Source organism: Meriones unguiculatus, assembly GCF_030254825.1.
Source record: "Meriones unguiculatus strain TT.TT164.6M chromosome 13 unlocalized genomic scaffold, Bangor_MerUng_6.1 Chr13_unordered_Scaffold_41, whole genome shotgun sequence".
NCBI classification, from domain to species: domain Eukaryota; kingdom Metazoa; phylum Chordata; class Mammalia; order Rodentia; family Muridae; genus Meriones; species Meriones unguiculatus.
Genome location: NW_026843650.1, coordinates 1,908,735 through 2,485,450, shown reverse-complemented (window position 1 = coordinate 2,485,450; position 576,716 = coordinate 1,908,735). Strand labels below are relative to the sequence as shown.

At 38.8% G+C, this 576,716-nt stretch overlaps 3 protein-coding genes, 1 non-coding gene and 1 pseudogene across 7 annotated transcripts in view; 3 read left to right on the top strand and 2 right to left on the bottom strand.

The window, feature by feature from the left end:
- Nucleotides 1–11,684, bottom strand: part of LOC132651227 (vomeronasal type-2 receptor 116-like) — a gene marked incomplete at its 5' end in the record, with an annotated part of 19,450 nt that extends 7,766 nt beyond the window's left edge. Inside the window, 5 exon segments of the mRNA XM_060376475.1 lie at nt 994–1,117; nt 3,447–3,518; nt 3,521–3,676; nt 9,336–10,167; nt 11,422–11,684. Coding sequence (XP_060232458.1) covers nt 994–1,117; nt 3,447–3,518; nt 3,521–3,676; nt 9,336–10,167; nt 11,422–11,684 — 1,447 coding nt within the window.
- A 99,230-nt stretch (nt 11,685–110,914) lies between these two features.
- On the top strand, nt 110,915–521,545 carry LOC132651226 (zinc finger protein 431-like; annotated as a pseudogene).
- On the bottom strand, nt 129,716–143,241 carry LOC132651228 (vomeronasal type-2 receptor 26-like). Of its 4 annotated transcripts, XM_060376477.1 has the most exons (5): nt 139,215–139,367; nt 139,015–139,131; nt 135,953–136,147; nt 130,388–130,679; nt 129,717–129,826 (listed from the first exon to the last, which is right to left on the bottom strand). In XM_060376477.1, exons 2-5 carry the CDS (start codon nt 139,047–139,049, stop codon nt 129,743–129,745), a joined length of 606 nt encoding a protein of 201 aa, XP_060232460.1. In that variant the 5' UTR covers nt 139,050–139,131; nt 139,215–139,367; the 3' UTR covers nt 129,717–129,742. The 4 variants fall into 4 exon arrangements, with proteins under 4 accessions (XP_060232459.1, XP_060232460.1, XP_060232462.1 ...); XM_060376476.1 differs by lacking the exons at nt 139,015–139,131; nt 139,215–139,367 and adding an exon at nt 140,618–140,863 and having other exon boundaries at nt 129,716–129,826; XM_060376479.1 differs by lacking the exons at nt 139,015–139,131; nt 139,215–139,367 and adding an exon at nt 142,983–143,241 and having other exon boundaries at nt 129,721–129,826.
- Nucleotides 360,304–391,542, top strand: LOC132651244 (vomeronasal type-2 receptor 26-like). The gene is made up of 6 exons (XM_060376488.1): nt 360,304–360,521; nt 365,808–366,099; nt 367,368–368,183; nt 372,798–373,025; nt 382,239–382,362; nt 390,644–391,542. Exons 1-6 carry the CDS (start codon nt 360,304–360,306, stop codon nt 391,540–391,542), a joined length of 2,577 nt encoding a protein of 858 aa, XP_060232471.1.
- On the top strand, nt 373,990–374,096 carry LOC132651251 (U6 spliceosomal RNA). The gene has a single exon (XR_009589040.1). It is a non-coding gene; the product is annotated as a U6 spliceosomal RNA (small nuclear RNA).
- Nucleotides 521,546–576,716: the final 55,171 nt, after the last annotated feature.

The window sequence follows — 576,716 nt, the reverse complement described above, 5'->3', positions numbered from 1 at the left end:
TGAAATCAGGCACGAGGCACGACTGCCTGCTCTCTTGATATCTCTTCAACATAGTATGTGAAGTCATATATCACACTGCAAGGAATTTAACCTATGGTAGCACTAGATCTCAGAATATAACGAATATTTAATCTTTCAACATTTTAGTGTTTTCAATAAATCATAAAATGTTTTGTTTGTTATCCAGTTGTCTAACGGTTGGCCTTTTTGAATATGATAAAAAAATAGTAGATTCTCATCGTTATATTAATGTATTTTCATTTTGACTTTTTACTTTCTTATGAAAATTTTCATTTTAAAAAGAACATAATTATCTCACTATACCTCTTCTTGTTCTTTGCCAAGAACATCTTCTTGAGCCACTTTATATCTATTCTCTCTCAAATTCATGGCCTCTTGTTTATTATATGTTTAGTTGTGTGTGTGTTTGTTTGTATTAAAAATAAAACATGCACATGCCATATGAAGTTACTTGTCTATGTTAACACACATTTGACCATAACCCTAAACAGGCAACCATATTTTTATTTACATCAACTTTCTTTTTCTACTATTGTTGATACTGAAGATGACAAATGTAAGTGTTATAAATGCAGTTCAATTTCTCATGCATTCAAGAAACAATCACACATGTACTTTTCCTGGAGTTATCTTCAGGCAAAAATCATTAGGTTTGTTTATTGCAGAAATAAAAATCAATTCTGGACCAGTGGAGATCTCGCAATTAATGGGGAACCTATACCATGGAGATAGCCATGTCATGCACCAAAAGGCAGGGTTTTTTTTTTTTTTAGTAGTTTTCATATGACACAATAGCAAGAGAATTGCCACTCAAATCTTCACACATTTTGTGGCATCAGCAGTGATTACTAATGGATTCAGGGATGAGGGAAAGAGACATGGAGAACAGCATTGCATTATGACACCATAGTCAGTTTGTAACTTTCCCCTTCTACATTCCCAAGCAGTTGAGGATAGGTGTTATTTTTCTACCTGTCTGGTTGGAAATGTGCCACTCCGGACAAAATACACAAGAAAAACAGCAAATGGGTCTTTCTTCTTGTAGAACTTTCCAGAATCCTGGACCACAGCTCTGTGTACATACAGATTGAGGAGTCTGAAGGCAACACAGAAAAACTGGTCATAATATTGAACATTAATTTAAAATACTTTAGGCTAAACAACTTAAATGTACATACTCTATGTAAAGTGTATGTATTTTTTGTGTGTGTTTAAGTTTTTTATAATTTTTTATTTTTTTATATTAATCACAAGCTCAGTATCCAAGTGGGTTACCCTAGCAAAGGGAACAGTGACTATCTCTGACATGAACTCAATGACTGGCTTTTTGACCTCCCCCTTCCCTCTGAGGGAGGAGCAGCCTTGGTAGGTGACAGACGAGGACATTGCAGCCAGTCCTGAAGATACCTGAAAAGCTAAGGTCAGATGGAAGTGGAAGAGGACTTCTCCTATCAGTGGACTTGGAAAGGGGCAAAGAGGAGATGAGGGAGGGACAGTGGGATTGAGAGGGAATGAGGGAGGGTTTATGACTGTGATACAAATTAAATTATATGTATTTAAGGGGAACTCCGAGGTTATCATATGTGAGTGTAGAATGGAGATTTGAAGTTAGCTCACTTCCTATTATTAAGTGTTCAACAACCATTTATGGGGATCAAACTGTGACTCACTTCTGCCTCACCTATGTGAAATGTATAAGGCATCCACATATTCTCTCCTCTGAGGCAGCAACTCAGAACTCATTTATTGTATGAATTATGGAAGGGTTGGATTGTCAGACAGAAAACCCAACACTCTCGCCTCATCTGTTTCTACCTTTACATTTCCAGTCATATATTAAAACCCACACACTCTGATTCAGCTGAAAAAGGAAGCTCAATTTTCTCATGAAAGATTGTTTGGCCATTGGTGAATTATAATATATTTCTGTGATGTTTACGCATGACTCCCAGTGGTAGGAATTATACTGTACCTTTCCTTTCAAACGTTAGAGACATCATCACATAGGATTTTTACCAATTGCATTCTTAGTTAATCACAATAACTACTAAACTAATACAGTTTTAGTTCATTATATTTTAGAAATTGTGTAGGACAGGAAATATTTCTATCTTTCCTTAGACATCTCATCTGCCTTGATTTGGATTCAGTTTCTGTCTCATAAATATGTCTATATTAACAGTATTATGCTTGTAGATAACTGGCTCAGCAGTTAAGAGTGCATATCGCTCTTGCATAGAAATATGAGTTCAGTTCCAAACATACGTATTGGGCAGCTCATATACATTGGTTCCAGAAATGTCTTTTATCAAAATCCATAATTATTTCTTGTTTATGCTACCTCAAAATCTTGTAAAACTATTGATATGCTTGTGTTGGAGTTGTGTGAATGGAAGGATGCATTGAGCTTCAGCTTGCCTGTATAATTAACATATGTGACTATATAGATAAGTTTGTATCCATGTGTGTGTTATCATGTGTGTGTGTTTACATGTGGTAACACCCACAAACATGCCTATATATAACCATGAACACTCATTCATTCATTCATTGCATCATCAATGAACACAAGCATTCAGGTTCAATTCATCTAATTCTAGCTAAGGAATTAGATGACATTATGTGTGCGTCTGTAGGTGTACTTATTTGTGTATGTAGACATTATATATATTTGAAATACTGGTTTATTTCAGATTTAAAGTCATCATACAGAAATAAAGGGATTACTAAGTATGTAATGCTCTTGCCACATAAGCATGAAAGTCTGAATTTAATCATGATGAAGGGATGAAAAGAAAGTTTGGGTGCAAAAAATATGCCTGTAATCCAAGCTTTATGATCATGAAGACAGAGAGAGTACATAGGTAATACTGTCCACTGAGCAGAGCAAAATCAGAAAGTAAGGGTTTCAGAAAGATATCCTATTTAAAAAGAAAGTGGACAGCAACTTAGGAAGATAATCACAGTTAACTGTGGCCTTAACCAGCACATGTGTTCATATGCATGAATACCCACAAACAAACTCACAGTCACAACAGAGATAAGACCTTGAAATTTCACAACAGGAACTCAATGACTGGCTCTTTGGTCTCCCCACCCCCGAAGGGAGGAGCAGTCCTGTTAGGCCACAGAGGAGGGCTTTGCAGCCAGTCCTGAAGATACCTGATAAAACAGGATCAGATGAATGGGGAGGAGGTCACCCTATCAGTGGACTTGGAAAGGGGCACGGTGGAGATGAGGGAGGGAGGGAGGGACTGGGAGGGAATGAGGGATTGGGACACGGCTGGGATACAGAGTTAATAAAATGTAACTGATAAAAAATAATAATAAAAAAAAAAGAAATTTCACAATATATATTACACAATCAAGTTTATAATTCTTTACAAATAATTCCCTTTATATTAAATGCTGAAAATTTTTCCAACCTGATTAAAATTGTTTGGCCATTGAATCAGAACTTCATTGATGAAAAAGCCTTGGTCTTGTGGACTCTTGTGGGGACAAATTCTCCCACTTTAAGTATTAATGAATTTTGCTTACTATATGCAATAAAGTTTTGTATATCATATGTTTCCATGACATTCTTGTTCTCATCAAAGCTTATTTCATCTCCAGCAGCATTTGTCACTTTAATTTTCCTCAAAAATGGATGCAGCTGAAGAGAGACAAAATTTTATATGAGTGGCCCACACAGATTACTGGTTGACCTTTAAGAGAAATTCATTTTCCCTCTCTCTGATATGGGTTTCTTTTTAAAGGTGCTTAGTTTGTTTAGGAGTCTCCCCAGTTGTATAGCAAGATTAAAATTATTCCCCTTTGAAGTAATGCTAGAGTTACTAAACACAAGTAGAAATATCATTTATGAGAGAGAAGATAGTATAGTGTGTAACGTGTCCTTAGTTGGAAAAAGGTCCTGTGTCTTTCTCCAGCACCAGAAAAAAAATATTTCCATTTAAAAGATGGATATTTGAAGAGGATTCAAAATGGTGGTGCCCAGTCCACATGGTTTCTGAGTGCTAGGACTCTAGTGACTCCACAGCAAGTAAGAGGCTGTGCTGTGGACCCCAAAACACCAATGTCTATGCTTCTCAGCTTTAATGTACACTAGAAGGAAAACTCCAAGCAAATAAAGTTAACCACACCCAAGAAAACAAATAAGATATAAAAAAACACCATTGCTGCAAAACCAAAAGGAGAGAAACACAGAAACTCACTACAACCATAAAAATCAAAATTACCAGCACTAGCAAACATTAGTTATTAATATCACTCAACATTAATGGATTCAATTCCTCAAAAAAAAAAAAACCACAGACTAACAGAATAGATGCATAAGTAGGACTGCTGCAAACAAGAAACACATCTTAACAAAAAAAGAGGACATTACCTCAGAGTGAAGGGCTGGAAATAGCTTTTTCAAGGAAATGGACCCAAGAAGCAAATTGAAAGAAGCCATCCTGATATCTAATAAAAATAAACTTTTAACTGAATTTACTCAAAAGATATGGGAAAGGATGCATATCATAGTAAAATGATACATATCATATCAAAAATCCACCAAGATGATGTTTCAATTCTGAATATTTTGCTTCAAACACAAGGGCACCTACATTTGTAGAAGAAGCATTACTAAAGCTTAAATAATACACTTATATGTCCACAGTAATAGTGGGAGACTCCAAAACACCGCACTAACCAAAGGACAAATCATGAAAACAGAAACTAGATAGAGAAACAATCAAACTAACTAATGATCAAATCAAATGGATTCAACAGATATCTACAGAATTTTCACCCAGACAAAAAAGGATATACCATCTTCTCAGCACATCACAGAAACATCTTCAAGATTGCCCATTAACTTGGTCAGAAAGCAAGCCTCAACAAGTATAAGAAATTTGTAATAACACCTTGTATCTTATCAGACCACCATGGATTAAAGCTAGAGTTCAATAACAATGGAAACAATAGAAAACCTATAAAACTAATGGAAACTGAATGACTCAGTAATCATTGGGTCAGGGAAGAAATAAAGAAAGAAAATATAGATCTTCTAGAATTCAGTGAAAATGAAGAGACAACATACCTAAACTTCTGGGACACAATGAAAGCAGTGCTAAGGAGAAGGAAGGTTCATAGCATTAAGTGCCTTTCTAAAAAGAATTACGGAATTCTCATAGCAGCAATTTAAAAGTACATGTAAAAGCTCTAGAACAGACTGAAGTAAACATCTAAGAGGAGTAGACAGGAGGAAATAATCAAACTCATAGCTGAAGTTAGTGTCAAAGAAAAAAAAATGGGAACAATACAAAGAATCAGTGAAACCAAGAGCTGTTTTTTGAACATCAACAAGATAGACAAAGCTCTAGAGAAGCTAACAAAAAGGGAGAGAGATAGTATCCCAATAAACAAAATCAGTTATGAAAAGGGAGTGTAACTCCAAAGAATCATTAGGTCTTATTTCAAAAGACTGTATTCTACAAGTTTGGAAAATCAAAAGGAAATGGAAGATTTTCCTGATATATGTCACTTGCCAACATTAAATTAAGATAAGGTAAGCAGTTTAAACAGTCCTATAACCTCTAAGAAAATAGAAGCTGTCATCAGAGGTCTCCCAACCAAAAAATCCCAGAGCCAGATGGTTGTAGCATGGAATTCTACCAGACTTCCAAAGAGGACCTCATTCCAACACTCCTGAAACTATTCCACAAAATATAACAGAAGGAATATTGCCAAATTCATTCTATGAGGCTACAGTTACTCTAATACCTTAAACCACACAAAGACCCAACAAAAAAGAAAATTTCAGAGCCATTTCCCTTACAGACTTATATGGAAAAGTACTCAATAAAATACTAGAAAACCAAACCAGGATCACATCAAATACATCATCCACCATGATCAAGTAAACATCATCGCAGGAATGTGGGGATGATTCAACACATTTAAATCCATTTCTGTAATTCACTGGAAGAAAAAAATAAACATGTTTATCTCATTAGATGCAAAAAAAAAATGCCTTTGATAAAATCAAGCACCACTTCATGAAAAAAGTTCTGTAAAGATCAGGGTTACAAGGCCCATACATAGACATAATAAAGGTAATATACAGCAAGCAGATAGCCAAAATCAAATTAAATGGGGAAAAATTCAAAGCAATTATACTAAAATCAGGGACAAGACAAGGCTGCCCACTCTCTCTATGTATCTTCAATGTAGTACTTGAAGTTATAGCTAGAACAGTAATATAACTAAAAGAGATCAGGGGGTCCAAATTGGAAAGGAAGAAGTAAAAACATCCCTATTTACAGATGATGTACTATTATATATAAGTGACCCCAAAAGTTCTACCAGAAAACTTATACAGCTGATAAACCACTTCAGAAAAGTGGTTGCTTTAAAATTAACTCAAAAGATCAGTAGTGGCCTGAATACAAATGAGAAATTGGCTGATAAGAAAATTGGGGAAATAGCATCCTTCAGAACAGCCAGAAATAATATCTTGGTGGAACTCTCCCCAAGCAAGAGAAAGACTTCTGTTACAGGAACTTCAAGTCTCTGAAAAAAGAAACTGAAAAGATATCAAAAGATGGAAAGAGCTCCCATGCTCATGGCTCGGTAAAATTAACATAGCAAAAATGACCATATTAGCAAAAGCAATCTATATATTTAATATAATTCCTATCCAAAAAACAACACAATTCATCACAGACCTTGAAAGAACAATTCACAATATTATATTGAAAATAAACAAATAATAATAATAACCCAGCATTTCTGTGCAATAAAAGAACTTCAGGCCACAGAGGAAGACAATGCAGTCAGTCTCGATGAGACCTGATATGCTAGGGACAAAGGGAAGGGAAAAATGACCCCCCATCAGTGGGCTTGAGGAGGGACATAAGAGGAGATGAAGGAGGGAGTGTGGTGCTGTGACAACACATGCTGACAAGGACGTGGAGAAAAATAACCCTCCTCTATTTTTCATGGGAGTACAAATTTGGACCACTATTTTGCAAATCAATCTGGTGCTTTCTCAGAAAATTGGGAACAGTTCTACCTCAAGAACCATCTATAATCTTCCTGGACATATAACAAAGATACTTCACCATAAATGGACATTTGCTCAACTGTATACATTAAGCTTTATTTGTAATAGAAAGAATCTGAGAACAAATAGGTGTTCCTCTACCAAAGAATGGGTAAAGAAAATATGGTACATTTACACTACTCAGCTATTAAAATCAAACAAATCATGAAATTTGTAGGCAATTGGGTGGAAATAGGAATGATCATCCTGAGTGAGGTAACCCATGGACAGAAAGACACATATGCTATGTATTCCCTTATAAGTGGATATTAGCCGTATAATAACCACACTACTAATCATGGACCTAAAGAAACTAAGTAACAAGAAGGGCTCAAGGTAGGACCTTCTTAAATCTCACTCAGATGGGGAAATTAAATGGACAGTGAAAAAGGAAATATAGAGGGAATTGGACAGGAGAGGTTGTGTGGAGTGAGATGAGGGAAAGCAGATATGAGGAGAATTGGGAGGCAAGGTTTAAGGGCCTGGAGACAAAGGGTGAAAGAAGGTTGGGGAAATCATTGAGACAAACTGTTGAGATGGGTCAGGCTACAGGCTACAGGCTACAGGGAGGATATGGGGATGTCTCTAGCTGAGCCTGCCATCAGTGTGGGAGTTGAGAGTGTAGAAAGCCCCCTTCTAGCCAGGAAGGACCTATAGTGGTGGGAAGGAAATACCAATTTACCTAAAAACCTCCCAAACAAAATTTATCTTAACTCCATGATGGACAAAGACAAAGATACAGTAGGTCTGATGGAATGAAAAATTAATACCTGCCCCAATGTGACACCCACCCCATGGGAGATAGCCAATCCTTGACAACATTAATGATATGTGCTATGTTTAGGGACAGGAGCCTAACTTAACATTTCTCTAAGAGCCTCCTCACCCTTAGCAGTTAATCGAATCACATGCTGAGACTCACAGTCCAGCATCTCACAGAGCTTGAAGAGTCTCATGTAAGAGTGGTTGGGAAGGATAGAAGGAACCCAAGTGGACTAGAATGCTGCAAGAATACAGAGTAAAGTGACCTACATCCACCGGGGCTTTATACTTGGAATGGAACTAGGTGCAATACATATATGTAAATGATGGGATGTTGGATCTTCATGTGGGTCCCTTAGTAAGTTGAGCAGTTGTACCTTAGTAAGTTGTGAGTAGCCATGTATGTGCTAACAACGACACTTGGGTCCTCTGCATGTGCAGCAAGTACATGTAACACTGAGTCATCCTCCAGTATGATTCAATTACATATCTAACTTAATACAATGGGTAAACAGTTCAGCTACTGAGACATGATATTGTGTTACCTAATTAACAATGTGTGTTATAAAGGTTGCTTAGGTGCTAAGTTATTTGTACACAGGACATACTAACTTAGATAATATCACATCTCTAGAAAGCTATATTCACAAACTGTGTCAGTGTTTATGCCAAATATTATTGTTTTACATGATACTCTAAATTACACAGTGCACTCTATGTTCAGAATTCATTTTATTTATTTTTGAATGGATTTAAAGTCCAATTGACTTGTCCAACAAACTTCTTCATGGCACCCTATTTGAATGTGACCATCAAGGCTCATATATATAAATGAATCCCATGTTTATATCTTGTCGGTTTAAAACCCAAATACATCCATCTACCACTAATACACAGAGATAGTGCCTAAGCTTATGAGCACTGTGTTCTAACATTTAATAATAGAAACACAGTCTTGGTTTTTCCTTCATTTTAAGTAATTAAGAATGAAGAAACTATAAAAGCCATTACTTTTCAGTTACTTATGTCACTTGCACAGGCTATTAATTTTATGGTCTTCTGTCATTAAATATAGATTGAATTTTACGTGAAATAGCAGCTTTGGATATGGTCATTATATCTAAAGCTTATTTCAATGGGTATATTCCAAGAAAATACAAATTTTGATTATTGAACTTGCTATATTTTGACATTAATCACATATTTATATTCAGAATTTCATGTTAGGTTAGGAAACATTTGTTTAAACACATTCTAATTTAATGTCTTCAAATCTGTGCTTTCAGTTCCAAAATCATGTCAGATAATTGTAGACATATATAGATATACTATGACAAACCCTTTTGCATTTTAAAATATTCTTTTAATTATAAGAAGAAAATGCTTTCTTGGTTAACCACAATAAATTGCTTACCAATAATATGTGATCCTGGTGATTCCCTTGCTTATGAATGAGGCTTACCTGCCATGGTAGAATCTCACCCTTGTTTCTGTCATCCATAGGTCCCATTTCAGTTTTGGTCAACAGCATTTTATGGAGGGCATGGGCCACTGCATATACTGCATTCCATATAGAATAGCTGGGCTCAGAAGTAGTCATCACATCATTTATTTCATCCCCAGTCTTTAGGGAAATATTTGCTGGACAGGGTTTAAATTTTTCACATAGAAAACCAAGAGGTGAACAATCAAAATTGTCAACCCAGAATTTAGAGAAGTAAGAATCTCCTGGGTACTGGGAGGGTGTAAGTGCCTCAAGAAAGTGCTTGAAGCCAGGGATACTTCTCCTCTTTGAAAACGAGAAGCTTCCTCTGAAAGCATATATCCAAAAATTCCTGTCATTGAATGTAGATTCTAAATATGTCAGGTGTTGCTTTGCCATGATCCACACCTTTCTTCTTAAAAATTTTTTAATGTATGGGAGAGAGATCACCAAGTCATCTATATTACCATAGAATAAAATCACATTTACTTGTATATGTTGGTACAAGTTCAGCAATCCATAATCATATATTATTCTATATTTTGAGTTATCAGACAGTTTTTCTGTAAAAGCCACACAGATATCTTCTGATCCAATCTTTACTGTCAGGTCTGAGAGAAACTCCCTTCCTCTCCCATCATCAGACACAATGACCCCCACCCACTTCCAGCCAAAGTGGAGCAATAAAGAGATCAACCCTTGGGTTAGAGCTCTGTCTTTAGGAGACATCTGATAAAGGGTTGGGAATGTATCTTTGTCACTTAGCATGGAATCAAAGGGACCATATGTGACCTGAAGAAGAAAAGGGAAAAAAAAGGTGATTATAAGTTTTATGTATTTGGAATCATCATCACCTGGAGGGAGGAAGTGAGTTCGTACTTTGCATATGAGAATCAAAGAACTGCTTATTGGTGAAGAGGATGTCTTCTCTGAGATTAGCTTGTCTCTCTGATCACATGATGGAATATGTCTTTTTTTCCTAATACTATGATCTCCAACATTACTCAGATATCTGAAGTAAACAATATTCTGTTCACTGTCTTTGAAAGACCTGATAGATCTCCCTTGTTGCAATACAATGAAACTGAGTATCTGATGTAGTGAAAGACTGCAGAAAACATTACCATGTACTTTCTGGTCACATAACACCATATTTCTCAGAACCATCAGCTTTAGGAAAGCAAATACAGAAAGAGACTAACAAAGTTTTTAGAGATTCATTTACCTAAGTTAAAATGGTGCAGGTTGTGAAGATCTAAATCACATTGCCAGGGGTTATTGCATCATCCCTGTCTAATGATAGATTTGACTGAGACAAAACTCTGAAACAGATGTAAACTATTGTGTGTTTCATTTTTTTTTAACATTAGGATAAAATACATTTACAAATTATTTAACTGAGTGATAACAATCAGAGTTACACTATGGGTTTTATAATCTTGATTATTCCTGACCCTTGTGCTCACAGAGTATTTTCTTTGCATGTAGTAATGCCTGCTGATGGATGCCTTTATTCAGTGTATCCTGGAAAGAGTCAATTGTGGCAATCTATTTAAGTGTTTGGTCTCTGTGGGTGCTATTCTGAGATCTACTTTCCTGCATGAGATCGTTAATTCCTTGATTTAACATCAGATTTTCATCAGTGATGACCTTGAAGATTGTTCTAAATTTAGTTACATGTCCCAGACTTTCTTTTTTTCATACATCAGTATTGACAACTGCAGGAATTCTGAGATGGTTATATGCTTTCTTTGGTACTTAGGTATCTTTGTTGTACAATTTGACTTATGACAAAATGCAGCCTGAGTATCCACAGTATATCTTCCAGTGTTTGACAATAGAGTCATGGTTTCCACTAAGTGATCTGCTTAGAAATTTTCAGAATGTACTGAGCATGATTTTTACCACACTCTTTCTACTGTTAACCATTGCCATATGAAAGTAATATATTCACTTCTCTTTTAAATCTGCCTATCCTAAACATAAAACACTTCTCTGTTTTCTTTTGTTTGTGTTGTTTTGTCAGGTTTGACCTGTGATTGTGCACAAAAAAATACTTCCCTAACTTACTTGTGGGACTTTGTAGAGCTCTGAAAGTGTTCCAATTGCAGCAGAAAATTCTGACTTGGTTCCTGAAATGATTTCTAGAGCTTTGTGTTGTGTTTTGCATTTGTAGTTAGGAACATACTCTCTTATTCCAGACATCAACATCAAAAGGCCCTCTAAGGTTCTTTTGTTAGAATTAAAGGCATTGTAGACATGAAAACCCAAGGTCACATTGGGAAGCAGTTGTGTGTCCTTATTGATCTGACCAATGGCAAAGTATAAGGTCAGCAAATATAGATAGTTTCTCCATTTTGGTCTAAACAGAAGAACAGAATGATGAGTGTAGTCAGTCCATTTTTTTTCAGAAACTCTTTATCAAATTCAGGAACCTAGAAGTGTTAAACCTTGACTTTTACTGTGACATGTACAGCTTTTGTGAATAAGCCCCTGATGAATCAGGAACACCATGGAATGGCTCCTAAACTCTCAGAAATTGAACTATAACTAATAATGGTTTCCTTGCTGTAGATTTTGTGGATAAAGTGTCAATTTTTATGTCCTGTGACTGCTGACTATATAGGTGCTTATGATGTTTTCCTTTATGGAAGCATTGGGATACGGAAGAGTCACTAAGGTGTTCACTAGGAATGTGAATAAGAGCTTCATATTCTTTTGTTTTGCAATTATTCATTTTTGTACTCACTTACAAAAATTGTAACAACTTTGTATGCACTCTTAGTGTTAAAGTGTTGCACTGAAGGATGGATAGACGTCCAGGCATCTAGGCACACTGACCCCTTTTGTACAAAGAAGAGCATCAGTCTCAGTGCCCACAGGATGTCCTGGAACCATCTGTAGCTCTAGGACATGAGATCCCTTTTGGAATTTAAGATCACCAGGCACACATGTTGTATTCACACAAGAAGGCAAACACTCAAGTACATGAAATAAAAATAAATACACCTGTGTAAAATAGTGTTTGGGGAATGACTTCAGAAATGACTGAGATGTTATGAGTACTTGATACACTTATGGAGGACTCTGATTCAGTCATAGTAGCCACTTTTTGGATTACCATACCATTTAACACCAATTCTAGGGGTCCTCCTCTCCCCTCTGCACACACCAAGCATACCTGTGGTACACAAAAAAACAAGTAGGCAAAACACTCATAAACACAAAATAAAAATACAAAAATTTTTTATAAAAATGTAAAAAGTAATAACTTATAGAAAAGTGCTTCTATAAGTTTTCAGACTAAATAGTTAATTTGAGTTTCCTGGGTAAGGTAAGGCAGTGAAGGAAAAGAAGTTAAACTAGCATAAAAAAAGGAGGAAAACACAAGTCCTATCAGGCAGTAAAAAATTACTCATTATAGGAGGAAATGTAATTTTGGTGCAGGTAGTTGGGCTGAACTGTCTCACTCATAGACTTCCATGTTTGGGGAAGGGTCTTCAGATCCTTCTTTCCAAACTCCAGGTAGGTGAGAGGCTGCCTGGCACTAATAGAGGCAGAGTAACAGAAATCATTAGCATGAAGTCCACTGGTTTCTACTGAAGGAAAGATTCTGCCTTCATTCCAGCCATCACCAAGTAGAAATTCCATGTGGTTGCAATATATTAAATTGAGGTCTATGGCTAGATGCTGTAAAGAGAATCTATTGTTCTAAACCATGAAATTAGCAACCATTGACAGAGGGAGGACTACTCTTCCCCAGGAATTACTCAAAACCAAATATTCAACTGTGTGAATGTGTACATGTATGAATGATAACTCCTGGAAAGAGCTATGTCTGCAAAGACTGGCTATAAAAACTTCATTGATGATTTTAACCTTTGGCTACCTGAGGTCTGACTTTGGATCCTAGTCCTTTAGCCAGGCTGCATTGTCTGGCCTCAGTGGGAGAGGATGATCCTGGTCTTGTAGAGACTTAATGTCCCAGGGCTGGCTGATGCCTATGTGGAACCTTCTGCTGCTGTGTAGAGGAGAAGGGAAAATGGGGGAAAGTGTGTGTGAGAGGAGGGACTGGAGGATAATGGGAGGGCTTCTATCAGAATGTAAAATTAATAAATATATAAATTAATGGAGAAAAACTTGTAGCTTATATATAAGCTATATATAAGATTTATATAAATTTTAAGATTTCTAAGAATATTTTTTATACATTCTATAACTCAGGATTTGTAAATTCTTGGGTGTGGTTTAAAACTCTGTAAAGTCATCAACAAAATGTCAGGTTAAAAATTGTAAGAAAAAAGATTAATAGCTAAAAAATACAACATGCTTGTGTATGATGTGCATTCAATTAATATTTATAAAAATAAACGTGTGAGAACATAGTGTATATGTTACAGGAATACAATTTCTATTTCTGGAAAATAGAACTTACTAACATCAAATGTTTGACAATGGTTTATAAATTTCTAAGGTCATAAATATCTATTCAGGTTAACAGAGACTGACTTAGAGATGTATGTCTAAGTTTTTAAGTGTCTAAAAACACACATATATCTATACTAACTGTGTTCAAAATGAGGCTTGTAAAAACCTAGGTAAGGAAAAACAGATGTTAAATAACTAAGTTATGTTTTATAAATAAGGTCTATTGGAGGTTGTTCTGATGTGTGTTACTGGCACTCAAGGTCTGTTACAACTATCTTAGTTTTGAAAACCTGCCTAAGACATACCTGATTGTTTGATTAAATGTCCTATATCTGGGCAGGGCAGAATGGGTTAGGCATGGCAAAGATTCTGGGGCTTTTGGGAAAGGAGAATCATAAGACAGATGGTCTTGAAGTGAGGAGGAAGAAGGATGCCATGATGGGTTGTTGTGAAGAAAAGAACATGTGGGCTGAGGAAGGACTCTAATAATGGCACGAAAAGGCTCATATGTAGAATGCTACTATGTACCATGGAATTATAGATTGAAGGTGGACCAGATGAGGAGGATTAAGGTGGAAGGCTTTGGATGAGGGCTGGGAGATGAATGGTGAGGTTATTGAGGCAGCATATGTGAAATATCTGTCTGGCCCAATAGAAATAAGGCAAATATAAAATCTAACCAGTATCTGAGTCTTATTTGTGATACTGGGTTAAATAATACCACAGTGATAGTGTTATTGCAAATAATAATAAATAGTATAGAGCCCAACAATCATTTTTTTAATTTTCTGCAACAAAGGTCTATAAATTCCTAAGTTCTATCTAGGATACCAGAATTTTACATGAAGATGTAAATATAACCTCTCTGTCTTTTCTTAGTATGTTAGCGTTTAACTATCTGGACAAACTGAGTCATATAAGAAACTAATATTCTGTACGATACACTACAAATGGATCTGGAAAGTGACATTCCTAGTCTTTCTGTGAACTCTATGTTTTAAGGTTCTTTTTTGTTGTAAAAAATCTTTACCTAAATCTTCATATCAAAATGTTAAGGCTCAAACTTACCATGGGCAAAAGTGCAAAAGTCTAATCTTAAAAGCTGTGAGCTTGTTGAAAACTGTAAAAGATAATTAATATTAGGGATAATACAGATGACCAAATACTTTAATATGTTCAAAGGTAGGCCTGTCATTATGCACAGTATAAACATAATGCCTACACAGAGATAAAAGTGTCTGTGTGTCCAATCAAGGACAAACCTTACACAAGTAACTAAATATCCATGAAGTTTATTTAATATAAAATATGGTTAATAAATTAGATGTTGTTCCCCAAACCCTTCAGAGAGTTCTTCTAAATACGGATTTAAGAAACCTAAAGAAAAAGTCTCCCTCTAGTAGACAAAAATATACACTTCCAGTCATAAGCTAAGGCAATTCACAAATACTATGGACAGAAATGGCCTTTGTCTTGATCATATTTGAACTGTAGTAATGCTGACAATTGAACCAATAATTGACATATGCTTCATTATATCTCTGACCAACCTCTGAACACTGTTGAGATGAATACCCTAATCTCCCTGGCCAAGACAGGTTAGTTTTCTCAAGTTCCTCTTCCATAAGACATCTCTCAGACTTTACGAGTCTGGTGCTTGAAAGCTGTTGATTCCCTATGTTGCAGCTGAAGTCTTAATGTTGTTTGGGTGACATCCAAAGAACCTCTGCTCACCACAAAGTATTTGAACACCATGGAGGAACCTAGACTGGGTTCTTTTTGACTGATACAGAGGCCATTTGGTTTTATACTACTTACTCAATTTAACCCTCTCAGATCTCTGGTGGTGTTGACAGCAAGTTGTCACTATAGAAGTTGAACAGCAACCAGGAAACCCTAGGCAGATCTTCAAAATGAGGCTGCAAATGCATGGTCAGTCCATACTATATGTGACAATCAATCCTTGTTCTTTCTACAGCTAGTAGGTCACCTGCTGAAGGAAGCATTATGCCAGAAAGGTTTGCCTTACTGACAGGCATCACAGTGAACAACATAATCACACAAAAATAGATACATATGAAAGTCAAACTAAAGCTATTATGTAATTAATATCCATCAATTTAATTGTTAGAATTTTATTTAAAACAACGTGCTTTTCAAGCACTGCTTAATTAACAGAGTCTCCTGGTAAAGGTTTGGGGGGGAACAAAGTCTTTAAACCTGACATGAAATTAATGGTGGGCTCTTTGACCTCCCCATCTCCAAAGGGAGGAGCAGCCCTGCTAGGCCACAGAGGAGGACTTTGGAGCCAGTCCTGAAGATACCTGATAAAAAAGGGTCAGATGAAAGAGGAGGTCCTTCCTTATCAGTGGACTTGGAAAGGGACAGAGAGGAGATAAGGGAGGGAGAGTGGAATTGGAAGGGAAAGAGAGAGCGGGGTACAGCTGGGACACAAAGTTAATAAAATTAAACTAATAATAAAAAATAAATAAATATAATAATCAAAAACTTGATACAAATTTTTACTGTCTAAGACAGTGAATGGTGGTACCTAAATGCAAGTTGTAAATATCTGAGACAGTGGTTTAAGGTATGAGAAAATGAGACTTTATGATTTCAAAATGTCAAAGTTTTAAAATATTAATCAGTGGAGTTCTGATATCCTATGGAAACCACCTGATGAAAGATGTGGTTCCTGTTTTCATAGTTACAGAATCTCATTTTAATGTCCTATCATTGTTTTAAAGACACAGTACTTCCCATTATGCAGAAATCTTATCTGTCATTACATATATATAGACAGAGGTAAGTCTGTTCATTTTTCATGACTTTAATCCAGAACCATCCTTTTTTGATCTCCAAGCTTTAGGTATATCTGTAAATCATGAATCTATCCCAGCTGTTTACAGACACTTGCTTTTCCTACAGTGAGGATTACAGTGTGTGTTCTGGATGGTGTTCATATTAATATATTTGAAATGTTCATCTCCTTAAGTAAAGTTTTAAAACATATTTTAAACTTCAAGGGAATTGAGACTTAATCCCCCTAACACAGGTCAAACAGATTCTAGATTAAGACTTCTGACAATTAATAATTCATTCTTTCTGTCTCTTTCCTATCTCTGAGGAGGGATTCTTTTCTTTCTCTGGTCTTGGGACTATTTCTACCTCCTGCTGTAGGGGGCTAATGAACTATAGTTTCTCCCTCTTTTGAAAGCATTCGTAAGAGTACTTAACTTGCAAAATAAATCAGGCAACCTAGGATTTTTCTTTTCACATACTCCATAACAATACAACTACAAGATCAACAGGCTTATAGGTTTGTTTCCTCCTCACAGAGAGTTGCATAGAATGAGCCTTCCAGAAGATACTTCTCGGTAAAGTATCATCCTAAGCCAGAATCATTACTCAAGTGAACAAATATGCCAAGTATACCATGAATGGAAAAACAGGAAATATGGAAAACCCAAATGACTCTTCCATAATATCATACATAACCAACAAATGAACACAAATGTACTCAGAGAGATAAAGTGGCCAATGAATACTTCAGAAAGTAAAGAGGTGAATAACCCAAAGGAAGATGAAATCAAACAGTGAATTTGACTGGGCATTGAGACAAGAATCAACAGTGCACAGGAGAATTTGGATGAGGGATCAAAAAGAATAATACAAATAAAACATTCAGTACCAAAAAAAGAGAAATCCTAAGGCAAAATTCAATTTCTAGAGCAGGAGAAGGACAAATGTTAATATTGAAATGAAAACTAGTAAGCCCCCAATCACACCACAAGGCACCGTTTCTAGCAGAACTAAGTAGACAACAGAATATCATGCATGAAGGACATGACTTTCAGAGCATTTCATTAAAGTATCAGTGAGAAATAAATAAGCCATAACTATGACTGCAGTGTCCAAACTCTGAGACACTTTAAAGAAACTAATGCCAGAAAATGTGAAACAGTAGATGCTGAGATTTGTATTAAGGAGGTGGAGATACTCAACTTCATTTTAGCTGAAATCTCCAAATCTGGGGAAAAAACATTCAAGCAAAAGATACTTAAATGCCCAAATAAAGGTGCACAGAGTGGAAAATTACCTTGACATATTAGAGTCAATGCGTCAAAAATATATAAGCCTGATCATGGAATTCTACAATGAAGCAAACATAAAAGGTGGTGGATTCTCTCATTGATTTCTTCCTCTCTTGACATAGAAGGAAGAGAAATATAAATATTTGTAGATGTTTAATGAAGGAGGACAGTTTGAAACTTTCTTTTACATTTTTCTGGAAGTAGTTCAATATTGTCAAAGAAATTATATGTTCACAGAAGAGCAGGCACTGTCTTCAGGCCACAACACCCAATGCACATTCACACAAATACTCACAGAAAGACTTTCCATAGCAGACTTGGTTCGCTGTCAAAATTATTCATGAAGTTGATGTGTGCTTCTACTGTGGTGTAAATTGGGATAAATGCATCTAGGATTATGTCTGCCTTCATGTATGTGTTGGGCTGCTGCCAGTAATCAAAACAACTGTGGTGAGTCCCCTTCATTGACGTAAATGGAGATTGCAGGAGTAGTAAGAGACATAGCAAAGGAAAGGACATGTCAGGGTCTTCACAACACAGAGACAATGCACTGCATCTATGTTGATCCAAGGAGATTATTTGCATGTCAGGGTCATGCAGCAGGCTCAGACCTCAACCTTGTCCAAGAAGTCTTTGTATGCTACAGCTGCTTCCTACTGTTACTTCAGGTTCTTAGTCTGTGCACAACCAATGGTTCTCATGACAAACCCACTCACAAACTGAAGCAAAGTCCAGACATTAGAATGTGGGTCACAGTGCTGAGATATTTCTTTAACTGTAACCAGAGTCACTCTGAATTTCCTGGCTTTTCATTATTCTATTTTCCTCTCATACCTGTGTTCTGGGGATCCCATAGCCCTGGGGCTCTGCAGCTGCATCCTCACTGTGGGTGAAAAACATGTTTGGTTTTTTCTTTCTTCCCCAACCTGCATGATTTCATCATGGTCCACAGTGACTTTGTAGAGTCCCATAGTCTGAAACAGAATTGTAGCTCATCTAAAACTAGCTTGTTTGTTTTGGATTGCTGTTGTTAAAGGTAGTTTGAACAGGGATTTTAAAATATAGCTGTATTCCACAAAACTGCAATTAAAATATTTCAAGATTGGCAACTGGTGGTGTCAGTCTCTTGTGTCTGCCATTCAAAAACAAAATAGCCTTGTATCTATCTTGACTCCCTTATCTGTTGTCTTCTCTTTTCACCAATAATTATAAAGTTTTTTTTTTAATTAAAGATATTACATTAAGTAAAGATATTACATGATCATTTCCTATACCACCCATTCATAATATTAAGATACTCAAGCATTAATCTCACAATCTGTGCTCTGCTAATAGCACACTCATGTACTCCACAATTACATTTTTGAAATAAATCCAGTATTGAATTTTGAAGCACCAAAACAGTCCAAAAAGTCACAAAATCCAGGAAAGCATGATCTTTATTTGAATTATGCATCAAAAACTGACCAGTCTGGGACAAAAGCACAAATTTGGGTACTGACTGATTTTCTGAACATTCCTCATAGTAAATATGTAAGCAGATGACAAAAATCTTACTTCATTCAGGCCACTGATCAATTAGGGCCTCAGAACAGACTTTGTAGCTGAACTGCAATGCTAAAGTGAAATTGTACAGAATTTTTATAGGATGGAACTACAAATCAAGGGTGAGCAGGGAAGGCTGTAGCATTTTCCAATCATATTTTAACAGAGAGCTTTGATCAAAGAAGTAAACATTGGAGACTGAGCCCTATCCAGGACACATGATTTCTGGGTTCTTGACTCAGCTTTTGCAGTCACATTCCCTCCTGGCCTTACAGGAAGTAAGAGGGGAAAAGCTGTTCATAATCAATTTAAGCCATGACAGGCACACATTTACAACTTGTGTGCCTCAGTTTAGATGATCAGCAACTTCCCTCTTTACTTTCTTTACCTATTAACAGGTAACACCTGAAGAAGAAGGTTAAGAGTTGGGTCTGGGGCCTGGGAACATGAACTCAATTTTCACCCTGCCAGTAAGAAGCAGGTTGTTCCTGAGATGGCTTGACTCTGGCAACCATCTACTAACAACTAAAAAGAATAATACTTTACTTCTATACTTTTTCTGCTATTCTTTAATACTGTTTATCATAAATATGCTGGATCTAATTTCATGGTTATATATTACTGTTACTATAATATAAACAAAATTTTGAAATGTTACTTATATAAAAACAGTTTATGAAAAAGTGGCCATGAATTTTTAAAAGACCAAAATGTGTGTTCAGGAGGCTTTGAAAGGAGGAAAGTGAAAGAAAAATGATTTATTTATAATTTAATATATAAATAGTATATGAATAAATGAAAGAGCCATGCCCAAAGGATCCTCAAATGACAGGAAAGTCACTGACATGGGCAGGCAGTGGTTTCTCTCAGGGTTTGGATACTCTTGACTTGGGCCAGGGTTAGGGTTAGGGTTGATGCAATCCCGCTGATCACCGGGGAGGAAGACAATCAACATTTCAGCTTGTGTTCTTATTTACTAATTGAACATTTAATTCATCAGTGTGATTTTCTATGATATGTATAGCCTTACATATTCTGATTCATGATAGTGCCAATATCATGAAAATTTTTATGAGTCTGAAATAGCAATATTTTGACTTCTTCCTCGCTGATTTGTATGCCCTTGATCACCTTTAGTTGACCTACTTTAGTTTCATGAGGTCCTATTTAATAGTTGTTGATCTTAGAGACTGAGCAGTGGATATTCTGTTTAGGAATTTGTCTCTTGTGCTAATGAATTCAGGCTCCTCCCCACTTTCTAATCTAACATATTTAGTGTATCTGCCATTATAGTGAGGTCATTGATCTACTTGGGCTTCAGATTTTTTGCAGGGAAATAAAGATGATCTATTTCATTTTTCTACATGCAGAAAAACAGTTAGACCAGCACCATTTGTTGAAGATGCTGTCTTTTTTTTTTAATTGTGTGGTTTTGGCTTCTGTCAAAAATCAATTGACCAAAGGTATGTGTGTTTATTCCTGCATCTTTGATTCAATTCCAATGATCAATCATTCTATCTCTATTGCAGTACCACACAGTTTTTATTACTATTGCTTTGTACTATAGCTTGAAGTCAGGGATGGAGATAACTCTAGGGGTTCTATTATTGTATAGGATTGTTTAAGCTATTCTGTTGGCATTTTGATGGTGATTGCATTGAATCTGTAGAATGACTTTGGTGACATGGCCATTTTTACTGTGTTAATCCTCTGGATCCAGGAGCATGGGAGATTTTTCTATTTTCTGATATCTTATTTAGTTTCTTCAGACACTTGAAGTTCTGTTCAAACAGATCTTTCACTTGTTTGGTTGCAGTCATACCAAGATAATTTATAGTATTTGTGACTATTGTGAATGGTGTAGGTTCCCTAATTTCTTCATCAGCTCATTTCTCGCTTGTGTACAGGAGGGCTACTGAAGTTTTTTAATCAATCCTATATCAGCTACTTTGCTGAAGCTGTTTATCAGATGCAGGATTTCTCTGGTGGAGTGTTTGAGGTCACTTACATGCATTACCATCTCACCTGCAAATAGCAATATTTTGACTTCTGCCTTGCTGATTTGTATGCCCTTGACCTCTCTTAGTTGTCTTGTTGCTCTAGCTAGAACTTCAACTACTATTTTGAAGAGGTATCTAGAAAGTGGATATCCTCTTGTCCTTGATCTTACTGAAATCACTTTTGAGTTTTTCTGCATTTAGTTTGATGCTTGCAATCAGCTTGCTGTATATGGCCTTTGTTAAGTTTAAATACGGACCTTGTGTCCCTGATCTCTCTAAAACTTTCATCATGAAGGGATGTTGGATTTTTGTTAAAGGCATTTTATGCATCTAGTGAGATGTTCATGTGATTTTTTTTTCTTTGAGTTTGTTTACATGGTGGATGACACTGATGAAGTTTTGTATAATGAACCATCCCTGCATACGTCGGATGATGCCTACTTGGTCATGTTGATGATGTATAGGATGTGTTCTTGGGTTCAGCTTGTGAGTATTTTAATGAGTATTTTCCTTTGCTGTTCATGCATGAAATTGGTCTGAAAATTTCATTCTTTGTTGAGTCTGTGTGGTTTAGGTAACAGGGTGACTGTGGCTTCTTAGAAGGAATTTGTCAATTTTGCTTCTGTTTCTATTTTGCAGAATACTTTGAAGAGTGTTGGTATTAGCTCTTTTTTGAATGTCTGGTAGAATTCTGCTCTAAAACTGTCTGGACCTGGGCTTTTTTGGGGGGAGGGGGAGATTTTGATGACTCCTTCTATTTCCACAGCTGTTATAAGACCTTTTATACTGTTTCCTGATCTTGATATAGTTTTGGTATGTGAAATCTATCAAAAATCATCTGTTTCTTTATCCCAATTTGTGGAATACAGGCTTTTGAAGTAGAACCTAATTATTTTTTGTATTGCCTCATCGTCTGTTATGTCACCCTTTTTGTTTCTGATTTTGTTAATTAGGATACTCTCCCTCTGCCTTTCAGTTAGTTTGGCTAAGAATTTGTCTATCTTGCTGATTTTCTCCAAGAACCAGTTATTGGTTTTATTGATTCTTTGTATCAGTCTCTTTGTTTCCATTTTATTGATTGCAATCCTGAGTTTGAATATTTTCTGTCCACTACTCCTTCTTTGTGTGTTCACTTCCATGTTTTTGAGAGCTTTCAACAGTGCTGCTACATTACTCATATGGGATCTCTCCAATTTTTTTATGAAGGCACTAAATCCTTAAGCTTTTCTCTTACTACTGCACTCATTGTGTCTCATAAGTTTTGGTATGTTGTGTCTTCGTTTTCATTGAACACTAGAATGTCTCTATTTTCTTTCTTTGTTTCTTCCCTGAACCAGTAGGGTTGTTCAGTTTCCATGATTTTGTAGGCTTTCTATTGTTTCCCTTGTTGTTGAAGTCCAGCTTTAATCCACGGAGGTCTGATAAGATTCAGAGTTTATTTCAATCTTCTTATATCTGCTGAGGCTTGCTTTGTGAATGAATATATGTTCAATTTTGGAGAAGGATCCATGAGCTGCTGAGAAATGTTCTGTAGCTATCTCTTAGGTCCATTTGATTCATGATATTTCTTAGTTTCTTTATTTCCACATTTAGTTTCTGTCTTGACGATCCGTCCATTTAACATAAGGATATGTTCATTATCCTTAGATATCAAGAAAATTGAAATCAAAAGTAGTTTGAGATATAGTCTAGAAAGAGTCACAATGACCAAGAATAGTCATACACTGCTAATAGGAGTACAAATATGTCTAGCCACTAAGGATATGCTTGGGTCAGTTCTTCACCAGGATGGGATTTGTTCTGCATCAAGAACTAGCTATACAACTCTTGGGAATATATACAAATGATGCTTCATCCTACCACAGAGACATTTGTTCAAACATCTTTATATCTGCTCTAATCCACATAACCAGAAATTGGATATAATCCAGACACCCATCAACAGAAGACTAGATAAAGAAAATGTGGTACTTTTACACAATAAAATATTACTTAGTCATTTTAAAAAGTAAATCATGTAATTTCAAAGCAAATGTGTATTTACAGGTAAACTAGAAAAAAAATCAGTCTGAGTTCAAAAATACAAATATGGCTTGTATCTACTTACATGTTAACATTACTTGTAAAGTGAATGATAAGCATGCTACAGTACATAAAACCATGTAGTATTCCAACCAACTGGGATCCAAGAAAAAGAAGCAAATGGCTTTCCCTAGGATAAGACAATAAAAAATATATATTTATAGATGGATGCTGGGCTCAAAAAGAAGAATCAGTTGGAAGTGGGGAGGGAAGAGGGCAATGTTGAATGTAATACAAGGAAACACAGGTAAAATTAAATGTCATTTGAATGTTACTGTAGTAACAATACAGTAGAAGCTTCCTAAAATATTTACATTTCTGAAAGTCATTTGATGAAATAATATGAGAGTCCCAACAGGATTTTACTTTTAATCAAATGAAGATTTCAATACTGGGAATGAGTTATATCTACTTGAGGTTTTGGCTAAAGGAGTATTATTACAATGCCCAAACAATGCAGGTTTTGTCAAGATTTTAGGTCGCTCTCCATTGCAAGGCCTTATTGCTGAATACAACACTTATGCATCACACTGAACATAGAGAAATCGAGCATACATAGAAATTTCAGTGTGTGCATATATATATTTTTATATAATATAATTTATAAAAATATAATAATAATCTATAAATAATAGTACTTTATAAAATAATGATTTATATAAAACAATAATTTATAAAATAATAATATATGTTACATAATATTTATAATATGAATTATATATACATATTTATGTTTGAAATTATATATATACATATATATGTATAGAGATATATAGATAAATAGAGAGATAGATATGTTTTTGTGTGTAATCTGTATATATTTTAAAAACTCCATTAACCAAAATTTTGCAAGATAATACATAGAACATGTCAATTTTTTCATTTCATTTGTTTGTTTATGTAGTACACAATCATGACATCATTTTTTCTCATGTTCCTCCCTTCAAAGCCTCTTGAACTTTTTGCTGTTTTGGAAATTCATGGCCATGTTTTCATGAATTGCTTTTTCAAAAGCAAGTTATCAAAATTTAATTTGCATTATACTGTATATCTTGTATTATAATAACAATAATTTATAATACCATAATTATATAAATTATATTATATATATCAATTGTATTAATAAGAAATAATATTACAGGAGAGGAGAAAAAGCATATAGATGAAGTATTATTCTGTTGTTGTTGTTAGGAGACATCTGCCTGAGTCCCGCCATCTCAGGACTTCTGCTGCCATGTTCAAAACTAATTTCATACTCACAGTCCCCGGAACCTTCTCCTATCCTGATTTTTCATGTGTTTCATATTTGCTGTTAATCAGGAAAAAATGTAAAGAATGAAGTTGCTGATCATCTAAACTAAAGCACAGAAGTTGTGAATGTGTTTCCTATCATTTCTTAAATTCACTCTGATCACCTTTCCCCCCTTTTGTTCCTGTGTAATTCTAAATTTGGTGCCAGATGTCCAGGAGGAGATTTTATGCAAAAGCTGAGTTAAAACCTTAAGCCCAGGTGTCCTGGATAAGGCTGAGTCACCAGTGTTTACTTTCTCAGTCAAAACCTCGTGTCAAAGTATTATTGGAAAATGCTACCACCGGCTCTGCTTCCCCTTGACTTGTGGTTCCATCCTATAAAAAAATTGTAGAATTTCACTTTAAGGTCGTATTTCAGCTCTCAAATCTGTTCTGAGGACCTGTCCAATCCCTAGCAGCCTGAGTACAATAAGATTTTGTCTTTGCATAAACATTTACTAAGATAAATATTCAGAGAATTAGTCAGTGCCCAAATCTGTGTTACTGCCCATGACTGGTCAGTTTTTGCCCCCTAGTTCAAATAAAGTTCTTGCTTTGATGGGCTTTTGCAACTTCTTAAATTGTTTTGGTGTTTCAGACCCCAACATTGTGTATTATTGTGTATTATTGAGAATGTGGAATGGCTGGTGCAAGAGTATACTAATAGCAGAACACAAATTGTGAGACGAAGGCTTAAGACTCATAATACTGTAAAAGGGTGAGGAAGAAAATCATCATCTGTACTTGGCTATAATATATTTACTTTTTTTTACAACTTTATTTTTATAGCTGCAAGGGAGTGCTTCTGAATGGCAGACACTAGAAACTGATATTACCAGTCTGCTTCTTAAAAAGCACAGAATTGAATATTTTTTGAATTTTGTGACCTTTATTATCTCTGCATTTTAAACATTCAGTCTGTGATTTGACAGAATTAACCCAGAAATGGTAGATGAAATAAAAATTGATGTTCTAAATGAAGCATTTTGAATTGCAGAATTTTTTTCTTTTTCTTTTTGATTTTATTATTATTTTTTTATCAGTTACATTTTATTAACTCTGTATCCCAGCCGTGTCCCGATCCCTCATTCCCTCCCAGTCCCTCCCTCCCTCCCTCATCTCCACCGTGCCCCGTTCCAAGTCCACTGATGGGGGGCCCTCCTCCCCATTCATCTAATCCTGTTTTATCAGGTATCTTCAGGACTGGCTGCAAAGCCCTCCTCTGTGGCCTAACAGGACTGCTCCTCCCTTCGGGGGGTGGGGAGACCAGAGAGCCAGTCATTGAGTTCCTGTTAGAAATAGTCCTTGTTCCCCTCACTTTGGGAAACCAATTGGTTACTGAGCTACCACAGGCTACATCTGAGTGGAGGTTCTAGGTTATATCCATACAAGGTCCTTGGTTGAATGTCAGTCTCAGAAAAGACCCTGTGCCCAGATATATTTGGTCCTTGTAGAGCTCCTATCCTTTCCCCATCAGACTAACTCCCCTTCTTTCTTATGATTCCCTGTACTCTGCCAAAGGTTTGGTCATGAGTCTTTGCTTTGAAAACACTGCTAGTTAGAGTCTTTCAGATGCGCTCAGTAGACTCCTGTCATACGTTCAATGCACATCCCATCTGTCTTTCTAAACGAGGATTGATCATCTTACCCCATGTCCGCTCAATTGATTATCTTTTTTAGGTGTATAGATTTCATTATATTTATCATATCTTATAGGTCTATATAAGTGAGTATATCCCATGTTTGTCTTTCTCCTTCTGGGATATTTCACTCAGACTGATCTTTTCTAGATCCCACCACTTGACTGCAAATTTCATGATTTCCTCCTTTTTGATTGTTGAGTAGTATTCCATTGTATAAAAATACCATAATTTCTGTACCCATTCCTCTATTGATGGACATCTGTGTTGGTTCCAGGTTCTGGCTATTACAAATAAAGCTGCTATAAACATGGTTAAGCAAGTATCCCTTCTGTTTACTTGAGTGAACTTTGGGTATATACCTAGGAGTGGTATAGCTGGGTCTTGAGGAAGCACTATTCCTAATTGTCTTAGAAAGCACCAGATAGCTTTCCAGAGTGGTTGTACCAGTTTACATTCCCACCAGCAGTGGAGGAGGGTTCTCCTTTCTCCACAACCTCTCCAGCATGTGTTGTCACTTGAGCTTTTCATCTTGGCCATTCTGATGGGTGTAAGGTGATATCTCAGGGTCGTTTTGATTTGCATTTCCCTGATGGCTAATGAGGATGAGCATTTCTTTAAGTGTTTCTCTGCCATTCGATATTCCTCTGTCAAGAATTCTCTGTTTAGCTCTGTTCCCCATTTTTTACTTGGATTACTTGGTTTGCTGCTTTTCAGCTTCTTTAGTTCTTTGTATATACTAGATATTAGTCCTCTGTCAGATAAAGGGTTAGTGAAGATTATTTCCCAATCTGTAGGCAGTTGTTTTGTTTTGATGACAGTGTCCTTTGCTTTACAGAAATTTTTCAGTTTCATGAGGTCCCATTTATTGATTGTTGCTCTTAGAGCCTGTGCTGTTGGTGTTCTGTTCAGGAAGTTGTCTCCTGTGCCAATGATTTCTAGGCTGTTCCCCACTTTTTTTTCCAATTGATTTAGAGTATCTGGTTTTGTGTTGAGGTCCTTGATCCACTTTGACTTTAGTTTTGTGCAGGGTGATAAATATGGATCTATTTTCATTTTTCTGCATGTAGACATCCAGTTGGTCCAGCACCATTTGTTGAAGATGCTGTCTTTTTTCCATTGAATGGATTTGGCTTCTTTGTCAAATATCGAGTATTCATAGATGTGTGGGTTCATTTCTAGGTCTTCTATGTGGTTCCATTGATCCTCCTTTCTGTTTCTATGCCAATACCATGCAGTTTTTATTACTGTTGCCCTGTAGTACAGCTTGAGATCAGGGATGGAGATACCTCCAGATGATCTGTTGTTGTACAGGATCGTTTTGGAGATTCTGGGTTTTTTGTTTCTCCATATGAAGTTGAGAATCTTTTTTTCAAGGTCTGTAAAGAATTGAGTTGGTATTTTGATGGGAATTGCATTGAATCTGTAGATTGCTTTTGGCAGGATGGCCATTTTCACAATGTTAATCCTACCAATCCATGAGCACTGGAGATCTTTCCATCTTCTGATATCTTCTTCGATTTCTTTCTTCAGAGACTTGAAGTTTTTCTCAAACAGGTCTTTCACTTGCTTGATTAGAGTCACACCAAGGTACTTTATGTTATTAGTGGCTATTGTGAAGGGTGTTGTTTCCCTAATTTCTTTCTCAGCCTTTTTTTCTTTGGTATACAGGAGGGCTTCTAATTTTTTTTGAGTTGATTTTGTATCCTGCCACTTTGCTGAAGGTGTTTATCAGCTGAAGAGTTCTCTGGTTGAATTTTTGGGGTCGCTCATGTATACTATCATATCATCTGTGAATAGTGACACTTTGACCTCTTCCTTTCTGATTTGTATCTCCTTGATCTCCTTTAGTTGTCTTATTACTCTGGCTAGGACTTCAAGTACTATGTTGAAGAGATATGGAGACAATGGGCAACCTTGTCTTGTCCCTGATTTCAGTGGGATTGATTTAAGTTTCTCTCCATTGAGTTTGACGTTAGCTATAGGCTTGCTGTATATTGCCTTTACTATCTTTAGGTATGTGCCTTGTATCCCTGATCTCTCCAAGACTTTAAACATGAATGGGTGTTGGACTTTGTCTAATGCGTTTTCGGCATCTAAGGAGATGATCATGTGGTTTTTCTCCTTCAGTTTGTTTATGTAGTGCATTACATTGATGGATTTCCGTATGTTGAACCACCCTTGCATGCCTGGGATGAAGCCTATTTGGTCATGGTGGATGATATCTTTGATACGTTCTTGGATTCAGTTTGCAAATATTTTATTGAGTATTTTTGCATCAATGTTCATAACAGAGATAGGCCTGAAGTTCTCTTTTTTTTTGGGTCTTTGTGTGGTTTAGGTATCAAAGTGACTGTGGCTTCATAGAATGAGTTTGGTAGTGTTCCTTCTGTTTCTATTTTGTGGAATAGCTTGAGGAGAATTGGAGTTAGCACTTCTTTGAAGGTCTTGTAGAATTCTGCGCTGAAGTCATCTGGTGCAGGGCTTTTTTTGGAGGGGAGACTGTTAATGACTGCTTCAATTTCCTTGGGAGATATAGGGCTATTCAGTCTTTCTACCTGATCTTGACTTAGTTTTGGTAGATGGAATCTTTCAAGAAAATTATCCATTTCATTTAGATTTTCAAATTTTGTTGCATATAGGCTTTTGTAGTATGACCTAATAATTGTTTGGATTTCCTCAGTGTCTGTGGTTATGTCCCCATTTTCATTTCTGATTTTGCTGATTTGGATAGTTTCTCTCTGCTTTTTAGTTAGTTTTGCTAAGGGTTTGCCTATCTTGTTGATTTTCTCAAAGAACCAGCTTTTTGTTTCATTGATTCTTGGGATAGTTTTATTTGTTTCTAGTTGATTGATTTCAGCTCTTAGTTTGATTATTTCCAGCCGTCTGCTCCTCTTGGGTGTATCTGCTTCTTTTTTTTCTAGGTTTTTCAGTTGGGCCATTAAGTTGTTTGTATGTGATGTTACAAATTTCTTCTTGCAAGCACTTAGTGCTATAAATTTTCCTCTGAGCACTGCTTTCAATGTGTCCCATAAATTTGGGTATGTTGTGCCTTCCTTTTCATTGAATTCTAGGAAGTATTTAATTTCTTTATTTCTTCCTTAACCCAGCTGTCATTGAGTAGTAAGTTGTTCAGTTTCCATGTACGTGTTGGCTTTTTGTTGTTTCTGTTGTTGTTGATGTCTAGCTTTAGTCCATGGTGGTCAGATATTATACAAGGGATTATTTCAATCCTTTTGTATCTGTTGAGGCTTGCTTTGTGACCCACTATATGGTCTATTTTGGAGAAGGTTCCATGCAGTGCTGAAAAGAAGGTGTACTCTTTTGAGTTTGGGTAAAACGATCTGTAGATGTCTAGTAGGTCCATTTGATTTAGGGATTCTGTGAGTGCTTTTATTTCCCTATTTGGTGTCTGTCTAGTTGATCTCTCCCTTGGTGAGAGTGGAGTGTTGAAATCTCCCACTATTAAGGTATTAGGATCAATGTATGATTTAAGCTTTAATAATGTTTCATTTACAAATGTCGGTGCTCTTGTATTTGGGGCATAGATATTCAAGATTGTGATGTCCTCTTGGTGGATTTTTCCTTTGATGAGAATATAGTGGCTCTCCTTATCTCTTTTGATTAACTTGGGTTGAAAGTCTATTTTATTAGATATTAGGATGGCTACTCCAGCCTGTTTACTGGAACCATTTGCTTGAAAAACAGTTTTCCAGCCTTTTACTCTGAGGTAGTGTTTATCTTTGTTGCATAGGTGTGTTTCTTGGATGCAACAGAATGTTGGATCCTGTTTCCGAAACCATTCTGTTAGCCTGTGTCTTTTTATTGGTGAGTTGAGTCCATTGATATTGATAGATAATAGTGACCAATGCATGTTAGTTCCTTTTGTAATGGAGTCGGTGATCTAACCCTGTTTCATTGCTTGTTGTCTTTTCATTTTTGTTGGGATATTATCTGTATGCCCTGTTTTCTTGGGTGAATTTGTTTTCGTTGGATTGGAGTTTTCCTTCTAGTATCTTCTGTAGGGTTGGTTTGCTGTATAGATATTGCATAAATTTAGTTTTGTCATGGAATATTTTGTTTTCTCCATCTATGTTGATTGAAAGCTTTGCAGGATATAGTAGTCTGGGTTGACATTTGTGATCTCTTAGAGGCTCCATGATACTTGCCCAGGCTCTTCTGGCTTTCATAGTTTCTGATGAGAAGTCCGGTGTGATTCTGATAGGTCTACCTTCATATGTTACTTGGCCTTTTTCCCTTGCTGCTTTTAATATCTTTTCTTTGTTCTGTAGATTTAGTGTTTTGACTCTGATGTGACGTGATGTGTTTCTTTTCTGGTCTAGTCTATTTGGAGTTCTGTAGGCCTCTTGTATATTTATGGATATCTCTTTCTTTAAGTTGGGAAAATTTTCTTCTATGATTTTCTTGAAAATATTTTCTGGACCTTGGTGCCTGGAGTCTTCTTTTTCATGAAATCCTATTATTCTTAGATTTTGTCTTTTCATAGCATCCTTGATTTCTTGGATATTTTGTGATTGGAACTTTTCTGATTTTACTTTATCTTTGAGAGAAGTATCCATTTCTGCAAGTGTGTCTTCAGCTCCAGAGATTCTCTCTTCCATCTCTTGTATTCTGTTGGTGATGCTTACTTTTGTGGTTCCTAATCTTTTCTCCAAGTTCTCCAACTCAAGGGTTTTCTCATTTTGTGTTTTCTTTATTGATTCTAATTCTGTTTTCATGCCTTGCACCATTTCTTTCATGTGTTTGAATTTAGATTCCTGTCTTTCTACGATGGCCTCTATTTCTTTGTTCATTTCCTTTTCATATGCCAATAATTTTTCCTCTACTTGTGTATCTATTTGTTTGGCTATGTTTGCCTGTCTTTCTTTAAGGATTTTGTCTATTTCTTCTTTCTTTACCTCCAATTGACTGGCCAACTCTTTGAAAGATTTGTTCATTTCCTCCTTATAAGCCTCAAATAATTGGGCAAGCATGGCTTTAAGATCATTTTCTTGTGCTTCTGATGAATTGGAGTATCCGTCGATTTTGGGGTTTGCTGGTGAAGTCATGATGTCCTGATTTATGTTGGAAGTGTTCTTTCGCCTACCCCTGGCCATTGGCTTATCTGAAACCTTCCCTGTTTGTTTTTGTATTCTGCAGATCAGACTGGTGCTGCCTCTCTCTGGCATTTGGAGAGTTCTTCAGGAAGCTGAGAACTCTCAGCGTGTGCTGAGGACTAGCTGTACCTGTGGGAGGAAAGTACGCAGTCACAAACGGGGCAAATGCAAGCGTGCGTGTGTGTGTGTGTGTGTGTGTGTGTGTAAGTGTGCGTGGACGTGTGTCTCGAGGGAATGAGTGATGGCTAATGTTGCACCCTTGAGTGTGTGGGAGGGGCTCTGCACTGTATATGTCACAGGTGCTAGTGATGATTGCAGCGCAATTGCTGTCATTAACTGCCTTAACTCCTCAATTAGACCCACAGAGCAGGAACTTCAATGTCCCTAGTGCCCCTGTATTTCCCAAAGTGGGTATGTGGGTGGGAGGGGGTTCGATGCCTGGCTTCTGTTTTAGAAGGACCCAGGATCTGAAGATCTGCAGATTCTCAAGGGTGCACTTACTTACAGGCAGGTCACTTGGCAGAGATCGGGGTGTCTGGGCTCTCTGCTCTCTGGTTTGTCCCTGCTTCTTTGATGTGCTCCGCCAGTTCTGTGCTGCTGTCACTGCCAGGTTCTGAGATCTTGCTGCAGCTGGAGATTTCAGGGTGGTCACGTCAGTAGGGATTGGGGTAAGCAGGTTCTCTGTTCTCTGGTTTGGCCCTGGTTAGTCTTAAACTGGAGGGCTGTTGTGCCCCACCAGCTCAGTGCTGCTCCGTCGCCAGGTTAGAAAGTCCTGCTGTAACTGGAGACTGGGTCGCTAGTCCCAATGCTTTCTGGGAAGTCCTGGGGTCTTTTCACTGTGCTCTCCAAGCTTGGGAGGCATAGCGCCTGGTGTGTCTAGCTTGTATGACGTTTCTGCATGGTTTAGGTGAGTATATAGCGTATTCTCTGTCACTGTGGGATTTGGTGGGCCGTACCATCAATGATGGAGATCCTGCGGAGCTAGTATGGCATCTAGCAGACTCGGGCCCTGGGAGGATGGTGCAGCTGCCGCGCAAATCTGGGACTCCGGGACAAGTACTGCTGGCCTTTGGCGCTAAAATGCTTGGAGCTCAGCCTCAGAGGCTGTAGAGCCCAGGCAGTTCTGTGCTGAGAAAGACCAGCCCCCTGTGCCGAGGAGGAGGGAGGTCAGGGGGAGGGGAGTGCCGTGAGATCAAAGGATCATTTCTCTCCTTCCCCAAACAATTCCTCAGGTGACCCAAAACCAAAGTTTTCACCTCCTGTGATGTTTCCTGTTGTTTAGAAAACCTCACCGTTGTTTTCCTGGGTTAGAAGTCCTTCCATTCACCAACTCAGAAGTTTAGGTATTCCACCGCTCAGAAACTGTGTGCTAGTCACCGTCTTGACTCCGCCCCTTCGAGTTAGCTCTTTTTGAAGGTCTGTAAAATTTTGTGCTGAAACCCTCTAGCCCTGTTTTGTTGTTGTTGTTGTTGTTGTTTTTGTAAGGGAGACTTTTGAGACTGCTACTATTTCCTTGAGACATATAGGACAATTTAATCTATTTACCCAATCTTGACTTAATTTTGTTAAATGGAATCTATCAAGAAAATTGTCCATTTTGTTTAGATTTTCATATTTTGTGGCATGTAGTCTTTTTTTTGAAAGTGAATATTGTTTTTATTGGCACAGAATTTGTGACACTCAAGAACAATGAAGGTTAATTGCACTGTGTTAGAAGAAAATAAAACAAGACAAAAGAAACTACCTGTTGTTCTTGTTCCTAGCAAACTTATGAGCAGGACCCTCAGATTTCTTAAGCAAAAAATGTAGAACTCTGAATTCCTAACACTTGGCCTGAGAATTTTCTCTTTTTTTATTTTATTAATTACACTTTATTCATTTTGTATTCCCCCATAATCTCCTCCCTCCTCCCCTCCCGATCCCACCCTCCCTCCCCTTTCTGCATGCATGCCACTCCCCAAGTCCACTGATAGGGGAGGTTCTCCTCTCCTTTCTGATCTTAGTCTATCAGTTCACATCAAAAGTGGCTACATTGTCCTCTACTGTGGCCTGGTATGGATGCTCCCCGCTCAGGGGGAAGTGATCAAAGAGCAGGCCAATCAGATTATGTCAGAGGCAGTCCCTCTTCCCATTACTATGTAACCCACTTGGACACTGAACTGCCATGGGCTACATCTGTGCAGGGGTTCTAGGTTATCTCCATGAATAGTCCTTGGTTGGAATATGAGTCTCTGGGAAGTTCCCTGTGTTCAAATTTTCTTGTTATGTTGCTCTCCTTGTGGAGACCCTGTCCTCTCCAGCTCTTACTATTTCCCACTTCTTACATAAAATTCCATTCCACTCCTGGGCATATATCCAAAAGAGGCTCAAGTACTCAAGTACACGAAAAGGACATTTGCTCAACCACCTTTGTAGCAGCTTTATTTATAATAGCCAGAAGCTGGAAACAACCCAGATGCCCCTCAACTGAAGAATGGATGCAGAAACTGTGGTGCATCTATACAATGGAGTATTACTCAGCAATGAAAAATAAGGAAATCATGAAATTCACAGGTAAATGGTGGGACCTGGAAAGGATCATCCTGAGTGAGTTGTCCCAGAAGCAAAAAGACACACACGGTATATACTCACTCATATAGACATACAAAATAGGACAAACCCACTAAAATCTGTGCATCTAAAGAAACTAAGCAAGAGAGAGGACCCTAACTAAAATGGTCAATCCCCATCCTGAAAGGCATATAGTCTTTTGTAGTAAGACCTAATGATTGTTTGGATTTCCTCAGTATCTGTCATTATGTCCTCTTTATTTTTCTGATTTTGCTGATTTGGATAGTTTCTCTCTGCCTTTTAGTTAGTTTGCCTAAGGGTTTGTCTATCTTGTTGATTTTCTCAAAGAACCAGCTCTGGGGCTCATTGATTCTTTGAATTGTTTCCTTTGTTTCTAATTCATTGATTACAGCTCTGAGTTTGATTATTTCCAATTGTCTATTCCTACTGGGTGTGACTGCTTATTTTTTTCCTAGGGATTTTAGGTGTGTCATTAAGTTGCTTGTATGAGATGTCTCAAACTTCTTTCTGGCGGCACTTTGTGCTAGGAACTTCCTCTTAGCACTGCTTTCATTTTGTCTCTTAAGATTTTATTACTATTGCTCTGTAGTACAACTTGAAGTCATGGATGGAGATACCTCCAGAAGTTCTATTATTATACAAAAACGTTTTAGCTATTCTGTTTTTTTGGTTTTGTTTTTGCTTTGGTGTTCCATATGAAATTGAGAATTGTTCTTTCAAGGTCTGTGAAGAATTGTGTTGGTATTTTGATAGTAATTGCATTGAATCTGTAGATTGTTCTTAGTAGGATGGCCATTTTTACTATGTTAATTCTACTGATCATGAGCATGGGAGATCTTTCCATCTTATGGTATCTTTTTCAGTTTCTTTTTTCAGAGATGTCAAGGTCTTGTTGTAGAGGTCTTTCTCTTACTTGGATAGTTATGTCAAGATATAGTATATTATTTCTGGTTTTTGTGAAGAATGTTGTTTCCCTAATTTTGTTATCAGGCCATTAATCATTTATAGTGATGCAGATTACTTATGAGTTATTTTTATAGCAACCAGTTTACTAAAGGGGGTTTATCAACTGTAGAAGATCTCTGGTAAAATTTTGTGGGTCACATATATATATACTAGTATATCATCTGTGAATAGGGATTTTCTTTTTACTTCTTCCTTTCCAATTTTGACCCCTTGATTGTTTGTAGTTGTCTTATTGATCTAGCTAGAACTTAAAGTACTACACTGAAAAGATATGAAAAGAGTGGGCAGCCTTGTATTGTCCCTGACTTTACTGTAATTGCTTCGAGTTTCTCCGCATTTAATTTGATTTTGGCTTATGGCTTGTTGTATATTACCTTTATTATGTTTAGGTAGGACCTTGTATCCCTGATCTTTACAGGGTTTTTATCAAGAAATGGTGCTCAATTTTATCAAAGGCATTTTTTTTGCATCTAACGAAATGAACATCTTTATTTTTTTCTTTCAGTGAATTACAGTGATGGATTTAAATATGTTGGGCCATCCCTGCATCTCTGGAATGACGCCTACTTGATCATGGTGGATGATGTATTTGATGTGGTCTTGGTCTCGGTTTACCAGTATCTTGTTGAGTATTTCTGCATCAAAGTCCATAAGGGAAATGGATTTGAACTTTTCTTTCTTTGTTGGGGCCTTGTGTGGTTTAGGTACCTGTGTGACTGTGGATTCATAAGATGAGTTTGGCAATGTCCCTTCTGTTTGATTTTGTAAATAGTTTCAGAAGTACTTGTATGAGCTCCTCTTTGAAAGTCTGGTAGAATTCCATGCTAAAGCTATCTGGTTCTAGGATTATTATTATTATTATTATTATTATTATTATTATTTTGGTTGAGAGTCTCCTGATGACTGCTTCTATTTTCTTAGGGGTTATAGGACTGTTTAACCTGCTTACCTGATCTTGACTTAACTTTGGTAAGTGAAATCGATCAGGAAAATTTTCCATTTCATTTATATTTTCCAAACTTGTGGGATACAGTCTTTTGAAATAATATCTAATGATTCTTTGGAGTTATTCCCTCTTTTCATTTCTGATTTTGTTTATTTGGATACTGTCTCTCTGACTTTTTGTTAGTTTGTCTAGAAGTATGTCTATCTTGTTGATGTTCTCAAAAAAACAGCTCTTGGTTTCTCTGATTCTTTGTATTGTTTCCATTTTTTCTATGATACTGATTTCATCCATGAGTTTGATTATTTCCTGCTCTAAACTCCTCTTGGGTATGTTTACTTCTGTCTGTTCTAGAGCTTTAACATGTGTTTTTAAATAGCTACTAGAACTTCTCCTTAGCACTGCTTTCATTGTGTCCCAGAGGTTTAGGTATGTTGTCCATTCATTTTCATTGAATTCTAGAAAAACTATTTCTTCCATGTCTCAGTGGTTACTGAGTTGTTCAGTCTCCATTAGTTTTTTAAGTTTTCTCTTCTTTCTATTCTTATGGAAACCTAGCTTTAATCCCTTATTTTCTGTGTTTCTTTGGGTGCTGTTTATTTCCTTTGGTTGGGGTTTTCCTTCTAGTATCTTCTGTACAGTTGTGTACAGTTGTAGCATAGACACTGGCATTTTCAAGTCTACAGCATGGCTTCTCACTTGCTGTGGTGTCACTGCCGTCCAAGCCTTAGTAACCAAGTACACTGGGTGTCAACATTTTCGATCCTCTTAAAATCTACATCTTCTAAATGGAAATATTACTTTCTAGTGCTGGAGAAAGACACAGGACATTTTTCCAACTAAGGACGTGCTACACACTATATTATCTTCCATTTCATATATAATACTTCTACTTGTGTTCAGTAGATCTTGCATTATTTCTATGGGGAATAATTTTAATTTCATTAAACAACTGGGAAGACAAATAAACAAATGAAGCACCTTCAAAAAGAAAGCCATGTTAGAGAGAGGGAAAATGAACTTCTCTTTGAAGTCAGCCAGTAATCTGTGTGGGCCACTCATATTGTATGATGTCTCTCTTCAGCTGCATCCATTTCTGAGGAAAATTAAATTTATAAATGCTGCTGGAGATGAAATAAGCTTTGATGAGAACAAGAATATTAGGGAAACGTATGATATACAAAACTATATTTCATATAGTCTTCAAAATGCATTACTACTTAAAGTGGGAGAGTTTGTCTTCAAGAGTGCCCAAGATCAAGGCTTTTTCATCAATGAATTTTTGATTCAATGGCCAAGCAACTTCAAACAGGTCTGGAAATTTTTCAGCATTTAATATGAAGGGAAATATTTGTAAAGAATTGTAAAAATTGATGGTGTAATAATTTTTTGAACTTTTAAAATAATTGTGAAATTTTACTTTCTTAGCTCTATGTGACAGTGAGCTTTTGTGTGGGGGTTCATGCACACAAGCACATGTACTTCTTAAGTCCACAGTCAACTGTGGTTATCTTCTTCAATTGCTGTCCACCTTATTTTTATCTCTGAAACCCTTACTTTCTGATTTTGCTGAACTCAGTGGATAGCTTTACCTAAGTTTTCTCTCTGTCTTCATGATCATACAGTTTGGATTGCAGGCCTATTTTTCTGCACCCAACTTTTCTTCCATACTTTCATCATGATCAAATTTATGTTTACCTGCTAATGTGGCAAGCATGTTAAATACTAAAACATCTCTTTAGTTCTGTTTGATGACTTTAAATCAGAAATGAACCAATATTTCAAATTACATATATGTATATATACATACACATATAAATATACATACAAATGCACACATAATTCAGCTAATTGCTTAGCTAGAATTAGGTGAATTTAATTTGAATGTGTTCATTTATAATGCAGTGAATGAATAATTGAGAGCTCATGGTTATATAGAGGCAAATATGAGTGTTTCTATATGTAAACACAGATATGCACACAAACTTATGTAAATTTTCACATATGTTAATTATACGGGCTACCTGATATTCAAGCATTCTTCCATTCACACAACTCACACTCAAGCATATCAATAATTTTACAACGTTGTGAGCTAGCATAAATCATAAGTTATGGATTTGGACATAAGATATCTCTGTTAACAATGTATATGAGCTGCCCAATATGTGTGTCAGGAACTGAACTTATATTCCATGCAAGAGCTCTATGCACTCTTAACAGTTGATCCAGCTATCCAGAAATATACTCCTGTTAATATGTACATATTCGTTAGACAGAAACTGAATCCAAACCAAGGCAGAAAAGAGGTCTAAGATAGAAATATTTACTGTCCTACAAAATTTCTAATATATAACAAACTAAAATTGCATTAGAATTTTATTAGTTATGTGATTATCTAAGAAAGCAACTGCTGAAAATCCCATTTGATGACTACACTAAGGTTTGAAAAGAAAGGCATAGAATAATCCCTAGCATTGGGAGTCAAGGGTAAAAGTCACAGTAACAGATTATAATTCACCAATGGCCAAACCATTTCACCAGAAAATTGAACTTCCTTTTGGAGCTGAATCAGAGTGCATGGGTGTTACTACAAGACTGGAAATATAAAGGTAGAAAGAAGTGTGCTTGGAGGCAAATGTGATTGGATTCTTGTCTTAAAACCCAAATGTCCCAAAATTCATACAATAAAATCATTTCTGGCTTGCTGCCTCACAGAAGAGAATATGTTGAAGTTCTACACATTTCACACAGGATAGGCAGTAGTGAGTCATTGTTTGGTCACCATAAAGGCATGCTGAACATTTAGTATTGGAAAGTTTGTTAAGTTTAAATCTCCATTCTACAGTCCCACATTAAAACATCAGAGTTTGTCATAAAGAAATACAATCTCCATAGGTTACATGTATTTAGCCTAAAATATTTTAATCTAATGTTTGATATCATGACCAGTTTTTCTGTGTTGCCTTTAGACTCCTCAATGTGTATGTACACAGAGCTGTGTTCCAGGATTCTGGAAAGTTCTACAAAAAGAAAGACCTGTTTGCTGTTTTTCTTGTGCATTTTGTCCAGAGCAGCACATTTCCAACCAGACAGATAGAAAAATAATACTTTTATTCAAACTGCTTGGAAATGGAGATGGGAAAAGTTAAGAAGTGACCTTGGTGTCATAATGTAATGCTGTTCCATATGTCTCTAACACTCATCCCTAAATCCATTATTAGTCATTGCTGAAGCCACAAAATGTGTGAAGTTTAGAGTGGCAATTCTCATGGCGTTGTGTCATGTGCACCCTACTTTTAAAAACTTGCCTTTTGGTGCATGGAATGGCCATCTCAGATCTTGCAGTGTTCCATGCTATAAGCTCTGCATTAAATGTGAGATCTCCAGTTGTCCAGGATTGATTTGTATTTCTGTGATTAACAAACCTAATGATTCTTGCCTCAAAATAACTCCAGGAAAAGTACATGTCTGATTGTATTTGCATGCACAAGAAACTGAACTGCATTTACAACACAGTTGTCATTTTCAGTATCAACAATAGAAAAAGCAAGTCTTTGTAAATGAAAACATGGCTGCCTGTTTAGGGTTGTGGTCAACTATGTGATAACATATATAAGTAACATCATATGGAATGTGCAGGTTGCATTTTTATATACAAACACACACACAAATACACAGATACATTTAATGAGAAAAGAGTCCATGTATTTGAGAGAGAGTAAATATAAGGTGGGTCCTGGAAAAGGTTTAGAGCAAATGAAAAAGAAGAGGCATAGTGAGGTAATTATTTATAAAATGAAATTTTTTATGAAAAAAATAAAAAGTCAGAAGGAAAATACATTAATATAATGATGAGAATTGACTGTTTATTATATTAAAAGGCCAAACCTTTTTAATATAATCAGAACATTTTGTTTTATTTCAAACAATCAAGTGTTAAAAAATTAAATATTCTTTATATTCTAAGATTTAATACTATCATAGGTTAAATTCCTTCCAGAGTGATACATGCCTTCAAGTCCTATGTTAAAAAGATATGGAGAGGCAGCCAGCTTTGCATTGTCCCTGATTTTAGTGGGAATGATTTGAGTTTCTCTCTGTTTAGTTTAATGTTGGCTATAGGCTTTCTGTATATTCTGTAATTCTAGGAAATCTTTAATTATTTTCTTTATTTCTTCCATGACACCTGTCATTGAGTAGAGTTGTTTAGGTTCCATGTGTATGTGTAGGCATTTTGCTCTTTCTGTCATTGTTAAGGTCCAGATTTAGAACGTGGTGGTGTAATTGGATCCAAGGGATTATTTCAGTATTATTGTATCTGTTAAGACTTGCTTTGTGCCTGAATATATGGTCAAATTTGGAGAAAGTTCCTTGATTTGCACAGAAGAAGGCATATTTGTGTCTGGGTGAAAATTTCTGAGGACTTCTATTAGGTATTTGATTCATGACCTATGTAAGCTTCATTATTTCACTGTTTAGGTTCTGTGACAATAATCTCTCACTTGGTGAGAGCGAGGTATTTAAGTTTACCATTATTACTGTGTTGGGACTGATGTGTGATTGAGTCTTTAATAATGTTTATTTTACAAATGCAGGTGCCCTTCTATTTGGGGCATAGTTGTTCAAGATATTGTTGTCCTCATGCTGGATTTTTCTATGATGAAGACAAAGCATCCTTCACTTCTCTTTTGATTAATTTTGGTTGGAAGACTATTTTATTAGATATTAAGATGGTACTGCCACTTGCTCCTTGGATCCATTTGATTGGAAAACCTTTTTCTAGCACTTCACTCCAAGGTAGTGTCTATCTTTGGGGCTGAAGTGTGTTTACTGTATGCAGCAGAATGTTGAATCTTGTTTCCATAACTATTCTGTTAACATGTCTTTTTATTGGATTGCTGATTCCATTGATGGTGATAGATATTAGTCTCCATTGAATTTCAGTTCCTTTTATTGTGGTGATATCGTGGATAGTGTGTTTGTGTGCTTGTTTTCTTTTGATTTTTGTTCTGATATTATCTATATTGTGTGTTTTGTGGGTGTAGCTGATCTCATTGGGTTGGAGTTTTCCTTCTAGTAGCTTCTCAAGGTCAGTGATAGTGCGTAGACATTGTTTTAATTTAGGTTTGTCATGGAATATCTTGTTTCCTCCATCTGTGTTGATTGTAAGTTTTGCTTAGTACAGTAGTCTGCTTTGACATCTGTGGTCTCTTTGCATCTGCATGACATCCTCCCAGGCCCTTCTGGGTTTCATAGCCTCTGTTGCAAAGTCTGGTGTTATTCTGATAGGTCTGCCTTTCTATGACACTTGATCTTTTTCCTTTGATGCTTTTGATATTTTTTCTTCATTGTGTAGATTTATTGTTTTGATTATTATATGTCAAGAGGATTTTCTTTTCTGGTCTAGTCTATTTGGGTTACTGGAAGCCTCTTGTATATTTAATGTTATCTCTTTCCTAAGGTTGGAGAAATTTTCTTCTATGATTTTATTAAATATATATTCTGCACTTTGGAGCCTGGAATCATCTATTTAGTCTATTCCTACTATTCTTAGGTTTCATCTTTTCATGGAGTCCTTGCACTTTTCTAATTTTATGTTTTCTTTGGAGGTATATCAGTTTCTTCAATTGTAACTTCAATGCCTGAGATTTTCTCCTCCATTTCTTACATTTTGTGGGTGATGCTTATCTCTTTGGTACTTGATCTCTTCTCTAAATATTCCATCTCCAGGGTTTTCTCTGTGTTTCTTTATTGATTCAAATTCCATTTCCAAGAATTGAATAATTTTAATAATTTACTTCACCTGTTTAATTGTGGTTTCTTGTCTATGATGGCCTCTCTTTGTTTGCCTTGTATCTCTCTGTATTTCTTTGAGACATTTATTCTTTTCCTCTTTATATGCCTCTAATAAGTGCATAAACATAGATGTAATGTCCTTTTCCTGTGTTTCAGTTGCATTAGAATATCCATTGCTCTTTGGAGTGGGTTCTGGTGTAGCCAGGATGTCCTGGTTTGTCTTGACTGTGTTTCTAGGCTGGTCTTTAGCCATCTTGTTGTCTGTAGCCTTACCTATTTCTTCCTGGAACCTGCACCAAGGCCTGGATCCTCCTGTCTTTGGAGTTTAGAGTAGTGTTCAGGAAGATGTCAAATATGGAGTGACTCAAGAATGGGTGCTGGCAGTTCAGATGCCAGCATCTTGAAGGATAAGGCACAGGGAAGTGTATGGACACATAAATATGTAGGGACAAGTGAATTGAAAGACAGGGGTGTGCATGTACTGGAACTCTGAATTTTGGGGTGCAGGTACTGGTACTCATCATTATCATGGTACAGGTGCAGGTGCCCCAAGTGGCATCTGTTGGATTCCTCAGAATAAAGCTGGGTTGCAGCTTACAGGCCTGCTCCAAACTGTGATCCCTGTACTCAGATTCCCCTGAGTACTTTGGATCTGTGATCCCTGTAATTCTATTGTTCACCTGGTGTCCACAGGGTGACCAGAAGAACAGTGGCTTAGTGGCTGGGATGCTCTCCTAGTAATCCTGAAGCTGACCCACACAGAACAAGAGGTTTCTGAATTCTGGCTGCTAGAGCAGAGAGTCCCTGGATATGAGGATCCAAATTCACTAGAGAATGTGTAGGGGCAGGTGGCCCAATATTTGCTACTCCTGGATCAGTGAGATGGCCACAGAGGGCTTGGATCATATCGATTCCATTTCCTAGATGGCCTGTCCATAAGAGGAAGCCGCAAAGTTGATGCTCTGGATCTAGCCACTTGTCCATACACTGGTCTCAGAGTCTCTGGATCTCTGTCCCTCGGATACAGTGCACACTGGTCTCCACCATCTTAGAGTCTTCTTTCTTTCTTTCTTTCTTTCTTTCTTTCTTTCTTTCTTTGATCTTTCATTCTTCCTTTCTGTTGTGGTGGGAACATTTTGTGACCTTTTGAATTTCTTTATGGGTCTGTTTTGGTCCATTTAGGTTGTGGAATTATTTTTGAATTCATCTTTGAATAATGGTTGCTTGGGCAAAGCTAAAACTTATCCACCTCATGTACATTTTTTAAGCTTACTGGAATATAGTATGTTTTAAAAATATTTCCTTAGAATATTCTGAATTTTGTTGCTTTCTGTAGGAATGTTTTTCTGTAATTCCTTATTCTGTTAATTTGAGTACTCTATTTTTTCCTTAATTTATTTGAGATGTGGGTATGTCAATTTTCTTTATCTTCAGAAAGAGCCAGCTCTTCCTTTGGTTAATTCTATGTATTGTTTTCTTTATTTCTGTTTCATTCATTTCTATTATAATGTTATTTCTTTTTATTATATTATTAATTAATTTGTGTGTACTATCGTAGCATCTGCTCACACCTCTCCTCCCAGACCCTCTCTCTCATCTCACCTCCCAACCCAATGTGCCTCTACTCCCTTTCTTTTCAAAAAAAGAAGTCTCCCATGGATATCAACCAACCTTGGCATATAAAGTTACAATAAGATTATGCACAACTTCTGTCATTGAGGCTACACAAGGCAGTCCAATTAGGAGACAAAAGAATCAGAGACAGCTTTGGTCTTGCTGTTAGGTGTTCCCATAAAGACCAAGCTGCACAACTGTTGTATATGTGTAGAGAGCCCAGATCTGCCCTATGCATGCTCTATTGTTGGGAGTTCATTCTCTGTGAGCTTGTGCTAGGAGCCTATCTGTGGGGCAATCCTGAGCATGGAAAGGAGAGGTCTTTGTCTGCAGGGTGCTACAGAGAGCAGATGAGGGGTCAGCAATGAGATAGAGAGAATTAGTCAGCTGAAGTGGTCAGAGGAATCGAGCAGCTGACTTCTAAAATTCAGACCTTTCTTTGGCTCTGACTTATTGTTGACAAGGCTCTTCTTGTTTATACAATTTTCACAGTACAAACACAGATTAATGATTATACAAGTGGTAGAGAATGGGGTGTTTGATTTTTTTTCATTATCCAGGTATAAAAGCTCAGTTACAATTTAAGCAGTACACCCAGAATATATTTGATTATCATTATTAGCCCTATAACTCTACTTTAAAGAATCTAAAGAATGTCTCCTTCAAAGAAAACACATTTAATATGTGAAATCCTGCTTTCAGGCTCCCATTGTTTGCAGTATGAGTGCAGTCCAGAGAAACAGAAAACACTTTAACTGGTCTCTTTATGCATAGCAAATACAAATAAATAGCTCCCTTTACTCTATGTATCACCATCTATGCTACAAAGTAGAAAAAGTTTATTTAAGTCAATTTATCTTATTTACTGAGTTTTATTCGGTTAGGAGTGTACTCTCTGTGACCTTCTATCTTTAAACTACATTTTCAGGGAGCTCTAAGCCTATAATAAAAGATCTTAAATCTAGACCTGAATCTCCAGGCCTCTCAGGTTTCAAATATTGCCTTTGTTTACCCTGCACCAATATACTGTTTAGGGGCCCATACCCCAAGAAAACTCCTAAAATAATGACCTCATCTCTCTATCTGCTTAAATCTGCCTAATAATCTCCAGGGCATAAAGAATATTTTCAAACAGTGGACAGATAAAGTAAAGTTTAGTATTTTCATAAGGCTCAGGTCTCATCAGGGCTGGCTGCATCAATGTTCAGAGTGAGAAGCCTTAGACCTAGGCATTCCATCCTAAATGAGATGTCTCCAGGTAACTGGTACCCCTAAGGGATCAAGGAACACTGTGTGCTCAGTGTAAGCGCCGGAGGGGTTGAAGGACAGGAAGGTAACAAGACCTTGTAAGCACAGGAGCAACCCTAACTCACAAGCTAGCTTTTCTACCACTTTCCCCTTTCAGGGCTACCTCGCCAGTCCACAGGGGAAGAGGATGACTTCAATCCTGATACAACTTTATATGCTGTTGTGGGTGGGTGGGTACGGGAGAAGGAGGATCCCCTGCTCTGAGGATCCAGGTGAGGGGTAATATTGGAAAAAGGGAAGGTAGGCCTGGGAGGAGAGGAGGGAAGGGTCTAAGACAGGGATGAAAAATGAATAAATAAAAGTTTAAAAATAAAAATAAGAAATAAGGGGGCTGGAGAGACTTCACAGAGCTTAAGAGCCCCGGCTTCCCTTCCAACAATCCTGAGTTCAATTCCCAGCACCCACATGGTGGCTTGCAACCATGAATAGTGAGGTCTGGTGCCCTCGTCTGTGTGCAGGTGTACATACAGGCAAAATACTGTAAATATAATAAACAAGCCACTCTGAGTCTCTGTTCATGATTCATTTGGGTTGTGTGTGGGTGGGAGAGACAGAGAGATAAAGACAGAGAGACAGAGACAGAATATTACTATGTGCATGTGTGAATATTACTCTAATTTTGGAACACTGGTGTGGTTGCTGGTATCAGTCCCCTGTCTGTCCTCTTCATCTGCTCTTGGATTCCACTTGTCTGTGGAGTTTGGTGTGAGTGTCTCCCCTGTGTTGACAGTTGCACAACCTGAAGCTGACTGCCCAACTCATCATGGGAATGAGAATTCCCACAAAGAAAATGTGTTGACAGAGTCTGACTGACCAATCAGAACTGGAGTGATGTGGAGATGTTAGTGTGTCCAGAGCCTAATAACAATTTGTCTTGGGCCATCTTTAGCCCCCATTAACCATTCCTTGCCAGCCTCTATGTTGGACTTAGTGTCCTAGGGCTGGTGAATAGCTGTAGTAGCATGCTACAAGTGTCTGGCAGGCCCAATGTTAAGAATTTCACCTGATGGCATTGGAGTCCCATAGCTGAGTTTTCTATGCTTTGCCATAACCCGCTTTTCTAAGATCTAACTGAAGAGCATTTATGGCTGTTCTGATAGTATAAATATTTCATGGGACTGCCTCCACATTGGAACGTGGAATTTGGAGTGACCCAAATCTATGTCCCTGGGCCATGGCAATTGTCATGTTCAACAAGGACACAACTCCTGTTTCCTACTGTGTCCTGGGACACCCAGTTGTCTTGTCACTGCAGAGTGTCCACTGTGACTTTTCTGGCTAGAGCTTTCCTGACTGATCTACAGAAGCCAGGCTCCTGACATCAAGTGTATTGGTATTCTGCAGTGTCTTAGCCAATTCTCTGACTGACCCCCATAGCATCAAGGGCAAGGTCACAGTAGCTGCAGAGATTTATGGGAACCCAGAAATGTCGGTGACTGCCTTCTAGACTTACAGTAAATATTGTGAGAGGATTTCTAACAATATGCCTCAACACTGAGGATGAGATCGTGGATGCCTTTCATAGTTCCAGGGCTGGCTCAGGGCTTAAAAGCACTTGTTCTTGCAAAAGACCTGGTGTGTTTCCCACCTGGTAGCTCAACCCATCTTTAACTCCAGTTCCAGGGGACTCAGCTCCCTCTTCTGGCCTCTTCAGGCACCAGGCATCCACACATCCACATGGTACACAGGTAGACCTATTCACATAAGCAAAACACTCATACACATAAAAACAACAAAAAACAAAAAAAAAGATGGGTTTTACAGTACTTAGGAGAGGGAAAAAATACAACCCTCCATTAGTAAGTAAATCTAGTTCATCGCACCCACAGCCCCAGCCATAAATTTACATAATCCCAGTTTAAATATGTCCAGTTTAAATTATCCTGTTCAGCCTGGGCCCAGTCAGTCCCTGCTCACTGAAAGAGGAATCCTGAGGTCCCTGGCCCCTTTTCTTTTAGAGAGTGCACTCTCCCAGTCAAAACATGGTTGGTCTCAGGAAGGTAGACAGAGATTATAAATCATTTTTAAAGATAATAACAAAAAGCCAGGTGTGGTGTAACACACCTGTGACCGTCAGTGGAGCAAGCGAAGCAGGAAGATCTGTGTGAGTTCCAGGTCATCTGAGTTTGCAAAGCCATTCCAGGACAGGCAAGACCACACATAGAAATCCTGTCTTCAAAAACAGGGGCTTTTACCCCCTGTCAGCTCTTCACACTCATATGTCTTGACAGGTCCTAAGTCACATAGTATGATTTCACCTGGGCTACAAGAAAGTCCTGCCAATCAGGGTGGCACACACCTTTAATCCCAGCACTCAGGAGGCAGAGGCAGGTGGATCTCTGTGAGTTCAAGGCCAGTCTGATCTTAAAAAAAAAGAGGCCTGGACAACCAGGATTACACAGAGAAACCCTGTCTCAGAAAAACAAAGTAATAATAGTAATATAAAATTAAAACAAAAAATCAGAGCAAGGCCTGCTGGCACAGTGCAGGGTTCTGTTCACAAGGAAGGCACCAGAAGAGTTTATATGAAAAATAATGGATGGAAGAAAGACTTGAAACTTCATTTTATTTCAATTTTTAAATGTCCATTACAGGAAATTCTTAACGTGTTGAAAACAAAAGAACTCAAAGAAGGCAGGAGAAAGTACAAATGTCCCACAGGGCAGAGGTTGTAGAGAGTCACAGGGTTCTATTTTTATTTTGTAAAGAGAACATGTGAACACCTTCTACTGAAGAAGAATCTTGTGAAACACTTGAGGAAATATTCTGCACATCAAGGCCACATTGATGTGGCTGCATCTTTTAAAAATGTGTTTTTCTGGTTGTGATGCTGATTGAATATTTACTTTTTAAAAAACACATATGTTCGTGTGTGTGTGTGTGTGTGTGTGTGTGTGTCCCTGGAGAATAGAAGAGGACAGTGGATCTCTGGAGTTGGAATTACAGTTGGTTAAGGGTTGCCTGACATGGCAGAGGGATACATTTTAATATCTTATTAAATGTGTAAGATACATGAAACATATCAAGTTTGGAAATCTTAAAATGTGATAATCCCCACAAACAGATAAATGTACCATCTCTTTCAGTGTTCTCACTTTAGTGGCCCAGGCCTAGAACCCCAGTTTTCAGAAGCCTGAGACAAAAGGATCACAAGTCCAAGGCTGGTCTCCCAACCTCCCCATGAAAAGGTGCAATTTACTTATCCATCCAGTTAAATCGCTAAGACAGCATACAACCTCCTATTGGTCATGAGTAAGAAACATCATTCTGAAAACACAATGATAATTTTAATTCACCACATGGTGACATTTGAGATGAACTTGACAGTATTCATTCAACCTTATGTGTGACCATAGTAAAGAATCATTAAGGTATTTCTTAAGCATCTTTTCATTTCTTCCTTGATAAACAATGTCTCCTTCTACATATGTTCATAACACATTCATTTATGTTTTAGAAAATTTAAGCAACATGAAGTAAAGAAAAGTAGGACCAGTGCTACAGAGGTAGCTCAGATGTTAAAGAGCATTGGCTGCTCTTGTAAAGGTCATGAGTTCAATTCCCAGCAACCACATAGTGGCTCACAACCACCTATAGTGAGATCCCATGCCTTCATATGGCTTGCAGTGGTACCTGCAGGCAGAATACTGTATAATAAATAAATAGATAGATAGATAGATAGATAGATAGATAAACAAATCAGAAGGAAGGAAAGAAGGAAGGGAGTGAGGGAGAAAGAAAGAGAGAAAGAAAGAAAGAAAGAAAGAAAGAAAGAAAGAAAGGAAGGAAGGAAGAAGGAAAGAAAGAAAAAGAAAGAAAGAAAGAAAAAGAAAGAAAGAAAGAAAGAAAGAAAGAAAGAAAGAAAGAAAGAAAGAAAGAAAGAAAGAAAGAAAGAAAGAAAGAAAGAAAAGAAAAAAAGAAAGGGCCATGAACAAATTAATACCATAAATTTCTTCTTAAAAATGTTCTTGGATGAGGCTGGAGAGGTGGCTCAGAGCTTAAGAACACTACTCGCTATTCTTCCAAAGGCCATGAGTTCAATTCCCAGCAACAACAGGGTGGCTCACAACCATCTATACTGAGATCTAGTGTGCAGGAAGAATGTTGTATAAATAGTAAATAAATCTTTAAAAAGTTTTGGAAATGTGATCTTCCTGCCTCTGCCTCCTGAGTGCTTACCCTGCAGGTGTGCTCCCCACACCTAGCCTTATCAGGCCACAGAGGAATACAATGCAGCCACTCTTGATGAGTCCTTATAGACTAGAATCAGAGGAAAGGGGAGGAGAACCTCCCTTATCAGTGGACTGGGGGAGGGGTACTAGTAGAGGAGAGAGAGTGAGGGTGGGATTAGGAGGTGAGGTGGGAGAAAGCTACAGGTGGCATACAAAGTGAATAAACTTTAATTAATAAAAATAAAAATAAATTTAAAAATTCAAAAAAATATGTAGCCTTGTAAGAGAAATGATAACTAACAGACATAAAGAGGGGGAGACAAGTAAACAGATCAACTGTGATTAGCCCACCTCAGAGAAAATGAACAGTTCCTAAGTATAAAAAAAATGGGCAAGCTGGGTGTATTTTGTCAGGCTTTTAATTCCAAAAACCCTCAGGAAGCAGAGGCAGGTACATCTCATACAGCTGGACGGTAGCCTGGTCTGTGCAATGAGTTCCCAAATAGTCAGGGGCACTTAATACTCTGCAAAAATTAATCAAACAAACAATAGATAGAACTGACAGATCTTTGCTCAGGTTTCTACAAAAAGCTATTCATTCCCTCTAGTTATGTACACATCTTCTAGAAACCTGAAGTGCCTCACTTTAAATTGTAACATTGATATGATCTTCCTAAAATGAAATCTATGTTTAAACAGTTACAAAAACAGATGAAAGCATCAACAATGTAAATGTTGGTCAAAAATAGGCAACATTGGGCATGAGAGTTGGTTCAGCAGAGGGGATTCGCTGGTCTTGCAAATAATTAGTACTGATTGCCAGTACCTACATAAATATGGGAATCAGGAACTGCGGGCAACTGGCAACAGAGTGGCAACAGAGCCCTCGAAGAATCCTGAGAATCAAACTCCAGAGATAAGACTAGAAGGGGCAGATCTAACTTCATTATCCATTGTAACAGCCTGTAAATGACTGAAAGCCCCAATCTGAACATCCCATGCCAGCCTCAAGTACCAGCAACAATAAATTTGTTTGGTACAACTCTAAGGAAATGAGGTAGTTGAGTGGGGAGGCAAGGTCACCTTAGGAGAGTCATAAAGAAGGGGGGAGCAGTCATCGCTCTTGGCTATCATCCATTTTGATACTTCACTAGTATGCTAGCAGTCCTTAGTAGAACAACATTGTGTGCAGTGGATCAGGACCTTTCAAGGAGCCGTAGGAGTCACTGAAGCTTCACTTGCCATTCCCTATTGGCCTCTGAAAAGCTTACCTTGACATACATAGGAGCACACACCTATCCATTACTCTAAGTTCAGAAATTCTGAGGCCATATTCTGAATGCTAGAGGACCAGACACACATTACTTATAGAAAAAATAATATTATTCATTGAAAAAAATGTTTAAGACAAGCACTAAAAAGGAAAAAAAATCACACAGTTGAAACAATGTGACTCAGAAGGTTCAAGTAGTATTAATATCATGATGAAGATCAATACAAGAGTATATGCTTGACACGTACAAAACCTACATTCCAGGCCTAACAGATAATAATATAAAAACAAAACAAAAATACCTGGCATGTGAGCCAGAACCTCCCTAAGATTAACTCTAAATGGATCTTACACCTGAATGTTAAATGCTAAGGGCAGAACTTGTTGAAGATTTTAGAGAAATTAATGCTCTCTGGATTTGGCATCTTAACAAAGATGCTTCTACACAAAAGCCCCTGCTCCAAAAGTTTTGCCCAAATGTAGCCTCATAGTGAAGTTATTCAGAGGCCACTCTGGCTCAAAGAAATTACTAGGACCACAAGAGACCTAGGAGGTGGCTGCACATTGTTGCTGCTTACCACCCAATTTCAGTGAGAATCCACCCCACCAGCTCCTGGAGCTCAGCTTCTTTCTCTTCCCCGTTGTGGGCAGTGAACCTGAGCTCACCCTGTTGCAACTTCAGATCTTGCCAGATCTCCCCTCACAGCACCCTGACGTGCTAAGAGATGCTGCAGCAAGTTCAGAAATGGCAGAACCTGCAGCTTGGGGCCTGGTAGAACAGGCCTCCTCTTAGGCCTGCAGGCCCTGATTGGCTAGTGTGTCTTGAGTGACATGAGTCCCTCACTTAGGGTTAGAGTGTGCTGAAGGGAAAAAGCATAACTACCAGTAGTAGGCTTCCAGTTCAGGGCCATACCTTTTCCAGGTCTGCACACATTGGCATTTCAGTAGCCCTTGTGCCTGTCCTCCCATAGCTTACTCATCTGTCTTCTCATCCAGCCTCAGGCAGGAACCACCACTCCAGCTAGCTGTGTTCAGCAGCCTACTCCTCCCATATGTGGGCAATGACTGTCCACTCACCATTTTGGGACTTCAGAACTTGCTCTAGCTTCCCTCACAACATCCAGCAGCAGCTCTTACATCTCATCACACATGGACATTCTGCTCATAAATAGAGCATTACCTAGAGCAGGGCACCTAGAAGGACCTACCTTCTCTCCTGCCTAGACACCCTGATTGGCCAGTGAGTCATGAGTGACATGAGCCCCTCTCTTAGAGATAGAGTGTGCTGAGGGACACAACATAATACTACTGGGCCAAGATTCCAGATGAGTGTTGGGTCTTTTCCATGCTGCAGAGATTTGGATTTCAGTAGCACTTGTGCCTGTCCTCCATCTGTCTTCCCAACTATTCCCAGGCAGGAACCACCACTCCATCTAGGTCTGATCAGCAGCCTGCTCATCCCAATCATGGGCAGTGACCCTCCACTCACCATGTCTGGACTTTGGAACTTGCTGGAGGTTATACCCTCAGAACACTTAGCAGCAGTGCTCAGAACACCTCACATGGAATCTTTTGAGCCTGATCAGCTACAAGGCAGACTCTCTAGCGTGACTCCCTGAAGAACCTGGCTCCTAGCATGACAGGCAACTCTCATCAATGAATTGGTCCTCCAGATAAAACTCATACTTTTGGCCTGCCTGCTCACATGGAAAGCTGTCCTGGGACTTGGGAGCCTAGGAACAAGACAGATCTGAAGAGAGACAGTATCCCAATGAAAATGCATCCTGAGATATGGGAGCTCAGAAACCACACAGCTCAGAGATGGGACAATGTCCCTATGGAATGGAATCTTGAGACAGGAGAGTCAAAGAAGCACATAATTCTGAGAGGAGGCCTCTTCAGCAGAGGTGTCACAACTCCCATGGGAGGGTATCCCCAGTTGAACTTAGGAAGGGCATCAGGAGCCTTGGCCTTACTCCTACTTCACCTCTCCTTTGCCGTGCTTCTTGGCTCCTTCCAAGCAGAGTCAAACCTGGCAGTAAATCTCATAAAAGTTGTTTATGTTGGAGGATCTAGCCAGTGGAGGAAGAAATCCAGGAGTGGCTGCCTCTGCTCCCTGGAGAAGGCAGCAGAGAAGTGAGCAGACACAGCCTTTTAATGTGATTTGTTATGGAGTGGAGCTTTCTAGGGCAGAGATTTTCAGAGTGAGGATTGTGAGGTTTTCAAATTCTGCACTTAGGGGAGTTCAGGATTTCCTTGTTTTCCTGTTCAGAGATAGGTCTGAACTCCAACTAATGGATAATGCCTGGGGGGGGGGTAGCTCAGGAATTGGTGGGTTTTTCTGCTCAGATATTAGTAAACTGTTGTTTAGGGTTTTCACCTAAACTTAGCATAATATAGGGTGTGAATCTGATCCAAGTTACATTCATTCTATGTGTAAAAGAAAGTTATGCAGAATTCATACCACCTACAAAACAATTCAAAGTGACCCCTAAATTGTATTTCTAACCTTCACCTCCTACTGATCTCTCTTTCAAACCAGATGTCTTGCACATGTGACAAAACTATGCTTTTCTCAAGAAGGAATCTGCAACTTTATGGCACCCCAGGAATTACTGTTGGCTATGATTCTGTATTGGTCCATTAAGCAGCTTGTTACATGCCTCTTCTTTGACATGGAGATGGGAAAATGGTTGGTATGAATCAGGGAGGTTTCCTTGATTATTGGTTGGAGACAAATTTGTTGACTCTCCTCTTAAAGAAACATGTTTCCTAGCATCCTAATCTCTAACAGCCCTGGTTGTCATGATACATATACATGGGGTGTTTTAAAACAGCCCTTAGCTAAATTCTACTTGGTGTGACTTCCTGTCTCCTAACCACTGGTAAATCCATTACATCAACAATTTTACTCGTTTACATCTCATCTTTATAATGAAGTGCTAATTAACATATGTGTTATTTACAACCTCCAAAAAATTAACTCCAAATGAATCTTATAATTAAATGTCAAATTCCAAGATCATAACTTAGAGAAAATACTAGAAACAAGGCCTCTCTGAGTCTGCATCCTACTAATGACATTTCCACTTTCAAACCCCTGCTGCAAACGCTTTGTGAACCTGCAGCCCCATAGTGTGTAAGGAGGCAGCCTTTCAGAGCCCAGCCTTCTCCAAGCAACTCTTAAGTTTTGCTCTTCCATTTTACTAGAAAGGTTAAATTAACTTCACATTCCCAAGCTTGCAAGGCCATCTCCCACCCTACCCCCTGTACATTTCCCTAATTATCTGTGAACTGGTTAAACTTACTGTTACCTTAACAGAGGTGCCTAAACTGTAAAAATGCATCACCTACAAAGCCCTCACTATAGACAGAGGATTCACTTCTTTGTTCCCTCATCATTTAGATCTCCAAATGTCTAGCGATGAATTAAGGACCTTGGATTCCAGACCAAATGTCTTGGAAAATAGTTAAAGGCCTTGAGCCCAGGTGTCCTGAACAGAAACTCCCTTGCTTAACCCACAATTTTAAAATTTGATTGGATGACCCAGACACTCAGCAAGGTTGCCTAGCTTTGTGGATTTATCCCTTTAATCATACAGCAAACCTTACCCCCTTGGGGGCTTTTCAGATCCAGAACAGGCCGCCTCCCTGTGCTTAGAAAATAAAGCTTTCCTTTTAACCTTCTGTTCCCAAAGTGAGATTTCTCAGCTTACACTGCTAACCCAATACATTCTGATGCCCCCAAAGCATTCAAGGCTAGCACAAGGGATCTCTCCCGTGGCTGCCTCTGGCTGCAGGTTCCCACCCATTCCCAGGAAGGACCCGACATGCAGGCCTTGCTGTTCAGCCTCCTGCCCCACCACGTTAGGGGCAGCAGCCACACACTCACCATGTTGCGACTTTGGAACTCGCCTAAAACCCCTCAGAGTACTCACCAGCCGCGCTCAGACCACAGCACACCGACCATCGCGCCTGCTCAGCTACAGAGCGAACAGGGAGCAATGCACCAGGAAGAACCCGCCTCTTCCTCTGACTGGAGGGATGGCCTGAGGGTCCTGATTGGCCAGTGAGTCTTGAGTGACATGAACACATCTTTAGCGTTACAGCGTATGGGAGCAAAAAGGTACAGTGAGTGATTCCTGGCACAGATTCCATTTCAGGAGCTGACTTTTTCCAGACCTTCAGATATTTGTATTTCATCATCATTTGTGCCTTTCCTCCCCTGGCCTACCTTGTCTTACACTCAGTGGGCAATTTCCCTCTTCCTCTTGGAATCAAGGTGGCTATATGCCACACAGTCCATTTTTCAACCCGCAGAGTGAGCCATATGACCTACAGCTGGCAGGTTGCCAAGAATATTAAGAATTAAAGAGAAATTTTAGAAAATGTAATGAGATTTTTGTTCTGTGATTTCATGCTGGGGTCACATAAACCGCAGCTACTTTCCTCTGGGAAGGTATAAGACAACCCAGGGGTAAAAAGCAGGAAACACATGACACTTTGGAGTATTAGTATCAGCTAGCACTTCTTCCTCGATGGAAAGGTGTGGAAAAACAAAGCTGTGTTAGTAAAGGCTCTCTATACGAAGAAAACTGTTAGAAGGAAGTTCTCTGTGTATGTGGAAAGTTGTTTTATAAGAATGGCTCACAGGCAGTGGAGCGTTGAATCTAGTAGCTGTTCAGAACGTTTGGCTGGATAACTAAGCTTCTTGCTTATCAGAATATTACAGAATTTCAAAGAAGTAGTCGCTAATGTCAGTGAAAAAATAATAATAAACTTACTAGCCAGAGCTTAGGCATGCAGAACAAGAGGCAGATTGACCATCTTCAATGTCCATTATATATGTAGGCTGCCACCAGATATGTGGGTTAGCTTATTCAGGGAGTTTATCACCTCAAATAGTCCAGATTAAAGAAGGGTTTTCTTATGTCAAAAGATATAAATAAAATAAATCACTCACAGAACCCAACTATTTGGGTTTTTACTTACTTGAACTATACTAATTTGGTTTCATGGTAAGTTCAGGGTATTTGTTTCTTTTCTTTTTTTTTTATTCCTTTGATTTTTTTTGTTTTTGTTTTTTGTTTTTCTACACAGGGTTTCTCTGTGTAGCTTTAGCAGTCGGGGACTTGCTTTTGTAGACCAGGCTAGCCTCGAACTCACAGAGATCCACCTGCCTCTGCCTCCCTGAGTGCTGGATTACCTGTGTGAGCCATCTTAGCACTGCAGAATATGGTATAACCACATTCTCCTATTCTAAACTCTAAAGGAAGAACCACTTGGCTGAAGCTGCTGAGTTCTGCTGCTTGCTGGGGCTGGAACATGGAATCATTGTTCAATTAATTCTATACAAGCTTCCTTTTTTTCAAACTTTTTCTTCACTGATTAAGGTTGGCTCTGCTGGAACTTGCTCCATAGAATGACGTTGAACTCAGAAATCAACATGTTTCTATCCCCTGAGTGCTAGAGTTGAAGGTACATACCACCATGCATGGCCCTAAGCATGCATGGAATGGAAGCTTGGCTGCATAGGGTCTTATCTTGAGGTCGCTACTCCCTTATTTCCATTTCTCTAGCTCTTTTCCTAATCTACAGTTCTCAAATCCACATTCCTCCATAGAAAAGCATGATAAGGTATATTGCATCAATACCACAGCTCCTAGTAACAACTTTAGCTTTAGTTACAGTTTCCATTGCTGTGAAGAGACACCATGACCATGACATCTCAACAAAAGAAAACATTTGATTTGGGATGACCTATACTAGACTTTCAGAGGTTTATGCCATGGTGGGGAACATGACAGGCATAGTTCTGGAGAAGAAGCTATGAGCATTACATCTATTTACAATTAATTAATTTTTTTTACTAATTACAGTACATTCACTTTGTATCCCAGCTGTAGCATGTCATGATCAGCTTACACTTTCAGACCACAACAGGAGGATTAGTTTGTTGTGTACATTAGCAGGATGAACGGAAACAATAAAGGACAAAGAGGAGCAAAATAATAAAGATAGGAAAAGCTTGATTTTGACAGACACAATTCCCTTTCTTTTTGTGTAGTGGCTGAACATCACATGGGAATTCATGACAAGCTCTTTCTCAGGCCATGTCTAAATCTGTGAAATGAAAAGCATTGTTCTCAGCAAAGTGAAACAAAGAAAACAAACTCAGGGGCTGGAGTGATGGCTCAGAGGTTAAGAACACTTGCTGTTCTTCCAAAGGTCCTGAGTTCAATTCCCAGCACCACATGGTGGCTCATAACCATCTATAGTAAGATCTGGTGTACACATAGAATGTTGTATAAATAATATATAACTCCTTAAAAAAAGAAAAGAAAACAAACTCAGGTCATTTTCTGGTGTTATTTTTCACTAGTTTTTATTGATGAATTACAGAAGTTCCTGCATTTCATTCCAAAAGAATACTCTTATTTCTTTGTAAGGAAACCAAGTGTTTGAATAACTATTCAAATAGAAATAAATATGAAATACTATCCAGTACACATATATTTATTATATAATATGTGAAACATAAAGAAACTGATGTATAAAAATGTTACATGTTTAAACACATTATCCAAAGCAAAAGTGAAGTTCTTATCATCTACAGTGATTATTTAATCAGAAAAAGAGACGAGTCACTTTTCTAAGAAATCATATTTTGTTCAACTGTAATTTATTGTCATTGTTTAAATCCACCCATGTCAATGTGTGTTTTAAACTCATTTGTAGTTTTGCCTGCAGTGTGACTTATTGGAAGAAATCTCTCATACCATCCAAGTAAATCAACTTTCTGGATTTTTTTTTATAATCTATTGTAACAGCACATTTGCTTGTCCTTTTTATAACAACTCTTGCTACAAAATCTTGATATTTAATTTTTCTTATCCACATACCACCTAAAAGAACATTAGAAAAACATTTTGAAGGAGACTGAGTGAGCTAGATTCTGTGCTTTCAGCCCGTCATTTACTATTACCACCTGAAGTGTAGACAAGATGGACGAATCTCTCCTATCCATCTGGAAAAAAAAACTTTGCACTAATAATTAAAATCAGAAGGGAGAAAAGGTGGGTTGACACTGACTTTCCTGCTTTTACATGATGTCTCATGATTAATACAGCACTGACTGTAAGAGTCAGTTATAAGTGTATAATCATTTAGTGATTGTTATTGTCTTCACTCTTTTATCATGATGTCCTCTTGAGGCACCAGATTATCCTGGGCAAACAAGCATGGGAGATATTTTAATATGTAGGCAATGATGACTATAACTGCAATGAAAATGAGAACTGTGATACTTCTAAATACCAACTACATGTGACTAGACAATCTAATGAGAAGATTGCTTTAACCCATAGCAATTCTGTCCTTTTATAAGAATTCTGCTCAATGTGGTTGTTATGTGACCATATGAATGTATTAGCTGTCACTAAACTCTATCCCTCTTTATATAGCTTTGAACATCATTTGACAAAAGTTTAAATGTCACACTTACTGTTTTACACCAAATAATGACCATATAATATCTTCTCCCATTTCAAACACTTAAGCTATGTTTTCAAAAGAAAAAGATAAAAGACTTTGAACTTTCAATTTGCAGCATGAATTTAAAACAATTCAAAGAGAATTCCTAACAATTTGTTAAGGAAAAGCTGATTCAAAAGCCATGTGCCATGTAAAAACCTCAGAATTCCCATTATGACTACAAAGACATTTTACACACACTGGTACAACATGACTTCTGTACTTCCCTAAAACAAAAATATTCAAAAGGTATACATTATTAGTGAAAGAAGTGGATGAAGACCAAAATACAGAAAACATAAGCCCCAAATTATATTCAAGTTTTCATTAAATGACCTAAGGAAACAGGAAGAATGTGAACCTGACCAATGTTACAATTGTGTGTGCACAGAAATTAAACAAACACAAATTTCATAACTCAAACAAAATAACTAATTTCTGACTCTCCTGCTACTACTTATTTCTCTTCCAGAGAGGTCCCATGTTCTATACATCTCTCTGTATAGGGAAGTGATCAGAAAGGTCTGTTATGGATCTGCAGCTCCTCAAGCCTATTTGTAATTTCAGCAAACCCAGCCACAGTGATGCCCACACACAAAATAATGTTGAACTATATTTTCATGTCAGCTTCCTGGACATATGGATAATGGCACAAGATGTGAAATCTGCCCTATCTACCTGAATAACACATGCACACTTGAGAAACCTCTGCAGCTCAGCAATTTCTTTTGTACTGGGAATTGAATTTTCCTGAATCACACCACTGTGGCTGCTGGTAGTGGAATGGTAAAGAGATTTCAATTAAATGTTGCCTAACTGACACTGAAAAAGATCAGGCCTTTCCTTTGCAAAGGGAAAGACATTATTAAGATTTTGTGTGAACTTAATCCTGAGAGCAATGTTATTTGTTTAGATCTGTTGTTACCTGACACACACACCTATAATGAATGGCCTGTGTCTCAAACGTCAGAGCTGACTTAAATGTGCCTGTTGCCTGGACATATCTGCAAAGGACAGTTCCCTGGTTGGATATTCACTATTCAATAGATCATGCTATGAGGGGAGTGGCCACATGATCCTTTTGGAGGCCCAAAAAGGAATGGTGAGTGATGTCAGTGGCTCCTATGGATCCTCAAAAGATCCTGATCTACTGCATGCAGTGTTCATCTCCTAGGGACGCCTAGCTCACTATTAAACTCTCAAAATGGATCTGAAACTAGGGCTGGGACTGCTTCCCCATTCTTTACAGAAGTCTCCCAATGTGACACATTTCCTTATAGTTGCACCAAACTTTGTTGTTGGTGTTTGAGGTGGTCTCATTGGCTTTTCAGTCATTTAAAGACTTGTACACTGGACAATAGTTAGACCTGTACATTCAGTCTGATTTCCTAGGATTCTGTGTGGATTCTGTCACCACTCCCAAAACTCCTCCACCTGGCTCCTTACTCCCACAATGCTGTCCTCCCAAATTGTACACCCACCAATCTGGTCTGTCTTTATTCATCTGACATTAATTATTAATTCTTGGGATATTAAAAATCACTTGCCTTGCCACAATCAGTTCATTTTCACAATGGCGAAATCAGCAGTTCTTTGAGTACCCTCTTTCTCTCTGGGATGTACAAAATAAACTAGTCCTTCTATTGTGGTCTGAAAGCAGATGCTGAGCATGACGTGCAAATTTTTTCTTGTTACTACAATGGAGAGTTGACTATATGATTCAAATGGATAATATTTAGAGTGATGGTGCCAACCTTTCATTGAAGAAGTTATTTATCTTAATAAAAAAGACAACAAGCTCATTTCCTTGGGGAGCAATAGAATAATATCATGGTGATATACTTCAACATAGGAGACCTTGGCTTTGAAATATTTTTATAAAAGGCTTGGTAGGCAGCTGCTCTAGAATTATTAACCTTTATATGGAGAAATTGCTCTATACACTTGAGAGATTATTAAATAAAAATATCTTAAATGGTAGCATAGCTTCATCTCTGGATACTACTGAAATGGGAGCAGTCTAAAATAGAGTTTTTTTCACTCCACATATCCTGTCATCCTTAATTCTCTTCTAGGTTCAGGACCCAGGTTTTACTTTGAACAATTTTAATTCTTAGCAATGATAGACTGCAAATCTCACCCTTAAAGTACTGGGATAATTACAGAGCAAATCTATCTTTTGGATCAAAATGTATACCCTAAAAGATAGACCTAAAGAATTTATCAATGCCACAATTCTCACACAATCAAAGAACAGAGAACACAAATACAGAAAACATCAAGGAAAAGTTACCTGTAAGCACTGTGATTGCAGTTCATAGATGAACAGATATGCTGAGCTACTCTTAAATTCAGAGTAATGTGAGAGACCAAAATATTAAAAATCAGCAGTTATTATTAAAGTTTAAGGCCTGAACTAGGTGGGTGGAGAAGTCCAGTAATGACCTGAGGGGAAGAACCTGCCTTACAGCATTCTTTCCCCACCCACTAGAGATACAGTTGCTAGGAAATTGGCCCATTCCCCTAGGGAGGGACACCAGATCATTAATGGTTTGGGGACCTTCCTATAGCCAATCAATTCAAAATGCAGCATTTTCACCAATAGATGATTGCCAGACAGGAATCGCCCCTGCCTTGGGCTTGCTGGGATGGACCAGAATCTTTAAATCACCCAACTAACCTGGGCACGGCGTGCTCGGCTCCCACTGCCTCGGTGGTGGGTGTGTGTGGGCCAAAGCTGCAGTTTGTAATTTACAATAAAAAGAACCTCATGTATTTCAGTGGAGGCTAGTTATTCTGGTCTTTTGGGGTTCATGAATTGGACAGAACAAAAGCAGCTTCTGACTCTGAGAAGGCAGGCTCAGAGGAGAGTCACAGCTGCTTCTATGCAGAACCAGAAAGGGTTCATTTCAACTACCCATGGTTGCAGTCTATCTCAGGGCTATGACATCATCACAGGGAATTTTCTTTCATAAGGTTTATTTATATTTTATGTATGTATATATGGAAGTATTTTTTCCATGTATCAGTGTAGAGTACAGACAGAGGCCAGAAGCGGGCATCAGATTCATTGCGAATGAAGTTAAGAAGCTGTTTAGCTAGGAGCTTTTTTGTAAATTGGAACCTGTGTCTTTTGTAATACCACCCAGTGCTCTTCACTGCTATGGTATCTTTCTAGGCACTTTTCATTTAAAATTTATTTTTGTACATGTTAAATAAAATACACTACATCATTTCCTCCTTTACATTTCCATTCTCCATCCCTTCCCATATACTTTATTTCATTTTTTTTTCCTATTAAGTATGTAAGTTTGTATAAATACATAAACAATACCTGCTGAATCCATTTTTTGTTGGGTTTATTTATTGTTGTATGCTAATTAAAATGTATTACAACAATTTCCCCTTTTCATGTCCTTTTTTCATCCCTTCCCAAATTTGTCCATTCCAATTTTTCCTTGTAAGTATGTGAGCAGTTATGTGCAAATTTATGAATTAAACCTGAATCTCTTTCTGTTGGTTCTGTTTATATGGTTTCAGCGCTGAAGACTTTCCATTGGATATGTAATGAGGGAGCTCATCCCTGCCTGAGGCTGATTTCCCCACTTGCAGGAGAGTTCCATCCATTAATGACTAACAGGAGTCTGACCCTGAAGTGACCTAAGCTGCCTTGAAAAAGAAACATTAGAAAAGAGAAAGCAGTAAATATGTCAGCAAACAATTGCTAGAGCCATGGCTCTGAATTTTGCACCTGCAAGGAGGACTACAGACTTTGGCCTGGGCTACTAACTGCCTCTCTTTGTTCTGAAGGTCTCCCACTATACCACTGATCATTCACTCCTTGGGTGACCTTGAAACCTTGAAATTCTCCCTCCTCTTTCTAAGCACCTTGATTACAGACTTGTATCACCGTACCTGGCTGAGGTGGCTTCAACTTCATTTAGTAGTGTGATAGAATGATGTGACAAGTAAGATGAGCAGTTACACTTACCTATATTACAAAAACACTTATCTCTGTGAGTCTCAGTTTCACTCTCTGTAGAATAAAGATGGAACTCTGCCCTAGTCTTAGATGAGTTATACACTTGATGATACAGTAAAGCAATGTTGCTCATAAATGGTAGACTGTGGACTTTAACCAGGAGGGCTACATTAGATGGGAGCCTTCTTCTGTTACTGGAGTTAAGACCACAGTCCTTGTACTAACAACCATAACCAGTCAGGCTCAGCCATTCATCCTCAATAAGCCAATTTAAAAAACTGAATTACCAAGCCGTGACATGTTGCCTATAATGCCAGCACTCTGGAGGGAAGGTGGGTATATACTGAGTGCTAAGACAACCAGAGATACATACTGGAATTATTTTTAAAATAAAAAAGAGAGAAAACAATGACAAAAGGAAATTATTAATGAAAACTGAAAACATTAACATATTTATTCAGTTGTTTTGATCAGTGATGAAGTTATAAGGTAACTAATACATCCTTGAGGTCTTAATGAGAGACCAAAAGATTAAAAACCAGGGGTTATTATTAAAGTTTAAGGCCTAATCTAAGGCTATCTGGGTGGAGACTAGTCCAGTAATGCCCTGAAGGTAAGAACTTATCTTCCTGCATTCTTTTCCTGCCCTCCAACTATACAGTTGCTAAGAAACCAGCCATTATGACCAGGCCATAATTGTTTGTAGTCTTGGCACCTAAAGTGGACCAAACATTTCAAAAGTCAGTTTCCTTTAGCCAATCATGTAATGTCAAAGGATGTATGTCACTGCTTGCATTTTTCCCTTAAAAACTCAGTACCCCTAGACCTTGAGGCTGCATGTCTGTTTTGTTTCCACAGGAGGTTTTGAGTCCTGTGTATTTGCAGTGGAGTCTATTTATCCCTTGTCTTTGGGGGCTAGCAAACCAGGCATAACACTAACAGTTTTAGATGAAAGGCAAGATACACAACACTAAGTAATCTAACCAAGTCATATAATAAATTTTTCCCATCCTTAAATCCCTCTTTCATTCTGAGCTCCATTATCTCCTACAAGGCAATCATGAAAGAATCAGACTAACTTTGTAACCTATGTTTCTTTTAATTGCCTTATAACTTACATTTTCAAGTTTTAGGCCCATGTTAATTAAAGCCTCTTAGTGCTTCTCCAGAGAGCCGAGGAATGTAAAAGTTCCTGACATTAGCCATCTGTGAGGGCAGAGATAAGGAGGAGAACAAGCAGAGATCACTACTAAATGGAGATAAAACCACCGGCTGGCACCTGGGAGATGAGCTTTGGAAACTGTGCCAAATGGCCCCAATCCTTCTCCTGAATAGCTCCTGACCTTTGATACAAAGCCTGTAACCCCCACTCCTAAGAACAGACACAGGATGAGTTAATCATTCTCCAACCTTTAATTGTGGCTATATCTCATATGGCAGAAAATTCCAAACTGACTTGAAGATCAGATATTTACGACAGGGCTGACTGGACCTAGGGGTGCCCAGAACCAACCAATTATTTTAAAAGTTAACTACCTCATCCAATCCTGAATCACCAAGATTGCAACTCTAGGAGATTCCTGCACTTTGTCTTTTAAAAACCCAAGTTCTTTGTCTCCTGGTGCCACTCCTTGCTGACAAGCAGTGGTGATCCCATTGTACAATGGTCAAAATAAACCTCTTGCGATTTTGCAGAGATGGGTGATTAGTTTCCTGGGTTCTCTTCATACCTTCTTAAAATTAGGCTAATTCTGGCCCTAACAATCAGACATTGAGTTAATCTTTATTTAGCAAGGAAGTTCTCATCTGGAGAAATCAGCCTTTTCACAGAAAGAGATTTGAAGGGAAATTAGAATTTCATGGATTCCACAGTTTCACTAGATGTTTGCCTAAGGGAGAGATATAAATGTCTTTAGAATATTCTTATTCCTACCAGGCAATCAGGTCAAAGGGGTGAAAGAGTGGAAACTGAGGAGCTTTAAAATCCAATAGGATGTTTTCTTTCATACAAGTCTTTCACTTGCTTGGTTAAAGTCACGCTAAGTTACTTTTTGTTATTTGTGGCTATTGTAAAGGGTGCTGTTAATTTATCAATAATTTTGTCTTTTGTATACAAGAGGACTACTGATGTTTTTGAGTAACTTTTTTATCCAGCCACTTTGCTGATGGTGTTCATCAGCTGAAGGAGATTTCTGGCAGGCAAATTGTGGAAACAAGAAAAGATCATCTTGAGTGAGGTAACTCAGAAGCACAAAGACACACATGGTATATTTTCACTCATAAGTGCTTATTAGACATAGAGGATAAACATACTGAGATCTATACTCCTGCAAAAGCTGGACAACAGGGAAGACCCTAGGGAAGATGCTCAATCCTAGTTCAGAATGGCAAATGCTATAGATATCCAAAGCGAGAGAAGACAGGGAATAGGACTGGAGCCTACCACAAATGGACTCTGAAAGAATCCACTGATGGAGGTATCGAAGTAGAGGCTAAGACTCATAGCCAAACTATGGAAAGAATACATGGAATTTTATGAGAGAAGGGGGGAGGTGAAAAGAGATCCAAAAGGAGACCAACAGTCCCCAAAAATACTGGTCCCTGGGGACCCTGCAGAGACTGATACCCCTTCCAAAGAACATGCATGGAGAAGTACTAAAACCCCTGCTCAGATGTAGCCCGTAGACTCATACTTACACACACACACACACACACACACACACACACACACAGACACACACAGACACACACACACACACCACTTATTCTTGACGATGAAGTAAGACAGACTCCAGCAAGTAGGTTCCCAAGGCTTCTCTTTATTTAAACTTCTCTTCATATAGCTTCTCTTACAGGCTTCTTATACTGTACACAGTCACATACATACAAACATACCTGCATACATACATACACATTCACATACTGGGTAGATGGAGCAAACTCCAGAGAGGGAGTTTCAGTCCATCCTACACGCATATATAGATAGATAGATAGATAGATAGATAGATAGATATATCTATCTATCTATCTATATCTATCTATCTATCTATCTATATATATATATATATATATATATATAATGTGATGGATGGAAGAAACTCTGAAAAATAAGTTCCAAACCACCTTACATATATACATATTTGTGGATGGAACAAACTCTAAAAAGCAAGCACCAAACCACCTTACATACATATACATCACGGTGGATGGAGCAAACACAAAAGAGCAAGTTCTATCCCAACCTTACATACATATATATATATATATATATATATATATATATATATATATATATACATCTTTGTGGATGAAACAAACTCCAAAGAGTGAGGTCTAAACCACCCTATGTACATATACCTTGGTGGACAGAACAAGACCCAGAGTGCCTGTTCAGATGACACTTTTACTCTTTTTCCATAGCTTATCTATCTCAGCAAGATCTCTCAAGGAGTACTAAACACAAAATGTGGTAACACTGTTTTTAAGTGAATGAGTACAATAAATATATGCAAAATAAAACACATATTCTCCAATACCTTCACATGATCAAATGTTTTATCTATTATGGGTGAAAAACAAATATGAAGTCAAGTTATCCCCAAGACCCGAAACGCACTTGTAATTAACCAACTTGTAATCGATAAAGAAGATAAGCAAGCAACATAACTTCTCAGACAGCTTTTCTTTACTGGCAAGCTTAAATTTGGGGTAATCAAGAAGCAATTATATTAAAAAGTAATCTTATAAACATCTTAAAAGGATCACAAATCTAAACATTTATATGTATAAAATGATCAGCCACCTCTACATTAAATCTTGAAGGGGTGCGGACTTGCTCATTAATAACTTTTATTAAATCATATCAACACATAACACACAGGAGACTTTTTAAAGAGGCTCCAGACTCTCAGCCACAGCAGCAGCCATAGCAGCATCAAGGAGCAAGCCTGACTTTTTATTGCAGAGAGCTTTTAAGCCAGAGTAAAAACAGCTCAGAACAATGGGTTAAATTCACAAGGAGTTGAAGCAAGAGTTGTGTGATCTTCACAAGCTATCCCACCTGCTGTCACAAACAAAAGAGATGGACTTGCAAATTCTTCCCTGATTTCAGTAAAGTCCTGGTAAAAGCTGTCTTTCTGCTGAGATTTAAATATCAAAGCAGCTGTCAGAGCCACGTGGCTCCCAACAGTGGCTGCTGCTGACCAGACAGGAGAGGCCTGATGCCCAGTGCCTTAAGTAAAAGGGTCATTTAATCTCCTCCCACCATGACAAAGAAAAAGACCCGGGCTCAGCGAGCTTAAATAAGGTGACCCAGGCCTCGTAACCTTGGAAAAAGTGTTTTTGCTCCTAGTGTTTGTCTATAAATGTAAACTCTTCCAAATCCTCTCAGTGAAGCTATGCTATACATAATGGATAAAAATACAGCAGTAGTTGCTAATATAGTTTATATATACATATACATATAAACACACATGCAATTATCGGTAATTAAATAAATATGTATGTATACATGTATGTATAATTAAATATATTAAATGTATAAATATATTAAATATATTGAATATATAATTAAATATGTGTATAAACATATATAATTAAATATATAAATATATATATTAAATGTATAATTAAATATGTATATACACCTATAGGTATATAGGCATACACACATATATTTATTAATACCTCACCAGATAGAATAATGAATGAAATAATCATACCTCATAAGGAATGGTTTATCAAAGGCTGCTAAAAATAGAACTTGCTGACCAATAAATGAGGGGAACAGGTGGAATAGCCAAGCAACAATCTCCAGTGCTCTCGGTGGCTTTCTGGAAAGTTCTACAGGAGAACTCTGGGTTTCCTTGTGGAGCAAAACCCCTAGAAGCTTTAATGGATGGAGGTAAAGGCTGAGGAGTGGTAGGGGGACATTTGGATACCATCAGAGCAGGCTGTGCTGCTGGCTGCCCAGGCAAAGCCCCCAGACACTCTGAGGTTGACTTTACCAACATCGCTTTGGAGACAGCCATCAGAGAAATGCATGCACACAGCTAGCCATAGGTTGGTAAACAGTGAAAAAGACAGGTCAGTCCGCTCACCTATAATTACATTAATTACAAGCATAGCTACCTGCCAGCTATATCCTGCATAATTCCATGGTGATTAACAAGACAGCCATGGTGGGGGACTTCAAATGGCACTGATAACAGGGCATAATTGGATTATGCACCCCTAACCCTGCCCCTGTAGCCTAAGCAAATATGTTCTCTTAAAGCCAATGTTTCTGTGCTGTTTTGCTATTAGTTCAGGGTCACCCCAGAGACCCCAAGGATTGCTAGAGCTGGTTTTCATGCATCCTGTGCAAAGAGAAAGAGAAGGATCCTTGCTGAGTGAGAGCTCACAGACATGGTCCTGAGGCCTCCTCTTGCCTTCATGAAGCAGAAGAGCCAGAGCAATGGACAGTGGGACAGAGCCCATATGCAAATTGTTAAAAACTAAAAATAGATGAAGCAGGGGGACAACTGGTATTCTCTGTGAGAGGTTTATTAGGGGAGTATGGAGGAAGTGGGTAGCAGGGCATGGTGGGAAAAGAGAGGGGGATAGAGAAGGGGAAAGGAGGGGCACCCCAAGAGAGAGAAGAGAGGGTGTAAGGGTAGGAGTAAGAGCAAGAGTAAGAGAGCGACCACATGTCGGATCAGACCTTTTATGAGGGCACGGTAACCATGCCTTCCAGGTGTGACCACTGGCAGGTGACATATGATGACGTCATAGGTTGCTGAGCAACCCAGAAGCATGTTGTGTTCCAAAATACTAACACATATGATGCCTGGGAATACGATGTACTTATTTCATGTGTAGAAACAGGTTATTTCCTTAAGGGCTTGTGGAAATTCTGTAAGTAGACCCAGATTTGAATACAGAGAAAAGCTACAGTCTTGCAGGAACTTCCAGGGAAAACTTAAGGGGGGAAGAAAAAAACCAAAAAACCAACTTCATCTTTCCCCATGTTTTTTCACTTCTTGTGTAAGAACTTTTGTGAGACCAGAGTGAACGGTTTCAGTTGTTTCCCTCTGTTCTTCCTGTCTTGCTGGAGAGTGGGATTTACCCGGATGGAGCTGTCTTTAAGGAGAATAAATTTGGGCACCATATTTCAGAACACAGTGTGTGTGTGTGTGTGTGTGTGTGTGTGTGTGTGTGTGTGTGTGTGTCACATCCTTGGAAGGAGTGAGCTACTACTTGACACAGTGAAGGCAACACCTCTTCAGACATCCCAAGCCTTACAGAGGATCAATGGAGTCCTAATTTTGTTAGGCCCAGCAAGAGCCTAAATATAAGAAGGTATGAAGAGAACTCAGGAAACTAATCATCCATCGATGCAAAAACGCAAGAGACTCACTCTTCTTAACCATTGCAATGGGGTCACCCCTGCTGATCAGCTAGGAGTGGCACCGGGAGACCAAGAGCTTAGGTTTTTAAGACACAAGGCAGGAATCTCCTGGGGTTGACTTCTTGGCAAGTTAGGATTGGATGAAGTGTCTAACTTTTAAAATAATTGGTTAGTTCTGGTCACTCTTAGGTCTAGTCAGCCCTGTCGTAAATATCTGATCTTCAAGTCAGTTTGGAATTTCCTGCTATGCACAGTTAAATGTAGGGGGGGTGATTAACTCATCCCATGTCTGTTCTGAGGAGTGGGGGTTACAGGCTTTGGATCAAAGGTCAGGAGAAGGATTAGGGCCATTTGGCCCAGTTTTCAAACAAAGCCCATCTCACCGGTGCCAGCCGGTGATTTTTTCTCCATTTAGTAGAGATCTCTGCTTGTTCTCTTCCTTATCTCTGCCCTCACAGATGGCTAATGTCAGGAACTTTTACATTCCTCGGTTCTCTGGAGAAGCACTAAGAGGCTTTAATTAACATGGGCCTAAAACTTGCAAATATAAGTTATAAGGCAATTAAAAGAAACATAGGTTACAAAGTTAATCTGATTCTTTCATTTCCTTCTTCTACTTGTAACTGCTTCAATCATGAAGCAGCTGTAGAGTGAGGATTCTATTTTAAGAAAATTTTGTCTTTTGACTCAACATTTCAGCATGTAGAATGGGACAGTGGGTCGAAGATCCGTCTTCTGAAATTTCTTTATGCTGATGACTGGGCCGTTGATATCTCAGTTTGAAAGAGGCTGAAATGCTGGTCAAAAGTTGGGGCGAGTACGTGGGTAGTTACCTTAGTCTGTAATTATCTGGGTTTTAGTTTTCATTCTATGTCCAGTCATATTTACTCTTCAGTAATATTATCTTAGTGTAAGCACTTGCACTGCACTAATCTTTTTCCTAATAAACATAACCAGATGATTTACAATGCAGGGTTCAAACACTGAAAAAAACAAGCAGAGTAGCTAAGGGTCCTATTTCTTGAGTGCCCAAGGGAGTTGCTTTTAACTGAATTTCTCCTGGATCTTTAGAGCTTTCACCCAAGATACTAGAATCTCTTATTTTGATGCCAAAATCATGGCCTTTTGTCCAATTATAAGTTTTTCCTAATTTAGTAAAGATTACTAGGAGGCAGTCAAAGTCTGGTCAATGAGGCAAGGCAGTCCTTAACAGTCTCTGGTTAGTTGATTCAATGGAAGAGATGGGGACCAGTCATGTCAGCTTCCAAAAAGTCCGGATTTCAGCTTGTAGTCCATAGCTGGTCCCAGAAATAGAGTCAACCAGGTGAAAATCTGCTGAGACAAATTCAGACTAGAGACAGAAGTTAAGATTTGTCTATTACATGGAAAAAATGAGGAATCCTAAGACCAGGGAAAAACTCATCTGGGATCCGTTTGAGCTATGCCAGATCTAGGTCTCATGACCTTTTGATTTCTATAAACTCATATGAATTTTTGGTACGCAAAAGAAAATACATATTAAAAGACTCAGAAAAGTAACATATCAGCAAATCTAATAAAACAACATTTTGAGAGTAACAGGTAAAACTATATCCAACAGAATGGGCAACAGTCAGGTGTTTGTTTTGTACCTTTTATAAACAACTTAAGTTTGTCCACAGTCTGAAACTCTAACATTTTAACTGTGAGCCCTGTTGGTAATTAGCCATTAAAGGAGCTCAGCTACCTTTTGTACATTTAGACAGGAATACATTAATGGCTTTACTGCTAAACCCTGGATGCTCATATTTTTCTTAACAAAGAAACTAGAAGGAGTAGGTTTAAGATGTTTCTGTGTCAAAGTCTACCCCAGAAATGGCAGACATTAAGAATACCATAATAAGAGCTATGACTTTTCGGTCAGATATATACATTAAACAGATGTTTTTAGCATGATGATAAATACCTTTAAATCTATTTTCAGAAAACAACCAAAGGAAATTAAAATTTCAAGCTTGTGACTAAATAGTAAGCAGTCAGTGTCCCATCAACTTATCAGAAGTCTATTGATCAATGCCAAAATTCTGAACTTTTGAAATCTTATACCAGTATAAGCACAAGGGTAGCAAAGAGAAGAAATCTAAAATATCTCCCCTTTTTAATATGTCTTAAATCATTTTTCTATCATTATAACTCATTTTTACATATTTTAAAGCATTTAGACTCCCTAAATTTTTTGCAATAATCAACCCTGAAACATTTTTTTTTTTAGACCAAACAACATTTTTTATTTTTATAACCTAAACTTCTGAGCACTGAGAATGTAGCTCGGTGGTAGAACTTACCTAGTAAGTCTGAGGTGCTAGGTTCAATTCCCAGCTCTGCAATAAATAATTAAATCATCATAACCTAAACTCCTATATCCTCAGACCCTACATAATCTCTATATCTTTTTATCCAACTACTTATCATAAGACACAGGCAATTGATATAAAGCCTGTGAGCAGGGCAAACCTGTTTTTCTTTTTACACAAAAGATATAGTACCTAGTAGTTCTAACTAACTAATGAACTGTCCAATGAGCTGATAGTGGACCTATTTGTCTGCTCTTTAGCTGCCAAGCTACAGTTAACTTAGCCTAGCCTTCCAGCCTAGCCATCAATGTGATCAGAGACCTGAGAAGGATAAATTATGAGCTAAGTAAATGTAACAATCCATGTACCAATCAAAATGACAGAGATGACTAGTTAGTCCATCACCTAGGCAGTGTCCCTGGCTCATGTGGTCTCCTGGCTTCCTGAGCAGAGGCAATCCAGCCATCAGGCATAGAGGATGAGAAACTGCTGCTGTGGAGAGAGGAACAGGAGAGATTGACCTCACCTCACCTCAGACAATGTGAAACAATGACTCTGCAGGTGTCCACAGCTGCATCCACAGTTAGGCTGGGCTCTAGCAGTGGGCCAGTTGAGGCAGTATTGCCCAGTGGTTAGCATACCACAATACAGAGTTATGGTCATCTGTCATTGTCCAAATCTTCTCGGAGACCTTGGGGAGCTACTGCCAAGATTTTGGGACTTTCTGTCACAATGAACTTACACATGTTAAAATGCCATATTCATCAGATCTCTGACAAGCTTGAGGGCCAGCATATCTGAGTTACTCTTTGTCTATTTTTATCATCTGCTCTAAATTGTGTCCTATAAAACAGAATGCTATAATCTCTAATTTGGCATATTCCTTAGATGCATGTTTTAGAATCAAATTTCAAGTAGATCCATATAGGCAAACTTCATAGTTACCCATCCTAAATTTAACCTTAGAAAAACAACCTAAACAAAAGGACTGGATAAAACTTAGTCTATAGTGTAACTTTAAATCTGCTCTTTCTGACTAAAATCAAAACAAGACCTTTAATCAGGCACAATTTATAAAGGGGCTAGCAAATCTTATGAATCTCCCCATGTTTTTAAAACTTAAGAGCAAAAAGCTTTACACACTGGGATCAAACAAGTTTGAGAACCAATTGCCTAACAGAACAGTTCAGAACAAACAATAGCATAGAACAATTTTAAACTGTATGAATTATTCTGTCCACATCAAACCTGTCAGCCAGATTTTTTTAAGAGAACATAAGAAAACATTTTGCAATGAAGAATCACCAGCCTTTTAAATGAAGTACAAGATATTTTACAGTTTTTTCTCAAATAATATTTGCAGGTATAAAGAACCAAAGCAAACATCATTCATATGCTCCCTGGCTTTTATATACATACACAGACCTTTTAGAACATTCTGTATACCTTTAGGTTCATAGCTTCATTTTTCTGTCTTAACCAGACACTCTTGCTTTAGACAAGCTATTTCTTTCTTTAATATCTCTTGCTCACTCTCTCTTTTTTAGACAACAGAAAAACTCCCATGAAAATTTTTTTCTAATTTTTCAAAGGGTTGGGAAACTGTTCTAAGTTCATTGTTAGACTGCCCAAGAGTTATTGCTTAAAAAAATCTGATAAACTGTAAACGTTTTATCATCTTAAACATTTTTAAAACTCGTCTTTGCAATATCAAAACAAAGTATCTTTTTCTGGAGTAAATTTATAAAGCATAACCATAATTTTAAAAGCCAAAACCAAATTTTTAAGACCAAAATTTATCAGTGCAAACAACCCAATCTTTGGAAGCAATACCAACTCAGAACAAGACTTCCTTCTTATCCTAAAAGGAAATAAAATCATTTTGACTCAGAGATTTTGCAAACTTTGTTCTTTTCCTGAGCCACACCATGTGGCAATTTACATTGTTGTTATTTAAACATATGCATTTATATACCTTATAAACACATAGGCACATATACATGTTTTAAACAAGAATTTGAATTTTAACCTTAAAACATACCCAATTATTTTTTATCATACCAACCATTTAAGACCAGTTGAAAATAATTATAAAATGGCCATATATTTAAATAGACAGACAAAACTTTTTTTTTAATTTAGACTCAGCTGTAACTCTAAACATTACAGCAACTGCAGTTTTCTTCCTACATCTTTGTTTGATCTGTAAATTGCAATTGACTCACGCCCCCTAGGTGGGAGGAGGGAAGAGAGGAGCAAGAGGCCTTGGCGAGCTCCTGCTGCTCACTTCCCTGCTGAGCTGACTTGAAGGGAAGGGGGAGGAGTTTTTCCTCACTTTCAGTGGCCTGAGCAGCTCCTGTCGGGTGCTGCTCCCTGCCTAGCCATGTACAAGGACTTCCACCAAGGGAGCCCACGAGCCTTGCCTGCTCCCTTGGCTCTCTTGTGAGCTTCACTCTACCTTACCTCCCCCAAAGGTCCTGAACCCGCTTCCCAGCCAGGCCTCTCCCTCTTTGGCTGCCCATCATAAGGGGCCACATCAAACCCGTGCCCTGCTGGGTGTGCATTGTTATTCCATGGAGGCTCAAGTTCCCAAGCTCAGCCCTGGCAGCCAGCTCCACCGCGTCTCCCCAGCCACCTGAAAGCACTCCCTTCTCCTCGGGAGGGAGAGCACACTGCTTGGTATCACCTGCCATGCAGCCGTGTGCCCTCCCCAGCCGAGAACAAGTCCTAATTTTAACTGTCCTCTGTCCAAATTTTCGTCAGTCCAAGTCTACAAAGAAACAGACACAGAAAAACACATACATACATGAGAGACACAGGAATTGCCACCTTGCCTTATTTGGCCAAGGCGCACAGACTCAGATTGTTGGGGGAGCAACCCCCAATCCAGCTTGGAGGATCAGAATCTCTCTGCCTCCTCCCTTTTCACAGAAAGGGGCAAGCTTAGCATCCTACAGGATGCCCCACGGCCTCGGCATTAATGACACGTCTGTCTGCCTTAATGAGACCGTTCCAGGCGAGTGGCCTCGAACCACTCAGGGGACTCGAACCCCTTCTACAGATGCTCGCGAGCCAGACCATAAACCCAACACTGCCATTGTTGGTATAACAGAACAAACATGTAACAGACAAGAGACACAGGACAAGGACAACTGCGGTACCTACTTCTGAGCTCAGATGAGTCCTCCGATAGCCAGTGTCCAGAGTTCTCCTCAGTACCCCTAAATCCCAGACGAGCCCCCATAATGTTAGGCCCAGCAAGAGCCTAAATATAAGAAGGTATGAAGAGAACTCAGGAAACTAATCATCCATCGATGCAAAAACGCAAGAGACTCACTCTTCTTAACCATTGCAATGGGGTCACCCCTGCTGATCAGCTAGGAGTAGCACCGGGAGACCAAGAGCTTAGGTTTTTAAGACACAAGGCAGGAATCTCCTGGGGTTGACTTCTTGGCAAGTTAGGATTGGATGAAGTGTCTAACTTTTAAAATAATTGGTTAGTTCTGGTCACCCTTAGGTCTAGTCAGCCCTGTCGTAAATATCTGATCTTCAAGTCAGTTTGGAATTTCCTGCCATCCACAGTTAAATGTGGGGGGGGTGATTAACTCATCCCATGTCTGTTCTGAGGAGTGGGGGTTACAGGCTTTGGATCAAAGGTCAGGAGAAGGATTAGGGCCATTTGGCCCAGTTTCCAAACAAAGCCCATCTCACCGGCTGTTTTTTCTCCATTTAGTAGAGATCTCTGCTTGTTCTCTTCCTTATCTCTGCCCTCACAGATGGCTAATGTCAGGAACTTTTACATTCCTCAGTTCTCTGGAGAAGCACTAAGAGGCTTTAATTAACATGGGCCTAAAACTTGCAAATATAAGTTATAAGGCAATTAAAAGAAACATAGGTTACAAAGTTAGTCTGATTCTTTCAATTTTTATTTCATGTACCAATATCAGTGTTCTGAGCGCAGGCGCATCTGCATGAAGGTGTCAGATCCTCACACGGAATAGAAGCCACAGACAGTTGTGTGGGTGCTGAGACTTGAACCTGGGTCCTCTGGAAGAGCAGCCAGTGGGTGCTCTTAGCCACCAAGCCATCTCTCTTGCCAATATTCATCTGTTAGGTGGACATCTTCTCACCACATAAACAGAAAACAGAGGAGTGATCTCATGTCCTCTGAAGGGCAAAGGGCACATGACCACCCAGGAGCATCCTGAATCATCTTTAAAGATGCCTCATAATGGCCAGAATGCAAAGCTGTACCATCTGCCAGCCCATCTCCCTGGCATGGCTGCTGATAGCACTGAAAGTGGGGTACACCCTAAGGGTCACTTGGGACCTGGCACTGCCCCTCTCATCCTGATTCAACATGAAGAGACACTCATGGGAATGGGATTCACCTCTACTAGCCACTTTTTTTTGGAAGAGCCACAAAGTGCAAGATCAGAAAAAGCTCCCATGATCTGCATAGCTTTTCCTTGTCCCCCTGGCAAGCACGTCCAGATTTTCTCATCTTCAGCATCACTTGAAGGAGACTTGGAGGTGGTTAGACAGGCTGCCCATCTCCTGGCTGGAGACACAGCTGTGAAGAGCGCACACTACTGTTGTGGAGTTCACTTCCTGTCTGCCATATGGCATACGGATATGACATACAGATGTGTGCACAAGGACGCACACACATACATGAGTACTGAAATGAAAGCAAGTGTAAAAGTAGGACTGAGGTTAGATCAGTAGGTCAACTGCTTGAAGATCTAGCAGGACTTTCAGTCTTTTTTAATAATTTATTTAATTTTATTTTACGCACATTAGTTTGAAGGTATCAGATCCCTTGGGATTGGTATTATAGACAGTTGTGAGCTACCATGTAGGTACTGGGAATTGAACCCGGGTCCTTTAGGAAGAGCAGACAGTGCCACTGAGCCATCTCTCCAGTCCAGGACTTTCAGTCTTAAAGTGTCTGTATGTCATTGTAACAGTCAAGAAGTTGGACTAGCAGGCTTTCAGTCTTAAAAGGGTCTGCACATCATTATAACTGTCAAGAAGTTCCAGGCATACCTGGGTGGCCCCCCAAAATGTGTGCAGTGCCATGACAAAATACCATGAAGAGCTGGTGGAGGCTACTTTCCCTTCATCTGTTTAGCAAATGCAACCTGACAGTCCCCACTGTGGTTAGGAGAAGAGAGAGCAAGTGCCAGGCAATCAAGGTCATGGGAAAATTGTTCAGCTTTTAATATTTGAATTCTTCCCCTAACTCTGAGACAGGGTCCTTCTGTGTGGCCCAGGCTATCCTGGAGGGCTCGCTCTGTGGACCAGGCTGGCCTGGAACCTCACAGAGATCCTCCTGCCTCCATCTCACATTGAGGCAGGTCCTGGGACTTGAACTCAGGTTCCTGTGCTTGCAAGGCCAGTGCTTTACCAACTGAGCTAAGTTGCTGGCCTTGAGAGGTGAACTTTTGGTGCCTTGGTTTCTCTTCAGTCTCTCGTGATGGAATCTTAGAAGCACTGTGCCATTTGTCTGGGAAGCCCGTGATGGATGGAAGGATGGGCAGAAACACACATCTAGTGAATAGGGGATGGAGAATTCAGAGTTTGGTGAGATAAGGCCTTCCGGCTCCAAGCTTTTGGAGTATGGAGTATTGTGAGGGGCCTTAGCTTGAAATTGGAATACACCAGTTACTTCCAGGCAGATCTGATCCAGCTTTCTCTTCCTCCTCCTCCCCCTCCTGCATCTCCACCTCCTCCTCCTTCTACTCCTCCTTCTCCCCCTCCCCCTTCCTCTAGGAGGAGAAAGTCATCCAGCTGACAAGCCGGCTGAATCAGGAGCCAGGGTGTTTGTAAACATCCCTTGAATGAAAACACATGGGCCTTTTGGGTCAATGTTCCTAAATGGCTGTTGCAAAAGCCCTCATTTGTAGCCACGCAAGAGGTGAGTTTCTGAGTGAAGGGTTCCCTCCTTCACCCAGGGTTGTGTTCTCGGAACCTGGGCTAAGAGGGGGGAGCTGACTGCTTACCTAACCTGTATGGCTCCACACTGCCGAAGCTACTGTCTGTCTGTGTTCTTGTCTAAGCTCCCCATCAGGACTTCAAAGTCATAAGGACAGATGCAATATCGGGAAGCAGGGCTGTTCAGGTTTTAGAGTATTTGTATGTGTTTCTTTTTGTTTGTTTTAAGATTTATTTATTTATTATATATACAGTGTATACAGTGCTCTGTCTGCATATACACCTGCTTGCCAGCAGAGGGCTCCAGATATCACTATAGATGGTCGTGAGCTGCCATGTGGAAGTCGGGAATCGAACTCAGGACCTCTGGGAGAGCAGCCCGCTCTCTTCACTTATGAGCCGTCACTCCAGCCCCCTTGTATGTGTTTCTGATGAGATGTCCTGGGGATGGGAGCCAAGTTTAAATAGAAAGTTTACATATCTCATGTATGCATCATATACTTTTTCCTGTATATTTTTATGTAACACTTTGGGAAAATCTGTGCAGCAAGGTTTCATGTTATAATACTTTCTACTTTCTTTCTGCCTCCCCCTCTTTTTCCTCCCCCTCCTCCTCTACCTTCTCCATCTCCTTTTCCCCCTCCTCCCTCACCTCTCCCTCCTCATCCTCCCCCTCCTCTGCCTCCTCCTCTTGCTTCTTCCCCTCCCCCTCCTCCTCCTCTTTCTCTTCCTAATTTTCCTCCTCCCCCTCCTCCTTCTTCTTCCCCTCCTTTCTTGAGACAGGTTCTCTCTGTGTAACCTTGGCTGTACTGGACTCTGTAGATCAGGCTGACCTTAAACTGACAGTGTGCAAAGAAGGCGAGTGGGAGGAGGAGAAACAGGGATGCTGCTGGGGAGCAGGGTAATCCAGAGAGAATTTGCACACTCAGTCATTCCTGACTGAGAGGGACAAACTATGAGAAGGGACTGAGGCGGTGACACAGGAGGCAATGCCAGCCCTTTGAAATGGATTGGGAGGACCTGGGATCTCTCTTTGCTGGGTGGCCCTGCTAGGGCTGGCCCACAGGGCATGTGGGTATCTGTGGCTGAGACATCTGAAAGGACAGTGAACAGCTGGAGCATTTCAAGTCTGCTCACAGTTCACGGTAACCAACCGACGTGGTATGCATCTGTTTATGAATTACTGGTTTCAGGCCAGCAAGGGCGACAAAGGGAGTTCTCAGGGCAGCCTGGGCTACAAAAAGAGGTCTAGGTTAGCCTAGGCTATAGAGTGAGACCCTGTGTCAAAAAAGGAGCAGGGTCTTTGTGTCTGGAGGGATTTGGTCCTGTTGGGTACCCATATTGAAGCCCACAGGACATGGAAGAAAGCTGGAAGCTCCAGTTTGCTCAACCAGAGAATGCAAGGAGAGATGTCAAGACTGAACCCAGTTGGATTTTTTTAGATGCTAAGTAATTAGTGAATTAAGAATAAAACAAAGGTTAGAAATACGTTGTACATTGCTGTTATATTCTATGGGTGTAATAAAATGTAAAGATATAATCCTCATAAGATTGATATGTCCCTTTTAAATAAATTGTTGATATTATTGTTTTCTTTTGTTTTTGAGACGGGGTTTCTCTGTGTTCTCTTGCTGTCCTGAACTCATTCTGTAGGCCAGGCTAGCCTCGAACTCACAGAGATCCTCCTGCCTCCGCCTCCCCGGGTGCTGGGATCATAAGTGTGCACCACTGGGCATATTTTTTTTTTACTTCAAAGAACAATGCGCACATTTAAAAAAAAAAAAAACTTCAAAATAACATTCGAAAATATTTCCTTAGCTTTAAAATCAAAATAGTACCTAAAATATTCAATACATTAAAATAATGCTCATTGTAAAGTCCCAACACTGCAGGATACAGACCAAAAAAAGTCTGACAGCACGTTTTTAATATTCACAGCTACTAATTTCATTTTCCTCTATTTTCTCTCTCTCTCTCTCTCTATCTATCTATCTATCTATCTATCTATCTATCTATCTATCTCCCCACAAGAGAATATTTTTTCCCAACCAAATAGGATCTAGGATCTGTTCCTTAGTACCACTTTCGGCCTTATTCTGTTTCTTTAACAGCAAATCTGAGTGCTCTCTCTGCAGGTTCGCCTGCACGCCAGCAGAGGGTGCCACATCTCACTACAGAATGTCTTGAGCCGCTGTGTGGGTGGCGGGACTTGAACTCAGGACCTCTGGGAGAGCAGCTGGTTCTCTTATCCTCTGAGCCATCTCTCCAGCCCCTCTAAGAGTGGAAGTTTGGTAAGACGGAAAGAAAATAAAGAAGGATGCCCTTCATCAACCTGGTGCAAACACACACAAGCACAAGCATACAAGAGTTCGAACACAAGCAAGCTCACTTCTTCCAGGCTTGGCTCCCCTGTCTGGCCTCCCACATGTACAATAGAAAGTTTCAAGAAACCATTCCGGTTCCACCTGAAAGCCATCTGCTTGCCTTCCCCACTGGGCTCTGATTTTGATGTGACTCCGCCCACAGTGGGCGGGCCCCCATCCATCACTAATTAAGAAGATGTCTATGGAGGTCGCTGCTCACTGGCATGCTCAGCCTGCTTTCTTACAGACCCTGGACCACAAGCCTCCCCAACAGCCCTCATGGCGCTGCCCACAGTGGACGGGACCTCCCCATCAATCATTAATCAAGAAGATGCGGGGGGGCCCTTATAACACCCAGGACCACCAGCCCAGGCATGGCACCACCCACAGTGGGCAGGAACTACCCATCAATCACCATAACTCCACCCACAGTGGGCGGAACCTCCTTACCATCACTAACTAAGAAGTTTCCCCTTCGGGCCCTGCTCAAGGGCTTGCTCAGCCTGCTTTCTTATAGACCCTGGACCACCAGCCCGGAGTTGGCTACGCCCTCAGTTGGTAGGGTCTCCCCACCAGCCCAGGGACTCTGGTCCTCTTCTCCCCTACTGTCTAGTGACCCAGGACTTGACAGGGATCAGATTTTTTTATTCCTCCAAGATTTTTAGCTGTGGTATCTTTTTATCTTGGGTGGAGAGATCTGAGGGAGCAACCGGGCCGGCTTTAATTAACACTCCAATAGACTCCAACAAAAGAGCTTCAGTTAAAGAGGAAACAAGGCCTGTGGTCACTGTGACCCAGAACCTCCCCCACCTCCATCCTCATCCCCCCCCACGTGCAAGCTGGATCGGGTCCACTGCTGGGAATACTGATGGACTTAACCACCTACCCCAGTTTCCTAAAGAGCCTTTGGCTCTTCTGGCAGAGGGTTGGCCTTAGATAGAGCCCCGGATTGTGTCAAAGAGGTTTCTGGATCTTTTTAGAACTCGCTTTTAAAACTGGAGGGGCTTGTGGACCCCACAGAAGGTTCTGAAACGCAAGCAAACAGCGTCCCGTTTTATTTTATTTATTTTTTTGTTTTGTTTAAATATTTTTCTTCAGAATCTCACAAACAAACAAACAAAAGCCCATTCCTCATTTGGGAGCCAGAGACCTGCTCCGAAAAGCAGGAACCTCCAGCCTGGCAGAGCCTTGTTTGCAAGGAAACAAGTCCACTGTCCATCCTTTTGGAAGCCTTGGGGAACCCCCTGCTCCCCACTTTGGTTTTTTGAGACAGGGTCTTTCTGTGTAGCCCTGGCCATCCTGGTCTCGCTCTGTAGAGCAGGCTGGTCTCAAACTCACATACACATGCCTGCCTCTGCCTCCCCAAAGGGCTCTATTGAAAGAATAAAGTCCTAGCATAATACGTGACCCTGCTCACAATCTGCCTTCCCGCCTTCCCGGTTCCGAATACGTGACCCTGCTCACAATCTGCCTTCCCGCCTTCCCGGTTCCGAATACGTGACCCTGCTCACAATCTGCCTTCCCGCCTTCCCTGTTCTGGGTACGTGACTTAACTACGGCTTTGTTCAAACCACCCAATCAGACCCTTGTAACTATGCTTCTCGCTTCTGTAACCGCGCTTCCTGCTCCCGAGCCCTATAAAAACCTGTCACCCCAACCGAGAGGCGCGCAAGTCTTCCGAGAGACTTTGTCGCCCCGGGTACCCGTGTACTCAATAAAACCTCTTGCTGGTTGCATCCAAACAACTGGACTCGTTGATCTTTGGGTACGGGGTCTCCCTGACGGAAGACAACCTTCGGGGGGTCTTGCACTATCACTGGCATATATGTCACCACTCCTGGCCAGCTGGGCAATTTCTTAAGCAAGAAAACTTTGTTCCCTCTTCCCTGACATAGATCCTTGCACCCTTGTGGTAACTAACTCATGTCACACTGTTTCCAGGGGTGTCAGATACCCTCTCCTGGCTTTCCACACACCAATAAAATAAGAATGTGTCTTTAAAAGAACATAATGGAGAGGAGTTTCACTTACCCATAATTTTCCATAGCTAATAATACTAATACTAATACTAATACTACTAATAGTAATAATAAAACATTGAAGTGGTTTTGAGGTGGAAACCACAGACCTTCCTGAGTTCTGCACCTATTAACAAATGGTGGAACATTTCCAGCCCATCTTCTGCTGCCCTCTCCTGGCCCCCACTTCTATATTTCATTTTTATAGTGTCCTTGTCTTCCCGAGTCTTCATAGATCTGTGTCACAGTTAAATCCCCATCTGGCCTGTCTCCGTATATATAAATAGTAAGGCCCTAAAAAACACTCAGCCAGTTGACATTCTTGGCAACCAACAAAATGATGGACTCTCCTCCTTGGTGACCGAGAACATGCCTTTTGTACTCCAAAGATACCTTAGTCTGTCTGCCTTATTTGTTCCTCATCCCTGGGCTGTGACCCTTTCTAAGATGGAATTAATTTCATGGCCACTGCTGGCCTATGAAACATGGGTAAATTAAATGATTGGCAAATACAGTAACATTCATGCGAGACCATTTTCCTACTTGAGATTACTAGAGAATTTCATTTCTGAAAACAGGTTGTAGATTAATTAAGTTCAGATCTGATAGCTTAAAAAAATGAAGAAGAAGCTTGGTAGAGGTTATCCGGCTTGTCCTGGGTCACCCAGCACCCGCTGGCAGAGCTGAGAGTCTGGTGAGAATATTACGTTATCTGAGGACAATAGTTCAGGCAGCTCCCAGTCACACTGAGCTCTCTGCCTCTGCCTCCTCCTCTGGGAGGCTTCAGGTTGCTGCCAGAAAACAAAGGTGAGAACCACGTTCAGAAGCTCATCTTTCAAAATCCTGTCTAGAGAAGTCAGGATTCACCATCTCGCTACCTACGCATATGTCTGGGCTGTGTTCCCTGAGTAATCCTGAGTAACTTCTTTCAGGTAAGTAGGAATGAATGAGTTCACATGTCTAAGCAGTTAGAAGAAGGCCTGGGGAATATAAGATGGTCACTAAATGTGTATGACTATTTTCCTTACTGTTAAGAATTTTATAGCTTTCAAATTTGCTCAGCGATGTCCAAAGAGACAACTGAGAGTCGGAAACATCCTACAGAGTTTGGACCCATCACATTTTCCACCCTGAGGAATTACGATTGTGTGATCCAGAGAACATCTGAGTTCACAGTAGGGAGAAAAGTTAAACGGTGATTTTGATAACCTGTAAAGTGCTGAAGGCGAGGAAGCTGGTTGACCAGTTGTCTGACTGTAACTCACACGCTGTGGCCGGAAACGAAGATGGAAAATGTTCATTCACAGAATGCTTCCATCTCTATATGTTTCTATTTCAGTTTTGAGAGACTTTATATCGTTATCTCTGACTTAGATCTTGAACACAGCTCTTACTTTTTTTATATTCTCCTCTGTTACGATGGGCCAGGTTGTGGTTCCCTAACAAATAAGCCACAAATCTTGGCAGCTAGCACAGTGAGGGCACAGTTCACCAAAGACAGTAGAGAATGGTCCATCTGGGTCCTTCATAATGTCACAATGTTATCAAACTTGGGGTGGGGGTTGCAACCTGTGCCCTAAGTCAGGTTCAGCTACCTGTCCCCAACAAGCCAATTCAAGGAACTCAGTAGAAAGAAGGAAGGAAAAGGGTGATTTGCTCAATGTGGCCACACTGAGAAGAGTGACAAAGAAACCAAAGGCTCCCCCAAGTCTGTTCTGAAGGGAGACTACAGTCTAAATGGAGGCCAGGGTTAATGACATCTAAACAGTCTCAGTCAAGGTGTGGTCCCTGACACCCTCTTCTGGGTTCCTCAGGCCCTAGGCACACATATGGCACACAGGTAAACATACAAACACATACAATAGAAGTTAAACTTAAAAAGAAAGAGGACAGCTTTTGATACATCTGGGATGCCAGCAGTCTGTCGTGCCAAGAACCTTATGGCCAGCATAGTTGCCTGGGATCTTTAGTTCTGCCCGGTGCTCTGGAGAGCCACTTCATTTTAAATTCCAGATAAGTCACAGCTACCATGAAATGGTTAAACCCATCTTAAGTTTGAGATGGCTGTGGAGGAAGGAGGCAAACAGAGGAAGTGTGGATGCTATATGCAGAAATCCACCATAAAGACAATTGGGCTGGAGAGACAGCTCGGAGTTCAGGAGCACTGCCTGCTTTTCCAGAACACTCGGCCATTCTTACCCGATGTTCTAAAGGACCTGAGTTCAGTTTCCAGTGCCCACATTGGGCAAACCAGCTCCAGGATACCCCACACTCTCTTCTGGCTTCCGAGGGCACAAACACACACACATACACACACACACACAATTTTAAAAAGATGAGAGGTGACACTTTCACCCACTATTTACCAAGGAAACACACTCCATGAAATGGCAATCAACTTCAAAACAAAACAAAATCCCTTAACTTAATGCCAGCATACAAGCGACACAGCAAACTTAACCATTTGGCAAAAAATATACCATGATAGGTGATGTGAAGCCCTCGGCCCATTGGCAGATGGAAACAGGCCCTTGAGAAACTACAATAAATATACAATCATGAAACAGAATTCAAATTCACTCTGTGTGTGTCTGTGTATCTGTCTGTGTGTGTGATAGAATTGCCAGAAAAAAAGAAAACCAAAACAAAACAATTTTAAAAAAAGACAACAACAGAAACTAAAGAACATTTGATTTGCATGTGTAAGGACATGGATTATTTGGCCAAGAGGGTAGCTGCTGGTAGGATGAAATTGCTCAGGCAAAAGGAGAAGGAATTCAAGGCACAGAAATGTGAAAAGGACAGGAAACCCTCATGGAAAATTACTGTGTGCTGGTGTGTGTGTGTGTGTGTGTGTGTGTGTGTGTGTGTGTGTGTATGTCAGGCTTTGGAGCAGGGCAGAGCTATCTCTGCCTATTGTTTCCTCACGTATCTTTCGTATCTCTCGACAGGAGCCAATTGACATTCAGATTACCTGAGGAGGAGCAATCTGTCCAACCATTGATCTTCTTAAAATAGCAGGCATTTCAAACACTTCCTGAATGCCATAGTTTGATTTGAAATGATTGAGCGAGGTGAAAAAAAAATCAAGTTGCTTGTACAAAATATGACTCTCTACTGGTTATACAGATTCTTCAGTGAGAGGACTCATTTCAGTTAATAATTGCATGGGACCATGAAGAAGGCTTGGAGGTGGATGGGGGTGGGGAACTTTTGTGGCCAGAGCCTTGTTTGTGACAAATAGAGACTGAAAAACTGAGCTCTGTTCCTGGAAGCTCTTCAGGTCCCAAACCCTGGACAAACAGCATCCCTCAGTCTTGACCCTGTCCAGCCCTCCATCCAGGGCTCTCCTGGCTGTCATATCCCCCCCCACCACTTTTTTTACCCTGAATTCCCCAGCCCAGGGGCTGGGTCTGCCTTTCCTTGTATAATCCAACCATTTTGGTTAGCTCCTCTTGTTTTTATTGTACCTTTGGGCCTCCTGGCTGTTTTGCCTTGCTCCCCCTCTGTCCCATCCTTTCATCCCTCCCCGAAACACACATGGTTCAGGGTTATGGCCACTCCGTAGACTCTCCCGGATGGTCCAAGGCTATGCCCTCTCTCTGGATCTATGACAAACCCCTGCCATTCTTTGGCACAGCCATGTTCCTTTTCTTCTTTTCTTTCTTTATCTTCAGAATCCATGTGATATAAGGAGGGAAATGACTCCCCTAAGCTACCCTCTGACCTTTAAGTGCCATGCTACACCCTGTGACACACAGGCTCCAAAACTGGTGCACACACACACACACACACACACACAGAAATAAAAAATCCAAAATAAATAAAAGATCAGGCATAAGCTGACATAGGGCAGGGCAGACATGAGCTTGCTCCCTTCCTTGGTCTCTAAACGTCACTGCCTATTTAAATTTAAAGACAGGCATTAGCCTGGCTCTCTGGGCCACACTGAGGTCCCACTTGCCATCTCGACAATTCTGCTGCATGTCCTTTAGAGGCCTGTGAAGAGTCTCCGAACCAAAAGGGCCTCAACAAAGACAAAGAATAACTTATGTATTCAGTGCTGATAAGTCAGATCAAATTTACACTTGTGGTCAGGGCCATGCTCAGGGAATAGAGCAAACAGAATTCGAGTCTGTGATATTGAGTTGTAAAAACTACAAAACAGGGAGGAGGAAAAAAAAACAAAAACAGAAAAACAAACCCACAGTGTTGAAAGTTTTGAAAGGTGCAGTCACCATTGCAGAAGGGTCCTGGGGCCCTGGCAAACCTTGACTAGGCAGACGAGTGTACCAAGTGGCAAAGCAGCTGGATAAACATAGCTTACGGCCTCCAAGAGTTCCCAGGCCCTCCAGCACATTTTGGATACGAGCAACCCTGAGTTGGGAAAGCCAGCGGCACAGTCAGTTAAGACAGATGGGCCTGGATGGGTCTTCTGCAGCAAGCAGAAGCTGGTGAAATTATGCCAAGAAGGGAGACAGGGACTGACCAGGACCCTACGGTGAAGGCTGGGGCCACTGCAGGAGGTGACAAAGCGTCCCTGTGTCTGGCATTCTTGCACCGATACTGGACTGGACATACAGGGTGGGGAAAGTTACTGGAAGAAATGAGGTACCCCTGGACAGCCTCGCCACCTGCTCCCCAGAGAGGGCCCTGCTGGTGCCTCCTCCTCGGACAAACTGAATCCAATACACCCACTGGAAAACTCCCCAGAGCTGGTGTGTGACAGCCAAGCTTTGGGTCCTTTTGCAAAAAAGTGGCCTGCTTTCTGGGATAAGTAGGGGCTATGTGGAAAGAAATAGCCCTTTGTTGGAAGAACCTGTGAAAATATCCCTCACACCCCCGGGAAGCCTGTAACTTTCCCCTGCGGATCACCCTGGACCCGAGGACAAGCCTGAAGGGCCAGAAGGTGCTGTCATCCACACACACACAAATTCAGAAGGCGGCCTGTTCACTTTGCTGTCCCCAGGGAGTGAATTTGTCTGAATGTGCCATAATGGCTCTACAGTCTGCAGGCTCTCTTTTGGAGACTGGCTGGGGGGTTGGAGGCAGGGATGGGGGTGTGGGGTGGGTGTGGCCTGCTACTAGCCAGAATGGCAGCAGAGTCAAACCCCAGCGAACCCCATGTGGCATCTGAGAGTCAGCATGCAGGGCGGCCTGGTGCCTTCACTCTTAAGTGATGACTGGGATGCGAACTCATAGTCACTTGTCCCCGTGTGTTGCCAGTTGCTGTCAAAGGGCCAAACACGGTGCTGTGGTGGCACATGCCTGTAAATCCCAGTGCCCAAGGAGGTGGAGGCAGGAGAATCTTTGTGAGTTCAAGGCTAGCCTGCTCAACAGAGCAAGTCCAGGACAGCCATGGCTACATGAAGAGACCCTGTCTCAAAGAACAAAATGAAACTAAAAGACAAAGTTAAACCCCTCCATCTCAAATATCGCAGTGTGGGCCAGAAAAGAGCCCCATGCTCTTTTCATCTTACCATTCATCTTACCTGGACTGAAAGGACACTTACCTGCTGCCTTTCCAGAGCAAATGTTGGTTGGACTCACTGTAAGAACTGTGGGAACTGCCACCTGCCTGAGGACCTGTCTTCTCTTGAAGATTTCAGGGGAAAAAAATCTTCATTCTAAAGCAAGATGCCCCCTGAAAGTTTATGCTTTTGGAGAGAAGAGAGTTCATAATCTTTTCTTTTTAAAGCTAATAGCCCCTCCATCCTACCCCAACCCCCACCCCCACTTTAATGTCCTTCCAGTTAAAGGCTGATCTTTTATTTGTACAGAATTCACTCCCTGTCAGTGATCAGAATCTTGGCCTGTTTCTTTGTGGCATGCATATGAGAACTGCAGGGGCAGTTGGTTTTAGCCCCATTGGGACGCCCAAGGTCAGTCTCTGCCTGTCTGTAATCCAAAAGGTTAATTTCTTCACCTTGAATGCAGGAAGTCCTCTTAGGTACAGCCTAAGAGTATATGAGTCTGGAGTATATGGGTCTGACTTGTATCACAGCTGTGGGATGAAGGTGTCTGTCAGGGAACATCCTGTGAAACAGTTCCTGAACCACAGAGGCCTAAGACTGACAAGCTCTCAGTTCTGTGGGCGTTTAAGGAAGAGGAAAGACAAACATGAAAACAAACAAAAACCCCAAACCCATGTATTTCCAATAGGAGAGGCAGTGACACTGATTTGGGAAGATAAGAATGGGCATGAAGGACAGCTTTGAGGCAGAAAGATGTTTCATCCCAAGGATGCCTATGAGTGATCATCCTAAGGCCCTAACCAGAAAATACTATTGGAGTTGATCTCCAGTGAAGGACATGCTCACAGTAGTGAAGCCAGGGACAACAATGGGAACATGCTACTCCAGAACAGGAGGGATAGGGCTCAGGTGTGCCCCTGGCTGTTGTGAGAAAGAGACCCATAACCGGGCAGCCCCGGGGAGAGGGCCTTCTGGATCCTGAGCATCTTGGTCTAAAGGTCTCGGTGTAAACAACCCCCAACATTCACTCATTCACTCATTCATTCTCTCTCTGTCATCCCACTTAACATTTGGTCGCACAAGATGCTACTACCTCTGCCTCCCAGAAGAGGCTGGTGGGCTCTTATAAGTGGATGCCAGTGTGAAATTTCCAGATGCTTCTCTCGTTATTATAAACAGTCTATCTATGTGACAGTCCTGTCTCTATAATAAAGGGCAGATAGCAGATGCTGGGGTCATCCCTTCATTTGGTGGTGAGCTATGACCAAGTGTGTCTTCATGTCTTCATGATAACCTGAAAGCTCAGGCCAGGGCCTCGGATTAGTCAGTCATGCTCAGACTCAACACTGAGCACAACCTCAAAAGCAAACCTCCAAGAGCAAAGTCAAATCGGTGAAACTCCCTTCCTTCCAAAACAGATGAGCTTTAAAATAAAACAAAACAAAACAAAATAACAAAAAACCAATATGCTATGTCTACCAACTTCTGATACAGTTTTAAAAAATCAAAAAAATAACTATAAATAATAAAATTTTAATGAACTAAATTTTTAATAAATAAATTTACTTTATCACCTAAATGATTTAAAAGGTCAAAACAAGGATCTCTTTTTTGGAGATGCATTAAACATGCTATTCATGGATTTCAATGTCTTCCGGGTCATAACCCCCATCCCCCTCCCTATCCTAGGAAAAGGAATCCCCAACACCCTCTAATCCAGTTTCTCAAATAATCATAATTTACCCAAGGTGGTGAGGAGCTTTGGATGTCTCCAGAAGCTGCCCTTTCTGCCCACACCCCCTCTTTTTTAAAATTTAATTCTCTGCCTTTAATCCTACACATCTGGGGCAACACCCTTGGGTGTCAAAAAGACCTTGGTAATGAGGCTGAGGTGACGGGACTGGCCCCAGAGGAGGCTCTGGGTGGTGGAAGCCAAGAGAGCAGAATGCTAGACATTCCATCTGGAACTCATGGAGTGTTCTGAGAAGGCCTGAATTTAGATCCCTGCCTTCCGAAGAATTCTGAGTGACTTTGTAAAATTCTCCACTGCCAAAAGCTCTAGCCTCTCCATCAGGACCAGAGGTTTTCTTCTAGCAGGTGACTCGAATGACAGAAAGTAAATAATAATAATGATAATAATAATAATAATAATAATAATAATAATAATAATAATAATAATAGACAGTTTGTGGTCAACCAAGAGTCAAATTAGCAGAAAGAAGTTCAGATGGTTTCCTTCCTTTCCCAGTCTTGTAGCAGCATTTCTGGACATTTGCATCTGAAAGCGCTTTTCTTTCACCCTCCCCCAATCAAAGCAGACTTCACCCCTCCCCCCAAAAAAAGGTCACTTCTGAAAATTTGTGCTAGTGAATCTCTCCCTTGGAAAATATTAAGCCAGGCTGTAAGGAGCCGAAAAGAACCTGTCTGGGAGCACTCAGCAGGGAGCTTTGGTGGCTAGACTTCACAGACTCTGAAAAGGTCACCAGAAGTAAGGCAGCCTCAAGCAGAGTAACTTTGAAGCTGCAGGAACAGGGGCAGGGGGGAGGAAAATGTAGACTCCAATGAGATGACTTCTATTCCTGCAGTTAATATTTGACTGGCCTGTCAGGTGAGTTGATATGAGTGTGCCACAGAACCCACATAATCCTATTGGAAGTGTGCTTTTCCAGGCCAAGGGGATCCCATTTGCAAAACACTAACTTAGGGGGGAAAGGAGACAAGGAACCTTTAAATTTAAACTTGGAATGAGCCCCCTTCTAGAGGCTGAAGAGAAAAGAAGGCCAGTGCAAGGAAAAATAGTTGATTCTTTTTTGGAGGGTTGATCAGTGGTGTTCCTCCGTTCCCCCCCCCCAAATATTACAGGGTATGGCCAGGGCTATAGGTTGCTCTCCAGAACCCGATGGCATGACCCTATTGGCTGAGATACTACACATTGGAGTTCTAGAACATGGAGAAAACAAGGATAGTACCTACCTGGGAGGCACCCCCACCCCACCCTAGAAACATAAGACAGGAAAAACTTCTCTGTGATTTGTCTTGGCTCAGAAGAACAGACGGCAGGGAGCAGGCAAGTCTTCCAAATCAGAGACGCTGAAACACAGGTGTGCGTTCAGACACGTATGTATTTGCACATGTATGCATTCAACAAGACAGTGCCAACTGTCAAACCACCAAGATGCTACCAAGAGGACATGTGATCTCTGGAATTTAACTTAGGGCAACACTACCCTGTTGGTGTGGGGGTGTGTGAGGGGTCATCCCTCACCAGGGCTGGGCTGAGCAACACACACCAATTAGGTTGAGCAAATTCCCAAGACGCCATTTGATGGAGCAATGAGGGAGACTATGTCACTGAAATGGCTGGGGGCTCCAAAGAAAACCTCACTTGGCTGACTGCACCTCAGCTGCTGTGTCTGTTTAGAGATCATCTAAGATGGAAAGCAGAAAAGCCAAACTTCCACTCTTTTCCCCAGCAGTGAGATTTTCTGAATTCTCTATTTCTTATCAAGCAAAGAAATCTTGTGTAGAGCATGCACAGACACACCCTATCCACTCAACCCCCCTCAATATCGGCTGCACATGACAACAACTTCACATCCGGTTCAGGACCCCTGAGAAAAAGAAGTTTCTGCAGGATTATAGTAATCAGAACAGAAGAGGACAGGATAGTGTCATAGTGATTATGACATTTAAGGAGACCACAGACAAATGCACACCCTCACGGTCTTATAAATAGCAAAAGTGCCCGGGGCAAGCCTGCACAGGTAGATGATGGGAGACAGTGAGGGCAAGCGGAGGAAGACCCTCTCCCCATCTCCAGGGATGCTCTCCAAGCCCAGACACACCCAGGGACCTTCACAGAGAAGTTCATCCAAGCTCTTTCTGGATGAGAGGAGTCCCGGAGGACTTTTGAGTTCCCTGCAGTCACTCAAGTTGTATTTAAGCCCCTTGGTTTCCTATTCTTGTATCTGAGGAATGACTTACATAAACCAACACAGAGAACACTAGAATATGACAATGGAAATCATATTTCTTTCCCATAAGCCAAGTTTGGGAAACTGCCATGATAGAGAAAGACTGTTGAAACAGAACCTCTTTTTGCTTTCTTTGGGAGATCTGACTGAAGCCTGGACCTCTGTGAGTTCAAGGCCAACGTGGTTTACAGAGCGAATCCAGGTTAGCCTTCCTCAGAAAACAAAAACAAACAAACAAATACCAACCAATCAAAACAAATCAAGACAAACAGAAATGGCTGCTATGGGAAGCTGAAATTGTATAAATTTTACTATATAAAATTTAGAAAACAAATCCAGCTTCTATCTATTTTGTTGTGGCCTTAACTCAACCCTCACACACACATACCTTCTTTTCTCCCTGTTCTGCAGTGACTCCTACTGAGGGGAATACCTGCTGAGATCCTATTGAGTACTATATCCCCTCTATTTCTTCTGCAACAATTTCACAGTTGATTCACACAAGAACAGGCTGGAAAGGGCAGGGATTGAACCTGTTTCTTTTTGGGTAGGATTCACTATGGAGCAGTTCTGTTGGAGGCCAGAGAAACGATTCAGCCATGAGACAAGCAGCCTTGGATTCATCCCTGGCTTTGGTTTCAATTCTGATCTGACAGGCCATCAAAGGGTTCCATTATTTTCCTTCCCTTGTCCTCCCCTACTGAATCATGTCCCTGCCCTTCGATGGTGAGCTCACTAGAATGAGGTCATGACCTCTCTGTAGTCTTCGCACCAGCAATGAGAAACCATTACCACAGTACTGGGAATTGCATTATCCAGTGTTTCTTTGGAACATGTAAAGGGAGCACTGTGATTTTGTCCCTGTTTCAAGATGTTCATACATGAGCATAAGCCTTGTGTCAACTTTATATGCGCTCTCATCGGATGATTAAAGGTTTGTTTTTTAGTAACTTAAGTATGGTGTCCTGCATTATTGGCATACTCTGAGAACAAGCCAATCCATAAATATATAAAATATATCTATATTAATATAAAAAAGCAATCCATAAATATAATAAAAACAATCCATAAATATATAAAATTATATATAAATACATTTATATAAATATATAAACATATTTATATAAAAACAATCATAAGTATATTAAAAAACAATCCATAAATATATAAAATATATAATATATAAATCTATATGTTATATAATATAATATATAATGCATATCTATATAAATATATTTATATACTTATGTAAAATATATTAAAAATAAATATTATAAACTCATTTTTTTAAATCACTTTGCTTCTGCTCACTGAACGCTGTTATATTAATCCATCATGACTCCTGAATCATTGGAGGGTGATTCTTTCCTGTTTCCTTGTAGTGCTTATGTTTTTTTTTTTTTTTTACAACTCTGCTTTATTTGGGGGTGTTTAGGCTTCAGCCTCCTTATAGGGGGGAAGAGGGAGAGAATACCACTTTACTTCTCTGGGCTGTTGGAGGTTAAGGATCTCTTGTGAGTCTCCACATCAATCCTCATCAACTTCAGACTGAGCCACCTTCTACCCCAGGATAGGCTCAGAAGCCTACGCCATGCCTCTCTCGGTGCTGCATGAGGCAGGCCTGTTATCAGCTGGCAAAAAGCCATGTCCTGAGAGACCATTAACAGGTGTGGATGAGCTATGTGGAAAGTGAAATCTCACACTCAGGATTAAGATAGAAACATATTTACACAATATCTCTAGAACTTCCCTTCTGTCTCCTCACTGTGGTCTCCAACTGTCGGGGACCCATTTGAATCCAATCAGTCCTGTTACACAGAATAAAAGGAGGAGGGTCTCTCCCAGGTTCTACTGATGAAATAGCCAAAATAGACAGAGACACTGGGCACATATAGAAGAAGGACCCGCTTCCAGTGGCAACTCACCCCAAACCACCACTATCCCAAAAGGACTTAAATCAGTGTGTCTTTTAAGGGTTGGGGAGACATCTCAGTTAGGTCTTTGTGCTATAGAGCTGGCTCTTGTTTATTTTTACTGGCTGAATGAACTGTTAAATCAGGCCACTGGGAAAAACTTTTGTTTCCATTCAAGCGAGTCCTTGCATAACCAGAAGTTCAGTGAGTGACTTCGTATCCATCTTGCAAAAATCAGACTGGTATGCAGGGCTCATATCCTTCCCACATAGTCAATTCCTGCACCTTCCCCAAACAAATGTCCATTTCTAAGGGAAATGGTCTCATTAAGGTCCTCTGCCGCTGCCAGAATATGCATTGTTCCCTTTTGGGGACATGGCAGTGAGAGGTGAAATCTTTTTTTTTTTTTTTCAGATTACAGGCCTCGACTTCCCCTCCAAAGTTCAATATAATCTCATTCTGTCTAAGCAGGGACTGTGTTAGCAGAGCAGTCCTTGGGAAGGACTTCTGGAAGATTTGTACTTTGGGAGCCAAGGTGACCCTGGCCTGGCTGTGGATAGGCCTGTCTTTTAAGTAGTTTGCCAGCACACTGACTCCCTTCAAGTCTTTGTATCTGCTCCAAAAAGAGTGTGTTTTAAGTTTTAAGCCTTAAAGAGAAACCCATGAGTTGTTTTTTAAAATATTTATTTATTTATACGTATGAACACTCTGTCTGAATATATGCCTGTATGACACAAGAGAGCAGCAGATCCCATTCTATATAGTTGTAGGTCACCATGTGGTGTGCTGGGAATTGAACTCAGGACCATCTGGAAGGGCTGCCAGTGCTCTTCACCACTGATCCATCTCTCCAGCTCCCACCCATAAGTTTAAATCAGAGAAGGCCATTTGTGTTTTTGGCCCTTAAGCTCTGGATTCTCATGTCTCCCCAACAAAGCACCCTCGCTTTGATGAAAAAGAAAAGTGTCCGACTTTTTCTGTGCATGATTTTTACCTGCAGGGAAAGCCTCCCGCACACACAAGTATACTACCTCTCTCATTGGTCCTTGCGGGTGCACGGTTTTTCACAGATACAAGTTAAAACTTAGGTTATCTGAGCCCAGCATGAAGCCATAAAACAAAAATCTTATTTCTTGAAATTTCTCTGATAGGAGACTTCCTCCTCCCCTTTCATCTGACCCTAGCCTATCAGGTCTCATCAGGACTGGCTCCATTGTCTTCCTCTGTGGCTTGGTCAGGCTGCTCACCCCTCAGGAGGAGGTGATCAAAGAGCCAGCCACTGAGTTCATGTCAGAGACTGTCCTTGTTCCCCTTACTAGGGTTCCAACATGAATACTGAGCTGCCATGGGCTACATCTGAGCAGGAGGTCTAAGTTATCTCCATGCATGGTCCTTGGTTGGAGAATCCGTCTCAGAAAAGATGAAGTGGGGCATGGATGGAAATGAGGGAGAGAGGGTGAGATTGGGAGAGACTGAGGAAGGGGGCTATAGCTGAGATACAGAGTGAATAAACTTTGATTATTATAAAAAATAAAAATTTAAAAATTCATAATATTCAGAAATGAAATGTATAAGGAATTCACAGTCACAACCAAAATTCTGTTAGCAGCTTTTATACTTTTTGCCAAGACTGCATTTTGCATTTATTACAAAACACAATCCATATTGTTCTCTAAGAGGATTGTGTAACTCCTGTGAGAGTCATTTATAAAATCTAATAACCTCCTCTGTAGTACTTCTAAATCACTATAAACCTGACAATCCACCAAAGATAAATATAATTTAACATAACTTAAGAATCTTGCAATCATTTTGTCAGCATTGTTTGATTGTACTGAATATGTTTTCTAGACATGCTAATCATCTAGGAATGGGCTTCTTGGAGTATGTGATTCAAACATTTTATATTTACATTATATATGTGTATATTACTGCTAAAGCATTTAAACACCATGGTAATTTCATACAGAAGTCACCTAAAGTTGTATTTTGTTCTTTAATTATAAAATATATAAATAATTAAAAAATTCTCTTGTTAATATTCTAGGATCCCTTCCATTTGTGGGACAGATGGGTAACTCCACTGCATTTGACTAATGGGCTATGGAAGCCTGATCCACCAGGAGGAAGAAGCAGAACTGCCTCCTGAGTGCTGTGGGGGAGCTTAGGCATGCCCTGAGATCTTGAGTTGGGGAGCCTAGGGTCCCCTCCCACAGAGGAGAGCAGCAAGTGGCTGAGCAGCCAAGGTGGGAAGGCTGGGCAGTCCCAAGGCTGGGTGTGCAGACAGGCATAGGTTATCAGAAGACAGGCATTAGTGCTGCTGAAATGCGAATCTCCACAGATCTGGAGAAGGCGTGGTCCTGGACAGGAAACAAGGGTCAGGGACTAAGGGGCTGTGTCCCTTCCGCACAGTCTAACCCTAAGGGAGACACCCTAACCCTAAGGGAGGGACTCCTGTCATTCAAGACTCTCCAGCCAATCAGGGCCCCGACAGGGCCCGCCTGTCAAGAGAACGGGCCTGTCCTTCCGGGTGCCTAGCTGCACGTTCAGCTCCTGCTGTTTAGCATGCTCGCGTGGTTCCGGGTGAAGAGCTCTGAGTGCTGCCACCGCTGCTTGGGTGCTGCGAGGGAAACTGAGGCAAGCTCCGAAGTCGCAACATGGTGAGTGCGGGGAGGAAAAGGCGGCTGAGCGGTGGGAGCTGGTGTGCCGGGTCTCTTCCGGGACTGGCTAGTCAGCGGCGGCCACTGGGGAGGAACCTTGTGATCCTGGGCTCTCGCTGGAACCAGTGGTGGCATCTGAGTCACTTCACTGAGGGGATCGCATCCGCACAGAGCGTTTGCAGCAGGGGTTCTTGTGCAGAATCATCCTCGTGGCTGGACACCAAACTCGGAATGCGCCAGTTTGTCTTCAGTGTTCCAGCGTCTCTCCTGTCTTCTACATGTTCTGCTCTTAGCATTTAAGCTTTAGGTGTGAGATCCATTCTGGGGTAGTTTTGTGGGAGTTGTAAACGGCATCTCCTGTGTTGGGTAGCACTCCAATATTAAGCTGTTATGAGGAAGGGTAGAAGAATTGATGATGTAAAGGATTTCCAATGCTTGGGAAATAGTGACACTAAGTAGAATTTAGCTGGGGGAGGATTGCCTCTAAAGCACCCCACAGGTAAACAGTATGCTAACCAGGCCTGTTAGAGATTAGCATGCTAGCATACACACGTTGAATGGCTTGTCCAGAAATTTGGCTCCAAACCTAGCAAAGGAGAGAGACAACTGTGATTTACAACCAGCTACCAGGCCGATCCTCTTATCAAAGCACAGGCCTCTACAAAGCTTTTCATGGGGGTCTTACAGAGTCACAACCCACATTACAGCCTGTGGTGACATAAAGGTATTAAAGTAAGTTTTATTCCTCTGATGTAATTGTCCTCCAGGAGCCTAGTGCCTTCATCTGCTAACCTAGGCCTAGTGCTGTAAGCTTCTAGCCTCCATACAATCAAATCTAGGTCTAGAATGTTTTCATCCTCTGAGACTTGGTGCTGAATGAGCTCACCCTTTCTAGTTCTTTCTGAACTTTTGCTGGCCTGTTCAACTCAGCTGTTCTGGCTCAGACTCCCCTCCAAGGTGACAGAATCAATCTGGCTTTTCATAGTTTATGACTGAATTCCTCCGCTTGACCTCATACTAACTTTGGCAATATGTTATAATCTTTTGGATGCTTCTAATTCTGTGGCTCTGTCTGTCTTCACCTGTGTCTAATTTCTCTCTTCAGCTTGTGTCTGTAAAAGGCTCCTAGTAAAACTTTTTCTGAATTCTGCAAACTCAAGTTGACTGCATTGCCTCTCAACTCACTGACTTAGCTGAACAGCCTGAGCAGAAATGGCTAGAACTCAATCATCTGCATGCCTGTTTCCTGAGGGCTAGGATTAAAGTTTTGTACCACCACACCCAGACCTAAGCTTTTCTTTTCCTGAAGCTTGCTCTGTACCTGGCTGATTTTGACCACAAAGATCTGTTTATCTTTTTCTCCTGGGATTAAAGGTGTGTCTGTATTCCAACCAGATCATATAGACGTAGAAAGTCTTAGGATATGATCTCTTGGCAGAACAGCCATGTTCTGAATTAAAATTCATTTACCTAAATGTCCAGTTTTCTTTTTGAGAAAAGAATAGTTTTTCCACAAGGGCAAGTCTATACTGGTTGACAACTCTTTGAAAAGAAAAAATAAAACAAAACTTGTGTTCATGGCTGACCTGTGTAATGAAGGCATTCCATGAAGCCTTCATATATGGGGAATGGCATAGTTCTTTCTCAAACCCATTAACATTCTTGGTGTAGCCAATAACAGACTGGGGCCTAGGCCTTGAGAGCTTTCACTGAGTTCTCCATGTATTGAGAATAAAATGGAGTTTCTTCTCAAAAGTGAGGATCATATTTGGGAGTGTAATACTGTCCATTGTAGTTACAGTGAAGGGATTTGCATTTGGAGCATGGTATCTGCCATCTGTTCATAACAGGAAGAACAATTTATTATGTACAATTGCTGGGTGAAACAGGGTAGGCAATAGCTAGATCAGAGAAAAAAGTTTAAAGCAATCAGCTTCAGGGGTCACCCTATGAAAAAGGACATTATTCCCACATGGTTGGTGATTTTTAAATTTCTATCACGTATTAACTATTGCATGTGAGTAAAACCAGGTTGGCGAGTGTTCAATTTGGGTAGGTTAGAGGAAGCCAGTGAGTATTGAATTCCCAAGTAGGTCTATCCTATGAATTTATTCATAGTCTTCCTAGACAGGGTTATGGCTGCCCAGAAATTTAAGACTCAGCTCTTGGTGGTAGCTTTGTATGTCAGGTTACCAATCTCAGCAGCTAACACTGCAGGTAGAATCAAGGTCAAACAGTATCTGATTAATGCCATTAGCTCTACCAGAGAAGGATGTGCTTTTGTTCAAAGTCAGGATACATACATATTTTTTCAATTATATTTATCTTTCTAAAAAAGTCAATTGTTTGTATTACTTACTAAGTTATATTTTCTTTATGCATCACTGTTCTAATCTCTTACTTGTTTCTCTTCTCCAACATTTCCCAGTCATTAAGAATTTCATTCCTAGGACTGGAGAGATGGCTCAGTGGTTAAGAGCACTGTCTCCTCTTCTAAAGGACCCAGATTCAATTCCCAGCACCCACGTGGCAGCTCACAACTGTCTGTAATGCCAATTTCAAGGAATATGACACCTTCAGAGTAATGCACAGAAAATAAAATTAAATAGATTTTTTTTTTCAAAAAAGAATTTCATTCCTATTTCAAAAGGGATTTTTCACTAGTTTCTGTTTAGAGCAGTGTCTCCCAAAACTCAGCCTTTCTTCATGTTATATAGTTAAGACTTGCTTTGAACACCTAATCCTGCTTCTGGGGCCCAGTGTCTTGCAACTCATTTCAGGCTGGACTTTAACCTGGTCAGTGAAATGGAAAAGAGACCAGTGAATGAGGTTTCTCAATCATCCCTGGCTCTCGTAGGGTGGGCAATTACAAATAAAGAGGAACCTGTGTATGAATTGAGTTCACTGGCCAACTATGAAGCTGGTGTCATCATAGCACAGAAAGGGATGGAGAGAAAGGATGGTGAGAGCTTTCCTGCTTGGACAGAAGTGTCAGTTATTTAATTTTAGATGGTTAGGAAAAGTCCAAACTGGCAATACTTGAAGTTCACAGACTTAAGGCAATCAAGATTTTGGAAGAGGAACTAAACTTAGTTCTAGAAACCAAATTTCTATAGTTACACTGGTTCAACAAACACAGAAGACATGACAAACTAGTGTGGCCGATCCTAACAGGAATGTTATTTTTCTAAGAATGGCGTGACCCAAGAGAAAAGGATTGCATAATACTTGGTGTGCTCTTCTACATATGTCTAGTCCCGGAAAACTATTGGAGCATGAAGCCTGTTTCAACTTTTTACAACAGTTTTTGAGAGTATAGTTAAATTATTTCAACCTCCTCATTCTTGCCTACTGTTAAGTCTCAAATGCTGGGACAAACGGCTGAGAAACCTATTTAACAAATCAAAGCAGGCCCAGCTGCTGGTTCTCCAAGCATCCCTCTGTTTCTACCTGTCATAGGGTAATGGTTGACATACCCAGCCTTCTAGCCCACTGGCTGAGTTCCCCTTCCCCTGGATGGTCTTCCTTATGTAATACAACCATTTTGGTTGCCTGGTCTTTTTCGTCTATTCTTTAATATTCTAGCCTCTTGGTCTGGCTTTCTCCTCTCCTCTCCTCTCTTTCCTCATAAGACTCACAGTCATGTCCCCTCTGGACTCTCCCATATGTCCCTGCATCCAGCTGTTCTGTCACTTCTATGTATAATAAACTTTCTACCGTACCATAACTAGAATCATCCATGTCCTTACCTTTTCTTTTTTTTTCATTCTTTTCCCATTTACCACTTCTTACTTTCAAATTCATGGTTACTTTTTGCTATAATTTTTGTTACTGTTTGACTTTGACTTGTTTGGCTTTGGGGTTTCTCAGCTATGAGGTAGAAAGCTGCACTGAACTTTGATTGTGTGTTGGAACGTGCACACAAAGGACCCTGTAACTTGGAAGAGGAACTGTCTCGTTGTGTTTTGGAGACTGGAAAGTTGTACTAAAATACAGATTTCTTATAGTAGGGCTCTGTGTGCCCCTAAGGTGGAAGGGCCCAGCTGGGAAGGTCTCAGCTGTCTGAGTCATTTGATCTGATCCACCAGTAGAGGAGCTGCTACTGTCCTGAAGCCCAGCTAGGTGGTCAAAGGAAAGGAGGGGGCCTGGGCAGACCTACTAATCAGCAGCAGACCTACTAATCAGTGGGAGGTAGCTCATAGTTTCTTTCCAGGATTCTTTTCTAATGCAGCTGAAGAGAATTGTGAGGGAGACCACAAACCATGCAATGGGCAGTGTGTGGGCCACTGTCCCAAAACCAGGAGGAATAGGTCTGCTAAGTTCTCAGAGTCTGATATGGTGTGCTGAGACTGGAGGTCAACAGTTGTTCTGTTGATGTATGTGGTGACTTGGGGAATGGTCCATGGTCTCTGACTCTGCCTTGAGTGTGTGGATTGCTTGGCGGTGGTGGGCAGGGGCATGGGAAAATTCCTCTGCAGCCCTGGCAGTTTAAAGCTGTGATGATTAAAATATCACTATCCAGTGTGCACACACACACATTGCTTTTGGTGTGTGGCAGGAAGACAGAGTGGAAAACTGATGACCTTGCTTTTCACATTCAGTTTTGTGGCCAAATTTTATAAATAGTTTTGAAGCTAGTAGAAAGGGGGTGATGTGCATTCTTCAGCAATTTTGTTTGGAATCTTTTTATCTTTTCGCTGCTTTCAACCACAGTGGTATGATTCCAGAAAATTTAATTTCAGGACACAGAAGGAATTTCTGAGATGCAGAGGTTTTTAAGGTGTGCATGGTGTTGGGGAGGTGGATAAGGCAGATTCCATATCTTATGGCACAATCCATGTGGGAGTAAGCAAACATGAAAACACTCACCACATTGGTTTGTGTGTGGCTTTCAGTGGGGCTGGATTTGCTTGAAACCACAAGAAGTCATGAGCAGCTGGAGAATTGTAGCCCACATTTTTGATCACTTTTTTTTCCACATAGAGCTCCAGAGCATAGAGCATGTGGTCTCTCCTTTTAGAAGATCCATCTACAGTAGCCAGTGGGTCAGAAATGTACATTAGCGGTCAGTTTGAGTTGCTTTTGTAAGAGTTTTGAAGTCTGTGTGTATTTAATTTCTGTACACATATAACCAAAAGTACATATGGTAAAGTACACATTTTTCCTGGCAGAGCTTCCTTGGGTCTTTTGAGGATAATTTGAATACATTTTTAGGCTTATCATTTTGGCTTTTTCTCTTCATCTCCTAATTTTGTCACAACTTTTGTACACATTCTTGATAGTTGTAGCTCTGAGATACGTTCTGAGGTCACAGTTGCCCATGTGTGCAATCTTACTTCATTATCGTATTTGGAATTCTGTGTTGTTTTTCATGGGATATAGCTTTGGAATCAGCTTTCCTCTTAGAAATTCATAGAAATTTTCTTTATATTCTGTTGAATTCATATTGAAATAGACTATAACCAACTTCTTTGTTTTTTAAATACATCATTCCATTGGTGTTGTTTATTACAGTATAAAAGTGTAGATATTTGTTGCGCCTGTCTCGTCCAGCAAGGAAGACGCAACCACCAGCTCTTCCTCAAGCAGTTTATTCAGGCCTTTGTAAGCTTCTTCTCCCCCCATACCCTGGGTCCTTCCCAATTATATAGGCAGCCACATCAGCTAATCACAGCCAACCACGCTTACTCATCAGACCTGCAGCAGGCAGCCAATGGGCCAGTGCCACGCTCGCCTTGACCAAATATGGACTTGTTTATCAGCAGTCAGTACATCCAGCAGGTGCCATCTTTTAGGCGTGGCAACTTAATAGCCTAATAGCCATGGCTTGCCACAGATATTATCTTACATAATAATTTGTTTAGCAACCTACAGTTAGTGTATAAAATTGAAAGTGATATGAAATAATTTACACAGCTATAGAAAGAAGACTTCAGTATAGAGTTTACTGGCACAAAATACATTGTTATCAGAAAAGCTATCCCACCAAGTATAATTTAAGAAGACAAAAAGTGAAAATAAAACATGGTCTAGAATTGAACAATAAATTTGAATATGATATGGGATCTTCTATTAGCATACAAAATAAACTCTTGAATTTGGGACTTCCCATGTATACAAACTAAATTTAGGTAACATCAAGTTGTGTTGTTATAGTCAATGTAAAACTGCAAGTATTTAGTGTATGTAATCTGATGTATTTGCAGATATTACCTACACCCACACCCCCTCATTTCCAAAAACAGCACAGTATACCATGTTTTCACACATTCTCCTAGTATCCATGTTTATGTGTGCCAGCATTGCACAGAGCTCTCATAAAATGACAGAGTTGTGATTGATCCCAACAGTCTTCTCAGTAAATTTTCATGTATTTTGATTATTTTTAAAGAATTATCTGAATTCTCATGCTTATTGCATTTATATTTGTGATGGCATAACTTTTAAAATAATCTAATTCCTCATTTGTTGATGCCAGGAGGACAGTATGGTAAATGAATGAAGACAATAGCAATGGTTAAAGGATTACATACTTATAAAAGACTCTCACAGTCAGTGCTATATTGGTCATGAAACAGCATATAATTACAGCATAAGCAGTGTCAAATCAACGAACTTCTCTCTCTCTGATTTCAATCTTGCTACATTCCCATTTGTCCATTGGGTAGGAGAGCTTCAGTCATCTTGTCTACCTTATAGTTCGCAATAGAAAATGAAGGGCAGAAACAGCACAACCTGGGTGAAGCAATCACTTTCAAAGAATTTTTGTAACATAGTTTTATTTAATATGTGGAGAAGGAAAAATATAATATCAGGCTTTTTAGCGCAAGAGTTGTTATAGAAATAAAAAGCAAATATGCTTTTATAGTATACTATAAAAATGGAAAAAGTTGGTTTATTTTGACAGTAGGAGAGCTTTCTGCCAATGAGTCATGCTGCATGACGTGAAAACGAGTTAAGAAACATACTGACTTGTTTTGATTGAATTAAAATGATGACAATAAATTACAGTTGAATAAAAATGTCTTAGACATTTTTATAAAAATGTCTTAGACAAGTGACACTTTTCTTAGTTTTGTTCTGATCAGCTAACCTGCCTTAGATGGTAACACTTTTATTTTTATTGGGAAAACATGGTTAAACACTTAACATTTTAAAATATCCGTTTTTATATACTTAATGTATTATATAGTTAATGTATAAATAGTGCATAACATTATGTATTTATTTCTATTGTGAATATTATTCAAACTATTTTGTTGTTTCTTTAAAGATTTTATTCATTTTATTAATGTTCTGTCTGCATGTGTGCCTGCATGCCAGAAGAGGGCAACAGATCTCAATATAGATGGTTTTGAGCCACCATGTGGTTGCCAGGAATTGAACTCAGGACCTCTGAAGGAAAAGAGATTGTTCGTGTCTGCTGAGCCACCTCTCCAGCCTCAAACTTTAGTTTTATTGTAGAGAAGAAAAAGTACTCTTTTGGAATTAAGTGAGCAGAGACACCTATAATTCCACATAACAACAGAAAATTACCTGATTTTTTTTTTTTACCTTTTGGAGCAGGAGGCTGAACATAAGGAGCTGCCTTGTAGGGTCCTTCCTGGAGCTGGGTAGGAGCTGTCCTTCTGGCAGCCAGAATCATCCAACTTAATGATATCTGTCTGACCTGTGACCACAGCTTGTTTATCTGAATATCTTTACTATAATGGGTTCCAGTTGGAAGCCAAGACACAGAAGGTTAAAATGAAAGCTGTATTTTCTGAGCTCAGGGAGGTGGCCAGTTCAGGATCTGAATGGTGCCCCATAGTAAGCTTTATTGTATATTTAAAGGGTTAACTCCACAAGGCGGGGGCCCCATGGCGAGTGTTGGGGTCATCCAATCAAATTTTAGCATTGTGGATTAAGCAAGGGAGTTTTTGTTAGTGCTCTGCTGTTTTAGGATACTGGGCTCAAGGTCTTTAACTCTTTTCCAAGAACTTTAGTCTGGAATACAAGGCCCTTAATTTATATCTCTTGACATTTGGTCCAGAGCTCAAAGTGAAAAGTGAGCACAGAAGTGTGTCCTCTGTCCATAGTAAGGTAGGGCTTGGTAAGTGATATATTTTTATGATTTAGGCACCTTGGTTAAGATAACAGCAATTTTAACCAGATAATCAGAAAAATGTTTCAAGGGGTTGAGTGGGAAATTGCGCTGCATGCTTGGGGATGTGAAGTTAGTTTAATCTTGCTAGTAAAATGGAAGAGCAAAATAGAAGAGCTGCTTGGAGAAAGCTGGGCTCTTGAGTCCGCCTCCTTACACACAGTGGAACTCCGTGTTCACAAGTATTTGCAGCGGGGGCTTGAACATAGAAATGTCCTTGGTAGGATGCAAACTCAGAGAGGCCTAGTTTCTAGGATCTTTTCCAAGTTCTGACCTTGGCATTTAACATTCAGGTATAAGATTCCTTTGGAGTAAATTTTGTGGAGGTTGAAAATAATGTACGTGTTGAGTAGCACTTCATTGGAAAGCTGTGATGTAAACGGGTAGAATTGTTCATGTAAGGGATTTACCAATACTTGGTGAAAGGAAGTCACATCAAATAGAATTTAGCTAAGGGCTAAGCAGATAAGTAGCATTCCAAGCAGGCCTGTTCGAGATTAGGATGCTAGGAAATACATGTTTGCTCAAGAGGATAGTCAACAAATTTGTCTCCAGTCATAACCAGGGAGACAGCCCTGATTCATAGCAACCATTTGCCCATCTCCATATCAAAGAAGACACATCTACCAAGCTGCTTAATTGCCATTACAGACTCACAGCCAACATTAAAGACTGGTGTGCCAGAAAGTTGCAGTTTTCTTCTTGAGAAAAGCCTAGCTCTGTCACATGGAGAAGATATATGGTTAAAACCAATTGAACAGGGAAAATACTGTTGTGTTGAAGGGCTGCTATAATCAAACAAAGCTTTCCACAAGAGCTTCATGTATGTAGAGTCATCTAACTTCTTCTGACAGTCCCCAAATATGTTTGGCAGAGCTAGTAGAACCTGTGGCCTGCACTTTGGGAGATTTCCCAAAAATTCTGAGGTATTTAAAATAAAGCAGTGTTCCTTTTCTAAAACCAGAAATAGGGTGAGCTGCAGGGTTGGGGCATTTGAGGAGGGTTTCCTTCAGATTCTCAAAACCCACCTCTTTCCAACACATGGAGATACCCTCATCAGTTCCAAAGTCAATGTGGTCTTCGTAAATAATGTTCTTGAGATCCTATGTTCCCCTTGCGCAGTATTTTTTTTATTAAACTCATGATTTTATCCCATTTTATGAGAGTGTCTGATCAATTCATAGATGTCTCCTGTTTCCTTCTATTCCTCCCCAGGAAGTAATGTACAAGGTGCTATTCTTCTTAAGAAGCTTACTTATTATAAGATATTGCTTGTGCAAAACCTTTCCACCCCAGCTTTTACATTTTCTACCTTCTACTTTTCCTAACATTTGAAACCTCTGAGACCTCTCACTTATACCATGCCACTGAATAATGACCTGCTGTTTTAGGGCAGTAGAGTACAGAAATCATTCTAAGAATGTCTTTGCTGTGTAAATCTCCCAATTGACTCAGTGGCTAAACTTGAACTCTCTAATCCATATTGAAACTGTTTAATATATAACCTGGAGCCTAAAAGAGACTTAAGGAAGACTACATGTATGGAGTACAAAATCAGCTTTAGGCTGTCTTCTCTTATAGCATTAACTAGAACTGGACACATGCTACTATTAAAGAGAACTCTTTTATTTAACCATTTGATTGTGTGTCGCATTCTTTCTTCTGGGTGGTGGATATTCATTCTATAATAGCTTCATCTTCAGCCTTTTGGAAAAATATTTCTGAGACAAGCTTTGTTGGCTCAGGTCACATTAATCCCAGTCTATTGCTCCCCAGATGCATAACTTTGCCTTCCTCTTGGTTAAAATTCCTAAACCCTTAAGTTAAAGGCTGTACACAACAGAGTTTTAGACATTACTCATTTAAGACATATAATGAGCTGTCTATTGTGTGCAGTAGAAGACAGTTTGGAAAAAATGAAGGTTGGATTTCTGGAAGTTTTAAACATTGTTTCCTAATTCAATTTTTTTTGTGAAAAATATTTCAATTTTACACATAGGTTACAAAATGGTGTCAAGGAAGAAATGTGGGTGAAACTTCTGAAGTATTTTATTAGCATCCTTTTACCTTTCTAATGACAGCAGCCATGATGATGTGGCTTAAGGAACTCAAATCCAGGGTTAAAAGGAGTTTCTGAGCTGCAGAGGTGTCTCAAGTGTACATGGTGTTACTCAGGTACATAGGACCGATTTCACGTTTTGTGCTGGAATAGATGTGGCAAGAAGGAGACATAAAATTAATATTTAACATTGTTTTGTTTATGGGAATCAGTAAGACTGGGTTTGCCTTCAATCACTAGGGGGACCTACAGCTCCATAGCCCACCTTTCTGGTAACCTCCATTTACAGAGAGAGGTCTAGAGCAGGGGGACTTAAAAAAAGATTAGTTGTTTCTAGAAGGTAATATGAACAGTGTAAGGATCATTTTGAGTTATTTTTGTGGGTGTTGTGATGTTTCTGTTTATTTAATTTCTATATGTATATAATCATAGGTAGCATTGGTCTACTTCACATTTTTCTTGGTTGAGTTTCCTCAGGTATCTTAATGAAAACTTGACTATATTTTTCGGTTTATGTTTTCGGTATTTTTGCTTTATTCTTTCACAAAAATTGTACTCAGTTTTCATTGTTGTGGTCATAAAGTAAGTACAGAAGTCATATTTTGTCTCTGTGTGTAATACATCTTCATAATCCTGCTGAGAATTCTGAGTTATATTTTTCGCATGGTAAATTCAGTTAGTAGCATGCCATCATAGAATGCTGGTTGCCAGCACCCAAAGAGCATGCAGGTGCTAGACCTAGGCACCCTACACATATCTAACTGATGGACACTTTTGTCTTCATGTCGGTCACCTAGCATTTGAAATGGGGGCTGTCTGTCACATTGACACAGTTGCCTTTTTATGATTCACTTTGCCATAGCTGAGCTGCCTTGTCTGGCCTCAGTGGATGAAGATGCACTTAATTCATATGTAACTTGGTGTGTTGAGGATAGTTGATATGGGGAGACTCCCCTTCACTGAGAAGAAGAGAAGAGGAGTACGGGTAGAAGGGGGGAGGATGATACCAGGAAAAGAGGAGGTACAGAGCTGCAAGCAGATTCTAAAGTGAAAAAATAAATGAAGTAATGAGAAAATGGCTGGTTTTTATGTAAGTGAAAGATTGTGTTGACATGATTTTATAGACACTCTTCAATTGTGGGTGACAGTATCTCTGAGCAAGTGGCTCTAGGCTGGATAAGAAAGCTAGCTGAGCATGAGACTATGAAGAAACGAGATCAAGGCAGGAAACAATATTTGCTATGTTTTTTTTTTTTGCCTAAGTTTACTTGAAACTTGAGATTCTATCCTAGGATTCCAAATTGATGGAATCTGATCAGAGAGGACCAAACAAGGATGGAAGATGTACTCCCAATTCGTTCTGTCAACATATTTTACCAATGTTAATATTAAAATGCTTAATAGTATGTATGTATGTATGTATGTATGTATGTATGTATTGTTGGAAGTTACATGCTTCTTTATGGTCTCATTTGTTACTATATGGTACATCATGCTGAAGTTCTGCCTTGTAAGACAACTTTCTACAGGTTCTATATAATGCCACAACAATGAGATTTATATCAAAAAAAGCATGTTATATATGTATAATATGGCTGTGTTCTTAGACTATGACAGATATATGAAGATTTGATGATGGTTTTGGGGGTTTGTTTTGACCATTCTAATTTGATGGTCAATGTCATGTTGCCAGTTTTCCCTCTGGATATTTCAAAGAATGTATTACTATTATTCTCTTTTTTCACTTTTATTTATTATGTTTATTTCATGTCCCACATACACCCCCTCCCTATCCCCTCTCAATCCCACTGTTTCTCTCTCTGAGCGTATTAAATTTTTTAAAGAAATTAGTTTGTTTTTTGACTTACATCCAAAGGGTGATCCCTCCTTCCTTTGCCCTCAGCTCACCCTCACCCTTCTCCCTCCCCTCCCAGAAAAAATGAAGCCCTAGTCTCCCTGTATCACCCCATTGCAGCACATCAAGTCACATCAGGACTGAGCATATCCTCATCCACTAAGGCCAGTCTAGGCATGCCTGATGGGGAGAGGATCTAAAAGCAGGCAGTAGAGTTCATATTACAAACAAGCCTCTCCACTTACCACCCAACCCACATGTACCAAGCCACCCATAGTACAGATAAGTTCAAGAGTCCCAGATCCAGAAAATGCATGCTCCTTAGTTGATGCCTCATTTTCTGTACCCCCCCCCCACGGGTCTGGTTTACTTGTCTCTGTTAGTCTTCTTGTGGCTTACTATCCCTTCCAGGTTCTTCCATTTTTCCCCCAGTACTTCCATAAGACCCCCAGAGATCCACCCCATGCTTAGGTACAAGTTCCAGCATCTGTTTCCATTGGCTGCTGGGTGGAGCCTCTGAGATAACAGACATGTTTAGGCTCTTTTCTAGATGTTCAGCAAAGCAACATTTACAGTTTTGCTCGCTTTGTAGTATAAGGTGGAACTCAGGTTGGCCCAATTATTGGTTGGACTTTCCCTCAGTCTTTGTTCTGTCATTATCCATAAGCTTCTTATAGGCAAGGTAATTTTTGGATTGTGTGTTTTGTGGTTGAGTCGTTGTTCCCTCTCTCCACTAGTCCTGTCTGGCTAAGAGGTGGTAACGTCATTTTCCATGTCTCTTTTCCCCTATAACTCCGTTTGGAGTCTCAGCTAGAGTCACACCCAGGTCACACCCAGTTACACCCAGGTCCTCTCAGGAACCTTCCCTGTCAAATGACGCCAAAGAGAAACCACCTCAGTTTCCCTTCTTGTTCTCAGCCTTCTCACCTCCTCCTCCAATTCTCCCCACATCTGATACTCACATTTGTTTCCCTCCCCATTCCAACTTCTACCCTGTTCCTTCTCTTCATCCACTTCTGCTGTCTGTTTTGTTTTCTATTCTGAGTGACATCTGGCAACCTCCCATGCACCCTTCTTGTTACTTAGCTTCTTTGGGTGTGTGGATTGTAGTATGCTAATCCTGTACTATAGGTCTAATAGTCACTTATTAGCAATGTGTTTCTTCTGTGTCTGGGTTACCTCTCTCACATGATGATCTTTTCTAGTGCAATCCATTTGCCTGCAATTTCCATGATTTCTTATTTTTAATAACTGAGGAGTAGTCCAACTATAAATGTACTAGAAGTTCTTTATCCATTCTTCACTTTCTGGCTGTTATGAATAAAACAGCTATGAACATAGTAAAACAAATGTCCTTGTTCTATAATGGAACATCTTTTGGATGTATTCCCTGGAGTGGTATAGATGGGTATTGAGGTAGAACTATTCCCAATTTTCTTGAATGCAGCAGTTTGATTACCAGGGAAGTTGTACAAGTTTTCACTCCCATCAGCCCTGGAGGAAAGTTCCCTTTTCTCCACATCCTCAACAGAATGTGTTGTCACTTGGGTTTTTTATCTTAGCCATTTGCATGGTATAAGATGGAATCTTAGAATTGTTTTGATTTACATTTGTCTGATGGCTAAGGACTTTGATCATTTCTTTAAGTGTTTCTCAGCCATTTGAGATTCCTTTGTTTGAATTTGCAGTTTATCTCTGAACCACATTTTTAAATTGGATTATTTGATTTGTTGATGTTTAATTTCTTATGTTCTTTGCATATTTGGGATATTACCTTTCTGTCTGATGTAGGGTTGTTGTGGATATTTTCTCAATCTGTTGACTGGTGTTTTGTTCTATTGATAGTGTCCTTTGACTTATAGAAGCTTTTCAGTTTCTTGAGATCCCGTTTATTAATTGTTGATCTCCGACCCTGTGCTGTTGTTCTCCTGTGTTAATGAGTTTACACTTTTCTACACCTTGTCTTATAAATGATTTAGAGTTTCTGGTTTTATGTTAAGCTCTTTGATCCCTTGGACTTGAGTTTCTGCGGGGTGATACAAAGGGTCTATTTTTATTTTTCTACATGCAGACATCTAGTTAAAGCACTGCCATTTGTTGAAGATACTGTCTTTTTTCCATTGTATGATTTTAGCTTCTTTGTTGAAAGTAAAGTTCCAATAGGAGTGTGGTTTTATTTCTGTGTTCTTATTCCAATTGGACAGGGTTTTCTGCTATCAAGAGTATTTTATTTTTCCATTGGAAGTTAATGTTTGCTCTTTCAAGGTTTGAAAAGAATTATGTTGGAATGTTGTTGGGAAATGGATTGAACCTGGAGACTCCATATTTTAAGAATGCTGTTTTAGAGAAAGGGAATAAAGGGAGAGTTTGGGAGGGGAGAAGGATGTGCGCTACAGGGGGGATACAAAGGGAATAAATTGTAATTAATTAAATATTTAAAAAAGAATGCTGTTTTTCTATGTTAATCCTATATATCCATGAGTTTGGGAGATCTTTCCATCTTTTGATATTTTCTTCAGTTTCTTTCTTTAAAGATTTCAAATTCTAGTCATAGAGGTCTTTCACTTCATGTTGTTTGTAGCTACTGTTCAGGGTGTTTTGTTTTTTTTTTTTCTACAAATTTCATTCTCCAGCCATTTTTCATTTGTATACAAAAGGACTAATGAAATTTTTAGTTAGTTGTGTTCCCAGCCATTTTGTGTAAAGTGTATATCAACTGTAGGAATTCTTTTGTAGAATGTCTTTAGTCACCTAGTTTACATATACTAGTAAATCATCTGTGAATAATGATACTTTGAATTTTTCCTTTCCAATTTGTATCTCCTTGATAACCTTCAGTGGTCTTATTGCTTTACTAGGACTTAAGGAGTATATTGAAGAGATATGGAGAGGGGAGGTATCCTTGTCCTGTACCTCATATGAGTGAAATTTCTTTAAGTTTCTCTCCATATAATTTGATGTTAGCCCTCACCTTGCTTTTTATTGCCTTTATTATGGTAAGTATGTACCCGATTCCTTATATGCCTGATTTCTCAAAGTCTTTTAACATGAAGGAGTGTTAGATTTTGTCAAAGGCTTTTTCTCATTTAATGAGTTGATCATGTGATCTTGATCTTTCAGTTTTTTATATGGTTGATTACAGTGATGTATTTTCATATGTTGAACCATCCCTGTATCCATGAGATTAAGCCAATTTGTTCATCATGTATATCTTTGATATGTGCTTAGATTTGTTTTGCAAGTATTTTATTGAACATATTTGTGTTTCAGACAGCTATGAGCTGTCATGTGGGTGTTGGGAATTTAACCCAGGTCTTCTGGAAGAAGAGATAGTGTTCTTAACCACTGAGGCATACCTCTGTCCCTCATGTTGCCTATTTCTGATCAACATTTAAATTGCTAACGTTTTCACTTTCCTTTTGTAATTGTTCAAACAAACATTTCATTTTAAAAAGATCACATTAATATTACAGTTTAAAATGAGGTACTTCAGGTTTCTAGATATTTATTCAGAACTCAAATGAATATATAACTCTGTAGAAACTTAAGAAAGAACTTTAAGTTTTTTTTATCTTGTTGGATTAATTTTTGTATATTATTCAGGATCTTATTATGTACTCCCGAGTGTCCTGAAACTTATTGCAAAGAGCAGTCTACCATCCAGCTCTATAAAATACACCAGCCTCTGTTTCCTGAGTGATTTTGGAATTAAAGTCATCAGAAAATACACCCAGCCTGCCCATTCTTATGAGAGTCAGGAATCGTGTATACTATTTCTATCATGTGGGCTCAGTACTGTTGACTGTTTACTCTCTCTCTCTCTCTATATATATATATCTGTTATTTGACATTTCTCCTGCAAGGCTATAACCTATAAAAAGGATGCAGAAATTAGAGAGGTGAACCTCACTACTGAGTTTACTCCTAAAAAGAGTTGGTGATTACATTACAACTTGTGTGTCAGAAACTAAGTAGAAGAACCATCAGAATACATTGAAAATATTGTAAATGAAGGATACATTTCCAGTATTCTAAGTATCATGCTTTCTGTTGTACATGTGTGTGGATATTTTAGAGTATATTGACCTACAATGATGTGCATGTGAATTTCACTCGAGAAGAGTGGGCTTTGCTGGATCCTTCCCAGAGGAATCTCTACAAAGATGTGATGCTGGAGACCTACAGGAACCTCACTGCAATAGGTAGGGCAATGAATTTTCTTTACTTCTTAAAATATGGGGAAACACTATTCATTATTGATGTGCTTCTGTAATTTCTCTTGAGGATGAGGAAGAATGAGATGAATGGATCTTTGATTGACCATAGATCAAGACTTAAACTTTGTATTATTTCCAATAATAAAGCATACATTTTCTGTTACTATATTTTAGGCTACAATTGGGAAAGTCATAATATAGAAGAGCATTGTCCAAATTCTAGAAGACATGCAAGGTAATTTTCATTGTAAGCTGATATAAATATGGTTCTGAGAAAATTTTAGTATGTTCTGGAAGTTTGAAAGAGAAGGGACAGTGTAAATGAATGGTTTTAAGTGTATTTACTGATGATGACTAACTTGTTACTAAACCATGTACCTCCATGTTAGGTATTTGATGTGTGTTTGCAAGGCACTCCTCTAAGAAAGAATGCAAGGAAATCATACTTACGCAATATCAATGTTTAAATTGTTTACTCATTAGCGCTGAGGTAAAACTGCAATTTGTTTAGTCTCCTACAACTCAGATATTTCCAAATGTATTCACAGTAAATAGGTGATGAAAATATATCCAAAACGTTATACTAATCAACTCATCCCATAGTAAAATGGGGTTACTCATATACTTGTAGTAATGTTGCTAAGTTTTGTGAGAAGGGCAGTTTTTTTAGAGTCACAAATGTTGTTGTGGAAAAACCATAATCCCTATAGCACATGTCTGTGATGAACAAAAATCAAATGTGTGAATGCCTCATGGAACCATGTCATTTACTATTATTCTTTTAATAGTTATATCATATATCCCAATGAGTACAAGTCATTTTAAAATATGTATAGTGAAAGAAACAATGTACCACCCAGAACAACTAAAAGGTATAGTAGTCCCCATTTTGAGTAGATGTTTAAAAATTGATACCTATTATGCTTTATATGGGCTATTTAGAGCTTCCAGCAGTACAAATAATGATGCTAAGGCTTTTTAAAGCTTAGGCAATTTACTGGGAAGATTCTGAACCCTTTTTTTCCCTAAAACAAACCTAGCACAGTGTCCAGATGCATGGCCAGCTCTACTTCTTTGTTCATGGTCATGTCCATCTGTTAACCTCACTGTCATGCTGGTGAATGGTGTGTCATTTGCTTTCTCCTTTGCAGCAACCCTCTCTCACTCAGGAGTTCTGTCCTGCATTTTGCGCCGTGCTATCACTTGTTAGCTCATTATTATTTCCAATAGATAAGTAAGGAAGGACAAATGTTTACAAAATATACAACAGGTGATCAGCCATAGAACTAACAATACTATGATTTCATCACTATTTAGCTGATTGCTGGCTCAGCAAAAGAACTAGTAGAGGAGAACACCGTGAATATAAAAATAATGATGAAAACTCAAATGTAATTCTTCTTTACCTTTAATTCAAACTGCAAGATTAAGTCATGTGGCAAAAACATCCATTAGTGTAATGAATGTAGAAAAGATGTCATATGTGCCAATTATATTTGCAGGTATGAAAACAATCATTGTGCAGACAAACTCCCTGAAGATACTCAAGATGAAGGCTTTGCACATCACAGTAGTCCCCACACATGTAAAAGTATGCATACTGGTGTGGATCACTATGAATGTAGCCAATATGGTAATGCCTTTGCACATAAAAGTCATATCCTAAGGCATAAAAGTATACATATAGGAGAGAAACCTAATGAATATAACCGATGTGGTAAAGCCTATGCATCTAACAGTGGTCTCAAAAGACATAAAGGAGCAACTCACACTGAAGAAAAACCTTATGAATGTAACCAATGTGGTAAAGCCTTTGTACGTAACAGCCATCTCCTAATACATGAAAGAATTCACACTGGAGAGAAACATTATGAATGTAACCAATGTCGTAAAGCCTTTGCATTTAACAGTAAGCTCCTGCGACATAAAAGAACTCACACTGGAGAAAAACCTTATGAATGTAACCAATGTGGTAAAGCCTTTGCAGATAACAGTAGTCTCCGAGTACATAAAAGAACTCATACTGGAGAAAAACCTTATGAATGTATCCATTGTGGTAAAGCCTTTGCATGTAACAGTAGTCTCCTAATACATAAAAGAACTCACACTGGAGAGAAACCTTATGAATGTAACCAATGTGGTAAAGCCTTCCCACAGAGCAGTCATCTCCTAATACATAAAAGAACTCACACTGGAGAGAAACCTTATGAATGTAACCAATGTAGTAAAGCCTTCGCACAGAGCAGTCATCTCCTAATACATAAAAGAACTCACACTGGAGAGAATCCTTATGAATGTAACCAATGTGGTAAAGCCTTTTCCATTAACAGTAGTCTCCAAAAACATAAAAGAACTCACACTGGAGAGAAACCTTATGAATGTAACCAATGTGGGAAAGCCTTTGCAAAGAACAGTAATCTCATTGTTCATAAAAGAACTCACACTGGAGAGAAACCTTATGAATGTAACCAATGTCATAAAGCCTTTTCACAGAACAGTAAACTCCTAGTACATAAAAGAACTCACACTGGAGAGAAACCTTTTGAATGTAACCAGTGCGGTAAAGCCTTTGCAGATAACAGTGTTCTCCGAAGACATAAAAATCTATGTTTCAGAAAATCCTTATGAATATAGCTAATGTCATGAAGTCTTTTCATGTAAGACTTATCTTGAAGAACACTTATTGGAGTGAAACACTATGAATAGAACCAACGTGTGAAAAAGTTTGCATGCCTTAATAATCTCTATGTAAATAGAAGAAGAATACCGGATAGAAACTTTATGAATGTAACCAATGTGATAAAGCATTTTGCCATAATAGTAATCTCCTATGACATAAAGAACACATTCTAGAGAGAAACCTTATGAATGTAACTAAGTTTGTGAAGCCATTGCATGTAACAGTAGTCTCCTAATACAAAAAAGGACTAACACTGGAGAGAACTCTTAGGGATGTAATCAATGTGTGAAAGCCTTTGTATGTAAGTCATCTCCTAATACATAAAAGAGCTCACACTTGAGAGAAACCTTATTAATGTTACCTATGTGGTAAAGCCTTTTCACATAACTGTCATCTCCTAATAAAAACGTGCTGCTCACAATCATCTTCAACATCATGAAAGAATTCATACTGGAAAGAAAGACTATGAATGTATTTACATGGTGAGGCTACTCCACATTTGTATAATCATCATCATGAAAGAATACATACAGGGAGAAAAATTATGAATGTGTTAAAATGGGAGATCTTTGCACATATCTATATTCTACATCATCATAAAAGTTTCATCATTAAAGTGTCACAATGGAGAGAAAATCTGAATATAATCAATATGGTAAGGCTTTAGTGTTCTTCTGTCCACTGAATCTGATACAACTCAAACAGGTCAATACAGATGAAAAAAATTTTATTGTCATTCTGTTTGATTAGGGACCACATAATGTGGAACTGTGATGCCTACCCATCCAATGAGCCAGAAAGTTTCAGAGGTTCTGAGCTTGAAAATCATAAACATCTTTACCATTTTACAAATGAATTATTTCCATCAGTCGTGGTTTAGGCATATGGTAATTGTTTATGTCATTGGGGAAGTCACCTGATGCAAACTGTAGGTGTTACTGTCAAAACTATCATATCCGTTTGTTCTTTTGTGGTTAGGAAAAGGTATTATGTCTTAGGAAAGAATCTGTGTTTGGGTCAGTCGTTATGTTAGGTGCACAGAAACTTGTTGGTATGGAACAGTCATGTACTGGGGAACAAAAGTTGAGTATTGAAATCTGGTCAGCTATTGTGAAGTCTATTCCTTTCCTAGGGACTATGAACTTATATTCACCCTATAAATCAATGGAGGCTGGTCTCTAAAAGGAAATACTTACGGCAAATTGCTTTTGCATTATTCCCACATGCAAATTGCTTTTACATGTTTTGCATGTCAGTCATCTTCAAGTATATGAATGAACAGATAATAGAGAGAAATCTTACATATATTTTCAATGTGAACAAGCCTTCTCTTAATACAGTTATTTCCAAATACATAAAAGAACACATACTGCAGTGAAACCCTATGAATAAGCAATGTGGTAAATCCTTTTCATGGAGTTGTCTTTGAAATCATGAGAAAAAGTCATGCTGCAGAGAATCCCCATGAATGTAGTCAGTAAGGTAAAGTTTTGTACTTCACGGTACCATTATAGAAGAGTAAAATCTTTAATCTGTGCGCTGCATCTCAAAGCCTTTGCATATCACAGTAGTCCTTGAAAACCTGAAAGAACTCATTCTGAAGAAAATTTATTAGGATAAAAGATTTGTTAAGATCTTTGACCTGCCACCTTGAATTCAGTTACAGGAAATTATTTGGGAGAAAAATTCTAACAAGTGTCAACAATGTATTCATGCATTATGACATCCATCCTTATTTTGTTTCCAACTGAAAGCACATATGGACAAAAGGCCTATAAGTTTTCAATTTCAAAAGACCCTTCAATGGTGGCTGTAGTTCCAAGATCCCTTTTCTGTCTGAAGAGAGTCATAGCGTGAGGGGCATCAATGGGCACAGGTACCCAGTGAGGCATGCGAGTAACCAGGGCATACCTAAATTTACTAGCATTCCAGCATTGGGCAAAAAAGCAAGTATCATTACCACAATTACTTGGCTCTATCTGGGGGATATAGACAAACAGGTGTGGGCTTATAGGAAATATTATGAGAAGCCTTAACCCCTCGTTGGAACATCCTGCGTCAGTTCTAGAACTATCAGTGGTGGTGCCCGAGGTCTGAGTAGGTTCAGGAGACCATTGCCCCCAGGGGCGAGACATGCTCCATGCCAATTGACTAACTCCATGTTTTCCTCCAATTTTGAAAGTCATTTAAGGTTCTTAAATTATTTTTCCCTTTTTTCTTAAATTTTTCATCAATTACACTTTATTCATTCTGCATCCCCCCATAAGCCCCTCCCTCCTCTCCTCCCAATCCCACCCTCCCTCCTCCCTCTGCTTGCATGCCACTCCCCAAGTCCACTAATAGGGGAGGTTCTCCTCTCCTTTCTGATCTTAGTCTGTCAGTTCACATCAAAAGTGGCTGTATTGTCCTCTACTGTGGCCTACCATCTCATTGACGGCTGTTGGAGCTACCACCAGGGCATTAGCCATGAGTCATACTGTGCAGACTGCTCAGACCCTGAATAATCATTTAGCCAATGTAGCTCATGCCTTAGTTGTACATAAAGGAATTAATGCTCAACTAAAAGGAAGCTTGATGGTGTTCAATCAGAGGATTGACCTCGTGCAGGAGCAAATTGATACCCTCTGGCAAATCGCTCAACCTGGCTGTCAATGAACGTATGCTGGACTTTGTGTCACTAGCATACAACATGAGAATTTTTCCTGTGCTGCAAATCTGTCTAAACAATTGTCGAGCTATATTTTAGGTAATTGGACTGGAGAATTCGATACTACGATGGAGCAGCTGAGAGTGGCCATTGTCACAGTAAATTCTACCAGAGTGGACGCAGGACTAGCCACAGGATTATCATCATGGATTGCTGCAGCCATGAATCATCTGAAGGAATGGGCGGGCATGGGAGCGTTAGCAGGCCTTCTGGTGTTGGTCTCCTTGGTTTGCCTATGGTATATATGCAAGATTAGAGTCTCACAACAGTGTAATGCAGCCATGATCATTCAGGCCTTTACAGCCATTGAAGCAGGACATTCTCCCCAAGCATGGTTGGATACCATAAAAAGCTAAAATGATACGCTCAGGATGCGAGGCTAAGCACTGCACTCAGGGTCAGCCGCTTTGGACCCAGAGAAGAGCATGTCTGATTGCATGTGGGTTGATTCCCCAGGTCCCGCCTCTGAGAAAAAGGTATCGGTCGGGTCTGATGCTCTTTGGGTGGATGACACCTAAATGAACATCAGTACAAAGTCCCTATTTATTTCTAATATCAGAGATCAGACCTCTACTCTTGCCTGATGCGTCTAAAACAAAAAGGGGGAACTGTAGAGAGCTGTGGAATGCTATGCCTTAAAGATGGAGCTGGTTTCTGCCTTCCACCTTCCCGATGGTGAGTGCTCTCTGTCACGAACAATTCCACATTTGGCTAAGGCTGAGGATCTGTCTTGCTTCCATGTATGTGGACCTATCTGCATTGTACACGTGGCACGCCTGGGTTGGCTACCCAGAGGCTATTTAAGCTGGGGATTGGCTTTCCCCAGGGTCCGAGGATTGTTCAAGGTTCCTGAATAAACTGCATTGAAAAAAAAAAAACTTCAACCACATATTAGTCCCAACACAGTAATAATGAATAATGGTAAACTTCATCACCTCACTCTCACCAAGTGACAGATCATTGTCACAGAAGCTAAACAGTGAAATAATGAAGCTTATATAGGTCATGAATCAAATACCTAATAGAAGTCCTCAAAAATGGTCACCCAGACACAAATATGTCTTCTTCTCTGCAAATCAAGGAACTTTCTCCAAAATTGAACATATATTCAGGCAAAAAACAAGTCTTAACACATACAATAAGACTGAAATAATCCCTTGGATCCAATTACAGAACCATGTAAATCTGGACCATTCTAAATCTGGACCTCAACAATGACAGAAAGAGCAAAATGCCTACACATACACATGGAACCTGAACAATTCTACTCAATAACAGGTGTCATAGAAGAAATAAAAAAGTAATTAAAGATGTCCTAGAATTCAATGAAAATTAAGGCATAACACGCCCAAATATATGGGATACAATGAAAGCAGTGATAAGAGGAAAATTCATAGCACTAAGTGCCTTCATATAGGAATTTGAGACATCTCATACAAGCAATCTAATAACATGACTGAAAGACCATGAATAATACAACAAGATGTAGACAGGGCCAAGAGGAATAGAGGGCTGGAAATAATCAAATTCAGTGCTGAAATCAATATACTAGAAATGAAATGATTCAAAGAATCATTGAAACCAAGAGCTGATTCTTTGAGAATATCAACCAGAGAGACAAACTCTTAGCCAAAGTAACTAAAAGGGAGAAAGACACTATCCAAATGAACAAAATAAAAAAGGAAAAGGGTGATAGAAGGACAGAAATCGTGGAAATCGAAGGAATCATTAGGTCTTACTTCAAAAGTCTATACATCACAAAAACTTAATATCTATATAAAATGGACAGTTTCCATGGTAGATTCCACTTAGCAAAGTTAGATCAAGATCAGGTAAATAAAACATCCTATCTTCCCCAAGGAAATAGCGGAAGTCATCAAAAGTCCCTATCCAAAAAAGCCCAGGGCCAGATGGTTTCAGCTCAGAATTCGACTAGACTTCAAAGAAGAGTAAATACAAATAGTCTTCAAACAATCCCACAAAATAGAAATAGAAGGAACATTAACAAATTAATTCGATGAAGATGCAGTCATGTCACAGTCAAGAACCAAGAAAGACATGAATTTCAGACCAATTTCCGTCATGAACAATGACACAAAAAACTCAGTAAAATACTCTCAAAACAAATACTAGAACACATAAAAGATCTCATCCACTACTGTCAAATAAGCTTTATCCCAGGCATGCAGGATTGGTTCAGTCTATAGAAATCCATCAATTTAATCCACCACATAAACACACAGAAGGAAAAGAATTCCATGATCATTTCCATAGATTCCAAAAATCCAATGCTTGTTCATGTATAAAATTTTGGAGAGATCAGGGTCACAAAGCACAACCTAAACATAGTAAAGTCAATATACAGCAACCCTATAGCCAACATTAACCTAAACAGATAGAAACTCAATCCCAACTGAGGACTTCTATTAGGTATTTGATTCATGACCTTTGTAAACTTCATTATGTCACTGAAATCAGGGATAAGGCAAGGCTCTCTGCTCTCTCCATATCTTTTTAACATAGGAATTGAAGTCATGTGTCACTCTGCAAGGAATTTAACCTATGATAGCATTAGATCTTAGAATATAAAGAATATTTAATTTTCAACATTTGATCATTTCTAATAATACATAAAAATTCTGTTTGTATTATGGTTGTCTAAGGATTGGCCTTTATAATAGAATAAATAGTAGATTCTCACCATTATATTAATGTATTTTCCTTCTGACTTTTTATTTTCTTGTAAAAATTTTCATTTTAAAAATAATATAATTACCTCACTATGATTCTTCTTTTTCATTTCTCTAAACGTTCTCCTGGACCCACCTTATATTTATTCACTCTCAAATACATAGCCCCTTTTCTCATTAAATATGTTTGTGTCTTTGTGTGTGTGTTTGTATATAACAATGCAACCTGCTCATTCCATATGATGTTACTTATATATGTTATCACACAGTTGACCACAACCCTAAATAGGCAGCCATGTTTTCATTTACAAAGACTTGCTTTTTTCCTATTGTTGATACTGAAAATGACAACTGTGTTGTAAATGCAGTTCAGTTTCTTGTACATTCAGAAACAATCAGACATGTAGTTTTCCTGGAGTTACTTTGAGGCAAGAATCATTAGGCTTGTTAAACACAGAAATACAAATAGATCCTGGACAGCTGGAGATCTCATATTTAATGGGGAACACTGCAAGAGCTGGTACACTTCAAGAGCTAAGATGGCCCTTCCATGCACCAAAAGGCAGGTTTTTAAAAGTAGGGAGCATATGACACAATAGCATGAGAATTGCTACTCTAAACTTCACACATTATGTGGCTTCGGCAATGATTAATAATGGATTAAGGGATGAATGTTAGAGACATAGGGAACAGCACTACATTATGACACCAAAGTCACTTCTTAACTTTCCCCCTCTGCATTCCCAAACATTTTGAGTAAAAGTATTATTTTTCTACCTGTCTGGTTGGAAATGTGCTGCTCTGGACAAAATGCACAAGAAAAACAGCAGACCGGTCTGTCTTTTTGTAGAACTTTCCAGAATCCTGGAGCACAGCTCTGTGTACATACAGATTGAGGAGTCTGAAAGCAACACAGAAAAACTGGTCATGATATTGAGCATCAGTTTAAAATAGTTTAGGCTAAATACACATAACCTATGAAAATTGTATTTGTTTATGAGGAACTCTGAGGTTTTAATGTGGGAATGTAGAATGGAGATTTAAACTTACCATGCTTTTCAATACTAAATGTTCAACATCCCTTTATGTGACCAAACCATGACTCATTACTACCTAGCCTGTGTGAAATGTATGGGGCATCAACATATTCTCTTCTGTGATGCAGCCAGCCAGAACTCATTTTATTGTATGAATATTGGAACAGTTTGTTTTTAAGACAAGAATCCAATCATACTTGCCTCCAGGCACACTTGTTTCTACCTTTATATTTCCAGTCTTGTAGTAACACCCATGCACTCTGATTCAGCTGCAAAAAGAAGTTTAATTTTCTCATGAAAATGGTTTGGCCATTGGTGAATTATAATCTGTTACTGTGACTTTTACCCTTGACTCCCAAAGCTAGTGATTGTTCTTTGCCTTTCTTTTCAAACGTTATTGTAGTCATTAAATGGGATTTCAGCAGTTGCATTCTTAGATAATCACATAACTAATAAAATTCTAATGCAATTTTAATTTGTTATATATTAGAAATTTTGTAGGAGAGAGAATATTTCTATCTTAGACCTCTTTTCTGCCTTGGTTTGGATTCAGTTTCTGTCTAATATGTACATATTAACAGTAATGTGTTTCTGGATAACTGGATCAGCTGTTAAGAGTGCATACAGCTCTTGCACTGAAATATGAATTCAGTAACTGACACACATTTTGGACAGCTCATATGCATTGTTTACAGAAATGTCTTGTGTCCAAATCCATAATTTATTGTTTATGCTAGCTCACAACATTGTGGAATTATTGATATGCTTGACCATAAGTTGTGTGAATGGAAGAATGCTTGAGCATCAGCTAACCTGTATAATTAACATATGTGAAAATTTCATAAGTTTGTGTGCATGTGTATGTTTACATATAGAAACACTCATACATACCACTATATCACCATGAGCTCTCAATTATCCATTCACTGCATTATGAACAAACACAAACATTCAAATTCAATTCATCTAATTCTAGATAAGGAATTAACTGACCTTATGTGTGCATTTGTATGTGTATTTATGTATATATAAATATATGTAATTCTAAAATATTGGTTCATTTCTGATTTAAAGTAATCAAACAGAACTAAAGAGATGTTTAGTATTTAACATGCTTGCCATATAAGCAGGAAAATGTGAATTTGATCATGATGAAAGGATGGAAGACAAGCTGGGTGCAGAAAAAAATAGGCCTGTAATCAAAACTTTATGATCATGAAGACAGAGAGAGAACCTAGGTAATGCTGGCCACTGAGTTCAACAAAATCAGAAAGTAAGGGTTTCACACAGATAAAAATAAAGTTGACAGTAACTGAAGAAGATAACCACAGTTTACTGTGGACTTAAGAAGCACATGTGGTCGTGTGCATGAACAGCCACACACAAGCTCACAGTCACAATAGAGCTAAGAATTAAAATTTCACAATTATTTTAAAAATTCAAAGAATCATTACACAATCATTTTTTATAATTCTTTACAAATAATTCCCTTCATATTAAATACTGAAAATTTTCCAGACCTGTTTGTAGTTGCTTGGCCATTGAATCAGAACTTCATTGATGAAAAAGCCTTGATCTTGTGCACTCTTGAAGACAAACTCTCCCACTTTAAGTAATAATGCATTTCGAAAACTATATGCAATAAAGTTTTGTATGTCATACGTTTCCCTAATATTCTTGTTCTCATCAAAGCTTATTTCATCTCCAGCAGCATTTATAAATTTAATTTTCCTCAGAAATGGATGCAGCTGAAGAGAGACATCATATGATATGAGTGGCCCACACAGATTACTGGCTGACTTTAAAGAGAATTTCATTTTCCCTCTCTGTAACATGGCTTTCTTTTTGAAAGTGCTTAGTTTGTTTATTTGTCTTCCCAGTTGTTTAGTGAGATTAAAATGATTCCCCATAGAAATAATGCAAAAGCTACTGAACACAAGTAGAAATATTGTCTATGAGATATAAGATAGTATAGTGTGTAGCATGTCCTTAGTTGAAAAAAGGTCCTGTGTCTTTCTCCAGCACTAGAAAAAAATATTTCCATTTAGAAGATGTAGATTTGAAGAGGATCCAAAATGGCGACACCCAGTGTACATTTTTACTAAGGATTTGACTGTAGTGACTTCACAGCAAGTGAGAGGTCATGCTGTGGACTCGAAAATGCCAGTGTTTATGCTTTACAACTGTACAGAATATACTAGAAGGAAAAGCCAAACCAAAGAAAGTAAACAACACCCAGAGAAACACAGAAAATAAATAACACAGCTGCTGCAAAACCAAAAGAACAGAAACACAAAAACTTGCTGCAATCTTAAAAATCAAAATAACAGGCACTAGCAATCATTAATCATTAGTATCACTCAACGTCTATGGACACAGTTCCTCAATAAAAAACACAGACTAACAAAGTGGATGCATAAGCAGGACTTATCAATCTGCTGCATACAAAAATCTTAAAAACAAAGGAGGACCTCACCTCAGAGTGAAGGGATAGAAATAGGTTTTTCAAGGAAACTGACCCAAGATTCAAGTTGAAAGAAGCCATCCTAATATCTAATAAAATAATCTTTCAACTGAATTTATTCAAAACAGATATGGGAGGACACATATACCAAAAGGATGCATATGATAGAAAAAAAATCCACCAAGATGATGTCTCAATTTTGAATATTTTGCTCCAAATACAAGGGCACCTACATTTGTAAAAGTAACATTGCTGAAGCTTAAATTATACACTAATACAGCCAGAGTAATAGAGGGAGACTTCAAAACCCCACACTCACCAAAGTACAGGTCATGAAGACAGAAAATACAGAAACAATTAAACTAACATATGCATGGATCAAATAGATTTAACAGACATCTATAGAATTTTCACCCAGACAAAAAGAATATACCTTCTTTCAGCACCTTACAGAAGCTTCTCAAAATTGCCCATTGACTTTGACAGAGAGTGAGCCTCAAAAAGTACAATAAAGTTGAAATAACCTTTTATGTCTTATCAGACCACCATGGCTTAAAGCTAGATATCAATAACAATGGAAACAAGAGAAAACCTAAAAAAATCTCATGGAAACTGAACAACTCAGTGACCACTGAGTAAGGGAAGAAATAAATTAAAGATTATCAAGAATTCAATGAAAATGAAGGGGCAACATTCTGGGACACAATGAAAGCAGTGCTAAGAAGAACTTTCATAACATTAAGTGTCTTCCTAAAAAGAATTAAGGAATTCTCATTGTAGCAACTTAAAAACACCTATAAAAGCTCTAGAGCAGACAGAAGTAAACACACCAAAGATGAGTTGACAGCAGGAAATAATCAAACTCATGGATGAAATCAGTATCGTAGTAAAAACCAAGAGCTGTTTCTTTTGAGAACATCAACAAGATAGACATACCTCTACACAAACTAACAAAAAATCAGAGAGACTGTATCCAAATAAACAAAATCAGAAATGAAAAGGGGGAATAACTCCAAAGAATCATTAGATAGTATTTCAAAAGACTGAATTCCACAAGTTTCAAAAATCTAAAGGAAATCGAAAATTTTCCTGATAGGTTTCACTTACTAAAGTTAAATCAAGATCAGGTAAGCAGGTTAAAGTGTCCTATAACCCCTAAGAAAATAGAAGCAGTCATCAAAAGTCTCCAACCAAAATAATAATAATAATCCAAGAACCAGATGTCTTTAGCATGGAATTCTACCACTTTCAAAGAGGAGCTCATACCAATACCTCAGAAAGTATTGAAAAACTCAAACAGAAGAAACATTGCCAAACTCATGCTATGAATCCACAGTCACACTGGTACCTAAACCACACAAGAATCCAACAAAGAAAGAAAAGTTCAAACCCATTTCCCTTATGGACTTTGATGCAAAATTACTTAGTAAGATACAGGTAAAACCAGTCCAAGTCCACATCAAATACATCATCTACTATGATCAAATAGGTATCATCCCAGAGATGCAGGATGCAAGGATCCATCACTGTAATTCACTGAAAGAAAAAAAAATAAACATGTTCATCTCATTAGATACAAAAAAAAGCTTTTGATAAAACCGTGCACCACTTCACGATAAAAGTCCTGTAAAGATCAGGGATACAAGGCCCATACATAAACATAATAAAGGTAATATACAACAAGCTGATAGCCAAAATCAAATTCAATAGGGAGAAACTCAAAGTAATTACAATAAAGTTAGGGACAATACAAGTCTGTCCACTCTCTTCAAATCTTTTTAGTGTAGTACTTTATGTTCTTGCTAGAGCAATAAGACAACTAAAAAAGATCAAGGGGTCCTAATTGGAAAGGAAGAAGTCAAAATATGCCTATTCACAGACGATACACTAGTATATATAAGTGACCCACAAAATTTTACCAGAGATCTTCTAAAGGTGATAAGCTCCTTCAATAAACTGTCTGCTATAAAATTAACACATAAACTCAGTATTCCTCTTGACTATAAATGATAAATTGGCTGATAACAAAATTAGGAAACAGCATCTTTCACAACAGCCGGAAATAATATAATATATCTTGGTAGAACTGCCCAAGCAACAGAAAGACCTCTATGTTAAGAACTTCACATCTCTGAAAAAAGAAACTGAAAAAGATATCAGAATATGAAAAGATTGTCCATGCTCATGGACGGGTCGCATTAACGTAGTAAAAATGGCCATCCTACTAAAAGCAATCTACAGATTCAATGCAATTACTATCAAAATACTAACCCAATGCTTCAAAGACCTTAAAAGAACAATTCTCAATTTAATATCGAACACCAAAACAAAAACAAAGAAACAACAACATGAAAAACAGAATAGCTAAAACTTTTTTTGTATAATAACTTTTGGAGGTTATACATCCCTAACTTCAAGTTGTACTACGGATAAATAGTAATAAAATCTTATGGGACAAAATGAAAGCAGTGCTAGAGGAAGTTCATAGCATAAAGTGCTGACAGAAAGAAGGTTGAGACATCTCATACAAAGAACTTAATGACACACATAAAATCCCTGGGGGTGGGGGGAAAAAGCAGACACACCCAAGAGGAATAGATGGTTAGAAATAATCAAACTCAGAGCTGTAATCAATGAATTAGAAACAAAGAAAACAATTCAAAGAATCAATGAAATCTAGAGCTGGTTCTTTGAGAAAATCAGCAAGATAGACAAACCCTTAATCAAACTAACTAAAAGGCAGAGATAAACTATCCAAATCAGCAAAATCAGAAATGATAAAGGAGACATAATGACAGGTACTGATGAAATCTAAACAATCATTAGGTCTACTACAAAACTCTATATGCCAAAATATTTGAAAATCTAAATTAAATGGACAATTTTCTTGATAGATTCCATTTATCAAAATTAAATCAAGATTGTGTAAATAGATTAAATAGTCCTATATGCCCCAAATATAAGCAGTCTCAAAAGTATCCCTTACAAAAAAGCCCAGGGCCAGAGGGTTTCAGTGCAGAATTTTAACAGACCTTAAAAAGAGCTAACTCTAGTTTGTGTGCAAGGTGATAAGTATGCATCTATTTTCATTTTTCTACATGTAGACATCCAGTTAGAACAGCACCATTTGTTGAAGATGCTTTCTTTTTTCCATTGTATGGTTTTGACATCTTTGTCAAAGATCAGGTGTCCATAAGTGTGTAGGTTTATTTCTGGGTCTTCTATTTTGTTCCATTGATCCACCATTCTGTTTCTATGCCAATACCATGCATTTATTTTTACTGTTGCTCTATATTACAGCTTGAGGTCAGAGATCTCCAGAAGATCTTTCGTTGTAGAGGATTGTTTTAGCAATTCTGGTTTTCTTGTTATTCCATATGAAGTTGAGAATTTTTCTTTCACAAAACTAAAGTCCAAGTGGATCAAAGACCTCAATATAAAACCAGACACACTAAACCTGTTAGAATAAGAAGTGGGGAAGAGCCTTGAACTCATTGGCACAGGAGACAACTTCCTGAACAGAACACCAATAGCACAGGCTCTAAGAGCAACAATCAATAAATGGGACCTCATGAAACTGAAAAGCTTCTGTAAAGCAAAGGACACTCTCCTCAGAACAAAATGACTACCTACAGATTGGGAAAGGATCTTCACCAACCCTATATCTGACAGGGGGCTAATATCCACTATATATAAAGAACTAAAGAAGTTAAAATAAAACAAATTAAGTAATCCAATTAAAAAATGAGAAACAGAACTAAACAGAGAATTCTCGATAGAGGAATACTGAATGGCAGAGAAATACTTAAAGAAATGATCAACGTCATTAACCCTCAGGAAAATGCAAATCAAAACAATCCTGAGATTTCACCTTACATATGTCAGAATGACTACTACCTAAAACTCAAGTGACAGCACATTCTGGAGAGTTCAGGGAGAAAGGGGAACTCTCCTCCACTGCTGCTGGGAATGTAAACTTGAATACCCACTCTGGAAATCAATCTGGAGCTTTCTCAGACAATTAGGAATAGCGCTTCCTCAAGATCCAGCCATACCACTTCTAGGCATATATCCAAAAGAGGCTCAAGTACACAATGAGGATATTTGCTCAACCATATTTGTAGCAGCTTTATTTGTAATATCCAGAAGCTGGAAACAACCCAGATGCCCCTCAACTGAAGAATGGACACAGAATATATATATTGGTATATCTACACAATGGAATACTCAGCAGTAAAAAAACAAGGAAATCATGAAATTTGCAGGTAAATGGGGGGAACTGGAAAAGATCATCTTAAAAGCAGAAAGACACACACGGTATATACTCACTCATATAGATATATAATATAGGATAAACCTACTAAAATCTGTACACTAAAGAAAGTAATCAAGAGGGAGAACTCTGGCTAAAATGTTCAATTCCCATCCAGAACAGCAAAGAGGATGGACATCAGTAGAAGGAGAAAATGGAACAAGTTAGGAGCCTGCCACAGAGGGCCTCTGAAAAGCTCTGCCCTACAAACTATCAAAGCAGATGCTGAGACAAATGGCTGACCTTTGAGGAGATTGCAGGGAATCTTATGAAAGAAGTGGCAATTAGTAAGACCTGGAAGGGAAAGGAGCTCCACAAGAAGAGCAACAGATCCAAAAAATCTGGGCACATGGGTTTTCCCTAAGACTGATAGTTAGACCAAGTAGCATGCAGAGAGATAACCCAGAACCCCTGCACAGATGTAGCCCATGACAGTTCAGTCTCCTTGTGGTTTCCATAGTATTGGGTACAGGGCCTGTCCCTGACACAAACTGATTAGCCTGCTCTTTGATCACCTCCCCCTGAGGGGAGAGCAGCTTTACCAGGCCACAGAATAAGACAATGCAGCCACTCCTGATGAGACCTAACAGACTAGGATCAGAAGGAAGAAAAAGAAGTCCTCCCCTATCGGTGGACTTGGGGAGGGGCATGCATGGTAAAGGAGAAGGAATGGAACAATTGGGAGGAGAGGAGGGAGGAAACTACAGGGGGGGATACAAAGTAAATAAAGTGTAATTAATTAAAAAAAGTAAAAAAAAGAGCTAACTCCAATTCTATTCAAACTATTCCACAAAATAGTAGCAGAATGAACATTACCAAACTCATTCTATGAAGACAGAGTCACCTTGATACCAAAACCTCACAAAGACCCAAAAAAAGAGAACTTAAAACCTATCTCTCTTAAGAACATTGATGCAAAAATACTCAATAAGATACTTGCAAACCAAAACCCAGAACACATAAGAGATATCATCCACCATGACCAAGTAGGCTTCATCCCAGGCATGCAGGTTCAATAGACAGAAATTCATCACTGTAATCAATCATAAACAAACTGAAGGAGAAAAACCAAATGATCATCTTCTTAGATGCCAAAAAGGCATTTGACAAAATCCAATACCCATTCATGTTTAACTAAGTCTTGGAGAGATCAGGGATACAAGGCACATCCCTAAACATAGTAAAGACAAAATACAGCAAGCCTCTAGTCAACATCAAACTAAATGGAGAGAAACTTAAACCCTTTTCTATTTTAACTTGTACTTTAAATTATAAGATGAAAATGTTTTATTGGCTTGACCACAGCAAATTACTTACTAATAATGTAAGATTCTAAGCTTCGCCTGCTTATGAGTGAGGCTTACCTGCCATGGTAGAAGCCAGTCTGTGTTTCTGTCTTCTTTAGATCCCATTTCAATTTTGCTCAATAGCATTTTATGTAGGGCATGGGCCACTGCATGTACTGCACTCCATAAGGAATAGCTTGGCTCAGAAATAGACATCATATCATTTATTTTATCCTTAGTCTTTAGGGAACTATTCAAAGGACAGGGCTTAAAATTTCCACATTGCGAAGCAGGAGGTGAACAATTAAATTTGTCAATCCAGAGTTTAGAGAAGTAAACATCTCCTGGGTAATGGGAGGGTGTAAGGGCCTCAAGAAAGTGCTTGAAGCCAGGGATAGTTCTCTTCTTTAAAAATGATAAGCTTCCACTGAATAGGTTTATCATAATATGCTTTTCATTTATTATAGACTCTAAGTATGTCGAGTGTGGCTTTGCCAAAATCCACACCTTCTTTCTGGTTACAAAGATACTAATGTCTACACAGAACAGCAAGTCATCTATATCACCATAGAATAAATTCACATTTACTTGAGTATGTTGTTTCAAGTTTTGCAAACAATAATCATAGTTTACATTTACATTCAAATTATCTGGGAGTTTTTCTATAAAAGCCACACAGATATCTTCTGTTACCATCTTTACTTTCAGGTCAGAGAGAAACTCCCTTCCTCTCTGATCATCAGACACAATGATCCCCACCCACTTCCAGCCAAAGTGGAGCAATAAAGAGATCAGCCCTTGGGCTAGACCTCTGTCTTCAGTAGACATCTGATAAAGGAATGCAAATGTATCTTTGTCACTAAGCATGGAATCAAATGGTCCATATGTGACCTGGGAAGCAAAGAAAGAAAAAAAGTGATTCTGAGTTCCAGGCATTTGGAATCATCACCCTTAAGAGGAAGTGATTTTATAATTCAAATATGAGGGTTAAAGGACTGACTATTGTTAAGGAGGATGTCTTCTGTGAGATTAGCTTGTCCCGAAATTATGTGGTGCTATACAGTCTTTTACAAATACCATAAGCTCCAAAGTTACTGAGGTGTCTGAAGCAGCCAAGAGGTAAACAATAAGCTGTTCATTGGCTTGAAAGGAATGATAGATCTCTCTTGCTACAATAACAATGCAAAAGAATATCTGATGTAGAGAAAACTGCAGAAGGCATTAACAGGTATTTTCTATTCTCATAACACCTCTGAGAACCTTCACTTTTAGGAAAGCAAATATGGAAAGAGACTAACAGTTTTCAGAGATTCAGTTTCCCAAGTTAAAATTATTCAAGTTGTGATTACCTGGGGCCTCATTGCCAGGGGTTATTGTATCATCCCTCTCAATAGAGACAAAACTCAGACAGATGTAAATTATTGTCTTTATTTTTTATTACATTAGCTTAAACTACAATTATGAATTGTTTAACTGAGTGATAACAATGAGAGTTACCGTGTAGGTTTTTTAATCTTGATTATTGCTGACTCTTGTGCTCACCAGGCATTTTCTGTTTGTAGTAATGTGTGCTGATAGATGCTATGCATTTCTTCAGTGTAGCCTGGCAAGAGTCAATTATGATGATACAGCTATGTGGTTAGTCTCGTGGGTGCTATTCTGAGATCAACTTTCCTGAATGAGATCATTAATTCCTTCAAAGATTTTCATCGTTGATGGCATTAAACATTGTTCCAAACTTAGTCACATGTCCTGAACTTTCTTTTTCCATATGTCAGGTATTGACAACCATAGGAATTTTGAGATGTATATATGCTAGATTGGGTAGTTACGTATCTTTGCTGTAGAATTTGACTTATGATCAAATGCAGACTGAGTATCCACAGTACATCATCCATTGTTTGGAGATAGAATCATGGATACTACTAAGTGATCTGCTCAGAAACTCCCAGAACTAACTGTTCATGCATTTTGCCACACTCTGCCATCTGTTAACTATTAACATATCAAAGTAATTCGTTCACTGCTATTTGAAATCTGCCTACAGTAAACATAATCCACTTCTCTGTTTTCTTTTGTTTGTTCTGTTATTGTTCTTTTGTTGGTTTGTTTGTTTTCATCAAGTCTAAGATGTAATTGTGCTTAAAATATGTTTCTAACTTACTTGTGGGACATTGTAGAGCTCTGAAAGTGTTGCAATTGCAGCAGAAAATTCCGGCTTGTTTCCTGAAATGATTCCTAGAGGTTTGTATTGAGTGTTGCACTTGTAATTAGGGATATACTCACTCCTTCCAGACAGCCATATCAGAGGGTCCTCCAAGGTTATTTTGTTAGAATTAAAAGCATTGTAGATGTGGGAACCCAAGGTCATATTGGGAAGCAGGTTTGAGTCCTTATTTATCTCTTCAATGGCAAAGTATAAGGTCAGCAAATATTGATAGTTTCTCCAAGTCACTCTAAACCAGAGGAACAAAAGGTTGGGTATTGTCAGTACATTTTTCTAAAAAAGTCTTTATCAAATACAGGAACCTAGAGATCCTAGCCTTTGACTTTTCCTGTGACATGTAAGTCTTGTGTGAATAAGCTCATGACAGCCCAGGAACATCATCAAACGGCTCCTAAACTCTCAGAGGTTTAAATGTTTCAAATATTTTTGGTGTACATTGTGTGCATTAAATATCACTTGTTTGTATCTTATGACTACTGAATACATATGTGCTTATGACATTTCAGCTCATGGAATCACTGGGTTACAGAGGAGTCACTAAGGTTTCACTAGGAATATAAAAAAGAGCTTCTTACCCTTTTCTTTTGTAATGATTCAATTTCATACTTATGAAAATTCTAACAAGTTTATGTGCATTACTAGTGGTAAAGTGTCTCTTTGTGGTATAGACAGATGCCCGGGCATCTATCTACAGATAGATCACTTTGAATAAAAGCTAGCATCTCAGTGCCCACAGGGTGGCCTTGGAAACCTGTTTAGCTCCAGTTCATAAGATCCTTTCTGGCATCTTTGGGCACCAGGGACACCTGTGGTATTCACATATATATAAGAAGGTGAGCTCTTGAGTAAATGAAATAAGAATAAATAAGCATGTGCAAAATAGTGTTCTTGGGTTTGAAAAATGATATGTTATGACTAGTTGCTGCTCTTATGGAGGACCCTGATTCAAGTCACAGTAGCCAGTTTTAGGTTTGAATAGTGTGTATCAACAGTTCTATGGGATCCATGTCCTCCACTGGCCTCTGAAGGGACCCTTTACATAAGTGGCACACAAACAAACATGTAGGCAAAACACTCATAAACATAATGTAAAAATTAATAAATCTTTACAAAAACTAAAAAAGTAGTAAAAAAGTAGTAAAGGAAAGATGTTTCTCTAAGCTTGCAGATTAAATGAATGAGTAGAGTTTCCTAGGGAAGGCAGGGGGAAAAAGTAGGTTAAAGTAGCATATGAAAAAGAAAACACCAAGTACATTAAGACAGTACAAAAGTGCTCACAATGGGACAAAGTGGAACTTTGTTGCAGGTGGGTTAGTTGAACTGTGTCACACAGAGCCTTCAGCACTTGGGGATGGGTCCTCAGAAGCTTTTTTTCAAAACCTGTGGTAGATAAGAGTCTGGGTGACCCTAATAGAGGGAGCTTAACAGAAATCATTAGCCTAAAGTCAACTGTGTTCTACTGAAGGAAGGATTCTGCCTTCTGACCTGCCATCATCAAGAAGAAATTCCATTTGGTTTTACTACATTAATCTGGGATCTGTGGCTAGATGTTCTGTTAAGAGAGAATCTACCAGGCAAAAGCAGGCAATTACCAAAAACCGAGAGAAAGACAATTAGTCTTCCTCAAGGATTATACCATACTAAATATTGAATTGTAGGAATATATACATATATACATGAAAATTCCTGGACAGAGCAGTGTCTGCAAAGACTGGCTATAAAAAGTTCATTGATGTGGTAAGATTGCAATGTTGTAGTTTGAAAGGCTCATTACCATAGCGTGGGCTACCTGAGTAGCCATTTCTTGGACACCTCTGTGGTTAAGATGATAGTTATATATATATATCTGCATCTGTATCTCTATATCTATCTATCTATCTATCCTATAGCTGATGAATAAAATCATTTTAGAATATAGTAACCCAGAACTCTACTGGCTTTTGCCAATCTAAAAGATGAGAATGACATCACATAGCCATCTTGGGCCTGTATGATAACTTGCCCCATTTTGCTGTTTAATGTCCTCTCTGAGGTTTCCAGTGATGTATTGGATTTATAGTTTTCTTTATTTATTGTTACTATGAAAATTCATGAAGCTGCTTCCACATTGTATGGTGGAATTTGGGATAACATAAACTGTATTCACAGACTCTCAAATTTATTCAAATTTATAGAAGAAATTCTATCCTTTTCCATTTGAGCCGAGGGCTTATGTTTTTTTCAATCACATAAAAGTGATACTAAAGACTAAAGAATCAATTTAGTTGGTTACACCTGTATACTTATTCATTTATATTTGTGTGACAGGGATACCACAAGAATATCACCAGGGCCAATCAAATAGGGCCCAGAGTTTCCTAAGGAGTCTGATGCATCTACCAAGGACAATGCATGATCTCAAACTAGGTCCTCTACATAGAAGTAGCTGATGTGCTGATTAGGGTTCATGCTGGCCTACTAGTTAGTGGAGTGGACATGACTATATTTTATGTTTGTTGGTCACTTTACCCTGATGGAACTGACCTAACAGACCATAAGGGAGTAACACAAACTCAGTGATCATAAGACTACAGGGGCTGGGGTGTGTAAGTAGGGGGCAGAATAGTAGAGGAGGAAATGGGAGAGAGAGTAAGATTGGGAGCAGAAGAGGGTGGGGCCTATGACCAAGATGTAAATTGAATTAATTAATAAAATATTCAAGTGAAAAATATGGCAATAATTTAGATGCTTTCCTTCAAGGCCCTCATAGAGTTCTGCTGAGTATGGATTTAAGGAATGTAATGAAAATGATTTCTCTGCCAGACATCTTTAGTTGGTAGCTAAGATAGGCAGAAATGGCCTTTCCTTTGATGATATTTCAACTGTGATAATGATGACAACTGAACCATGAATTGTCACATGCTTCATCCAACAATAAATCCCTGCCCAACATTTGGACATTGTTAAGTTAAATGTTCTACTGTGCCTGGCCAAGGTAGGTTACTTTTCCATAAAAATTAACTCAGGCCTCACAAGTCTGATGTTTGGTGGGTCACGATGCCTTGTGTGGCAGCTGAAGACCATGTTGTTCTGTGTGGCATCCAAAGACTGTCAACCTCTGCTAACTACAAAATCTTTGAGAAAGCAATGGAGGACCCCAGCTTGGGTCCCACATATTCAGTAAGTCTCTGTCATTTTGACTGATATAGAGGCCATTTGGATTATACGTCCTGCTCAAATTTATCCCTCTCAGAGCTCTTGTTATGTTCACAGCAGGTTGTCACTATAGAAATTTAGCAGAATTTATGAAATTTTAGGCAGCTCCTCTGAACAATGCTGCAGCTGCATGGTCAGTTCATATCATACACAAAAGTCAGGCCTTGTTCTTTTCTACAGATATGTAGAGTCCCTGCTGAAGAAGGCATTACCTTGCTGGCTTCACACTGAAAAATCTAATCTCACAAAATTCGATTTAAATGAGATTCAAATTGAGTCTACTAATACCTAACAGTTTATATTTTATGGTTATTTCACTTAAAAGAACTTACTTTTCAATCATTTTTCCCAGTTATCAAATGACTCTTTCTCCTGGTAAATGCATCAATGGGGGAAACAAACACTTTAAAGTTGATGGAAAGTTTGAATGTCTAAAAATGGGATTTAAGATATGTAAATGCAAGTTGTAAATGTCTGAGAAAGTGGTTTAAAGTATGTGAAAATGAGACTTAAAGAGTTTAAAATTTCAGATTTTTAAAATATTAATCAATGGAGTTCTTATATACTATGGAAACCACCAGGTGAAAGCACTGGCTAGACTTCTCACAGTTACAGGATCAAAATTTTAATGTCCTTTTATTCCTGCTGAAGACAAACTTCAATGTTTCTCATTGTGCTGAAATCTTATCTGTCATTACATATGCAGATAGAAGAAAGGCTGTTTGTTTTTTTATCCCAGAACCATTGTTTTTTGGTGCCCAAGCTTAACATAAAACATCAGTCTACTCCAACTGTTTACAGACACTTGTTCCCTGCTTTTCCTACAGTGAGAATTTCAGTGTAGATTATAGATTGTGGTCATGTTAAGATATTAAGAACTTGTATATCTGTGTGTAAACTTTAAAAACTATGATTTAAACTTCAAGGAGGTGAGACTTGATCCACCTATCACAGCTCAAACAGAATCGAGATTAAGACCGGTCAATTAATGATTCAGTCTTTTCTCCATCTCCGAGGATGGGCTCTTTTCTTCCTCCTATGTTGGGATTCCTTCTCTTTCCGGCTGAAGTGGGCTACTAAACTATGGTTTCTCTATCTTGTAAAAGCATTCCAAAGAGTTCTTTACTTCCAGAATAAATTGGACTTCCTGGGCGTTTTTTTTTTTCTTTTTTTTTTTTCTATTCAAATACTCCATAATAATAAAACTACCAGGACCTTAGGCTAGTATGTTTGTTTCCTACTCAGAAAGGAAATATATATTGAAGTTTCAAGAAGGTACTTTTCAGCAAAGGACCAACTTAATCTCCAAATTGATGTTTAATGAACATATGTACCAATTATAGCATTAACTGAAAAACAGTAATATGAAAAAGCCTAATGAGTCCTCCACAGTATCATAAATAACCAACAACCTATCTCAGAGTTTCTTAGATAAAATGGCAGATGAATACTTCAGAAAGTAAAGAGATGAACAACAGAAAAGCAGACAGAACCAAGCAATGAATTCAACTGGTCATTGAGAAAAGAATCAGCATTCTCCACCAGAACTTGGATGAGAGATAGAATAAACAGCTGTACACAAGAAAGACTGAGTACCAGAAAAAACAAATCACAAGACAAAATTGAGATTGTGAGGGAGGAGACAGATAGAACGGTTGGAAATGAAAATCATAAAACCTCCAATCAAATCAGAGAACACTGTTTGTCAGTAGAGCTAACTAAGCAGAGGACAGAATATAGGCATGAATGACATGAATTTCAGAACACTCCATTACAATATCAATTATAAATAAATAAGTTATAAATATGACCACCACAGTGTCTAAACACTGAGATACTTTAAAGATACTAAAGCCAGAACACATGAAACCAGAGATTCTAATATTTGTGCTGAGCACATAGGGATATTCAATTTCACTTTATCAGAAACTCTCCAAGTCTTTAGAAAGAAACAGATATTCAAACATAAGATATTTAGATGGCCAAATAGACCTGAGAAGAATGGAAACTTATCTTGACATATTACAGTCAGTGTGTCAAAAATATGTAAGTCTCACCATGCAAACACACCATGAGGCAGACATAAAAGTTGTTCTTTTTTCTATCCCTGATTTCTTTCTCACTGGATACATAACAATGAGAAGTGGAAATGTTTGCAGAGGCACAATGAAGGAGAAAAAAACGTGAAACTGTTTTTCACATTGTTCTGTATCTAGTTCATTATTCTCAATGGAATTACATGTGTTTAGCAGGTCATGTAGTATCTTTTAACCAGAACAACCATAGCACATTCAAGCAAGTACTCACAGGTCGAACTTCCATAGTAGAGTTGGTTTTCTGTCAAAAAGGATATGGAGGTATTGTGATAGATCAAGTGGGATGGAAATGGGAATAAATGTAGCGAGGTTAACATCTGCCTCCATGTAGGTGTTGGTCTCTCCTTTATAACCACAAGTGAACAGAGGAAACTCCATCGATGCATACACAGGTTGTAGGAGGAGGCTGAGGCAAAGCAAAGGAAGGGACATGTCAGGTTCTTCACTACACAGAGACAGACCCCTGCGTCAAGGCAGATCCAAGGAGATTATTGGCTTAGGCCTTGGAACAGGCTCAGACCTCAACAATATCAGAGAAGACTTTGAATGCTACAGCTGCTTCCTACTGTTGCTTCAGGCTCTCAGTCTGTGCATACACAATGGTTCTCATGACAGGCCAGCACACACACTGCAGCAAAGTCCAGACATCTGAGGGTCACAGTACTGAGATATTTCTGTTGCTGTAGCCAGACTTGCTCTGAATTTGCTGTCTTTTTATTGTTCTGTTTTCCTCTCATCCATGTACTCTTGGAATCCCATAGCCCTGGGGCTCTACACCTGGTTCCTCCATGTGGGTGAAAAACATGTTTGGTTCTTTCTTCAACAATCTGTATGATTTCATCATGGTCCACAGTGACTTTGGAGAGGACCAGAGTCTGAGACAAAATTGTAGTTCATCCAAAAACAGCTTGTTTGTTTTGGATTGCTGTTGTGAGAGTAGTTTGAACATTTGATTTCTCCTAGGAAAGGGAGCAGGGGCAGTCAGACTTTGACCAGTTTGATAGCTCTTTGATCACTTCCACTAGTCAAAGTGGCTAAACTAAGCAACAGGGAAAGTAGATCCAGACAGTTTTGATGAGACCTGATAAGCTACAGTAAGATAGAGGAGGAAGACATCCCTTATCAGTGGATTAGAGGAGGGACATGGGGTTTTGACCAAGAAAGTAAACACTAGTGACTCAGCCTTATGCAGGACACCTGGGTTCAGGGTTCTCAACTCAGCTTTTGCATTCAGACCTCCTCCTGGACGTCTGGCACCAAATTCAGAATTATACAGGATCAAAAGAGGGGGAAAGCTGCTCATAGTCAATATAAGTCATGACAGGCAACAAATTTATGAATTGTGTGCTTAGTTTAGATTATCAGCCACTTTCATCTTTACACTATTTCCTGATTAAAAGTCATACATGAATCACCTGAAGAATCAGAATTGGAGTGGGTTTTGGAGCCTGTAAATATGAATTTAGTTTCGAACTTGGCAGCACATGTCTTGAGATGGCTGGACTCAGCCATCTGTCTCATAACAACAAACAAAAAGAAGTACACTTCATCTCCATACTTTTTCTAATTTACTGAAATATTATTTATCATACTTACTAGTGATATAATTTTGTATTATATATTATTGTTATAATACAATATAAACAATATAATGCAAATCAAAATTGATATCTAACTTATGTAAAATCCATTCATGAAAACAGGACCATAAAATTTCAAAAGAGCTAAAACTGCAAGAAGCTTTGAAGGTAGGAATGTGAAAAAAATGATGTAATGTTAATTCTTATATATAAACAAACAAAATAATGTCTCCTATGTGTAATCTTATACAATTTTGGTTACTGGAATTTAAAAAATGTAAAGAAATTGCACACACACACACGTGTGTATCTCCCTAGATATAGATAAATATACCTACACCAGCTTAGTTTCTCTATGTTCAGTGAGTTGTTTATGTGCTGTATTCAGCAATAAAGACTTGCAATCCATTTGTGGAGAGCAAACTATAATCTTGACAAAAGTCTGCATTGTTTAGGCATTCCCATAAGATTCCTTTGGCCAACACCTCAAGTAGATATAAGCCATTCCAAGTATTGGAATCCTCATTTGATGACAAGTGGCATCCTGTTGGGAATCTCTTTTATTTTTTCGTTTGGATCACCTTCAGTTATGTATATATTTTAGGAAGCTTCTGCTTCTGCTTAGGAATTAGATTAGATTACTACAGTAACATTCAAATAACATTTAAATTTAGCTGTCTTTCTTCATATTACTTTCCTTAATGTCCCCTTGCCTCCCAACTTCCAACTGATTCTCTCTTATGAGCCCGTTTTCCATCTATAAATATTTTATTGCCCTATCCTAGGGAGATCTATTTACTTCTTCTCGGACACTAGTCCTTTTTCCTGTGTGTATCCTACATGGTTTTATGTACTATAGATTGCTTATCATTGACTTTACAAGTAATATTAAGATGTAAGTAGATACATGCGATATTTGTATTTTTCAACTTGTGTTATTACACTCAGACTGATTTTTTTCTAGTTTACCTGTAGATATGCATTTACTTTGAAATTTCATAATTTACTTTGTAAAATGACTGAGTAACATTTTGTTGTGCAAATGTCCACATTTTCTTTATCTAGTCTTCTGTTGATGGACATATGGGTTATATCCAATTTCTGGAAGTGCTGATTAGAGCAACATAAATATGTTTGCACAAATGTCTCCATGGAAGGATGAAACATTCTTTGGATATATGCCAAAGAGTGGTATTGCTGATTCTTGAGGTAGAACAATCCCCATCTTGCTGTGGAAAAGCCACAAAGATGTCCTTAGTGGCAGAATATGTTTGTACTCCTACTAGCAATGTCTGAATATTCTTAGTCATGTGACTCTCTTTAGACCATATCTCAAACTACTTTTGGTTTCTATTTCCCTGATGATTATGGACTTTTCAGATATCTTTAAATATTCCTCAGCCATTTGAATTATTTCTTTAAGAATTCTCTTCTGATATCTTCTTCCATTTCTTTCTTCAGAGACTGAAGTTTTTTTTTTTTTTTGGTTTTTTTTTTTTTTTCAATGCAGTTTATTCAGGAACCTTGAACAATCATCTGACCCTGGGGAAAGCCAGCCCACAGCTTAAATAGCCTCTGGGTAGCCAACCCCAGCGTGCCACGTGGGCAATGCAGATAGGTCCACATACATGGAAGCAAGCCAGATCCTCAGCCTTAGCCAAATGTGGAATTGTTCGTGACAGAGAGCACTCACCATCGGGAAGGTGGAAGGCGGGAAACCAGCTCCATCTTTAAGGCATAGCATTCCACAGCTCTCTACAGTTCCCCCTTTTTGTTTTAGATGCATCAGGCAAGAGTAGAGGTCTGATCTCTGATATTAGAAATAAATTGGGACTTTGTACTGATGTTCATTTAGGTGTCATCCACCCAAAGAGCATCAGACCCGACCGATACCTTTTTCTCAGAGGCGGGACCTGGGGCATCAACCCGCATGCATCAGACATGCTCTTCTCTGGGTCCAAAGCAGCTGACCCTGAGTGCAGTGCTTAGCCTCGCATCCTGAGCATAACATTTTAGCTTTTTATGGTAGCCAACCATGCTCAGGGAAACTGTCCTGCTTCAATGGCTGTAAAGGCCTAAATGATCATGGCTGCATTACTCTGTTGTGAGACTCTAATCTTGCATATATACCACAGGCAAACCAAGGAGACCAACACCAGAAGGCCTGCCAACGCTCCAATGCCCGCCCATTCCTTCAGATGATTCATGGCTGCAGCAATCTATAATGATAATCCTGTGGCTAGTCCTGCGTCCACTCTGGTAGAATTTACTGTGACAATGGCCACTCTCAGCTGCTCCATCATAGTATCGAATTCTCCAGTCCAATTACCTAAAATATAGCTAGACAATTGTTTAGACAGATTTGCAGCACGGGAAAAATTCTCATGTTGTATGCTAGTGACACAAAGTCCAGCATACTTTCATTGACAACTGAAAAAAAAAAGAATTTTCAGTTCATTGTTGTGGTCAATCTGGAAGTATGCATGTAAAATAATTAAAATAGATCCCTATTTTTCACTCTGCACAAAACTCACCAAAAAATAGATTGAAGAGCTCAGTAAAATCAATAAACAGAGAATCTGATGGATGAGAAATTAAGAAAGAGTAATTTCTCTAGTTATGAGAATGTCTTTTTCATGTTTTGGACTGTGTTGATGAGGCTTATCACTTGAGTTTTTGTTAGACTTCTTCAGTTTTTATTTCTAGGCACATCTCAGTTTTTAATTTTATTGATTCCTTTTGTAATAAAATATCTTCAGCTATCTTCAGTGTTTTATTTCACTTTTTTGTTTGTTTTCACAGACATCATTGAGGTTTTACCCATATCCTCTGTTATAACCTTGATTTCCTCTAGGATGGTTGTGGTGATTTGGTGTCATGGTGTTAATGATTTTGGTTTCACTCTGGTGTTTAATTATCTGGATTTGGCATGATTGTGATTCTAGCTGTTGCTATCTGGACTTGTCTATTTTTTTGGTTTATGGTGTTTAATTTCTTCACTTTTATTTTCATCTCTGGATCTTAGGAAAGGGTGTTGGCTGTGTATTGTCTTATAGAGAATTCTTCTGAGTGTGTGCCTTGATAGGTCATTAGGGATACTAGACAGAGACTGTTTTTAGGTGTTTTAAAAAATAATGATGAATAAAGATAAACCTTACCTCAGAGTATAGGGCTGGAAAAGGTTTTGAAAGCAAATTGACCCAAAAAACAAGATGAAGTAGCCATTTTCATGTCTCAAAAATAAGTTTTTAATCAAAATTAATCAAAAGAGATGGGGAAGAACACTTTATACTTACCGAAAGAAAAATCCACCACTACAACCTCTCAATAATGAACATCTGTGATGGAAATGTAAGGATATCATCATTCATAAAAGAAATATTACTAAAGTTTAAATCACACACTGAATCTCATACATTAATAGTCAGAGACTTCAGCACCGACTTTCTCCAAAGGACAGATCATCAAAACAGAAAGTAAATGGCGAAAAAAGAAACTAACAAACATCTTGAATCAAATGGGCCTACCAGTTGTCTATAGAACATTTCTCAGCGGCTCATGAAACCTTCTCCAAATTTGACCATATAATCAGTCACAAAAGAAGACTCAGAAAATTGAAATAACTCCATGAATTTTATCAGACATTCATGGATTAAAGCTAGACTTCAACAACAAGAGAAACACTTGATCATAGAAGAAACAAAGGAAGAAAAAAAAAGACATTCTAGTTTTCAATGAAAATGAAGGCAAAACATACCCACACTTATGAGACACAATGAAAGCAGTGCTAATAGAAAAGCTTACATCATTTTGATAAATGAAGTGCCTTCCTAAAGCAATTGGAGAGATCCAATACTAATAATTTAGCAGCACACTTAAAAGCTCTCTAACAGAAGGAAGCAAACACACCAACATGGAGCAGTTGACAGGAAATATTCAAACTTGGGGTTGAAATCAATACATTGGAAAGAAAGAGACTGATACAAAGAATCCATAAAACAAAAACTGGTTCTTTGACAATATCAACAAAATACACAAACACTTAGCCAAAGTAACTGAAAGGCAGGAGAAAAGTATCCAGATAAACAACATCAGAAACAAAAAGGGGGACATAACTACAGACAATGAGGAAATAAAAAAAATCATTAGGACTTAGTTCAAAGGCCTGTATTACAAAAAAAAAAAAATCAAAAATCTAAAGCAAAATAAAATTGATTTTCTGAATAGATTTCACCTACTGAAGATAAATTAAGATCAGGAAAAAGTTTAAACAGTCTAATAACCACTGAGAAAATAGAAAGAATCATCAAAAATCTCCCAACCAAAAAATGCACAGATCCAGATGGTTTTAGTGCAGAATTCTGTCAGGCATTCAAAAAAGAATTAATACAGATACTCTTCAAACTGTTCCACAAAAAAGGAACAGAAAGAACACTGCCAAATTCATTTTATGAGGCCACAGTCACCTTGACACCTAAACCACACAAAGATCCAACAAAGAAAGATAATTCCAGACCAATTTCATGCATGAACTTCCATGCGAAAAACTCAATAAAATACAAACTGAATCCAAGAACACATCATATACATCATCCCGGGGATGCAGGGATGGTTCAACATAAAAAATGTCATCACTATAATCCACCATATTAAAAAATTAAAGAAAAAGATCACATGGTCATCTCATTAGATGGAGAAAATATGTTTGACCAAATCCAACATCCCATTATGATGAAAGTCTTAGAGAGATAAAAAGATACAAGGTCTATATTTAAACATAATAACGGCTATATACAGCAAGCTGTTTGCAAGCATCAAAATAAATAATTGTAGACATATTGTAGAAAATAAATAAATGTAGAAAAATTCAAAGCAATTCCACTAAATTCAGGGATAGGAGAAGAATACCCACTCTCTCTGTTCCTCTTCAATATAGTACTTTAAGTTCTAGCTAGAGCAATAAGACAACTGAGGGAGATCAAGGGCATACAAATCAGCATGGAAGAAGTAAAAATATTGCTATTTGCAGAGGAGGTGGTAGTGTATGTAAGCAACCTTAAACATTCCACCAGAGAAATCCTACAGCTGATAAACAGCTTCAGCAAAGTATCTGGATACAAGATTAATTTAAAAAAAATCTATAACTCTCCTGTACATAAGGGACATATGTGTTGAGAAAGAAATTAAGGAAACTACACCATTCATAATATCCACAAATGCAATAATGTATCTTGGTGTGACTCTAACCAAATACGTGAAAGACCTGCATGAAAAGAACTTCAATGGTCTGAAGAAAGAAAATGAAGATGTCAGAAAATGGAAAGATCTCCCAATTTCCTGGATCCATAAGATTAACATAGTGAAAATGGTCATCTAACCAAAGGCAATCTACACATTCAATATAATCACATCAAAATACCAACACTGTTCTTTTCAGACCTTGAAAGAAGAATTCTAAACTTCATATGGAATAATAATAAAAAAAACAGAGCAGCTTAAACAATCCTATACAATAAAAGAACTTCTGGAGTTATCGCCATCCCTGACTTCAAGCTACAACACACAGCAGTAGTAATAAAAACTGCATGGTACTGGCATAGAGATAGTCTGGTTGGTTGATCAATAGAATTGAATCAAAGACCCAGAAATAAACCCACATACCTTTGGTCAATTGATTTTTGACAAGGAAGCCGGAACCGTACAATGGAAAAAGACAGCCTCTTCAATAAACCATGCTGGTCTAACTGTATCTCTGCATGTAGAAAAATGCAAATAGATACATATTTTTCTCCCTGAAATAAATAGCAAATCCAAGTGGAGCAGAGACCTCAATATAACTGCAGACACACTAAATCTGTTGAAGAGAAAGCTAGAAAGAGCCTTGAACTCATTGGTACAGGAGACAACTTCCTGAACAAAACACCAACAGATCAGGCTCTAGGATCAAAAGTTAATAAATGAGACCTCATGAAACTGAAAACTTCTATAAGGAGGAAACAATATCAATGAAACTAAATGTCAGTCTATACATTAGGAAAAGAACACATCAATCCTATTTTCAACAAAGTGCTAATATCCAAACTATACAATGGACCGAGGAAATCAAACTCCAATGAAAATGACCCAATTAAATAATTGGCACAGAAGTATACAAAGAATTTTTAACATCGAAATCTTGAATGGCTTAGAAACACTTAAAGAAATGCTCATCTTCCTTCATCATCAGAGAAATGCAAATCAAAAGGACTCTGAGATTCCATCTCATACCAGTCTGAACGGCTAAGATAAAATCTCAAGTTATAGTACATCCTGGTGAGGATAAGGACAAAGGGGAGCATGCTTTCCTTGCTGGTGTGAGTGTAAACTTTTACAAGCACTTTGGAAAACAATCTGGGGCTCTCTCAGAAAATTAGGAAGGCCTAGGTACACCACTACTGGATATATACCCAAAAGAGCCACTACAAGAAGGACACCTAATCAGCTGCATTCATAGCAGTTTTATTTGTAGTAGCCAGAGTCTGAAAACCACCTAGATGTCCCACAACTGAAGAATCGATAAAGAAACCATGGCACATTTACACAAAAGATAATACTCAGCCATTGAAAACAAAGCAATCAACTTCCACTGCTTTCCCCAGCCAGCGGTGAGGTTTTCTGAATTCTGTTTCTTATCAGGCAAAGAAATCTTGCATTGAGCACACATAGACACACCCTACCCACTCCACCCAATCCCCTTCCCCCATATTGGCTGCATATGACAACAACTTCACGTTTGGGTTGGGACTTCTGAAAAAAACAAGTTTCTCTAGGATTATAGTAATCGGATTAGAATAGGATAGAATAGTGTCATAGTGATTATGGCATTTAAGGAGACCACAGGCCACAAATGCACATCCTCATGGGTTTTATAAATGGCAAATGCGCCCAGGTCAGGCCTGCACAGTTAGATGATGAGATACACTAAGGATGAGGAAAGGAAGACCCCCCTCCTCCTCTCCAGAGATGCTCTCCAAGCTCAGACAAACCCAGGAACCTTTGCGGAGGAATTCATCCAAACCCTTCCTGGATGAGACGAGTTCTGGAGGAGTTTCAAATTCCCTGCAGTCACCAGAGTGGTTAGTGCCACCTGAATTCACTGTGCCAATTGCTTGAGAAAAATTTGAAGGCACTGCTGAACTGATGACCCTTTGGACTCTATGAGTTCACAGCTCTAGTCACTAGCTTTCTGCTAGTGCAGAGGGTTTAGGTGTCGTGCTAAGCACATTGGCATCTACTATATACAATATATTAAGGATAAAACCCCCCAGCAAATGATGTCCTCACTAAAATAATTTCTAAACCAAAGGTCCCGAAAACTTCAGTCTTAATTTGCATACATATTCTACTACTAAAACTTCATAATCATTAAGAAGTGAGAAAGTAAACTCATCCAAGCGTTATGCCAGCCAAATCTGAAAACATTAGTAGTGGATATTTTGGGAAAAGTGACTGTTTCTTATATGAACTGATTGGCCTGCTCTTTGATGACCTTCCCTTGAGGGGGGAGCAGCATTACCAGGCCACAGAGGAAGAGAATGCAGCCAGTCCTTATGAGACCTGATAGACTAGGATCAGAATGAAGGGGAGGAAAACCATCCCTATCAGTGGACTGTCGGAGGGGCATGGGTGGAGAAGGGAGAGGGTGGGTGGGATTGGGAGAGGAGGAGGGAGGGAGCTACAGGGGGGATACAAAGTGAATAAATTGTAACTAATGAAAATTAAAAAAATTAAAAAAGAAATAAAAAATAAACTCAATCGACTAGGATAATCTCTAGACTGGACAAAGAGCCCCACGAATTTATCTGACTGCCCTTTTGCAATAGAGCAACTTGGAAGTTAATACCTGCTTCAGCTACCAGAACTTTGAGACAAAAAAAAAAAAAAAAACAAAAAAAAAAAAAAAAAAAAACAAAAACAAAAAAACCAGTGAAATTCAGGTGGGCAGGTCTCCCTGGGGAGAGACAGGACCATTTCAGGAGGATCCTTGGGATGCCCTGATGCCTTGTTCCTAGGAAGAACCCAACTCTCTTGGGCACTCAGAGGAAAGCCCAAGCTAACCGCCCCCAGCCCAGGTATCCCAGAAACCATAGGTGCCTCTGAAGATTGCACAAGTCTTTTCCTCCCCCGCCAGCTCGGTGGCTTGTTTCTAAAATTCCCATCTGCACAACATAAACAAAAAACGTGCAGCCAGAAAGTCTGGGCGATGCAAATTCCAAGCTTCCAGCCGAGGGCGAGAGAATCTCCTCCCTGCTGCCAGTGGCAAGCAGGCAGCAGAAAAGAGCAAACTTTCCAGTGACCCCGCACCCCTCCATGCCCTTCTCCCCGCACTGCAAAAGGGAGAGAGAAGGCGGAAGGAAAGACCCCTGATACAAGAAAATAAAGAATAGGGGAGGGGGGCGTTGAAGCAGAGGCCCGGCTTCTAAGAGCTCGGCCTTGGTGGCAAGAATGCGCCCGGCCGCCCACTTCCCAAGCCTCGGGTCCCAGTGGCCACGGAGGAACCTGAAGGCCGAGCCCTCTCGGGTGGGGCGGGGGAGGGGCGGGCGCGAGGCGCAGGGCAGGCGCAGGGCAGGCGCAGTGCGCGCTTCCATTGTCAAGCGTGACAGAAGCGCTGTTGCTATGGCTACAGACGCTAAAGGAAAAACGCTGAGCTCCTCCCAGGCCTGGTGGGCGGCGGCGACGAGGGCGGCGACCGGAATCCTCTTCCCAGGCGCGGTGGCGGCGGTCCGGGCTTTGCTAGTGGACGACTTCAACGTGGTAGGCTGAGACCTGGAGAAGCCAGGTAAGGGTGTGGGGCGGGCGCCGCCTGGGCTCCGCCTCCACCTCAGGCTCCGCCTCCGCCCTGGGCTCCTCCCTCCATCCCAGGGCTCTACCCCCACCTCGCCCTGGGCTCCGCCTCTGTCTCCCGGGCTCCGCCCCCGCCCTACCAGGCTCCGCCTCTGCCCTCCTCGGTTCCGTCCCCGACCCCGGGCTATGTCTCCCTCCTTCCCCGGGCTCCGCCTTTACCAGCAAGGGCTCCGCCTCCTGTTGTTCCCGGGCTCCTCCCCCGTCTCCGTCCAGGGCTCCGCCTCCGTTCTTCCCGTGATCCGCCTCTGCCATCCAGTAGCCTCTGCGGAGCGGGGCGTCGTGACTGGGAGGCGGGGAGGCAAGAGGGTTGGGTCCCGCGGTGGAGAAGCGGCGGGTCCATGGGTGTCCGCCATCGCCCAACGGTTGAGCTTGGCTGGCGGTGGCCGTCTGTGAGGGACCCGCGGGATGGCGGTCACGGGGCGAGGCTTCAGCTTTGCATCCAGGGGCTGGCGGGCTGGGCGGGTCGGGAGAGCCTGCGGGTGTTCTGCGAAGAGCTTCTGTGGAGGCTGCTGTTACCCGGGACCGCGCCCTAGGGCCGCTGGGGTTGGGAGGGAAGGAGCACACTGAAGAGTAACGCTGGGGCCAGTTCGCCAGGAAAGAACATGCAGAGAGTCCAGTGCTGCGTGGGGTGGGGTGGGGTGGGGGAGCTTGGACATCCCAGTCTAATGAATGTACTGGAAAAGGCGACAGGAGCCTTGCACATTTCTAGGAACATTGTTTCAGAATGTATGTGCCGGCATTCCAGAATGAAATGATGCTTCTTAAATAAAAGACAGCCAGCCAACCACTGCAGGTGCTCTCTCTCACTTAGCTTTCACGTGATTTGATTGTTCCCCTTATTCATCAGAGAATTCTTCATAAGGAACAGTTTGGCAGATACATTGCTGTTTATACTTTGATGGACTTGCACAACCAGGAGAATACAGGGTTCATGTGGGCTTATTTTTCTATTTGTATCTCTTTGTGTTGCTATGTATAGATAACCAGGACATAATAACAAGGTTACTGTAGAGCTGGGGAAACCTCTTTTATTTCAGGTTAATTCCACTTTTACCCTTGCAAGGAATTTTAGCTACCAGCCCTGTAGCCTCTTGTCTCAGGAGGTGCTTAGGTTGTGTTTTGCTGATTGTTAGTCGTTGGTAGCCCTAGAGTACCACTGTTCTACTCATCTCTTTATTATTTATCCATCCCTAAGAATTTGTTTAAGAGAAGGGATCCTTCACAATTTTTTTCTCACTACTACCTAATTAAGGTCATTTAAGAGAATTGCTTTCAGGTCAGTGAGATGGCTCAGGAAATAAAGGCTCTTGCTGGGCAAGCTTGGAGACCTGAATTCAATATCTGATTTCATGAAAAGGTGGAAGGCAAGAAGTGATCACAAGGAGTTGTCTTCTGAGCTTCCTATGTGTTCCCTAGTATGCATGCTTCACCTGCATCATGCACACACACACACACACACACACACACACACACACTAAAAAACGAAGACTTCGGGGTGTATTTAGAGAATCTTCTTGCTGCTTCAAAATGTCATGTCATTTCACTTTTCAGTCTCTTACAGACATAGCCTTACCGGGACTGCCAGTGTGGAGAATCAGTTTTGTTTTCAATCTTGTTTTTAGTTGCATTGTTCTTCCCCCTACAACAATTTTATTTAGTTTTGTTTTGTTTCCTTTTTTTTTTGAGACAAATTCTCTCTATAGAGCCCTGGCTGTCCTGGGTTCCCTATGTAGATGAGGCTGGCATTGAACCTACAGAGATCTGCCTTCCTCTGCCTCCCAAGTGCTGGGGTTAAAGACCACGCCCAGCTTCCCCTACAACAATTTTGAAACAATAACAAACTTGAAAAATGTTCCAAGTATGGTACACAGTTAATGGTTATTTTACTTTGGACATTTTGAAAGGAAGCTGCTGACCTTATGTCCTGTTACTCAGAATATTTTATTGTCAATTTTATACAAACAAGAATGTTGTCCTACATAATAACAGTGCAGTTATCAAAACAGGAAATTCACACTGACACAGTATTCCATGTTATTTGGGTTTTGTTGACTATGTTATTACTCACATAAATGTTGAAAGAAGTTGGTACATTTAAGTGTTGCATTATTTCTTTATTTCTTTAGTCTCTTTCAATATGGAACATTTCCCTAATCTTTTTCATGATCTTGTCACTTTTGATGACTACGGGTCAGTTATATTTTTTCTTCTTTAATTTATCTATTTGTTCATTTTATGTCCCACTTACAACCCCACTCCTTCCTCTCTTCCAAGTCCCACTTCCCCACCCATTTTCCCTATAACACGCCACCACCAACCTTGCACATAAAGTTACATCAGGATTAAGTATCTCCTCTTTCGCTGAGGCAAGACAGGGCAGCCCTGCTAGAGAAATGGGATCCAGAAGGAGGCAACAGAGTACAAATCAGAGACAGCCCCTGCTCTAGATGTTAGGGGACCCACTTGAGGACAAGCAGCCCATCATTTTCATATGTGTAGGGGGTCTGGGACTAGTCCAGGCATGTTCTTTTGTTGGTGGTTGTCTCTATGAGGCGCCATGACCCCAGGTTAGCTAGCTATATATATCTTCTTGTGGTGTCCTACCTCTCCAGCTCCCTCAATCCTTCCTCTAATTCTTCCACAAATCTCCCGAGTTCTGCCTAATATTTGTTTGGCTGTGGGTCTCTGCAACTGTTTCCATTATCTCTTGGTTGAAGCCTCTCAGATGATAGTTATGCTAGTCTCCTATCTATAAGCATAGCTGAGTATTAATAGTGTCAGAAGTTGGGTCTCTCGCATGGGTTGTGTCTCAAGTTATGCCAGTCATTGTTTGGCCATTTCCTCAACCTCTGTTCCATCGTTTATCCCTGCATATCTTGTAGGCAGAAATTTTTGGTTGAGGGTTTTCTGAGTTCGTTGGTGTCCCCCTCCCTCCACTAGCTACAGGATGTGTCCACTTCAGTCTCAATATCCCTGGTGCTAGGAGACTCAGCCAGGATCACCCCCATATCTTCCCAGGCACCTCCAATATTCCAGATATTCATCTTGTCTCAGATATGCCAATTTCCCTTCTCCCCAAGCCCTCTCACCACCATCCCCACTATACCCACACCTGATTTCCCCCTCCTGTTCCTCTTTTCACCCCCTCTCCCACTCACTTCCTCTCTCCCTCCACTTCCTATGTCTGTGATGTCTATTTTATTTCCCCTTCTTAGTGGGAATCAAATATCTTCTCTTGATCCCTCTGTCTGTGGGTTGTACTAGATTATCATGTACTATATGGGTATCCTGGGTTAGTTGTTATATATATATATATATATATATATATATATATATATATATATATATATATTTAAATTACAGGTGATTTACTTTGTATCTCCCCTATAGCCCCTCCCTCAATACCTCCCAATCCCACTCTTTCTCCCTCATCTCCTCCCTGATCCTCTCTAAGTCCACTGATAGGGAGGACCTCCTCCCCTTCCATCTGACCCCAGTTTATCAGGTCACATTAGGACTGTCTGCAGTGTCCTGCTCTGTGACCTAGCAAGGCTGTTCCTCCCTTGGGGTCAAAGAGCCTGCCACTGAGTTCATGTCAGAGACAGTCCCTGTTCCCCTTACTAGAAAAACCCAGTTGTATGCTGAGCTGCCACCTCTAAGCAATCTGTGCTTTCATGGATCAATGCATATGCTTGGGCAAGGGTATCACAACAGTGGCACACACTGTGTTTTCTCAGGTTGTACAAACTTTCATTTGATTACATATAATCAGTGTCTGCCAGGTTTTTCTACTATAGAGTTAATACCCTGAACAACAAGGAATACTCTAGGGAAAATGCTCAGAAGGGCATATGGGATATACATTGGAAGCAGAAGTGAGAGAAAGCAGGGATCAGGACATTAGCCTACCACAGAGGAACTCTTAAAGACTCTATGCATCAGGACATTGAAGAAGATGTGGATATTCATAGCAAATTTTGGGGCAGAGTTCACTGAATCCTATGGAAGAATGGGGAGATAGAAAGACCTAGAGGGGAAAGGATCTCCACAAAGACACCACAGCAGCCAAATACTTGGGTCCAGGGGGACCTGTAGAGACAGATACTCCAACCAAGGACTATACATGAAGAGGACCAAGACCCCTTGCTCTGACATAGGCCATAGGGAGCTTAGTGTCCAAGCTGGTACTTTCTTAAGGGGAGCAGGGCCTGTCTCCGACATAAACTCAGTGTTCAGCTCTTTGATCACCTCCCCCTGAGGGTTATAGCCTTGCCAGGCCACAGAGAAGATGCCTCCAGTCCTGATGAGACCTGATAGCCTAGGTCAGATAGAATCTGAGGAGGACCTCCCCTATCAGTGGAGCATGGGAGGAGCATTATGCAAATAGAGGGAGGGAAGTTGGGGGCATTTTGAAAGTAGAGGGAGGGAGGGTGAGACAGGAAAAGATGAGGGATGGGGATACAGCTGGGATTCAACCTAAATAAATTGTAATAAATAATAAATCAAAACATAAAAATGAAATATAAGCAACATTTAAAAGTAGTTAACTAATATATATAGAATAATCCAGTTTTTGTAAGCCTACAGGGTATCAACTATATATATATATATAAATTATATACATATATAATTTTTATATATGAACTTTGTATATCTTTGTTATACTAAGAATTTATTTATATGTGATGTATGTGTTGTATAAGCGAATATGGCACATATACATGAGAGTGTATATGCCCCTCAGGCATACCAATTTTTGTTCTATCACTCTTATTTTCTTCAAACTAGGTCTCTCAATTCTCATTGGAAGCTTGCCATTTCAGATAGTTTGGTCACCTAGCAAACAAGCTTCAATGATAGTTCTGTCTTTCTGGATACTGAGGTTATAGTTGCTCAGAGCTATGTCTGCCTTTTTGTGAATCTGGAGATAAAAACCAAGTTCTTATACTTGTTAAAAAAACAAACAAAATAAACAAACAAAAATAACATAGGCTCCAAGAAGGCTGCAACAGGGACTTAAAACACCAGCGATTTTGTTTCCCAGGAGAGAAGAAACCTCATGGTGTGGGAAGCAACCTGGTCCATTCTCAGATCACCCAGCTAAACCCTGGAAGAGTTCTAGGGTCCCTGCAGGCACATGGTTGCCATCCCAGAGCGACATGCCTGAGTGCTCTGATCACCATCCCAAACTGAATTGTGAGCACCACAACACCAGAGACAGGTATTTACAATGTAGTAAAAACCCCACAGTGAAAGAACCAACCTCAGGTTACCCAAACAATCACTGGAGAAGGTCCCAGGGTCCAGCAGGCACTCAGCCACCAGCCCAGAGACTTGCCTCCAGGCCTGACTCACCATCTTAAACAGAATTATGTTCCCCAGGGCACTAGAGACTGGGTTTTCTTGTCTGGAGGAAACCCTAAGTGAGGGAAACATCAGGTCCAACATCAGGGCACTCAGCTGACCCACACCTTAAAAAACAGTTCTCTGGAAAAGTTCTTGGGTTCCTGCAGGCACCTAGTCACCAGCACAGAGCAACTTGCCTGTGACTACCTGCTCTCCTCACCATCCTAGACAGAACTGTGAACCCCAAAACACCAGACTCTGTCTCCCCTTCGGGAAGAAACCCCACTGTGGGTAAGATATCAGGTATGACCTCAGGACACTCAGCTCCAGAAAAGTTTCTGGGTTTCCTAGAGCAGGAGGCTCCAGGCTCTAGCCTCCTGCTGCACACATGATTACATGCCATTGATTACCACTTGGGTACTGGGACACAGAGCTCCAGACTCAGACCTACCCTCACTTCCAGCCCTGTTGGATCTAAGAACCCACGTTAGGAGGCGACCACACAGGGTCTAACCAACTTGCTTGTACTCTGATGGTGCTTGTGTTTATGATGGTTTTTGTGGATGCACTTCTCATTCAGCTCATGCTCTGACTTCACATTTAGGCATCTTCACCCTCACTCCCTTTCCATCTTAATGCTCAAGGCCAGTTTGTTCCTTGAACTTTGACCCACAGTTTCTGATACAATGTGTTTGGCTTTGGCCATTCTCTGACCACATGAACAAAGGGAAGATTTCTTTCTTTCCTTTTGTTTTTTTAAATGAAACTCACACTGTTGCATACATTATAATCTGAAGTGTGAAATGTATACTTTTTACTGTTATATTTTTGTATGATTTATGTGGCTTATTCAAGCATAATCTTTGTGCAAAAAATAAGCAAACAGTTCAGTGGTTTTAAGCAATTATATACACTAGTATAATCACTATCACAACCAAGATATTGTACATTTTCTTCCCTATAAAAAGTAGTCTTATAAAGCAGGGCATGCCTGTAATCCCAGCACTGAGGGAGGCATCTGCAGCCAAATCTTTGTAAGTTTGAGGCCAGGCTGGTCTACAAAGAGATCCCAGGATAGCCAAGGCTAAACAGAGAAGTTCTGTCTTGAAAAACAAAACAAAAGTCCTCTTATGCTCTTTTTCAGCCTGTTTTGTCCTTGTTTTCTCCTGGTTACAGATCTGCTTTCTGTCTGTATGATTTTCTTCTTTGTAGAGTGGCATATATATAAAATCAGATATTAAAAAAAATGTTTGGCTTATTTTCCACTTTGATTCATACACTGAGATTAACCCATGTTGTATAAGTTTACCCTTGCACTGCTCCCTTTTCCCTTCAGTGTTGATTGAATTCAGTGCCTCACCCATGCTAAACATGTACACTACCACAAAGCTATAATCTTTGCTCTTCCTTTCCTTCCCATTCTGTTCCTCCCTTTCCTTTCTCTTAATTTCCTTTTCTTTCCCTTCCTACCACTCCCCTCCCTTCCCTTCCCCACCCCTTTCCTTTCCCTTCACTTTTCCATCCCATTCATTCTCCTCTCCCTTGCCTTACTTTCCCTTTTTTCTTTTTCTTTTCCCTTCCCTTCCCATTTCTCTTCCCTTTCTCTTTCCTTTGCTTCCCTTCCCTGCCCTTCCCTTCCCCTTTCTTTTCCTTTCCCTTCTATTCCCTTTCCCTTTTTTTTCCTTCTTTTCCCTTCCATTCCATTTCCCTTCTCTTCCCTTTCATTCCGTTTCCCTTTTCTCCTTCTTTTCCCTTCCTCTCCTCCTTTCCCTTCTCTTTCCCCTTTCTTACCTTTCCCTTCTTTTCCCTTCCCCTTTCTTTTTCCTTTCCTTCCCTTTCCCTTCCATTCCTTTCTCTTTCCCTTCCCTTTTCTTCTCTATCCCATTCCATCCCTTCCCTTTCCCTTCTTATTCCCATTTGTTAGGTATGGTGTATGATTTCCACATAGGAAAGCAGAAGGTGAGCAATCAAAATTGTCAATCCAGAATTTATGGAAGTAAGAATCTCCTAGGTACTGGGAGGGTGTTGGTGCCTCGAGAAAATGATTTAAGAGAGGGATGGTTCTTGTTTTTGAATATGAGAAACTTCCTCTGAAAAAGTTCATCAAATCATTTTTATTTGATACATTTTATTTGATACAATAAATATAATGTATTGCTTTGCCATGTTCCACAGCTTCCTTCCGGCTCAAAATATTTTATTCACCATGCAGAAAAACATCAATTACTTATACCACTACAGGATACCTGAACATTTACCTGTGTACGTTGGTTCAAGTTCAGCAAATAAACACCAAATAGTACCATGTTTCAATTAGCTGGGTGATTTTCTGTAACAAAACCAAACCAAACACAAACATATACATCTTTCTTTCCTTCCTTCCTCCACCTCTTACTTTTTCTCTTTGCCCATGTGTGTATGCGTCCAGGACAGCAGATGTGCCTAGATCCTTATGAACTAAGTCCCCAGCACCATAACCACTAAGTACAGAGCACCTTATTTACTCAGGCCCAGTACTCTAAGCACTATTTGTACATTGTTCAGCATGAGTATATGCCTTCAGGCCAGAAGAAGTGGCAGGATCCGTATTTAATAATTCCCCAACAACCTAACCATTAATGACAGAGCACCTTACCTACTCAGCATCCAGCACCCTAAGCACTATTTATAGTGTCCTGCCTGCTCGTGCATCCACAGTCCAGAAGAGGGCGCCAGAACACCCTATACAAGGTAGTGCACAACCCGATCCCCGAGGGTTAGGGGTGAGGGCGGAGTTCACCAGTCTCCCCCAGGGTGCATGCTGACATGGCAGAAGTTCCTCTCTCCCGCCATCCCCCTGCCTGTGGTTCTGCCCCAGGCAGGAGTTGCTCCAGGACTCCTGGCAGTCAGATGAATGGACACTGGGCAGTGGGTAGGAGGGAGTCGGGGAACCTCGGAGCCACCCCGCCTGTGATCGTGATGTGGAACTCTGTCAAATAGCTTGGGATAGGAAGGATGCTGATCTGGGAAAACGGTCCGGATATTGGCTCACCTGTCACGGAAGTCCCGCCACTTCCGGCTTCGATTCCTTATCCGCCCTTGGAGAGCAGAGACTTCTGGGCTTGGAGGCTCGGCGGTCACCCTCCTTCCCCACCTTCCCACTTCCTGCCATCTCCCTGACCCCGGGGATACAAAGCTTCTAGTCACAGAAGACCTTTGTTTCCCACTTCGGAGCGCTGGAGGCTCAGGGAAGTAACAACAATCCCAAAAGATGCATTGCAGCAGAGGGCCTCCTACCTGAGAACTACAAACATGGCTCGGAGCAGGGACTTCTGGGATTGTACTTGAGAACTATAAAAATGGCGTCCAGGCGGCGCGACGCGTGCTGGGATTGCTTGCAGTCACGCCTCCCTGCGTCAAGGGCCTGGGCCAGGGTGCCAACTACAAATCCCAGGATCCACCGCGTGCGGTTTCCAACCTCATGGGCCGGCGTTCCACAGCTTCCCTCGCCGCTGGCTGACGAGGAGGCCAATAGCTGCTCTTCACTCTGCTGCTGCTCTGACACATCGTCGTCCTCGGAGCACACAAGGCCTTTCCCCTATACTAGGCGTCTGTGCATCTCCCTGGCACGCCATAGTCTCCCTGGGATAAGATTGTCCAGGTGCATTGTGACGTCATCGCCCCGCCCCCGTCCCAGAATTCAGCACACTTTGCTGCTGCTACAGTAAAAAATGTCCAGTCCCTGGGAGCTAGAGAAGAGGTTGCTACTAATTTCAGTGCCAATAGCTTGTGAAGGGTCTTTGGGTCTCTGCAACTTTGATTACGTCAATCAGACACAGGTAATAAATCCCTTTTAAATATATTTTTTAAAGAGCTGGGTGTGGCGGCCCACCCCATCGTCCCAGTGCAGGCAGTGGCAGGCGGTCTCTGAGCTTTTTTCACCCCAACATCCCACTGTCAGATGAATTGTAGCGATTTTGTGTGACAGTGATTAATACTCCATTTTTAAAATTACATGACGCACTGCTGGAGTGATGGCTCAGTCATTACGGCGGTGCCTGCTGCTCCAGATGGGCCTAGGTTCAATCCCCAACATCTACTACTGTCTGTGAATCCAGTTCCAGTGCATCTGACTCCCTCTTACACACAGGAAGGCTAAGAGATACTTTTCTAAAAAAATAAAATAAAATTTAATAAGGAGAACAAAAGCTCTGATCAAAAAAGGATTGTGAGGACGTCAGGGATGTCTGATTTAATGTCTGTGCACACACACACACACACACACAGATAATATAATCAGAGGTCCTTTCATCCACCCACTCATAAATCTTATAAAAAATTTAATATATAAGAAACCCTCCTAAAAAATTCTTAACAGTCTAAGGTCTTGTCAGATGTGATTACATAAGCCTTTAATCCAGGTACACAAGAATCAGACACAGGCCAATCTGTGAGTTCAATGTCAGCCTGGTTGACAGAGAGTCTAGGACAGACAGGCCTACACAGAGAAACCCGCTATTCAAAACAAAGCAAAACAAAAAATAAGATTCAAACAAAAATCTGAGCCAGGTTTGGTGGCACAGGCCTTTAGGACCAGCATTCTGGCCGGCAGCAGCAGGCCAGTCTCTGTCAGTTCAAGGTCAGGTTATTCTACACATCTTGTCCAAGACAGCCATGGGTAAAAGGAGAAACACTGTCTGAAAAATACCAAATCATTAATGTATATAAATATATATTTACATGTATGTAAATATATATTATCCAATCTATAATTTAATATATTTATATAAAATATTTAATAAATACATAATGTAATTAATATATATTTAATAAATAGTGTTTTAATCATATATATAAAATCTGAGCCAGGCACGGTTGTACATGTCTATAATCCCAGATCTCCAGGAGGCACAGCTATGCTGTTTTGTGTGAGTTAAACATCACCCTGGTCTATAAAGCAAGTCCAGGGTATGCAAGACTACAGAGAGAAACCTTGCTGAATAAAACAAGGGCTTTCATACCCACATGTCTAGATATGTCTGAAATCACATACTGTGACTTCAACTAAGCTATTAGAAAGTCATGTCAGGCATGGTAGCACAGATCTTTAGTCTCAGCACTTGAGAGGCTGATGAAGGTGAATCTCTAGAAATTCAAGGTTAGCGTGATTTACAGTGATATTCCTGGATTGGCAATGATGCACAGAGACACCACGTCTCAAAAAACAAAACAAAACAAAACAACCTCCCACACACATTAACTTAACTTAACTTAAATTAAATTAAAACAAAAAAAATCAGAGCCTAGCAGGTTGACACATGCCTGTAATACGAGTACTCTGTCTAGAAGTAGGAGGTTGATCTATGTGAGGTCAAGGCCTGCCTTGTCTAGAAAGTATGTCAGGTAAGTCAAGTCCATTCCGAGAATCTGTCTCAAAAAATAGCACCCTGGTATGCAAACAAATAACTTCTAATAATGGAAGGCCACTGCTTTAATCATTTCTGGGGGCTGTGGTTGGAGCTGAGGACAGAGGTCTGCTGAGCTGGAAAACTACCCCAGTCATTCCTTTATTTTTTTATTTTTATTTTTTTCATTTTATTCACATAGCCCAGGGTCACGTTCACTTTGGATTCATCCAGGTGTCCCTGCTCTGCTCTGTCTACATTCTTCCCCGCATCTACAATAGCTTTCTTCTCCCCCATACCTGGTACCTATCTGGTTCCTTTCTTTTATATTTCTGTTTTTGTTCTCACAGCACTTCTGGTCACTCACTCAAGGGAGAAAAAAACTTTGCATTTTCCCTGTGGAGACACGTGACTCCCACTAAACTGACTCAAGCAGGAAACCCAGTCCCCAGGAAACAGCCTGAAAGCTCTCTTATGGACTTAACTGTGTTCTTTAAACAACATGACATAGGCCTGCGGATGTATTTTAGTTAGTATAGTATTTGTCTGCCATGTAGAAAGCCCTGGTTTTCATCTCTAGCACCACATACACTATGTATGTTGGTCCCTTCCTGTGATCTCATTATCTGAGAAGCAGAGGCCAGAAGATCAGAGATTCAAGGTTAGCCCCAATTTTATACTCTGACTTCAACCTGGCTACAAGAGACCCTCCTTTAACACAACCAAACACACAAATCTTTAAATGTCAACACCAACTGAAATACAACAGGTGAAAGAGCAAGGGCAGAACTGACACCATCTTGTTTTTCAGACACCATTTTGAATATCCCTGTCCTTTAGGTGACCCAAGTTCTCCCACGAAGATCTTGGCAAATAAAAATATATACTATACAGAAGGAAACTGGCAAGTGAAAAATGCCAGGGGAAACTTGGCAACAGCAAATAGGCCCACAGGATGAACTTGGCAAGAATAATTAGGCCCAGCACCTGGAGCCAACCAGTGAAATAAAAGTACATACATAGTTCAGGGCATTGCCCAAGTCAAAGTTCCTTTTTCAATAGCCTGTTTCCTCCTTATGGATTGGCCAACTGGTCCAAAACAATCAGCTTAAAGGTCAATCTACCTCAATCTACCTACTCACTTCTTACCCAACTGTGTAATGCCAAGGCTTGGAATTCCCCGCTTGTGGTTTTCCTTAAAAACTCTACCCTCTCTAGGCTCAGGGACTCTCTTTCTGAATTACTGTGTCAGGGATGATTGATGGCTTAAGCTCAAGCTTGAATAAAAACCCTTATGTGTTTGCATCATACTTGTATTCCTGCTGGTCTCTTGGAGGCGGGGGACGTCTCATGATCTAGGCATAACAACGGGACATTATCTTTTAAATATAAACCTTTTTTTCTCCCAGAATTACCATGATCAGATGAATTTTTTATGCTGTAACAGTTCAGGCAGAATGTTGGGTGAATGTTTTGAATTGCAAACGTTCTTATAAACAAAAATGAAAATCCCAAACATTCAATTTTACCAATAAAGAGTCAGGGGCCATATGCTGCAGTGAAAACCTTCTAACTCAGAGAAGAAGAGAAAACACAGCTGGCATTACTTTCCAGATCAGGTCCAGATGGGAAATAAATCCCAATAGGTTAACTAGGTAAACTAACACCCAGGAGGAAAAGGCCAAAAAAACTAGAGGCTGAAGGCTTACTAGGTCAAAGTCCCCAAAACCAGAGGGCTAAAAGATGAAGCATAAGCTAAAGCTAAAGCCAGAGTTTAAGATAACCCCTTTCTTCTTCTCCACACTGTCTTCAATACACCTCAACTCAAAGTCCCTCCTGCTCTTTAATCTCTGTCAGCTTGTTTTAGGTCCACCTCTTGACCTGTGGTTAATTTGTCAAATCCTGTTCACAGAAAGCTCAAAACATAACCTTAATTTTGTATCATTATACAAATGATATATAACAATGTAACCAATTATGAGCTTAATTTTGGTATCAATGTCCAAACATCTATAAGAATAGATTCAATAATCTACTATTTTCCTATTGTTTCTATATTCCTTCTGTTTTTAAATTTATTTTTTATTAACTTTAAATTATGGTTGTAGCCCCATCCCTCCTCTCCTCTCAGTATCACCTTCCCTACCTTTCTCCCTGATCCTTCTACCCTTTCTTGTTCCTCAGTAAAGGGAAATCCCCTTTCCCATACAACCCAGTTCATCAAGTTGCATTAGGAAATACCATGTCCTCTTCACTTTAGTCTGGCAAGGAAGTCCCACCAGAGGGAAGTGATCAAAAAGCTGGCAAGTTAGTCAGCCTTCAGTGCATACCTCACTTCCCTTACTAGAGTACTCACAAAATTCCTAAACTTCCCATCTGCTACATCTTAGTAGGGGCCTAGGTTCAGCTGATGCATGGATCTTGGCTGATGCATCTGTCTCAGCTAGCATCCCTGGGGCATGGTTGGTTTGCTCTCTTGGTCCTCCTGTGGAGTTCCTGTCACCTCCAGGTCCTTCTCTCTTTCCTCCCACTTTTCGACAAGACTTCCTACTGATCGTCATATGTTGGCCTATTAATTTCGAGCTATGTTTTGAGGCACTACTACATAGAGTTTCTCAGAGGACATCTCACAGGCTCCTGTAAGGAACCTTAGCAAAGTATCATTTATAGTAAGAGAAATGGCCACTCTCCCATAATATGGGTATTGAATTTGGACAGGCAGTGGTTGGGTATTCCTTCACTCTTGGCTCTAACTGCTCTATCATTTTTCCTACACATCTTGAAGGATGGGTAAATTTGGGATTGAATTTAGTGAGGGTATGTTAGTGTTCCCCTCCCTGTACTAGGAGACTACTCTAGTTAGTGGGTGCACTCTTCAGTCTCTATGGCCTCTGCTAATAGGAGTCTCTGCTTGAATTTCCCTCATATCCTCACAGGAGTCTGCTCTGAGTTAGATCTCCAGCTTGTCACAGAGATACCACACCCTCAGGCCATTTCCCTAAAAGTCTTCAGTCTTCTCTCCTCATTTCTGATCTTCACTCTCTTATCTCTCTACACCCCCCTTTCTTGCTTTGTTCCCTCTCTTCAACCACTACTTGTGTCCATGCTGACTCTACAACCAAGTGAGATTTATATATCCTCCCTTGGATCCTCTTATGTTGCTTATCTCCTATGGGTCTGTGCCTCATAGTATACTTATCCTGTATGATGTGGCTAAAATCCACATGTAAGTGACTACACACCATGTGTGTCATTCTGGGTTTGCGTTTCCTCACGCAGGATGATCTTTTCCAGTTCCATCCATTTCCCTGCAAATTTCATGACTGCTTTGTTTTTAATGGCTGAGTAGTATTCCATTGTGTAAATGTGCCACAGTTTCTTTATCCATTCTTCAGTTGTGAGACATCTAGGTTGTTTCCATATTCTGGCTACTACAAATAAAACTTCTATGAAAGTAGTTAATTAGGTTGTCCTTCTTGTTGAGTATCTTTTGGGGATATATCCAGTAGTGGTGTAGCTGGGTGTTGAGGTAAGGCTCCTCCCAATTTTCTGAGAAAGCACCAGTGCTTGTAAAAGTTTACACTTGCACCAGCAAGGAAGGACTGTTCCCCTTTGTCCTCATCCTAGCCAGGATGTGCTGTAACTTGAATTTTGATCTTAGCTGTTCAGACTGGTATGAGATAGAATCTCAGAGTCATTTTGATTTGCATTTCTCTGATGATGAGGGAAGGTGAGCATTTCTTTAAGTGCTTCTAATCCAGTCAAGATTTCCCTGTTGAAAATTCTTTTTAAATCTGTGCCAATTATTTAATTGAGTCATTTTTTATTGGTGTTTGATTTCTTGGGTCCATTGTATAGTTTGGATATTAGCACTTTGTTGAAAATAGGATTGATGAGTTCTTCTCCTAATGTGTAGACTGACATTTAGTTCCGTTGATAGTGTTTTTTTTTTTTATTACACAAGTTTTCAGTTTCATGAGGTCCCATTTTTTGATTGTTGATCTTAGAGCCTGATCTGTTGGTGTTCTGTTCAGGAAGTTTTCTCCTGTACCAATGAGTTCAAGGCTCTTCCCAACCTTCTCTTCTAACAGACTTAGTGTATCTGCTGCTATATTGAGCTTTCCGACCCACTTGAATGTGAGAGGTTTTTTTGGAGGGAGATAAATATGTATCTATTTGCATTTTTCTACATGCAGAGATACAGTTAGATCAGCACTATTTGTTGAAGATGCTGTCTTTTTTTTCCATTGTACAGTTCTGGCTTCCTTGTCAAAAATCATTGATGACGTTTTGTATGTTGAACCATCCCTGCATCCCCGGGATGATGTATATGATGTGTTCTTAGATTCAGTTTGCATTTTTTTGAGTTTTTTAATTGGAAGTTCATGCATGAAATTGGGTCTTTATGTAGTTTAGGTGTCAGCGTGACTGTGGCTTCATAGAATGAATGTGGCAATGTTCCTTCTGTTTCTATTTTGTGGAATAATTTAAAGAGTATCTGTATTAGTTCTTTTTTGAATGTCTGATAGAATTCTGCACTAAAATCACCTGGATGTGGGCCTGTTTTTTGGTTGGGAGATTTTTGATGATTCCTTCTATTTTCTTAGTGGTTATTGGACTGTTTAAACTTTTTCCTGATCTTTATTTATCTTTGGTAGGTGAAATCTATTCAGAAAATCATTTGTTTACTTTAGATTTTTGAATTTTGTGGAATACAGGCTTTTGAAGTAAGTCCGAATGATTTTTATGGATTTCCTCATTGTCTGTAGTTATATCCCCATTTTTGTTTCTGATGTTGTTTATCTGGATATTCTCCCTCTGCCTCTCATTTAGTTTGGCTAAGGGTTTATTTATCTTGTTGATATTTTCAAAGAACCAGCTTTTGGTTTTATTGATTCTTTGTATCAGTCTCTTTGTTTCCAATGTATAGATTCCAGCCCCAAGTTTGAATATTTCCTGTCAACTGCTCCATGTAGGTGTGTTTGCTTCCTTCTGTTAGGAGCTTTCAAGTGTGCTGATAAATTACTAGTATGGGATCTCTCCAATTTCTTTATGAAGGCACTTCATTTATCAAAGTGCTCTGAGCTTTTCTCTTAGCACTGCTTTCATTGTGTCATAAATTTGCATATGTTTTGCCTTCATTTTCATTGAAAACTAGAATGTTTTTTATTTCTTTTTTTGTTTCTTCCATGACCAAGTGGTGTTTCTCTTGTTGAAGTCTAGCTTTAATCCATGGATGTCTGATAAGATTCATGGAGTTATTTCAGTCTTCTTATATCTTCTGAGGCTTGCTTTGTGACTGATAATGTGGTCAAATTTGGGGAAGGTTTCATGAGCCTCTGAGAAATGTTCTATATATATCGCTTAGGCCCATTTGATTCAAGATGCCTGTTAGTTTCTTTCTTTCCCCATTTACATTCTGTATTGATCTGTCTTTTGGAGAAAGTCAGTGCTGAATTCTCCGACTATTAATGTGTGAGATTCAATGTGTGAATTTAGCTTTAGTAATATTTTTTTATGAATGAGGCTGCCCTTGCATTTGCATCAGAGATGTTCATTATTGAATGGTTGTTGTGGTGAGTTTTTCCTTCAGTGTGTATGAAGTGTTCTTACCTATCTATTTTGATTAATTTTGATTGAAAACTTATTTTTAAGACATGAAAATGGCTACTTCATCTTGGTTTTTTTTTGGGTTTCTTGCTTTCAAAACCTTTTCCAGCCCTGAGGTAAGGGCTATCTTTATTTATCATTATTTATTAGTGTAATCACCCACACCTAAGAACAGTCTCTCTCTAGTATCCCTAATGACCTATCAAGGCACACACTCAGAAGAATTCTCTACAAGACAATACACAGCCAACACCCTTTCCTAAGATCCAGAGAGAGAAACAGAAGTGAAGAAATTAAACACCATAAACCTAAAATAGACAAGTCCAGATAGCCACAGCTAGAATCACAATCATCCCAAACCCAGATAACTAGACACCAGAGCGAAATCAAAATCATTAACACCTAAGACACCAAATCACCACAAACCTATTAGAGGAGACCCTGAGAAATTCAATATAGCCACAGAACAAAACAATGATTTCAAAACATAGATAAATCACGGATATAGCACAGGATATATATAAAACCTCAATAATGTCTGTGAAAACAAAAAGTGAAATAAAACACTGAAGATAGTTGAAGACATTTTATTACAAAAGGAATTGATAAAATGAAAAACTGAGATATATCTAGAAATAAAAAACTGCTGAAGAAGTCTAACAAAAACTCAAGTGATAAGCCTCACCAACACAGTCCAAAACATGAAAAAGACATTCTCATGACTAGAGGAAATACTATTCCTTAATTTCTCATGCATCAGATTCTCTGATTCTTGATTTTACTACGGTATTTAATCTATTTGTTGAGTTTTGTTCAGAGTGATACATGAGGATCTTTTGAATTATTTTATGTGCACACTTCTAGTTTGACCACAACAATGTGGTGAAGATGCTGTCTTTTTTTTCCAGTGTTTATTTCAAGATTTCTTATTTTAAAAATATTAACTGTCCATAGGTATTTGGATTTCTGCATGGGTCTTTCATCTCATCATCGACCAAAGTGTTTGTTACTCTGCCAGTACCATCCTGTTACTACTATAGTTTTTAGTTCAATTTAGTCTTTGGATGGGTGATCCCTCTTGCAGTTCTTATTTAGGATTGTTGTAGGTTTCATGGTTTGTTTGTGCTTCTATTTGAAGCTGAAAATTGTCCTTTCAACATCTGGTAAGAATTGTCTGGAATTTTGATGAGGATTGCACGGAATGTTAATGTTGATTGCATTTTTTTTATGATGGAGAGTTTTACTGTATTAATCTTAGTTGTCAATGAGTAGGGGAGATCTTCCTAGCCCTTGCCCAGGCATAAAGATAAACAATCTTCAATATTACAGCAGATAACTTAAAATCTTCTTCATAACAAAGGACCGCCATCATTCTGAAAATGAAGAAGTGTAAAAGGAGCTAAAATACATTCACCAACTACACACCCAAATAAATTCTAATATTCAAATGAATAAATAAGTCAAAAGAAAAATTAGATATCAAGAAAATATACAATACGAATAATACACAATATAATTCTAAATAAAGAATTCTTTATTACTATTATTAATTACAGTTTATTCACTTTGTATCCCAGGTGTAGCACCCTCCCCATCCCCTCCCAATCCCACCCTCCTTCTTCTCCTATGCCCCTCCCTCAATACAATAATAGGGTACGACCTCCTCTCCTTCCATCTGACACGAGTCTATCAGGTCTCATCAGGACTGGATTCGTTGTTTTTCTCTGTGGACTGGTAAGGATGCTACCCCCTCATGTGGAGGTGATCAAAGAGCCAGCCCATGAGTTCATGTCATGTCACTATTTGCAGATGATATATGATAGTATACCTGAGTGACCCCAAAAATTCTTCTACAGCTGATAAATCCATTCAGCCAAGTGCCTGGATACAAAATCAACTGAAAAAAAATTAGTAGCACTCCTGTATACAGAAGAAAAAAGGGCTGAGAAAGAAATTGGGAAAACAACACCCTTCACAATAGCCACAAAGGACATAAAGTACCCTAGTGTAACTGTAACCAAGCAAGTGAAAGACTTGTATGAAAAAAAAAACCTTCAGTCTCTGAAGAAAGCAATATAAGAAGATATCAGAAGAGAATTCTTAAAGAAATAATTCAAATGGCTGAAAAACATTTGAAGATATGTGCAAGATCGATAGTCATCAGGGAAATGGAAACAAAAAGTAGTTTGAGGTATGATCTAAAGAGAGTCACAATGGCTAAGAATATTCAGACATTGCTAGTAGGAGTACCAAAATGTATAGCCACTAAGGACATATTTGTGGCTTTTCCTTAGCAATATGGAGAATGTTCTGCCTCAAGAACCAGCTATACCACTGTTGGGCATATATCCAAAGAATGTTTCATTCTTCCATGGAGACATTTATGCAAACATGTTTATGATTGCTTTAATCAACACTGCCAGAAATTGAATAAAACCCAGATGTCCATAACGGAAGAATAGATAAAGAAAATGTGGACATTTACACAACAAAATAGTACTCAGTCATTTTACAAAGTAAAACATGAAATTTGAAAGAAAATGCATATCTGCAGGCAAACTAGAAAAAAATCAGTCTGAGGATAGTAACACAAGTTCAAAAATAAAAATATGGCATGTATCTTCTCACATGTTAATATTACTTTTAAAGTGAATGATAAGCAATGTACAGTACATAAAACCATTTAGGATACACACAGAATAAGGGACTAGTGTTCGAGAACAAGTAACTAGATCTCCCTAGGGTAGGACAATAAAATAGTTATTTATAGATGGAAGATGGGCTCATAAAGAAGAATCGGTTGGAAGTGGGGAAGAGGACATTATGCAAAGTAATATGAAGAGAAACAGTGAAGATGAAATGTCAATTGAATGTTACTGTAGTAGCCTAATACAGCAAAAGCTGCCTAAAATATATACATATCTGAAGGTGATCCAAATGAAATAAGACGAGAGAGTCACAACAGGATGTAACTTGTCATCAAATTAAATATGGGTTATATCTACTTGAGGTGGTGGCCAAAGGAGTCTTATTAGAATGCCCAAACAATGCACACTTTTATCAAGATTATAATTTGCTTTCCATAAATTCACTGCAAGTTTCTATCACTGACTACAGCATTTACACAACTCACTGAACATAAATTAAGCTGGTGCCTACATAGAAATTTCACTATATAGGTATATTTATCTATATCTGGATTGATATATATAGAGATAGATAGATAGATAGACAAATAGATTTATTTTTGTGTGTAATCTGTATATATATTTTTAAATTCCAGTAACCAAATTTTGCAAGATTATCCATAGGAGGCATCAATTAATTATTTTGTTTGTTTATATGTAAGAATTAAAATTTTTCATCAATTACACTTTATTCATTCTGCATCCCCCCATAAGCCCCTCCCTCCTCCCCTCCCAATCCCACCCTCCCTCCTCCCTCTGCTTGCATGCCACTCCCCAAGTCCACTAATAGGGGAGGTTCTCCTCTCCTTTCTGATCTTAGTCTGTCAGTTCACATCAAAAGTGGCTGCACTGTCCTCTACTATGGCCTGGTAAGGCTGCTCCCCCCCAGAGGGAGGTGATCAAAGAGCAGGCCAATCAGATTATGTCAGAGGCAGTCCCTCTTCACATTACTATGTAACCCAATTGGACTCTGAACTGCCCTGCGCTACATCTGTGCAGGGGTTCTGGGTTATCTCCATGAATAGTTCTTGGTTGGAGTATGAGTCTCTGGGAAGTTCCCTTTGTTCAAATTTTCTTGTTCTGTTGCTCTCCTTGTGGAGACCCTGTCCTCTCCAGCTCTTACTATTTCCCAGTTCTTACCTAAAATTCCATTCACTCTGCCCAACAGTTGCCCATCAGGCTCAGCATCTGCTTTGATAGTCTGAAGGGCAGAGGCTTTCAGAGGCCCTCTGTGGTAGGTTCCTAGGTTGTTTCCTGTTTTCTTTTTCTTCTGATGTCCATCCTCTTTGCCTTTCCGGATGGGGATTGGACATTTTAGTTAGGGTCCTCTCTCTTGCTTAGTTTCTTTAGATGCACAGGTTTTAGTGGGTTTGTCCTATGTTGTATGTCTATATGAGTGAGTATTGCTGCAACCATGAATCATCTGAAGGAATGGGCGGGCATGGGAGCGTTATCAGGCCTTCTGGTGTTGGTCTCCTTGGTTTGCCTGTGGTATATATGCAAGATTAGAGTCTCACAACAGTGTGATGCAGCCATGATTATTCAGGCCTTTACAGCCATTGAAGCAGGACATTCTCCCCAAGCATGGTTGGATACCATAAAAAGCTAAAATGTTACGCTCAGGATGCGAGGCTAAGCACTGCACTCAGGGTCAGCCGCTTTGGACCCAGAGAAGAGCATGTCTGATTGCATGCGGGTTGATGCCCCAGGTCCCGCCTCTGAGAAAAAGGTATCGGACGGGTCTGATGCTCTTTGGGTGGATGACACCTAAATGAACATCGGTACAAAGTCCCAATTTATTTCTAATATCAGAGATCAGACCTCTACTCTTGCCTGATGCGTCTAAAACAAAAAGGGGGAACTGTAGAGAGCTGTAGAATGCTATGCCTTAAAGATGGAGCTGGTTTCTGCCTTCCACCTTCCCGATGGTGAGTGCTCTCTGTCACGATCAATTCCACATTTGGCTAAGGCTGAGGATCTGGCTTGCTTCCATGTATGTGGACCTATCTGCATTGCTCACGTGGCACGCCTGGGTTGGCTACCCAGAGGCTATTTAAGCTGTGGGCTGGGTTTCCCCAGGGTCCGAGGATTGTTCAAGGTTCCTGAATAAACTGCATTGAAAATAAAATAAAAAAAAGAATTAACAGTACATCATTTTTTCACTTTCCTACATTCAATGCCTCTTGCAGTTTTAGCTATTTTGAAATTTCATGGCTGTGTTTTCATGAATGGATTTTACACAAGTTAGATATCAAATTTTGATTTGCATTATATTGTATATATTTTATTATAATAATATATAATAAAAATATCATAAATTATATCAGTAGTAATTATGATAAACAGTACTACAGTAAGGTAGAGAAAGTATAGAGATGAAGTACTTTTCTTTTTGGTTGTTATTAAGAGATAATTGACTGAGTCCAGCCATCTCAAGACTTCTGCTGCCAGGTTCAAAACTGAGTTCATATTCACAGGCCCCAAAACTTCTCCTATCCTGATTCTTAAGGTGATTAAGTTTGTCTTTTAATCAGGAAAGAATGTAAAGAGGAAAGTGGCTGATAATCTAAGCTATGCATACAAGTTGTAAATGCATTCTTTGTCATGACTTAAATTGTATATAAGCAGGTTGCCCCGTCTTTTGGTCCTGTATAATTCTGAATTTGGTGCCAGACATCCAGGAGGAAATCTGAATGCAAAAGCTGAGTTGAGAACCCAGAACCCAGGTGTCCTGCATAAGGCTGAGTCACTAGTGTTTACTTTGGTCAAAACTCCATGTCAAAGTAAGATTGAAATCTCTCCCTCTGAAGCCCCTACCTCTATATCCCTCCTCTAGTCCACTGATAAGGGATGTTCTCCTCCTCTACAATCTTACTGTAGCCTATCAGGTCTCATCAAAAATGTCTGAATCTATTTTCCTTGTTGCTTAGTTTAGCCACTTTGACTGGTGGAAGTGATCAAAGAGGTAGCAAAGTGGTCAAAGAGTGACTGCCCCTGCTCCCCTTACTAGAGGAAATCAAATGTTCAAACTAATTTTCACATTCACAACAGCAATCCAAAACAAAGAAGCTGGGTTTTTTTTGTTTTTTTTTTTTTTTTGATGACCTACAATTTTGTCTCAGACTCAGGTGCTCTCCAAAGTCACTGTGGACCATGATGAAATCATACAGGTTTTTGAAGAAAGAACCAAACATGTTTTTCACCCACATAGAGGAACCAGGTGCAAAGCCCCAGGGCTATGGGATTCCAAGAGTACATGGATGAGAGGCAAATAGAACAATAAAAAGACAACAAATTCAGAGCAAGTCTGGCTACAGAGACAGAAATATCTCAGTACTGTGACCCACAGATGTCTGGACTTTGCTGCAGTGTTTGTGCTGGCCCATCATGAGAACCATTGGGTGTGCACAGACTGAGAGCCTGAAGCAACAGGAGGAAGCAGCTTAGCATTAAAAGTCTTCTCTGACATTATTGAGGTCTCAGCCTGTTGCAGGACCTAAGCCAATAATCTCCTTGGATCTGCCTTGATGCAGGGGACTGTCTCTGTGTATTAAAGAGCCTGACATGTCCCTTCTTTTGCTTTGCCTCACCCTCCTCCTACAACCTGTGTATACATCATTTGAGATATCTCTGTTTGGTTGTGACAATTACTGGGAGACAAACACCTACAAGGAGGCAGATGTTAACATCGCTACATTTATTCCCATTTCCATCCAACTTGATCTATCCCAAACTGACGAGATCTTTTTTGACAGAGAACCAAGTCTATTATGGAAGTTCGACCTGTGAGTACTTGCTTGAATGTACTATGGTTGTTCTGGTCAAAAGTTAGTACATGACCTTCTAAACACATGTGATTCCATTGAAAATAATGAACTAGATACAGAACAATGTGAAAAGCAGTTTCACATTTTTCTCTGCTTCATTGTGCCTCTGCAAACATTTCCACTTTTCTTTGTTATGCTTCCAGTCAGAAAGAAATCAGGGATAGAAAAAAAGAACAACTTTTGTGTCTCTCCATAGTGTGATTCCATGGTGAGACTTACATATTTTTAACACACTGACTCTAATATGTCAAGATAAGTTTCTATTCTTCTTAGATCTATTTGTCCATCTAAATGTCTTATGCTTGAATATCTATTTCTTTCCAGAGACTTGGAACGTTTCTGCTAAAGTGAACTTGAGTATCCCTATGTGCTCAGTACAAATCTTAGAATCTCCAGTTTCATGTGTTCTGTCTTTAGTATCTTTAAAGTATCTCAGAGTTTAGACACTGTGGTCACACTTATAACTTATTTATTTAATCACTGATGTTGTAATGTAGTGTTCTGAAATTCATGTCATTTATGCCCATATTCTGTTCTCTGCTTAGTTAGCTCTGCTGGAAACCCAACGTTCTCTGATTTAATTGGAGGTCTTATGATTTTAATTTGCAACATTTCTATCTGTCTTTCTCCTCCCTCACAATCTCAGTTTTGTCTTATGGTTGTCTTTTATGCTACTCAGTCTTTCCTGTGTACAGCTGTTTATTCTTTCCTTCTTCCCAGTTCTCATGGAGACTCCTGACCCTTGTCTCGATGCCCCATTGAATTCATTGCTTGGTTCTTTCTTCTTTTCTGTTGTTCATCTTTTTACTTTCTGAAATATTCATCTGCCACTTTATCTCTCTGAGAAACTGTATGGTAGGTTGTTAATTATTATGATAAGTGGAGGAATCATTAGGACTTTTCATATTCCTGTTTTTCAGTTGATGCTATAATTGGTACATATGTTCATTTGAACATCAGTGTTAGGAATAGGATGGTCCTTTGCTGAAAAGTACCTTCTTGAAAGTTCAATACATATTTCTCTCTGAGTAGGAAACAAACATACTAGCCTAAGGTCCTGTTACTTGTATTGTTATGGAGTATTTGCATAGAAAAAAAAGCCAAAGGTTGTCTAATTTATTGTGGAAATAAAGAACTCTTAGGAATGCTTTCACAAGATAGAGTTCAACTATGGTTTCATAGTTTAGTAGCTCAATGCAGCCAGAGAGAGAAGGAATCCCAACACAGGAGGAAGAAAAGAACCCATCCTCAGATATAGATAAAAGACAGAAAAGACCGAATTGTTAATTGACCGGTCTTAATCTAGATTCTGTTTGACATGTGATAGGTGGGTCAAGTCTCAACTCCTTGAAGTTTAAGTCAGAGTTGTTTAAAGTTTACACACAGATATACAAGTTCTAAATATATTAACATGACCACAATCTATAATCTACACTGAAATTTTCACTGTAGGAAAAGCAGGTAACAAGTGTCTGTAAACAGTTGGAGTAGACTGATGTTTTACAGATAAGCTTGGGTACCAAAAAAAAAAAGGATGGTTCTGGGCTGAAAAACAAACAGCCTTTCCTCTCTCTGAATAATTAATGACAGATAAGATTTCAGCACAATGAGAAGGATTGAAGTATATCTTCAGCAGGAATGAAAGGATATTGAAAAGTTTGATCCTGTAACTATGAGAAGACTAGCCAGTGCTTTCACCTGGTGTTTTTCATAGCATATCAGAACTCTACTGATTAATATGTTAAAACTCTGAAATTTTAAACTCATTAAGTCTCATTTTCACATACTTCAAACCACTTTCTCAGACATTTACAACTTGCATTTGCATACCTTAAATACTTTTCTTAGACATTCAAAATTTCCATCAACTTTAAAGTATGTTTCCCCTATCCATGCATTTATCAGGAGACATATTGACAAGCAAGTTCATTTAAATGAAAGAACCATAAAATGTAAACTGTTAGGCATTAGTACTTCAGTTTGAATCTCATTTAAATCTAATTTTATGAGATTAGATTTTTCAATGTGAAGCCAGCAAGGTAATGCCTTCTTCACCAGGAAATCTAGATATCTGTAGAAAAGGACAAGGCCTGACTTTCATTCATGATACAGACAGGCCATGCAGCTGCAGCCTTGTTCACAGGTGCTGCCTAATGTTGCATAACCTCTGCTAATCTTCTAGAGTGACAACCTGCTGTGAACAGGACAAGAGATCTGAGAGGAGTCAATTTGAGCAGGAAGTATAATCCAAATGGCCTCTATATCAGTCAAAATGACAGAGACTAAATGGATACCTGGTCATCTAATCTGGGGTCCCCTGTGGCATTCTCAAAGACTTTGTAGAGAGCAAGAGTTGACAGTCTTTGGATGCCACACAAAACAACACTGTCTTCAGCTGCCGTGCAAGGCATCATAACCCACTAAACATCAGACTCGTGAGGCCTGAGATTTTTTTTTATGGAGCAGAAACTTGGGAAAAGAAAGCTACCTTGGCCAGGTAGAGTACAGCCTTTAACTCAACAATGTCCATAGGTTGGGCAGGGATTTATTGTTGGGTGAAGCATGTGACAATTCATGTTTCAGTTGTCATCATCATCACAGTTGAAATATGATCAAAGGAAAGGCCATTTCTGCTTATCTTAGCTACCAAATCCAGATGTCTGGCAGAGACATGATTTTCATTACATCTTAAATCCATACTCAGCAGAACTCTCTGAGGACTTTGAGGGAGAGCATCTAACTTATTACCATATTTTTCACTTGAATACTTTTTATTAATTAATTCAATTTACATCTTGGTCATAAGCCCCACCCTCTTCTCCTCCCAATCCTGCTCTCTCTCCCACTCCGCCGCCAGTATTCTGTCCCCTACCTACATGCCCCAGCCCCTATAGTCTTATGATGACTGAGTTTGTTTTCCTCCCCTGTGGTCTGTTAGGGCATTTCCATTGGGGGAAAGTGATCAACAAACAGAAAATATAGTCCATGTCCACTCCACTAACTAGTGGACCCACGTGAAGCCTAATCAGCACATCAGCTACTTATATGTAGAGGACCTACGTTGAGACCATGCATTGTCCTTCATGGGTGTATCAGACCCCTTAGGACCCTCTGGGCCCTGGTTGATTGTCCCTGATGATATTCTGGTTGCATTCTTGTCACACAAATATAAATGAATAAGTATACATATGTAACCAACTGAATCAATTCTTTAGATTTTAGTATCGCTTTTATGTGACTGGAAAAGCATAAGCCCTCAGCTCTAATGAACAAAGGGAGAATTTCTTCTTGAATAAATTTGAGAGTCTGTGAACACAACTTAGGTTATCCCAAATTCCATAATATAATGTGGAAGCAGCTTCATGACTGTTCATAGTAACAGAATAAATAAAGAGAACTATGAATCCAATACAGGACTGGAAACCTCAGGGAGGACATTGACAGCAAAATGGGGCAAGTTATCATACAGGCCAAAGATGGCTATGTGATGTCATTCTTGTCTTTTAGATTGGCAAAAGCCAGGAGGGTGCTGGGTTACTACATTCTAAAATGATTTTATTCATCAGCTATAAGATAGATAGATAGATAGATAGATAGATAGATAGATAGATAGATAGAGATAGAGATAGAGATAGAGATACAGATATAGCTATCATCTTAACCACAGAGGTGTCCAAGAAATAGTTACTCACGGTGCTGCAGGTAGCCCAGGCTACAGTAATGAGCCTCTCCAACAACAACATTATAATCTCTCCACATCAATGAAGTTTTCGTAGCCAGTCTTTGCAGACACGGCTCTCCCCAGGAGTTCTCATTGATACATGCATTCATTCCTGCAGTTCAAGATTTACTATGGGATAATCCTTGGGGAAAACTAATTACCTTATTACCTTTCTCTTGGTTGTTTCTCATTGCCTGCTTTTGCCCAATAGATTCTCTCTTAAAAGAACATCTAGGCACAGATCCCAGATTCCTGTAGTACAACCAAGTGGAATATCTTCCTGCTGATGGTAGGTCAGAAGGCAGAATCCTTCCTTTAGTACAACCCAGTTGGACTTCAGGCTCATGATTTCTGTTAGGCTCCCTCTGTTAGGGTCACCCAGCGCTTATCTACCACAGGTTTTGAAACAAGCTTCTGAGGACCCATCCCAAGCACTGAAAGCTATGTGTGACACAGTTCAACTCACCTACCTGCAACAAAGTTCCACTTTCTACAATTGTGAACACTTTTGTACTGTCTTCATGTACTTGGGGTTTTCCTCTCTTTTATATACTACTTTAACTTACTTTCCCCCCCTGCCTTATCCAGGAAACCGTACTCATTCATTTAATCTGCAAGCTTAGAGAAACGCCTTTCCTTTACTACTTTTTACTCCTTTTTAATTTTTTGTAAAAATTTATTTATTTTTACATTATGTTTACGTGTGTTTTGCCTACATGTTTGTGTGCAGGGTCCCATCAGAGGCCAGTGGAAGACATGGCTCCCCTAGAACTGCTGATACATACTAATGGAACCTAAAACTGGCTACTGTGACTTGTATCAGGGTCCTCCACAAGAGCAGCAACTAGTCATAACATATCAATCATTTTTCAAACCCAGGAACACTATTTTGCACATGCTTATTTATTTCTATTTCATGAACTTGAGAGTTCGCCTTCTTATATATGTGTGAATACCACAGGTGTGCCTGGTGCCCAAAGATGCCAGAAGGGATCTTATGAACTGGAGCTAAACATGTTTTCAAGGCCACCCTGTGGGCACTGAGTACTGATGCTAGCTTTTATTCAAAGTGGTCTATCTATAGATAGATGCCTGGACATCTGTCTGTACCACAAAGAGACACTGTAACACTAGGAGTGCACATAAACTTGTTAAAATTTTCATAAGTGAGTATGAAATTGAATCAGTACAAAAGAAAAGGTTATGAAGCTCTTACTTATATTCCTAATAAACACCTTAGTGACTCTTCCATAACCCAATGCTTCCATGAGTCGAAACATCATAAGCACCTATGTATTCAGCACATAAGATAACAAAGAAGCGACATTTTATGCACACAATGTACACCAAAAAATATTAGAAACAGTTAAACATCTGAGAGTTTAGGAGCCGTTCGATGATGTTCCTGGGTTGTTATGGGCTTATTCAGACAAGATTAACATGTCATAGGAAAAGTCAAAGGCTAGGACCTCTAGGTTTCTGTATTTGATAAAGACTTTTTGAGAAAATTGTACTGACCATACCCATCATTCTGTTCCTCTGGTTTAGACTGAGATGGAGAAACTATCAATATTTGCTGATTTTATACTTTGCAATTGAAGAGATCAATAAGGACTCAAAACTGCTTCCCAATATGACCTTGGGTTCTAACATCTATAATGCCTTTAATTCTAACAAAATGACCTTGGAGGGCCCTCTGATGTGGCTGTCTGGAAGGAGTGATTATATCCCTAACTACAAGTGCAACACTCAACACAAAGCTCTAGGAATAATTTCAGGAAACATGCCAGAATTTTCTGCTTCAATTGCAACCCTTTCAGAGCTCTACAATGTCCCACAAGTAAGTTAGAAACATAATTTTAAGCACAATCACATCTTAGACCTGACTGAAACAAACAAACCAACAAAAGAACAATAACAGAACAAACAAAAGAAAACAGAGAAGTGGATTATATTTAGTGTAGGCAGATTTCAAATAGCAGTGAATGAATTATTTTGATATAGCAATAGTTAACAGATGACAGAGTGTGGTGAAAAGCATGGACAGCAAATTCTTGGAATTTCTAAGCAGATCATTTAGTAGTGTCCATGATCTCCAAAAAATGGATGATGTACTGTAGATACTCAGTCTGCATTTGATAATAAGTCAAATTCTACAGCAAAGATTCGTAACTACCCAATTTAGCATATAAACATCTCAAAATTCCTACAATTGTCAATATCTGACATATGGAAAAAGAAAGTCCAGGACATGTAACTAAATTTGGAACAATGTGTAATGCCATCACTGATGAAAATTTTTCAAGGAATTAACGATCTCATTCAGGAAAGTAGATCTCAGAATAGCACCCACAGAAACCAACCACTTAGCTGTATCATTGCAATTGACACTTGCCAGGCTACACTGAAGAAATGCATCACATCTATCAGCAGTCATTACTACAAACAGAAAATACTTGGTGAGCACAAGAGTCAGCAATAATCAAGATTAAAAAACCCACATAGTAACTCTCATTGTTATCACTCAGTTAAAGAATTTATAAATGTATTTTAAGCTAATGTAATGAAAAATAAAAGACAATAATTTACATCTGTCTGAGTATTGTCTCTATCAAATCTATCTAGAGGGATGATACAATAAACCCTGGCAATGAGGCCCCATGTCATCTCAAGTTACACCATTTTAACTTAGGAAACTGAATGTCTAAAAACTTTGTTGGTCTCTTTCTGTATTTGCTTTCCTAAAGGTGAAGTTCTCAGAAAAATGGTGTTTTGTGACTAGAAAGTAACTGTTAATGCTTTCTGCAGTTTTGTCTACATCAGATACTCTTTTGCATTGTTACTGCAACAAGAGAGATCTATTTTGCCTTTCAAAGCCAGTAAACAGCTTATTGTTCACTTCTTGGCTGCTTCAGACACCTTAGTAATTTTAGAGCCTACGGTACTTGTAAAAGACTGTATTCCACCATATAATTTAGGGACAAGCTAATCTCACAGAAGACATCCTCCTTAACAGTATTCAGTCCTTTAACACTCATATTTGAATAATGAAGTCACTTCCTCACTCAGGGTGATGATTCTAAATACCTGAAACTCAGAAACACTCTTTTTCTTTGCTTCTTCAGGTCACATATGGACCATTTGATTCCGTGCTTAGTGACAAAGATACATTCCCAGCCCTTTACCAGATGTCTACTAAAGACAGAGGTCTAGCCCAAGGGCTGATCTCTTTATTACTCCACTTTGGCTGGAAGTGGGTGGGGCTCATTGTGTCTGATGATCAGAGAGGAAGGGAGTTTCTCTCTGACCTGAAAGTAAAGATGGTATCAGAAGATATCTGTGTGGCTTTTACCGAAAAACTCCCCGATAATTTGAATCATAATGTAAAATATGATTATGGTTTGCTGAACTTGAAACAACATACACGAGTAAATGTGAATTTATTCTATGGTGATATAGATAACTTGCTGTTCTTCTGTGTAAACATTCGTATCTTTTTAATCAGAAAGAAGGTGTGGATCTTTGCAAAGCCACACTCAACATACTTAGAGTCTATACTAAATGAAAAGCATGTTTTGATAAACCTATTCAGTGGAAGCTTCTCATTTTTAAAGAAGAGAACTATCCCTGGCTTCAAGCAGTTTCTTGAGGCCCTTACACCCTCCCATTACCCAGGAGATGTTTACTTCTCTAAATTCTGGATTGACAGTTTTAGTTGTTCACCTCCTGCTTTGCAATGTGGAAATCATAAACTTTGTCCAGTGAATATTTCCCTAAAGACTAAGGATAAAATAAATGATATGATGACTATTTCTGAGCCAAGCTATTCCATATGGAGTGCAGTATATGCAGTGGCCCATGCCCTACATAAAATGCTATTGAGCAAAACTGAAATGGGATCTAAAGAAGAAAGAAACACAGACTGGCTTCTACCATGGCAGGTAAGCCTCACTCATAATCAGGAGAAGCTTAGAACCTCATATTATTAGTAAGTAATTTGCTGTGGTCAGGCCAATAAATTGTAAGATTTTCATCTTACAATTAAAAGTATAATGGAAAAGGGTTTAAATTTCTCTCCATTTAGTTTGATGTTGGCTATAGGCTTGCCGTATTTTGTCTTGTGCCTTGTATCCCTGATCTCTCTAAGACTTAGTTAAACATGAATAGGTATTGGATATTGTCAAAAGCTTTTTTGGCGTTTAAGGAAATGATCATGTGGTTTTTCTCCTTCAGTTTGTTTATATGATTGATTACAATGATGGATTTCTGTCTATTGAACCTACATGCCTGAGATGAAACCTACTTGGTCATGGTGGATGATATCTCTTAAGTGTTCTGGGTTTCGGTTTGCAAGTATTTTATTGAGTATTTTTGCATCAATGTTCATAAGAGAGATAGGTCTGAAGTTCTGTATTTGTTGGGTCTTCGTGAGGTTTAGGTATCAAGGTGACTGTGGCTTCATGAAATGAGTTTGGTAATGTTCATTCTGCTTCTATTTAGTGGAATAATTTGAAGAGAAATGGAGTTAGCTTTTTTTAAGGTCTGTAAATTTCTTCACTGAAACCCTCTGCCCCTAGGCTTTTTTGTAAGGGATACTTCTGAGGCTGCTTATATTTCCTTGGGACATATAGGACTATTTAATCTATTTACAAAATCTCAATTTAAGTTTGGTAATTGGAAACTATCAAGAAAATTGTCCCTTTCATTTAGTTTTTCAAATTTTGTGGCATATAAGCTTTTATAGTAGACCTAATGATGTTTGGATTTCCTCAGTATCTGTCATTATGTCCCCTTTATCATTTCTGATTTTGCTGATTTGGACAGTTTCTCTCTGCCTTTTAGTTAGTTTGCCTAAGGATTTGTCTATGTTGTTGATTTTCTCAAAGAGCCAGCTCTGGGTCTGATTGAGTTTTGAATTGTTTTCTTTGTTTCTAATTCATAGATTACAGCTCTGAGTTTGATTATTTCTAATCGTCTACTCCTCTTGTGTGTATCTGCTTGTTTTTTCCCCCAAGTGATTTTAGGTGTGTCATTAAGTTGCTTGTATGAGATGTCTCAAACTTCTTTCTGGCAGCACTTTGTGCTATGAACTTCCTCTTAGCACTGCCTTCCTTTTGTCCCATGAGATTTTATTACTATTGCTCTTGAAATCAGGGATGGAAATACCTCCAGAAGTTCTTTTATTATACAAAAATGTTTTAGCTATTCTTTAGCTATTTTTTTGTTTTCGTGTTCCATATGAAATTGAGAATTGTTCTTTCAAGGCCTGTGAAGAATTGGGTTGGTATTTTGATAGTAATTGCATTGAATCTGTAGATTGCTTTTAGTAGAATGGCTGTTTTTACTATGTTAATCCTACTGATCCGTGAGCATGGGTGATCTTTCCATCTTCTCTTATCTTTTTCAGTTTCTTTTTTCAGGGATGTGAAGTTCTTGTCACAGAGGTCTTTCTCTTGCTTGGGTAGTTACACCAAGATATATTATTTCTGGTTACTGTGAAGTATGCTGTTTTCCTAATTTTTTACAAGCCAATTTATCATTTACAGTCATGTGGACTATTGATTTTATAAGTTAATTTTATAGCAGCCAGTTTACTGAAGGAGTTTGTCTACTGTACAACATCTCTGGTAAAATTTTGTGGGTCACTTATATATATTAGTGTATCATCTGTGAATAGGGATATTTTGACTTCTTCCTTTCCGATTTGGACCCCTTGATCTTTTATATTTGTATTATTGCTCTACCTAGAACATACAGTACTACACAGAAAAGATATGAAGAAAGTGGATAGCCTTCTATTGTCCCTGACTTTAGTGTAATTGCTTTGATTTTGTCCCTATTTAATTTGATTTTGGCTATCGGCTCATTGTTATATTACCTTTATTATGTTTATGTTTGGGCCTTGTATCCCTGAGATCTACATGGTTTTTATCATGAAGTCATGCTCAATTTCCTCAAAGGCTTTTTTTTCCATCTAATGAGATGAACATGTTTATTTACTATTTCTTTCAGTGAATTACAGTGATGGATTTAATTATCTTGAACCATACCTGCATCCCTGGGATGATGCTTACTTGATCATAGTGGATGATGTATTTGATGTGGTCTTAGACTGGTTTTACCAGTATCTTACTGAGTATTTTTGCACCAAAGTCCATAAGGGAAATGGGTTTGATCTTTTCTTTCTTTGTTGGGTCCTTGAGTGGTTTAGGTACCAGTGTGACTGTGGATTTATAGGATGAGTTTGGCAATGTTCCTTCTGTTTGGTATTGTACAATAGTTTCTGAAGTATTGGTGTGAGCTCCTCTTTGAAATTCTGATAAAATTCTATGCTAAAGCCATCTGGTTCTGAGATTGTGTTTTGGTTGGGAGACTTCTGATGACGGTTTCTATTTTCTTAGGTGTTATAGCACTCTTTAACCTGCTTACCTGATCTTGATTTAACTTTGGTAAGTGAAATCTATCAGGGAAATCTTCCATTTAGATTTCTGAAACTTGTGGAATAGTCTTTTGAAATAATATATAATGATTCTTATGAGTTATTCCTTTTTATTTCTGATTTTTTTATTTGGATACACTCTCTCTGACTGTTTGTTAGTTTGTTTAGAGGTATGTGTATCTTGTTGATGTTCTCAAAAAAAAAACAGCTCTTGGTTTCACTGATTCTTTGTATTGTTTCCAATTTTTCTGATACTGATTTCATCCATTAGCTTGACTACTTCCTGATGCCAGTTCCTCTTGGTTGTTTTTACTTCTGTTTGTTCTAGAGCTTTTACATGTGTTTTTAAATTTCTACTATAAGAATTTGTTAATTCTTTTTAGGAAGGCACTTAATGCATTGAAACTTTTCCTTAGCACTGTTTCATCGTGTCCCAGAAGTTTCGGTATGTTGTCCCTTCCTTTTCATTGAATTCTAGAAAATCTTTAATTTATTTCTTCCCTGACCCAGTGGTCACTGGATTGTTCAGTTTCCATGATTTTTTAAAGGTTTTCTCTTGTTTCCACTGTTATTGAAATCTAATCCATGGTAGTTTGATAATCCATGGTAGTTTGATAAAATACAAGGAGTTATTTTAACTTCTTTGTACCTATTGAGGCTTGCTTTCTGACTAAGTCAATGCGCACTTTTGGAAAAGCTTCTGTGAGGTGCTGAAAAGAAGGTATATTCCTCTTTGTCTGGGGGAAAATTCTGTAGATGTCCATTAAATCCATTTGATTTTTGTTTCTGTTAGTATATTTGTTTCTCTGTTTACTTTCTGTCTTCATGATATGTCCTTTGGTGAGTGTGGGGTTTTGAAGTCTCCCTCTATGACTGTGGAGGTATTAGTGTATGATTTAAGCTTTAGTAATGTTACTTTTACAAATGTAGGTGCCCTTGCACTTGGACCAATATATTCAGAATTGAGACATCATCTTGGTGGATTTTTGCTATCATATGTATCATTTTGCTATGATATGTGTCCTCTCATATCTGTTTTGAATAAATTCAGTTAAAATATTACTTTATTAGATATTAGGATGGCTTCTTTCAACTTGCTTCTTGGGTCAGTTTCCTTGAAAAACATATTTCCAGCCCTTCACTCTGAAGTAATGTCCTCCTTTGTTTTTAAGTTGTGTTTTTTTTGTACGCAGCAGATTGATGAGTCCCGTTTCAGCATCCATTCTGTTAGTCTTTGTCTTTTTATTGAGGAATTGAGTCCATTGATGTTGACTGATATTAATGATTAATGATTGCTAGTGCCTGTTATTTTGATTTTTATGATTGCAGCAAGTTTTTGTGTTTTTGTTCATTTGTTATTGCAGCAGCAGTGGTATTTATTTTCTGTTATTCTCTGGGTGTTGTTTACTTACTTTGGTGGGGGTTTTCATTCTAGTATCTTCTGTACAGTTGTGAAGCATAGACACATACAACATAACATTTTCAATTCCACAGCACGGCCCCACTTGCTGTGAAGTCACTACAGTTGAAGCCATAGTCACCCTGTCCACCGGGTGCTGCCATTTTGGATCCTCTTCAACTCTACATCTTCTAAATGGAAATATTTCTTTTTCTGGTGCTGGAAAGGCACAGGACTTTTTTTCCAACTAAGGACATGCTACACACTATACTATCTTCCATCTCATAGACAATATTTCTACTTGTGTTCACTGGCTCTTGTATTATTTCTATGGGGAATAATTTTAATCTCACTAAACAACTGGGAAGACAAATAAACAAACTAAGCACTTTCAAAAAGAAAGCCATGGTAGAGAGAGGGAAAATGAGCTTCTCTTTAAAGTCAGCCAGTAATCTGTGTCGGCCACTCATATCATATGATGTCTCTCTTCAGCTGCATCCATTTCTGAGGAAAATTAAATTTATAAATGCTGCTGGAAATAAAATAAGCTTTGATGAGAACAAGAATATTAGGGAAACATATGATATACAAAATTTTATTGCATATAATTTTCAAAATGCATTACTACTTAAAGTGGGTGAGTTCATCTTCAAGAGTGCACAAGATCAAGGCTTTTTCATCAATGAAGTTCTGATTCAATGGCCAAGCAAATTAAAACAGGTCTGGAAATTTTTCAGTATTTAATATGAAGGGAATTATTTGTAAAGAATTATAAAAATTGATTGTATAATGATTCTTTGAACTTTTAAAATGATTGTGAAATTTTAATTTCTTAGCTCTACTCTGACTATTAGCTTGTGTGTGGGTGTTCATGCACCCGAACACGTGTGCTTCTTAAATCCCAGTCAACCACGGTTATCTTCTTCAATTGCTGTCAACTTTATTTTTATCTGTGAAACCCTTACTTTCTGATTTTGCTAAACTCAGTGGACAGAATTACCTAGGTTCTCTCTCTGTCTTCATGATCATAAAGTTTGGATTACAGGCCTATTTTTCTGTACCCAACTTTTTTCCATCCTTTCATCATGATCAAATTCATGTTTTCCTGCTTATGTGGCATGCATGTTAAATACTAAAACATCTCTTTAATTCTGTTTGATGACATTAAATCAGAAATGAACTAATATTTCAGAATTACATATATGTATATACGTACACATATAAATATACATACAAATGCACACATAATGTCAGCTAATTCCTTAGCTACAATTAGATGAATTGAATTTGAATGTTTATGTTCATTCATAATGCAGTGAATGAATGATTGAGTGATCATGGTTATATAAGGGCACGTATGTGTATTTCTATATGTAAACACACACATGCACACAAAGTTCTGTAAATTTGCACATCTTAATTATAAAGGCTAGCTGATGCTCAAGCATCCTTCCATTCACATAACTCATACTCAAGCATATCAATAATTTTACAAGGATGTGAGCTAGCATAAATAATTAATAAATTATGGATTTGGACACAAGACATTTCTCTAAGCAATGAGCTGCCCAATATGTGTGTCAGGAACTGAACTTATATTTCATTTCAAGAGCTATGTGCACTCTTAACAGCTGATCCAGTTATCCAGAAACACATTCCTGTTAATATGTACATATTCATTAGACAGAAACTGCAAAACCAGGGAAGAAAAGAGATCTAAGAGAAATATTTCCTGTCCTACAAAATTTCTAACATAACAAACTAAAATTGCACTAGGATTTTATTAGTTATGTTATTAAGAATGCAACTGGGAGTCATATGAAAGGGGAGGAGGTCCTCCCCTATTAGTGGACTTGGAAAGGGGCAGGGAGGAGATAAGGGAAGGAGGGTGGGATTGGGGAGGGAATGAGGGATACAGCTGTGATACAGAATTAACAAAAGGTAACTAATGAAAACAACAAAATTATGGAGAAAAAAAAGAATGCAAATGGTGAAAGTCCCATTTGATGACGTCACTAATGTTTGAAAAGAAAGGCATAAAACAACCCCTAGCATTGGGAGTCAAGGGTAAGAGTCACAGTAACAGATTATAATTCACCAATGGCCAAACCATTTTCATGAGAAAATTGAACTTTCTTTTGCAGCTGAATCAGAGTGCATGGGTGTTACTATAAGATTGGAAATATAAAGGTAGAAATAAGTGTGCTTGGAGGCAAGTTTTATGATTGGATACTTGTCTTAAAATCCAACTGTCCCAAAATTCATACAATAAAATAAGTTCTGGCTTTCTGCCTCACAGAAGAGGATATCTTGATGTCCAACACATTTCACACAGGATAGGCAGTAGTGAGTCATAGTTTGGTCACCAAAAAGGGATGTTGAACATTTAGTATTGGAAAGTGTGGTAAGTTGAAATCTCCATTCTACATTCCCACATTAAAACCTCAGAGTTCCTCATAAACAAATGCAATTTCCATAGGTTACGTGTATTTAGCCTAAACTATTTTAAAGTGATGTTTGATACCATGACCAGTTTTTCTGTGTTGCTTTCAGACTCCGCAATCTGTATGTACACAGAGCTGTGGTCCAGGATTCTGGAATGTTCTACATAAAGACAGACCTGTCTGCTGTTTTTCTTGTGCATTTTGTCCAGAGCAGCACATTTCTAACCATTCAGGTAGAAAAATAATACTTTTACTCAAACTGCTTGGGAATGGAGACGGGGAAAGTTAAGAAGTGACCTTGGTGTCATAATGTAGTGCTGTTCCCTATGTCTCTAACCCTCATCCCTGAATCCATTTTTAATCATTGCTGAAGCCACACAATGTGTGAAGCTTAGAGTGGCAATTCTCATGCTATTGTGTCATATGCACCCTACTTTCAAAAACCTGCCTTTGGGTGAACAGAATGGCCATCTCAGCTCTTGCAGTGTTCCATGTTATGAGCTCTCCATTAATTGTGAGTTCTCCAGTTGTCCAGGATAGATTCGTATTTCTGTGATTAACAAACCTAATGATTCTTTCTTCAAAGTAACTCCAGGAAAACTACATATCTGATTGTTTCTGAATGCACAAGAAACTGAACTGCATTTACAACACAGTTGTTATTTTCAGTATCAACAATAGAAAAAAGCAAGTCTTTGTAAATGAAAACATGGCTGCCTTTTTAGGGTTGTGGTCAACTGTGTGATAACATATATAAGTAAAATCATATGGAATGAGCAGGTTGCATTTTTATATACAAACACACACACCAAGACAGAAACACATTTAATGAGAAAATAAAGAGCCTGTGTATTTGAGAGTGAATAAATATAAGGTGGGTCTGGGAGACGACTTAGAGAAATGAAAAAGAAGAGGCATAGTGAGGTAATTATATTATTTTTTAAATGAAAAATTTTACAGAAAAATAAAAAGTCATAAAGAAAATACATTAATATAATTATGAGAATCTACTATTTATTCTATTATAAAGGCCAATCCTTAGACAACCATAATACAAACAGAATTTTTTTATGTATTATTGGAAATGATCAGATGTTGAAAATTAAATATTCTTTATATTCTAAGATCTAATGCTATCATAGGTTAAATTCCTTGCAGAGTGACAGATGACTTCAATTCCTATGTTAAAAAGATATGTAGAGAGCAGAGAGCCTTGCCTTGTCCCTGATTTCAGTGAAATAATGAAGCTTACAAAGGTCATGCATCAAATACCTAATAGAAGTCCTCAATTGGGATTGATTTGAGTTTCTCTCTGTTTAGGTTAATGTTGGCTATAGGGTTGCTGTATATTGACTTTACTATGTTTAGGTATGTGCTTTGTGACCCTGATCTCTCCAAAATTTTATACATGAAAAGGCATTGGATTTTTGGAATCTATGGAAATGATCATGGAATTCTTTTCCTTATGTGTGTTTATGTGGTGAATTAAATTGATGGATTTTTATAGACTGAACCACTCCTGCATGCCTGGGATGAAGCTTATTTGACAGTGGTGGATTATATCTTTTATGTGTTCTTGTATTCGTTTTGCGATTATTTTACTGAGTTTTTTTGTGTCATTGTTCATGACGGAAATTGGTCTGAAGTTTATGTCTGTCTTGGGTCTTGACTGTGACGTGACTGCATCTTCATCGAATTAATTTGTTAATGTTCCTTCTGTTTCTATTTTGTGGGATTGTTTGAAGAGTATTTGTATTTACTCTTCTTTGAAGTCTGGTCGAATTCTGAGCTGAAACCATCTGGCCCTGGGCTTTTTTGGATAGGGACTTTTGATGACTTCCGCTATTTCCTTGGGGAAGATAGGATGTTTTATTTATCTGATCTTGATTTAACTAAGTGGACTCTACCAGGAAAATTGTCCATTTTATATAGATATTAAGTTTTTGTGATGTATATACTTTTGAAGTAAGACCTAATGATTCCTTCGATTTCCATGATTTCTGTCCTTCTATCACCCTTTTCCTTTTTTATTTTGTTCATTTGGATACTGTCTTTCTCCCTTTTAGTTACTTTGGCTAAGAGTTTGTCTCTCTGGTTGATATTCTCAAAGAATCAGCTCTTGGTTTCGATGATTCTTTGAATCATTTCATTTCTAGTATATTGATTTCAGCACTGAATTTGATTATTTCCAGCCCTCTACTCCTCTTGGCCCTGTCTACATCTTGTTGTATTATTCATGGTCTTTCAGTTGTGTTATTAGATTGCTTGTAGGAGATGTCTCAAATTCCTATATGAAGGCACTTAGTCTATGAATTTTCCTCTTAGCACTGCTTTCATTGTGTCCCATAAGTTTGGGCATGTTGTGCCTTAATTTTCATTGAATTCTAGGACATCTTTAATTACTTTTTTATTTCTTCCACGACACCTGTTATTGAGTAGAATTGTTCAGGTTCCATGTGTATGTGTAGACATTTTGCTCTTTCTGTCATTGTTGAGGTCCAGATTTAGAACATGGTTGTGTAATTGGATCCAAAGGATTATTTCAGTCTTATTGTATGTGTTAAGACTTGCTTTTTGCCTGAATATATGTTCAATTTTTGAGAAAGTTCCTTGATTTGTAGAGAAGAAGACATATTTGTGTCTGGGTGACCATTTTTGAGGACTTCTATTAGGTATTTGATTCATGACCTATGTAAGCTTCATTATTTCACTGTTTAGCTTCTGCGACAATGATCTGTCACTTGGTGAGAGTGAGGTGATTTACCATTATTACTGTGTTGGGACTGATATGTGATTGAAGTTTTAATAATGTTTCTTTTACAAATGCAGGTGCCCTTCTATTTGTGGCATAGTTGTTCAAGATATTTTTGTCCTCATGGTGGATTTTTGAATGATGAGGACAACATATCCTTCACTTCTCTTTTGAATAATTTAATTTGGAAGACTATTTTATTAGATATTAAGATGGTAGTGCCACTTACTCCTGGGTTCCATTTGATTGGAAAACCTTTTTTTAGGACTTTCCTCCAAGGTAGTGTCTATCTTTGGGGCTGAAGTGTGTTTATTGTATGCAGCAGAATGTAGGATCTTGTTTCTATAACTATTCTGTTAGCATGTGTCTTTTTATTGGATTGCTGACTCCATTGATGTTGAGAGATACTGGTCATCAATGAATTTTGGTTCCTTTTATTGTGGTGCTATTGCGGATAGTGTATTTATGTGCTTGTTTTGATTTTTCTTTTTCTTTTTTTTTAAAGGATTTATTTATTATGTATACAGTGTTCTACCAGCATGTACACCTGCATGCCAGAAGAGGGCACCAGATCTCATTATAGATGGCTGTGAGCCACCATGTGGTTGCTGGGAATTGAACTCAGGAACCTTTAGGAAGAACAGCCAGTGCCATCTCTCCAGCCCAACTTCTGATGTTATCTATATCGTGTATTTCATGGGTGTAGGTGATCTCATTGGGTTGGAGTTTTCCTTCTAGTAGCTTCTCAAGGTCAGGGATAGTGCAAAGACATTGTTTTAACTTAGTTTTGTCATGGAATATCTTGTTTCCTCCATCTCTGTTGATTATAAGTTTTGCTGAGTACAGTAGTCTGCTCTAGAATCTGTGGTCACTTCATGTCTGCATGACATCTCCCCAGACCCTTCTGGGTTTCATAGGCTCTGTTGGAAAGTGTGGTGTGGTCCTAATAGGTCTGCCTTTATATTTCACTTGATCTTTTTCCTTTGTGCTTTTGATATATTTTTTCTTCATTGTGTAGATTTATTGTTTTGATTATCTTATGGCAAGATAATTTTCTTTTCTGTTCTAGTCTATTTAGTGTACTGTAAGCCTCTTGTATGTTTAAGGTTATCATTTCTTAAGGTTGGAGAAATTTTCTTCTATGATTTTTATTAAAAATATATTCTGCACCTTGGAGCCTGGAATCATCTGTTTAGTCTATTCTTATTGTTCTTAGGCTTTACATTTTCATGGAGTCCTTGAACTTTTCTGATTATATGTTTTCTTTGAGAGATAGATCAGTTTCTTCAATTGTATTTTCAATGCCTGAGATTCTCTCCTCCATTTCCTGTATTTTGTAGGTGATGCTTATCTCTGTGGTACTTGATCTCTTCTCTACGTATTCCATCTCCAGGATTTTCTGTGTGTTTTCTTATTGATTCAAATTCCATTTCAAGAATTGAATAATTTTAATAATTTCTTTCACCTGTTTAATTGTGGTTTCTTATATATGATGGCCTCTCTTTGTTTGCCCTCTATTTCCCTGAATTTCTTTGAGACATTTGTTCTTTTCTTCTTTATACGTCTCTGAAACCAGTGTATGGACAGGTCAGAGTCTCTGCATTTCTGCCCCTCAGTTAAGGTGCATACTGGTCTCCACCATCTTGGATTCTCCTTGTTTGAACTTTCATCCTTTTCTTTTTTGGTGGGAGCCTTTTGTAATTTTTTGAATTTACACTTGGGTCTATTTAGGTCTAATTAGGTTGCTGAATTGTTGTTGAATTCAACTTTGACTAATGGTTGCTTGAACAAATCTAAAACTTATCCATCTCATGACCACTTTTAAGCTGACTAGAATATAGTATGTTTTAAACGTATTTCCTTAGAATATTCTGAAATTCTTTGAATTCTGTAGTAAAGTTTTTCTGTAATTTCTGATTCTGTTAATTTGAGTACTCTATTTTTTCCTTAATTTACTTGAGATATAGGTCTGTCAATTTTCTTTATCTTCAGAAAGAGACAGCTCTTCCTTTGGTTAATTCTATGTATTGTGTTCTTTGTTTCTGTTTCACTCATTTCTATTACAAAGCTATTATTTCTTTTTATTATATTATTAATTAATTCGTGTACTATCACAGCATCTGCTCACACCTCTCCTCTCAGACCCTCTCAACCCAATGTGCCCCTCCTCCCTTTCTTTCCAAAAAAAGAAGTCCCCCATGGATATCAACCAGCCTTGGCATATAAAGTTTCAATAAGAATAAGCACAACTTCTGTTATTGAGGCTACACAAGGCAGTCAAATTAGGTGACAAAAGAGTCAGAGAAAGCTTTGGTCTTGCTCTTAGGTGTCCCCATAAAGACAAAGCTGCACAAGTGTTATATATGTGCAGAAATACCATATCTGTCCCTTGCATGCTTTACTGTTGGCAGTTCATTCTCTGTGAGCTTGTGCCAGGAGCCTTTCTGTGGGGCAATCCCGAGCATGGAAAGGAGAGGTTTTTGCCTACAGGGTGCTCCAGAGAGCTGATGAGGCGTCAACGATGAGAGGGAGTTAGTCAGCTGATGTGGTCAGTGGAATCTAGCAGCTGACTTATAACATAAAGACCTTTCTTTGGCTCTGACTTATTGTTGACAAGGCTCTTCTTGTTTGTACAAGTTTCACAGTACAAACACAGATTAATGATTATACAAGTGGTACAGAATGGATGTTTGATTTTTTTTCATTATCCAGGGATAAAAGTTCAGTTACAATTTAAAAAGTACACACAAAACATATTTGATTATCATTATTATCCCTATAACTCTACTTTAAAGAATCTAAAGAATGTCTCCTTCACAGAAAACACATTTAATATGTGAAAGCCTGCTTTTAGGCTGGTATTGTTTGCACTATGAGTGTAGTCCAGAGAAACAAAAAACACTTTAACTGGTCTTTTTATGCATAGCAAATACAAAGAAATATCTCCTTTTACTATATGTATCATTATCTATGCTACAAACTAGAAAAAGTTTATTTAAGTCAATCTTATTTACTAAGTTTTATTTCATCAGGAGTGTATCCTCTGTGAACTTCTATCTTTAAACTACATTTTCAGGGAGCTCTAAGCCTATAATAAAATATCTTAAACCTATACATGAATCTCCAGGCCTCACAGGGTATGCATATTACATTTGTTTACCCTGCACCAATATACTATTTAGGGGCACATACCCCAAGAAAACTCCTGAAATAATGGTCTCATCTCTCTATCTGCTTAACTCTGCTTAACAATTTCCAGGGCATAAAGAAGATTTTCAAAGAGTGGACAGATAAAGTTAAGTTTAGTATTTTCATAAGGCTCAGGTCTCATTAGGGCTGGCTGCATCGTCTTCCTCTATGACCTAGTAAAGTTGCTCCCTGTTAAGGGAAGGTGATCAAAGAGCCAGCTACTGAGTTAAATTCAGAGGCAGTCCCTGTTCTCCTTACAATGCAGCCAGCTCTGATGAGACCCGATAGGCTAGGGTTAGAGGGAAGGGAAGGAAGACCTCCCTATCAGCAGACTTGGAGAGGGGTATGGGAGGATATGAGTGTGGGAAGATGTGGAGGGCATGAGCAAGGGTGCTACAGTTAAGATACAAAGTGAATAAACTATAAATAATTAAAATACCTAATTAAAAAAAGACTCAGACATAATTTTTATGTAGAAAAAAAAGAACAGAAAGTGAATCAAAGTGCAGAAAGTCCCCAGTAATGCAACAAACAATTAAAAAAAAAACAGAAGTTAGAGATAGAACAATTGTAACAATCTCAGCTTTGCTGGAATAGCACCAAGCAATTATACTGGCTCATTACTCTCAACAATTTCAGTGAATATGGCTCTGTCATTCTCCCTTTGTGATAAAACATTTTGGTAGATTTATGGTATTTATGACATGCAGGTCATTTTTCAGTCTTCAGAATTTTACTGGAAGAACAAGAGTGGAAATTAGAACAATTCCCAGGATAATTCTGCAATTAATAATGAAAGACAAAGAGTCCTGTCCTGAGTCAAAGGATGTCAAAGACTATAGAAATTTATTTGAAACTTCCACAGCTGAGATAGGTAATTATTGGTCTGAGATTAGAGCTGGAGTTTGTTGATGCAAGGGCTGGATATTTACCACCAAATCAGAACTGTTTCATAGGTCATGGAGGTGAGACCTAACTTACTCCCATGTTACCTTAGAAAAATTATAGGAGTGGGATAACAAATATCCACTGAAACAGTGAGTAAGAAGAAAAATGAGAAGAATCCATGATGGTGGAAACAATGAAGTATATTTATACATTGATGTCACCAAAATACAATGTACACATACTTAGAAACTCAAAGTGTAAAAAAAAAAGATTTGAAGGCTCACTTGACAGTATTTCTTTATCTGAATACAAGTAAAATACATTTTACTGTCCTTGAGAAACAGTGATAAGCTGCTGAGAAGAAAGCTTATTTTGGATTAAACAAGATAAACAGTAAAAATGTGAATTATAAAGATTTCATGTACTTGGCAGTAACAGGAAGCAGAATATACCAGAATACACACATCACTGGAAAACACTTTAAATGTGCAACAAATAGATATTTATATAAGGTGAAATGTTGATCCAGTTTCTCCATACAGACCAGCAGGAGTGCATCACTTGCCCAAGTCATGAGTACCCAAACCCTGAGAGAAACAACTGTCTGCCCAAGGCAGTGACCTTCCTTTCATTTGAGGATCCTCTGGGCATGGCACTGGCATGCACAGCTATGTGCTTCTCTGTCAGCACCATTGCAGTTTTGGGAGTCTTTCTCAAACACCGAGAATCAGCCATTGTTAAGGCCAATAACAGGACTCTCAGCTACACCCTGCTCATCTCCATCCTCCTCTGCTTCCTCTGTTCCTTTCTCTTCATTGGACGCCCAAACAATGTCTCCTGTATACTGCAACAAATAACATTTGCACTTGTGTTCACCTTGGCTATTTCCACCATTTTGGCAAAAACTATAACTGTAATTCTGGCCTTTAGGGTCATGAAACCAGGAAGAACAATGAGAAGGTTGTTTGTCTCAGGCATCTATAATGCTGTCATCCCTATCTGTGTCCTGATCCAACTTATTCTCTCTGCAGTCTGGCTGGGAACCTCACCTCCTTATATTGACACAGATGAACACTCTGAACATGCTCATGTCATCATTTTATGCAACAAGGGCTCAGTCACTGCCTTCTACTGTGTTCTGGCTTACTTAGGGATCCTGGCCTTAGGCAGCTTCACTGTGGCTTTCCTGGTAAGGAACCTGCCTGACACATTCAATGAGGCCAAGTTCCTGACATTCAGCATGCTGATCTTCCTCAGTGTCTGGGTCATCTTCATCCCTGTCTACCAGAGCACCAAAGGCAAAGCCGTCGTGGCTGTGGAGGTCTTCTCCATATTGGCCTCTAGTGCAGGGGTGCTGGGGTGCATCTTCTTCCCTAAGTGCTACATTATTCTCTTAAGACCCGATAAAAACTCTTTGAGATGTATTAAAAACAAAAAATAGCAAATAAAAATTGATCAGTTTGATGTATTAGTTTTCTTTTTCCTAATAAAACCCATTAGTATACTGAAATTAAATTATTTACCCACTTTTAAGTAACTTTTTTCTTAAATGTATATTTAAACAGAAATAAGATCCCCTCACTTTGTCGAACAATCACAATCTATTTTAGAATAGAAGCTGCTGCTGAAAACACATTTTAGTAAGTTATGCATGTTATTTATTAATTTTTGGACAATATATATATTCAAAATGTAATTACATGAAAGTAATTGAGATAAATAGTACATGAACAAATACTTGTTTTCTTTGTTATTTTAGGGAGTTTTTAGCCCTGTTATATACAGGGCTTTAGGTGATATCTGAGATTCTTCTATAGACCAAGCATGAAAATCAATTTCTGGAAAGGGGTTGGTGGTGTGTCTTTTAAACAGTTGAGCCATTCCAGAAATCAGAGTAGAGAATTTTCTCAACAAAAATTATAAATTTGCTACCTGACTCTGCTCTCTTTTCCTTGACATACTTAAAAATGACTTGACATCCCACTCTACAATACTTGCTCAGTAACCTTCATTGCTATTCTGTTCACAATAGGTAGGAAACGGAAAGTCATAAATATGTTTAACATGATAAATATCATACATATAAATAGATGTAAGTAAAAAAAAATACATAATTTAGGTAACCCATATCCAGAAGGCAAATATCTTTTATTCTCTCCTTTGGGGCGTCGAGCTCCAAATGTTGGTTTGTGAGTATTCATCATGGAATAACTGTAGAAACAAGAAGGCATGGTGGGTAACCAATACAATGGCAGGTACAATTGATCTGATTGGGATAAACCAGGGGAGGTACTCTAATTATGAAGGAGGATAAATATAAAAGAAGGAAGTGAATGAAATAACAGTAAATTTTTGAAGAGTTTTAAGCAATCATACTGTGAATTATCTACATAAAATCCCTGTACTACATGTAAGTCCATTCTTGAATATAAACATGTTGGAATCTAGATATTTATAATAATGCACACAGATAAGTATAGTTCACCACTGACCAAATTTTATGCTACTGCTATATCTAACCTGAAAACTACAGTCCATTTCCAGCTTGAAAAGTTGCTTTTTGTTCGGTCTGAAATACCTGAAAATAACAGGGTACAGGAGGAACTAGGAAAATGAAGAGGAGCCATGCTAACTTCTGAAAGTTTAATTTCCACCAAGTTTCAGATTCTTGGAGCATAACTTTATAGTTATTCTCAAGTGCCTGCTTTTTCAACAATACATAAGACATTGAAGACATGGCATGCATGCTTGTGGGTACTCGTGTTCCCCTTAACATTAACCATAAAGAGGAAAGTACACACCAATCCAGCCATACACCTTTCACTCTCCAGTGGTAACCTGCCTACAAGAGTTGCTGGTGTGCTTGTGGCACAAATTTCATGGAGGTGACCAATTAATATCTGGTTGAGTTTCAGGAGGCCCACTTCACAAAAAGGAACCTTGATCCAACATGGCTTGGTTGGCCAGGAGCCTGAGTCTGCACAGGCCAGGGACATCAGAGAAACGTAAATGCTACAGTTGTGCTAAAGGAGCACAGCCGTATTCACAGATCGGTGCCTTGCTCGGCCATCATAGAAAACTTCCTGCAGCAGATGGGAACAAATACAGAGACCCACATCCAGTTGATTCGCAGACAGTGAGAGGCCTCGGACCTTACCACCCTAAATGAGATGTTTCCACAAATCCCTCCCCTCAAGTAACACTGTGTGCTGAGTGTAAGAGCCAGAGGGGATGAAGTGCATGAGGGTAACAAGGCCTTGTAAACAAAGCAGGTCCAACACACATATGAAATTCACCCTGACCCATAAACTAGCTTTTCTATCATTTAACCCTGTCGGGGCTGCCTCTCCAGGCCAGAGGAGAAGAGAATGAGCTCGGTCTTGATGCTAATTCATATACTGGCGTGGGTTGGTGGGCACAGGGGAGGGGGGTTATCCTGTTCTCTGAGGAGCCAAGTAAGGGGTAATAGGGGAAACAGGGAGGGTAGGACTGGGAGGAGAGTAGGGGCGGGTCTACAACAAGGATGTAAAATGAATAAATAACAATTAAAAATAAAAATAAGAAATAAGGGGGCTGGAGAGATGGCACAGAACTTAAGAGTACCGGCTGCTCTTCCAAACATCCTGAGTTCGATTCCCAGCACCCACATGGGAGCTCGTAAGTATCTGTAGTAAGATCTGGCGCCCTCATCTGGCATGCAGGCAGAATACTCCACAAATAATAAATCTTTCAAAAAAAAACAAGAACTACACCATGGATCATCAATAAAGTTTCTCTCCCTCCAGAAAGAACACTTAATATCTCTTTAAATAATAATAATAATAATAATAATAATAATAATAATAATAATAACAATACGTATAAAACTTAAGTTTCTCCAAGGGAGGCTTATTGGGGCAACAAACCAGACTAACAGGCTAACAGGTTGGCCCCTTGAGCAGCAACAGAAAAACTCAAGGACATGTTTGTGGGTTTTCAAGGCTTTTTATTATATATATACAGCTCCTTTATGTACATTATGGCTTCTGGTTTCATGCTTTTATGGTATTTCTGTGTGAGTGAACATCTTTGCACCGACGTGTATCCCTCATGTTTTTTTCTTCACTCTTTTATTAATAACAATAAACATGTCAATAATTTCATTGATTTCTGGAAAATTGGAGCCTGACAATTTCTTCTCTACAAAATATGAAAATGTGTGCCCGTGACATAAGCCCACTTCCCCAAACAAGTGATCTGCCCCACCTTTTAAGGTCCCTTGGTCATGGCTTTGGCTTACCTCTGTGCTTCTCTGTTATCACTGCTGTTCATTCAGGTCATTTCCTGAAGTACTAAGCATTGCCCCATTTTCGAGAACAATCCTAGAATCCTAAGCCATCTCTTGATCATCTTCTGCTGTTGCTTCCTCTGCTATTTATTCTTCACTGGCCACCACAGCACAGTCATCTGCATCACCCAGCAAGCGACTCTGATGCTCTTTTCATGGTTCATTTGGGGTGTGTGTGTGAGAAAGAGAGACAGAGACAGAGAGAGAATGTTGCTGTGTGTGTGTGAATATTACTCTAATTCAGGAACACTGAGGTGGTTGCAGGTATCAGTCACCTGCCTGTCCTCTTCATCTGCTCTGGGATTCGACTTGTCATCTGTGGAGTTTGGTGGGATGGGAATGTCTCCCTTATGTTGACAGAGTTGCACACCCTGAACCGGACTGCCCACCTCATCATTGTAATGAGAATTCCCACAGAGGAATCATGTTTACAGAGTCTGACTGACAGATCAGACCTGGAGTGATGTGGAGATGTTAGTGTGTCCAGAGCCTAATAGCAATTTGTCTTGGGCCATCTTTAGGCCCTGTTAGCCATTCCTTGTCAGCCTCTTTGTTGGACCTAGTGTTCTAGGACTGATGAATAACTATAACAGTGTGCTAAGTAGAACACAACCATCTGGCAGGCCTGGTGTTAAGAATTTCACCTGATGGCATTGGAGTCCCATAACTTAGTTTTCTATGCTTTGCCATAATCTACTTTTCTAAGGTCTAACTTAAGAGCATTTATGGCTGTTCTAATAGTATAAATATTTCATGGGACTGCCTGCACATTGGAACGTGGAATTTGGATTCACCCAAATCTATGTTTCTGGGCCATGGCAATTATCATATTCAACAAGGACAAAACTACTGCTTTCTACTGTGTTCTGGGACACCCAGCTGTCCTGTCCCTGAAGAGCATCCACCATGACATTCCTGGCTAGAAGTTTCCTGACTGATTTACAGAAGCCAGCCTACCAACACCCAGCATGTTGGTGTTCTGCAGTGTCTTGGCCAATTTCCTGACTGACCCCTATAACACTGGGGGCAAGGTCATGCTGGCTGCAGAGTGTCACAAGATCCCAGAAATTTCAGTGACCGCCTTCTAGATTTAGGGTCAATATAGTAAGATTTCTACCAATATGCCACAACACTGAGAACAAGATCATGGATGCCTTTTATAGATCAGGGGCTATAGAGATGTCTTGGGAGATAAAAGCACTTGTTCTTGCAAAGGACCAGGTCTGTTCCCCACCTAGTAGCTCATCCCATCTTTAACTCCAGTTCCAGGGCATTCAGCTCCCTCTTCTGGCCTCTTCAGGCACCAGGCATTCTCCTGATCCACAGGCACACCTACCCATTCAGGCAAAACAGTCAGACATATAAAAACAAACAAATAGATGGGATTTATACTTTTTAGGAGAGGGAAAAAAGCACAACCCTCCATTATTAAGTAAAGCTAGTTTATTGCACACTCAGCCTCAGCTTAATTTCAGTTTAAATGTGTCCAGTTTAAATTCTCCTGCTCAGCCAAAGCCCAGCCAGTCCCTGCTCACTGGAGAATGAATCCTGGGGTTCCTGCCCCCTTTCTTTTAGTGAGTGCTGACTCTCCCAGTCAAAATAAGGATGGTCTCAGGAAGGCAGACAGATAATCAGAGATTATAAATCATTTTTAAAGATTATAACAAAAAGCCAAGTATGGTGTCACACACCTCTGACTGTCAGTGGGGCAAACACAGGCAGGTGTCAGTTCCAGGTCATCCAGGTTTGCAAAGTGAGTCCAGGACACGCAAAGTCACACAGAGAAACCCTGGCTCCAAAAATAAGGGCTTGCATTCCCTCCCAGCTCTTCACTCACAACTCTGGACATGTCCTAAGTCACACAGTGTGACTTCACCCAGGCTATAGGAAAATCATGACAAGCATGGTGGCACACACTTTTAATCCCAACACTCAGGAAGTAGAGGCAGGTGGATCTCTGTGAGTTCCAGGCAGGCCTGATCTACAAGGAAAGTACTGTACAGCCAGGGTTACACAGAGAAACCCTGTCTCAAAAAGCCAAAAGATGAATAATAATGATGATGATGATGATGATGATGATGATGATAATAATAATAATAATAATAATAATAAAACAAAAAATAAGAACCACACCTGCTGGCACTTGCCTGTAACCCATTGCTGAGTTCCATTCAAAAGGAAGGCATGCAGTACTGTTTATTAAAAAAAAAATAGAGATGGGAGAAAGATGTGAAACTTCATTTTATTTCATTTTTTTAAATCTCCATCACAAGAAATTCTTAATGGGTTTGAAATAAAAGAAATCAAAGAAGGCAGGAATTAACTACAGAAGATCCACAGGGCAGGTGTTGTGGGGAGACACAGGGTTCTATTTTTATTTTGTGTAGAGAACATGTGAAAAACTTTTACTTAAGAAGAAAGGTGTAAAACACGTAAGGAAATATTCTGCATGTCAAGGCCACATTATCATGGTGCCTCTCAGCTGCACCTCTTAAAAATGTGCTTTTCTAGTTGTGAGGATGATTGCACATTTACTTTTTAAAAGACACATATGTCCCTGTGTGTGTGTTTGTGTGTGTGTGTGTCCATGGAGGGTAGAATAGGACCCTGGATCCCATGAAGTTGGAATTACAGTTGGTTAGAGGTTGCCTGACATGGCAAAGGCATACATTTTAATAACTTTTTAAATGTGTAAAATATGTTATACGTTCATTCCAGTTGGTAGCCCTGTTTGCAGTGACTATGGAACCTTTAGGAGGCATGGCTGTTGCTAAAGGAAATGCATTACTGGACATGGGGACTTTGAGAGATTATGGCCTTATCCCACTTTTTGCTCTTTCTGCTTTCTGTTTGTGGTTGAAATGTGATCTTTCAGCTTCCTGCATCTGCCAACCATGCCTTCCCTACCACTGTGGCCATCTAGTCTTCTGGAATCATAAGCCAAATATACTCTTCCCTAAGTTAAAAAAAAAGAAAAAAAAGAAAATCTCAAAATGTGATAATCCCCCCAAACAGATAAATGTACCATGTGCTTCAATGTTCTCACTTTAGTGGCCCAAGCCTAATTACCCAAGCATTCAGGAGGCTGAGACAAGAGGATCACAAGTTCAAGGCTGGCCTCCCCACCTCCCCCTAAAAAGCTGCTGTTTGCTCAGTCATCCAGTTAGATCAGCTAAGGCAGCATATAGCCTCCTACTGGCCTTGAATAAGAAACATCATCCTGAAAACACAATGATAAATTTAATTCACCACATGGTGACATGAGCCATTGAGATAAAGTCAGCAGTATTCATTCAAATTTATGTGTGATCATAGTAAAGAATCATCAAGGCATTTGTGAATCATCTTTTCATTTTCTTCCTTGAAAATCAATGCCTCCTTCTACAGATGTTTGTTACACATTCATTTATGTTTTAGAAAATTTAAGGAACATGAACTAAAGAACAATGGAATCAGGGCTGGAGAGGTGGCTCAGAGGTTAAGAGCATTGGCTGATCTTACAGAGATCCTGACTTCAATTCCCAGCAACCACATGGTGGCTCCCAACCATCTATAATAAGATCTGGTACCCTTTTCTGGTGTGCAGGCAGAACACTGCATTAAATAATAAATAATAAATAAATAAATAAATAAAATAGTTGGTATAATGTTCTTTTGGAATGTATACAATTTACCCTTGTTCATTCAAAAGCTGATTTCTTTCTCCCACTACCTGGTTTCAGTCTGGACATTGCTTATTCTAATCATTACCTGTCTCAAGTTTGTGTAAATATGCCACCATTCATTCTTTGTATATTCTATAAAACAACCAGCCACAATGCTGAGCAATAGAGAGGATAGGTTGGGACATCCTGGTCCAGAGTGGGAGGAAGAAGAAAGAGGCAGGAAAGGAGAGGAGGAGAACAGACAGGAGAGGTCTTAGAACCACGTGGAGCTGGAGCTAAGAACCAGACCTAAAATATGACTAAAAGCAAGTATAATGGGTGAAATCTGAATAGTAGGAAACTTTGTGGTCTTGGAGGTTTAGTATGGAGTAAATATTGCCCAGCATTGTGCTCTAGGTTAATTAAATAAATCTTGCTACACCTACTGCAGCGTCGTCAATGTAGCATATCAAAAGATTGTGTTACTAGATGGAAGATAAGTTTCCTTAGGAAATAGGCTCCCTGGAGGTCACTGGCAATGTGTCTCCCCTGGCCACTTAAGCCAAAAAGATGTACTCCAAGATTCCTACACTTCCTCGGTTGCAGGGTTGGATTAATGAGCCTTTTGTTCTTTCTCTGTGATTTTTGGAACAGCACAATTAACTATTCAAGGAAACATATCTTTGATAGATTATTAAAAGCTTTAGCAAGAATAGAGTGGAAGAAAAATAAATTTTTAAACGAAGTAATGAATCAGATTCAGTATCAGAAAGCATTATAAGAATAGTGAAAAAATAGTGGGCTCCTCTTTAGGAAAAGATAGCATAAAAAAGTACAGCTGGCTCGATCGTGTCCCCCTTGGTGTCTTCTTTCTAAGGAAGATCGTATATCTTTAGCAAGACATATGGGAGAATGGTTAACAAAGGTGTATTTAGACTTTAATGCAGAGAAAGACTTTGACAGGTATCTGACTTGGCTCAGAGGACTATTACAGCTCCTGACTTTCCTCTTCACTAGTTAGCAATAATAAAACTGCAGTTTGAGTTTTTTGTTTGTTTGTTTGTTTTGTTTTTTGTTTGCTTTGATAAAAAAGTTCCTAGGCCAAGATTTCTTGTGGGCACTGCTTTATGTTTGGCTACACTTTTGAGTTAAAATGTAAACTTTGTATTTTTGGTAAAAATCTAAGTGTTCCGGGAAGTATGCCAACTTTAAGGTGTTTCCTTGTGTAATTAATATAAAATTATTAGCTTGACTTCAGTAAAATTGCAGCAGAGTCAAAGCTATCTCGGTGTCGTCTCTGACTGTCATTCGCCGAAACCGTGCCTTCCTGATATCCAAATCTCTGAGTTCCCACGGGTGTGGGACCTCGGCTGGGTCAGTCCATGGCAGGTGGCGCTTCAAACAGGGCTGTTTGGACAGGTAATATTTTTCTTTTCTTTCTTTTCTTTCTTTCAAGGCAACGGGTAAGGCTTTCACCAGGAAACTGCAGTTCTGCTGATAAAGAAGAGCAGTTAAGTGCAAATAATCAGAAATAGAAACATGGGGCAATCTGAATCAAAGCAAGAGAAAATGTTCCTCTCGGTTTCAAAACATATGTTAGCAAATCGTGGCTTTAGAGTTTCAGAAAAGGTCTTGAAGGTCTTTCTTGATTTTATTAAGAAGGTCAGCTCTTGGTTCCCGGCTGAAGGCTCGTTGACTTTAGCTGATCGGAAATGAGTGGGTAAAGAGATAAGAAAATATTTACAAGAACACGGAGAAGAGGAATTCCCCAAACATGCTTATCCTTTCTGGCTACAAATGAGAGAATTATTAACGAATGAGTCAGATTTTGAAGGTATGGTTCATGAAACCTCTGTGTCTCTAGATCAGATGAATGAGGCGGAACCTATTAATCACCCCACCAAATCCTATGGAACTAAAAATAAGTCATCTTTAAAATTTAAGCATATTAAATATGAATCTTCCTCATCTAGTAAAAATTAGAATGATGATGATCCTTTTGATGATGATGATCTGGAGGATGAGGCAGCTAAATATGAGCCCTCTGAAGACAGGATCATTTTCATGATCAAGATCCTCCTTTGGTGGCTCTAGCGTCTAAAAAAAACAAGAAAAAGATAGAGTTGGTAGGAGGAGAAAGCCTCTGGTGCCTGTTGGTTTTCGAGGAGCTATGGAAGAAGCTAGAAGAAAAGGAGATTTAACATTTACCTTTCCAGTAGTGGAAGGAATGAATGATGAGGAACCTACTTGGGAACCTCTTCCATTAAAAATTTTAAAAGAGCTGCAAGCTGCTGTAAAGACTTCAGGGGCCTCCACTCCTTATACTTTGCAGGTGTTGGATATGGTTGCAAGTCATTGGTTAACTCCATATGACTGGCATCAAACTGCTAAGGCTACCTTGAGTCCTGGAGATTATGTTCTCTGGAGAACTGATTATGAGGATAGATCAAAAGTTACTGTTAACCAAATTTATAAAGAAAAGAGGGACAAAACCAGGGATAAATATGCTGCTGGGGATGGGAGACTATACTACTCCTCAATCTCAAGTAAAAATACCAAGAGAAGTCTTGGAAGCAATTACACATAATGCTGCCCAAGCATGGAGAAAATTGCCACCCCCTGGAACCAAGGGAACTACTTTATCAGGAATCAAGCAGACAAATGAGCAATCATATCAAGACTTTGTGTCTTGACTTGAGGAGGCAATCAATAAGATGTTGTCTCCATCTGAGGGAACAGAAATATTGTTAAAGCAATTAGCATGGGAAAATGCAAATTTCCTATGCCAGGACCTGATTAGGTCTCTGAGAAAGACAGGATCTATTCAAGATTACGTAAAGGCTTGTGTGCATGCCTCACCAGCAGTCATGCAAGCCATAGCATATGTAGCAGCCATGAAAGGTCAGACATTCAGCACCTATGTTAAGAATACTTATGGAGGAGGGAAAAGAGACTCCTCCAAACCCACATGTTTTAAGTGTGGAAGAACAGGGCACATACGAAGAATGTGTCCAGGGGAAGATACACAGGGGAGGTCAAAAAGGGGTCCTGCTCCTGGTATCTGTCCTCAATGTGAAAAGGGGAAACATTGGAAAAATGAATGCAAATCCAAGTTCCACACAATGGAACTTCTCTGACAGGAGAAAAAGAGGAAAATTCAGAGGATGAGACAAAAAAAAAACTAAATGAGGAGCAACCTCTCAGCCCTGAAGCAAAAAGAGAGGAAGAAATTGTAAACCAAAGAGTTTACTCAATCCTGAAGCTCCAGAATTTACTCTCCATGATTTGCCTAGGGCCACTCCAGGAAGTGCTGGTCTGGACCTCTTTGTGAATAAAGATATAATTCTTTCATCATGGGATGGAGTAACCTTAATCTCCACCTTCTTTCTAGGGACTTTACCTCAAGGCACGGTTGGTTTAATGATCGGCTGAAGCTCAAATTATAAGAGAAACTTTGAGGTTCTGTGGTAAAGCCATTAAAGGAAACTATACAGCTACATAAAGGACAAAGAATAGCTCAATTGTAGTTGTTGCCTTATGTAAATTTACCAAATCCAGTTTTAAAACAGGAAAGACGGCAAGGTCAGTTTGGCTCCTCAGATGTTGTGGCCTACGTACAAGACATAGGTTGTGAAAGACCATTTATGACAGTTAAAATAAATGGAAAAAATCTGCAAGGCCTTATGGATACAGGGGCAGACAAAACTTGTATAGCAGGAATAAATTGGCCTTCCTCTTGGCCCTGTGAAAGGACTTCTTCCTCTTTACTAGGGCTAGGGTTGGCATCTAATGTAGCTCAAAGTTCTCAGATGTTAAAATGAGAACTAGAGGGAAAATCAGGAATGATTCAGCCCTATGTTTTACTATCCTTGCCATTTTCATTATGGGGCAGAGATATGGTGAAAAAGATGAATGTAAAATTAGTTACCTAAGATAATCTAAGCAATCAGCATTTTTTATAAGATCCACTAGAAGCTCATTTTATGCAGATAAAATTAATTGGAAGTCAGAAGAGCCTGTATGGCTCAATCAGTGGCCCCTTACAGAAGAAAAAATACAGGCTATAGAACATCTAGTAAAAGAACAGTTAGATAAAGGACATATAGAAGAAAGCATTAGTTCTTGGAATACTCCAATATTTGTTATTAAAAAGAAATCGGGAAAATTGAGACTTTTGCAAAACCTTAGAGCTGTTAATGCTACAACGACTGATATGGGGGTGTTACAACCTTGCCTCCTCTCTCCTGTAGCAGATCCTAAGGGATGGGAAATAATAGTAATATATCTGCAGGACTGTTTCTTTACAATAAAGTTATATCCAAAAGATTGTAAAAGATTTGCTTTTAGTGTTCCATCAGTAAACCTAAAACATCCGTATAGGAGGTATCATTGGGAAGTTTTACCTCAAGGGATGAAAAATAGTCCAATTTTGTGTCAAAAGTTTGTGGATGAACCTTTAAAGGAAGTCAGAAAGAGATATAAGGATGCATATATTATTCATTATATGGATGATATATTGTTGGCCCATTTCTCCAGGGAAGTTATACAAGAGCTTCTCGCTTATACTATTAAGCAACTTACTAAATTTGGTTTAATTATAGCTCCAGATAAGGTTCAAAAGAATAGGCCATTAAGTTATTTGGGTCAATTAATTTATGATGACTATATAAGTTCTCAAAAGGTATCTATCAGGCTGGATAAATTACAAACATTGAATGACTTCCAAAAATTGCTAGGCAATATTAATTGGGTCAAGCCTTATTTAAAATTAACCACAGGAGAATAGAGTCCTTTGTTTCAGTTATTACAAGGGGATTCTAATCAAGTCTCCCAGGAATCTGACTCCTGAAGCCATTAAAGCATTGGTTTTGGTGGAAGAACAATTAAATAAAGCAAAGGTTAAGCAGATAGCTTACAATCAAGAATGGGACTTAATTATTTTCAAAACACCATATACTCCTACAGGATGTTTATGGCAAAATGTGATTTTAGAATGGGTGCATTTACCCCATACTCAAGCAAAAATGCTTGCTTCTTATCCATATATGTGTCCCTTAATTATAAGCAAAGGAAGAATGAGATCAAAAGAAGTATTTGGAAAAGAAATGCATAATATAATTGTTCCATATAATAAAAAACAAACAGATATATTATTAATGGAAGATGAAGATTGGGGAATAGCACTATAGGGCTATTCAGGAAAAATTAAATATCACTACCCTTGACATCCTTTAACAGAATTCTTTAAAGAAACAGAGGTAATTTTCCTCAGAAAATGTTCCCTGCAGCCTTTAGATGCTGCTCTCTGCATTTTCATAGATGGTTCCTCTAATGGAAGGTTTGCAGTTTATGCTCCAGACAGAGAACCACTAGTGAGACAGGATGTACAGACTTCTGCTCAAAAGGCAGAAATCAAAGTGGTTATCTTGGCTTTTCAAACCTTCTCAGAAAAATTTAATCTTTACACAGATTCAAGATATGTGGCTAATCTTTTTCCAGCAATAGAAACTGCTCTTTTAACAGGGCATTTTCAAATTATCCATTTACTTTGGGATTTACCAATTTTAATTAAAAATAGAATAGAAAAAAATTTTGTAGGCCACATCAGAGGGCATTCGAAATTACCTGGTCCATTAAGGCAAGGAAACTACATGGCAGACGCCTTAACAAGAGGAACAATAATGAATATATTAGAAGCTCAAGAAAGCCATACTTTACATCATCAAAATGCATTAGCTCTTAAAAGGTTATTTCATATTACAAGAGGCAAGACAAATTGTAAAAGACTGTGGCAAGTGTCCTTAGGTGTACCATCCATTAAAGATGGGGGTTAATCCTACAGGACTTAAAGCTTTATCACTATGGCAAATGGATGTTACTCATGTTCCGGAATTTGGGAAATTAGCATATGTCCATGTTACTGTGGACACATACTCTCATATGATATTTGCCTCAGCAAGAACAGGAGAGGCTGCCAAGGATGTCATTCAACATCTTATCTAATGTTTTGTAACTATGGGACGTCCAAGAAGAATAAAAACTGATAATACTCTGGCATATACATCAAAAGCCCTTGCAGTATTCTTACAGAGCTGGAACATAGATCATGTGACAGGTATATCATATAATCCCCGAGGACAGGCAATTATTGAAAGAACACATCAAATATTAAAAAATCAAATTATCAGACTTAAACAAGCTCACACTTATTTCTCGCCTGGTCATTTGCTGAGCCATTCATTGTTTGTATTAAACCATTTAAATACTGATGAGCAGGGCAATACTCCTGCTATGAAACATTGGTCTGGGCTTAAAAATGAACAGCTTCCACAAGTATATTGGAAGGATTTGTTAACCGGATCCTGGAAGGGACCGGATGCTCTAATTTCCTCTGGAAGGGGATATGCATGTGTGTTTCCACAGGATGCCGACTCCCCCATCTGGATCCCAGATAGACTCATCCAGCCGGCTAATATCAAGACGGCAACAAAAAAGACAAAAGCAAAAAAGGAGAAAAATGGAAGCGAAGCTGCAGAAGCTCTCGTTGATGCCCAAGAAAATGACAACATGGACACAACTGAAACACCTGATGAGAGAAGCAGAGGGATTGGTGAAGGCTCAACAAAAGCCTAAAACCCCTGAATTCATATTTCTGGCTGTATTGTCATTACTTATGTGTCAGAATGCTGTTGTGCATAGTAAAAGTTATTGGGCTTATGTACCAAAACCACCCCTTATACACCCTGTGGGTTGGATGGATCCAGATTATGTGAAAGTACTAACTAATGATACTGAACTTCTCGGAGGTTTTCAGGATTATGAGGGAAGAATAAATAGCTCAGCTTATTTAAATTTTGAGGGCAGAACTGATTTGCTCCCCATTTGCATTGCCCTAAAAGGATCTCCACCATATGGTTGTCTGCCTATAAATTATCAAACTTTTCTTACAGATGCTCCTGATTTGACAGTTAAAGGCAGAAGAAAAAATGATAAAAGATTAATGTGGGAGCTTCAAATTTCTACTTTGGGGTACCTTAATTATAATGTAACTTTTGAAAAGACTCCTTTTATGCCTCTCCCTCTTTGTGCAGAGAAATTTAGAGATAAAGATCAATTTTGAGAAAGTAGCCTTACAGGTGCCCCTAAATGGTTAGAATGTGGCTTCCCTCAGGCTGCAGCTAAATATGTGCCTGTAGGGACCCATATGGAGGTTTGGGATTTTTCAATTGTTTCAGGTAATTATGATTATACTGAATATTTAAAAAATAATTCAGATAAGTTCAATGGATATATCCTCCAGGATTGGGACAAAAAGCACAAAGATGGTTTTCACCTGGTTATGTGGAACCTATTTGGGTCTCTAGAGATCCTAAGACCAATGCTACAGTTTCACATCATGAGTTGTTTAGATTGGCAGCTAGTGCCAATATGATTTTACAAAAAAGGCCTAAAAGGAAAAATTCTGTGCCTTTGGCAACCAGGGCATGTGTTGCTTATGCTTTTGCTCTTCTTATGGGATATATTTCTCAAATTAATATAACTCATGTTGGAAATTCTTATAAAATTCATTGTGTAGCTTGCAGGGTTACTAATTGTCTTGATTCTAGTTTGGATAAGAACATTGCTGTTATGATTTTAGTTAAGAGACCTGCTTATGTTATGCTTCTTGTTGATTTACAGGAAAAAGAATGGTATGAGAATACTGCTTTAAAGATTTTAGAAAAGCTAAGTAAATTGATTAGGCCTAAGAGATTTGTTGCAGCACTTATTTTAGGGATTTCAGCATTAATTGCAATTTTGACCACCTTTGCTATTGCTACTACAGCGTTAGTTCAAGAGATACATACAGCAGATTTTATTAATGAGATGAATAAAAATATTTCTTTAGCCCTTTCAGAACAATTTATTATAGATAAAAACTTAGAATCCAAGATAAATGCGCTGGAGGAAGCAGTTTTAGCCTTGGGACAAGATATGGTTAATATTAGCACGAGGATGGAAAGTCGATGCCATGCTGCCTTCTCATATATTTGTGTTACACCTTTACCATACAATGCTTCTGACCAATGGGAAAAGGTAAAAAAAAATCATTTACAAGGAGTTTGGAAAGATACGGATATTACTCATGATTTAGATAGTTTGCAAAAGAATATAGCAGCTATTAGCAAGGCTCATTTGGATGAAGCAAGTTTGAGTTCTTTAGCTTCTGATTTAGAGTCAGGAATTAGAAATTTAAATCCTTTGAATTGGATTCATTATTTAGTGATGATAGGGGCCCTGATTTTATTATTTTTATTGGTTGTGCTCCTGTTTCCTTGTCTTTTTAAATTACTGCTCCACTCCATCCGCACTGTAGAGCGAGATTTGTTTGAATTGCATCTTAAAAACAAGAAAGGGGGAGATGCCACACCCATGCCAGTGTCGCCATAGTAGCATAAGCTACAGGGCGGGGGATATGATTTCCCCGGAAATAATGCCCCCTGGAAGGTCCCTGGCAAACTCATCCCACTTGGAAAAGAGACGTGTTCTGAGATTTCTACGCTTCTTCAGTTGTGGCTCTGGGGCTGGAATAATGAATTCTTTGATCTTTCTCTGTGACACCTGAAACAGCACAACTAACTTTATAAAGAAATTTATTATTATTAGATTGTTAAAGGCTTTAATAAAAATAAGTTTAAGGAAAGTAATGAATTAGATTTAGTATTAATAGGCATTAAGAATAGTAAAATAATAATAGGCTCCTTCTTAAATATAATAGCATAAGAGGTGCAGCTGACAGGAGTTTCCCCCTCCCTTCAGTGCCTTGTTCCTAGAGAAGATCAAAAATCTTGGGCAGGACATATGGGAAGAGGGTTAACAAAGGTGTAGTTAGATTTTGATATAGAGAGGGACTTTGGCAGGCATCTGACTTAGCTCCTGACTTTCCTCTTCATTGGTTAGCAATAATGAAACTATATTTGAGGTTTCTTTTTCTTTGTTTGCTCTGATAAAAAAGTTTTTAGGCCAAGATTATTCATGGGTACTGCTTTGTGTTTCATTGCATTTTGAGTTAAAATGTAAACTTTGTATTCTTGGTAAAAGTCTGAATGTTCTGGGAAGTATGCCATTTTAAGGTGCCTTTTGTGAAATCATTATAAAAATACTAGTTTGATTTCAGTAAAGTTGCAGCAGAGTCAAAACCATCAAGGTGTCTCTGTCTGTCAATTCTTTGCCGAAACCGTGTCTTCCTGTATAAAGCCTTGTTCTCCTGCGGACAACGGGAGCCCGACTGGGCCGGTCCGTGCCAGGGAGATTTTAAACAAGTTAAGCCATTCCAGAAAAAAAAAAGTGTAGAGGATTTTCTAAAAGGGAAAAATAAATCTACCATAAATCACTTTTCCTAGACATAAGTAAAAATGACTAAACAACCCACTCTAGAAATACTTGGTCAGTCACCTTCATTGCTATTTTAGTCACAATAGGTAGGAAGTGGAAACTCATAAATATCTTTAACATGATAAATGGATAAGAAAAATATCATACACATAAATACGTGTAAGTAGAAAATTTATAATTTAGGTAACCCATATCCAGAAATCAAATATCTCTCATTCTCTACTCTGGGGCATTTAGCTCCAAATGTTCTGATGTGAATATTCACCATGGAACAACTGTAGAAACAAGAAAACATGATGGGCAAGCAATACAATGGCAAAAAAAATGATCTACTTGTAATAATGTGTGGAAGTTATTCTAAATATGAAGGTGGATAAATATGAAAGAAGGAAGTGAGTGAAATAACAATAAATATTTTGAAAGAGTTTTAAGCAATCATACTATGAATTATTTACATAAAATTCCTATAATACATGTAAGTCCATGCATGAATATAAACATGTTACAACCTAAATATTTTTTTAATAATGCACACAGATATGTATAGTTCACCACTGACCAAAGAATCTTTTCCTTGCAACAACAATCACGACCACAACCAATCACAAGGCAGAACTCTGGAGAACAGTCACACCTGATACATCTACAAAATAATTTCCAGATCTAAGGCACAGTGATCATGCAAAACAAGTGATGAAAAAAAGTTATATAAGGCAGAGGATCAGAGTATGTTTTGGTAGTGTGTCTTCTACTAATACCAGAAGCTACACCTAGAAGACATACCAATATAAAAAAATAAAGAAAAAAGGCTTACCAATATTCCTGCATAAACACAAACTAAACATTGAAAAAATGCTAATAGGCATGCAAACATGCTCCAGGAAGAAACCAGTGGCCTCAATCCCATGCAAAAATTTATAGGGAACTAATAAAGACTTACAGTGGGATAAATATTCTTCCCAGGAAAGGGCATAAGATCAGTTACTTATCCAAAAGCGAACAGCCAGCCCTGAAAACATGCATAGACGTTACATTATTAGAATAAGTAACTTATAATTAGAAGTCTATATCAAACATATATTGACATAATGTGAATTCATGAAAAAAAGATCATGAATTTGAAAGAAAGACAGGAGAGGTATTTGGGAATATTTGGAGGGAAGTAAAGAGAAGGCAGAAAATTATGTAATTATATTGTAACCTCAAAAATGAAGTACATATTGGTTCATTAGTTCATGATTTTAAAATGAATTATTATTCAATAGTTGAGAAAATAAAATTTGCAGCTAAATGGGTGGAACTAGTAAAAAAGCATGTTATTCAAGGTAATTCAAGCTCAGAAAGACAGACTTCACATATTTTCTCTTCTAAGAGAAAAACATAGCTGAAACCTGAGTATGTATATACTCAGATATGAGTCTATATCTGGCAGTTACTGGAAAAACTAGGAATTGAAAAGGGGCCATTTCCAAGGTGAGAATGGTGCTGCTCTGGAGGCAGTAGAATACAGAAGGGTATAAGTGATTTCAACGAGGAAATGGGAAAAACGTGAGGGCGTTATAATAATAAGGGAGGTGAGATTGAGAGAAACACAAAGGGGAGGATAGTAAAATATCAATAAGGATTGTCAAGCAACAGTCCTACATTGCTGTGATGCCGATGAACCACAACAATGATCAGCATCACATGATAACCCTAAGGATGAAGTAAAGGTACACACATCTTGGCAATAACCAACCTAAAAAATTACTAACCTCATCCTAAATATCTATCATTATATTCACAGACAAGTGTGATCTTTATCAGAAATTTTAGAAACTTCTTTTTTTGTAATTGAGAAGGAAGGATTCCAAACATTTAAGAGACAGAGGATCAGGCATTTTGATAAAAGATTTTATTTCTCATTGTAGCTATTGTTACACTGGAAAAATATGTGTGTTTGGGAGTGTCTGGACGTAAGAAAAAGTAGGGGTGATTATGAAATTATGACTGATAAATATAGGAAATAATCAAAAGAATAAATAAAATCACCAATGTTTCTTTGCTTATATTTTTAGTTGATGGGATTGAATAAAACTCAAGAAAAAGAAAGGGCAAAATATAGTTCCTCTCTTTCTAAAAATAAGGAGCTGGAAGATTAATTTAGTGTACTCTCCATTTGCAATGCTTTCTTAGACCATGATTACTTTTTTGAAATTTTTACTTTTTTTTAAAATTTTTGAGACTTAGAGACATTCATTTGGGTAAGTTCAATAGGCATGTGAGCTTTCTGGAAGGGAGAGCTGGTATTTCATAAGGTCTGTATCCCAATGCACCCAGAATTGCTTCCAGACACTGACACTCCTTTATTCTGTGCTACTGTGTCTCAAAAACATTCTGGCTTGGAAGGAACACTCACTTTCTGAGTTTTTACCATCTCTGATTGGATAAACTTCCTACGTGATCTTTATGAAGATGCAATGCTGTTCACATGAATTAATTCCTGATTATGGAATTCCTGATTTGACTAAAACAATCTTAGAAGTTAACTTGTTCTAAAACAATTTTACAATTTTATGGTAGCAATAAATACCTTTCTGGATGCCTCCCAATGCCTCACTAGGATTGAGATAGATTTGTGGCTTCAGATAAGTTCTCACTCTAGGGATGGCTCCATTAATTCTTGTAGACACCATAAATATAGGGATGTTTACTGGTCCCCAAACCCAAAATATAATGGGGACATATATCTTCTTGCAACCTCGACCCTGTTAACCTTAAATACTTGTCAACCTTTGTCACTATGAACTTCTATAATGGATACCCAAATATGAACTGCTTAGTTTTAATGAAAATGCATGTAATCTGTTGCATTTTCAAATTCATCTTTATCTGTAAACAGTTTTGACTATGAAGTAATTCCTTTGTCTCAGAAATATAATAGCTATGAAAAGACAATAGCAGGATTGAAACCCAGTGGGATTTGCTTCATCTGTGAATTGTAAATATGCATATTGATATGTTTACATGAAATATGTCTCTTTTTTTGTACATGTTTTTGAATGTATGTCAATTCAATGGCTACAAGGAGTTCCTTTTTATCACCCATGCAATATGTGCATGAGTATACACAGGTTTATATGTCTGATCATTTGTCTATGTGTAAGCATGAGGAAACCAGCCATAACAGCTGGTCAAAGATATTTTCCCCAAGGGGAGATGTAATATGCTACAGTTTCTGCAGGGGAGATGCTACCTGAAATAAACATCATCATCATCATGTGTAAGCTTGTGGGAATTTCTTAGTAAAATTTCTTGTTCCATACACTCTTTTTTCAGTGAGTTTATATGCCTGAGATCTCTCTCATCATTTCTCTCCATTTCTCTTTCAATTGCAGAGGGTTAATGGGCCTCTAAACCTCTACCAGCCCTCTGAGCCTGCCTCAGAAAGAGGACAGAGGATTGCCACTGAGCCCACAGAGACTTGAAGAAAGTCTCTGATTCAACAAGCCTGGACATGTTTGTCAGTTTAATTAAGACCACCTGTTGTTAAACAATAAAGACATTAGGGAAAGAGTGATTTTGGTGGAAGAGAGAGCAGAAAGACTTAAGTGGCTCAGCTGGTAAAGTGGCTGGCTCCAAGTCTGCAGGTTGGGGGTTCGCACCTAAATAAAACTATTTACTTCCTCATCAAGATGCCCAAATAAATTAAGTTTAGGTATACAGAAAGATACAAATATCAGTCCCTGACCCTGAATTCACCTGCCTCAGTTTTTTCATTCTGGGTATTGACTTCTGGATATTAACACTTACAAATTATTTTAAGGCTATAATTTTATTACAAAATTTCTTCCTTCCCTTTTATCTCTCCGGGCCTTCCCACATGTTCTCATCTGCTCACCTTTAAATTCACAGCTTCTTTTTTATTGTTATTTCATATGTATATATTCATGTATTTTGAAATATAAACTGCTGATATTTTATAATGCTATCTGTATGTATGTTTTCAGGGCTGAACAATCTATTTCCTTTTATAAGAAAACTGAATGTTCTAAGTGATTGTAGTTAAGTTATAGTTAAATATAAGAATGAAAACAACCAATAATACTCATTTTTTTTTAAATCTAAGGATAACACCAAAAATCAACAAAATAATGGGAATTTATAAACATGTTCCAGTAAAACCTCAGTAGTAAGAGACTCAATTTTACAACAAAGTGGCAAAGATTGTTAAAAAGAAATCAATTAGAATTTTTGCTGCCTTCAAGAAAGTTTAATACATCAATGATAGTGATTTGATTTATTTTTATTTCTATTATTTTTCAATTCTGATATAACTTCAGGCATAATATAATTTCATCATTACCTCTCCTCATTCCTCCTTCCAAACACTCCCATACATTCCTCATTGCTCTTTTGTAAAATTGTGGTGTCTTTTTTCATTGTTATTACACACACACACACACACACACACACACACACACACACATACGTACAATGTTGGATCATAGCAATAGAAACATTAACAAAGAAAAAATTCAGACTGGAAAGTGCTTCCCCCAAAACTACTGCATGCTCAAAAATAACTGCCAGCACACAAAATTCATGAATGAAATCTCAGAGACAGGACTATGGCCAGAAATTTATACACTGAACCATCATGATATGTTCTCCCCATCAAGCCACTTAAAACCTGCAGCCCATGGTACTACAGCACAGAATCTCCACTTCCCCACTGTCAAAAGACTAGTGCATCAGTGTTCTGTTTGAGAGAGAAATCCTCCATCTGGAAATGCCTGTATTCTCTCTTTTAATTCCATGTCAACTGCATCAATCCTGATCTAACAGACACTACAGTGTCCTGTGAGAAAAGCAGAGAATCATAGGTTCATATTTTAAATGTCTTCATTCAACTAAACTTTAAATTGTAAAAAAAAAAAGTAGACTTCTAGAGTTATAAAATCTAACAACATTAAATCAAGATGAAGTAAATTATTTAAACAGACACATCACAAACATGATAGAAACAGTAATTTAAATTTCTCAATTAAATGTAAAAATAAAATAATGCAAGCCTAGATCTAGAGATTCCGTATAAATTCTACAAGGGTCTCAAAGTACTCACTGAAATGTTCCTCAAAGTATTCCACAGAAGAGAAAAGGATAAATAAAAGAAAAAATATTCCATATTTTTGTTGACACACCAGTATTATCTTGATAACAAAAAAATCAACTTCTGAAAATTAATAACGCAACCTAACATTGTAGCTAATTAATAACTTGTGATAAAGAACCTCTATACAGGTACACAGTTATGTATACAAAAGATGTACTAACTTACCTAACATACTATGACTAGAAGCTGTGATTACAGACTATGTTAATGTCAATGTCAAATATTACTGATTCGCATAATACTAAAAATTACATAGTATACTAAACATTCATAGTTCTTTTATTTACTTATTGACTGAATGAAAAGATCAATTGACTTGCTCAGCCATCTTCTCAATGATACCCTCCTTGAAGGCCTGTACATTTAAATGAGTCCTAAGTTTATATCTTGTTGGGTTGAAACCCACACATTAACTTATCACTAACATCTTGAGATATGGCCTGAGCTTATGAGCACTGTCTGTGTTCTAAAATTTAATAATGGAAACACAGTTTTGGTTTTGCCTTCAACTTACCTTATTAATACTCAATAATCTGTGAAAGCATTTACTTTTCAATTACTGCTGACTGTAGAACAAACTATTTATTGTCCACAAAAGGATCTTCTTAAAGTTTTGTGTCATAAATATAGCTTATATTTTAGGTCAAATGGCTGCTTTGAATATGATCCCTTTGTCTGTATCTTATGGCATTTGGCATATTGAATGAAATTATAAAAATTTTGATTTTTTTTAACTTGTTATATTTTTTTTAGTAGAGCTAAGTTTATTTTTTTAATTTTATTTTTCTTTTTAGTTACATTTTGTTAACTTTGTGTCCCAGCTCTATCCCACTCCCTCATTCCCTCCCCAACCCCACACTCCCTCCCTGGTCTCCTCCCTACCCCTTTCCAAGTCCACTGATAGGGGAGGACCTCGTCCCCTTTCATTTGACCCTGTTTTGTCAGGTATCTTCAGGGTTGGCTGAGAGTAACTTGTTATATTTCTACATTGATTACCCATATATCTTTTTATGACTTCTTTGTCATTTTTCTTAAAGTTTTATTTTTTATATTATTACAGTTTATTCACTTTGTATTCCATCTGTAGCCTCCTCCCAAGCCCCTCTCTAAGTCCACTGATAGAGGAGGTCCTCCTCCCTTTCCTTCTGCCCCTAGCCTATCAGGTCTCATCAAGACTGGCTGTATTGTCTTCCTCTGTGGCTTGGCCAGGCTCCTCAGGGTAGGTATTCAAAGAACCAGCCACTGAGTTCATGTTAGAGACAGAAGTTTATCTCACCCTAGGAAAATATTTGCTGAAATATATTTAAATTTAATGTCTTCAAATCAGTGCTTTCAGTCCCCAAACCATGTAAGATAATTACCAATATAGACAAATAGCCTGTGATAGAACCTTTTTCCATTTAAACTTATATATTTAATTATAAGGAAAATAAATGTTGTATTGGCTTGACCACAGTAAATTACTTACCAATGATGTTAGATCCTAATGGTCCTGTGCTTATGAATAAGGCTTCCCTGCCATTGTAGAAGCCCCTGCTTGTTTTAGTCTTCTTTAGACCCATTTCTGTTTTGCTCAACAGTATTTTATGGAGGGCATAGGCCACTGCATACACTACATTCCATACGTTGTAAATGGACTCACAAATGGTCATCACACCATTTTTTTTGTTGTTTAATCTTTATAGAAATATTTGCTGGGAATGGTGTATTATTTTCAGATAACAAAACAGGAAGTGAGGAATTAAAATTGTCAATCCAGAATTTATGGAATTAAGACTCTCTTGGGTACTGGGAGGGTTGTAGGTGCCTTGAGAAAATGCCTTAAGACAGTGATAGTTCTTGGCTTTGAAGAGGAGACGCTTCCTCTGAAAAAGTTTACCAAACCATTCTTATTTGATACAGACTCTAAGTATAATGTGTTGTTGAGAGACCAAAAGATAAGCAGTGATTGTTAACACTATGTAGAGTAGGTGCGGTATAGCAGTAAGTTCCCTGAGGGGAGAGCTACCTCGCTGCATTCTTTCCCGCCTTCCTGGTTCCGGGTACGTGACTCGGCTCACAATCTGCCTTCCCGCCTTCTCTATTCTGGGTACGTGACTTAATAAGGCTTTGTTCAAACCACCCAATCAGACCCCTGTAACTATGCTTCTCGCTTCTGTAACCGCGCTTCCTGCTCCCGAGCCCTATAAAAACCCGTCACCCCAACCGAGAGGCGCGCAAGTCTTCCAAGAGACTTTGTCACCCTGGGTACCCGTGTACTCAATAAAGCCTCTTGCTGGTTGCATCCGAACAACTGGACTCGTTGATCTTTGGGTACGGGGTCTCCCTGACGGAAGACAACCTTCGGGGGTCTTTCATTGTTTTGCCATGTTCCACACTTTCCTTCTGGCTGAAAATATTTTATTTAACATGTAGAAAAACATCAATTATTCATATCATTATAGAATACCTGCACATTTAACTGTGTATGTTGGTTCAGATAAAGCAAATTAACACCAAATAGTATCCATGTTTCAATTAGCTGGGAGTTTTTCTGTAAAACCACACAGATGTCTTTCTTACTTTTCTTCATTCCTTTTCTCTTCTTTATCCTCTTCCTTTTTGTCTTTGCCCATGTGTGTATGCCTTCAGGCCAGCAGAGGTGGCAGGATCCTTATGTACTGAGTTCCAAAAATCCTAACTGCTAAGCACAGAGCACTTAGCTACTCAGCCCCCTGCACCCTAAACACTATTTATACACTGTTAAGCATGTGTGTATGCTTTCAGGTCCACAGATATGGCCAGATCCTTATGTACTGAGACCAAGCACCCTAATCACTAAGAATAGAGCACCTTACCTAATCAGTCTCCAGCACCCTAAAAATTATTTATAGTGTCCTGCCTTATTGCTTACCTGAAGGCTAGCTGAGGGCACCTATACAATCTATACAAGGTCGTGCACAGCCTGAACCCCTGGCAGTGTGCACCCACCTCCTCCAGGATGCATGCAGACATGGTGGGAGCCTCATGCACAAGCCGCTCATGGACTTCAGGGAGACAGGAAGATGGACAGCCTCCCCGTGTGAGTGGGACTAAGAGTTTAGGCAAACAGCTTGGGATAAGAAGGATTCTGACGAGGGAAAACCAGTCCTGACAGTGGCGCAGGTTAGCAGAAGTTCTGCCCTTTCAGTCTTTGCTCCCAGATCCACCCTGCTGGGAGCAGAGACTTCCAGGATCAGAGTCTCCAAGGCCATACCACCATCTCCCTGGCCTGGCCGCTGCTCCGGGGATGTAAACACAAAGCTTCTAGTCACATACAGAATTCTATCCCTTCAGGTCCCACTTCAGAGTGCTCCCTGGTCAGGGAAGTACCAACCATCCCAAGATTTATTGCAGCAGAGGTCCACCTGCCTGATAACTACAAACATGGCTTCAGACCATGGACTTCTGGGATTGTAGCTGAGAACTATATAAACGGTATACTGGCGTTGCAATGCATACTGGGATTGCTTAGAGTCAGGCATCTATGTCTCTGCCAGTACTCTGCCTGGACTGTGGCCTGGGTGCCACCTAGGAATCCCAGAATCCATCATGTGCTATTCCCAATATAAAATGTTCTTCTTCCTCAGCTTCGCTCACTTGGTGAGCAGCCTGGAAGTAGGAGGCTCAGAAAGCCTCTTCATGCTGCTATAAGCAGCTGTGGCCCATTGTCATCCTCAGAGCCCACACAGCCTTTCCCCTGGTCTCCCTGCAATGCCGTAGTGTCCCTGGGATCACAACTGGCCAGGAGCTGCGTGAGGTCATCGCACAGTCACTTTTCCCAGAAGTCACCACATCAGGAGCTGGTGGTGCTGCTTCATTAAAACATGTCCAGTCCCTGGCATTTTGAGAAGGTAGTCTTGGGTCTTTGCGCCTTTGATTATAGCATTGGGAGTCAGACACAGATAATCTTTTTAAAATATTAAAAAAAAAAATAAAGCCGGTGTGTCGGCACATGCCTGCTACCCCAGCATTCCTGCAAGCAGTGGCAAGCATGTCTCTGACTTTTTAAATATTAATTTATTTATTATATTACAATGTTGTCTGCATGTACACCTGCACACCAGAAAAGGACACCAGATCTCATTGTAGATGGTTGTGAGCTACCATGTGGTTGTGGGGAATTGAACTCACGACCTCGGGAAGAACAATACAGTGCTCTTAACCTCTTAGCCATCTCTCCAGCTCTGGGTCTCTAAGTTTTATTCACCCAAAAATCCCACTGCCAGATGAATTGTTCAGTTTTGTTTGACAGTAATTAATACTCTTAGCCATTTTGTTTGTGTGAGGGTGTGAGATCCGCTGGAACTGGATTCACACACAGTGGTAGGTGTTGGGGATTGAACCTAGGTCCATCTGGAGGAGTAAGCGCCACTTTAACCACTGAGCTGTCCCTCCAACAGTTCATCATTATGTTTACATGGTCAAGAGGAGAAGAATCCACTGCCCTGGAAAGTTCAGGGTAGAGGGTTGGCTGTAGAGTTGCCAGCCATGTAAGCTAACAGGTAAGGACTGAGGAATGCTGGGAGAACCTGGAACTACCTGTACTGGGACTGAAACACATCATGCTGGGCTTTTGATAATAATAAGTGAATAACGGGTATAGATTCTCTTCTGGATATGTCCTGCTGATACTGGGGGGCTCTGTAGGTAGGTCAAAAGGCTGAAACTCTGGTCAAGTCCAGGAAGAACAAGCTGTTTTGATGCTGTTCAGTGTTTGTGAGAACATCCATGGCTGGGAGAAAAACTGCAAGTACAGCTTGAGGAAGTGTGTGAGGTCAGACTGGAATACTTGTGGTAGATGCTTTGGTGCTGTTGTGGATATAGGAAATATCTGCATCTGGCAGGATACTGAAAAAAAATATTTGTATTTTATATATCTGTATATATATATATGTATATTTGTATTATATATTTGTATTCTTTCTATATATGTATTATATATTTGTATTCTGTCTATATATATACATATATATATGTATATATGTATTATATATTTGTATTCTTTCTATATATATGTATTATATATTGGTATTCTGTCTATATATATATATATACACATACATATATGTATATATATAATACAAAGTCAAGTAAGTTATGCAGAAAATTTATTCAGGTGTACATTTAAAACTTTTGAGAGAGAGAACAGAGTTGGAAACTTTGGGTCAAAGAGACTTGAACATGGGAACCTCCATTTAATTAAAGTAACTTCCATTTACCAAATCACTGGCTGTAATTAGGAAGGGTCTGCTTTGGATCTGTCATTTAAGAAAATTGAAGTCAAGTTTGGTTACAGAGGTGTGTAAGCTTAGAGGCACTTAAAGTGAGCACTAGCTGTAGAAATCTTAAGTTCTCCAGAAGACATCCCAGAAGAGAATCTAGAGGAATGGAAGAATGGACTATTTACTGGAGAGGTAGGAGTCAGTGACTGTCACGGCATCCAAAGAGCAAGGTTTAATTAGAGTAGTATGTAAAATCTGTTCCAACAGCTGCTCAGCACTGGCCAGAGATCAAGGGCACAGTAGCATATAGCAGATATGGTTTACCTAGCTAGGATTTTCATAGACAAGTGAGAGGTGGATGGAGAGAAACCATGCCAGTAGAAGGAAAGTCTTAACCAAGAGAGAAGGAGGTCCTAGGTGAATGGTTTGAATGTAGGTTGGTGAGAATGGTAGGATTTGCCCCAAGCAGAAGTGAAGACTCACCAAATGGCTGGTGTTGGATGTATGGATGTAGCAAGGAATTGATACCAACCAGAAGGAAAGACTCACCAATAAGCCAGTGTTGGATGTAGGAATGCAGCAATCAGGTAGCCAGGAAAGGGAAGTCCCAAAACCAGGGAAAGGGGAAGAATACCACCCTCTGATATAGACAATAAGTGTAGTCCTTACCTGGAGCCCAATTGACCCGAGAGGTGGATTCAGATGAATTACCTTTAGTTTACAAGAATTATTTTTAAGTTTTATGAAGGAGATAAAACTTTAGACATGTTAGCATAACAACTGTAATCTGCACTGAAATATAACTGTAGAAAATGGAGTAGACATACAATTTGTGTTAACACGATAAGCATTCTTTAAGGTGAGCTCTGAGAAAGCAAAAAACTTTTGTGAAGTTGAAGGGACAAAAGCTCACTTGATCTTAACCTTATAGAGATTTAAAATGGAACCATGAAAGTGTGTAGTATAGTGGAATGTTTTGAATTAGAGTCAGATTAATAAATCAGAACTCTATTGATAAAGGTCAAAGCTCTGGACCATCAAAGTAACAGTAGCATAGCAAGAGGAGGAAATATTAAGCCTTTTTTTTTTTTTACCTATTTAGGATACCTTAAAATCACCTTAGACCTTGCAACATTTATATCTTGCATTTACCAACCTTAAAACATTTAAACTTGCAAACATCTATAAGTTTTCACCAACCTTAAAATATTTTCTTAGATACTCAAACATCATTAGGCCTAAGAATCTAGTCACTTACCATGAGACATAGTTGAGACTGTTATGAACATTTATTGTCCTTTAGCTACCGAGATGACAAAAGGTTATATCCTGGCCTATTTCTTGAGTCTGACAACAAAGCATGTTGTGTCTAGGACTGACAGTAAGAGCTCTAGGACCCAGGATTAAGCCTGGTCTCCTGCATATGAACAGAACTCAGAAGACATCTGAAGTCTCCCAAGACAGAAGTTGGTAACATGTCTGTGTGACCCCTTGTAAGTACAAAACAGACCTGTAATGTTACTCTGGGGTGAGTGGGGGTGGTGGAGGTCTCTGAATAAAGGAGCCATTAGGCCTTTGCCAGGCCAAGGAGTTGGAAGGCTGGAATTATCTATGGCTCTTTTGCTGGTTGAGCCTCCATGGCTGGGCACAAAGAACAAGCCTGCATGGGAGCATTTTGACTTCCAGAGGCAGTCTGCCAGCAGGAAGCCATGGCTTGTTGAGGCAGCTATGCGACCAGCATTTTCCGGCTGCATTTGAAGCACTCATCTGTGGAATTGACTTTTGGCTATACCCCAATGGAATGGGGCATTGCAGACCTCTTGTTTTCTGTGCGGGAAAGCCAAATGCCTGAGACCAGCAGCCAAGTTCTGGAGCATACATTTTGCTGTAGGTGAGCCTTTCAGGAAGGCTCTTTCTATACTTTTACCAACTCCTGTATGGTGACCTAAGGACCATTCTCAGCTGTTTATTAAAGAAGGCAGTGAGACCATGTTTGCATCTGTAGGACTATAAATATATTTCTGGATTTGTTAGAGGACTTGATCAGCTATGAGATGACTGACTATTAACTAGCATTTGTTAACCATCAAATATTAGGACTTTAGGTTTTGTTTCTGTTAAGTTGGAGCCTTAAAAGTCATTAATATAGTCCATTCAAGTGACAACACAAACACTTTATTGTATGATTTAGTATATAAAAAGTTTATAGCTTATAAAAGTCTAAGGCTATAGAACACATTAATAATGATACCATTTTTAAGAAAAGAAGATCAAGCATATTTAAACCTTTTGATAGTGAAGATATAGCACAATGATCAAGTTTTGACATAAATAAATGCCTCTAAAATTAATAGATCCTAATTTATTATAACAATTAATAAAGTATTATTACTAATGCTACATAGTAACCTTTGAGTTATGAGTTTTAAAAAAAACAATAGAGTAGAACAGTATAAAACTATTTTAAATTTACATTTGAATTTAGTATAGCAAACCTGTTAGCCAGAAAGCCTAGTGGTGAATCTGGATCACAGGCAGTTCATAGCAGGAGACACAGCATTTATAAATTTAGGAATTGATAAAGACATAGGCAGTTAGACATACATTTTAAATTAGCTTAATTTGAATAGACTTTTTTAACTTTGCAATTTTAGCATTATAAAAATTATTTTGAACCAGGGTTGAATCATATATATTGTAAAACATAACTGAATTTTAATAGATACCAATTTAAAATGAGGCTTGCTGTTGTTCTAGTCTAAAAGGAGATAAAATAAACAGAGTTAGTTATGATTAAGGGAATCTTATGTATGTAAACACAGAAAAAATTATAAAAATAAGTACATAAGAATTTATAGCATTTAAATATATTCATATATTAAGAGCATACTGTACAGAAATCAGGAAGAAAAGATTTTTAAAAGCTTGGAAGTAGTACCTTTGAGGTCAGAAATACTGAGAGCCAGTGTTTATAATGTGCTGTATGGAGTTTTGCAGGAATGAGGGTGGAGCAAGTACATGGTGTGGCTTCTCTATTTTAAAATCAACATGGCAGCTTGGCATGTGTGGTGTGCAACTGTGGCAACACAGAGAGGCCAGTTTTCTGGTGGGAAGGCTGTAATGGCCTGGTTTGAAACTGTGCCTGCATGTGGCACAGCTGATTGGAAGTCTGCACAACTTAAAACCCTCCTCTGCAAGACAGCCTCTCGGGGCAGGCATTCAGCAGGAAATTTAAAATCTCTCCCATGGGGCAAAGACATCTCTGTGTGCACAGGGTCCCCAGCAATTGCTTACCTGACAGCAATAGCTTAGAAGCAGGCTGTATCTGTATCTGAAGTGGCAGTTTCAGCGTATGGTGTGAGCAGTTTCCTCAAACTGGTTTTGGTGCATCCTGAGTTAGCTTCCTCCCTGGTGCTTGGTGGTCAGAGCATCTGACAGGATGCTGAGTCTGAGCAGCCTTGAGCAGAGGTACAGGCGTGTGCAGTAAGGGCAGCTGAGAGAAAGTGTAGGTTTTAAATTGTGGTTAGGGATAGATAGAACAGGAAAAAATATTGCAGGCCTCTTGGTGAGATTAAAGGGGTCCTTTAATGACTAGACCGGGTGCTACCAGGACAGTCCTTCCTGACAAAACCCCAGTTGTCAGGACCAATGAAATGATGATGCACACAGCAGATTTTATATGAAAGAGGTTTATTAGATGGAAATATAGAGAGAGTGAGAAGGAGAGAGTAAGACATAATAGGGAGAAGAGAGTAGTGTGCCCCAACAGAGAAAAGGGAGATGATAAGAGACAAGAGGGCAAGAGAAGAGAGGGCAAGAGAGAGACAAAGTGGCAGGTTGATCCTTTTGAGGAGAAACTTAACGATGCCTGTCAGGTGTGGCTACCTGGCAGATGACACCTGATGACATCATGGGATGCTAGGCAACCCAGAAGCAAGCTGCCTAAATAGTAACAACTGTACCTTGGTACCTGGAAGAACACACCTCCTCTTATCCTGGCAGGCCCTGATTGGCCAGGGTGTCTTGAGTGACATGAGCCCTCACTTAGGGTTAGAGTGTGCAGAAGAGGGAAAAGCATAACACTACCAGTACCAGGCTTCCTATTCATGGCCATGACTTTTCAAGATCTTCACACATCTGTATTTCAGTAGCCCTTGTGGCTGTCCTCCAACAGTGTACAAATCTGTATTTCCATCCAGCTTCAGGACCCACCACTCTATCTAGCTGTGCTCAGCAGCCTGCTCCTCCACTTTGTGGGCAACAACCCTGCACTCACCATTTTGGGATTTCGGGACTTGCGTGAGCTTCCCTCATAACATTCAGCAGCAGCTCTCACATCTCATCAAAGGCAGATGTTCAAGCTTGCTCAGAAACAGAGCAGAACCTAGAGCAGGGCATCCAGAAGGACCCGCCTTCTCTTTTGACTAGACTCCCTGATTGGCCAGTGAGTCTTGCGTGACATGAGCACCTTTCTTAGGGGTAAACTTTGCTGAGGGACACAGCATAATACTACCAGGCCCAGATTTCCAGCTCAGGTCTGTGCCTTTTCCACACCTGCACTTGTGCCTGTCCTCCACCTGTCTTTCCACCTTTCCCCAGGCAGGACCCACCCCTCCAGCTAGCTCTGCTCAGCAGTCTGCTCTGCCCATTTATGGGCAGTGACCCTCCACTCATCATTTTGGGACTTTGGAACTTGCTTGAGTTTCCCTCACAAAACCTAGCAGCAGTGCTCAGAGCACCTCAAACTGAAGCATTCAAGCACAATCAGCTACAGAGCGAACCTCCAGCATGACTAACTGAAGAAGCTGCATCCTAGCCTGACAAGCAACACTCACCAATGGACCATTCCTCCAGACAAAAACTAAACTGTTGGCCTGCCAGCTCACATGGGAAGCTGTCCTGGGACTTGGGAGCCCAGGAACAAGTCAGCTCTGAGATGGGAAAGGATCCCTATAGAATGGAATCCTGAGAAATGAGAACCCAAGAACCACACAACTCTGAGAGGAGGCCTCTTTAGCAGAGGTATTGCAACTCCCATGGAAGGGTATCCCCAGTTGAACTGAGGAAGGACATCAGGAGCTTCAGCTCTACTCCTCTGCCTCTTCTCTGCTGTGCTTCTTGGTTCTTTCCACTGAACAGTGAGAGCAGGCAGTAAACCTCAAAAAAAGGGATTTATATTGGAGGGTCTGGCGAGTAGAGGAAGAAATCCAGGAGTGGTTGCCTCTGTTCCCTGGAGAAGGCAGCAGAGAAGTGAGCAGTAATAGCCTTCATAGGAGATTTGTTATGGGGTGGAGCTTTCTAGGGCAGAGATTTTCAGAGGGAAGATTGGTAGGATTTCAAATTCTGAGCTTTGGGAAGTTGATGATTTCCTGGTTTTGCTGTTCAGAGATTGGTCTGAACTCCAACTCAGGGAAAATATATGTGTGTGGAGGCGGGGATAGTTCAGTAATTGGTGGGTTTTCCTGCAACGATATTAGTAAATTTTGGTTTAGAGTTTTCACTTAAACTTAGCATAATCTGGGATGGCTCCTACATAGGGGCTGGAGATGGCCTTTGTGACAGTTACAAAGGGAAAATGGCATTATGACAGTTACAGCAGTGTGAAGGAGAAGGTCCTATTGACTCCTGCATTAAGGGTTTCACAGACTTCAATTCTGATCTAAACAAAACAACTTTCCTCAAAAAAACTGTGAACTTATGCTGAGGGGATAGATACCTATTCTTGGTCCCTGACTCACCATGCCAGACCATGTATAGCTCCCTGCATCAGGAAAATGGCTAGTTTATTCATTCTTGCCACAGAGATGGTGCTGGAGCTCACTCACTAGCTCCAAATGGATAAGTCAGTTAGGAGCAGCCCCACCTGAGGCTTCAAGAGCTGCTGCCTTCTCCTCCCTTTATAGCTTTGTACATTCTTTCATATCAGTTTTCAGATTTACACACTTAGTGTCCTTTGAAAAACAAATGATATTTCACCCCTTTATACTACTGTAAATAGCACAACTGAAATGATGTATTAAAAACTGTTGGCTATTTGCAGCCTAAGTTCAATGCAATACAAAGAAAATTTCTACAAATGTATAAGAGGAAAGATGATCCCAAAGCTATGTGTCATGTAAAAAAAAAAAAAAAAAAAAACTAAGAATTCTCAATAGGATTACAAAGAAATTGTACACAATTGGGACAATGTGACTTCTGTACTTAGCACAAAGCTACAACAATCAAGAATATGTACAGTATTTCTGAAAGAATGAGGGGACGGTAAGACACAGCCAAAAATGCATGCCTAAAAATATAAACTGTGTTAAGAAAAATGTGAATTTGACCTGTAAGTTTTCATTTTATGTGCAAAAATTACATGAAGCAGACTTCACAACTCCTACAGATACAACTGAAAGTGATACCTTAACTGTAGTATTTCTAACCCTTCAACTACTACTGATCTCTCTTCCAAACAGAGAGGCCCCATACTCAAGAGGTCTCTCTGGGAAATGATGTTTATCAAAAGGTGGGCTATGGCTCTCCAGCACTTCATCCACAATTGTGCATTTAGGCAAATCCAGCCCTATTGAAGCCCATATACATAACAAGGATGAAAAATTATTTAACATCTACTTCCTCCCACAGGGACTGTGTAACAGGATGTGTAATCTGCCATATCTAACTTACCTAACACCATCCACACTTAAGAAACCTCTGTATCTCAGAAATTGCTTTAGGATCCTTAAATTGAATTTCCCTGCATTGTGCCATTGAAGCTGGTGGTACTATAAAGGCAATAAAGATTCTAATCAAGTATTGCTGAAGCATGATCCCAGTCATGTCATGTCTACTAGCTTCAAGACTATGTATAAATTTTGTCACATAAAAATGGATGTAGAAGGCAAGGTTCAGAACTTCTAGGAACCAGAACTTCTGTTTTCTACTCTGTCTTCCCATAGCACACCAGAAGCAATGACTGTTTGTGCACACTTACAGTACTAGTATAACAACCATACCTTTCCACTGCCAGAGCTATAAAGCCTCCCTGTCCCCAGGGAAACCACACATGGGAAGGGTCAGACAAGGGCTTCTGCCCATGTCACCACATACACCATCAGAACCACATTTTGACTCAGGTCCATCTCATTCCCAGTAGACTCTTATACATAGTTCAGTAGACTTGTTCCTCCTGGCCTGGGGAGAGTGCACTTCATACACATACTGTGGTGTGGTTTGTAGCCTCCCTCAGAGTTTCCAATAGCTGCATCAGGGGAGAATCTGGGAAAGAACTTGCACACCATGTCCTACTGGTGTTCCTGATTACTAGGGCTTGCCAGAGTCTCTTATTAACTTGGACAACCCAGGTGGACCTCAGGGGACTAGTAGTGAGGAACTCCTCTGCTTAGGAATCAGAGATCAAATGACTCAGACAGCTGAGGCCTTCTCAGCTAGGGGCAGACGGGGCCTTAGTCTGAGAAATTTCTTTTTCTGTATAATTTTCCAGTCTCCAGGAGCTCTTCCTGTTCCTTTTAAAGGCACATTCATTTCCACATTCAATTACACATTCAATATCCAGTGTAGATAGATATTCCTACCTCACAGCTGAGAACCCCTGTGACCAAGCTTTAATCAAAGTCAAACAGTAACAACAATTAATGAAAACACTCGTCATCAATTTAAAATTAATGAGCAGTAAATGAAACCTGCCTCCTAGCTTGACAGGCAAGTCTTCCTGGATTGGCCAGTGTCTTGAGTAACATGAGCCCTTCCCTTAGGGTTAGTGCCTGATGAAGGTACACAGCATAATAGTCCCAGTCCCAGGTTATCCATTCAGGACCATGCCTTATCCAGATGTGCATTTCAATAGCACATGTGCCTGTCCTCCATACGTCTTCTCACCTATCCCACCAAGCAGGAACCATCACTCCAGCCAGCGCTGCTCAGTGGACTATTCCTTCCATTTATGGGCAGTGACCCTCCACTCACCATGTTGGGACTTTGGAACTTGCTTGAACTTCCCTCACAACACCTAGTAGTAGTGCTCAGAGCACTTCACATGGAATCGTTTATGCCTGATCAGCTACAGAGAAAAACCTCTAGCATGACTCCCTGAAGAATGGGATTCCTAGACTGACAGGCAAGTCTACCTGAAGGCCCTGGTTGGCCAGATTGTCTTGAGTGACATGAACACCTTTGTAAGGGTTAGAATGTGCTGAAAGTACCTAGCCCATTGGTTCCTGATTCAGGTTTCCTATACAGGGACAAAACTCTTCTATGTATACAGAGATTCTTAATTCAATAACACTTGGTGCCTTACCTCATAGCCTTCCTGTTTGTCTACTCATCGATCCCAGGGAGGACCCACCACTCTACCTTGTTCTTGCTCCTCACTATCCTGCACCTACCATTTGTGAACAATGACCATCCAATCATCATTTGGGGAATTCAGAAATTCCTTGAGATTCCCTCAAAATTTTCAGTGTCCACTCTCAAATCTCAGAACACTGGGGCTTTCAAGCTTGCTCAGAAACAGGGCAGAACCTAGAGTGCTGCATCTAGAAGGACCTGCTGTCTCTTCTGCATGGAGTCCCTGATTGGCCATTTCATCTTGAGTGATGTAAACACCTCTGTTAGGGTTAGAATATGCTGAAGGTACATAACATATTGGTTCTTGGTTCAGGCTTCCAATTCTGGGACAAAACTTTTCCAAGTATGCAGAGATTTGCAGTTCATCAGCATTTCTGCCAGCCCTCCAATAGCCTTCTTGTCTGTCTTCCCATCCAGCCTAGGGAGGACTAACTGCTTCAGCTTACTCTGTTTAGCTGCCTGCCCCTCCCCTTTGTATATAGTGATACTGATCTCAGCAAGTCACAGCACCCACAAAGCACTTCCCCTTCTTACTGAAATCAAGGTGGATAACTAGTTTAATCAACTTGCAGTGAAGTTATCAATGTGTACCACAATTACAGAGAGAGGGTTTAGGAAACAAGGGTTTTGGTTTTTGTTTTCATGTTGGGTTCAGGGAAACTGCAGTTACTTTATAACCGGTAGGCCTGAGAAAAGCAAGAAAGTGATGATAAATACTGAAGTGAACTATTGTCCCCTTTCTCAGTGAGAAAAAGAAACACAGATATATATCATTCAAGGTTCCACAGATGAACAGAACTCATAGAAAAAATATCTATGTATATAGAAAGTTTATTCATTTGAATGTCTCAAAGGCTGTAGTCCAACTAGTCCAAACAATGGCTGACTACCAATGGAAAGTTGAAGAAGGTAATAAAGTTGTTCAGTGCAGGTAGAATATCTCAGATGATCTTCAGTATATAACAGAATTCCATGGAAGTAGGCTCTAATGAGAATAAAAAAGAAAAAGCTAATACTGTCAATGTTCTTTACATAGGTAGGATGCAACCAAACTAGACAAAGCTGTGGACAAGATCTTATCACCTTAAAACACTCAGATTAAAAAAGGGTTTTTCCATTGCGTAGATGGACCACAATTTCTGTATCCATTCCACCACTGAGGGGCATCTGGGCTGTTTCCAACTTCTGGCTATTAAAAATAAGGCTTCTACAAACATGGTTGAGCAAATGTCCTTATTGTGTACTTGAGCCTCTTTTGGGTATATGCCTAGGAGTGGTATAGCTGGATCTTGAGGAAGCCATATTCCTAGTTGCCTGGAGAAGTGCCAGACTGCTTTCCAGATTGGTTGTACAAGTTTACATTCCCACCAGCAGTGGAGGAGGGTTCCCCTTTCTCCACAACCTTTCCAGCATGTGTTGTCACTTGAGTTTTTGATCTTAGCCATTCTGATGGGTGTAAGGTGAAATTTCAGGGTCGTTTGGATTTGCATTTCCCTGATGACTAAGGACATTGAACATTTCTTTAAGTGTTTCTCTGCCATTCAAATTCCTCTATTGAGAATTCTCTGTGTAGCTCTGTACTCCATATTACTCAGTAATAAAAAACAAGGAAATCATGAAATTTGCAGGTAAATGGTGGGATCTGGAAAAGATCATCCTGAGTGAGCTATCCCAGAAGCAGAAAAATGCACGCGGTATATGACCACTAATATAGACATATAATATAGGATAAACCTACTAAAATATGTGCACCTAAAGAAACTAATCAAGAGGAAGGAAGCTTGCTAAAATGCTCAATTCCCACCCAGAAAGGCAAAGAGGATGGACATCAGAAGAAGGAGAAAAGAAGGAACAAGTCAGGAGCCTGACACAGAGGACCTCTGAAAGGCTCTGCCCTGCAGACTATTAATGCAGATGCTGACACTTATGGGCAACCTTTGGACAGAGTGCAGGGAATGTTAGGAAAAAATTGGGAAACAGAAAGATCTGGAGAGGACAAGAACTCCACAAGGAGAGCAACAGGGCTCTTTCCTGAGACTGATACTCCAACAATGGAGTATGCATGGAGATAACCTAAGACCCCTGCACAGATGTGGCCCATGGCAGTTCAGTATCCAAGTGGGTTCCATTGTAATAGGAACAGGGACTGTCTCTGACATGAACTGATTGGCCTGCTCTTTAATTACCTCCTCCTGAGGGGAGAAGCAGCATTATTAGGCCACAGAAGAAGACAATGCAGCCACTCCTGATGAGACCTAATTGACTAGGATCAGAAGAAAGGAAAAGAAGACCTCCTCTATAAATGGACTTGGGGAGGGGCATGCATGCAGAGGGTGGAGGAAAGGAGGGATTGGGATGGGAGGAGGGAGGTAACCATAGGGGGATACAAAGTGAATAAAGTATAATTAATAAAGAATTTTAAAAAGAATAAAAAAGAAAAATGAATAAATGTTTTTCTAAGTGTAAAATGGAAAAAAGGGGTTTTCCACTTCAAACGCTATGAGTATGAAAGATCCCCACAGTACCCCAACTGTTTCTGTTTGCCTTAAGTCCAAATATAGTAAAATTGACTGCCCAGACTAGCCATCACACCAGCCAATGCAGAAAAACTGAGAGAGAGGTTTTTGCTGGAGCAGGAAATAAGAACATGTGAGTCCTTTCCAAAGCAATGGTTTTCTTTCAAAGCGAGCACTGGGATTTCACTTAGGGAATATGGATATATCCAAATGTGGGTTCACCTACTCTGAGCCATGCTAAATAATATCTATACTAAATTAAATCCTACTCTGTATATAATCACAATGTAAAATCAGAGATATAAGGGCACTCTTAGTTCAAAGTCATGATGAAATATATGTAATTTTTTAAAAAATGGACAGAAATGCCTTTGGAATGTTTAACTTGAACCACAAGTTCTTACCTGAAAATTAAGTAGCTGACTCTACTAAAGTAGATTGCTCAGGAGGCAGTGCCTTCTGGTATTTATGATGTCTGTTCTATCAGATGGAAGTTTCAATGCTACATTTCCCACTTATACAAAGGACAGAGAGCACAAATTCAGAAAACATCAAGGAAAATACATCTTTCATCATTGTGGAAAGTATCCTCAAGGGGAAAAAGCCTATAATTTGAGATATACTGCATATTTTTGAATCATTTTGATACATGTTATTTCCACATAACAATGGATGCTTTAGAATTTGATCTGTGGATTTGGGTATGGTGGCACAAACCTGTAATTACAGCAAGTATGAGGCCTGAATTTGTGGCCAACCCAGTCTATAAATTGAGTACAGGACAGCCAAGGCTAGACAAGGAAATCCTGTCTGAAGAACAAACAAACAAGCAAACAAAAGACCAAGCTGACCACAATCTCAGAGAGATTAACTTACCATGGACTCCAGGGTCTAGGATGACAGGGATACACTTCTGCGCAAAGTAGAGAGATGTTTTCAAAATGACCTATTCTTGAATCAAGGAATAAAATAAGATGTACAAAGGAATAAAATAAGATGTACCATTTTTCTTTTAATGACCAGTACTAAATCTTTAAATTTTACAATTATTTACACCTGAAAATCATTTCTGTCATCAATAAGTGAGTTATTTGCTTTGTTAATATTATCCATTTAAAATTGTTTGAGTGGGTTTGTGTGTACATACCTATGCTATGTTGTATATGTGCCAATGAGAGGACAACTTGTTGCTATTTATTATCTACAGCCCATATGTGAGTTTTCAACATGGAACCCAAAGACTCTTTTTGCCAGTGACTACAATGGCCCTTTTTTAGGTTGAAAGAATATTTATGTATGTGTTAGTGTGTATTTGCATATACAGCAGCCCAATTATACAAAAATTTGAAAAATTTGTAGGAGTGATATAGGGTACCCAGAGGTTGAGCTCAAATCATCAAGGTTAGCAACAACCAACTTTACCCACTGAGACAATTCTCTGACATTCACTTGTAGTTCTGAGAAAGTGTTAGGAACAAGTCTTTACTCCTAAGAATGAACTAACACGTTTCAAAACATGAAAGCAGTAAATCATTTTCATTTACTATAGCATTTATTATTCAAATCACATCATTTTCTTCCAGCCTCAGATGACAATTTGTTTATAATCTGAAGAGAAGACAATATTGTACTGATGTACTATTTCAACTACGTTTATTTGAGTATCAATGAGCTCAGTGGGGAATGCCTGTGGTATGTTAAACTGGCAACATAACCTTAAAGATCATATAACAATGATGAAAATAAACCCCACAAAGTGTCACACACCCTTCATATATACTCCATGGCCTAAGATCCCATACTTACATTACACACACACACAACATGCCTTTTTGAAATAAATCTTGTTGCTTTTACATTATCTAACAACTTTATATAATTCTCTTAGAAGGCAGTTCTTCAAGATGGTGTGACATATAGTAAATAAGGGAACATGAAGAAGCTTGGAACTTTAAACAATATATACATACATAAGCACATACTATTGAGCATTTTAACTAACTAATTACTGACATTCAAGCAAGGCTGAAAGCAAACAGCTTAATGGAATTTGTGAAAACATTAAAAAAAAAGTACCACGCTTTCTCAGAGACCCTTCCTTGAAAACTATGGTCACACACTGCCTGATGTAAATAAGCAATGGACCACATAGATGATGGAGATCCCATTCTATACATTGCAGCAGAAAAATACCTTTCACCAAGTGGAAAATCATTAGAACATGAAAAGCCACCACAGAAAAAAATATCAGAACAACCTAATAAACTTCTGTGAATATATTTGCTACACATACAGCAATACCTACTTCAATGTTTCAAAATAATGACCACACCACAGTTGGTGATCTCCTCCATTACATTTATGTGAACATTGTAAATCATTTACTTCCTCCAAGGCTATGATAAAAAGATTTAAAAAAAGTTTCTTTTCTTGAAATTGAATATATTTACTATGTCCAAAGTCATCAAATTTTACATACAAAGAGGGTTGCTCTCTTCTATGAATTCTTTCTACTTCTTGATCTCAAGATATAAGTACTAGAGACATGGCTGTGAAGTTAAGACAAGTTCATTCCCAGAACCTAGGTCACGTTTTTGACAACTTTCTGTAATTCCTGGTACAAGAAGATCAAAGGGTCTGGTCTTCATGCAAACCAGAATGGATAGGCATATAAACACACAAAGACACACTGAGATCACAAAATAGAAATTAAAACAAATTCTTAAACAAATATATGTTTACTCTGAATGTTTTACTTGTATAAGCATGCATTCCTGTAATACAGGTGTTGAGGCAACTACAGTCTTATCTACAGAATTTTTCATCAAAAATTGCTTCATGTAACAGAAATCAAACATGTAGGTTTGAAGTCAAAGAAATGAATCCTTCTAAGTTGGTGGTATCATTTGTGAATGTTTAGGAAATACAGCACACTTGGAGGAAGTAACTTACTTGGGATGGACATGATAGTATTCAACTGTATACCATCTGTAGTTCCCACTCTGCTTCATGCTGCAGGTTGAGGATGTGAACTCCAAGCTTCCTACTTTAGCTGCCATGTGTGATAATTATGATGCCCATTTCATAGAGATCCCATATACATCTGGAAACATAAGGCAAATTAAACACATTTGGAAGTTACCTTTGACACTATGTTTTGTCACAGAAAAGGCACTAATACACACACATAGTTTTACAACTGGATGATTTACTTCAGGTAACTGAAGAGAATTTTGAAATCTAAAATTATGGTTTAAATTCCTAAGCCTTTTGTCCATACCAGCTTTTAATTGGAAACAAAATTAGGATGGATGTCATAATGCAAGAATACATTGTTGACACTTGTTACAATTTTCCTCCCAAATCATCTCTTGTAACTGAATGCAAGTTGGTTGGTCAAAGACCTTAACAAATCTTTTATCCTATTAGATTTTCTTGAGAATGAGTTCTTTGAGGTTCTCAAAGACTCCTGTGATATGCAAAGGCTTTAAGAGCTTGCTCACACACTAAAGCCTTTACTCTTCTATAATGGTAGTATGAAGTGTAAAAATTTACTATAGTGACTACATTCATAGGGTTTTGCTGCAGCGTGACGTTTTCACATGATTTCAAAGACAAATCCATGAAAAGGATTTACCACATTGTGTATTCATAGGGTCTCACTGAAGTATGTGTTCTTCTAAGTATGTGAAGATAACTGCATTAAGGAAAGGATTTATCACATTGATTACATGTGTAAGGTCTCTCTCTATTATCTATTCTTTTATAGACTTGAAGTTGACTTTGACATGCAACACATGCAAAAGTAATTTGTAGGTGGGAACATGGTAAAAAAAATCTGCTATGTATTGCTTTTTAGATACCAGTCTCCAATGAAATACAGGGTGCACCTAAATTTAAGTTCATAGTTCCTAGGAAACCTGAAGACTTCCCAATAGTTGACCAGCTTTCATTATTCATCTTCTGTTTCCCAAAACATGGCTATTTCATACCATGTCTTCTGTTCCCCTAATATAGTGACTGTCCCAAACCCACAAATTATCTTCCCTAAAACATAATACCTTTTCCTAACCACAAAATAAGAAATGGATATGACTTATTGGACTCTAAAACCTACATTTTTGCATCAGGTGAATTCCTCAATGTCATAAACAATTACAATATCCCTAAACCATTACTGATGAAAATAATTTAGTTGTAAAATAGCACAGAGGTTTATGATTTTCAAGCTCAGAACCTCTGTAACTTTCGGGCTCAGTGGGTGGGTAGGTATGACAGTTCAGTTCCTAAAAATGTTATGAGGCCCTAACCAACCAGTAGTGAATGGGTGACAATAAATTTTTGTCATTTGCTGACCTAGTGTTTGAATTGTATTGGACTCTTTGGACCAAAGAACACAAAGGCCTTACCATGTTGATTATATCTTCAGAATTTCATTCTAATATGAAACTTTTATGATGATGACGAATATAGATATGTGCAAAAGCCTCACATTTTGAAACATTCATTAAATTTCTCTCCAGTGGGAATTCTTTCATGATGGCAGAGATTATACAAATGTGGAATAGCTTCATCACATTAAATACAATCATCGTCTTTCTGTCCAATATGAATTCTTTCATGACTTTGAAGATGATTGTGAAGAGCAAGTTTCATCACATTGGTTACATTCATTTGGTTTCTCTCCAGTATGTGTTCTTTATGTCATAGGAGATTACTATTATGTAAAAAGGCTTTATCACATTGGTTACGTTCATAAAGTTTCTCTCGAGTGTGAATTCTTCTATGTACTTGGAGATTATTGCAGCATGCAAAGGCTTTGTCACATTTGTTAAATTCATAGGATTTCACTCCAGTAGGTATTATAGTCCTAGCTTACTCTTATATGAAAAGGCTTTATGATATTGGTTTTATTCATAAGGATTTTCTGCAACATAAATTTTTATTTATTAAGGTATGACTGTGGTGCAAAGGTGATTCCACACTGATTACATTCATAAGGTTTTTCTACAGTGTGTGTTCTTTGTTTTCAAAGACTACTCTGAAATGCCTGCACTTTATCATATTGGGTACATTCATAAGGTTTCTCTCCAGTGTGAGTTCTTTTATGATGTAGATTATTGTTAAATGCAAAAGCTTTACCACATTTTTTATGTTCAAAAGGTTTCTCTCCAGTATGAATTCTTTTATGTGTTAGGAGATGACTGTTACGTGCAAAGGCTTTACCGCGTTTGTTACATTCATAAGTTTTCTCTACAGTGTGTGTTCTTTTATGTGTTAGGAGATTACTGTTTAGTGCAAAGGTTTTATCACATTGGTTACAATCATAAAGTTTCTCAACCGTGTGAATTCTTTTATGATTTAGGAGCATACTGCTCTGTGCAAAGGCTTTACTACATTCATAAGGTTTCTCTCCAGTGTGAATTCTTTTATGTATTAGCAGATGACTGTTACATGCAAAGGCTTTACCACATTGGTTACATTCATGCGGTTTCTCTTCAATACATGTTATTTTATGTCTTAGGAGATGACTGTCATATGCAAAAGTGTTGTTAACATATTGGTTGCATTCATAGTGATCCTCACTAGTATGCATTCTTTTATATGTATGAGGACTGCTGTGATGTGCAAAGACTTCACCATATTGAATATCTTCAGAGGGTTTCTCTCCTGTGTGACTGTTTTCATACCTGCAAAGATAATTGGCACATATGAAAGCTTTACTGCACCATTACAATGATGAATCTTTTTGTCATGTCACTTAATTTTACAATTTGGTGTAAAGGTAAAGAGGAATTACATCTTGAGTTTTCATCAGTATTTTTACATTCATGGTGTTCTTCGCTATGGGTGGTTTTGCATATTTGAAAATACCTGTGATGGTAAAAATATTTGTTACCTGGCTCACATTTATACTATAGTTCTAGTCTATATGATTTTTTCCCACATATTTGAGGAAAACTTCAAGACCACAGAGCTTCAACACACTGACTGGATTAATTAATGCAGTGCTAAATTTGCGAAAATAACTGGGGCAAACAAAATAATTTCCACATTCCTAAATAACATGAAAATGCAATGGAAAAATAATTTCAGCCTAAACTCCTTTATGAAAGTGATGTAAAAATACCCAATATAATACTCACAAACCAAAACCATAAACACATCAATAATATCGTTTACCAAGAGGAAGTAGCCTTCATCTCTGTGATGCAGGGATTTTTTAACATATGAAAAGCCATTAATTTAATCCATCTTATAAAGAAACTGAAAGAAAAAAACACATTAGATACTGAAAAGACCTTTGACAAAATCCAACAACCCATTCATGTTAAAACACTTGTAGAGATCAGTCATACAAGGTTCAAGCATAAACATAATAAAGGCAGGAAAGAGGAAGTCTATAGCATACATAAGAATAAATGGAAAGAAAATTAAAGCAGTTCCACCAAATTCTTAGCAATAAGACAACAGAATGTGATCAAGGAGACAGAGATTGGAAAGGAAGGAAGATGTTAAAATATCACTATACAAAGATGTTATACTAGTATACATAAGTGGATCTAAAATTCTATAAGAGAACTCCTGAAATTGACAAAAACTTTCAAAAAAGTGACTCAGAACAAAATTGACTAAAAAAATCAGTAGCACTTCTGCATTCAGATATTAAATGAGCTTAGAATGAAATTAGGAAAACAACACCCTATACAATAGCCACAAACAATATAAAATATTTTGGTATAACTCTAACCAAGCAAGTGAAATACCTGTATCACTAGAACTTCAAATCCCTGAAGAAAGAAATTGAAGAGGGTATCAGAAGATGGTAAGATCTCCCAAACTTATGGATCATACAATCAGCATTGTTAAAAAATTATCATCTTACCAAATGCAATGTGCAGGTTCAAAGCAATTCCTACCAAAATTCTAACAGACTTATTTATAGACTTTGAAAGAACAACCATTAAGTTCATGGGAAAAACTGCAATATAGCTAAAGCAATTCTGTACTATAAAAGAACTTCTGACGATACCAACAGCCATAATTTCAAGCTATACTACAGAGAAATGGTAATAAAAACTCCATGGTATTGGTATAGAAACTGACAGGTTGATTAATGGAATCAAATTAAAGACTGAGAAATAAACACACGTTCCTACAGGAATTTGATATTTGACAAAGAAACCAAAAAGATACAACAGGGAAAGAAAAAATCTTGAACAATTGCTGTTTCTCTAACTTGGTGTCTGCATGTAGAAAAATGCAAATAACAGCCATGTTTATCACCCTGCACGAAACTCAAGTCCAATTAGATCAAAGACTGTAACATAAATCTGGACATACTAAATATAATAGAAGAAAGAATAGGGAATAGCCTTGAACTTATTGTTACAGAGACACATCTGTGAATAGTACACCAACAGCTCAGACCCTAAGATTAATAATTAACAAAAGAGACACATGAAAGTGAAATGCACCTGGAAGACAAATAACACTATCAGTAGGACAAATGGGAGCACGCAGACTGGGAGAGGACCTCACCAATCCTACATCTGCCTGAAGGATAATATCCTTAAAGAGCTGAACAAATTAGACACCAAGAAACCAAATAACCCAATGAAACAATGACATACAGAGCTAAACTTAGAACTCTCAGCAGAGGAAATGCTAATAGCTGAGAGGCATTTAAAGAAATGTTCAGTGTCCTTAGTCATCAAGAAAATGCAAATCGAAGGATTCTTCATTTCAATCTTACACTTGTCAGAATGGCTCAGATCATGAAACTCAATTGACAGCACATGGTGGTGAGGAATGTGGAGTAAGGAGAACACACCTCCAGTGCTGGTGAGAATGAAAACTTGAACAAATACTTTGGAAATTCATCTAGATGTTTCTCAAAATTTTAGAATAGACCTATATCAATACATATATGCCTCAATAGCTATCCCACTGAAGGGAATATATTCAAAAGATGCTATACTATACCACAAGGACACTTGCTCAACTATGTTCACAGCAGATTTATTTGTAATAAACAGAAACTGGAAACAACCTAGACATCTTTCTGCTGAAGGACAGATAAAGAAAATGTGATATAGTTACACAGTGGAATACCAATTAGCTATTAATAACAAAGACTTCATGCAATCAGCAAGAGAATGGATGGAACTAAGAAAGATTTTTCTGAGTGAGATAACCCAGACCCAGAAAGACACACATGGAACCTACCCACTTATATGTGGAAATTAATCATAAAGTACATGATAATCATGAAACAATCCACAGACCCAGTGAGTCAAGGACAGCAAAGGGAGGATTTAGGAAACTCACTCTGAAGACAAAATAAGATAGGCATCTGAATTAAATGGAGGGAAGAAATAGGGTGGAAGAGAGAGTGGATAGGGCAATTGGGATGGGTATCAAGTACGGGGAGAGTAGAATGAGGAGGGAACAAGGAGAGAAAATAGAAATCAGTGTAGGTGAGTTTCTGTGTCATGGGAGGTTTCTGGAAGTTTATGGGAGTGGCCATAGGTGAGAAACCCTAGCAGCATGAGTTAAGGAGCCTGAAGTTACCAAATGAGAAATATAATATGTTCTGCAAAATCTCAAAATTCAAGATGTGGATAAAGATAAATTCAAGAACAGGACTGATATGTACAAATACCTACATTTCAGGCCCGTAAGCCAACAATGTAAAAACAAAACAACACTACAAAGACTTGAAACGGAAGAAGTCAAAGTATCACTATTTGCAGATGATATACTAGTATACATAAGTGACCCAAAAAAAATCTACTAGAGAATTTTTACATTTGATATACACTTCCCACATAGTGGCTGGGAACACAATTAACTAAAAAGATCATTAGCCCTTCTGTCTACAAATGAAAAATGGGCTGAGAATGAAATTTGAAAAACATCCTAGCCATCAACAATATAAAATATTTTGTTGTAACTCTAACCAAGCAAGTGAAAGACTCTTTGACTAGAATTTCAGTTCTTTAAAGAAAGAAACTGAGGAAGATATCAGAAGATGGAAAGATCTCAGAAACTCATGGATATGTAGGATTAACATTGTAAAACAGCATTCTTAAGATAGGCAATCTACAGATTCAATCCATTTCCCACCAATATTTAACACAATTATTTACAGACCTTGAAAGAGCAAACATAAACTTCATATGGAAAAATTAAACACCCTTGATAGCAGACCAATCCTGTACAATTGAAATAAAGATATATAAATAAACCCATACTCCTACTGGAAATTTATTTTCAACAAACAAGCCAACACCATACAATGGAAAAATCACAGCATCTTCAACAAATGGTGATGACATAACTAAATATCTACATGTAGAAAAATTCAAATAGACCCCTTTGTATCACCTTGAAGTCCAAGTGGATCAAAGACCTTGACATAAAACCATAGACTCTAAATCATTTAGAAGACAAGGTGGAGAAAAGTCTGGAACTTGTTAAAACAGGAGACAATAGAACAACAACAGCACAGGCTCTAAGATCAACAATTAATAAATGGGATCTCAAGAAACTGAAAAGCAACTGTAAGTCAAAGAACACTATCAATAGAACACAAAAGTAGCCAACAGATTGGGAAAATATATTCACCAACGTACATCAGAAAGAGCGCTAATATCCAAACTATACAAAGACCATAAATTAAATGCCAAAAAATCAAATAATCCAATTTAAAAATGGGATTCAGAACTAAACTGTGAATTCACAACAGAGGAATCTCGAATGGCTGAGAAGCACTTAAAGAAATGATCAAAGTCCTTAGCCATCAGAGAAGTGGAAATCAAAATGCCTCTAAGATTCCATCATACACCACTCAAATGGATAAGATCAAAAATTCAAGTGACAACACATGCTGGTGAGGATGTGGATAAAAGGGAACCAATAATAGGGGCAACCTGAGATCTAGCTTACAATAGACAGCCTGCCAATGAAATTGTAAATATTGTTTTGCTGTGCTTGTAGAAAAGAGCCTAGACATGCCTGTTATCTGAGAGGATCCACCCAGCAACCAAAGGAGACAGATGCTGGAACTTGTAAGTAAGCATGGGGTGGGCTTCCGGGGGTCTTATGAAAACACTGTAGGAAAGGTGGAAGAAACAGGAGGGGACAGGATGTCATAAGAAGACCAACAGAGACAAGTAACCCAGACCCAGGGGAGGCTTACAGAAAATGAGACATCAACTAAGGAGCATGCATGGTTTGGACCTAGGCCTCTTGAACTTATATGTACTATGGGTGGCTTGATCCAGGTGGGTTGAGTGGCAACTGGAGGGGGACGGTTTCTAATGTTAACTCTTGCCTGCTTTTAGCTCACATCCCCCTGTCTGGGGTGCCTTGCCTGGCCACAGTGGATGAGGATATGCTCAGTCCTGATGTGACTTGATGTCCTTTGAAGGGATGAAACAGGAAAGGAGGACTCCCCTTTTTTGGGAGGAGAGAGAGAAAGTAAAGAGAAGGGTGATGGTGGACTAAGAGCAGAGGAAGGAGGGATCACCTTGGGGATGGTAAAGTCAAAATATAAAATATTTTTTAAATTTAATACACTCAGAGTGACAGACAGCAGGATTGGGAGAGGACAAGCAAGGGGGCTGAAACCGGGATACAAAGTGAATAAATTATAATCAATTAAAAGAAAAAAGAGAAGAAATTAATACACTCTCCAAAAAATCCAGAGTCAAATGGCAACATGACCTTGACCAGCATATAAGAATGGTCAAAATAACACCCAAAAGTGTCATCAAGTTTTCACATATCTGTCATGGCCTAAGAACACATAGTCACATTACACACATATAACATGCTTTTATGAAATAAATCTCATTGTTTTTACATTGTCTAGCACCTGTAGATATTTCTATTACAAGGCAGAACTTCAGCATGATTTGCCACATAGTAACAAAGGAGAACATGAAGAAACAGGTAACTTCAAATAACACATACATACATACAAATATTCTTTTAAGCATTTTAATACTAACAATAGTAAAATATTTTGACAAAACAGAACACAATGGGGGTACATCTTCCATCCTTGGACTTGTACTCAAAAGGCTGTCACATGAGAATCAAGATTTCAAGTGAAGCCTTGACTAGTTACTAACATCCAAGCCATGTTTGAAAACAAAAAAAAATCTCCATCTAAGGAATAAGTCCCCAATTATTAATTCTTCCTTTCTTAATTTCTTAGAACATGAGCAGAATAAGAAAGATCTAGGGACAAATTACCACACAAAAGAACGCTAGCTTAATTTTTCATGGAGTCTATTTTCCCCTGAAATCCTATGACCTCCACTTCCTCTGTATGCACTACACTCAATATTATGACCTTCCAGGTCCTACAGGAAAAGCTAATTAAGGTCTGGATGTTTCTCATCTCAAGACCTGATATTTTCCACATTCCTCAAAAAAGACAACATTCTCAGGTCATTCCAGGAGCAAAGTCACTTTTGACATACCTTTTTTTCTCCTAACTTGCTACTGTACTGCTATAATTGAATCTCCTAACCATAAACATCTCTGGTCATCAATGGGATAACCTTGTTTGGTCCTGTCAGATCACAGTCCATCTTTTTTGGAGGCCAAAGACAGAAACTCAAGTTTCAAGAAAAGTAAGGCAAAAAAAAAAAAAAAAAAACATGCCAAATATTGTTTCCTGCCTTGCTCTTTTATTTCTTTATAGTCTCATGCTCTTATCCAGTCTTATGCTCTTATAGTCTTATGCATCTTTCTTATCCAGCCCAAGGCCACTTGCTTAAGGATATCACCACCCTCAATGGAAGAGCCTTGTATAGAAATCATCAGTCAACAGAATATCTCACTTACATAGAAACCAGTCATTTCTCTCATTATCTTATTTCTTTTTTCACTTTATATCTTGCTTGAAGCTCCATACTTCCTCTTCTCCTGGTGTCACCATCCCACCCTCTTCCCCCACTCCTCCTTCCTTTCTTCTCTGGAAAGGGAAGTCTCCACATACCAATTCTCCTCAGCACATCAAGTTGCATACAAACTAAATGCATTTTCTTCCACTAAGGCCAGAGAAGGTAGCCCAGCTAGGGCAAATTGATTCATAAACAGGCAACTGTGTCCGTGTCACAGCCAACACCAATTTCAAATGCTAGGTGACCAACATGCAAAGCTGCCCATCAGCTAGATATGTGTAGGGTGCATAGGTCCAGTCCAGGCATTTTTTTGAATGGTACCAACCAGCAATTTTATGATGCCATGCTGCCAACTGAATTTACCATGTGAAAAGAACCCTCAGAATTCTCAGTAGGATTAAGAAGACATGTTACACACAGACAAGATATGATATCTAAACTGACTGTATAGCAAAAACAATGAAGATTGTGTAAAATATTCGTGAAAGAATAAAGCGAAAATACGAAGAACATAAGCCAAATAATCTAGTCACATGTCCAGGAAACCCAACCAAGAAAAAATGTGAAGCAGACCCATGTTACCTATGATTGTATACATAGAGAAATTAAATAAACACAAATGTCACAACTCCCATGAAAATAACTCAGTGTTCAAATTACCTGTTCAATTACCCTCCAGGTAACACTGACCTTTTGTTTTTTTTCAAACATAGTCCACATACTCTAGACCTCTCTCTGTAAATGGAGGTCACCAGAAAGGTAGACTATGTTGCCGCAGCCCCTCATGGACCCCTAGTGATTGCAAGCAAACCCAGTCCCCCTGATGTCCATAAACAAAACAATGTTAAATAGTAATTTTATGTCTGTTTCCTGCCACACCTATTACAGCACAAGATGTGAAATCTGACATAACACCATGTACACTTGAGACACATATGTTATTTACAACGTCCATGAAAATAACTCCAAATGAATTGTATAACTAAACATTAAATGCCAAGGTCAGAACTTGGAAAAAGATACCAGAAACTTGGCCTCTCTGAGTTTGTATCCTACCAAGGACATTTCTACATTCAAGCCCCTGCTGCAAATACTTTGTAAACATGAAGCTCCATAGTGCATAAGGAGGCAGCCTCCAGAGCCCCAGTCTTCTCCAAGCAGTTCATCATTTTGTTCTTCCATTTTTACTAGCAAGATTAAACTAACTTCACATTCCCAAGCTTGCAGTACCATCTTCCACCCAACCCCTTGAAACAGTTTCCTAACTATCAGTTAACTGGTAAAACTTGCTGTTACCTTAACTGAAGTGCCTAAATTGTAAACATATACCACTTAGAAAGTCTTTTTTTAATACCAGGTTTCATTGTGTAGGCCTGTCTGTGCTGGACTCACTTTGTCAAGCAAGCCAACAGTGAACTCACAGAGAACAGCCTGTGTCTGCCTTTCATGTGCCTTGATTAAAAGTTTGTGCAAGCATGGATGGCAAGACCTTAGACTTCAAAGATTTGTTTAAGGGAGTGTTTCTTATATAACTAAATTTTGGTAAGATTTTTTAGTGGGTGGATGAGGGGACCTCTGATTATTATTATCTGTGTGTCTGTGTGTGCACACAGACATTAAATCAGACATTGCTGCTATCCTCACAGATCTTAGATCAGAACTTTTATTCTCATGCTTAAGAAATTTTATTGTATTTTTTACAAAAACATCTTCCCAGGCAGTGAGTTCTCTGCTGAGTATCACTTGATTTCTGAGGGTAAGAAATCATATGAAAGAAGGGAGACTTAGTATCATCTGGAGAGGACAGGAGCCCCATAAGGTCCAAATATATCTGGGCATAGAGGCCTTTTATGAGACTGTATCTCCAACCAATGACCATTCCTGGATATAATCTAGAACACCAGCTCAGATAGAGTCCATGGTAGCTTAGTATTCAAGTGGGTACCCTTAGTATTCAAGTGGGTACCTTCATTTCTGGCATGAACTCAATGACTGGCTCTTTGAACTACCCCCCTAAGAGAGGAGCAGCCTTGCTAGGCCACAAAGGCGGACATTGCAGCCAGTCCTGAAGATACTTGATAAGCTAAGGTCAGATGAAGGGGAGGAGGACCGCCCCTATCAGTGGACTTGGAAAGGGGCATGGAGGAGATAAGGAAGTGAGGGTGGCATTGGGAGAGAATGAGGGAGCAGGCTACAGCTGGGATACAAAGTTTATAAACTGTAACTAACATTAAAAAATAAAAATAAATAAAATAAAAAACAAAGACCAGATCAACAGAGAATTCTCAACAGGAGAATCTCAAATGGCTAAAAAACACTTTTCAGCATCCTTAGTCTTGAATGCAAATGCAAATGAAGGGGATGCAAATGGAAACTACTTTGAGCTTCAGTTTTACACATGTCAGAATAGTGAAGTTTAACAGAACAAGTGACAGCTCACTCATACTGAAGGTGTTGGGGAGGGGAACACTCCTCCATTGCTGGTTGGAGGGCAATCGAATACAGCCAATATTGCATTTTCTCAGAAAACTGGGTTTTGTCCCAGGAGGTCATATGGAGATGCCTAAAAGCCCAGGCTGATGTTAGGACAGAGTGTTGCTCTCTGAAAAATAACAGCAGGGCACACTCTGGAAGAAAGCTTACACACAGTGCACTGAAGTTGTAGAGGTGGACCAGGTGCAGGCTGAAAGATTTCACTCCTATGTTCTAGTCTCTTTGGGGTGATACAGTACTGTATAGGCTCCCAAAAAAGAAACCTGGATGTGAAGCCAGAATAAAAACCCCTCCACCTAAAATCTGTACTGCTTGCAAGATGTAAAGGGTGCGTGGTGGCACCAAACTTGTTTGCATGGTGAGTTAGTGTTTGGTTTAAGTTGCAGCCCAAGCCAAGAGATGGAACCCACAGGTGTAGCTTTGAATCTCTCACCTTCACTTGATTCTCTCTTTCCCCTACTGGGTTCCTTGTCCATCCTCAGTATGAGGTCTGTTTGTTTTGTCTTTTTGTATCTTGTTTGGTCTTGTTTGACAGTCCTATCTTGAAGGACTGTTTTTTTTTTCTGAAAAGGATACAGAGGAGGGAGGAGTGGATCTGGGGGAGAATGGAGATAGGCTGGACATGGGAGAAGTGGAGGGAGAGGAAACTGTGGTCAGAATATATTGTATGAGGGAAGAATCCTTTTCAATTAAAAAAAATTTAATTCAATTTTCCTAACTAAAAATGGAAAGAAGGAAAGCAATCAAAGAGAAGTGAAATAAGTGAAGACATAGAAAACACAATCATGATGTACAATTATCATTCTGTATGCGTAGAGAATAAGCAACACTCAGGAGTCTGACAAGTTATATTCTTTGGTCCCATCTAGATTTGTGAAATTAATTTTGCTCTCACCAATGTGAAATATATAATCTGCAGAAAAAAAAAAACTTATTTTCTGCTGTTACGTGGAATTACAGGAGTCCCTGCTCACTTAATTCCAAAAGAGTATTCTTTCTTCTCTACAATAAAAACTAAAGTTTGAATAACTATTCACAATAATAGAAATAAATATGTAATGTTATACACTGTTTATACTTAACTATATAATACATGAAGTATATGCAAACTGATATTTTAAAATGTTAAGTTTTTAAATATGTTTTTCCAATGAAAATAAAAGTATTACCATCTAAGGCATGTTAGTTGGTCAGAACAAAACTAAGGAACTTGTCCCTTGTCTAAGACTATTATATTTTTATTCAGCTATAATTTATTGTCATTATTTAAATACAAACAAAACAAGTCTGTCTATTTCTTAACTCATTTCACTTTTTCATGCAGTATGACTTATTGGCAGAAAGCTCTCATACCATCCAAATAAACAAACTTTCTACATTTTATTGTACACTATAAAATCACATTTTCTTATTATTTTTATAACAACTCTTGCTCTAAAAAGCCTGATATTTGATATTTGATTCTCCACATTATAAAAATTCCATATATTACAAAAATTCTTTGAAGGTGATTGTTTCAGCTAGGTTCTGTGTTGTTTCTGCCCTTCATTTTCTATTGCAAACTTTAAGGTAGACAAGATAACTAAAGCTCTCCGACCCAATGGACAAATGGAAATGCAGCAAGATTGAAATCAGAGAGAAAGAGGTTCATTGATTTGACATTGCTTATGCTGTAATTATATGGTGTTTCAAGACCAATAATACATCACTGACTGTAAGAGTATTTTATGTGAATAATCCTTTAACCATTGCTTTTGTCTTCATTCATTTACCATACTGTCCTCCTGAGGTACCCAGTGTGACCTCAACAAATGAGGAATTAGGTTATTTAAAAAGTTATGCCACCAGGAATATAAATGCCATAAACATGAGAATTCAGATACTTCTTTAAAACTAATCTAAAGTACATGAAAATCTACTGAGAAGACTGTTGGGATCCATAGCAATTCTGTCATTTTATGAGAACTCCATGCAATGTAGGAACACATAAACATGGATACAATGAGAATGTGTGAAAACGTGGTTTATTGTGTTGTTTTTTTGGTAATGAGGGGGTGTGGGTGTAGGTAATATCTGCAAAAGCATCAGATTACATACGTTAAATACTTGCAGTTTTACATTGACTATGAAACTACTTGATGTTATCTAATTTTAGTTCGTATCCACAGAAAATCCCAAATTCTGCTATCAAGAGTTGATTTTGTATGTTAATACAAGATCCCATATGACATTCAAATTTATTGTTCAATTTTGGACCATGTGTTATTTTCACTTTTTGTCTTCTCAAATTATACTTGGTGAGATAGCTTTTGTGACCATAATAATGTATTTTGTGTCATTAAATTCTATACTGGTCTTCTTTCTATGGATTGCAAATAATTTCATATCACTTTCAATTTTATATACTAACTGTAGTTTGCTAAACAAATGATTATTTAGGATAGTATCACTTAATCTTTTTTACTAGAATAAATAACATTAATGGAATGATGTATTTAAAAATACAAAGGTGTTGGCTATTTTCTCTTTCAACATGATTTCAATAGAATCTAAAGAAAATTTCCATGAATTTCTAAGAGGAAGGCTGATTCCAAAGCTATATCCCATAAAAAATGACAAAGAATTCTGAATAGGATTATGAAGTGAGAGTACACACATGAGCAGCTGTGACCTCAGAATTTTTCTCATAGCTACAACTATCAAGAATGTGTACAACAGTTGTGACATAATTAGGAGACAAAGAGAAAAAGCCAAAATCATAAGCCTAAAAATATATTCAAGTTTTCCTCAAAAGACCCAAGGAAACTACCAGGAAAAAATGTGACTTGACCAAGGTTATTTTTGGTTATATGTGTATAGAAATTAAATAAGCACAGACTTCAAATCTCTTACAAAACCAACTCAAAGTAAAGTATATTTCTGACCCATCAGCTACTGTAGATTACTCTTCCAAAAGGAGAGACCACATGCTCTATTCTCTGAAGCTCTCTTTGGAAAAGAGTGATCCAAAAAGTGGGCTTTGATTCTACACTCACTTATGCCTTCTTGTGGTTTCAGGCACATCCAGCCCCACTGAAAGCCATACACAAACAAATGTGATGAGTGTTTTCATGTTTGCTTACTCCCACATAGATTGAGCCACAAGATATGGAATCTGCCTTATCCACCTACCCAACAGCAAGCACACCTGAAAAACCTCTGCATCTCAGATATTTCTTTTGTGTCCTGAAATTAAATTTTCCTAAATCATACCACTGTGGTTAACAGTAGCGAAAAGATAAAAAGATTCCAAACAAAAATTGCTAAAGAATGCACATCACCCTCTTTCTACCAGCTTGAAAACTATTTATAAAATTTGCAACACAAAACTGAATGTAGAATGCAAGGTTCAGAAGTTCTAGAGAGCAGACCATCAGTTTTCCAATCTCTCTTCCCACCACACAACAAAAGCAATGTGTGTGTCTGCACACTGGACAGTGATATTTTAAGCATCACAACTTTAAACTGCTATGGCTGCAGAGGAATTCTGCACGGGGGATCAAATCAAGTGACTCAGACAGCTGAGGTCTTCCAGCTGGGCCCTTCCACCTTAGGAGCACACAGCACCCTACTCTAAGAAATCTGTATTTTAGTACAACTTTCCATCTCCAAAACACAAGGAGACAGTTCTTCTTCCAAATCACAGGGCCTTTGTGTGCACATTCCAACACACAATCAATGTTCAGTGCTGCTATGTCTACCTCACAGCTGAGAAATTCCAAATCCAAACAAGTCAAAGTCAAACAGTAGCGAAAATTAAAGCAAAAAGTGACCATGAATTTAAAAGTAAGGAGCAGTAAATGGGAAATGAATGAAAAAACAAATAAAAAGGAAAGGACATGGATGATTCCAGGTATGGCAGGGTAGAAATTTTATTATAGATAAAAGGGACATAATAGACAGATGAAGGGATATTTGGGATAGTCCAGAGGGGACATGACTGTGAGCCTTATGAGGAAAGGCAGGAAGGGAGAGGGGAAAGCCAGACTAAGAGTCCAGGATAGTAAATGATAGATGAAAAAGACCAGGTAACCAAAATGATTGGATTACATAAGGAAGATCATCAAGGGGAGCTCAAGCCCTGGGCTAGAAGGCTGGGTATGCCAATCATTACCCTATGACAGGTAGAAACAGAGGGGTGCTGGGAGAACTGTCAGCTGGGTCTGCTTTGATTTGTTAAATAGGTACCTCAGCTATTTGTCCCAGCATTTGAAACTTAACAGTAGGAAAGAATGAGGAGGTTGAAATGATTTAACTATGATCTCAAAAATTGTTGTAAAAAGTTGAAACAGGCTTCATGCTCCAATAGTTTTCTGGGATTAAACATGGGTAGCAGAGCACACCAAGAATTATGCACTCCTTTTCCCTTGGGGTGCGCTATTGTTAGAATAATAACATTCCTGTTAGGCTCGGCCACACCAGTTTGTCCAGGTCTTCTGTGTTTGCTGGGCCAGTGTAACTATATTTGGTTTCTAGAAATAAGTTTAGTTCCTCTTCCAGAATCTTGATTGCCTTGGTCTGTGAACTCCAAGTATTGCCAGTTTGGACTTTTCCTAACCATCAAAAATTGAATAACTGACATTTCTGTCCAAGCAGGAAAGTTCTATCCTTCTTCGGCATCTCTTTCTGTGCTATGATGACACCAGCTTCAAAGTTGGTCAGTGAACTCAATTCATACACAGGTCCCTCTTCATTTGTAATTGCCCACCCTGTTTGAATAACCTCATTCACTGGTCTCTTTTCCATTTCACTGACAAGCTTAATGTCCAGCCTGAAATGAGTTGCAAGACACGGGGCCACAGAGGCAGGATAGATGTTGAAGCAAGTCTTAACCACATAGCATGAAGAAAGGCTGAGTTTTGGGAGACAATGCTCTAAACAGACACTAATGAGAAATCCATTTTTAAATAGGAATGGAATTCTTTTTTAAAAATTATTTAATTTTATTTTCTGTGCGTTGGTGTGAAGGTGTCAGATCCCTTGGAATTGGCATTACAGACAGTCGTGAGCTGCCACATGGGTGCTAGGAATTGAATCTGGGTCCTTTAGAAGAGGAGATAGTGTTCTTAACTACTGGACTGTCTCTCCATTCTCAGGAATGAAATTTTTAATGACTGGGAAATGTTGGAGAAGAGAAACAAATAAGAGATTAGAGCAGTGATGCATAAAGAAAAATAAAACTTAGTAAGCAATACCAACAACTGACTTTTTTAGAAAGTTAAATATAATTGAAAAACTGTAGGTGTCCTGACTTTGAGCAAAAGTAGACCCTTCTCTGCTAGAGTAATGGCATTAATAAGATACTCTTTGACCTTGATTCTACCTGCACTGTTAGCAGCTGATATTGATAACCTGACATACAAAGCTACTGCCAATAGCTGAGTCTCAAATTTCTGAGCAGACATAGCACTCTTTAGAAAGACTGCACATAAATGCATATGATAGACTTTATTTGGAAATTCAATATTCACTGGCTCCATCTAACCTACCCAAGTTGAAACCCACCAATCTGGTCTGTTTTCACTCACACGCAAATTTAATACATGCTAGAAATTGAAAAAAATCACTAACTCTGTGGGGATCATGTCCTTCATAGGGTGACCCCTGCAGCTGACTGCCTTAAACTTTAGTCTTTGATCTAGCTATTGCCTATCCTGTTTCACCAAGCAATTGTACATAATAAATTGTTCTTCCTGTTCTGAACAGAAGGCAGAAACCATGCCCCACATGCAAATCCTTTCACTGTAAGTACAATGGACAGTTTATTACTAACTCAGATTATAAAGATCTTTTTTGGTACAGCCCTTTAACTAAAGAATTTAGAAAGTTTAATCAAGAGAAAAGCAAGGTCATTGCCCTATGGAGAAACAGACTGGAATGAAGGTGACCTCAGTCTGAGGAGCTTGTCTTGGAAACATTTATCTACCAGGCTGAAGATGCAGCTGATCTAGAATTAATATCCCCTCCCAAGGAGAAATCACTGAAAACACAATTAAAAAATTAAGACAGCATACATTTAATAACAGCATACATTCAGCTCTGGCCAATGCTCAAAAGAAGCCAGCTGATGTCAGAATTTTGCATTACATGTATCTTGTAACCCTTAAGTCACTTTTAGGTTCAGGCCCCAGGTTATGTTTTCAGCAATTTAAATGGAGACTGGAGACTGGTAAGTCTAGCCACTTAGAAAGATTTACACAGCAAAAATATTGCCAGAAGTACACCAGTGCCCTCAAACAGTAGGCCACTCTTCAGTAACAGGGTCCTGAAGTGAGTGTGCCAGAAGAGGAAAAGACAGGAAAAGGCAACATTGGAAAAATAAAAGCTGGGGCAGGGAGGTCTTGTACAAGCAATTTGCTAAGCCAAGTAAGCATTTTTGTCCTTCGGTTCATTTATTTAATTACTTAACAGCCAGATGGAAACCTCCACCTCCCTTTCCTCCCTGTCTAACCCCCACATCCCACTCCTCCCTACCATTATTCTCATAGAAGCAGAGCCCCTTCCCCACTTAAGTACCAACCTACCCTGATGCATCAAGTCTAATTGGGACCAATTGTATCATTTCCCACTGAAGCTAGGCAAAGCAGCCCAGCTGGAGGAAAGTGATCCAAATGCAGGCACAGAGTCAGCAACAGCCAGGACTCTCATTGTTAGGGGATCTACATGATGACCTACATGATGATCTGCTACATATGTGGAGAGGTTCTATGTCCACCTCATGAATAGTATTTAGTTGGTGGTTCAGCCTCTGAGAGCTCCATGGCCAAGTTAGCCTCTCAAAAATAGCATCTGGTATACTACTTTCAGGGTAAATAGAAGGAAATGGTTAACTTCTATGATGTCATCAGAAAATATCATATGATGGAACAAACTCATGAAGAGTCTAATGAAACAACGCTTCGTTAAGAGGAATATAGGTTCTCTCAAGAATATCACTAACCAAACCTATAATGTCAAGCCTTGTGATTGACAACTGCAGAGCCATGTGGTGGGAAGAACTGAGATCTCAAGATCTGAAGCAATGCCTCCCCAAAGGCCTTGGACCCAGACCATTTCAGGCTTCCCAAACATGTTCCTGGCTTTTGAGAAGGAACTCCATTTTTTTCTCAATACATGGAAAACATAGTGAAAGCTCCCACATCCTAGGCCCCTGTCTGTTACTGGCTATGCTAAGAATGTTAATGGTTTGAGAAAGAACTATGCCATTCCCCTTATATTAAGGCCTCATGGAATGCCTACATTGATCAGGTCAGCCATGAACACAAAGGAGTTTTCTGTTTGTTTGTTTGTTTGTTTGTTTGTTTCATTGGTTGGTTGGTTTGATTTTTTTTCAAACAGTTGTCAACCAGTATAGGCTTGCCCCTGTGGAAAAACTATTCTTTCCTCAAAAAGAAAACTAGACTTTTAGGTAAATGAATTTTAATTCAGGACATGGCTGCTCTGGCAAGAGATCACATCCAAAGACTTTCTAGGTCAATATGACTGGTTGGAATACAGACACACCTTTAATCCCAGGAGAAAGAGATAAGCAGGTTTTTGTGGTCAAGGACATCAAGTATAGAGCAAGCTTCAGGTAAAGAAAATCTTAGGTCTGGGTGTGGTGGTACAAACCTTTAATCCTAGCCCTCAGGAAACAGGGGTATGCAGATGTTTTTTGAGTTCTAGCCATTTCTGCTCAGGCTGTTCAGCTGAGTCAGTGAGTTGAGAGGCAATGCAGTCAAGTTCAGTTGGCAAAATTCAGGTTTTACTGGGAGACTTTTACAAACACAAGTTGAACAGAGAAACTAGGCACAGGTGAACACAGACAGAGTGAGAGAATGAGAACCATCCAGAAGATTATAACATATTGCCAAAGTTAGTATGAGGCCAAGTGGAGCAATTTAGTCATAAACTAGGAAAAGGCAGATTGATTCAGTCACCTTGGAGGGGAGTCTGAGCCAGAACAGCTGAGTTGAACAGGCCACCAAGAGTTCAGAAACAACTAGAAAGGGTGAGCTTATTCAGCACTAAGTCTCAGAGGATAAACACATTCTAGGCCTAGATTAGATTGTATGGAGGCTAGAAGCTTGCAGCACTAGGCCTGGGTTAGCAGATGAAGGCACTAAGCTCCTGGAGGACAATCACATCATGGGAATAAATGTTACTTTAACACCTTTATGTCACCACAGGCTGTAATATTGGTTGTGACCCTGTAAAGGCCTGTTTCTTTGATATGAGGATTGGCCTGGTAGCTGGTTGTAAATCAGAGTTGTCTCTCTCCTTTGCTAGGGTTGGAGTCAAAATTTCTGGACAAGCCCTGTCAACATGTGTATGCTGGCATGCTAATTTCTAACAGGCCTGGTTAGCATACTATTTACCTGTGGGGTGATTTAGAGTCAGCCCTCCCTTGGCTAAATTCTGTTTATTGTCACCTACTATTTCCCAAGCAGTGGAAATCCTTTACATCATCAATTCTACTCTTCCTCATCACAGCTTTATATTGGAGTGCTACCCAACACACGAGACGCCATTTCCATCCCCCACAAAACTTCCTCTAAATGGATCTCACACCCAAAGGTTAAATGCTCAGAGCAGAACTTGTAGAAGACACGAGAGAAACTGGAACAACGAAGACAAACTGAAGTACTCCGAGTTTGGCATCCCTCTACGAGGATGATTCTGCACAAGAACCCCTGCTGCAAATGCTCTGCGCAGATGTGGGCTCCTCAGTGAAGTGACTCAGATGACACCACTGGGTCAAGAAAGAGCCCAGGACTACAAGGTCCCTCCCCGGTGGCCACCGCTGAGCAGCCAGTCCCAGAAGAGACTCGGCACACCAGCTCCCACCGCTTAGCCACCTTCTCCTCCCCGCACTCACCATGTTGCGACTTCGGAACTTGCCTCAGTTTCCCTCGCAGCATCCAAGTGGTGGCAGCTGCACACAGAGCACTTCACCCGGAACCTTGTTCGCCTGCTCAGCAGCAGGAGCTGAACCCGCAGAAAGGAATCCGGAAAAACACGCCCCCTCTCTTGACTGGCAGGTCCGGTCGGAGGCCCTGATTGGCCGGAGAGTTTTGAGTGACAGCAGGGCTCCCTTAGGGTTAGGGTGTCTCCCTTAGGGTTAGAGCGTGTGGAAGGGACTCAACCCGTTATTCCCTGACCCTGGCTTCCAGGCCAGGACGGTGCCTTCTTCAGGTCTAAGGAGATTCACATTTCAGCAGCACTAACACCTGTCCTCCCATAGCATACATCTGACTGCACACCCAGCCTCGGGGCCACCCAGCCCTCCCACCCTGGCCGCTCAGCCACTTGCTGCTCTCCTCTGTGGGAAGGGACCCTAGGTTCCCAAATTCAAGATGTCAGGGCATGCCAGAGGCCCCACAGCACTCAGTAAGCAGTTCTCTTTCTTCCTCCTGGTGGATCAGACTTCCTTAGCCCATTCCTCAACTGCAGTGGAGTTACCCATCTGTCCCACAAATGGAAGGTGCCCTTGAATATTAAGTAAAGAGAATTTTTTTAATTATTTATACATTTTATAATTAAAGAACAAAATACAAATTAAGGTGAATTCTTTATTAAATTACCATGGTGTTTAAATGCTTTAGCAGTAATATACATATATAATATAATATAATATAATATAATATAATATAATATAATATAATATGGTAGGAATCACATACACCAAGAAGCCCATTCTTGTGAGATGATTAATATGTCTAGAGAACATACTTAGTACAATCAAACAATGCTGACAAAAAATGATTGCAGGATTCTTAAGTATGCTACATCATATTCATCTTTGGTGAAATGTTGAGTTTACAGTGATTTACAAGTACTACAGAGGAGTTTATTAGATTTTATAAATGACTCCCACAGGAGTCATATAGTCTTCTCAGAGAACAATATGGATTGTGTTTTGTAATAAATTGCAAAATGCACTCTTGGCAAAAAGTGTAAAAGCTGCTAACAGAATTTGGGTTGAGACTGAGTTCCTTATACATTTCATTTCTGAATATAAATGATTTTTTTTAATTTTATTTTTTATAATATTCAAAGTTTATTCACTCTCTATCCCATCTATAGCCCCCTCCTTCAATCTCTCCCAATCTCACCCTTGCTCCCTCATTTCCATCCATGCCCCACTCCATCTTTTCTAAGACTGATTCTCCAACCAGGGATCATGCATGGAGATAACCTAGAACTCCTACTCAGATGTAACCCATGGCAGCTCAGTATCCATGTGGGAACTCTAGTAAGGGGAACAGGGACTGTTTCTGACATAAACTCAGTGGTTGGCTCTTTGATCACCTCCTTCTGAGGGGGAGGGAGCAGCCTGACCAGGCCAACAGAGGAAGACAATGCAGCCAATCCTGATGAGACCTGATAAGCTAGGGTCAGATGAAAGGGGAGGAGGACCTCCCCTATCAGAGAAATTTCAAGAAACAAGATTTTTGCTTTGTGGCTTCATGCTGGACTCAGATAACTGCACCTAAGTTTCACCTGGTACCCGTGAAAAACTGTGTGCCCACAAAGACCAATGAGAGAGGTTGTGTGTGCATGCACAGGTCTTGGGAATGTTTTCCCTACAGATAAAAATTATGCACGGAAAAAGCCGGACACTTTTCTTTATTTGGTGAGGCTGCTTTGATGGGGAACTGTGAGAAACCAGAGCTTAAGGGCTGAAGAGCTGAATGTCCTTATCTGATTGAAAAACTCATGGGTGGGTGCTGGAGAGATGGCTCAGTGGTGAAGAGCATTGGCTGCCCTTCCACATGGTCATTCGTTCAATTCCCAGCAGCCCACATGGTGACCCACAACTGTCTACAATGGGATCTGGTGCTCTCTTGTTTCATACAGACATATATTCAGACAGAGTGCTCATATGTATAAATAAATAATTAAAGTAAAAAACTCATGGGTTTCTCTTTAAGGCTTAAAGCTTAAAACATATGCTCTGTTTGGTGCAGATCCAAAGAATTTGAAGAGAGCCAGTATGCTGGTGAACCACTTAAAGACAGGCCTATCCACAGCCAGGCCAGGGTCACCTTGGCTCCCAAAGTACAAACCTTCCGGAAGTCCTTACCAGGGGCTGTTCTGAAAACACAGTCCCCGCTTAAACTGAACAAGATTATATTGAACTTTGGAGGGGAAGTCGAGGCCTGTAATCTGAAAAAAAGTTCTCACCTCAATGTCTCCAAAAGGAAACAATGTGTATTCTGGCTGTGGAGGAGGCCCTTAATGAGACGATTTCCCTTGGAAATGGACATGTTTGGGGAAGGTGCAGGAACTGACTATATGGGAAGAATAGGGGCCCTGCATACCAGTCTGATTTTTGCAGGAAGGATATTAAGTCACTAGGTGAACTCTTGGTTGTGCAAGGACTCGCTTGAATGGAAACAAAAATGTTTCCCAGTGGCCCGATTTAACAATACATTCAGCCAGTAAAAATACACAAGAGCCAGTTCAGCAACACATAGACATACCTGAGATGTCTCCCCAGTCCTTAAAAGACAGATTGATTTAAGTCATTTTGGGATAATGGTGGTTTTGGTTGAGTTGCCCCTGGAAGTTGGTCCTACTTCTATATGTGTCCAGTGTCTCTGTCTATTTTGGCTTTTGCATAACTAGAACCTGGGTGGCGGCCTCCTCCTTTTATTCGGGGTAACAAGCCTGATTGGAGTCAAATAGGTTCCCGACAGTTGGAGGCCACAGTGAGGAGACAGAATGGAAGTGCTGGGAATGTTGTGTGAATTTGTTTCCATCTTAATCCCGAGTGTGGGATTTCAGTTTGCACATAGTTCGTCCAAAACTATTAATGGTCTCTCAGGACATGGCTTTTTGACAGCTGATAACAGGCCTGCCTCGTGCACTGAGAGGGCCTCTGAGCACATCCTGGGGTAGAGAGAAGGTGGCTGTATCTGCAGTTGATGGGGATTGATATGGAGACTCTCAAAGGACCCTTGATCAACAACAGCCCAGAGAAGTAAAGCGGTCTGTTTTACCTATTCCCCACAATGGGGAGGCTGAGGCTTAAACACCCCCAAATAAAGCAGAGTTGTAAAAAAACAAAAACAAAACAAAACAAAAAACAAAACATAACAAGCACTTATAAGAAAACAGGAAAGAATTGCCACCTTCCAATGATTCAGAAGTCATGATGTGTTAATATTATAAAGCATTCGGTGAGCAGAAGCATAGTGATTTTTTCTTAATCAGGCTTACAATATTTATTTTTAATATATTTTATATAAATATATTAGTATATTTATATAGATATGTGATATATTATATAATGTATAACATATATTTATATGTAATTGTATATATATTATATATTTTTATATATTTATGGATTGTTATTTTATATAAATATATTCATATAGTTATATAGATATATTTTATATATATTATGTACACCATATATATTTATATATAATTATATATTATATATTTATGGATTGGTTTTTATATACATATATTTATATAGATATATTTTATATATTTATGGATTGGTTTGTTCTCACAGTACCCTACTAGTGCAGGACACCAGACTTATGTTACTAAAAAACAAACCTTTAATCGTCAGATGAGAGTACATATAGAGTTGACACAGCCTTACACTCGTGTATGAACATCTTGAAAAGGTAGCAAAATCACAAGGCTCTGCTTTATACATTCCAAAGAACCACTGGATAATTTAATTCGTGGTTATGGTTTCTCATTGCTGGTGGGAAAACTACAGAGAGGAGTAGGTTGTTGGCCCATGACCTCATTCTAGTGAGCTCATCATCGAAGGGCAGGGACATGATTCATTGGGGTGCAGGTGGCAGGGAGGTAAAACAAGGGAAGAGAAATAATGGAACCCTTTGATGCTGCATCAGATCAGAATTGAAACCCAAGCCAGGGATGAATCCAAGGCTGCTTGTCCCATGGCCTTTTTCTCTTGCCTCTGATGCAACTGCTCTGTAGTGAATCCTATCTAAAAAGAGGTTCAGTTACTGCCCTTTCCAGCCTGTCCTTATATGATTCAACTGTGAAATTGTTGCGGAAGACATAGAAGGGAAATATAATCACTAGGACCTCAGCAGTTATTTCCCTCAGTAGGAGGCACTGGGGAACAGAGAGAAAAGTGGGTGTGGATGTGAAGGTTGAGTTAAGGCTACAACAAGATAGAAGCTGGGTTTATTTCCTAAATTTTATATAGTAAAATAAATACAATTTCAACTTCCCATAGCAGCTGTTTGTGTTTGTCTGTTTCGATTTGTTTTGGATGGTTGGATTTTGTTTGTTTGCTTGTTTTTGTTTTTCTAGGCTGTCCATGACTGTGTAGACCAGGCTGGCCTTGAACTCACAGGCCAGGCTTCAGTCAGATCTTACTGAAGAAAGGAAAAAGAGGCTCTATGTCAACAGTCTTTCACTACAGTGGCAGTTTCCCAAACTTGGCTTATGGGAAAGAAATATGATTTCCATTGTCATATTCTAATGTTCTCTGTGTTCGTTTGTGTCAGTCATTCTTCAAATACAAGAATAGGAAACCGAGGGACTTAAACAGAACTCGAGAAAGACCCATGAAGGAGCCACAGGATCTCAGCCCATGTGGAGGTCAGGCAGTGGCTTCAAATTTTTTCTCAAGAAATTGGCATAGTGAATTCAGGTGGCACTAACCGCTCTGGTGACTGCAGGGAATTCAAAACTCCTCCTGAACTCCTCTTGTCCAAGGGTTTGGATGAATTCCTCTGCGAAGGTTCCTACGTGTGTCTGAGCTGGGAGAGCATCCCTGAAGAGGAGGAGGGGTCTTCCTCCCCTCACCCTTAAATGTCTCTCATCATCTACCTGTGCAGGCCTGACCCAGGTGCATTTACCATTTATAAAACCATGAGGGTGTTCATTTGCGGCCTGTGGTCTCCTTAAATGTCATAATCACTATGACACTATTCTATCCTATTCTATTCTGATTACTGTAATCCTAGAGAAACTTTTTTCCTCAGGGGTCCCGACCCAATCATGAAGTTTTTGTCATATGTAGCCAATATGGGAGGAGGGGATGGGGTGGAGTGGGTAAGGTGAGTCTATGTGTGCTCAGAGTAAGATATTTCCCTGATAAGAAACAGAATTCAGATAATCTCACAGATGGCTGGGGAAAGCAGTGGAAGTTGATTGCTTTGTTTTTAATGGCTGAGTATATTCTTTTGTGTAAATGTGCCACGGTTTCTTTATCCATTCTTCAGTTGTGGGACATCTAAGTGGTTTCCAGATTCTGACTATTACAAATAAAACTGCTATGAATATAGTTGATTAGGTGCCCTTCTTGTAGAGCTTCTTTGGGGGATATATCCAGTAGTGGTATAGCTAGGTCTTTCCAAATTTCTGAGAAAGCACCAGATCATTTTCCAAAGTGCTTGTAAAAGTTTCCATTCACACCAGCAAGGAAGGCGTGTTCCCCTTTGTCCTCATCATCACCAGGATGTGCTACAACTTGAGATTTTTGATCTTAATCATTCAGACTGGTATGAGATAGAATCTCAGAGTAATTTTGATTTGCATTTCTCTGATGATGAGGGAAGGTGAGCATTTCTTTAAGTGCTTCTAAGCCATTCAAGATTTCACTGTTGAAAATTATTTGTTTAGTTTTGTAAAATTATTTAATTGGGTCATTTTTTATTGTAGTTTGATTTCTTGAGTCCATTGGGTAGTTTAGATATTTGTTGAAAACAGGATTGATGTGTTCTTTTACTAATGTGTAGACTGACATTTAGTTCCATTGATAGTGTTTACTTCTTATAGATCTGTTGGTGTTCTTTTCAGAAAGTTGTCTCCTGTGCCAGTGAGTTCAAGGCTCTTTCCAGGTTTCTCTTCTAACAGATTTACTGTTTCTGCAGTTATATTGAGGTCTCTGATCCACTTGGATTTGAGATTTTTTTCAGGGAGAAAAATATATATCTATTTGCATTTTTCTACATTCAGAGATAGTTAGACCAGCATGGTTTGTTGAAGAGGCTGTGTTTTTTCCATTGTACGGTTCTGGCTTCCTTGTCAAAAATCAATTGACCAAAGGTATGTGGGTTTATTTCTGGGTCTTTGATTCAATTCCATTGATTAACCAACCAGTCTATCTCTATGCCAGCACCATGCAGTATTATTACTATTGCTGTGTATTGTAGATTGAAGTCAGGGATGTAGATAACTCCAGAAGTTCTTTTGTTGTCTAGACTGTTTAAGCTGTTCTGGGTTTTTTTTTTTTTTATTCTTCCATATAAAGTTTAGAATTGTTCTTTCAAGATCTGAAAATAACTGCATTGGTATTTTGATGTGACTGCATTGAATCTGTAGATTGCCTTTGGTTACATGGCCATTTTCACTATGTTAATCCTATGGATCCAGGAAATTGGGAGATCTTTGCATTTTCTGACATCTTCTTCATTTTCTTTCTTCAGACCATTGAAGTTCTTTTCATGCAGGTCTTTCACTTATTTGGTTAGAGTCATACCAAGATTCATTATAACATTTGTGGATATTATGAATGGTGTAGTTTCCTTAATTTCTTTCTCAGCACATATGTCCCTTATGTACAGGAGGGCTACAGATATTTAAAAAAAATAATCCTGTATCCAGCTACTTTGGTGAAGCTGTTTGTCAGGTATAGGAGTTCTCTGGTGGAATGTTTGAGGTTGCTTACATACACTACCACCTCGTCTTCAAATATCAATATTTTTAATTCTTCCTTGCTGATTTGTATGCCTTGATCTCCCTTAGTTGTCTTATTGCTCTAGCTAGAACTTAAAGTACTATATTGAAGAGGAACAGAGAGAGTGGGCATTCTTCTCCTGTCCCTGATTTTAGTAGAATTGCTTTGAATTTTTTGACAATATTTCTACATTTATTTATTTTTATGCTTGCAATCAGCTTGCTGTATATAGCCTTTATTATGTTTAAATGTAGACTTTGTATCTTTGATCTCTATAAGATTTTCATCATGATGGGATGTTGGATTTGGTCAACCATATTTTCTCCATCTAATGAGATGACCGTGTGTTTTTTTTTTCTTTAAATTTTTTAATGTGGTGGATTACATTGATGACATTTTGTATGTTGAACAATCCCTGCATCCCCGTGATGATGTATATGATGTGTTCTTGGATTCCGTCTGTATTTTATTGAGATTTTTTTGCATGGGATATTATGCATAAAATTAGTCTGGAATTATCTTTCCTTGTTGGGTCTTTGTGCTGTTTAGTTGTCAGCATGACTGTGGCCTCATAGAATGAATTTGGCAATGTTTCTTCTGTTTCTATTTTGTGGAATAATTTGAAGAATATCTGAATTAGTTCTTTTTTGAATGTCTTACAGAATTCTGCACTAAAACCATCTGGATCTGAACATTTTTTTTTTTTTTGGTTGGGAGATTTTTGATGATTCCTTCCATTTTCTTAGTGGTTATTAGACTCTTTAAACTTTTTCCTGATCTTGATTTATCTTCGGTAGGTGAAATCTATCCAGAAAATCATTTGTTTACTTTATATTTTTAAATTTTGTGGAATACAGGCTTTTGAAGTAAGTCCTAATGATTTTTTTTTGATTTCCTCATTTTCTGCAGTTATGTCCCCCTTTTTGTTTCTGATGTTGTTTATCTGGATACTCTCCCTCTGCCTTTCAGTTAGTTTCTCTAAGGGTTTGTTTATCTTGTTGATATTTTCAAAGAACCAGCTTTTGGTTTTATTGATTCTTTGTATAAGTCTCTTTGTTTCCAATGTATTTACTCCAGCCCCAAGTTTGAATATTTCCTGTCAACTGCTCCATGTTGGTGTGTTTGCTTCCTTCTGTTAGAGAGCTTTCAAGTGTGCTGCTAAATTACTAGTTCAGGATCTCTCCAATTTCTTTATGAAGGTACTTCATTTTTCAAAATGCTGTGAGCTTTTCTCTTAGCAATGCTTTCATTGTGTCTCATAAGTTTGGGTATGTTTTTTCTTCATTTTCATTGAAAACTAGAATGTCTTTTATTTCTTCCATGATCAAGTGGTGTTTCTCTTGTTGAAGTCTAGCTTTAATCCATGGATGTCTGATAAGATTCACAGAGTTATTTAAATGTTCTTATATCTTCTGAGGCTTGCTTTGTAACTGATTATATGGTCAAATTTGGAGAAGGTTTCATGAGGATCTGAGAAATGTTCTGTAGATATCTGTTAGGCCCATTTGATTCAAGATGTCTGTTAGTGTCTTTATTTCCCCATTTACTTTCAGTCTTGATCTGTCCTTTGGAGAAAGTCAGTGCTAAAGTCTCTGAATATTAATGTGTGAGATTCAATGTGTGCTTTAAGCTTTAGTAGTATTTCTTTTATGAATGATGCTACCCTTACATTTGCATCAGACATGTTCATTATTGAGTGGTTGTGGTGGTGGATTTTTCCTTCGGTGAGTATAAAGAGTTCTTTCCCATATCTTTTGATTAATTTTGACTGAAAACTTATTTTTTGAGACATGAAAATGGCTACTTCATCTTTTTTTGTTGTTCAATTTGCTTTCAAAATATTTTCCAGCTGTATATTCTGAGGTAATTTCTATCTTTATTCATCATTATTTTTTAGTGTAATCATCCATTCCTAAAAACAGTCTCTGTCTAGTATCCCTAATGACCTATCAAGGCACACACTCAGAAGAATTCTCTATAAGACAATACGCAGCCAACACCCTTTCCTAAGATCCAGAGAGGGAATAAGAAGAGATGTAATTAAACATCATAAACCTAAAATAGACTACTCCAGATAGCAACAACTAGAATCACAATCATCCCAAACCCAGATAACTAGTCACCAGAGCGAAACCAAAATCATTAACACCCACGACACCAAGGCACTACAACCCTACTAGAGGAGACCCTGAGAAATTCAATATAGCCACAGAACAAGACAACGACTTCAAAACATAGATAAATCAATTGTATAACAGAGGATATGGATAAAACCTCAATGATGTCTGTGAAAACAAACAAAAAGTGAAATAAAACACTGAAGATAGTTGAAGACATTTTATTACAAAAGGAATAGATAAAATTAAAAACAGAGTTGTATCTAGAAATAAAAAACTGAAGAAATCTAACAAAAAAATCAAGTGATAAGCCTCACCAACACAGTCCAAAGCATGAAAAAGACATTCTCATCACTAGAGAAAATGCTATTCCTTAATGTCTCATCCATCAGGTTCTCTTTTTTGATTTCACTGAGCAATTTAATCTATTTTTAGTGAGTTTTGTGCAGAGTGATACAAGAGGATCTTTGAAATTAATTTATGTGCATACTTCTAGTTTGACCACAACAATGTGTTGAAGATGCTGTCTTTTGTTCGAGTGTTTATATCAAGATTTCTTATTTTAAAAATATCAAGTGTCCATAGGTATTTGGATTTCTGCCTGGGTCTTCTATCTCATTATCGACCAAAGTGTTTGTTACTCTGCCAATATACCATCCTGTTACTAGTATAGTTTTTAGTTCAATTTAATCTTTGGATGGGTGATCCCTCTCACAGTTTTTATTTAGGATTGTTTTAGGTTTCATAGTTTGTTTGTGCTTCTATTTGAAGCTGAAATTTGTCCTTTCAACATCTGGTAAGAATTGTCTGGAATTTTGATGAGGATTGCACTGAATGACTGAATGTTGATGTTGATGTTTTTTTTTTTAGATGGAGAGTTTTACTCCATTAATTGTACTTATCAATGAGCAGGGGAGATCTTCCTAGCCCTTGCCCAGGCATAAAAATAAACCATCTTCAAAAATACAGCAGATAACTGAAAATCTTCTGCATAACAAAGGACCACCATCATTCTGAAAATGTAGCAGTGTAGAGAAAGCTAAAATACTTTCACCAACTATGCAGCCAAATAAAGGCTAATATTCAAATGCATAAATAAGTAAAAAAATATATATCAAGAAAATATAAAATATAAATAAAACACACATATAATTTTAAATAAAGAACTCTATTACTATTATTAATTACAGTTTATTCACTTTGTATTCCATATGTGGCACCCACCCCCGTCCCCTCTCAATCCCACCCTCCCTCTTCTTCTCCTATGTCCCTCCCCCAGTCCAATGATAGAGTATGACCTCCTCCCTTTCCATTTGACCCTAGTGTATCAATTGTCATCACGACTGTCTTCTGTGTCTTCCTCTGTGGACTGGTAAGCCTGCTACCCCCTTAGGTGGATGTGATCAAAGAGCCAGCCCATGTGTTCATGTCATGTCACTATTTGCATATCATATGATAGTATACATGAGTGACCCCAAAAATTCTACCAGTTACCAGGTAACTCCTACAGCTGATATACCCTTTCAGCCAAGTGGCTAAATACAAAATCAATTAAAAAATCAATAGCCCTCCTGTATACAAAAGACAAAAGGGCTGAGAATGAAATTAGGGAAAACAACACCCTTCACAATAGCCACAAAGGACATAAAATACCTTGGTGTAACTCTAAACAAGCAAGTCAAAGACTTGTATAAAAAAAAAAACTTTCAGTCTCTGAAGAAAGAAATGGAAGAGTATATCACAAGAGAATTCTTAAAGAAATAATTCAAATGGCTGAGAAACATTTAAAGATATGTGCAAGATCGATAGTCACCAGGGAAATGGAAACAAAAAGTAGTTTGAGGTGTGGTCTAAAGAGAGTCACAATGGCTAAGAATATTCAGGCATTGCTGTTAGGAGTACAATAATGTTTAGCCACTAAGGACATATTTGTGGCTTTTCCTCAGCAGTATGGAGAATGTTCTGCCTCAAGAACCAGCTATACCACTCTTGGGGATATATCCAAAGAATGTTTCATCTTTCCATGGATTTGTGCAAACATGTTTTTGATTGCTCTAATCAACAGAAATTGGATATAACCCAGATGTCCATCAACAGAATAATAGATAAATAAAATGTGGACATTTACACAACAAAATAGTACACAGTCATTTTACAAAGTAAAACATGAAATTTGAAAGAAAATGCATATCTGCAGGCAAACTAGAAAAAAATCAGTCTGAGGATAGTAACACAAGTTCAAAAATACAAATGTGGCATGTATCTTCTTACATGTTAATATTACTTTTAAAGTAAATGATAAGCAATGTACAATACATAAAACCATTTAGGATACACACAGAAAAAGGGACTAGTGTCCAAGAACAAGTAACTAGATCTCCCTAGGGTAGGACAATAAAATAGTTATTTATAGATGGAAGATGGGCTCATAAAGAAGAATTGGTTGGAAGTGGGGAAGAGGACATTATGCAAAGTAATATGAAGAGAAACAGTGAAGATGAAATGTCAATTGAATGTTACTGTAGTAACCTAATACAGCAAAAGCTGCCTAAAATATATACATATCTGAAGGTGATCCAAATGAAATAAGATGAGAGAGTCACAACAGGATGTAACTTGTCATCAAATTAAATATGGGTTATATCTACTTGAGGTGGTGGCCAAAGGAGTCTTATTAGAATGCCCAAACAATGCCCACTTTTATCAAGATTATAATTTGCTCTCCATAAATTCACTGCAAGTTTCTATCACTGACTACAGCATTTACACAACTCACTGAACATAAATTAAGCTGGTGCCTACATAGAAATTTCACTATATAGGTATATTTATCTATATCTGGATTGACATATAGAGAGAGATAGAAAGATAGATAGACAAATAGATTTATTTTTGTGTGTAATCTGTATATATATTTTTAAATTCCAGTAACCAAATTTTGCAAGATTGTCCATAGGAGGCATCAATTAATTATTTTGTTTGTTTATATGTAAGAATTAACAGTAAATCATTTTTTCACTTTCCTACATTCAAAGCCTCTTGCAGTTTTAGCTATTTTGAAATTTCATGGCTGTGTTTTCATGAATGGAATTTAAACAAGTTAGATCTCAAATTTTGATTTGCATTATATTGTATATATTTTATTATAATAATATATATAATAAAAATATCATAAATTATATCAGTAGTAATTATGATAAACAGTATTACAGTAAAGTAGAGAAAGTATAGAGATGAAGTACTTTTCTTTTTGGTTGTTAAGAGATAATTGACTGAGTCCAGCCATCTCAAGACTTCTGCTGCCAGGTTCAAAACTGAGTTCATATTCACAGGCCCCAAAACTTACTCCTATCCTGATTCTTAAGGTGATTAAGTTTGTCTTTTAATCAGGAAAGAATGTAAAGAGGAAAGTGGCTGATAATCTAAGCTATGCATACAACTTGTAAATGTGTTCTTTGTCATGACTTAAATTGTATATAAGCAGGTTGCCCTGTCTTTTGGTCCTGTATAATTCTGAATTTGGTGCCAGACATCCAGGAGGAAATCTGAATGCAAAAGCTGAGTTGAGAACCCGGAACCCAGGTGTCCTGCATAAGGCTGAGTCACCAGTGTTTACTTTGGTCAAAACTTCATGTCAAAGTAAGATTGAAATCTCTCCCTCTGAAGCCCCTACCTCAAAATCCCTCCTCTAGTCCACTGATAAGGGATGTCCTCCTCCTCTACAATCTTACTGTAGCCTATCAGGTCTCATCAAAAATGTCTGAATCTATTTTCCTTGTTGCTTAGTTTAGCCACTTTGACTGGTGGAAGTGATCAAAGAGGTAGCAAAGTGATCAAAGAGTGACTGCCCCTGCTCCCCTTACTAGAGGAAATCAAATGTTCAAACTACTTTTCACAACAACAGCAATCCAAAACAAAGAAGCTGTTTTTTTTTTTTTTTTTTGACCTACAATTTTGTCTCAGACTCTGGTGCTCTCCAAAGTCACTGTGGACCATGATGAAATCATACAGGTTTTTGAAGAAAGAAAGAACCAAACATGTTTTTCACCCACATAGAGGAACCAGGTGCAAAGCCCCAGGGCTATGGGATTCCAAGAGTACATGGATGAGAGGCAAATAGAACAATAAAAAGACAACAAATTCAGAGCAAGTCTGGCTACAGAGACAGAAATATCTCAGTACTGTGACCCACAGATGTCTGGACTTTGCTGCAGTGTTTGTGCTGGCCCATCATGAGAACCATTGAGTGTGCACAGACTGAGAGCCTGAAGCAACAGGAGGAAGCAGATTAGCATTAAAAGTCTTCCCTGACATTGTTGAGGTCTCAGCCTGTTGCAGGACCTAAGCCAATAATCTCCTTGGATCTGCCTTGATGCAGGGGACTGTCTCTGTGTAGTGAAGAGCCTGACATGTCCCTTCCTTTGCTTTGCCTCACCCTCCTCCTGCAACCTGTGTATACATCATTTGAGCTATCTCTGTTTGGTTGTGACAATTACTGGGAGACAAAAACTTACAAGGAGGCAGATGTTAACATTGCTACATTTATCCCCATTTCCATCCCAATTGATGTATCCCAAACCGACGAGATCTTTTTTGACAGAGAACCAAGTCTACTATGGAAGTTCGACCTGTGAGTAATTGCTTGAATGTGCTATGGTTGTTAAGGTTAAAAGTTAATACATGACCTGCTAAACACATGTGATTCCATTGAGAATAATGAACTAGATACAGAACAATGTGAAAAGCAGTTACACATTTTTTTCTGCTTCATTGTGCCTCTGCAAACATTTCCACTTTTCTTTGTTATGCTTCCAGTCAGAAAGAAATCAGGGATAGAAAAAATGAACAACTTTTGTGTCTCTCCATGGTGTGATTCCATGGTGAGACTTACATATTTTTAACACACTGACTCTAATATGTCAAGATAAGTTTCCATTCTTATCAGGTCTATTTGGCCATCTAAATGTCTTATGTTCGAATATCTGTTTCTTTCCAGAGACTTGGAGAGTTTCTGCTAAAGTGAACTTGAGTATCCCTATGTGCTCAGTACAAATCTTAGAATCTCCAGTTTCATGTGTTCTGTCTTTAGTATCTTTAAAGTATCTCAGAGTTTAGACACTGTTATCAGAGAAGACATTGAAAGCAAAATGGGGCAAGTTATCATACAGGCCAAAGATGGCTATGTGATGTCATTCTTGTCCTTTAGATTGGCAAAATCCAGGAGGGTGGTGGGTTACTACATTCTAAAATGATTTTATTCATCAGATATAAGATAGATAGATAGATAGATAGATATAGAGAGATACAGATATAGATATAGCTATCATCTTAAACACAGAGGTGTCCAAGAAATAGTTACTCACGGTGCTGCAGGTAGCCCAGGTTACAGTAATGAGCCTCTCCAACTACAACATTATAATCTCTCCACATCAATGAAGTTTTCATAGCCAGTCTTTGCAGACACGGCTCTGCCCAGGAGTTCTCATTGATACAGGCATACATTCCTGCAGTTCAAGATTTACTATGGGATAATCCTTGGGGAAAACTAATTCTCTTTCTCTTGGTTGTTTCTCATTGCCTATTTTTGCCCAATAGATTCTCTCTTAACAGAACATGTAGCCACAGATCCCAGATTCATGTAGTACAACCAAGTGGAATATCTTCCTGCTGATGGTAGGTCAGAAGGCAGAATCCTTCCTTTAGTACAACCCAGTTGGACTTCAGGCTCATGATTTCTGTTGAGCTCCCTCTGTTAGGGTCACACAGCTCTTATCTACCACAGGTTTTGAAACAAGCTTCTGAGGACCCATCCCCAAGCACTGAAAGCTATGTGTGACACAGTTCAACTCACCTACCTGCAACAAAGTTCCACTTTCTACAATTGTGAGCACTTTTGTATTGTCTTCATGTACTTGGGGTTTTCCTCTCTTTTATATACTACTTTAACTTACTTTTCCCCCTGCCTTATCCAGGAAACTCTACTCATTCATTTAATCTGCAAGCTTAGAGAAACACATTTCCTTTACTACTTTTTACTCCTTTTTAATTTTTGTAAAAATTTATTTATTTTTACATTATGTTTATGTGTGTTTTGCCTACATGTTTGTGTGCAGGTTCCCATCAGAGGCCAGTGGAAGACATGGTTCCCCTAGAACTGGTGATACATACTAATGGAACCTAAAACTGGCTACTGTGACTTGAATCAGGGTCCTCCACAAGAGCAACAACTAGTCATAACATATCAATCATTTTCAAACCCAGGAACACTATTTTGCATATGCTTATTTATTTCTATTTCATGAACTTGAGAGCTCACCTTCTTATATATGTGTGAACACCACAGGTGTGCCTGGTGCCCAAAGATGCCAGAAGGGATCTTATGAACTGGAGCTAAACATGTTTCCAAAGCCACCCTGTGGGCACTGAGCACTGATGCTAGCTTTTATTCAAAGTGGTCTACCTATAGATAGATGCCTGGACATCTGTCTGTACCACAAAGAGACACTTTAACACTAGGAGTGCACATAAACTTGTTAAAATTTTCATAAGTATGAAATTGAATCAGTACAAAAGAAAAGGTTATGAAGCTCTTACTTATATTCCTAGTAAACACCTTAGTGACTCTTCCATAACCCAATGCTTCCATGAGCCAAAACATCATAAGCACCTATGTATTCAGCACATAAGATAACAAAGAAGTGACATTTTATGCACACAATGTACACCAAAAAATATTAGAAACAGTTAAAAATCTGAGAGTTCAGGAGCCGTTTGTTCCTGGGTTGTCATAGGCTTATTCAGACAAGATTAACATGTCACAGGAAAAGTCAAAGGCTAAGACCTCTAGGTTTCTGTATTTGATAAAGACTTTCTGAGAAAAATGTACTGACAATACCCATCATTCTGTTCCTCTGGTTTAGACTGAGATGGAGAAACTATCAATATTTGCTGACTTTATACTTTGCAATTGAAGAGATCAATAAGGACTCAAACCTGCTTCCCAATATGACCTTGGGTTCCAACATCTATAATGCCTTTAATTCTAACAAAATGACCTTGGTGGGCCCTCTGATGTGGCTGTCTGGAAGGAGTGATTATATCCCTAACTACAAGTGCAACACTCAACACAAAGCTCTAGGAATAATTTCAGGAAACATGCCAGAATTTTCTGCTGCAATTGCAACCCTTTCAGAGCTCTACAATGTCCCACAAGTAAGTTAGAAACATATTTTTAAGCACAATCACATCTTAGACCTGACTGAAACAAACAAACCAACAAAAGAACAATAACAGAACAAACAAAAGAAAACAGAGAAGTTGATTATATTTAGTGTAGGCAGATTTCAAATAGCAGTGAATGAATTATTTTGATATAGCAATAGTTAACAGATGACAGAGTGTGGTGAAAAGCATGGACAGCAAATTCTTGAAATTTCTAAGCAAATCATTTAGTAGTATCCATGATCTCCAAAAAATGGATGATGTACTGTAGATACTCAATCTGCATTTGATAATAAGTAAAATTCTACAGCAAAGATTCCTAACTACCCAATCTAGCATATAAACATCTCAAAATTTCTACAATTGTCAATATCTGACATATGGAAAAAGAAAGTCCAGGACATGTAACTAAGTTTGGAATAATGTTTAATGCCATCACTGATGAAATCTTTCAAGGAATTAATGATCTCATTCAGGAAAGGAGATCTCAGAATAGCACCCACAGAAACCAACCACTTAGCTGTATCATTGCAATTGACACTTGCCAGGCTACACTGCAAGTGTAGAAATGCATTGCATCTGTCAGCAGTCATTACTACAAACAGAAAATACTTGGTGAACACAAGAGTCAGCAATAATCAAGATTAAAAAAACCCACAAAGTAACTCTCATTGTTATCACTCAGTTAAAGAATTTATAAATGTGTTTTAAGCTAATGTAATGAAAAATAAAAGACAATAATTTACATCTGTCTGAGTTTTTTCTCTATCAAATCTATCTAGAGGGATGATACAATAAACCCTGGCAATGAGGCCCCAGGTAATCACAAGTTACACCATTTTAACTTAGGAAACTGAGTGTCTAAAAACTTTGTTGGTCTCTTTCTGTATTTGCTTTCTTGAAGGTGAAGTTCTCAGAAAAAATGGTGTTTTCTGACTAGAAAGCAACTGTTAATGCTTTCTGCAGTTTTCTCTACATCAGATACTCTTTTGCATTGTTACTGCAACAAGAGAGATCTATCTTGCCTTTCAAAGCCAGTAAACAGCTTATTGTTCACTTCTTGGCTGCTTCAGACACCTTAGTAACTTTAGAGCCTATGGTACTTGTAAAAGACTGTATTCCACCATATAATTTAGGGACAAGCTAATCTCACAGAAGACATCCGCCTTAACAGTATTCAGTCCTTTAACCCTCATATTTGAATAATGAAGTCACTTCCTCACTCAGGGTGATGATTCTAAATACCTGAAACTCAGAATCACTTTTTTTCTTTGCTTCTTCAGGTCACATATGGACCATTTGATTCCGTGCTTAGTGACAAAGATACATTCCCAGCCCTTTACCAGATGTCTACTAAAGACAGAGGTCTAGCCCAAGGGCTGATCTCTTTATTACTCCACTTTGGCTGGAAGTGGGTGGGGCTCATTGTGTCTGATGCTCAGAGAGGTAGGGAGTTTCTATCTGACCTGAAAGTAAAGATGGTATCAGAAGATATCTGTGTGGCTTTTACAGAAAAACTCCCAGATAATTTTCATGAAAATGTAAAATATGCTTATGGTTTGCTGAACTTGAAACAACATACACGAGTAAATGTGAATTTATTCTATGGTGATATAGATAACTTGCTCTTCTTCTGTGTAAACATTCGTATCTTTTTAATCAGAAAGAAGGTGTGGATCTTTGCAAAGCCACACTCGACATACTTAGAGTCTATAATAAATGAAAAGCATGTTTTGATAAACCTATTCAGTGGAAGCTTCTCATTTTTAAAGAAGAGAACTATCCCTGGCTTCAATCAGTTTCTTGAGGCCCTTACACCCTCCCATTACCCAGGAGATGTTTACTTCTCTAAATTCTGGATTGACAATTTTAGTTGTTCACCTCCTGCTTTGCAATGTGGAAATCATAAACTTTGTCCAGTGAATATTTCCCTAAAGACTAAGGATAAAATAAATGATATGATAACTATTTCTGAGCCAAGCTATTCCATATGGAATGCAGTGTATGCATTGGCCCATGCCCTAAATAAAATGCTATTGAGCAAAACTGAAATGGCATCTAAAGAAGACAGAAACACAGACTGGCTTCTACCATGGCAGGTAAGCCTCACTCATAATCAGGGGAAGCTTAGAACCTCATATTATTAGTAAGTAATTTGCTGTGTTCAGGCCAATAAAACATTTTCATCTTACAATTAAAAGTATAATGGAAAAGGGTTTAAATTTCTCTCCATTTAGTTTGATGTTGGCTATAGGTTTGCTGTATTTTGTCTTGTGCCTTGTATCCCTGATCTCTCTAAGACTTAGTTAAACATGAATAGGTATTGGATATTGTCAAAAGCTTTTTTGGCATTTAAGAAAATGATCATGTGGTTTTTCTCCTTCAGTTTGTTTATATGATTGATTACAATGATGGATTTCTGTCTATTGAACCTGCATGCCTGAGATGAAGCCTACTTGGTCATGGTGGATGATATCTCTTAAGTGTTCTGGTTTTCGGTTTGCAAGTATTTTATTGAGTATTTTTGCATCAATGTTCATAACAAAGATAGGTCTGAAGTTCTGTATTTGTTGGGTCTTCGTGAGGTTTAGGTATCAGGGTGACTGTGGCTTCATGAAATGAGTTTGGTCATGTTCATTCTGCTTCTATTTCGTGGAATAATTTGAAGAGAATTGGAGTTACCTTTTTTAAGGTCTGTAAATTTCTTCACTGAAACCCTCTGCCCCTAGGCTTTTTTGTAAGGGATACTTCTGAGGCTGCTTATATTTCCTTGGGACATATAGGACTATTTAATATATTTACAAAATCTCCATTTAAGTTTGGTAATTGGAAATTATCAAGAAAATTCTCCCTTTCATTTAGGTTTTCAAATTTTGTGGCACATAAGCTTTTATAGTAGACCTAATGATGTTTGGATTTCCTCAGTATCTGTCATTATGTCCCCTTTATCATTTCTGATTTTGCTGATTTGGACAGTTTCTCTCAGCCTTTCAGTTAGTTTGCCTAAGGATTTGTCTATGTTGTTGATTTTCTCAAAGAACCAGCTCTGGGTCTGATTGATTCTTTGAATTGTTTTCTTTGTTTCTAATTCATAGATTACAGCTCTGAGTTTGATTATTTCTAATTGTCTACTCCTCTTGTGTGTATCTGCTTGTTTTCCCCCCCCCTATGGATTTTAGGTGTGTCATTAAGTTGCTTGTATGAGATGTCTCAAACTTCTTTCTGGCAGCACTATGTGCTATGAACTTCCTCTTAGCACTGCCTTCCTTTTGTCCCATAAGATTTTACTACTATTGCTCTTTAGTACAACTTGAAATCAGGGATGGAAATACCTCCAGAAGTTCTTTTATTATACAAAAATGTTTTAGCTATTCTTTAGCTATTTTTTTTTTTTTTGTTTTGGTGTTCCATATGAAATTGAGAATTGTTCTTTCAAGGCCTGTGAAAAATTGGGTTGGTATTTTGATAGTAATTACATTGAATCTGTAGATTGCTTTTAGTAGAATGGCTGTTTTTACTATGTTAATCCTACCGATCCATGAGCATGGGTGATCTTTCCATCTTCTCATATCTTTTTCAGTTTCTTTTTCAGGGATGTGAAGTTCTTGTCACAGAGGTCTTTCTCTTGCTTGGGTAGTTACACCAAGATATATTATTTCTGGTTACTGTGAAGTATGTTGTTTTCCTAATTTTTTACAAGCCAATTTATCATTTACAGTCATGTGGACTATTGATTTTATAAGTTAATTTTATAGCAGCCAGTTTACTGAAGGGGTTTGTCTACTGTAGAACATCTCTGGTAAAATTTTGTGGGTCACTTATATATATTAGTGTATCTTCTGTGAATAGGGATATTTTGACTTCTTCCTTTCCGATTTGGACCGCTTGATCTTTTATATTTGTATTATTGCTCTAGCTAGAACATACAGTAGTACACAGAAAAGATATGAAGAAAGTGGACAGCCTTCTATTGTCCCTGACTTTCGTGTAATTGCTTTGATTTTGTCCCTATTTAATTTGATTTTGGCTATCGGCTTGTTGTTATATTACCTTTATTATGTTTATGTTTGGGCCTTGTATCCCTGAGATCTACAGGGCTTTTATCATGAAGTCGTGCTCTATTTCCTCAAAGGCTTTTTTTTGCATCTAATGAGATGAACATGTTTATTTACTATTTCTTTCATTGAATTACAGTGATGGATTTAATTATGTTGAACCATACCTGCATCCCTGGGATGATACTTACTTGATCATAGTGGATGATGTATTTGATGTGGTCTTAGAGTGATTTTACCAGTATCTTACTGAGTATTTTTGCACCAAAGTCCATAAAGGAAATGGTTTTGATCTTTTCTTTCTTTGCTGGGTCCTTGTGTGGTTTAGGTACCAGTGTGACTGTGGATTTATAGGATGAGTTCCTTCTGTTTGGTTTTGTACAATAGTTTCTGAAGTATTGGTGTGAGCTCCTCTTTGAAATTCTGGTAAAATTCTATGCTACAGCCATCTGGTTCTGAGATTTTGTTTTGGTTGGGAGACTTCTGATGACGGTTTCTATTTTCTTAGGTGTTATAGGACTCTTTAACCTGCTTACCTGATCTTGATTTGACTTTGGTAAGTGAAATCTATCAGGAAAATCTTCCATTTAGATTTTTGAAACTTGTGGAATAGTCTTTTGAAATAATATATAATGATTCTTAGGAGTTATTCCTTTTCATTTCTGATTTTTTTTTTTATTTGGATAGTCTCTCTGACTTTTTGTTAGTTTGTTTAGAGGTATGTCTATCTTGTTGATGTTTTCAAAAAACAGCTCTTGGTTTCACTGATTCTTTGTATTGTTTCCAATTTTCTGATACTGATTTCATCCATGAGTTTGACTACTTCCTGATGCCAGTTCCTCTTGGTTGTTTTTGCTTCTGTTTGTTCTAGGGCTTTTACATGTGTTTTTAAATTTCTACTATGAGAATTTGTTAATTCTTTTTAGGAAGGCACTTAATGCATTGAAGCTTTTCCTTAGCACTGTTTCATCATGTCCCAGAAGTTTAGGTATGTTGTCCCTTCATTTTCATTGAATTCTAGAAAATCTTTAATTTATTTCTTCCCTGACCCAGTGGTCACTGAGTTGTTCAGTTTCCATGAAAAACCTCTTGTTTCCATTGTTATTGAAATCTACCTTTAATCCATGGTGGTTTGATAAAATACAAGGAGTTATTTCAACTTCCTTGTACCTATTGAGTCTTGCTTTCTGACCAAGTAAATGCGCACTTTTGGAAAAGCTTCTGTGAGGTGCTGAAAAGAAGGTATATTCTTCTTTGTCTGGGGGAAAAATTCTGTAGATGTCCATTAAATCAATTTGATTTGTGTTTCTGTTAGTTTAATTGTTTCTCTGTTTAGTTTCTGTCTTCATGATATGTCCTTTGGTGAGTGTGGGGTTTTGAAGTCTCCCTCAATGACTGTGGAGGTATTAGTTTATGATTTAAGCTTTAGTAATGTTACTTTTACAAATGTAGGTGCCCTTATATTTGGACTAATATATTCAGAATTGAGACATCATCTTGGTGGATTTTTGCTATCATTTGTACCATTTTGCTATGATATGTGTCCTCTCATATCTGTTTTGAATAAATTCAGTTAAAATATTACTTTATTAGATATTAGGATGGCTTCTTTCAACTTGCTTCTTGGGTCAGTTTCCTTGAAAAACATATTTCCAGCCCCTCACTCTGAAGTAATGTCCTCCTTTGTTTTTAAGATGTGTTTTTTTTCTTTTGTATGCAGCAGATTAATGAGTCATACTTCAGCATCCATTCTGTTAGTCTTTGTCTTTTTATTGAGGAATTGAGTCCGTTGATGTTGACTGATATTAATGATTAATGATTGCTAGTGCCTGTTATTTTGATTTTTATGATTGCAACAAGTTTTTGTGTTTTTGTTCGTTTGGTATTGCAGCAGCAGTGTTATTTATTTTCTGTTATTCTCTGGGTGTTGTTTACTTACATTGGTGGAGTTTTTCCTTCTAGTATCTTCTGTACAGTTGTGAAGCATACACACATACAACATAACATTTTCAATTCCACAGCACGGCTCCACTTGCTGTGAAGTCACTACAGTTGAAGCCTTAGTAACCCTGTCCACCGGGTGCCACCATTTTGGATCCTCTTCAACTCTACATCTTCTAAATGGAAATATTTTTTTTCTGGTGCTGGAAAGGCACAGGACTTTTTTCCAACTAAGCACATGCTACACACTATATTATCTTCCATCTCATATTTCTACTTGTGTTCACTGGCTCTTGTGTTATTTCTGTGGGGAATAATTTTAATCTCACTAAACAACTGGGAAGACAAATAAACAAACTATGCACTATCAAAAAGAAAGCCATGGTAGAGAGAGGGAAAATGAGCTTCTCTTTAAAGTCAGCCAGTAATCTGTGTGGGCCACTCATATCATATGATGTCTCTCTTCAGCTGCATCCATTTCTGAGGAAAATTAAATTTATAAATGCTGCTGGAAATAAAATAAGCTTTGATGAGAACAAGAATATTAGGGAAACATATGATATACAAAATTTTATTGCATATAGTTTTCAAAATGCATTACTACTTAAAGTGGGAGAGTTCGTCTTCAAGAGTGCACAAGATCAAGGCTTTTTCATCAATGAAGTTCTGATTCAATGGCCAAGCAAATTAAAACAGGTCTGGAAAATTTTCAGTATTTAATATGAAGGGAATTATTTGTAAAGAATTATAAAAATTGATTATGTAATGATTCTTTGAACTTTTAAAATGATTGTGAAATTTTAATTTCTTATGTCTATTGTGAATATTAGCTTGTGTGTGGGTGTTCATGCACCTGAACACATGTGCTTCTTAAATCCCAATCAACTGTGGTTACCTTCTTCAATTGCTGTCAACTTTATTTTTATCTGTGAAACCCTTACTTTCTGATTTTGCTGAACTCAGTGGACAGAATTACCTAGGTTCTCTCTCTGTCTTCATGATCATAAAGTTTGGATTACAGGCCTATTTTTCTGTACCCAACTTTACTTCCATCCTTTCATCATGATCAAATTCATGTTTTCCTGCCAATGTAGCATGCATGTTAAATACTAAAACATCTCTTTAGTTCTGTTTGATGACATTAAATCAGAAATGAACTAATATTTCAGAAATACATATATGTATATACATACACATATAAATATACATACAAATGCACACATAATGTCAGCTAATTCCTTAGCTACAATTAGATGAATTGAATTTGAATGTTTGTGTTCATTCATAATGCAGTGAATGAATGATTGAGTGCTCATGGTTATATAAAGGCATGTATGTGTGTTTCTATATGTAAACACACACATACACACAAAGTTCTGTAAATTTTCACATCTTAATTATAAAGGCTAGCTGATGCTCAAGCATCCTTCCATTCACATAACTCATACTCAAGCATATCAATAATTTTACAAGGATGTGAGCTAGCATAAATAATTAATAAATTATGGATTTGGATACAAGACATTTCTCTAAGCAATGTATATGAGCTGCCCAATATGTGTGTCAGGAACTGAACTTATATTTCATTTCAAGAGCTATGTGCTCTTTTAACAGCTGATCCAGTTATCCAGAAACACATTACTGTTAATATGTACATATTCATTAGACAGAAACTGCCAAACCAGGGCAGAAAAGAGGTCTAAGATAGAAATATTTCCTGTCCTACAAAATTTCTAAAATATAACAAACTAAAATTGCACTAGGATTTTATTAGTTATGTTATTAAGAATGCAACTGGTGAAAGTCCCATTTGATTAAGTCACTAATGTTTGAAAAGAAAGGCCTAAAACAACCCCTAGCATTGGGAGTCAAGCGTAAGAGTCACAGTAACAGATTATAATTCACCAATGGCCAAAACATTTTCATGAGAAAATTGAACTTCCTTTTGCAGCTGAATCAGAGTGCATGGGTGTTACTATAAGATTGGAAATATAAAGGTAGAAACAAGTGTGCTTGGAGGCAAGTTTTATGATTGGATACTTGTCTTAAAATCCAACTGTCTCAAAATTCATACAATAAAATAAGTTCTGGCTTTCTGCCTCACAGAAGAGGATATCTTGATGTCCAACACATTTCACACAGGATAGGCAGTAGTGAGTCATAGTTTGGTCACCATAAAGGGATGTTGAACATTTAGTATTGGAAAGTGTGGTAAGTTGAAATCTCCATTCTACATTCCCACATTAAAACCTCAGAGTTCCTCATAAACAAATGCAATTTCCATAGGTTACGTGTATTTAGCCTAAACTATTTTAAAGTGATATTCGATACCGTGACCAGTTTTTCTGTGTTGCTTTCAGACTCCGCAATCTGTATGTACACAGAGCTGTGGTCCAGGATTCTGGAAAGTGCTACAAAAAGAAAGACCGGTCTGCTGTTTTTCTTGTGCATTTTGTCCAGAGCAGCACATTTCTAACCATTCAGGTAGAAAAATAATACTTTTACTCAAACTGGTTGGTAATGGAGACAGGGAAAGTTAAGAAGTGACCTTGGTGTCATAATGTAGTGCTGTTCCCTATGTCTTTAACCCTCGTCCCTGAATCCATTTATAATCATTGCTGAAGCCACACAATGTGTGAACCTTAGAGTGGCAATTCTCATGATATTGAGTCATATGCACCCTACTTTCAAAAACCTGCCTTTGGGTGCACAGAATGGCCATCTCAGCTTTTGCAGTGTTCCATGCTATGAGCTCTCCATTAATTGTGAGTTCTCCAGTTGTCCATGATAGATTTGTATTTCTGTGATTAACAAACCTAATGATTCTTTCCTCAAAGCAACTCCAGGAAAACTACATGCTTGATTATTTTCTGAATGCACAAGAAACTGAACTGCATTTACAACAGAGTTGTTATTTCCAGTATCAACAATAAAAAAAGCAAGTCTTTGTAAATGAAAACATGGCTGCCTTTTTAGGGTTGTGGTCAACTGTGTGATAACATATATAAGTAAAATCATATGGAATGAGCAGGTTGCATTTTTATATACAAACACACACACACACACCAAGACACAAACACATTTAATGAGAAAAGAGCCTATGTATTTGAGAGTGAATAAATATAAGGTGGGTCCAGGAGAAGGTTTAGAGAAATGAAAAAGAAGAGGCATAGTGAGGTAATTATATTATTTTTTAAATGAAAATTTTTACAAAAAAATAAAGTCAGAAGGAAAATACATTAATATAATGATGAGAATCTACTATTTATTCTATTATAAAGGCCAGTCCTTAGACAACCATAATACAAACAGAATTTTTTATGTATTATTGGAAATGATCAAATGTTGAAAATTAAATATTCTTTATATTCTAAGATCTAATGCTATCATAGGTTAAATTCCTTGCAGAGTGACACGCGACTTCAATATTTATGTTAAAAAGATATGGAGAGAGCAGAGAGCCTTGGCTTGTCCCTGATTTCAGTGAAATAATAAAGCTTACTAAGGTCATGAATCAAATACCTAATAGAAGTTCTCAATTGGGATTGATTTGAGTTTCTCTCTGTTTAGGTTAATGTTGGCTATAGGGTTTGCTGTATATTGACTTTACTATGTTTAGGTATGTGCTTTGTGACCCTGATATCTCCAAAATTTTATACATGAACAGGTATTGGATTTTTGGAATCTATGGAAATGATCATGGAATTATTTTCCTTTTGTTTGTTTATGTGGTGGATTAAATTGATGGATTTCTATAGACTGAACCACTCCTGCATGCCTGGGATAAAGCTTATTTGACAGTGGTGGATGATATCTTTTATGTATTCTTGTATTTGTTTTGCGAATATTTTACTGAGTTTTTTTTTTTTGTCATTGTTCATGACGGAAATTGGTCTGAACTTCATGTCTTTCTTGGGTCTTGACTGTGCCGTGACTGCGTCTTCATCTAATTAATTTGTCAATGTTCCTTCTGTTTCTATTTTGTGGGATTGTTTGAAGAGTATTTGTATTTACTCTTCTTTGAAGTCTGGTCGAATTCTGAGCTGAAACCATTTGGCCCTGGGCTTTTTTGGATAGGGACTTTTGATGACTTCCGCTATTTCCTTGGGGAAGATAGGATGTTTTATTTACCTGATCTTGATTTAACTTTGCTAAGTGGAATCTACCATGACAATTGTCCATTTTATATAGATATTAAGTTTTTGTGATGTATAGACTTTTGATGTAAGACCTAATGATTCCTTCGATTTCCATGATTTCTGTCCTTCTATCACCCTTTTCCTTTTTTTTATTTTGTTCATTTGGATAGTGTCTTACTGCCTTTTGGTTACTTTGGCTAAGATTTTGTCTTTCTGGTTGATATTCTCAAAGAATCAGCTCTTGGTTTCGATGATTCTTTGAATCATTTCATTTCTAGTATATTGATTTCAGCACTGAATTTGATTATTTCCAGCCCTCTACTCCTCTTGGTCCTGTCTACATCTTGTTGTATTATTCAAGGTCTTTCAGTTGTGTTATTAGATTGCTTGTATGAGATGTCTCAAATTCCTATATGAAGGCATTTAGTGCTATGAATTTTCCTCTTAGCACTGCTTTCATTGTGTCCCATAAGTTTGTGCATGTAGTTCCTTAATTTTCATTGAATTCTAGGACATCTTTAATTACTTTTTTATTTCTTCCATGACACCTGTCATTGAGTACAATTCTTCAGGTTCCATGTGTATGTGTAGGCATTTTACTCTTTCTGTCATTGTTGAGGGCCAGATTTAGAACATGGTGGCGAAATTGGATCCAAGGAATTATTTCAGTCTTATTGTATGTGTTAAGACTTCCTTTTTGCCTGAATATATGTTCAATTTTGGAGAAAGTTCCTTGATTTGCAGAGAAGAAGACATATTTGTGTCTGCGTGACCATTTCTGAGGACTTCTATTAGGTATTTGATTCATGACCTATATAAGCTTCATTATTTCACTGTTTAGCTTCTGTGACAATGATCTGTCACTTGGTGAGAGTGAAGTGATGAAATTTACCATTATTAATGTGTTGGGACTGATATGTGATTGAAGTTTTAATAATGTTTCTTTTACAAATGCAGGTGCCCTTCTATTTGGGACATAGTTGTTCAAGATATTGTTGTCCTCATGGTGGATTTTTTTCTATGATGAGGACAAAGTATCCTTCACTTCTCTTTTGAATAATTTCATTTAGAAGACTATTTTATTTGATATTAAGATGGTAGTTCCACTTACTCCTGGGTTCCATTTGATTGGAAAACCATTTTCAAGCACTTTACTCCAAGGTAGTGTGTATCTTTGGAGCTGAAGTGTGTTTATTGTATGCAACAGAAAGTAAGATTTTGTTTTCATAATTATTCTGTTACCATGTGTCTTTTTATTGGATCGCTGACTCCATTGATGTTGAGAGATACTAGTCATCAATGAATTTCAGTTCCTTTTATTGTGGTGTTATTGCAGATAGTGTATTTATGTGCTTGTTTTCTTTTGATTTTTCTTCTGATCTTATCTATATCGTGTGTTTCGTGGGTGTAGTTGATCTCATTGAGTTGGAGTTTTCCTTCTAGTAGCTTCTCAAGGTCAGGAATAGTGCACAGACATTGTTTTAACTTAGTTTTGTCACGGAATATCTTGTTTCCTCCATCTCTGTTGATTATAAGTTTTGCTGAGTACAGTAGTCTGCTCTGGCATCTGTGGTCTCTTTGCTTCTGCATGACATCCCCCCAGGGTTTTCTGGGTTTCATAGGCTCTGTTGGAAAGTCTGGTGTGATCCTAATAGGTCTGCCTTTATATGTCACTTGATCTTTTTCCTTTGTGCTTTTGATATATTTTTTTCTTCATTGTGTAGATTTATTGTTTTGATTATTTTACGGCAAGAGAATTTTCTTTTCTGTTCTAGTCTATTTAGTGTACTGTAAGCCTCTTGTATGTTTAAGGTTATCTCTTTCTTAAGGTTGGAGAAATTTTCTTGTATTATTTTTATTAAAAATATATTCTGCACCTTGGAGCCTGGAATCATCTGTTTAGTCTATTCCTATTGTTCTTAGGTTTCACATTTTCATGGAGTCCTTGAACTTTTCTGATTGTATGTTTTCTTTGAGAGATAGATCAGTTTCTTCAATTGTATCTTCAATGCCTGAGATTCTCTCCTCCATTTCTTGTATTTTGTAGGTGATGCTTATCTCTGTGGTACTTGATCTCTTCTCTACGTATTCCATCTCCAGGGTTTTCTGTGTGTTTTCTTATTGATTCAAATTCCATTTCCAAGAATTGAATAATTTTAATAATTTCCTTCACCTGTTTAATTGTGGTTTCTTTTATAAGATGGTCTCTCTTTGTTTGCCCTTTATTTCCCTGTATTTCTTTGAGACATTTGTTCTTTTCTTCTTTATATGTCTCTAATAACTGCATAAACATAGATTTAATGTCCTTTTTCTGTGTTTCAGCTGTATTAGAATATCCATTGCTGTCATGGGTGGGTTCTGGTGGAGCCAGGATGTCCCAGTTTTTGTTGACTGTGTCTCTGTAGACTTACATGTTTCTTCCTGGAAACTGTACCAAAGACTGGATCCTTCTGTCTTTGGAGTTTAGAGTAGTATTCAGGAAGATGTCAAATGTACAGTTGCTCAGGAATAGATACTGGCAGTTCAGATGCCAGCATCTTGAAGGGCAGGGCACATTGCAGTGTATGGACACAAACATGTAGGGACTGGTGAATTGAAGGACAAGGGTTTGTATGCACTGGAACCATAAATTTTGGAGTTCAGATACTGGTGGTCATCATTAGCAAGATGCAGGTGCCTCAGGTTGTGTCTGTGGGATTTCTCAGAATAAAGCTGGGCTGCCGCTTACAGGCCTGTCCCAAACTGTGCTCCCTGTACTCAGATTCCTCTGAGCTCTGCCTTCTTGGATCTGCCATCCCTGTAATTTTATTGTTCACATGGTGTCCACAGGGTGACCAGTAGAACAGTAGCTTGGTGGCTTAGATGCTCTCCCAGTAAACCTGAAGCTGCCCTACAGGAGTAGGAGTAGGAGGGATCCAAAGTATGGCTTTTAAAGCAAACAGTCCCTGGATATGGGGATCCAAACTCACTGGAGTATATGAAGGGGCAGGTGGCCCAAATTTTGCTACTCCTGATTCTGTGAGATGGCCACAGAGGGCCTGGATCAGACGGACTCTATTTCCTGGATGACCTGTCCAGAACAAGAAGCAGCAAAGTTGATGCTCTGGATCTGGCCACCTGTCCATACACTGGTCTCAGAGTCTCTGCATCTCTGCCCCTCAGATAAGGTGCACACTGGTCTCCACCATCTTGGATTCTCCTTGTTTTGATCTTTCATCCTTTTCTTTTTTGGCAGGAGCCTTTTGTAATTTTTTGAATTTACACTTGGGTCTATTTAGGTCTATTTAGGTTGCTGAATTATTGTTGAATTCATCTTTGACTAATGGTTGCTTGGACAAATCTAAAACTTATGTATCTCATTACCTTTTTAAGCTGACTAGAATATAGTATGTTTTAAAAATATTTCCTTAGAATATTATGAATTTTGTTGAATTCTGTAGTAATGTTTTTCTTTAATTTTCAATTCTGTTAATTTGAGTACTCTATTTTTTCCTTAATTTACTTGAGCTATAGGTCTGTCAATTTTCTTTATCTTCAGAAAGAGACAGCTCTTCCTTTGGTTACTTCTGTGTATTGTGTTCTTTGTTTCTGTTTCACTCATTTCTATTACAAAGTAATTATTTCTTTTTATTATATTATTAATCAATTTGTGTACTATTACAGCATTTGCTCACTTTTCTCCTCTCAGACACTCCCTCTCACCTCACCTCCCAACCCAATGTACCCTCCTCCCTTTTTTTCCAAAAAAAAGAAGTCCTCCATGGATATCAATCAGCCTTGGCATATAAAGTTTCAATAAGAATAAGCACAGCTTCTGTTATTGAGGCTACACAAGGCAGTCAAATTAGGTGACAAAAGAGTCAGAGAAAGCTTTGATCTTGCTCTTAGGTATCCCCATAAAGACAAAGCTGCACAACTGTTATATATGTGCAGAAATCCCATATCTGTCTCATGCATGCTTTACTGTTGGCAGTTCATTTTCTATGAGCTTGTGCCAGGAGCCTTTCTGTGGGGCAATTCTGAGCATGGAAAGGAGAGGACTTTGCCTACAGGATGCTCCAGAGAGCAGATGAGGGGTCAGCGATGAGAGGAAGTTAGTCAGCTGAAGTGGTCAGGGTAATCTAGCAGCTGACGTCTAAAATTCAGACCTTTCTTTGTCTCTGACATATTGTTGACAAGGCTCTTCTTGTTTATACAAGTTTCACAGTGCGAACACAGATTAATGATTGTACAAGTGGTACAGAATGGGTGTTTGATTTTTTTTTATTATACAGGAATAAAAGCTCAGTTACAATTTAAAAAGTACACACAGAACATATTTGATTATCATTATTAGCCCTATAACTCTTTAAATAATCTAAAGAATGTCTCCTTCAAAGAAAACACATTTAATATGTGAAAGTCTGCTTTTAGGCTGGCTTTGTTTGCAGTATGAGTGCAGTCCAGAGAAACAGAAAATACTTTAACTGGTCTTTTTATGCACAGCAAATAAAAATAAATAGCTCCTTTTACTATATGTATCACCATCTATGCTACAAACTAGAAAAAGTTTATTTAAGTCAATCTATCTTATTTAGTAAGTTTTATTCTGTCAGGAGTGTACCCTCTGTGACATTCTATCTTTAAACTACATTTTCAGGGAGCTCTAAACCTATAATAAAGGATCTTAAACCTATACATGAATCTCCAGGCCTCTCAGGGTAGTCACATTGCCTCTGTTTACCCTGCACCAATATACTGTTTAGAAATTCATATACCCCAAGAAAACTCCTGAAATAATGACCTCAACTCTCTCTCTCTCTGCTTAACTCTGCTTAACAATCTCCAGGTCACAAAGATTTTTAAACAGTGGATAGATAAAGTTAAGTTTAGTATTTTCATAAGGCTCAGGTCCCATCAGGGCTGGCTGCATTGTCTCCCTCTATGGCCTAGTAAGGCTGCTCCCTGTTAAGGGGAGGTGATCAAAGAGCCAGCCACTGAGTTAATGTCAGAGGCAGTCCCTGGTCCCCTTAAACTTCAGCCAGTCCTTATGAGAACTGATAGGCTAAGATCAGAAGGAACAGGAGGAGGACCTCCCTATCAGAAGACTTGGAGAGGGGCATGAGAGGAGATGAGCATGGGAAGGTGTGGAGGAAATGAGCAAGGGTGCTACAGCTAAGATACAAAGTGAAGAAACTATAATTAATTTAAAATGCCTAATTAAAAAAAAAGATTCAGACATTTCTCTGTAGAAAAAAAAAAAAGAAATTGAATCATAGTGCAGAAATTCCCCAGTAGTGCAAAACACAATTAAAAAAAAGCAGTTAGAAATAGAAGAACAATGATTGTAACAATCTGCTCAGCTTTGCTGGAATAGCACCAATAACTGTACTGGCTTCATGACTCTCAACAATTTCAGTGAATATGGCTGTGTCATTCTCCCTTTCTGATTTAACATTTTGTAGATTTATGGTATTTATGACATGCAGGTCATTTTTTTAGTCTTAAGAATATTACTGGAAGAACAAGAGTGGAAATTAAAACAATTCCCAGGATTATTCTGGACTTAATAATGAAAATCAAAGAGTCCTCTCCTGAGTCAAAGGATATCAAAGACCATAGAAAATTATTTGCAACTTCCACAGCTGAGACAGGTAAAGATTGGTTTGAGATTATAGCAGGAGTTTGTTGATGCAAGGGTTGTATATTTACTGCCAAATCAGAACCTGTTCCATAGGTCGTGGAGGTGGGTTCTAAATTATTCCCATGTTACCTTAGAAAATGTATAGGAGTGGGATAACAAATATCCACTGAAACAGTGAATAACAAGAAAAATGAGAGGAATCCATGATGATGGAAACAAGGAAGTGCATTTTTATACATTGATGTCATCAAAATACAAAGTACACATATTTAGAAACTCAAAGTGTAAAAAAAGCATTTGAAGGCTTACTTAACAGTATTACTTTATCTGAATATAAATAAAATAGATTTCATTGCCCCAAAGAAACAGTGATAAGCTGTTGATCAGAAAGCTTATTTATAATTAAACAAGATAAACAATAGAAATGCGAAGTATAAAGAGTTCATGTCCTTGACAGTTAACAGGATGCAGAATATACCATGGTACACATATCATTGGAAAGCAGTTTAATGAATTAATTGTGCAATGAATAGATACTTATATGAGGTGAAATGTTGACCCAATTTCTCCACACAGATCAGCAGGAGTGCATCCCTTGCCCAAGTCAAGAGTATCCAAACCCTGAGAGAAACCACTGCCTGCCCAAGGCAGTGACCTTCCTTTCCTTTGAGGATCCTCTGGGCATTGCTCTGGCCTGCACAGCTCTGTGCTTCTCTATCAGCACAACTGCAGTTCTGGGGCTCTTTCTCAAACATCGAGAATCAGCCATTGTTAAGGCCAATAACCGGAATCTCAGCTACATCCTGCTCATCTCCATCCTCCTCTGCTTCCTCTGCTCCTTTTTCTTCATTGGACGCCCAAACACAGCCTCCTGCATACTGCAACAAATAACATTTGCACTTGTGTTCACCTTGGCTATTTCCACTGTTTTGGCAAAAACTATAACTGTAATTCTGGCTTTTAGAGTCATGAAGCCAGGAAGAACAATGAGAAGGTTGTTTGTCTCAGGCATCTATAATGCTGTCATTCCCGTCTGTGTCCTGATCCAACTTATTCTCTCTGTAGTCTGGCTGGGAACCTCGCCTCCCTATATTGACTCAGATGAACACTCTGAACATGCTCATGTCATCATTTTTTGCAACAAGGGCTCAGTTACTGCTTTCTACTGTGTCCTGGCTTACTTAGGGACCCTGGCCTTATGTAGCTTCACTGTGGCTTTCCTGGTAAGGAACCTGCCTGACACATTCAATGAGGCCAAGTTCCTGACATTCAGCATGCTGGTCTTCCTCAGTGTCTGGGTCATTTTCATCCCTGTCTACCAGAGCACCAAGGGCAAAGCTGTCATGGCTGTGGAGGTCTTCTCCATATTAGCCTCTAGTGCAGGGCTGCTTGGGTGCATCTTCTTCCCTAAGTGCTACATTATTCTCTTAAGACCTGATAAAAACTCTTTGAGATGTATTAAAAACAAAAAATAGCAAATAAAAATTGATCATTTTGATGTATTAGTTTTCTTTTTTCTAATAAAACCCATTAGTATAATAAAATTAAGTTATTTACCCGCTTTTAAGTAACTTTTTCTTAAATGTATAATTAAACAAACATAAGAGCTCCTCACTTTGTCAAACAATCACAGACATTCTATTTTAGAATAGAAGCTGCTGCTGAAAGCACATTTTAGTAAGTTATGCATGTTATTTATTAATTTTTGGACAATATACATATTCAAAATGTAATTACATGAAAGCAATTGAGATAAATAGTACATGAACAAATACTTGTTTTCTTTGTTATTTTATGGGGTTTTTATCCCTGTTATATACAGGGCTTTGGGTGATATCTGAGATTCTTCTATAGACCAAGCATGAAAATCAGTTTCTGGAAAGGTTTTGGTGGTGTGTCTTTTAAACAGTTGAGCAATTCCAGAAATCAGAGTAGAAAATTTTCTAAACAGAAATTATAAATTTGCTGCCTGATTCTGCTCTCTTTTCCTTGACATACTTAAAAATGACTCGAAAACCCACTCTACAAATACTTGCTCAGTCACCTTCATTGCTATTCTGTTCACAATAGGTAGGAAATGGAAAGTCATAAATATGTTTAACATGATAAATATCATACATATAAATAGATGTAAGTAAAAAAAAACATAATTGAGGTAACCCATATCCATAAGACAAATATCTTTCATTCTCTACTTTGGGGAATCTAGCTCCAAATGTTGGTTTGTGTGTATTCATCATGGAATAACTGTAAAAACAAGAAGGCATGGTGGGTAACCAATACAATGGCATGGACAATTGATCTGATTGGGAAAAAACCAAGGGAGGTACTCTAATTATGAAGGAGGATAAATATAAAAGAAGGAAATGAATGAAATAACAGTAAACTTTTGGAGAGTTTTAAGCAATCATACTGTGAATTATCTACATAAAATCCCTATAGTACATGTAAGTCCATTCTTGACTATAAACATGTTGCAATCTAGATACTTTTAATAATGTACACAGATAAGTATAGTTCACCACTGACCAAATTTTATGCTACTGCTATATCTAACCTGAAAACTACAGTCCATTTCCAGTCTGAAAAGATGCTTTTTGTTCGGTCTGAAATACCTGAAAATAACAGGATACAGGAGGAACTAGGAAAATGAAGAGGTGCCATGCTAACTCCTGAAAGTTGAATTTCCACCAAGTATCAGATTCTTGGAGCATAACTTTATAGTTATTCTCAAGTGCCTGCTTTTTCAACAATACATAAGACATTGAAGACATGGCATGCATGCTTGTGGGTGCTCGTGTTCCCCTTAACATTCACCACAGTCCACCTAAAGAGAAAAGTACACACCAACCCTTCACTTTCCAATGGTAACCTGCCTACAAGATTTGCTGGTGCGCTTGTGGCACAAATTTCATGGAAGTGACCAATTAATATTTGGTTGAGTTTCAGGAGGCCCACTCCATGAAAAGAAACCTTTATCCAACATGGCTTGGGTGGCCAGGAGTCTGAGTCTACACAGGCCAGGGACATCAGAGAAATGTAAATGCTATAGTTGTGCTAAAGGAGCAGCCATACTCACAGATCGGTGCCTTCCTCAGCCATCATAGAAAACTTCTTCCTGTAGCAGATGGGAACAAATACAGAGACCCATATCCAGTTGATTCGCAGACAGTGAGGGGCCTTAGACCATTTCACCCTAAATGAGATGTCTCCAGCAATTCCCTCCCCTAAGGGCTCAAGGAACTCTGTGTGCAGAGTGTAAGTGACAGAGGGGATGAAGGGCACGAGGGTAACAAGGTCTTGTAAACACAGCAGGACCAACACACATATGAATGCACCCTGACCCACAAGCTAGCTTTTCTATCACATTCCCCTGTTGGGGCTACTTTGCCATGCCACAAGGGAGGAGAATGCACTGAGTCCTGATGCGACTTGATTTTGTGGCATGGGTGGGTTGACACAGGGGAGGGGGATGATTCCCTTCTCTGAGCAGCCAGGTGAGGGGTGATAGGGTAAACAGGGAGAGTAGGATGACCAACACACATATGAATGCACCTTAACCCACAAGCTAGCTTTTCTATCACATTCCCCTGTTGGGGCTACCTTGCCATGCCACAGGGGAAAAGGATGCACTGAGGCCTGATGCAACTTGATTTGGTGGCATGGGTGGGTGGACACAAGGGAGGGGGGTGATCCCCATCTCTGAGGAGGCAGGTGAGGGATGATAGGGGAAACAGGGAGAGTAGGACCAGGAGGAGAGGAGGGAGGGGTCTACGATAGGGATGTAAAATGAATCAATAAACATTTAAAAAATAAAATAATAATAAACGAGGGAGCTGGAGAGATGTCACAGAGCTTAAGAGTGCAGGTTTCTCTTCCAAAGATCCCGAGTTCGATTTCCAGCACCCACGTGGTGGCTTCACAACCATCTATAGTGAGATCTGGCTCCTCTTTCTGGTATGCAGACAAAATACTCTACAAATAATAAATTTTCAAAGAAAAAAAAGAAATACACCATGGATCATCAACAAAGTTCCCCTCCCTCCAAAAAGAACACTCACTACCTCTTTAAATAATAATAATAATAATAATAATAATAATAATAATAATAATAATAAAAGTTTTAAAGTTAGTTTTCTCCAAGGGCCCACAAACCAGACTAACTGGTTAGCCCCATGAGCAGCAACAGATGGCAACAGAAAAACTCAAAGGCATATTTGTGGGTTTTCAAGGCAACAATATATGTTCAGTTCTTTTGTATGCATATGGCTTCTAGTTTCACGATTTCATGGTATTTCTGTTTGAGTGAATATCTGTATCTCTGCACCCATGTTTCCCTCATGTTTTTTCTTTGCTCCTTTTATTAATAACATTAGGCACTTCAACCATTTTATTGATTTCTGGAAGATTGGAGCCTGACAATTTCCTCTTTATGAAATATGAAAGTGTGTGCCTGTGACATAAATCCACCTCCCCAAACTAATGATATGGCCTGCCATTTAGGGTTTTCTGGTCTAAGGTTTGGTGCATCTCTGTGCTTCTTTGCTATCACTGCTGTAGTTTAAATACATTTGTGAAGTACTAAGCCTTTCCTGGCCATTGTCAAGGGCAATCCCAGAATTCTAAGCCATCCCTTGATTATCTGCTGCTACTGCTTCCTCTACTATTTATTCTTTATTGGCCACCACAGCACAGTCATCTGTGCTCTGTTCATGATTCATTTGGGGTGTATATGTTTGAGAGAGAAAGAAAGGTAGACAGAAAGATAGAGACAGACTGCGAATATTGGTATGTGTGTGTGTGTGGATATTCCTATAATTCAGGAACACTGAGGCGGTTTCTGGTATCAGTCGCCTGTCTGTCCTTCTCATTTGCTCTTGGATTTGACTTGTTGCCTGTGGAGTTCGGTGGGAATGTCTCTCCCACGTTGACAGATTTGCAAACCCTGAACCTGAACACCTACCTCATCATAGGAATGAGAATTCCCACAGAGGAAACATGTGGACAGATCTGACCGACCAATCAGAACTGGAGTGAGGTGGAAACAGTGTGTCCAGAGCCTAATAACAATTTGTCTTGGCCCTCTTTGCCCCCTATTAGCCATTCCTTGCCAGCCTCTTTATTGGACCTAGTATCCTAGGACTGATGAATACCTGTAGGGTGGTGCTAACTAGAACACAAGGGTCTGGCAAGCCCAATGTTAAGAATTTCACCTGATGGCATTGGAGTCTCATAGCTGAGTTTTCTATGCTTTGCCATAACCAACTTTTCTAAGGTCTAACTGAAGAGCATTTATGGCTGTTCTGATATTATAAATATTTCATGGGACTCCCTCCACATTGGAACATGGAATTTGGAGTGACCCAAATCTATGCTCTCGGGCCATGGCAATTGTCATATTCAACAAGGACACAACTCCTGCTTTCTACTGTATCCTGGGATATCCAGCTGTCCCATCACTGAGGAGTGTCCACTATCACTTTACTGGCTAGAGCTTTACATATTTACAGAAGCCAGGTTTCTGATACCCAGCATGGTGGTGTTCTGCAGTGTGTTGGCCACTTTCCTTACTAACCCCCATACCACCGGGGGCAAGGTCATGCTGCTTGAAGAGCATCGCAGGATCCCAGAAATTTCAGTGACCTCCTTCTAGACTTATGGTCAATATTGTGAGAGGATTTCTACCAATATGCCACAACACTGAGGATGAGTTCATGGATGCCTTTTATAGTTCAGGGGCTACAGAGATGATTCAGGCTTTAAGAATACTTGTTCTTGCCAAGGACCAGATCTGTTTTGCACCTGGTATCTACCCCCATTTGTAAGTCCAGTTCCAGAGAATTTAGCTCCCTCTTCTGCCCTCTTCACACACCTTCACCTCCATCTGATACACAGGCACACCTACCCATGCAGACAAAACACTCATACATACAAAAACAAACAATCAGATGAGAAGTACACTTCCTAAGATGGGGGGGAAAGCACACCCTTCCATTAGTAAGTAAAACTAGTTTATTGCACACACAGCCCCAGCTATAAATTTACATAATCCCAGTTTAAATGTGTCCAGTTTAATTCTCCTGTTCAGCCAGGGCCCAGCCTCAATGAAAAAGAAATCCTGGGGTCCTTGGTGCCCTTTCTTTTAGTGAGTCCTGACTCTACAACTCAAAACAGGCCTTGCCTCGGGAAAGTAGACAGAGATTATAAATCATTTTTAAGGAATATAACAAAAAACCAGGTGTGGTGTCACATGCCTGTGACCTTCAGTGGGGCAGGCAGAGGCTGCTGTGAGTTCCAGGCCATCTGGGTTTGCAAAATGAGTTCAGGACATGCAAGGCCACAAGAGAAACCTTCTCTCCAAAAGCAAGGGTTTGCACCCCTGCCAGCTCTTCACACTCATTTGTCTAGACATGTCCTAAATCATAAAGTATGACTTCAACCAGGCTATAAGAAAGTCCTGTCAAGCACAGTGCACACAACTTTAATCCCAGCACTTGGGAAGCAGAGGCAGGTAGATGTCTGTGTGTATGTCTGTGAGTTTGAGGCCAGCCTGGTATACAAAGAGGCCTGGACAGCCAGGGCTACACAGAGAAAACCTGTATCAAAAACCCAAATTAATAATAATAATGTTAATAATAATAAGATTGAAATAAAAAAATCAGAGCCAGGCCTGCTGGCACATTGCCAGGTTTCTTTCGCATGGAAGTGGAGTTTATGGGAAAAATAGCAGGTAGAAGAAAGATTTGAAATTTTATTTTATTTCATTTTTAAAATCTCAATTACATGAATTCTTAGTGGATTAGAGAGACCAAAGACTTAAAAATCAGTGGGTATTGTTTTAAAGTTTAAAGAAGAAGCATGAATAAAGGCTAGTTAGTTGGAAACATGTCCAGCCTCCTTCGGGGGAAGAACTAGCCTTAATGCCCTGAGGGGACAAATTAGCATTACTGCATTCTTTCCTGCCCACTAATTATACAGTTGCTAGGAAACTGGCCCATAGGACCAGGCCAGAACTGTGTGTAGTCTTGGTGCCTAAAAGAGACCAATCATTTCAAAAGTCAATTTCCCTTACCCAATCACATAATGCCAAAGCACGTAAGTCCCTGCTTGCAGTTTTGCCTCATAAAAACCTTGCTTCCCTAGATCTCAGGGGATACATTCCTCTCCTGTGTCCACAGGAAGTTTGTGTCCCATGTCTGAATATGTATACAATTTTAAAAACCTCATGTATTTACAGCAGAGTTTATCCCTGGTCTTTTGGGGTTCCTGAACTGGCCATAACAGTTTCAGTCTGAATAAGACCATTAGTAATTTATAAACATCTCCCAATGACAATAAACACTTGTAGCCACAGAAAACAACCCAAAACCTACCCAATCCCACTTAAGGGAAAGAGGACATCATTCTCATTGATTTCTTCTAGATGACATTTTGGACATGCAGAAATCCTGTTGGGGGCCCAAAGAAAATTTGAAAAATGTTTAATTAAGCAAGCAATATCTGTGGTCTTGTCTTTGAATGTTGAGAAAATAATAAGAGTTAATAATAGTCCTGTTCAAAACAGTCTAAAATGTTGGACCAATTAAGATTTGTAGCTTTCTTCAAAGCTCTCTTGGGAACAGATCATGAAGAGAAACAGCAATTGAAGTAGTTGAGGCAGGAACAAGCAGAATTCTGGAACATGCAAGATACTGAAGCAGGAGGAGGGGCAAGATGGCGGAGCCGGGAGGACTCTCATTCTGAGCAGCAGCACAGCAGGATCAGCACAGTGACCAGCAATCAGAACTCTTGGCCACAAAACACAGTCATTGTGTTTCCCAGGTGAGAGGATACCCCATGGTGGGGGATTCAATCAGCTTTTAACTCACCCGGCTAAATGGCGGAAGAGATCCCAGTTCCGCCAGACGCTTGGCTGCCGGCCGCCAGCCCCAGCCCCAGCCCAGAGCCACAAACCAGTGTCTCTGGTCACGGTCCCAGACTGAACCGTGGGCACCACACTATCAGAGACTGGAATTTTCAGTCGGGAGATAACCCCAGGGTACAGGAAACGATTGGGACCGGCCTTAGGTCACCCAGACATCCCCTGGAAAAGACTCGGGCGGGTTCCACGGGCACCCCAGGAGCCAGCCCGGAGCCAGAGCTGGGGACCCAGGTTCCGGCACAGAGCCCTGCCTGCCTGCGCGCCTGATTCGCCGCCGGAGATAGAAACGGCGGGTCTGATCTCAGAGCACTCATCTCACCCTCAACCTGAAAAGGTCCCCGGAAAATTACCCAGCTTAGGGAGCCACTCAGGCTCCCAAAAGCCGCAAAGGCAGACACAGGCAGTTTCTGCGCACCAGACAGCTGGCAGAGACTGAGCCGCCATCACACAGCTGTGCTCCAGACACAGGCAGTTTCTGCGGCCAGCCAGCTGGCGGACACTGAGCAGTGTGCACCAGGGCAAAAAAAGAAACTAGGAGTCCGTGTCTCCAGAGAATCCACAGGGAAGGAAGGAAACTGTACTGATCTAAATCACCCAATCCTTCCCTAGAAAAAGTCTAGAGTCTAGTGGGGCCGAGGCGCCAGCACTCAGCTGTGCTCCAGACACAAGCACAAACAGTTGCTGCACGCCTGATATCCAACTGGGTCACAGCAGCTGATCATTAAATTTGCAACAAGAAACCCAGAAACAGGGCAGCTGCCCTCAGGACTTCCCTGGGTGAGAGGAGAACCCTCTCGACTAACAAAGACCACAGTTACTACTCAGGTCTATATCCCTGAGGTGAGCAACTCCTGAAAAAACACCAGCCATCCAGGGACTATACCCAAAAAGCTGAGAAGACATCCTTCAGGAAAAACCAGCTTTCTGCAAAGGGGATTCTCTCCACCACAGGATCCCCAGGAACCACCAGAAAATAACCCCAAACACCTAAGATAACACAATGGGTAGAGGCCAGCGTAAAAGCTCAAGCAACAAAAGACAGAGCAATATGGCATCTCCAGAACCCAGTTACCCAGGGGCAAGTAGCCCTGGACACCCCACCATAACAGAAATCCAAGAAGATGACCTAACAAGTATGCTCATGAAGATGATAACAGAGGAAACAAATAAGATTTGTAAAGACATAGAGGAAGATAAACTCAAACAGAATATTGCCATCCGTAAAGAAATAGAGGAAGCTGCAGCCAAACAGTTTATGGCCTTTAGAAAGGAAATGCTTAAAACACTGAATGAAATTATAGAAACAGAGTTGAAGGAACTAAAAGAAAAACAGGAAAGTACAATCAGACAGGTGAAGGAAGTAAACAAAACAACTCAAGACCTGAAGATAGAATTGGAAAAATTAAAGAAAACACAAATGGAAGAAATAATGGAAAGGAAGAATCTAGGGAAGAAAACAGGAACTACAGAGGTAAGAATAACCAACAGACTACAAGAGATGGAAGAAAGAATCCCAGGTGTGGAAGATACAATGGAAGAAATAGATGTATCTGTCAAAGAAAATGTTAAATCCGAAAAATTCCTGACACAGACCGTCCAAGAAATGCAAGACAATGTGAAAAGACAAAACCTAAGAATAATAGGTATAGAGGAAAAAGAAGATTCCCTTCTCCAAGGCCCAGAAAATATTTTCAACAAAATCATTGAAGAAAATTTCCCCAAGCTAAAGGAGAGGCCAATTAGAATACATGAGGCCTACAGAACACCCAACAAATTTGACCAGAAAAGAAAATCCTCCCGCCACATAATAATCAAAACAGTAAGTATACAGAACAAAGAAAAAATACTAAAAGCTGCAAGGGAAAAAGGCCAAGTAACATATAATGGCAAACCCATTAGAATCACACCTGACTTTTCAACAGAGACTATGAAAGCCAGAAGGGCCTGGACGGATATCATGCAGACCCTAAGAGAACATAGATGTCAGCCCAGGCTACTATACCCAGCAAAACTCTCAGTCCTCATAGATGGAGAAAACAAGATATTCAATGACAAAAACAAATTTCAACAATACCTACAAACAAATCCAGCATTACAGAAGACACTGGAAGGGAAAATACAACCCAAGAAAGCTAGCTACATTCAAGAAAACACAGGAAATAAATAACCTCACTTCAGTAAAACAAAAAGCAACCAAGCACACAACCTGATGACCACAGCCAACATCAAAATCAAGAGATCTAACAGCCACTGGTCATTCATCTCTCTCAACATCAATGGACTCAACTCTCTGATAAAAAGGCACAGATTAACAGAATGGATACATAAACAAAACCCAGCAATCTGTTGCATACAAGAAACACACGTAAGACACAAAGATAGACATTACCTGAGGGTAAAGGGTTGGCAGACGACTTTCCAAGCAAACGGACCCAAGAAGCAAGCAGGAGTAGCCATTCTAATATCTGATCAAATAGACTTTCAACCAAAATTAATCAAAAGAGATGGGGAAGGACACTTCATACTCATCAAGGGAAAATTCCACCAGGAAGACATCACAATCCTGAACATCTATGCCCCAAATACAAGGGCACCCACATTTGTGAAAGAAACATTGATAAAATTTAAAGCACATATAGATCCACACACATTAATAGTGGGAGACTTCAACACCCCACTCTCAACAAAGGACAGGTCAACCAAACAGAAATTAAACAAAGAAACAATGTCTCTGACAGAGGTCATGAATCAAATGGACCTAACAGACATTTATAGAACTTTACACCCAAACACAAAAGAATTTACCTTCTTCTCAGCACTTCATGGAACCTTCTCCAAAATAGACCACATAGTGGGACACAAAGCGAGCCTCAACAGATACAAGAAGATTGAAATAATCCCATGTATCTTGTCTGATCACCATGGAATAAAGCTGGACCTCAACAATAGCAGAAATAACAAAAAGCCTACACACACATGGAAACTGAACAACTTGTTACTAAATGACAGCTGGGTCAGGGAAGAAATAAAGAAAGAAATTAAAGTCTTTCTAGAAATCAATGAAAATGAAGACACAACATACCCGAACTTGTGGGACACAATGAAAGCAGTGCTAAGAGGAAAGTTCATAGCACTAAGTGCCTTCAAGAAGAAATTTGAGACAGCTCATTCAAGCACCCTAATGGCTCACTTAAAAACCCTAGAAAAAGAAGAAGCAGACACACCAAGAAGGAGTAGACGGCTGGAAATAATCAAACTCAGGGCTGAAATCAATCAATTGGAAACAAATAAAACAATTCAAAGAATCAATGAAACCAAGAGCTGGTTCTTTGAGAAAATCAACAAGATCGACAAACCCTTAGCCAGGCTAACTAAAAGGCAGAGAGACACCAACCAAATCAACAAAATCAGAAATGAAAAGGGGGATATAACTACAGACACTGAGGAAATCCAAACAATCATTAGGACTTACTTCAAAAGTCTATATGCCACAAAATTTGAAAATCAAAATGAAATGGACAATTTTCTTGATAAATTTGACTTACCAAAGCTGAATCGGGACCAGGTAAATCAACTAAATAGCCCTATATCCCCCAAAGAAATAGAAGCGGTCATCAAAAGTCTCCCATCCAACAAAAGCCCAGGACCAGATGGCTTCAGCACAGAATTCTACCAGACCTTCAAAGAAGAGCTAACACCAATTCTCTTCAAACTATTCCACAAAATAGAAACAGAAGGAATATTACCAAATTCATTCTATGAAGCCACAGTCACCTTGGTACCTAAACCTCACAAAGACTCAACAAAGAAAGAGAATTTCCGGCCAATCTCTCTTATGAACATTGATGCAAAAATACTTAATAAAATACTTGCAAACTGAATCCAAGAACACATCAAAGATATTATCCACTATGACCAATAGGCTTCATCCCAGGTATGCAGGGGTGGTTCAATATATGGAAATCCATCAATGTGATCCACCATATTAACAAATTGAAAGAAAAAAAAACACATGATAATCTCCCTAGATGCTGAAAAAGCCTTTGACAAAATCCAACATCCATTCATGTTCAAAGTATTGGAGAGATCAGGGATACAAGGCACATATCTAAACATAGTAAAGGCGATATACAGCAAGCCTATAGCCAACATCAAACTAAATGGAGAGAAACTTAAAGCAATCCCACTGAAATCAGGGACAAGACAAGGCTGCCCACTCTCTCCATATCTCTTCAACATAGTGCTGGAAGTCCTTGCTAGAGCAATAAGACAGTTGAGGGAGATCAAGGGGATACAAATTGGAAAGGAAGAAGTCAAATTATCACTATTTGCAGATGATATGATAGTATATGTGAGTGACCCCAAAAACTCTACCAGGGAACTCCTACAGCTGATAAACACCTTCAGAAAAGTGGCCGGATACAAAATTAACTCCAAAAAATCAGTAGCCCTCTTGTATACAAAAGACAAAAGGGCTGAGAAAGAAATTAAGGAAACAACACCCTTCACAATAGCCACAAATGACATAAGGTACCTCGGAGTAACCTTAACCAAGGAAGTCAAAGACTTGTATGAAAAAAAATTTCAAATCTCTGAAGAAAGAATTAGAAGAAGATATGAGAAGATGGAAAGATCTCCCATGCTCATGGCTTGGCAAGATTAACAAAATAAAAATGGCCATCTTACCAAAAGCAATCTACAGATTCAATGCAATGCCCATCAAATTACCAACACAATTCTTTACAGACCTGGAAAGAAAAATTCTCAACTTCATCTGGAATAACAAGAAACCCAGAATTGCTAAAACAATCCTCTACAATAAAAGATCTTCCGGAGGTATCTCCATCCCTGATCTTAAGTTGTACTATAGAGCACCAGTTTTAAAAACTGCATGGTACTGGCATAGAAACAGAATGGTGGATCAATGGAACCGAACAGAGGACCCAGAAATAAACCCACACACTTATGGACACCTGATCTTTGACAAAGACGCCAAAACCATACAATGGAAAAAAGATAGCATCTTCAACAAATGGTGCTGGTCTAACTGGATGTTTACATGTAGAAAAATGAAAATAGATCCATACTTGTCACCCTGCACAAACTTGAAGTCCAAGTGGATCAAAGACCTCAACATAAAACCAGACACATTAAATCGGCTTGAAAAAAAAAGTGGGAAATACCCTAGAACTCATTGGTACAGGGGAAAACTTCCTGAACAGAACACCAACAGCACAGGCTCTAAGAGCAACAACCAATAAATGGGACCTCATGAAACTGAAAAGCTTCTGTAAAGCAAAGGACACCGTCATCAAAATAAAGCGACCACCTACAGATTGGGAAAGAATCTTCACCAACCCTTTATCTGACAGAGGAGTCATATCCAGTATATATAAAGAACTAAAGAAGCTGAAAAGCAGCAAACCAAGTAATCCACTTAAAAAAAAAGGGGAACAGAGCTAAACAGAGAATTCTCTGTAGAGGAATACCGAATGGCAGAGAAGCACTTAAAGAAATGCTCAACCTCACTAGCCATTAGGGAAATGCAAATCAAAACAACCCTGAGATTTTACCTTACACCCATGAGAATGGCCAAGATCAAAAACTCAAGTGACAACACATGCTGGAGAGGTTGTGGAGAAAGGGGAACCCTTCTCCACTGCTGGTGGGAATGTAAACTTGTACAACCACTCTGGAAATCAATCTGGCGCTTTCTCAGACAACTAGGAATAGCACTTCTTCAAGATCCAGCCATACCACTACTGGGCATATATCCAAAAGAGGCTCAAGTACACAAAAAGGACATTTGTTCAACCATGTTTGTAGCAGCTTTATTTGTAATAGCCAGAAGCTTGAAACAACCCAGATGCCCCTCAACTGAAGAATGGATGCAGAAATTGTGGTACATCTACACAATGGAATATTACTCAGCAATGAAAAATAAGGAAATCATGAAATTCTCAGGTAAATGGTGGGATCTGGAAAGGATCATCTTGAGTGAGTTGTCCCAGAAGCAAAAAGACACACATGGTATATACTCACTCATATAGACATACAACATAGGACAAACCCACTAAAACCTGTGTATCTAAAGAAACTAAGCAAGAGAGAGGACCCTAACTAAAATGTCCAATCCCCATCTGGAAAGGCAAAGAGGATGGACATCAGAAGAAGAAGAAAACAGAAAACAACCTAGGAACCTACCACAGAGGGCCTCTGAAAGCCTCTGCCCTTCAGACTATCAAAGCAGATGCTGAGCCGGATGGGCAACTGTTGGGCAGGTGAATCGAATTTTAGGTAAGAACTGGGAAATATTAAAAGCTGGAGAGGACAGGGTCTCCACAAGGAGAGCAACAGAACAAGAAAATTTGAACACAGGGAACTTCCCAGAGACTCATACTCCAACCAAGGACTATTCATGGAGATAACCCAGAACCCCTGCACAGATGTAGCCCAGGGCAGTTCAGAGTCCAATTGGGTTACATAGTAATGGGAAGAGGGACTGCCTCTGACATAATCTGATTGGCCTGCTCTTTGATCACCTCCCTCTGGGGGGGGAGCAGCCTTACCAGGCCAGAGTAGAGGACAATACAGCCACTTTTGATGTGAACTGACAGACTAAGATCAGAAAGGAGAGGAGAACCTCCCCTATTAGTGGACTTGGGGAGTGGCATGCAAGCAGAGGGAGGAGGGAGGGTGGGATTGGGAGAGGAGGAGGGAGGGGCTTATAGGGGGATGCAGAATGAATAAAGTGTAATTGATGAAAAAAAAAGATACTGAAACAGATGTGTCAATGTCTCAGCATGCTGGAAGGAGGATTCCATCAGGTTTGGTCCAGCATCTCCAGTATTCACTCCTTTTGTTCTGCAAACATATAATTTCTCATAAGCATTATACAGTTCTAAAATTATAAATGTAAGAAATGTTCAGAATGAAATTAAACTGTAAACCAATTTTATCAATGCCAATTAAAAGAATGGCACAATAGATATTGAGGATATTATAGCCAAGGATTTATTGGCTATGTGTTGCTGAAGTTCTTGCTAGAGACATTTTTTATGTTTCAGTCAGTTTTAGAATTGTTCCCATGTAAAGGGATTATCAATTTATATTACCTGTTCTGTTTGGTCTTCTTGATTTCTGTCTTCTTGTGTGTGGCCAAGGTCTTCAGGTGATCTTCCTCTGTGATATCTGATTTTTATTAGTTTTGAAGGAATCCATAATTTCTCTTCTCCTGTGTGAACATATGCAAAACCTCTTCCCCAGTGTGTAACACATTCCCTACTGTCCATTTTGAAATATATAGGCTGAAATAATTCAGCAGTTTTTTTTCTATAAACAAGTGTCTTTGTGCATCTGTTGTTTGTTGTTCATTAACATTTAAGGTCAATAAAGCATTATGGAATCTATCTCTGTGGTGTTTTAATACCCTTCCCTGCTTGTTAAGCATGTCCCTTAAAGTATGATTCGATTTTTCAATGACTGCTTGACCAGCAGGATTGTGAGTTATACCTGTTACATGTTTTATCTTATAATATGTAAAAAAATCTTTTCAGTTTATTAGAGACATATGCTGTAGCATTATCAGTCTTAATTTGTGTAGGCATAACCATAACTTCCATCACTTCTAATAAATGCATAATAATTGAATCAGCCTTCTCAGAACTTATGGTTTTTGCTCATTGGAACCCTGAATGTGTGTCTATAGTATGGTGCACATATTTCAGTTTACCAAACTCTATAAAATGAAACACATGATTTGCCAAATTTCATTTCTTTGGTTACCATTAGGGTTACTTTCTGCAGGTAGTGGAGTTTAGTTATATCAAGAAAAGTGGGACATTTTCGTACAATTTCTTTGGCTTTTGCCAAGTGATAGAAAACTCCCTTTTTAAACCTTTGCTGTTAACATGGTATTTTTTAAATGAAATTCTGAGGCCTCTAACATGCTTCCTGTCAATAGTTGATTAATTTCATCATTGCCTTCTGCTAGAGGGCCTAGTGGACTCATATAAGATCTGATCTATGTTATATGCAATGGATTATTTATATTTCTGATTACTTGTTGTAAGTGAAGAAACAGTGAGGTTAAGTCCAAATTATCCTGAATTACATCAGAATTTTCTATGTAGAACAACTCTTTCTGCATATTGAGAGTCAGTGACTATAATAAGAGATTCTTGAAAATTTGATAACACCAAGAGAATTGCATATAATTCTGATTTTTGAACTGATTCATAAGGACTCTCCACCACTTTACTCAGATTTTCTGACTTACAACCTGCCCTTTTTGATTTATTGGCATCCGTATAAAATCTGGGAGCTCCAAAAATTGGAATTCCCTTTATTATACGAGGGAGAATCCAATTGTTTCTTTTTATAAACTGAAGTGACTTGGTTTTTGGGTATCTCTTGCTGATTTCTCCCAAAAACTCACAAAAAGCTTTTTGCCAATATCCGTTCTCTGCCCATAACGATACAATCTCAGCATTGGTAAAGAGCACCACAATTTCAGCTGGATCTATTCCAGCCAACAGATAAAGTCTCATTTTTCCTTTTAGGATAAATTCAGGAACTTTTCTATATAGGTTTTTAATTTTTAATTTTGTTTGTGTGCCAAAAATATCCATTCTAAGACACAGTCCACCTTCTGCATAAGAATTCCTGTGGCAAAGAGAATGGACATTAGAAGAAGAAGAAAACAGGAAACAACCTAGGAACCTGCCACAGAGGGCCTCTGAAAGCCTCTGCCATGCAGACTGTCAAAGCAGATGCTGAGCCTGATGGCCAACTGTCGGGCAGAGTGAATGGAATTTTATGTAAGAAGTGGGAAATAGTGGGAGCTGGAGAGGGCAGGAACTCCACAAGGAGAGCAACAGAACAAGAAAATTTGAACACAGGGAACTTCCCAGAGACTCATACTCTAACCAAGGACTATTCATGGAGATAACCTAGAACCATGACAATGCAGCCACTTCTGATGGGAACAGAGAGACTAAGATCAGAAAGAAGGAGAGGAGAACCTCCCCTATCAGTGGACTTGAGGAGGGGCATGCATGCAGAAAGGGAGGGGACTGGGAGGGGAGGAAGGAGGGGCTTATGGGGGGATACAAAATGAATAAAGTGTAATTAATAAAAGTTAAATAAAAAAATTAAAAAAAAAATTCCTGTGGGAGAATGAGTGGAAAGCAAGATAACCAAAATACAGGCCCTCTTTGGATCAATATGGTCTTTAATATATAGACCATCTTGTAATTTCCTTTCTGCCTGAGCCAATTCATTTTCATCTTCAGTTGATAACATTCTTGGACTTTTAAAGTCCTTATCATCCTGTAAGTTTTGAAATAAGTTATTTAGCTCTTGAGTAGCTAAACCAAATGTAGGTTATAGCCAGTTAATATCTCACAGCAATTTTTGAAAATCATCAAGAGTTTTAATTGGGTTCTTCTAATTTATACTTTTTGTGTTCGAGTTTTCTGTAGACACATTTTGTATCCTAGGTAATTAATAGAATCTCCTTTTTGTACTTTTTCGGGCTCAATCTCTAAACCCCAACAAGGCAAAGTTCTATTTATTTCATCAAAAATATATTCTAATGTTTTTCTATCTGAATCAGCCAATAAGATATCATCCATACAGTGGTACATTATGAATGGAGGACACTGCTTATGGATTATCTCAAACAGCTGTTGTATAAAATATTGGTATAAAATAGGGCTGTTCAACATCCTTTGTGGTAAGAACGTCTAGTGATATCTCTTTGTTGGACAGCTTGGGTCCTGAGAAAGCAAACCTTTCCCTATCATGCTCATGTAAAGGAATTGTGAGAAAGCAATCCTTTAAATCAATCACTATAATAGGCCATTCTTTAGGTAACAAGGAAGGCAATGGGATTCCAAATGGTAATGACCCCATTGGCTGAATTATTTTGTTAATGGCTCTGAGATCTGTTAACATCCTCCATTTGCCAGATTTCTTTTTGATGACAAATACAGGAGAATTCCAAGGGCCGTTGGACTCCTCTATATGCTGAGCTCCAGCTGTTCCAGGACTAGCTGTTCTAGTGCCAGTAATTTTTCTTTGCTCATAGACCATTGTTCAATCCAAATAGGTTGGTCAGCCAACCACCTTGGTAAGGTTGTGGGAATTTTATTATCAGTGTCTTCCCAACATGAAGTTGAAAAGACAGCCTCTATTGTATTTTGTTTATGGACAGCCTGTATCTGTTTTTGATGGCATTTTAAAATAATTTTAACTTGTTTATCAGGAGTATTACCTGTTTTGCCTCTGAAATTGGGGGTTGTTAATTTGGGTCTCCCATTGTTGTACCAGATCTCTTTCCCATAAGTTTATGGCTATCTCAGCCACATATGGCCTTAATTTTCCTATTTAACCTTCTGGTCCTATACATTTAAGCCATCTGACATGTTTTACTTTACATAAAGTTCCAACTCCTTGGAATTGGATATCCACCTCTTGAATTGGCTAATTTGGGGGTCAAAATTTAGGAGTGATAATTGTGACATCAGTCCCAGTATCCACCACGCCTTAAATTTCAATATTATTTAAAATTATCTTTAACTTTGGCCTATGATCATTTATAAAGGTTTGCCAAAATATTTTTTGGTTCCTTTTTTTTTCTTTAATTTATCTATAAAACCTACATTGGCCTCGCTGTTGAAGTTTTTAATGTTTATTCCCAGAGAAGTGGTGTTTAACTTTCTTGTGTAGGAGGATCCCTGTCCTGTATGGGGGCCTGAGAAAGACCCCCTCAGGAATTTTTTGATAAAGAATTACCCAATTTATCTGTGCTATACATTCACTAATCCAATGTCAACCCTTGCCACATCTCCTGCATATTCTAGGAAGTATAGGCTCCCTTTTTGAATTATTTTGTTTTTTTTTCTGGTAACTCCGTTTGCAGCACCCTTGCCCATCAAAATTAAGACCTTTCCCAATGTCTTTAGGGGCAGCTTCCCTTATCAAGGCCAAATTGGGTGAATGAGGTCTGATGTCAATTGTATTTATAACTCATTCGTCTGTTTGTGCACACCTTGCTTTTAATGGCTGTATTACTGCTTTGCATTCAAAATCTTTGCATTTTCAAAGGCTTTTCTAGCTAGTGGATCTGATATTCTTTTTATCCCATCTGAGATCAATCTTTGCAAAACCTTAATGAATGTTTCACTTGGAGCTTGTATGACCTGAGAGAATGGCTCAAGCCTTTTTCCTGATTTCTCAACCTTGTCCCACAGTGCTAGGTGACATAATGCTAAGGTTTCTTCATTATATACAGCTTGTATCTCTGTGTCAGCCTATTGGCCATCACCAAGCAGCTGTTCCTTAAAAATACCAACAGCCCAGGCTCTATTTTTGTATGCTATCTCTCTAGCCTCTTCTCTTCACCATGATAGCCACTGTAAATATGGCTCAGATTCTTTTATTGCCTTTGACATATCCTCCAAGTCCTTTGGGACTACTCTACTGATTGGCCAGGAAGTCAGCATTTGTTTTACAAATGGTGAATGCATTCCAAAATTGGTGACACTTTCTTTACATTTTCTCAGGTCTAGCACTTCCACAGAGTGCCATTCAGCCTCATGGTAATCCTGTGGGGGAATCATCATCTGCTGGTCTCTGTTATACAATGACTGGATAAGCTAATGTTTGTTTTCTAACCACCTTTGTTTGGCTTTCTTTATTATTATATTTGCCTCTGCCTGAGTATTTTCTTTACTTAGTATTCTAAACTCTTTTTTAAGTCTGTACCCATATTTCACACCTATCTCTCTGTTGTTTGTTTTGTTCAATAATCTCTTTAATCTCTTGTTTATGCCTCCCTTCTAACTTTTAATTTTTCTTTATAATGTTCTAGTTGTTTGCGTTTTCCAGTATCTTTTCAAAAACCTCTGCCATATTTTCCTGTTGTTTCTTATGTTCTTTAAGTTTTTGTATCTCTTCTTTTATGTCCTGTTTCTAACCTTCGATATTTCTTTATATTGTTCTACTTGTTTTTTGTGTTGTTACAGTATCTTTTCTAAAGCCTTTGCCTTTGAGAACACATAAAAGGCTAAATCAATTATTAAAGTTAAATTGAGCAATATGAATGTAACCATAGTCATAATTTCTAAACTTTCCTTTATTTCTGTCTTAAAACCATAGAAGATATTATCAGCCAAGCTCAAAGAAATCTGTTTTAATGTTTCTCTCATCTTGTTAGACTGTAGTGGTAACCAGTTTTGTACAGTCTCAGGTCTGCCCACAGTAGGCTGTCTTTTGCTCTGAGGAATGTTTAAGAGTTTCTTTTAAAGAGCCAGTAATTTATCTGGGAGTTTTTAGGTTTAAAGTTTGGGTTGTATCACTGGGAGCTTATTCCTCTCCCCCACCAAATTATATTAAAGTAGGATTTAAAGGGTGTGGATACTTAGATTAATTGGGTGCCACTTGTTGTAGATTATTAATATTTACTATTGATAAATCTTTTAGTTAAGCAGTGGTTATTCCTAAACAGCGGTATAACCAAATTACCACATAGAGACTAGGATTTATTTAATTAACCTAGAGCACAATTCTGTCCAACAGTTACTCCATCCTAAACCTCTAAGCCCACAGAGTTTCCTACCATTCAGATTCACCCATCATATGGCTTTTAGTGATATCTTAGTTCCAGTTTATTTCTACATGGGGTGCCAAGACCTCTCTTGCAGATTCTCCTCCTCTCCTCTCCTGTCTCCTTCCTCTTACTCCCACTCTGGACCAGGATGTCTCACCTTATCCTCTCCATTACTCCGTATTGGGGCTGGTTGTTTTAATTGACAATATAGAGAACAAATGGTGGCATGTTTATGCAAAGTTGAGACAGGTGATGCTTAAAAAAAGCATCACAATGCAATATCTGCAATGAAACCAGGCAGTGGAGGAGAGAAATCAGCATTTGAATGAACAAAGGTAAATTGTATAAATCCAAAAAAAAGAACATTATACCAACATAATTCCTCGTATCATATTAGAATGGCATGGTCTAAAACTAGACCTCAATAGTAACAAAAAAGAGTAAACAGCCTGTATATGAAAGGAAACTGAATTCTACTGAATGACAACTAGATTATGGAAGAAATAAACTAATTAGACTTTCTAGAATTTAACAAAAATGAAGGCACAACATCCCTAAACTAATGAGACATAATGAAAGTAATTCTAAGAGGAAAGTTCATAGAATTAAGTGCCTTCATAAAAAAGTCTGAGGCATCTCAAATCAACATAACAACACATGTGAAAGACCTAGTCAAAAGGAAGCAGACATACACAAGAGGAGTAGAAATCATCAAACTTAGGGCAGAAATCAATAAATTAGAAACAAAGAAAACAATTCAAAGAATAAACAAAAGCAAGAGCAGGTTCTTGGAAAAAATGACAAAGATAGACAAACCTTTAGCCTAAATAACTAAAACACAGGGAGACACTATACAAATCAGCAAAATCAGAAAATAAAAGGGGGTATAATTACAGACACTGAGGAAATTAAAAAAATCATTAGGTTTTACCTTAAAGTCTATATGCCACAAAATTTGAAAATACAAACAAAATGGAATATTTTCTTGCCACTTATCAAAGTTGAATCTGGATCAGGTAATTAAATTAATAGTCCTACATGCCCTAATGAAATAGAAGCAGTCATCAAAAGTCTTCCTGCCAAACAAAGCCCAGAGCCTGATGTTTTAAGTACAGAATTCTACCAGATATTCAAAGAAGAGGTAACTCTAATACTCTTCAAATGATTTCACAAAACAAAAAAAAGAAGGAACATTACCAAACTCATTCTATGAGGCCACATTCACCTTGATACTTAAACCTCACAAAAACTAACTAAAAGGCAGGGATACACTAAGAAAGATAATTTCAGACCATTCTCTCTTATGAATATTGAAACAAAAATACTCAATAAAATACTCACAAAATGAATCCAAGAAAACATCAAAGATCTCATCTACCATGTCTAAGTAGGCTTCATTCTAGGCATGCAGGGGAGGTACGATATACATAAATCCATCAGTGTAATCCACCCATAAACCAACTGAAAAAGAAAAACCACATGATCATCTCAATTGATGCTGAAAAGCATTTAATAAAATCCAAGCTCAATTAATGTTTAAAGTCCTGGAGATATCAGAGATAAAAGGCACATGCCTAAAGACAGCAAAGATAATATACAACAAGCTTATAGCAAACTAAATGGAAAGCAATTCAAATCAATCCCACTGAAATCAGAGACAAGTCAAGTTTGCTCACTCTCTCCTTTCTCGTCAACATAGTACTGGAAGTTCTAGCTATAGCAGTAAAACAACTAAAGGAAATCAAGGGGATACAAAGCAGAAAGGAAGAAGTCAAAGTATCACTATTCACAGATGATATGATAGTATACATGAGTGACCTTAAAAATTCTACCAGAGAACTACTACAGCTGATAAACACCTTCAGTAAGGTGGCTGGAAACAAAGTTGCTAAAAAATATCTGAAGCCCTCTTGTATAGAAAAGACAAGAGGGCTGAGAAAGAAATTAGGAAAAAAACAACCTTGCAATAGCCACAAATAACATAAAGTGCACTGGTGTGACTCTAATCAAGCAAGTGAAAAATCTGTGTAAAAAAACTTCAAGTATTTGAAGAAAGAAATTGAAGAAGATATCATAAGATAGAATGATCACCCATACTCATGGATCAGTAGGAATAACAGCAAAATGGTCATCCTACCAAAAGAAATGTACAGATTCAATGCAATTCCCATCAAAATACCAACACAATTCTTTACAGACCTTGAAAGAACAATTCTCAACATTACATAAAAAACACAAAAAAGCCAGAATAGTTAAAAGAATTCAGTACAATAAAAAACTTCTGGAGGTATCTCCATCCTGGATCTCAAGCTGTACTACAGAAAAACAATAAAAACGGTGTGGTACTGCAATAGAAACATACTGGTGGATCTGTGGAATTGAATCAAAGACCCAGAAATAAACCCACACACCTACAACGCCTGACTTTTTACAAAGAAGCCAAAACCATTCAATGGAAAAAAGAACATCTTCAACCAATGGTGCTTGTCTAACTGGATGTCCACACATACAAATAGATCCATACTTATCACCCTGCAGAGAAGTAAATTCCTTGTGGATCAAATACCTCAACATAAAACTAACATTCTTAATCTGTTATTAAAAAAAATGAGGAAGAGGCTTGAACACATTTGCACAGGAGACAACTTCCTAAACAGAACACCAGCAGCACAGGCTCTAAGACCAACAATCAATAAATGGGATCTCATGAAACTGAAAATCTTCCGTAAAGCAAAGGACACTGTCAGCAGAACAAAAGGATGGCTTACAGACTGGGTAAGGATCTTCACCAACTCTACATCTGACAGAAGGCTAATATCCAGAATATATAAATAACCCAACAAATCAAATAATCCAATTTAAAATATGGTTCAAGGCTAAACAGAAATTCTCAACAGAGAAATATTGAATGGTGTAGAAACACTGTAAAATGCTCAACATCCTTAAAAATCTGAGAAATGAAAATCAAAATGACTCTGAGACTCCACCTCTCACCCATCAGAATGACTAAGATAAAAATCTCAAGGGACAACTCATGCTGGAGAAGATGTGCAGAAAGGAGAACCCTCCTCCATTGCTGGTAGAATGTAAACTTGTATAACCACTTTGGAAATCAGTCTGGCACTTTCTCAGAAAACTGAGAATACTGCTACCCCAAGACCCAGCTAAACACCTCCTAGACATATATCAGAAAGATGCTCAAACATACAACAAGGGCATTTGCTCAACTATGACTATAACAGCTTTATTCATAATAGCCAGTAGCTGGAATCAAACTAGATGTCCCTCAATGGGGGAATGGATACAGAAATTGAGGTAGATTTACACAAGAAAATAATACTGAGGTATTAAAAACAAGAAAATCATGAAATTTGCAGGCAAATGGATGGACCTAAAAAAGATCACCCTGAGTGATGTATCCCAGAAGCAGAAATACATGTATGGTATATATTCACTTACAAGTGAATATTACCCATACAATATAGATTTGACATACTAAAATCTACAGACTTTAAAAAGCTAAAGTACAGGGAGAAACATAGGGAAGATGCTTAATTCTCATTCAGAAAAGAAAACAGGATAGATGCCAGAAACCATAGAAAAGAGAGAACAGGATAGGAGCCTTCCATGGATGAACACTAAGTGACTCCACTCAAGAGGTGATTGAAGCAGATGCAGAGACCCACAGCAAAATTTTGTATAGAGCACAAAATGTCTTATTGAAGAAGTGGGAGATAGAAGGACCTAAAGGGGACAGGAGTTACTCAAGGAGACCAACAAAGACAAAATAAGCTGGGTCCTGGGGCCCTGCAGAGACTGATGCATCAACCAAAGAGCATGAGAGGACTTAGAACCCCTGCTCAGATGTAGCCCATAGACACTTCAGTCTCCATATGGGATTCTTAGTAAGGGGAGAAGAGACGGTCTCTGAACTCAGTTGCCTGCTTCCTGATCACTTCTCACTGGTGTGGACAACTAGTAAGCCCACAGATGAAGAGGATGCAGGGAGTCTTAATGGAAACTGATAGGCTAGGGACTGATAGGACCTTCCCTATCAGAGGACTACAGGAGAAGGATAGGGGAGGAGGGGGGAGGAATAGTGGGACATAGATTAGATGAGGGAGGGGGCTACAATTGGGATACAAGGTGAATATATTGTAAAAATTAATGATAAACATGGGTGACAGAATGAAGCATAAATAAGACACAATTTATTGAGAAACACACACAAAAAATACTCACCATCTTTAATCATAGATCTAGCTAGAAAAAAAACTTAGGCAATCAATACCTCAAATGACAAAGACAAATAATGTATGTTTAGTGTCCTTCTTGGCACTATAGTAAAAGAGAATGTGATAGGATGCATACAATATCATTGGAAATCTTTCTTCATGAACTGAACATGGAGTGACTTGTAGGAGATGAGATGTTGATTTACTTTCTCCCCACAGATTAGCAAGAATGTATCCCTTGCTGAATTCAAGAGTACCCAAACCTTGAGAGAAAACACTGCCTGCCCATGGCAGTGACCTTCCTGTCCTTTGAGGATCCTCTGGGCTTGGCCCTGGCCTGCATGGCTCTGTGCTTATCTTTCAGCACAGCTGTCGTTTTGGGGATCTTTTTGGAGCAACATGACTCACGCATCATTAAATCCAATACCTGGTCTATAATAAAATCCCTTTATTCTTCAAATGAAATTTCTTACCCCTACTTTTCGCAATTTTATATAAGCTGTATATCTAACTATAACTAAAAGAGCTCTTTATTTAAGCAATGCTATATAGATACACTCTATTTCAGAGTAGAAACTACTTCTGAAAACACATTTTAGTAAGTTATGTATGTTACTTTTTAATTTGTGTTCAATATAAATATTCAAATTTTAATTACATAGTAATAATTGTGATAAATAATACAGGTACTATATATTTTTCCCTTATTTTATTTTTTCTGGAGGAAACAGTAATTAAGTTGACAGTTGACATCTTCTGTTGGAAAGGCAAAACCTGGATCTCTGGCAAAGGGAGCTTGCAAAATTGTACAACCACAGTGGAAATCAGTGTGCAGAATTCTCAAAATGATGAAAATAAATCTACTGTATGGACCACTTATAACTCTCCTTGACACATGCATAATGGACTCAACATATTCCTTCAAAAATATGTTCTCAACCATACTCATTGCTATTCTGTTCACAATAGGTACAATATGAGAACAACTAAATATCCTTCGCCTGATATAGATAAGTGAAATGGTATGCACATAAGTAGATAGAAATGTAAATAACGATATTGATTTAGGTAACTCAAATCCAGAAAACAGATATCACATGTCCTATCTACTCTGAAGCATATAGCTCTAGATCTTCAGTTGTGAGTATTCACCCTACTGTGAAAGAAAAGAACGAGTGTGGTGAAAGACTGGGGACAAGCCCCAGCAGTTGATAGGAAGGGAAGGATAAGGTGGGGCAGAAATAAGTCACATATGGTTGTCCAAAGAAACTTAGAGTCTTGAATGACTGGCAGTCAGAGTACTTCTTTATTTAGACAGATTTCAATAATAAAAGGTAAATTTACATTGTTCTAAAACATAGATGATATCCTTTTTGTCCCCAGACAGGTGTTTTAACTGTCTCTTGGTCATAAATTTAGTCATCATTGATAAACCTTATCTTTTACTATCATTTTTCTTCATCAATCCCATAACCTGACACTTTTGAGAATCTGGAGGCATGTTTGCTGCAGCCTGGAAGCCCATTCTCAGGTTGGAAGCATTCTCAGATTCAATGGCAATAGATAAAAAATTTTTAAGCAGGCTTGGACATATTGCTTTGTCCCAAGAAGTATATTATAAAATTTTAATGGACTGCCTCAAGAAAAACAATTTAGACCAAAGCAGCAACAGTTGTTATTAAATTTCTGGCTTAATGCAATGTCTATACGTCATATCTTCATAGAATTTATTTATGTGCTAAATCTAAGTATTCTTTCATTATTTTGGTCATACAACACCACACTGATACTGTGATTGCTGATATTTCTAGGAAAAGGAGGTCATAATACCTCACTTTTAAAATCGTTTTTACAAAACATTCTTTGTCCATCATTATAGTTCCTAGTTTAAGGTGAAGATGTCTCCAGCCATTCATTTACAGCTCCATCTAGTCATTGGGGGGCATATCATATGTAACTCCTAATCTTATATGCCAAGTAATCACCTGAGGATACGGAAGTATGAGGTATTTAATCTTAAATGCTATAAACTCTCCCAGCACTACAAACTTTGTTTGCCTTTTTAAGAGTATGTTGTTCTGATTATTTTCTTCTTGAGGAAGCACAGGGGTAGATTTTGCAAAACTATCATGAAACATAAAGGTAAACACATTTGCAGGTAACTGAGAGTGAGAGAACCCAGACCCCAAAAGAGAAATAGGGTATGTATTTGCTTTACATATATATTAGTTTCAAGATGTATGATATGCAAACAACTGAACATAATACTGCAGGGGATCATACAGATTAAGAACTGGAGGTTAGGGGAGGCAGAGATTTCTCCATAGGAAAGGGAAATAAAATACTTGGTACAAATGGAAGGTGAGCTAAAAAGATAGAATTTCAGGGATTAGGAAAGGAAGAGGGCAATGAAAAGGTAATATGAGGAAACACAGGTAAAATTAAGGGTCATTTGTTTGGTACAGTGGAAACCTAATGCAATAGAAGCGTTCTAAAATATATACATATAAGAAGCCAACATAAATGAAATTACCACACAAGAAGAAAGTCCCAACTGGAAATCTCTTTTTTTTGTTTTTTCATCAATTACACTTTATTCATTCTGCATCCCCCCCATAAGCCCCTCCCTCCTCCCCTCCCAATCCCACCCTCCCTCCTCCCTCTGCTTGCATGCCACTCCCCAAGTCCACTAATAGGGGAGGTTCTCCTCTCCTTTCTGATCTTAGTCTGTCAGTTCACATCAAAAGTGGCTGCATTGTCCTCTACTCTGGCCTGGTAAGGCTGCTCCCCCCCAGAGGGAGGTGATCAAAGAGCAGGCCAATCAGATTATGTCAGAGGCAGTCCCTCTTCCCATTACTATGTAACCCAATTGGACTCTGAACTGCCCTGGGCTACATCTGTGCAGGGGTTCTGGGTTATCTCCATGAATAGTCCTTGGTTGGAGTATGAGTCTCTGGGAAGTTCCCTGTGTTCAAATTTTCTTGTTCTGTTGCTCTCCTTGTGGAGACCCTGTCCTCTCCAGCTCTTACTATTTCCCAGTTCTTACCTAAAATTCCATTCACTCTGCCCAACAGTTGCCCATCAGGCTCAGCATCTGCTTTGATAGTCTGAAGGGCAGAGGCTTTCAGAGGCCCTCTGTGGTAGGTTCCTAGGTTGTTTCCTGTTTTCTTCTTCTGATGTCCATCCTCTTTGCCTTTCCAGATGGGGATTGGAAATCTCTTGTCACTAAGTAAAGCATCCAGTACTGGTAATATTTAACTGAGGTATTGGCTAAAATAGTGTGATTGTAATGCCAAAACTATACAGACTTTTGCCAAGACTATAGGCTGCTCTTCACAAATTGACTGCAATGCCCTCTTGCTGGAGACAACACTTACACTTACATGGAACATAGATAAATAGAGCTTGTGCTTACATAGAACCTTCACACTTACATTCTAGCAACTTTAATATGTGATGTGCTCTGCAACTACAAGAGGAGAAATATAAACACTAACCCAGCTACCAAATTTTTGAACTATAACAATGCTCTACCTGTAAGACATATTAGTGCAAGAGTTGTAGGAGTAAATACTAATCTATAGTTTGACTTAAGGCCCACTTCACATGATGCAATCCACACCTGACACTGGTTTATTGATCAAGAAAAAGAAATTACACACCCCACGGTTCTGGGGAAAAGCAAATACTACATTCTACTAAAAGTAATAAAATGACCATTGACACCATTCTGCTATACTCATAGACCAGTATCTTGTTCAGCCATCATCAAAAAAGTGTCATCCTGAATCTGATGGAGACAAATGCAGAGACCCATAGAGAAAATAGACAGTCAGTGAGAGATCTCAGAATATGCCCTTCAGGCTCTTTAGTAATTCAGCCAGAAGAGTGTAAGAGCCAGAAAAGAAAGAGGATATCAAAGAACAAATCACCATAAATTAAGACGACTGAAGAATAGATGAACTGTGAGAGACTGAGGCAGCATGCACAAGGCCTTTAGTGTTCTGTCCCTAGCCCTATCTCTAATTGATAAGTGCTTGCAAATGAAAATGTAGTTTTCTCCAAGGTATACTCATTGTATCCAAGGGACTATTCTTAATTGTATTTTTAAGAGTACATTCTAATAGGTAGATGGCCAAAAATTTCCCTCACTGGCAAGTTTGGATTCTCATGTCCTAGAATTCTGACATTCATTTAAAAATTTTTATCATAGTTCTCATTTTAATTTGCTGAAGATCTTTTCTATTTTTAAAGCTACATGTCCTCTGTGTGTATACCATTGTTTCAAGTTTAATATTTTGTGAGATTCCTGCATGTTTGAGCAAGTCTACATCATTTCCCATCTTGGGCTCTTTTTCTTTTTTTTTCCTACTCAGATGTGTTTGCTTTTGTCTTTTTGCTATTTTATTTTCTTGTTATACATTATAGCCCTCCTTGTTTAATATGAGGGTGAATTTAGACAGGATAGAAGGGGAGATGGGAAAGAGTTGCCATGATTACAGGAACAGAAGACTTAAATCCGGATGAATATATAAGTACAATGACTATTTTTAAAAGAAAAAAAAAGGAGGAGGAGAAGGAGGACGATGAAGAGAAAGAAAAAAAAGAAGGAGGAGTTGGAGAAAGAAGAGAAGCAGGAGGAGGAGAAGGATGAGAAGATGAAGATGAAGAAGAAGAAGAAAAATAAGAAGAAAAAGAGTGTCAAAAGAAAGGTTAAATAGCTATGCACAAAAGATCCAGCAATTCTAAAAAGTGCAAAAAAGTAATTTATGAATAATAAAAATATAAAAAGAAGACAAAACTCACATCAAAATTCTAGAAAATATTTTCAGGAAAATAATAGAAGAATGTATCCTTAACCTAATGAAGAAGGAGTAGCCTATGAAAGTACAAAAAGTATATAGAACAACAATTAAAGTTTACCAGAAAATAAATTGTGCTCAGTACATAAAATCAAAACATTAAATGTAAAGAAAAGTATATTAAACAAAGAAGGGATATTAAAAGTTGCAAGTTGAAAATACTAAGTTGCATATAAATTCAGGCTCTTTAGAGTAACTCCTAATCTCTCAAGAGAGATTCTAAACCTAGAATGGCTGAGACACATTATATAGAATCTTTAAGGAACCCTTATTCCTACATCCAGTAAACTTTCAATAATAAATGATGAATAAAGATATATTGCATAATAAAACCAAATATGAGCAGTATCTCTGTAAAACTTCACTACAGAAGCCAATCAATGGAACACTCCAATCTAAAGTGTTAACCACACCCAAGACAACACAAAGAATGAATAATCCCAAGCATCAAATCAGGAGGCAAAAACCTCACACCATAACTACAAAATAAATGGAAATAATAAACATTGCTAATTGAAAACTCTCAACTTGGGTGTTCAATTCTCCAATAGAAAGACAGGAACTAACAGAATGGACTATACAACAATGTCCATTCTTCTGCATCTATGGAACACTCTTTATCATCCAGGTTGGACAGCATCTCTGTGTAAAAGGATGAAAGGAGACAGGAGAAGAAAGTGGACCAAAAAAGAAGTTTAGGGGAACTTTATTTTATACAGTTCACGCACAAAAAATACCTAAAATTCTTGAGTCAATTTAAAAGGGAGTATTACTGTACACACTGAATGAGGAGTTCCACCATTATCCATATGAAACAGATGACTTGGGCTGGTCCAGCACACATCTACACTCATGTTTACTGAAGCAAAGCTTACCATGTGCTAAGATAGAATGGAAATGATTGTCCTGAATCACGAGTGCAAAATATAATATTATTCAATTTTTTTTATTCGTGGAAAACTTGTACTTTTGTTTCTTGAGATTTTTTAATGTAATCACATTATTTCTCGTTTCTCTGTCCTCCCTACAAAATCTCTAATATATACCTCTTTTGGCTTTTTCAATTTCAAGTCTTGGGGTGCCAATAACTGCTATTACATGTATCATGCATGTGTGTGCATGTGTGTATGTGTGTGTGAGAGAGAGCGAGAGAGAACATTTAATATTTCAAGAAAGTCAATCATTTTACTTTGAAATTGTGGATGAACTCAAAATGTATCATCAAAAGTTATGACTTGAGCTAAACACAGAAATCAAACATTGTCTGACTTCACTCCTAATTGGGCTATAGGCAGTCAGTACCCTGAGATAAGAATTGAATGGTCAGTATTAGAGCCTGAACATCAGGATGTAGTGGCATGACTTCTCAAAGGACACATTTCAGTGACAAAAAGAATAATATAAAGAAATACTTCAGGGTGCATGCATAAGAGCTATTAATAATAGCTTACATTGTTTACTTGAGAAATATTCTGTGTCTATCTTTAAATCTCAATAACCAAAATGTTATAATTAATGTGTAAGAGATATTAATTTATTTATGTATCATTTAATCTTAATCATTAATCAATTTTCCTTCCATTTTCACCCTCCTGAGTTTTGAGTAATCATTCTTTGCTCTTTTGAAATTTCAAGCCACTTTTTCATAAACTATTTTTACACACTTAACATCCAAAATTTGATTTGTAAAATATTTTACAATATTATAATACTAGGAATATATAACAAACCACTGAATTTTATCAAGGGTATTTATTTTATATAGTATTACAGGAAAAAGGAAAATGTGAAGCGATGAAGTACTATTCTTTCTATTTGTTTTTAAGAGACAGTTGCCTGAGTCCAACCATTTCAGGAAAAAAAAAACTCATTTTTTTTCTTTTTTATTGATTATTACAATTTATTCACTTTGTTTTCTGGATGTAAGCCCCTCCATGATCTTCCACCAGTTACAACAAACCTCCCTCATCTACCCCTATGCCCCTCTCCTAGTCCACTGACAAGGGAAGTCCTCCTTTCCTACTATCTTATCCTAGCCTATCTTATCAAGTCTTACCAAGAATGGCTGCATCTTCCTCTGCGGCCTGGCAAGGCTGCACCTTCCAGGAGTAGCTTATCAAGGAGCCTGCCCCTGAGTTCATGTCAGAGACAGCTGCTGTTACCCTTAATAGGGAACTCACATAAAAACTGAGATACTTATGAGCTACATCTGAGCAGGGGTTCTAGATGTTCTTCATGCATGGTCCTTGGTTGGAACAGGACTCCCAGGGCCCATATTTTTTTGGCTCAATTGGCCTCCTTGTGGAGGGCCTCTCCCATCCAGGTCTTTCTATCTCCTGAATCTTCCATATTATTCCATGCTCTCTGCCCAAAGTTTGGCTATGAGTCTAACCATCTGCTTCAATACCCTGCTAGGTAGATTCTTTCAGAGGTTCTCTGTGGTAGGTTCCTGCCCTGTTCCCTGTCTCCTCCCATTACTGATGTCTATCCTGTTTTCCCTTCTAAATTAGGATTAAGCATCTTCCCAAGGGTTCTTCCTGTTGTTTATATCCTTTATGACTATAGATTTTAGTATTTTAATCCTATATTATATGACTAATATGCACATATAAGTGAGTATATACCATAAGTGTCTTTCTGCTTCTGGATACCTCACTCAGAGAGAGTGGTCTTTTCTAGTTGCATCCATTTGCCTGCTGATTTCCTTGTTTTTAATTGCTGAATACTATTGCATTGTATAAATGTGCCACAATTTCTGTGTCTATTCCTCAGTTTGGGGACATCTAAGTTGTTTCCAGATTCTGGCTATTGTCAATAAAGCTGTTATGAGTATAGTTGAGCAAATGTCCTTGTTGTATGGTTGATAATCTTCTGAATATATGCCCAGGGTTGGTATAACTGAATATTCTAGTAGCACTATTCATAATTTTCTGCGAAAGCACAAGATTGATTTCCAAAGTGGTTGTACAAGTTTATACTCCCACCACCAGAGGAGTGTTCACTTTTCTCCACATCCAGTCCAGCTTGTGTTGTAGATGATGTGATAGTACACATGAATAACACTAAAAATTCAACCAGGGAACTCCTACAGCTGATAAACAACTTCAGCAAAATGACTGGATACAAAATTAAATTTAAAAAAATGTGAAGCCCTCCTGTATACAGAACACAAATGGGCTCAAAAGGAAGTTATGAAAACAAAACCCCTTTGCAACAACCACAAATAACAAAGTATCTTGGTGTGACTCTAATCAAGCAAGTGAATGACTTGTATGAAAAAAAAAAGAACTTCAAGGAAGATATCAGAAGATCTCCCATACTCCAGGTTTGGTAGAATTAATATAGGAAAAATGGGCACTCTACCAAAAGAAATCTAAAGACTCAATGCAATTCCAATCAAAATACCAGCACAACTCATTACAGACCTTGAAAGAACAATTCTCAGTTTCATATGGAAAAACAAAAAAACCCAGAATTGATTAAAAAAAAATGCCTGCACAATAAATATTTTCTGGAGGTATCTTCATCCAAGATCTCAAGTAGTACTATAGGGCAACAGTAATAAAAAATGGCATGGTACTGGCAACTGTACTTTAAATCTTAAAGGGGTGTGCATCTACTCAATAATCATTTTTATTAAATCACATCAAGAAGCTGAGGGGAAAAACCAATATAGGGGAATCAACTGCTGTCTCAGTTTTAGATGCAGTTTGAGTGAGTCCAGACAGCCAATGCTACCTTGGGCTAATGTTTCAGCTCGTCAGCCTTAAAACATCCCTGGCTTTACTATTAATAGTGTACTTTTATTAACTTTAAATTGTTCTCTAAGATTTTTACACCAGAGCCATAAGCAAAAACATCTTCCCTGACCTTGTTAAACAATCTATTTTTCCAAATTCTTTCTAAGTATAACGGTGATTGCTAACAATCTACATCTATGGCTCCTTTCAAGGGCAGTGGTTAATTCATTAATCTGCTCCAGTAAACATCTGAAAAGAGATCAAGCATTGTTAATTTTAAATGCCAGTGATATTGCCCAGTGATGGGCTAGAAGCCTCCTTATAGTTTTCATTCTCCTCATGTGTTGAGGAATATGGGCATCATAAGAACAACAAGCAGAAATATGCTACAAAAGAGTTCAAAGTCCTCAGAAAAAGCAGTTCTTGGGATTATGTTTCTCCAAGACAAACTCAACAGGACTATGCTAACAGGAGAGCCATATTCCATGAGTTCTACAGCTGTTCTGCTGTTGCTCCTGCATGGCTCTTGACAAGACCAGGTAGCCAAAATAGTTTGCCTATATATGGGTGGGGGGGAGTAACGTTAGCTCAGGCCCTGGGAAGGAGAATTCAGGACATTTCATGGGCTATACTATCCTGGAGGAACAGATAACATGGAAGGACTGAAGGATTGCTGGGAGAAAATGGCAGGTAGGTTTGATTTGATATGTTAACTAGGAAACTCTGCCACTAGTTCCAGGTTTGAATCCTACTTCTATGGTAACACAAACTTCAGAGAGAGAAGAATGGTCTCCCTTGGATAATGATTATCATGTGAGCCCACAGGGAAGAAAGGTGGCAAAGACAAAGATTCTGTTTTTCTTTTCTTTGTATATATCTTCTTTCTTTTCTATGATGGATGGCAGTTACCTAAACTGGACTCAAATTTTTGCTATTTTGTTTATTTTTCTGACTATTTTTTTATTTATTAAATGTTTTCATTTTTTCACAATTTATTCATTATATATGCTGATTGAAGTTCACTCCCTCAACTCCTTCTGGTCCCAGCCTCCCTCCATCTTTCCCTCCTCCCCTTACCCTAGACCTTGACATGATTACACATCTAGGCCAGAAGCAGGGTCATACATGGAAAAAAAATCCTCCTCTCTCATATCTCAAAATTCAGTGTGGGTTATGTTGTCTTTCAATAGAACCCCTGGAACAATAAGTATGTGTACACAAAGAAATTTCTACAGGCTAGCCCTGTTGTGTTACTCTCAGAGAACTTTCTGAATGGTGTTAGTTTACCATTCCCTACATATTCATCCACTGGACTAAACTTTTCTTGTCTAAAGTGAGGCAATTGAAAACAGTAAATGTTGAGAATCAAGTTTATCAATAAGTCTTCCCTAAACACATTTTATAATACTTTTGCATGTAATTGCTATTTAACATTCAATGTATCAGTGGACTTGGGGAGTGGCATGCATGCAGAGGGAGGAGGAAGGGTGGGATTGGGAGGGGAGGAGGGAGGGGCTTATGGGGGGATGCAGAATGAATAAAGTGTAATTGATGAAAAATTTAAAAAAAAAGGGAAAAAAATAATTTAAGAACCTTAAATGACTTTCAAAAGTGGAGGAAAACATGGAGTTAGTCAATTTACATGGAGCACGTCTCGCCCCTGGGGGCAATGGTCTCCTGAACCTACTCAGACCTCGGACACCACCACTGCTAGTTTTAGAACTGACGCAGGATGTTCCAACGAGGGGGTTAAGGCTTCTCATATTTCCTATAAGCCCACACCTGTTTGTTTATATCCCCCATTTGTATTCATTATTAGCCAGATAGAGCCAAGTAATTGTGGTGATGATACTTGCTTTTTTGCCCAATGCTGGAATGATAGAGAATTTAGGTACGCCCTAGTTACTCGCATGCCTCGCTGGGTGCCTGTGCCCATTGATGCCCCTCACGCTATGACTCTCTTCAGACAGAAAAGGGATCTTGGAATTACAGCCGCCATTGTTACTGCCATCTCATTGGTGGCTGTTGGAGCTACCACTGTGGCATTAGCCTTGAGTCATACTGTGCAGACTGCTCAGACCCTAAATAATCTTTTAGCCAATGTAGCTCATGCTTTAGATGTATAAAAAGGAATTAATGCTCAATTAAAAGGAGGCTTGATGGTGTTCGATCAGAGGATTGACCTCATGCAGGAGCAAATTGATACTCTATGGCAAATTGCTCAACTTGGCTGTTAATGGAAGTATGCTGGACTTTGTGTCACTAGCATACAATATGAGAATTTTTCCTGTGCTGCAAATCTGTCTAAACAATTGTCTAGCTATATTTTAGGTAATTGGACTGGAGAATTCGATACTACGATGGAGCAGCTGAGAGTGGCCATTGCCACGGTAAATTCTACCAGAGTGGACGCAGGACTAGCCACAGGATTATCATCATGGATTGCTGCAGCCATGAATCATCTGAAGGAATGGGCGGGCATGGGAGCGTTAGCAGGCCTTCTGGTGTTGGTCTCATTGGTTTGCCTGTGGTGTATATGCAAGATTAGAGTCTCACAACAGTGTAATGTAGCCCTGACCATTCAGGCCTTTACAGCCATTGAAGCAGGACAGTCTCCCCAAGCATGGGAGCTAAAATGTTACTCTCAGGATGCGAGGCTAAGCACTGCACTCAGGGTCAGCCGCTTTCGACCCAGAGAAGAGCATGTCTGATTGCATGTGGGTTGATGCCTCAGGTCCCGCCTCTGAGAAAAAGGTATCAGACGGGTCTGATGCTCTTTGGGTGGATGACACCTAAATGAACATCGGTACAAAGTCCCAATTTATTTCTAATATCAGAGATCAGACCTCTACTCTTGCCTGATGCATCTAAAACAAAAAGGGGGGACTGTAGAGAGCTGCGGAATGCCGTGCCTTAAAGATGGAGCTGGTTTCTGCCTTCCACCTTCCCAATGGTGAGTGCTCTCTGTCACAAACAACTCCATATTTGGCTAAGGCTGAGGATCTGGCTTGCTTCCGTGTATGTGGAAAAATCTGCATTGCCCACATGGCATGCTGGGGTTGGCTACCCAGAGGATATTTAAGCTGTGGGCTGGCTTTCCCCAGGGTCAGAAGATTGTTCAAGGTTCCTGAATAAACTATATTGAGAAGAAGAAAAAAATGTTTTTCTAATTAATTTTTATTTTATTAATCATTGTTATTTTTTCACAATTTATTCATTATATATCCCTATTAAAGGCTAGTCCCTCACCCACCCTCCTTCCCTCTTTCCCCCAATCCCTTTTTCCTAGTCCACTGAAAAGAGGAGTTCCCCTCCTCTGCCATTCACCCATACCTTATCGGAATACTACTCAGCTATTAAAAACAAGAAAATAAAATTTCTGCTCTTATTTCTTCTCCATAGGCCACTGTGCTCACCTCAGAAGATTCCATACACTGAAGCTTGTCTGCAACATTACTGTGAAATAAACACTAGGTATAACTCATTTTATAGAGTCCCACCCTCAAGGCACTGGTTGAATGGCCATCTCACATCTAGAAACATGTGAAATATGAAATGCTTTGGAATGTGAAACACTTGATCACAAGCGTTTCAGAAAAAGTGGTTCTCCTCCTGCCTGGAGGGCTGTTTCCCACCAGCCCAGGAAGGCAGGAGGGGCAGAAGATGAGGTGTAAATCTTGGAAGACCAGCAAGCATGACAGTGATCAGACACTCTGGGAACCACCTCAGAAAATAAGTTCAACTTTAATTCCAGAAAACAAAGGCTATCTACACCTTGGGTAGTGACTGGGATGCTCCAAGGATAGATGTCAATAATTGTTTGAAACTAGGCACTTCAAGGATGTTTGATTTTCATTAAACAGCACATTCTTATCATATGAACAAGAACACAGAACCTAATTATCCTATATTTGAAGGGAGGGGAGAGTTATCAGGGATCTGTGTCAAAGGCCATCTATCAAATTTGATTGGTGGTGTCGATGTCTAAAGACACTCTCCAGATGAAGTCAGGCAGAGAAAACTCACCCTTTACATGGTTACACATCTAATCCAGAAACAGGGTCATACATGAAAAAGAAAGCCTCCTCCCTCATACCTCAAAATTCAGTCTGGGTTGTGATATTTTTCAGTAGTACCACTGGAACAATAGGTATGTGTACACAAAGAAATTTCTACAGGCTACCACTGTTGTGTTACTCTCAGAGAACTTCTTGGCTGGTGTTATTCACCATTCCCTACATATTAACCCACTGAACTAAACTTTTCTTGTCTAAAGTGAGGCAATTGAAAACAGTAAATGTTGAGAATCAGGTTTATCAATGTCTTCCCTAAAAAAAATTTATAATACTTTTGAATGTAATTGATATTGACCATTCATTGTATTCTTTCTAAAAATAAGATTATTTACTTTACATTCCAATCATAATCTCCCCTCCCTTCACCCCCATTAATACCCTCCATTCCTATTTCCCCTATTCCCTTTCCCCTTCCCATTCAGAAAAGGGAGGTCATTTCCATTGAGCTAGTTTTTCAGTTCTGTTGGATCTCAGTGGACCAAAGAACATAGAGGCCTTTCCATATTGCTTTTAGTCACAGAATTCCTCTCCAGTAAGGATACTTTCATGATGATGATGACGATGACTCTAGATTTATGCAAGGCCTCACCATTTTAACACATTCATAAGTTCTCTCCAGTATGAATCCTTTCAAGATGATGAAGATTATACAAATATGGAATGGTTTCACCATGTTAAAAGCACTCGTAGGCTTTCTGTCCATTAGGATTTCTTTCATGAGTGTGAAGATGACTCTGAAGTACAAAAGTTTTTCACATTGGTTACAGTCAGACAGCTTCTTTCCAGTATGTGTTCTTTTATGTATTAGGAGATGTTATATGCAAAGGCTTTGCCACACAGTTAAATCATATGGTTTCCCTCCAGAATGTGTTGTTGTCTTAGGAGATGACTGTTACATGCAAAGGCTTAATCACACTAATTATCCTCACCAGGCTTGTTTCCACTGTGTGTTTTTTCATGTTTTCAGAGACTACTCTGCTGTGCAAAGGATTTATCACGTTGGGTATATTCATAAGGTTTCTTTCCAGTATGTGTTCTTTTATGTCTTATGAAATGACTGTTTTGTGTAAAGGCTTTACCACACTTGTCACATTCATAAGGTTTCTCTCCAGTGTGTGTTCTTTTATGTCTTATGAGATGACTGTTTTGTGCAAAGAATTTACCACACTGGTTACATTCATAAGGTTTCTCTCCAGTGTGTGTTCTTTTATATCTTAAGAGAGTACTGTTTTCTGCAAAGACTTTGCCACACTCATTACATTCATAAGGTTTATCTCCAGTGTGTGTTCTTTTATGGCTTAAGAGAGCACTGTTTTCTGCAAAGGCTTTACCACACTCATTACATTCATAAGGTTTCTCTCCAGTGTGTGTTCTTTTATGGCTTATGAGATGACTGTTTTGTGCAAAGGCTTTACCACATTGGTTACATCCATGAGGTTTCTTTCCAGTATGTGTTCTTTTATGCCACGTGAGATGACTGCTTTTTGCAAAGGCTTTACCACATTGATTACATTTGTAAGGCTTCTCTCCAATGTGTGTTCTTTTATGCCATATGAGAACAGTGATATAGGGGAAGGCTTTACCACATAGAGTGCATTTAAAGGGTTTCTCTCCAGTATGACTGCTTTCATGCCTGCAAAGAAAATTGGCACATGTGAAAGATTTACCACAGTCATTTCATTACACTAATAAATATATTTATCTATATGAATTAATCTCATAATTTGGTCTAATGGTAAAGAAGAATCAAATTTTAAAATTTTATCACTTTATTCACATTCCGGTATTCCCCTTCATTATGGGTATTTTTGAAGATCCATGTGATGGTAAGAGCATTTGTTATGTGGATCACTTTTATAGCATCATTTTTCTATAAGAGGTTTTCTCCTATATATGAAGAGTATTGTAAGAATTCAGAGTTTTACCACAGCAATCCCATTCACAAATTTTTGTACTGTGTGAATGATACTTTATTTACAAAGTGAGCCAAGACAAGTAGAAGTTCCAAATTCCTAGTATTCATAGGTATTTTCAACAATATAAGTTTGCTGATGAATTCTCAGTGAAGTTGCAAAACCAATTAACAGTAACCATTTATCACATTCAGAAAATTTACTCACAGTGGGGACTACTACCAAATCAATTGTTCTTGGAGAAAGACAGGGACACTGCTTCTTACAATAACCCTATGCTCATGTGTCTTAGAATCATTTTGACATTTTAATTTACAAAAATAATAAAGATTCCCACATTGAATTAACACAGTTTGTTTTTGTTCATCATAGACATGTCATATAGGGATTAAGGTTTCTCCACAACAATATTCTTGATTCTCATAACCTGCTCCTTTCACTAAATTTTACAATGTTACTGCACAAAAATGAGTAACACTGGTTCTACTATGTAATTTTTGCTTATTAGAAGGTTTTGGACACATACTGATCACCAATTCAGTGTGTATACCTCTTACAATATCTGAGTAGATAGAATGAGACTAAACAGATTGGCAGTTCAAGTCAGTAACTGTAATGTCCATATGATTCAAATGGTATTTTTGTTACAATATTATTTTATTTTCTTCTATCTTAGGGGAGTGCCTTGTAAACACAAATCAGATACCTGACAGTGAAGTACGTGGAATTATGAGATTTTAATGATCATTAGTACACTTAAAGCAGTGCGGTTTTTACACTGTTGCTTTTTTTTAAAACTTCCAGGACACAGCCATGTGTGCTGGTACATGCCTTCAATTCCAGCACTTGTGGAAGCAGAAGCAGGGAGATCTGTGTGATTTTGAGGTCAGGCTGGTCTAACAAGCAAGTCTAAGAAAGTCACAGATACCCAGAAAAAAAATCTATTTCAAAAACATAAAATAAAAAGCAGCCAATAAACAATCAAACAAACAAAAAACACCAGACTTCCAGGACACATTAAAATTTAAGATTTATATCTGTATCAACATGCACATAAAGTTACCTTTTATTACTTGTAGAACTTTGAAAATGTTCTTCAATATTATGGTCATCCCAATTGTAGCCTAAAATATAGTACGAGAAAATATATATTATTGGAAATATCATGTTATTATTAAGGCAAAACTTAAATCACTATCTTCTGTGACCCTTAGAACCATGACTGATTTATTTACCCCATTCCTCCTCATTCTCAATTGGAATTACAGAAGAGGATTAATAAAAAAGTAAAAGTTGTCTCTTTATTTTAAAAGTGAAAGAAAAATTGCAGTCTTACCTATAGCAGTGAGGTTTTCACAGGTCTCTAGCATCACATCTTTGTAGAGTTGCTTCTGGGAAGGTTCCAGCAAGGCCCACTCATCTTGGCTGAATTTCACATGCACATCATTGAAGGTCACCGAATTCTAAAATATGCCATGCATTTGTACAGCAGAAATAGTGGCAACAATATAATTTATATGTCATTGTCAATATAATCATATAATTCTACTGCTTGTTCAATTTATTTTCTGACACAGAAGTGTGAATGTTATACAGTTGGGTGCTGTGCGTGATGTGAACTAGGGGAGATGAAAAAGCCTAAAGGTTAGATTGAAAAAAAAAACAAAACAAAGATGTGCTTCAAAAACCGGTGTTTCATCAGTTTGTAAGACATGAATATAAAGTAGCCATTAGTTGGGTTCTTGAGTAATCTATGAATCATCTTCAGTTACTTGGGTGAGTAGGTCAGGACCCTGTCATGAGACAAATGGAAGGACAAAACACAGTCATGATATTTTATATAGCAACAAATGAGATGTGTTGATCAGGGGACACTGAACAGACGGGTAACATCAGTCAAAAGACAACATGGTACTGAATATTATGTTTTGACCAAGGCTCAGGGAAGTGGCATATCAGTATGTGAAGAGGAGGGCTCATATATTTGTGGAAGGGAAAGTGGACTACAGTGAATACATGGATAAAAATAATGTGAGTGGCAAGCAACAACAATCATAGCCAATAACACCATATTTCTGAGTGACCAGACAAAAGAAAAGGAATAGAACACATGATTATTCTTTGATCATTGTTTTGTATATCCTCCTTATTAAATAATGTAGTCTATAGATTAAAAATGAAGATTAAAACTTTTCTATTAAAAAGAAGTGTTAATGTTATCACTAAGTCATTTTAGAAGAAAACGGAATAACTAGTTTTAACTGTATCTTATCTGAAAATTTTGAGGAGGATATAGCTTTGGAATAGACATGGCAATTAATGTGGACAAAGACAAACAGAGAGAAGAGTGTGAAATAGAGAGACAGAGACATAGAGACAGAGACAGAGAGAGAGAGAAATTAACAGATGAACAATACTAAGTACAGATCAGAGAAATTTATTAACAGTTACTAACTACAAAAAATGGTGGACAAGCTGGGTGTATTCTGTCATGCCTTCAATTCCATCACTCAGGAGGCAGACACAGGTGTATCTTATTGAACTGGATGTCAGCATTATCTATTCAAAGAGTTCTAGGACAGCCAGACCTATATAGTAAGACAGAGCCTCCCCTAAAAGTCAATCAAACAAACACAAAATATTGAAAGAACTCATAGGTCTTTACTGAAGCTTCTACAAGGAATTATACATTCACTCCTGTTGTATATTTATTTTCCAGAAATCTGCACTGCCCCAGCTTAAACTGTAGCTTCAATGATATCTTACTAAAAGGGAATGCATGTTTAAACAGCTAAAAATAGAAAGATGAAAATATTACCAATGTAAATGCTGATCATAAATAAGCAACATAAAACAGGACAGATGGCTCAGCAGTGAGGAGTTCTTGCTGCTCTTTCAAATAATTGGGCTCAATTGTCAGTGATTACCTGGGACCCACTTCTGAAGACATCTTCAGACTACTGTGAGGATTAGGCACACAAGGGGTGCATATTCATGCATACAATCAAACTACACATATTCAGTAAAAATTAAAAATAGATCCCAGATGGTTGGGCTGATTGCATACTGTGTCTGATAAGCTGGGTAGCAGAGACTGCATGGCGTCCAATAGTTGGATCTGTGGGTCCCAACTGACTGTGTTTCAAATGTAAGAAGAAAACCAATGATGAGGGAAACAATCGGGTCCAACCTCAGAGCACCTAGCTAATCTCTGGGAAAGTTCCTGGGATGTTGCAGCAGGAATAAGGTTTTTAAGCAAATGGACCCAAGAAGCAATCAGGAGTAGCTATTCTAATATCTAATAAAATAGACTTTCAACCAAAATTATTTGAAAGGGATGAGGAAGGGGGGAATCCAAGATGGCGGTGCCAGGAGGACATTGGGTCTAAGGAGTAGGACAGCAATGTTGGTACATCAACTAAAAGACTGAACTCTGGGCCCTGAAACAACAAAGATCCTTTTTCCCAGGTGAGAGGAAACTCCACAGTGTGGGAGTCAGTCAGGTCCACTCTCAGGTCACTCAGCGAGAACTTGGAAGATATCCTGGGTCGCAGGATACACCTTTGTGTCCTGATAACCTTTCCAAACTAAATTATGTTCTCCAGGGCACCAGAGACTGGGAGCCCCAGTCTAGAAAAGAAACAGGGAAGAAGATAGCAGGACTGACCTCAGGTCACCCAGTCTATCCCTGGAAAGGTCCTGCAGACTGGTGGGTGCACAGCCATCAGGCCTGAGTATGCTGCCAGGTGCTAGCCCTGCATGCCCTACTCTCCATCACAGAACTGTGTGCCCCAGGACACTAGAGGCTGGTTTTCCCTGTCTGGAGAAAACCCCACAGGCAGGGAAACAGCAGGTCCCAGATTAGAGAACTCAGCCAACTCCCCCACACACACACTACATCTACCATACACAGGAACATTCTTGGAAAAGTCCTCAGATTCTTTCCCAGTCACCAGCTTGGAGCCATCATTGGCAAGTGCCTACGCATTCTACACACTATGTCAAACACCACAGACTGAGTCTTCCTATTGAAAGAAAACCCAAAGGTGGGGGAAATATCTGGCCCTACCTCAGGACACCTAGCTCCAGAAAAGTTTCTGGTTATCCACAGGCTCCTACCCTAGCCTCCTGCTGTACACATGAGAGTGGTGCTCACCTGCCACTGATTACCACTTGGGTACTGGGGCACAGAGCTCCAAACTGAGACCTACAGGAGCCTGGGTTTCCTGAGATCAACCCCCAGATACTGCTCCAAGGGACAATCAGTTATCTCTAACTAAAGTGACCAAGCCACAGGGCACTCAGGTTACAGCAGCAGCTCACGAAATTTACAGCAAGAAACCCAGCAGCAGGGCAGCTGTCTCCAGAACTTCTCTGGGTGAGAGAATAGCCCCTTTTACTAGCAAAGGCAACAAATACTACTCAGGTCTGTACGCCTGAGATGAGCTGTGGCAATTCCTGAAAAACACCTGCCATTCCGTGACCATACCTAAAAAATGGAGGAGAGCTCCTTTGGGAAAAATCATCTTCCTGCCAAGGGGATTAGACCTACCACAGGGTTCAAGGAAGTACCAGAAACTAACACCCAACACCTAAGATATCCCAATGGGTAGAGGCCAGCGTAAAAGCTCAACCAACAAAAGACAAACAATATGGCATCTCCAGAACCCAGTTATTCAGGAGCAAGCAGCCCTGGATACCCCAGCATAAAGACAATTTCAGGCCAATATCCCTTATGAACATTGATGCAAAAATACTCAACAAAATACTTTGCAAACCCAAAACAAAAACACATCAAAGATATCATCCACTACAACCAAGTAGGCTTCAGGCCAGGTATACAGGGGTGGTTCAATATGCAAAAATCCATCGATATGATCCACCATATTAACAAATTGAAAGACAAATAAACACATGATAATCTCCTTAGTTGCTGAAAAAGCATTTGAAAAAAATCCAGCATCCATTCATGTTTAAAGTATTGGAAAGATCAGAGATACAGGGCACATACCTAAACATAGTAAAGGTGATATACAGCAATCCTATAGCCAACATCAAGCTAAATGGAGAGAAACATAAAGCAATCCCACTGAATTCAGGGACAAGGCAAGGCTGCTCCCTCTCTCCATATCTTTTCAACATAATTCTCAAAGTCCTTGCTAGAGTAATAAGAAAATTAAAGAAGATCAAGGGGATACAAATGGGAAAGGAAGAAGTCAAAGTATCCCTATTTGCAGATGATATGATAGTATAACTGAGTGACCCCAAAAATTCTACCAGGGAGACTCTAAAGCTGACAAACACTTTCAGCAATGTGGCTGGATACAAAATCAACTCAAAAAATCAGTAGCCCTTTTGTATACAAATGACAAAAGTGCTAAGAACTTAGGTAAACAACACCCTTCACAATAGTCAAAAAGGACATAAAGTACCTTGGTGTGACCCTAACCAAGCAAGTCAAAGACTTGTATGAAAAAAATTCAAGTCTCTAAAGAAAGAAATAGAAGAAGATATCAGAAGATGGAAAGATCTCTCATGCTCATGGCTTGGCAGGATAAACATAGTAAAAATGGTCCTCTTACCAAATGCAATCTACAGATTTAATGTAATTCCCATCAAATTACCAACACAAATCTTTACAGACCTTGAAAGAAAAATTCCCAACTTCATATGGAATAACAAGAAACCCAGAATTGCTAAAACAATCTTCCGTAATAAAAGATCTTCTGGCAGTATCTCCATTCCTGATCTCAAGCTGTACTATAGAGCAACAGTAATAAGAACTGCATGGTACTTGCATAGACACCAACTAGTGGATCTATGGAATTGGATAGAAGTCCCAGAAATACACCCACACAGTATGGACTACTGATTTTTGACAAAGATGCCAAAACCATACAATGGAAAAAAAAAGATAGCATCTTCAACAAAAGGTGCTGGTCTAACTGGATGTCTATATGTAGGAAAATGCAAATAGATCCATATTTATCACTCTGCACAAAACTAAAGTTCAGGTGGATCAAAGACCTCAGTATAAAACCAGACATACTAACCCTGTTAGAAGAAAAAGTGAGGAAGAGCCTTGAACTCATTGTAACAAGGGACAACTTCCTGAACAGAACTTCAACAGTACAGGCTCTAAGAGCAATAATCAATAAATGGGACCTCATGAAACTGAAAAACTTCTATAAGTCAAAGGAAACTGTTGTCAAAATAAAATGACTGCTTGCAGATTGGGAAAGGATCTTCACCAACCCTATATCTGACAGAAGGTTAATATCCAGTATTTATAAAAATTTCAAGAAGTTAAACACCAACAAATCAAGTAACCCAAATTAAAAAAATTGGGTACAGAGCTAAACAGAGAATTCTCAATAGAGGAATATAGAATGGCAGAGAAACACTTAAAGAAATGTTCAACATTCTTAGTCATCAGGGAAATGCAAATCAAAACCACCCTGAGATTTCACCTTACACCCATCAAAATGACTAAGACAAATAACTCAAGTGACAACTCATGCTGGATAGGATTTGGAGAAAGGGGAACCCTCCTTCATTGCTGGTGGGAATGTAAACTTATACAACAACTTTACAAATCGACCTGGCACTTTCTCAGACAATTAGGAATAGCACCTCCTCAAGATCCAGCTATACCACTTCTAAGCATATATCCAAAAGGCCCTCAAGTATACAACAAGGACATCTGCTCAACTATGTTTGTAATAGCTTTATTTGTAATAGCCAGAAGCTGGAAATGGCACAGATGGCCCTCAGTTGAGGAATGGATACAGAAATTGTGGTATATCTATACGATGGAATATTACTCAGCAATGAAAAACAAGGAAAACATGAAATTTGCAGGTAAATGGTGGGAAGTGGAAAAGATCATCCTGAGTGAGGTATCCCAGAAGCAGAAAGACTTACAGGGTATATACTCACTCATAAGTGGATATAGGATATAAAATATAGGATAAAAATACTAAAATCTGTACACCTAAGGAAGTTAATCAGGAAGGAGTATGCTGGCTAAGATGCTCAAATCCCATGCAGAAAGGCAAAGAGGATGGACATCAGATGAGGGAGAATACAGGGACAGGACAGGAGCCTACCACAGAGGACATTGGAAAGGCTCTACCCTGCAGAGTGTCAAGGCAGATGCTGAGACTCATAGCCAAACTTTGGGCAGAGTGCAGGGAATCTTATGGAAGAACTGGGAGATAGTAAACCTGGAGAGGACAGCAAGGACACAAGGACAGTAACAGTTCCAAAAATTCTGGGCACAGGGGTCTTTTTTCAAACTGATATGCCAGCCAAGGACCACTCATGGAGATGGCCTGAAACCCCTGCACAAAAAGGTAGCCTATGGCAGTTCAGTATCCAAGTGTGCTTCATAGTAATGGGGACAGAAACTGTCTCTGACGGGAACTCATTGGCCTGCTCTTTGATCACCTCCCATTGAGGGGGGATCAGCCTTGCCAGGCCACAGAAGACAATGCAGCCACTCCTAATGAGACCTGATAGACTAGGATCAGAGTGAAGGGGAGGAGGACCTCCCTTATCAGTGGACTGGGGAAGGGACAGAGATGGGAAAGATGGAGGGTGGGATTGGGAGGGGAGGAAGGAGGAAGGTACAGGGGGGATACAAAGTGAATAAACTGTTATTAATAAAAATTTAAAAAGAACACAATAAAATGTTGAAAGATTTTTTAAAAACTATGCGGTTACACACAGTTTCAAACTATGAAAATATTGCCTGATATCAGTTATTGCTCCTAAATAAAAATAAATAAATAAATAAATAAATAAATAAAAATGAGGAAGAATACTTTATACTCAACAAAAGAAAATTCCACCAAGATGGCATCTGTATTCTAAGCAACAATGCCCCAAATACAAGGACACCCACATTTGTAAAAGAAACATTAACAAAACTTAAAGAACATATCAATCACCGTACATTAATAGTGGGAGAGGTCAATATGTCACTATCATCAAGGGACAGAGCAATGGAAAAGGACTTAAACTGAGAGATAATGACACAAATGAATGCCATGAATCAAATGAACCTAACAGATATCTAGAGAATTTTTTAACCCGAACAGAAAAGAATCTATCTTCTTTCAGCACCTCATGGACCCTTCTTCAAAACTGACCATACAGTAGGTCACAAACCAGGCCTCAACAGATACAGCACGATTGAAATAATATCTTGTATCCCATCAGACCATGATGGACCAAAGATGGACCACAACAATAACAGAAATAATAAAAAGACTACACACACATGGGAAATGAACAACTCCCTACTCAATGAAATCTAGGTCAGGGAAGAAATAAAGAAATAACTTCCTATAGTTCAATGAAAATGAATGCACATCATACCCAAACTCATGGGATTCAATTAAAGCAGTCCTAAGAGGACTTTTAATAGCACTAAAAGCTTCATAAGCTATTGGAGACATCCCATACAAGCAACTTAATGGCACACCTGAAAGCCCTAGAAAAAAAGTAGCAGACACACCCAAATAGGAATAACCAAAGTCAGGGCTGAAATCAATAAATTAGAAACAAAGAATAATTCAAAGAATCAATGAAACCAAGTTCTTTGAGAAAATCAAAAACGTAGACAAACTCTTAGCCAAGCTAAGTAAATGGCAGAGAGACACTACCCAAAACAACAAAGTCTGAAAGGAAGACAGATATAACAGACACTGAGAAAATCCAAAGAAACTTTAACTCTTATGTCAAAAGTCTATATGCCAAAAAATTTGAAAATCTAAATGAAATATACAATTGTTCACCTACTACAGTTGAATCAAGATCAGGTAAAGATATCAAATAGTAGCCCCCTCCCTCATCTCCTCCCAGCCTTATCCACCCTCCTTCTCCTCCTTCTATGCCCTTTCCCTAGTCTCCTAATAGGGGAGCAACTCCTCCACTTCTGCCTGACCCTAGCTTATTAGGTCTCATCAAGGATGGGTGCATCATCTTCCTCTGTGGCCTCACAAGGCTGCACCCCTCAGGAGTTGGTGATCAAAGACCTGAGTTCATGATGGAGAATAAATTACAGAAAACAATTTTAAATTAAATGTGAATTAAATAAACACAAAGTTTAAAATACAAAACAGGTAAGAAGAACGTCACACACCTGCAATTCAATGACTCAGAAAGCTCAGGCAGTGTTAGTGTCATGAATATATGTCAACCTAAGAAATTAAATATACTCTCTGCCAAATTTTAACTGCCAGATGTGGATGAAGATCAGCACAATAACCTCTGCTTACATATGCAAAACAAAACAAAATAAAAACCCAGGATCAGCAGCCAATGATGATGATGTTTATGTCAGGCATGTTGGCCTAAATTTAAACCCAACACTCGAGTGGAGCTAAACCTGTAAGTTCAAAACCTGCTTGGTCTACATACCAACTTTCAGGACAACCAGGGCTACACAGAAACTTTTTCTTCAATGTCAAAAACAGAAACATCATCTTCTCTGGAAGCTTTTTTGATTCAAGCAAATAAGTTCTGACCAAATTTCCTATAGGCTTGTTGTCATCCCATGATGAAAATGTAGTCTAACTTCAATGATCCTAAAATTCTGTAATAGCTCATACACTGTTCAAATATTCGATGTTTCTTCTGACACACAATAAAATCTCTTGGCTGCCACATCTTGTAACATCAGAAACAAAGCACATCATTCCATCTTACATGCACAGAATGCCCCTTCCCATTCCAGTAAAGAGGAATGTATACATAGTGTGGGAAGACTGGACCAAGGAAAGAAGATTAGCAAGGAAAACAACAAATTCTGTTGCTATTTTTAAAGGCTTAGATGGCCCTATCCCCACAACATCTCATACATCTCAGTTTGGTTACTTCCACTCGCTACAGGCAGCACTCTATGGGAGGTATCTCATAACTTAGGCACCTCAACATCTTGTACTGTCAAGACACAACTCAGGCTTCACCCTCACTGCTTCATGCAATGAACCTTTACAGTATTTTTACTGGGGATCTAACTCTGCCAAACACAGATGGCTGTCACAGTGTTGAACTGAAAACACAAAGAAAGAATCTATTATCTTAAATTTTGCATCTTCCTTGTTTCCAGAATGTGCATAACATGAGTGAGCCTGTCAAGTTGGATTTTAAGTCAGGATGGACAAATTGGGATGGAGCGTGCCACACTTGGAACACATTTGGAGCAGGTTTTATATGAAGTTCTTTCCTGGTATTAGGAATCACTTAGCCTGCTCCATTGATTAACGGAAGAATTATCAGGAGGGAGTGTTAATTTAAGGACACCATCTTAGGTTTCAAATCCAGACCTAGGACCTTCTCTTTGATGATGATGATCTCCTTAAAAATTCCTGTCTCTGTTTCAGCATGTGACTGCCATCTGAAACTACCTAGTGATGCTTTTCTCTACAAACCAAAGACTACATTTATTTCTGCTCCACTTGTTTCTTTCTTTCACTGTAGTCCTGAACGTCTCATTAATAATAACCATTCAACAGATTCAATGTTCTTCCTAAGAAATCCAGCCCATGCTGGGGGTGCATGTGTGCTGGTTTGTAAGCCACCTAATACCATCAGCCTTCCATCATGTCCTCTGAGATTCATCATTTATCTCCATCTGGGCCTGCTCACTGGCCCACTGGGCCTAGGCCTCACCGGGTCTGTGTCTCACTAGGCCTATGTCTTGGTTGCAAGCCAACCAGGCATGGACTTTTACTTGAACCTCTGAGGTGAAAGTCCTCAGAGCAAGGCACAGCAGTGTATGCAAGAATGGTAACACTTTGGTATTGCCATAGGATCTGGAATGCCAGAATTTCTACAACCACTGGTGATTTCATTCTAAAAGAGCTAGCTACCTGTAACGGTCAATAGAAAAATCTTTCCACAACCCCATCTAGTGAACATGGGTTTTGCCCCAAAGGGTTCTAGCTGCCCCTGAGAGAAATCAAACCTCTGTTCTCCATCTGGAAGCTGAGCTCCAAGCCTCTGCTGAATGGAGAATGACAGAATGAAACACATTCTGGAAACGTGGAAATATAATCAATAAAGAAAGCAAAAACAAGCTGGCCATGGTGGTACATACCTGTGATCCCAGCACTTTGGTAGGTAGAGGCAGAGAGATCTCTGTGACTTGGAGGCAAGCATGGTCTACAAAGCAAGGCAAGGACAGTATATGCTACACAGAGAATTCTAGGCTCAAAAAAATAATTTTTAAATGCAGAAATTTAAGGAATCCTGGAAATGAAAAATTTAAAGACTACAGCAAAGAAATACAGAGGCAAGGTTTACACAGAAAACAGAGATCAATGAAATAAATTTATGCACTGAATACAAAATAGAAGAAATGGAAGACAGGTGTGTTTATACACTCCGTTAACACCAGAAGTAAGGGATGCAGAAACAGCTGGACTGTTGTGAGTTTGAGGCCATCCTGGTCTACAAAGTGATTCCAGGGCAGCAAAGGCTATAAAAAGCAATCCAGTCTGAAAATAAACAACAACAACAACAACAAACAGAAAAAAGATGAAATAGATACATGTGTCAAAGAAAATGTTAAATCCAAAAGTTCCCTATCAAAAAACATCCAGGAACTCTGAGATAATATGAAAAGACAAAACATGATGATAATCAGATTAGCAAAAGGAGGATGAGATCAAGGTTCTGGAAGATATTTTTAACAAAATCATACAAGAAAAATATCTTAACCTAAATAATAAGATGTCCATCAAGGCAAGAAAAGCATACAAATATACAAAAGACACTGGAACAGAAAAGAAAGTCCTCTTACCGGAGAATAATCAAAACACTAAATATACAGAACAAAGAAAGAATATTAAAAGCTGTAACAGAAAAAAAATTAAACAGACCACACTAACCAATAAAACAGACAAACCAAATAAATAAATAAATAAATAAATAAATAAATAACATAAAATAAAATCCAACCAAGAAATAAATTAAGGCAGATCTATTGGAATTAATCCTGTATTATCAGTAAAGATACTAGAAATTGAAGGATATAGACAGTGTTCTTGTGACTCTAAAAAAACTAGAGAAGCCAAGAAAAATTACTATGCCCAGAACCTTTTAATCAGAAAGTGGAGAAAATAAGATGTTGCATGTTAAGGTCAAATTTAAACAATATGTATCTATAAATACAGCCCCACACAAATGCTAAAACCACCACCACCTCTACCACCAAAATACCAAGATTAACAATCACTGTTCATTGATATCACTTAATACTATTGACCCAAATTCACCAATAAAAAGACACAGGCTCACAAAATGGATGATAAAACAGAATCCACCCTTCCTCTAAACACATCAAACACAGCTTCATATCAAGATAGACATTATCTTAAGGTAAATGTTTGGAAAAGATATTCCAAATAAATGGACTAGAGTATCAAGCTTGTATAGCAATTTTAATATCTAATGAAACACCTTTCAAAAAACTAATCAAAAAATGGCAAAGGACATGATGTATTCAAAAAATCCAGCAATATAACATTTCAATACTTAACATCTATGCCCCCAACCTAAGAACACCCAAGTTATAAAAGAAACCCTTCTGCAGCTTGCATCACATCCTAGCCCTCATAAACTGATAGGGGAAAACTTCAATATGTCACTCTCACCAATGGACAGGTCCTCCTGACCTAACTGAACAGATAAATGCTCCAGCTAACTAACATCAAAAAACTAAATATACCCAAATGATGTTTATAGAACATCCTCCCAAACACAAAAGATTGTTCCCTCTTCTCAGCAACTCATATATTCTTCTCCAAAATTGATGATATACTTGAACAGTGGAAGTCTCAAAAGATATAAGAAACTTGCAATAACCTCCTGCATCCTATCAGACCACTAAGGTTTAAAGCATCACATCACCAATAACAAAAACAATAGAAAGCTTACAAACTCATAGAAATTGAACAATTCTCTACTGAATAAAAAATGGATCAAAACTGAACTAAAGAAAGAAATTAAAGAATTTCTAGAAGTCAATGAAATGAATACAAAGCATATCAAAACTCATAGTACACAATAGAAGTGTTGACCAGAAGACAGTTCATAGCACTAAGTACATTCAGAAAAAAAAATCAGAAAGATCTCTTAGTAGCAACTTAACAGCACACCTAAATACTCTAGAACAAAAAGAAGTAAATATAACTAAAAGTAGTACTGAACTGTGTCTTCACTGGTAAAACCAAATGTTTCCACAGGAAAAGAAAGGTGGATCCTATCAAAATTGATAATGATTAGATTTGAATAGTAGAGATCTCCTGAATAAACAGAGGTAAGTGTTCATCAGACAACGTGGTCATTCAGTCCAAACTAACTTAATAAAGACTAAAGTTTTCTTCTTAAATAAAAAAAGGATACTTTTGTTGTTTCATATTAAAAACAGTTAAGAGTTTTAAAATATTTTAAGTAAATTCTAAGGTATAAACTTGTTTGAGTTGGAATAATTTGGAGTGAATATAACATATTTGAGCAGCATGGTGATAGGCCATGCATTTAATTCCAGCAGAGACAAGCAGTTCTCTATTACTTAGTTGTTTTCTCTATTACTTAGTTGTTACAATGACAGGGTGTTGGTGGTTCATAGCCTTAATCCCAGCATTTGGGAGGTACATGCCTTTTACATACCACCTGGGAGGCAGAGACAGGCACATAGGATTTACACTGATTCCACTTAAAAGCTACTTGTAAAAGACAGGCTGAAAATCAAAGTAAATGTCCTTTGTTATCTAGAAATAAATACAGTTGAAGGTATATTTGTAAACTTTCAAAGATTTTTTAAACTTAGATTGAGAGATTATACTTTTTCTATTTCCCAAAACCATTTTTCCCTATAAAAGATATAACTGCCTGAAAAGGAACTATCCTCACCCCAGAATTAGGTATGGGGCAGGGTTTTGATGTAATCTTTTCAGGAGAATAAAAACATCCAAATAAAGAATATGGAGTCCACTGGAAACATGGAATTTCTAAAGAAAAAGGACAGATCACCAAAAGATTATGCCCAAAGAAAAGGAGTAAACTGGCCAAGTGGTATCACCCACCTTCATGTTGTCTCCTCTGCCTTCTACAGACATAAGTGCAAATTGTCGTTATATGCTTGTTAAAGGACAACACAAAATCTCTATCTCATATCAGAAAAGCCACCTGGTAAGAAACAGAGGAAAACAGAAAAATAAGTGACAATTCTATTGCCACTAATCTCATAATCTTCTGGCATGATGTGACTTCTATACTTAGCAAAAACTTCAACAGTCAAGAATGCACAGTATTTGTGAAAGAATGAGGGGATAAGAGAAAAAGCCAAAAGCATAAGCCTAAAATATAGCCAAGTTTACATGAAAAGGCCTAAAGAAACTCTAACATGAAAAAATGTGCACTGGATCAGAGATACCTTTGATTTTTTTTAATTTAATACAAATTAAATAAACACAGATTTCACAACTCCTACAAGACAAACTCAAAGTGACACCTAAACTGCTATATTTATGACCCTCCTTCTACTACTAATCTCCTTTCCAGAGAGTCCTTTTTTCTCTGGAAGTCTCTTGGAAAATGGAGACGATAATAAAGATGGGTTATGGCTTGCAGTCCCTCATGTTCCCTTGTGGATTCAAGCATAGCCCTGCCCTCACCAACACTCACACACAAAACAATGTTGGAGAATAATTTAATATCTGTTTCTTGCTGCTTGTATTATGTCACAAGATGTGGAATCTTCCCTTCCCACTTACCTAAATCCAGGCACACCTGAAACTGACAAAATTTTGCATCTCAGAAAATCCATTTGAACCCAGGAATTGAATTTCCTTGAATCACACCATTGTGCCCGGTGGTAGTTGAAAGGTAAAAAATATTTTTTTAAAAAAGTAAGCAATTATTGCTTAATGATGACCACCACCACTTTTTTTTTACTAGTTTCAAAACTATTTGTAAAATTTGTTACACAAAACCATCTGTGGAATATAACATGAGGCATTGAGATTTTCAGTTTTCCAATCTATCTATCTAATGCACAGCAAAAGCAATGCCTGGGTGTGCACACTAGATAGTGATACTATAAGCACCACAACATTCTACTGCCTATCCACAGGGTCCCCTCCTCCTTGGACAGTCAACACTCAAGAAGGGTCAGAGGACAAGGATCTCTGCTGAAGTCACCACATGGAGAACAACAGAAACAGAATTTGAACCACAGCCCATCTTGGTCAAAGCAGATCAGGCTGTCATAGCTCAAAAGACCTGCTCTGCCTGGCCTGGGAACAATGACCCCTCACTCACCATGGCATGGGCTCTGGTCTCATTCACAGCTCCCTACAGCTACATCAGAGGACAATCCCAGAACAAACTCATAAGCTACCTCCCTTGTTCCTGACTGCTAGGCCCATGCAGACTCCCTCATTAGCTTGGACAATACAGCTGAGTCTCAGGAGAGTAATAACTCTTCTACCAGTGGATCAAAGATTAAATAATGCAGATATCAGAGGCATTCTAGCTTTGCCCCAACCCCTATGGGCACACAGAACCCTAGTGTTGTTATAAATTAAGAATGAAAAATGTCAATTGTTCAATTTTACCAAAACAAACCCAGGAGCCATATACTTGGGTGAAAACTTGCTAGTTCAGAAAGGCAGAGAAAGCACCCAGCTGACCATCCTACTCACCTCACCGCTAAGAGGGAAAAGCCCCAAAAGCTCACCAGTTCAGATGACAGTTCAGGGGGGATAGGCCAAAACAAACAAAAAACAAACAAAAACACCCAAGGCCAAAGGCTTTCTAGCTCAAATCTCAAAAAGCCCAAAAGCTACCAAGCTAAAACTCCTTCTACTTTTACACTCTGTCATAAATACATTTCAGCTGAAAGTTCCTCTTACTCTTTAATCCATGTCAGCTGGTTTCTTGCTTTGCTTCTTGACCTAGGGTTAACATTATTAAATCCTGTGCACAGAGAGCTTTTGAATTAAAGGTATATTCTAGGACTGACAGAACTACACCATAATCACCTGTTTATGATAAACAGAAAGTTCTTGGAATTAAGGTTTGTGTTAGGGCTCAACCACACCAAACAAAGCACAGGCTTTTACAGTTCACAGTCTAAGGGATCACACTGGGATCAAATATCCTGCAACACTCTCATCTTGGAAATGTTTTAAAATACAATCTTCCATTCTCCCAGGGCACCTGTTCATCTTCCAAGATACAGGTCATTTATGTTGCACATCCCATTACAAAATCAGTGTCCAGTGCAGTCATCTCTACCTCATAGTTGGGAAGTCCTTCAGCCAACCTTCAGTCAAAGCCAAACAGTAACAACCATTAAAGAAACAAATGACCATGAATTTGAAAACAAGAAGTAGTTAATGGGAGCTAAATGAAAATGACAAATAAAACAAAAAGCATGTAGCAGGTCCTAAGTATGTTGGAGTAGAAATTTTAATACAGATGGAGGAGAGAACATAGTCAGACACAGGAACATCTGGAACAGTCTAGAGTTGACATGACCTTGGGCCATGTGATAAGAGAGGATAGAGGGAAGTGGAGATCCAGAACAAAAGGTCAGGAGGGTAAATGATAAATGAAAAAGACCAGATAACCAAAATGGTTGGAATACATAAGGAAGGACAGCTGGGAGGAGTGCAGCTCAGCTCCTGGGCTAGAGACCTGGATATGATACCCATAACTTGTTACCGGTAAGGACTGAGGGATGCTGGGAGAACCTGACAGCCATGTCTGCTTTTTGTTATGTAGGCACCTTAACCATTCATCCAGCATTTGAGATGTAAGAGTAAAGAGGAATGAAAAGGTTAAAATGATTTCATTATAACCTTAAAATTATTTTTAAAAGTTGAAAATGGCCTTATGGTCCAATATTCTTCAAAGACTTCAAATAAGTATTACTCACAAATTTTTCTCAGGTTGTGCACTTTCAAATGGGGGGAGGGAAAACATGACTGTTAGTCACTACCACAGCAATTTATCCAGAACTTCTGTGTTGTTTGAACTCGTGCAACTATAGAAATTTGCTTTCCAGAAACAAGTTCAGCAACTAATCCATATTCTTGATTCCCTTTGTGTATGACTCCCCCAAATGTTCAGTTTTCACTTTTATTGACCATCTGAAATTGATTACCTGACTCATTGCCATCTTTCCTCCTCCCCCTCCCTTTCTGTGTTGTGACTACACCAGCTTCAAAGTAGGCCAGTGAACTCAATTCTTACACAGGTCCCTCTTTATTTGTAATTGCTCACCTCCAAAAAATATCAGAGTGCTCAGTGGACATTCATTCACTGGTCTCTTTTACTTCACACTCACCAGTCAGGGTCCCCCTAAAAAGAGCTGCAGGACTATGTTCTGGGCATTGGGCAGTAGGGGCAGCATTCAGTGCTCAAAGAAATTCTCAGTTACATAACATGTGAAAGTTTGATCTACAGGAGACATTGCTTTGAACAAAAACAAATATCAAACCACTAGAGAAAAAGGAATGAAATTCTCAATGACTGCAGATTATCAGAGAATATTAACCAATAAGAGATTAGAGCATCAACAAAATAAAATTTAATAATACCAACAACTGACTTTTTAAAAACCTTATTTATTTATTTATTATGTATACAATGTTCTGTGTGCATCTACACCTGCATGCCATTAGAGGGTACCAGATCTCATTATAGATGGTTGTGCCCCACCATATGGTTGCTGGGAATTAATCTCATGACCTCTGGAAGAGCAGCCAGTGCTCTTAAACTCAGAGTTGAAAAAAAAAACAAACCAACACATAGGCATACTTACTTTGAAAACGAACAGGCCATTCTGTGGTAGAGGGAAATCCATTAATAAGATACTGTTTGACCTTTCCCCTGTTAGCTGTTGAGACCTATAACCTGACAGACAAAGATTTAGCTAATAGACTTTGTCTCAAATTTGAAGTGACATAACAGTGTCAATGAGGACTGTACAAACAGGCAGAGGACAGTCCTTTAATTAGAAATTCAATATTCACTGGATCAAGCTACCTGACCCAAATTGTACACCCACCTATGTGGTCTCTTTTCATTCACATTAATAAATTAATAAATACATATTAGGAAATTACAAATAACAAAACCTCGCCTTGCCTCAATTTGGTGCTTCTTCATAATGCTACCCCTTCCGGCTGACTGACTTAAACTTTAACTTGATCAAGGAGGGAGTGGAGGTGTGTACTTTAGTCCCAGCACTTTGGAGGCAGAAATAGGTGGACTCCATGAGTTCCAGGCAGCCTGGTCTACAAAGTGAGTCCAGGATAGCCAGGACTACACAGAGAGACCCAGTGTCAAAAATAAATACAACAAAAATCATAAAACAACACCAACAACAAAACACTCTAGTCTGTGATCTAGCTATTTCCTATCCTGTTTTCCCCTGCAATGTACATAATAACTGTTCCACTTATTCTGGTCTGAACACAGAAGCTCCACATGGAAATCCTTTTCCTGTTATGAAATGGAGAGTTCATTAAATGATCCATATGAGTAATTTTAAAACTGTAATGTGGTACAGCTCTTTAACTAAAGAATTCAGGAAGTTTAATGATGAAGAAACATGGTCAATGCCTTGGGGAGAGACAAATTGGAATCAAGGTGACCTGAGTCAGAATAGTTTGTCTCAGAAACATTTTTCTATGAGGCTGAAGATGCAGCTGTTCTAGAATTAATATGCCTTTCCAAAAAGAAATGACTGTATACACAATTAAAAGATTAATAAAGAAAATCCCCTTTAATGACAGCATACTTTCAGCTCTGGATAATGCTCAAAAGGATCCAGGTGAGAACAGACTTTACATTCCACATATCCTGTCACCCTAAGTCACTTTCAGGTTCAGGTCCCAGGTTGTGTTTTGAACAATTTAAATATGGACTGAAGACTAAGTGGTCTAGCCACTAAGACAGTTGGAAGATTTGCACAGCAAAGATATTAACCAGAATTATTTTTTAAATAAAAACATCAGGTCACTCCTCAGTGAAAAGGTCCTAAATGGAATATCTCAAAGAATGAGAAAGATAGGAAAATTAGAAGGTCAAAAAGATAAAAGCTGCAGTAGGAGGTCTGTTATTTTTTACAACATCTCAAATCATTCAATTTTACTGATGAAGACCCTGGAGCCAGAGAGTGAGGCGAAAGCCTGCTAGCTCAGAGAAGCAGATAACCATGCCCTTGACATTCCCAGGCTGAGGTCCCAGAATTAATTCATTTTTCCTAGGCCTTCTAAAATAACCTCCTCATGACTGAATTTCCTCCTACTTCCAGGGCCTCTCTGTATCCTTCCTCCCAACTCCCACTTACCCTCTATATTTTTCCTTAATAATCCTATGTTCACTTCCTGTCACCTGGATTTTTGCTCTGCAACTTGGCCTACTGTTGACTTCACTTAATACTACTTACAATATTGAAACTGAAAGCTCTTGGATTAAGGCTCCACCACACTACAACTTCCAGCAATTAACACAATCTTTGGGTTCAGAGTGTGAGAAAATATTCTGCAGTCTTTTACAAGCTATGTCCCATGCCAAGTAATCTCATTAAGAAAAACAGCATCTTGTATATTTTCAGGTGAAAAATACAACGGGGGAAAAAAAGGAATAAAATGTCTTCTATGAAGTCAACACAAACTATCACACAATGGGTTAAATTCAGGAGGCATCTAATAGAACAATCCTGTACAAAGGGAGCACAGGGCATCTCAATAAATTTATTGACCAAGCCTATAGTGGCCTTGGGACTGTCTACTATAGCTCTATGTCTTGGGAAGAATGGGGTTGCCAGGTTCTAAAGCAATGCCTTCCCAAAGGCCTTGGACCCAGACCATTACCAGTTCTCACAAGTAATACTTTCTTTAGAGAAGTACCTCTGTTTTGCTCTCTATACATTGGGGCTAATGGAAAGCTCCCAAGTCCCTAGGCTGTTACTGGCTCTATCAAGCTTGTTGTTGGGTTTGGGAAGGAGCTATGCAATTTTCCATTCATAAGAACCTGTGGGAAATTCTTGCTTGATCAGGCTAACCCTCAACAGAACAGAGTTATTTTTTTCTTTTTCAAAGAATTGTCTCCCTGTGTATTCTTGTCCATGGGGCAGAATTATGTTTTTCTCAAGTAGAAAACTGGACCTTTATGGCACACCAGGCCTTAATGTTGGTTGTGACCCTGTAATGGCCCCTTGAGCAGATTGTTAGAGGCAAATCTTTTGATATGAAGATGGACCTCATGGCTGGTTTTAAATCAGTTTCCCTTTTGCTTTAGTTTAGAGCCATGTTTCTATATAATCCTGGTGAGGAAATGTGTATCCTAGAATCTTAATCACTAACAACCCTGGTAGCATACTACTTATCTGTGAAGTGTTTTACAGGCAGTCTTCCCTCAGCTAAATTCTAACTGATGCCACTAGTTTTTCAGCAAAGGTAAATCCTTTACATCATCAGTTCTACTCATCTATATTACAGCTTAATACTGGAGTGCTCTCTGACACAGGACATACCATTTACAACCCCAACAAAATCCAAATGGATCTTTTAAAATTGAGAGAACCAGACCTGACACCCCCAAAGGTCACCAGGAACTATGCCTAAAAAGGTCACCAGTCACCTAAAGATCACAAGACTAGTGACTCCACCCCAAGGTCACCAGGAACTAGGCCATGGGTCAGCAATTCCAGAAACAAGGTCATGAGATTCCCTACCCAAGGAACAACCTGAGGATAACCACACGAATGGGAAGGTATCTTATCTCAGGGTAGGGCATTTGTGCTGAGCATCCCACTAACCTTGTAGTAGAACCATTCCATGGCACAGAAATTACCCAACATTCCTGAGGCCTATAGATAGCTCACTTCAAAGGGGTGCATCTGCAAAGGGAGTTTAGCACCCAGTTTTCTGTGATCTCTTGATCTCAGAGGGGATGAATGTGACCCTATCTGTAAAGGGTGGTAGAGAAACAATTTTTCTGTGATCTCTGGATCTTTGGATAAGTACAAGGCAGCACAGATTTCCTAATGTCCAACTTTCAGATTTTCTACTGCATAAGTGGTGGGATCTGTTGTCTGCCTCTCTTTGTTTTTCTGCTGTGCAAGCAGTGGGATATGGATGTTTGTGTATTTTTGTTTGACTGTCTTGTCTGTTGTTGCCTGTTTTTTGTTACTGGGACTGATGAAGACATGGTACAGAATCCTTCTAACCCCCAAGACTTGATTCTTTCCCATTTCAGTGAGGCTTGAGCCATGCTCCACAGGCTGTGTTGACAGTGGCAAGGAAGTGCTAAAGAATAGATACAGTATGGGGAGCCCCAGGCTTGGCACCTTTGCAACTGTTCTCTGGTCTTTGGTCTGGAATAGCTTGGCTGCTGCTCTGGCCTCTGGTCTGGTAAAGATCAACAGGTATGTTGTTGCTCCAGTCTCTGGTCTGGTGGAACGATAGGCCGCCGTTCGAATCTCTGGTGTAGTTGGGTGGAGACTGATTTTGGGGTAGGCCACCACTAATGGAACAGGATAAAGGGCCCATAGAGAGACAGGCCACTCTTCTGAGTTTTGGTATTTTCTTCTTCTTCCATTCTCTTTGTGCGCATTGTACCAAGTACATTTTTTTTCTTGTGTTGTTCTTTTGTGGTTTTATTTGCTTGTGATGGTCTCAGTGGGCTGATGACCAAACAGCTGCGGTCCATGGTGACTTTGCCTGCCCCATGCTCCCAGTGCTACAAGCTGGGGCACCTCTGGTCGGCAATAGGAGCACACATTTTCATATGGTTGGCTGCAAATGCTCAGTTGCAGAGGGGTCTGTGTGCAGAAAATCCTGCTGGGCTGGAATTCATTGCCTCCTGCTTCCTCTCTGAGGAAAGTTGGTGACCTGAGCTTAGCTCTGTCTTGGAACAATGATTGCCAAATATGCTCTTAGCTGAAATATATTGTGGTCATTACTATTATTATTTGGTTAGGGTCCCCTGTAGCCCAGCCTGGCCTGAAACTAGACAGCTATACGATGACCATGAATTTCTGATCCTTCTGCTCTACCTCTTATCAACTGAGCTACATCCCTAATCCCTCAAACTTCTTTTTGAGCCATAGGTGACTTCAACTAAGAAGTGGACTGAATCCAAAAGGAGAAGTCTTGGTTCCCCTGATCTCCTGGGCCTGTGTCAGTATACTGGCACTGTGCCAAGAATACCCATCTGAGCACCTTGGCACATGACTTAATAGCCTGGCTGCACTTATGAGATTGTTGCTTGAGAACCAAGCCAATTTTTTTAGATGAGGTCTCAGTCTGGCAACTAGAAGAATTTTGTTAGAAAATCTTAGAAAGCACATGTATGATTGTGGTTTGCATGGGTGGGGAACCTCTGTCAGTGTGCTTCCCAAAGTGCTAAAGGACATAAGCTAATGTAGGAGGGAGGGATAGATGAGGAATTCACCATGTCTAGGTGTCTACCCCTCCCCCCCAAGAGAAATCACCAGTTGAAGAAAAAAATTAGCTAGAATGCATTTTCTGTTCAAGGTCTAGAAGTGAGGCAGCAGGGGGCTTTTGGGCAAGCTTTCACAGAACTGCATCCATTCAAGTGCAATGTTTGTAAATTCCCACTGAACAAGGAAGGAAGTGAAAGGGAAGGGAAGGGGGAAAGAGAAGGAACATGTTCAAACTCTCCCTGGCAAGAAAACAGAAAGGAAAAAAATTCCTGCTTAATGATGTTCTACCTTTTGTCTGTGTGTCCAAGAATTCTTAAGTCGTGTTTAAGTGTGCATCCTTTCATCTTATTTATACACACACACACACACACACACATATATATACTCTAAAAGCTTGCTGAATAATGATGTTTCAATGTCTTCCTCACATTTCAAATGAATTATTTTTGGGCCCTAAATCTAAACCTAATTCTTATCAATATTTAGAGGTTTTGCTTATTTTGAATGTGTGGTTTTCTTTTCTTAGTTAACAGTGTGTACACAGTCCCTTACACCAGGGTCATCATGCTTGGATCTCTAGAAAAGTAATGAAAAACAACAAACAGTACTAATAATGTTAGTGACTAAAATGAAAGTTACTGAGTGCGTTGTACAATGACCTCAGATGCTCTTTTCAGACAGGACATTTTATGATGAATATTTTTTTTTTCATGAGGAATAAAATACCTGTTAAGCTTAGGGCTTTTTTGCAACATTCTCTTGAAAACAAGGTTTAAGATGCATCCTGAAATCATAACATCAAGTGATGTACAGAGAGGACATAATCACCTTTGCAGATATGATCTCCTAGGGATAAGTATGGCAGGATGCAAAGCCCAGGACATTTTCTGAGGATCTGACCTGTCATAAAACCTAATGAAAACATAGATTGTTCCCAGAAAATGAACATGTGTATAAAATCAACTACGTGTAAAGCAAGTACAGAGTGAGTGTCAGAAGAGGGACCAGGTTAAAAACTAATACCAAATAAGTAGCACTATTGCTGTATCTGTAATTTCTATCTTTTTTAGAAGGCAGAGACAGGAAGACTGATATCTCCTGTATTTAAGGCAGAGCGTCTATATGAACAAAAAGCAATGCTTTGCTTCTCCTGTTCCTTTTCTTTCTCTCCCTATTCCTCTTCCTTCTTTACCTTGTATATGTGAATCAAATGTTCTATCTCTGAGCAGTATTCCTAGCTTCTGTACAACAAAGGCAGATACAGGTAGTCTTTGTATATGATAAAGCCAGATGCTAAACCTCACTAAAGCTTTAAAGAAGTAACTTGTTATAGGATAAATGAAAGAGAACACAGAGAAGGCAACAGGCATAGAAGAGGCTATCTTATTAACATCAGTAACAGAAAAATATAAAAAGACTTCAGGAGAAGTTTATTACAGGCAACACAATGGCTGGCATTAACAAATAAAATGTTATATGCTCCCATCCTCTAGGTGGGAATTCTGTATTAATGTCAGATTATGAAGACTTTGTTCAAGGCATTTACTCTTTAGAAGGATATTTGTCCTTCCCCAGATAGTTACTGTTTGTGAATTAGGTACCCAATGCTATGCTAAGTCCTGAACACACAAAAATGATTCATGCAAACATTATTCTTTCTCTATAAGTCTAGATTCTGGTGGGGTAATCCACCATAAACAAACGCATAGACCATGCATAGAAATGTATACATCGCTATAAATTACACTGTGAAGACTAAAGAAAAGCAAGAGGGACCTAACACCCCAGACAGGATAAAGAACATATGTATTCAAAGGGCCTGAATCGAGAACATTTTAATTCAATAGGGGAAATGAAAGAAGGTGAATTTGTTTGGAATATACTAGGCAAGAAAAAAGGAATAATAATAATAATTATTATTATTATAATAAAGATTAAAGAGGAAGCCAGAGGGCCTGAAAAGATGGCTTAGTGAGGAAAATATTTTTGTGGGGCTGGAGAGATGGCTCAGAGGTTAAAAGCACTAGCTGTTCTTCCATAGGTCATGAGTTCAATTCCCAACAACCACATGGTGGCTCACAACAATCTATAATGAAATCTGGTGCCCTCTTATGGTGTCCAGGTATACATGCAAACACAATATTGCATTTGTAATAAATAATAAAACTTAAAACAAAACAAAATATTCTCTGCTTTTTTTGCAGACTTCTTAGCATGTCCATGGTGGTTGACAATTTCTGTAGCTCCTGTTTCAGGGAATTTGATGCCATATGACCAACTGGGATATAAAGCAGGCACAGGTGGTACACTTATATACATGCAAGTAAAATACTCTCATCACTCATCTACAGAAAAGATAAAAATAGCCCCCTCAAAAAAAAAAAAGGTCATTGGGCATAGTGGCACACACTGGATCTCTGTGAGTTCAAGGCCATCCTGGTCTACAGACCTACTCCAGTCCAGGCAAAGCTACACAGGAAATGCTGTCTTGAAAAGCAAAACAAACAACAACAAAACAATACAAAAACAAACAAATGAAAAGGATCATAAAGCAAGTGTGGTGACACATGCCTGTAAATGGAGCATCAGGAAAGTCAGGAATGAAGGTCAACCTGGACTATAAGAAACTGTGTCTCAAAAAAAAAAAAAAAAAAAAAAAACAGCAGCAACAGCAATAAAACTGCACAAGAATCTGAGTGTCTGGGATGCTTTGGGACATTGAAATTTTTTTATCTTAATTCTTGGCTATATAGGAAGCTATTGAGGAGTGTAGCTGTTTGAATAAAAATGACCCCTCTAGACTCATATGTTTGAAAATCTGGTCCCCAGTTGGTGGAACTATTTTGGAAAAATTAGATTAGGAAGTGTGATCTTGTTGAAGAGGTGTGTCACTGTGGGTGGGCTTTGAGGTTTTTAATCTCACACCATTCTCAGTTAGCTCTTTGCCTCTTACTATAGATCAGGATGAAAGCTGTCAGCCACTGTTCTCTCTAGTTCTCTGCCTGCCATTCCTGTCTGCCACCATGGTCCCTTTCATGTTGGTCATGGACTGACCCTCTGAAACTCTAGGTACCCAACCAAATGTTTCTTCTATAAGCAGCCTTGGTCATGATATCTTAGCACAGTGATAGAAAAGTAGCTAAGTCAAGGGGTTTGAAAACAGGAGAGAAATGCTTGGAGGTACACTTATCTCAAAGATCCTTTTGTCCTGTAAAATTAATAGTAAAATTCAGGGCTCACAGCACCCCGACCCAGAATGCAGAACCTTCTCGGGTGGGGCGGGGGAGGGGCTTTCATGAGGACCAGCGCAAGCGCAGTGCGCGCCTCCATTGTCAAGCATGATGCAAGCGCCATTGCTAGGTCTACAGACGCTGAGCTCGTCCCGGGCCTGGTGGGCGACAGCGTCGAGGGCGGCGACGGGAACCCGCTTCCCGGTCGCGGTGGCAGCGGTCATGGCAGAGCTTCATTGTGGTAGGCTGAGACCAGGAGAAGCCAGGTAAGGGTGTGGGGCTGTTGATGCCTGGGCTCCGCCTCCACCCCTGGGCTCCGCCTCCGTCCTCTCCCGGGCTCCGCCTCCGCCCCCTGGGCTCCGCCTCCCTTCTCTCCCGGGCTCCGCCTCTGCCCCCGGGCTACGACCCCCGGCTGGGCTCCTCCCCCGCCTCTGCCTCTGGGCTCCGCCTCCGCCCCCAGCAGCCATCCAGTGGGCTAGGTGGTGCTGGGGCAGGCATAGTGGCTGGGAGTTGGGGAGGGGAGAGCGTTGGCTCCCAAGGTGGAGGAGCGGCAGGTCCACGGGTGTTGGCCATCGCGGAGCGGTTGTCCCTGGCTGGCTGTGGGCGTGTGTGAGGGACCCGCAGGATGGCAGTCGCGGGGTGAGGCTAGGGCTGTGCAGTTGGAGGCTGGCGGGCTGGGCAGGTCGGAGAGCCTGCCCAGGTTCTGCCAAGAGCTTCTGTGGAGGCTGCTGGTACCTGGGACCGCGCCCTCGGGCCACAGGAGTTGGGAGGGCGGGAGCACACTGTGTGGAGTTCCTAGGGCTACACTTGTGCCCTGCATCCTGAGGAAGAGTGATACTGGGGCCAGTCGTCCCGGAAAAGAAGTGCAGGGAGTCCAGTGTTGCCTCCTGCCTGGCCTGGGGCGGTGGGGTTGGGGAGTCTGGATATCCCAGTGGAATGAACACTTGCTGCTTGGAAAGGCCACAGGATCCTTGCACCTTGAAACATCTCTAGGACTATTGTTTCAGGACTTATGTGCCGGCATTACAGAATGAAGTGACTCTTCTTAAGTAAAGACAGCCAGCCTACCACTGCAGGTGCTCTCTCTCACTTAGCTTTCAAGTGATTTGATTGTTCTCTTTATTCCATCAGAGAATTCATCTTAAGGCACAGTTTGGTATATACATTGCTGTTTATACTTTGATGGACTTGCACAACCAGGAGTATACAGGATTCATGTGGGCTTATTTTCCTATTTGTATTTCTTTAGGTTGCTATGTATAGATAATCAGCATGTAAGAACAAGGTTACTGTAGAGCTGGGAAAGCTCTTTTATTTCAAGTGTATTCCAGTTTTACACTTGCAAGGAATTTTCGCTACCAGCCCAGCTGCCCCTTGTCTCAGGAGGTGCTTAGGTTGTATTTGCATGATTTTTTTTAATTTAATTTTATTTTTTTTATCAGTTACATTTTATTAACTCTGTATCCCAGCGGTGTCCCGCTTCCTCTTTCCCTCCCAGTCCCTCCCTCCCTCCCTCATCTCCACCGTGCCCCTTTCCAAGTCCACTGATAGGGGGGGACCTCCTCCCCATTCATCTGATCCTGTTTTATCAGGTATCTTCAGGACTGGCTGCAAAGCCCTCCTCTGTGGCCTAACAGGACTGCTCCTCCCTTCGGGGGTGGGGAGGCCAAAGAGCCAGTCATTGAGTTCCTGTTAGAAATAATCCTTGTTCCCCTCACTTTGGGAAACCAATTAGTTACTGAGCTACCACAGGCTACATCTGACCTGAAGTTCTAGGTTATATCCATACATGGTCCTTGGTTGAATGTCAGTCTCAGAAAAGACCCTGTGCCCAGATATATTTGATCCTTGTGGAGCTCCTATCCTTTCCCCATCAGACTAACTCCCCTTCTGTCTTATGATTCCCTGTACTCTGCCAAGGGTTTGGTCATGAGTCTTTGCTTTGAAAACACTGCTAGTTAGAGTCTTTCAGATGCACTCAGTAGACTCCTGTCATACGCTCAATGCACATCCCATCTGTCTTTCTAAACGAGGATTGATCATCTTACCCCATGTCTGCTCAATTGATTATCTTTTTTAGGTGTATAGATTTCATTATGTTTATCATATCTTATAGGTCTATATAAGTGAGTATATCCCATGTTTGTCTTTCTCCTTCTGGGATATTTCACTCAGAATGATCTTTTCTAGATCCCACCATTTGCCTGCAAATTTCATGATTTCCTCCTTTTTGATTGCTGAGTAGTATTCCTTTTTTTATTATTATTTATTTATTTTTATCAGTTACATTTTATTAACTCTGTATCCCAGCCGTGTCCCGATCCCTCATTCCCTCCCAGTCCCTCCCTCCCTCCCTCCCTCATCTCCACCGTGCCCCTTTCCATTCCATTGTGTAAAAATGCCACAATTTCTGTATCCATTCCTCTGTTGATGGACATCTGGGTTGTTTCCAGGTTCTGGCTATTACAAATAAAGCTACTATAAACATGGTTGAGCAAGTATCCCTTTTGTGTACTTGAGCAAACTTTGGGTATATACCTTGCAGTGGTATAGCTGGGTCTTGAGGAAGCACTATTCCTAATTGTCTTAGAAAGCGCCAGACAGATTTCCAGAGTGGTTGTACCAGTTTACATTCCCACCAGCAGTGGAGGAGGGTTCCTCTTTCTCCACAACCTCTCCAGCATGTGTTGTCGCTTGAGTTTTTCATCTTGGCCATTCTGATGGGTGTAAGGTGATATCTCAGGGTTGTTTTGATTTGCATTTCCCTGATGACTAATGAGGTTGAGCATGTCTTTAAGTGTTTCTCTGCCATTCGATATTCCTCTGTCGAGAATTCTCTGTTTAGCTCTGTTCCCCATTTTTTAATTGGATTACTTGATTTGCTGCTTTTCAGCTTCTTTAGTTCTTTGTATATACTGGGTATTAGTCCTCTATCAAATAAAGGGTTAGTGAAGATTCTTTCCCAATCTGTAGGCAGTTGTTTTGTTTTGATGACGGAGTCCTTTGCTTTACAGAAACTTTTCAGTTTCATGAGGTCCCATTTATTGATTGTTGCTCTTAGAGCCTGTGCTGTTGGTGTTCTGTTCAGGAAGTTGTCTCCTGTGCCAATGAGTTCTAGGTTGTTCTCCACTTTTTCTTCTAACAGGTTTAGAGTATCTGGTTTTATGTTGAGGTCTTTGATCCACTTGGACTTTAGTTTTGTGCAGGGTGATAGATATACATCTATTTTCATTTTTCTGCATGTGGACATCCAGTTGGACCAGCACCATTTGTTGAAGATGCTGTCTTTTTTCCATTGAATGGTTTTGGCTTCTTTGTCAAAAATCGAGTATTCATAGGTGTGTGGGTTTATTTCTGGGTCTTCTATGCAGTTCCATTGATCCTCCTTTCTGTTTTTATGCCAACACCATGCAGTTTTTATTACTATTGCTCTGTAGTACAACTTGAGATCGGGGATGGAGATACCTCCAGATGATCTGTTGTTGTACAGGATTGTTTTGGAGATTCTGGATTTTTTGTTTCTCCATATGAAGCTGAGAATCTTTTTTTCAAGGACTGTAAAGAATTGAGTTGGTATTTTGATGGGAATTTCATTGAATCTGTAGATTGCTTTTGGCAGTATGTCCATATTCACAATGTTAATCCTACCAATCCATGAGCACGGGAGATCTTTCCATCTTTTGATATCTTCTTCAATTTCTTTCTTCACATACTTGAAGTTTTTCTCAAACAGGTATTTCATTTGCTTAGTTAGTGTCACCCCAAGGTATTTTGTGTTATTCGTGGCTATTGTGAAGGATGTTGTTTCCCTAATTTCTTTCTCAGTTTTTTTGTCTTTGGTATACAGGAGGGCTTCTGATTTTTTAGAGTTGATTTTGTATCCTGCCACTTTGCTGAAGGTGTTTATCAGCTGGAGGAGTTCTGTAGTTGAATTTTTGGGGTCGCTCATATATACTATCATATCATCTGCGAATAGTGACACTTTGACCTCCTCTTTTCCTATTTGTATTCCCTTGATCTCCTTTAGTTGTCTTATTGCTCTGGCTAGGACTTCAAGTACTATGTTGAAGAGGTATGGAGAGAGTGGGCAGCCTTGTCTTGTCCCTGATTTCAGTGGGATTGATTTAAGTTTCTCTCCATTGATTTTGATGTTGGCTATAGCTTGCTGTATATTGCCTTTACTATGTTTAGATATGTGCCTTGTATCCCTGATCTCTCCAAGACTTTAAACATGAATGGGTGTTGGACTTTGTCAAATGCTTTTTCAGCATCTAAGGAGATGATCATGTGGTTTTTCTCCTTCAGTTTGTTTATGTGGTGTATTTCATTGATGGATTTCCATATGTTGAACCACCCTTACATGCCTGGAATGAAGCCTACTTGGTCGTGATGGATGATATCTTTGATGTGTTCTTGGATTCTGTTTGTATTTCTTTTTTGAGTATTTTTGCATCAATGTTCATAAGAGAGATAGGTCTGAAGTTCTCTTTTTTGTTTGGTCTTTGTGTGGTTTAGGTATCAGGGTGACTGTCACTTCATAGAATGAGTTTGGTAATGTACCTTTTGTTTCTATTTTGTGAAATAGTTTGAGGAGAATTGGCATTAGCACTTCTTTGAAGGTCTGGTAGAATTCCGCGCTGAAACCATCTGGCCCAGGTTTTTTTTCTGGAGGGGAGACTGTGAATGACTGCTTCAATTTCTTTGGGGGATATAGGGCTACTCAGTCTTTCTACCTGATCTTGACTTAATGCTGGAAGATGGAATCTATCAAGAAAATTGTCCATTTCATTTAGGTTTTCAAATTAATTTTGTGGCATATAGGCTTTTGTAGTATGACTAATGATTGTTTGAATTTTCTCAGTGTCTGTAGTTATGTCACCCTTTTCATCTCTGATTTTGTTGATTTGGATAGATTCTCTCTGCTTTTTAGTTAGTTTGGCTAAGGGTTTGTCTATGTTGTTGATTTTCTCAAAGAACCAGCTTTGTGTTTCATTGATTCTTTGAATAGTTTTATTTGTTTCTAATTGATTGATTTCAGCCCTGAGTTTGATTATTTCCAGCCATCTGCTCCTCTTGGGTGTATCTGCTCCTTTTTTTTTTTCTAGGGTTTTCAGTTGGGCCATTAAGTTGTTTGTATGTGATGTTATGAATTTCTTCTTGCAGGCACTTAGTGCTATAAATTTTCCCCTGAGCACTGCTTTCAATGTGTCCCATAAATTTGGGTATGTTGTGCCTTCATTTTCATTGAATTCTAGGAAGTCTTTAATTTCTTTCTTTATTTTTTCCTTAACCCAGCTGTCATTGAGTAACAAGTTGTTCAGTTTCCATGTGCATGTCAGCTTTTTGTTATTTCTGTTGTTGAGGTCCAGCTTTAGTCCATGGTGGTTAGATAGAATACAAGGGATTATTTCAATCTTTTTGTATCTGTTGAGGCTTGCTTTATGACCAACTCTATGGTCTATTTTGGAGAAGGTTCCATGCGGTGCTGAAAAGAATGTGTACTCTTTTGAGTTTGGGTGAAACGGTCTGTAGACGTATATTAGGTCCATATGATTTAGGCTCTCTGTAAGTGTTTTTATTTCCCTATTTGTTTTCTGTCTAGTTGATCTGTCCCATGGTGAGAGTGGAATGTTGAAGTCTCCCACTATTAGGGTATTAGAATCAATGTGTGATTTAAGCTTTAATATTGTTTCATTTATGAATGTAGGTGCTCTTGTATTTGGGGCATAGATATTCAAAATTGTGATGTCCTCTTGGTGGATTTTTCCTTTGATGAGAATATAATGGCCCTCCTTATCTTTTTTGATTAACGGGTTGAAAGTCTATTTTATTAGATATTAGGATGGCTACTCCAGCTTGTTTTCTAGAACCATTTGCTTGAAAGACATTTTTCCAGCCCTTTACTCTAAGGTAGTGTTTGTCTTTGTTGCATCGGTATGTTTTTTGGATGCAGCAGAATGATGGATCTTGTTTCTGCAACCATTCTGTTAGTCTGTGTCTTTTTATTGGGGAGTTGAGTCCGTTGATGTTGATAGAAACTAGTGACCAACAATTGTTACTTACTTTAGATGTGGGGTTGGTGGTGTCACTGAGTTTCATTGCTTGTATTCTTTTGTTTTTGTTGTTGTTGTTGTTGTTGTGTAGTTATCTATTTTCTCTGTTTCCTTAGATGTAGTTGTTTTCTTTGGTTTGGAGTTTTCCTTCTAGTAACTTTTGTAGAGCTGGGTTACTATGAAGATATTGTTTAAATTTGGTTTTGTCTTGGAATATTTTGAATTCTCCGTCTATGTTGATTGAAAGTTTTGATGGGTATAGTAGTGTGGGTTGGAATCTGTGGTACCTTAAGGACTGTATGATTTCTGTCCAGGCCCTTCTGGCTTTCATAGTTTCTGTTGAGAAATCTGGTGTGATTCTGATAGGTCTACCTTCATATGTTACTTGGCCTTTTTCCCTTGCTGCTTTTAGAATTTTTTCTTTGTTCTGTAGGTTCAGTGTTTTGACTATGATGTGACGTGAAGAATTTCTTTTCTGGTCTAGTCTACTTGGTATTCTGTAGGCCTCTTGTATGTTTACAGCCATCTCCTTCTTTAAGTTGGGAAAGTTTTCTTCTATAATTTTCTTGAAAATATTTTCCGGACCTTTGAGCCTGATTTTTTTTTTCTCCTACTCCTATTATTCTTAGACTTTGTCTTTTCATGGTGTCCTTGATTTCTTGGATGATTTGTGTTTGGAACTTTTCTGATTTTATTTTTTCTTTGAGAGACATGTTAATTTCCACAAGTGTATCTTCAGCTCCTGAGATTCTTTCTTCCATCTCTTGTATTCTGTTGGTGATGCTTAACTTTGTAGTTCCTGATCTTTTCTCTATGTTCTCCAGCTCCTGGTTTTTCTCTATTTGTGTTTTCTTTATTGATTCTAATTCTGTTTTCATATCATGCACCATTTCCTTCATCTGTTTGAATGTAGAGTCCTGCTTTTCAATGACAACTTCTATTTTTTTGTCCGTTTCCTCTCTATGTATCACTAATTGTGGCTCTACTTCTTTGGATATAATTGCCTGTATTTCTATGAGAGCTTTGTTTATTTCTTCTTTGTTTCCTCAATTTTCGTGGTCATTCTCTGAGAGCTCTATTTGTTTCCTCTGTTCGTCTCGATTTCTTTGGCTATTTCTCTGAGGGCTTTGTTCATTTCATCTTTATGGGCCTCTAATAGCTGGAAAATCATAGTCTTGAGGTCGTTTTCTTGTATATCTAGTGAATTAAAGTGTCCATTGATTTGTGGGGTTGCTGGTGAGGTCATTATGTCCTGATTTTTGTTGGGTGTGTTCTTACGTCTGCCTCTAGCCATCTGGTTACTTATAACCCTCACTGTTTGTTCCTGAGATGTATCTAGAAATAAAAAAAAACTGAAGAAGTCTAACAAAACTCAAGTGATAAGCCTCACCAACACAGTCCAAAACATGAAAAAGACATTCTCATGACTAGATAAAATGCTATTCCTTAATTTCTCATCCATCAGATTCTCTGTTTCTTGACTTTTACTGAGCTCTTTAATCTATTTTGGTGAGTTTTGTTCAGAGTGATACATAGGGATCTTTTGAATCATTTTATGTGCATTCTTCTAGATTGACCACAAAAATGTGTTGAAGATGTTATCTTTTTTCCAGTATTTATTTCAAGATTTCTTATTTTAAAAATATCAATTGTCCATAGGTATTCTGCCTGGGTCTTCGATCTCATCATTGACCAAAGTGTTGTAACTATGCCAATACCATCCTGTTAATTACTACTATATTTTTTAGTTCAATTTAATCTTTGGATGGGTGATCCCTCTTGCAGTCATTATTTAGGATTGTTTTAGGTTTCATGGTTTGTTTGTGCTTCCATTTGAAGCTGAAAATTGTCCTTTCAACATCTAGTAAGAATTGTCTGTAATTTTGATGAGGATTGCACTGAATGTTGATGTTGATTTTTTTTTTTTAGGATGGAGAGTATTACTCTATTAATCTTACTTATCAATGAGCAGGGGAGATCTTCCTAGCCCTTGCCCAGGCATAAAGATAAACAATCTTCAAAAATACAGCAGATAACTGAAAATCTTCTCCATAACAAAGGACTACCATCATTCTGAAAATGTAAAAGTGTACAGAAATCTAAAATACTTTCATCAATTGCACACCCAAATAAAGGCTAATATGCAAATGCATAAATAAGTCAAAAGAAAAATTAGATATAAAGAATATATAAAATACAAATAAAGCACACATGTAATTCTAAATAAAGGCTTTTTTATTACTCTTATTAATTACAGTTTATTCACTTTGTATTTCAGATGTAGCATCCTCCCCTATCGCTTCCCAACCCACCCTCACTTTTCTTCTCCTATGCCTCTCCCCCAGTCCAATGATAGGGTAGGACCTCCTCCACTTCCATCTGGCACAAGTCTATCAGGTCTCATCAGGACTGACTTTTTTTGTTTTCATATGTGGAGTGGTAAGGCTGCTATCCCCTCAGATGGAGGTGATCAAAGAGCCAGCCCATGAGTTCATGTTATGTCACTATTTGCAGATGATATATGGTAGTATATCTGAGAGACCCCAAAAATTCTACCAGGAAACTCCTACAGCTGATAAATCTATTCAGCCAAGTGGATGGATATAAAATCAATGCAAAAATACAGTAGCACTCCTGTATACAGAAGACAAAAGTGCTGAGAGAGAAATTGGGAAAACATCACCCTTCACAATAGTCACAAAGGACATAAAGTACCTTGGTGTAACTCTAACCAAGCAAGTGAAAGACTTATAAGGAAAAAACTTCAGTCTCTGAAGAAAGAAATAGAAAAAGATATCAGAAGAGAATTCTTAAAGAAATAATTCAAATGGCTGAGAAACATTTAAAGATATGTGCAAGATCGATAGTCAACAGGGAAATGGAAACCAAAAGTAGTTTGAGGTATGGTCTAAAGAGAGTCACAATGGCTAAGAATATTCAGACATTGCTATTAGGAGTACAAAAATGTTTAGCCACTAAGGACATACTTGTGGCTTTTCCTGAGCAATATGGAGAATGTTCTCCCTCAAGAACCAGCTTTACTACTCTTGGGCATATATCCAAAGAATGTTTCATCCTTCCATGGAAACATTTGTGCAAACATGTTTATGATTGCTCTAATAAATACTTCCAGAAATTGGATATAACCCAGACATCCATAGCAGAAGAATAGATAAAGAAAATGTGGACATTTACACAACAAAATAGTACTCAGTCATTTTACAAAGTAAATCATGAAATGTGAAAGTAAATGCTTATCTGCAGACAAACTAGAAAGAAGTCAGTCTGAGTATCTAGTAACACAAGTTCAAATATACTAATATGGCATGTATCTTCTTACATGTTAATATTACTTTTAAAGTGAATGATAAACCTACAGTACATAAAACCTTGTAGGATACACACAGAATAAGGGACTAGTGTTCTAGCACAAGTAACTAGATCTCCCTAGGATAGGTCAGTAAATTAGTTATTTATAGATGGAGGATGGGATAATAAAGAAGAATCGGTTGGAAGTGGGGAAGAAAGAGGACATTAAGGAAAATAATATGAAGAAAGACAGTGAAGATGAAATGTCAATTGAATGGTACTGTAGTAACCTAATAGAGCAGGAGTTTCCTAAAATATATACATACCTGAAGGTGATCCAAATGAACGAATATGAGAGTCACAACAGGATGTCACTTGTCATCAATGAAGAATGGATTATATCTACTTGAGGTGGTGGCCAAAGGAGTCTTATTGGAATGCCCAAACAATGTACACTTTGATCAATATTATAATTTGCTCTCCATAAATTCACTGCAAGTCTCTATCGCTGAATACATCACTTACACAACTCACTGAACATAGAGAAATTAAGCTGGTGCCTACATAGAAATTTCACTGTATAGGTATATTTATCTATATCTGGATTGATATAGATAGATAGATAGATAGATAGATAGATAGATAGATTTGTGTGTGTAATCACTATATAGTTTTTTAAAATTCCAGTAACCAAATTTTGCAAGATTATACATGGGAGGCATCAATTAATTATTTTGTTTGTTTATATAGAAGAATTAACAGTACATCATTTTTTCACTTTCCTACCTTCAAAGCCTCTTGCAGTTTTAGCTCTTTTGAAATTTCATGGCTGCATTTTCATGAATGGATTTTAGTTAAGTTAGATATCAAATTTTGATTTGCATTATACAGTATATATCTTATTATAACAATATATATAATAAAAATACCATGAAATTATATCAGTAGTAATTATGATAAAGAGTATTACAGTAAAGTAGAAAAAGTTTAGAGGTGAAGTACTTTTCTTTTTGTTTGTTATTATGAGATAGTTGACTGAGTTCAGCCATCTCAAGACTTCTGCTGCCAGGTTCAAACCTGAGTTCATAATCACAGGTTCCAAAACTTACTCTTATCCTGATTCTTAAGGTGGTTAATGTTTGTCTTTTAATCAGGAAAGAATGTAAAGAGGAAAGTGGCTGATAATCTAGGCTAAGCATACAAGTTGTAAATGTGTTATTTGTCATGACTTAAATTGCCTATGAGCATCTTGCCCCCTCTTTTGGTGCTGTATAATTCTGAATTTGGTGCCAGATGTCCTGGAGGAGGTCTGAATGCAAAAGCTGAGTTGTGAACCCCGAACCCAGGTGTCCTGCATAAGGCTGAGTCACCAGTGTTTAATTTCTTGGTCAAAACCTCATGTCAAAGTATGATTGAAATCTCTCCTTCTGCAGCTCCTACCCCGATGTCTCTCCCCGATGATAGGAATGTCCTCCTCTTCTACTATCTTACTGTAGCCTATCAGGTCTCATCAAAACTGTCTGGATCTATTTTTCCTGTTGTTTAGTTTAGCCACATTGACTGGTGGAAGTGATCAAAGATGTAGTAAAGTGTTCAAAAAGTGACTGCCCCTGCTCCCCTTACTAGAGGAAATCAAATCTTCAAACTATCTTTAACAACACCAGTCCAGAAACAATCAACTGTTTTTTGATGACCTACAATTCTGTCTCAGACTCTGGTGCTCTCCAAAGTCACTGTGGACCATGATGAAATCACACAGGTTGTGGAAGAAAGAAAGAACCAAACATGTTTTTCAGCCACATAGAGGAACCAGGTGCAGAGCCCCAGGGCTATGAGATTCCAAGAGTACATGGATGAGAGGAAAATAGAACAATAAAAAGACAGCAAATTCAGAGCAAGTCTGGGTACAGTGACAAAAATATCTCAGTACCATGACCCTCAGATATCTGGACTTTGCTACAATGTTTGTACTGACCTGTAATGTAAAAGTTTGGTTTTGCACAGACTGAGAGCCTGAAGCAACAGTAGGAAGCAGCTGTAGCATACAAAGTCTTTTCTGACACTGTTTAGGTCTGATCCTGCTCCAGGACCTAAGCCAATAATCTCCTTGGATATGCCTCAATGCAGGGGACTGTCTGTGTAGTGAAAAGCCTGACATGTCCCTTCCTTTGCTTTGCCTCAGCCTCCTCCTACAACCTATGTATGCATCAATGGAGATGTCTCTGATCACTTGTTATTATGGGAAGACCAACACCTACTTGGAGGCAGACTTTAACCTCGCTATATTTATCCCCATTTCCATCCCACTTGATACATCCCAATACCTCCAGAACATTTTTGACAGAGAACCAAGTCTACTATGGAAGTTCGACCTGTGAGTACTTGCTTGAATGTGCTATGGTTGTTCTGGTTAAAAGATAGTACATGACCTGCTAAACACATGTAATTCCAATGAGAATAATGAACTAGATACAGAACAATGTGAAAAACAGTTTCACATTTTTTTCTGCTTCATAGTGCCTCTGCAAACATTTCCACTTTTCTTTGTTATATTTCCAGGCAAAAACAAATCAGGGATAGAAAAAAGAACAACTTTTGTGTCTGCTCCATGGTGTGATTCCATGGTAAGACATATATTTTTAACACACTACGCTAATATGTCAAGATAAGCTTCTATTCTTCTCAGGTTTATTTGGCCATCTAAATGTCTTATGTTTGAATATCTGTTTCTTTCCAGAGAAAGTTTCTGTTTTTGGAGAGTTTCTGTTAGAGTGAACTTGAATATCCCTGTGTTCTCAGTACAAATCTTAGAATCTCCGGTTTCACGTGTTCTGGCTTTAGTATCTTTAAAGTATCTCAGAGTTTAGACACTGTGATCATACTTATAACTTATTTATTTATCACTGATGTTGTAATGGAGTGTTCTGAAATTCATGTCATTTATGCCCATATTCTGTTCTCTGATTAGTTAGCTCTGCTGGAAACCCAATGTTCTCTGATTTGATTGGTGGTTTTATGATTTTAATTTGCAACCTTTCTATCTGTCTTTCTCTCTCACAATCTCAATTTTGTCTTATGATTTGTCTTTTATGCTACTCAGTCTTTCCTGTGTACAGCTGTTTATTCTATCCCTTATCCGAGTTCTCATGGAGACTCCTGATTCTTATCTCGTTGCCCAATTGAATTCATTGCTTGGTTCTGTCTTCTATTCTATTGTTCATCTCTTTACTTTCTGAAATATTCATCTGCCATGTTATCTCTCTGAGATTATTTTTGATAATGTGGAGGAATCATTAAGCTTTTTCATATTCCTGTTTTACAGTTGATGCTATAATGGTACGTAAGTTAATTTGAACATCAGTTTTGGGAATAGGGTGGTCCTTGGCTGAAAACTTCAATGTATATTCCCCTCTGAGTAGGAAACAAACATACTAACCTAAGGTCCTGGTACTTGTATTGTTAGGGAGTACTTGAAGAGAAAAAAAATCAAGGATGTCTAATTTATTCCGGAAGTAAAGAACTCTTAAGAATGCTTTCACAAGATAGAGAAACCATAGGTCAGTAGCCGACTGCAGCCAGAGAGAGAAGGAGTCCCAACACAGGAGGAAGAAAAGAGCCCATCCTCAAAGATAGATAAAAGACAGAAAAGACTGAATTGTTAATTGACCAGTATTAGTCTATATTCTGTTTGACCTGTGATAGGTGGATCAAGTCTCAACTCCTTGGAGTTTAAATCATAGTTGTTTAAAGTTTACACACAAATATACAAGTTCTAAATATATTTACATGAACACAATCTATAATCTACACTGAAAATCCCACTGTAGGAAAAGCAGGTAACAAGTGTCTGTAAACAGTTGGAGTAGACTGATGCTTTACAAATAAGCTTGGGCACAAAAAAAAAGGATGGTTCTGGGAAAAAAAGGACAGCCTTTCCTCTCTCTGAATATTTAATGACAGGTAAGATTTCAGCACAATGAGAATCACTGAAGTATATCTTCAACAGGAATGAAAGGACATTAAAAAGTTTGATCCTGTAACTATGAGAAGACTAGCCAGTGCTTTCACCTGGTGGTTTTCATAGCATATCAGAACTCCACTGATTAATATTTTAAAACTCTGAAATTTTAAACTCTTTAAGTCTCATTTTCACATACTTTAAACCACTTTCTCAGACATTTACAACTTTCATTTACATACCTTATATCCCTTTCTTAGACATTCAAAATTTCCATCAACTTTAAAGTATTTGTTTCCCCCATCCATGCATTTACCAGGAGAGAGATTGACAAACAAGTTCTTCTAAATGAAAGAACCATAAAATGTAAACTGTTAGGCATTAGTAGCTTCAGTTTGAATCTCATTTAAATCTAATTTTTTGAGATTAGATTTTTCAGTGTGAAGCCAGCAAGGTAATGCCTTCTTCAGCAGGGAATCTAGATATCTGTAGAAAAGAACAAAGCCTGGCTTTCGTGCATGATATGGACTAGCCATGAAGCTGTTCAGAGGGACTGCCTAAATTTTCATAACATCTGCTAAACTTCTATAGTGACAACATGCTCTGAACATGACAAGATATCTGAGATGGGTAAATTTGAGCAGTAAGTATAATCCAAATAGCCTCTACATCAGTCAAAGTGACAGAGATTTACTGGATACCTGGGCACCCAGGCTGGGATCATCCATGGCATTCTCAAAGACTTTGTAGGGAGTAGAGGTTGACAGTCTTTGGATGCCACACAAAACAACATTGTCTTCAGCTACCACAGAAGGCATCATGACCCACAAAATGTCGGACTTGTGAGGCCTGAGATTTTTTTTTTATGGAGCAGGAACTTGGAAAAGTAACCTACCTTGGCCAGGCAGAGTAGAGCATTTAATTCAACAGTGTCCAAATGTTGGGCAGGGATTTATTGTTGGGTGAAGCATGTGGCAATTCATGGTTGAGTTGTCACCATCATCACAGTTGAAATATGATCAAAGGAAAGGCCATTTCTGCCTATCTTAGCTATCCACTCCAGATGTCTGGCATAGAAATCATTTTCATTACATTCCTTAAATCCATACTCAGCAGAATTCTCTGAGGGCTTTGAGGAAGACCATCTAACTTGTTACCATATTTTTCACTTGAATATTTTTTATTGAGTAATTCAATTTACATCTTAGTCATAGGCCCCACTCTCTTTTCCTCCCAATCCTACTCTCTCTCCCATATCCTCCTCCACTCTTCTGCTCCCTACCTACACACCCCAGCCCCTGTAGTCTTATGATGACTGAGTTGGTTTTCCTCCTATGTGGTCTGTTAGGGCAGTTCCATTATGGGAAAGTGATCAACAAACAGAAAATATAGTCCATGTCCACTCCACTAACTAGTGGGCCCACATGAAGCCTAATCAGCACATCAGCTACTTATATGTAGAGGAGCTAGGTTGAGACCATGCATTGTCCTTGGTGGGTGCATCAGACTCCTTAGGACCCTCTGGGCCTTGGTTGATTGACCCTGATGATCTTCTTGTGACATTTCTGTCACACAAATATAAGTAAATAAATATATAGATATAACCAACTGAATTGATTCTTTAGTCTTTAGTATTGCTTTCCTGTGATTGGAAAAACATTACCCATTAGCTCAAATGGAAAAAAGAAAGAATTCTATAAATTTGAGAGTCTGTGAACACAATTTAGGTTATCCCAAATGTCATGATACAATGTGGAAGCAGCTTCATTAATTTCCATAATAACAGAATAAATAAAGAAAACTATGAATCCAATACAGGAGTGGAAACCTCAGAGAGGACATTGACAGTAAAATTGGGCAAGTTATCATACAGGCCCAAGATGGCTATGTAATGTCACTCTTGTCTTTTAGATTGGCAAAATCCAGTAGTGTGCTGGGTTACTACATTCTAAAATAATTTTATTCATCCACTATAGGAGATAGATAGATGATAGATAGATAGATAGATAGATAGATAGAGATAGATAGAGAGATAGAGATAGAGATAGAGATAGAGATAGAGATAGAGATAGAGATAGAGATATCATCTTAACCACAGAGGTGTCCAAGAAATGGCTACTCAGGTTGCTGCAGGTAGCCCGGTGTATGGTAATAAGCCTCTCAAACTACAACATTGCAATCTCTCAACATCAATGACGTTTTAATAGCCAGTCTCTGCAGACACAGATCTTTCCAGGAGTTCTCACTGATACATGTATACATTCCTACAGTTCAATATTTAGTATGGAATAATCCTTAAGGAAGACAAATTCTCTTTTTCTAGGTTGTTGCTAATTGCCTGCTTTTGCCCAATAGATTCTCTCTTGACAGAACATTAAGCCACAGATCCCAGATTAATGTAGTACAGCCAAATGTAATTTCTTTCTGGTGATGGCAGGTCAAAAGGCAGAATCCTTCCTTCAGTAGAACCCAGTGGACTTCAGGTTAATAATTTCTGTTAAACTCCCTCTGTAGGAGTCACCCAGACTCTTATCTACCACAGACTTTAAAACAAGTTTCTGAGGACCTATCCCAAAACACTGAAGGCTATGTGTGACACAGTTCAACTCACCTACCTGCAACAAAGTTCCAGTTTCTCCCATTGTGAGCACTTTTGTACTGCCTTAATGTATTTGGGGGTTTTCCTCTCTTTTATATGCTATTTTAATTTGCTTTTTCCCCCTGAAAAAAGCAGGAAACTACTTATTCATTTAATCTGCAAGATTAGAGAAACACCTTTCCTTTATTACTATTTTTACTACCTTTTGAATTTTTGTAAAGATTTATTAGTTTTTAAATTATGTTTATGAGTGTCTTGCCTACATGTTTGTGTGTGTACCACTTGTGTGCAAGGTCCCTTGAGAGGCCAGTGGAGGACATGGTTCCCATAGAACTGGTGATATGCACTATTTGAACCTAAAACTGGCTACTCTGACTTGAATCAGTCTTCAACAAGAGCTGCAACTAGTCATAACATATCAATCATTTTTCAAACCCAAGAGCACTATTTTGCACATGCTTATTTATTCTTATTTCATGTACTTGAGAGCTCACCTTCTTATATATGTGTGAATACCACAGGTGTGCCTGGTGCCCAAAGATGCCAGAAAGGATCATATGAAGTGGAGCTAAACATGTTTCCAAGGCCACCCTGTGGGCACTGAGAACTGATGCTAGCTTGTATTCAAAGTGGTCTTTCTATAGATAGATGCCCAGGCATCTGTCTATACCACAAAGAGACATTTTAACACTAGGAGTGCACAAAACTTGTTAGAATTTTCATAAGTAAGTATTAAATTGAATCATTACAAAAGTTTATCAAGCTCTTACTTATATTCCTAGTGAACACCTTAATGACTCTTCCATAATCCAGTGCTTCCATGCACTGAAACATCATAAGCACCTATGTATTCAGTACTTATAAGATACAAACAAGTGACATTTTATGCACACAATGTACACCAAAAAACATTAGAAACAGTTAAACTTCTGAGAGTTTAGGAGCCATTCTATGATGTTCCTGGGTTGTCATGGGCTTATTCACACAAGATTTACATGTCACAGGAAATGTCAAAGTCTAGGACCTCTAGGTTCCTGTATTTGATAAAGACTTTTTGAGAAAAATGTACTGACAATACCCATCGTTCTGTTCCTCTGGTTTAGAGTGACTTGGAGAAACTATCAATATTTGCTTACCTTATACTTTGCAATTGAAGAGATCAATAAGGATTCAAACCTGCTTCCCAATATGACCTTGGATCCTCACATCTACAATGCCTTTAATTCTAACAAAATGACCTTAGAGGGCCCTCTGATGTGGCTGTCTGGAAGGAGTGATTATATCCCTAACTACAAGTGCAACACTCAACACAAAGCTCTAGGAATCATTTCAGGAAACAAGCCGGAATTTTCTGCTGCAATTGCAACCCTTTCAGAGCTCTACAATGTCCCACAAGTAAGTTAGAAACATATTTTTAAGCACAATCACATCTTAGACCTGAGTGAAACAAACAAACCATCAAAAGAACTATAACAAAACAAACAAAAGAAAACAGAGAAGTGGATTATGTTTAATTCAGGCAGATTTCAAATAACAGTGAACAAATTATTTTGATATAGCAATAGTTAACAGATGACAGAGTGTGGTGAATAGCACAGACAGCAAATTCTGGGAATTTCTAAGCAGATCATTTAGTAGTATCCATGATTCTATCTCCAAACAATGGATGATGTATTGTAGATACTAGTCTGCATTTGATCATAAGTCAAATTCTACAGCAAAGATTCCTACCTAGCCAATCTAGCATATAAACATCTCAAAATTCCTACGTTTGTCAATACCTGACATATGGAAAAAGAAAGTCCAGGACATGTAACTAAATTTGGAACAATGTTTAATGCCATCACTGATGAAAATCTTTCAAGGAATTAATGATCTCATTCAGGAAAGTAGATCTCAGAATAACACCCACAGAGACCAACCACTTAGCTATATTGTTGCAATTGACTCATGCCAGGCTACACTGAAGAAATGCATCTGTCAGCAGTCATCACTACAAACAGAAAATACTTGGTGAGCACAAGAGTCAACAAAATCAAGATTAAAAACCCACATGGTAACTCTCATTGTTATTACTCAGTTAAACAATTCGTAAATGTATTTTAACCTAATGTAACAAAAAATAAAACACAATAATGTACATCTATCTTAGTTTTGTCTCTATCAAATCTATTGAGAAGAATGATTCAACAAACACTGGCAATGTGCCCCCAGGACATCACAACTTGAACCATTTTAACTCAGGAAACTGAATCTCTAAAAACATTGTTAGTCTCTTTCTGTATTTGCTTTCCTAAAGATGAAGGTTCTGGGAAACATGGTGTTATGTGACTAGAAAGCACTTGTTAATGCTTTCTGCAGTCTTTCACTACATTAGATACTCTGTTGCATTGTTATTGCAACCAGAAAGATCTATCATGTCTTTCAGAGCCAGTGAACAGCTTCTTGTTTACTTATTGGCTGCTTTACTATGCTATTTGTAAAAGACTGTTTATAGTCTTTTTCTCTCACATGAATGAGAGAAAAACTAATTTCACAGAAGACAATTTTAACAACATTCAGTCCTTTAACCCTCATATTTGAATAATGAAGTCACTTCCTCACTCAGGGTAATGATTCCAAATACCTGAAAATCAGAATCACATTTTTCTTTGCTTTTTCAGGTCACATATGGACCATTTGATTCCATGCTTAGTGACAAAGATACATTCTCATCCCTTTATCAAATGTCTACTAAAGACAGAGCTCTAACCCAAGGGTTGATCTCTTTATTGCTCCAGTTTGGCTGGAAGTGGGTGGGGCTCATTGTGTCTGATGATCAGAAAGGAAGGGAGTTTCTCTCTGACCTGAAAGTAAAGATGGTATCAGAAGATATCTGTGTGGCTTTTACAGAAAAACTCCCAGATAAGTGGAATTATAGGGTAAAATATGATTATGGTTTGAGGAACTTGAACCAACATACAAGAGTAAATGTGCATTTATTTTATGGTGATATAGATGACTTGCTGTTCTTCTGTGTAGACATTCATATCTTTTTAACCAGAAAGAAGGTGTGGATCTTCGCAAAGCCACACTCGACATACTTAGAGTCTATAATAAATGAAAAGCATGCTATGATGAACCTGTTCAGTGGAAGCTTCTCCTTTTTAAAGAAGAGAACTATCCCTGGCTTCAAGCACTTTCTTGAGGCCCTTACACCATCCCATTACCCAGGAGATGTTTGCTTCTCTAAATTCTGGATTGACAATTTAAATTGTTCACCTCCTACTTCACTATGTGGAAATTGTAAACCCTGTCCAGTGAATATTTCCTTAAAGACTCAGGATAAAATAAATGATGTGATAACTACTTCTGAACCCAGCTATTCCATCTGGAGTGCAGTATATGCACTGGCCCATGTCCTACATAAAATGCTATTGAGCAAACCTGAAAAAGAATCTAAGGAAGACAGAAACACAGACTGGCTTCTACCATGGCAGGTAAGCCTCACTCATAAGCAGGAGAAGCTTAGGATCTTACATTATTAGTAAATAATTTACTTTGGTCAAGCCAATAAAACATTTTCATATTATAATTAAGAGTATAAGTTAAAATGGAAAAGGGTTTAAGTTTCCCTCCATTTAGTTTGATGTTGTCTTTACTATGTTTAGGGATGTACCTTGTATCCCTGATCTCTCCAACATGTTAAACATGAATGGGATTTTGTCGATTGCTTTTTCATCATCTAAGAAGATGATCATGAGGTTTTTCTCCTTCAGTTTCTTTATATGATTGATTACAATAATAGATTTCTGTCTATTGAACCTGAATGCCTAGGATGAAGCCTACTTGGTCATGGTGTATATCTTTTATATATTCTAGGTTTCAGTTTGCAAGTATTTTATTGAGTATTTTGGCATCAATGTTCATAAGAGAGATATGTCTGAAGTTCTCTTTTTTGGTTCTTTGTGAGATTTAGGTATCAAGGTGACAGTGGCTTCATAAAATGACTTTGGTAATGTTCATTCTGCTTATATTTTGTGGACTAGTTTGAAAAGAATTGCAGTTAGCTCTTTTTGAAGGTCTGTAAAATTCTTCCCTGAAACCCTCTGGCCCTAGGTTTTTTTGTAAGGGAGACTTTTGAGACTGCTTCTATTTCCCTGGGACATATAGGACTATTTAATCTATTTACCTGATCTTGATTTAATTTTGGTAAATGGGATCTATCAAGAAAATTTTCCATTTCATTTAGGTTTTCAAATTTTGTGGCATATAGCCTTTTGTAGTAAGACCTAATGATTGTTTGGATTTCCTCAGTATCTGTCACTATGTCCCCTTTATAGTTTCTGATTTTGCTGATTTGGATAGTTTCTCTCTGCCTTTTAGTTAGTTTGCCTAAGGGTTTGCCTATCTTTTGATTTTCTCAAAGAACCAGCTCTGGGTCTCACTGATTCCTTGAATAGTTTTCTTTGTTTCTAATTCATTGATTACAGCTCTGAGTTTGATTATTTCCAATTGTCTACTCTTGTGTGTGTCTGCTTGTTTGTTCCTAGGGATTTTAGGTGTGTCGTTAAATTGCTTGTATGAGATATCTCAAACTTCTTCCGGGCAGCACTTTGTGCTAGGAACTTCCTCTTAGCACTGCTTTCCTTTTGTCCCATAAGATTTCATTACTATTGCTCTGTAGTACAACTTCAAGTCAGGAATGAAGACACCTCCTGAAGTACTTTTATTGTATAAAAAAGTTTTAGCTATTCTCTATTTTTTTTGTTTTGTTTTGGTGTTCCATATGAAATTGAGAATTGATTTTTCAAGGTCTGTAAGGAATTGTGTTGGTATTTTGATAGTAATTGCACTGAATCTGTAGATTGCTGTTTATTAGGATGACTATTTTTACTATGTTAATTCTACCGATTCATGAGCATGGGCAATCTTTCCATCTTCTGATATCTTTTTCAGTTTCTTTTTTTAGAGACATGAAGTTCTTGTCATAGAGGTCTTTCTGTTGCTTGCGTACTTACACCAAGATATATTATATTATTTCTGACTATTGTAAAGGATGGATGTTGTTTCCCTAATTTTGTTTTCAGCCCATTTATCATTTATAGTGATGCGTACTATTAATTTTATGAGTTATTTTTATAGCAGCCAGTTTACTAAAGAGGGTTTATCAACTCTAGAAGATATCTGGAAAAATTTTGTGAGTCACTTATATATACTAGTATATCATCTGTGAATAGGGATATTTTGACTTCTTCCTTAACAATTTGGACCCCTTGATCTTTTGTAGTTGTCTTATTGCCCTAGCTAGAACTTAAAGTACTACACTGAAAAGCTATGAAAAGAGTGGAAAACCTTGTATTGTCCCTGACTTTAGTGTAATTGCTTCGAGTTTCTCCCCAATTAATTTGATTTTGGCTATCACATTGTTGTATATTACCTTTATTATGTTTATGTATGGGCCTTGTATCTTTACAGGGCTTTTATCATGAAGTGGTGCTCAATTTTATCAAAGGCATTCTTTTTCTTTTTTTGCATCTAATGAGATGAGCATGTTTATTTTTTTCTTTCAGTGAATTACAGTGATGGATTTAAATATGTTGATCCATCCCTGCATCCCTGGGATGATGCCTACTTGATCATGGTGGATAATGTATTTGATGTGGTCTTGGACTAGGTGTACCAGTGTCTTGTTGAGTATTTTTGCATCAAAGTCCATAAGGGGAATAGATTTCAACTTTCCTTTTTTTGTTGGGTCTTTGTGTGGTTTAGGTACCAGTCTGACTGTGGATCCATAGCATGAGTTTGGCAATGTTCCTTCTGTTTGATTTTTTCAATAGTTCTGAAGTATTGGTATGAGCTCTTCTTTGAAAGCCTGGTAGAATTCCATGCTAAAGCCATCTGGTTCTGGAATATTTTTTTTTTTTTTTGGTTGGTAGACTTCTGATGAATGCTTCTGTTTTCTTATTTAGAGCCTTATAGGGTTATAGGACTCTTTAACGTGCTTAAATGATCATGATTTAGCTTTGGTAAGTTAAATCTATTAGGAAAATCTTCTGTTACCTTTAAATTTTTTGAAGCTTGTGGAATACAGTCTTTTGAAATAATATCTAATCATTCTTTGGAGTTATTCCCCCTTTTCATTTCTGATTTTGTTTATTTGGATACAGTCTTTCTGACTTTTTGTTAGTTTGTCTAGGTACTCTGTTGCATTGTTACTGCAACCAGAGTTGTTGCATGTTCTCAAAAAACAGCTCTTGGTTTCACTGATTCTTTGTATTGTTTCTATTTTTTCTATGATAATGATTTCATTCATGAGTTTATTTCCTCCTGTCAACTCCTCTTGGATGTGGTTACTTCTGTCTTTTCTAGAGCTTTTACGTGTGTTTTTAAATTGCTGCTATGATAATTTGTTAATTCTTTTTAGGAAGGCACTTAATGCATTGAAACTTCACCTTAGCACTGCTTTCATTGTGTCTCAGAAGTTTAGGCATTTTGTCCCTTCATTTTCATTGAATACTAGAAAATCTTTAATTTATTTCTTTCCTGACCCACTGCCCAGTGGTCACTGAGTTGTTCAGTTTTTTGTTTGTTTGTTTTGTTTTTTAGGTTTTCTATTGTTTCCATTGTAATTGAAATCTAGCTTTAATCCATGGTGGTCTGATAAGATAAAAGGATTGTTTTAACTTTCTTGTGCATGTTGAGGCTTGTTTTCTGACCAAGTCAATGAGCAATTTTGGAGAAGCTTCTGTGAGGTACTGAAAAGAAGGTATATTCTTTTTGTCTGGGTGAAAATTCTGTACATGTTCATTAAAACCATTTGATCTTGCATCTGTCAATTTAATTGTTTCTCTCTTTTCTGTCTGCATGACCTGTTCTTTGGTGAGTGTGGGGTTTTGAAGTATCCCACTATTACTGTGGACGTATTAGTGTATCATTTAAGCTTTAGTAATGTTACTTTTACAAATGTAGATGCCCTTGTGTTTGAAGCAAAATATTCAAAATTGAGACATCATCTTGGTGGATTTTTTCTATCATATGTATCCTTTTGTTATGATATGTATCCTTTCTCATCTATTATGAATAAATTCACTTAAACTATTATTTTATTAATTAGAATGGCTTCTTTCAATTTGCTTCTTGGGTCAGTTTCTTTGAAAAACCTATTTCCAGCTCTTCACCCTGAGGTAATGTCCTCCTTTGTTTTTAAGATGTGTTTTTTGTATGCATCAGATTGATGAGTCCTGTTTAAGCATCCATTCTCTTATTCTGTGTCTTTTTATTGAGGAATTGAGTCCATTGATATTGAGTGATATTAATGATTGCTCGTGCCTGTTATTTTGATTTTTATGATTGCAGTGTGTTTGTTAGTCTTCTTTTGTTTTTGTAACAGTGGTGTTATTGATTTTCTGTGTTTCTTTGGGTGTTGTTTATTTCCTTTGGTTTGGGCTTTTCCTTCAAATATCTTGTGTACAGATGTGAAGCATAGACACTGGCATTTTCTTTTTATTTATTTATTATTAATTACACTTTGTTCACTTTTTATCTCCCCATAAGCCCCTCCCTTCTCCCCTCCCGATCCCACGTTCTCTCCCCCTTCTTCACTCATGCCCCTCCCCAAGTCCACTGATAGGAGAGGTCCTCTTCTCCTTACTTCTGATCTTAGTCTATCAGATCACTCCTGATGTGATCTGACACTGGCATTTTCAATTCCACAGCATGGCCTCTCACTTGCTGTGAAGTCACAACAATCGAAGCCTTAGTAACCATGTTCACTGGGTGCCAACATTTTGGATCTTATTCAAATCTACATCTTCTAAATGGAAATATTATTTTCTGGTGCTGGAGAAAGACACATGACTTTTTCCAACTAAGGACATGCTACACACCATACTATCTTTCATCTCATAGACAATATTTCTACTTGTGTTCAGTAGCTCTTGCATTATTTCTATGAGGAATAATTTTAATCTCATTAAACATCTGGGAAGACAAATAAACAAAGTAAGCACTTTCAAAAAGAAAGCCATGTTAGAGAAAGGGAAAATGAACTTCTCTTTATAGTCAGCCAGTAATCTGTGTGGACCACTCACTCATATGATGTCTGTCTTCAGCTGCATCCATTTCTGAGGAAAATTAAATTTAAAAATGCTGCTGGAGATGAAATAAGCTTTGATGAGAATATGAATATTATGGAAATGTATGATATACAAAACTTTATTGCATATAGTTTTCGAAATGTATTACTACTTAAAGTGGGAGAGTTTGTCTTCAAGAGTGCACAAGATCAAGGCTTTTTCATCAATGAAGTTCTGATTCAATGGCCAAGCAACTTCAAACAGGTCTGGAAATTTTTCAATATTTAATATGAAGAGAATTATTTAGAAAGTATTATAAAAATTGTTTGTGGTATGATTCTTTGAACTTTTAAAATAATTGTGAATTTTTAATTTCTTAGCTCTATTGTGACTGTGAGCTTGTGTGTGGGTGTTCATGCACATAAGCACATGTGCTTCTTAAGTCCCAGTCAACTGTGGTTCTCTTCTTCAGTTGTCAACTTTATTTTTATCTCTATGAAACCTTTACTTTCTGATTTTGCTGAAATCAGTGGACAGGATTACATACCTTCTCTCTGTCTTCATGATCATAAAGTTTGGATTACAGGCCTATTTTTCTGCACCCAACATTTCTTCCATCATTTTATCATGATCAAATTCACATTTCCCTGCTTATGTGGCAAGCATGTTAAATACTAAAACATGTCTTTAGTTATGTTTGATGATTTTAAATCAGAAATGAAGCAATAGTTTAGAATTACATACATGTATATGTACATATACATATAAATGTACATACAAATGTACACATGATGTCAGATAATTCTTTAGCTAGAATTAGATGAATTGAATTTGGATGTTTGTGTTCATTCATAATGCAGTGATTGAATGACTGAGTGCTCATCGTTAGAGGCATGTATGTGTGTTTTTATATGTAAACACACACATGCACACAAACTTATGTAAATTTCCACATGTTAATTATAAAGGGTAGCTGATTGATGCTCAAGCATCATTCCATTTACACAACTCATACTCAAGCATATCAATAATTTTACAAGGTTGTGAGCTAGCATAAATAATTAATAAATTACGGATTTGGCCACAAGACATTTCTGTAAACAATGTATATGAGCTTCCCAATATGTGTGTCAGGAAATGAACTCATATTTCAGTGCAAGAGCTGTATGCACTCTTAACAGCTGATCCAGTTATCCAGAAACATATTCCTGTTAATATGTACATATTCGTGCTCGCTTCAGTAGGACATATACTAAAATTGGAACGATACAGAGAAGATTAGCATGGCCCCTGCACAAGGATGACACACAAATTCGTGAAGCGTTCCATATTTTTAAAAACCATCTTCCTGCCAAAGGGATTCTCTCCACTACAACAGTCCAGGAACAACCAGAAACTAAATTCAAACAACTAAGATAGCCCAAAGGGTAGAGGACAGCGTAAAAGTTCAACCAACAAAAGCCAGAGCATTATGGCATCTCCAGAACCCAGTTATCCAGGGGCAAATAGACACCCCAGCATAAATGAAGTTCAAGGAGACGACCTAACTTCTATGCTCAAGAAGATGATAACAGAGGAAACAAATAAAATATGAAAAGAAATAGAAGAAGCTGCAGCCAAACAGTATGTGGCCTTTAGAGAGGAAATGCTTAAATTACTGAATGAAATAAAAGAAACAGTGGATTGTTCAAACAAACAGCTGAAGGAATTGACATAAAAACATGAAAATACAGTCAGACAGGGGAAGGAAACCAACAAAATAGCTCAAGACCTGAAGATAGAATTGGAAAAATTAAAAAAAAAAAATGGAAGAAAGTGTGGTGAGAAAGAACTTAGGGAAGAAAGCAGGAACTACAGAGGTTAGCATAACCAATACTCTACAAGAAATGGAAGAAAGAATCTCAGGTGTAGAAGATACAATGGAAGAAATAGATGTATCTGTCAAAGAAAATGTGAAATCTAAAAAATTCCTGATACAGGCCGTCCAAGAAATTCAAGACAACATAAAAAGACAAAACCCAAGAATAATAGGAATAGAGGAAAAAGAAGATTCCCTGCACCAAGACCCAGAAAATATTTTTAACAAAATCACTGAAGAAAATTTCCCCAACTTAAAGGAGAGGCCAATAAGAATACAAGAGGCCTATCGAACACCCAATAAATTAGACCAGAAAAGAAAATCCTCCCGCCACATAATAATCAAAACCGTAAGTATACAGAACAAAGAAAAAATACTAAAAGCTGCAAGAGAAAAAGGCCAAGTAACATATAATGGCAAACCCATTAGAATCACACCTGACTTTTCAACAGAGACTATGAAAGCCAGAAGGGCCTGGACAGATATCATGCAGACCCTAAGAGAACACAGATGTCAGCCCAGGCTACTATACCCTGCAAAACTCTCAGTCCTCATAGATGGAGAAAACAAGATATTCAATGACAAAAACAAATTTCAAAAATACCTACAAACAAATCCAGCATTACAGAAGACACTGGAAGGGAAAATACAACCCAAGAAAGCTAGCTACATTCAAGAAAACCCAGGAAATAAATAACCCCACTACAGTAAAACAAAAAGCAACCAAGTACACAACCGTATGACCACAGACAACATCAAATTCAAAGGATCTAATAGCCACTGGTCATTACTCTCTCTCAATATCAATGGACTTAATTCTCTAATAAAAAGATACAGACTAACAGAATGGATGCGTAAACAAAACCCAGCAATCTGTTGTATACAAGAAACACACCTAAGTCACAAATATAGACATTACCTGAGGGTAAAGGGATGGAAGACGGCTTTTCAAGCAAATGGACGCAAGAAGCAAGCAGGAATAGCCATTCTAATATCTGATAAAATAGTCTTTCAACCAAAATTAATCAAAAAAGATGGGGAAGGACACTTCATACTCATCAAGCGAAAATTCCACCAAGAAGACATCACAATCCTGAGCATCTATGCCCAAATACAAGGGCACCCACATTTGTGAAAGAAACATTGATAAAACTTAAACCACACATAGATACCAATACACTAATAGTGGGAGACTTCAACACCCCACTCTCAACAAAGGACAGATCAACAAAACAGAAACTAAACAAAGAAACAATATCTCTAACAGAGGTCATGAATCAAATAGACCTAACAGACATTTACAGAACTTTACACCCAAACACAAAAGAATTTACCTTCTTCTCAGCACCTCATGGAACCTTCTCCAAAATAGACCACATAGTTGGTCACAAAGCAAGCCTCAACAGATACAAGAAGATTGAAATAATCCCTTGTATCCTGTCTGATCACCATGGAATAAAGCTGGACCTCAGTAACAACAGAAATAGCAAAAAGCCTACACATACATGGAAACTGAACAACTTGCTACTAAAAGACAGCTGGGTCAGGGAAGAAATAAAGAAAGAAATTAAAATCTTCCTAGAACTCAATGAAAATGAAGACACAACATACCCAACCTTGTGGGACACAATGAAAGCAGTGCTAAGAGGAAAGTTCATAGCACTAAGTGCCTTCAAGAAGAAATTTGAGACAGCGCATTCAAGCAACTTAATGGCTCACTTAAAAACCCTAGACAAAGAAGAAGCAGACACACCAAGAAGGAGCAGACGGCTGGCAATAATCTAACTCAGGGCTGAAATCAATCAATTAGAAACAAATAAAACAATTCAAAGAATCAATGAAACCAAGAGCTGGTTCTTTGAGAAAATCAACAAGATAGACAAACCCTTAGCCAAGCTAACTAAAAGGCAATGAGACACCATCCAAATCAACAAAATCAGAAATGAAAAGGGGGACATAACTACAGACACTGAGGAAATCCAAGCAATCATTAGGACTTACTTCAAAAGTCTATACGCAACAAAATTTGAAAATTTAAATGAAATGGACAATTTTCTTGATTGATTCCACTTACCAAAGCTAAATGAGGACCAGGTAAATCAATTAAATAGTCCTATATCCCCCAAGGAAATAGAAGCAGTCATCGAAAGTCTCCCATCCAAAAAAAGCCCAGGACCTGATGGTTTCAGTGCAGAATTCTACCAGACATTCAAAAAAGAGCTAACTCCAGTTCTCTTCAAATTATTCCACAAAATCGAAACAGAAGCAACATTACCAAACTCATTCTATGAAGCCACAGTCACCTTGGTACCTAAACCTCACAAAGACCCAACCAAAAAAGAGAACTTCAGGCCAATCTCCCTTATGAATATTGATGTAAAAATACTCAACAAAATACTCACAAACCGAATACAAGAAGACATCAAAGATATCATCCACCATGACCAACTAGGCCTCATCCCAGGTATGCAGGGGTGGTTCAATATATGGCAATCCATCAATGTGATCCACCATATTAACAAATTGAAAGAAAAAAAAAACACATGATAATCTCCCTAGATGCTGAAAAAGCCTTTGACAAAATCCAACACCATTCATGTTTAAAGTATTGGAGAGATCAAGGATACAAGGCACATATCTAAACATAGTAAAGGCAATATACAGCAAACCTATAGCCAACATCAAACTGAACGGAGAGAAACTTAAAGCAATCCCACTGAAATCAGGGACAAGACAAGGCTGCCCACTCTCTCCATATCTCTTCAACATAGTTCTGGAAGTCCTTGCTAGAGCAATAAGACAGTTAAAGGAGATCAAGGTGATACAAATTGGAAAGGAAGATGTCAAATTATCACTATTTGCAGATGATATGATAGTATACATGAATGACCCCAAAAACTCTACCAGGGAACTCCTACAGCTGATAAACATCTTCAGCAAAGTGGCCGGATACAAAATTAACTCAAAAAAATCAGTAGCCCTCCTGTATACAAAAGACAAAAGGGCTGAGAAAGAAATTAGGGAAACAACACCCTTCACAATAGCCACAAATGACATAAGGTACCTTGGAGTAACCCTAACCAAGGAAGTCAAAGACTTGTATGTAAAAAATTTCAAATCTCTGAAGAAAGAATTAGAAGATATGAGAAGATGCAAAGATCTCCCATGCTCATGGCTTGGCAAGATTAACATAGTAAAAATGGCCATCTTACCAAAAGCAATCTACAGATTCAATGCAATGCCCATCAAATTACCAACACAATTCTTTACAGACCTGGAAAGAAAAATTCTCAACTTCATATGGAATAACAAGAAACCCAGGATTGCTAAAACAATCCTCTACAATAAAAGATCTTCCGGAGGTATCTCCATTCCTGATCTTAAGTTGTACTATAGAGCAACAGTTTTAAAAACTGCATGGTACTGGCATAGAAACAGAATGGTGGATCAATGGAACCGAACAGAGGACCCAGAAATAAACCCACACACTTATGGACACCTGATCTTTGACAAAGATGCCAAAACCATACAATGGAAAAGAGATAGCATCTTCAACAAATGGTGCTGGTCTAACTGGATGTCTACATGTAGAAAAATGAAAATAGATCCATACTTGTCACCCTGCACAAAACTGAAGTCCAAGTGGATCAAAGACCTCAACATAAAACCAGACACATTAAATCGGCTTGAAAAAAAAGTGGGAAATACCCTAGAACTCATTGGTACAGGGGAAAACTTCCTGAACAGAACACCAACAGCACAGGCTCTAAGAGCAACAGTCAATAAATGGGACCTCATGAAACTGAAAAGCTTCTGTAAAGCAAAGAACACCATCATCAAAACAAAGCGACTGCCTACAGATTTGGAAAGAATCTTCACCAACCCTTTACCTGACAGAGGACTCATATCCAGTATATATAAAGAACTAAAGAAGCTGAAAAGCAGCAAACCAAGTAATCCACTTAAAAAATGGGGAAGAGAGCTAAACAGAGAATTCTCTGTAGAGGAATACCGAATGGCAGAGAAGCACTTAAAGAAATGCTCAACCTCACTAGCCATTAGGGAAATGCAAATCAAAACAACCCTGAAATTTCACCTTACACCCATGAGAATGGCCAAGATCAAAAACGCAAGTGACAACACATGCTGGAGAGGTTGTGGAGAAAGGGGAACCCTTCTCCACTGCTGGTGGGAATGTAAACTTGTACAACCACTCTGGAAATCAATCTGGAGCTTTCTCAGACAACTAGGAATAGCGCTTCCTCAAGATCCAGCCATACCACTACTGGGCATATATCCAAAAGAGGCTCAAGTACACAAAAAGGACATTTGCTCAACCATGTTTGTAGCAGCTTTATTTGTAATAGCCAGAAGCTGGAAACAACCCAGATGCCCCTCAACTGAAGAATGGATGCAGAAATTGTGGTACATCTACACAATGGAATATTACTCAGCAATGAAAAATAAGGAAATCATGAAATTTGCAGGTAAATGGTGGGATCTGGAAAGGATAATCCTGAGTGAGTTGTCCCAGAAGCAAAAAGACACACATGGTATATACTCACTCATATAGACATACAACATAGGACAAACCCACTAAAACGTGTGCATCTAAAGAAACTAAGCAAGAGAGAGGACCCTAACTAAAATGTCCAATCCCCATCCAGAAAGGCAAAGAGGATGGACATCAGAAGAAGAAGAAAACAGGAAACAACCTAGGAACCTACCACAGAGGGCCTCTGAAAGCCTCTGCCCTTCAGACTATCAAAGCAGATGCTGAGCCTAATGGGCAACTGTTGGGCAGAGTGAATGGAATTTTAGGTAAGAATTGGGAAATAGTAAGAGCTGGAGAGGACAGGGTCTCCACAAGGAGAGCAACAGAACTAGAAAATTTGAACACAGCAAACTTCCCAGAGACTCATACTCCAACCAAGGACTATTCATGGAGATAACCCAGAAACCCTGCACAGATGTAGCCCAGGGCTACATAGTTAGCCCAGGGTTACATAGTAATGTGAAGAGGGACTGCCTCTGACATAATCTGATTGGCCTGCTCTTTGATCACCTCCGTCTGGGGGGGATCAGCCTTGCCAGGCCATAGTAGAGGACAATGCAGCCACTTTTGATGTGAACTGATGGAGTAAGATCAGAAAGGAGAGGAGAACCTCCCCTATCAGTGGATTTGGGGAGTGTCATGCATGCAGAGGGAGGAGGGAGGGTGGGATTGGGAGGGGAGGAGAGAGGGGCTTATAGGGGGATGCAGAATGAATAAAGTGTAATTGAGGAAAAATTTAAAAAAAGGAAAAAATAATTTAAGAACCTTAAATGACTTTCAAAAGTGGAGAAAAACATGGAGTTAGTCAATATACATGGAGCATGTAAATTGCCCCTGGGGGCAATGGTCTCCTGAACCTACTCAGACCTCGGACACCACCACTGCTAGTTCTAGAACTGATGCAAGATGTTCCAATGAAGGGGTTAAGGCTTCTCATAAGATTTCCTATAAGCCCACACCTGTTTGTTTATATCCCCCATTTTTATTCATTATTAGCCAGATAGAGCCAAGTAATTGTGGTGATGATACTTGCTTTTTTGCCCAATGCTGGAATGCTAGTGAATTTAGGTATGCCCTGGATACTCGCATGCCTCACTGGGTGCCTGTGCCCGTTGATGCCCCTCACGCTATGACTCTCTTCAGACAGAAAAGGGATATTGGAACTACAGCCACCATTGTTACTACCATCTCATTGGCGGCTGTTGGAGCTACCACCACGGCATTAGCCATGAGTCATACCGGGCAGACTGCTCAGACCCTGAACAATCATTTAGCCAATGTAGCTCATGCCTTAGTTGTACATAAAGGAATTAATGCTCAACTAAAAGGAGGCTTGATGGTGTTCACTCAGAGGATTGACCTCGTGCTGGGGCAAATTGATACCCTATGGCAAATCGCTCAACTTGGCTGTCAATGAAGATATGCAGGACTTTGAGTCACTAGCATATAACATGAGAATTTTTCCTGTGCTGCAAATTTGTCTAAACAATTGTTGAGCTATATTTTAGGTAATTGGACTGGAGAATTCGATACTACGATGGAGCAGCTGAGAGTGGCCATTGTCACAGTAAATTCTACCAGAGTGGACGCAGGACTAGCCACAGGATTATCAACATGGATTGCTGCAGCCATGAATCATCTGAAGGAATGGGCGGGCATGGGAGCGTTAGCAGGCCTTCTGGTGTTGGTCTCCTTGGTTTGCCTGTGGTATATATGCAAGATTAGAGTCTCACAACAGTGTAATGCAGCCATGACCATTCAGGCCTTTACAGCCATTGAAGCAGGACAGTCTCCCCAAGCATGGTTGGCTATCATAAAAAGCTAAAATGTTATGCTCAGGATGCGAGGCTAAGCACTGCACTCAGGGTCAGCCGCTTTCAACCCAGAGAAGAGCATGTCTGATTGCATGCGGGTTGATGCCCCAGGTCCTGCCTCTGAGAAAATGGTATCAGACGGGTCTGATGCTCTTTGGGTGGATGACACCTAAATGAACATCGGTACAAAGTCCCAATTTATTTCTAATATCAGAGAGTAGAGTAGAGATCAGACCTCTACTCTTGCCTTATGAGTCTAAAACAAAACGGGAGAACTGTAGAGAGCTGCGTAATGCCGCGCCTTAAAGATGGAGCTGGTTTCTGCCTTCCACCTTCCCAATGGTGAGTGCTCTCTGTCACGAACAACTCCACATTTGGCTAAGGCCGAGGATCTGGCTTGCTTCCATGTATGTGGAACTATCTGCATTGCCCACGTGGCACGCTGGGGTTGGCTACCCAGAGGCTATTTAAGCTGTGGGCTGGCTTTCCCCAGGGTCAGATGATTGTTCAAGGTTCCTGAACAAACTGCATTAAAAAATATGTACATATTCATTAGACAGAAAATGAATCCAAACCAAGGTGGAAAAGAGGTCTAAGATCGAAATATTTCCTGTCCTACAAATTTTCTAACCTGTAACAAACTAAAATTGCATTAGATTTTTATTAGTTATGTGATTAAGAATGCAACTGGTGAAAGTCCCATTTGATGATGCCACTAACGTTTGAAAAGAAAGGCACAGAACAATTCCTACCATTGGGAGTCAAGGGTAAAAGTCACAGTAACATATTACAATTCACCAATGGCCAAATCATTTTCATGAGAAAATTGAACTTCTTTTTGCAGCTGAATCAGAGTGCATGGGTGTTACTATAAGATAGGAAATATAAAGGTAGAAATAAGTGTCCTTGGCGGCAAGTATGATTGGATACTTGTCTTAAAATCCAACTGTCCCAAAATTCATACAATAAAATGAGTTCTGAATTACTGCCTCACAGAAGAGGGTATCTTGATGCCCTACACATTTCACACAGGAGAGGCAGTAGTGAGTTGTACTTTGGTCACCATAAAGGGATGTTGAACATTTAGTATTGGAAAGTGTGGTAAGTTTAAATCTCCATTCTACATTCTCACATTAAAACCTCAGAGTTCCTCATAAACAAATACAATTTCTATAGGTTACATGAATTTATCCTAAACTATTTTAAACTGATGTTGAATATCATAACCAGTTTTTCTGTGTTGTTTTCAGATTCCTCAATCTGTGTGTACACAGAGCTGTGGTCCAGGATTCTGGAAAGTTCTACAAAAAGAAAGACCGGTCTGCTGTTTTTCTTGTGCATTTTGTCCAGAGCAACACATTTCTAACCAGACAGGTAGAAAAATATACTTTTACTCAAAATGCTTGGGAATGGAGATGGGGAAAGTTAAGAAGTGACCTTGGAGTCATAATATGGTGCTGTTCCCAATGTCTCTAACACTCATCACTGAATCCATTATTAATCATTGCTGAAGCCACATAATGTGTGAAGTTTAGAGTGGCAGTTCTCGTGCTATTGTGTCATATGCACCCTACTTTTATAAACCTGCCTTTTGGTGCATGGAATGGCCATCTCAGTTCTTGCAGTGTTCCATGCTATGAGCTCCCCATTACATGTGAGCTCCAAAGTTGTCCAGGATCAATTTGTATTTCTGTGATTAACAAACCTAATGATTCTTGCCTCAAAATAACTCCAGGAAAAGTACATGTCTGATTGTTTCTGAATGCACAAGAAACTGAACTGCATTTACAACACAGTTGTCATTTTCAGTATCAACAATAGAAAAAGCAAGTCTTTGTAAATTAAAATATGGCTGCTTGTTTAGGGTTGTGGTCAAATGTGTGATAACATATATAAGTAACATCATATAGAATGAGCAGGTTGCATATTTATATACAAACACACACACAAAGACACAAATACATTTAATGAGAAAAGACCCCAACGATTTGAGAGAGAATAAATATAAGGTGGGTGTGGGAGAAGGTTTAGAGTGATCAAAAAGAAGGGCATAGTGAGGTAATTATATTATTTTTTAAATGAAAATTTTTACGAAAAAAGTCAGAAGGAAAATACATTAATATAATGATGAGAATCTACTATATATTATATTTAAAAAGACCAATCCTTAGACAACCATAATACAAACAGATTTTTATGTATTATTGCAAATTATCAAATGTTGAAAATTTAAATATTCTTTATATTCTGAGATCTAATGCTATCATACGTTAAATTCCTTGCAGAGTGACACATGACTTCAATTCCTATGTTAAAAAGATATAGAGAGAGCAGGCGTCCTTGTCTTGTCCCTGATTTCAGTGGGATCTCCCTGTTTAGGTTAATGTTGGCTATAGGGTTGCTGTATATTGACTTTACTGTGTTTAGGTATGTGCTTTGTGTCTCTGATGTCTCCAAAATTTTATACATGAACAGGTGTTGGATTTTTGGCTTCTATGAAAATGATCATGTGATTCTTTTCCTTCCCTTTGTTTATGAGGTGGATTAAAGTTATGGATTTCTATACACCTAACAACACCTTCATGCCTGGGATAAAGCCTATGTTATAGTTGTAGATGATATCTTCTATGTGTTCTTGTATTTGGTTTGTGAGTATTTTACTGAGTATATTTGTGTCAGTGTTCATGAGGGAAATTGGTCTGAAGTTCGTGTCTTCCTTGGGTCTTGACAGTGACGTGACTGTGACTTCATAGAATTAATTTGTTAATGTTCCTTCTGTTTATTTTTTGTGAGATAGTTTGAAGAGTATTGGTATTACTCTTCTTTGAAGGTCTGGTCAAATTCTGAGCTGAAACTATCTGGCCCTGGGCTTTTTTGTATAGGGACTTTTGATGACTTCCTCTGTTTCCTTAGGGCAGAAAGGACAGTTTATTTACCTGATCTTGATTTAACTTTGGTAAGTGGAATCTATCAAGACAATTGTCCAATTATGTATGTATGTATGTATTTATGTATGTATGTGTATATATATATACATATATATATATATATATATATATATATATATATATATATATATATATATATTATGTGATGTATAGACTTTTGAAGTAAGACCTAATGATTCCTTTGGTTTCCTCAGTTTCTGTCCTTATATCACCCTTTTTGTTTTTTATTTTGTTCATTTGGATACTGTCTTTCTGCCTTTTAGTTACTTTGGCTAAAAGTTTGTCTCTCTGGATTATAGTCTCAAAGAACCAGCCCTGGTTTTGTTAATTCTTTGAATCATTTTATTTCTATTATGTTGATTTCAGCACTTAATTTGATTATTTCCAGCCCTCTACTCCTTTTGGCCCTTGTCTATATCTAGTTGTTATTTTCTAGGTTTTACAGTTGTGTCATTAGGTTGCTTGTAAGTGATGTCTCAAATTCTTATATGAAGGCACTTAGTGCTATGAATTTTCCTCTTAGTACTGCTTTCATTGTGTCCCATAAGTTTGGGCATGTTGTGCCTTAATTTTCACTGAATTTTAAGAAATCTTTAATTACATTATTTATTTCTTCCATGACACCTGTTATTGAGTTGATCAGGTTTCATGTGTATGTGTAGGCATTTTGCTCTTTCTGTCATTGTTGAGGTCCAGATTTAGAACATGGTGATGTAATTGGATCCAAGGAATTGTTTCAGTCTTATTGTATATGTTAAGTGTTGCTTTGTGCCTGAATATATGTTCAATTTTGGAGAAAGTTCCTTGATTTGCAGAGAAGAAGGCATATTTGTGTCTGGGTGAAAATTTCTGAGGACTTCTATTAGGTATTTGATTCATGACCTATGTAAGTTTCATTATTTCGCTGTTTAGCTTCTGTGACAATGATCTGTCACTTGGTGAGAGTGAGGTGTTGAAGGATACTATTATTTCTGTGTTGGGACTGATACGTGATTGAAGCTTTAATAATGTTTCTTTTACAAATGCAGGTGCCCTACCATTTTGGGCATAGTTGTTCAAGATATTGTTGTCCTTGTGGATTTTTCTATAATGAGGACAAAGTATCCTTCACTTCTCTTTTGATTAATTTTGGTTGGAAGACTGTTTTATTAGGTATTAAGATGGTACTGCCACTTGCTCCTTGGGTCCATTTGATTGGAAAACCTTTTTCTATCACTTTACTCTAAGGTAGTGTCTATCTTTGGGACTGAAGTGTGTTTATTGTATGCAGCAGAATGTTTAATCTTGTTTCCATAACTATTCTGTTAGCACGTGTATTTTTATTGGATTACTGACTCAATTGATGTTGCGAGATACTAGTCATCAATGAATTTCAGTTCCTTTTATTGTGGTGTTATTGCAGATAGTGTGTTTGTGTGCTTGTTTTGATTTTTTTCTGGTGTTATCTATATTGTGTGTTTTGTGGTTGTAGTTGATCTCAATGGGTTGGAGTTTTCCTTCTAGTAGCTTCTCAGTCAGTGAGAGTGCTTAGACATTGTTTTAATTTAGTTTTGTCATGGAATATCTTGTTTCCTCCATCTGTGTTGATTGTAAGTTTTGCTTAGTACAGTAGTCTGCTTTGGCATGTGTGAATTCTTTGCATTTACATGACATTCTCCCAGGCCCTTCTGGGTTTCATAAACTTTGTTGGAAAGTCTGGTGTGATTCTGATAGGTCTGCCTTTCTATGTCACTTGATCTTTTTCCTTTGCTGCTTTTGATATTTTTTCTTCATTATGTAGATTTATTGTTTTGATTATTTTATGGCAAAAGGATTTTCTTTTCTGATCTACTCTATTTGGTGTACTGTAAGCCTCTTGGATGTTTAAGGTTATCTCTTTCTTTAGGTTGGAGAAATTTTCTTCTGCTGTTATTAAAAATATATTCTGCACCTTGGAGTCTGGAATAATCTGTTTAGTCTATTCCTATTGTTTTTGGGTTTCACATTTTCATGGAGTCCTTGAACTTTTCTGATTGTTATGTTTTCTTTGAGAGATAGATCGCTTTCTTCAATTGTATCTTCAATGCCTGAGATTCTCTCCTCCATTTCTTATATTTTGTGGGTGATGCTTATCTCTGTGGTACTTGATTTCTTCTCTACGTGGTCCATCTCCAGGGTTTTCTGTGTGTTTTCTTATTTATTCAAATTCCATTTTCAAGAATTGAATGATTTTAATAATTCACTTCTCCTGTTTAACTGTGGTTTCTTGTCTATGATGGCCTCTCTGTTTGCCTTGTCTTTCCTTGTATTTCTGTGAGACATTTGTTCTTTTCCTCTTTATATGTCTTTAATAACTGCATGAACATAGATTTAATGTCCCTTTTCTGTGTTTCAGCTGTAGTAGAATATCCATTGCTCTCAGGGGTGGATTCTGGTGGAGCCATGATGTCCCAGTTTTTGTTGACTGTGTTTCTCTATTGGCCTTTAGCCATCTGGTTGTCTGTAGCCTTACCTGTTTCTTACTGGAAACTGCATCAAAGACTGGATCCTCCTGTCTTTGGAGTTTAGAGTAGTATTCAGGAAGATGTCAAATGTGCAGTGGCTCAAGAATGGGTGCATCTTAAGATACAAAGAATGACAGCATCTTGAAGGGGAAGGCACAGGGCACTGTATGGACACATAAACATGTAGGGGCTGGTGAATTGAAGGAGAGGGGTGTGCATGCACTGGAACCCTTTGTTTGCCTTGTCTTTCCCTGTATTTTTGTGAGATATTTGTTATTTTCCTCTTTATATGTCTCTAATAACTGCATAAACATAGATTTAATGTCCTTTTTCTGTGTTTCAGCTGTATTAGAATATCCATTGCTCTCAGGGGTGGGTTCTGGTGGAGCCAGGATGTCTCAGTTTTTGTTGACTGTGTTTCTATGCTGGCCTTTAGCCATCTGGTTGTCTGTAGCCTTACCTGTTTTTTTTTTTTCCTGGAAACTGCACCAAAGAATGGATCCTCCAGTTTTTGGAGTTTAGAGTAGTATTCAGGAAGATGACAAATGTGCAGTGGCTCAAGAATGGGTGCTGATGGTTCAGATGACAGCATCTTGAAGGGCAAGGCACAGGGCAGTGTAAATGTGTAGAGGCTGGTGAATTGAAGGACAGGGGTGTGCATGCACTGGAACCCTGAATTTTGGGGTGCAGGTACTGTTATTCATCATTATCAAGGTGCAGATGCCCCAGGTGGCATCCCTGGGATTCCTCAGAATAAAGCTGGGCTGCCACTTACAGGCCTGCCACAAACTATGTTCCCTGTACTCAGATTCCTCTGAGATCTGTCTTCTTGGATCTGGGATCTCTGAAATTCTATTGTTCACCTGCTGTCCATGGGGTGACTAGAGGAACAGTGCCTTGGTGGGTGGGATGCTCTCCCAGTAATCATGAAGCTGGCACACAGGGAGCAGGAGGGATCTGAAGTCTGGCTGCTAGAGCACAGAGTCCCTAAATATGGGGATCCAAACTCACTGGAATATGTGAAGGGGTAGGTGGTCCAAAATTTACTACTCCTGGATCCATGAGATGGCCACAGGGGGCCTAGATCAGATCAACTCCATTCCCTGGATGACCTGTCCAGATCAGAAAGCAGCAAAGTTGATGCTCTGGATCTGACCACCTGTCTATACACTGGTCCCAGATAATCTGAATCTCTGCCCCTCAAATATGGGGCACACTTGTCTCCACCATACTGAATTCTCCATTTCTTGATCTTTCATCCTTCTTTTCTTTTTTGGTGGGAGCCTTTTGTGACCTTTTGAATTTCCTCATGGTTCTGTTTAGATCTATTTGGGTTGTTGAATTTTTGTCGAATTCATCTTTGAATAATGGTTGCTTGGGCAAATCTAAAACTTTTCCATCTCATGCACATTTTTAAGCTTACTGGAATATAGTATGTTTTAAAAATATTTCCTTAGAATATTCTGAATTTTATTGGTTTCTGTAGTAATGTTTTTTCTGTAAATTCTGATTCTGTTAATTTGAGTACTCTATTTTTTTTCTTTAATTTACTTGAGCTATGGGTCTGTCAATTTTGTTTATCTTCAGAAAGAGCCAGCTCTTCCTTTGGTTAATTCTATGTATTGATTTCTTTATTTCTGTTTCATTCACTTCTATTACAATGTTATTATTTCTTTCTATTATATTATTAATTTGTTTGTGTACTATCGAGCTTCTGCTCACACCTCTCCTCCCAGACCCTCTCTCTCACCTCCCCTCCCAACCCAATGTGCCCCTCCTACCTTTCTTTAAAAAAATAGAAGTCTCCCATGGATATCAACCAGCCTTGGCATTTAAAGTTGCAATAAGATTATGCACAACTTCTGTTATTGAGGCTACACAAGGCAGCATTAGTCTTGCTGTTAGGTGTCCCCATAAAGACCAAGCTGCACAACTTGGTCTTTATGTGCAGGGAGCCCAGATCTGTCCCATGCATGCTCTATTGTTAGCAGTTCATTCTCTGAGTTTGTTCCAGGAGCCTTTCTGTGCGGCAATCCTGAGCATGGAAAGAAGAGGTGTTTGTCTACAGGGTGCTCCAGAGAGCAGATCAGGGGTCAGCGAGGAGAGGAAATTAGTCAGCTGAGGTGATTAGGGGAATCTAGAAGCTGACTACTAAAATTTAGACATTTCTTTGGCTCTGACTTATTGCTGACAAGGCTCTTGTTTGTTTATAGAAGTTTCACAGTACAAACACAGAAGAATGATTATTCAAGTGGTACAAGATAGGTGTTTGATTTTTCATTTTACAGGGATAAAAGCTCAGTTACAATTTTAAAAGTACATACAGAACATATTTGATTAACATTCTTAGCCCTATAACTCTACTTTAAGGAATCTCAAGAATGTCTCCTTCAAAGAAAACACATTTAATATATAAGAGCCTGCTTTTAGGTTGGAATTGTTTACAGTATGAGTGCAGTCCAGAGAAACAGAAAATATTTTAACTGATCTTTTTATGCATAGCAAATACAAATAAATAGCTACTTTTACTATATGTATCATCATCTATGCTACACAGTAGAAAAAAAGTTTATTTAAGTCAATCTACCTTATTTACTAAGTTTCATTCCATAAGGAGTGTACCCTCTTTGACCTTCCAACTTTGAGCTACATTTTCCAGGAGCTCTAAGCCTATAATAAAAGCATATTAAATTGATACCTGAATCTCCAGGCCTCTCAGGGATCACATATTGCCTTTGTTTACCCTGCACCAATATACTGTTTAGGGGCACATACCCCAAGAAAACTCCTGAAATAATGGCCTCATCTCTCTATATGGCTACCTCTGCTTAATAATCTCCAGGGCATAAAGAAGTTTTGCAAACAGTGGACTAATAAAGTTAAGTTTAGTATTTTCATAAGACTCAGGTATCATCAGGAATGGATCCATTGTCTTCCTCTATGGTCTGGTAAGGCTGCTCCCCACTCAGGGGAGGTGATCAAAGAGCCAGCCACTGAGTTTATGTCAGAGACAGTCCCTGTTCCCCTTACAATGCAGCCAGTTCTGATGAGACTAGGTAGGCTATGGTTGGAGGGAAGGGGAGGAGGACATCCCTAGCAGAAGACTTGGAGAGGGGCATAGGAGGAAATAAGGGTGGGAAGGTGTGGAGGGTATGAGCATGGGGGCTACAGCCAAGCTACAAAGTAAACAAAGTACAATTAATTTTAAAATGCCTAATTTTAAAAAATACTCAGACATAATTTTTCTGTAGAACAAAACAGAAATTAAATCAAATCATTGTGAAGAAAGTCCACAGTAATGCAACACATACACACACACACACAAAAAAAAAAACAGAAGTTAGATACAGAAGAACAATGATTGTAACAATCTGCACAGCTTTGGTGGAATAGCACCAAGCGACTGTGCTTCATGACTCTCAGCAATTTCAGTGAAAATGGCTGTATCATTCTCCCTTTCTGATTTAACATTTTAATAGATTTATGGTATTTATGACATGTAGGTTATTTTTTTTAGTCTTCAGAATATTACTGGAAGAACAAGAGTGTAAATTAGAACAATTCCCAGAATTATTCTGGAATTAATAATGAAAGAGAAAGAGTCCTGTCCTGAGTCAAAGGATGACAAAGACTATAGAAATTTATTTGCAACTTCCACAGCTGGAATAGGTAATAATTTATAGCCGGTGTTTGTTGATGCAAGTGTTGTATATTTACCACCAAATCAGAACTGTTCCATAGTTCATGGAGATAGGACCTAACTTATCACCATATTACCTTAGAAAAATTATAGGAGTGGGATTAACAAATAACCACTGAAACAGTGAGTAAGAAGAAATATGAGAAGAATCCATGATGATGGAAACAAGGAAGTGCATTTTTATACATCGATGTCATCAAAATACAATGTACACATACTTAGAATCTCAAAGTATAATAAAAGCATTTGAAGGCTTAATTGACAGTATTATTTTATCTGAATATGAATAAAATAGATTTCACTACCCTAGAGAAACAGTGATAAGCTGTTGAGCAGAAAGCTTATTTTTAATTAAACAAGATAAACAGTAGAAATACAAATTATAGAGAGTTCATGTCCTTGGCAGTAACATGAAGCAGAATACACTACGTTACACACATCACTGGAAAGCAGTTTTATGAATCAAATGTGCAATCAATAGATACTTATATAAGGTGAAATGTTGATCCAATTTCTCCACACAGATCAGCAGGAGTGCATCCCTTGCCCAGTTCAAGAGTACCCAAACCCTGAGAGAAACAAGTGCCTGCCCAAAGCAGTGACCTTCCTTTCCTTTGAGGATCCTCTGGGCATAGCTCTGGCATGCACAGCTCTTTGCTTCTCTGTCAGCACAATTGCAGTTCTGGGGATCTTTCTCAAACACCGAGAATCAGGCATGGTTAAGGCCAATAACCGGACTCTCAGCTACATACTGCTCATCTCCATCCTACTCTGCTTTCTCTGCTCCTTTCTCTTCATTGGCCACCCAAACACAGCCTCCTGCATACTTCAACAGATAACATTTGCACTTGTCTTCACCTTGGCTATTTCCACTGTTTTGTCAAAAACTATAACTGTAATTCTGGCCTTTAGGGTCATGAAACCAGGAAGAACAATGAGAAGGTTGTTTGTCTCTGGTATCTATAATGCTGTCATCCCTATCTGTGTCCTGATCCAACTCATTCTCTCTGGAGTCTGGCTGGGAACCTCGCCTCCCTATACTGACAGAGATGCATACTCTGAATATGATCATATCATCATTTTATGCAACAAGGGCTCAGTTACGGCTTTCTACTGTGTGCTGTCCTATTTAGGGACCCTGGCCCTAGGCAGCTTCACTGTGGCTTTTCTGGTGAGGAACCTGCCTGACACATTCAATGAGGCCAAGTTCCTGACATTTAGCATGCTGGTGTTTTGCAGTGTCTGGGTCACCTTCATCCCAGTCTACCTGAGCACCAAGGGCAAAGCCATGATGGCTGTGGAGGTCTTCTCCATCTTGGCCTCCAGTGCAGGGCTACTGGGGTGCATCTTTTTCCCAAAGTGCTACATTATTCTCTTAAAACCTGATAAAAACTCATTGAGATGTTTGAAAAACAAAAAATAGAATACAAAAACTGATCATTTTCATGCATTGGTTTCTCTAATAAAACTCATTAGTATACTAAAAATAAAGTATTTCCCTACTTTTCAGAAACTTTTTTCTGAAATGTATATTTAAACAAAAATAAGAGCCCCCCACTTTGTCTCATAATCAAAGACATTTTATTTCAGAAGAAAAGCTGTGGCTAAAATTTTAGTATGTTATGCATGTTACTTATGAATTTAATTTATAAACAAAATAAATATTCCAAATGTAATTTCATGACAGTAACTGAGATAAATAGTACAAGAACTAAATATGTCTTCTCTTTGTTATTTTGGGGAGTATAACAGGGCATTGGGTGGCATTTGTGATTCTCCATATAACAGGCAAAAAAGTCAATCTCTTCAAAGGGTCAGACTTTTAAACAGGTTGAGCCATTCCAGATATTAGTATAGAGAATTTTGTAAAAGATAAAAATAAATCTACTGCATGACCCTGTTCTCTTTTCCTTTACATATGTAAAAATGACTAGATATCCCACTTAGAAATACTTGCTCAGCCATGTTCATTATTATTCTATTCATAATAGGTAAGAAATGTAAACCCATAAATATCTTTAACAAGATAAATTGATAAGAAAAATATCATGCATAAATATATGTAAGAGAAAAAGTATAATTAAGGTAACCCATATTCAGAAGACAAATATCTCCCATTCTATACTTTGGGGCATCTAGCTCCAAATATTCCGATATGAGTATTCACCACGGAATAACTGTAGAAACAAGAAAACATACAATGGCAGGGTATAATTGATCTGACTGGAATAATGTGGGGGAAGAACTCTAAATATGAAGATGGATAAATATATAAAAGAAGGAAGTCAGTGAAATAATAGTAAATATTTGTGAGTTTTAAGCAACCATTCTCTGAATTATCTACATAAAATCCCTATAATACATGTAAGTCCATTCATGAATATAAACATCATAACCTAAATATTTTTAATAATTCACACAGATAAGTAAAGTTCACAGATAATTAAAGTTTCATCAGTTCGTGACTGATGAAAGAAGCTTTTCTTTACACCAACAATCATAACTGAAAAGCACAACCAATCATAAGGCAGAATTCTGGAGAACACTCACACATATCTACAAAACAATTCCCAGATCTAAGGCTCAGAGCTCATGCAGCACAGCTGATGAAAAAAGTATATAAGGCAGAGGATCAGAGTAGGTTCTGGTAGTGTGTCTCCTAATAATACCAGAAGCCACTGCCATAAGACTTACCAATATAACAAATAAAGAAAACAAAAGACTTACCAATATACCTGCATAAACATGGACTGAAAGTTGAAAAATATAAGACATATTAATGTGCTCCAGAAAGAAACCACTGCCTCAATCATATGCAAAAATTTACAGGGAACTGATAAAGGCTGAGAGTGGGATAAATATTCTTCCCAGGAAAGAGCGAACAATCAGTTATCCAACACCAAACAATCAGCCCTGAAAACATCCATGGAAGTCACATTATTAAACTGAGCAACTAATGTTAAGAGTATAATACCAATTAATGAAAAAAAATACGATGAATTTAAGAGAGAAGCAGGAGAGGTATGTGGGAAGGTTTGGAGGGAAGAAAAGAGAAGGCACAAAATGGTATAATTATATTATAACCTGGAAAATGAACTAAATATTACCTCTTTAGCTCATGATTTTAAAATGAATTGCTGTTGAGTAGTATAAAAATTTTGCAGGTAAAGAGATGGAACTAGAAAAAAAAATCAGGTTGTATGAGGTAATCCAAACACAGAAAGAAAAGCTTCACATATTCTCTCCTCTAAGGTTCCTAGCTCTAAACTGAGTATGTATGTACTCAGATGTGAGTCCATATCTGGCAGATATTGCAATAACAAAGAGTGAAAAAGGGAGCATTTCCAAAATGAAAATGCCTTTTTGTGGGAGCAATAGGAAGTAGAAGGGTTTTAGTGATTCGAAAGAAGAAATGGGAAAAACATTGGGGGGGGGGAATAATAATCAGGAGGTGAGACTGAGAGAAATACAAAAAAGGAGGAAGGTAAAATAACAGTAAGGATGTCTGAAAAAGTAACACGAAGTCATATTAGTGACAATCTACCTAAGATATGTATAATACATGTAAGTTGTATAAAACGAAAATTTAGTTTAAACGAAACTTTGCCCCTGTGATGACAATGGTCCCTCCATCTAACAAGAACTCCAACACCAGGCGTGAGACGTCCGCTTTTGAGTTATTGGTAAGGGTTTTCTAAGAGAATCCTCAAAAATTATATGCTATTACCTATCTGCCCTGAAAACTACATTCCATTTCCAGCCCGAAAAGATGCTGTGTGTTCAGTTTGAAATACCTGAAAATAACAGGATATAGAAAGAGGAACTAGGAAAATCAACAGGTGCTATGCTAACTCTTGAACTTTGAATTTCTACCGTCAGGTTCTTGGAACATAACCTTATAGTTTTCCTCAAGTGCCTGCTTTTTCAACAGTATATAAGACATTGAAGACATGGCATGCATACTTGTGGGTGCTCGCGTTCCACTCAACATTCACCATAGTCCTGTCTATCCCGCTCCGCGCCCCCCCCCCCCCGTATCCACCCTCTTAGGAGCTATCCAGGCTCTAAACTATCTACCGCATTTCAGCCCCACATCTAGCCACTTCCGTTGTATAATAGACAACAATTATCTGTTTTATCTAGTACGACTGTGAACATCCTTACGACAGAGCACTGAACTCATGGTGAAATGTCCCAGACACGGATGTGAACCACAACCTGGAGGATTCCTAAAGCCCAGCATTTCTTAGCCAGGGAACTACAAACAATCCCAGAGTGCATTGTGCCGGCTGCGAGCATCTGTGAGGACTACAAACATGGCGGGCCTCAGAGCAAGGACTTCTGGGATTGTTTGTAGTCACATAGCCAGGTCTCACCCTGTCTTCCGCCTTACCAAGTCGCCGACGCGGAAATACATTTCCCAGAATGTTGTGCGCGCTGTTACAGCGTTCCACGCCAACTTCTGCATCCTTCCTTCGCTGGCAGGTTTGCTTGGACCCAGAAGTATACCCCGAAACCCTTTCCAGTCACCACAGCGCACACAGCGGTTTCCCTTGTCCCCGCCCTGCGCCCCTTGCTGTAATCAGGATCCCCAGCCTTTTGGACCCGATTTGTGACGTCATAGCACCGCCCCTGGTACCGGAAGTAAGAACACCCGGTAGCTGGAAGCCTCTTGTGTACAAGAAAAATGTGCACTTTGAATTGAGATCACATGCAGTCCAGCGGGTCCCGGCTTCCTGCAGAAGTGATCTGGGGGTCCCTGACTTTTTATTTTTAAAGTCATTTCGAGTCATCCAATCAAAGCAGGACTGGTCTTGGGAAGGTAGAAACGCACTCACACGGATATAAATATTTTTTAAAGATTAAAAAATAAATAAATAAGTAAATAAATAAATAAATAAAATGGAGGATGGAGAAATGGCTCAGAGGTTAACAGCACTGGCTGCTCTTCTGGTGGTCCTGAGTTCAATTGGTGGCTTACAACCAATGAGATTGGTTGTAATGAGATCTGGTGCTCTCTTCTGGTGCACAGGCAGAATGCTGTAGGATGAATGAATGAATGAAAAGAGGAAGGAAAGAAAGAGAGAGAGAAAGAAAAGAGAAAGGAAGAAAGGGAAGGAAGGAAGAAAAAGAAAGGAAGGAAGGAAGGGATGAAGGAAGGAAGGAAGGAGGAAGGAAGGAAGGAAGGAAGGAAGGAAGGAAGGAAGGAAGGAAGGAAGGAAGAAAGAGAGCGCTGGACTCAGTGGCTCATGCTTGTCATCCCAATGGTCAGGGCTCTGTGACACAGAGACTCCCTCTTACCGAGGTGCCAGGTTCCATTCCCAGGGACCACACAGTGGCGCTCAAACCATCTGCAAGGGATCTGGTGCCCTCTGGTGACGCGCATGTGTTACTTAATAACTAGCTTTATATATTTGATGTTTTAATTTAATACTACGTATTTATTTCAATTCAATAAGAACAGACAAAGGAATGTCTTGAGAGCAGGAGGAATCTGTGCTAGATCAAAGCAGGGCCTGGGGCCACCCAACCTGATGGTAAGATCCTATTACTGAGTACAACACCTCCACAAGTCATTGGACACAGGGAATTCCAGCAGGCGCCTACCTAGAACCTTCACCCCCTGTGGACTGCTGTTCATGATACTGGAACATCTACTGCGTTCCACCAGAAAAGAAAAATACCCACCAACCCAGCCATAAACCCTTCACTCTCCAAAAGATTTCCTAAAAGATTTCCTGGTGCTCTTGTGGCACAAATGTCATGGAAGTAACCAACTAATATCTGGTTGGGTTTCAGGAGGCCCACTCCATGATAAGGAAACTTGATCCAATACTGCTTGGGTGGCCAGGAACCTGAGTCTACACAGGCCAGGGATTTTAAGAGTAATTTAAATGTTTCAGTTGTGCTAAAAAAGTACAGCCATACTTACAGATCGGTGCCTTGCTTGGCCATCATTGGAAACTTCATATTGCAGCAGATGGGAACAAATAAAGATACCCACGTCCAGTCGATGCACAGAGAGTGAGAAGCCTTAGACCTAGGCATTCCACCCTAAATGAGATGTCCCCAGGTAATGCCTGCCCCTAAAGGCTCAAGGAACACTGTGTGCTGAGTGTAAGCGCCAGAGTGGATGAAGGACAGGAAGGTAACAAGACCTTGTAAACACAGGAGGAGCAACCATAACTCACAAGCTAGCTTCACTATCACTTTCCCCTATAGGGGCTACCTCTCCAGGCCACAGGGGAAGAGGATGCGCTCAGTCCTGATGCGACTTAATATCCTGGCATGGGAGGGTACAGGGGAGGGAGGATCCCCTTCTCTGAGGAGCCAGGTAAGGAGTGATAGGAGAAACAGGGAGGGTAGACCTGGGAGGAGAGGAGGGTGGAGTCTACGACAGTGATGTGAAATGAATAAATAAAAGTTTAAAAATAAAAATATAAGAAATAAGGGGGCTGGAGAGACTTCACAGAGCTTAAGAGCCCCGGCTTCCCTTCCAACAGTCCTGAGTTCTGTTCCCAGTACCCACATGGCAGCTCACAACCGTCTATAGTGAGGTCTGGTGCCCTCGTCTGGCGTGCAGGTGTACATGTAGGCAAAATACTGTAAAAATAATAAACATCTTCAAAAAGAACTACACCAGAGATCATCAATAAGGTTCCCCTCCCTACAAAAAGAACACTTACTACCTCTTTAAATAATAATAATAATAATAATAATAATAATAATAATAAATTTAAAAGTTAGTTTTCTCCAAGGGAGTCATATTGGGGCCACAATCAGACCTGGAGTGATGTGGAGATGTTGGTGTGTCCAGAGCCTAATAACAATTTTTCTTGGGCCATATTTAGCCCCTATTAGCCATTCCTTGCCAGCCTCTTTTTTGAACCTAGTGTCCTAGGACTGATGAATACCTGTAGGACTGTGCTAACTAGAACACAAGCGTCTGGCAGGCCCTATGTTAAGAATTTCACCTGATAGCATTGAGTCACATAGCTGAGTTTTCTATGCTTTGCCATAACCCACTTTTCTAAGGTCTAACTGAAGAGCATTTATGGCTGTTCTGATACTATAAATATTTCATGGGACTGCCTCCACATTGGAACATGTAATTTGTAGTGACCGGAATCTATGCTCTTGGGCCATGGCAATTGTCATATTCTACAAGGACACAATTCCTGCTTTCTACTCTGTCCTGGGATACCCAGTTGTCCTGTCACTGAGGTGTGTCCACTGTGACTTTTCTGGCTAGAGCTTTCCTGACTGATTTACAAAAGCCAGGCTCCTGACACCCAGTGTGCTGGTGTTCTGCAGTGTGTTGGCCAATTTCCTGACTGACCCCCATAGCAATGGGGGCAAGGTAGCTGCAGAGTTTTCATGGGAACCCAGAAATGTAGGTGACTGCCTTCTAGACTTACAGTCAATATTGTGAGAAGATTTCTACCAATATGCCACAACACCAAGGATGAGATCATGGATGCCTTTCAGAGTTCCGGGGCTACAAAATGGCTCCAAGGTTAAAAGCACTTGTCCTTGCAAAGGACCAGATGTGTTTCTCACCTGATAGCTCAACCCATCTGTAACTCCAGTTCCAGGGGATTCAGTTCCATCTTCTGGCCTCTTCAGGAACCAGGCATCCACCTGGTAAAAACAGGTACACCTGTTCACCTTGGCAAAGCACTCATATGTGTAAAAATAAACAAACAGATGAGATTTACAGTTCTTAGGAGAGGACAAAAAACAGAAGCATCCATTAGTAAGTACAGATAGTTTATTGGCCCCACAGCCACACATAAATTTACATAATCCCAGTTTAAATGTGTCCAGTTTAAATTCTCCTGCTCAGCCAGGGCCCAGCAAGTCCCTCCTCCCTAAAAAATAAATCCTGGGATCCCTGCCACACTTTCTTTTAGTGAGTGCTGACTCTCTCAGTAAAAAACAGGGCTGCTCTCAGGAAGGCAGAGACTATAAATCATTTTTTAAGATAATAAAAAAAACCAAGTGTGATGTCAGACACCTGTAACAATCAGTGGGGCAAGCAGAAGTAGGCAGGGTCTGTGTGAGTTCCAAGTCATCTGGGTTTGTAAATAATTCCAGAACATGCAAGGTCACACAGAGAAAACCTGTCTTTCAAAAACAGGGGCTTGTACCTGCTGTCAGCTCTTCACACTCACATGTCTGGAAATGTCTTAAGTCCCATAGTATGACTTCAACCAGGCTATAAGAAAGTCCTTCCAAGCATTGTGGTGCAAACATTTAATCCTAGCACTGGAGAGGCAGAGGCAGGAAGATCTCTGTGAGTTTGAGGCAAGCCTGGCCTACAGAACAAGTCCAAGACAGCCAGAGCTACACAGAGAAACCCAGTCTCAAAAAATCCAAAATGATGATGATGATGATGATGATGATGATGATGATGATAATCCAAACATCAAAGCCATGCCTGCTGGCACTTTGCCAGGTTCCTTTCACAAGGAAGGCACACAGTAGAGTTTACAGAAAACAATAGCAGACGGAAGAAAGATTTAAATCTTCATTTATTTCAATATTTAAATCTCCATTACTGGAAATTCTTAATGTGTTGAAAACAAAAAAGCAAAGAAGGCAGGAGAAACTACAGAAGTCCCATGGAATTGCAGGGAGACACAGCGTTCTATTTTTGTTTTGTATAGGGAACATATGAACACCTTCTACTGAAGAAGAATGGTATGAAACACTTGCAGAAATATTCAGTGAGTCAAGGCGACATTATCACGGTGCTTCTCAGCTGCATCTCTTCAAAATATGCTTTCTGGTTGTGATGCCGATTGCACACTTATTTTTTAAAAGACACACATGTTCGTGTGTGTGTGAGTGTGTATGTGTTTCCGTGGAGGATAGAAGAGGACAGTGGATTCCCTGAAGTTGGAATTACAGTTGGTTAGGGGTTGAATGAAATGGCAGAGGGATACATTTTAATAATTATTAAATGTGTGAGATACATTAACCATATCAAGTTTGGAAATCTCAAAAGGTGATAACCCTTGCAAACAGATAAATGTACCATCTGCTTCAGTAATCTCACCTTAGCGGCCCAAGCTTTGAACCCCAGCATTCAGAAGGCTGACACAGGAGGATCACAAGTTCAAGGCTGGCCTCCCCACCTCCCCATGAAAAGGTGCAATTTACTCATCCATCCAGTTAGCTCAGCTAAGGCAGCATACAGCCTCCCAGTGGTCATGAGTAAGAAACATCATCCTGAAAACACAATGATAAATTTAATTCACCATATGGTGACATTTGAGATGAACTTGACAGTATTCATTCAAACTTATGTGTGACCATAGGAAAGAATCATTAAGACATTTGTTAATCATCTTTTCATTTTCTTCCTTGGAAAACAATGCCTCTTTCTACAGATGTTCATAACACATTCATTTATGTTTTAGAAAATTTAAGCAACATGAAGAAGAGTGGGACCAGGCCTAGAGAGGTTGCTCAGATGTTAATAGCATTGGCTGCTCTTGGTCCTGAGTTCAATTCCCAGCAACCACATGGTGGCTCACAACCATCTATAGTGAGATCTCATGCCCTCGTATGGCTTGCAGTGGTACATGCAGCAGAACAATGTAAAATAAATAAATAAATAAATAAATAAACCAACAAATCGGAAGAAAGAAAGGACCACAAACAAATTAATACCTTAAGTTCCTCCTTAATGTTCTTGGATGAGGCTGAAGAGGTGGCTCAGAGTTTAAGGGCACTACTTGCTATCCTTCCAAAGGTCATGAGTTCAATTTCCAGCAACCACATGGTAGCTCACAACCATCTATACTGAGATCTAATGTGCAGGCAGAATGTTGTATAAATAATAAATAATTCCTTAAAAAGTTTTGGAAACATGATCCTCCTGCCTCTGCCTCCTGAGTGCTTATCCTGCAGGTGTATTCCCCACACCTAGCTTTATCAGGCCACAGAGGAAGACAATGTAGCCAATCCTGATGAATCCTTATAGACTAGGATCAAAGGGAAGGGGAGAGGGACCTCCTTTATCAGTGGATTGGGGGAGGGGTACTGGTAGGGGAAGAGGGAGGGTGGAATTGGGAGGGGAAGTGAGAGGGAGCTACAAGGGGGATACAAAGTGAATAAACTGTAATTAATAAAAATAAATTTAAAAAAAACATGTAGCCTTGTAAGATGAATGCTAATTAACAGATATAAAGAGGGGGAGACAAGTAAACAGAGCAACTGTGCTTAGCCCACCTCATAGAAATTGTATGAACAGTTTCTAAGTATAAAATCAATGGGCAAGCTGGGTGTATTTTATCATGTCTTTAATTCCAACAACCCTCAGGAGGCAGAGGCAGGTATATCTCATAGAGCTGGATGGTAGCCTGATCTATGCAATGAGTTCCAGAATACTCAGGGGCACAGAATACTCTGCCAAAATTAATCAAACAAACAATAGATAGAAAGAACTGACAGCCCTTTGCTCAAGTTTCTACACGAGCTATTCATTCCCTCTAGTTATGTACATATCTTCTAGAAACTTGAAATGCCTCACTTTAAATTGTAAGATTGATATGATCTTCCTAAAATGAAGTCTATGTTTAAACAGTTACAAAAAAACAAAACAAAACAAAACAGATGAGAGCATCAGCAAAGTAAATGTTTATCAAAAATAGGCAACATAGGGTGTGAGAGTTGGCTCAATAGTAAAGAGGTTTTGCTGGTCTTGCAAATAACTAGTCCTGCTTGCCAGTATTTACATAAATATGGGAATCAGGAACAATGAGGAACTGGAGTGAATGGCAACAGAGCCCATGCAGAATCCTGGGAATAAAACAACAGAGACAAGACTAAAAGGGGCAGATCTAACTTCATTTTCCATTGTAACAGCCTGTAAATGACTGAAAGCCCAATCAGAACATCCCATACTATCCTCAAGTACCAGCAACAATCAATGCAGTTGGTTCAGCTATAAGGAAAAGTGAGAGTTGAGTGGGGAGGCAAGGTCATGTTAGGAGACAATTTGGGAAAGAATCTTCACCAACCCTTTTTCTAACAGAGGGCTAATATCCAGTATATATAAAGAAATAAAGAAGCTGAAAAACAGCAAACCAAGTAATCCAATTAAAAAATGGGGAACAGAGTTAAACAGAGAATTCTCTGTAGAGGAATATCGAATGGCAGAGAAACACTTAAAGAAATGTTCAACGTCATTAGCCATTAAGGAAATGCAAATCAAAACCACGCTGAGATTTCACCTTACACCCATCAGAATGGCAAAGATGAAAAACTCAAGTGACAACACATGCTGGAGAGATTGTGGAGAAAGAGGAACCCTCCTCCACTGCTGGTGGGAATGTAAACTTGTACAACCACTCTGCAAATCCAGCTGGCGCTTCCTCAAGATCCAGCCATACTACCCCTAGAGATATATCCAAAAGAGGCTCAAGTACACAATAAGGACATTTACTCAACCATGTTTGTAGCAGCTTTATTTGTAATAGCCAGAAGCTGGAAACAGCCCAGATGCCCCTCAACTGAAGAATGGATGCAGAAATTGTGGTACATCTACACAATGGAGTATTACTCTACAATGAAAAATAAGGAAATCATGAAATTTGCAGGTAAATGGTAGGAATTGGAAAGGATCATCCTGAGTGAGCTGTCCCAGAGGCAGAAAGACACACACGGTATATACTCACTCATATATACATACAACATAGGATAAACCCACTAAAATCGGTACATCTAAAGATACTAATTAAGAGATGACCCTGACTAAAATGCTCAATCCCCATCACAAAAGACAAAGAGGCTGTACATCAGAAGAAGAAGAAAACAGGAAACAACCTAGAAACCTGCCACAGAGGGCCTCTGAAAGGCTCTGCCCTGCAGACTACCAAAGCAGACGCTGAGACTTATGGCCAACTGTTGGGCAGAGTGCATGGAATCTTATGTAAGAAGTGGGAAATACTAAGATCTGGAGAGGACAGGAACCCCACAAAAAGAGCAACAGAACCAGAAAATTTAAACACAGTGGTCTCTCCAGAGACTCATACTCCAACCAAGGACTATTCATGGAGATAACCTAGAACCCCTGCAAAGATGTGGCCCTTGGCAGTTCAGTGTCCAAGTGGGTTACATAGTAATGGGAAGAGGGACTGCCTCTGACACGAACTGATTTGCCTGCTCTTTAATCACCTCCTGCTGAGGGAAGATCAGCCTTACCAGATCACAGAAAATGGCAATGCAGCCCCTCCTAATGTGATCTGACAGACTAAGATCAAAAGGAAGGAGAGGAGGACCTCCCTTTTCAGTAGACTTGGGGAAGGGCATGTGTGAAGAAAGAGGAGGGAGAGTGGGATCGGGAGGGGAGGAAGGAGGGGCTTATCGGGGGATACAAAGTGAATAAAGTGTAAAAAAAATAAAATAAAAATAAAAATAAAAACGAAAAAAATGGGAGGCCACAGGAAGGAGGAAGACTTTAAAGTCTCCTCCTTATCTATACATTGCATATAAGTAGATCATCTGTACATTCAACCACAAAGTTCTTCAATAACTGCTTCTCTCAATGATGCCCTCAATTGGTTACACATGACACTGAAAAACATTCCTTCACTATCTGTGTCCCTGGATCCTGATAACCCATCCTGTCACCTTGTACCTGTTTTGACAGCATGAAACTGAAAACTCAGATTTACAGTGCTTTAAACATATAATGTTATTATATGTTAAAATAAAGAAAATGAAGAATAAAAATAAAGAAAAACAAATCACAGAACAGCTATCTAGATCTGCTATGGCAACCCTACTGTCAGTCATTAGTCATCTAGGATCCTTCCAGCTCTTTTCTCTGTTACTCCTATCCAAGATGGCTGCTGCATCTCCAGTCCTTTGCTTGCTTGCTTGCTTGCTTGTTTGGATTGGGTTTCTCTGGGTATGTTTCATGGCTTTTCTGGAACTAGATCTATAGACCAGGCTGGCCTTTAATGCAGAGATCCAAATGCCTCTGCCTTACCTCCCAAATTCTGGGATTAAAGGTGAGCCACCACCTCCCAGCCAATCTCCAGTCTCAGCTAAAGAAAGGCTGGGAATACACACCATTACCTCCTTACAACCCTTTTGAAACATTCATCATTCTATTTATATTCAACTAATATAGACATAGTCACATGATTAATTAATTAATTTAGTCACATTAAATTTTTAATCTGTTAAAAATTTAAAGAGTGCTGGAGATGACTCAGTGATTAAGAGTACTGACTGCTAACAAAGTGGTGCAAGACTTTAATCACAGGGCTTGGGAGGCAAAGGCACATGGATCTCTGTGAGTCTGAGGAAGAGTTCCAGAACAGCCTGGACTACACACCCAGAGATACCATGTCTTGATGACTCCTTCCCTCCCCCACAAAAAAGAAGGAAAAAAGAAATCTAACAACTTTGTTTTAATTTGAAAACAATCTCTTCTGTACAACCATGTAACTAGACAAAAATTATGGCTCATATCACCTACAAGAAAAATAATATGTATTAGGGAGAGCTGAATATCTCTTCCAAGTTCACAAAATTCATTTGCTGCTCCTCTTCTTTCATCTCCTAAGTAATGGTGTACCCCAAAGCCTGGGCCTTCGTCATTTATTCATATCTTTGCTATGCTTGTAGAGAGGAGACCAGCATAACTGTCATCTGAGAAGCTTCATCCAGGAAATAATGGAAACAGTTGCACAGACCCACAGTCAAACAAACATTAGGCAGAACTCTGGGAATCTTGTGGAAGAGTTAGAGGAAGGATTGAGGGAGCTGGAGAGGTAGGACACCACAAGAAGACCTACATAGCCAGCTCACCTGGGACCATGGGGTCTCATAGAAACTGGACCACCAACAAAAGAACATGCCTGGACTAGCCCTAGGCCTCTTTCACATATAAAACTGATGGGCTGCTTGTCCTTAAGTCAGTTCCCTAGCAACTAGAGCAGGAGCTGTCTCTGACTTGGACTCTGTTGCCTCCCTTTGGATCCCATTTTCCTAGTAGGGCTGCCTTGTCTTGCCGAAGTGAAAGAGGAGGCAATTAATCCTGATGTAACTTGATGTGCCTGGGTGGGCTGGTTGAGGGAGGGACAGGGAAAGTGTTTGGGAGGTTGGGACTGGCAAGAGATGAGGGAGTAGGGTTGTAAGTGGGCTGTAAAATGAACAAATAAATAAATTAATGAAGAAAAAAATATAACTGACCCATAGTCATCAAAGTGACAAGATCATGAAAAGATGAGGGAACTGTTCCATATTGAAAGAGACTAAAGAGATAAAGGACAATGCAACACTTAAATGTACCAGCTTCTTTTGACATTTATGTGAGTAATAACATAGTCAATAAAACCCACATTAAATGGAATACTATGCCAGCGTGAATTTCCTATTTTGATAACTGTACTGTCATTATGTAGGACCACATTCTTGTTTGCATAAAATTGACACTAAACCACTCAGAGTGACAGGGCATAAAGTCAGCAGCTTCCTCTCAAAATGTCCAAAGTAAAACAGCAATTAACTGTGTGCCATACTTGGAACTTTTTTCAAGTTTGTTATTGTTTCAAAATTGTTGTGGGGAAGTTGTGCGTGGTCTTTAACTCCAGCACTAGGGAGGCAGAGGAAGGCAGATCTCTGTAGGTTCAAGGCCAGGCTGTTCTACATAGGCAAACCCAGGACAGCCAGGGTTCTGTAGAGAGAGTTTGTCTCAAAAAAAAACCTAAATAAAATTGTTGTAGGGGGAAGAACAATGTAACTGAAAACTGAACAAAATTAAATACAAAACTGATTCTCCACACTAGCAGTCTGGGTAAGACTAAGTCTTTAAGAGACTGACAAAGACATTTTGAAGCAGCAAAAATATTCTCTAAATACAGCACAATGTCTTCTTTTTTTAGTGTGTGTGTATGTGTGTGTGTGTGTTTGTGTGTGTTCATGATGCCGGTGAAGCATGCATACTAGGGAACACATAGGAAGGTTAGAAGACAATTCTGTGCAATCACTTCTTGCCTTCCACCTTTTCATAAATTCAGGGATCGAACTCAGGTCTCCAGGCTTGCCCAGCAAGAGCCTTTATCTGCTGAGCCATCTCACCGACTTGCAAGCGATTCTCTTAAGTGACTTCAATTAGGCAGTAGTGAGAAAAAATGTGAACGATTCCTTCTCTTAAACAAATTCGTAGGAATAAATAAACAATAAAGAGATGAGTAGAACAGCAGTACTCTAATGCTACAAATGAATAACAATCATCCAAACACAACCTAAGCACCTCCTGAGACAAAGGGCTGCAGGGCTGGTAGCTAAAATTCCTTGCAAGTGTGAAACTGGAATTACCCTGGCATAAAAGCTTTCCAGGCTCTACAGTAAACTTGTAATTACATCCTGTTTATCTATACATAACAACACAAAGAGATAAAAATAGCAAAATAAGCCTGCCTGAACCCTGTATACTCCTGATTGTGCAAATCCATCAAAGTATAAACAGCAATTTAACTGCCAAACTGTTCCTTCTGAACAATTCTTTGACAAATAAAGATAACAATCAAATCACGTGAAAGCTAAGTGAAAAAGAGCACCTGCAGTGGTTGGCTGGCTGTCTTAGGAAGAGTCATTTCATTCTGGAATGCCTGCACATAGGCCCTGAAAAAATGTTCCTAGGAATCTGCACGTATCCTGTGGCCTTTCCAATTACCCCGCCTTAGTTCGACCGGAATATCCAAGCTCCCCCACACAGCCTCCCCCAAGGCACGCAGGAGGTAGCACAGGACTCTGCACTTCCTTTCCAGGAGGCCTGGCCACAGCATCACTCTTCCTCAGGATGCAGGGCACAAGTGTATCCCTAGGAAATCCTCAAAGTGTGCTCCTGCCTTCCCAACCCCTGCGGCCCAAGGGCGTGGTCCCGGGTACCAACAGCCTCCACAGAAGCTCTTGGCAGAACCTGGGCAGGCTCTCCTGACCCGCCCAGCCCGCCAGCCCCCAAGTGCACAGTCCCGGCCTTGCCTCGCGACCGCGGGTCCCTAGACCGCGGGTCTAGCGGGTCCCTCACACACGCCCACAGCCAGCCAGGCTCGGCTGCTCCGCGATGGCCAACAACCGTGGACCCACCGCTCCTCCACCTTGGGGCCCAACCCTCTTTCCTCCACGACTCCCAGCCGCGATGCCAGGCCCAGCACTGCCTAGGACACTGGATGGCTGCTGGGGGCGAAGGCGGAGCCCAGAGGCGGAGGCGGGGGAGGAGCCCGCGGGTGGGGGCGGAGAGGAGGAGCCCTGGAGCAGAGGCGGAGCCTACTGGGGGCAGAGCCCTCAGGCGGAGAGAGGAGCCCGGGGGCTGGGGTGGAGCCAGGGTTGGGTCGGAGGCGGAGCCCGGGTCAGGCGGAGGCGGAGCCCGGGGGCGGCAGGAGGCGGAGCCCGGGTTGGCGGAGGCAGAGCCCAGGCTGCGCCTGCCCCACACCCTTACCTGGCTTCTCCCGGTCTCTGCCTTCCACGATGAAGTAGTCCGCTAACCAAGCCAAGACCGCTGCCACTGCGCCCGGGAAGCGGATTCCCGTCGCCGCCCTCGAGGCCGCCGCTGCCCACCTCAGCGGTTTCCCTTTGGCGGCTGTAGCCATAGCAATGGCGCTGCTGTCACGATAGACAATGGAGGCGCGCACTGTGCCTGCGCTGCGCCTCGCGAAAGCTCCTCCCCCGCCCCACCCGAGAGGGCTCAGCCTTTGGGTTCCTCCGAGGACGCTTGGACACGCTGTTTGGGAAGTGGGCGGCCCGACGCATTCTTGCCACGGAGGCCGAGCCCTTAGAGGCCAGGCCTCTGCTTCAACCCCCACCCCCCATTCTTTATTCTCCTGGAGCTGGGTCTTTCCTTCCTCCTCTCTCCCTTTTGCAGTGTGGGGAGAAAGGCGTGGAGGGGCGCGGGATCAGTTGGAAAGTTTGCTCTTCTCTGCTGCCTGCTTGCCACTGGCAGCACGGAGGAGATTCCCCCGCCCTCGGCTGGAAGCTTGGAATTTGCACCGCTGAGGCGTTTAGCTGCCCGTTCCCTGTTTATGTTATGCTGATGGGAATTTTAGAAACATGCCACCGAGCTGGCGGGGGGAGGAAAAGACTTGTGTAATCTTTAGAGGCGCCTATGGTTTCTGGGATTCCTGGGTTGGGGGCGCTCACCTTGGGCTATCCTCTGAGTGCCCAAGAGAGTTGGGTTCCTCCTAGGAGCAGGGCATCAGGGCATCCCAGGGATCCTCCTGAAATGGTCCTGTCTTTCCTCCGGGAGCCCTGCCCACCTGAATATCACTGCTTTTGTTGTCTCAAAGTTCTGGTAGCTGAAGCAGGTATTAACTTCCAAGTTGCTTTATTGCAAACGTGCAATCAGATAAATTCATGGGGCTCTTTGTCCAGTCTAGAGATCATCCTAGTCGATTGAGTTTATTTTTTATTTCTTTTTTTTTTTAATTTTCATTAGTTAAAATTTATCCACTTTGTATCCCTCCTGTAGCTCCCTCCTTCCTCCTCTCCCAATCCCATCCACCCTCCCCCTTCTCCGCCCATGCCCCTCCGACAGTCCACTGATAGGGCTGGTTTTCCTCCCCTTCCTTCTGATCCTAGTCTATCAGGTCTCATAAGGACTGGCTGCATTTTCTTCCTCTGTGGCCTGGTAAGGCTGCTCCCCGCTCAAGGGGAGGTGATCAAAGAGCGGGCCAATCAGTTCATGTCAGAGACAGTCTCTGTTCCCAAAATATCCACTAGTTATGTTTTCAAATTTGGCTGGCACAACAGTTGGATGAGTTTACTTTGTCACTTTTTCTTAATGATCATGAAGTTTTAGTAGTAGAATATGTACCCAAATTAAGACTGAAGCTTTTAGAACCTGTGGTTTTGAAATTATCTTTGTGAGGATATCATTCATTGAGGGGTTTGATCCTTAATATATTGTATGTAGTAGATGCCAATGAGCTTAGTGCAACACATACACCTTCTGCCAATGACTAGCAGGAAGCTAGTGACTAGAGCTGTGAACTCAAAGAGTCCAAAGGGTCATCACCTCAGTTGCTCTGATTGACTAGTTCTCTTTTATGGGCCAGCGTTTCCCTTCCCGATTCCATGCTGGTAATTGAACTTATGGTCTCATACAGTGTAGGAAAGCCTTCTACCATTAAGCTATATTCCCAGTGACAGGGCAGACTTTTCCAGCACGGGTCTGAGTGGGTTGGGCTGGGCCATGCTGTAAGAATTGAAACTGAGGGGTACTTTAACTCAGGGCCTCCTTTGTAAATGGCTGCTAGTCAGACAGAGGAGTCACCATAACTGAAGTGATGAAGAGTAGGTTGTTAAAAAAAAGAGTAGGTTGTTTTTCAAAATAATTAAAGCAAACAAAACAGCCAACCACACCTCATATAGACATTTTCCCAAATCATGTCCTTGGGAGCTCTTCCTCCACCTTTTCAGTAAAGAGAATCTCACTTCCTCCAGAGACAGCCTGTTCCAAGGCTTAACAGCCAAGTTAGAAAGAGCTTCCTTATGAAGTCAGGATTGGCCCCCTGTAACTGCACTTGTGTTCTCTGAAGCTACCAGAAGGGGAGGGACACCACATGACTGTGTCTGATTTTTTAAAATTATTATTGTCGGGTTTTTTTTTCCTTCAGTTTTACCTATTTTTTTTTTGAAATTTGGGGTAAGGGACTGAAGTGATGACTATGCAGTTCAGAGCACTGTTTTGCTCATCCAGAAGACCACATCCAGAAGACTAGATTCTACTCCAAGCATTTGCTTGACAATTCAAAACCATAACACCAGGTACATGGTATCCTCCCCTGATCTCCTCCAGAAACAGGCATGCATGTGGCACATGAACATGCAAAATCAATACACATAAAATAAACAATCTTTTTATACTTGGAATAAATTTATATATCATAAAAGTAAATATACACTCCAGTGGCATTTAATATATCTCACCATTGGACAATGAATACAGCTGTCTTGTTTCAAACCATTTTCACCACACACCCTAAATCCATTAAATATACACTACCATTTCTCTCTCTAGGCCCTGGCAATAACCACTCATTTTCTGATTCTATGGGTGTGCCTGTGTCCTATAACTTGAATTAATCTTGTCTGGAATATCGTTTCCTAGGATTTCGGTTTTTGCTTTTCAAGTTGGTTAGTTGATATTTTGAGAGAGGGTTTCTCTGTGTAGCCTTGGATGTCCTGGAACTGTCTTTGTAGACAAGACCAACCTTGAACTCACAGAGATCTGCCTGCCTCTGCCTCCTGATTGCTTGGATTAAAGGCATGAGCCATCACAGCAGCACCTGGCTTGTTTCCTAGTTTTATCCCTGCTGTATGATTAGGACTGCCTTGTACTACATCAGAGCATCAGTACTGCATTTTCCCTTACTACTGCATAACCCTCTACTGTATGTACACAACAACACTTTGCTTATCCACTGGTAGTTTGGGGTATTCTTTCTGTCTATCACCATGACCATGTATAGAAAATATGTGAGCTAAAGAGATGTCTCAGTGGTTAAGAGCACTGGTTGCTCTTCCAGAGGTCCTGAGTTCAATTCTCAGCACCCACATGGTAGATCATAACCATCTATACTAGAATCTGATGCCCTCTTCTGGCATGCAGGTGTACATGCAGATAGAGCACTCACATACGGAAAATAAATCTTAAAAGAAAAATAATGTCTCTGAGTACCAATTTGGAATTCTCTTGGTATATCCTTTCGAGTAGCACTGCTGGACAGTGGTGAATTACATATGGTAATGATTTTACCTACCAGCACTGAACAAAGATTCTAACTTTATTTCAAACTTTATATCTTTGTCAACACTTGCTTTCTTGTTTTTTTTTTAATATTATAAGTATTTTAAGAGGTATGGATTACTTTTTGTTTGTTTGTTTGTTAGTGTTTTTGTTATTTTGGTTTAGTTTTTGTTTGCTTGCTTTTTAAGACAGGGTTTCTCTGTGTAGCCCTGGCACTCACTCTGTAGACCAGGCTGGCCTCAAACCCAGAGATCTGTCTGCCTCATACTCCTGAGTGAGTGCTGGGATTAATGGAGTGCCCTGTCACTCACTCTGTAGACCAGGCTGGCCTCAAACCCAGAGATTTGTCTACCTCATACTCCTGAGTGAGTGCTGGAATTAATGGAGTGCCCCACAACTGCCTGGCCAAATAAGTATGAATTATTAACCTTTGCTGATGCTTTTAAGACAGAGTCTCACTAGAGACCTAACTAATCTGTAACCTAGGTTAATCTTTTTTTCCTAGTTTGCTCTTAAACTCTGGATCCTCCTGCCTAACTTTCACCCCCAATACTGAGGTTAACAACATGGAATTGACCACCAGGTCTAGCTGAGGAGATGTCTTACTGTCCTTCTGATTTATATTTCTTTAATGACTCACAGTGTTCACCATTTTTTTCCGGTGTATGTCTGCCATTTCTAAATCTTCCTTGGAGAAATGTCTAGTCAAGTCCTTTGCCTAACCACACCCTTACCCTACTCTGCTGAGGCTCTAAACCTTGGTTTCTCCCATGCTAGGTAGGCTCTGTTGTATTGAGCCATACCCCTAACCCAGCCATGTTTGTGTTTTGTGTGTGTTTGTTTACTCTAAAAACAAGATTTCTATCAAATATAAACTCTGCAGTTGTTCTTCCTGTAGACTGTCATGTTATCTTCTTGATATTGCCCTTTGGTTGACAAAAATATTTTACTTTGGTGAAGTCCAAACTTTTATTGGTTTTATATTATTTTTATATCTAAGAATTAATATTGAATTTAACATCATGAAGATCCACTTCTATGTAAGCTACGCATAATTATAGCTCTTATATTTGGGCCTTTGATCCATTTTGGATTGACTTTGTAATGGTAGGATTTTCATTTTACCTTTTCTTTAAGATCTATGTTTATTTTCTGTGTGTGTGTGTGTGTGTGTGTAACTGTGTGTGTGTACATATGTATGGGTCTGCTTGTGATGACCAAAAGAGGGTGTCAGAGTCCCCAGAGCTGGAGTTAGAGGCAATTGTGATCTACCCAGCATGGACACTAGGAACTGAACTTAGTTCTTTGGATGAGAATCAAGTTCTCTTAAACACTAAGCCATCTTCCCAGCCCCCATTTACTCTTTAAATGCATATTATTTAAATTATATTTGCAAATTTTGACATTAACCCAAGGTAATCATTGTTCTTCCTACTAATACTAAACTACACCCCAACCTGCAAGTTTATTTTGATTACTTTCTTTTTCTTTATCAAAGTTGTTTTTCAAACCAAGAATTGAGCATTACCTTCCTGAGTATACTTATTCTATTAAGGTCTTAAATAGACTAGTGGATATGTAAATTGCTGTTTTGTAAATAAAATTTTCCCATGACCTAAGATAAAGGCCTAAAAGTACTGTGTGTTCCTATCTACACATGAACACATTAGCATCCACTAACACTCTACTTTGATTTCTCACCCCAAAACTGCCAGGCTGCTGAAACTGATAAGCCTGGACAGGGGAGCCTGATTGCTGAGGTTGGCTGAAGGCCATCCCACCTCCTAAGATAGATACCATCACCTTTCACTAACAAGGGCAAGAACAAAGCAAGTTCAGATTTGTTTTTCTGAAGGCTGGGAGCCACAAGGGAGGAAGGCTATACAGCATAGTGATGAAGCTACACAGGAGAGACTAGAGCCTTTTTTGTCTTAGAAGACAAAATGGAGCTGATTGCTAGTGGGAGGATTTCTCACCCTGGTCCTCCCCCAGTGGGCTACAGAGGGGCAAGTGGTTTCATTGTACAGTCATTGCAAGTGATTCTTGTGGTTAGCCACTACAGTTCAGGCAGGCAGTCTGAGATTTGGATTTGACTATATATCCAGCAGACACAACCAGGGCCCCTTCAGATTGCTTCTCCAACCCATAACAAAGGAGACTGAGAGATGTTTTGGAAATTTCCCTTATACATCACCACATCTCAGACCATTCAGTTGCCTAAGAAAGAATCTTAATGACTGCTACCCTTGATACTGGCCTTTCTCTCAGCCCCATATTCGTCATTCAGTCCTGTTGGTCCTACTTCCAACATGTCCACATCACCCTCATATCATTGTCATCTCTAATCTTGATACTTTATAATAGCTTCCTCACCTGTTTCCTTGTTTGTGTCTTCCATGTATGTAAAAGATGGTTTTATATATGTAAAACTTATTTTTTAACATCAGGTTTTACGTATATCAGGCTAGTCTCAAACTTGCCAAGTACACAAAGATGACGTTGAACTTCTGATCCTCCTGTTGCACCTTCTTATTGGGATTACAGCTGTGTAACAAATGCAAGGTTTCATGGATGCAACGCAAGACTTTACCAACTGAGCTACATTCCAAGCCCTTACATAGAAAACCTAAAGACAAAAAGCAGTCTATTGAGCCTGCCTTAAAATTAAATCTGCAAGCCAGGTGCAGAGTGGCAGAGGCAGGTAGGTCTACAAAGGCCAGCCTGGTCTACAAAGCCAAGACAGACAAGGCTACACAGAAAAGTCCTGTCTTGAGAATAAAAAAATGTTTGTGTACAAAGCACACCATTTTCAGGTTAAACTATGTTTTGGATGCAGGAAAGAGAAATTCAGAGATGGTTGATGGACTGTGTCCTAGGCCTTTTAGTCTTGACATATTTTTCTGAAGTACCCATGACTCTAGTGGCTACAGTATAAATAGGTACTGTGTAGCTTAGCAGGCTGCTCTTACTTATTTGCATGTTTGGTAAAGAGGCCTTGGCAACAGTGCAAAACGAAAGTGAAAGACCCCTTGTTCAAAAGTTAAGGATTTCAAATTTTGGGTTTTTCTTAGATTTATTTATTTATTCTACATACACCGCAGAAGAGAGCACCAGGTCTCATTATAGATGGTTGGGAGCCATCATATGGTTGCTGTGAATTGAACACAGGACCTCTAAAAGACTGGCTTGTATTCTTAACCTCGGAGACATCTCTCCAGCCTGGGTTGTTTTTTTTGTTGTTGTTGTTGTTATTGTTTTTCTTTTATGAGTGCTCTACCTGCATATACACCTGCATGCCAGAAGAGGGCATCATAACCCAGTATATGTGGTTGTGAACCACCATGTGGTTGCTAGGAATTGAACTCAGGACCACTAGAAGACCAGCCAGACGTTTTAACCTCTGAGCCCTGATACTCTGCTTTTGTTGTTGGTATTTTGGAGCTGACAATGGGGCCTAGAACTACATTGTGCATGCTTAGTACATGATTTACCACTGAGCTACACACCCCAGCCTCAAAACGATCTCTGGTTGCTGTTGTGTTGTCATCATTGTTGAGATAATCTCACTATATACCCCAAGCTAAAATCCTTATGCCCCAACCTCCTGAAAGTGCATCATTACACCCAATATTCAAAATTATTGTTTGTAAAATGTGTGTGTGTGTGTGTTTAGCTTTTAGGAACTTGATTTTCCTTCCACCTATTTTCCCTTTGCTCAGGTGTCTGCAGAGTTGCTCAGGACCATTCAGTGGTGGCTCCAACCCACTCAGTACCCTGTGCTGTGGGAGAACTGACCAGTCATCAGTGGCTGGCTGGGTACTCCAGTCTTCAGTAGGTAACTGCTGGGTGGGTACAGAGGGCACCTGCTTACCCTCAGACCAGTCTGCCACCTTGGGATGAGCGATAGTGAACTCAGGAACTGGCACAGTCCATTCACCTTGGAATTCCTCCTTGCTCATGGCCTTCTCAGCAGCAGCCTGCTACTCTTTCTCAGTCTCCTCTGAGTCTATGTAGAAGTAAAGATCAAGCATAACCTCCCATGACTGCTCATGGGAGATAGTGCCATGTATGAGCAGTACTTCCTGGGCCAACATCCACCACATCTGGCCCACTGAGTGAACTCCCTTGTTGTTGCATGGATGGCAATGTCCACATAGAGCAGAAGAGAATCTGTGTTGCACTGAGCGATGGTGGGCAGGTTGACCTAAGCAGCCTCTGTGAGGGGCTGGTTTCAGCCCTGAGATCAGTTACCACTAGAAGCCATGGCTCCCTGAAAGCTGCTTGCATCTAGTTAGTGAATGTTCCAGGTGTGAAAGGGGCAGCAATTGGAGTAGTGGCAAACTTCAGCATAGCTTGCTCACCAGGGTCCCTGGAGGAGATGACACTGACATCAGCAAGGTTCTCAATGGCAACAATAGCCTGAGCTGCAAGCAACAGGTCCTCTTCAGATTTATGATGTAGATACCATCACTCTTCCTTTTGTAGATGCATTGCTCCATCTGAAAGTCAAGGTTGGTGCCACATAACTGGGTTCCTGTGGCAAGGCATTTGAGGACATCCTCCTACTTCATCTGCAGGACATCAAGGGCTCAGAACATTGTGTAAGTTTCCCCTTTAAATTATTCTGGGAATCAAGAACAAGACCATATGGACCCATCCCCAGGTAGTGCATAAAAGTGTGTGTATGCTTAAATTTTTGAAATCTTACTATTAATTTTACAGGACAAAAAGATCTTTGAGATAAGTGTACACCAAATCAATTCTATCCTATTTTCAAACCACTTGTCTTAATTACTTTTCTATCACTATGCTAAGATATCATGACCAAAGCAGCTAATAGAAGAAACAGTTGTTTGGGTACTTAGAGTTTCAGATGTTAAGTCCATGAATATCATGGCAGGGACCATGGTAGCAGACAGGAATGGCAGGCAGAGCACCAGAGAGAACAGTGGCTGTGAGCCTACATCCTGATCTACAAGTATGAGGCAAAGAGCTAACTGAGAATCGTGTGGGATTTTAAAACCTCAAAGCCCAACCACAGTGACACACCTCTTCAACAAAATCACACTTCCTAATTTTTACAAAACAGTTCCTCCAAATGGGGACCAGATTTTCAAACATATCATTCAAACAACTACACTCCTCAATAGCTTCCTATGTAGCCAGGAATTAAGATAAAATATTTGAATGTCCCAAAGCATCCCAGGCACTCAGATTCTTGTGCTGTTTTGTTGTTGCTGCTGTTTTGTTATTAGACAGAGTTTCATATAGTCCAGGTTGACCTTCATTCCTGAACTTCCTAATGCTCCATTTACAGGCATGTGTCAACACACTTGCTTTATGATCTTGTTTATTTTTGTATTGTTTTGCTTTATTTTGTTGTTGTTTTGCTTTTCAAGACAGGGTTTCCTGTTTAGCTTTGGCTGGTCTGGACTCACTCTGTAGACAAGGATGGCCTCAAACACACAGATCTGGTGGGTGCCACTATGCCTGCTGATCTTCTTTTTTGAAGGGGGGGTATTTTTAAATTTTGCATAGATCAGTGTTAAGAGTATTTTACTTGTATGAATATAAGTGTGTGTCTTATATCTCAGGAAGTCATATGTCATCAAATTCCCTAAAACAGGAATTATAGAAGATTGACAGCCACCATGGACATGCTAGGAACTTGGCAAAAAAAAAAAAAAAAAAAGCAGAGAATGTTTTGTTTGGTTTAGTTTTAAGATTTTTATTTATTATGTATACAATGTTGTGTTTGCATGTACACCTGCATGCCGAAAGAGGGCACTATATTTTATTATAGATGGTTGCGAGCCACCATGTGGTTGCTGGGAGTTGAACTCATGACCTCTGGAGGAGCATCCAGAGCTCTTAACCTCTGAACCATCTCTACAGCCCCACAGAAAGTATTTTTCATCACTAGGCCATCTCTTCAGTCCCTCTGGCTTCCTCTTTAATTATCATCATTATTATTGTTCCTTTCTTCTTCCCTAGTATATTTCAAACAAATTCACCTTCTTTGATTTCCCCTACTGAACTAAAACTTTCTCATCTCGAGGCCTTTGAATATGTATATTCTTTATCCCTTTTGGGGTGTTAGGTACCTATTGCTTTTCTTTAGGTTTCACAGTGCAATTTATAGTGATGTACGCATTTCTATGCATGGTCTATAGGTTTGTTTATGGTGGATTCCCCCACAAGACTGTAAGCTTATAGAGAAAAAATGGTGTTTGTATGATTCATTTTCGTGTGTTCAGGACTTAGCACAGTACTGAATACCTAATTCACAAACAGTAACTATCTGCAGAAGGACAAATAACATTTTAAACAGTAAATGTTATTAACAAAGTTTTCATAATCTGATAGTAGTACAGAATTCCCACCTAGAGGATGGGAGCACAGAGCACTTTATTTCTTAATGCCAGCCATTATGCCATCTGTAATAAACTTCTCCTAAAATATTTTTTATCTTTCCTCTGTTTCTGCTGTTAGTAGGACAGCCTCTATGTCTGTTGCCTTCTCTGTGTTCTCTTTCATTTATCCCATAACAAGTTACTTTCTTTAAGCTTTAGTGAGTTTTAGCATCTGGCTTTATCATATGCAAAGACTATGTCTATCTGTCTGTTTTGTACAGAAGCTAGAAATACAGCTTGGGAGTAGAACATTTCCTTCACATATATGAGGTAAAGAAAGAAGAGGAAGAGGAAGAGGAAAAAAAGGAACAGAAGAAGCAAAGCATTGCTTTTCTTTATGCAGATGCTCTGCCTTAAATACAGGGATTAACAGTCTTCCTGTCTCTGCCTTTCAGATAAGTAGAAATTACAGGTACAACAACAGTGCTACTTATTTTCTGTTAGTTTTATCCTGGTCCTTCTCCTAACATTCTCTGTATACATGTTTTATACATAATTGGTTTTATGTACATGTTCATTTTCTGCAAAGAGTCTATGTTTTCATTAGGTTTTATGAGAGGTCAGGTCCCCAGAAAATGTCCTGGGCCTTGCATCCTGCCATACTTATCCCTAGGATACCATATCCACAAAGCTGATTGTGTCTTCTCTGTACATCATTAGATGTTATGACTTCAGGATGCATCTTGAACCTTGTTTTCATGAGCATGCTGTAAACAAGCCCTAAGCTTAACAGGCATTTTGTTCCTCATGAAGAAAAGATTTCATGATAAAATGTCCTGTCTAAAAAGACCATCTGAGATCATTGTACAATGCACTCACTTACTTTCATTTCAGTCACTAGCATTATTAGTAGTGTTTATTGTTTTTCATTACTTTTCTAGAGACCCAAGTATGATGACCATGGTGTAATGGATTGTGGACACACTATTAACTAAGAAAATAAAACAACACATTCAAAATAAGCAAAACCTCCAATACTGATAAAAATTAGGTCTAGATTTAGGGCCCAAAAATAATTCAGTTGAAATGTAAGGAAGACATTGAAACACCATTATTCAGCAAGCTTTTTCATCATATATGTAAATATGATGAAAGGATGTACACATAAACACAACTTAAGAATTCTTGGACACACAAAAGGTGGAAATTCATTAAGCAGGATTTTGTTTTGTTTTGTTTTCTTGCCAGGAAGATTTTGAACATGTTCCTTCCCTCCCTGTCCATTCCCCTACTCTCTCTTCCCCTTCACTTTCCTCCCTTTCCTTTCCTTCATTGTTCAGTGTGAATTTACAAACATTACAAGTGAATGGATGCAATGGATACTTTGTGTTCCTGGTATTATTTGGTATATTTGCAAAAGCATTGCCAAAAGGACCCCTGCAACCTCACTTTTAGACCTTGAACTTAAAATATATTCTAGCTATTTTTTTTGCACTAGTGATTAAGTAAATCAACTCATTTACTAGGGGGAGGAGTAGATACCCAGACATGGTGAATTCCTCATCTATCCCTCTCCCTACCCTCTACTGCACCCTCCACTTAAGTCCTTTTGCACTTTGAAGAGCACATTAACAGAAGTTCCCTGAGGAGTTTAAGTTAGCTTGTGTGACTCCATTTTGAAATAAGGCACCATCTTGACCAGGAGCTGAACTCAGGTACCAGGAAATATCACAGAATGTGCACCTGACAGAATGCAAAGTTAGCTCTCCAAGCAACAGCCTCCAGGAAATATGACAGAATAAATGTTTAGTAAAAAAATAGAGACAATCTACTGGGGAATTGTGATTATGTAAATGGTCACCTCTCCCTTATGGCTTCTACCCAAATCTGTAAGATCAAGGTGTGAACCCCCCTGCTTTCTCTCATGAAAACATGTATCCCCCTACTTGCTGTTATGGAAACCCACCTGCTTAGAGTCTTTCTCTTTAAAAACCCTGCTCACTCAGGGCTCAAAGTCCCAGTTCTCTACTGCTGTGTCAGTGAGACTTGGGCCCCGAGTTCAGTCACTCTTGTAATAAAGCTCTCTTGCTCTTGCATCAAGTCATCTCGTGGTGGTCTCTGAGGGTCTTGTGTTCCTGGTATTACATCCCCACCCAAGCAAACCACAATCATACATGTGCTTTCTAAGATTTTCTAACAAAATTCTTATAGTTGCCAGTCTGAGACCTCACCTAAAAAAGAATTGGCTGGGTTGGAGAGATAGCTCAAAGGTTAAAAAGCAATGACTGCTCTTCCAAAGGTCTTGAGTTCAATTCCCAGCAACCACATGGTGGCTCATGACCATCTATAATGAAATCTTGTGCCCTCTTCTGGCCTGCTATCACACATGCAGGGAGCACACTGTATAAAAAAAATAAATCTTAAAAAAAAGAAAAAGACCCTGTCCTCTCCAGCTCTTACTATTTCCCACTTCTTACATAAAATTCCATTCACTCTGCCCAACAGTTGACCATCAGGCTCAGCATCTGCTTTGATACTCTGTAGGGCAGAGGCTTTCAGAAGCCCTCTATGGTAGGTTCCTAGTTTGTTTCCTGTTTTCTTCTTCTGGCTTTCAGAAGCCCTCTGGAGAAGGTTCCTAGGTTGTTTCCTGTTTTCCTCTTCTTCTGATGTCCATCCTCTTTGCCTTTCAGGATGGGGATTGACCGTTTTGGTTAGGGTCCTCTCTCTTGCTAAGTTTCTTTAGATGCACAGATGGACTGCCTCTGACATAAACTGATTGGTATGCTCTTTGATCACCTCCCCCTGAGGGGGGAGCAGCCTTACCTGGCCATAGTAGAGGATAATGCAGCCACTTTTAATGTGAACTGATAGACTAAGATCAGAAAGGAGAGGAGAACCTCCCCTATCAGTGGACTCGGGGAGTGGCATGCATGCAGAAAGGGGAGGGAGGGTGGGATTGGGAGAGGAGGAGGGAGGGGCTTATGGGGGATACAAAATTAATAAAGTATAATTAATAAAATAAAATAAAACAAAAAACAAAAAAAGAAAAAATGAAAAGAAAAATAATTGGCTTATTTCTCAGGTGACAATTTCATAAGTGCAGTCAGGCTAATAAACCTGTGCCAAGGTACACAGGTGGGTATTCTTGGCACAGTGCCAGTACACTGGCACAGACCCAGGAGCTCAGTGAAACCAAGCCTTCTCCTTTTGGTTTCAGTCCACTTCCTTGCTGAAGCCACCTGTGGTTCAATGCAAGAAGTTTGAGGAATTGGGGGTAGCTCAGTTGTTAAGAGGTGGAGAAGAAGGATCAAAAATTCAAGATCATCTTATAGCTGTTTAGTTTCAGGCCAGGCTGGGCTACAGGAGACCCTAACCAAATAATAACAATAGTAATAAGCACAATACATTTTAGCTATGAGCATATTTGGCAAATCATTGTTCTAAACCAGAGATAACCTCAGGTCACCAACTTTCCTCAGAGAGGAAGCAAGTAGGCAAAGAGGTCCAGCCCAGCAATATTTTCTGTACACAGACCCTTCTCCAACTGAGCCTTCCCAGCCAACCGTGTAGAAATGTATGTTCCCACTAGTGACCAGAGGTGCCCCTACTTGTATTGCTGGGAACATGGGGCAGGCAAAGTCACCAAGAAACAGAGCTGTTTGGTCACTGGCCTACTGAGACCATCAAAAACAAACAAAACCACAAAAGAACAACACAAGAAAAGAATGTACCAGGTACAATGTGCACAAAGAGAATGGAAGAAGAAAATACCAAAACTCAGAACAGTAGACTGTCTCTCTATTGCCCATCTCTCCTGTTCCATTAGTGGTGGTCTACCACCAAATCAGGCTCCACCCAACTACACCAGAGTTTGGAATGGTGACCGCATTCAGCCAGACCATAGAATAGAGCAGCAACATATCTTTTGATCTCTACCAGATCAGAGGCCAAAGCAGCAGCCAATCTTTACCAGACCAGAGACCATAGCAGCAGCCAAGCTCTGCCAGACCAGAGGCCAGAGAACATTTGCAGAGGTGCCAAGATTGGGGCTCTGTATACCTTATCCGTCCCATGGTGTCTCCTTGCCACTGTCACTGGAGCCTGTGGAGCATGGCTCAAGCCTCCTGAAATGGGAAAGAATCAAGTAAAGGGGGATAGAAGGATTCTGTTACATATCCTCAGTCAGTCCCAATTAAAAAAAAGGCAGCTGGCAGCAACAGACAATACAGTCAAACAAAAAAAACACAAACAGCCACAACCCACTGCTTGTGCAACAGAAAACACAGGGCCAGACAACAAATCCCACTACTCATGCAGCAGAAAAACTGAAAGTAGGACATCAGTGAATCAGTGCTGCAGGAGCTACCTGTCTTGTCCTTATCCAAAGATTCAGAGATCACAGAAAACTGGGTTCTCTCCCACCCTTTACAGATAGGGACACATTCATCATCTCTCCTGGTGACCTTGGGGTAGAGTCAGTAGTCTGGTGACCTTTGGGTGACTTTTTTTAGGCCTAGTTTCTGGTGACCTTTAGGGGTGTCAGGTCTGGTTCTCTCAGTTCTAAAAAATCCATTTGGACTTTGTGGGGATTGTAAATTGTACGTCATGTGTCAGAGAGTACTCCAATAGTAAACTGTGATATAGAAGAGTAGAACTGATGATGTAAAGGATTTCCTATTGCTGAGAAACTAGTGGCACCCGTTAGATTTTAGCTGAGGGAAGACTGCCTATAAAACATTCCACAGATAAGTAGTATGCTAACCAGGCTCGTTAGAGATTAGGATCTGGGAATACACATATTTGTTCACCAGGATTATCTAGAAATGTGGCAGAGTGAAGTTTTTTTTTAATTTGTAATTTCTCAACCTTTATTTATTAATTCATGAATCGGAATGAAAACAGACTTGATTGGGGGTGTACAATTTGGATCAGGTAGCTTGATGCAGTGAATATTGAATTTCGAATTAAAGGACTTTCCTATGCCTATATGTACAATCCTTACTGACACAGTTCTGTCAGCTCAAATTTGAGACACAGGCTATTGGTTAAAGCTTTGTCAGGTTACAGGTCTCAGAAGCTAATATTGTACACAGGAACAGCATCAAACAGTATCTTATTAATGGATTTCCCTCTACAAGAAAATGGCCTGTGTTTTCAAAGTCAGTATGACTATGTTTTTTTTTTTTCAACTCTGAGGTTGATTACAAATAAAGAGGGACCTGTGTAAGAATTGAGTTCACTGACCTACTTTGAAGCTGGTGTTGTCACAACACAGAAATGGAGGGGAGGAGGGAAGATGTCAATGGGTCAGGTAATCAATTTTAGATGGTCAGTAAAAGTGAAAAGTGTACCCCTAGGCCTGGGAGTTTGCTGAACTTGTTTCTGGAAAGCAAATTTCTACACTTACACCAGTTCAAACACACAGAAGATCTGAACAAAGTGGTGTGGTAGTGCCTAACAGGAATGCTTTCCCCTCCCCCCATTTGAAAATGCACAACCTGAGAGAAAAGGTGTGAGTAATACTTTGTGTGTTTTATTACATACTTGAAGTCCCTGAAGAATATTGGACCATAAAGCCATTTTCAACTTTTAAAAATAATTTTTGAGATTATAATGAAATCATTTCATCCTTCTCATTTCTCTCTACTCTTACATCTCAAATGCTGGGATGAATCGTAAAGGAGGCTACTTAACAATTAAAGCAGACGTGGCTGTCAGGTTCTCCCAGCATCCCTCAGTCATTACCTGTTACAAGGTATGGGTGTCAAACACAGATGTCTAGTCCAGGAGTTGAGCTGCCCTCTTCCCAGCAGTCCTTCCTTTTGTATTCTAACCGTTTTAATTACCTGGTCTTTTTCATTTATTATTTATCCTCCTGGCCCTTTCTTCTGGCTCTCCACTTACTTCTCTCCTCTTGTCTCACATAGCTCAGGGTCATGTCAACTTTAGACTGTCCCAGATGTCCCTGTGTCTGATTATGTTCTCTCCTCTATCTATAATAAACTTTCTACTCCAACATTCCTAAGTACAGACATATCCTTTTTGTTTTATTTCTCATTTTCATTGATCACCCATTAACTACTCCTTTCTTTCAAATTCATGGCCATTTGTTTCTTTTATGGTTGTTACCATTTGGCGTTGACTGAAGTTTGGCTGAAGGACTTCCCAACCATGAGGTAGAGATGACTGCACTGGACACTGATCATGTAATGGAATGTGCAACATAAATGACCTGTATCTTGGAAGATGAGCAGGTGCCCTGGGAAAGTGGAAGACTGTACTTTAAAACATTTCCAAGATGAGGTTGTTGCAGGATATTTGATCCCACTGTGATCCATTAGATTGTGAACTGTAAAAACCTGTGCTTTGTTTGGTATGGTTAAGCCCTAACACAAACCTTAATTCCAAGAACTTTCTGTTTATTCTAAACAGGTGATTATGGTATCGTTCCATCAACCCTAGAACATGCCTTTAATTCAAAAGCTCTTTGTGCATAGAATTTAAGGCAAAGCAATAAACCAGCTGACAAGGATTAAGGAGTAAGTGGAACTTTCAGCTGACATGTATTTAAGACAGAGTGTAAAAGTGGAAGGAGGTTTAGCTTGGTAGCTTTTGGGCTTTTTGAGCTTTTATCTAGAAAGCCTTTGGCCTTGGGTTCCTTTGGTCTATCCCCCCTGAGCTGTCATCTGAGCTGGTGAGCTTTTGGGGCTTTTTTCTCTTGGTGAGTAACAGGGTCAGATGGGTGCTTACTCTGCCTCTCTGTGCTAGCAGGTTTTAAAATCAATTAATTGGGATTTTCATTTTTTTATAACAACACTAAAATTCTGTGTGCCCATAGGGGTTAGGGCAAAGCTAGAATGCCTCTGCTATCTGCATTATTTGATCTTTGATCCACTGGTAGAGGAGCTACTACTATCCTGAGACTCAGCTCTATTGTTCAAGCTAATGAGGGGCTCTGGGCAGGCCTAGCAGTCAGGGTCAACAGTGGGAGGTAGTTTATGGGTTTGTTCTGGAATTATCCTGTGATGTAGCTCTAAAGAGCTGTGAGTGAGACCAGACCATGTCATGCTGAGTGTGGGACTATTGTCACCAGGCCAGGAAGAGCAGGCTGCTGAGCTATTAAAGCCTGATCTGCTTTGAACGACATGGACTGTGGTTCAGGTTGTGGTTCTGTTGGTCTCCATGTGGTGATCTCGGCAGAGACCCTTGACCTCCAACCTGTCCTGAGTGTTGATTGTCCAGAGAAGTGAGGACTTTTTGGCCTGGGCAGTAGAAAGTTGTGGTGTTTATAATATCGCTATCTAGTGTGTACATACAGGCATTGATTTTGCAGTGGACAAATTGGAAAACTGAAGGTCTCATTTCTAGAAATGATGAATGTTGTATTCCACACATGGTTTTGTGTAACAAATTTTACAAATAGTTTTGAAACTGGAAGAAAAAAGTTGGTGATGATCATCCTTCACCAATATTTGATTATTTGTTTTTGATTTTTTTTTTACCTTGCATCTACCACCAGGCACAATGGCATGCATTAGAGAAATTCAATTCTAGGGTATAGAATGAATTTCTGAGATGCAGAATTTTGTCAGGTGTGCCTGGTTTTAGGTAATTGGATAGGGCAGATTCCACATATTGTGATATAATCCATGCATCAGGAAACATGTTAAATTATTCTCCAACATTGTTCTGTGTGTGAGTGTTGGCAAGGGCTAGGATGTGCCTGAACCCACAAGGGGACATGAGGGACTGCAAGCCATACCTTATCTTTATGATCACCTCCATTTTCCACTTCTAGAGAAAAAGGGCTCCCTGAAAGGAGGTTAGTAGTAGATGGAGTGTCAGAAATATAACAGTTTAGGTGTTACTTTGAGTTTGTCTTGTGTGATTTGTGAAATCTGTGTTTATTTTATTTGTATTAAATAAACAATCAAAAGTATCTCTGGTCCAGTGCACATTTTTCATGTTAAAGTTTCCTTAGGTCTTTTCATGTAAACTTGGCTATATTTTAGGCTTATGTTTTTGGCTATTTCTCTCACCCCCTCATTCTTTCACAAACACTGTACACATTCTTAATTATTGAAGTTTGTGGTAAGTACAGAAGTCACATCATGCCAGAAGATTATGAGATTCATGACAATAGAATCATCCCTTATTTTTCTGTTTTCCTCTGTTTCTTACCAGGTGGCTTTTCTGATATGAGATAGAGATTTTGGATTGTTCTTTAGCAATCACATAAAGACAATTTGCACCATGTCTGTAGAAGGCAGAAGACACAACATGAAGGTGAGTGATACCAGTTGGCCAGTTTACGCTTTCTCTTTTGACATTTTTTTTTTGGTGATCTGTCATTTTCTTCAGAAGTTTCATGTGTCCAGTTTTCTCCATATTCGTTAGTTGGAAGATTTTATTCTCCTGAAAAGATTAAATCAAAACCCTGCCCCATCCCTAATTCAGGGTTGAGGGACATGTAGTTTGAGAGACATGTAGTTTGTTTCCCTGTTATAGCTATTATGAATATAGATGCTATGAACACAGTTGAGCAAATATCTTTGTTGAATGGTGGAGCATCTTTTTGATATATGCCCAGGAATGGTAGAGCTGGGTCTTGAAGTAACACTATTTCTAATTGTCGGAGAAAGCATCAGATTGATTTTTAAAGTGGTTGTATAAGTTTGCACTACCACCAACAATAGAGTGTTTCTCTTTCTCCACATTCTCACTAGCTTGCTGTCACTTCAGGTTTTGACCTTAATCATGACGGGTTTAAGATGGAATGTCATTTGCATTTCCATGACGACTACAGATATTGAGCATTTAATGTCCACCATTTGATATTCCTCTGTGGAGAAATCTCTGTATAGTTCTGTACCCCAGTTTTAAATTGGATTATTTGGATTATTGGAGTTTAATTTCTTCAGCACTTTATATATATTGTTTATTAGCTCTTTCAGTAGTATGTGGGGTTGGTGAAGATTTTTTGCCAGGCTGTAGGTGGCCATTTCATTCTATTGACAGAGTTCTTTGCTTCATAGAAGCTTTTTGTTTCATGAGATCCTATTCATTAATTCTTGATCTTAGAACCAGTGTTTTTGGTGTTTTGTTGAGGAATTTATCATCTATGCCAATGAGATCAAGACTCTTTCCCACTTTTTCTTCTAACAGATTTAGTGTATCTGGTTTTATGTTGAGGTCTTTGAACAACTTGGACTGTAGTTTGATGCAGGGTGATAAATATGGATCTATTTTCATTTTTCTACATGTAGACTTCCAGTTAGACCAGCACCATTTGTTGAAGATGCTGTCCTTTTTCCATTGCATGGCTTTGGCTTCTTTGTCAAAAATCAAGTGTCCATAGGTGTGTGGGTTTATTTATGGATCTTCATTTCAATTTCATTAATCCACCATACTGTTTTTATTTCAGTACCATGCAGTTTTTTATTACTATTGATTTATAGTAGAGCTTGAGATCAGGGATGGTGATACCTACTGAAGATCTGCTATAGTACAGGACTGTTTTAGCTATTCTGGCTTTTTTATTTTTCCGTATGAAGGTGAGAATTTTTTTTTCAAATTCCTTAAGGAATTGTGTTGATATTTTGATGGGAATATCATTTAATCTATAGATTGTTTTTGGTATGATAGCAATTTTTACTATGTTGATCCTTCTGACCCATCAGCATGACAGATATTTCTATCTTCTGGTATCTTTTTCAATTTCTTTCTTCAGAGGCTTAAAGTTTTTTTTTTTTTTATGCAGATTTTTCACTTGCTTGTTGAGGATAACTCCAAGGTACATTATGTTTTTTTTTCCTGCCTATTGTGAAGGGTGTTGTTCTGCTAATTCTTTCTCAGTTCATTTGTCTTTTGCATACAGGAGTGCTACTGATTTTTTTTTTGAGTTAACTTTATATCCAACCACTTTGATAAAGTGTTTTTCAACTGTAGGAATTCGCTACAGTAGAATATTTGGGGTCACTTTTATATACTGTCATATATGTGAATATAAATACTTTGACTTCTTCCTTATCAATTTGTATCCCCTTGATCTCCTTTAGTTGTCTTATTGCCCTAGATAGGACTTTGAGTACTGTACTGAAGAGATTTGGAGAGAGTGTGTAGCCTTGTCTTGTCCCTGAGTTCAGTGGAATTGATTTAAGTTTTTTTTTTCCATTTTGTTTGATGTTAGCTATAGGATTGCTGTATATTGTCTTTACTATTTTTAGATCTGTGCCTCTGTCCCCAGTCTCTCCAAGACTTTAAACAAGAATAACTGTTGGATATTGTCAAATGATTTTTCAGCATCTAAGAAAATGATCCTGTTTTTTTTTTCAATTTCTTTATATGACGGATTAAGATTCCCTATATTGAACTATCCCTGCATGCCTGGGATTAAGCTTACTTAATGGTGGATGATATCTTTGACATGTTCTTGGATTTGGTTTGCAATTATTTTATTGAGTATTTTTGCATCATTGTTCATAAAAGAGATTGGTCTGAAGTTCTTTTTCTTTTTGGGGGTCTTTGAGGATTTATCAAGGTGACTGTGGTCTTACAAAAGGAGTTTGGTCATGTTGCGTCCATTTCTATTTTGTGGAATAATTTGAAGAATATCGATATTGACTCTTCATTGACGGTCTTGTAGAATTCTGCTCTGAAATCATCTCGCTCTTGGCTTTTTTTGGTTGCAAGTATTTAGATGGCTGCTTCTATTCCCTTAGGCAGTAAAAGACTATTTAATATCTTTACCTGATTTTGATTCAACTTTGGTAAGTGGAATCTAACAACAGAATTGTATATTTCATTTAGATTTTTAAATTTTGTGGCATATAGGCTTTTGACATAAGAGCTAATGGTTCTTTGGATTTTTTCAGTGTCTGTTATCTCACTCTCTCTTCCTTTCAGACTGTGAACTTGGATAGTGTCTTTCTGCCATTTACTTAGTTTGACTAAGAGTCTGTCTATGTATTTGATTTTCTCAAAGAACTAGCTCTTGGTTTTGTTGATTCTTTGAATTATTATCTCTGTTTCTAATTTATTGATTTCAGCCCTGAGTTTGGTTAGTCCTAGTAGTCTACTGCTGTTGGGTGTGTCTGCTTCGTTTTTCTAGGGCTTTCAAGTGTGCCATTCAGTTGCTTGTATGTGATACCTCTAATAGCTTATGAAGGCCTTTAGTGCTATTAAAACTCTTCTTAGGACTGCTTTCATTGCATCCCATGAGTTTGGGTATGATGTACCTTCATTTTCATTGAATTGTAGGAAGTTCTTTCTTTATTTCTTTCCTGACCTAGATTTCATTGAGTAGGGAGTTGTTCAGTTCCCACGTGTGTGTAGGCTTTTTGTTATTTCTGTTATTGTTGAGGCCCATCTTTAGTCCATCATGGTCTGATAGGATACAAGATATTATTTCAATCTTATTGTATATGTTGAGACCTGGTTTGTGACCTACTGTATGTTCAGTTTTGAAGAAGGGTCCATGAGCTGCTGAAAGAAGATAGATTCTTTTCTGTTTGGGTTAAAAAAATCTCTAGATATCTGTTAGGTTCATTTGATTCATGACATCCATTTGTGTCATTATCTCTCAGTTTAAGTCCTTTTCCATTGCTCTGTCCCTTGATGATAGTGACATGTTGACCTCTCCCACTATTAATGTACAGTGATTGATATGTTCTTTAAGTTTTATTAATGTTTCTTTTACAAATGTGGGTGTCCTTGTATTTGGGGCATTGTTGCTCAGAATACAGATGGCATCTTGGTGGAATTTTCCTTTGATGAGTATGAAGTATCCTCCCTCATTTCTATTTATTTATTTATGTATTTATTTATTTATTTATTTATTTATTTATTTATTTATTTATATTTAGGAGCAATAACTGATATCAGGCAATATTTTCAAAGTTGTAAAGTATGTGTAACAGCATAGTTTTTTTAAAAAAAGTCTTTCAATATTTTCTTGTATTCTTTTTAAATTTTTTATTAATAACGGTTTATTCACTTCGTATCCACCCTGTACCTCCCTCCTTCCTCCCCTCCCAATCCCACCCTCCGTCTTTCCCACCCCTGTCCCTTTCCCAGTCCAAGCCATGAGCATGAGAAATCTTTCCATCTTCTGATATCTTCTTCTATTTCTTTCTTCAGAGGCTTGAAATTTTTTCATACAAGTCTTTGACTTGCTTGGTTAGGGTCACACCAAGGTACTTTATGTGCTTTTTGACTATTGTGAAGGGTGTTGTTTACCTAATTTCTTTCTTAGCACTTTTGTCTTTTCTATATAGGTGGACTACTTATTTTTTGAGTTGATTTTGTATCCAGCCACTTTGCTGAAAGTGTTTGTCAGCTTTAGGAGCTCCCTGGTAGACTTTTTGGGGTCACTCAGGTATACTATCATATCATCTGCAAATAGGGATATTTTGACTTCTTCCTATCCCATTTATATCCCTTTGATCTTCTTTAATTGTCTTACTGCTCTAGCAAGGACTTCGAGAACTATGTTGAAATGATATGGAGAGAGTGGGCAGCCTTGCCTTGTCCCTGAATTCAGTGGGATTGCTTTAAGTTTCTTTCCATTTAGCTTGATGTTGGCTATAGGCTTGCTGTATATTGCCTTTACTATGTTTGGGTATGTGCCCTGTATCTCTGATCTCTCCAATACTTTAAGCATGAATGGATGCTGGATTTTTTCAAATGCTTTTTCAGCAGCTAAGGAGATTATCATGTGTTTATTTTTCTTTCAATTTGTTAATGTGGTGGATCATATCAATGGATTTCCATATATTGAACCACCCCTGTATAGCTGGCATGAAGCCTACTTGGTTGTAGTGGATGATATCTTTGATGTGTTCTTGTATTGGGTTTGCAAAGTATTTTGTTGAGTATTTTTGCATCAATGTTCATAAGGGAGATTGGCCTGAAATTGTCTTTATGCTGGGGTATCCAAGGCTGCTTGTTCCTGAATAACTGGGTTCTGGATATGCCATATTGCTCTATATTTTGATGGTTGAGCTTTTACGCTGGCCTCTACCCATTGGGCTATCTTAGGTGTTGGGTGTTTGTTTCTGGTACTTCCTGGAATCTTGTGTTGGGTCGAATCCCCTTGGCAGGAAGATGATATTTTCCAAAGGAGGTCTCCTCAGCTTTTTGGGTATGGTCACTGAATGGCAGGTGTTTTTTAATAATTTCCACAGCTCACCTCAGACATACAGAGCTGAGCAGTAATTTTGGCCTTTGTTAGTAAAGGGGGCTATCCTCTCACCCAGAGAAGTTCTGGAGACAGCTGCCCTGCTGCTGGGTTTCTTTCTGTAAATTTAGTGAGCTGCTACTGTAACCTGAGTGCCCCATGGTTTGGTCAGTTTAGGGATGACTGGTTGTCCCTTGGAGCAGTTGATCTCAGGGAACCCAGGCTTCTGTAGGTCTGAGTTTGGAGCTCTGTGCCCAATACCCAAGTGGTAATCAGTGGCAGGTGTGCACCACTCTCATGTGTGCAGCAGGAGGCTAGAGTCTGGAGCCTGTGGATAACTGAAACTTTTCTGGAGCTAGGTGTCCTGAGGTAGGGCCAGATATTTCCCCCACCTTTGGGCTTTCTCCCAGCAGGAAGACCCAGTCTGTACTGTTGGAGGTGTGTAGAGTATGTAGGCACTTGCTTGCAAGTGGTGGCTTTAAGCTGGTGACTGAACAGGAACCTGAGAACTTTTCCCGAGAACATTCCCATATGTGGTGTTCCTAGTGGTGGTGGTGGTGTCAGCTGAGTGTTCTAAGCTGGGACCTGCTGTTTCCCTCCCTGTGGAGTTTTCTCCCAACAGGGAAACCCAAAACTGTCGGTTTCCACAGTTCTGTCTGTGATGAGGATTCGGGTGTGTGGGTCTGGCAGCTGGAGACCTACTCAGGGCTGGCTGCTCTGTGCCCACAGGTCCACAGGATCTTTTCCAGTGATAGACTGGGTGATATTTGGTCAGTCCCACGTGCTTCCTTCCCTGTGGGGTTTTCTTGAGACTGGGACTCCCAGTCTCTGGTGCTCTGGGGTGCACAGTTCAGCCTGGGAAGGTGATCAGGACGTGCTTCTTGGGTCTATTTGCTTGAAAACCTTACTCCTGCCAAAACAGCCCAGGAAATTTTCCAGAGATTAGCTGGGTGCTCTGAGGTTGAACCCAATTTTTTTTTCTCATCATTGGTTTCTTATCACCTGGTAAACACAGTCAATTGTGTTTGGGGGCCAACAGTTCCAACTATTTGTCACTATGCAGTCTCTGCTACCCTGCTGATAAGTCACAGTATGCGATCAGCTCTGCAATCTGGGATCTGTTTTTAATTTTTACTGAATATGAGTATTTTGATTGTATGCATGAATATGAACCTCTTGTGTACCTGGTCGTCACAGTAGTCCAAAGATGTGTTCAGAACTCACGAACTTATAGCAATTGATAATAGTGGGTCCCAGTTAAACACTGACATTTGAGACCAATTTTTTGCAAGAGCAGCAAGAGCTCCTCACTGATGAGCCATGTCTCCTGCCTTATGTTGCTTACTTATGATCATCCTTTACATTGCTAATATTTTCATCTTTCTATTTTTAGCTGTTTAAACATGCATTCCTTTTTAGTAAGATCTTAATAAAGTTGCAGTTTAAGCTAGGGCAGTACAGATTTCTGGAAAATGAATTCACAACTGGAGTGAATGCATAATTCCTTGTAGAAGCTTCAGTAAAGACCTCTTAGTTCTTTCAATCGTTTGTGTTTGTTTGATTGACTTTTAGGGGAGGCTCTGTCTTACTATATAGGTCTGGCTGTCCTGGAACTCTTTGTATAGATCATACTGGCATCCAAATCAATAAGATACACCTACCTCTGCCTCCTGATTGATGGAATTAAAGGCATGACAAAATACACCCAGCTTGTCCATCATTTTTTTGTCGTTAGTAACTGTTCATAATTTTCTCTGATATGTACTTAATACTGTTTATCTTTTAATTCCTCTCTGTGTGTCTCTGTCTCTCTCTTTCTATTTTGCTCTTTTCTTTCTGTTTGTCTTTGTCCATATTAATTACCATGACTATTCCAAAGCTATATCCTATTCAAAAAGTTCAGATATGACACAGTTAAACTTCTTTATTCAGTTTTCTTCTAAAATGTGTTAGTGATAACATTAACACTTCTTTTTTTAATACAAAAGTTTAATCTTTATTTTTAAACTATAGACTATACATGATTTAGAAAGGAGAATATACAAAACAATGATCAAAGAATAATCCTATGTTGCATACCTTTTCTTTTGTCTGGTCACTCAAAATTTGATGTTATCCACTATGATTATTGTTGCTTGCCACTCACATTATTTTTATCCATGTATTCACTGTAGTCCACTTTCCCTTCCACAAATATATGAACTCCCCTTTTCATATACTGGTATGCAACATCTCTGATCCCTTGTCAAAACATGATATTCAATGCCATGTTGTCTTTTGACTGATGTCACCCACCTGTTCACTGTCCCCTGATAGCTGCATCTCATTTGTTGCTGGATAAAAGGTCATAATTGTGTTTTTTCCTTCCATCTGTCTTATGACAGGGTGCTGACCTACTTACCAACTGAGTAGTAATTGAAGATGATTCATAGGTCACTCAAGAACCCAACTAATGGCTACTTCATACACATGTCTTACAAACTAATGAAACTCCTTTAACACAGGTTTTCAAAGCACACCTTTGGTTTTCCTTACAATCTAACCTTTAGGCTTTTTCTTCTCCTATCCTTCATCTGATGCACAGAACCCAACTGTGTAACACTAACATTTCTGTGTCAGAAAATAAATGGAAGAAGCACTAGAATTATATGACTATATTACCAATGAAGTATAAATTTATATTGTTGCCATTCTTTCTGTTGTACAAATGTATGGCATGTTTTAAAATTCTGTGACCTTCGATGATGTGCATGTGAAATTTAGCCAAGAAGAGTGGGCTTTACTGGAACCTTCCCAGAAGCAACTCTACAAAGATGTGATGCTAGAGACCTGTAAAAACCTCACTGCTATAGGTAATACTCCAAATTTTCTTTCACTTTTAAAATAAGGACACAACTCTTACTTTGTTATTGATCATCTTCTGTAATTCCAATTGAGAATGGGGAGGAATGAGGTGAATAAATCAGGCATGGTTCTAAGGGTCACAAAAGATAGTGATTTAAGTTTTGCCTTAATAATAATGTGATATTTCAAATAATATATATTTTCTTGTACTATATTTTAGGCTACAATTGGGAAGACCATAACATTGAAGAATATTTTCACAGTTCTACAAGTAAAAAATGGTAACTTTATGTGCATGCTGATACAGATATGAATCTTAAGAAATTTTAATGTGTCCTGGAAGTTTATTTGTTTGTTTGTTGGCAGCTTTTTATTTTCTGTTTTTGAAATAGGTTTTTTTGTGTAGCTGTGGCTTGACTTAGACTTGCTGGTTAGACCAGCCTGACCTCAAAATCACAGAGATATGCCTGCTTCTGCCTCCACAAGTACTGGGATTAAAGACATGTACCAGCACACCTGGCTGTGTCCTGGAAGTTTTAGAGAAAAGCAACAGTGTAAAAACAGCACTGTTTTAAGTGTACTGATGATTATTAAAATCTCACAATTCCACATACTTCAAGGTCAGGTATCTGATTTGTGTTTGCAAGGCACTCCCCTAAGGTAGAAGAAAATAAAATAATGTTGCAACAGAAAATACCATTTGAATCTTATGGACATAACAGTTACTGAGTTGAACTGCCAATCTGTTTAGTCTCATTCTATCTAGTCAGATATTGTAAGAGGTATACACATTGAATAGGTGATCAGTATGTGTCCAAACCTTCTAGTAAGCAAATATTTCATAGTACAACTAGTGTTACTCATATTCATGCAGTAACATTGTAAAGTTTAGCGAGAGGAGCAGCTTATGAGAGTCAAAAATATTGTTTTCGAGAAACCTTAATCCATATATGACATGTCTATGATGAACAAAAACAAAGTGTGTTAATTCAATGTGGTAATCTTTTATTATTCTTGTAATTTAAACAGGTATATCATATGTCACAATGTTTCTAAGACACATTTGCATAGGGACATTGAAAGACGCAATATACCTGTCTTTCTCCAAGAACAATTGATTTTGTTGTAGTCCCCACTTTGAGTAGATTTTTTGAATGTGATAAATGGTTACTGTTAATTGGTTTTGCAACTTTACTGTTCATCAGCAAAATCACACTGCTGAAAATACCTATGAATACTAGGAATTTGGAACTTCTTCTGCATGTCCTGCTCACTTTTTAAATGAAGTGTCATTCATACAGTACAAAAATTTGTGAATGGGATTGCTGTGCTCAAACTCTGAATTCTTACAATACTCTTCATATATTTGAGTAAAGCTCTATAGAAAAATTATGTTATAAAAGTGAATCACATAACAAATGCTCTTACCATCACAAGGATCTTCAAAAATACCCATAATGAAGAATACCATGAATGTAAATAAAGTGATAAAACTTTAAAATTTTATTTTTCTTTACCATTAGACTGAATTATAAAATTAATTCATATAGATAAATATATTTATTAGTGTAATGAAATGACTGTGGTAAATCTTTCATATGTTCTAACTATCTTTGCAGGTATGAAAGCAGTCATACTGGAGAGAAACCCTTCAAATGCACTCTATGTGGTAAAGCCTTCGCCTATACCACTGTTCTCATACGGCATAAAAGAACACACACAGGAGAAAAGCCTTACAAATGTAATCAGTGTGGTAAAGCCTTTGCACGAAACAGTACTCTCTTAAGCCATAAAAGAACACACACTGGAGAGAAACCTTATGAATGTAACCAGTGTGGTAAAGCCTTTGCACGAAACAGTCATCTCTTAAGCCATAAAAGAACACACACTGGAGAGAAACCTTATGAATGTAACCAGTGTGGTAAAGCCTTTGCACAAAACAGTCATCTCATAAGCCATGAAAGAACACACACTGGAGAGAAACCTTATGAATGTAACCAGTGTGGTAAAGCCTTTGCACAAAACAGTCATCTCATAAGCCATAAAAGAACACACACTGGAGAGAAACCTTATGAATGTAACCAGTGTGGTAAAGCCTTTTCACAAAACAGTACTCTCTTAAGCCATAAAAGAACACACACTGGAGCGAAACCTTATGAATGTAACCAGTGTGGTAAAGCCTTTGCACAAAACAGTAATCTCATACGGCATAACAGAACACATACTGGAAAGAAACCTTATAAATATACTCAACATGATAAAGCCCTTGCACAACAGAGTAGTCTCTGAAAACATGAAAAACACACAGTGGAGAGAAGCCTTGTGAGGGTAATTAGTGTGATAAAGCCTTTGCATGTAACAGTCATCTAAGACAACAACACATTCTGCAGGAAAACCATATGAATATAAGTATGTGGCAAAGCCTTTGTACATAACATCTCCTAATACATAAAAGAACACATACTGGATAGAAGCTGTCTGACTGTAACCAGTGTAAAAAAACTTTTGCACTTCTGAATCATCTTCACACTCAGGAAATAAATTCTAATGGATAGAAAGCCTGTGAGTGCTTTTAACATGGTGAAACCATTCCAGATGTGTATAATCTTCATCATCTCAAAAGGATTCATACTGGAGAGAAAGCTAATGAATGTGTTAAAATGGTGAGGACTTGCACAAATCTAGAGTCATCATTATCATAAAAGTATCATTACTGGAGAGGAATTCTGTGAGTATAAGCAATGCGGAAAGGCCTTTGTGTACTTTGGTCCACTGAGATCCAACAGAACTCTAAAACTAGCTCAATGGAAATGACCTCCCTTTTCTGAAGGGGAAGGGGAAAGGGAATAGGTAGAATAGGAATGGAGGGTAGTACTGTGGGAGAGAAGGGAGGGGGACTACAATTGGAATTTAAAGTAAATAAACTTATTTTTAAAAAGAATACAATGAATGGTAAATATCAATTACATGCAAAAATATTATTGATAAACCTGATTCTCAACATTTACTGTTTTCAATTGCCTCACTTTACACAAGAAACTTTTAGTTCATTGGATGAATATGTAGGGAATGGTGAAGTAACTCCAGCAGGAAGTTCTCTGAGAATAACACAACAGCGGTAGCCCGTAGAAGTTTCTTTGTGTACACATACCTATTGTTCCAGGGGTACTATTGAAAAACATCACAACCAACACTGAATTTTGAGATATAACGAAGGAGTCTTTCTTTTCCATGTATGACCCTGCTTCTGGCCTAGATGTGTAACCATGTCAAGGTTGAGTTTTGCTTGAGAGTGTCTTTAGACATAGACACCACCAATCAAATTTGATAGATAGCCTTTGACACAGATCCCTCATAACACACCCCTCCCTTCAAATATAGGATAATTTGGTTCTGTGTTCTTGTTCTTCTTGTTGATATGATAATAATGTGCTGTTGATTGCAAATTGAGCATCCTTGAATTGCCTAGTATTAAACAGTTATCTACACCTATGCTTGGAGAATCCCAGTCACGCCCCAAGGGGTATAAGCTTCTGTTTTCTGGAATTAAAGTTGAACTTACTTTCTGAGGTAGTTCCCAGAGTGGCTGACCACTGTTATGCTTGCGGGATTTCCAAGCTTTATACCTCATCTTCTGCCCCTCATGCCTTTCTGGGTTGGTGGGAAACAGCCATCCAGACAGCAAGAGAATCACATTCTCTGAAATGCTTGTGATAAAATATTTCAGACTTCATAGCATTTCAAATTTCACATGTTTCTTGATGTGTGATGGTAAATCGAATAGTGTCTTGGGGGTAGGACTCATTAAAATGAGTTACCCCTAGTGTTTATTTCACAGTAACGTTGCAGGCAAGCTTCAAGGTATGAAATCTTCTGAGGTGAGTACAGTGGCCTATAGAAAAGAAATAAGAGCAGACATTTTATTTCTCTATTTTTAATAGCTGAGTAGTGTTCTGATAACATATGGGTGGATGGCAGAAGAGAGGAACTCCCCTTTTGATTGGACTAGGGAATGGGGATAGGGGTAAGATGGAGGGAGGGTGGGACCAGCATGAGGTGAGGGAGTGACCTTCAATCAGCATATATAATGAATAAATTGTGAAAAATAAAAACAATAAAATAAAAAATAGTAAGAAAAACAAAACAAAAGAGCAAAAATTTGAGTCCAGTTTGGTTAACCGCTCTCCCTCAAAGAAAAGAAAGAAGATATATACAAAGAAAAGAAAAACAGAATCTTTGTTTTGCCACCTTTCTTCCCTGTGGTCTCACTTGAAGATCATTATCCAATGGAGACCATGCTTCTCTCTCTGAAGTTTAAGTTACCATAGAAGTAGGATTCAAACCTGGAACTAATGGCAGAGGTTCCTAGTTAACATATCATATCAAACCTACCTGCCATTTTCTCCCAGTAATCCTTCAGTCCTTCCATGTTATCTGGGCCTCCAGGCTAGTACAGCCCATGCAATACCCTGAATTCTTCTTCCCAGGGCCTGAGCTAACCTCACTTCCTCCTCACCCATCTATAGGCAAACTATATTGGCTACCTGGTCAAGAGCCATGAAGGAGCAATAGCAAAACAGCTGTAGAACTCATGGAATGTGTCTCCCCTGTTAGCATAGTCATGATGAGTTTGTCTTGGAGAAGCATAATCCCAAGAACTGCTTTTCCTGAGGACTTTGTGCTCTTATGTAGCATATTTTTGCCCTTATGATGCCCATATACCTCATAAAATGAGTTGTATGAAAATTCTAAGAAGGCTTCTAGCTCATCACTGGGCAATATCACTGGCATTTAAAAACAATGCTTGATCTCTTTTCACATGTTTACTGGAGCATATTAATGAATTAACCACTGCCCTTGAAAGGAGCCATATATGTAGATTGTAAGCAATGACCATTATACTTAGAAACAATTTGGAATAATAGATTGTTTAACAAGGTCAGGGAAGATGTTTTTGCTAATGGCTCTGATGTAAAAAATCTTAGAGAACAATTTAAAGTTAAGAAAAGTACACCGTTAATAGAAAAGCCAGGGATGTTTTAAGGTTGATGAGCTGAAACCATATCCCAAGGTAGCATTGGCTGTCTGGACTCCCTCATACTGCGTCTAAAACTGAGACAGCAGTTGATTCCCCTATATTGGTTTTTCCCCTCAGCTTCATGATGTGATTTAATAAAAATAATTAATGAGTAGCTGCACACCCCTTTAAGATTTAAAGTACAGGTGCCAGTACCATGCCGTTTTTTATTACTGTTGCACTATAGTACTACTTGAGATCTCAGATGAAGATACCTCCAGAAAATCTCTTATTGTACAGGCATTTTTTATCAATTCTAGGTTTTTTTGGTTTTCCATATGAAACTGAGAATTATTCTTTCAAGGTCTGTAATGACTTGTGCTGGTATTTTGGTTGGAATTGCATTGAGTCTTTAGATTTCTTTTGGTAGAGTGTCCATTTTTACTATGTTAATCCTACCAATCCTCGAACATGAGAGATCTTCTGAGATCTTCCTTGAAGTTCTTTTTTTTTTCATACAAGTCGTTCAATTGCTTGCTTAGAGTCACTCCAAGATACTTTATGTTATTTGTAGCTTTTTTGAAGGGGTTTTATTTCCTAATTTTTTTCTGAGCCCACTTGTTTTTTTGTATACAGGAGGGCTTCACATTTTTTTTAAATTTAATTTTGTATAAAGTCATTTTGCTGAAGGTGTTGATCAGCTGTAGGAGTTCCCTGGTTGAATATTTAGGGTTATTCATGTGTAATCTCACATCATCTGCAACACAAGCTGGACTCGATTTGGAGAAAAGGGAACCCTCCTCCATTGCTGGTGGGAATATACACTTGTACAACCATTTTGGAAATCAATCTGGTGCTTTCTCAGAAAATTATGAATAATGCTACTAGAATATTTAGTTATACCAACCCTTGGCATATATTCAGAAGATTATCAACCATACAACAAGGATATTTGCTCAACTATACTCATAACAGGTTTATTGACATTAGCAAGAATCTGGAAACAACTGAGATGTCCCCAAACCAAGGAATAGGCACAGAAATTGTGGCACATTTATACAATGCAATACTATTTAGCAATTAAAAACAAGGAAATCAGCAGGCAAATGGATGCAACTAGAAAAGATGACTCTGAGTGAGGTATCCAGAAGCAGAAAGACACTCATGGTATATACTCACTTATATGTGGATATTAGTCATACAATATAGGATTAAAATACTAAAATCTAAAGTCCTAAAGGATCTAAACAACAGGAAGTACCCTAGGGAAGATGCTTAATCCTCATTCAGACAGGCAAATGGTATAGACATTGGCAATGGGAGAAGACAGGAGACAGGGAATGCACCTACCACAGAGGGCCTCTGAAAGAATCTACCTAACAGGGTATTAAAGCAGATGATTAGACTCATAGCCAAACTTTGGGCAGAGAGCCTGGACTAATATGGAGGATTCAGGAGATAGAAAGACCTGGATGGGGGAGGTCCTCCACAAGGAGGCCAATTGAGTCAAAAAATATGGGCCCTGGGGGCCCTGTTCCAATGAAGGACCATGCATGAAGAACACCTAGAACCCCTGCTCAGATGTAGCTCATAAGTATCTCAGTTTTCATTTGAGTTCCCTATTAAGGATAACAACATCTGTCTCTGACATGAACTCAGTGGAAGGCTACTTGATCACCTACTCCTGGAAGGTGCTGCCTTGCCAGGCCACAGAGGAAGAAGGTGCAGCCATTCTTGGTAAGACTTGAGAAGATAGTAGGAAAGGAAGACTTCCCCTATCATTGGACTAGGAGAGGGGCATAGGGGTAGAAGAGGGAGGTAGTTTGTAACTGGTGGAAGATGAAGGAGGGGCTTACAGCCAGAAAACGAAGTGAATAAATTGTAATAATAAAAAAGAAAAAAAATGAGGATTTGTTTTTGTTTTTGTTTTTGTTTTTTTGTTTTTTTTTTGTCCTGAGATGGCTGGACTCATGCAACTGTCTCTTAAAAACAACTAGAAAGAATAGTATTTCATCTCTACTCATTTTCCTTTTTTCTGTATTACTATATATAATAAATACCCTTGATAAAATTCAGTGGTTTGTAATATATTCCTAGTATTATAATATTGTACAATTCAAATTTTGGTGTGTTAAGTGTGTAAAAATAGTTTATGAAAAAAGTGGCTTGAAAAAGAGCAAAGAATGATTATTTAAAATTCAGGAGGATGAAAATGGAAGGAAATTAATGGAAGAATAAATAATATATAAACAAATTAATATCTCTTACACAGTAATTATAACATTTTGGTTATTGAGATTTAAAAAATATACACAGAATATTTCTCAAGTAAACAATGTAAGCTATGATTAATATCTCTTATGCACGCACCCTGAAGTATTTCTTTATATTATTCCTCTTGTCACTGAAATGTATTCTTTGACAAGTCGTGCCACTCCTCCCTAATGTTCAGGCTCTAATACTGACTATTCAACTCTTATTTCAGTGTACTGCCTGCTTTTAGCCCAATTAGGACTGAAGTCAGACAATGTTTAATCTCTGTGTCTAGCTCAGGTCATAATTTTGATGATACATTTTGAGTTCATCCACAATTTCAAAGTAAAATGATTGCCTTTCTTGAAATGTTAAATGTTTTCAGGAATGGCTGCATTGTCATCTTCTGTGGCCTGTTGAGCTGCTCTCTCCTCAGGGGGAGGTGATCAAAAAATAGGCCTGTCAGGTTATGTCAGAGGCAGTCCCTCTTCCGATTACAATGGAACTCACTTGGATACTATGCTGTCATGGACTACATCTGTGCAGGGGTTCTAGGTTATCTCCATGCTTGTTCCTTGGTTGGAATATGAGTCCCTGGGGAGACCCCTGTGTTCAAATTTTCTGGTTCTGTTGCTGTCCTTGTGGGGTTCCTGTCCTCTCCAGATCTTACTATTTCCCACTTCTTACTTAAGATTCCCTGCACTTTTCCCATCAGTTGGCCTTAAGTCTCAGTGTTTGCTTTGATAGTCTGTATGGCAGAGCCTTTCAGAGGACTTCTGTGGCAGGTTCCTAGGTTGTTTCCTGTTTTCTTCTTCTTCTGATGTTGATCCTCTTTGCCTTTTGGGATGGGGATTGAGAGTTTTAGTCAGTGTCTGCTCCCTTGTTTAGTTCCTTTAGATGTTCAGGGTTTTAGTAGATTTATCCTATATTATATGTCTATATGAGTGAGTATATACCATGTATGTCTTTCTGCTTCTGGGACAGCTCACTCAGGATGATCCTTTCTAAGTCCCACCATTTACCTGCAAATTTCATGATTTCCTTATTTTTCATTGCAGAGTAATACTCCATCTTGCACACATACACACACACACAGACACACACACATGCATGATACATGTAATTGCATTTATTGGCAACAAAAGACTTGAAATTGACAGAGCCAAAAGGTTATATGAGAGATTTTGTAGGGGATACAAATAAACAAGAAATAATGTGATTATATTAAAAATTTCATAAAAATGAAAGTACGTTTCCATGAATTAAAAAAATTGAAAAATATTATATTTTGCACTCATGTGATTCAGGACAATCAAGTACATTCTATTTTAGCACATGGTAAGCATTGCTTCAGTAAACATGAGTGTAGATGTGTGCTGGAGCAGCCCAAGTCATCTGTTTCATATGGATAATGGTGGAACTCCTCATTCAGTGTGTACAGTAATACTCTCTTTTAAATTGACTCAATAATTTTTTTTGTATTTGTTTGTGTAAACTGTATAAAATAAAGTTCCCCTAAACTTCTTTTTTGGTCCACTTTCTTCTACTGTCTCCTTCCATCCTTTTACACAGAGATGCTGAGCAACCTGGATGATAAAGAGTGTTCAGTAGATGCAGCAGAAGAATGGACATTGTTGTCTAGTCCATTCTGTTAGTTCCTGTTTTTCTATTGGAGAATTGAACATCCAAGTTGAGAGATTTCAATGAGCAATGTTTATTATTTCAACTTATTTTGTAGTTATGGTGTGGGGTTTTTGCCTTCTGATTTTTTTTAAAGAAACAGTAGTTGTCATTCTTTATTGCTAAAATGTGTCTTAAATAGCTAGAATAATGACTTTTCTGAGTAGAACGTATAGTGGGTTTTTTTTTTTCAATGCAGTTTATTCAGGAACATTGAACAATCCTCGGACCCCGGGGAAAGCCAGCCCACAGCTTAAATAGCCTCTGGGTAGCCAACCCAGGCGTGCCACGGGGGCAATGCAGATAGGTCCACATACATGGAAGCAAGCCAGATCCTCAGCCTTAGCCAAATGTGGAGTTGTTCGTGACAGAGAGCACTCACCATCGGGAACTACAGCCACCATTGTTACTACCATCTCATTGACGGCTGTTGGAGCTACCACCAGGGCATTAGCCATGAGTCATACTGGGCAGACTGCTCAGACCCTGAATAATCATTTAGCCAATGTAGCTCATGCCTTAGTTGTACATAAAGGAATTAATGCTCAACTAAAAGGAAGCTTGATGGTGTTCAATCAGAGGATTGACCTCTTGCAGGAGCAAATTGATACCCTATGGCAAATCGCTCGACCTGGCTGTCAATGAAAGTATGCTGGACTTTGAGTCACTAGCATACAAAATAAGATTTTTTCCTGTGCTGCAAATCTGTCTAAACAATTGTCGAGCTATATTTTAGGTAATTGGACTGGAGAATTCGATACTACGATGGAGCAGCTGAGAGTGGCCATTGTCACAGTAAATTCTACCAGAGTGGATGCAGGACTAGCCACAGGATTATCATCATGGATTGCTGCAGCCATGAATCATCTGAAGGAATGGGCGGGCATGGGAGCGTTAGCAGGCCTTGTGGTGTTGGTCTCCTTGGTTTGCCTGTGGTATATATGCAAGATTAGAGTCTCACAACAGTGTGATGCAGCCATGATCATTCAGGCCTTTACAGCCATTGAAGCAGGACATTCTCCCCAAGCATGGTTGGATACCATAAAAAGCTAAAATGATACGCTCAGGATGCGAGGCTAAGCACTGCACTCAGGGTCAGCCGCTTTCGACCCAGAGAAGAGCATGTCTGATTGCATGCGGGTTGATGCTCCAGGTCCCGCCTCTGAGAAAAAGGTATCGGACGGGTCTGATGCTATTTGGGTGGATGACACCTAAATGAACATCTGTACAAAGTCCCAATTTATTTCTAATATCAGAGATCAGACCTCTACTCTTGCCTGATGCGTCTAAAACAAAAAGGGGGAACTGTAGAGAGCTGCGGAATGCTATGCCTTAAATATGGAGCTGGTTTCCGCCTTCCACCTTCCCGATGGTGAGTGCTCTCTATCACGAACAACTCCACATTTGGCTAAGGCCGAGGATCTGGCTTGCTTCCATGTATGTGGACCTATCTGCATTGCCCACGTGGCACGCCTGGGTTGGCTACCCAGAGGTTATTTAAGCTGTGGGCTGGCTTTCCCCAGGGTCCGAGGATTGTTCAATGTTCCTGAATAAACTGCATTGAAAAAAAAATTAAACCTTTGAAAGTATAAAAAAAAATATATATATTCTGCACCTTGGAGTCTGGAATAATCTGTTTAGTCTATTCCTATTGTTTTTGGGTTTCACATTTTCATGGAGTCCTTGAACTTTTCTGATTGTTATGTTTTCTTTGAGAGATAGATCGCTTTCTTCAATTGTATCTTCAATGCCTGAGATTCTCTCCTCCATTTCTTATATTTTGTGGGTGATGCTTATCTCTGTGGTACTTGATTTCTTCTCTACGTGGTCCATCTCCAGGGTTTTCTGTGTGTTTTCTTATTTATTCAAATTCCATTTTCAAGAATTGAATGATTTTAATAATCCACTTCTGTTTAACTGTGGTTTCTTGTCTATGATGGCCTCTCTGTTTGCCTTGTCTTTCCTTGTATTTCTGTGAGACATTTGTTCTTTTCCTCTTTATATGTCTTTAATAACTGCATGAACATAGATTTAATGTCCCTTTTCTGTGTTTCAGCTGTAGTAGAATATCCATTGCTCTCAGGGGTGGATTCTGGTGGAGCCATGATGTCCCAGTTTTTGTTGACTGTGTTTCTCTATTGGCCTTTAGCCATCTGGTTGTCTGTAGCCTTACCTGTTTCTTACTGGAAACTGCATCAAAGACTGGATCCTCCTGTCTTTGGAGTTTAGAGTAGTATTCAGGAAGATGTCAAATGTGCAGTGGCTCAAGAATGGGTGCATCTTAAGATACAAAGAATGACAGCATCTTGAAGGGGAAGGCACAGGGCACTGTATGGACACATAAACATATAGGGGCTGGTGAATTGAAGGAGAGGGGTGTGCATGCACTGGAACCCTTTGTTTGCCTTGTCTTTCCCTGTATTTCTGTGAGATATTTGTTATTTTCCTCTTTATATGTCTCTAATAACTGCATAAACATAGATTTAATGTCCCTTTTCTGTGTTTCAGCTATATTAGAATATCCATTGCTCTCAGGGGTGGGTTCTGGTGGAGCCAGGATGTCTCAGTTTTTGTTGACTGTGTTTCTATGCTGGCCTTTAGCCATCTGGTTGTCTGTAGTCTTACCTGTTTTTTTTTTTTCCTGGAAACTGCACCAAAGAATGGATCCTCTAGTTTTTGGAGTTTAGAGTAGTATTCAGGAAGATGACAAATGTGCAGTGGCTCAAGAATGGGTGCTGATGGTTCAGATGACAGCATCTTGAAGGGCAAGGCACAGGGCAGTGTAAATGTGTAGAGGCTGGTGAATTGAAGGACAGGGGTGTGCATGCACTGGAACCCTGAATTTTGGGGTGCAGGTACTGTTATTCATCATTATCAAGGTGCAGATGCCCAAGGTGGCATCCCTGGGATTCCTCAGAATAAAGCTGGGCTGCCACTTACAGGCCTGCCACAAACTATGTTCCCTGTACTCAGATTCCTCTGAGATCTGTATTCTTGGATCTGGGATCTCTGAAATTCTATTGTTCACCTGCTGTCCATGGGGTGACTAGAGGAACAGTGCCTTGGTGGGTGGGATGCTCTCCCAGTAATCATGAAGCTGGCACACAGGGAGCAGGAGGGATCTGAAGTCTGGCTGCTAGAGCAGAGAGTCCCTAAATATGGGGATCCAAACTCACTGGAATATGTGAAGGGGTAGGTGTTCCAAAATTTACTACTCCTGGATCCATGAGATGGCCACAGGGGGCCTAGATCAGATCAACTCCATTCCCTGGATGACCTGTCCAGATCAGAAAGCATCAAAGTTGATGCTCTAGATTTGACCACCTGTCCATACACTGGTCCCAGATAATCTGAATCTCTGCCCCTCAAATATGGGGCACACTTGTCTCCACCATACTGAATTCTCCATTTCTTGATCTTTCATCCTTCTTTTCTTTTTTGGTGGGAGCCTTTTGTGACCTTTTGAATTTCCTCATGGTTCTGTTTAGATCTATTTGGGTTGTTGAATTTTTGTCGAATTCATCTTTGAATAATGGTTGCTTGGGCAAATCTAAAACTTTTCCATCTCATGTACATTTTTAAGCTCACTGGAATATAGTATGTTTTAAAAACATTTCCTTAGAATATTCTGAATTTTATTGGTTTCTGTAGTAATGTTTTTTCTGTAAATTCTGATTCTGTTAATTTGAGTACTCTATTTTTTTTTCTTTAATTTACTTGAGCTATGGGTCTGTCAATTTTGTTTATCTTCAGAAAGAGCCAGCTCTTCCTTTGGTTAATTCTATGTATTGACTTCTTTATTTCTGTTTCATTCACTTCTATTACAATGTTATTATTTCTTTCTATTATATTATTAATTTGTTTGTGTACTATCGAGCTTCTGCTCACACCTCTCCTCCCAGACCCTCTCTCTCACCTCCCCTCCCAACCCAATGTGCCCCTCCTACCTTTCTTTAAAAAAATAGAAGTCTCCCATGGATATCAACCAGCCTTGGCATTTAAAGTTGCAATAAGATTATGCACAACTTCTGTTATTGAGGCTACACAAGGCAGCCTTAGTCTTGCTGTTAGGTGTCCCCATAAAGACCAAGCTGCACAACTTGGTCTTTATGTGCAGGGAGCCCAGATCTGTCCCATGCATGCTCTATTGTTAGCAGTTCATTCTCTGAGTTTGTTCCAGGAGCCTTTCTGTGCGGCAATCCTGAGCATGGAAAGGAGAGGTGTTTGTCTACAGGGTGCTCCAGAGAGCAGATCAGGGGTCAGCGAGGAGAGGAAATTAGTCAGCTGAGGTGGTTAGGGGAATCTAGAAGCTGACTACTAAAATTTAGACATTTCTTTGGCTCTGACTTATTGCTGACAAGGCTCTTGTTTGTTTATAGAAGTTTCACAGTACAAACACAGAAGAATGATTATTCAAGTGGTACAAGATAGGTGTTTGATTTTTCATTTTACAGGGATAAAAGCTCAGTTACAATTTTAAAAGTACATACAGAACATATTTGATTAACATTCTTAGCCCTATAACTCTACTTTAAGGAATCTCAAGAATGTCTCCTTCAAAGAAAACACATTTAATATATAAGAGCCTGCTTTTAGGTTGGAATTGTTTACAGTATGAGTGCAATCCAGAGAAACAGAAAATATTTTAACTGATCTTTTTATGCATAGCAAATAAAAATAAATAGCTACTTTTACTATATGTATCATCATCTATGCTACAAAGTAGAAAAAAAGTTTATTTAAGTCAATCTATCTTATTTACTAAGTTTCATTCCATAAGGAGTGTACCCTCTTTGATCTTCCAACTTTGAGCTACATTTTCCAGGAGCTCTAAGCCTATAATAAAAGCATATTAAATTGATACCTGAATCTCCAGGCCTCTCAGGGATCACATATTGCCTTTGTTTACCCTGCACCAATATACTGTTTAGGGGCACATACCCCAAGAAAACTCCTGAAATAATGGCCTCATCTCTCTATATGGCTACCTCTGCTTAATAATCTCCAGGGCATAAAGAAGTTTTGCAAACAGTGGACTAATAAAGTTAAGTTTAGTATTTTCATAAGACTCAGGTATCATCAGGAATGGATCCATTGTCTTCCTCTATGGTCTGGTAAGGCTGCTCCCCACTCAGGGGAGGTGATCAAAGAGCCAGCCACTGAGTTTATGTCAGAGACAGTCCCTGTTCCCCTTACAATGCAGCCAGTTCTGATGAGACTAGGTAGGCTATGGTTGGAGGGAAGGGGAGGAGGACATCCCTAGCAGCAGACTTGGAGAGGGGCATAGGAGGAAATGAGGGTGGGAAGGTGTGGAGGGTATGAGCATGGGGGCTACAGCCAAGCTACAAAGTAAATAAAGTACAATTAATTTAAAAATGCCTAATTTTAAAAAATACTCAGACATAATTTTTCTATAGAACAAAACAGAAATTAAATAATTGTGAAGAAAGTCCACAGTAATGCAACACATACACACACACACAAAAAAAAATAAAACAGAAGTTAGATATAGAAGAACAATGATTGTAACAATCTGCACAGCTTTGGTGGAATAGCACCAAGCGACTGTGCTTCATGACTCTCAGCAATTTCAGTGAAAATGGCTGTATCATTCTCCCTTTCTGATTTAACATTTTAATAGATTTATGGTATTTATGACATGCAGGTTATTTTTTTAGTCTTCAGAATATTACTGGAAGAACAAGAGTGTAAATTAGAACAATTCCCAGAATTATTCTGGAATTAATAATGAAAGAGAAAGAGTCCTGTCCTGAGTCAAAGGATGACAAAGACTATAGAAATTTATTTGCAACTTCCACAGCTGGAATAGGTAATAATTTATAGCCGGTGTTTGTTGATGCAAGTGTTGTATATTTACCACCAAATCAGAACTGTTCCATAGTTCATGGAGATAGGACCTAACTTATCACCATATTACCTTAGAAAAATTATAGGAGTGGGATTAACAAATAACCACTGAAACAGTGAGTAAGAAGAAATATGAGAAGAATCCATGATGATGGAAACAAGGAAGTGCATTTTTATACATCGATGTCATCAAAATACAATGTACACATACTTAGAATCTCAAAGTATAATAAAAGCATTTGAAGGCTTAATTGACAGTATTATTTTATCTGAATATGAATAAAATAGATTTCACTACCCTAGAGAAACAGTGATAAGCTGTTGAGCAGAAAGCTTATTTTTAATTAAACAAGATAAACAGTAGAAATACAAATTATAGAGAGTTCATGTCCTTGGCAGTAACATGAAGCAGAATACACTACGTTACACACATCATTGGAAAGCAGTTTTATGAATCAAATGTGCAATCAATAGATACTTATATAAGGTGAAATGTTGATCCAATTTCTCCACACAGATCAGCAGGAGTGCATCCCTTGCCCAATTCAAGAGTACCCAAACCCTGAGAGAAACCAGTGCCTGCCCAAAGCAGTGACCTTCCTTTCCTTTGAGGATCCTCTGGGCATAGCTCTGGCATGCACAGCTCTTTGCTTCTCTGTCAGCACAATTGCAGTTCTGGGGATCTTTCTCAAACACTGAGAATCAGGCATTGTTAAGGCCAATAACCGGACTCTCAGCTACATACTGCTCATCTCCATCCTACTCTGCTTCCTCTGCTCCTTTCTCTTCATTGGCCACCCAAACACAGCCTCCTGCATACTTCAACAGATAACATTTGCACTTGTCTTCACCTTGGCTATTTCCACTGTTTTGTCAAAAACTATAACTGTAATTCTGGCCTTTAGGGTCATGAAACCAGGAAGAACAATGAGAAGGTTGTTTGTCTCTGGTATCTATAATGCTGTCATCCCTATCTGTGTCCTGATCCAACTCATTCTCTCTGGAGTCTGGCTGGGAACCTCGCCTCCCTATACTGACAGAGATGCATACTCTGAATATGATCATATCATCATTTTATGCAACAAGGGCTTAGTTACGGCTTTCTACTGTGTGCTGTCCTATTTAGGGACCCTGGCCCTAGGCAGCTTCACTGTGGCTTTTCTGGTGAGGAACCTGCCTGACACATTCAATGAGGCCAAGTTCCTGACATTTAGCATGCTGGTGTTTTGCAGTGTCTGGGTCACCTTCATCCCAGTCTACCTGAGCACCAAGGGCAAAGCCATGGTGGCTGTGGAGGTCTTCTCCATCTTGGCCTCCAGTGCAGGGCTGCTGGGGTGCATCTTTTTCCCAAAGTGCTACATTATTCTCTTAAAACCTCATAAAAACTCATTGAGATGTTTGAAAAACAAAAAAATAGCATACAAAAACTGATCATTTTGATGTATTGGTTTCTCTAATAAAACTCATTAGTATACTAAGAATAAAGTATTTACCTACTTTTCAGAAACTTTTTGATCAAGTTTATATTTAAACAAAAGTAAGAGCCCCTCACTTTTTCTCATAATCACAGACATTTTATTTCAGAAGAGAAGCTGCTGCTAAAATTTTAGTATGTTATGCATGTTACTTAAGAAGTCAATTCAGAAACAATATAAATATTCCAAATGTAACTACATGACAGTAACTGAGATAAATAGTACAAGAACTAAATACTTCCTCTCTTTGTCATTTTGTGTAGGGCATTAGGTGGCATTTGTGATTCTCTATATAACAGGCAAAAATGTCAATCTCTTCAAAGGGGATGGACTTTTAAACAGGTTGAGCCATTCCGGATATCAGTATAGAGAATTTTGTAAAAGATAAAAATAAATCTACTACATGACCCGGTTCTCTTTTCCTTTACATATGTAAAAATGACTAGATATCCCACTTAGAAATACTTGCTCAGTCATGTTCATTATTATTCTATTCACAATAGGTAAGAAATGGAAACTCATAAATATCTTTAACATGATAAATCGATAAGAATAATATCACCCATAAATATATGTAAGAGAAAAATTATAATTAAGGTAACCCATATTCAGCAGACACATATCTCCCATTCTATACTTTGGGGCATCTAGCTCCAAATGTTCAGATGTGAGTATTCACCACGGAATAAGTGTAGAAACAAGAAAACATACAATGGCAGGGTATAATTGATCTGACTGGGATAATGTGGGGGAGGAACTCTAAATATGAAGATGGATAAATATATAAAAGAAGAAAGTCGGTGAAATAATAGTAAATATTTGTGAAAGAGTTTTAAACAACCATTCTCTGAATTATCGGGCATGAGAAATCCACTTTTGAGTTATTGGTGAGGGTTGTTTAAAAGAATCCTCAAAAATTAAATGCTATTACCCATCTGACCTGAAAACTACAGCCCATTTCCAGCCCGAAAAGATGCTGTTTGTTTGGTCTGAAATACTTAGAAATAACAGCATACAGAATGAGGAACTAGGAAAACGAAGAGCTACCCTGCTAACTCTTGAACTTTGAATTTCCACCAACTGTCAGGTTCTTGGAATATAACCTTATAGTTCTCCTCAAGTGCCTGCTTTTTCAACAGTACAGAAGACATTGAAGACATGGCATGTATGCTTGTGGGTGCTCGCGTTCCACTTAACATTTACCACAGTCCTGTCCACCCCACGCCCCCATCATCCTCTGAGGAGCTGTCCAGGCTCTAAATCCATCTACCGCATTTCAGCCCCACATCTAGCCACTCACGTTGTATTATAGGTGTCTCATAGACAAAAATTATATGTTTTATCTAGTATGACTGTGAACATCCTTACGACAGAGCACTGAACTCATGATGAAATGTCCCAGACACGGACGTGAACCACGGACCGGGAGGATTCCTAAAGCCCAGCACTCCTTAGCCAGGGAACTACAAACAATCCCAGAGTGCATTGTGCCGGCTTCGAGCCTCCGTGAGGACTACAAACATGGCGGGTCTCAAAGCAAGGCCTTCTGGGATTGTTTGTAGTCTCATAGTCGGGTCTCACCCTGTCTTCCGCTTTACCGCGTCGTGGACATGGAAACACATTTCCCAGAATGCTGTGCGCACTGCTTACACCCTCCCATGCCAGCCTCCCTCTCCTTCCGGTGATGGTAGCTTTGCCCGGACCCAGTAGAATCCCCCGAAGCCCTTTGCCGTCGCCACAACACACACAGCGTTTCCCCTGGTCCCCGAAGTTCTATAACTGTCCCTACCCTGCGCCTCTTGTAGTCTTCGGGATCTCTAGCCGAACGTGAACCAGTTTGTGACGTCATCGCCCCGTTCCCTGATCCCGGAAGTAAACATGCCCTGCTACTGGAAGCCACTTGTGTGCAGGAAAAAATGTGCAGTTTGAATTCTCCTAATCAGACGCAGTCCAGCCGGTCCCTGGTCCCTGGAGAAGGGATCCTGGCGTCCCTGTCCCTTTTAAAAATTAATTTCGCGTTTCCCATTCAAAGCAGGACTAGTCTCGGGAAGGCAGAAATGCGCTAACATGGATCATAAATCTTTTTTTAAAGATTAAAACAAAACAAAACAAAACCAAAGAACAAAACAAAACCGAAGAACAAAACCGTAGGCTGCAGAAATGGCTTACAGGTTAACAGCTCTGGCTGCTCTTCCAGAGGTCCTGAGTTCAATTCCCAGCAACCACATGGTGGCTCACAGACATCTGTAATGAGATCTGGTGCCCTACTTCTCATGCACAGGCAGAATGCTGTACAATGAATGAAAGGATGGATGGATGGATGGATGGATGGATGGATGGACGACTAAGATCAGAAGGAAGGAGAGGGGGACCTTCCCTATCAGTGGACTTGGGGAAAAGGCATGCGTGAAGAAGGAGGAGGGAGGGTAGGATTGCGAGGGAAAAAGGGAGGGGTTTATGGGGGAAACAAAGTGAATAAAGTGTATTTAATAAAAGTTAAGAAAAAAAAAAAGCCAACCTTTGTCATCCCAACAGCCAGGGCTCTTACACAAAGAATCCCTCTTTTACTGATGTGCTGGGTTCCATCCCCAGTGACACGGTGGAGCTCGACCCATCTGTCAAGGGATCCAGTGCTCTCTGGTGGTGCGCATGTGTCACTTGCTAACTAGCTTTATATAGATGATGTGCTTAATTTAATACTATGTATTTATTTCAATTTAATATGAACACATAAAGGAGTGTCTCGAGAGCCGGCTTCCTCCCCGAGTCCTGTGGGGTCAGAACGTAGGAAGACTCTGTACTAGATCAAAGCAGGGCATGGGGCCACCGAACTTGTGTCCATCCTCTTGTGCTCTCCTCAACCTGATGGTAAGATTCTGTTGCTGAGGACAACACCTCCTCAAGACATTGGACATAGAGAATCCCAGTTGGCGCCTATCTATGCTGGAGACAAGCCCCGAGAAACTTCCGACCTTTTTTCACTCCCCCCACCCTGCTACACCTGGTTGCTTGACAGTTACAGAGATGTGCTAACTGTGCCTTGACTTCCTATAATAACTGCAAAGTGTTCCAGGCCCCGGGCCAAGAAGATTCTGTAACTTCCACCCTGCCCCTCCCTGAGTTGAGCGACTCTAAAGTAGGACTTTCCACCCTGCCCCTCCCTGAGTTGAGCGACTCTAAAGTAGGACTTTCCAACCTACTCCTCCCTGAGTAAAAAGGTTTCTGGACTGAGCTCCTCCCTCGCCCCGCCCCTATCTAAGGTTGGCCTTAAAAGCCTACTTCGGTTCAATAAAATTAGACTCTTGACAAGTGCACATTTGCTTGAGTCCTTCCTTTCTCCCGCTCATCTTTTTAAGGCTGCGACCCCCTTCGCCCCCACGAATAACTAGGTACCGCGGGTCGGGGCATATCTAGAACCTTCACCACCTATGGGCTACTGTTCATGATACTGGAACATACTGTACTTGCCACCGGAAGAAAAAAGTACACAACAACCCAGCCATACGCCCTTCACTCTCCAACGATGACCTGACTAAAAGATTTGTTGGTGCGCTTGTGGCACAAACATCATGGAAATGACCAAATAATACCTGGTTGGGTTTCAGGAGGGCCACTTCATGAGAAGGAACCTGATCCAATACTTCTTGGGTGACCAGGATCTTGAGTCTACACAGGCCAGGTATTTTAAGAAAAAATCTAAATGCTACAGTTGTGCTAAAGTAGCACAGCCATACTCACAGATTGGGGCCTTGCTCAGCCATCATCGGAAACTTCCTCCTGCAGCAGATGGGAACAAATCCAGAGACACACATCCAGTCAATACACAGACAGTGAGAGGCCTTAGACCATTCCACCCTAAATGATATGTCTCAAGCAAACTCTTACCCCCAAGAGCTCAGGGTACTCTGTGGGCAGAGTGTAAGCGCCAGAGGGGATGAAGGACACAAGGGTAACAAGGCCTCATAAACACAGCAGGACCAACACACATATGAATGCATCCTGACACAACAGCTAGCTTTACTCACTTTCCCCTGTCTTGGATGCCTTCCCAGGCCAGAGGGGAAAAGGATGCACTCAGTCCTGATAGTACTTGATATGTTGGCATTGGTTGTTGGGCACAAGGGAGGGGGTGTGATCCTCTTCTCTAAGGAACCAGGTGAGGGGTGATAGGGGAAAGAGGGATGGTAGAACTGGGAGGAGAGGAGGGACAGGTCTATGACAGGGATGTAAAGTGAATAAATAAAAATTAAAAATAAAAACCATAAACAAAGGGGGTGGAGAGACAGTACAGAGCTTAAGAGCACTTGCTGCTCTTCCAGAAGTCCTGAGTCTAATTCCCAGCACCCACACAAGGGCTCAGGACCATCTATAGTGAGATCTGGTGCCCTCTTCTGACATGCAGGTGTATAGAATTCTGTGCATATAATAAATCTCCCCCCCCCGAAAATAACTACACCATGGATCATCAATAAAGTTCTCCTACTCCTTAAAAGAACACTCACTAAATCATTAAATAATAATGAATTAAAAATTTAGTTTTCTCCAAGGGAGTCTAATTGGGGCAACTAACCAGACTAATGGGTGGGTCCCATGAGCAGCAACAGATGACAACAGAAAAACTCAAGGGCATATTTGTGGGTTGACAATGCTTTATATATGTGTGTGTGTGTGTAAATATATATAACTATATATATATATATATATATACAGTTTCTTTGTATGCATTATGGCTTCTGTGTTCATGCTTTTATGGTATTTCTGTATGAGCAAATATCTGTATCTCTGTACCCAAATGTATTACTCATGTTTTTCTTCCCTTTTTTTATTAATAATGACAGAAACATCAATCATTATATTGACCATGCTAGGCATTTCTGGAAAACTGGAACCTGACAATTTCTTCTCTATGATATATGAAAGTTTGTGCTCCTGAGCTAAACCCACTTCCCCAAATAAGTTATCTGCCACACCTTTTAGGGTCCTCTGATCATGGCTTTGGCATAGCTCTGTGCTTCTCTGTTTTCACTGCTGTGGTTTGGGGTCTTTTCCTGAAGTACTAGACCTTGCTCCATTGTCAAGGGCAATCCCAGTATTCTAAGCCATCTCTTGTTCATCTGATGCTTCCTCTGCTCTTTATTCTTCATTGGCCACCACAGCACATTCATCTGTGTCTCCCAACTAGCTACTCTGAGACTCTGTTCATGATTCATTTGGGAGGTGTATGTTTGAGAGTGAGAGAAAGAGAGACAGACAGATAAATAGAGACAGAAACACAGAGAGAATATTGCTGTGTGTGTGTGTGTGTGTGTGTGTGTGTGTGTGTGTGTGTGTGTGTGAATATTACTCTAATTCAGGAACACTGAGGTGGTTGCTGATATCAGTCTCTTGTCTGTCTTCTTCACCTGCTCTTGGATTCAATTTGTTGTCTGTGGAGTTTGGTGGAAGTGTCTCCTCTGTGTTGACAGAGTTACACACCCTGAACCTGACTGTCCACCTCATCATGGGAATGAGAATTTCCACAGAGGAGCCGTGTCTACACAGTCTGACTGACCGACCAGAACTGGAGTGATGTTGAGACGTTGGTGTGTCCAGAGCCTGATAACAATTTGTCTTGGGCCATCTTTAGCCCACGTTGGCCATTCCTTGCCAGCCATTTTTTCTTGGACCTAGTGTCCTAGGATTGATGAATACTTGTATGATTGTGCTAACTACAACACAAGCTCCTGCCAAACCTGATGTTAAGAATTTCACCTGATGGCATTGGAGGCCCATATCTGAGTTTTCTATGCTTTGCCATAACCTGTTTTTCTATGATCTAACTGAAGAACATTTATTGCTGTTCTGCTAGTAAAAATACTTGACAGGACTGCCTCCACATTGGAACGTGGAATTTGGTGTGACCCGAATCTATGTTCCCAGGCCATGGCAATTGTCATATTCAACAAGGATACAACTCCTTGGTGTCTTGGGATGCCCAGCCATCCCATCACTTAGGAGTGTCTATTGTGAATTTTCTGGCTATAGATTTCCTAACTGATTTACAGAAGCCAGCCTCCCAAAACCCAGCACGCTGGTGTTTTGCAGTGTATTGGCCACTTTCTTGACTGACCCCCATAGCACCAGGACAAGGTCACGGGAGCTGCAGAGCATCACTGGAACCAAGAAATTTCAGTGACTACCTTCTAGACTTAGGGTCAATATCGTGAGAGTATTTCAACCAATATGTCCCAAAACTGAGGACCAGATCATGGATGCCTTTTATAGTTCAGGGCTACAGAGATGTCTTGGGGTTAAGAGCACTTGTTCTTTCAAAGGACCAGGTCTATTCACGCCTGGTAACTCACCCTATCTGTAACTCCAATTCCAGCGGATTCAGCTCCTTCTTCTGGCCTCTTCAGGCACCAGGCATCCACCTGGTACACAGGTACAGCTATTCATGTAGGCAAAACACTCATCACATAAAAATAAGCAAATAGATGGGATTTACACTACTTAGAAGAGGGGAAAAGAGCACAACCATCTGTAAGTAAAGCTAGTTTATTGCCCCACAGCCCCAGCCATAAATTTACATAATCCCAGTTTAAATGTGTCCAGTTTAAATTCTCCTGTTCAGCCAGAGCTCAGCCAGTCCCTGCTCACTGAAAAAGGAATCCTGGGGTCCCTGGCCCCCTTTCTTTTAGTGAGTGCCGACTCTCCCAGTCAAAACAGGCCTGGTCTAGGGAAGGTAGACAGAGATTATAAATCATTTTTAAGGATTATAACAAAAAGCCAGCTGTGGTGTCACATGCCTGTGATCCTCAGTGGGGCAAGAAGAGGTGTGAGTTTCAGGTCATCTGGGTTGTCCAGGATATACAAGGCCACAGAGAGAAACCCTGTATCCAAAAAAAAGGGCTTGTGACTCCTGCCAGCTCTTCACACTCACATCTCTGTGTTCTAAGTCACACAGTGTGATTCCACCCAGGCTATAGAAAAGTCCTGCCAAGCATGTTGGCACACACTTTTAATCCCAGCACTTAGGAGGCTGTGAGTTCAAGGCCAGCCTGGTCTACAGAGAAAGTCCAAGACAGCCAATGTTACACAGACAAACCCTGTCTCAAAAACACATAATAATAATAATAATAATAATAATAATAATAATAATAATATTGAAATAAAAAAATCAAAGCCAGGCATGCTGGCATATTGCCAGGTAGGTTCCTTTCACAAGGAAGGCACACAGTAGAGTTTATAGAGAAAAAAAAGCAGATGGAAGAAAGATTTGAACCTTCATTTTATCTCAATTTTTAATCTCCATTACAAGAAATTCTTAGTGGGTTTAAGAGCCCAAAGACTTGAAAATCAGTGGGTATTGTTTTAAAGTTTAAAGCAAAAGCCTGAAGGAAGGCTAGGTAGGTGGAGACGCATCCAGCCACTTTCAGGGAAGAAGTAGCCTTAATGACCTGAGGGCACAAATTAGCCTTACTGCATTCTTTCCTGCCCACTAATTATACATTTGCTAGGAAACTGGCCCATAGGACCAGGCCAGAATGGTTTGTAGTCTTGGTGCCTAAAGTGGACCAATCATTTCAAAAGTCAATTCCCCTTACCCAATCTTGTAATGCCAAAACATGTAAGTCCATGCATTCAGTTTTGCCCCATAAAAACCTTGCTTCCCTATATCTCAGGGCTACATTCCTCTCCTTTGTCCACAGGAAGTTTGTGTCCCATGTCCGAACACGTATACAATTTTAAAAACCTCATATATTTACAGCAGAGTGTATCCCTGGTCTTTTGGGGTTCCCAAACTGGGCATAACAGATTCACTCTGAATAAGACCATTAGTAATTTATAAACATCTCCCAATGACAATAAACACTTGTAGCCACAGGAAAAAACAAACAAACAAACAACAACAACAACAACAACAACAACAAAACCTACCCAATCCCCCTTAAGGAAAATAGGACATCATTCTCATTGATTTCTTCTAGATGACATTTTGGACATACAGAAATCCTGTTGGGGGCCCAAAGAAAATTGGAAAAATGTTTAATTAAGCAAGCAATATTTGTGATCCAGTCTTTAAATGTTCAGAAAATAATAAGAGTTAATAAAAGTCCTGTTTAGAACAGTCTAAAATGTGGGACCAATTAAGATTTGTAGCTTTCTTCAAAGCTCTCTTGGGAACAGGTCGTGATGAGAAACAGTAATTGAAGCAGTTGAGGCAGGAACAAGCAGAATTCTGCAACATGCAAGATACTGAAACAGATGTGTCAATGTCTCAGCATGCTGGAAGGAGGATTCTGTCAGGTTTGGTCCAGCATCTCCAGTATTCACTCCTTTTGTTCTGAAAACTTCTCACAAGCATTACACAGTAATAAAATTATAAATGTACGAGATGTTCAGAATAAAATTAAACTGTGAACCAATTTCATCAATGTCAATTAAAAGAATGGCATAATAAATTTTGAAGATATTATAGCCAAGGATTTATTGGCCATGTACTGCTGAAGTTCTGGTTAGAGACATTTTGTTAATGTCTCAGTCAGTTTTAGAGTTGTTCCCATGTGAAGGGATTATCAAATTATATTACCTGTTCTGTTTGGTCTTCTTGATTTCTCTCTTCTTATGTGTGGCCAAGGTCTTCAGGTGGTCTTCCTCTGTGATATCTGATTTTTATTAGTTTTGAAGGAACCTATAATTTCTCTTCTCCTGTATGAACATATGCAAAACCTCTTCCCCAGTGTAACACATTCCCTACTGTCCATTGTGAAGTTAGGGTATCTTTGAAATATATAGGCTGAAGTAATTCAGCAGTTTTTTTCTATAACCCAGTGTCTCTGTGCAGCTGCTGATTGCTGTTCATTAACATTTAAGATATTTAAGGTCAATAAATCATTATGTAATCTATCTCTGGGGGCGGGTAATAACCTTCTCTGTTAAGCATGTCTCTTAAAGTACGATTTGATTTTTCAATGACTGCTTGATTGGCAGAATTGTGAGGTATACCTCTTACATGTTTTATCTTAAAATATGTAAAAAAATTCCATTTTATTAGAGACATATAATGTAGTATTATCAGTCTTAATTTGTGTAGGAATAACCATAACTTCCATCACCTCTAATAAATACATAATAACTGAATCAACCTTCTCAGAACTTATGGCTTTTGCTCATTAGAACCCTGAACGTGTGTCTATAGTATGGTGCATATATTTCAGTTTACCAAACTCTATAAAATAAAACACGTGATTTACCAAATTTCATTTCTTTATTTACCAATAGGGTTACTTCCTGCCGTTAGTGAAGTTTAGTTATATAATGAACAAGTGGGACATTTTCACACAATTTCTTTGGCTTGTTGCCAAGTGATAGAAAACTCTCTTTTGAAACCTTTGCTGTTAACATGGTGTTTTAATGAAATTCTGAGACCTCTAACACGCTTCCTATCAATAGTTGATCAATTTCATCATTGTCTTGTGCTAGAAGGGCCTTGTGGACCCATATCAGATCTGATCAATGTTATATACAGTGTATTATTTTTATTTCTGATTACTCATTGTAATTGAAGAAATAGTGACTTTAAATCCAAAGTATCCTGAATTAGATCAGCAGTTTCTATATTCAGAAAAACCCTTTCTGCATATTGTGAGTCAGTGACTATATTAAGAGATTCTTGAAAATTTGATAACACCAAGAGAATTGTATATAATTTTGATTTTTGAACTGAATCATAAGGATTCAGTTTTTAAGTTTTTATTTTGTTTGTGTGTAAAAATATCCATTCTAAGACAGTCCTCCCTCCGCATAAGAATTCCTGTGGGTGAATGAGTGAAAAGCAAGATAACCAAAATACAGGCCCTCTTTAGATCAATATGGTCTATATATGCATCTGTAATTTCCTTTCTGCCAGAGCCAATTCATTTTCATCTTCAGTTGATAACGTTCTTGGACTACTTTTAAAGTACTTATCATCCTGTAAGGTTTTAAATAAGTTACTTAGCTCTTGAGTAGCTAAACTGAAGGTAGGCTATAGCCAGTTAATATCTCACAGCAATTTTTGAAAATCATATGGTCGAGTTTTCTGTAGACCTATTTTGTATCCTAGGTAATTAATAGAATCTCTTCTTTGTAATCTTCCAGGAGCAATCTCTAAACCCCAACAAGGCAAAGTTCTGTTTATATCAACAAAAATATTTTCTAATGTTTTTGTATCTGAATCAGCTAATAAGATAGCATCTATATAGTGGTAAATTATGGATTGAGGAAACTCCTTATGAATTATCTCCAACAGCTGTTGTACAAAATATTGGCACAAAGTAGGACTGTTCAACATCCCCTGTGGTAAGACCCTCGAGTGATATCTCTTTATTGGACAGCTTCTATTCAAAGTGGGTCCTAAGAAAGCAAACCTTTCCATATCATGCTCATGTAAAGAAATTGTGAAAAAGCAATCCTTTAAATCAATCACCATAACAGGCCATTCCTTAGGTAACAAGGAAGGTAATGGGATTCTGGATCATTAACGATCTCATTGGCTGAATAATTTTGTTAACGGCTTTGAGATCTGTTAACATCCTCCATTTGCCAGATTTCTTTTTGATGACAAATACAGGAGAATTCCAAGGGCTGTTAGACTCCTCTATATGTTGAGCCTCCAGCTGTTCTAAGACTAACTGTTCTAGTGCCAGTAATTTGTCTTTACTCATAGACCATTGTTCAAATTGGTTAGTCAGCCAACCACATTGGTAAGGTTGTGGGGGTTTTATTAGCAGTGGCTTCCCAACATCAAGTTGAAAAGACAGCCTCTGTTGTATTTTGTTTATGGACAGCCTGGGCAGCCTGTAACTGTTTTTGATGGCACTTTAAAATAATTTTAACTTCTTTATCAGGAGTATTACCTCTTTTGCCTCTGAAATCGGGGTTGTTAATTTGGGTCTCCCATTGTTGTAACAAATCTCTTCCCCATAAGTTTATGGCTATCTCAGCCACATATGGCCTTAAATTTCTTATTTGACCTTCTGGTCCTATACATTTAAGCCATCTGACATGTTGTTTTACTTTATATAAAGTTCCAACTCCTTGGAATTAGATATCTACCTCTTGAATTGGCTAATTTGGGGGTCAGAATTTAGGAGTGATAACTGAGAAATCAGCCCCAGTATCCACCATTCCTTCAATTTCAATATTATTTAAAATTATCTTTAACTTTGCCCTATGATCATTTATACAGGTTTGCCAATATATTTGTTTGTTGCCTTCTGTTTTTTTTTTTTTTTTATTTATTTATCTATAAAACCTACCCTGGCCTCACTGTTGAAGTTTTTAATGTTTATTCCCAGAGCAGTGGTGTTTAACTTTCTTGTGGAGGAGTATTTCTGTCCTGTATTGGGGCCTGAGAAAGGCCCCCTCAGGCGTTTTTTATAATGAATTGCCCCATTTGTCTGTGCTCTACATTCACTAATCCAATGTCAACCCTTGCCACATCTGCTGCATATTCTAGGAAGTATAGCCTCCCTTTTTGAATTATTTTGTTTTTTTCTGGTAACTTTGTTTGTCAATCAAAATAAATACATTTCCCAATGTCTTTAGGGGTAGCTTCTCCTATCAAGGCCAAATTGGGTGATTGAGGTCTGATGTCAATTTTATTTATAACCCATTCATCTATTTGTGCACACCCTGCTTTTAGTGGCTGTATTACTTCTTTGCATTCAAAATCTTTGCATTTTCAAAGGCTTTTCTAGCTAGTGGATCTGACATACTTGTATCCCCAGCTGAAGTCAATCTTTGCAAAACATTAATGAATGTTTCACATGGAGCTTTGTATGACCTGAGAGAATGGATCAAGCCTTTTTCCTGATTCCTCAACCTTGTCCCAGGTATTTAAGGCTGTTAAGTGACATAATGCTAAGGTTTCTTCATTATATACAGCTTGTATCTCTGTGTCAGCCTATTGGCCATCACCAAACAACTGTTCCTTAGAAACACCAACAGCCCTGGCTCTATTTTTGTATGCTATCTCTCTAGCCTCTTTTCCTCATCATGATAGCCATTGTAAATATGGCTCAGGTTCTTTTATTGCCTTTGCCATATCCTCCCAGTCCTTTGGGATCACTCTACTGATTGGCCAGGAAGTCAGCACTTATTTTAAAAATGGTGAATGCATTCCAAAATTGTTGACACTTTCTTTAAATTTTCTCTGGTCTGGCACTTCCACAGGGTGCCATTCAGCCTCATGGTAATCCTGTGGGAAATCATCATCTGCTGGTCTCTGTTATACACTGACTGGATAAGCTAATGTTTGTTTTCTAACCACTTTTGTTTGACTTTACTTATTATTATCTTTTGCCTCTGCCTGAGTATTTTCTTTACTTAGTATTCTAAACAATTTTTTAAGGTCTGTACCCATATTTCACACCTATCTCTCTGTTGTTTGTTTAGTTCAATAATCTCTTCAATCTCTTGTTTTACGCCTCACTTCTAACTTTTAATTTTTTCTTTATAGTGTTCTAGTTGTTTGTGTTTTCCAGTATCTTTTCTAAATCCTCTGACCTATTTTCCTGTTATTTCTTATGTTATGTAAGTTTTTGTATCTCTTGTTTTATGTCCTGTTTTCAACCTTCATTTTTTCATTATATTGTTCTACTTGTTTTTTGTATTGTTCCAGTATCTCTTCTAAAGCCTTTGCCTTTGAGAAAAAATAAAAGGCTAAATCAATTATTAAAGTTAAATTGAGGAATATGAATGTAACCATAGTCATAATTTCTAAACTTTCCTTTATTTTTGTCTTAAAACCATAGAAGAGATTATCAGCCAAGCTATGAGAAGTCTGTTTTAATGTTTCTCTCATCCTGTTAGAATGTAGTGGCAGCCAGTTTTGTTCGCTCTCAATTCTGCCCAAAGTAGGCTGTCTTTTGTTCTGAGACTTATTTAAGAGTCTCTTTTAAAGAGCCAGTAATTTATCTGGGAGTTTTTAGGTGTAAAGTTTGGGTTGTATCGCTGGGAGCTTATTCCTCTCCCCCACCCAATTATATTAAAGTAAGATTTAAAGGGTGTGGATACTTAGGTGAGTTAGGTGCAATTTGTTGTTGGTTATTAATATTTACTATTGATAAATCTTTTAGTTAAGCAATGGTTATTCCTAAACAGCTATATAACCAAATCACCACAGAGAGACTAGGATTTATTTAATTAACCTAGAGCACAATGCTGGCCAACAGTTAATCCATCCTAAACCTCTAAGCCTACAGAGTTTCCTACCATTCAGATTCACCCATCATACTTGCCTTTAGTGGTATCTTAGTTCCAGGTCATTTCCGCATGTGGTGCCAAGACCTCTCCTGCAGATTCTCCTCTTCTCCTCTTCTGCCTTCTTTCTATTCCTCCCACTCTGGACCAGGATGTCTCACCCTATCCTCTCTTGCTCATTATTGTGGCTGGTTGTTTTAATTGACAATATAGAGAACAAATGGTGGCATGTTTATGCAAAGTTGAGACAGGTGATGCTTCGAAAAAGCATCACAATACAATATCTGGATTGAAACCAGACAGTGGAGGAGAAAAATCAGCATTTGAATGAACAAGGGTAAATTTTATACATTCAAAAAAAGAACATTATACCAATAAAATCCCTTGTATCATATCAGAACAACATGGTCTAAAACTAGTCCTCAATAGTAACAAAAAATAATTAACAGCCTGTATATGCATGGAAACTTAATTCTACTCAATGACAGCTGGATTATGGAAGAAATAAACTAATTAGACTTTCTAGAATTGAACAAAAATGAAGGCACAACTTACCCAAACTAATGAGACATGATGAAAGTAATTCTAAGAGGAAAGTTCATAAAAATGCCTTCATAAAGAAATATGAGGCATCTCAAATCAACATAACAAAACAAGTGAAAGACCTATTCAAAAGGAAGCAGACATACGTAAGAGGAGTAGATGGATAGAAATAATCAAACTTAAGGCAGAAATCAATAAATTAAAACAAAGAAAATTCAAAGAATAAACAAAAGCAAGAGCTGGTTCTTGGAGAAAATGACAAAGATAGACAAACCTTTAGCCTAACTAAAACACACGGATACACTATACAAATCAGCAAAATCAGAAAATAAAAGGAGGTACAATTACAGACACTGAGGAAATTCAAAGTATCATTAGGTTTTACCTTAAAAGTCTATATGCCACAAAATTTAAAAATCTAAGTGAAATGGAATATTTTCTTGCTAGATTCCACTAATCAAAGTTGAATCTGGATCAGTTAATTAAATTAATAGTCCTATATGCCCTAATGAAATAGAAGCAGTCATCAAAAGTCTCCATGCCATACAAAGCCCAGAGCCTCATGGTTTCAGCTCAGGATTCTACCAGACCTTCAAAGAAGAGGTAACACCAATACTCTTCAAATAATTTCACAAAACAGAAAAAGAAGGAACATTACCAAACCCATTCTATGAGGCCACATTCACCTTGATACCTAAACCTCACAAAAGCTAACTGAAAGGCAGGAATATACTAAGAAAGATAATTTCAGACCATTCTCTCTTATGAATAGTGAAACAAAAGTACTCAATACAATACTCACAAAATTAATCCAAGAAAACAACAAAGATCTCATTTACCATGACCAAGTAGGCTTCATCTTAGGCATGCAGGGGAGGTACAATATACAGAAATCCATTAGTGAAATCCACCACATAAACAAACTGAAAAATAAAAAACCACATGATCATCTCAATAGATGCTGAAAAGCATTTAATAAAATTCAAGATCAATTAATGTTTAAAGTCTTAGAGATATCAGAGATAAAAGGCACATGCCTAAACACAGTAAAGATAATATACAACAAGCCTATAGCAAACATCAAACTAAATGGAAAGCAATTCAAATCAATCCCACTGAAATCGGAGACAAGTCAAGCTTGCTCACTCTCTCCTTTCTCTTCAACATAGTACTGGAAGTTCTAGTTAGAACAGTAAAACAACTAAAGCAAATCAAGGGGATACAAAGAAGAAAGGAAGAAGTCAAAGTATCACTATTCACAGATGATATGATAGTATACATGAGTGAACCGAGAACTACTACAGCTGATAAACACCTTCAGCAAAAGTGGCTGGATACAAAGTTACTAAAGAATATCTGAAGCCCTCTTGTATAGAAAAGACTAAAGGGTTGAGAAAGAAATTTGGGGGGGGGGAACCTTGCAATAGCCACAAATAACATAAAGTGCAATGGTGTGACTCTAACCAAGCAAGTGAAAAAATCTGTATAAAAAAATTCAAGTTGTTGAAGAACGGAATTGAAGAAGATATCATAAGATGGAACAATCTCCCATACTCATGGATCAGTAGGAATAACAGCAAAATGGCCATCCTACCAAAAGAAATGTAAAGATTCAATGCAATTCCCATCAAAATACCGACACAATTCTTTAAAGACCTTGAAAGAACAATTCTCAACATCACATAAAAACACAAAGCCAGAAAAGTTAAAAGAATCCAGTACAATAAAAAACTCCTGGAGGTATCTCCATCCTGGATCTCAAGCTGTACTACAGAGAAACAGTAAAAACAGTGTGGCACTGGCATAGAAACATAATGGTGGACCAGTGGAATTGAATCAAAGACCCAGAAATAAACCCACACACCTACAACACCTGAGTTTTGACAAAGAAGCCAAAACCATTCAATGGAAAAAAGAACATCTTCAACCAATGGTGCTTCTCTAACTGGATGTCCACATATAGAAAGATACAAATAAATCCATACTTATCACCCTGCATAAAAGTAAAGTCCTAGTGGATCAAATACCTCAACATAAAACTAACACTCTTAACCTGTTATTTAAAAAACTGAGGAAGAGGCTTGAACACATTGGCACACAAGACAACTTCTTGAACAGAACAGCAGCAGCACAGGCTCTAAGATCAACAATCAATAATTGGGATTTCATGAAACTTAAAAGCTTCTCTAAAGCAAAGGACATTGTCAGCAGAACAAAATGATGGCTTACAGACTGGGAAAGGATCTTCACCAACTCTACATCTCACAGAAGGCTAATATCCAGAATATATAAATAACCCAACAAATCAAATAATCCAATTTAAAATAGGGTTCAGAGCTAAACAGAAATTCTCAACAGAGGAATATTGAATGGTGTATAAACACTTAAAAATGCTCAACATCCTTAAAAATCTGAGAAATGAAAATCAAAACAACTCTGAGACTCCACCTCACACCCATCAGAATGGCTAAGATCAAAAACTCAAGGGATAATACATGCTGGAGAGGATGTGCAGAAAGGAGAACCCTCCTCCATTGCCGGTAGAATGTAAACTTGTACAACCATTTTGGAAATCAGTCTGGCACTTTCTCAGAAAACTGGGAATACTGCTACCCCAAGACCCAGCTAAACACCTCCTAGACATATATTAGAAAGATGCTCAACCATACAACAAGGGCTTTTGCTCAACTATGACTATAACAGCTTTATTCACAATAGCCAGAAACTGGACTCAAACTAGATGTCCCTCAATAGGGGAATGGATACAGAAATTGTGGTTCATTTACACAAGGAAATACTACTCAGGTATTAAAAACAAGGAAATCATGAAATTTGCAGGCAAATGGATGAAACTAAAAAAGATAACCCCAGAAGCAGAAATACATGTATGGTATATATTCACTTATAAGTGGACATTACCCATACAATATAGATTGGACATACTAAAATCTACAGACTTTTAAAAGCTAAAGTACAAGGAGGAACATAGGGAAGATGCTTAATTCTCATTCAGAAAAGAAAACAGGATAGACGCCAGAACCCATAGAAGAGAGAGAACAGGATAGGAGCCTTCCACGGATGAACACTAAGTGACTCCACCCAACAGGTGATTGAAGCAGATGAAGAGACCCACAGCAAAATTTTGTATAAAGCACAAAAAGTCTTATTGAAGAAGTGGGAGATAGAAGGACCTAACGGGGTCAGGAGTCACACAAGGAGATCAACAAAGAAAAGATATCTGGGTCCTGGGGCCCTGCAGAGACTGTTGCATCAACCAAAGAGCATGAGACGACTTAGGTCTCCTGCTCAGATGTAGCCCATAAACAGCTCAGTCTCCATATGGGATTCCTAGTAAGGGGAGAAGTGACAGTCTCTGAACTCGGTTGCCTGCTTCTTGATCACTTCTCCCTGGTGGGGCCACCTACACAGCCTACAGATGAATAGGATACAGGGAGTCTTAATGGAACCTGATAGGCTAGGGTCTGATAGGACCTTTCCTATCAGAGGACTACAGGAGAAGGATAGGGGAAGAGGAGGGAGGGATAGTGGGACATAGAGTAGATGAGAGAGGGGGCTACAAGTGGAATTCAAAGTGAATAAACTGTAAAAATTAATGATAAACATGGGTGACAGAATGAAGCATAAATAAGACACAATTTACTGAGAAACATAAAAAATACTCATCATTTTTAATCATAAATCTAGCTAGAAAAAAAAAAAACTTAGGCAACCAATACCTCAAATGAAAAATAATGTATGTATAGTGTCCATCTTGGCACTATAGTAAAAGAGAATGTAATAGGATGCACACAATATCATTGGAAATCTTTCTTCATGCACTGGACATGGAGTGACTTGTAGGAGTTGAGATGTTGATATACTTTCTTCCCACAGATCAGCAGGAATATATCCCTTGCTGAATTCAAGAGTACCCAAACCTTGAGAGAAACCAGTGCCTGTCCATGGCAGTGACCTTCCTGTCCTTTGAGGATCCTCTGGGCTTGGCCATGGCCTGCATGGCTTTGTGCTAATCTGTCAGCACAGCTATAGTTTTGGGGATCTTTCTCAAGCACCATGACTCACCCATCATTAAGTCCAATACCCAGACTATAATAAAATACCTTAGTGTCTTCAAATGAAATTATTTACCCCTACTTTTAGTAAGTTTATATAAAATGTATTTCTAACCGTAACTAAAAGAGCCCTTCATTTAAACAATGTTATATAGATACACTCTATTTCAGAATAGAAACCACTTCTGAAAAAACATTTTAGTAAGTTATACATGTTACTTTTTAATTCATGGACATATAAGTATTCAAATTTTAATTACATAATCGTAATTGTGATAAATAATACAGGTACTATATTTTTTTCCTTTAGTATTTTATTTTTCTGGAGGAAACAGGAATTAGGCTGACAGTTGACATCTTCTGTTGGACAGGCAAAAACCTGGACCTCTGGCAAAGGGTGCTTGCAAAATTGTATATCCACAGTGGAAATCAGTGTGCAGAATTCTCAAAATGATGAAAATAAATCTACCATATGAACCACTTATAACTTTCCTTGACATATGCACAATGGACTCAACATACTCCTTCAAAAATATTTTCTCAACCATGCTCATTGCTATTCTGTTCACAATAGGTACAAAATGGGAACACCTAAATATCCTTCAACTGATATAGATAAGTGAAATGGTATGCACATAAGTAGATAGAAATATAAATGACAATATTGATTTAGGTAACTAAAATCCAGAAAACAGATATCACATGTCCTATCTACTCTGAAGCATGTAACTCTAGATCTTCAGTTGTGAGTAGTCACCCTACTGTGAAAGAAAAGAAAGATTGTCATGAAAGACTGGGGACCAGCCCCAGCAGTTGATAGTTTCCAGAGAAAAGGGAAGGATAAGGCAGGGCAGAAATGAGTCAGAAATGGTTGTCCAAAGAAACTTAGAGTCTTGACTGACTGGCAGTCATAGTACCTCTTTATTTAGACAGATTTCAATAATAAAAGATGGATTCACATTGTTCTAAAACATAGATGATATCCTTTTTGTCCCCAGACGTGTGTTTTAACTGTCTCTTGGTCATAAATTTAGTCATCATTGATAAACCTTATCTTTTACTATCATTTTTCTTCATCAGTCCCATAACCTGACAGTTTTGAGGATCTGGAGGCATATTTGCCACAGCCTGAAAGCCCATTCTCAGGTTGGAAGCATTCTCAGATTCAATGGCAATAAATAAAAAATCTTTAAGCAGCCTTGGACATATTGCTTTGTCCTGAGAAGTATATTATCAAATTTTAATGGACAACCTCAAGAAAAACAATTTAGGCCAAAGCAGCAACAGTTATTATTCAATTCCTGGCATAAATCAATGTCTATACCTCATATCTTTGTAGAATTTATTTATGTGCTAAATCTAAGTATTTTTTTTTCATTATTTTGGTCATACAACACTACAGTGATACTGTGAAAGCTGATATTTCTAGGAAAAGGAGGTCATAATACCTCACTTTTAAAATCATTTTTACAAAACATTCTTTGTCCATCATTATAGATCCTAGTTTAAGGTGATGATATCTCCAGACATTCATTTACAGCTCCATATAGTCATGGGGGGCATATCATATGTAACTCCTAATCTCATATGCAAAGTAATCACCTGAGGATACAGCAGTATGAGGTATTTATTCTCCAATGATATCAACTCTCCTAGCACTACAAACTTTGTTTGCCTTTTTAAGAGTATGTTGTTCTGATTATTTTCTTCTTGATGAAGCATAGGGGTAGATTTTTCAAGACTGTCTTGGAGCTGAAGTCTCATAAGGAGTTCTCTGCCATTTTTATGTGAGTTACAACTTCCACAAGGAAGACATTCATGTAGGGCCAGATAATTGATATTTCTGAGAGGGACAGTATGCTCAGAATTTTTCTGGGGAAGCTTAGAAGCAGTACCACAGAGTGAAGGCATAAATGATTCATTAAAAATTTTCTCATTGCTCCAATGTCCCCAGGTCATACATGTACTGAAAGCCCTCTAAGCATGTAGCAAGTGGAGATCAAGACCAAGCCTGAAAGATAGCATGAAGGCTACTATAACATGCAGCTCAGCTGTGCTGGATCTTTGTCAAATAGCTGTGCTGACTTCATGGCTTTAACTGTATATGAACTTTGGTAAGGTTTTAATCCATTTGGAGGTGACGTTGAGTGAAAATAAGCACCTATTTCTATGTTTCTACATATAGACATCTAGTTTGGTCAGCACCATTTATGAAGATTTTATCTGTTTTTCCAATGTGTATTTCTTGCATTCCAGTGTGTATTTCTATTTTTTTGTTATAGTACTAGTGCATTTACATAATCAAATATTACTCAGACATTTAAAAAATCAAATCATGAAACATGAAGGTAAATGCAGATTTGCAGGTAACTGAGAGTGAGAGAACCTAGACCCAAAAAGAGAAATAGGGTATGTATTTGCTTTACATATGTATTAGTTGCAAGATGTATAATATGCAAGCAACTGAACATAATACCACAGGGATACATACAGATTAAGAACTGGAGGTTAGGGCAGGCAGAGATTTCTCCATAGGAAAGGGAAATAAAATACTTGGAACAAATGGAAAGTGGGCTAAAAAGATAGAATTGAAGGGGATTGGGAAAGGAAGAGGGCAATGAAAAGGTAACATGAGAAAAGACAGGTAAAATTAAGGGTCATTGGAAACCTAATGCAATAGAAACGTTCTAAATCATATTTATAAAAAGAGTCAATATAAATGAAATCACCACACAAGAAGAAAGTCCCAAATGGAAATTTCTTGACACTAAGTAAAGCATCCAGTACTGGTAATATTTAACTGAGGTACTGGTTAAAGTAGTGTGATTGTAATGCCAAAAGAATACAGGCTTTTGCCAAGACTATAGGATGCTCTTCAGAAATTGACTACAATGCCCTCTTGCTGGAGACAACACTTACACTTACCTGGAACATAGATAAATAGAGCTTGTGCTTACATAGAACCTTCACACTTACATTCTAGCAACTTTGATATGTGATGTACTTTGCAACTACAAGAGGAGAAATATAAACACTAACCCAGATACCAAATTTTTGAACTATAACAATGCTCTACCTGTAAGACATATTAGTGCAAGAGTTGTAGGAGTAAATACCAATCTATAGTTTGACTTAAGGCCCACTTCACATGATGGAATCCACACCTAACACTGGTTTTTTGATCAAGAAAAGGAAATTACACAGCCCATGGTTGTGGGGGAAAAACAAATAGTACATTCTACTAAAAGTAATAAATGACCATTGACACCATTCTGCTATACTCATAGACCAGTATCTTGTTCAGCCATCATCAAAAAAGTATCATCCTTCATCTGATGGAGACAATTTCAGAGACCCATAGAGAAAATAGACAGTCAGTGAAAGACCTCAGAATATGCTCTTCAGGCTCTTCAGTAATTCAGCCAGAAGAGTGTAAGAGCCAGAAAAGAAAGAGGATAATCAAAGAACAAAGCACTATAAATTAAGAGGACTGAAGAATAGATAAACTGTGAGAGACTGAGGCACCATACACAAGGCCTTTAGAGTTCTGCCCTAGCCCTATCTCTAATTGATAAATGTTTGCAAATGAAAATGTAGTTTTCTCCAAGGGACACTCATTTTATTCAAGGGACTACTCTTAATTGTATTTTTAAGAGTACATTCCAATAGGCAGATGCCCAAAAATTTCCCTCACTGACAAGTTTGGATTCTCATGTCCTGGAATTCTGGCATTCATTTAAAATGTTTTTATCATAGTTCACATTTTAATTTGCTGAAGATTTTTTTCTATTTTTAAAGCTACATGTCCTCTGTGTGTATACCATTGTTTCAAGTTTAATATTTTGTGAGATTCCTGCATGTTTGAGCAAGTCTACATCATTTCCCAACTTGGGCTCTTTTTCTTTTTTTTTCCTACTTGGATGTGTTTGTTTTTGTCTTTTTGCTATTTTATTTTCTTATTATACATTATAGCTCTCCTTGTTTAATATGAGGGTGAATTTAGACAGAATAGAAGGGGAGATGGGAAAGAGTTGCCAGGATTAGAGGAACAGAAAACTTTAATCCGGATAAATATATAAGTAAAATGACTATTTTTAAAAGAAGAAAAGGAGGAGGAGAAGGAGAAGGAGGAGGATGAAGAGAAAGAAAAAAAGAAGGAGGAGTTGGAGAAAGAAGAGAAGCAGGAGGAGGAGAAGGATGAGAAGATGAAGATGAAGAAGAAGAAGAAAGAAGAAGAAGAAGAAGAAGAAGAAGAAGAAGAAGAAGACAAGTGTGTCAAAAGAAAGGTTAAATAGCTATGCACAAAAGATCCAGAAAATCTAAAAAGTGCAAAAAAGTAATTTAGGAATAATAAAAATAGAAAAAAAGACAAAACTCAGATCAAAAATTCTAGAAAATATTTTCAGGAAAATAATAGAAGAATGTATCCTTAACCTAATGAAGAAGGGGTAGCCTATAAAAGTACAAAAAGTATATAGAACAACAATTAAAGTGTACCAGAAAAGAAATTGTGCTCAGCACATAAAATTAAAACATTAAATGTAAAGAAAAGTATATTAAACAAAGAAGGGATATTAAAAGTTGCAAGTTGAAAATACTAAGTTGCATATAAATTCAGGCTCTTTAGAATAACTCCTGATCGCTCAAGAGAGAAAGAATGAATAATCCCAAGCATCAAATCAGGAGGCAAAAACCTCACACCATAACTACAAAATAAAGGGAAATAATAAACATTGCTCATTGAAATCTCTCAACTTGGATGTTCAATTCTCCAATAGAAAGTCAGGAACTAACAGAATGGACTAGACAACAATGTCCATTTTTCTGCTGCATCTACTGAACACTCTTTATCATCCAGGTTGGACAGCATCTCTGTTTAAAAGGATGGAAGGAGACAGTAGAAGAAAGTGGACCAAAAAAGAAGTTTAGGGGAACTTTATTTTATAAAGTTCACACAAACAAATACTAAAATTCTTGAGTCAATTTAAAAGACAGTATGTACTGTACACACTGAATGAGGATATGCAACAGATGACTTGGACTGGTCCAGCACACATCTACACTCATGTTTACTGAAGCAAAGCTTACCGTATGCTAAGAGAGAATGGACTTGATTGTCCTGAATCACACGAGTGCAAAATATATTATTCAAATTTTATTCATGGAAAACATGTACTTTTGTTTTTTGAGATTTTTAATATAATCACATTATTTCTCATTTCTCTGTCCTACCTACAAAATCTCTCATATATCCCTCTTTTGGCTCTTTCAATTCCAAGTCTTGGGTTGCCAATAACTGCTATTACATGTATCATGTGTGTGTGTGTATGTCTGTGTGTGTGTGTATGCAAGAATGAGAGAGAACATTTAACATTTCAAGAAAGGCAATCATTTTACTTTGAAATTGTGGATGAACTCAAAATGTATCAAGTTATGACCTGAGCTAGACACAGAAATGAAACATTGTCTGACTTATAACTGGGTTATAAGCACTCAGTGCTCTGAAATAAGAACTGAATAGTCAGTATTAGAGCCTGAACATCAGGGTGTAGTGGCATGACTTGTCAAAGAACACATTTCAGTGACAAGAGGAATAATATAAAGAAATACTTTGGGGTGCATGCATAAGAGCTATTAATAGCTTACATTGTTTACTTGAGAAATATTCTCTGTATATTTTTTAAATCTCAATAACCAAAATGTTATACTTACTGTGTAAGAGATATTAATTTATTTATATATTATTTACTCTTCCATCAATTTTCCTTCCATTTTCACCCTCCTGAGTTTTGAGTAATCATTCTTTGCTCTTTTGAAAATTCAAGCCACTTTTTCATAAACTATTTTTACACACTTAACATACCAAAATTTGATTTGTACAATATTTTACAATATTATAATACTAGGAATATATGACAAACCACTGAATTTTATTAAGGGTATTTATTATATATAGTATCACAGGAAAAAGGAAAATGAGTAGAGATGAAATACTATTCTTTCTAGTTGTTTTTAAGAGACAGTTGCCTGAGTCCAGCCATCTCATGAAAAAAAAAAACCTCATTTTTTCTTTTTTATTGATTATTACAATTTATTCACCTTGTTTTCTGGCTGTAAGCCCCTCCTTCATCTTCCACCAGTTACAACCTACCTCCCTCTTCTACCCCTATGCCCCTCTCCTAGTCCACTGATAGGGAAAATCCTCCTTCCCTACTATCTTATCCTAGTCTATCTTATCAAGTCTTACCAAGAATGGCTGCACTTTCTTCCTCTGTGACCTGGCAAGTCTGCATCTTCCAGGAGTAGCTGATCAAGGAGCCTTCCACTGAATTCATTTCAGAGACAGACCCTGTCACCCTTAATAGGGAACTCACATGGAAACTGAGATACTTATGAGCTACATCTGAGCAGGGACTCTAGGTGTTCTTCATTCATGGTCCTTGGTTGGAACAGGACCCCCCAGGCCCATATTTTTGGGCTCAATTGGCCTCCTTGTAGAGGGCCTCTCACATCCAGGTCTTTCTACCTCCTAAATATTCCATATAAATCCATGCTTTCTGCACAAAATTTGGCTATGAGTTTAACCATCTTCTTCAATACCCTGCTATGTAGATTCTTTCAGAGGCCCTCTGTGGTAGTTTCCTGCCCTGTTCCCTATCTTCCCCCATTACCGATGTCTATCCCATTTGCCCTTCTGAATGAGGATTAAGCATCTTCCTTAGGGTTCTTCCTGTTGTTTAGATCCTTTAGGACTCAAGCTTTTAGTATTTTTAATCCTATATTATATGGCTAATATTCACATATAAGTGAGCATATACCATGAGTGTCTTTCTGCTTCTGGATACCTCACTCAGAGTGATCTTTTCTAGTTGCATCCACTTGCCTGCTGATTTCCTTGTTTTAAATTGCTGAATAGTATTGCATTGTATAAATGTGCCACAATTTCTGTGTTTATTCCTCGGTTTGGGGACATCTAAGTTGTTTCCAGATTCTGGCTATTGTCAGTAAAGCTGTTGTGAGTATAGTTGAGCAAATGTCCTTGTTGTATGGTTGATAATCTTCTGAATATATGCCCATGGTTGGTATAACTGAATATTCTAGTAGCACTATTCATAATTTTCTCAGAAAGCACAAGATTGATTTTCAATTGATTTGTACAAGTGTATATTCCCATCAGCAATGGAGGAGGGTTCCCTTTTCTCCAAATCGAGTCCAGCTTGTTTTGCAGATGATGTGAGAGCACACATGAATGACCCTAAAAATTCAACCAGGGAACTCCTACAGCTGATAAACACCTCCAGCAAAATGGCTGGATACAAAATTAAATTTAAAAAATCTGAAGCCATCCTGTATATAAAAGACAAACGGGCTCAGAAAGAAATTAGGGAAACAAAACCCCATTCACAAAAGCCACACATAATATAAAGTACCTTGGTGTGACTCTAATCAAGCAAGTGAATGACTTGTATGAAAAAAAGAACTTCAAGGAAGATATCAGAAGATCTCCCATTCTCCAGGATTGGTATGATTAACATAATAAAAATGGCCACTCTACCAAAAGAAATCTAAAGAGTCAATGCAATTCCAATCAAAATACCAGCACAACTCATTGCAGACCTTGAAAGAACAATTCTTAGTTTCATATGGAAAAACAAAAAACCAAGAATTGATTTAAAAAAAATGCATGCACAATAAATATTTTCTGGAGGTATCTTCATCCAAGATCTCAAGTAGTACTATAGGGCAACAGTAATAAAAAATGGCATGGTACTGGCACCTGTACTTTAAATCTTAAAGGGGTGTCCATGTACTCATTAATCATTTTTATTAAATCATATCAAGAAGCTGAGGGGAAAAACAAATATACGGGAATCAACTGCTGTCTCAGTTTTAGACCCAGTTTGAGGAAGTCCAGAAAGCTAATGCTACCTTGGGCTATTTTTCGTCTCATCAACCTTAAATCATTCCTGGCTTTTTTATTAATGGTGTACTTTTCTTAACTTTAAATTGTTCTTTAAGATATTTTACATCAGAGCCATTAGCAAAAACATCTTCCCTGACCTTGTTAAACAATCTATTTTACCAAATTGTTATTAAGTATAATGGTCATTGCTAACAATCTACATCTATGGTTCCTTTCAAGGGCAGTGGTTAATTCATTAATCTGCTCCAGTAAACATGTGAAAAGAGATCAAGCATTGTTAATTTTAAATGCCAGTGATGTTGCCCAGTGATGAGCTAGAAGTCTTCTTAGAGTTTTCATACAACTCATGTTATGAGGTATGTGGGCATCATAAGGGAAACAAGCAGAGATATGCTACATAAGAGCACAAAGTCCTCAGGAAAATCAGTTCTTGGGATTATGCTTCTCCAAGACGAACTCATTGTGACTATGCTAACAGGGGAGCCACATTCCATTAGTTCTACAGCTGTTTTGCTGTTGCTCCTGCATGGCTCTTGACAGATACAGGCAGCCAAAATAGTTTGCCTATAGATGGGTAAGAGGGGGGGGAGGTTAGCTCAGGCCCTGGGAAGGAGAATTCAGGGTATTGCATGGATTGTACTAGCCTGGAAGACCAGATAACATGGAAGGAGTGAAGGATTGCTGAGAGAAAATGGCAGGTAGATTTGATTTGATACTTTAACTAGGAACCTCTGCCATTAGTTCCAGGTTTGAATCCTACTTTTATGGTAACATAAACTTCACAGAGAGAAGCATGTTCTCCATTGGATAATGATTATCAAGTGAGGGAGGGCAGTTACTGAAAGTAGACTCAAATTTTTGTTTTTTTGTTTTTTTTCTTACTATATTTTATTTTATTAATTGTTTTTATTTTTCACAATTTAGTCATTATATATGCTGATTGAAGGTCACTCCCTCAACATCTACCGGTACCACCCTCCCTCCATCTTTCCCCAGCCCCTTTCCCTAGACCACTCTAAAGGGGAGTTCCTCTCCTCTACCATCCACCCATACATTATCAGAACAGTACTCAGCTATTAAAATAGAGACATAAAATTTCTGCTCTTATTTCTTTTCCATGGGCCACTGTACTCACCTCAGAAGATTTCATACCATGAAGCTTACCTGCAACCTTACCGTGAACTAGACACTAAGTATAACTCTTTTTAAAGAGTCCCACTCCAAGACACTGTTTGATTGACCATCTCACATCCAGAAACATGTGAAATTTGAAATGCAATGAAGTCTGAAACATTTTATCACAGGCATTTAAGAGAATTTGATTCTCTTGCTGCCTGGAGGGCTGTTTCCCACCAGCCCAGGAAGTCATGAGGGACAGAAGATAAGTAGTATAAAGCTTGGAAAGCCCGCAAGCATAACAGTGCTCAGCCACTCTGGGAACCACCTCAGAAAGTAAGTTCAACTTTAATTGTAGAAAACAGAAAACAGAGGCTTATATCCCTTGGTGAGTGCCCGCGATGCTCCAAGTATAGGTGTAGATAATTGTTTAATACTAGGCAATTCAAGGATGCTCAATTTGCATTAAACAGCACATTCCTAGTATATGAATAATAAGAAGAACACAGAACCAAATTATCCTATATTTGAAGGGAGGAGAGAGTTATCAGGGATCTGTGTCAAAGGACGTCTATCAAATTTGATCGGTGGTGTTGATGTCTAAAGACACTCTCCAGATGAAGTCAGGCAGAGAAAACTCATCCTTGACATCTAGGCCAGAAGCAGGGTCATACATGGAAAAGAAAGCCTCCTCCCTCATAGCTCAAAATTTAGTGTGTGTTGTGATGTTTATCAATAGTACCACTGGAACAATAGGTATATGTACACAAAGTAACTTCTACAGGCTACCACTGTTCTGTTACTCTCAGAGAACTTCCTGGCTGGTGTTAGTTCACCATTCCCTACATATTCATCCACTGGACTAAAAGTTTCTTGTGTAAAGTGAGGCAACTGAAAATAGTAAATGTTGAGAATCAGGATTATCAAGAAGTCTTCTGTAAACACATTATATAATACTGTTGCATGTAATTGATATTAACCATTCATTGTATTCTTTTTAAAAATAAGTTTATTTACTTTAAATTTTAATAGTAATCCCCCTCCCTTCTCTGCCCATGACTACCCTCCGTTCCTATTGCTCCTATCCCCTTTCCCCTTCAAAAAAGGGAGGTCATTTCCATTGAGCTAGTTTTACAGTTCTGTTGCATCTCAGTGGACCAAAGTACACAACAGCCTTTCCACCTTGCTTATACTCACAGAATTCCTCTCCAGTAAGGATACTTTTATGTTGATGATGACTCTGGATTTGTGCAAGGCCTCACCATTTTAACACATTCATAAGTTTTTCCTCTATTATGAATCCTTTCATGATGATGAAGATTATACAAATGTGGAATGGTTTCACCATGTTAAAAACACTCACAAGCTTTCTGTCCATTAGGATTTCTTTCATGAGTGTGGAGATTATTGTGAAGTCCAAAAGTTTTTTAACATTGGTTACAGTCAGACATCTTTCCAGTATGTGTTATTTTATGTATTAGGAGATGCTATGTGCAAAGGCTTTGCCACATAGTTATATTCATATGGTTTCCCTCCAGAATGTATTGTTGTCTTAGGAGATGATTGTTACATTCAAAGGATTTATCACACTAATTACCCTCACAAGGCTTCTCTCCACTGTGTGTCTTTTTCTGTTTTCGGAGACTACTCTGCTGTGCAAAGGCTTTATCCCGTTGGGTATATTCATAAGGTTTCTTTCCAGTATGTGTTCTTTTATGGCTTATGAGATGACTGTTTTGTGCAAAGGCTTTACCACAGTCATTACATTCATAAGGTTTCTCTCCAGTGTGTGTTCTTTTATGGCTTAAGAGAGTACTGTTTTCTGCAAAGGCTTTATCACACTGGTTACATTCATAACGTTTCTCTCCAGTGTGTGTTCTTTTATGGCTTAAGAGAGCACTGTTTTGTGCAAAGGCTTTACCACACTGGTGACATTCATAAGGTTTCTCTCCAGTGTGTGTTCTTTTATGGCTTAAGAGAGTACTGTTTTCTGCAAAGGCTTTATCACACTGGTTACATTCATAACGTTTCTCTCCAGTGTGTGTTCTTTTATGGCTTAAGAGAGCACTGTTTTGTGCAAAGGCTTTACCACACTGGTGACATTCATAAGGTTTCTCTCCAGTGTGTGTTCTTTTATGGCTTATGAGATGAATGTTTTGTGCAAAGGCTTTGCCACACTCATTACATTCATAAGGTTTCTCTCCAGTGTGTGTTCTTTTATAGCTTAAACGAGTACTGTTTTGTGCAAAGGCTTTACCACACTGGTTACATTCATAAGATTTCTCTCCAGTATGTGTTCTTTTATGCCGTATGAGCTGACTGCTTTTTGCGAAGGCTTTACCACATTGATTACATTTGTAAGGCTTCTCTCCAGTGTGTGTTCTTTTATGCCATAGGAGAACAGTGATATAGGGGAAGGCTCTACCACGTAGAGTGCATTTAAAGGGTTTCTCTCCAGTATGACTGCTTTCATGCCTGCAAAGAAAATTGGCACACGTGAAAGATTTACCACAGTCATTTCATTACACTAATAAATATATTTATCTATATGAATTAATTTCATAATTTGGTCTAATTGTAAAGCAGAATCAAATTTTAAAGTTTTATCACTTTATTCACATTCACGGTATTCCCCTTCATTATGGGTATTTTTGAAGATCCCTGTGATGGTAAGAGCATTTGTTATGTGGATCACTTTTGTAGCATCATTTTTCTATAAGAGGTTTTCTCCTATATATGAAGAGTATTGTAAGAATTCAGAGTTTTACCACAGCAATCCCATTCACAAATTTTTGTACTGTATGAATGATACTTCATTTACAAAGTGAGCCAAGAAAGGCAGAAGTTCCAAATTCCTAGTATTCATGGGTATTTTCAGCAATATGAGTTTGCTGATGAATTCTAGGTGAAGTTGCAAAACCAATTAACAGTAACCATTTATCACATTCAGAAAATTTACTCACAGTGGGGACTACTACCAAATCAATTGTTCTTGGAGAAAGACAGGGACACTGCTTCTTTCAATAAACCTATGCTCATGTGTCTTAGAATCATTTTGACATATGATATACCAGTTTAATTTACAAAAATAATAAAGATTCCCACATTGAATTAACACAGTTTGTTTTTGTTCATCATAGACATGTCATATAGGGATTAAGGTTTCTCCACAACAATATTCTTGATTCTCATAAACTGCTCCTTTCACTAAACTTTACAATGTTACTGCACGAAAATTAGTAACACTGGTTCTACTATGTAATTTTTGCTTATTAGAAGGTTTTGGACACCTACTGATCACCAATTCAGTGTGTACACCTCTTCCAATATCTGAGTAGATAGAATGAGACTAAACAGATTGGCAGTTCAAGTCAGTAGCTGTAATGTCCATATGATTCAAATGGTATTTTTGTTACAATATTATTTTATTTTCTTCTATCTTAGGGGAGTGCCTTGTAAACACAAATCAGATACCTGACATTGAAGTACATGGAATTATGAGATGTTAATGATCATCAGTACACTTAAAGCAGTGCTGTTTTTACACTGTTGCTTTTCTTTAAAACTTCCAGGACACAGCCATGTGTGCTGGTACATGCCTTCAATTCCAGCACTTGTGGAGGCAGAAGCAAGCAGATCTGTGTGATTTTGAGGTCAGGCTGGTCTAACAAGCAAGTCTAAGAAAGTCAAAGATACCCAGAAAAAAATCTATTTCAAAAACAGAAAATAAAAAGCAGCCAATAAACAAACAAACAAACAAACAAACAAACAAACAAAAAACACCAGACTTCCAAGACACATTAAAATTTAAGATTTATATCTGTATCAACATGCACATAAAGTTACCTTTTATTACTTGTAGAACTTTGAAAATGTTCTTCAATATTATGGTCATCCCAATTGTAGCCTAAAATATAGTACGAGAAAATGTATATTATTGGAAATATCATGTTATTATTAAGGCAAAACTTAAATCACTATCTTCTGTGACCCTTAGAACCATGCCTAATTTATTTACCTCATTCATCCTCATTCTCAATTGGAATTACAGAAGAGGATCAATAACAAAGTAAAAGTTGTCTCTTTATTTTAAAAGTGAAAGAAAAATTGCAGTCTTACCTATAGCAGTGAGGTTTTCACAGGTCTCTAGCATCACAACTTTGTAGAGTTGCTTCTGGGAAGGTTGCAGCAAGGTCCACTCTTCTTGGCTGAATTTCACATGCACATCATTGAAGGTCACCGAATTCTAAAATATGCCATACATTTGTACAACAGAAACAGTGGCAACAATATAATTTATACGTCATTTTCAATATAATCATATAATTCTACTGCTTCTTCAATTTATTTTCTGACACAGAAGTGCTAATGTTATACAGTTGGGTGCTGTGTGTGATGTGAAGTAGGGGAGATGAAAAAGCCTAAAGGTTATATTGAAAAAAAAAAAGCGTGCTTCAAAAAACTGTTTCATCAGTTTGTAAGACATGAATATAAAGTTGAATATATAGTTGGGTTCTTGAGCAATCTATGAATCATCTTCAGTTACTTGGGTGAGTAGGTCAGGACCCTGTCATGATACAAGTGGAAGGACAAAACACAGTCATGATATTTTATATAGCAACAAATGAGATGTGTTGATCAGGGGACACTGAACAGATGGGTAACATCAGTCAAAAGACAACATGGTACTGAATATTATGTTTTGACCAGGGCTCAGGGATGTGGCATATCAGTATGTGAAGAGCGGGGCTCATATATTTGTGGAAGGGAAAGTGGACTACAGTGAATACATGGATAAAAATAATGTGATTGGCAAGCAACAACAATCATAGCCAATAACACCATATTTCTGAGTGACCAGAAACAAGAAAAGGAATAGAACACATGATTATTATTTGATCATTGTTTTGTATATCCTCCTTACTAAATAATGTAGTCTATAGATTAAAAATAAAGATTAAAACTTTTCTATTAAAAAAGAAGTGTTAATGTTATCACTAAGTCATTTTAGAAGAAAACGGAATAACAAGTTTTAACTGTATCATATCTGAACTTTTTGAAGAGGATATAGCTTTGGAATAGACATGGCAATTAATGTGGACAAAGTCAAACAGAGAGAAGAGTGTGAAATAGAGAGACAGAGACATAGAGACAGAGACACACAGAGAGAGAAATTAACAGATGAACAATACTAAGTACAGATCAGAGAAATTTATTAACAGTTACTAACTACAAAAAATGATGGACAAGCTGGGTGTATTCTGTCATGCCTTCAATTCCATCACTCAGGAGGCAGACGCAGGTGTATCTTATTGAACTGGATGTCAGCATTATCTATTCAATGAGTTCTAGGACAGCCAGACCTAAATAGTAAGACAGAGCCTCCTCTAAAAGTCAATCAAACAAACAGAAAATATTGAAAGAACTCAGAGGTCTTTACTGAAGCTTCTATAAGGAATTATACATTCACTCCTGTTGTATATTTATTCTCCAGAAATCTGCACTGCCCCAGCTTAAACTGTAACTTCAATGATATCTTACTAAAAGGGAATGCATGTTTAAACAGCTAAAAATAGAAAGATGAAAATATTAACAATGTAAATGCTGATCATAAATAAGCAACATAAAACAGGACAGATGGCTCAGCAGTGAGGAGTTCTTGCTGCTCTTTCAAATAATTGGGCTCAATTGTCAGTGATTACCTGGGACCTACTACTATCAATTGCTATAAGTTCATGAGTTCTGAAGACATCTTCAGACTACTGTGAGGATTAGGCACACAAGAGATGCATATTCATGCATACAATCAAAATACTCATATTCAGTAAAAATTAAAAATAGATCCCAGTTGGGCTGATTGCACACTGTGTCTGATAAGCTGGGTAGCAGAGACTGCACAGTGACCAATAGTTGGATCTGTGGGCCCCCAAACACCACTGCCTGTGTTTCCAAGGTAAGAAGAAAACCAATGATGAGGGAAACAACTGGGTCCAACCTCAGAGCACCTAGCTAATCTCTGGGAAAGTTCCTGGGATGTTTCAGTAGGAATGAGGTTTTCAAACAAATGAACCCAAGAAGCAAGCAGGAGTAGATATTCTAATATCTAATAAAATAGACTTTCAACCAAAATTAATTGAAAGGGATGAGGAAGGGGGGAATCAAAGATGGCGGTGCCAGGAGGACATTGTGTCTGAGGAGTAGGACAGCAATGTTGGTACAGCAACTAAAAGACTGAACTCTGGGCCCTAAAACAACAATGATCCTGTTTCCCAGGTGAGAGGAAACTCCACGGTGTGGGAGTCAGTCAGGTCCACTCTCAGGTCACTCAACGAGAACTTGGAAGATATCCTGGGTTGCAGGATACACCTTTGTGTCCTTTCCAGGCTAAATTATATTCTCCAGGGCACCAGAGACTGGGAGCCCCAGTCTAGAAAAGAAAAAGGGAAGAAGAAAGCAGGACTGACCTCAGGTCACCAGTCTATCCCTGGAAAGGTCCTGCAGACCGGTGGGTGCACAGCTGTCAGGCCTAAGTGTGCCTCCAGCTGCTAGCCCTGCATGCCCTACTCTCCATCAGAGAACTGTGTGCCCCAGGACACTAGAAGCTGGGTTTCCCTGTCTGGAGAAAACCCCACAGGCAGGGAAACAGCAGGTCCCAGCTTAGAGAACTCAGCCAACTCTCCCCACACACATTACATCCACCATACACAGGAACATTCTTGGAAAAGTTCTCAGATTCTTTCCCAGTCACCAGCTTGGAGCCATCATTGGCAAGTGCCTATGCATTCTGCACACAATGTCAAACACAACAGACTGAGTCTTCCTATTGAAAGAAAACCCAAAGGTGGGGGAAATATCTGGCCCTACCTCAGGACACCTAGCTCTGGAAAAGTTTCTGGTTATTCACAGGCTCCAGACACTAGCCTCCTGCTGCACATGTGAGAGCAGTGCTCAGCTGCCATGGATTATTGCTTGGGTACTGGGGCAGAGAGCTCTAACCTCAGTCCTACAGAAGCCTGGGATCCCCAAGATCAACCCCCAGATACTGCTCCAAGGGAAAACCAGTTATCCCTAAGTAAACTGAACAAACCATGGGGCACCCAAGTTACAGCAGCAGCCCACTAAATTTACAGCAAGAAACCCAGAAGCAGGGCAGCTGTCTCCAGGAATTCTCTGGGTGAGAGGAGAGCTCCCTTTATTAACAAAGACCACAATTACCACTCAGGTCTGTATGCCTGAGGTGAGATGTGGCAATTCCTGAAAAACACCTGCCATTCAGTGACAGTACCCAGAAAGCTGAGGAGGCCTCCTTTGGGAAAAATCATATTCTTACCAAGGGGATTTGACACACTACAGGATTTCAGAAAGTACCAAAAACTAACGCCCAACACCTAAGATAGCCCAGTGGGTAGAGGACAGCATAAAAGCTCAACCAACAAAAGACAGAGCAATATGGCAACCCTAGAACCCAGTTATCCAGGAGCAAGCAGCCCTGGATACCCCAGCATAAATTAAATTCAAGAAGATGACCTTACATCTGTGCTTATGAACAGGAAAATAGAGGAAAAAATAAGCTGCGTAAAGACCTAGATGAAGATAAATTCAAACAGATTATTGCCATCTGCAACAAAATGGAAGAAGACAAAGTCAAACAGATTATGGCCATCCTTAAAGAAATACAGGAAGTTGCAGCCAAACAAATTGTGGCCTTTCTTTAGAGAGGAAATACTTAAATCACTGAAAGAAATTAATGAAACAGAGGATTTTTCAAACAGCTGAAGGAATTAAAGGAAAATATAGTCAGACAGGTGAAGGAAATCAATAAAATGGCTCAAGATCTGATAATAGAATTGGAAAAATTAAAGAAAACACAAATTGAGGAAATTGTGGAGAGAAAGAACTTAGGGAAGAAAACAGGAAATACACAGGTAAGCATAGCCAATAGAATATGAGAGATGGAAGAAAGAATCTCAGGTGTAGAAGACACAATGGAAGAAATCAATGTATCCATCAAAGAAAATGTTAAATCTACAAAATTCTGACCATCCAAGAAATCCAAGACAACATGAAAAGGCAAAACCTAAGAATAATAGGAATAGAGGAAAAAGAGTTTCCTTCCTCCAAGGCCCAGAAAATATTTTCAGCAAAATCATAGAAGAAAATTTCACCAATTTAAAAGAGAGGTCTATACGAATACAAGAGGCCTACAGAACACCCAATAAATTGGATCAGAAAAGAAAATTCTCCCACCATATAATAAACAGTAGGTATACAGAACAAAGAAAAAATACTAAAAGCTGCAAGGGAAAAAGGCCAAGTAACATATTATGGCAAACCCATCAGAATCACACCAACAGATACTATGAAAGCCAGAAGGACCTGAACAGATATCATGCAGACCCTAAGAGAACATAGATGTCCACCCAGGCTACTATACCCAGCAAAAGTCTCAGTCATCATAACGGAACAAACAAGATATTTAATGACAAAAAAAAAATTTAAACAATACCTACCCACAAATCCAGAGGTACAGAAGCTCCTAGAAGGAAAACTATAACCCAGAAAAGCTAATGACATTCAGGAAAAGACAGGGAATAAGTAATGTCACTACAGGAAAACTAAAAGTAAGCAAGCACACAAACACAGTACCACAACCAACATCAAAATAGAAGGAACTAACAACCACTGCTCATTAATTTCCCTCAACATCAAATCACTTAACTCTCCAATAAAGACACAGACTAACAGAATGGATATGTAAACAAGACCCAACAACCTGCTGCATATAAGAAACACATCTAAGTCACAAATGTAGACATTGCGTAAGAGTAAAGAGCTGTAAGGGTCCAAGCAAATGGACCTAAGAAACAAGCAGGAGTAGCCATTCTAATATCAAATAAAATATATTTTCAACCAAAATTAATCAAAAGACATGAGGAAGGTCATTTCATACTCATCAAAGAAAAATTCTGCCAAGAAGAAATCATAATTCTGAACATCTATGCCTCAAATACAAAGGTACCCACGATTGTAAAAGAAACATTAATAAAACCTAAACCACATACAGATTCCCATACATTACTAGTGGGAGGCTTCAACACCCCACTCTCAACAAAGTACAGGTCAACAAAACAGAAATTAAAAAAAAAAAAAACAATATCTCTAACAGAGGTCATGAATCAAATGGACCTAACAGACATCTACAGAACCTTACACCCAAACACAAAAGAATTTACTTCTCGGCACCCCATGGAACCTTCTCCAAAATAGACCATATCATTGGTCACAAAGTAAGCCTCAACAGATACAAGAAGTTTGAAATAATGCTTTGTATCTTATCTAATTACCATGGACTAAAGCTGGACCTCAACAACAAAAGAAATAGTAAAAAGCCTACACACACATGGAAACTGAAAAACTCACTACTAAACGACAGCTGGGTCAGGGAAGAAATAAAGAAAGAAATTGAAGTCTTCCTAGAATTCAATGAAAATAAAGACACGACATACCCAAACTTATGGGACATGATGAAAGCAGTACTAAGAGGAAAGTTCATAGCACTATGTGCCTTCAAGAAGAAATTTGTAACATCTCATATAATCAACTTAAATGGCTCACCTAAAAGCCCTAGAAAAAAGAAGGAGACACAGCAAAAAGGAATAGACACCTGGAAATAATCAAACTCAGGACTGAAATCAATAAATTAGAAACAAATAAAACATTTCAAAGAATCAATAAAACCAAGAGCTGGTTGTTTGAGGAAATCAAGAAGACAGACAAACCCTTAGCCAAACTAACAAAAAGGCAGAGAGACACTATCCAAATTAACAAAATCAGAAATGAAAACAGGGACAAAACAAAAGACACTGAGCAAATCCAAACAATCATTAGGACTTACTTCAAAAGTCTATATGCCACACAATTTGAAAATCTAAATGAAATGGACAATTTTCTTGGTCGATTCAACTTACCAAGGCTGAATCAAGACCAGGTAAATCAATAAAATATTTCTGTATCCACTAAGGAAATAGAAACATTCATCAAAAGTTTCCAATCCACAAAAAGCTCAGGGCCAGATGGTTTCAGTGAAGAATTCTACCAGACCTTCAAAGAAGAGGTAACTCCAGCTCTCTTCAATATATTCCACAAAATAGAAACAAAAGGAACACTACCAAACTCATTCACTGAAGCCACAGTCACCTTGTAACCTAAACCTCACAAAGACACAACAAAGGAAGATAACTTCAGGCCAATCTCCCTTATGAACATTGATGCAAAAACTCTACAAAATACTCTGCAAACCCAATACAAGAACACATCAAATATATCATCCAGTATGATCATATAGGCTTCATGCCAGGTATGCCGGGGTAGTTCAATATACAAAAATCCATCAATGTGATCTACCATATTAAAAAATTGAAAAAAAAACCCATGATAATCTCCTTAGATACTGAAAAAGCATTTGAAAAAAATCCAGCACCCATTTATGTTTAAACTATTGGAGAGATCAGGGATACAAGGCACATACCTAAACATAGTAAAGGCAATATATAGCAGGCCTGTAGCCAATATCAAGCTAAATGGAGAGAAACTTAAATCAATCCCACTGAAATCAGGGACAAGGTAAGGCTGTCCAATATCTCCATATCTCTTCAACATAGTTCTTGAAGTCCTTGCTAGAGCATTAAGATAAATAAAGGAGATCAAATTAATACAAGTTGGAAAGGGAGAAGTCAAAGTATCACTATTTGCAGATGATATGATAGTATACCTGAATAACTCCAAAACTTCTACTAGAGAACTTCTATAGATGATAAACACCATCAGCAAAGTGGCTGGATACAAAATTAACTCAAAAAAATTTAGCCCTCCTGTATACAAAAGATAAAAGGGCTGAGAAAGAAATTAGGGAAACAACACCCTTCACAATAGCCTCAAAGGACATAAAGTACCTTGGTGTGACCATAATCAAGCAAGTCAAAGACTTGTATGAAAAAAACTTCAAGTCTCTGAAGAAAGAATTAGAAGAAGATATTAGAATATGGAACTATCTCTGATACTCATGGCTTGGCAGAGTTAACATAGTAAAAATGGACATCTTACCAAAAACAATCTACAGATTCAATGCAATTTCCATCAAAATACCAACAGAATACTTTACAGACCTTGATAGAAGAGTTCTCAACTTCATATGGGATGCAATGAAAGCAGTCCTAAGAGGAGTTTGAATAGAAACAAAGGCCATCATAAGCTATTGGAGACATCCCATACAAACAACTTAATGTCATACCTCAAAGCCCTAGGAAAAAAGAAGCAGACACAACCAGCAAGAGTAGACAACTAGGAAAAACCAAACTTAGGGCTGATATCAATAAATTAGAAACAGATAATAATTCAAAGAATCAACAAAACTAAGAGCTAGTTCTTTGAGAAAATAAAAAAAAAAACACAGACAAATTTTTAGCCAAACTAAGTAAATGGCAGAAAGACACTATCCAAATCAACAAAGTCTGAAAGAAAAAGATATAACAGTCACTGAGAAAATCCAAAGAACCATTAACTCTTATGTCAAAAGCCTATATGCCCCAAAATTTGAAAATCTAAATAAAATATAAAATTCTCTTTAGATTCCACATACCAAAGTTGAATCAACATCAGGTAAAGATATTAAATAGTCTTATAATGCCTAAGGCAATAGAGGCAGCCATCAAAATACTCCCAACCAACCAAAAAAAAAAAAAAAAAAAAAAAAAGCCAAGGGCCAGATGATTTCAGAGCAGAATTCTACAAGACCTTCAAAGAGCAAATAATGATATTCTCCAAACTATTTCACAAAATAGAAATGGATGCAACATGACCAGATTCCTTTTGTAAGACCACAGTCACGTTGATAAATCCACAAAGATCCCCCAAAAGATAGAGAACTTCAGACCAGTCTCTTTTATGAACAATGGTGTAAAAATACTCAATAAAATACTTGTAAATCAAATCCAAGAACATATCAAAGATATTATCCACCATGACCAAGTAGGCTTCATCCCAGGCATGCAGGGGCAGTTAAGTATATGGAATCCATCAATGTAATCCACCATATAAACAAATTGTTAAAAAAAAACAGGACCATTTTCTTAAATGCTGGAAAAGCATTTGACAATATCCAATAGTTATTCTTGTTTAAAGTCTTGTTTACGTGCAGGGACAAAGGCACGTATCTAAAAATAGTAAAGATAGTATACAGAATATATACAGAATATATAGAATATATACAGAATATATACAGAATAGTATATAGCTAACATCAAACTAAATGAAGAGAATGTTAAGTCAATTCCACTGGACTTGGGGACAAGACAAGGCTACACACTCTCTCCAAATCTCTTCAATACAGTACTCAAAGTCCTATCTAGGGCAATAAGACAACTAAAGGAGATTAAGGGGGTACAAATTGATAAGGAAGAAGTCAAAGTATCTCTATTCACAGGTGATATGACAGTATACAAAAATGAGCCCAAAATTCTACTGTGATGTCATGAATCCCTTGCAATGTGAAAATAATAGCATTGAGATGTCAAAATTGCTTTGTGATATCCTTATAGAACCATTGTGAAGTCACAATTCAATTTTAATGTCATGATTCTGTAGTGATGGCCCAATAGACACATTGCAATGTGATATTACAATTGTGATGTGTTACTAGTAACATTCTGATGTCTCAATACCATTATGATGTCTTGGTAGAATTGTAATATAATATTGTGACATCACAATCGTACCATTCTGATTTCAAAATACAAATGTGATGTCCTACTAGTTTACAATTGTGATGTCATAATTCCCTTATGATGTTACAATAGTCTCTGTGATATCATAATTGTGATATCAGAATGCCATTTTGACTAGAGAAATGTACCATTGTGAGTTCATAGTACAATTGTGATGTTACAATCGGACCATAGTGATTTCACAATAAAAATTGTTATGTCCTACTAGTACCACTGTGATATCATAATTCCCTTTGATGTCACAAAAATAGCATTGTGATGTCAAAATATCTTTGTGATATATTAATACCTTACTAATATCATAATGCCATTGTTACATCATAGCACAATTGTGATGTCACAATAGTAAACATTTGATGTCACAATTCAATTGTAATGCCATAATTCACTAGTGATGTCACAGTTGAACCATTATGATGTCAAAATACGATTATGATAGCCTATTAATACCACTGTGATTTTGCAGTACGATTGTGATATCCTAGTAGTACCATTGTGAGGTCATAAAAAATTGTGATGTCACAATTGTAACAATGTGATGTCATAAGGTCACAATGTTACCATTGTATTGTCACAATACAATTGTGATGTCCTACTAGTACTATTGTGGTGTCAGAATATTTCTTTGTGATATCCTAATAGTACCATTATGATGCCATAATGCCATTGTGACAAAGAAATAGTATCATTGTGATATCATGTTTCAACTGTCATTTCACATTACTACCATTGTGATGTCACAATACGATTGTGATGTCCTATGAGTACCATTGTGATGGCATAATACACTTGCGATATCACAATAATAGCATTGTGATGTCACAATGTCTTTGTGATATACTTATAGTATCATTTGATGTCATAATTCCATTGTGACTACAGAATATTACCATTGTGATGTCATAGTAAAATTGTAATGTCACAATAGTACCATTGTGATGTCTCAAGTCAATGGTAATGTCATAATATTCTAGTGCGATGTCACAATAGTAGCTTTGTGATGTCACAATGTCTTTGTGATATCCCACTAGTACCATTCTTATGTCATAATGCCATTGTGACTAGAGAATAGTATCATTGTGATGTCATTGGATGTTACAAGAGTACCATTGTGATGTCACAAGTCAATTGTTATATTATAATTCTCTAGTAATGTCAAAATCACTAAATTGTGATGTCACAATAAGATTGTGATGTTCTCCTAGTACCATTGTTATGTAATAATAGCATTGTGGTTTCACAATAGTAGCTTTCTGAAATCACATTGTCTTTGTGATGTCCTAATATTACCATTGGGGTGTCATAATACCATTGTGACAAAACAATAGTACCATTGTCATGTCTAAAGTCAATGGTAATGTCATAATTCTCTAGTGATGTCATTATCGAACCATTTAGATGTCACAATAAGATTGTAATGTCCCACTAATACCATTGTTATGTCTTGATACCCTAGTGATGTCACAATAGTAGCACTGTGATGTCATAATGCAATTGTGACTAGAGAATAGTTCCTTAGAGAAATCATAGTACAATTTTGATGTCACAATAGTACCATTGTGATGGGACAATTCAATTGTAATGAAATAATTCTCTAGTGACGTCAGAAACGAACCATTGTGGTGTCACAATGTGAGTGGGACCTCCTGTTAGAACCATTATCATGTCATACTACATATGTGATGCCACAATAGAAACATTTTGATGTTACAATGTATTTGTGGTATCGTACTAGTACCATTGAGATGTCATAATGCCATTTTGACTAGAGAATAGTACCATTGTGATATCATAGTACAATTCAATTGTAATGACATAATTCTCTGGTCATGTCACAATTGAAACATTGTGATGTCACAATATAATTCTGATCTCCTGCTAGTACCATTTTCATGTCATAATGCACTTGTGACACCACGATAGTAACATTATGATGTCACAATATCTTTGAGATATCCTACTAGTACCATTGAGATGTCATAATGGCATTATGACTAGAGAACTGTACCATTGTGATGTTATACTACAATTATGATGTCACAAGAGTACCATTGTGATGTCACAGTTCAATTGAAATGTCATAATTCCCTAGTGATGTCACAATATGATTGTGATGTCCTGCTAGTACCATTTTGATGTCATAATATACTTGTGATGTCACAATAGTAGTTTTGTGTAGTCACAATGAATTTGTGATGTCCTAATAGTACCATTGTGATGGCATGATGCCATTTTGACTAGAGAAGAGTAACATTGTGAGGTCATATCTCAATTGTGACATCACAATAGTACAATGTTAATGTCATAGTACTCTCGTAATTTCACAATCACAAAATTGTGACATCACAATACAATTTTGTTGTAATACTAATATCATTGTGATATCATAATATACTTGCGATGTCACAATACTAGCTTTGTAATGACACAGTGTCTTTCTAATGTTCTAATTGTATCATTGTGAAGTCATAATGCCATTGTAACTAGAGCATAGTAACATTGTGACTTCATAGTACAATTATGATGTCAAAATTGTACCATAGTGATGTCACAATTCAATAGTGATGTTATATTTCTCTAGTGATGTCACATTTGAACCATGTTGATGTCATAATTAGCTTGTGATGTCCTACTAGTACCATTGTTATGTCATAGTACAATTATGATATCACAATAGTAGCATTGTGATGTCACAATGTGTTTGTAATATCTTCATGGAACCATTGTGATTTCAAAATGCCACTGTGATTAGACAATAGTTCCATTGAGATGTCATAGTACAATTTTGAAGTCATAATTGTAGACATAATTCTAATGTCACAAGTCAATTGTAATGTCATAATTCTCTAATCATGTCAAAATCATGCCGTTGTGACATACCAATAGGATTGTGATGTCCTACTAGTACCATTTTCATGTAATGATACATTTGCAATGCCACAATCGTAAAATTGTTATGTCACAATGTCTTTGTGATATCCTACTAGTACCATTGGGATGTCATCATACCATTGTGACTACAGAATAGTAACATTGTGATGTCATAGTACAATTGTGATGTCACAAGAGTACAATTGTGATGTCACCATTCAATTGAAATATCATAATTCTCTAGTGATATAATACTATGATTATGATATAAAACTATGATTGTGATGTCCTGCTAGTACAATTGTGATGTCATAGTATAATTGAGATGTCACCATAGTAGCTCTATGAAGTTGCAAAGTCTTTGTGATATCCTACTAATACCATTGTGATGTCATTGTACACTCTTGGTGCCACAAGTGTACCATTGTGATGTCACAAGTCATTTGTTATATCATAATCTCTAGTAATGTCAAAATCACTAAATGGTGATGTCAGAATATGATCATGTTATCCTCCTAGTGATAGTATGTCATAATAGCTTAGCGATTTCACAATAGTAGCTTTCTGAAGTCACATTGTCTTTGTGATGTCCTAATATGTAAGAACTGGGAAATAGTAAGAGCTGGAGAGGACAGGGTCTCCACAAGGAGAGCAACAGAACAAGAAAATTTGAACACAGGGAACTTCCCAGAGACTCATACTCCAACCAAGGACTATTCATGGAGATAACCCAGAACCCCTGCACAGATGTAGCCCAGGGCAGTTCAGAGTCCAATTGGGTTACATAGTAATGTGAAGAGGGACTGCCTCTGACATAATCTGATTGGCCTGCTCTTTGATCACCTCCCCCTGGGGGGGGAGCAGCCTTACCAGGCCATAGTAGAGGACAATGCAGCCACTTTTGATGTGAACTGATAGACTAAGATCAGAAAAGAGAGGAGAACCTCCCCTATCAGTGGACTTGGGGAGTGGCATGCAAGCAGAGGGAGGAGGGAGGATGGGATTGGGAGGGTCTTATGGGGGATGCAGAATGAATAAAGTGTAATTGATGAAAAATTTAAAAAAAAGGGAAAAATGTCATAATGCCATTGTGACTAGAGTATAGTACCATTGTGATGTCACAATTCAATTATAATGTCATAGTTCTAGAGTGATATAAGAATCAAACAATTGTGATGTCACAATACGTTTGTGATGTCCTACTAGTACCATTATGTGAATAGTATCATTGTGATGTCACAATGTTTTTGTGATATCCTAATAGTACCACTGTGATGTTATAATGCTATTATGACTAGAGAATAGTACCATTGTGTTGTCATAGTAAAATTGTGATGTCACAAGTCTACCATTGTAATGTCACAATTTTATTGTTCATATTCTCTATTGATGTCACATTAGTACCATTGTGATGTCACAATGATTGTGACATACTGGTGGAACAATTGTGATGTCATAATTCCCTTCTGATTTCACAATAATAGCATTGTGATGTCACAATAGTGTTGTAACATCCTAATAGTATCATCATGATATCATAATGCCATTATGACTAGGCAGTTGTACATTGTGATATCATAATACAATTTTGATGTCACAACAGTCCTACTGTGATGTAACCATTCAATTGTAATGTCATAATTCTCCAGCGATGTCACAGTAAAACCAGTGTGATGTCACAATGAGATTGTGAAGTCCTCCTAGCACCATTGGATATCACAATAGTAGCATTGTCTTGTTATAATGCCATTATGACCAGCGAATGTTAACATTGTGATGTCATAGTATGATATCACAGGTCAATTATGATGTCATAAATCCCTATCGTCACAATTGAACCATTGTGATGTCACAATACGATTGTGATGTTCTAATAGTACCATTGTGATGTCATAATAACCTTGCGATGTCACAATAGTAGCTTTGTGAAGTCACAATGTCTTTGTGATGTCTGAATTGTACCATTGTGAAGTCATAATGCCATCTGACTACAGAATAGTATCATTGTGAGGTCATAGTACAATTGTGATGTCACAATCATATCATTGTGATATCACAATTCAATGTCTTTGTGACATCCTCATTGTAACACTGTGATGTCATAATGAATTATGACTAGAGAATAGTACCATTGTTATGTCATAGTACACTTGTGATGTCACAATACTACCATGGTGATGTCACCATTCAATTGTAATGTCATAATTCTCCATTATTGTCAAAATCGAACCATTGTGACATCACAATACAATTGTGATGTCCTACTAGTAGCACTGTTATGCCATAATACCCTTGCGATATCACAATAGTAACATTGCGATGTCACTACGACATTGTTTTATACTAATAGTACCATTGTGATGTCATAATATCATTATGACTAGAGACTAGTACAATTGTTATGTCGTAGTACAATTTTGAAGTCACAATAGTACCATTGGAATGTCACAATAAGATTATAATGTCATAATTCCCTAGGGATGTCACAATCACACAATTATGATGTCACAATACGAATGTGATGTCCTACTAGTATCATTGTTATAAATAACCTTGTGATGTCACAATACTACCATTTTCATGTCACAAGTCAACTGTAATGTCATAATTCCCTAGGAATGTCACAATCACTCCATTGTGGTCCCAATACTACCTTTCTCCTATCAGAATGCCATTGTGAATAGAGAATCGTACATTGTAACATTATAATACAATCATGATGTCATGGTTATTATTGTGATGTAACCATTCAATTGTAATGTTATAATTCTCCAGGGATGTCACAATGAAACCAGTGTGATGTCACAATCATATTGTGATGTCCTTCTGGTAGAGTTGTGATGTCATAATTGCCTTGCAATGTCACAATAGTAGCATTGTGATATCACAATGTGTTTGTGATATACCAATTGTACCGTTGTGATGTCACAACTCAAGTCATTGTAAAGTCATAATTCTCTGCAAAGCTCAAAACTGCCCAATGGTGAGTTCACAATACGATTCTGATATTCTACTAGTACCTTTGTGATGTCATAATTACATTGCGATGTCACAATAGTAGCATTGTGGATGTCATAACTAATTCTACCACTTGAAGTCATAATGCAATTCTGAGTATAGAAGAGTACCATTGTGATGTCATAGTACAATTGTGATGTCATAATCATACATTGTGATATCACAATTCAATTGTAAAGTCATAATTTTCTAGTAAAGTCACAGTCAAACCATTGTGATGTCATGGTACACTTGTGATGTTACAATACTGCCATTGTGGTGTCACCAGTCAACTGTAATATCATTGTTCTCTATTGCTGTCAATATCGAACCATTGTGATGTCACGATACAATTGTGATAGCCTACTAGTAGCATTGTTGTGTCATAATACTCCTGTGATATCACAATAGTAACATTGTGATGTCACAAAGACTTTGTTTTATACTAATAGTAATATTGTGATGTCATAATACCATTGTGACTAGAGAATATTATAATTGTTATGTCATAGTACAATTTTAATGTCACAATAGTACCATTGAGATTGCACAATAAGATTGTAATGTCATAATTTTCTAGGGCTGTCACAATCACACCATTATGATGTCACAATAGGAATGTGAAGTCCTACTAGTACCATTGTTATGTCATAATACCACCAGAGTATTAAGGGTACCATTGTTATGTCATAACACCCTTCAGATGTTACAATAGTAGTATTGTGATGTCATAATAGTACCATTGTGATGTCTCAAGTCATTGGTAATATCAAAATGCTCTAGTATTTTCACAAATACAAAATTGTGCTTTCACAATAGATCGTGATGCCCTACTTGTACTATTTTCACAATACAATTCTGAAATTCTACTAGTACCTTTGTGATGTCCTAATTACCTTGCGATGTCACAATAGTAGCATTGTGATGTCACAATATTTTGTGATAACCTAATTGTACCATTTGAAGTCATAATGCCATTCTGACTACAGAATAGTACCATTTTGATTTTACAGTAGAATTGTGATGTCACAATCATACCATTGTGATATCGCAATTCAATTGTAAAGTCATAATTTTCTAGTGAAGTCACATTCGAACTATTGTGATGTCAATACCATTCTGATGTCCTACTAGTACCATTGTGATGACATAATACTCTTCTGATATCACAATTTTAGCATTGTGTTGTCACAATGTGTTTCTGTTATCCCAATAGCACCATTGTGATGTCATAATTCCATTATGACTAGGGGATAGTACCACTGTGATATCAAAGTACTATTGTGATGTCACAATACTAATATTTTCATGTCACAAGTCAATTGAAAAGTCACAATCACTCCATTGTGGTCCTAATACTACCTTTTTCATATCAGAATGCCATTGTGTATAGAGAATAGTACACTGAAATATCATAATACAATTATGATATCATAGTTACTATTGTGATGTAACCATTCAATTGTAATGTTATAATTCTCCAGGGATGTCACAATAAAACCAGTGTGGTGTCACAATGAGATTGTAATGTCCTACTGGTAGAATTGTGATGTCATAATTCCCTTGCGATGTCACAATAGTAGCATTGTGATGTCACAATGTGTTTGTGATATACCAATAGTACCGTTGTGATGGCACTAGTCAATTGTATTGTCATAATTCTCTATGAAGCTCAAAATTATTCAATTGTGGCTTGCCTGTCGTATCACCTGTGATATTTCTATTTTCTTGTGATGTGACTGAAATGTTGCCTGTGATCTTTGAAGTCTCTCTTGGGATGGTTGAAATTTCACCTGCAATGGATGACCTTTTTCGTGTAAAGATTCAACTTTGACCTCAGATTGTTGAATTTTCGCCTGCAAAGACTGTACTTTCTTGTGCCATTTCGCCTGCAAAGACTGTACTTTCTTGTGCCATCAGTGAAATTTTCCCTGTAATGGCTGAAGTTTCGCCTTGGATAGTTAAAGATTTCCTGTAAAGGTAAATTTTGCACCCTTGATATTTGAAGTTACCGTTAGGTGGCTGAACTTTCACCTGCCATGGTAGAAGTTTCTATTTTGATGGTTGAAGTTTTTCCTCCAAGTTTGAAAGTACACCTATGTAGGGTGAATAATCGCCTGTGATAGATGAACTTTCTAGGGAGGTGACTGAAATGCCGCCTGTGATGTTTGAGGTCTCTCTTGCGATGGTTGAAATGTCACCTGCGGTGGTTGACCTCTTACCTGTGGAAGGTGAAGTTTCTCCTGATATGGTTGAAATTTTGCCTGCAAAGCATGAACTTTCCTGAGCCATCACTGAAATTTTGCCTGTAATGGTTGATGTTTCACTTAGGATGGTTGACTTTTTTTCCTGCAAAGTTTAAATTTGCACCTTCGATAGTTGAAGTTTCCCTTGAGTTGGCTGAAAATTCAATTGTGATGGTTGAAGTTTCACCTAGGATTGTTGACATTTTTCTTCTTAAAATAAAATTGGAACCCTTGATAGTTAGTTTCCAAGAGGTGGCTGAAACTTCACTTGTGAAGGTTGAAGTTTCCTTTGTGATGGTTGATACCTTTCCTGCAACATTTGAAATTTCACCTGGCTTGCCTGGCATATCGCCTGTGATATTTGGATTTTCCTGTGATGTGACTGAAATGTTGCCTGTGATGTATGAAGTCTCTCTTGTGATGGTTCACTTGTCACTACCAGTGGTTGAGTTTTTCCTGTGAAGGTTGAAGTTTCACCTGAGATTGTTGAATTTTCAACCTGCAAAGACTGAACTTTCCTGTGCCATCGCTGAAAGAACCCCTGTAATGTTTGAATTTTCACCCAGGATTGTTGATGTTTTTCTTGTAAAGATAAAATTTACACACTTGATAGTTGAAGTTTCCTTTGAGGTAGCTGAAATTTCATCTGCGATGGTTGACGTTTCCATTGAGATGGTTGCAGTATTTCCAGCAAATTAACAATTTCACCTACGCAGGGTGAATTATCTCCTGTGATGGTTGAACTTTCCTGGGAGGTGACTGAAATGTCACCTGTGATGTTTGATGTCTCTCTTGCGATGGTTGAAATGTTACCTGCAATGAAATTTGATCTCCGATGGTTGAATTTTTGCCTACAAAGACTGAACTTTGAGGTGGCTGAAATTTCACCTGCCATGGTTGATGTTTCGTTATGATGGTTGAAGTTATTCCAGAAAAGTTTGAAATTTCAACTGGATGGGCTGAATTATCTCCCGGGAGAGGAAAGAAGAACCTGGAGCCAGGCAGGGGCAGAGCCCTGGGGCAGAGGGAGGAGCCCAGGGTAGAGGAGGAACACAGGCAGAGGCGGAGCCTGAGGAGGAGGCGAAGCCCGGGGCGGAGGCAGAGCCTGGGGGCAGGGGGAAGCAGAGCCCAGGGGCGGAGGTGGAGCCCGAGGGCAGAGGCGGAGCTCAGGCGGCGCCTGCCCCACACCCTTACCTGTCTTCTCCTGGTCTCAACCTACCACTATGAAGTACTCCAGTAGCCAAACCATGACCGCTGCCACTGCGCCCAGGAAGAGAGTTCCCATCGCCGCCCTCGCCACCACTGCCCACCAGGCCCTGGACGAGCTCAGCAATTTCCCTTCAGCGTCTGTAGCCATAGCAGCAGCGCTTCCATCACACTTGACAATGGAGGCTCTAGAAAGCTCTTCTCCCGCCACACCTGAGAGGGCTCAGCCTTCTGGGTTAGGGCGCTGTGAGACCTGAAATTTCTGAAATCTTACTATTAATTTTTCAGGACAAAAGGATCTTTGAGATAAGTGTACATCAAATCATTTCTCTCCTGTTTTCAAACCCCTTGTCTTAGGTACTTTTCTATCACTGTGCTAAGATATCATGACCAAGACAGCTTATAGAAGAAACAGTTAGTTGGGTACCTAGAGTTGCAGAAGGTAAGTTCATGACCATCATGGCAGGGACCATAGTGGCAGACAGGAATGCCAGACAGAGCACCAGAAAGAACAGTGGCTGAGAGCTTATATCCTGATCTACAAGTCTGAGACAAAGAGCTAACTGAGAATAATGTGGGATTTCAAAACCTCAAAGTCCACTCACAGTGACACACCTCTTCAACAAGATCACAGTTCGTAATTTTTCCAAAACAGTTCCAACAACAGGGTACCATATTTTCAAACATATGAGACTATAGGTGTCATTTTCATTCAAACAAATACACTCCTCAATAGCTTCCTATGTAGCCAGGAATTAAGATAAAACATGTCAATGTCCCAAAGCATCCCAGTCACTCAGAGTCTTGTGCAGTTTTGTTGTTGTTGCTCATGTTTTATTTTTGAGACATAGTTTAATATAGTCCAGGTTGACCTTCCTTCCTGACTTTCCTAATGCTCCATTTACAGGCATGTTTCAACACACTTGCTTTATGATCTTTTTGTTTGTTTGTTTGTATTTGTTTTGTTGTTGTTTTTGTTTTGCTTTTGAAGATATGGTTTCCCTGTGTAGCTTTGCCTGGACTGGACTAGCTCTGCAGACTGGATGACCTCAAACTCATAGAGATCCAGTGTGTGCCACTACGCCCACTCACCTTTTCTTTTTTTGAGGGGGTATTTTAATCTTTTGCATAGATGAGTGATAAGAGTATTTTACTTGTATATATATATATATATATATATATATATATATATATATATATATGGATACCACATGTGTGCATTATATGACCCAGGAGGTCATATAGTCAACCACCATGGACATGCTAGGAGTCTGCAAAAAAAAAAGCACAGAATGTTTTGTTTTGTTTTAATATTTATTATGTATACACTGTTGTATTTGTATTTATACCTGCACACTGAAGAGGGTGCCAGATTTCATTATAGATGGTTGTGAGCCAGGCCTATTAGAGATTAGAATCTAGGGATACACATATTTGCTCACCAGAATTATCTAGAAATGTGGCAGGATGAGGATTTTTTAATTTGTAATTTTCAAACATGTATTTATTAATTCATGAATGTGAATAAAAAAAGACCAGATTGGTGGGTGTTCAATTTGGGTCAGGTAGCTTGATCCAGTGAATACTGGATTTTGAATTAAGGGACTGTCCTGGGCCCATATGTACAATCCTCATTGACACAGTTCTGTCAGTTCAAATATGAGACACAGGCTATTGGCTAAAGCTGTGTCTGTCAGGTTACAGGTCTCAGCAACTAATATTGTACACAGGGACAACCTCAAACAGTATCTTATTAATGGCTTTCCCTCTACAAGAGAATGGCCTGTGTTTTTCAAATTCAGTATGCCTGTGTGTTTTCTTTTTCAACTCTGAGGTTAAGAGCACTGGATGCTCTTTCAGAGGTCAGGAGTTCAATTACCACCAACCATATGGTGGCTCACAACATCTATAATGAGATCTGGTGCTCTCTTCTGGTGTGCAAGTGTACATGCATGCTGAATACTGTATACATAATAAATAAATAAACAAATAGTAAATAAGTCAGTTGTTGGTATTATTAAATTTTACTTTGTTGATGCATCACTGCTCTAGTCTCTTATTAGTTAATATTCTCTGATAATTCCAGTCTTTAATAATTTCATTCCTTTTTCTCTAGTGCTTTGATTTTTGTTTTTGTTTAAAGCAATGTCTCCTATAGATCAGTCTTTCACATGTTATGTAGTTTACACTTTATTTAAATACAGAATGCTAACTCTACTGCCCAATGCCTAAACATAATCCTGCAATTCTTTTCAGGTGGGCCCTTACTGGTCAGTGTGAAGTAAAAGAGATCAGTGAATGAGTGCCCACTGACCTCCCTGGTTTTTGTTTGTTTGTTTGTTTGTTTGTTTGGAGGTGGGTGATTACAAATAAAGAGGGACCTGTGTAAGAATTGAGTTCACTGACCTACTTTGAAGCTGGTGTTGTCAAAACACAGAAAGGGAGGGGGAGGAGGGAAGATGGAAATGAGTCAAGTAATCAATTTTACATGGTCAGTAAAAGTGGAATGTGTACAAGTAGGGCTGGGAGTCATGCACAAAGGGAATCAAGAATACTGATTAGTTGCTGAACTTGTTTCTGGAAAGCAATTTTCTACAGTTACACTCATTCAAACACACAGAAGATCTGGACAAAGTGGTGTGGTAGTACCTAACAGGAATGCTTTCCCCTCCCCCCATTTGAAAATGCACAACCTGAGAGAAAAGGTGTAATACTTTGTGTGCTCTAATACATATTTGAATACCCTGAAGAATATTGGAACATAAAGCCATTTTCAACTTTTAAAAATAACCTTTGAGATTATAAAGAAATCATTTCAACCTTCTAATTTCACTCTATTCTTACGTCTCAAATGCTGGGATGAATCATTAAAGTGGCTACTTAACAATCAAAGAAGAAATGGCTGTCAGGTTCTCCCAGGATCCCTCCATCCTTACTTGTTACAAGGTATGGGTGTCAAACACAGATCTCTAGCCCAGGAGTTGAGCTGCCCTCCTCCCAGCTGTCCTTCCTTATGTATTCTAACCATTTTGGTTACCTGCTCTTTTCATTTATCATTTATCCTCCTGGCCCTTTGTTCTGGCTCTCCACTTCCCTCTCTCCTCTCGTCTCACATAGCTCAGGGTCATGTCAACTTTAGACTGTTGCAGATGTTCCTGTGTCTGACTATGTTCTCTCATCTATGTATACTAAACTTTCTACTCCAATATTCCTAGGTAAAGCCATATCCTTTTTGTTTTATTTCTCATTTTCATTGAGCTCCCATTAACTACTCCTTTCTTTCAAATTCATGGCCATTTGTTTCTTTGATGGTTGTTATTCTTTGGCTTTGACTGAAGTTTCACTGAAGGACTTCCTAACTATGAGGTAGAGATGAATGCACTGGACATTGTGTATGTAACATATCTTGGAAAAGGAAAAGGTGCCCTGGGAGAGTGGAAGATTGTATTTTAAATCATTTACAAGATGAGGGTGTTGCAGGATATTTTATCCCAGTGTGATGCTGGACCCCCAAGGTGGGGAGACCCTCCATCTCTCAGGATAGCTGCCAGACCCAATGACCAACAAATACGAGAGCTTGATGCAACAGCAAGAGGCTTTATTCAGTATCCAGCACAGTCCTCATGCAGGAGGCAGTGAAGATCCCTGAATAGCAGAAACACAGAGTATATAAAGGCAAAAACCACAAACCAGGAGGTGGTCTAGGGGTTAGGGATTTTCCTAACAGGGCAATCGGTGATTGGTTGTATCCAGGTGCGGTGAGTACAAAGCAAACAGGAGGGGGGTCTAGGGAGTGTTTGCACTGTAGTCCATGACTACAGACTCAAACAGGAGTGTGTTTCTCAGAAACGTTTTGTATCAGATCCTGCATTTCTCAGTAATGTTTTGTATCAGATCCTGGTTTGGTAAAGACTAAAGTTTACAAGTTCAGGTTCCCAGGGTATGGGGCCAAGTAAAAATTTTTTATCCTTACAGTGATCCCTTAGATTGTGAACTGTAAAAACCTGTGCTTTGTTTGGTATGGTTGATCCCTAACACAAACCTTAATTCCAAGAACTTTCTGTTTATTCTAAACAGGTGATTATGGTATGGTTCCGTCAGCCATGGAACATACCTTTAATTCAAAAGTTCTTTGTGCACAGGATTAAATAATGTTAACCCTAGATCAAGAGGCAAAGCAAGAAGCCAGCTGACAGGGATTAAAGAGTAAGTGGAACTTTCAGCTGAAAGGTATTTAAGACAGAGTGTAAAAGTGGAAGGAGTTTTAGCATGGTAGATTTTGGGCTGTTTGAGCTTTGAGCTAGAAAGCCTTTGGCCTTGGGTTCCTTTGGCCTATCCCCCCTGAGCTGTCATCTGAACTGGTGAGCTTTTGGGGCTTTTTACTCTTGGAGTTGAGGTGAGTACGATGGTCAGATGGGTGCTTTCTCTGCCTCTCTGCGCTAGAAGGTTTTAAAATAGAATAAATGGGATTTTCATTCTTTTATAACAACGCTAGGGTTCTGTGTGCCCATAGGGTTTAGGGCAAAGCTAGAATGCATCTGCTATCAGCATCATTTGATCTTTGATCCACTGGTAGAGGAGCTACTATTGTCCTGAGACTCAGCTGTATTGTTCAAGCTAATGAGGGACTCTGGGTAGGCCTAGCATTCAGGAGCAATAGTGGGAGGTAGTTTATGGGTTTGTTCTGGGATTTTCCTCTGATGTAGCTCTAAAGAGCTGTGAGTGAGACCAGAGGTGATGTCATGCTGAGTGTGGGGCCATTGTCTCCAGGCCATGAATAGCAGGCTGCTGAGCTATCACAGTCTGAACTGCTTTGGCCGAGATAGACTGTGGTTCAGACTGTGGTTCAGGCTGTGGTTCTGTTTGTCTCCGTGGGGTGATCTTGTCAGAGACCCGTGGCCTCTGACCCTTCCTGAGAATTGATTGTCCAGAGAAGTGAGGATTTTGTGGCCTGGGCAGTAGAAATTTGTGGTGCTTATAATATCAGGCATTGGTTGGAAAACTGAAAGTCTCTGATGAATGTTGTATTCCACATACACCTTTGTGTAACAAATTGTTTTGAAACTGGAAGAAAAGAGGTGGTGGTGGTCATCTTTCAGCAATACTTGATTATGTTTTTTTAACCTTTCAACTTCCACCAGTCACAATGGCGTGGTTTAGGGAAATTCAATTCCAGGGTACAAAAGGAATTTCCATGATGCAGAATTTTGTCAGGTGTGCCTGGTTTTAAATAAGTGGATGGGGCAGATTCCACATCTTGTGACATAATTCATGCAGCAGGAAACAGATACTAAATTATTCTCCAACATTTTTTTGTGTGTGAGTGTCCGAAAGGGCTGGGCTGTGCCTGAACCCACAAGGGGACATGAGGGACTGCAAGCCATAACCCATGTTTATGATCACCTCCATTTTCCAAGAGACTTCCAGAGAAGAAGGACTCTCTGTAAAGGAGGTTAGTAGTAGCTGGAGGGTCAGAAATATAACAGTTTAGGTTTCACTTTGTGTTTGTCTTATAACAGTTGTGAAATCTGTGTTTATTTAATTTGTATTAATTAGAAAATCAAAGGTATCTCTGGTCCAGTGGACATTTTTCATGTTAGAGTTTCCTTATGTCTTTTCATGTAAACTTGACTATATTTTAGGCTTATGTTTTTGGCTTTTTCTCCCACCCTCTCATTCTTTCACAAACACTGTACAAATTCTTGATTATTGAAGTTTGTGGTAAGTAAAGAAGTCACATCATGCCAAAAGATTATGAGATTCGTGACAATAGAATCATCCCTTATTTTTCTGTTTTCCTCTGTTTCATACCAGGTGGCTTTTTTGATATGAGATTGAGATTTTGGATTGTTCTTTAGCAAATAGATAAAGACAATTTGCATTCATGTCTGTAGAAGGCAGAAGAGATGACATGAAGGTGATGAAGGTGAGTGATACCAGTTGGCCAGTTTAATCCTTCTCTTTTGACATTTTTGTTTGGTGATCTGTCATTTTCTTCAGAAGTTTCATGTGTCCAGTGGTCTCCATATTCTTTAGTTGGATGATTTTATTCTCCTGAAAAGATTAAATCAAAACTCTGCCCCAACCCTATTTCAGGGGTGAGTTTTGTAGCTTTTTAGGCATGTTATATCTTTTATTGGGCAAAATGTTTTTTTGGAAATAGAAAATTAAAGTTAAAAAAATCTTAAAGTTTACAAATATAGCTTAAAGTGTATTTATTTTTAGATAATAAAGGGCATTCACTTTGATTTTCAGCCTGCCTTTTACAAGCAGCTTTTAAATAAAATCACTGTAAATCATATGTGCCTGCCTCTTCCTCCCAGGTGGTATATAAAAGGCATGTGACTCCCAAATGCTAGGATTAAGGCTATGAACCACCAACACCCTGTCATTGTAACTCCTGAATTTAGAAAACAACTAAGTAATAGAGAACTGCTTGTCTCTGCTGGAATTAAATGCATGGTGTATCACCATGCTGCTCAAATATGTTATATTCACTCCAAATTATTTCAACTCAAACAAGTTTATACCTTTGAATTTACTTTAAACATTTTAAACCTCTTAACTGTTTTTAATATAAAACAACAAAAGTAGCTTTTTATATTTAAGAAGAAAACTTTAGTATTTATTAAGTTAGTTTGGAGTGGATGACCGCACTGTCTGATGAACAGTTTCCTCTGCTTATTCAGGAGATCTCTACAATTCGAATCTAATCATTATCAATTTTGATAGGATCCACCTTTCTTTTTCTGTGGAAACATTCTGTTTTACCAGTGAAGACACAGTTCAGTAGTTTCTAACTGTCTACTCCTTTTACTTATGTTTACTTCGTTTTGTTCTAGAGTATTAAGGTGTGCTGTTAAGTTGCTACTAAGAGATCTTTCTGATTATTTTTCTGAATGTACTTAGTGGTATGAACTGTCTTCTGGTCAACACTTCCATTGTATACTATGAGTTTTGATATGTTGTGTATTTATTTCATTGACTTTTAGAAAGTCTTTAATTTCTTTCTTTATTTCAGTTTTGATCCATTTTTTATTCAGTAGAGAGTTGTTCAATTTCTATGAGTTTGTAAGCTTTCTATTGTTTTTGTTATTGGTGATGTGCTGCTTTAAACCTTAGTGATCTGATAGGATATACAAGGCTGTTGCAAGTTTCTTCTATCTTTTGAGACTTCCACTGTTCAAGTATATCATCAATTTTGGAGAACATTATATGAGTTGCTGAGAAGACGGAACAATCTTTTGTGCTTGGGTGGATGTTCTATAAACATCATTTGAGTATATTTAGTTTTTTGATGTTAGTTAGCTGGAGCATTTCTCTGTTCAGTTTGATCAGGGGGACCTGTCCATTGGTGAGAGTTATATATTGAAGCCTTCCCCTATCAGTTTATGAGGACCAGGATGTGATGCAAGCTACAGAAGGGTTTCTTTTATAACTTGGGTGCTCTTATATTTGGGACATAGATGTTAAGTATTGATATGCTATATTGCTGGTTGTTTTATTTTAATATGTCATGATTTTTGCCATCTTTTGTTTAGTTGTTTTTGAAGTCTGTTTTGTTAGATATTAAAATTGCTATACAAGCTTGATTCTCTAGTCCATTTATTTGGAATATCTTTTCCAACACTTTACCTTGAGATAATATCTATCTTGATGTGAAGCTGTGTTTGATGTATTTAGGAGGGTGGATTCTGTTTTATCATCCATTTTGTGAGCCTGTGTCTTTTTATTGGTGAATTTAGGTCAATGTTATTAAGAGATATCATTGAACAGTGATTGTTATTTTGGTGGTGGTGATGGTTGTAGCACCTTGAGTGGGGCTGTATTTATGGATACATATTATTTAAAATTGACCTTTTTATGGAACATCTTATTTTCCCCATTTGGTGATTGAAAGTTTCTGTGCATAGTTAGTAATTTGTGTTGGCTTCTGTAGTTTTTTTAGAATCAGAAGCATTCTGTCTAAGCTCTTCAACTTCTAGCACTTTTACTGAGAATACAGGATTAATTCCAATAGATCCGCCTTTTTTTCTTTTTTGGTTGGTTTTTGTTTGTTTTGGTTTGTCTGATTGGTTGGTTAGTTTGGTTTGTTTGTTTGTTTTCATTTGCAGCTTTTCATATTCTTTCTTTGATCTGTATATTTAGCATTTTGATTATTCTCTGTTAAGAGGACTTTCTTTTCTGGTCCAGTGTCTTTGGTATTTTGTATGCTTCTTGTGCCTTGATAGACATCTTCTTTTTTAGTTCAGAAATTTTTCTTTTTTTTTTTTTTTTTTTTCAATGCAGTTTATTCAGGAACATTGAACAATCCTCGGACCCCGGGGAAAGCCAGCCCACAGCTTAAATAGCCTCTGGGTAGCCAACCCAGGCGTGCCACGGTGGCAATGCAGATAGGTCCACATACATAGAAGCAAGCCAGATCCTCGGCCTTAGCCAAATGTGGAGTTGTTCGTGACAGAGAGCACTCACCATCGGGAAGGTGGAAGGCGGAAACCAGCTCCATCTTTAAGGCATAGCATTCCGCAGCTCTCTACAGTTCCCCCTTTTTGTTTTAGACGCATCAGGCAAGAGTAGAGGTCTGATCTCTGATATTAGAAATAAATTGGGACTTTGTACCGATGTTCATTTAGGTGTCATCCACCCAAAGAGCATCAGACCCGTCCGATACCTTTTTCTCAGAGGCGGGACCTGGGGCATCAACCCGCATGCAATCAGACATGCTCTTCTCTGGGTCCAAAGCGGCTGACCCTGGGTGCAGTGCTTAGCCTCGCATCCTGAGCGTATCATTTTAGCTTTTTATGGTAGCCAACCATGCTTGGGGAGAATGTCCTGCTTCAATGGCTGTAAAGGCCTGAATGATCATGGCTGCATCACACTGTTGTGAGACTCTAATCTTGCATATATACCACAGGCAAACCAAGGAGACCAACACCAGAAGGCCTGCTAACACTCCCATGCCCACCCATTCCTTCAGATGATTCATGGCTGCAGCAATCCATGTTGATAATCCTGTGGCTAGTCCTGCGTCCACTCCGGTAGAATTTACTGTGACAATGGCCACTCTCAGCTGCTCCATCGTAGTATCGAATTCTCCAGTCCAATTACCTAAAATATAGCTCAACAATTGTTTAGACAGATTTGCAGCGCAGGAGAAATTCTCATGTTGTATGCTAGTGACACAAAGTCCAGCATACTTTCATTGACAGCCAGGTTGAGCGATTTGCCATAGGGTATCAATTTGCTCCTGCAAGAGGTCAAATCTGATTGAACACCATCAAGCTTCCTTTTAGTTGAGCATTAATTCCTTTATGTACAACTAAGGCATGAGCTACATTGGCTAAATGATTATTCAGGGTCTGAGCCGTCTGCCCAGTATGACTCATGGCTAATGCCCTGGTGGTAGCTCCAACAGCCGTCAATGAGATGGTAGTAACAATGGTGGCTGTAGTTCCAAGATCCCTTTTCTGTCTGAAGAGAGTCATAGCGTGAGGGGCATCAATGGGCATAGGCACCCAGTGAGGCATGCGAGTAACCAGGGCATACCTAACTTTACTAGCATTCCAGCATTGGGCAAAAAAGCAAGTATTATTACAACAATTACTTGGCTCTATCTGGCTAATGATGAATAAAAATGGGGGATATAGACAAACAGGTGTGGGCTTATAGGAAATATTATGAGAAGCCTTAACCCCTCGTTGGAACATCCTGCGTCAGTTCTAGAACTAGCAGTGGTGGTGTCCGAGGTCTGAGTAGGTTCAGGAGACCATTGCCCCCAGGGGCGAGACGTGCTCCATGCCAATTGACTAACTCCATGTTTTCCTCCAATTTTGAAAGTCATTTAAGGTTCTTAAATTATTTTTTCCCTTTTTTCTTAAATTTTTCATCAATTACACTTTATTCATTCTGCATCCCCCCATAAGCCCCTCCCTCCTCCCATCCCAATCCCACCCTCCCTCCTCCCTCTGCTTGCATGCCACTCCCCAAGTCCACTAATAGGGGAGGTTCTCCTCTCCTTTCTGATCTTAGTCTGTCAGTTCACATCAAAAGTGGCTGTATTGTCCTCTACTGTGGCCTGGTAAGGCTGCTCCCCCCCCCAGAGGGAGCAGAAATTTTTCTTATACGACTTTGTTGAAAATGTGTTCTGGACCTTTGATCTCATCCTTCTTCTTCTAATCTGATTATCAGCATGTTTTTTGGTGTCATAATGTCCCAGAGTTCCTGGATGTTTCCTGAAATTTTGAATATAGACCAGGCAGGTTTTGAACTCACAGCTCTAACTCCAGTCGAGTGTTGGGCTTAAATCTAGGCCAACATGCCTGGCATCAACATCACCATCATTGGGTGCTGAGCATGGACTATAGAGTTTTAGATATTTATTTTGTTTTGTTTTGTATATGTAAGCATAGGTTATTGTGTTGATCCTCATCAACATCTTGCATTTGAAATTTGGCAGGGAGTATATTTAATTTTTTAGGATGCCATTTATTCATGACACTAACACTATCTTAGCTTTCCGAGTCATTGAATAGTAGGTGTGTGACACTCTTAATACCTGTTGTTGTTGTTTTTTTTTTAGTTTGTTTGCTTTATTCACATTTAATTATTTTTAATTTAAATTTGTTTTTTTTTTTATTTATTCTCTGACATAAACTCATGTCTTTGATCACCTCCTCTGGGTGGTGCAGGCGTGGAAGGCCACAGAGGAAAATGATGCAGCCATCCTTGCTGAGACCTGATAAGCTAGAAGGGAAGGAATTCCTCCCCAATTAGGAGACTAGAGAAAGGGCATAGGGGCAGAAGAAGGAGGGTCGGTGGGACTGGGAGGAGATGAGGGAGGGGGCTATGGCAAGGATACAAAGTGAACACATTGTAATAAATAAATTAATTAAATTAAAAAATAATTTCTCCACTTAACATCCCAATTGTAAACTTCTCCCTTGACTCTTCCTTGTCTCACCCTCCATTCTTCTTTCCTCCATATCCCACTTCCTATATCTCAGATACAGGGAACCCTCCTCTCCTACCATCTGAACCCAGCCTATCAAGTCTCACTAGGACTTCCTGCATCCTCTTCCTCTGTGGCGTAGCAATGCCCCCTCCACCAAGGGGAAATGATCAATTAGCAGACAACAGAGTCCATGTCAGAGCCAGCACCTTCTCCCCTTACTATGGATCCCACATGGAGACTGAGCTCCCTATCATCATCATTTGAGCAGAAGTCTGGGTCCTCTTCATGAATGGTCTTTGGTGGGTACATCAGTCTCTCCGTGGGTACATCAGTCTCTCCGAGTCCCATGGGCCCAGATTTGTTGTCCTGGTTGGTCTTCTTATGGAGGTCCTGCCAGCTCTGGGTCTTTCTACATTCTATCCCCCCACTCTATCCTGTGATTCCTTGTGCTCTACCCAAAGTTTGAAAGTGAGTCTTAGCATCTGCTTCCAACCCCTGCTGGGTAGAGTCTTTCAGAGAATATGTATGTTAGGCTCTCATCTCATCCTATTCCCTCTCCACTGTCACTTCTGGTGTTGATTCTATTTGCCCTTTTGAACAACAATTGACCATCCTCCATAGGGTCCTCTTTTTATTTAGCTCCTTTAGGCCTGTGGCTTGTAGTATGTTTATCCTGTATTATGGCTATTATCCACTTACAAATGAGTATATATCATGCATGTCTTTCTGGTTTTGGAATAACTCACTTAGGATGATCATTTCTAGTTCCATCTACTTGCCTGAAAATTTTATAATTTCCTTTATTTTGTAAATACCCGAGGTGCATTCCATTGTGTAAATGTACCACAATTTCTGTAAAACAATGGTTTGGTTGAGAGACATGTTGTTTGTTTCCCTGTTATGGCTATTATGAATATAGATGCTATGAACACAGTTGAGTGAATATATTTGTTGAATGGTGGAGCATCTTTTTGATATATGCCCAGGAATGGTAGAGCTGGGTCTTGAAGTAACACTATTTTCAATGTCTGAGAAAGCATCAGATTGATTTCTAAAGTGGTTGTATAAGTTTGCACTCCCACCAGCAATGGAGGAGTATTCGTCTTTCTCCACATTCTCATTAGCTTGCTGTCACTTCACGTTTTGACCTTAGCCATGATGAGTTTAAGATGGAATGTCATTTGCATTTCCATGATGACTACAGATATTGAGCATTTAATGTCCACCATTTGATATTCCTCTGTGGAGAAATCTCTGTTTAGTTCTGTACCCCAGTTTTAAATTGGATTATTTGGATTGTTGGAGTTTAATTTCCTGAGCTCTTTATATATATTGTTTATTAGCTCTTTCTGTTGTATGTAGGGTTGGTGGAGATCTTTTGTCAGGCTGTAGGCGGTCATCTTGTTCTACTGACAGAGTTCTTTGCTTCATAAAAGCTTTTTTCTTTCATGAGATCCTATTTGTTAATTCTTGATCTTCGAGCCAGTGTTCTTGGTGTTCTGTTAAGGAAGTTACCTTCTATGCCAATGAGATCAAGCTCTTTCCCAATTTTTCTTCTAACAGATTTAGTGTATCTGGTTTTATGTTGAGGTCTTTGAACAACTTAGACTGTAGTTTGATGCAGGGTGATAAATATGGATCTATTTTCATTTTTCTACATGTAGACATCCAGTTAGACCAGCACCATTTGTTGAAGATGCTGTCATTTTTCCATTGCATGGTTTTGGCTTTTTTGTCAAAAATCAAGTGGCCATAGGTGTGTGGGTTCATTTATGGGTCTTCACTTCAATTCCATTCATCCACCATTCTGTTTTTATCACAGTACTGTGCAGTTTTTATTACTATTGTTTTATAGTAGAGCTTGAGATCAGGGATGGTGATACCTAATGAAGATCTGTCTTTGAACATGATTGTTTTAGCTATTCTGGCTTTTTATTTTTCCATATGAAGCTGGGAATGATTTTTTCAAATTCCTTAAGGAATTGTATTGATATTTTGATGGGAATATCATTGAATCTGTAGATTGTTTTTGGTACGATGGCAATTTTTACTATTGATCCTACTGATCCATGAGGATGAGAGATATTTCTATCTTCTGGTATCTTTTTCAAATTTTTTCTTCAGAGGCTGGAAGTTTTTGGGTTTTTTGGTTGTTGTTGTTGTTCATATAGGTTTTTTACTGGCTTGTTGAGGATAACACCAAAATACATTATGTTTTTTTTTCCTGGCTATTGTGAAGGGTGTTATTTTCCTAAGTTTTTCTCAGTTCATTTATCTTTTGCATACAGGAATGTATTTTGTTGAGTTTTTTTTTTTTTTTTTTTTTTTTTTTTTTTTTAGTTAACTTTATATCCAGCCACTTTGCTGAAGTATTTTTCAACTGTAGGAGTTCCCTACAGTAGAATTTTTGGGGTCATTTTTGTATATTGCCATATCATCTGTGAATAGAGATACTTTGACTTCTTCCTTATCTCTTTGTATCCCATTAATCTCCTTTAGTTGTCTTATTACCCTAGATAGGACTTCGAGTTCTGTATTGAAGAAATTTGGAGAGAGTGTGTAGCCTTGTCATGTCCCTGAGTCCAGTGGAATTGACTTAACATTCTTTTCATTTAGTTTGATGTTAGCTATATACTATTCTGTATATATTCTGTATATTCTGTATACTGTCTTTACTATTTTTAGATATGTGCCTTTGTCCCTGGTCTCTCCAAGACTTTAAACAAGAATAACTGTTGGATATTGTCAAATGCTTTTTAAGCATCTAAGAAAATGGTCTTTTTTTCAATTTGTTTATACGGTGGATTATATTGATGGATTCCATATACTTAACCACCCTTGCATGCCTGGGATGAAGCCTACTTGGTCATTGTGGATGATATTTTTGATATGTTCTTGGTTTTAGTTTGCAAGTATTTTATTGAGCATTTTACATCATTGTTCATAAAAGAGATTGGTCTGAAGTTCTCTTTCTTTTTGGGGATCTTTGTGGATTTATCAATGTGACTGTGGTCTTACAAAAGGAATTTGGTCATGTTGCATCCATTTCTATTTTGTGAAATAATTTGGAGAATATCATTATTTGCTCTTTGAAGGAACTGTAGAATTCTGCTCTGAAATCATCTGGCCTTGGCTTTTTTTTTTTTTTTTTTTTTTTTGGTTGGGAGTATTTTGATGGCTACCTCTATTGCCTTAGGCATTATAAGACTATTTAATATATTTACCTGATGTTGATTCAACTTTGGTATGTGGAATCTAAAGAGAATTGTATATTTCATATAGATTTTCAAATTTTGGGGCATATAGGCTTTTGACATAAGAGTTAATGGTTCTTTGGATTTTCTCAGTGACTGTTATATCTTTTTTCTTTCAGACTTTGTTGATTTGGATAGTGTCTTTCTGCAATTTACTTAGTTTGGCTAAGAATTTGTCTGTGTTTTTTTTTTTTATTTTTTCAAAGAACTAGCTCTTGGTTTCGTTGATTCTTTGAATTATTATCTTTGTTTCTAATTTGTTGATATCAGCCCTGAGTTTGGTTTTTCCTAGTGGTCTGCTCTTGCTGGGTGTGTCTGCTTCTTTTTTCTTAGGTCTTTCAGGTATGCCATTAAGTTGCTTGTATGGGATGTCTCCAATAGCTTATGATGGCCTTTGTTGCTATTCAAACTCCTCTTCAGACTGCTTTCATTGCATCCCATATGAAGTTGAGAAATCTTCTATCATGGTTTGTAAAGTATTCTGTTGGTATTTTGATGGAAATTTCATTGAATCTGTAGCTTGCTTTTGGTAAGATGTCCATTTTTACTATGTTAACCCTGCCAAGCCATGAGTATTGGAGATAGTTACATATTCTGATATCTTCTTCTAATTCTTTCTTCAGAGACTTGAAGTTTTTTTTTTTTTTTCATACAAGTCTTTGACTTGCTTGGATATGGTCACACCAAGGTACTTTATGTCCTTTGTGGCTACTTTGAAGGGTGTTGTTTCCCTAATTTCTTTCTCAGCCCTTTTGTCTTTTGTATACAGGAGGGCTACTGATTTTTTTGAGTTAATTTTGTATCCAGTCACTTTGCTGATGGTGTTTATCATCTGTAGGAGTTCCCTGGTAGAAGTTTTGGAGTTACTCAGGTATACTATCATATAATCTGCAAATAGTGATACTTTGACCTCTTCCTTTCCAATTTGTATCCTTTTGGTCTCCTTTAATTTTCTTCTTGTTCTAGCAAGGACTTCAAGAACTATGTTGAAGAGATATGGAGAGAGTGAGCAGCCTTGCCTTGTCCATGAATTCAGTGGGATTGCTGTAAGTTTCTCTCCGTTTAGTTTGATGTTGGCTACAGGCTTGCTGTATATTGCTTTTACTATGTTTAGGTATGTGCCTTGTATCCCTGATCTCTCCAATAGTTTAAACATGAATGGAGGCTGGATTTTATTTCAAATGCTTTTTCAGCATCTAAGGAGATTATCATTTGTTTTTTTTCTTTCAATTTTTTAATATTGTGGATCACATTGATGGATTTTTGTATAGCGAACCAACCCTGCATAATTAGCATGAAGCCTACATGGTCAAAATGGATGATATATTTGATGTGTTCTTGTATTGGGTTTGCAAAGTATTTTGTTGAGTATTTTTGCATCAATGTTCATAAGGGAGAGTGGCCTGAAATTCTCTTTCTTTGTTGGGTCTTTGTGAGGTTTAGGTTACAAGGTGACTGTGGTTTCAATGAATGAGTTTCGTAGTGTTCCTTCTGTTCCTATTTTGTGGAATAAATTGAAGATAGCTGTAGTTACCTCTTCTTTGAAGGTGTGGTAGAATTCTGCACTGAAACCATCTGGTCCTGAGCTTTTTGTGGATTGGAGTCTTGAGGAATGCTATTTCCTTAGTGGATAAAGGACTATTTTATTGATTTACCTGCTCTTGATTCAGCTTTGGTAAGTGTAATTCATTAAGAAAATTGTCCATTTCATTTAGATTTTCAAATTTTGTGGCATATAGACTTTTGAAGTAAGTCCTAACAATTGTTTGGATTTCCCTAGTGTCTTTTGTTTTGTCCCATTTTCATTTCTGATTTTTTAAAGTTGGATAATCTCTCTCTGCCTTTTAGTTAGTTTGGCTAAGGGTCTGTCTATCTTGTTAATTTTCTCAAAGAACCAGCTCTTAGTTTCATTGATTCTTTGAAATGTTTTATTTGTTTCTAATTTATTGATTTCAGTCCTGAGTTTGATTATTTCCAGGTGTCTATTCTTTTTGGTGTGTCTGCTTCTATTTTTCTAGGGCCTTTAGATGAGCTATTAAGTTGATTGTGTGAGATGTTGCAAATTTCTTCTTGAAGGCACTTTGTGCTATGAACTTTCCTCTTAGCAGTGCTTTCATTGTCTCCCATAAGTTTGGTTGTGTTGTGTCTTCATTTCCATTGAATTCTAGGAAGACTTTAATTTCTTTCTTTATTTCTTCCCTGACCCAGCTGTCATTTAGTAGTGAGTTGTTCAGTTTCTATGTGAGTGTAGGCTTTTTGCTATTTCTGTTGTTGTTGAGGTCCAGCTTTAGTCCATGGTAATTAGATAGGTTACAAGGCATTATTTCAATCTTCTTATATCTGTTGAGACTCACTTGTGGCCAACGATATGGTATATTTTGGAGAAGGTTCCATGAGGTGCTGAGAAGAAGGTAAATTCTTTTGTCTTTGGGTGTAAGATTCTGTAGATATCTGTTAGGTCCATTTGATACATGACCTCTATTAGAGATATTGTTTCTTTGTTTAATTTCTGTTGTTTACCTGTCCTTTGTTGAGAGTGGGGTGATGAAGTCTCCCAGTATTAATGTATGGGGATCTGTGTACAGTTTAGGTTTTATTAATGTTTCATTTACAAAAGTGGGTACCTTTGTATTGGGGGCATAGATGTTCAGAATTTTGATTTCTTCTTGGTGGAATTTTCCTTTGACGAGTATGGAATGATCTTCCTCATGTCTTTTGATTAATTTTGGTTGAAAATCTATTTTATTAGATATTAGAATGGCTACTCCTGCATGTTTCTTGGGTCCATTTGCTTGGACCCTTCCAGCTCTTTACTCTCAGGTAATGTCTATCTTTGTGACTGAGATGTGTTTCTTGTATGCAACAGTTTGTTGGGTCTTGTTTAAGTATTCATTCTGTTAGTCTGTGTCTTTATTGGAGAGTTAACTCCATTGATGTTGAGGGAAATTAATGACCAGTAGCTGTTAGTTCCTTTTATTTATTTATTTATTTATTTATTTATTTATTTTTTAGTTCCTTTTATTTTGATGTTGCTTGTGGTAGTGTGTTTGTGTGCTTGGTTACTTTTAGTTTTGCTGTAGTGACATTATTTATTTCCTGTGTTTTCCTGAATGTAGTTAGCTTTCCTGGGTTGTAGTTTTCCTTCTAGGAGCTTCTGTACCTCTGGATTTGTGGGTAGGTGTTGTTTAAATTTGTTTTTGTCATTAAATATCTTATTTGCTCCATCTCTAATGACTGAGACTTTTGCTGGGTTCAGTAGCCTAGGCAGACATCTATGTTCTCTTAGGGTCTGCATGATATCTGTTCAGGCCCTTATGGCTTTCATAGTCTCTGTTGAGAAGTCAGGTGTTATTCTGATGGGTTTGCCATTATATGTTACTTGATCTTTTTCCTTTGCAGCTTTTAGTATTTTTTCTTTGTTCTGTATACTTACTGTTTATTATATGGTGGGAGAATTTTCTTTTCTGATCCAATTTATTGGGTGTCTTGTATTCATATAGACCTCTCTTTTAAATTGGTGAAATTTTCTTCTATGATTTTGCTGAAAATATTTTCTGGGCCTTGGAGGAAGGAAACTCTTTTTCCTCTATTCCTATTATTCTTAGGTTTTGCCTTTTCATGTTGTCTTGGATTTCTTGGATGGTCAGGAATTTTGTAGATTTAACATTTTCTTTGATGAATACATTGATTTCTTCCATTGTGTCTTCCACACCTGAGATTCTTTCTTCCATCTCTCATAGTCTATTGGCTATGCTTACCTGTGTAGTTCCTGTTTTCTTCCCTAAGTTCTTTCTCTCCACAATTTCCTCAATTTGTGTTTTCTTTAATTTTTCCAATTCTCTTATCAGATCTTGAGCCATTTTATTGATTTCCTTCACCTGTCTGACTATATTTTCCATCAATTCCTTCAGCTGTTTGTTTGAATTTAATTTCTTTCAGTGATTTAAGTATTTCCTCTCTAAAGAAAGGCCACAGATTGTTTGGCTGCAACTTCCTGTATTTCTTTAAGGATGGCCATAATCTGTTTGACTTTATCTTCTTCCATTTCTTTGCAGATGGCAATAATCTGTTTGAATTTATCTTCATCTAGGTCTTTACGCAGTTTATTTTTTTCCTCTATTATCCTGTTCATAAGCACAGATGTAAGGTCATCTTCTTGAATTTCATTTACACTGGGTTATCCAGGGCTGCTTGCTCCTGGATAACTTGTTCTAGGGATGCCATATTGCTCTGTCTTTTGTTGGTTGAGCTTTTGTGCTGGCCTCTACCCATTAGGCTATCCGAGGTGTGGGGGGTGAGTTTCTGGTACTTCCTGGGATCCTGTAGTGGGTCGAATACCCTTGACAGGAAGATGATTTTTCCCAAAGGAGGCCTCCTCAGCTTTTTGGGTATGGTCACTGAATGGCAGGTGTTTTTCCGGAATTGCCACAGCTCACCTCAGGCGTACAGACCTGAGTACTAATTGTGGCCTTTGTTAGTAAAGGGGGCTCTCCTCTCACCCAGAGTAGTCCCTAGAGACAGCTGTGCTGCTGCTGGGTTTCTTGATGTAAATTTAGTGAGCTTGCTGCTGTAACCTGGGTGCCCTGGGGTTTGGTCAGTTTAGTTAAGGATAACTGGTTGTCCCTTGGGGCAGTATCTGGGGGTTGATATCAGGGAACCCAGGCTTCTGGAGGTCTGAGTTTGGAGCTCTCTTTCCCAGTACCCAAGTGGTAATCAGTGACACATGAGCACTACTCTCATGTGTGCAGCAAGAGGCTAGAGTCTGGAGCCTGTGTATAACCAGAAACTTTTCTGGAGATAGGTGTCCTGAGGTAGGGCCAGATATTTCCTCCATCTTTGGGTTTTCTCCCAACAGGAAGACCCAGTCTGTACTGTTGGGGGGGTGTAGAGTGCACAGGCACTTGCTTGAGAATGGTGGCTCCAAGCTGGTGACTGGACAGGAACCTGGGAACTTTTTCCAAGAATATTCCCATATGTGGGGGTGGTAGTGGTGGTGGTAGTGGTGGTGGGGTCAGCTGAGTGCTCTAAGCTGGGATCTGCTGTTTCCCTCCCTGTGGGTTTTCTCCGAACAGGAAAACCCAGCATCTAGTGCCCTGGGGCACACAGTTCTGTCAGTGACGAAGAGTCGGGTGGGAGGGGCTGGTGGCTGGAACCTCACTCAGGGCTGGCTGCTGTGTACCCACAGGTCTACAGGACCTTTTCCAGGGATAGACTGGGTGACATTTGGTCAGTCCCACTTGCTTCCTTCCCTGTGGGGTTTTCTTGAGACTGGGACTCCCCGTCTCTGGCGCCCTGGGGTGCACAGTTCAGCCTGGGAAATTGATCAGGACATGCTTCTTGGGTCTTTTTGCTTGAAAACCCTACTCCTGCCACAACAGCCCAGGAAATTTTACAGGGATTAGCTGGGTACTCTGAGGTTGAACCCAATTGTTTTTCTCAACATTGGGTTTCTTATCACCTGGTAAATACAGTCAATGGTGTTTGGGGGCCAATAGTTCCAACAATTTGTCACTGTGCAGTCTCTGCTAGCCCACTGATCAGACACAGTGTGGGATCAGGTCTGCCATCTGGGATCTGTTTTTAATTTTTACTGAAAATGAGTATTTTGATTGTATGCATGAATATGAACCTCTTGTGTGCCTGATCATCACAGTAGTCCGAAGATGTGTTCATAACTCATGAACTTATAGCAACTGATAGTAGCGGGTCCCAGTTAAACACTGACAATTGAGCCCAATTATTTGAAAGAGCAGCAAGAGCTCCTCAATGCTGAACCATCTCTCCTGTCTTATGTTGCTTATTTAAGATCATCATTTATATTGCTAATATTTTCATCTTTCTATTTTTAGCTGTTTAAACATGCATTCCCTTTTAGTAAGATCTTATTAAAGTTACAGTTTAAGCTAGGGCAGTGCAGATTTCTGGAAAATGAATACACAACTGGAGTGAGTGTATAATTCCTTGTAGAAGCTTCAGTAAAGACCTCTCAGTTATTTCAATCGTTTGTGTTTGTTTGATTGACTTTTAGGGGAGGCTCTGTCTTACTATATAGGTCTGTCTGTCCTAGAACTCTTTGTATAGATCATGCTAGCATCCAATTCAATAAGATACACCTGCCTCTGCCTCCTGAGTGATGAAATTAAAGGCACAACAGAATACACACAGCTTGTCGATCATTTTTTGTTGTTAGTAATTGTTCATAAATTTCTCTGATGTGTACTTAGTACTGTCCATCTCTTAATTTCTCTGTGTGTCTCTGTCTCTCTCTTTCTATTTCGCTCTCTTCTCTCTGTTGGTCTTTGTCCACATGAATTACCATGACTATTCCAAAGCTATATCCTATATAAAAAAGTTCAGATATGATTAAGATATGACACAGTTAAACTTCATTATTCAGTTTTCTTCTAAAATGACTTAGTGATAACATTAACACTTATTTTAATAGAAAAGTTATAATCTTTATTTTAAACTATAGACTATACATGATGTAGAAAGGAAAGTGTACAAAACAATGATCAAAGAATAATCATGTGTTGTATGCCTTTTCTTTTGTCTGGTTACTCAGAAATATGATGTTATCTGCTATGATTATTGTTGCTTGCCACTCACATCATTTTTATCCATCTATTGACTGTAGTCCACTTTCCCTTCCACAAATATATGAGTCCCCCTTTTCATATACTTATATGGCACATCTCTAAGCCCTGGTGAAAACATGATATTCAGTACCATGTTGTCTTTTGACTGATGTCACCCATCTGTTCACTGTCCCCTGATATCCACATCTCATTTGTTGCTAGATAAAATATGACTGTGTCTTTTCCTTCCACCTGTCTCATGACAGGCTCCTGACCTACTTGCCCAAGTAACTGAAGATGATTCATAGATCACTCAAGAACCCAACTAATGGCTACGTCATACACATGTCTTACAAACTAATACAACACCTTTAACATAGGTTTTCAAAGCAAGCCTTTTGTTTCCTTTACAATCTAACCTTTAGGCTTTTTCTTCTCCCATCCTTCACCTGATTCACAGCACCCAACTGTCTAACATTAGCACTTCTGTGTCAGAAAATAAACAGAAGAAGCACTAGAATTATATGATTATATTGCCAATGAAGTATAAATTTATATTGTTGCCACTCTTTCTTTTTTACAAATGTATGGCAAATTTTAGAATTCAGTGACCTTCAATAATGTGCATGTGAAATTTAGCCAAGAAGAGTGGGCTTTGCTGGAACCTTCCCAGAAGCAACTCTACAAAGATGTGATGCTAGAGACCTGTAAAAACCTCACTGCTATAGGTAAGACTGCATTTTTTTTTTCATTTTTAAAATAAGGAGACAACTCTTACTTTGTTATTGATTCTCTTCTGTAATTCCAATTGAGACTGAGGAGGAACGAAGTGATTAAATCAAGCATGGTTCTAAGGGTCACAAGAAGATAGTGATTTGAGTTTTGCCTTAATAATAATATATTTCAAAATAATATATATTTTCTGGTACTATATTTTAGGCTACAATTGGGAACACCATAATATTGGAGAACATTTTCAAAGTTCTACAAGTAATAAAAGGTAACTCTATGTGCACAATGATACAGATATGAATCTTAAGAAATTTTAATGTGTCCTGGAAGTTTGTTTGTCTGTTTGTTGGCTGCTTTTTTTTTCTGTTTTCGAAATAGTTTTTGTTTTCTGTGTAGCTGTGGCTTGGCTTAGACTTGCTTATTAGACCAGCATGACCTCAACATCACACAGATCTGCCTGCTTCTGCCTCCACAAGTGCTGGAATTAAAGGCATGTACCAGCACAGCTGGATGTGTCCTAGAAGTTTTAAAGAAAAGCAACAGTGTAAAAACAATACTGCTTTAAGTGTACTGATGATCATTAAAATCTAACAATTCCATGTACTTCCATGTCAGGTATCTGATTTGGGTTTGCAAGGCACTCCCCTAAGATAGAAGAAAACAAAATAATATTGTAATTGAAAATACCATTTGAATCATATGGACATTACAGCTACTGACTTGAACTGCCAATATGATTAGTCTCATTCTATCTAATCAGATATTGTAAGAGGTATACACATTGAATAAGTGATCAGTATGTGTCCAAAACCTTCTAATGAGCAAATATTTCATAGGACAACCAGTGTTACTCATATTCATGCAGTAACACTGTAAAGTTTAGTGAAAGGTGCAGCTTATGAGAATCAAGAATATTGTTGAGGAGAAACATTAATCACTATATGACATGTCTATGATGAACAAAAAACAAACTGTGTTAATTCAATGTGGGAATCTTTTATTATTCTTGTAAATTAAACTGGTATATCATATGTCAAAATGTTTTTGAGACACATGAGCATAGGGATATTGATAGAAGCAGTGTCCCTCTCTTTCTCCAAGAACAATTCTTTTTGTAGAAGTCCTCACTGTAAATAAATTTTCTGAATGTGATAAGTGGTTACTGTTAATTGATTTTGCAACTTAACTGAGAATTCATCAGCAAACTCATACTGCTGAAAATACCTACAAATACTAGGAATTTGGAACTTCTTCTGATTGTCCTTGCTCACTTTGTAAATGAAGTATCATTCATACAGTACAAAAATTTGTGAATGGGATTGCTCTGGTAAAACTCTGAATTCTAACAATACTATTCATATATAGGAGAAAACCTCTTATAGAAAAAAATGATGCTACAAAATAAATCACATAACAAATGCTCTTACCATCACAGGAATTTTCAAAAATACCCATAATGAAGGCGATTACCATGAAAGTAAATAAAGTGATAAAACTTTAAAATTTGATTCTTCTTTACCATTACACCAAATTATGAAATTAATTCATATAGATAAATATATTTATTAGTGTAATGAAATGACTGTGGTAAATCTTTCACATGTGCCAATTATCTTTGCAGGCATGAAAGCAGTCATAAAGGAGAGAATCCCCTTGAATGCACTCTATGTGGTAAAGCCTTCCCCTATACCACTGTCCTCATGTGGCATAAAAGAACACACACAGGAGAGAAGTCTTATAAATGTAATCAATGTGGTAAAGGCTTTGCAACAGTCATCTCACGCGGCATAAAAGAACACATACTGGAGAGAAACTTTATGAATGTAACCAGTGTGGTAAAGCCTTTGCACAAAACAGTGATCTCATACGGCATAAAAAAACACACACTGGAGAGAAACCTTATGCATGTAATGAGTGTGGTAAAGCCTTTGCACAAATCAGTACTCTCTTAAGCCATAAAAGAACACACACTGGAGAGAAACCTTATGAATGTAACCAGTGTGGTAAAGCCTTTGCACAAAACAGTACTCTCTTAAGCCATAAAAGAACACACACTGGAGAGAAACCTTTTGAATGTAATGAGTGTGGTAAAGCCTTTGCAGAAAACAGTACTCTCTTAAGCCACAAAAGAACACACACTGGAGAGAAACATTATGAATGTACCCAGTGTGGTAAAGCCTTTGTACGAAACAGTGCTCTCATAAGCCATAAAAGAACACACACTGGAGAGAAGCCTTATGAATGTAACCAGTTTGGTAAAGCCTTTGCACAAAACAGTGCTCTCATACAGCATAAAAAAACACACACTGGAGAGAAACCTTATGAATGTAACCAGTGTGGTAAAGCCTTTGCACAAATCAGTACTCTCTTAAGCCATAAAAGAACACACACTGGAGAGAAACCTTATGAATGTAACCAGTGTGGAAAAGCCTTTGCAGAAAACAGCAATCTCATACGGCATAAAAGAACACATACTGGAAAGAAACATTATGAATATACTCAACATGATAAAGCCCTTGCACAACAGAGTAGTCTCCGAACACATGAAAAAACACACATTGGAGAGAAACCTTGTTAAGGTAATTAGTGTGATAAAGCCTTTCCATTTAACAGTCATCTCTTAAGACAACAACACATTCTGGAGGGAAACCATATGAATATAACTGTGTGGTAAAGCCTTTGCACATAATGTCTCCTAATACATAAAGGAACACATACTGGAAAGAAGCTGTCTGACTGTAACCAATGTGAAAAAACTTTTGGACTTCAGAATAATCTCCATACTCATGAAAGAAATCCTAATGGACAGAAAGCCCGTGAGTGCTTTTAACATGATGAAACCATTCCACATTTGTATAATCTTCATCATCATGAAAGGATTCATAATGGAGGAAAACTTATGAATGTGTTAAAATGGTGAGGCTTTTCACAAATCTAGAGTCATCATCATCATAAAAGTATCCTTACTAGAGAGGAATTCTGTGACTATAAGCAATATGGAAAGGCCTTTGTGTTCTTTGGTCTACTGAGATCCAGCAGAACTGAAAAACCAGCTCAATGGAACTGACCTCCCTTTTCTGAAGGGGAAAGGGAATAGGGGCAATAGGAATAGAGGGTAGTACTGGGGGAGGGAAGAGTGGGGGGACTATGATTGGAATTTAAAGTAAATAAACTTATTTTTAAAAAGAATACAATGAATGGTGAATATCAATTACATGCAACAGTATTATATAATAAGGTGTTTATGGAAGACTTATTGATAATCTTGATTCTCAACATTTACTGTTTTCAGTTGCCTCACTTTACACAAGAAACTTTGAGTCCAGTGGATGAATATGTAGGGAATGGTGAACTAACACCAGCCAGGAAGTTCTCTGAGAGTATCACAACAGTGGTAGCCTGTAGAAGTTTCTTTGCGTGCACATACCTATTGTTCCAGGGGTTCTATTGAAAACCATCACAACCCAGACTGAATTTTGAGATGTGAGGGAGGAGGCTTTCTCTTCCATGTATGACCCTGCTGCTGGCCTAGTTGTAAAACCATGGCAAGGGTGTGTTTTCTCTGCCTGACTTCATCTGGAGAGTGCCATTAGACATAGATGCCACCAACCAAAATTGATACATGGCCTTTGACACAGATCCCTGATAACTCCCCTCCCTTCAAATATAGGTTAATTAGGTTCCATGTTCTTTTTCACATGATAGGAATGTGCTGTTTAATGCAAATCAAGCATCCTTGAAGTGCCCTGTTTTAAAAAATTTTCTACACCTATTTTAGAGCATCCCAGTCACTCCCCAAGGGACTCCCCTGTGTTTTCTAGAATTAAAGTTGAACTTACTTTCTGAGGTGGTTCCCCGAGTATTCTGATCTTTGTTATGCTTTGGTGGCTTCCAAGCTTTATACCTCATCTTCTGGGCCTCCTTCCTTCCTGGGCTGGTGGGAAACAGCCTCCAGGCAGCAAGAGAACCACGTTCTCTGAAATGCTTGTGAAAAAAATGTTTCACACTTCATAGCATTTCAAATTTCACATGTTTCTTGATGTGAGATGGTAAATCAAACAGTGTCTTGGGTGTGAGACTCTCTAAAATGAGTTATACCTATTGTTTAGTTCACAGTAAGCTTGCAGGCAAGGTTCATGGTATGAAATCTTCTGATGTGAGCACAGTGGCCTATGCAGAAGTAATAAGAGCAGAAATTTTATTTCCCTGATTTTAATAGCTGAGTAGTGTTCTGATAATGTGTGGATGGATGGGAGAGGAGGGGAACTCCCCCTATGAGAGGATTAGGGGAAAGGGTTTGGGGGAAAGAGGGAAGAAGTGTGGGACCAGTAGGAGTTGAGGGAGTGACCTTTAAAAGGGGTATACAACGAATAAATTGTGAAAAAATAAAAATGATTAATAACATACAAATTAATTAGAAAAGCAAAACGACAGCAAAAATTTGAGTCCAGTGTGGGTACCCACCCTCCCTCAAAGAAAAGAAAGAAGATATAAAGAAAGCAAAGAAAAATAGAATCTTTGTCTTTGCCACCTTTCTTCCTTGTGAGCTCATTTTTTAATCATTACCTAGTGGAGACCAAACTGCTCAGTCTGAAGTTTATATTTCCATAGATGTAGGTTTCATACCTGGAACAAAAGGCAGAGGTTCATAGTTAACATATCAATACAGAATTAGCTGCCAATTTTTTCCCAGCAATCCCTCAGTTCTTCCATGTTTTACGGTCCTCAAGGCTGGCATAGCCCACCCAATACCCTGAATTCATACCTCCTTGCAAGTTCACACCTCCTACCATGCTCACACCTCCCTGGACGCTCTCATCTACCACACTCACACCTCCCTGCACGTTCATACCTTCTTGCATGTTCACCCCTCCCTACAGGTTAAAATCTCCCTGCAAGTTCACACCTCCTACCACACTCACACCTCCATTCATGCTCACACCTCCTACAAGGCTCACACCTTCTTGCCCGCTCACATCTCCTTGCACGGTCACACCTCCCTACATGTTCACACATCCCCACACGCTCACACATACCCACATGCTCACATCTCCCTGCAAGTTCATACCTCCTACCATGCTCACATCTCCCTGCATGCTCACACCTCCCTGTATGCTCACACCTCCATGCACACTCATGCCTCCCTGCACAGTCACACCTACCTGCACATTCACACCTACCTGCACATTTACACCTCCCTACGTGTTCAAAACTCCTTGCAGGCTCACACCTCCCTGCATGTTCACACCTCTCTCACACCTCCATGCAAGTTTACACCTTCTAGCATGCTCACACCTCCCTTGATGCTCACACCTTCTACAAGGCTCACATCCCCCTGCATGCTCAAACCTCCCTGCATGCTCACATATCCCTGCACGTTCACACCTTCTACCATGCTCACAGCTCCCTGCAGGCTCACACCTCCCTGCATGCTAACACCTTTGTGCACATTCACACCTCTGTGCAGGTTTGCACCTCTCTACATGTTCACACCTCCCTGCAGGCTCACATGTCCCTACATGTTCATACCTCCCTACAAGCTCACACCTCCCTTCAAGTTCACACCTCCTGCCATGCTCACACCTCCCTGGACACTCACACCTACCAAGCTCACAGCTCCCTGCACATTCACACATCCTTGCACATTCACACTTCCCTTATGCTCACACCTCCCTGCAAGTTCACACCTTCTACTATGCTGACACCTCCTTGCATGCACACACCTACCTGCACATTCACAGCTCTGTGCACATTCATACCTCTCTACATGTTCACACATCCCTGCATGTTCACTCCTCCCTATAAGCTCACACCTCCCTGCAAGTTCACACCTCCTACCATGCTCACACCTCACTGCACGCCCACTCCTCTTACAAGGCTCACACCTCTCTGGATGCTCACAAATATCATGCTCACAGCTCCCTGCACATGTACACCTCCTTGCATATTGACACCTTCCTACATGTTCACACCTCCCTAAAACTTCACACCTTCTTCCCCTCACACCTCCCTTCAAGTTCACACCTCCTACCATGCTCTCACCTCCCTGCACGCTCACAACTCCCTTAACATTCACACCTCCTTGCACCTTCACATCTCCCTACAGGTTCACACCTCATACCATGCTCACACCTCCCTGCATGCACACACCTGCCTGCACATTCACAGCTCCATGCATGTTCACAGCTATCTACATGTTCACACCTCCCTGCACGTTCACACCTCCCTGCATGTTCACACCTCCCTACAAGCTCACACCTCCCTGCAAGTTCACTCCTCCTACCATGCTCACACCTCAGTGCACACTCACTCCTCCTACAAGGCTCACACCTCCCTGGACGCTCACACCTACCATGCTCACGGCTCTCTGCATGCACACACCTCCTTGCATGCTCACACTTCCTGCATGCTCACACCTCCTTGCATGTTCACCCATCCCTACATGTTCACATCTCCCTGCAGGTTCACACCTCATGCCATGCTCACAACTCCCTGCAAGTTCACACATCCTACCATGCTCATACCACCCTGCATTCTCACACCTCCTATGAGGCTCACACCTACTTGCCTGCTCACACCTCCCTGCATGCTCACACCTCCCTGCACATTCACGCCTCCTTGCATGTTCACACCTCCTACCATGCTCACATCTCCCTACACGCTCACCCCTCCCTGCATGCTCAAACCTCCCTGGACACTCACACCTCCTACAATGCCCACACCTCCTTGCACGTTCTCACCTCTGCATTCTCACACTTCCCTGCATGCTCACACCTCCCTGCACATTCACACCTCTTTGCATTTTCACACCTCCCTACATGTTCACACCTCCCTGCAAGTTCACACCTCCCACCATGCTCACACCTCCCTGCAAGTTCACACCTCCCTTCATGCTCACAACTCCCTGAATGCTCATAACTCCCTGAATGCTCACACCTCACTGCATGCTCTCACCTCCCTGCATGCTTACACCTCCATTTTGGATCTCCCCTGTTGACAACTTTTGACTCGAAGTGCATGTTATCAGACCAAAAAAATAAAAATATTCTCAGACAATAGAATATAGTTGTTTTCTGGTTCCACCTCCTTGTGATTCTTTCAAACCTGTAACCACAAGTCAGTTTCTGTGTCTAATGTAGAGGGGATGTTCTCGGAAGTAGAAAATAGGCGGATCCTGTCTCTTAGACAGTCTGGTAGTTCATGTGTTTTTTATTGAGAATTTTAGACCACTTATTGAATTATTGTTGAAAGATGTATGCTGATTCCTGTCATGTTCATGACCTCATGCTGTTTTCTTGGGCTGATTCGACCACCTAACGTTGCAGAGGAACATCTTTAAGCACCTTGTGACATCTCGGATGTGTTAATTCTTCTCCTTAGGTGGAGGCATTCCTCCTCATTTTCTCTACAGACCCATCTCTGGACACATCAAATGTTTTCATATGTGTTTATCCTAAAAGAGTATCCCTCTCTAGGTTTTAATACATACCATTGCAGATGATAACCTCTTGGCTAATAGGCTCTGTGTTTTGATTTCCTTCTGAGTTTAAATTTGATGTATTATTCTAGCAGGCTCACCACCTTTGTAAGCTCATTCATCTTTTTCCATTCAAGTTTTGATAACATTTTTAATTTTGTGTGTCTAATGTTTTAACTACAATCCATTGTTAAAATTCATGTAACAATCTCTCTCTCTCTCTCTCTCTCTCTCTCTCTCTCTCTCTCTCTCCATCTGCTTTGGGAGGATTCCAGGGTTCTAGATAATACTAGGGACAGGACGTTAGCTCTCGGGTCACCAGCAACTGGTTAAGAAGTATCACCAGGAAAAAAAAGGAATAGGGGAGGGAGCTTAGGATTCTTCTCTAGGAATAAGTAAAAATCAGCTTCTGGACTAAACTGGAAAGGTTTGTAAACAGGTTTGATCTGAGATTAGCTCCTGTGAAGGAGAAGACCTCTGCAGAGTCCTCCTGAATAAACTCACTTATTCGTGGATTAACAGGAAAAGAAAAAGAGGGAAGCCAGCAAAGACGGTTCATACACACTCAAGGGAAAGGGTGATGAAATGAAAACCTCAAAGTTCGACTTTGACACATTTTAACAAGTTTGTATATGACGATGATATTTCTTTTAGAAACTAAAACTAACTTGCAGTTTTAGCCTGCCGGTTTGACAGTATCCGACCATGCACACACAGAAACACAATCAGACATACAGACCTGTTCATAGTCCTACACACACTCCATGGATGATATAACTGTCACTCCCTACATAAAAACAATTGACATGCACCCATATAAAATCATGAATCTCCAAACCTCATGTATTACCTGTTTATACTTTAATGCTTTGGAGACAAAGGAATTACATCACAGTAAAAAAAAAGGCAGTTAGTCACAAAAACAACTGAAGTCTAAACTACAACAGGTTACATATTTTAAAAGTAAACATTTTTTTTTATCTATGTATCCATGACATGCATTCATGATGAGTTGAGAAAGACGAAGCTCGACCAAGGTCTCAAAGTTACAAGTATATATGTCTTTTCAATCAGGACCGACCTGGCTACTTATGTTTCAGCTATCTCTAAGTTTATAGTGAGCTCAGGACAATAATTTTATCTCTCTCTCTCTCATTCTAAGGAACAAGATTAATTTAAAAGGACAGTATATGATGCCCATTAGCTGACTTGTTATAAGGAATTACAATGAAACGTTTTGAATTTAACGATTTCAATTACTTAATTTACACATTTCTTGGTAGCCCCATGATATTTTGGGTTCATGGGAAGTTTAAACCAACTTGCCCATATTCATGGTGTATACCAGGATTCATGGCGCCATCTGCAACGGAGGTTATCCAAGGTCACAAATGTGCCTCATACCTGTCTCCTACTGAGGCCCTGGGAGGACCACAAAGGTATTTATTGCAGCCGTATATTTGCTAAGGTTGTTTTAGAAGTTCTAAAGCAATTGAACTTGCATCAGGAATTCCGACTCAGGAATCAATCCATGTTCGAGAAGATCCTCTAGGAAGTTTATCAATCAGAGTGGGTAAATGCCCAGAGAGTGACAGTTCACACCACGCCAGATTTTAGTGAGTTGCAGTAGCAGGCGCATGATGGTGCTGTCAGGGGTTGGAAGCAATTCTGGGGTGCATCACAGATCACCTTCAAGAAGGACCCTTTACCTAAAGAGCTCCTTTCACGAAACGAATGGCGACAATTCACCCTGGAGAATTTGAGTTCTAAGTCTCATGTAATTGGTGTTAGGTAGTTCTGTTATAGTTGGTAGGCATCACTTTTAGGAGCTTTTGGAAATTTTCTTCACCGCTTTTACTGGAGATAATTTCTATGCCTCTGCTAATGTTTTCTTCTCCTCTTTCTATGATCATAATTTAGGGATTTGGGTATTTTCTTGGTATCCACCAACCCTTTCATGCTACACTTATATATACTTTCAAGTTTCTCCATTTCTGTTATCGACTATTATTGGACTTTTTTTCTCAACTCTTTTTTAAATTTTTTTTCTTTATTAATTACACTTTATTCACTTTGTATCCCCCCTGTGGTTCCCTCCCTCCTCCCATCCCAATCCCTCCCTTCCTCCACCCTCTGCATGCATGCACCACCCCAAGTCCACTGATAGGGGAGGTCTTCTTGTCCTTCTGATCCTAGTCAATTAGGTCTCATCAGGAGTGGCTGCATTGTCTTCTGTGGACTGGTAATGCTGCTTCCCTCTCAGACAGAGGTAATTAAAGAGCAGGCCAATCAGTTCATGTCAGAGACAGTCCCTCTTCCTATCACAATGGAACCCATTTGGATACTGAACTTCCATGGGCTACATCTGTGCAGGGGTTCTAGGTTATCTCCATGCATACACCTTGGTTGGAGTATGAGTCTCAGGAAAGACCCCTGTGCTCAGATTTTTTGGTTCTGTTGCTCTCCTTGTGGAGTTCCTGTCCTCTCCAGATCTTACTGTTTCCCACTTCTTTCCATGATTCCCTGTACTCTGCCCAAAGGTTGCCCATAAGTCTCAGCATCTACATTGATAGTCTGCAGGGCAGAGCCTTTCAGAGGTCCTCTGTGTCAGGCTCCTGAATTGATCCCTCTTTTCTCCTTCTTCTGATGTCCAGCCTCTTTGCCTTTCTGGATAGGAATTGAGCATTTTAGCAAGAGTCCTCCCTCTTGATTAGTTTCTTTAGGTGTACAGAGTTTAACTTGTACAACCACTCTAGAAAGCAATCTGGCACTTTCTCACACAACTAGGAATAGTGCTTCCTCAAGATCCAATTATACCACTCCTAGGCATATACCCAAAAGGTGCTCAAGTACACAATAAAGACATTTGCTCAACCATGTATGCAGCAGCCTTATTTGTAATAGCCAGAAGCTGGAAACAGCCCAGATGCCCCTCAGTGGAGGAATGGATGCACAAATTGTGGTATATCTACACAATGGAATATTACTCAGCAATAGAAAAACAAGGAAATCATGAAATTTGCAGGTAAATGGTGGGACCTGGAAAGGATCATCCTGAGTGAGCTATCCCAGAAGCAGAAAGATGCACACGGTGTATACCCACTCATATAGACATATAATATAGGATAAACCTACTAAAATCGGTACAGAACTTTTGCTAATCAAGATAAGATAGAGAGTAGAATACTTTTTTTTTTCAAATTTGCTAATTACATACAGTCTAGACATTGTGAACGTAATTTATACCTGATTATAGATACTTTATTGATGTTAGAGGGAGAAGTCGTTCATTTAGCCAAAAGGGGAAATGTTGCAGGATATTTGATCCCATTATGAACCCCAAAATTGTGAATGGTAAAACACTGTTTTTTGATCAGTGTGATTGAGCCCTATCACACACCTACAATCCAAGAAATTTTTGTTTATTGTAAACAGGTGATTATGGTATGGTTCAACCAGCTCTAGCAGACACCTTTAATCCAAGAACTTTCTGGACACAGGATTTACTAAAGTTAACCCTAGGTCAAGAATTGAAGCCAGAAACATGCTTACAGACATTAAAGAGCAGGAGGGACTTTGAGTTGAGGGGTATTTAAGACAGTGTGGAAAGGCTTATCTCAGACTTTTGCTTTAGCTTTAGCTTAAGCTTCAGCTCCTTAGCACCCTGGGATTTCTAGGAAGCCTTTGGCCTCAAGATTTTTGGCTTTTTTTCTCCTGGGCATGAGTTGAGCTAGTGAACATTTTTTTTTTCTCCATTTGGACTGAAGCTGAGAAGGAAGGCCAGCTGTGTGCTTTATCTGCATCTCTGAGCTAGAATCTTTTCTCTGCAGCATCTGGCTCCTGAATCTTTATTGGTAAAATAGAATGGTTGGAATTTTCATTTTTGTTTATAACAACATTTGCCTTTCAAAACGTTCACCCAACAGTCTGCCTGAACTGTCACAGCATTAAAAATTCATCTAATCATGGTAATTCCAGGACCAGAAAATGTTTTTATGTACAATAAATCATGATGTTCACAATTTCTTGTAAATATTAACATTTCTTCTTTCCGGCTGCTTGCTGGGGACTGGGTTTCCAGCCTGGTCAGCTTAGGAGGGTTCAATGTCTCTACAGGAAAATGAAAAGTTTCTTCCCCCTTGAGTGAGAGACTAGAAGTGTTCAGTGAATAAAAAAGAAATATAAAAGAAATGAACCTGATGGGTACTAGGTATGGGGGAGGAGTAAGTTATTTCAGATCTGAGGAAGAGTATAGACAGAGCAGGGACACCTGGGAAAATCCAAAGTGGACATGACCCTGGGCCATATGAATAATTTAAAAATAAAAACACACAAAGAAACAAAGAAAGAAAGAAACATGCCTGAGGTCGTTTTCCCACTCAAGTAGATCTCTGTCCTCAGCTCCAACCTGAGCCCTCAGAAATGAGTAAAGAAATTAACCGTTTTTGTTTACATCTCAGGAAGCTGTTTTTTGAGACACAGTTTTTTTCTGTATGGCTTTGACTGATCTGGACATGCTTTCTAGACCAAGCAGGCCTTAAATTCACATAGATCCACCCCCTTTGCCAGCCAGAGTGCTGGTATTAAAGGCATGTGCCAATATGCCAGGATTTGATATTTTCTTTTAATTTCATTTCATTTAACTTAATGTGCTGTTTTTGAGACATGGTGTCTCTGTGCATTGTTGCCTGTCCAGGACTCTCTCTGTAAATCAGTTTAACCTTGAACTCACAGAGACCCACCTTCTTCAGCCTCTCAAGTGCTGAGACTAAGGATGTGTGCCACCATGCCTGGCAAGACTTTCTTATAACATAGTTTAAGTCACACTCTGTTATTTCAGACAACTCTAGATATGTGGGTGTGAAGGACCCTGTTTTATTAGACTCTGTTCCCTTGCATGTCCTAGACTTGATTTGTAGACCAGGGTGACATTGAACTCATGCAGATCAGCATAGTTGTGCCTCCCAGAGAGCTGGCATTACAGACATGTGCCACCATGCCTGGCTCAGATTTTATATATATGATTAAAACAAAATATGTATTGATATATATTAAATATATAATATATTAACTACATTATATATTTATCAAACATTAACTCATATTAATACATTCAATAACTTTATATTTAATAAATATATTAAAGATGTATTTAAATATATATTAAAATTTATATGCATGAATTTATATACATGAATGATTTGGTATTTTGAGACAGAGTTTCTCTGTTTTAGCCCTGGCTAACTTGGACTAAATTTGTAGACCAGGCTGATATTGAACTCACTGAGATTGGCCTGCTTCTGCCTGCTAGACTGCTGGGAATAAAGGCCTGTGCCACCAAACCCAGCGCAAATGTTCTGTTTTAATCTTATTTTCTGATTTGATTTTTAAGACTGGGTTTCTCTGTGTAGGCCTGACTGTCCTGGACTGTCTTTGCCAACCAGGCTTACATTGAAATCACAAGGATCATCCTGTGTCTGCATCCCATGTGCCTGGATTAAAGGCTATTGCAAGCTTGTCTGGCAAGACCTTAGATTTACCAACACAGGGACCAGGGGAAAGGCTGTGTTGGCTGTATGCCACTGAGGCCTGCAGTAGCGTGAAGAGGCTTCCCCAGCCTACTTCCAGGCTTTTGGCCATGCCACCCATGAGCAAAGCTGAGGGACCCCGGCACGTGATTTAGGGACTAGCCTGCAGGGGCTTTATAGGCAGCACAAGGGACAGGATTCATGAGGGAGACGGGGTGGGGGACTCAGATATTTGACTGCAAGCAATCCCTCCCCTGTCCACCGACATCTGTCAGTCCGTCTGCCTGGAGTCCCCTAACGCCTCATGCATGGGGCAGAACCGCAGACGGGGGGGTGACTAAAGAGAGATGCACAATCCTGCACTCCCACACTGCTGCCTGCATCCTTGGGGGATTAGTCCAACCCGCCTGAGCTCAGGTTGGGCATCATGACCTTGTTTAGGGTGTTCTGGCGCCCTCTGCTGGCCAGCGGTGTGTGAGCAGGCAGGACACTAAATAATGCTTGGTGTGCTGGAGGCTTAGTAGATAAGGTGCTCTGTGCTCAGTGGTAAGCTCTGTGCATAAGGCTTCCTCTGCTGACATGAAGGCATATATACATGGGCCAAGAAAAAAAGGAAGAGGTGGAGGAGGAAGAAAGAAGGAAGAAAGATCAATCTATGTGTGTGTCTGTTTTCGGAAAAAAATCCCAGCTAATTGATACTTGGGTACTAGTTGGTGTTGATTTGCTGGACTTGAACCAAAATACACAGGCAAATATACAGGTAGTCTATAGTGATATAAATAATTAATGTGTTTTCCTTATGGCAAATAAAATATTTTCAACCAGAAGGAAGGTGTGGAAGATGGCCAAGCAACACATTATATTTAGAGTCTGTATCAAATAAGAATGATATTATAAACTTTTTCAGAGGAATCTTCTCATGTTAAAAGAAAAGAACCATCCCTCGCTTAAAGCATTTTCTCGAGGCACCTATATCCCCGCAGTACCCAGGAGATTCTTCCATAAATTCTGGATTGACAACTTTGATTACTCACCTGCTTTGCTATGTAGAAATCATAAACCATACACAGAAAACATTTCAATACAGATTAAATCAGAAGAAAATGATGGGATGACCAAGTCTGAGCCCAGCTATTCCATATGAAATGTAGTGTAGGCAGTGGCCCATGCCCTCCAGAAAATGCTGTTGAGCAAAACTGAAACGGGATCTAAAGAAGACACAAACAAGGGTGAGAGTCTACCATGGCAGGTAAGCCTCACTCATCAGCAAGAGAAGCTTCACAATCTTACATCATTTGTAAGTAATTTACTGTGGTCAAGACAGTAAAACATTTTCATCTTATAATTAAAAATATGAGTTAAAATGGAAAAGGGTTCTGTCACAGTTTATGTATATATGTTTGTAATTATCTTACATGATTTTGGAACTGAAAGCACTGATTAAAGACAATAAATTTGCATATACTTTAAAAAACAAGCAGTTTATATTTCAAAATACATGTATGTATAACACATGAAGTAACAATGAAGAAAGAAGTCATGAATTTGAAGGTGAGCATGGGGCAGTGTGTGGGAAGGCCTGGAGAAAGAAAAGGGAAGAAAGAAATTTCATGATGAAATTTTAGCCTCAAAATAATTGATAATTGTTAATATCCAGAAGTGAATACCCAGCTTGGAAAGACCAAGGCAGGTGAATTCAGGGTCAGGGACTGATATTTGTCTCTTTCTGTATACCTAAACTTAATTTGGGCATCTTGATGAAGTCAAAAGTAGTTTTATTTAGGTGTTAATCCTCAGTCTCCTTACTTGGAGCCTGGTGCTTTACCAATTGAGCCACTTAAGGCTTTCTGGTCACTCTGACGACAAAGTCACTCTTTCCCTAATGTTTTTATTGCTCAACAACAGGTGGTCTTAATTAGACTGACAAAGAATTCCAGGCTTGTTTACCCAGAGATATTCTTCAGGCCACTATGGGCTCAGTGGCAGTCATCTTTCCTTTCTCTTAGGCAGGCTCAAAGGTCTGGTAGAGTTTTAGGGTCCCATTAACCCTCCATGATCTAAAGAGAAATGGATAGAAAAGATAGAGGTCACAGGCACACACACTCACTGAAAAAAGTGGGTGAAACAAGAAATTTTACTAATAAAGTCCTACAAGCTTACTTATGACGATGATGCTGATTTCAGCTAGCATGTCCTCTGCAGGAACTGTAGCAAGTTCAAGCTTCCCTTTAAGAAAACATCTTCCCTGACCAGCTGTTGTGGCCTGTTCTCCCATACATACACGTAGACAAATGATCAGATATATAAATCTGTATATATTTGCACATATTCCATGGACGATGAAAAAGGAACTCCTTATAGCCAGATAATTGACATACACTCATGTAAAATATACCAAAAAAACAGACTGACCTAGTTCATGCAAACACATCAATATACATATTTACATATTTACATCACATGGGTGAAGCAAATTCCAGTGGGCTTCATAGTTTTTACATTTCTGAGACAAAGGAATTACTACACAGTGAGAGACCAAAGAATCAAAATTTAGGTTTTATTTTTTAATTTTTTGGGGAGGGGCTTTGGTTTAAAGTTTAAAGCATAAGACTGAAGAAAGACCAGACAGGTGTATACATGTCCAGCCACCTTCAGGGGTGAACTAGCCCTACCACATTCTTTTCTTGCCCAGTAGAGATATAGTTGCTAGGTTACCAGACCAGATGTTCAGGCCAGAACCATTTAGTGTCTTAGCATGTAAAGTAAAACAATCATTTCAAAAGTAAATTTCCCTTACACAGTCATGTAACTCCAAGGCATGTAACTCACTGCCTATGGCTTTTCCCTTTAAAAACCTTGTTGCCCTAGACCACCCTGCCATACTCCTCCTCTTCACCAAGGAGGTTGTTGTGACCCAGACTCGAGCTTGTATTAAATAAACCCTCATATGTTTTCAGTGGAGTCAATTCCTGGTGACCTTTTGGGGTCTCATGAACTGAGAATAACATTTGCGGGGCTCATCAGGATCCCCAAGACTCCAGGACCCTGACCTAGATGGTCTTATGCGGCTCGTAAGTATCTAAGTGTGCATGTGTGTGATTACTTTCTGTCCTCTATTCTAAACAATCCTCAGGTGTTCATATTGGTGATGGCAGCAGGATGTGATCAGAGGAAGACTTCGGGGTAATCACAGCTGCCAAAGTCAGGGGATTACCCCTGGCTTCGTTGTTTTTTTGTTGTTGTTGTTGTTTGTTTGTTTTCTTTTTTCTTTTTTCTTTTTTTTTGGTGGGCACTTGGGTAGAGTCCTGAGATTGGGAGGTGATTCAGAATCACACACTGCTCTGGAGCTTTTGTGGCAGGGAAACCAGAGCAGTGATCTAAAGTTCCATGGATCTGAGCTTACCTTATGATCTGGCTACACGGCCACTCAGTCTGCACCTGTCCTATTTTAGTCCTTGTGTTTAGAAACTTCTTTGGCACAGATGTGCCTTTCCCAGAGGAAGAACCTGTTTCTGCTTTTGCCTTTCAAACCATGAACAAAAACCAAACACTTGGTTCTGGTTTTGTTTTCAGTAGTGTAGCAGCAAGTATGCATGCATTTGTCTGTCTATTTTGTTCCTTGTGTTTATGAATGTTTGTATTGGAGTATGGGACTGTGATGATGCTATGAGACAGACTTGCTGTAATCCCTCCTTGTTCCTTTCAGCCCCTCCACCCTCATGCTGTTCACCTTCCCCATGTCCTGCTGTGGCAGAATCAGGTGTTCTGGCAGCCAGAGGGAGAGAATGCAAGGGTGGGTCTGGGGATGAAATTGTCAGGACTGCTCCTGCCCAGCTAGGAGCTATGATTGTTGAGTGCATTTTCATCATGGTGGGGGCAGCAGCAGCAATGCCCCATGGCAGGAGTGGGCTGAGGGAATTGAGATTTCAGATCAACTGGTCTGGTATAATAACGGGCTGCCATTTCAGGCTAGTATAATTGTATGTAGCTCAATTTGGGGGAAGGCCACCTTCTAATGGAACAGGGAAGAGAGCCATTGAGAAATGGTCCACTACCCCTTTGGGTTTTCTTTCCTCTCCCTTTCTTTTTGTACACATTGTATTGGTACATTATTTTCTTGTCTTCTTTTATGGGTTTGTTTGTTTGTTTGTTTATGATGGTATCAGTAGGCAGATGACCAAACAGCTATGCACTATGGTGACTTTGCTTGCCCCATGCTCCTAGCACTATAAGCTGGGAAGCCTTTGGTCTTTGGTAGGAGAATGCCTCGGGGCGGGACAGATAGAGGACACCCAAGAGCAGGGTGAGCTGTGAGAGCTTTCCCAGACTGATAGGGCAATTACAGCTGGATGGAGTAAGAGAAGTTTTCTCAGTTTAAATGTATATATTGCCACTTCATATTTTTGACTGATCTTAAATGGTTAATATGCTCTGTATGTCTTGTTTATAGCTTAACAGTTATTGAATATGTCTAAAGATTAAATTCAAACTCTTGTTTAGAACATATATGTGTGCATATGTGTTTATTAGATCTACAGAAGCACAAATGTTTTTAAATAGCAAACATGTGGCTTGTCATGCATTCTGATGTGACTCCACCATTTTGAAATTGCCACGTGGGGTAGAACAAAGGAAAAGAGTGGTTACAGAACCTCTTAGTCAAAATGAATTTTGTTTATCTTGTTTCCTTTTAGACTAAGAAGACAAGACTCATTTTAAATTGGTATTGAATTTAGAGATTGGATTGTTTGCATTGGTAAAATTTAGTTTTAAATTTTGATTCTGACTTTCAAAATTATGGTTATGCCTTGTGATTTTACTCCTAAAAAGGGTAATTTATTTTCATATAGCAAAAACAAGTTTTGGAGAATGTTTAAATTTTTAAAACTATGGCACATTTTAAAGTTTATCAGGCATTTAAAATGATGACCTTGGGCTATCTAACAAAGAACATGGAACAGTTTCTTGACCATTTGGGGAGGTCAAGAGACCTTGGTAATTGTTTTATTCATTTTACCAAATGAAACCAAGCCATATTGTTTGAAGCCATTAAGAAAAGTGCAGTTTTTACAGTATATCATTGCAAGATTGTAAAAAAAAAAACAAAAAAAACAAAAAACAAAAAACAAAAAACAAAAAACAAAAAACATGACTTAGTAAAGAAATGTTGAGAGGATTTTGATGAAGGTTTTTATGTTGTCTGAAAAGCAAGAGAGAAGGCAAGAGACTGTGACAATAAAGAAAAGAAAGGGAAGGAAAGGAAAGGGAAAGAAAAGAAAAGAAAAGAAAGGAAAGGAAAGGAAAAGAAGAGAAAAGAAAAGAAAAAAAAAAGAAAGGAATAGCTTTTCCAAAGTAACCTGAAGTTATATAGAATTTTATGGAAGATCAGAGTATGTATAGAAAGCCAGAGGACATATGAACTGTATTTGCTTTGGTTTTGCATTCCTGCAAATATGATTTGAGAAAGAACTGTAAAATATGTTGTTTTTCACTTAAAAGGCTAGAGATTATTCGATGCAAAATGTCTGCTTATGCTCTTTAACAGGAGAATAAAACTGCAGCTCCATGTTACCATAGGGTTATACAGGGTTGTATTCAGGTAATTGTTAACCATTATATACCTACCACCAGCTCCTGAGTGAATGGATTAATGCCGTTTCTTTCTGGCTGACAGGTTTGGTATGGCCAGAATAGTTAAAGTACTGTTCTTTTATGCAGTTGGTTCTAAAACGTATTTGATTACAATTTTAGAAATTTTAGTTATGGGGAACTGTAAATGCTCCACAGTGCTATACTGTAGGTTGTAGTAACACCATCAGTGACACCTAATGGCTGTTTTGCATTGGCGGCCACAGTATGCAGCAACACATGGCTAGCCACCATGTTGGTTCATGGATAAAGAAGGTGGAGCCATGGTTTTACCACTATCTTTGTTGAAGGCTGCCAGCTGTATTCAGTTCCAAAAGTGCTAAGTGCAACTTTTTTCTTTAAACTTTTTGCTGTTCAATTTTTTAAATTAAGTTTTTATTTTTTATACTAATTAGAGCTTATTCACTTTGTATCCCAGCTGTAGCCCCCTCTTTCCTCCCCTCCCAATTCCACCTACTCCTCCTCATCTCCTCCTATGCCCCTCTCCAAGTCCAGAGATAAGGGAGGTCCTCTTCCCCTTTCATCTGACCCTAGCTTATCTGATCTCATCCAAACTGACTTCATTGTCCTCCTCTGTGGCCTGGCAAGGCTGAAGGTGTTTATCAGCTGAAGGTGTTCTCTGGATGAATTTTTGGTGTCATTCATGTAGACTATCATATCTTCTGCAAATAGTGATACTTTGATTTCTTCCATTCCAATTTGTATCCCCTTGATCTCCTTTAGTTGTCTTATTGCTCTAGCGAAGACTTCCAGTACTTGGGCAGCCTTGCCTTGTCCCTGATTTCAGTGGGATTGATGTAAGTTTTTTCCATTTAGTTTGATGTTAGCTATAGACTTGCTGTGTATTTTCTTCACTATGTTTAGCTATGTGCCTTGTATATCTGATCTCTCCAAGACTTTAAACATGAATGGATGTTGGATTTTGTCAAATGTCTAAGGAGATGATCATGTGGTTTTCCTCCTTCAGTTTGTTTAAATGATGGATTTCCATTTACTGAACCACCCCTGCATGCATGAGATGAAGCCTACTTGGTCATGGTGGATGATATCTTTTATATATTCTTGAATTAGGTTTGCCAATATTTTATTGAATATTTTTCCACCAATTCTCATAAGAGCAATAGGTCTGAATTTCTCTTTTTTGGTTGGGTCTTTGTGTAGTTTAGGTTTCAAGGTGACTGTGGCTATCTAGAATGAATTTGGTAATGTTCCTTCTGTTTCTATTTTGTGGAATAATTTAAGTTGAATTGGAGTTAGCACTTCTTTGAAGGTCTGGTAGAATTCTGTGCTGAAACCATGTGGCCTGGGCATTTTTTTTGGAAGAGAGACTTGTGGTGACTGCTTCTATTTCCTTGGGGGATATAGGACTATTCAGTCTTTCTGCCTGATCTTGATTTAATTTTGGTAGATGGAATCTATCAAGAAAATTGTCCATTTCATTTAGGTTTTCAAATTTTGTGGCATGTAGGCTTTTGTAGTATGACCTAATGATTGTTTGGATTTCCTCAGTGTCTCTTGTTATGCCCCCATTTTGATTTCTGATTTTGCTGATTTGGATAGTTTCTATTAGCCTTTTAGTTAGATTTACTAAGGGTTTGTCTATATTGTTGATTTTGTCAAAGAACCAGCTTTTGGTCACATTGATTCTTTGAATTGTTTTCTTTGTTTCTAATTCATTGATTTCAGCTCTGAGTTTGAATATTTCCAATCATCTTCTCTTCTTGTGTGTGTCTACTTCTTTTTATACTAGGGATTTTAGGTTTGCCATTAAATTGCTTGTCTAGAACTTCTTTTTGAAGAAACTTAGTGCTATGAACTTTCCTCTTAGGAGCACTATCATCATTTCCCATAACTTTTGGTATGTTGTGCCTTCATTTTCATTGAATTTTAGGAAGTCTCCAATTTCTTTTTTTGTTTCTTTCCTGAGAAAGCTGTCACTGAGTAGAGAGTTGTTTAGTTACCATATGTATGTATGCTTTTGTAGTTTCTGTTGTTGTTGAGGTCCAGTTTTAGGCCATGGTGGTCTGAAAGGATACAAGAAATTATTTTTATTTTCTTGCATTTGTTGAGACTTGCTTTGTGTCTGACTATGTGGTCAATTTTTGAGAAATTTCCATGAGGTACTGAAAATAAAGCATACTCCATTGTGTTTGGTTGAAAAGTTCTATAGACATTAGGTCTATTTGCTTCAGTAAATTTGCTCTGTAAGTGTCATTTCTCCCTATTTAGCTTTTGTCTAGATGATCTGTCCCTTGATGAGAGTGGAGTGTTGAAGTCTCCCACTATTAAGGTGTTGGGATGTGTGATTTAAGATTTAATCATGTTTTTATTTACAAAAGCAGGTGCTCTTGTATTTGGGGCATAGATGTTCAGGACTGTGATGTCCTCCTGGTGGAATTTTCCTTTGATGAGAATGAATTGTCCCTCCTTATCTTTTTTTTAATTTCTTTTTTAAGATTTATTTATTTATTTATTTATTTATTTATTTATTTATTTATTATGTGTACATTATTCTGCCAGCATGTACACCTGCACACCAGAAGAGAACACCAGATCTCATTATAGATGGTTGTGAGTCAAAATATGGTTGCTGGGAATTGAACTCAGGACCTTTCCAAGAGCAGTCAGTCAGTTCTTAACCTCTGAGACATCTCTCCAGCACCCCCTCCTTATCTTTTTTGTTTAACTTTGGTTGAAAGTCTATTTTTATCAACAGTTTTGGCCTGTAGTTTTCTTTTGTTGTTGTTTTTTGTTTTTTACTGGATTGCTTATGACAGCAATGCTGGATTTCTAGAAAGAGTTTCAAAGGGTTCCTTCTTTTTCTTTTCTTTTTTTTTTCTTATCTTCTCTTTTCTTGATACTTTAGGAAGGATTATTGTAGCTCCTTTTAAATGTCTGGTAGAATTATGGTGTGACTTCAACTTTAGCAGACACACCCAAGTGGAGTAGATGATTGGAAATATTCAAACTAAGAAATCAATGAATAAGAAACAAAGAAAACAATTCGAACAATCAATGGGACCAAGAGCTGATTCTTTGAGAAAATCAACAAGGTAGACAAACCCTTAGCCAAACTAACTAAAAGCCAGAGAGAAAATACGCAAATCAGCAACATAAGAAATGAAAATGGGGGCATAACAACAGACACCAAATGAGGAATATGGGCATCATAATGGCATCAAATAGAGCTATGTTCCACAACAGCACAAAGTCCTCAGTATAAGCAGTTCTTGGGGTTATGCTTCTCCAAGACAAACTCATCATGACTATGCTAACGGGGGAGCCACATTCCATGAGTGCTACAGATGTTTTGCTGTTGCTCCTGCATGGCTTTCAACAGGACCAGGAAGCCAAAATAGTTTGCCTATATATGGGGGAGGGAGGAATGAGTTTAGCTCAGGCCCTGGGAAGAATTCAGGGTATTAGGTGCGCTATGCCAGACTGGAGGACCATATAACATGGAAGGACTGAGGGATTGCTGGGAGAAAATTAGCAGCTAGGTCTGTTTTGATATGTTAAATATGAACTTCTGCCATTTGTTCCAGGTATGAAACCTATGTCTATGGAAATATAAACTTCAGAGAGAGCAGCATGTTCTCCATTAGGCAATGATTAAAAAATGAGCTCACAAGGAAGAAAGTCTCAACATATACAAGAAAATAATTTTTTTTCTTTCTTTATATCCTTCTAATTTTTTTTCTTTCTTTATATCTTCTTTCTTTTCTTTGAGGGAGGGTGGGTACCCAGACTGGACTCGAAGTTTTGCTTATAAGTTTTGTTTTTCTACTTCATTTTTATTTTATTAATCATTGTTATTTTTTCACAATTTATTAATTATATATCCCTATTAAAGGCTACTCCCTCAACTCCTACTGGTCTCACCCTCCTTTCCTCTTTCCCCCAATCCCTTTTCCCTAGTCCACTGAAAAGAGGAGTTCCCCTCCTCTGCTATCTACCCATACATTATCAGAACACTACTCAGCTATTAAAAACAGGAAAATAAAATTTCTGCTCTTATTTCTCCTCCATAGGCCACTGTGCTCAACTCAGAAGATTTCATATCACGAAGCTTGCCTGCAAGCTTATTGTAAAATCAACACTAGGTATAACTCATTTCACAGAGTCCCATACCAAAGACACTGTTTGATTTACCATCTCATATCCAGAAACACATAAAATTTGAAATGCTATGAAGTGTGAAACATTTTATCATGAGCATTTCTGAGAACGTGGTTCTCTTGCTGCCTGGAGGCTGTTTCTCACCAGCCCAGAAAGGAAGGAGGCCCAGAAGATGAGGTATAAAGCTTGGAAGACCCACAAGCATAACAGTGACCAGAACACTCTGGGAACCACCTCAGAAAGTAAGTTCAACTTTAATTCTAGAAAACAGAGGGTTTGTACCCCTTTGGGAGTGACTGGGATGCTCTAAGGATAAGTGTGGATAATTGTTTAAAACTGGGCACTTCAAGGATGCTTGATTTGCATTAAAAAGCACATTCCTATAATATGAACAAGAACCTGGAACCTAATTATCCTATATTTGAAGGGAGGGGAGAGTTATCAGGGATCTGTGTCAAAGGCCATATATCAAATTTGGTTGGTGGCATCTATGTCTAAGGACAGTCTCCAGATGATGTCAGGCACAGAAAACTCACCCTTGCCATAGTTATATAACTAGGCCAGCAGCAGGGTCATACATAGAAGAGAAAGCCTCCTCCCTCACATCTCAAAATTCAGTCTGGGTTGTGATGGTTTTCAATAGAACCCCTGGAACAATAGGTATGTGTACAGAAAGAAACTGCTACAGGCTACCACTGTTGTGATACTCTCAGAGAACTTCCTAGCTGGTGTTAGTTCACCATTCCCTACATATTTATCCACAGGACTAAAAGTTTCTTGTGTAAACTGAGGCAATTGAAAACAGTAAATGTTGAGAAACAGGATTATCAATAAGTCTTCCCTAAACATCTTATTATATAATACTGTTGCATGAAATTGATATTCATCATTCATTGTATTCTTTTTAAAAATAAGTTTATTTACTTTACATTCCAATCATAGTCACCCTCCCTTCTCTTCCCCAGCACTACCCTCCATTCCTATTGCCCCTATTCCCTTTCCCCTTCAGAAAAGTGAGGTCATTTCCATTGAGCTAGTTTTTCAGTTCTGTTGGATCTCAGTGGACCAAAGAAAACAAAGGCCTTTCCACATTGCTTTAAGTCACAGAATTCCTCTCCAGTAAGGATACTTTTATGATGATGATGACTCTAGATTTGTGCAAGGCCTCACTTTTTTGACACATTCATAAGTTTTCTCTCCAGTATGAATCATTTCATGATGATGAAAATTATAGAAATATGGAATGGTTTCACCATGTTAAAAGCAGTCGTAGGCTTTCTATCCATTAGGATTCTCTTTCATGAGTGTGAAGATGACTCTAAAGTGCAAAAGTTTATTCACATTGGTTGCAGTCATACAGCTTCTTTCCAGTATGTGTTCTTTTATGTATTAAAAGATATTATATGCAAACGCTTTGCCACATAGTTATATTCATATGGTTTCCCTCCGGAATAGGAGATATATATTACATGCAAAGGCTTTATCACACTAATTACCCTCACCAGGCTTCTCTCCACTGTGTATTTTTTCTTGTTTTTGGATACTACTCTGATGTGCAAAGGCTTTATCATATTGGGTATATTCATAAGGTTTCTTTCTAATATGTGTTCTTTTATGGCTTATGAGATGACTTTTTTGTGCAAAGGCTTTACTGCACTGGTTACATTCATAAGGTTTCTCTCCAGTGTGTGTTCTTTTATGGCTTAAGAGATGACTGTTTTCTGCAAAGGCTTTACCACACTTGTCACATTCATAAGGTTTCTCTCCAGTGTGTGTTCTTTTATGTCTTATGAGATTACTGTTTTGTGCAAAGGCTTTACCACACTCGTCACATTCGTAAGGTTTCTCTCCAGTGTGTGTTCTACTATGTCTTATGAGATGACTGTTTACTGCAAAGGGTTTACCACATTGATTACATTTGTAAGGCTTCTCTCCAGTGTGTGTCCTTTTATGCCATATGAGATCAGTGATATAGGGGAAGGCTTCATACAGAGTGCATTTAGAAGGTTTCTCTCCAGTATGACTGCTTTCATGCCTGCAAAGATAATTAGCACATGTGAAAGATTTACCACAGGAATTGCATTACATTAATAAAGATATTTATCTATATGAATTAATTTCATAATTTGGTCTAATTTTAAAGGAGAATCAAATATTAAAGTTTTATCACTTTATTCACATTAATGGTTTTTCCCTTCATTATGGGTATTTTTGAAGATCCCTCTGATGGTAAAAACATTTGTTACGTGGTTTACTTTTATACCATCATTTTTCTATAAGAGGTTTTTGTTTTGTATATATGAAGAGTATTGTAAGAATTCAGAGCTTTATCACAGCAATCCCATTCACAGTTCTTTTTTTACTGTATCAATAATACTTCCTTTGCAAAGGGAGCCAGGACAAGCAAAAGAAGTTCCATTCCAAATTCCAAGTATTCACAGGTATTTTCAGCAGTATGAGTTTGCTGATGAATTTTCAGTGAAGTTGCAAAACCAATTAATAGTAACCATTTATCACATTCAGAAAAATCTACTCAAACTGGGGACTACTAAAAAATCAATTGTTCATGGAGAAAAAGAGGTACACTGCTTCTTCCAATATCCCAATGCTCATATGTCTTAGAAACATTGTGACATATGATATACCTATTTAAATTACAGGAATAATAAAAGATTCCCACATTGAATTAACACAGTTTGTTTTTTGTTCATCATAGACATGTCATACAGGGATTAAGGTTTCTCCACAACAATATTCTTGACTCTCAGAAGCTGCTTTTTTCACTAAACATTACAATGTTACTTCATGAAAATGAGTAACACTGGTTGTACTGTGAAATATTTGCTTATTAGAAGGTTTTGGACATATACTGATCACCAATTCAATGTGAATACCTCTTACAATATCTGAATAGATAGAATGTGACTAAACAGATTGGCTGTTCAACTCAGTAGCTGTTATGTCCATATGATTCAAATGGTATTTTCTGTTACAACATGATTTTATTTTCTTCTATCTTAGGAGAGTGACTTGTAAACACAACTCACAAACGTAACATTGAGGTACATAGAATTGTGAGATTTTAACGATCATCAGTACACTTAGAGCAGTGCTGTTTTCAAAATGTTGCTTTTCTTTAAAATTTCCAGGACACAGCCAGGTGTGCTGGTACATGCCTTTAATCCCAACACTTGTGGAGGCAGAACCAGGCAGATCTCTGTGATGTTGAGGTCAGGCTGGTCTAACAAGCAGGTCTAAGTCGAGCCACAGCTACACAGAAAAAAAAACTATTTCAAAAAAAGAAAATAAAAAACAGCCAACAAACAAACAAACAAACAAACAAACAAAAAACAAACTTCCAGGACACATTAAAATTTCTTAAGATTCATGTCTGTATCAGTGTGCACATAAAGTTACCTTTTATTATTTGTAGAACTTTGAATATGTTTCTCTTTTTTTTTTTTTTCAATGCAGTTTATTCAGGAACATTGAACAATCCTCGGACCCCGGGGAAAGCCAGCCCACAGCTTAAATAGCCTCTGGGTAGCCAACCCAGGCGTGCCACGGGGGCAATGCAGATAGGTCCACATACATGGAAGCAAGCCAGATCCTCGGCCTTAGCCAAATGTGGAGTTGTTCGTGACAGAGAGCACTCACCATCGGGAAGGTGGAAGGCGGAAACCAGCTCCATCTTTAAGGCATAGCATTCCGCAGCTCTCTACAGTTCCCCCTTTTTGTTTTAGACGCATCAGGCAAGAGTAGAGGTCTGATCTCTGATATTAGAAATAAATTGGGACTTTGTACCGATGTTCATTTAGGTGTCATCCACCCAAAGAGCATCAGACCCGTCCGATACCTTTTTCTCAGAGGCGGGACCTGGGGCATCAACCCGCATGCATCAGACATGCTCTTCTCTGGGTCGAAAGTGGCTGACCCTGAGTGCAGTGCTTAGCCTCGCATCCTGAGCGTATCATTTTAGCTTTTTATGGTAGCCAACCATGCTTGGGGAGACTGTCCTGCTTCAATGGCTGTAAAGGCCTGAATGATCATGGCTGCATCACACTGTTGTGAGACTCTAATCTTGCATATATACCACAGGCTTAGCCTTTCTTGTCCAGGTGAGCCAGTATCCAGCTTAGCTTGTCATGTCCACCTTAGACAGTATCAAGCTTAGCCTGTCTCCAGCTGAGAAAGTCATATCCAGTTGAGCCTGACATGTCCAACTGAACCTGTCCTGTCCTGTCCACTGGAGCCTATCAGGTCCAGATGAGCCTGGTATGTCCAGCTGACCTTGTCATGTCCAGTTGAGCCTGTTTCCAACCGAGACTTTCACATCCAGCAGAGCAAGCATGTCCAGTTGATCCTGTGTCTTGCTAAGCCTATGATGTCCAGCTGAGATTTTCATGTCCCACTGAGTCTGTCATGTCCATGTGAGTCTATATATAGCTGAGCCTGAACTTTCCAGGTGAGCTCTCATGTCAAGCTTTTCCTCCTGTCCTGTAGAGATGAACCTATCTCCTGCTGAGCATAAAATGTCCAGCTGAGATTGTCATGTACACCTGAGCCTGCCATTTCCAGATGAGCCTGTCATATCTCTAGCTGACCTTTATACATCCAGCAGAGCCTGTCATGTCCAGTAGATACTCACTACTGCTGAGACTCTCATATCCAGTGTGCTTGAAATGTCCACCTGAGCCTGTCACCTCCAGCTGAGTCTGTCACCATGGAGGCTGTCTCCAGCTGAGTTTGTCAGGTACCTCTGAGCCTGTCATGTTCAGGTGAGACTGTCTTCAGCTGAGTCATTCTCAAGCTGAGCATGTCTCTAGGTAGGCCTGTCATGTACATTTGAGCCTGCATGTCCAACTTAGCCTGTCTTGTCCAGTGGAGCCTGTCAGGTGCAGCTGAGCCTGGTATGTCCAGCTGGCCTTCTCATGTCCCACTGAGACTGTCATGTCCAGCTGTGCCTGTCATGTCCATTTGAGCCTGTCTCCAGCTTACCCTGTTATGTCCAGCTGAGTTAGTCTCTATTGAGGCTGTCTCCAGCTGAGCTTGTCATGTCTTGCTCTACCAGTCATGTCTAGGTGATCCTGTATTGTCCAGGTGAGCCTATCTGCAGCAGTGCATGCTTATTGCTGCTGCATTCACAAAAGCCATTAAGAAGAATCATGCTAAATATCCCTCCAGGGATGAACAGACTTTTTTTAAAAATATGGTACAAATACACAGTGGAATTTGATTTAAACAAGCAAAATGAATGGAAATGAAAAATTACATTAAATAGGGTAATTCTTGCTCAAAAAGACAAACAGCACTTGCTCTCTTTCACATGCAGACCCTATCTTTTGGTTTCTATAATGCACTTATGTGGGGGTAGTATAGAAGCCAGAAAGGGGCCAGTGAGAGACATAAAAAGAAACTTAATAGAAGAGCAAGTTTAGTAGTGCATGTAATCTACAAAAGTAAAAGGGGAACTACTGGGAATGGAAGGGTATGGGGGCAGGAGCAGAAAGCTGTGATGGAGAGACAACAATCAAAACTAAGTAGGTATGAAAATGGATAATGGAAATGGAAAATATTTGGTGTGTTAATTAAAATTATTTCAGTTTCAGTTTGTGGAGTTTGTTTGTTTTCAATAGGGTTTCATTAGGTAGCCCTAGCTGGCCTAGAACTGGCTATGTGGACCAGGATGGCCTTGAACTCACAGAGATCTTGCCTGCATCTGCCTTCCAAGTGCTAGGATTCAAAGTGTGCACCACCACACCTGGCCCTAAGGGGGAAAAATAACAGAGCTAGTGTTCTTCGTGGTGATTATTATTTACGATTGATATACTTTCAGTAATGCTGTTGTTGATCCTAAACAGCTATATACCTAAACCACCACACAAAACTGGGATTTATTTAATTAACCTAGATCATAATGCTGGGCAATAGTTGCTCAATCCTAAACCTCCAAGCCTATGTAGTTTCTACCATTCAGATTTCCCACATTATACTTGCTTTAAATGATATCTTAGGTCTGGTCCATCTCTCCACATCGGTCCAAGACCTCTCTCCCAGATCTGCTCCCCCAGTTCTGCTCTCCCAGCTAGTCCCCTGCCCTTCTTTCCTCCTCTGCCTCCCACACCTTCCTGTCCACTGGTTCCTCCCTCCCTCTCCATTCCTTTCCATTGCTCAACATTGTGGCTGGTTGTTTTATTTTGGCATGTTTAAACAAAGTTGAGACAAGTGATGCTTAGAATAAGTATTACAATGCAATGTCCGGACTGAAAACAGAGAGTGGGGGAGAGAAATCAGCATTTGAATGAACAAGGGTAAGGTGTATACATTCCAAAATAACATTATACCAACAAGCTAGTGAGTGGTTAAAGGTTCTTGTTACTAGGCCTAATGACTGAACTCAACCACTAGGTCCCCCATTGTAAAAGAAGAGAGTCCACCCCTGTAGGCTGTCTTTTGATCTCTACACATATCAAGGGGTAGATGTATGCCCACATAGACGTACACACATATATTCTTATAAATACATGCAATATTTTAAAAGATAAAGGTATCACAGTGAAAAGGGCTTGATGTCCAATTAAAAATGTGGACTACCAAAGCACTGGCTACAATACTGACCATATATATTCGATCTCTAGGACCCATGTGATGGAAAGAACAAACTCCATCAAGTGCTAGGACTTCCTTCACACACAGGACATGGCAGAAATGCACGTGCATGCACACATCCCACAGACTAAATTAAAAAAAATAATTTTATTATTTTAAAATAATTTCATACTTGATCTTATATATTTCCCTCCCCAAACTCATCCCAGGTCCTTTCCTGTACCCACCCAACTTCATATTCTCTCTCTTTGCCAGGAGCCAAAGCCAACTAGTGAAGCTAAAGCCATTTAGTGGAGCCAAAGCCAATTAGTGGAAAGTTACCAACAGCTTCACTATGACCTAAGGTCATGGGTGATAGATTTATGTGAGAACATCTGCTTGTTAGGCTTGGAGCATCCTTGAGATATCTTAAGGAAACATTCTTATGGTATCTTGCAGGTGCAGTATCTCACACCATAAACCGCTTTGCTATTGTCTGCAGTAATAAACTATCCTTCTCCCTATAAAACTGTGTAAAAATTTCAAATAATTGAGGCCTTGATCAGACAAACTGTCTTGGTCTCCATTCTTCGAGTCTCTTGTTCCCACCCCATTCATTTCACCCTTCATTAGTAACCTGTTGAACCCCCGATGGCCGGAGCATCTCTTAAAATAAAACAAAATACCACAGAGTACTTTTCATGTTACCCAACTACTCTTGAGGATAAAACCTGCCTTGGAGTGTGACTGATATAAACTGACTGTCACTCTACTGATGAAAATTGATTTTCCCCACTTCCCAGGAGGCATAAATTGCAAACATTTTCTTGGTTAGGAGTTGGACGGTATGTCCACATCTACTTCTCTGGGCTTGAATTTTGTCAAGAACTAACTTTTGCAGGTTTTGTGCATGCTGTAACAGTCTCTGTGAGTTCATAAATGCAAGAAAAAAATCTTTTTTAAAAACAGGCTAGGAAATACCCAAAACCTGTAGCTTACAATTTAATCATCCAAATTCTGTAGTGTGCACAGTTCTAGCAGTAGATTGAAGAAAAGTTTACTCTTGTCCATGTGGGCTCAGGTAATGTATTTGCCAAGGACATTTTGTATTTTTGTACACACCAGATACATAGTTCACACACACATTCCATCCCAGGAAGCTTTGCTTCTCTTCGGTCATCTTTCATCATGACGTCTACTCTTGGCAACTTTAGCAAATCCACTTCAAACCTCCCCCCCACACACACCTCTTCTTAAACCTTACTAAAAATAACAATACACAAATCTCTCATTTGGCCTGAGTCTTTCACCTTATAGATCTTATTCCTTCCTTGCACAGCCTGAACTCAAACAATCCATTCCTTCACCAGTAATCTCAACTGAGTCTGTTCTTCCAGTTTTCTGAAATTTCATTCTGTATCAAGCACATAAGTCAGCCTTCTTACCTTGCCAACTGAGTGCAGACAAGCACCAAGTATATGTAAACTGCTGAAACAACAAATACATGGTTTTACTTTTTTTTGAGGCAGAGTCTTACAATAGTATTCTGACTAGCTGGCAGTGACACTATGTAGAGGAAGTCTAGCCTTGAACTCCTTCAGTCTTTACCTCTCTCTCTTCAAGGCAAAGGTATCACCAGCACACAGAGTTCAAATTCATGAGTACCTTGTCTATTGCAGTGTGTGAAGGAGGTGAAGGACAGGGAGTCAGAGCCCAGTGTTTACCTGTTTCCTATTCTGCACTGTTAAATGTTAGCTATTCTGCCCTGATCACCACAGCCTTCCAACAGATGGTCACTGCCTCTTCTCTGCACTTCAGTTTTTTCATGTGTATTACTACTATTTTATACTAGATTATTTATTACATGTCTATCTCTTCTCTTTCCTATAAGATTCTAGACAGTAGAGATCCTATTTCAGAAAAGTCTACAGCCTTGTGTTCATCCTTTTCAAACCTTAATTCTTCCCTACTTTGTGATGCATAACAGGTCATCAGCACATGAACGCTCTTCCTTTTCATCTCTATCACAATCTGCTCCTAGGCCACACTCTTCTAGTTCCTCGTACAGTGCCATTACACACACATGCTACTCTTTCCCTATCATCAGCTGGTCTTGTTGAATATGGATGGCCTCTCACTTTCCTATTAAAAATAACAAGAGTTTGATGTTTGTTACCTATAGAGTTTACAACTACCATCAAGGCTCTCTCAGATCTAAGTCCACTCTTATTTCTGGCAGTTTCTATTTCAGTCCCCAGCAACACTGAGCCATAATGCCTCTGCCAAAGAGCACGGGGGTTCATTCTCTTCCTGAGAATGCCTTAGTCATTTCCCATCTTCTGGAATATTTTTCTCCAACAAAGTGTCTCAAATTCTTACTAATCTTAAAGGACTAGCATATAGTATTCTGTTGATACATGTGCTTCCTTAAGCCAGAACTACTCTTCAGTTCCCCCATATATGATCTCAATATTCATTCAATAAGACTGTTTGAATTTAGAGTTGTTGTTTTTTTGCCTAATGAATGCTCTCTGTCCCACCCCACTCCACTTTTTGAATACTAACCTGGATAGGTTTCCAGAGTTTCTACTGCCTGTCAGAAAGCCCAGTGGAAAGTGTAGGTAAGACAAGCATGAAAAAAGTAATGCTGCTTAGACTCACCAAACTTCTAACCCTACAATGTATCCATCAAACACATTAAGTTGATAACCATGCTACTTAGCTGTATTACTATCTTTGCTCATATGTCCTTCTGTGAGCATTCATTTGTTGAGGACAACCAACTGGAACTTGAAGGTTTCCTTCCAATTTTGTTTCTGAAATCAGTGTATATGGATGCTTGAATGTGAGTTTGTGCACTTGAGTCAATGCCTGAGAAGGCGAGAAGAGGGTGCTGAAACCCATGGACCTGGAGTTACAAGGCAGTTGTGAGATGCCTGACATGGGTGCTGGGATTGCAGTAGGGTCCTCTACAAGGACAGTGTAGACTCTTAACTGCTGAGACAACTCTCCAGTCCTTCTATCTTTTCTAATCTTCTCAAAGCTAGCTAGAAATTTTATTTTCTACTCTTCATTAAAAAAATAGTCTTTAAAGCCAAGCACATGCCTTTAATCCCAGCATATGAGGCAGATATATTTGAGTTTGAGGCCGGCCTGTTCTACAGAGTGAGTTCCAGGGATACACAGAGAAACCCTGACTTAAAAAACCATCAAAAAGAAAAAAAAAAGGCTTTAAAGTCAATAAGCATAAAAGGATCACTTTGAGGGTATATTAGTACCAGCCAGCAGAAAAATTGTGGAATATAATACAAACAGAAAAACTTGAAAATTTTTCCATAACCACTGTCAAACAGTGTTATCAATATTTTCTTTGGAGAGTTAAAAAATCATATGCTTAAATTATAACTAATTTTTTAAGTAAAATGTTATTATCTCTCACATTTTCAATTAACATTTTCTCTACTACCTCTGTGTCTCTTAGCATGCATAACTGAAAACTTAAGTGAAATAAGTGAGCTGAAACTACACATTCTTAAATAAACATTATCTAAATAGAAGTCTATTTAAAATGAAATAAACAGATGGGCACACATCTCTCCATGAAAACTGCAGAGTGGTAAGATAATTAGTTTACTCACACATGCCATCACCCAAAAAAGGGATCTGTTCTCCCGTATGCTGCTGCAAGATTGCATCTAAAATGCATTATGCTTGTTTGAAAATGCCACACTTAAGAGGCTACGTAGAAGGTAATATAATTCTTTTTATGTGCCATTTTAGAAATGGCAGAAGTAGAAACATAAAACCATTCATCTATTCACTCACTTGAAAACTAGCTTGGAAATGTCCCCTACCTTAAAGTCAGTAGTTTGCAGACAATTACAAGGGTATATGCCTCATCAAAATGTAAAGGAGACATGTCATATTGGGGAAGAGGCAGTGACAGAAATATACCCCATATCTAGGACTTAAAAACTGATTAGTATAAATGACAAAGAGGAAGGGAGGACCAGAAGCTAATTCTAGGGGAAGAGGAAAGAGCAACCATATACAAAGAACCAGAAACTTAAGCCAACATGTGTAATCAGGGAGAGAAAAAAATACCTTATAGATGAAGGGAAGATGAGAATTAATAAGCCATTCAGAAAACCCACGCATCATCACAACAATTAAAAAAAAAAGAAAAAAACATCAGAAAAAAACAACATGAGAGCAGGAAGAATAAGGACAAAGTAATAATGGTATTATGTATAAAAATATCACAGAAGTTTGTGTACTTCACCAAAATAATTTTTAAAGAGGTGAAAAAATAGAAATAAAAAAGCAGAAACCCTGACAACAGAACAAAGAGGCAGATCAAGAGGAACAGTCACACACTGTGGGCACAAAGGCAAATCACTCTAGCTGCTTTGCAAAAATGATCTCACAGTTACTTTTAGAGTTAAAAATACTTTTACCTACAATTTGGCAGTCTTGTTCCTTGACATTTACCCAAATGAAATGAAAACTTGCATTTACAAAAAAATGCACTTATAGATGTTCCTAATGATTACATTTGTAATTGTGGATACCTACATTTCATTTGGCGTGTGGGCCAGCATACTGGTTTGATCATTCATACCTGCAGCAATAGAAATGTGTCTATTCTCTAAAATATTGAGTCACAAGGATGATTTAATTCATTTTGCATTATGCAGAGCAGATTGTGGCAGAATTATGAGGCTACATATTATGATTTCATGTATATGCCATTCTACAAAAAGCAAAGTTATAGGCAGAAAGCACATCAGTGGTTGCCAGACTAGGGACTGGAAAGAACCATCTACCAAGGGACAGAGTGATGGAATATTTTGTACACTAGGTATAGTGGTTAAGACTGCACATATTTGTAAAAATTCACAGAACTCTATACAAAAAGGGTTCAATTTTACTATATGCAAAATACATACAATGTTAAACATCAAAGGGAAAGAAGGATGAGAAATCATAGATACAAACAGATGAGAATGAAAAATTACAAAGGATGGTCACATCATAAATGACTCTGGTAAAAAGTTTCATATTTTAACCCCAAAGCATCTGTTCCAAATGATTTTAAGGAAGAGACAGACCCAAGTCAGCTCTGTCTGAGAAATACACTGTTAAGAGTTATAAAGAGAGATCACCTGGAAGGCAATCTCCAACCACCTTGGGAACTTATCCAGAGATAAGTTACCAAGACCCAAATAAGGGAATGCAGTGGAGACACCAAGAAAAAGATAAAAGATTAGAAATCCTCAAGTTCCTACCATCAGTAGAAAAAAACAACTTTTCAAACAGGCTATATTCAATGGTTGTGGAAGACTCAATTGCAAACGTCTTGGCAGATGTATCTGACTGGAGCTCAAGGGAATAAATGAGACATAAAATTAGATATAAGGCTCAGGATATTTGTAGCCATGAAAATATGAGGTGTGGAGAGCTGAGACTCAGACGCCATTTAGTGGCGCTGACATCTGCCCTCAGAACTGTAAAGAATCTCCAGGGCGCATATGCGGGTTGTGAAAGCGTGCCAAGCCACTGCCCAAGCCCGGGCCGTCAGACGGGGTGAAGAGTGAACAGCCAATCAGGGTATGACACATCACTTAGGTGCGACCAGGGCTTATATAAACAGCACCACTTCGGGGCTAGGTCTCTCCTCCTTTCATCACTTGACTGTAATAAAGCCTGTTGCAGAAGGATCTGTTTGTCCATGTGCTTTCTTGCTGGTGAGACGATCACAACATCTGGTGCCGAAACCAGGGATCGAACCACCCAGGAAGCAGGGAGCCTGCCACTGCCGGTGCCGAGGAGAGCCCCCGTTTGTGGGGAGGATTCAGAACTGCAGCATCGAGATTAGTTCTGAGAGGCATGTTTGATCTTGATTTATCTCATTTTTCTTTTCAGCTAACAGAAGCCCTTATTTCCTTCCCTGTTGTGATCGTTGCCCTAGCCCTCTTTCTTTTGGTTTCGTACAAGCTTGAGGACAGCCTCGGAAGGGAAGAGATTAACAAAAGGCTAAGAGTAGGCCCTAAGGGAGTGTTAGAGGAGATACAAGACGGCATGTCAGAAACAGAACGTGATAAAAGATTAGGGGCCCTAATGGATAGAAATAGAGACCTCTCTAAGAAAAAAGGCCCTTCTGCGGATGTTAAAGCCACAGAAGCGAGAGGTAAGGGAAAAGACGCCCTGGGGGAGAAAGGTGACAAGGGAAGGGAAAACCCAAAAGAAAAGCCTCTTTATCCGGTAAAAGAATTGGAGGCTTTGGGGCTTGAAAGCTCTGAATCTGAGCAGCTAAATCCCTCTGAGGAAGAGGACTTGGAGGGGGAAGCAGCCTGCTATGAGGAAAAACGATACCATCCGGATGAGCGGCCATTACTGTTGTATCAGAAGCAAAGTAGTATGAGGAACAGGAAGGGCGCACTTTCTCAGTCGGCTGCTCCCGTTGTCTCTAGTGCTCCTCCACCCTACACCGGGAGGCACTGTCCTGATTCCTTCTTTTCAACAAAAGATAGACACAAATTTTTTCAGACTTTTCCAGTATTTGAAGATGTGGAGGGAGGCCGTGTCCACGTACCTGTAGATTACCCTCTAGTCAAGGAACTGGCAGAGTCAGTTAATAAGTACGGGTTGAATGCTAATTTCACAATTATGCAGCTTGAGAGGCTAGGCTCTACAGCAATGACCCAAAATGATTGGCAGACTGTAGTGAAAGCTGCCCTCCCAAATATGGGAGTGTATTTGGAATGGAAAGCCCTATGGCATGATGCCTGTCAATCCCAAGCTAGGGCTAATGCCAATGCAGAAGACAATCAACGACGCTGGACATTTGAGCTACTAATAGGACAAGGTCCACATGTTCAGCAACAGACAGATTATGATTGGGGAGCATACGGCCAAATATCTGCTGCTGCAATTAAAGCATGGAAGGCCCTTTCAAAGAAGGGTGGGACCGAGGGCCATTTAACAAAAATTACCCAGAGTCCTCAGGAGTCATTCCCAGAATTTGTGGCCAGAATGACAGACGCAGCAGGCAAAATATTTGGAGACCTGGAAAGGGTCCGACCAATGATAGAGCAACTGGTGTATGAGAATGCCTCACCAGAATGCAAGGCAGTCATTACCCCCAGAAGGAACAAAGGACTAACAGATTGGATAAAAGTTTGCCGAGGACTCGGAGGCCCGCTTACTAATGCTGGCCTGGCGGCAGCCATATTACAGAGCAATAACTGCCCAAGTTCTGGAAACAATAAACTTTGTTTTAATTGTGGCAAAATGGGTCATTTAAAAAGAGACTGCCGTGTGTCTGTGCAAAAGAAAGTTCCTGGACTTTGCCCTAAGTGTAAAAAAGGCAATCACTGGGCTAATGAATGCCGTTCAGTTAGAGATATTCAGGGAAAACTTATCCAGCATGAACCCCCCCAATGAGAGGAATGAGAATATTCCAAAAAACGGGTCTCAGGGCCCCAAGTCTCAGGGCCCCCAAAAAATGGGACACAGGCAGACAACAGGAGGGTTTATCCAGCTGTAGAGCAACAAGAGGATCAGCAGGCCTGGACCTCCATTCCACCTGCCAATTCTTATTAATGCCACACATGGGGGTGCGACCTGTCCCAGTGGAGTTTGAAGGCCCCCTGCCTGAAGGAAGTGTTGATCTTATTTTGGGTCGCTCCTCTCTCACTTTAAAAGGACTTATGGTCCATCCTGGAATTTTAGATCAGGATTTTATGAGACAGCTCCAGGTGCTTTGTTCCTGCCCCCAAGGCTTATTTTTTATTTCTCCTGGAGATAGGATTGCTCAATTAGTCGTCCTCCCTAGCCTTCATGACTGTTTTCCATCTACGGGAACACCAAGGGGCGCAAAAGGACTCGGTTCCACAGGAACAGATTTTGCTCATTTGGTAGTTGATCTTAAAACTACACCTACCCTAGAAATACAAATAGAAGGAAAAAGTTTTACTGGTATTTTGGACACAGGGGCTGATAAAAGCATTATCTCTTCCACCTGATGGCCTAAGGCATGGCCTGTTACACAATCATCCCACTCCTTACAAGGGTTGGGATATGAGGCCAGCCCTGTGGTTAGTTCACGTTCTTTGATGTGGCAAACACTGGAAGGTCAAACAGGAAGTTTCATACCATATGTTCTTCCTCTCCCTGTCAATCTCTGGGGAAGAGATATTTTGCAGGATTTAGGATTGGCATTGACCAATGAGTACTCTCAACAAGCGGTTGATATAATGAAAAGGATGGGTTATAAGGAAGGAAAAGGTCTTGGTAAACAGGAACAAGGGAGATTACACCCGATTTCACAGGAAAGTAATACAGGGAAACAAGGCCTGGGCTTTCATTAGCTGCCATTGAGGGTTCCATGCCCATATCTTGGCTCACAGAGGAAGCCGTATGGGTTCCTCAATGGCCCCTTTCCTCTGAAAAGCTGGAAGCCGCTACAAGTCTGGTTAAAGAACAGGTACAGCTTGGTCATTTGGAACCATCTACTTCCCCCTGGAATACACCCATTTTTGTTATAAAAAAGAAATCAGGAAAATGGAGGCTTCTCCATGATTTGAGGGCTATTAACGCACAGATGCGATTATTTGGAACAGTGCAACGAGGCTTGCCTCTGCTTTCAGCCCTGCCTAAGCAATGGAGAATTATAATAATAGACATCAAGGATTCATTTTCTCCATTCCATTGTGCCCACGAGACAGACAGAGATTTGCCTTTACCCTACCTGCTGTTAATCATCATGAGCCAGACAAAAGATATCAATGGATAGTTCTACCTCAAGACATGGCTAATAGCCCCACCAAGTGTCAATTGTATGTGCAGATGGCTCTTGAACCAGTTAGACAGCAATTTCCTTCCTTGTTACTGATTCACTATATGGATGATATTCTCTTGTGTCATGAGGACTTAGCCATCTTGCAAGATGCGTATCCTTTGTTGCAAAAAACCCTGCAACAATGGGAATTGCATATTGCCACTGAAAAGGTCCAAATTTCAGAAGTGGGTTCTTTTCTAGGGACTGTTATTTATCCAGAACGAATAGTTACTCAGAAAATAGAAATTCGCAGGGACCATTTGCATACCTTAAATGATTTTCAAAAATTATTAGGTGATATAAATTGGCTTAGGCCGTTTTTAAAGATTCCTTCTGCTGAATTAAAACCCCTATTTGATATTTTGGAAGGGGATGCTCATATTTCTTCACCCAGAGCCTTAACACCGGCTGCAAGCCGCGCCCTGCAAGTGGTAGAAGACGCTTTACAAGATGCCCAATTAAAACATGTAGATGAAACTAAGACCTTTGGCCTGTGTGTCATTAAAACTAAACACTTACCAACTGCTGTATTATGGCAAGATGGACCCTTATTGTGGGTTCATCCCAATGATTCTCCTGCAAAAATTATTGAATGGTATCCAGATGTGGTTGCTCAACTTTCACTTCGTGGGTTAAAAGCAGCCATTACATACTTTGGGAAGGAGCCAAAGTTCTTAATAGTGCCTTATACCTCTCATCAGGTTCAGGTATTGACTGCTACCTCTGATACTTGGGCGGTGCTAGCAGCCAACCAGTGGAGTACACGCCGCCATAGGGTGTATTTAAGCAGCACCATTCTGGCGGTTGGGGTCTTCCTCTTTTCATCGTAATAAAAGCTTGCTGCAGAAGGATCCTGGTGTCCGCGTGCATTCTTGCTGGCGAGACAATTACGCGGGTCACACCAACTATGTATATAGCAGGTACACAGTGAATGTCAGGAGAGGGTCCAGGTTAAAAACTAACACCAAATAAGTATCACTGTTGCTGTATCTGGAATTTCTATCTTGTTTGGAAGGCAGAGACAGGAAGACTGTTAACACCTGTATTTAAGGCAGAGCATCTGCATAAAGAAAAGCAATGCTTTGTTTCTCCTATCCTTTTCTTTCTCCTCCTCTTCCTCCTCCTTTTTTACCTTGTATTTGTGGAACAAATGTTCTGTATTCCTAGCTTCTATACAAAACAGGTAGATACAGATAGTCTTTGCATATGATAAAGACAGATGATAAACCTCAGTAAAGCTTAAAGGAAGTAATTTGCTATGGGATAAATGAAAGAGAACACAGGGAGGGCAATAGGCATGGAGGAGGCTATCCTATTAACAGCAGTAACAGAACAAGATAAAAAGACTTCAGGAGAAGTTTATTACAGGGGAAACAATGGCTGGCATTAACAAAATGTTACATGTTCCCATGCTCTAGGTCGGAATTATTTATTACTATCAGATTATGAAAATTTTGTTAAAGGCATTTACTGTTTAAAAGATTATTTGTCCTTCCACAGATAGTTATTGTTTGTGAATTAGGTACCCAATACTGTGCTAAGTCCTGAACACACAAAAATGATTCATGCAAACACTATTCTTGCTCTATAAGCTTACGGTCTTGTGGGGGTAATCCACCATAGACCATGCATAGAAACATATACATCACTATAACATACACTATGAAACCTAAAGAAAAGCAAGGGTGACCCAACACCCTAAAAGGGATAAAGAAAACATGTATTCAAGGGCCCAGAGTTGAGAACATTGTAGCTCAGTAGGGGAAATTAAAGAAGGTGAATTTGTTTGGAATATAATAGGGAAGAAATTAATAATAATAATAATAATAATAATAAATATTAAAAAGGAAGCCAGAGGGGCTGAAGACATAGCTTAGTGATGAAAAATACTTTCTGTGGGGCTGAAGAGATGGCTCAGAGGTTAAGAGCACTGGCTGCTTTTCCAGAGGTCATGAGTTCAATTCCCAGGAATCACATGGTGGCTCACAACCGTCTATAATGAAATCTGATGCCCTCTTCTGTTATACAGTTGTACATGCAAACACAACATTTTATACATAATAAATAATAAATAATAAATCTTAAAACAAAAAAATTCTCTCCTTTTTTCCCCAGAGTTCCTAGCATTTACATGGTGGCTGACAATCTTCTGTAGCTCCTGTTTTAGGGAATTTAATGCCATATGACCTTCTGGAATATAAGGCACTCATGTGGTATGCTAATATACATGCAAGTAAAATACTCTTATTACTCATCTACGCAAAAGATAAAAATACCTCCTTCAAAAAAAAAAAAAAAAGAAGAGGTCAGACACACCAGATATCTTTGCGTTCAAGGCCATCCTGGTCTACAGAGCCAAAGCTACACAGGGAAACCCTGTCTTGAAGAGCCAAACAAAACAACAAAACAAAAAAAAAACAAACAAGATCGTAAATCAAGTGTGGTGACACATGCCTGTAAATGGTGCATCAGGAGGGTCAGGAATGATGGTCAACCTGGACTATATGAAACTGTCTCAGAAACAAAACAGCAGCAACAACAACAAAACCTCACAAGAATCTGAGTGTCTGGGATGCTTTGGGACATTGAAAATTTTTTATCTTAATTCTTGGCTAAATAGGAAGCTACTGAGGAGTGTAGCTGTTTGAATGAAAATGACCCCTATAGACTCATATGTTTGAAAATATGGTCCCCCATTGATGGAAAAATTAGGAAGTGTGACCTTGTTGAAGAGGTGTGTCACTGTGGGTGCGCTTTGAAGTTTTAAAATCTCACACCATTCTCAGTTAGCTCTTTGCCTCCTACCTGTCTGCCACCATGGTCCCTTCCATGAAGGTCATGTACTTACCTTTTGAAACTCTAGGTACCCAACAACTGTTTCTTCTTTAAGCAGCATTGGTCATGATATCTTAGCACAGTGATAGAAAAGTGGCTAAGGCAAGGACTTTGAAAACAGGAGAGAAATGCTTGGAGGTACACTTATCTCAAAGATCCTTTTGTCCTGTAAAATTATTCGTAAGAATTCAGAAATTTCAAACCTCAGAGCGCCCCGAGCCAGAAGACCAAGCCCTCTCGGGTGGGGTGGGGGAGGGGCTTGCGCGAGGCGCAGCACAGTCGCAGTGTCCGCCTCCATTGTCCAGCGTGACATAATCGCCATTGCTATGGCTACAGACGCTGAAGGGAAAACGCTGAGCTCTACCTGGGCCTGGTGGGTTGCGGCGGCGAGGGTTGGCAACGGGAACCCTCTTCCTGGGCGCAGTGGCTGCGGTCGTGGCTCCGCTAGCTGACTACTTCAACGTGGTAGGCTGAGACCAGGAGAAGCCAGGTAAGGCTGTGGGGCGGGCGCCGCCTGGACTCCGCCTCCGCCCCCGGGCTCCGCCTCCGCCCACCCAGGCTCCGCCTCCACCACCGGGCTCCGCCTACAACCCTGGACTCCGCCTCCGCCCCAGGATCTTCCCCCGTCTCCGCCCCGGGCTCTGCCTCCGTTCTCGGGCTCCGCCTCCCTCCTCCGCCGGACTCCTCCCCTGTCCCCCTCCTCCGCCTCTGGGCTCCACCTCAGCCCCCAGCAGCCATCCAGTGGGCTAGGTGGTGCTGGGCCTGTCATTGTGGCTGGGAGGAGGGAGGAGAGAGGGTTGGGTCCCGCGGTGGAGGAGCGGCAGGTCCACGGTTGTCGGCCATGGCGGAGCGGCTGAGCCTGTCTGGCTGTAGGCGAGTGTGAGGGACCCGCAGGATGGGGGTCGCGGGGCGAAGCCGGGGCGTTGCAGTCGGGGGCTGGCGGGCTGGGCGGGTCGAGAGAACCTGCCCACGTTCCATCATGAGCTTCTGTGGAGGCTGTTGGTACCCAAGATGGCGCACTCGGGCCCCCTGGGTTGGGAGGGCGGGAGAACAGTGTGCTGAGTTCCTAGGGATACACTTGTGCCCTTCTTCCTAAGGAAGAGTGATGCTGAGGCTAGACCTCCAGGAAAGGAAGTGCAGAGAGTCCAGTGCTGCCTCCTGCCTGCCCTAGGGCGGGTGAGGTGGGGGAGCTTGGACATCCCAGTCTAACGAATGTACTTGGAAAGACCAATTATTTTTTAGGCGAGGTCCCAGACTGGCAACTGGAAGAATTTTGTTAGAAAATCTTAGAAAGCATATGTATGATTGTGGTTTGCATGGGTGGGAAACATCTTTCTATGTGCTCCCCAAAGTGTTAAAGGAGTGGGGAGGGGAGGGGAGAGGAGGAACATTTCCTGGCAAAAAAAAAAAAAAAAAAAAAAAAAAAAAAAACAGAAAGGAAAAAAAAATCCTGCTTAATTAAGTTCCACCTTTTGTGTGTATGTCCAAGAATTCTTAAGTTGTGTTTATGTGTACATCCTTTCCTCATATTTATGTGCATATGTGCATATATGTATATACTCTAAAAGCTTGCTGAATAATGGTGTTTCAATGTCTTCCTCACATTTCAAATGAATTATTTTTGGGCGCTAAATCTAAACCTAATTCTTATCAATATTTAGAGGTTTTGCTTGTTTTGAATGTGTGGTTTTATTTTCTTAGTTAACAGTGTGTACACAGTCCCTTACACCAGGGTCATCATGCTTGGATCTCTAGAAAAGTAATGAAAAACAACAAACAGTACTAATAATGTTAGTGACTAAAATGAAAGTTACTGAGTGCATTGTACAATGACCTCAGATGCTCTTTTCAGACAGGACATTTTTTGATGAATATTTTTTTTTTTCATGAGGAATAAAATGCCTGTTAAGCTTAGGGCTTGTTTACAACATTCTCTTGAAAACAAGGTTTAAGAAATCATAACATCCTGAAATCATAACACCAAATGATGTACAGAGAGGACATAATCACCTTTGCAGATATGATCTCCTAGGGATAAGTATGGCAGGATGCAAAGCCCAGGACATTTTCTGAGGATCTGACCTGTCATAAAACCTAATGAAAACATAGATTGTTCCCAGAAAATGAACATGTGTATAAAATCAACTACGTGTAAAGCAAGTACAGAGTGAGTGTCAGAAGAGGGACCAGGTTAAAAACTAATACCAAATAAGTAGCACTATTGCTGTATCTGTAATTTCTATCTTTTTTAGAAGGCAGAGACAGGAAGACTGATAACTCCTGTATTTAAGGCAGAGTGTCTGTATGAAGAAAAGCAATGCTTTGCTTCTCCTGTTCCTTTTCTTTCTCTCCCTATTCCTCTTCCTTCTTTACCTTGTATATGTGAATCAAATGTTCTATCTCTGAGCTGTATTCCTAGCTTCTGTACAACAAAGGCAGATACAGGTAATCTTTGTATATGATAAAGCCAGATGCTAAACCTCACTAAAGCTTTAAAGAAGTAACTTGTTATAGGATAAATGAAAGAGAACACAGAGAAGGCAACAGGCATAGAAGAGGCTATCTTATTAACATCAGTAAAAGAAAAATATAAAAAGACTTCAGGAGAAGTTTATTACAGGCAGCACAATGGCTGGCATTAACAAATAAAATGTTATATGCTCCCATATTATAAATGTTATAATAGGTGGGAATTCTGTATTAATGTCAGATTATGAAGACTTTGTTCAAGGCATTTACTCTTTAGAAGGATATTTGTCCTTCCCCAGATAGTTACTGTTTGTGAATTAGGTACCCAATGCTATGCTAAGTCCTGAACACACAAAAATGATTCATGCAAACATTATTCTTTCTCTATAAGCTTAGATTCTGGTGGGGTAATCCACCATAAACAAACCCATAGACCATGCATAGAAATGTATACATCACTATAAATTACACTGTGAAGACTAAAGAAAAGCAAGAGGGCTCTAACACCCCAGACAGGACAAAGAACATATGTATTCAAAGGGTCTGAAGCGAGAACATTTTAATTCAGTAGGGGAAATGAAAGAAGGTGAATTTGTTTGGACTATACTAGGCAAGAAAAAAGGAATAATAATAAATATTATTATAATAATAAAGATTAAAGAGGAAGCCAGAGGGCCTGAAAAGATGGCTTAGTGATGAAAAATACTTTTTGTGGGGCTGGAGAGATGGCTCAGAGGTTGAAAGCACTAGCTGTTCTTCCATAGGTCATGAGTTCAATTCCCAACAAACACATGGCGGCTCACAACAATCTATAATAAAATCTGGTGCCCTCTTATGGTGTGCAGGTATACATGCAAACACAATATTGTATTTGTAATAAATAATAAAACTTAAAACAAAACAAAATATTCTCTGCTTTTTTTGCTGACTTTTTAGCATGTCCATGGTGGTTGACAACTTCTGTAGCTCCTGTTTCAGGGAATTTGATGTCATATGACCAACTGGGATATAAGGCAGGCACAGGTGGTAGACTCATATACGTGCAAGTAAAATACTCTCATCACTCATCTACAGAAAAGATAAAAATAGCCCCCTCAAAAAAAAAAAGAGGTCATTGGGCATAGTGGCACACACTGGATCTCTGTGAGTTCAAGGCCATCCTGGTCTACAGACCTACTCCAGTCCAGGCAAAGCTACACAGGAAATGCTGTCTTGAAAAGCAAAACAAACAACAACAAAACAATACAAAAACAAACATATGAAAAGGATCATAAAGCAAGTGTGGTGACACATGCCTGTAAATGGAGCATCAGGAAAGTCACGAATGAAGGTCAACCGGGACTATAAGAAACTCTGTCTCAAAAACAAAACAGCAGCAACAGCAATAAAACTGCACAAGAATCTGAGTGTCTGGGATGCTTTGGGACATTGAATTTTTTTGCTCTTAATTCTTGGCTATATAGGAAGCTACTGAGGAGTGTAGCTGTTTGAATAAAAATGACCCCTCTAGACTCATAAGTTTGAAAATCTGGTCCCCAGGTGGAGTAACTGGTTTGGAAAAATTAGGAAGTGTGATCTTGTTGAAGAGGTGTGTCACTGTGGGTGGGCTTTGAGGTTTTTAATCTCACACCATTCTCAGTTAGCTCTTTGCCTCATACTTGTAGATCAGGATGAAAGTTGTCAGCCACTGTTCTCTCTGGTTCTCTGCCTGCCATTCCTGTCTGCCACCATGATCCCTTTCATGATGGTCATGGACTGACCTTCTGAAACTCTAGGTACCCAACCAAATGTTTCTTCTATAAGCAGCCTTGGTCATGATATCTTAGCACAGTGATAGAAAAGTAGCTAAGACAAGGGGTTTGAAAACAGGAGAGAAATGCTTGGAGGTACACTTATCTCAAAGATCCTTTTGTCCTGTAAAATTAATAGTAAAATTCAGGGCTCACAGCACCCCGACCCAGAATGCAGAACCTTCTCGGGTGGGGCGGGGGAGGGGCTTTCATGAGGACCAGCGCAGGCGCAGTGCGCGCCTCCATTGTCAAGCATGATGCAAGCGCCATTGCTAGGTCTACAGACGCTGAGCTCGTCCCGGGCCTGGTGGGCGACAGCGTCGAGGGCGGCGACGGGAACCCGCTTCCCGGTCGCGGTGGCAGCGGTCATGGCAGAGCTTCATTGTGGTAGGCTGAGACCAGTCAGGAGAAGCCAGGTAAGGGTGTGGGGCGGTTGATGCCTGGGCTCCGCCTCCACCCCTGGGCTCCGCCTCCGTCCTCTCCCGGGCTCCGCCTCCGCCCCCCGGGCTCCGCCTCCCTTCTCTCCCGGGCTCCGCCTCTGCCCCGGGCTACGACCCCGGGCTGGGCTCCTCCCCCGCCTCTGCCTCTGGGCTCCGCCTCCGCCCCCAGCAGCCATCCAGTGGGCTAGGTGGTGCTGGGGCAGGCATAGTGGCTGGGAGTTGGGGAGGGGAGAGCGTTGGCTCCCAAGGTGGAGGAGCGGCAGGTCCACGGGTGTTGGCCATCGCGGAGCGGTTGTCCCTGGCTGGCTGTGGGCGTGTGTGAGGGACCCGCAGGATGGCAGTCGCGGGGTGAGGCTAGGGCTGTGCAGTTGGAAGCTGGCGGGCTGGGCAGGTCGGAGAGCCTGCCCAGGTTCTGCCAAGAGCTTCTGTGGAGGCTGCTGGTACCTGGGACCGCGCCCTCGGGCCACAGGAGTTGGGAGGGCGGGAGCACACTGTGTGGAGTTCCTAGGGCTACACTTGTGCCCTGCATCCTGAGGAAGAGTGATACTGGGGCCAGTCGTCCCGGAAAGGAAGTGCAGGGAGTCCAGTGTTGCCTCCTGCCTGGCCTGGGGCGGTGGGGTTGGGGAGTCTGGATATCCCAGTGGAATGAACACTAGCTGCTTGGAAAGGCCACAGGATCCTTGCACCTTGAACCATTTCTAGGACTATTGTTTCAGGACTTATGTGCCGGCATTACAGAATGAAGTGACTCTAAGTAAAGACAGCCAGCCTACCACTGCAGGTGCTCTCTCTCACTTAGCTTTCAAGGGATTTGATTGTTCTCTTTATTCCATCAGAGAATTCATCTTAAGGCACAGTTTGGTATATACATTGCTGTTTATACTTTGATGGACTTGCACAACCAGGAGTATACAGGATTCATGTGGGCTTATTTTCCTATTTGTATTTCTTTAGGTTGCTATGTATAGATAATCAGCATGTAAGAACAAGGTTACTGTAGAGCTGGGAAAGCTCTTTTATTTCAAGTGTATTCCAGTTTTACACTTGCAAGGAATTTTCGCTACCAGCCCAGCTGCCCCTTGTCTCAGGAGGTGCTTAGGTTGTGTTTGCATGATTTTTTTTTAATTTTATTTTATTTTTCTTATCAGTTACATTTTATTAACTCTGTATCCCAGCGGTGTCCCGCTTCCTCTTTCCCTCCCAGTCCCTCCCTCCCTCATCTCCACCGTGCCCCTTTCCAAGTCCACTGATAGGGGGGGACCTCCTCCCCATTCATCTGATCCTGTTTTATCAGGTATCTTCAGGACTGGCTGCAAAGCCCTCCTCTGTGGCCTAACAGGACTGCTCCTCCCTTGGGGGGGTGGGGAGGCCAAAGAGCCAGTCATTGAGTTCCTGTTAAAAATAATCCTTGTTCCCCTCACTTTGGGAAACCAATTAGTTACTGAGCTACCACAGGCTACATCTGAGCTGAAGTTCTAGGTTATATCCATACATGGTCCTTGGTTGAATGTCAGTCTCAGAAAAGACCCTGTGCCCAGATATATTTGATCCTTGTGGAGCTCCTATCCTTTCCCCATCAGACTAACTCCCCTTCTGTCTTATGATTCCCTGTACTCTGCCAAGGGTTTGGTCATGAGTCTTTGCTTTGAAAACACTGCTAGTTAGAGTCTTTCAGATGCACTCAGTAGACTCCTGTCATACGTCCAATGCACATCCCATCTGTCTTTCTAAACGAGGATTGATCATCTTACCCCATGTCTGCTCAATTGATTATCTTTTTTAGGTGTATAGATTTCATTATGTTTATCGTATCTTATAGGTCTATATAAGTGAGTATATCCCATGTTTGTCTTTCTCCTTCTGGGATATTTCACTCAGAATGATCTTTTCTAGATCCCACCATTTGCCTGCAAATTTCATGATTTCCTCTTTTTGATTGCTGAGTAGTATTCCATTGTGTAAAAATGCCACAATTTCTGTATCCATTCCTCTGTTGATGGACATCTGGGTTGTTTCCAGGTTCTGGCTATTACAAATGAAGCTGCTATAAACATGGTTGAGCAAGTATCCCTTTTGTGTACTTGAGCAAACTTTGGGTATATACCTTGCAGTGGTATAGCTGGGTCTTGAGGAAGCACTATTCCTAATTGTCTTAGAAAGCACCAGACAGATTTCCAGAGTGGTTGTACCAGTTTACATTCCCACCAGCAGTGGAGGAGGGTTCCCCTTTCTCCACAACCTCTCCAGCATGTGTTGTCGCTTGAGTTTTTCATCTTGGCCATTCTGATGGGTGTAAGGTGATATCTCAGGGTTGTTTTGATTTGCATTTCCCTGATGACTAATGAGGTTGAGCATGTCTTTAAGTGTTTCTCTGCCATTCGATATTCCTCTGTCGAGAATTCTCTGTTTAGCTCTGTTCCCCATTTTTTAATTGGATTACTTGATTTGCTGCTTTTCAGCTTCTTTAGTTCTTTGTATATACTGGATATTAGTCCTCTATCAGATAAAGGGTTAGTGAAGATTCTTTCCCAATCTGTAGGCAGTTGTTTTGTTTTGATGACGGTGTCCTTTGCTTTACAGAAACTTTTCAGTTTCATGAGGTCCCATTTATTGATTGTTGCTCTTAGAGCCTGTGCTGTTGGTGTTCTGTTCAGGAAGTTGTCTCCTGTGCCAATGAGTTCTAGGCCGTTCTCCACTTTTTCTTCTAACAGGTTTAGAGTATCTGGCTTTATGTTGAGGTCTTTGATCCACTTGGACTTTAGTTTTGTTCAGGGTGATAGATATAGATCTATTTTCATTTTTCTGCATGTGGACATCCAGTTGGACCAGCACCATTTGTTGAAGATGCTGTCTTTTTTCCATTGAATGGTTTTGGCTTCTTTGTCAAAAATCGAGTATTCAAAGGCGTGTGGGTTTATTTCTCGGTCTTCTATGCAGTTCCATTGATCCTCCTTTCTGTTTTTATGCCAACGCCATGCAGTTTTTATTACTATTGCTCTGTAGTACAACTTGAGATCGGGGTTGGAGATACCTCCAGATGATCTGTTGTTGTACAGGATTGTTTTGGAGATTCTGGATTTTTTGTTTCTCCATATGAAGCTGAGAATCTTTTTTTCAAGGACTGTAAAGAATTGAGTTGGTATTTTGATGGGAATTTCATTGAATCTGTAGATTGTTTTTGGCAGTATGTCCATATTCACAATGTTAATCCTACCAATCCATGAGCACGGGAGATCTTTCCATCTTTTGATATCTTCTTCAATTTCTTTCTTCACATACTTGAAGTTTTTCTCAAACAGATATTTCATTTGCTTGGTTAGTGTCACCCCAAGGTATTTTGTGTTATTCGTGGCTATTGTGAAGGATGTTGTTTCCCTAATTTCTTTCTCAGTCTTTTTGTCTTTGGTATACAGGAGGGCTTCTGATTTTTTAGAGTTGATTTTGTATCCTGCCACTTTGCTGAAGGTGTTTATCAGCTGGAGGAGTTCTGTAGTTGAATTTTTGGGGTCGCTCATATATACTATCATATCATCTGCAAATAGTGACACTTTGACCTCCTCTTTTCCTATTTGTATTTCCTTGATCTCCTTTAGTTGTCTTATTGCTCTGGCTAGGACTTCAAGTACTATGTTGAAGAGGTATGGAGAGAGTGGGCAGCCTTGTCTTGTCCCTGATTTCAGTGGGATTGATTTAAGTTTCTCTCCATTGAGTTTGATGTTGGCTATAGTTTGCTGTATATTGCCTTTACTATGTTTAGATATGTGCCTTGTATCCCTGATCTCTCCAAGACTTTAAACATGAATGGGTGTTGGACTTTGTCAAATGCTTTTTCAGCATCTAAGGAGATGATCATGTGGTTTTTCTCCTTCAGTTTGTTTATGTGGTGTATTTCATTGATGGATTTCCATATGTTGAACCACCCTTACATGCCTGGAATGAAGCCTACTTGGTCGTGATGGATGATATCTTTGATGTGTTCTTGGATTCTGTTTGTATTTTTTTTTTGAGTATTTTTGCATCAATGTTCATAAGAGAGATAGGTCTGAAGTTCTCTTTTTTGTTTGGTCTTTGTGTGGTTTAGGTATCAGGGTGACTGTCACTTCATAGAATGAGTTTGGTAATGTACCTTTTGTTTCTATTTTGTGAAATAGTTTGAGGAGAATTGGCGTTAGCACTTCTTTGAAGGTCTGGTAGAATTCCGCGCTGAAACCATCTGGCCCAGGTTTTTTTTTCTGGAGGGGAGACTGTGAATGACTGCTTCAATTTCTTTGGGGGATATAGGGCTACTCAGTCTTTCTACTTGATCTTGACTTAATGCTGGAAGATGGAATCTATCAAGAAAATTGTCCATTTCATTTAGGTTTTCAAATTAATTTTGTGGCATATAGGCTTTTGTAGTATGACCTAATGATTGTTTGAATTTCCTCAGTGTCTGTAGTTATGTCACCCTTTTCATCTCTGATTTTGTTGATTTGGATAGATTCTCTCTGCTTTTTAGTTAGTTTGGCTAAGGGTTTGTCTATGTTGTTGATTTTCTCAAAGAACCAGCTTTGTGTTTCATTGATTCTTTGAATAGTTTTATTTGTTTCTAATTGATTGATTTCAGCCCTGAGTTTGATTATTTCCAGCCATCTGCTCCTCTTGGGTGTATCTGCTCCTTTTTTTCTAGGGTTTTCAGTTGGGCCATTAAGTTGTTTGTATGTGATGTTATGAATTTCTTCTTGCAGGCACTTAGTTCTATAAATTTTCCCCTGAGCACTGCTTTCAATGTGTCCCATAAATTTGGGTATGTTGTGCCTTCATTTTCATTGAATTCTAGGAAGTCTTTAATTTCTTTCTTTATTTTTTCCTTAACCCAGCTGTCATTGAGTAACAAGTTGTTCAGTTTCCATGTGCATGTCAGCTTTTTGTTATTTCTGTTGTTGTTGAGGTCCAGCTTTAGTCCATGGTGGTTAGATAGAATAGAAGGGATTATTTCAATCTTTTTGTATCTGTTGAGGCTTGCTTTATGACCAACTATATGGTCTATTTTGGAGAAGGTTCCATGCGGTGCTGAAAAGAAGGTGTACTCTTTTGAGTTTGGGTGAAACGGTCTGTAGACGTATATTAGGTCCATATGATTTAGGCTCTCTGTAAGTGTTTTTATTTCTCTATTTGTTTTCTGTCTAGTTGATCTGTCCCATGGTGAGAGTGGAGTGTTGAAGTCTCCCACTATTAGGGTATTAGAATCAATGTGTGATTTAAGCTTTAATATTGTTTCATTTACGAATGTAGGTGCTCTTGTATTTGGGGCATAGATATTCAAAAGTGTGATGTCCTCTTGGTGGATTTTTCCTTTGATGAGAATATAGTGGCCCTCCTTATCTTTTTTTATTAACTTGGGTTGAAAGTCCATTTTATTAGATATTAGGATGGCTACTCCAGCTTGTTTTCTAGAACCATTTGCTTGAAAGACATTTTTCCAGCCCTTTACTCTAAGGTAGTGTTTATCTTTGTTACATAGGTATGTTTTTTGGATGCAGCAGAATGATGGATCTTGTTTCTGCAACCATTCTGTTAGTCTGTGTCTTTTTATTGGGGAGTTGAGTCCGTTGATGTTGATAGAAACTAGTGACCAACAATTGTTACTTACTTTAGATGTGGGGTTGGTGGTGTCACTGAGTTTCATTGCTTGTATTCTTTTGTTTTGTTGCTGTTGTTGTTGTTGTTGTGTAGTTATCTATTTTCTCTGTTTCCTTAGATGTAGTTGTTTTCTTTGGTTTGGAGTTTTCCTTCTAGTAACTTTTGTAGAGCTGGGTTACTATGAAGATATTGTTTAAATTTGGTTTTGTCTTGGAATATTTTGAATTCTCCGTCTATGTTGATTGAAAGTTTTGCTGGGTATAGTAGTGTGGGTTGGAATCTGTGGTACCTTAAGGACTGTATGATTTCTGTCCAGGCCCTTCTGGCTTTCATAGTTTCTGTTGAGAAATCTGGTGTGATTCTGATAGGTCTACCTTCATATGTTACTTGGCCTTTTTCCCTTGCTGCTTTTAGAATTTTTTCTTTGTTCTGTAGGTTCAGTGTTTTGACTATGATGTGACGTGAAGAATTTCTTTTCTGGTCTAGTCTACTTGGTATTCTGTAGGCCTCTTGTATGTTTACAGCCATCTCCTTCTTTAAGTTGGGAAAGTTTTCTTCTATAATTTTCTTGAAAATATTTTCCGGACCTTTGAGCCTGATTTTTTTTTCTCCTACTCCTATTATTCTTAGACTTTGTCTTTTCATGGTGTCCTTGATTTCTTGGATGTTTTGTGTTTGGAACTTTTCTGATTTTATTTTTTCTTTGAGAGACATGTTAATTTCCACAAGTGTATCTTCGGCTCCTGAGATTCTTTCTTCCATCTCTTGTATTCTGTTGGTGATGCTTAACTTTGTAGTTCCTGATCTTTTCTCTATGTTCTCCAGCTCCTGGTTTTTCTCTATTTGTGTTTTCTTTATTGATTCTAATTCTGTTTTCATATCTTGCACCATTTCCTTCATCTGTTTGAATGTAGAGTCCTGCTTTTCAATGACAACTTCTATTTTTTTGTCCATTTCCTCTCTATGTATCACTAATTGTGGCTCTACTTCTTTGGATATAATTGCCTGTAATTCTATGAGAGCTTTGTTTATTTCTTCTTTATTTGTCTTCATTTGTGTGGAAATTTCTTTGAGAGCTTTGTTCCTTTCTTCTTTGTTTCCTCAATTTTCGTGGTCATTCTCTGAGAGCTCTATTTGTTTCCTCTTTGTTCGTCTCGATTTCTTTGGCTATTTCTCTGAGGGCTTTGTTCATTTCATCTTTATGGGCCTCTAATAGCTGGAAAATCATAGTCTTGAGGTCATTTTCTTGTATATCTACTGAATTAAAGTGTCCATTGGTTTGTGGGGTTGCTGGTGAGGTCATTATGTCCTGATTTTTGTTGGGTGTGTTCTTACGTCTGCCTCTAGCCATCTGGTTACTTATAACCCTCACTGTTTGTTCCTGAGATGTATCTAGAAATAAAAAAACTGAAGAAGTCTAACAAAACTCAAGTGATAAGCCTCACCAACACAGTCCAAAACATGAAAAAGACATTCTCATGACTAGATAAAATGCTATTCCTTAATTTCTCATCCATCAGATTCTCTGTTTCTTGACTTTTACTGAGCTCTTTAATCTATTTTGGTGAGTTTTGTTCAGAGTGATACATACGGATCTTTTGAATTATTTTATGTGCATTCTTCTAGATTGACCACAAAAATGTGTTGAAGATGTTATCTTTTTTCCAGTATTTATTTCAAGATTTCTTATTTTAAAAATATCAATTGTCCATAGGTATTCTGCCTGGGTCTTCGATCTCATCATTGACCAAAGTGTTGTAACTATGCCAATACCATCCTGTTAATTACTACTATATTTTTTAGTTCAATTTAATCTTTGGATGGGTGATCCCTCTTGCAGTCATTATTTAGGATTGTTTTAGGTTTCATGGTTTGTTTGTGCTTCCATTTGAAGCTGAAAATTGTCCTTTCAACATCTAGTAAGAATTGTCTGGAATTTTGATGAGGATTGCACTGAATGTTGATGTTGCTTTTTTTTTAGGATGGAGAGTATTACTCTATTAATCTTACTTATCAATGAGCAGGGGAGATCTTCCTAGCCCTTGCCCAGGCATAAAGATAAACAATCTTCAAAAATACAGCAGATAACTGAAAATCTTCTCCATATCAAAGGACTACCATCATTCTGAAAATGTAAAAGTGTACAGAAATCTAAAATACTTTCATCAATTGCACACCCAAATAAAGGCTAATATGCAAATGCATAAATAAGTCAAAAGAAAAATTAGATATAAAGAATATATAAAATACAAATAAAGCACACATGTAATTCTAAATAAAGGCTTTTTTATTACTCTTATTAATTACAGTTTATTCACTTTATATTCCAGATGTAGCATCCTCCCCTATCGCTTCCCAACCCACCCTCACTTTTCTTCTCCTATGCCTCTCCCCCAGTCCAATGATAGGGTAGGACCTCCTCCACTTCCATCTGGCACAAGTCTATCAGGTCTCATCAGGACTGACTTTTTTTGTTTTCATATGTGGAGTGGTAAGGCTGCTATCCCCTCAGATGGAGGTGATCAAAGAGCCAGCCCATGAGTTCATGTTATGTCACTATTTGCAGATGATATATGGTAGTATATCTGAGAGACCCAAAAAATTCCACCAGGAAACTCCTACAGCTGATAAATCTATTCAGCCAAGTGGATGGATATAAAATCAATGCAAAAATACAGTAGCACTCCTGTATACAGAAGACAAAAGTGCTGAGAGAGAAATTGGGAAAACATCACCCTTCACAATAGTCACAAAGGACATAAAGTACCTTGGTGTAACTCTAACCAAGCAAGTGAAAGACTTATAAGGAAAAAACTTCAGTCTCTGAAGAAAGAAATAGAAAAAGATATCAGAAGAGAATTCTTAAAGAAATAATTCAAATGGCTGAGAAACATTTAAAGATATGTGCAAGATTGATAGTCAACAGGGAAATGGAAACCAAAAGTAGTTTGAGGTATGGTCTAAAGAGAGTCACAATGGCTAAGAATATTCAGACATTGCTAGTAGGAGTATAAAAATGTATAGCCACTAAGGACATACTTGTGGCTTTTCCTGAACAATATGGAGAATGTTCTGCCTCAAGAACTAGCTATATTACTCTTGGGCATATATCCAAAGAATGTTTCATCCTTCCATGGAAACATTTGTGCAAACATGTTTATGATTGCTCTAATAAATACTTCCAGAAATTGGATATAACCCAGACATCCATAGCAGAAGAATAGATAAAGAAAATGTGGACATTTACACAACAAAATAGTACTCAGTCATTTTACAAAGTAAATCATGAAATGTGAAAGTAAATGCTTATCTGCAGACAAACTAGAAAGAAGTCAGTCTGAGTATATAGTAACACAAGTTCAAATATACTAATATGGCATGTATCTTCTTACATGTTAATATTACTTTTAAAGTGAATGACAAGCAACCTACAGTACATAAAACCATGTAGGATACACACAGAATAAGGGACTAGTGTTCGAGAACAAGTAACTAGATCTCCCTAGGATAGGTCAGTAAAATAGTTATTTATAGATGGAGTATGGGCTCATAAAGAAGAATTGGTTGGAAGTGGGGAAGAAAGAGGACATTAAGGAAAGTAATATTATGAGAGAGCGAAGATGAAATGTCAATTGAATGTTACTGTAGTAACCTAATACAGCAGGAGATTCCTAAAATGTATACATATCTGAAGGTGATCCAAATGAAATAATACAAGAGAGGCTCAACAGGATGTCACTTGTCATCAAATGAAGAATGGGTTTTATCGACTTGAGGTGATGGCCAAAAGAGTCTTATTTGAATGCCCAAACAATGCACACTTTTATCAAGATTATAATTTGCTCTCCATAACTTCACTGCAAGTCTCTATCGCTGAATACAGCACTTACACAACTCACTGAACACAGAGAAATTAAGCTGGTGCCTACATAGAAATTTCACTGTATAGGTTTATTTATCTATATCTGGACTGATGTAGAAAAAATAGATAGATAGACAGATAGATAGATAGATAGACAAATAGATTTATTTGTGTGTGTAATCTATCTGTCTATCTATCTATCTATCTATCTACATCAGATAGATGATAGATAGATAGATTTGTGTGTAACCACTATATATTTTTTTAAAATTCCAGTAAACAAATTTTGCAAGACTATACATAGGAGACATCAATTAATTATTTTGTTTGTTTATATACAAGAATTAACAGTACATAATTTTTTTTCACTTTCCTACCTTCAAAGCCTCTTGCAGTTTTAGCTCTTTTGAAATTTCATGGCTGCATTTTCATGAATGGAGTTTACATAAGTTAGATATCAAATTTTGATTTGCATTATATTGTATATGTCTTATTATAACAATATATATAATAAAAATACCATGAAATTATATCAATAATTTATGATAAACAGTAATTATGATAAACAGTATTACAGTAAAGTAGAAAAGGTATAGAGATGAAGTACTTTTCTTTTTGGTTGTTATGAGATAGTTGACTGACTCCAGCCATCTCAAGACTTCTGCTGCCAGGTTCAAAGCTGAGTTCATAATCACAGGCTCCAAAACTTGCTCCTATCCTGATTCTTAAGATGGTTAATGTTTGTCTTTTAATCAGGAAAGAATGTAAAGAGTAATGTGGCTGATAAGCTAAGCTAAGCATACAAACTGTAAATGTGTTGTCTGTCATGACTTAAATTGCCTATGAGCATCTTGCCTCCTCTTTTGGTCCTGTATAATTCTGAATTTGGTGCCAGATATCCAGGAGGAGGTCTGAATGCAAAAGCTGAGTTGAGAACCCTGAACCCAGGTGTCCTGCATAAGGCTGAGTCAGTAGTGTTTACTTTCTTGGTCAAAACCCCATGTCAAAGTATGATTGAAATATCCCTTTCCAGCCTCCTCCCATGTTCCTCCTCTAATCCACTGATAAGGGATGTCCTTTTCCTCTATCTTACTGTAGCTTATCAGGTCTCTTCAAAACTGTCTGGATCTACTTTCCCTGTTGCTTAGTTTAGCCACCTTGACTAGTGGAAGTGATCAAAGAGCTATCAAAGTGATCAAAGCATGACTTCCCCTGCTCCTCATCCTAGGAGAAATCAAATGTTCAAACTACTCTCACAACAGCAATCCAAAACAAACAAGCTGTTTTTGGATGAACTACAATTTTGTCTCAGACTCTGGTGCTCTCCAAAGTCACTGTGGACCATGATGAAATCATACAGATTGTTGAAGAAAGAACCAAACATGTTTTTCACCCACATGGAGGAACCAGGTGCAGAGCCTCAGGGCTATGGGATTCCAAGAACACCACGATGAGAGGAAAACAGAACAATAAAAAGACAACAAATTCAAAGCAAGTCTGGCTATAATGACAGAAATATCTCAGCACTGTGAGCCTCAGTTGTCTGGACTTTGCTACAGTGTGTGCGATGGCCTGTTATGAAAACCTTTGGGTAGGCACAGACTAAGAGCCTGAAGCAACAGTAGGAAGCAGCTGTAGCATATGAAGTCTTCTCTGACATTGTTGAGGTCTGAGCCTATTGCAGGAACTAAGCCAATAATCTCCTTGGATCCACCTTGATGCAGACTGTCTCTGTGTAGTGAAGAGGCTGACATGTCCCTTCCTTTGCTTTGCCTCAGCCTCCTCCTAAAACCTGTATATACATCAATGGAGATGCCTCTGTTCGATTGTGCTTATTACGAGGAAACTAACCCCTACATGGAGGGAGACGTTAACCTTGCTACATTTATCCCCATTTCCATCCCACTTGATCTACCCCAATACCGCCAGAACCTTTTTGACAGAGAACCAAGTCTACTATGGAATATCAGCCTGTGAGTACTTGTTTGAATGTGCTATGTTTGTTCTGGTTCAAAGATAGTACATGACCTGCTAAATACCAATAATTCCAATGAGAATAATGAACTAGATGCAGAACAATGTGAAAAAGTTTCATATTTTTTTCTGCTTCATTGTGCTTCTGCAAACATTTCCACTTCTCTTTGTTATGTTTCCAATCAGGAAGAAATCAGACAGTGAAATAACCAACCTTTGTGTCCGCTCCATGGTGTGATTCCATGGTCAGACTTAACATATTTTTAACACAAGGACTGTAATATGTCAAGATAAGTTTCCATTCTTCTCAGGTCCATTTGGCCATCTAAATGTCTTGTGATTAAATATCTGTTTCTTTCCAGAGACTTGGAGAGATTCTGCTAAAGTGAACTTGAATATTCCTATGTCCTCAGTACAAATCTTAGACTCTCTGGTTTCACATGTTCTGGCTTTATTATCTTTTA

Coding starts and splice junctions, on each gene's coding strand:
- LOC132651228 (XM_060376476.1), bottom strand. CDS start 140,688: ATGATGATATCCTTACATTTCCATCACAGATGTTCATTATTGAGAGGT. Junction 136,148..140,617: donor AGTGGTGGATTTTTCTTTCG/GTAAGTATAAAG, acceptor GCTTTGCCTCAG/CCTCCTCCTACAACCTGTGT. Junction 129,827..130,387: donor AGCTCTACAATGTCCCACAA/GTAAGTTAGAAA, acceptor GACTCTTGCCAG/GCTACACTGAAGAAATGCAT.
- LOC132651244 (XM_060376488.1), top strand. CDS start 360,304: ATGTCCCTTCCTTTGCTTTGCCTCAGCCTCCTCCTACAACCTATGTAT. Junction 360,522..365,807: donor CTACTATGGAAGTTCGACCT/GTGAGTACTTGC, acceptor CCTCTGGTTTAG/AGTGACTTGGAGAAACTATC. Junction 382,363..390,643: donor ACACATTTCTAACCAGACAG/GTAGAAAAATAT, acceptor TTCTCCACACAG/ATCAGCAGGAGTGCATCCCT.